The sequence below is a fragment of the Rhea pennata genome, chromosome 1 (assembly GCF_028389875.1).
Source record: "Rhea pennata isolate bPtePen1 chromosome 1, bPtePen1.pri, whole genome shotgun sequence".
In the NCBI taxonomy this organism is placed as follows: Eukaryota; Metazoa; Chordata; class Aves; order Rheiformes; family Rheidae; genus Rhea; species Rhea pennata.
The window spans coordinates 137,468,120-138,044,835 of NC_084663.1; the positions used below are offsets into that span (position 1 = coordinate 137,468,120).

Consider the following 576,716-nt stretch of genomic DNA (forward strand, 5'->3'; position numbering starts at 1 on the left):
GGAGGACGGGGAGAGAGGGCAATATCCAAAAGATCATTTCCCAGGTGATGTGAACCACGGCTTTTTTTAAATTAATGTCTGTCTTTTTTTATGTTAGGGAGGAGCAGACAAAAGTCACCAATGCTTTCATACTAAGAAAGGAAAAAAAATAAACCATCATTCCTTCTAGCTAGCTTTGAGCTGATGTTTCATCAGTGAAGGATCAGTGGACTCTAGGTTCTTCTAATGAAGCCTATTATTTCTGTTAGTTGAACTTTCCATAGTGCAGCATTGAGTGTCACATTGCATAAAGCTTCCCAGGATAATATTTCCCTTGACTGCACACTGTATGTCAATCATACGCTTTTATATCTCTGTGAAATAGTTCATTTGGTTAACAAGTCATGTCTACGATGCTTTTGGAAGTTATGCTTTATAGGCAAATTTGCTGGTATCAAGTCTCTAATGCTTACTGTTTTGACCAAGTACAGTGAAGATGTCATATCAGGAAAGAGCAATTGTTTTATGAGAACATCTTTTAATTAACCTTCAGGAAAAAAAAAATGAAGAAAAGTCCCTAGCCTGGAAAGCATTGAACATTAACTACAGCTTCTCTTAGCATCTGGAGTGCTGGCCTGAAAGGCATCAACCCCCTCCTCCCACCTCTTCTGCACCATTCATGGTTGCATCTCTCAGCTACCAAAGGCAGTATCTGTTTTTAAGATCAGTGGATTGAGCAGGAGCGCTCCTGCCAATCTGCATTTTATTTAGGTAGATTTGAGATCTAACTCAGTGGTATGGAATAAGCTCAAAAAGATCTATAAAATCTTTCCTTCCAAAGTGAAAATGCATCTTTTTTCATTAAGGAGCTCATCAAAAGAGCCCTTTTCAGTTCAGTTCATGTCAAAATACTATGGCCTAAATATACTTTACTCAGACTAAGCTTCTCAAGTAGCACTAGCTCCAGCAGTAAGAGGATGCTGTATGCCAGTAAGAGTATGAACCATGCCCTGAATACAAGCACACAAGCCTTTGTGAATGGTTTCAACCATTACATAACGTTAATGATTTCACGCTGCATGAAAATGCTCTGCTAGTGGTTTACATCATTCCCTAGATCAGCAGATTATTAACTCAAAAGTCATTCTGTTTCCCTTATCCATTTACAGGCTGTTCCTATTCATCAGAAGGATCACACTGAATGCCTCTATACTCTTAAATAAAATAAGGCCAGGGAGCAAGCTTGATTACTGATTGCCTGCACCGCTTAACTGTTGCTTCAGCCCTTGGCTCTGTTTTGGAGCCCTCTGAAGAGCAGTCTCCAAGACAGCACTGATCTACAAGAGGCTCATGCTACACAGCACACAATTAAATCCAGTTCTTGTCACTTAAACTGGGATTGAAACCAGGTCCTCTTTTATTTAGCCATTTGCAGGGACTCAATTATGGCCAATGGTGTAAAGATCAAAAAAACAAGGCAGCTCCCCTAAAGGCTCCCCTTTATGCACGCTACTGTATCACTTTGTACATAGCACTATTCTCCATTCACTTTTCTGTGCAATCGTTTTTCCACTTCAGAGCCGATGTATATTCTTAGATTCTTCCTATAGTGGACAGGATATGACAGTCACACTTTTCTTCCTTTCCAAGTACGGTGAAGATGCCAGTAAATGGATATTGTGTTATGAGAACGTCCAACACTGTTCCTTAATGACCCTCTGAACTGAAGGGTGGCCAAGATACTACCTTTTTTTTAAAAAAAAAAAAAAAAAAAAAAAAAAAGAAATGGAATTCTCTAGGAGATCTAGGAACCTGCAGAGCAGAAAGGTAAACTGCTTTACCGGGGAAACTACATATACACAATAATAAAGAACAAAATAAAGATGCATAGGTAATTATGATATATCAGGGAGAGTCAGCATGGCCTTTGTAGAGGAAGTCATGTTCCACAAACCAGTGAAAGAATCAGAACTGCCAATATTGCTAGTATTTCCAAAAAATTCCTTGCCAGGTTGGCCACTGAAAGTTCTTAATGAAACTAAGAAACTGTAGGATAGAGAAGGTCTCTATATATATTGAAAAACAAACAAACAAACAAACAAATGAAAACAAACAACCCCCCCAAAAAAAACATTGCCACAAAACCACAGATCAGAAATACAAGAAACACAGTATAGAGAGTATAGACAGTTTTCACATAAGCTGGGGAGCTCATTCCAACAGGATGCTACCAGTACTTCCAGTTTACAGGGATTCCCAGGACAGATGGCTAAGTTTTGGAAGAGACATCAATTGAGTGTGATTAAATACATGACCACCACCTCTGAGCTGAAAATTCTTGTAGGCTACTTCTGAGGAAGTAGCACTGTATGCTTGAAACATTCCTACATTCTGCTGTAGACATCTGCTTTTGGCCATTCGTGGGGAACATTTGGCTATAGCGAGTATAGTTATTCTTAAAGTTCTATGTTATGCTGCCAAATGCAAAAAGGAAATATATGCAGGCAGAAACAGAAACTCTTTGTCCTCTACCAAAACTACAACCAATAATGTGCTAATTCACGTATTAGGGAATACTGGCATGACCTACATTACCTAATTATATGCTTAAAATAAATAATGCAAAAATCTTTCCTCATGAGAGTCCATTGAAGTCATTGGGACCTTTTATGCTGGACTTCACTTGTTTTTTCACCAAAATATGTAGTCACAGGAGCATCTACTTCCCAAACTGTGGCAAATCTGTCTCTGGTATATTTACAGTCAGCAAAGAAATAATGTTTGCTTTTCAATTACAGAGATGTCATTTTAGTTGAGCTTTCCTTGCTAGACCTTGGATTTTTATATTTGAAAGTTTCAGATGTGATATTGTTCTTTTGTAAATTCACCTTCATAGTTTGCTGTTTCCTAATTTAGCAAAGCTCATAGCAAAAGTTCTGTTTGTGATCAATACTTTACATTTAAATAAGGTGCTAGTAGAACAACCTGTGAATCATCTCTCACTCAGAATTTTTTTTTTACCTTACTGCATTATTCATGACTGTCAACTGCTTCAGTATTCATGTCTGTCACTTACTGCATGTGCTTCTCTGGATTATTCTGTATATCTGGGTGAATTGACAGGCAGAAGTATTTAGCATCTCTTCCTACACCAAGTACCAATTAATGCAACCAGTTATCTGATCAAGCCTACTGGGAAAAAGCTATACTGGATCAAAAGCTACTTTTTGAAATGACTCCTTTGGACTTATTTTGCATATTATGATTAGAAACCTCTTACCTACTGATTTTTCCCTGAATATTATTCCTTTGCCTGGAAGAGACTTTATCTCTGCTTCTGGCAACCATAAATATTATAATAGCATAACAGCCACAGCCAGCAATGGTTAATGCAAGCCCAATTTGGACACAGAGAGACTAGGTTTCTCAGGCTTGTTTGTGTGGACTTCCTAGGAGCATTCAAGGGAATACACAGAAAAGTTTGCATGAGATTCTCAGAGAAGGAAGGCTTGATGTGAGTGTATATAGATGCAGAAGAAGGGGATTAAATTAAAGAAGAAAACATAGTGGCCTTGGAATGATCATGAGCAGCTCACCATCCCCAAGGGTGGCTCAGAGAACATCTGGGACCCTGTCTCCTAAGAAATGAAGTCAGCTGCCATCTCTTGGACTTGGTTCTTGCGGACACAGAGGACTCTCTCCAGCTTCTCTTCTCTCACTAGCCCTGGTTCTTCCAGTTATTTCTCCCCTACCTTCTCAGCAGTATTCCCAGTAGGAGAGAAACTGCCTATTGGCAGGGGCATGTAAATCAGAATGATGTAAATACAGTTTCCCTGAGTAGAAAGAAAGTCTTCTCTCCACCCACCTTTTAGAGTGATCTCCTTCCGACAAGTGATAAGCCCAGATCCCAAACAGCAGGGTTAGCCTTGGAGATATTTTTGTACCCTGCAGAACTCTTCACAGTGCTCACGCAGGGTTAATTTATATATGTTAATGAGCATTCAAATTTGTTCCTATAATGTATCAGAGGGAAGGGGCTACTCTTATTAGGAATGCTCGTTAGCATAAAACAACCAGTTAACACAGCACCAAGTACTCCCAGAAGATTTAGGTGACCATAAAAACATCACTGGCTTTAGCCTTAGAAAATTGCAGGATCACTGTCTTGCCTTCCAGCTGTTCCTGGCACACTAAGAATTACAAATTGCCCTGAGAAAGGCAGAAAATTAAGTAATATTTGCTGTAGCATGCACTAGTACATATCATACGTATTAAGAAAGATGAGGGAAAGTTGCAAGAAGACAACTAATTTTTTGCTGTCATAGACCCAAAAGAACCGATGTAAATTCTATTGCCACTTTGCCTTTCAGGGTATCATACTGGAGTCCCATTTCCCGTTGGAGGAGGAATCAGTGTTGCTCAGTCTGCAAATATTCTGATGACCCGTTTTATTTGTTTGTAGGCATAATTTTGAAATGAAGAAGGTTAAATGATCTACAGGACCCTCCATTCATGTATCTGTCGATTTGCCAGAGAGTAACTCTCCTTTAGCAATGAATTCTGACAAAAGAATAAGGAAGAGAGCAATCTTTACCACTTACCCAGCTTTTTCAGCTGAGAACCTGCTAAAAATCCCTCAAAGGCTGGCACACCAGACACTATCAACAATACAGACTGTTTTCCTGAAACCTCATATTTACTCATACCAGGGAAAAAAGTCGGAACGCCTACACAAAATAGAGCCACCTGGTTCACCTTCCAAATATTTTAAATGGTATCCTGTGAAAAACAACCAGTGTAAGCAGTGTATTATTTTGATGGTGAACAACAAGGGCTATTTTCAAGAGCTTACTGCTGCTGGGAGAAAAAAGTAAATAAAAAGAAATTTTGCAGTAAGATAGTTACTACTCCTTTTCAGTCTGTAAATATACACATCTACTACTGACTCTGGACCAAAATAGTCACCAGAAAGGCAACTAGCGTATCAATTAACACACTTTCAGTATTAGGAATAAAATTATAAGGCAGTATCAAGACATATATTTAAACGCAGAAAGCTGAAATAACAAAGTTAAGGATCCACTACTGAAACTAAAGAGGTCGTCTAACAAATACAAAGCAATTTAATATGATTCTCTTTTCAAGAGCCTAATGTACATGTACAGAGCAGCCATTAAGTGCCTGATTTAATCTTTCTGGCAACATTTTTTACAAGCACACTTTTAAAGTATTTTGAAGTATTAACATGGTCCAGAATAAGTAAGACAAAAAGAACAAACAGAAATCAGCATGCTGTTTTCTGGGTGAGCTGAGCCTACCCTGCTTCTCCTCCAGGACAATCTCTGGTGATTGCAGCAAAGCTGCTCCAGAACATGTTCAAAGCCAAATTCAGGAACTATATGAACCTTTTACAACGAAACCTTTCAGCAGGCAAGAGCAGCTTTATGTCAATAAAGAAAGAAACCCCCAAACTGTTCAAATGAACCGCATGGTCATTATTAGGATCGGATATAGTCTACCTTTTAAATTGTGTGGAGTTCCAAGAAAGACATTCACAGGAGCAGCTCTGCTTCCTGAGCTAGCAAGGACACAGGTGGGAGAGACCAGCTGCCCGCTCCAGCCTTGAGCGTGTCGGCACTTTTGGTAGCAAGAGCTTGGCCTCAAAGCTGCCCACTCTTTCCATCACTCTGAAATGTACTCTGTTACTGTTATCTGGCTCAGCATTACCTTTGTAAGGGGACATAGAGTAGAACCAGAGGCACGGCAAGAAGAAATTGCTACCAAAGGGGACCAAATATGCCCAAGACTTTTTGGAGCCTCTGTTCTGGTTCTTGGCAGCAGACTGACAGAAGGCAGCAGCATCTGGAAGGGTTGAGGCATTAGAGGATATAGAAGGAAGTCAAGGATGCTGCTGGAGAGGATGCCTGAGACGTAAAATATTTCACCTCAGATGAAACAAACAAACAAACAAACAAAAAAACCCCAGATCCTTAGATAGCTGTGACCAAAATTGCCCAGCAAGTTCGAGCACCAGTGGAAGGAGCACCAATATGTGAATGTAGGCTCAGGATCGCCAGAGCTCACCAGCCCTTTTACAAGCTATTCCCTTGCCATCCCATGATATCGGAGCAGAAGGTGGCATGCTGACAGGCATGTCTGATCCTGAAGATGACACGTGTAGCTAGCACTGTCAGTCCATTTGCTGACTACTCAGAGCAGCATACAGTCCTATAATAAGAGGTAACCATCCTTAAGTCAGTCAGTTATCCTTACAGTTTTAAAATGCAAAAACAGGCAAAAAACTAATTATTTAAATAAGCCTTTCTAGCCAGAGTAAACCCTTCCCCCACTTTTGCAGCTGCAGCTGCCAAGCATGTGAGACAGCTAGATTTATTTTTCATACACAAACATTAATAAGTAAGCAGAGATCACCTTCTTGTGAGTGCCCACTTTTAATATTTGCAAACTTACAACTGTGTTCAAAAACAGTGAGACTAAGGAACATATCGAAATAGAGGCATTGTTTTTTTTACTTATTTAGTAGGAAAAAAGTCTGTTCCTGCCATGGCATCAGTAGAAAGTGTGATTTTAAATGGCCTCCATAGATTTGTGCCCCAGTCTAACATTAAATACTTAATATTACACTTCAGAGCATATGTTTTTTTCAAGTATTAAAACCAAGACTAAAAGTTAGATATACTTTGAAAAACTTCATCAAAAGACGTCACACAGCTCAACACTTATTTCAGGAATCCAAAATGGACATATCTAACTGATCAAATTGAATCCTTTTCAGTTTCAAAGCAATGGAAACAGCACTGGGATGCCCAACTACACTGAGTTTAGTACGTCATTTCTGCCTGCTATCTATCATATAGGACACACACCCTGCCTAGAACACAGCTTCTACTACAAGCTATTGAAAAAAATTAATTCTTATTGAATTAATAGGCTTTGAGGTTTACTGACTTCTCAAGAGTTATTCTCTGGGTCATGACACATCCTGCTGCTGCCCAAGAACAATGGAAATGCAATGATCAAAGTTATTGTCATCACCTTTAATTATAGGAATATAAGAAAGTGGGATTGGTGAAACTGCCTTGCCAGATCGTACCATTACTCATCAAGTCCATACTTTCCAGAAATATCTTTCAGGTACTTCAAAGCACTCACCAAACCCTGTAGAAAGCCCTGCTGCTAGAGGAAATGTCATATTAAGCCTTATTGGCTCCATGTCTGTAACAGAGTAGAAAGCTGCTCACTAATTTATTTTTTTCCCTGCTGTACAGTTGAATGCTCTCACTATTGATGCAGCTGTCTCCCTACTTACAGAATCTGACTAAACTCTTTGGCTTGGTGGTTACCATATGGCAATAAACTTTATGGGTTGGTAATCCAGTGCTCAGTGGAAGAGTGTCTGTATATATCTTGTATACTTCTCAGTTTTTTGTATTTTTGTTGCATCAAACACAGTTACTTGATTGTCATTTCATACCTTTCATACCCTTCTCCTCTCTGAAACAGAGTCCCTATCTATTCAAGTTATATTCCTAGGGAAATCTTTCACTGCTTCTAATCTTTCTGTAAAGATTGCAGAAGCAGGCAAAATATTATTAGGGGCAGTGGAACACTGAAAGACTATTTGTATATGTGTATCAGAATTTGCATCTGTTGCATGCATGAATGTGTGCATATACATGTAGAAAATCTGAATATTGGCACTTCAGAAATATAACATCACAAAAAAACCCACAGAAATGATGAATCATAGGACTGCATTTTATATACTGGTACTTCTACAAAATCAGCTGTGTACAGAGGTCAATGTATGCATGGGCATACATGTGCACAGACATACTTATGCTCTCCTACCCATGCATCTTCACACTATGTCTGAAGATCCATCGTAACTGTGTGATAAAACATCTTACATATCCAAAATAGTATTATTTTTATTATTACTTATCTTTTCATTTATGCATCCAATAACACTTCAACCACCACTGCGGATAAAGAATACTTCAGTGAATTATCTTCAGGTTATTTCCCTGGTCAAGGGGTTTTTTTTGTTTTTTTGTTTTTTTTAGTAACCAGCCATATTGACCATTATATTGTTTTGCTGACATATTCCATCTATCATCATCCTACCAGTTTACCTAGCTTTGTTAAGTCCTTCTGGTAGGTGTTTTCCACGCCCTATTGCAGTCCAGGTGAGCTCATCTGTCATTTGAAAATGCATTTGACAGCATTCATAGAACAGTTCCTCAGTCACCACTTGGATGGCTTTTGCCAGTGTGCAACCATGGGTATTTGCTTATATCCCTTGTTTTCTTATGGTTTGCCAATCTAGAATAACATCGGCCTCCCACCTTGTGATTGTTTACTTTCCTTAAGAGCCCCCACTTCAGGAATTTTGACAAGTAGTTTTTAAAGTCCAGATAAATTACTTCACATTACATTAGACTTCACTATGCTAGCATGCTCAATAAATTTTCAGTAGATTGAAAATCACTTCTTTTTATGATATCTATGTTGCTTTGTGAATATTATGCATCTTTGTCTTCCTATTGGTTTCTAATTACTTCCTTAATTATAGTTTCATCCTGTTACCCAGCACTGAAGCAACACAAACCTGTCTGTAATTTCCAGTCACCACAGAGCCTTTGTTAGAGGTAGAACTGATATCTGCCATAACATCTGCTAAGAGATCTGCTGATAAAATATCATTGTGCGGTTTATTAAGAATACAGTGATTTTATTCATATGTTTTCACAGAATTCTTGGTGCAGTAGTAGCCAAGTTTTTTTAAAATGTATTCCTGTTTAATATAGCAGCTTGTTCCAACATCTCTTCTTTTGACACCTCAGTCTCACAAGGTTTCAGCTTTATCAGCTATTTCCAACATTGTCTGTGGTTAAAATAAACACAAGAAAATAATACTTCATCTATTTTTTCGTATTTAAAGGCACACGAGAAAGTATGTTCCTAACCACATACCCAAAGACATAGGGGGAAACACAGATGGGAGAAGCTTCGGTTCAAATCCCTATTCAGTTCCCTTGATCCAAAGACCAAATGGTCATAGAGTGCACAAATCACATAAAGTCTTCCCCTGCAATGTAGACAAAATCCAAAAGTTAACAATTAATTACCCTCACTGAAGAACACAGTATGTAGACAAATTTGTATTCTTTTTCTCTATTTCTTTGTACTTTAATGTTAATTCTTGTCCTCAAAAAACCAGAAGTATGTCATCTTAGACTAACCTACAGGATCTCACCATGATGCTTTCCTGAGAGATGAAGGCTTGACAGTCCTCCAGATGAAAAGAATCTGGAGCGGGGTGGGGATTGATAAAGAGGCAAAAGAGGCACTGAATGTGAGTTTTGCTACTCTGGGCAAGCACTCCAGTTCCTTCAGCCATAGTGATTATGTAAATCAGCAAATACATTAGATATGCACTGAAAACTACTTCTAAATTAGGCAACAGAATCAGGTGCACAGGGTATTTCTGTCAAGACTGAGGCAGTCTTAGGAATGTAAATAAGCTGACCTGGAACAGTCCCCGAAACAAAATGCTCTGATAAAGTCTTCCATTAGTGCAGGTAGATAAGCCATAGGTTTTCAGGACTATGGCTGTGAATTTAGGTGCCTAAATTTCACAGAAGTCCCCTCTTCAATCCAAGCCCCTCTATCTACAATTGTCCTGCACCTCACTGAAAGCTGAGGTACTGAAAGAAGCAAATAAAGCAGAAAAAGGATTGACACTAGCATTTCTGAGTAACTGATATTTGTCCTTGGAGTTTCTCCACAAAAGGAGGACAACTAGTTGTTCTCTTGAGAAAGAAAGAGCTGCCCTGGCTTCCCTGGAAGGCAACGCCAGGAGACGGCTGGTCCACAGTAATACTTTATATGCTGAGAAACAGAGCTAAGGCTCTACATCCCTCTTACTGGTAGTTGCTGCCTGGACAAGTCTTTTTCTGGCCTTTACGATTTCTGTTCTTAGGTGTTTAATTCCCTTTGCAAGTTGTAGTGTGGTGACATACCTTCCAAAGGGAACTCCAACTGGATGTCAGAACACATTACAAATACTCCTTGTGAGTACAGACTGAATCATTTATTATTATTTAGGCATATAGACTATGCCCAACCATATCTCTTTAGCTATCTCCACTTGCTTCTGCAAAGTCCAGGTAAAATTCTTCACTTAACCTACCAACAATTTTCTTTAAACATTAACACCCTTGCTATTGTGGAAGCTGATTTTCTTTTTTTTTTTTTTTTTTTTTTCTTCCTTTTCCTTACAGTATTTGCACCCTTGCTAACTTGGAAGTCTACATGTCTCAAAGCTTTCAGTTCAGCTGCTAACTAGAGAGCTACTTTGTGGTTGCAGGTGAGTGCTCCTGTGAGTGGCTGCAGTGAGGGGATTAGAGTTAGGGGGAGGAAGAGCCAGTCCAAAGTACTGGGAAAAATTTCCAAATCTAATAAGGGGAGAAAACTAATGCTATGTATGCAAAAGGATCAGCAGGAGCTTCTAGAGGCAATGGAACAAAGAAGGACACATTTGCCACGGGCTAGCCTAGAAGTGAGCAAATGAAAGCTTAGACTGTCCATGCCTTCTTATTTGGAAACTTTAGACAGAAATGATCAAAAGCTTATTAAGAAAGTTAATTAATCAAAGAGAGAAAGGCAGAGGAAAAGCTCCATCAAACTGTGCTGGACTTAGAACAGGTATGTTTGCATGAATCTGCGTAGCAAACTTTACTACTACCCCAGCCTGACAAGCTCAGTTTATTCAAAAGGCAGGTTACCACTAGATAAACTAATCAAAGGACCTGCTATATAGCTTTGTTGTATATTGTTCACAAAGTTGGACATTTACTCTATTCCCATGAGTCATTTCATATTGAAATGGAGATCTAGCCTAGCATTTCATTCGATGCATAAGCAATATAGCCTGAAATAAATGAATAAAGACAGAAAGGTATTACATTTTTTTGCAGGCAGCTTTCTGATCTGAACATTTTTCATTTCTTTAAAGAATTCAAATGTTTTACCTGTTTAAAATATGAATCTACAATATTTTTGTCCATTTCATGGAGCACTGACTCTAGAAAGTTGCTTATATACAGAAGATGACATAAGGTAGTAAGGGGATAGTGGCATAGTTGATCTACATTTCACAGAACCACTACAGCACCAGGAAATAACAGTTACCAGCAAATAACACAGTGGCCTGAACATGAACATATGGTATTTGTCATACTGCTCAGCTGTGAAACTTGCTAATATGGTCATAGGAGCAAAAAACAAAAGAAACTATTCTCAATCAATGGAGTATGTTACTAGTTTGATGCAAGTAAATTCTGTTTTCAAAGACTGGAAGTTAAAAGACAAGTGTAGAAAATTGTGAAACATTTTAAATGGAGAAATTCTCTCTTCAGATTGCTGGAGACTATGTGATTTCTTGCTATAATCCACAAAATGAAATTCAGAATGCTTAGTTACACCCCAGTTCAGCAAATAATAATCTTTATGTCATTGTACTTATGTGAAGGATTGTGTGGGTGATCATACGGGTCTTAAAGATGATTAAATAGTGACTAGTTTACTGCAATGGGAGAAGGAACAGACATGTAAATAAAAGTTGGAAAAGAAAAGATGTCTTTTTTCTTTTACAGATAGCATATCACTAAAAATAGAGAGTAGACATAATTTTAGATAAACATAGTAAGGCTCATATTTAAGATAGAATATTCTCTTACATCTCAGCACAACTGATACCTGATTAACTATGGGGAATCCGGTAACTCTTCTGCTAATGAGGTCTACAGCTAACAGACTGGTTGTTGCGCTTGGAAATAACTATTTCCACTCACTGTGAGACTTTGAGTTTGGATGAGCTGTTTGACCAGCTGTTCACTTTGATATTGAAGGAAAAAATAGTGTAGATATAATAATAGACCTTTCTTGTAAGGAAGGAATTTGCCTTTTCAGAATACACAGAAGCTGCTTTAGCCAAGATACTCAAGCAGATGTGCCAAATATTAGATCCCCAAAGCCTTATTTAGGTGGGTAAACAAATGATCAGGTTTTCCGAAGTACTCAGCTGGCAGTAATTTCCCTTGAAGAAATGGCTGATTAGACCTCAGCACTTAAAAACAAAGCTTACTTACTTAAGCACACACGTTGGAAAGTCTTGCCTTAAGCGCGCAGGATTGCAGACAACTGTCTCCTTTTGTTAAACGAAAGTCAGAATGAAAATAAAGCTGACTGAAATGATGGTTATCTGATTAATCTATATAATTTGCTGCCTCAAGTCCTTTTTTAGGCTAAGGGCTTAGTAAAATGTGCTGTACGTGCAAAGACGTCATGATTTAAAAAACACTTAGTGATTTTCATAGGCTCACAGGATAATTCAGGCAGGAGGGGATCTCAGGAGGTCTTTAGCCCAACCCCCAACCAAGGCAGGGCCAGCTCTGGGGTCAGACCAGGCTGCTCAGGGCTGTGCCCAGCTGGGTCTTGAAAACCTCCGAGGATGGAGACAACACAGCCTCATAGGACAACCTGCTTGACTGTCTTCACAGGGGAAACATTTCTCCTTGTATCCAGTTTGAGCTTCTGTTTCAATTTATGCCTCTTTTCCCTTGTCCTCCTAGCAGGCACCACTGTGAGAGTCCCAACTCCGTCTTCCTGGTAATCCTGTAGGCACTTCCTCCTTGTCATTTGGGGGTATGACTCCTACTAAACGGGCTTAAATTCAGCTTGCATGATTCAGCTGGCAGCCATAAATGCTGGTGTATACAAAATCTAAATCTGACTCCCTGTGTACAGTTGCATCACTTTAACCAGAACGGCTTGTAGACAGATTTAAACTAAGCTAATACTACCATGTGCAAAAGAGCCTAGGTTTAAGAAAAGCTGCCATTCTTACACAGTTGAGATCATCAGGCATAATTATAAACTATTTTAGGTAGAGTAAAGACCATCTTTCTTCATGCTGCAGGGCATAGGCTAATCATCTGCTGCTGCACAGAGGAAATCTTTCTTCCTTTAGGTATATGAAGCAGGGTGAATGCCTTTCTCCAAAACATCTGTTATAGGCCAGTGCCTTGGAAAGGATTATGAGCTAGACGGACCACTATCCATTTCAATAATAATTAAATTCTTGTGTAAAACATGGTGATATTATCATCAAATTGGGACTAAATCCAAGGTAATGGAGAGCATAGAACAAATAGTCCCCTTCCGCCTGATCAGATGCCTTTTTTGGCATTAATTGGAAGTGCGTCAGCAAGGGAGGTAACTTTGTTAGCAAAATGAGTAATATTAATGAAGTTTCTTGGGTTCTATGTGCCAAATCTGTGTTTAATCGGTCTGACTTAGAAAGGCTATAAAAGATCACTTTATTAATCTCTGAGGTCTGAATTATAGTAGGGATTTTGAATTATTAAAGAAAATGGCTGATAATTAGTCAGCTGGTAGAGTCACAGTCAGCTTTGAAATCACAGCATCATCAGCATTTTTGAGACCGATTACTGGATTCAAAGGGACAGAGACATGCACTTCAGGCTTGCAAACTGTATTTCCTTTTAAACAATTTAAAATATAGCAGGAAAATCCATCTGAATTCATCATGTTTTAAGGTTTGTTGGACTAAATTGTCCGTGTTTTTTCATTGCTTAGGAGACATGGGTACACTACTGTAACCAGAGATTTCAGAGAATTTCCTGATTTTTGTTTAATTAAAATCATCAAGCACAAAGCTGTATCAACTTGAACTGTTGTACTGAGCTGTAAAACATGATGTTTAGAATTTAGTCTGAGGGAACCTCAGAGATGCAGACAGAAGTGAGGGCCAGAGGAGCTTTCCTGCTGAGACTTCCTCTGGGCAGCACGAGTGACCTCTTTTCTGCGCTGCTGCAATTTTCTTTTGCCTCATGAGGACAAATAGTGACATTGCACTTGGTTCCTCTGAGCAGGAAGCAGAATTCCTTGCCCTTCACACTAGCTGCTAGCCTCTTGTCTTAATGTGCCTTTCCTGAGCTGCATGATTAACAAGGAAGCCATTCTGGTGGTCTCCATCCTGAGCAACCCAAATGCTATGAGTTCCGATTCCCCCTCCACTTCCTAAGGAACAGAACTTGCCTCCTCCACCCAACTCTGGACAGACGTGAAGATGTGGATCATCTCACAGACGTAATACATTGATGAAAGGATGCAGCTCCCCAAAAGATCTGACTAAGCTCTCAGACTGGTCAGGGTGTAAGTGCTACGGTTTACAGAAAACTTCAGTGTCATACTACTGTTGTGAACTCACCTGCCCTTCTGTAAGGAGACAGCTTGGGCAATATAGCTGTTTTGAATTATAACATCAGTTCACTATTTCTGCTCTATTTTCTCCCCTTCATTTTAAAAATGTTATGTCCTTAGCCAGTATTTCTCTGCACTCTGGAGCTAAACTTTGAGGGAAAGCACATGAGCTCAGTAGGGTCAGTCTAGCTCAGCTTGCCAGTGGGGAAAGCATTTCGCTGAAGCTCTGCTCATCACACCAATGGAACTATGGCTGACTGGACTTCTCTCAACCCAGGCATTTAACTAAAACACTGTAACATAAATCAGCAGTTGTTGCTAAAATCCAGAATTATTTGAGGAGATGAAAGTAACAGTGTCTATAGTGTTGTAGAGGGTGTAAGAGTCTTTTTTTTTTTTTTTTTTTTTTTTTTTTTTTTTTTTTGCCTGCAGTTGAAATTGCATCCACTTGTATGAAAATAAAAAAGTTTATATTGCTGTAGTGCTTGCTGACCTAAGGTCAATGTTATCTTATTAGAAAGTGAACGCATGCATTCAGACTTCTTTTTCTTCTAACAAGAGAACACTTGCTATGTAATTTCTTCTGTTCAAGAATTATATTGCACAGAAGGGATACACATCCCCTAATAAACTTTGTTTTTTTTCTATTGCCTTTACTTTTCTCAGTATCAGTGTTTGAAAAGTACTTTAATAGTTCTCCAAATGAGAATGATTGTTTTTTCTGTGGCTTTGAGCTCTGTGCTGTGTATAAACTGAGATGTTTCAAAAGGCAATATGCTTTCAGATTATTAAAAAAATAGTTATGTTATTGTTCTCGCAGAGACCAGGAGCCACAAGATATTATTAAATGTATTTCCGAATATATTTAATATCCAATTGCAAGGCAATAGAGAAGGCTTAAAACAAATCTAACATGGGCAGACTCCTTTGGGAAATGCCATCTCTTAACTGAAAATTTTTAGCTACGAGGGCAATAAACCATCAGAATATGATCTCAAAGATCATGAGTGACTTTCTGTTGTCTGGAGTCGCTACATCTAGACTGGAAACACAATCCTAGTCACCCACTTTAGTGGGGCTAGGATTTCACTCTGAATATTTTCAGAATTGGGTATCTAACTAAGGTGATCGAATTTAATGTGGTTTTCATGAAAGGGCTATTTAGTGAAGGTGTAGGGACTGTTTGTACAGGTCAGAGGAAGATGTTCCTGAGGTTTTAAAACCTCTAACAGATTCTGTAAGTATTGTAATTTAAACTTCTAAAATATTTGTATTTTCCATCTGAGGAGCCCGGTGCATTTTACAGACATCGATGAATAGAGTTTCAGCAATGCTTGCTAGAGATGCAGGGACTGAGGCACACCAGGTTGAAGTAACTTTCTAAAAGCCACAGAAATGAATAAAAATAATCAGGGCAGAGCTGTATTGTCTTCTGGTTGCTCTGCACCAGTTCGGACCTGACCCAGCCCCTGGCCCCGAGAAATGATGACCTTTAGGCCACCAGCGAGAAGCATAACCTATGCACAAGAAAGATTAAGCTGTGGTGGGGTGGGAAGGGGTACAGCACTGCAACTGATCTGTGGTCATCTCTGCACTGTTCTCCAGCTTGCTGGGCCGTTATTAGGCAAGAACATGGAAGAAAAGGACAAAAATCACATTAGAAGAAGCAGTTACTTTGAAAAGTAAAGACTATGTGTGAATAGGCTGGAAAGGAGAATATTTAACAATAGTCTTTGAACAAGAGTTCCCACTTTCAGCAAGGCAGAGATACAGTCGTGTGATTACGTAAGAAAAGGGGCCATAGCGTCATTTTCCAACCCACAGAACTCAGAGAGAAAGAAAAATGGCAGGCATTTTGTCAGGAAACCTCTAAAAATTATTCTGTTGATTAATCTCTGATTATCTATGGACACTAATATTTTAAAACAAAAAAAGGCATGTTTAAGTTTTCTACAGTCATAGTCATAATTGCTTTTGATTTTTTATTTTTTTTATCAGCCCTTTAGCTTTCACTGGAAAATTATTTCCTAGCAATATACTTGACTTGAAGTTCAATTAACATAAACAGGGTTTACTCAGCAACTGACTTGCATAATCTCCTTGATAAGGAATCACATATTGGAATGATACTCTGAACTGTTGTTTTTTTATGCTGTCCCTTACTGTGCCTCTGAACAGCTTTAAAAATTCATTGACAACTCAAGAATGAGTCACAGTAGTCCCTCATTTAATATGGAGAAAAAAAGCCTAATGACTTCCACTGGGATGAGACCATGTTCCAGTGGAGGAACTGTAAAATCTATCCCTGCCTATGGCACTTCTGTGGGGCTTTTTTCCTCCTTCCTCTGATTTTCTCACTTTCAAGTACACAAAAAATTCCTGAGAGGCACTTAAGCCTTTTTCATATCCATAGCAGCCAAAGGAAACCCATTTTTCCAAAAAGCTTTCCAGGAAAAATAATTTTTCAATCTGTAGGAGAAAACAACTCACAAGAATGGCCAGATTTGTGTATAGTTAATCAATAAAAATAAAATAGCATCAAACAAACATTTCCTCTAAATTCATCTAACAAACTCATAAATCTTAAATGAGTTGTTTGCAGGCCTGCATAGGTATGATATAATATTAAACCAATCACTGCAAATATGTACACATACAGCCTTACTGTATGAGATTCACTGATGTTACTTACTACTTATATAACAATAAATACTTGTATACCTGTCATTTTATATCTTGCTATAACTAACATAGCTTATATTGTAATTGATTATAAATATCAAGAAAGCTACCAGAGATGTTAACTATTAACCCTAATCTATAGTTGATTCAACATGCTGGTACATTTACTTACGTGGTTTCATAAATGCTAACTTGTACTGTCAATGATTCTATCATTTTCTTAATTGCTTTACCTACACCCTTTCTTGGAACACAAATAAATGACTGCTTTGAAAGAAGGGAGACAAAAAAGAAAGAATAATGTAAGAAATTCTTGTTCAGATTAATTGCTTTCATCTCAGTGTGTATTTAGTTATTATTTAGTATGTATTTAGGCATGTAAGAAATCTGGATTCCCTCCCTTACTGCTCCTGTGCCATGGTTCTCTGTCTCGATCTTGAGTAAGTGGTAACTGCACGCTTCGGGAAGGGCAATGTTTTCTGACTAAAGCAGTGATTGTTAGTGTTTTGAAGACCTATAAGGCCTCATTTGGGAAAGAAACAGAAAATCTGGCGTAACTCTAGTAAATTTGCTGGTCCCTGCAGTATAGGTAGCTGGTCACTCACAACAACATTGATATGAAAAACACTGTCTAAACCTGCCCATGCACATATATGCATGTATTTCTGGTTGTTCACCGTGTAACAGGAATAAAGGACATTTCCAATCATTTTTAGGTGAAAAAGCACAAAACATTTCCTGTAGACATTTTCACTACTGAAATAAAAAAACTGTAAGTGGCTGCATGTGGAAATGACTAGGAAAAGAGGCGGAGGAGACAATTCTGAGTTTTAGCATTAGAAGAAAACTCTGGTATTTCAACCATTGAAAAGATGGATGAACATATTGCTCGCAGATTTGGAGAGCGCTTCCAGGGACTGGATCCACGCATGTGCTAAGAAGTACGGGAAAGAAGGTCGATATCTTTACATGTTGTCATTTACCTGTGCATGCAAGAATCAGAGAAATGAAGAATCAGGCTCAGAGCATGTAAACTACCACTAATTCACATGGGAAAAGGCTGGTATTCAAGTAGTCATAATCAGCTGGAATAACTTGAGTTACTTAATATAATAGTGGTTGTAGAATATATATAAAAATATATATACATATTCTCTAAATTTAGCAAAGAGAGGAATAAATCAATTCAAGAAAGAACTAGACAGTATTTTGCATGAATAATTCAAGAAAACTGCCTACAGCCTTGTAAGTGTTAGCAGAGCTTTAAATCTCTGGACATCTAAACTAGGCTGGCAAAGCAGAACAACTTGCTAGAGAAATGAAATCTTATGATGTGAGCCATGTACTTCTACAGGTGACACACTATTTCTTGAAAAAATGGAGGTTGTTGAACTATGAAGTTGCTGGTGCAGGTGGAATAGAATAATAAATGTGTCTGCTCCACCAGGGAATGTTAATAGGACTACTTATACTTAACTGTGTCCTTAATGCTGCTGTCATACCCTCTAAAGGGAAGAAAACAATCTGTGAAATGATCTGTGTTCATTTTACTGAAAGGATATGGCCAATTTGAAACTTCTAACAGCCCTCTCAGGAGACCTTTTGATTTATTTCAGGACAAACTAAGAAACTTTACTTGGCAAATACTTGTGTTTTCTATCTCACTTAGCTTCTGCTTATCCTTCAGTATGTATTACCGGTGGATTCAGCTCCAGCTGTGTCAAAGGACAAACTTAATCTATCCTCTACCACAACAGCTGCATTTCACTTTTACAATGGTACAGACAAGATAGGAGACAGAGCAATTTCAGCTAAAGTTGAACTTATTTAGTAATCTCACAGAATGGTCCAATTGCAGAAATGTTGTATCATCAACTTGCCCCTTCAGAAAACCTTTGTGTCACAAGTGACCCTCCCAGCTGCACATTTTTCACTTTCAAAAGACTTTGCTAACATTTGATTCCTTCTCTTCCTTCTCTCAGAAAAGCCACCAAAACCAAAAACACACAAGCACAGGTAAAACCTTGAAGGTTTAAAGGTTGCAAAGCTAAGGTAGCCTGAAGACAGGCGGGTACTTTGAGGCTAATGGTATATGAAAAGTTTTGAGGTACTACAGCAAATAGTACAGCCCTAAAACAGACAATTTTTACATGTACTCTGCCTTGATTGTTACCCCCCCCCCCACCCCGGTGCAGCAAAAACTGCAAAACTGTCTAATTCAGCAGGGCCTTTTCATTTTCCTTTAAATTAGTTGGTAAATTAAGTATCTGCTCTCTCAGTTGCTAGTCCAGGTTTTAATCTCTCTGCTCTTTGCTGGCAGCCAGATGCTACCTGAAGTCATTCATTGTTTCAACACATAGAGAGGTACGTATACTGGACAATATGAGTTGGTAAGCTAGGGCTTCAAATGCAGTCATACAAATAAAAGTACTCATAAGTGTTGGTGAGAATGTAAGGCAGAAGAGATGCATACACTATAATACACAAAGATACTTAAACATTTTTGGTGTTTCTGACATCCGCCAAGCTCTTCTCTTCCTACACTAGCCATCCAACCTTCATGGTCAGTGCGTGTTTGTTCAGTGACTATTGCAAGGAATAAGTAGCAAAAATTATGGTTTTCCCTATTCTTCCCTCTCTCCACAAGAGGATTTGGAGGTGCTACAGTAATGCCTTGCCAGCTGGCAGGACGGTGCATCCTGCAGCTGCGTGCTCCTGCTGTGCGGGAACAGGGATAGCTTTTCCCAATACAGCAATTCACTTCCCCCTGCAAGGTTTACTTGGAGCAGCAATTCCAGGGCTTTCCCTGCTGGCCCTTCTCCATTCCCTACTCCCTGACCAGGCCCTATTTCCTCCCTGCTTCCCCTCACATAGCAAAACTGGGATGGGGAAGGACTGTGATTGGAGCTTCATACATGGAGAGAGGGACTTTTTGTAAAGACAAGCAGGTTACTGCCTATTAGAGAAAAGGGAAAAAGCTGCAGTTGGAAACAGAAAGACATTTTAGGGAGTCTTAGTGGAAGAAAAGAGGAGTAAAAAGCTACTACAAACAGAAGAGACCTATGCCTCCCCCTCAAGCTCACATCCATTCTCTCCAGCTCCAGTCCAAACTCAGAAAACCGTTGTGCAGTGCAGAAGAGATGTTACTCCTATTCATAAAATCATAGAATCAGTAAGGTTGGAAGGGACCTCTGGAGATCATCTAGTCCAAACCCCTCTGCTCAAGCAGGATCACCCAGAGCATGTGAGACAGGGCTGCATCCAGGTGGGCTTTGAATATCTCCAGAGAAGGAGACTCCACAACCTCTCTGGGCAACCTGTGCCAGGGCTCTGTCACTCTCACAGGGAAGAAATTCCCCCTCACGTTCAGGTGGAACTTCATGTGCTTCAATTTCTGCCCATTGCCTCTTGTCCTGTCACACGGGACAACTGAAAAGAGTTTGTCCCCATCCCCTTGACACCCTCCCTTCAGGTACTTGTACACACTGATAAGATCCCCCCTCAACCTTCTCTTCCCCAGGCTGAAGAGGCCCAGCTCTCGCAGCCGTTCCTCCTAGGGCAGATGCTCCAGTCCTCTGATCATCTTCGTAGCCCTACGCTGGACTCTCCCCAGTAGTTCCATGTCTCTCTTGTACTGGGGAGCCCAGAACTGGACACAGTACTCGAGATGAGGCCTCACCAGGGCTGAGTAGAGGGGCAGGATCACCTTCCCCAACCTGCTGGCAACACTCTTCCCAATGCAGCCCAGGAGACCATTGGCCTTCTTGGCCACAAGGGCACATCGCTGGCTCATGGTCAACCTGTCATCCGCCAGCACTCCCAGGTCCTTCTCTGCAGAGCTGCTCTCCAGCAGGTCAGCCCCCAGCTTGTACTGGTGCCTAGGGTTATTCCTCCCCTAGGTGCAGGACTCTGCCCTTGCCCTTGTTGAACCTCAGCAGGTTCCTCTCTGCCCAGCTCTCCAGCCTGTCCAGGTCTCTCTGAATGGCAGCACAGCCCTCAGGTGTGTCAGTCACTCCTCCCAGCTTGATATCATCAGCAAACTTGCTGAGAAGGCACTCTGTCCCCTCATCCAGGTCACTGATGAAAAGGTTGAACAGGATGGGACCCAGCACTGAGCCCTGGGGGACGCCACTAGCCACAGGCCTCCAACTAGACTCCATGCCACTGACAAACACCCTCTGAGCTCTGCCTTTCAGCCAGTTCTCAATCCACCTCACTGTCCACTCGTCTAACCCATACTTCCAGAGCTTGCCTAGGAGGATGTTATGGGAGACAGTGTCAAAAGCCTTGCTGAAGTCAAGGTACACAAAGTCCACTGCTCTCCCCTCATCTACCCAGCCAGTCATTCCATCATAGAAGGCTCTCAGATTGGTTAAGCAGGATTTCCCCTTGGTGAATCCATGCTAGTTACTCCTGATCACCTTCTTTTCCTCCATATTCTTTTCGCCCACTGCAAAACTATTACCTTCTCACATCACGGACCAGGACAGGGAAGGTATTCTATCTCTATTCTTTGAGCATCAAAATTCAAGTTTTAGCTGTCCTGTGACTATGCATTGAGGTGACTCTCACATCATGACTTGGTAGTGTCCATTGCATTAACGTTGTAGGTACATTTCTGGTACGCCAGGTGGCTATGCAGTGTTCATGACTATATAATGCTGCACAGGCCCTAGAGCCTCTGCTCTCAAGCAAGGACAAAGGTGTCAAAACTGTGGGAAGGGAATCTGTACAAATTTAGCCTACTTTCAATGTTTCTATTTGCACTGGCTTACTAGGCAGCTAAACACTTGCAGCTGTGTGAAGCCTGCCTTCGAGGAGCTCCATGGCACAATCCTGCCATTAGTCATGGACACTGGCTCCAAGGCCTGGGAGCTTTGTCCATATTTGCCATATCACTGGCAACTACCTGCCTATATCTAGATGCCACATGCAAAGGAAGTGAGACAAGACTGATCCTGGGGGGGGTGGAGGAAGGTTGCAAATATAATTAATAGGGAGGGTGTCAGGAGGCTGGGAGAAACAAGGATAGAGATATCTGGGAGAGGAGAGGAGACTGATATCAGATAAAGAGCTGGAATAACAGGACAGGGGAAGGCAGTGGACAACATAGCAGTGTTGAGGAGATACCAGTAGGAGAGTGGACTAGGAGTAAGGGTGCAGCTACACTGGGACTCAGGTTGTTAGGAGGCAGATCCTGGGGACCAGACCAAACAACCAGGAGCTAGTGGAGACAAACAGGGATGAGGAAGAAGAAATAATAGGGGCAATAGGGGGAAGGGAGACAAGAGAAGGATTCATGTCCACACTGAAAACGTGTTCAAATGAAAAAAAAAATAGTTTCCCCACTATTTTAGTGCCTCATTTCAACAGGGGGAATAACATTTTTGACCAGATCTACTCAGTTGGAATCCTAGGCAAGAGCACACTATTCCCATTGCCTGTTGCTGTTTTCCATCCCTCCAAACCCAGCAAGGAGAGGACACCTCTATGCAGAGCAGGGCACCCCACCTCCTGCTGACTGCCTGACTCACCTCTGCCCTGGATGGAGCAGATATCTCATTTACTTCATCCATAGGCTGGCCATGTGTTTCTTCTGAGTTGTGTGAAGGTGAGGCTGTGATAGTAAACAGGCAGATCTTTGAGACTCATAGGTAGATAGTGCTCAAAATATTTGATATTAAGCTGTGTGCTAGTACTAGGTGCCTGTAGAGTTTCTATAGGGAGAAAGTCCCTCCCAAATATGGCATAAAAACAGAGGATCTGGTAGGGAGACAAAATACTGAATAGAATGGGGGAGTCCAAAAGGATGGGAGAGGCAGGGGAAGGAATAATAGACAAATATGATGTGAGTATTTTTGACCAGTGTTCTTTTTAGTCATATGGAGCCAAGCAATATTCTCCTTCAATGCCAAATAGATCCATTGAAGTCCAAGCAAAATACTTAATTGCAGCAGGAAATTGCTGTTTTAAAAAACATATCTGTAAAGAACAGGAGAATACATATGGTACATACGTGCCTTGACAATTTTGCTAAATAAACCATGAATTTTGACAAGTGTGTATCTGTAAGTTTGCCATGGAAATAGGATTGTATAACATCACAGCTGAAACAAAAGTTCAGCCTCTGAAAACTGTGGAGGCGTGCTGCTAAAATGTTTGCTTTGAATGTTAGCTGACTAGTTTCATAACTCCCATGCATCTAGTTAATGCTCTTTTAGACAATACATGGAAAGGGTGGATGCCAGGACTGTACAATAAAAGCATCAGAATTGTTATATCTAATGGCCGGAACCCAATTTTGGTGTTTCAGAACATGACAGAAGTTTATTGTAATAGGAAATTCAAGAGATGAGACTGCTCGGCTTGTTTACACAGAATCTATCAAGCAGAGGTATGGAAAGATATTTGGTTCTTTGCTTAATGAGGAAATTACTCTATAGGGGTATTTATTAATATCATTGTTGGGAACTGGTTAGTTCAGGGAACCAATAAGGAATGAGCTATAAAGACTTACTCTGGTACGTTGTTAATGTAAGACCAGTCCCCCAATGCCAAGACTGGGAATTGCAGCGAACAAGAGCTGTTAACTGTCATCGCGCCCGTGATTCAGCTTGAGGATCTCATCCAGAGCTGAGCAAATGCGTTCTCACTTTATAAGCCACCAGTGTGCTTGGCAAAGCGCCAGCAGGCCCATCGGCCGAGACCCAGAACTAAGTAGGTGAGAAAGGACATCCCCACAGGATTCCTCGAAGCAGCAACACTGGCACAGGTTTGGCATGCTAATTGCTTGGTGCGGGAAGCAAACTGCCATCAGCCATAAGATAAACACGGATATCTCTATCCAAAAGATAAACAGCAGGACTGGGATTCAGAGCAGCTTTTATTGCTCTGAGCACTAGGATTCTTCCTGTATTTGTTTTGCAAGTCAGTTGTTCACTGTCAATCCATCTCACCCTGTGTTCCAGGGGATGCAAAACCTGAAGTGATAAAACCAAGATTTTTCCATGCTTTACCTGAATTTCAAATTGTTAGAATCAGTCTGAGTGTTTACATGAATTACAAAGCTGCAGACTTTCAGGAACCTGGTTCCTCATGGTAACTCAGGATATTAGCATGATCGCAGCGTCCCTTCCAGGTAGATTTGCCTGCCCCTTGGTGTAGAAGGCTCTTTCTCACCCCATTCTGGATCAGCACACAGCAGAAGCAAAGACATCCTGCCCTGGGCATAAGTGCCAGGGAAAGACTGCTCCATCCTACCCCAGTTTTGTTCTGTGCCAAAAGGGGTGCTGTGTGTGTGTGTGCATGTGCATAGGTGTGTGTGGTGGAAGCAGGCTCCTGGGGAAACATGCTGCTGTCAGGAGCCAAAGGGCCCATTTCCCCTGTTCAGTAGCCCCAGAGTGAACCACAGGCTGTACAAGGCCTGCCTTATCAAGCATTTCTCATGTTGGCAGGATATCCCTGGGGAAAATGGCCCGGCTATTGCTGTGGCATCTTTCATTGTTTATAATCAAGTTGTCTACAAGGAATATATTAATGCAATGCTAGTGTCCCCCGCAATGAAAAGCAGGAAACATATACACAAAGTAGGTCTACACCGCAATCCACAGTCTCTCTGGACAGTGCTCCTTCCAAAGTGGTATGCTGGGGTTGTTTGGCTTTTGTACAGAGCTGACATGCTGAATCTGCTTTAATTTTGTGCCCAGCAGATTCTGTCTGGAATATCCATGCACAGTGAGTCCACTGCCCAAGAGTGAAGCCCAGACACATGACTGTTGAAATCATGCACAAGACTGTTCGTGTTTTCTGTCAATTATGAAGAGGGATCAAACAATCAGTGAAGGTTTGAGATGGTGACCAATGAGCTGATGTTTTTTTTCAGTCCAGGCTTACCCAAGACAATGTTTTTAGTTAAATTTTTGAGCTAGCCTGGCAAGACATGTGCAGAGGAAGTGGTGGTAGAGAAGGCAGGGGTTCCCTTTTGGGGTTTGGAGAGAGTTTAAACATCCCCAGTGAAGTTTATATTCCGTTAGATCCTGATTTCAATATGAAGTCCTTGTTACACACCAATATCTTTCTGCTGTCCCACAGCCTCAAATTAGGCACAGATCAGCCTGTCATGGCTTTTTTAGGTTTCCCGTCCCTCATCACACGAACCATCTGTTGGGCCACATGCAGTTCATGGCTGGCAGGAAAGGACATGCCACGGAGGGGTGAAGCACAGGATTATTGTACCTCCCTTTGCTCTGTTCTCATGGATTGGATGGAGATAGATAAAACTGAATGAGAGTGTCAGTAGCACAAAGCTTTGAAAAACTCCTGAAGTTTGCCTCTGACTAAACGCCTCATATGGCTATCCTGTAAAGCAGCGAAATGTCATTTGCAAGGCTGGAGAGCAGAGACATAGAACAAATAAGGAACATTTAGGTAGGAAATTTAAAATTCATCAAATGGCAAAGATCTTGTTACAATGGTTTGTCTCCCCCACAGCCAAGACACTTGATCTATTAAATCATAGAAATCCCAAACCCTTCAGTTCCAGTGAGTGCACTGGGAGGATTATATTAAACTCAGTCAGCAATTACCTGTAATACAGGATAAAAATCTTTACTCTGAAAGCAAGCTTTAAAAGGTCAGAATGTAATCGCTGTCACTAATGGTCTCTACAGTGGATGTTAGTCTGATTGCAAAGCAATAGAAAAGAAATGCAGATGTAGAAGTTGAATGTAAACCCTAAAATGCTATTTTTATAGCAGGCTTGTTAGCAAAATTATAGACGCAGCACACATCACCTTTCTTCACACTTGTTAGTCTTGACTGAATAAATTCACCTTTATTCATCACAAAATTTCCTCTTTATTGTTGTTCTGTGAATGCTCATTATGAGCGAGCACAGAAGCGACAAACAAGGCAGGGAAAGTGGGAATTGTGCTAAGGAGTCGGTAGGAGATTCAGATAGCTTCAAGGCCATTTGTGCTGCTCACAGAAAATGTAATACACACGTTACAGCCTCATTGCCAGATAATGTCTGAGCACCTTCCACTGCAAGGAGATGTGGAACTGAGAAAAATTGATTTGGATATCTGGGATTTGCATCCTAACAGGATTTACAAGCTTCCAGTTTGCACAGGTGATGGGAGTCCAGCTCCCTCACACCTGCAAGTCCAAGAGCCAACACACCTCTTGATGCCATTTCTGCTCCCCTGCTCAGTCATATCAACCATTCCCTTCCCAAAGGGGCCTCAAATCCCCTGTGCCACAGCATTTCCCTAAGGCAATTGGCAAAACAGATTTCAGCTGTCAAGGGACAGTCACAGGGGTAAAGTGCACAGGGGATTTGAGGCTGCTTTCAGAAGTCCTGCCCACTTATTACAGTTTGTTCACGGATCACTCTTGGAAGAGTTAACCCCAATTTATTTTTAAAGTAGCGTAGGAAAACTCCACTAAATTCTCGTGTAGATGCTGTCATTCAGAATTAAAACAATGTTAATGTGATTTAGTGCTCAAGCGACAAGAAAACATGTTACTGCATGCCAGTTCCTAGATAAGCATCAGTGTGTGCTCTCTGCCCTCAGCCTAGTGCCGCATTAGCCTGAATGACTTCACATTTGCTATATATTAAGAATCATTGACAGTTATTATAGACCCTTCATACATAATAATTTGCAGTGCTCTAACAGCTTGCTGCTTCTACTGCTCAGCCTTTAGTTTATATCACTTTGAAAATAATTTCTGCTTTAATTGAGTTAACTCTCTATAACTCTCATTGAGATTGTTGGCACAGGGACTGAATGCAGTTCAGCTAATCTGCTTTGAAGTCGTATCTTAACATTCCTAAGCATCAACATGCAAAAAGAAAAAGTAGTGTTTTCATACAAGAGACATGGAAAATGGAACACCCTGAGCAATATGGCTGATTAGCTTTGCTATACTTTGTGATGCTATCCCCCAGCTATGTCCAATTCTACTAAAACTAAAATATTCTCCTTTTTCTGGGAAATTATTTTTCTTATGCTCAAATCATTCAGAAAGTCAGTTTTACTAATGGCTTTATAAGCATCTCACATGCTGCTTGAAACACTTTAATTTGTTTAATAAAAGGACAATTTTTGGTTAATCAAAATCGCAGTGGATTCTGGAAGAAACAGTTGGCTCGCTGACCAGGACCATTAATTAGATTTTTTATTTTTTACCCCAAAGGGTAAAATAATCTCTTGATCAAATACATTCATGATAGAAGCTACCAAGAGGCATCACAGACATTTATTTTCTGAAATGTTAATAATAAATATAATCAAAATGAAAAGTCATATGAAGACTTGGGCTTGTATGCAGCTACCTTAGCTGTTAAACTGATCTTAAAAACTATGTTTCCCTGCCTGAAAGGTGCTCCTCTTTCCCTGTTTCATCTTATACTTAAACATCACAGCAACCTACTTGGCCATGTTGAAGGCCGGCAGGCTGTGTTACTGGCATCTTTCCACAGCACCTTGCCTGCCTTACACAAACTCACAAGCATCCTTTTCTTCATCAGAAAAAGCAGATTACTGTGTGCGACTGAGGTGGGCATCAAAACACAAATTGTGGTTTCAGAACCCAAATGCTGTGAGTTTCTGAGCATCCTTCATTCCTGTAGCTTTCAATCAAGGCTCAGTGTCACTGCAGCACAAGCCCAAGCTCGTAGCAAAATGCAGCCTCTCAGACAAAACCCCAGCCTGTTAATGTAACCACCAATGCTTTAAGGAAAGATGAGACAATTCTTTTATTGACCCAAATCTAAAGCAGCCCTGAATCCAAGGTGACCTTCAGCTTTAGAAGACTAGAGGTTGCAGAGTGACATACATCAAAACATTAAATACCAAATGCTGCCACACAGCCCTCCTCCCTCCAGCTCCAGGAACAGTTTTGAGCCAAAATTTCTCTAATTTTCCCATGAACACCTGCCCAGGTCCCGGACAGCATGCAGCCCCCCACCACGGGTGCAGCACCACAGTCCCTACCCAGACCACCTTGCTCCAAGCTCCTCTCGCCCCTCCTGCTTTCCTGACCTCTGTTGCCCATCAGCCCTGGGCTCTGGGCCCATCTAACTCAACAGCTGGACACAATTGCATGAGTAGCACTGCTTCAAGCCAGCTACTAATTACTGCTGATACACGAGGAATCATCACTGGAGAGGTTTGTGGAAATCAAATTCTACTTCCCCAAAACAAATAGTGCTCATACCTTGGACTCGTCCTGCAGCAGATATTGGCAATCCCCACATATAATGACAACACCTCACAGCCAACATCTGTCGGAAGCTTCACTGGAAGTGGAGCAAGAGTCACGTTTACTGAGCCAAAGGTTTCACGAGCCGTTAACAAATTCTGTATAGCTCCTAATGTGAAGGTCAATCAGCTACTGTGTTTCTATTCAAATATAAAATGAATAAAACTTTTCCTATAACTGAAAGAGGAAAAAAAATAAATTCCATACATCTGCTGGAATTTGTCCCACAACAGTGACCTCAGAAAGTGTTAGAACAATTCAATTAAAAAATATAAATTTTCTGCTTCAATAGAAATGCACACAAAAATACCCCAAAACTAAATTAAGGGGAACATTAAAATCACTTCAAAATTTTAAGATGTTCTATCCTGAAGGGTGTAGACACTGCAGAACAGGAGTCAAAAACAACTCTGATGGCACCTCAATATCTGATATAAATGTTCGATATGAAAAGAATTATGAAGGGCATCCTGAATTCTCTGGACCTTCATCTTCCACACCAGTTCTTCACTGGTCTTCAAAACATGATGGAATTGACATCCTATAGTAGAATATCCGTGTGACTGCAAAAGAAAACTGCATTGGTGCCACACATGCATCCCATAGTCCTCTGGCATGGCACTAACAGCTTACTGCATGTCTTATTAGGGCTTACTGTTTTAAGTCATTAATGGGTATGGGATGGTATGGGATGGTATGGAGGAGAGTTGAAAGCAGGTTACAGTGGAGCTATAAATGCATACTTCAGCTTTAAGATATATTTTAGCTGAGATTAAAATGATAACAAGAAGCAAGGCAAAGACTGTGATAAGAAAGGGACACAACTCACTGTTATAGATGCTTAAATCCACACTTCCCATAGTTGTTGCCTTTCTTTGCACAATGTGTTTTAAAGGTTCATATTTTGTCCTTGGCAGGGGAAGTGTAATACTGCTTGTGAGAAGCTAAAGCTGACATAGTTTCTGCTACTTCATTCCCTTTTCCCTTCCTTCCTAAGGCAAATGAAAGAGCAATCTGCACAGAAGTAAAATTAATTACTTTCTCCCCCCATACAGCTCCTTTTTCTCCGTGTAAAACGGCGATGAGCACGGAGTGCCCCTGAGCTGCCGTGGCAGCTCTCCCGCAGGACTGCAATCCCCCCCCTACGGATGGACGGGTACCGTGGGGCGCTGCCATCTCTCTCTGCTGCTACCGGGTGCTGCAGGGCAGCCCTCAAGGCTCCCAGCCCTGCCGAGCTCCCCTGCCTGAGAAGCCTGGTCCTGGCTCAGAGGAATACCTTGGATAAGAGAAAAGGACAAATTCCTGCCCGCCCCCTTGATTCCCGGTGAGCAAGACACAGTGAAGCTGTTGTGCAGTGAATACAAAAAAAGTCACAGGCAAGAGGCCAAGACTTTGGCCAGCCGTGTAACACCACATCAACCAACAGATCACCTTCCCAGAGCGTGCTGGTGAGTCCTTTCCCCTCCCTCCCCATACCCAGAACTTCCTCCTCGTAAAGTCCTTTTTTATCTATAAAGATCAGGGATTGAAGGACAGGTGGAGCCAGCCCCAGCCTTGTCCCATGCCCCAGTTCCCACCAAGGGAAACATAGTCAGGCAGAAGGAAATTAGAGGTCAGGAAGAGCAGTGCTGTGAAATGCAGGATTTCACCTGACAGTAGCTGTATCTGAAAAATGTCCTTTCCGCTTAAAAAATCTGATCATTAATATATCCATATCATTGATTGCGAAGGACATTTGAATAAGTTTGTGTAGTGTTAACCAGTTTTAAAGATTTTTTCTGAGGTGTGGTGTATGTACACTAATGAAAAGAGACATTCCCAATTAGTAATGAAGTTCAGCCAGGACTGTTTATTTTGTCAACATTAAAACTGGAGTAAATTTTGACTGTGTCATTAAGGCAGTCTAAAATGCTGTCAATATCTTCTTCTTTATGCCAGTCCTTCCTTCACTCCTCCAAATCTACTCTCCTCACTGCAGTTTTAACATATTCATTTTCTGGTCTTTAACATCAAAAGATAAAGTATCTAGCTAAAAAACAGCGTTATACTGGAGAGAACCTTTGACTCTTTAAGAGAAGAAACAAATAGACTTTCATACAGCCCTTAAAAAAACATAAACATGTACTAGCATGCTGATTTATCCTGGAATTGCCCTTCTATCTGTTGTTTCAAGGATTGTGCATCTGGCTTGATTTTCCTCCTCACACTCGCTCTAGACACCTCTGCAGCCTCCTGCAGCGCTGCACGTGCCCGAACGCCGGCGGTGGCGCTCATCCACTGGGGCTCTTCTCAGCCGAGGTCACCCTCTCGTGGGGCTCTGGACCCTTTAATGTACGTACAGCCCAGGACGCCAGGTAACGTATGTATTTCTTTGTTCCCCCATGTAACTCCAGCATAGTTTTCAAATCTGCAGCTGGCTTGCACGGTGAATCTACTCGCAAGCTTACAAAGCGGCTACCAAATTAAGCGCTATTACTTACTGGCAAAACTGCTCCTCTCCTGCTTCATCTGTGACTTTGCTGATGTCCCAGGGAACGTAAAGGGTTTGCTTTTTGCCACCGCCAAAGTCTCTCTCCATGGCGGAGACAGGAATAAACCACTGGTCCTGCTCTTCCCAGGAGCTACGAGAGCATGAAGCTGCTCTGCTCCTGGCTCCCTTCTGAAGGAAAAGGATGGTGCAAGCTGGAGTGACTTTGTCGGAGCAAACCCGGGGAAGGAAAGGCACATATATGAGAGAGTGGGGGAGAGTGGCAGTGAGTGCTTGGAGGCCAATCACATTTCATCATTTTGCTAGTTAGAAACAAGATACGTTTGAGAGGTCATGTGCCCTGAGTGATTTACAAATGCAAGGGCTGTACGAGAAGCCGCATGAGGTTTCCTTTTCAATAGAAACGGGGGGAGGGAGGTTATTGATATTTGGTCCAACATCCAGGCTTAGAGATTGCCCACTACATACAAGAGAGAATGCAGAAGCACTTAGAAATATATTAAAACAGTTTTAAAAGCCACAGCATTGTTTTTTTTTCTTTTTTCAGTTCCTCCAACCAGTTAGCAGAAGGGGTGTAGGGAGTGTAGGGTTTAGCACTTTCTGTAGCACTCTGAAAACCTTTCCAGTGCAGTAAGTGGAGCCTTGGATCCAAAGCCTAATGCTCACATTCGATAAGGAATAATACTCTCTTTCTCTGAACGGGGCCAATTCACTACAGGGATAAGAAGATGACACAAAGTATGTGGCTGTTTGTGAATCCACATTCCCCTCTCTAGAAAAAAATGTGGAAAGCAGCAGCAGCCTTCCACTCAATATTGCATTAAGCTGGGATGCTAGCAGGGGAGCCTTACGCAGCATAGTGAACAAAAACATATATATTGCTTTATGCATCTCTATCTGGAAGATGCTAACGATATAATGCTTGTATAAAACAGAAGTTCTTTGCCTACAGGAGTGTGTGGTAAACTCTCATTGTGTTTAAAGTCTACCTAAAGGGAATTTTAAATGTAACATGATCAGAGAGGAGTAGAAATCTTCTAGTGTGTGGCCAATAAAAAAGAAAAGAAGGTGAGATGCTAAGCACACAGGAATAGGCTAAAGGCTAAATTTCTTTGGAATTCTTACCTCCAATTATGGATTACACTGAATGACTTAAAGGGATATTGTAAATTCAAATATAGTATTTTAAATGAGTTATAGCTAGAATTAAAGTGACTTGAACAGTCTATCCCTACACTGGTTTGGCTTCTTTCATCCACTTAATATATTTCACACCTCTCCTCCAGCACAAACTGAATTTTAAGAGACTAGAGATTTTCCTTGAGAAAACAAGTTCAAACTTGGCAGAAAATGCAGAAAACATTTTGCAGAGAAAGGACTCTTTGTCAGAGGAAGATCTCTTAACAAAAAGCTACAGTGGGCTCTGCACCTCTCAGCACTGAAGACCACTCCACAGCATGAAGGACTCCCAGGGGGAGGTGCTGTAACTACCAGTTATGTAGGGGGTTTAGCTTCAAAAGCACTTACAAGACTTGTGTGAATTACACTGTAACTTAAGCTGATCCTGGAAGACTGGAAGTGAAGGGGCCTGCTAGTCCCACTGCTTGGGTCCACCTAGTAATCAAAGCTCTCTGTTGCACTCCAGCCTGCTGCAGGAAAACACCCAGGATGCTTGTGCATGCGTTCCTCCTAGCCATCTCTTGGCATATGCAAAAAGCTGTAAGCCACCGGAAAAAGAGATCCTCTATTTTGATTTGGCCTCCATTTGTTACTGTGAGTCTATGACCCTTGGCTAGGGCTCATAGGTGCAACCACAGTGCAAATAAGGGTGATGAGAGTGACCAGGCTCTGGACCGGAGCATTGCTGCTGTGCACCAGCTATGTTACAGAGGCACACTGATGATGTAACACCAGCACCTGGACTGCTACAAATTACATTGGAGGTAGCTTTTATTCCTATCCCCAAAATTTAGATGTGAACTCATGATGCAAAGTTACCTCCTCCCTCCCTCTATTCCCTCTTCCTAAGCCTAAATAACCTAAGGTACTTCCAGCAGTTCATAAGATCTTGAACAGCATCATTTTAACCTCATGGCATTTCTATTTCTCTGCCTAGATGGACTGTGCTTGGTCTTCTTTCTTCCTTACACCTCTAAAACAAAGACACTGCAACCATTTTGTCAGTTTTCATATTAAAATTCCAAACAATTATAAGTGCATTACAGAAACATTTTAAGGGACTGTGGCTTTTCAATTATTTATGGCAATATTATACATCCAGACTTGCCTTAGTATAAATAGTATCAAACAGGAAGGGAAAGAGAATGAAGTATTCAAGCCTATTTTTAAGAAATCTGACATACCACAAAGCTCCACACTCACTCTCCAAAATCTATTCATTCCACTTATTGCTGCAGCATAGGATGCACGGGTACTCCAGCCATGGAGGAGAGAAAATCCTCTCTGGAGCAGCTCTTACAGTCTGTAAGGTCCTTTTACAATTATTACTGGGAATATAACATCTGCTCATTTCACTTAATGAGGGCTCTGATGCGAAGTCTTTCATTTTACTTTAGGGTTAATTTCTAGTTTGAAAATCCTGGCATGGCTGGCACCAATGCAAATGGTCTTTAGCCTCACTAAGGCGCAGATGAATTTGCAGGTGGTCTCTGAGCCCAAGCACGCAGCTTTCTTTCCCAGCGCTGGAGTAGCAGCTCTGGGAAATATTTCAAGCACTGCTATTCAGAGGGACCTCAATAGGCAGGAGAAATGGGCAGAGAGGAACCTCATGAAATTCAACAAAATGAAATGCCAAGTCCTGCACCTGGGCAGGAATGATCCCTCTCACTAGAACAGGCTGGGGGCCGACCGGGTGGAGAGCAACTTCACAAAGAATGACCTGGGGGTCCTGGCAAACACCAAGTTGAATGTGATCTGGCAATGTGCCCTTGTGGCAAAGAGGGTCAGCAATGTCCTGGGCCACAGTAGGCAGAGTGTTGCCAGCAGACTGAGGGAGGTGATGTTTTCCTTCTGATCAACCCTGGTGAGGTCACATCCGGAGTGCTGGGTCCAAGTCTGGGCTCTCCAGCACAAGAGAGACATGGAGTTATCGGAGTGAGTCCAGCGACAGGCCACAAAGATGATAAAGAGACTGAAGTCTCTCTCACAGGATGAAAGGCTGAGAAAGCTGGCACTGTTCAGCCTGAAGAAGAGAAGCTGTGGGGAGGAATCTGATCAATGTGTATAAATATCTGACCAGAAGATGTAAAGAGGATGGGGCAAGACTCTTCTGAGTGGTGTCCAATGACTGAACAAGAGACAATGGGCATGTATTGAAACAGAGGAAATTCCACTTGAACATAAGAAAACTCATCTTCAGTATAAGGGTGGTTGAACACCGTCACAGGCTGCTCAGAGAATTTGTAGAGTCTCCATCCTTGGAGATATTCAAAACCGAACTGGACAATAGCCCTGAACAGCTTGCTCTAGTTGACCCTGCTTGAGCAGGGTTTGGCCCAGACCCTCTCCCGAGGTGCTCTCCAACCCCACTATTCTGTCATTCTGCCATGCTGTCGTTCTGTAATACTGCAACAGTGGGGGAGGAAACTGTTGCAACGTTCTTCTTTGAGACTTAATTTGTAGAAGTGTCAGTCCCAGAAGTACAACAGAAAAACAATTTACACTGATACGGAAAATACTTTATTTTAAAGGCAAGTTTTACGCTGTCTCCGGCTGGGACAGTTCTGCCCTTTTCAGGCACAACTACAATCTCCTTGTAACTGTTATGACAGCAGAAGTGGCTTTTTTCCTCTTATTTTTGCTGTCCAGAAATGCAAGTGATCTCTTTCTGATGGTTATGGGAAAGATTTTAACAACTGCAAAGAGTAAAAGTTACTCTTAGACTTCTGAAGTACCCCGTTGCTTAGGTATATGACTGAGTTATAGTAATATTCAAAATTCAATCATGGTATTTATTTAAGGAATGTTAAACACAGCTCAGGGAGGTTCGTTTGTATTTGTTACTTGACTTTCAAAAGCAGTTCCATGGAAATTCATGAGACAACTCATACAAACAGAGTTACACAGATATGCAAGCTCTTGCGGAAAGGGATTGGTCTATATACTAATGACTCTTTGTAGACCTCTGGCTTTACAGATCAGCACTCTTTGGTACCTTCTCCTGCAGATGATGTGTTTTCAAATTGGGTGTATGGTGTACAATGGAGTCACATGAACAGACTACACATGTTTACTATTTACATGCCCACTCATCAATCAAATATAAGCAAACTTAGTTATCTTAAACCATTTAACAATAAGGGGAAGGGAAGGGGAACATGAATGGGAAGGGGAAGGGAAAAGAGAAATGGAAAGAGGAAGGGAAAGGGGAAAGATGCAAACAAGCCAGCTTGCCTATTGTAGAGATCCTTTACAAAAATACACATCACAAAACCAGTTCATTCTTTCTTTTCCCATTGCAACAGAAAAACATCCCACCCAAAGGCATTTTTAAATGCTCCACCAGCCTTGGCCATACTCTGACCTACTCTCCTCACTGCTGGGTTTATGAAGCTAAAAGGCCGTGAAGAATCCCTAATAGCAGACTCTCTGTTATAATCCTTCTGGCTATCAAACTCCTACTCAGGTGCCTCTGCTAATTGCAAACCAGCCCATATAATACAGGTAGAAGAATTACTTTGGAAAACAATATTTTCACCCTTTGTGTAGCCTGATCCTACCTTTATCCAACCAGGGAAAGCGGAGCACTATGCATTTTTCACCATGCATTCATAATCATTCTGCACTTCCAGGCTGTTACCTGTGCATGGACAATTCACTACATATTTAGGAGCACCCTATATATGTTCTTTTTTCCCTGCTATTATATTCAATAAAAGCATAAACAGAGAAACCAAAATCAGGTTTCATTATCACCAAAGCTAGAGCACAAGTGAAGGACCACCATCAGTGGCAGAAATGTGGTGGGTGCTGGATGGAGATCACTGATCAGTCACAGGCAGTGCCAGCCCAGGTGCAATGATGGTGTCAGCCATCGTGACCTTTCCAATATCAGAGTCCCCCCTTAAACTAAGGAGGGCAGAGAGAGAGAGAGAGGGGAATTGTAAAAGGACTTTGCGTATTTCATACTTGGAAATATTCAAATATTAAGGGAAGGAGATGATAGAAATGACAATTAATAAATTTATATGGCATGGAAATTTGTCTTTAATTTTAAGAAAATTAATACTTGTGTCTATGCTTCTAGTCTTCAGAAGAATAAAACGAAATTATGTGAAGTACAATTTCCATTATCTTGTCTCTAATCTGTGTTTACATTATATTTTGTGGAGAAGTAAGGTTTGTAAATGAAAAAGAGAAACAAAAGGTGTCATCTACCTGGTATATCAGAATAATTTTATAGTTTTTGTGTTATGTAACAAGGTAGAACAACAATATAGAAAGAAAGCTTATCTTTTCTCAGAGATAAAGAAGAAAAGTCAAATCGGTTTTACAGTTTTCCTTTCTTGGACATAAATCAAATGAAAATTGTTTCTAAAGAAATTATTTGCATGCACAGAAAGGATATTCAGAGCATGCTCACAATCTAGAAGGTCATCATGAATTTAATGAGCTTTTCACTCATAGGTAGCCTTCAAAAACGCATTTTAATTGACATAAGGAACTTAAGAAAAGAAGTTTTATTGTGTCTGTATTTTTAAAAGAGGGAAGATGCAATGACTTTTTGATCTTTTTAAATTAGATGGAGTAGAAAAAGTATTTCTGAGACGGCAAATGCTAGAGTCAGTCTGTGATGTTCACCGAGGTGCCAGCGAGGGTACAACCTATAATTTGTAGACTGAATTCATGCCATTTCTGGGGGATAAAAGCAGCAGGGCGTTGTGTAGCTAGGTATTCTTAGACACACACTGCCTCCTACAGGTACTCTGAGAACTGTGCTGTTGGTTGATAGGCTCCTTTGGAGGTCACCTTTTCCTCAGGTATTTAGTGACTATAGGCACGTATGCTTACCGAAAAAGTGTCACTGGTGCAACAGTAAATCCTAATACAGATTCAGAGGAGTCACTGGCAGCTCTTACCATACTCGTGGCCATGATTCTCAGCTTTTTAACCCAGTCAGTATCGGAAGGGAGAAAACTAGTCACTGCTTTCTGAATTTTCTTTCAAGTTTGAATTGAAATGCTGGAATTGAGAGTCCCCTAACCTGGGCACTGTACAACGGTAAGAGGTAGTCAGTAACTACAAAAAACTGCAATCCAGGCAGAAGGAAGATAGAAAGAGAAACGAGATGGAAAGAAATACAATGAATTGCTCAAAGTTAAACAACAAACCGCTAGTCAGCATCCTATAGACAGAATTGTATTTTACCATTTTATCGGAAAAATACCTCAAATTTTGATTGCATGCATGATTTGCTTCCAACATCAAAAGATACTTTCAGAAAAGCAAAACAGTCCTGTCTCTTGAAATATTTTCTCCGTTCTTCATTATCTCTGGTAACAGAAACTTAACTCAGAAGAGCAAAGAATCAAGGTGTAAATAAAAGCATCGCTGCTTTTATTATTAACATCGCTTCAGCTCCCCACAAATTTTACATAGAGCTGTAGAGAAGCTGAGCTTTTTTTTTCTTTCAGTGAACTACAAGGGTAAAATTATATCAGGTCTCATTAGTGCTTTTTAATCCTTCCTGTATTTTGACACTTGTGAAGAGGAAACAGAACTTGTAATTGACTGTTTTATCATTAAAACCCAACAATTATCATTAAAAGAATTGCACATCAGCCGTAAGTGCGTTGGGCTTGAACTCAACACGGGCACTGCCAGCAAACACACTCTTTGGTAAACACGAGCTGACAGTGAAAACGACGGCCCAAGGTTATCTGTGGCTTTGGGGACAGCCAGCACCACGTTGTATTGCAATGCTGCTGCTGCCCTCCATGTGCCTGCGTGGGCTGCCCTTCTTGAAGGCTACAGGGTGAGGGAAAAAGCAGCATCAGTTGCATCACTTTTCCCTTTCCCTCTGAGCAGAGCTGTCTTCCAAGATGGTATTATCTGAATCTATAAGATGGCTGTGCTGCTGGAGAGGGAGATTTGCATAGCCAAAATCTTTCCCAAGTCCCTTTTCCTGAATCAAAAAGAGAGACTATACAAACACGATGATGTGCCTCTGACTCCCCTGAAAGTCAATGGAGGGAGAATAAATGTGAACTGTAAGCACAGGACCTGCAGGCATGCAGTCCCACCAGCTCGGTGTCCCGACTCACAGTGTGCCACCGACCCCACCGTACCCCAAGGACAGCTCTGCCAGCCTGGGCACAGTGCACCTCTAGAAACACTAAGCTCAATCTGCTTTTGAAAGACTACTAGAAAATGTAATCATCTCGTGTATTTTGGAAACCAGTGGGCTCTTAGCCAAGCAGTACCTCATCAGATTGGTTTCCTTTATACCTCTGAGAAAGAGTTCACCAAGCTTTCTGCACTGGATGGTAACATGACAGCAATAGGTGAGATTATATTGTAATGTCCATTAACAGATTGCATTTTAGGTACCTTTCCATACAGCCAGTTATAAATATGACACTTTCTTCAGAAGTGGTCAGCAGCTATCTGACACTCACTTTCACACAATGGTATATTTTGCTGCTGAGACATTAATTTGGTCACGTACACAAGGCTTACTTCAAGTGAGGAAAGAGGAGATAAATTCCTAAGCAACAAAATTATTGTTTTAGTAAATGTATCCTTACCGAGGACAGATTTGGCTCCCTTGTGTTCATTTGCAGTAATATTTTGCTCTTCTCTGTAGGTGCATGAATCAGGCAGCCGGAAGGTGGGCAGAATCTGGCAGGTGGACGGTGACTCCTTTCTCCTCTAGCCTTCCACTTCTCCAAACCAAAGGGATGATGGAGTGATTTCATTTGGAGTGAAATTTCTAAACAAAGTGTTTTTATGGAGCTGTTTTATCAAGCATCATAAGCTCTTTCAAGCACTTTGTCAGTACATGAAGAAATGATCTCAAAGATGAGAGGAGCAGATCATGTCAGCCTGATCAACAGAAAGTGAAGAGATATAAAAAAGGAGTTAATAAACACATTTCAGCTTCTAATTAATCTATCAAAAGCTCTATTTCCCTTTTGGTCTAAAGTAAAAAAGAAATCAATATTTTTTTTCAAAGAAAAGTTATATGATTGTTGGACTTTTTCCTTTAATGACATTGATTTTTAACCTTTCCTTATGAAAACAGGGGGTTTTTTAGAAACCTTTATGTGAGGAACATTTTTAAAGCAGCTTTTTCTCTTTTTGTAACATCTACAAGTGTGAATTGTAGAGAAATTAGTACTGAAGTGTTGAACAAACCTCAAAACATAGCACATCTGGCAGTGATAATAATCTAGACAGAGAGTAAAACTGTTTAACCCACAATTTCCCAATCAGTTTCTCTGCTGCTATACGCAGCTGTCCCTCTTGTAGCACAGGAAAGAATATTAAAAGCACATAGAACATCTTTTATTCTGGATAAATTATACAGGAGTTAAATCTAAAAAAATAAGCATCCCCTCCCCAAACACACTAATTCTCCAGTTCTGCTGCCCACCAACCACCTTGGGCGAGAAGAAGCCTTTTGTACAGCTAGTTTGCATTTCTGTTTCCCCTGGACACATAATATTTTCTTTCTGTGAATAAGCAACATGCAGCACCAGCACAGGATATGATTGCTAAATGTTTTGACAGTTTGAAAAAAGCTAATAACACAGCTTGTTCTCATCCAGTAAGTGTAATGGTTTGCATAAAAATTCAGAGAGAGACTGCTGGAGAACACCGTTTAATTGGACTGTAAGATCTCATCACATCTTAGAAAGAACAGAATCAATAAAATGTGCAGTTGCTTCAAAATGAAAGTTATTTAATAACAGCTGATGAAAATAATTTAAATCATTGCTGTATTAAGGGCCTTGTTACTGCTCTGCATCCTGGGTTGTAAGAAAGACACAGGCCAAACTTTTTATTTTTGGCTCACCTCTGCCAAATCCAGTGATTTTGGGAACCATACTTTGTGTGAAGGGCTGCAAACCTAAGCACTGTACATGAAATATAAAGACTCAAAATAACATAACTCTGCTTTCAAAACTCCACAGTAACAGTCGCTGTCAGCTGTGTAAAGGGAAGGAATCAGGAATCTGTTTCCAAACCAAGCTTGAGCCTGAATGTGAAAGCCAAGACTTCGTATGAAGGATAGACTTTATTAAGCAGACAGCTAATCAATCAGCTACAAGACACTTCGCTCCTCACCAGATCTGGTACTGTTTGTAAAACAAGTTGAGAACCTCGAAAGGAACGCGAGGAATGACTGTGGGCAACCACGCGGTAGCGATGAAGTGCCACGGAGACGCCAAGAGCAGCCAAGCAGCAGTGGAGAGCAGCCAAGCGGCACGGGCGATCTTGGCTCCCCTTTCCTGCTTCCGATTAGCACGGGCGATCTTGGCTCCCCTTTCCTCAGGTCTGAGGTGTCGCAGCAGAGCATCTGTTTCAGACAACTGAGTTACAACCCGTGACCGAATAAAAAAGCACATACCGAAGGCTAAGCATGTACCCGGGTAACATGGACTTCAGTGGAAGATAAACATGGTCAGTTTTACAAACATGTTTAAGTACCTTCCTGAATGGAAAGTTATCAATGATGAGGCTCATTACTGTAATTTGTGTTGAAGTAGCTTACAGGCCAGAGTCCCAGTGCATTTGGCATAGGGCGAAGTATGCAAGTTTGTCTGCTCTGTGAGTTATACAAATAAAGAGGGAGAAACAACTGCCAAGGAGAAAGAGATGGGACGTAGAGAGGAAGTAGCAGGAATACACACTACAGTGGGACAGTGGAAGATGATGAGATATGTGGTGGTCACAGCACATGGAGAATAGGTTTCATTCACCTAACTTCAGATTTTACAAAGTAAATTTATGTATATGAGTTGGTTGTCCAAGAATCCCACATCTGACCCATTTATCTGACTCATCATGTTATGCTAAAGACAAATCACATCTTAACATTCCTCTTTATGCCCAGTTGCTACAACGGAGCCCAGAGTGAGTAGCTCAAACGCAACCACTCTATATAGCCACTGCCCATAACAAATAATAAAAGGGAAAGAATGGATAATAATAATAGCTCTTGCCTGGCACAGTAGCTTTAGCTGGAGCATGGACATCCACAGTGTCATAGTATAGAAAAAATTTTGGAATTTTAGTTAAGACAGAAGCAAACATGCCAAGAGCAGATAGATACATATGCACATCAGTAGCATGAAAAACAGAGCTACTATTCACTGTGAATGAATTAACTCAAAGAACATCTATGGAGAAAGACAAAGAGGTGACTTACACCTGTAGATCTTTCTGAGTTTTCATTTGTATCATGCAATGTTTCAGGCACAAATGCACACTGAAGCCTCAACTCTTCTGTGTTCATACTATTTGCTTGCAAGTTAGACAGGAGCTTTGGGGAAACTCTGGAGCTTGGTAGGAGAAAGCTTGCTCCTGAACTGCCCACAAAGCTGGCCCAAGAGGACCCCTGCTCACGGTGGCTAGGAAGCCCTTAGCTCACATCCTCTGCCCTACTTGTTACAGTGCCCTGCAGCACTGTCACGTGGCTGAAGCCTGGCAGAGCGCTCAGTCAGAGGGGATTTTGCACATTCCTGCAGCTGGACACTTGTCCAGCTGGGAGCTCAGTGAGGAGCCTGACGGGGAGCTGCCATCCTCGCCACGCAGCACTAAAGCCCTTGGGCTCTGCAGCTGTATGTTGGAGGGGTGTTTGAAGCCAGCTTCCTGCCATGCTGACCCTTTTCCCTGCTCTTAGCTAACCCTGCTCCAGGCTGGGGGTTGGCTTTACTACCATCTTTGTGATATTTGAGGTGATAGATTTGATCTGGGGTGTGCCATGCTGCTAAGCATGTGCCTACCACCTGACTCTGTACATGTTTGTGGCTGTCCTGACATTACTGTGTGTATCTGCAATATGATCAGCATCTGAAAGCGACGTTTTTTTATTTTTAAGAAGTCCAGCATACATAACTACTATCCATGTCCCCTCCTTGCTCTCCAGACAAGAAGACCCTTCTGCTTCCTGTCATCAGTTTGGCCTCATAAGGGTGCCTAGTTCCAGCTTGATTGCTGGTATCTTCTAAAAGCACCCAGCATTAGGAGCCACCAAGGCAGAAGAAATGTCAGAGTTTGAAATATCCCTAGAACAAAACTGCCAGGCAACACCTGTCCAGAGCTTTCTTTGTACTCCAGGTCTACCAAGACATTTCTGAAGAAGCCATAAGATTGCTATGAAGAATCAATTTGTCTCTAAAGCACACTGCAAATCATGTCACATCTTAAAAAAAAAAAAAAAAAAAAAAAAAAAAAAAAAAAAGCTTATAACATTCAGTATGGCATATTACAAAAAAAGATTTCTGAACGTCAACAAATTTTAAATAATTGCAAACTGCCTGTGTGCAAATGAAATGCTGGTAGGAACAGCTACATTCTATTGTTCTCTAGATGCATTCAGTGTTTTGGATAATCTTTCACAGAGCTGCAGAAGGGGTTTTATATTCATTAGCATGCGCTTGTAAGTTGGAGGCTGTTGATTTACTAAATATCTTGCTTATTAGTGTGGAGATATAGAACAGAAGGCAGTATCTCATGATTGCATTTTAATAAACAACACTGAATAGTTTATTTTTAGTATGTAGCTGGCAGGAGGTAAGCTACCAGTTTTTCTTTGTGAAATGATTCAGCTGGTGGAATCTGATGCTTCCTTTAAGCTCACCAGGTCCTTTTCTGTCATATTGCCACTAATGCAATTCTACCAACCATTCAGGCCAAGGATCTTGCCCGTAATACATTGGTAGATTAAATACATCCCAAAAATCTCAACAGATAGCAGCATCTGTTACTGACTCAGACAAGGATCAGCTTTAAAGTCATTGCACACATCTGTCTCAAGCCTAACCACAGTGAGGCTCACCATCCTTGGACATCTCTAATGAATAGTGCTCTCTCATTTGGATATTTTGAGCATATAGAAAAAAAAAGGGGGGGTGTTATTTACAAAAAAATTAACTGAAATTCAGTTTGAGGAAATCCAGAAAATACTGAAGTGATAAGCAGAATGCTCCCCCTTATTAACTCTGGCAATAGTTAGTTAATGCTCTTCTTCATCAGCATAAACATCAGATTAACAGCTGTGCTTTTACTTTGTCTCTCTTCTTTCTTCTAACAATAAATCCTGCCTCTGACAAGAGGTTACATATTTCCCCAGACTCCCCATACCAGAGATGTATACTACATACATATGTTATTCTACTGCCGTTTAATGGCCCTGCTGGACTTTAGCATGTTCAGGATTTTGCCCTAGGATGTGTACATCTGTGCATGTGGCAGAAGGAGTAGGAAAAGGATAATTTTTCATTCTTGACAGAATGAGGGATTCGAGCACTGCTGTTAGAACCGCTGAATCTCCTTACAAAGTGAAATGAAATCTGCTCTGAAGAAGCAATGGAGCACCAGAGATCGTCTCAAACACATGCTCTCAGAACATAACTAAGGTCACAAAATAAAAGGTGCCTAGCAGAAAGGAACTGTACTTTCTCTTATTAGTCCAACTGGAGATCAGAGAAACATGGTTACATTCAGTCTCAGGCTTTAATCACTGACCTTTTAGTCATCCCTGTCTTTTCCACATATCAAAAAATGAAGCGGAATGAAACACAGGCTTACTTGCAGTTCCTGTTGTTATGCTTCTAGGATAGGTAATGAGATTTAGAAAAGGATGAGGGATGATACACATGAGAAAGATGAAACGGGATTTGAACGTGCGAGAATGTTTTCCACGTGCAGTCAAGCTAATCTGCATCTCCATGGAGCCCCTAACACACAAGCCGCTGGGACAACAGGAGGACTACGCTGACTTCATGGGCTTTCTGGTTCACAACCTAAATGCCCAAACTACATTCAGAATTTTCTGAAAAATGAATCAGTTCAGTCTAGAAAATGTTACAACTCAGTAGGCACTATCAATTCTTTTCTGCCCATACTTACATTTTGTTCCGGTACACTTCATTTGATTTCAGATTTATTCTTTTTTTCTTAAGAGAAAAGATTGCTGAGAATTCAACCCTGTTGTGATTTTTGTGCTGCTGAGCATTCCTGGATTATACCAGCACTTTTTTTTTTATTTTACTAACCATCACATTAGGGCATGGAAGCAGGAAATTAAAAGAATTGATAGGTTTTCATCATCCCATCTGAACAAAGCACATGTCATTAGAAAACACGTGTCTTAATAAGAAAATGTTACATGAGTTACTCACAGTCTTTACAATATTCCTGGGAAACAAGAAGCTACAGTTTTTAAATGTGGCATTGAACCTGGAAATGACCATATGGTCCATTTGCAAACATAAGCAAAAAAAATAAACACACACACACACACATACACACACAAATCTCTCACAAATGTCAATCAAACAATATAGTTAACGCACATGGTACCCTGCAAAAGCTGAACGAAAGATATCCCCTGACACACCTGAGTGATTTCCAAAGAGAACTCACAGGGCAAATATTGACTGGTCCAAAAAAATCATCCTGGCAGCCCTAATCTTATTTCCAGATAAAATCAATCGTTAGAAGAACTGTAGCAATTTGAAGGTATTTTTTCTGCCCAGAGTGCTAAAAGAGCAAGCAAGCATCACATCCAAAAATTCATCCCCTCGATAGCGAGAATAGCGGTCCAAACGTGAAAGCTGTGTGACTAATCGCGATTGCATCCATTGCTGGGGAAGCTGGTGGTCCGGAATAATCTGCAGTAAGCCTTGGCCCAGTTAGCAGGGCAGAACTAGGTGCCGGCCTCCACGGCGGTCCTGCTCCACAGCACAGCTCCGAACGGGGCCTTGCAACTTTTGAGGAAAACACTGTTCTTTCCTTCATAACTCTGTATGCTCCCGGACTATTTGTATCCTTCTGAAACACATAAATTGCCTTCTCAAGGCTGTGATTATTAAACCCTGGTGTTTGCTAATATTTTTCTCTCCACAGGATGGATAAGAAATAGAAATAACATTGCTTTATTAACACAGAATCAGGAGAAGGAAGTTACCACAGGTTCCCCAAAAGGCCGATGATTCATATATTTCATAAAAATTGTACCATAAGCGCTTGCTATCATTCTCAGATAACACTATTATTGTAGGCATTGTTGTGTGTAAGTGCTTCATTTATCTAAATTGAAGCTTTACACCTCTGCTCACCCTGTAAATCTCACCTCTGCTATGATGAAACTACCGTAGCAATATTAGAGTGTCAAGGCAGTTCACATTTTAGATTTTTGACTAAAGAAGGTCACAATAACAAAATGCAGCTCAGAAAGGAACTACTACTATCATCTGAAGCTGCACTTAGGAAGCGGTTAGCTTAATTCCTCCACTTCTTTGAAGATGGTTCCAGGGTGCCTTCATAAATAGATATTGATATTTTGGAAGGCACATTGTGATTTCGAGAATCTGTATTTTTAGATGTCAGTGTTGATATCTCTTATACAGGGCTGTTGCTCCTAAAAGAGGTAGCCAGCACTTCTGAGAAATGAGCCAAGTCAGATCTCTTGCTTAGACACTGCCAAACAAAAGCATGAGGAATCACTTGTCACTTTTGAAAACTTTGTAAATTAATTAGAAAAAATTTAAACTACCTACAGTGAAATATTTTACCACATGAAGTGCCATTTTGTTGTCTTCCATTAAGGGTAAAACATGAAAGACTGTTTTGTTGTTTCCAGAAACTACAAATTATTCTTGTGGTTTTATTGCTGTTACTTAATATGTTATTGACAACCTGTAAAGCTTGAAATAAAAGATTCATCTTTTCCAAGTGCAATTATTTATTTGCACTGGGTTAAACATAATTATTTTTTTCCTCTGCTACTTCTCTGGCCCTAAATATTCAATGGCTTCCTAATCACAGCATTTGTTTTCCTGTAGGCTTCATTATTTTTGTTTGCTTTGTCTGCTCGCAGCAATTAGTACCTCCTGTCACTTACCCACCTTGCCGGCATCGTTATGAGTAGAGTTGTTTTGTGTCTCATCCTGATGGGCCCCTGCCCGCACTACGAGTGACGGGAGAGCAGACTTCATTTGTGGGAAGTTCTTTAATTTCCTCCAACTTCTTATCTCCCCCCTCGTCTGCTCATAAGAGACTTATGAAGGTGATACTCACTTTTTGATAGACTCAAGTTGACTTGTCAGCCCGCATCGGCCCTGAGGTTGATTTTGTATTATTCAAGAGCATAAATGAGGAGGTACACGAGGGTTGCTCATCTGGCCCAGTTTTGATACCAGCCAGGCAAGCTAAAATTGGGTCCAAGAATATGGAAAACAAACATAATATTAGTAACGAGTCATAGGCACAAATCTGTTTGGCAACTGTAAGAAGTCACTTATTCATCTACTCTGTGAGTAGGAGGGAATCTGCTGGGAGGCTGTCGTGATGCAAGGTGTAAAATGCTCATTGCCACAAACGTTAGCCGACAGTAACCTTTTACATTTTAAATTTCTGGCCGTAATTCCCGAGCCATATTCCATTCCTTTTCCTGGGAGAAGCCAGTCAGCATAGCTTGCTGTCTACTCTGCCTGCCTTGCAGAAGTGAGTTTGCATTTGCTGAGTCTTTGCTTTCATAAAGCCACTGAGAGAATCGCTCCTCTCTTCCCGCCCTGCTGGATTTTGGCAGCTCAGGGCTGCGGTTCATCAACTCCTCTCAGGATCTAAAGGCAAAACTAAGCTCCTGCAACCACCACTCCTGGGAATTTGCTGGAAATTTTCCACTTTCACGTGCTCACTTCAGAAGCCTAATCAGCAGTGGTGACCGCTGGAGCTTTCACGCTGCCAGAAGTTGGGTTTCCTCCCCACTGCTGTGGGGATGAGCTAAAGCCGGAGCTGGCAATGCACCCAGACACGGGTACGTTACCTCTCTGCGGCTGCACTGTCATGATGCAAAAGTGGGAGGTTGCCAAAATACACATACTAACCAGTGGTTTAAATGAAATGGGTTTGAAGGTTTTTTTTGCTTAGGATGAATACAGGAAAATTTCTGTCTCTATAATATTTAAAAAGCAAATAAATCAAAACTCCCACGAAAATAAAGCACAAGTTTCTTGAATTTAATTATAGAGCACAGACTTTGGAAACACATAAAAGAATCAAACAAAGGCCACGAAATGAAAACACAAAACCTACCTTCTCCCCCTCAAAATCAGAAAAATATCTTGATTTAATAGTGAAATAGCTTTCTAGCTCCCATTTCCCTATGGAGTTTTCTCTGAGGTACAGGGAATATATAAATACAAGGTGGAATGAGAACAAGATACAAAAATGTAAATATGTCTAAAACAAAGAACTTACTTGCCCAGAGACACGTCAGAGTGCATACATTAACTTAATTTAACTTACAAATACAACTCTCCTTCTTGCAGCTAAGTGAAACCTGAGCCGATGCTTGATTTCATTTTACAAAAACATGAGTATGCTAAGATAATATTCCAAGCATGCAAATGCATAAGCCTAGAGATCTCAAGACGGGATTGTTGGTTAGGAATCTCTCTCTGCAGCGCCTTAGAAAAAACATGCTCACGTAGCACTGAGCGCTTTAGCAGAGGGAGGAAGCGCGCTCCCGAAACCCATTGCTCACAGTATATGACGTAAGGGCAGAGCGGGCACTCAGTAGCTGCTCTCTCTTTCTCCCTGAGGTGTAGTTTTTATTCGTTACAAGACTTTTACTGAACCGATCAATCAATTTCCGTTTTTTTCAAATCTGTTTTTTCCTGCATTGACTAGCTTGTGCTGATAAAGCATTTTCAGCTTTATTTATTTATTTGTTTTCAGATAAAGCACTGGTTAGGTTTATCTGTCTGTTCTGCATTTATTATTACTGGGAAGAAGAACTCCATAATTGCAACTACAGCATTTTTTCCCTACAATGTTATGCAGAATGAAAAATTGTTGGCAACTTTTTACTTTAACTTTCTGATACCCCTCTGGATTCACTACTATTTCCAGAAGCAAACATTTAAAGTTCAAGCACACTAGTGCAGTCTGCTGGTTCTTCTGGCCGGTCTTTGGCATCTCGCCCTAGTAAGGCGATAGTTACGATAGTCACATGCGACTAGGGTAGTGCTGAAGGCAGCACAGAGAGCAGTTCCTGCTGCATTTAAATTACTAACAAAGTTGGACTGTTAATCCTTTTCAACCTTGGGATTTGGCTCAAATCCAATCAAATCAAAAACAAACAAACAAAAACCCCAGATCACTAAAACTGTATTTATATCATCATTTTAGAAGCATTTCTGTGGTGACCGTCAAGATACCTCTACCTAATGCAACTCAGTTGCTGCTATCAGGAAAGTACTCAACGCATCTGTGATACTGAACAAGCATTATAAGCCCTAAATACGATGCTTGGACCTGAAAATGAAGCTTGAAAAGGCTAGAGCTCAAAAAAAAAAAAAAAATCACTTTTGAAATGAAATTACTTGTCTGTCATTTACATGATTCTTCCTGGAGACCTAGCCCTCAGAGCTCAGCATCAGAAATAACAAAATATCTGATAGACACAACGCTTCAGCAGGGCTGGAAATAATCTAGCACATAAAACTGAGATGTTGTCGGAGATTTCTAGACTGATGAGAAATACTGTGGAGGTCCCCAGCTTGCAGGCACTGACGCCATCTCAAGCCTGTTGAAAATTTCCCCTCACTCTCAAGCATTTCCCAGAGAAAGGACAAAGCCATCAACGTTTGACGAGTTCCTGAAGCGCAATGAATTACCGTTCCTCAGCTGAGCTGCAGTAGCTGACTCCGTGCTTGCTCTTCCTTCTCAGCAGAAATGAGGTAAGAAATTTTAGGCTGTGTTTCAGTGAATGGGGCTTAACAAGAGAAAGTGAAAGACCAATAATTTATGGAGCGGAAAATGGTGGTAATTAACAAGTATGTTAATTAACATACTTGTTAACTACCACCATCTAGCTATTTTGACAGGACATCTGGGACTGCGCTTAATCCAAAAAAGAAAAGCTAAAAGTATGCTGTAAAACTTTCATGCTCCTGAAACTGAAACAACGAAGATGAAATAGGACAGAGTACGTTCTCCTCGTGTGTTTTCTTCTGAAAACCATTAATGCTTCCATTCTTACAACTCTGTGCACTTGCAAGAAGTTCTGGCAAGATAATCAGGGAGGGAAACAGTTTTTCTGAAAGAAGAAGAGGATATTCTTCTGCATCAGAGCTATTTACAGTTGTGACTCTAAAGATACAGTTTTTGGACTGACTTGAGTTAAAGTAGCTTTGCAGTCAGACTCAAAGATGGGTGGTGACTTAAAAAACAGAAAGCCTCATGAAAACATGATACTGTAGTTATGGTAAAATGGTAGCACTAGACATGAATGCCTCAAAAACAGTGCAATACGTCTCTGAGGACTGTAGGTTAATTTAGATTTATTATATGTTCAATGCTGACTACTGCCAACTATTTTTTCTCAATATATTGTTTTTCTCCAAAACATTTAGGAAGTATGAAACACATTTCAAAGTTCCAGTAAAATAACTGGATCCTTCCAGAGTTTGCTTAATTGCTTAATTATGTTATATAGTTACAGATATATATAGTTAATCTCTAAGTTAGTGATTTAAAACTTTGGTTAAATACAAGAGAAAAGCCTGTCATTTCACTTGAAATGAATAAAATTCTACCCAGCAAGGATTAGAATTAGGTTTCTTTGTTATAGTGAAAGACTCCTGTATCTTATGGAATTATGTTTCCCTGTCAAGTTAAGATGCTTTAATTAAATTTAAAACAAACAGACCCGATATACTCACCAGAGAAAAGCAAAATATGAAAAATGAAGCTTCAGTAAAGAAAACTTCCTTGAGCCAGTTAATAGACTACAAAATCACTAGTTTGATAAATAGCTGTAGGCCCAGGAAGTATACGAAATCATTCAGACTGACAGATCCAGAAGTTCTTTATATCTGCAGGAGAAACTATAGTTTAAACAGCAGATCGGCCATTAAACTGAAAAAAAGATGCACAGCCTATAGCTAGCCAGTGGTCAAACCTTCCTGTAACGTATTATGGAATTAAGCGTATTTCAGACTCTACAACAAAAATGCTTATGGAGGTTTGCAGAAATAGGGCTCATCGCGCTGCTGACCCTGCTGTGCACAAATAAGCTGCCCTGAGTGCACGTACAAAGTCTGTATTTATGATCTGATACAACATTGTGATTCACTGGGAGCCTTACAGCAGGCACATTCAGAAAATGTGCAGAGGGTCAACACTGATAACCTCTGCCTCAAAAATTAGGGGTGCCGGCTGAAAAAAAAGTTTGTCCGGCCACCTGCGTGCTCAGCCAGCTCTTCCAACCCTGCTTCTGGCAGCTGTCCAGCAGCCTCAAGTGGTCCCTTCCCAGCAAGCGGGTTGCAAGCACGGATGTGCGCCCTGGGCACAGTAAGCGCAGTCTGCGCCCCGTGAACTCCAGGAGATGTGGATCAAGTCAGTGGTTTTGAGGAGGAAAAGGAAGCACATGCACTGAAAAGGCTGACATCTCTTGAACGGGGAGCTTTCCACTTAACCCTGAAGATGTCTTGTTGCCATGAAGGTAACGGATGAGAGAGCAGAACACAAGCTTAGGAAGGTCTCTAGTCCTCGCTTGCCTTGTATGACCATATCTGAATATCTTACTGGTTTTTAACGTCCCTTTACAACTTTTATCTGCATGATAAGCCAGACACAAAGGCTAGGGGACTTAGGCTTCGCAGCTGTGGGTATTGCAATGTCTGACCCCTGGTGCCTGGCTCCTGAGTGCTGCCCCACCAGCTGGCAAGGCCCTGTGAGAGCCTGGCCCCTGGGCAACACAGGGGGCTGCCAGTGCCCAGGTTCGCCAGGAGAAGCTGCAAAAAGGCACTCGTCCTGTGGCACACCATCGTCATGACCTTACGCACCTGAGTCACAGCTACCGTAAAAGGACTGGTATCAGGTTGGGATTTACAGCCTGGACGCCTCTCCCACATCGCCCTATTCACAGACATACCTTTTCTCCGTAGTATAAAAGGCTCAGGTTATTATGTGTGGTGGGTAGAGGAGAGAGATTCCCTTTTAATCAAATTATTTTGTACAGAACTCACTCCCTACCCCAACAACCCCACCTCAACTTTTATAGTTAGAAGTTTCCTCTCCCCTCCTGTTGCAATCATATCACTGGGCAAAAAGTAATTAAAGAGTCAGTGGACTAGAGAGAAGAGACCTAAATCCTTTAAACGGTGACCAGGACACACACCAAGAAATGCTGAGGTCTAATTGCTACTCCAACAGTTCTTCATATATATGCACAGAAGCAAAATACTAAGTACTGAGTGCATTTCAGTGTGAAAACATGTGCATCCAGAGAATTAGCTGAGGGACTGGAGGTAAGGATCCCAATTTGGGATTTAAGATTCTAAATTAATGGTTCTCATTTTAAAAAAACTTCAGTCCTTTATAAATTTAGGCCAACAAGAAGTATGAAGGGCACGTCAAACTTGAAGCACAGGCTCTCCAGGCTAAGACACCACGCTTTCCTTTCCCTCCACGAGATACTTTAATCACCCTGCAGACACTGTTGATTTATTTGCAAAGACATATTCATTCTTGCGACAACATTTCTTTGAATATTTGCCATTTACAACAAAATACGCTGTTCCTAATTAATTGTCCAACTTCATATGGCAGCTACAGTGACTCCATAGCCTTAGATGTCATCTTGCAATAAGGAGCACGTCTTTCCCAGGCGAAATCTTGATAGCATGACAACCTCAGACCTTAGGTGACTTTGTTTTGCATTCTGTTTTCCTCCATAATCCCAAAGAAATATTTTCAAAGTTTGTTACATGCACCTACCCTTGCAGTTAATTTATTATACTGGTTTATTTTTGAGAGATCTGTGAAAATAGAAGTACATAAAACATTGCCAAGATTTCTAGAAAATCAGAATATTATTTAGCACAAAAAACAAAGACCTACGGAAAAGCAACTAAAAAATGGCATCTGAATCACTGCCTCAGTTTTTCCACAACTTCTTTATATTTGTTCAGGATCTGTAGAAACTTGAGGGTTTTGCCTCATCTCTTCCTCCCCCTGAAACCTAGCTATGCCCTTTTTTCTGATTAGCAAAGAAGAGCTGTTTATTGAAAAAAAACCTCCTTTTGTAACTGCTGGTCCCCTTCTTCACACAACGTAATTGGTTAGCCAAAGCTCAGTTTAGCCATCTATTTTCTGGCTACCGGCTTATCTGGCAGGGTAGTATTTGCTTTTACTTTATCCAAGGATGACAAACTCATACAGTTTTGTAGCCCTCTGCTAAATGTAACGTTTTCTCCAAACCTGCTTTAGGCATGACAAATTGCAATAAGGAGGTTATGTTATGTTGTATATATGGAAGCAAATAACATATGCAGATGGATAGAGATATATTTAGCCATGCACCAACCTGTCACATCACTGACGGATGAGAAGTCGGCAAGTTTCACAGACATACTGATTTCGTTAAAACTTTTGGTAAAGGGTTTTTCTCCAGTCACTGGCAGAACAAAACACCAGCCAAACCCCATTCTTTTAAAACACAGGCACTGCCAAAGCTATGTTTAATCACAACAGATTCCAAGAGTTTTACTTGCTTTCGACCTGAGAAGGAGAACAAAATAGCGAAGCTTCTATACAGTGAAACAAAGCAGTTTACGGATGCCTCTCCCACAGGTACGAAGTGTGCAAGACCAAAGACTACTGGTAAAAGCTGATTTAAACTATTCCCCCTGGGTTACATGATATAACATGCTGTTACATATGACTGTTCTTGTCTCCCGATGAAATCGGCATCTATGGACTTCTGTGAATACATTTACATTTTTAGTGTTCCTTTAATCTGCAAAAAACCCATTACATTTGTGAAAGTTACATCTTGTCCTTGAATGTTTCTTTTTTCTCTAAACTGCCTGGTTTATTTTGTCACTTATCTATTGTCTCCTCTTTCTTTGCAATCTCTTGATATCATCTGTGAATTTGACTGACATGTAAAGTTTTCTTCTGTTACTCTTTCAGGGTCATTTATAGAGAAATGTATTAAAGTATTAGTCTTGACACTAATCCTCAGTGAGCTCCACTTAGCTATTTTAACATTCATAATTGCTTTGCCATATGATTTTTCATCCAGTTTTGTATTAATACCACAATAATTCCTCTGTTTATTCAAAGGTACATTAAAAGATGTTTAAATTGGATTCCCTTGGGGAAATCCCTCAAATTTCTGCAGAAATCTAGCTACGTTATGTCCATTATCTAATGAAATTATGACTGTATCAAAGAAAGCACTCAAGTTTGTTTGGCACATGCTGTTCTCAGACCCATGTGGCCTGCAGCATGTTTAGCTATGCTCATATATAACTGCTTATATAATGATTACCTCAGTATTCATTTATGCAGTAATGAGAGCTTAGGCTAGCTTGTTGGAATTACTCCTTTATCTCTCAAATTAGACTTTCTGAACAAACATACTGTATAGAAGTAGGGATGCATAGGGCTTGACCACAGCATAACAAAATGTTACTGTTTGCTCGCTATAGTGAGTTGCTTGCTTTTGCATATTTAGAGAGATATATGCTCAGGAATTTTACTAATAATGCAGGAGTTATAATTTCTATTCTTTAAATCTGCCTCTTCCAAGTAAAATGAAAAGAGAACTAGCTCAATATTTATAAGTTTGCTTATAAATGCTTTCTTGATATAAAAGTTCAAAATGGGAGAAGTAACTTCTTTCTCTTCTAGAAAAAATATAGTTTCCAGCCAAATGTTAATCATTAGTTAGTTTTAAAAGTGTCCCTGTATTTCTCAACACAGCAAAAAGAGGCCCAATGCCCATCATATCCATCTCTCTCCTCAAGAACCTCACTTAATTAAAATAGTTTCCACCAAGAAGCAGGTAGAATAGAGCATACTTGACTATTGGGATCATTCAGACTCTTTCTTGCTGTTCATATGCTCTGGTGCAATGCTGCTGTGACGTTACTGAGAAGGAACCAGGCAGTACAAACTACTCCATTCTGACCAGGTGATGACTGTTATCAACTCCAGTATTCAGGCTGTGCAGTATACACATCTTTCTGTTCTTACTGGCCATAGCATTCAGGCAGCTGTACTTAGAGTTTTCAAGCTATTTATCAGAGAAAATGGTGCTGACTTCATTCCCCTTTAGGTACCTTTCAGCTAAGCACAATAAATGTTAAAAAGTGACTGGAAAAATATCCAACATAACCTTGCTTTCAAGGAAATGGTGTTGTCAGACTGAGGATGAGAAAAGTTTTTAAAAATGTTTTGACTGATTTACTTTTATGCTTTCCTGTCTGCCACTCATAGCTCCATGAGACTTGTCAGATTCATTTTTTTCTAGTGGAAGACATGAATTTTCTTCCTGTTTTGCTCTAAGATAAAATCAAGGAAATAAGAGGCATCTGCCAGTGTTCTGTGATCTTCCCATACACTAAATTTCCCCCCTCAGTGCCTGGACAGCACCATTACAAAGTCTTCATTTAGGGTTGGAATCTCTAAGCTGGTTTCCATAATAAAATCCTCTCTAGTTTGATAGACTTCATGTTTGTTTTCCTTCAGTGAGCCCCAATCTGACTACTTAACAGGAAGATTATCTAAGTATTTAGAGAAACAGCTACTGCATTACACAGATATTGAGCGCTGTGAAGCAGTTCAGTCTTAATCATCTACTCCAGAGTCTAATTGCACCTGTACTATTCCAGAAAAGGAACTTCTTGACCTTATGGGCAATTCATAATTTTGTCAATAGTATCAGAGAAGCCTGCATCATCCTGGTTTGGAAAACATGTTACATCTTAACAAAATTCATGTATTTACCATATTTCTGAGCAATTCCTCAGCATTTCTGTACATACTCCTCTCCACACCATTCACTTCCATCATCATTCCTCCAATGCAACACTCTACTTCTCTCTTGCAGGACTCATTTCCTGAGCTCTCTACCCTTGATCTACAAGTCTCCTAGGTACCTCTTTGAATGAGAAGCCCAATTTCTTATACTTTCATCTCTTCCCAGTAATACCTGGGAACACATGACCTGGACGAACTTGAGAAAACACTATTAGGGTTTTGGCATTTGTTGGCCCTGTTGACTACTTACAAGTCTATCTTGAAGAGTAACTAGGCACCTTAACTGCTAGGTTAACTACAGACACCCTATAGCTTCATCTGATCTCAGGCATAAGTGTTGCTGCACCTTCATTTTTTTTTTAATGTAACTGAAGGCTAAAATGACTTAAACACTGTTTAAACAGCAAAAATGAACATTAAATATTAAAAGTTGAGATTTTCTATCTAATAACTTCACTGAAAAGTTAGGTTCTTGCAGCCCAAACAAGACTTGGAATGAGAAAGGATTTGCAGATTGCTCCCTCAGGCTTACACATATCTGACTTTCACCTAGACTGCCCGTTAGATATCTACGCTCTTTGATAGAGCTAGACCTAAGGCAACAGTAACACACTTCTCTTGTTGCAACCAGAACAAGACAGATAACTTGGCAAAACACTCTTGCACACAGTGTAGAAACTGCAGAATTGTCATCTTGCTTATGGTTTTCTTCAGATGCGTGATTTCATCAAATTCACCACCAAGCATGGGGTAATTTTGTTACTATGGTAAACAATTTATCTCCTTCACTTTATTAATAGTCATTCCAAACAAGTAAAAAAATAGATATGTAAATTTAGATTTATGTCTTTGGCAAAGATGGACTGTTTTGGAAATTAGCAGATATAACTGCCCTACCCAGAAAATCTTCCTGAGGCTTGTGTTGTGTTCTCACAGATGTTCACAAATAAATTCAGTCACTGATTATATTCAGATTAATGGCATCCTGCTCTATTAGAGCTTTGCCAAATCATGATTTTACTGCCAGTCTTGCAAGGTTTTGTGCTTTTCCCTAAAGCCTTAATTATAAAAGATACGTGAATAACCAAAAAGCTCAGCTTTCACGGAATCACAAAATGATTGGGTTGGATGGGATCTCTGGAGATCATCCAGTCCAACCCACCTGCTTAAACAGGGTGACCTAGAGTACATGGCACAGGATCACATCCAGGCAGGCTTTGAGTATCTCCAGGGAAGGAGACTCCACAGCCTCTCTGGGCAACCTGTGCCAGTGCTCTGTCACTCTCACAGGGAAGAAGTTTTTCCTTATGTTCAGGTGGAACTGCCTGTTTCAGTTTGTGCCCGTTGCCTCTTGTCCTGTTGCTGGGCACCAGTGAAAAGTTTGTCTGCATCCCCTTGACACCCTCCCTTCAGGTACTTATAGACATTGATCAGATCCCCCCTCAGTCTTCTCTTCCCCAGGCTAAACAGGCCCAGCTCTCACAGCCGTTCCTCATAGGGCAGATGCTCCAGCCCTCTGATCATCCTCGTAGCCTTATGCTGGACCCTCTCCAGTAGAGTCGCTTGTACCAGGGAGCCCAGAATTGGACACAGTCCTCCAGATGTGGCTTCATCAAGGCTGAGTCGAGGGGCACGATCACCTCCCTTGACCTGCTGGCAACACTCTTCCTGATGCACCCCAGGAGACCATTGGCCTTCTTGGCTACAAGGACACATTGCTGGCTCATGGTCAACTTGTACACCAGCACTCCCAGGTCCTTCTCCGCAGAGCTACTTTCCAGCAGGTCAGCTCCAGCCTATATGGGGTTATTCCTCCCTAGGTATAGGAAAAATTATTTCCTTTCTAAAGTCTACAGCAATTCTTGTCACAAGCTTGACTCACATTACCCTAGGGGCTCAGAAAACAGGAGTTAATCTTCACATTTCCTTAATCACTCTTAAGACTTTCAGGAGTCTGAGTCATGATTTCTAATGCCTACAAGTTGGCAATACTGCACATACATGTGTCATACCATCCATCTGCCAGTAAGCAAAATCTTTTTGAAAAGTCTAATTAGTTGCTACTCACGTTGCTTTTAATAAATGATTTTTTTTAAGGCACAAATCATGATATCAGAAGTTGTATCACTGCACTAGTCACTCAGCAAAGGAAAAATGAATTCCTCATTAATCTGATTAAAAACAATTAGTAAAATCTACCTCCTACACAGCCATGCATGTGAAACCTAAACCCAACAGAACTACTTACATTTTCTTAAGTCAGCAATCTACAAAGCAGAAGGTTGTAAGCAGAGAGATTTTTTACTAAATAACAACTACAGAAGCATTATTTGTCCTGCTATAATTAAAATGCAAGTATAAGATGTACCTTGTTGGTATCTGTTCCATTTGAGGGGTCTCCAGCAGCCTGCTGACTGATGCTCTTCACCCATCAGTGGAGCACAAGCACATTCTGCTCAGGTTAAAGATATTTTGTGAAGAGTTACAGGTCTTTTGCAGTTACCACTGAGATGAACACTTCCACCAGGTCAGCCATGTGACAGCAGATTTGTCATATGCTGTACTTCTAAGAAACTGTTCTAAAAAGAAGGGCAGTGTCTCTTTGTTAATAATATGGGATGGTAGCATTTTGTATTTTTAAATTAAATTTGATGATAAAATTTTATATTTTGTTTATGCTGATATTTAATCATTTTTATGCTTTAATTTACGATGCTTGGCACCAAGTGACCAAAACAAGTCAGGGAGCCATATTTAAAGTAGAAAGTTTACACATAGAGCAAAGCTACTTTCAGGCACATTTAAACTGTTTACCTTTATTATAGATCTGCACCATGCTTTTTTTTGGCTGCCTAACTTTGGATCTACTTTTGAGCTTACAAATAAAATCCTGACTATATTTAGCCCGCACATTAATGATTAGAGCTCAAAATGAATTAAAAACATTTAAATAAAGTCTTTAAGTATTTGCAACCTGTTCATCTGAATCAAAAAATCATTTCTTCCCTCTTTGCGACTCTCAGAAGCATTGTTTTTCTAATTTTCTAGATTACTTCAGAGAAACTACAGGAAAAGTAAGGAAGCTTAAGACGACATTATTATTAATAATAGTTTATAAATAAAGACTAGCAAAGACAGTATGCTACTGATACGATGGAAGTCTGCTGTTCATTTTGCCAGGAACTGAACACATTTATTGGTATACTTCTTGCTATATAAACATTAAACACAGTTTTCTGGCATCATACCAAAATACCCACATGAACATATTGTATGATTCAACGCTTTAATACCTTGGTAGTCTTCCCCAATATCTTGCACTAATGAAAGTTATTTGCAGTCAAAACCTGTGGTCATTTCCAGCAACAAAATGGCATAGAAATTACTTTATTTCTTAGGATACACTTTTAAAAGTTTGTATTAGTACCAGGAGTTACCAGTCTGCATCTCACAAATTTTTTCATTTCCTTTACAAGGATGTCATCCACTTTATGTATGATGCGACTGACTGCTCTCAAACACAATTCAGGAAGGGCAACATAAATGTTTCTCCCAGGCCAAAAAAGTACAGACGTTTTTGCACACATTTCTTTGTCATTGTTGAGCATAGGTTTATGCTTCACTGATTTTATTATTCAGCTTGCCATAATTCTTAGCCTTAATGCAAAAAACAAGAAACAAAACAAAAACCCCAGCTGCTACATGAATTAGAAGGGAAAAATACATAATGCATGCAATAGGGAGGTTGCACTGAGTTAGATCTTAATAAGCATCTGCATCTGTCACTCAGTCATTGCTGATAGTATCTTCGCCAAGATTTCAAACTTTTAAGGAAAAAAGAAATCAAAACTGTGGCAGAAACACTGCGTTAATACTTATGTCTGCAGAAGCATAGTACCTCTATTCACTTATTTCATACAGAAAAATAAGGCAGTTATACCAAGAGCTGGAAATCTCTCCAAATCTATTGTTTCATAAACAAGTGAAAAATTGCTTATGTAAACACTTCAAGATTGCATTGATTACGGTCAAATACATGAAGAAAATACACATCAAATGCTGTTGTCCCTGGGAAGATCATTACACTGGTATATGTATTTGCTTTTCTATGTAACTATAACTTGGTTTATCACAGTTAAATTTAATCCCCTCATATTATCAAGGAAACACTACAGTTCACACAGTGAAAATATATTTCTTGATGCTCTTGGCCTAAACACACTTACATTGTGACTTGTATTCAGCATTTTCTCTAGAACTTCCTAAGTAGACTTTACACACTCTGAACTGCATGTTTGCTTCGTTAGCTTACTTAGTAGATTAAAGTTAATAGCAATCAAAGATGCACCAGAAGTTGAGATCTGGCTGGCTGTCCAAGAGCTGTCATTGTGCTTTTGTACAACTTACTAGCACAATAAAGGTTTGATCTGGGACTAAGGTAAAGGAAACAATGCATTTTTTTTCCTCTTATAGAGGCTTATAATTCCACATCAGTACACGTGCATTTGGAGGACACTTAAGACACCAGTAGGGCAATGGAAAATTTCCAAAAAGTTAAGGGTTTAACATTATTCTTACCTCAAATAATCTCCCACTGCACTTCTCAAATGTCTTGATAAAACTTTTTTATGATGCAAATATGAAAAGCAGTAACAGCTTTTTATTTCCAATAAGACTTTTATTTTCTCTTTTGACTGAAGACATTTCTCTAACATAACTCAAAGTAAGGTCATTCTGCATTACTATTCGACAAACTCACACTGAACAGCTCAGTCATGACAGTTTACCATATAACTGTTAGCCCACACTAATTGCAAAACAAAATCCAACATTTGCCTATAATTTGTATTGTTCCATGTCCCATTCTGAAAGAAATGCATATTTAAAATAGCATTCAGATACAACTGCAATGGTCATCTTAGCATGTGGAAGCCTGAGCTTTGAAACAAAACTATTCAATGGAGCTTGAAAAAACAAACAACTTATCAACACAGTACCAAAACAAAATGCATTGCATTAACTCCAGATGGTGCATATGAAAGAACAGCATAATTTTTTGATGCATAATAGGCTTAGAAGGAAAGCCTAAAATTAGGAATAAAGCTGAATAGTATTAAAAGTTACTGTGTGTTGTGTAAGTTTCTTTGGTAATCTGACAGCACTTCAAATATAGTTCAGATATAGTTCCATAAAGTTGTGACACATTGTAATGTTACTCAGCTAATACCAACTAAGTTAGAATAAGTACTCGAATTAGTAGCGTCTCTGCAGGCTGATCATCTTGGGTACCTAGGCAGCAGTGCACTCCTAAACGCCACATTAATTGCATTATCTACTTTCAATCCTATGCTGTGATAATTCTCCCATAAAAGGCAGATAGCTACACTGAGGACACTACACCATACTTTATGTTGAAGCAGTTGAACTGCCTTCTAGCTTGTTAAATATCCACTCTTGACAGGAAGTACATGTAAAGAACAGATTTGTCATATAAAGTAATATACTGTAATTATAGTAGTGTAATTGTTTTAAATGCACAAACAAGGAAACCTTAAATCTGCAATGAGAGTGCATTGAGTTATGCATAACAGCTATGCCAGTATGAAACATTACTGTCTGAACTACTTGCTCTGCTCAGCTCCTCCTCTGCAAGGCACTGTCTCCAAAGTCTGCTAGCAAACTTGCTCATGTGAATACTTCCTAGCCTGCTTAAGTCAGTTTTTCAAATTTCTTCAGCTAATCTGAGTCATTTTGACTGAATCAGGTTAGGAAGCACCAATAGGAGTAGCTCTACAAACCAGGACCAATGTATGACAAACAGTGGGCTGGAGAAACCTTTCATCTGTCCAGATGGACAGGAATGCCATCAAAAAGTCTCAGTCAGGGACATTTAAGGAGTTAAAGACCACCAATAATTTAATTATGCTATTAAGCTTCTTCTCTCCAGAAGAACTTTTGGATAATCCACTCAAAAGGCAGGATAATTATAAAACTTTGGGAGCTAAACAGGTAAGTCTCTACACAATTGTTAAAAATTCCCCTCTTTCCTGCTCTGGTTAAAGCCTTTGTAAGCCTTTTGCACTACTTGAGCTTAAAATAAAGTCAGATAAAAAAAAAGTAAGTAGTAGAAGTATAGTGACAGTATCTCTACTGTCATAAGTCAAGGATGCATATTATTTCTCACACAATATTTCTAATTGACAAGGCTTCCAGGACAGCATCTCTCTGATTTTAAAAAGAAGTTGTAGATTTAAATATTTAATTACAGTAAAGAAGTTCAAAAAAGTAGCACTTTGGAGAAAGGTTTTCTTGGTTGTTACGAGAGCAAGACAATTTGTAATATTTAATCCACAGCCAGCTCCATTTTTTTTCCCAAGAAAGTTCACATCAACAGTACAGGGACACTAACTGGACCTTCTTATTTTAAACTGCTGTGAGAATCATCAAAACCTATCAATCAAGCAATACTGACAGCATTAAAAACCATGGCATGCAGAAACTGTCATTTTTATACAATTAAAAATGGTCACACAAAAAGGTTTAAACTTTGCTCATAATTTGCCTTGATTCAATAGATACCAACAGAAGAACAAAAGATCTGATGTATTATATACATTGCAACATTCCTGCAACAGAAAGGATTAAGGACACCATTTCAAGTAGTATTCCATGGTGAATGTCCTGCTAAATAGTAATTAGCATTTCCATGGAGTGTTTTGTTTTTGAAAGACTAGGGCTGAAAGCTAGAAACAAAAAACACACAATGTGGATTTTGCACTACCCAGATTCTGCTGAGATTCAGAACTGCTGTAATTTGGGAAAGACTAAAGCCCATGAAATTTTTTGGTATTACACAAAAAACATTTAAAAAATAGTACCACTAAATGAGAAACTTCAGAAATAAGGATCACCAAATCTGCTTGGCTCCATGTCAGCCACTACCAAAACTGAGGTAATCTTTATCTTTCCAGTTCAAAGGCTTTAATATACCAGTATGCCTGAAAAGTGACACTGACTGTCAACAGTAAATTTCACAATTGCTTTGGCTTTATAGACTACAGTTTGTTATTTACTTCTGAAAGTTGATTCATTATAACAAGCCTAGACACTGCAAATCTCTAGAAGGAATATTTTGAGTTCTGCATTATAAAGTGTTTTAACTGAGGTTTTCCAAACCAGAAAGGAGGGTGATTAAATGCACTAGCCTACAATTCGGAGCTTTGAGTCCTATTCTCTGCCTACTATTTAAAATCTCCATGTCTATCTTTACATAACAGAATTCTGAAGCCCAGAGTTCTGCATCACTCACGAGGCTTTAATGACATTTGAGACAAATTATATTTCAATTAATTTTTACTACTGAACGTAATGTCAAAACGCTACGAATTCAATTCTTGATGAATTCCTATTTCCAGAGCTCAAGTACCTAAAGAATGTCTCCTTAGACATTAAGTCTGTAGAAGAGGACGCTATGATATAAAGACTCCTCTGCCTATGTTATCAATGCTCCTGCTTCTCATTCTATGCACACTTAACAATCACTCTTCAAAATATTAAATCAGGAATGAACACTTTAGACAGTCAAAATTACACATTTAGACAGCAGCCACTGTGTACTTTATTAAGGAAAGAAATACTTGCCAGTTAAATTGCCATCACTTTTTTGATTCCGCTTACTTGCAGAAATCTGTTCTTTAATAATGGCTCTGGAAATCATTTTCAGCCACATGAAGCTGGATCACCGGCAAGGTATGTTCTTCTTGGAACTATGACAGCCTTATCATGAAAAGAACCATAAACATCTTTGCAAAACACAAAGCAACAAACACGTCTTTCATTCAAGCAAAGCCATTCTTGAGGCAGATGTCATGCTAGCTGAACAACCCCCAAAATCCTTTACATTAAATGATCTTTTCCATCACGGCAGTTTTACAAAATGAAGTGCAATTTGTGGGAAACAAAATCCATGAGATGCCAGTTATGCATTCTCTTCATATAACTGTGGCGACAGTCTTATTTTTCAGGCTACAGAGGTCAAGTTAAAATGAAAGCATGACATACTATCTTCACAAAAACATCCTGCTGCTAATGCATCTGCTTTTGCCACCCTTCCTTTAATAGTTCTATGCAGTCTTATGCATTAGAAGTCAGAGCAAGGCTTCTTCACTCATCTGGAGTTGAAGTTGCATTTAATTCTCCAAGCAATTCAGAATGCAGCCTATACACATCTCCAAAAAGAAGTTCTCCATTGCTTTTAAGTAATCCAACCACCACAGAAGACTCCCCTATTTCCTCAACACCGAAAGTTGTTTCAATTCATTTTTCATCTTCATCTTGTAGTCACGTCACAGAACATGGGCTATATATAGTATGAGTCTATTTTCATTCAGAGCTTCAGTAGATTGCCCGAGGATTTTTAGTACTGTAGTAGGCTTCACATGCAGCTACATAAGCAGATTCTGGAAAAAAATCGTCATGGTATTCTGCTAAAAACCTGAAAAGAAAGCACACAAGATAACAAACTTTCAGAAGTTACTTTAAAATCAATTTAAGATCAGCAAAAGCACAGTCTTCAGATTAAGATTATACTTTGAAGTTGGGCATACAAAAATGGTGCACCATTTCTGCTAGCTTTGCATAGCGAGGAACAGACTTTTCCCATCATTCTCAAAATCCAAACAGCATGAGAAATTGTGCTCAAGCTCCACAAACACACAAGTAAAAGCTAGAGACAGAAAAAAAAGTGTAAAGAGTTAGCAAAAAAAATACTGAATAAAAGCAACTTCTCTGATGTAGTCACAAACTATATATATGATTTTCACTTGTGTTTAGAAAAGGAATTTAACTTATCAGCATGTCAATGTCTTATCACATGGCCAGTAACCATTCAGCTAACCCTATCTTTTAAGGTAAATAAAACTGTATGATTTGTCCTTTCATGCGTCTATGCACATGTGCATTCACGACATTCCTGCAGAATCTGGTGTCTGTCAAGAGTCGCTGGCTAGGTAGGTAATTTAACCATTAGAAGCTACCATGCTAGTCAGTTTAGCATAACCAACACTTTGGATATAGGTCTGAATTAGAAAAGAAGAATCGTACAACCAAGTAGATTAAAACCATACTTTCTCCACCTTCATTCTCAGCTACATTGCCTTAACTAGGCATGCCCTTTGATCTTAAGAAATCAAAGAATATTAACAAGATTCTATATAGAAGGCAATCAAAATTTAAACAAGAATATATTCACTGTTGAGAGTTCATACAGAAAAGTTACAGAACTACAAATGAATGAAAAAAGGCGCCTTTTCTACACCCTTGTACCGAACATATGTATCGGCCATGTGCTAAGGTGGAATCACTAATTATATATTACTAACTCTAGTAAAAATTGAGAGCAGTAAGAAACATAAGCTTTTAGCATAAATCAACTCTTCACTGTGTCATCACTTTTTAAATAAAAGGCACTTTGTCAGATTCCTCCAAACTTGTTAATTTCACAGAAGCTACTTTCAGTAATTAATAGCGTAGAGGGACCTATGGTTTCTGATGTTGAACATCCTGGATTCAAGACCCACAAGTGTACTGGCTAAGCAAAGAATATGCTTTTGGAAGATCAAATGACAGTTTATTTTTGTTTTTAAATCTGACCTAGGGAGTTAAGCAGAAAAAGCTCCATTACATAAGTCATAACAAGACCTAAGTAAGCACCTGATTTCTGCAACATTCACCTGAGGCAGGTACTACTAAAAGGAAGAAAGATACTCTCTTGTATTTAAGGCAAGGATCCAACTGGTTCTGTCAAAAACTGACGCTATCTGAGTTATCATAACAAACGTGTAAGAGCTAAGCAGAAGTTGAAGTTCAATACAATCTTCATCTGAAAAATCCTAAGTGTGTGAAATACTTTAGTAGCCTTTTCTGCATGCAAGTATTTACACTATGCTAGCTTCTCACTGGTTCCAACAGCAGCTGCCAATTATTTATGTTAAAATAGCACAAAGCAAAAAGAATTACATAATTAACCATTTGAGATCATATTCAAAAAACTTCTCTAAAAAGTCAAAAAAAGTATTTAATATTACAGCTATATTATACCAACTTTCTCTTTGCAGAAACAAAGGCATTCATTTAAATTAAACTAAAATAGAAGTAAAATATTCTTCCCCTAAAAAGGCAGAAGACAGTGTAAAAGGCTATACAGTGAATCTAGATTAGTTTAAACTTTAGTAAACGGAAGAGTAAGAAAAAAATTCTTTTTTTTTTTGCTTGAACAAAAATAGATCACATCTAGATTAGAGCCACAGTGTATTCATTAATACACTGTATGAACAATGCACTTCAGTGCATTACTAGCCTCAGTCATTAACACCATTCACCACCTAATTCTTAGGCTTATCAAGGCATTAAAAAAAAGTTTAATACTTTAAAATGCTTATTTCATGACATATACTTCTTAGAAAGTGATTTATATAGATACAAAATCCATACAAAATCAGATCCTCATCGTTTTTACAAAAAGACGTCACTCATGGACACTACGCACATATTTTACTCTACAAAAAACTACTCAAAAAAAGTACTAAAATTACAGCAACATAGAAGTAAATGAAGCACCTTAGTCATCAAGTCCCACTCTAGTTAGCTATAAATCACCTTCCAGATTATTTGGAGTTGGTATGAAGTAAGTGTGATAAGGCCTGAACTTAACAGACTTGAGTCTAACTTCTAACATTCTCAGAGTGCATAAAACTAAAAGTGAGCTACAAACACGATTTAATAGAAGTCCATTATTAAAAACATACTGACTTTAAGAGAGAGAGTGAGTGCAAACCACGGGTGGTGATCAAATTACTCGTGTAATTAAATAACACTGTCTTAAAGTACCGGATCATATGGGGATGTTTAAAACCAACATCAATAAAAAAAGCAACCTGTAGAGGGCATCCATTTCACTGAAGTTTCCAAGTGTTTTAAAAGAATGTTACAGGAAACTCGCTTATTTTCTCTTTGTTACAATTTTCTGACTTTGGCTTAAGGTCACCAGTTGTAAACGGCAATTTGGTACAAGCTAAAGTGACAGCTAGTAAAGATGAAAAATTTTAAACAGATGTTCATGGCACAGCAAGAGCTCAGAAAAAGAGAAGTCAGACTGCATGTACTAAGATATACTTCTCATCGCTCATAATGTAAGTTATGAAAGCCAAAGCACTCAACATATTTAGGAGGTTCAGATCACTTTTGCTCAAGAGGAAGTAAGAAAGAAGGGGGCAAAAAAGAGCCTGGTCAGTTTCTGTCCCAATTCCTTGTCTACCTGCGTAAAAAAAGCAACATCCCTGCCAAAGCTGCTTTCTACTTCAAACTACTTCCATGCAGGAAATTGGCTATGACTCTTAGGCATTAGATATTTCACTAATGCTTTGCTTTTGGAAGAGCTGAAATAGCACAAAGAGATCAATTACACTAACTGCAAGTTGTGAGCCAAAATTTAAAAACAGAGGTTGCTGCACTTCCTTATTTAGCAAGCAAAGTCAATGTTCTACTATAGGTCAGAAAACACACTGCTATTTAGCTAGTCAGAAATTTTCATCATTCCTCACTTACAAATTCAGTTATCCATTGTATTATTACCTTTTACATTTTTATGCTTTTCACAGAGCTTGTACTTAACACACACAGCTTTCCTTTTAGGACAAAGGGACTGTTTACCAGTAATCAAGTTCTTTAAGGCAAAGAGTCAACACACAACCTGATGTAAGACTGCGCACTTTCTTTAATCATGAGCATCCAGATAAAGATTACTCGTGCTTCAGCCTCTTGCTCAGAACATAAGAGGTATACGGCACAATGCACCTACTGAAATTTCATTTCCCTCTCACTACAGCAGATTTGTAGAAAGGCAATACAGCACTTCAGGAAGGACTATGAAGAGATGGAGACAAGAAACAGGGAAAGACATCGGCCACCGAGCTTGAGAAATTACAGTCGAAGTTCTTATCTTCAAGTAGCAGTCCACAAGCAAGTAATAGCCTCACAAATATACTACTGCCTGGCTGTGAGTTACAGAATCATAGAATCAGTAAGGTTGGAAGGGACCTCTGGAGAGGTCCAACCCTCTGCTCAAGCAGGGTCACCTAGAGCATGTTAGACACGGTTGCATCCAGGCAGGCCTCGAAGATCTCCAGGGAAGGAGACTCCACAACCTCTCTGGGCAACCTGTGCCAGTGCTCCGTCACTCTCACAGGAAGAAATTCCTCCTCGTGATCAGGCAGAACTTCCTGTGCTTCAATTTCTGCCCATTACCTCTTGTCCTGTCACATGGGACAACTGAAAAGAGGTTATCCCCATCCTCTTGACATCCTCCCTTAAGGTTTTTGTAGAGACTGGTAAGATCTCCTCTCAGTTTTCTCTTCTCAAGGCTGAAGAGGCCCAGCTCTCACAGCCATTCCTCATAGGGCAGATGCTCCAGCCCTCTGATCATCTTCATAGCCCTATGCTGGACTCTCTCCAGTAGCTCCATGTCTCTCTTGTACTGGGGAGCCCAGAACTGGACACAGTACTCGAGATAAGGCCTCCCCCGGGCTGAGTAGAGGGGCAAGATCACCTCCCTTGACCTATTGAGGCAACACTCTTCCTAATGCAGCCCAGGATACTACTGGCCTTCTTGACCACAAGGGCACATTGCTGGCTCACGGTCAACCTGTCATCCACCAGCACTCCTAGGTCTTTCTCTGCAGAGCTGCTTTCCAGCAGGTCAGCCCCCAGCTTGTACTGATGCCCAGGGTTATTCCTCCCCAGGTGCAGGACCTTGCACTTGCCCTTGTTGAACCCTGCTCACCCATGCAGGTCTCCTGCCCCCTTTGCTAGACTTCTTACTCATAGGGATGCACCGCTCTTGAGCTTGGAGGTAGAGATGTTTGAATACTAGCCAGCTCGATCTACCAAAAGAGAGGCACAGAACTGTATCTTCATCCACATTAAAAGCCCATTTGCAATGTATATCTCAGTAACAGACATTTCTCAACAAAGTCACTAAATTCATCATCTGGTAGTGAAAAAGTCCTTGTCTTGGCAGCCTCAATACAACCAATTACTTGAACAGTCTCTGCATGAAGATAATTACTCTAATGCATGTCAGCTACTACATGAACAGTACCAAGGACTGCCTGAAAAGCATGAATATAATGAAGAAAACTTAATTTTAAGAAGGACAGCCTCAAGCTGCAAAGCTGTGAGAATACAGAGAAAAGGAAACATTTCCAAGAAGGTAACATGCTTTCACCTTGCATGCTCTCACCACAGCCCTGAATTCTAGGAAGTAAGAAGTTGCTCCAATGAAATCAGTGGCCTAGGCTAGCTGTTGTTTGAAAGGCAACAACAGTGATCTCCCTAAAGGAATTGACTGAAAGAGCATGATGGGTCATGACACAATGGGTGACCTCATCAAAATAGGTCCTTCAACTGTAGGTGACAGTCTCTGCTCAGAGACTACTACTAAAAATCTGTATTTCAAGTCTAAGAGGTGTAGCTTCACACACACACAAAAAAAAATGCATATCAGTATCTGCCCCACAAATTGCTAAGCAGGTCTCCACCCTGCACCCTGTTCAGGGTAAGAACTCACCAACAAGGCCCATCATACCTGCAATGGAGGCAAGAGAACACCAAGAAAAATTCCAGATGCTCATGCTGATACCCACTTTTTCCAAGAATCATGCCAAAGAAACCAAAAGATCTATCTTGTTGACTGGAGTTTTGTCAGTCATCCATGTAGAGAAACAGTGAGATCACTCTCTTCAGCCTTTGAAGAGCAACTGCAGAGAACTATGAAAATGCCAAGCTGCCAACCTAAACATTTTGGGTAATGAGGCTATATTAGTGAAAATTAAAAGTAGCAACTTCTAGTAGATCTGTTAGGAAAACAGTCCTAAAAGACTTAATAGTGGAATTCTTGGCAGGTCTTGGGGACCTTGGGGTCTTCCACTTTCAGCAAGGTCAGCCTAGATCCCAGAATCAATTCTTAGATCTAGCTTCTAAAAAAAGATGGCTGTAACATGCTTGTATTTTGGAAATCCTCTCCTTTTAGTGACTGAATCTCATGATATTATGATTAGGAATATGCTCCTCATTCAAATACACAGGCACTTGATTGAGTAAACAAAATAAAAAGTAGCAATGCATGTGGTACACTTCCAAAGATTATCTTTTGCAAAAGCTATCAACCTCAGTCAAGGAGAGCAGATATGCAGATTTCACAAATCAAAGGAGGCAGAAAGAAAGTCTACTGAAAGTAATAACCTATAGCTTCTCACTGTGCTCAGATACTCACGGACTAAGAAGCATTTAAACGTGATAAACATTTGAAAGAAACCAAAATGGCCTCTCTATCCACTCAGTGATGCAAAGGTTAAGTCCTGGTGTGAAATAAGAAACAGAAGGAACAAGTAGAATTCCTTCATTGCAAAGTGTTTTAAAGCATTAGAGCTAGGAGAAAGGAACTTTTTTCTTTTAAATCTGCATATGACTATCAACCTCCGAACCTTGATTCTGCCATTTTTAGGTCCCAACTCAGCAAACTTTTCTGGTATGTCATAACTGTACACTGCTCAGGTAGGCTTTGTCAAGTAATAAGTTAATCCCAAAACTGAGAGGCACACAGAAAAGTGTTATTCAATATGACGAACAACAGTACTAATGTCAGGTTGCTTGTGAGCTTTTAAACAGTTATTTTTAACAATTTTGCAAGGTGACAGCTGATTAAGTCAGAATCAGCTGAAACTCAGTAGCAAACAAATTTACTTAAGATGTTTCCCGCTACTCCACTCACCATATGGAATGTTCCATCTCCTCATTCTCAGAAAACCACTGATAACTTCTTATTAATTACACATTAGCACAGACTAGTGGTCATAATTCACCACTGCAATTATGTATAATAAAATTACTACGCTCAAATGTCGAGCTGTGAAACTAGAGTATCTCTTTCTTAAGGTTACTTCAAAGAACTTATCATTTTAAATCCACTTTTTATCATTATAGCCTTCTGTATTTCGGTCACATATTGATCAGGCTGTCTCCCAAGGAAAATATGCAACACAGTGTTAGAATACTTTTCAAGCCATGGAGTAGCCTGTCACAACAGATACAAGCAGGGTATAAAACATGAGAAATAAGAATTTTGAGAACCAAAAGAAAAGAACCAACTTACAGGCTTACTGAATTTGAAAGATTAGTGTCTTTTAACCAAACATAAGTTTTTGAGCATTAAGAATGTAGCTTTTCAGATTACAGAAAAGTACATGTTGGCCACATCAGGTAAGCATATTAGAAATTTTGAAAGTGCCACAAAAAAAAAATCTGTAAAAAACCACAACCGATCATTTTTTCCATTCTTCTCTATTCCAGAATAAAGAAAATAGGTAAGACTTTCTGAAGAGTTGTGAAGTTTCTTGGTTGTTTTTGTTTTTTAAATACAGGCTGTTTTTGTTAATTAAATACAGTAATTTTAAATACAAATTACTTCATTGAAGATGGATCTAAAAATCATAGACAGATTATGTACTAATTTTAAGTATCTCTTACTGGTCAACAGTCCTGAGAAGTGACCTCTGTGATCTAGAGAGAGTTTTCCCAGTTAAGGTTAAGTTCAAGTCAATGGAAACAGAAAAACAAAAACCGATCATGTCCCATTACTGAAAGAGCATCTGGAGACATGCTGAATGCCTCACAATATACAGAAGCAATATATAATATAGCACATACAGCATTTCATTAGAAATTTGGCTGAAATTATGTAATTGGTTAAAAGCCAATACTTAAGCTACACCAAAAACTAGTATAGGGCAGAAAGATTTAATCAGGAGCCTTTGGTTAGTAAAGACTACCAGCTGAAAGTCATTGAACAAAAATCGTTCTTGTGCTAGCTTCCACTGCTTGCTCCTAAAAACTAAATTCAAAATGTAAGTGAGATTCAGTGAAACCAACTGGTAAGTTGGCCACTAAATTCCATCTCAGACTATTATTTTTCTACTGCTGTTCTGAATTACTTCAAAACTAAATAGTTTTAAGTGAAGACTAAGAGCTTGGTAAATTGAAATAATAATTTTCTTTAGTTCTGCAAATTCCGTAATAAGAATTTCTTCATGGAAAAAATTTATTTCTCTATTTTTGTTTTCCCTCTGAAGATATTCTCATTATGCACATTTGTAGAACACTGCACTAAGCACAAATAGTAAAGCTCTAATTTAAAAATGAAACTCAAGAAGACGTATTTCATATCCCTTAAAAAAAATACATTGTCTGGAAATTTGAGATCAATCATGTCTAGCAGCAACCTGAGTCATGACTGAAGAATATTACCCAAAATGAATTTAATGCATCTACCAACTACTGAGTAAACTCAATAAAACAAGCTTCCAGACAAAGTGGTATATTAAGTAAGTCTGTTTCTCAGCCCACAAGAGAGTAATAGCGCAAATGTTAAATGAAACTGCAAATTTAAGCTGTATAATTGTAAGTCCAAATTCAAAATTAGATCAGCATCACTGCCAAAACTAAATCAGCTATGTGTATCCCACTAAAATTTTATTAAAAAAAAAAAAAAAAAAAAAACTGTATGCCTGGTCTATTCTAGCTAGAATTCAAAGAGGATTCAGAAACACAGTTATTAATGTGAATAGACAGCTTCAATCCCTTTTCTGCTATTAGAAAGAAAAAAAAACAAATAGAAAAAGCACTTCAGCTTGTCACTCTAAACTGCATAATTTCCTTCAGCATGTTGCTCTCAAACTGGCTGCTATCCAATGCACACAGACTGTGTAAGACAGTTCTTACCTCTCAAAGACAAGTCAAAACAGAACAGAGGATCCACTAATCCTTTCATTCCCAAAAAGGAAGAGAATGTAAAATCTGTGAGGAAAAGACTAGTGCAACATGTCACCTCAACCTCAAATTTTCTCTTGTGGTAAGAAACAGATATAGTATAGATGTATTTCTGTGATGAAGTCTGAACAAGTTTCTAGAAAATGTAATTGTCTTAGCACTTTCAATAGCATATGGAACATAGAAAGAAAAATCCAAATGAAAGGTGTCCTAAAACATCCTGAGTATTAGTTACATAGAAATATATCATGTTGCAACGATTTCTGTGCACACCATTTAAATACACAGTACCATATCTGGTAAAGAAATTAGTCTACGAAGAGTATTTGTGACAAAGCTAAGTAAGACTGAATGCTTTCCACAGCATTTAACTGTAACTGAGAACCCTACTGAAAAAGCTACCCCATCTGACAAGTTCTGACAAAATTACAGAAATCATGACTTCAGCATAGGATATAAACCCTGGAAACAGCATCAGCAAAACAAGTATGACATTGGCTTAAAAAGCACTTGAAGGGGGAAAAAATAAAATAAAAAACTACACTGCTCTCAAGTATTTTTGTTTAAAATTCAGTAGCAACCAGATGTAGTTAGATCAAAGACTCATAATCAAAAAACAGAATTTGTCAAGACTGTTGGATTTTCAGATGCAACACTGGTGTACCATTGCTTGTCAGTTCCAGCTTGAACAGTTGGGTAAAAGATCACAGCTGTGTGCGTAACAGCAATTAGTACAGTGCAAGAGGAATTGATCTATACACAAAACCCATTTAGCAGCTACACAATAGCCACGCTACACCTGTGTATGGGGGGGGGGGGGGAGTAGTTCTGATTTAGTTCTACTCTGGTCTTAATACCTAAGGTCTTATGGAGTGAATGCCTCTTAGCATTGGAGCACTCTTCTAGTTAAGTGTTAACCAAAAGGAATCCAACTCACACACTCTTGAGTCTACTTCACAACTTAAGACAAAGCATGTTAAGGCAGAACTACTGGCAAATTTGCTTTGAAAGCTCAGTTCTATCTGACCTAACATGCTGATGTTAAGACACTCACTGAACTTTCACTTTCCATTTACAGATGAAGTTCAACAAAATAGTCAGATGGAAATAAGGCCAATATGAATAGTATATGGAATAGTATCAGTAAGAACTATTTTAGTTTGATCATTTCCCTACTTGTATGCTGAATGAGGGGCGAAAGCAGCCACATTTTCTCCTCTTCTCTGTCTCTCTCCACCTCAACCCATCCAAAACTGGGTAAAAAGAAACTGCGTTTAAGGCAGTAAAGAGTTAAGGCATGCTCTGACCAACACAAATGAATCTGAAAGGGCAAGAGAGATGTCTGATAAATAACTGATTGATCCACAGTGACTTAAACATCCAAAACAACATTCACTCCAAGCAAAAATAACCAGTTTCTAGTTTCCAACAAGTCACATTTAACTTGATGAGGACATTTTCAATATTAAAAGACTGACAAAATAGGAACAAAGAAAATTAATAATTAAAATGTGAAAGTGACATGCTTCAAGAGGAAATTTGTTTTGCAGAAACCTTAAACATTAGAGACTTACCTTCAATAAACTGTAATAGCAGTTTCCACCTACCTCTTGATTTCTAACAGGAATTGATAGGATAGTGCCACATAATTTCAGTACATTACTATTTGGATTTGACCAAAACTAACAGAAGTTACACATTTGTTCCAAATGTGTACCATTTACAACACTTTTTCTAGAAGTTCTTCTTGCCAAACTTATTTTTGTCTATGTTGACACTATGCAATACAACACCATGTTCTTTATTTGAACTAGTACTGTAGTATCATGCAGAGATACTAAACCAGAGTACCTGAATAACAGAAGTTTATCCTGATGCAAATATCACTGTCCTGCTTCAAGCTGCAGAGCTAGTGTGGTCAGAAACAGTCTGAGTGTCTCTACAAGTTACTGCATTGTGTAACAGAGTAGCCCTTTGTTGTAAAGGCCAACTAGGACAACTCACAATTTTTCTTCATAAAACTAACACCGTTAACAAAAGGTTCTAAAAAACAAGTTTTTCCCCTCTACTAAGTATCTCTACAACATTAATACCCTCAGACTATGCTCTCAAAAATAACAGTGCAGTTTATATTTCTATAAAACACGCTGCTTGGCCAAGTCAAACATGCCATTCTAACACATACTAGATAATAAACTTCTATACTTAGTTTTGATAAATATGAAGCGATACAGAACTGAAGTAGAGAGTGCAGCTTCCTTCTAATTTAAATTATAGAAGCAGTTTATTCATAGTATTTTATTGTATTAGCTTTAATCATATTCTTGTAGTTATAGAAAATGAGTATCTTAAAAAATCCCATGTCATTCCGGAACACAGAACTACGTAACAATGCAATCACTGCTGTAGTAGATTGTGTCAGATTACCTTAGAAACATTTCGAAGTGTTTTACTAAAGCCTTTAGGTTTTTGTCAGGAAAGCACATCTTCCCCAATATTTCTGGTAGCTTTACTGTAAAAGAGAAAAATAAAAGTGTTTTTGTCTATTCTTTTAAAAGCTATTTCTTTTCTGTGTAGTGGATAACTAGAATACATAAATTTCACTGCAGCCTCCACTTTTCTTTGCAAGTTAGAGTGTTGAAAACCTTATTGGCCATAAAAACATGCTAAGAAAGTTAATGCTGTTCAGTTCATTGATGTTTGATAGCATATTGAAAGTAAGACTTGCTTGCTTTTCTAACAAAGGCTTACAGAACCAGTGAAACACAGAAATGTTGTTCAAACTCAGCTAAGGGTTTTAAACAGTTTAAGTGTATGTTTCTCCAAAAATAAATGCAAAAAGGTAGAAATAGAAAAATCACAGGAACACACACTGTCAATGAAAAGAAATTAAAATAATTAAAGCAATTTTGGTCCACCGCAGGTTTTGCATCTGTTTACCAAACAAACGTAGCAAATGTTGAGAACCATAGATATATGAAGGAGGCGGTGGTTGATCGCTGGGTGGATAGTTGTCTGGCATCAGTTTCCAGGACAAAACCTAGATACAAAATATGAAAATTCTGGTTATGAAATCATTACAGCATCATAAGTTACTTAGTCTGTACAGTACTTCAGAAGCAAAGATGAATTAACCACTAAGGATATGAAGTAATATAAGTAATATTTTCTTGCATAGCGCAACTCTGAGGTCTAGGATAGTAACATAAAAAGCTCTTACCTCATTCAATTCATTGTTTCTTCTACCTTCAAAGCCAGTAAAAACTGCACTCCCCTCTTTGCTAGGGGTCAAAGTGATAGGTGAAGATGATCCACTATGGACAGGGGTTTCTTAAAAGAGAAGCAAAAATAAAACAAAAAAAAATGAGAAATATGTTATTTAAGAATTTGTCTTATGCAACTACAAATCATTAAATGTAACTAAAGGTCTGCTGCTAAAACATGTCAAACACCAGTATTTAAAAAAGCCATCAAAAAGTGGGCTCACAGAAAAGCAGCTCCTTGATTTCTGTTGAGAATTATACTAAAGGCAAACTACTGACAAAACTTTATTTCTCTCAAGTGTAAAACTCCAGAGATAAATAGTTCATGCAAAGTAACAAGTGTCCATTTCAATCATTCAATTCACAATCCACAAAGGTTTAAAAATAAATAAATAAATAAAAAACCCAACACACAAAATCATTACTGTAAGCAACATTCTAAATTCTAATATCAAAACCCACTTTTTTCCAGATGCAAGAAGAGCTTTGGCATAGAAGCTGGAGTCTCAAGATGCCGTCGTTTAGGCTGCGGGGAAGCACTACTTTCTGATAACCTGTCACAGTTAGAGGTATGGCGCGTAGAACGTCTCAGTGACTGCAGAATTTCAGGTTCAGCTTTTCGTCTTTTTGGTGTGGCTGGCTCCCCCGTTGTAGGCTGGCTGTCTGTTGACTGAGGTGTTGGTGGATTCAGAAGAGGAGGACTTGGGGAAAGCTCCTCCTGATTCCTAGGGAATAATGTCAACTTCACAAGAGTGAGAAGTTCAGAGTTCTACCCACAAAACAGATCTTGTTAAATATCTGTTTGAATTAGATAGATGATTTTTCCCCACTTCTTAGGAAGAGACTATGAAATTTCTTTCAAATGTATTTTTCCTCAAGTATAGACATTCACTTATTTTTAAAAGTTAATGACATCAATTTACATTTCAATCATTTTCACAAAGTTACAACATAACTTCATGCCAGTCAGTACCCTCTCATCTGTGAGTTATCTAGTTAAGAAATGTTTACAAAATGTTGAACCTTTCTGAAAATTGCTTGCCTATTCTAAATATATAGTCATATTTAGTTGCATTTTCCACGTAAGTGGTATTAGATTTATTATACCCAACCTACCTGCTGGTGTTTGTTGAATTTTCTTTGATTGGAAGAAAGAATTTTGATGAAGTCACCTTCTTATATTGGGCTTGCTCATAAGGATAGAGCAAAATCAACGGAAGTGTGAAGTCAAATGTTATCCGCAGTCCATCCACCATTTCTTTACACAGCTCAACACTAGCAGAGGGAAGAAAAAAAGAACAAAAAAAATTTACTCTTAGATTATGAAGTTCAAAGCTGGATGTTAATGTGTGATTGGGGGAAGTTCTCCTTAAAGACAGATTAATGTATTAACTATTATATACTCTGATTTCATCCATATGCAATCACAAGCAATTAAAAGCTTATTTAAAAGACAGTGATGATTGTTGATACGTTCAAACAAATGGAAGTGTCTACTTAATGAGCTCAAACAAAATCATAAAATTGTTTTGTTCTATTACTGTATTTACCAGATTAGTAACATTCACTTTATTGTAGGAAATAAAGTGAATCAGGAGTTTTGTTTTTTCATGGAAGCATTATTTTGTTTTTCAAGTTTGTAACTGTCAAAGAAAGGAGAGTCACCTGACATAAAATATAGAATATTCAATACTTGAATTTCTGTCTAAAAGGCATATACAGAAGACAATCTACAGCAGCCAAGGTACAATACAAGCTGTGCTTAAGAGCTCTCCAGTGAATCAACAAAACTGGGTACATAGGCAATGAAAGAGATCAGGTTCCACTAGCCTACTCCTACTAACTAAAACACCACATGTAGAAGCTATTAGGATTTTCTGGTTTAGGCTTCTGTAAAAGGCTCATTAAGTTAGGTGGTGGGAAAACGTGCTGTTTCAAGCAAAGCTAAGAATGCTGGGTCCAGTCCACACCCTACTCCTTATCAACTCTAGTAAGCTGTTCTCCTCTCAAATCTCAGTTACATATGTGTACATTAATTCACTTCTATCAAAATGACTTCAGTAAGTAAAATCCATACTGCCCTTTACAGTTGCTTGAACTACTGCAGGTTTTGTTTTTTAATCTAAATTGCACTAGAGCAACAACATATGCAGAAATTTCATCATATCCAGGAAGGGCAAATACCTTTGGTGGGTAAAGTAGAAATGGCAATTCATCGCAATCTCTCCTATCTATATAGTCCCATTATTGAAATTATAAATATTCTCCCTAATAGAACACCTTCTTTATTGTAAAAATCACATAATCATACTCCTTCTAAAGGGATGATACACATGTGATTATCTGTGCATATTGCCGATGTCTCATCTAACTTTTTGTTTGGGAGATTATACTATAAAGAAGGAAAGTATCATTAATAGAACAAATGACACAAACAAACTGAAACATTTGCACAAATCAAGATATTACAAGGCATAATTGGGAAAAATTGACGTAAAATGTGGTAACAGAAATTATGTCTTATTTTCTTTAAAATATAAGATTGCAACCCAACATAGATTTAGATAAAGAACAATCTTTATCTTTACATAAAATTCAGACTACAGCCATATAGGTCAAGTTGACAGATCTTCATTTGTAAAGACTACACAGCTCAAGTTACAAATCAGCAACTAAGATGAAATAAAAAAGGTTTTCAATTAACAGGATTGGTACTACTGAATATATTGTTTCCCTGCATATTGACTGTAGGATTTAAGATCACTTGTCATAAAAAACCCCACCTCCAGTTGGAGTTCTGTAAGTGCTCATATCAAATATTTATCTTTTATAAAACAGTGTATGAACTGAATGTATTCAAGTTTTATTTCAACAGGGGAATTCTCATACCAGAAACTCTTTCAGTGCTCAAAATAAATTTTTAACACAGACAGAAGTAGTATGTTCTTCCAAAACAGGTCACAATACTTACAGAAACTTAAGCAACAGAGATATTGATGTTTTTACATGTTTACTTTTTAGATTATATGGACTTTCACATTAATAAACAAATCGTTGCTACTATTGTACTTCACATATTTGTCAAATATTTTAGGCCCCAGACACAGACATTCATCCAAGTTTAAGTTCACAAAACTGAAAAGTTTTGAAAAATTGAAACACTGAAAAAAATATATATATATATCACACCAGAAACAAATTTTCTTGTGACAACAGTGTCGGACTAAAGATTACTTACTTCTTCTCTGGGGGCACATAATGAAGGTTCATATTGGCATGTGGAGTCATTTGATGATGCCGAGATCTTTCGTTGGCTGAAAAAGCAGCATTAATAGCAAAATGTTTCACATATGACTCCAGAATGGTTATTATATTTGTCTGACAAGGAAGCTTCACTAGCTGAAAAAGAAACACTCTAATTAAAACAAACTACAACATGAGCTTCTAACGTATTGACTATTTTATTGAACAAATCTCTACTGAATGAATTTGTTTCAGGAGTGATTAAGTCAATCCTTTAGCTACATCTTTGGTCAATCCTTTATAAACATCTATAGAAACAAAAACATGGTCAGATTGACTAGCTTACTCTATTTCAGGCTTTAAAGAGCCTGCACTCTAAAACACAAGTACTGAGATGTTCACATTCTTAAATGCAAGGACAACTCACTGTTTTAGCTATAGAAAAGTCTGCTTCCTATGTTTTTAACTAATTGTTCCTCCTTAGAGTATAAGATTACCTTTGCATTAAAGTTATTTTTTTTAAAAAAAAAAGCAGGAATTGTTATATGCAAGAATTATTTTTGACACTTCTATGTGTATTCATTCCATGGCTCCTATTTCATACCCGCTTCCTTCTGTTAATATAGTAACAATCTTCTTCAAGCTTCTTTTTCAAGACTTCAGGAATTTCTATGTTTATTGCTCGCTCTTCCATGTCCCTTTTTGTGTGACTATCTTGTTCTTCTTTCTACAACACACCAAAAAGGCAGTATTAGTTGTGCTTATTAATATCAATGAAAACTTCAATAGTCAGAACACGCTGTAACAATGAAATAAAATGATTTTTTTTATAATAAATATTTACTTAGTAGTCTTACTGTAAGCAATTTAACAATACTGTTTTCAAATCATTCGCAAATTCAATTCTAAAATATTTTTTCCGTTTGCTGATGCATTTGACACAAAAGAACAATTAAAAGTTTGTTCTGCTACTTCAGATTAACCATGCCTTAGTACTTAAGATTCCACAGACTTTCAAGAGCTGCTGTTTTCAGCTTTATTTTGTTAATGCATTAAAAAAAAAATTCCAAATTATAATTTAAGATCAGAGCTGAGGTCTTCTTTATAGTAAGATAACTTCAAAACACAGAAAGAATCTGCTTGCTACTAGGGTTTTCCCAACCAGACCAGACTAGCAAAATTTTACAGCACCTATAAATACAGGTAATACTTTGCTAGTAAGTCTCGTGTGTAGACAGCAAATGAACAAATTTGTATTTTTGGATTCATATTGAAGAATTCTACAGGAACAGGACATCCTATATAGTCTTCAAAACCTCAATTTATAGTACAGAAAGTACTTAATAAGAGTAAACAAACTAGCATATTGATTCTAGCTATATATTAGAATATACTATACACTGTGATCTATACTTCAGCTGTTTCAATCTTCCTAGAGTTTCAAACAGTCTTAAATATTATTAAGTTAAGGAGCTCATGAATATACCATTTCGGTCCTCTCTTCAATGTCACTTTCTTCACTTTTTATTTCTTCATCTGTTTCATCATCACTGTCATCAGAAGAAGAACTACTTATAGCTGTATAAAAAAAAGGAGAGATTTTACATATTTATCTCACATATTATATTGCAGAGGTTTAAATCAAACAATTATAGGCCTAAATTCAAGAAGTAACCCACTTGTTATATTTAATTTTATTAAAATTATACATCATCATTAAACCTGCAAACTTTTTAAATCTATAAAACAAGAGAAGCTGACAGGAAGTATTCTTGCACCCCCTCCAACTGAAAAAACACTTACTCTAGAAAACTCCCCAGATTTCTGAGTACAAACAGATCTTTTCAATTTTTATTGGACTTCAATTGTGAATAGGGGATTATTGTATTAATCATTCAGTGAGGAGGTCTGGATTCGTGCAGCAACAGCTTGCCAGAACATCAGTTAAGTGCCAGGCTTCCTTCTGGCTTTCAAAGTGCAAAGAAAAACGCAATAAAACAAAAAAGGTGGCTTAGGAGTGAAATCAGTAACAATCGTCAGCTGACAAAAGAAACTCCTTCCAGTTAGACTGGGAAAAAACTTACTGCTTCAAAATATGCATAGAAACATTAGCAGGGAAAACATCTTGTTTCCTACCACCAAGTAAGAGAAACCTTGTACTTGGTAATATTACACTAAACAAAGCAGCATTAAGCTCTAAATTCACTAATTAGACTAGCTAAGTGGAGGTGTCATGGAAAACTGAAAGCCTCTGAAGCACAAGAAACAGAACAGAAATTAGTTGCATAGTCCGAAACAAAATACGTTCACTCTTTGTATGACTGCCTCAGTGTACTTCAAACAGGACTGAGATACTCGTATATAAACCTAACAGTAAGTTACAGCACTATACTCCTAGATAAAAAAGTTAAATATATCATGAAGGTTATCACAAAGAATGAAAACAAGCTCACAGTTTTCACTACTTTCATCATTTTCCTCAGCAGGAAGGCTTTTTAATACAGAGTCAACACCAGGCAACCTGCAACGTCTCTTCTTTCTTCCCTTTCTTCTCCTATGGAAGGTAAAACAGTCACTTTAAGTTTAGCTAACATTATTTGTTTATCCTAGCTAATGACATTACATGTAAATGCACAGGAAATGCATGTTTGTGGATATTTTTATTAATGTTGTAATGATTTGGACAATGCTTATTCGAGAGTGGACACCTTAATGTCTGTACATTACATCATACTCCTGTTCTCAAGCCAGATCCTCAAGCCATGGCCAACAAATATTAGATTAGTGTCTTTGGCTGAGAATTACTTCAAGCTTTTCTTGAGTTATTTTCAAGTATATTTCTTTGGGAAGATGTAGATCCAATACAAATGCATTTGGCAGCATTAGTTAAGAGGACTGTGTAGTTATTAAGTGTGCTAGTCCTTTGGAGAGTATTTTAATGATAAGGTAGATAGATATCTACCTTACTGTAAGAAAAGTAGCTCCCTATAATACAGTGACTGTTGATATCTACCATTACAGTGTGAGTTTAGAGCTCAAACTCACTTGTAGGCACCTAAATCTAACTGTTTGAATCTGAAAACGAATCCTTGATGCCAAAGGGTTTCTTACATGCGAGCCACAGCCTTTCGTGCCAATTTACGCTGTAATCTGCGATTTTCGTCTGTATCACGAAGAACATGATCCTCAGCTGCCCATCTATCCCAGCTAGTAAAAGGTCAAAAGATGTTAACAGTTAGGAATATATTCCAGACAATTACAGATGAATTAATAGACATCACACCTGCAAAGTACTGTTTTAATGTCATTCACAAGTAACATTTACAGTTGTATCACAAAGCTTGCAATCTTTTATATTTTTACAGCTTCGAATCTCAAGGTAATTTTATAAAGCTCTCAAATTTGGACTTAGCATGGTCAGAGACTGCATTCATCTACTGACCTTGATAATTAAATGACTTAGACACAGATTTAACAAAGTATTTAAGCTCCTAATTCCTGATTCCTGTTTTTATTAACGGGAACCTAAGAGCTTGAATAATACTTTAAACAGTTTCTGATATTGTACAAAAGACTGATATCATACAAAATTTTAACTTCCAGCTATGAAAACTGAACCATCAGAATTTATAGACAAAAACTAATACGTCAACATGAGCTGACATGAGTTGACAATATTAAAGGCATTCACAAAACCAAAAATACTCACATAAGTATGATTCTAACAAAATCATCTGATTTCCTACTTAATCTTTTCTTTGCAGAATAAAATGAAAGAATTAAAACTATGCATACAGGTTCTCACCTTCTGTTCCAACCATTAAAATGGATCAGATATTCTGGAATCTTTCGGCCTTTCTCATCTTTTCCAACAACAATATCAACAATCTGAAAAAAAAATATATTGAATATCATATATTAAAAACTTGAAAAAAAAGCAAACTTTCCAGCATTTAGGAAATTTAAGCATGTGGAAAAAAGAAATTTACACAAAAGAAATATTCCTAAATTTTTGCTAGTGAACATCAATATGAACAGAAAATAAGGATTATACTCAAAGAAGAAGCTGCTAACTTTTTTGGTTTTTTTGGTAAAGTACTTTAAAAATTGAGTACTGCTAACCACCCTTGTCCTATTCTCAAATTTCCATTGCTTTCAAGACAGAGCTGCAAAACAATGTAGAATCACAATACGGATATGCAGATATACCACAGCTGGGCAAGCAACGTGTTTTCCTGCTCTCTCTTCACATCCTCAAATCAAGAAATAATGTAATGCAATATATAAACCTCAAAAGCACCGCTCTTTTGAACAACACTGCATTAAGCCATGAAACATTAAAATGCTTTGTAAACATCTCAGCCATTTTTTTCCTTTCACCCATGTAACATCCTCCTCTCCAACAGACAAAATCTTGTTTTGACTGAACCAGGATGAGTGTAAGCAGAAGTCATGATTCCTGCTAGTGACATCTTCTGACCAACTTTTCAGACAGGATCTTTCACCCAAAGTAAAGACACGCAGATGCGTTACTGTTGCTTTCCTTCCTCTTCCCACAAAACAGATTCAATGTCTAGAAAAAAATGCAGAACCCAGAAGCAGTCAGCCTGAAAGGAGCATGGGCTATGCATCTCCAGGTACAGCCAGCAGCTCGGCTACATGAGGGTGTAACTTGGAAGTGGAGTCCAGAATTTAGTAACTATCAAGCCTGATGGAGCCAAGGACAGCTTTGCTAGAGCTTGGGTATTTAAAAGTAGAGAAGAGAAGAACTATTAATTTTTGCACCCGGGTTAGCTCTAGGGGTGGTATTTATAGGGCAGCAGGTTGGGGTGGCCAGAATGCAGGGACATGTGTACTAACCAAAGTGCAGCTCAAAAATTTTACAGGAAGAAAAGGAGTTCCTGATCCACAAAGAAATCTGAAAACACTGACCTACACTTACAAACTTGCAACAAGAATTTAGTGGAGAATCCACTTGCCGTATTATTTTTAATCATTCACAGTAACTGCAAAGAACTCTGCTTGCAAGTAAGGTAGAGAACATTTAAGACTGAAAAATTACTTCGACGGTGTTCCACTGGTGTACCAAAAAGCAACATATTTGCATAAAACTCTACAATTACAATCCTTAAGTCAGGCACATGTGAGTCAATGACCTCTCATCCAACACTTACAGTCCACCAGTGACTAGCACATTATTTCTGTACACCCTCCTGTACCATCGGTACTATTTAAACCCGTCTGAAGGGCAGAGGGAACACCAGGAAGGGGGAAGAAACCAAGCTACCTTCAAAAGCGAAGGGCAGAAAACGAGCTTTAAGAATTACTTTGCCGGCGATGAGCCGCCAGCGGGAGGCGGGAAGTGCGTCTGGCACTCTGAGAGCCCCTCGGCTGCTCCGCTCTCCACCTGCCGCTAGAGCACGTCCCCAGCGGCCGACGCTCCGTCCGCTCTATCGCCCACTCGGGCAGCGCTCGCCAGCGCCAGGCCGGCAGGAGCCCCGCGCCCGCCGGCACCGAGCCGCAGTCGGGGCGAGGGGCACGGCTGCCACAGACACCCTCCCGCCGGGCGGAGGAGCCGAAGGAGAGCCGAGGCCTCGGCGAAGGGCCGGGCTGACACGCTCGGGGAGCAATGACGGCGGCACGGAGGAGGCAGGAGGCGCGGAAGCGGCGCTCAAGGGCAGCGGTGTGGCTGCCCGCCCCGGCCGCCACGCACACGGCGGCGGCGGGAAAGTAGCGGAAGGGGCGGGGGGGGGGGGCGCAGGCCCCTTCCCCCGCTGCGGCGGGGCGGCGCCTCCCTTTGTCTCCCAGCCTCCTTCCCTCCCTGGGGCCGGCGTCCCTCTCCCGCAACAAGCGCTGGTAAGGGGGCCGCCTCCCCCTTCCTCCTCCTGCGCGTCCACAGCCGCCGCCGGGAAGCCGCTTCCCGCCCGGAAGGGGGGAGAGACCCCGGGACGTGCGCGCGAGCGCGCGCACCGCGCCGCGCTAACGGCCGCAACGGCCGCGGGCCGGCCCCGCCCCGCCTCCCCGCGCGCTCTTCCTGCCCTGCGCGCGTCGCCGCTGCCGGAGGGGGGGGGGGGGGGGGGACGGGGAGGGTAACGGGGTGGGGGGGGTGCGCGCGGAAGCGGCGGCGGCGGCGGGTCACCTTGGCATCATAGAGCACTTTGGCCTTGGTGGGGTCGGGCTCGAAGCAGAGAACTCTCTCCCCACGGTGGAACTTAAATTTCATTCCCCGCGAGGTCATTTGTTCATCATGGCGCAAAGGAGAGAGGCCCCGCCCCCCGCCCGCGTGGGCGGTGCCGCCGCCCGCTGCGCCCCGCCCCCCAACCCCCCCCTCCAGCGCCTTCCCGCCGCTCCTCAGGCGGCGTGTCGGAGGCGCAGCCGGGCCGAGCGGGGTTAGCTGCTGTCCGCACCGGTGCCGAGCCGAGCCGAGCCGAGCCGAGCCGCCGCCGCCTTGTGGCCGCCCTGCCGCTGCCGGCTGCCTTTTGTTGCGCTGTTTTTCTGTTCTCTGCTAAGCAGAGAATCGCCGTGCGCTCTCCAGGTGGCTATTTACGTATTGTAACATAAGGTCTGCTCTTGTCTCTGTTGTCCTTTCGGGCTAGAAATAAATCAGATATTGGACTGGAACATCAGTTACTTAGAGTTTGATTTGTGTTTCTAATGTTCAGTTTCAAGTTCTTACACAGTGTCTTGGGCTATATGCAAAAAAATGGGAATAATTTGTGTATTTTTTCCCCAGCACATATGCTTTATGCTGATTGATGCTTGGAAGAGAACTAGGGTTCAGCCATGACACTACTGCAATTCCCACATGCTGTTATTGGATGCTCCCTCAAGCCATTACACTTTAGATACCAATTCTGCATTTCTTAGACCATAACAGAGCCAGGAGCTGGGCTTAGCCAACCTTGTGCAACAACCAGTTAATTTGTGGTTATTTAGCATTTCTGAAGTTGCTTTTCTGTTAAAGGTGTTCAGGAGCTAGATCCATAAAGAGGCCTGTGCAACTGAGCATACACTGGCTTAATTACTCATTGTCTAGTGCTAATGCACAGAGAGGTTTAAGGCTTCTTTACTTCCAGTGTCCAAGGCTGGTAAGAAAGCTGGAAGTTGGCAGAAATATCTCAGTAAAAGATAGGAAACCAGTGTCGTAGTAAGAGGTTCCTGAAGGAAAATAAGGAGACAGATGTCCAGGGAACAAGATTTGAGGAGTACACCTCAGGTGTGATGATAGGTTGTATTGAGTCCTAAATTTGTTTTGATTCAGAACTTAGTATTTTTCTTAGCAGGAGGTGGGAGAAAAAGGGAACCTGCTGGTAAGATGGTGTAGAGTGAGAGAGGCCACTTAAACTTACAGAAGACAGGAAGTGTGAGGAAACCAACATTCTATAATCTACATTGTTTAGGGATCACTACTGCTTAGGTCAAAAACAGTCCTCAAGAGTGAATGGGTCAATTGCAGAAAATCTTACTGAAGCTCATTAAAAAAACAAAAAAAAAGTGCTGGACACCTGCAGAACATCAGAAAACTGCAAGGCACTGTCATGCTTAATGGAAACAAAAAAAGCAGAACAACAAACTTGTGCTTGTGTCCCTCCCTCTCTCCAAACTGGGGTGCTAGGTACTCACACCAGATGATGCTCCATTTCTGCCCTAAAAGCCTCATGTATTTCCATGCTGTCTCAAAGATCTGCTGCCCTATCCCTTCCCACAGGTTTCCATTCTCAGACTCTTTGCTTCTCGTTTCTAGCCCAATTTCATGGTTTCCACCTAGACTCTACTCCTCCAGCTTTCTACCTTCTCCCTCAGGTTTCCTAATGCCTGTATACAGCTCTGCACCATAGGCACTTAAAATCTAATTTTTGCCCTTTATTCCCTCTCCATGCCCCCAAACTTGGAAACATGTACGTATGCTCTTATCTCTCTTAGCCACCTTCCTATAGATCACTCTTGCCAGCAGATCCTCCACTGTGCCAGATCTCTCTGCAAGGCTTTTAAAAACCCAGAAATGAGTTGCACTTAACTGAAATGCACCCAGATGGAGCTCTGAGAGCAGAAAGATAAGCACATTCAGGAAAAAATGGCCCTGTGGTAGTGTTACCCAGGAAATGTCTAGATCTAACATAAACGGAGCATCCATTTCTAAAGGTACCACACTCTCCGTAGTGAGGATTGCCAAATGGCTAAGCACACCAAAAAGAGCAACGATCATTTGGAAAACGATTGCAATGCATGTTTATTTACATACCGTGTGTATTTGTCATATATAGCATATAAACAAAAGGTCCAATGCAAGAGGTATCAGGTTTACAAAAGCTTGAAGGATAGTATTCCTCACTTCTATCCAGCAAGTCCATGAAAAACCAAAAACAACAACAAGGAGCAAAACCTACAGGGCTCTACAAGGCTTGACTCTGGGTTCAATGTCCAAAACGCTGAGGAAAGGGAAGAGGGGTGAGGGCTGGGAAATTCCGGTAGAGCAGTACTTGTTTAACATCTCTAAAAAAATGGGATGAACTGACCCTCCACATATTTTGAAGAGATTCCCAGGACATTGTACCACTTCCAGGAAAGAAATACGATTCTGTAGTTCCTTTGGGAAATGAAACAGCCTGGGAGAGGAAACCCAAAATTGCTGTCAAGTGATCGCAGCCAAAGGGCAACGCGCCGGATGGTGAAGTCTTGGGGTTTCTTGAGGAAGCATTTCAACTGTCGGACTCGCTGTAGGCTCAAAAAGACACATTACAGAGAGCCCAGCGGTCACATCGCGTTTATTTATACAACAAAACCCCCAGGGCGTTATTCAGCGGAAATGCAACGCGCTTGCTCGGCCACCGCCTCCGCACAAAATGGAGACGGGGCGGGGCCGCCGCCGGGGCGCAAGGCATGTTGGGAAGTGTAGTCCGGGGGGGGGGGGACGGCGGCCGCCTCCTCGGGGAGAGACGCGCTCGCGGAGCGGTGCGGTGCGGTGCGGTGCGGTGCGGAGCGGGTTTTTTTGACACCGTTTGTTCCTTTGTACACAATGGCAAAAGGTGCACGAGCTGGCAAAAAGTAGTTTTCACCTGCCCTAATGCTCATACACTTCTTATTTCTTACATATTTTCATTATAATACTGTATATAACCTTAATTTTGGCTAGCGTGTCTGCTCTTTCTAGGCATCTGGTTATACTGGCAGCTGCTGCTTCTTTTCCACACCTGCAGGCGAAACAAATCTTTGAGTACATCTTAATTACCCAGATGCATTTGAGGTGTGAAAATCGTACAGATTGCCGTTCACTCAGTCCACACCAAAGGAAGAAAGTAATCAGGTTGGTTCAAGTTTCCACTAAAGAGTTTTTGGAGATAACGCTGTTCAAGCTGGTTGTTAAAGATACAGTGAAAGACTTCTGTATCTAGAACACAATTTGCAGAAGTATGTTTCCAGAAGCAGAAGTAGAGAGACACATTGCATATAGTTCATAGTAAAATATGCACTAGTTATGGGTTGGTCTGAATCTTTTTAAATTGAAGGATATAACTGAAAATATCGCTGAGAAAAAATAAAGGACTTCCTCTCAAACACTTGCAGGTCGTCAACCAATATAAACATGCAGGACACATGTTCACTTACAGGTTTACTACCTATTTCATCTCTTTTTTTTTCTTTTTTTTTTCCCCTGGTCTAGAGGAAGGAGTACTGCCTAGGTCCTGAGCGAGAACTACAAATATGAATACATCTTGAAAAAAAGTCTAGAGGGTGCTTTTTCCACAGGATCCTGGTTGAAGGATGCAGTGATCAAAGACACAATCTTCTGTGTTTGAGGAAAACAGATTTTATATTTAATAAATAAACAGTGTTGCCTCCAGAAAGGACAAGTTCCACCAACAGGTTCTCCTAAAGTGAACATGCTGCACTATGCTTGGTATTGGCTAACTGCTTTGCCCAGATTCCCACATCCACGGAGTTAGCAGGCGTCTTAGAAACACTGGGGTAACATCAGCCTCCTTATACATCAGTAATCACTATTATTTTAGCCCTGCAATCAGTTTCTCCTTTATTCCCTTTTGGGGCTAGAAAATACAAGCAGTACTTTTAAGCATTTCGAGGACATTTTTGGCTTCATGAGGCTCTCATCACATTACTCAGACTAAAATCCTGTAAGATCAGATAATTTTCCTCCTATGCCTTTACTTAGTAGTGGTCACCTGCAAGGGTTCCATTGTATGTTTTACTTATTAGAAAGCAAAATCATTTGTTTCAGAGCTGATCAGGGGAAAAGAATACTGGCAGAGTGACATTCTCTCTTTTTTGCCCAGTCTTTCCAATGTAATTATAAGCAGTGGTTTTAATATTACCTTTATGGAAATTTTCACGTTAATGTTACAAGCCATCCAAAGGAAGCAGAGGAGGTCTGTAGTAAGCAGAGTAAGCAGTTAGAATCAAAGCACAGTTCATAAGAGACTGACAATAACCCTCTGAGAATATTTTACTGCATAAAAATCTTGCTGCATTGTGATGCATAGAAAATACCGTATCTGCACATTTAATGAAGTAAGAGCCCAGTTTTGCTTTCCTTGAAGGTTAAAAAAAAATAAAAATAAAAAACTTGAACACCAACATAATACTATTATAGATTCTTTGAGATCATCCTTAGCAAAACTCAAATGGTAAGTGTTTGATAAGGCAAACACACCTCTCCAGTATCTCTAAAATGTATGGACTGTCTGTTTCACTTTATTATGGCCATTTCAAGTTTCCTGCAATTAAGCCCTATAATTATGCTCATTTCAGCTGTTAACAATATCTTCATGACCTGCACCTTAAACAGAGAAAATGAGGTAAGGATTCTTCTCAAGGAACAGCTCTAGAGAGGAAATCCTGATATCACTTAAATGAAGTATATGTTCTACTTCAGCATAATTAAGTTGTGAGTTCTTAAAAACTAAAACCCATAACTTGAAACTTACTGTAAAGCTACAAGCATCCCTACCAAAAAATGATCTTTTCTTCCGTATGCTGCAGATGGGAAGGTTATCATTACCTATTAGAGATGTTCCTCCTTAATGTCTTGTTTGGATATTTTTTTCAAACTGAGAAGTTTCAACCAAAGCAATTGGGACAAAGCTAACATTTGTTCTGCTTCAAAAAAAAAAAAAAGCCAGTTCTAATGCCCTTGTGTCAGAGCAAGGATTTCAGCAGGACTGTGGCCTCAGCATCGTAAACATCATTCTGCCATCCTGTGAAGGTCAACAAACATTCTTCATGTTGGGCGAAGTTTGTAACACTAAATGAAACAGAGCAAGGACTGTTTTCTGGCCAAGTGCCAAGACCTAGTGACATCCACATTGCACTGCAATTGTTTCCTCTCTGTGGCCTGAAGACATAACTATTCTTATGTTTGTGCTTTTTTGTTGGCTATTTCTTCTAAGGCCCTGAAAAAAAGATTGTCCGAGTGATGTTTTCATAGTATGAAGCTGAGAATATGTACAGCATACCATAGGGAGCATGGGGGTGGTAAAAAGGATAATACTGGGCAAGAGCAGAGGGGAAGCAGGGAGCCTAATGTGGTTTTTGGCACGCTGGCTGCTGTACTGTATGCTGTCTGCTGATGCATCCCTGGACACAGCCTGGGACAGTGCTAGCTGACATAGGCCAAAATTGGTCCAGGGCACAGACTAGCAGTTAAGCATGATGGACAACTAGCAGTCCAGTCCTGAAGGTCATATCCATGTTGGTATTTTTGTGGTACAGACTCAGCCTTAGAGACCTTTGTGCAAAATCAATTCACATTGCACATGCTCAGTAGAGTCTTCTTTAATATTAGAAGGTCTCAGGCCAGGGTTTCCATAAGCAGCTTAAGAAGTTTCTCCCTCTGGATGTTTTTTCCTACTCTTCCACTGTAGTCATTAATCCATACAGCTGTCTTCACACAAGTCTGCACTGATTTGAAGATTGGTTAAAATGTTATAGCTGTAGCAAATCTGAGTGGAAGGTTGAGCTGAAATACTAGTACCATATAGTAGCAAATACTCTTTTTTTAAAAAAATCAAGACTTAAATAACTCCAGATGGATATCCCAATTACATTTGATTTCAATATTTTTTGTGTTGATTTGTCTTGTAAAATTGTGATAATACTTTAAGCCAGCAGGGAACTAAAACTATGTGTTCAGAACAGATTTTGAACATGTGCAAGTAATGATACACATTTGACAAAGCACAGAAAAGCAAATGTAGCAAATGCGCTATCTCAAAGCTCAGCCAGCTTCCTGCATTATGAACCTGACTCTCTGGCCAGATACTTATGTGTAGGTTAGTGTTCTCAGTGAAAACAAAGGCCCAAGCAAAAAAAATGAAGCATTTCAAATATTTAAGTGTAGATTGAAGCAGAAAATGTTTAGGGCAGCTCAAGCTCAGGTATAGGGATTCTCAGCAGACTTTTTCTGCATACAACTGCTTATAATCCCAAGACTGATTTCTCTGCCTTATGCCAACCCACAACTACAGACAGTTTGGCACTCTTCTAGTTTAAATGGACCATACACGAATCATGGAGTGGGAGGTGGTGATGCATCATCATCATCAAGGCAGCAAGCTGTTGCAATGCTTAGGTTTTTGGTTTGCATTTGCAATTGTATCTTCAGATTTACCCCTTTCTGGGCCCTGCACTTCTAGGAGACTGAACACACTTATACTGAGACAAGTTTGACCACAGTAGGAGAGTGGAGGCAGTGAAGCCATTTGAAAAAAAAAGGGGGGGGGGGCGAAATACACATAATCACAAATAATTCAATGGCTGTTAGCTGAGGTTCTACAGATGAGAATCCTCACTGCTCAACACTATCAGCACAGGATAAGTGTAAGGGATACATATAAAATCATGTTGTTTTCGTTCAGGGATCTGTCATTATTTCCCATTACTACAGAGAGCCAAAGACTGCAGGGGAGGAAGTAGAAATAGGATATTTGTACATACCACATACTGTGGAAATAAATTATCTGTGATATAAAATCCACTCTTTCTGGGCATTAGGACTATGCATATTTTGCTTGCGAAAAAAATCCTATGCTTGGAATCAAAGCCTCCATTTATTCATTGCCTTCACACTGAGGCATCCCAAATAATGCAGTAAGCTGCTGCCCCAAAGTCAGGAGCTCAAAAGGAAAAAAGAAAATGTATACATCCTATGGCTGGCTCAGTGTCTGGAGAAGCAGGCATCTGCAGTTCGAGGGGAAAGGAGATGGCTCTGATCACTGAAGGAGAACTGGGCTGGCTAAGCATTTCGTTGCTGTATAGAAGCCTGTGTCTGACAGAGCACAGTGGGGCCAAGTTGAGCACACCCCCTGGCTATAGGAGTAGGCTATCCAGCGTATGAGGGACACTGCCTTAGAAGGCAGCCTTTTCCATTCTCCAGACCCACAATACAGAAGAAAGTTTCTTTGATTTCTTCTTCTTTTTAAACGTGTTTGCTGGATATTGGTGCTTGCAGGGAAGTAGTCCCATGGGGTGGTCCTTGAGTTCAGACAGCTGCAGAGATATGGTGAAATCCTTAGCTTTTCAAGAGGAACTTGGTATGCACATGTGGCTCTTGTCTTCCACTTTACTATGAGTTCTGGAAACCCAGCAATCCTCTTCCCTTCCTATTTCACTATCTTTGACTCTTTGACCTCTTCCTTTATATCTTATTTTTTTTGGTCCCCTACAGTCATATGATTTTCCCTAGGTCTCTTTCTCACTCATCTCTCATTTTTATGGGGATGGAGAGAGGAGAAAGGACATTTTGTTTTATTAAGAAATGGGCTGATACCATCCTCAGCATGCAAAATTGATAACAGAATTCACAGGTTTTTCACCTAAGCCTCTTTTTTTTCTTCCCTTTCTACTTATCAAATAAGAAGAGCCTGACAGCATCTCTCTGAAGCTTTCTGGCAGTGCTCAGGAAAGACTCCACACAAACTAAGTTCCATATAAGCAACTTCTACCCAGACTGTGCTACAGTTTCTAGTGTACCCTAGTCATCTTCAGCTCCCCAGGCATTCTGCTTCCTTACTTCTTATAGTTCTTCTGCTGTAGGTTTTTAGCCTTACTCAGAAAGACAGGGTGAATACATGCACAGAGTCAAGATTTTGAGTATAAATTGGCACTTAATTCATTAATTTGCATCTGATTCGAGAATCTGATCCTATGCACTTGTTCAGAGGCAGAAAAGTTAATGTGAAGTACAGGTAAGTAAATTTTAGCTTTTCCTGTTGAACTATGTAATTACATTTTTGCACAGAGGAGCACATCCTCAAACTGCCAAATACATTGTACATGTTCAGCTTATGTGCTGATGTAGTGAGGTCCTTCTTTTCCTATGTCTATTCCTTTGCAATTCTCTATCTTTCATAGTTATCTTATTCCAAAGTAGAAAGAGGAGCATAAATTGTCAAAGATCTTGTCTTAAGATACTTAAGATAACAAGGTACAACACGATGTTTTATTTGGTAGGGTCACTCAGTCAATACTTGTTGTTCCTCTCTTCATTTTGGTATCTGTACATTGAATGAGTTAGACAAAGCAAAGTGCCAGAAATCAAGATACAGACTACTGTAGAGATATGATTCAGCATTCTTTGAAGGTTTAGCTGCCTTTGATACAAAAGGATTTTTACTGCACAATATGTAGAATATCAGTGTAAAACAGTTACCAAGGTAGCCATCAGAAGAAACAGATCATAATACCAAATATAATAAAGATGTATTTCCATGGAGCATTCATGACAGATTTTCATCATATCTGACAAGAGTACTGAATTATTTCTAAGCAAACTGACAAGGCAAAATCCAAATTGAATAAATTGTTTCTTAACTTATTCTACTTTATTATTTCATTGAAGAAATAATGGTATAGTTAGTTAAGGCTGATTTTAAGGTTTCAAATTCACATTTTAATTTGCTTATATTTTTTCCTATAGTTTGGTATTTTTCAGTTGACACATATGCTTTCAAGTGACTGTTTTCACCATTCACAAAAGTTTTTAGGCATCTCCTGAGTTACTTAGACTCTGAAAATAAATTTTTGCAGTTAAAACATTTTGGGGATGTATATTTTATTTTCTTGCTTGCTTTCATAACACTAAAAACAGTTCAAAATTCTGAAATTTGGCATGTACTTACTTTGCAATAGGATGTAATTTCTTTGAGTGCTCAGTAAGAGAATTATCTGTGAAATGGTGAAGCTCTCCACACTGTTTCCCGCATGATATGTATTTGCAAAGGAGTCCGTTAGCTTGGAGTGGCAGTCCTAGATTCATGGGAAATAACCATGAACAGTCGGCTTTGCGATCCTCAGAGAGAGGCTCTGACTAATGGGTTTTGGAAAGGCTGGTGCAGGAAGGGATGGAGTTCTGGGAATAGTTATGTGTCTTCCCACATTTTCTTCCTCTCTACCCCTTTTGTGGAATAAGCTGAGATAAATTACTGTCTCAGACGGAGAATCTGTAGTATCATAGCCCTGACTACCATTATAAAATGAAGGATATTTGGCGTGAGGTGGAGGTCAGCAGCGGGCTTAGGAGACAAGGACCAAAGAGTGAGGAGCAGCAGATGGTGCAGGGGTGAATTTATGGATTCATATATATCTGTGTGAATTATGCCATTGCAGTGTGAAACTCCACCCTTTTAGTCCTTCTTGCAGATAATTAGAAGGGAGCTGAGAAATACTTGTGGTCCGTTTCAGTTAACTAACTTGCATTAAATAGGAAAAAGTATCTGTAAGTGTAAGAGTTGCCAGTTTTTGTCCTGCCTTTCCACTCCCGTATTATTATGATCTTCTTCATGTAACGAATACAGGGTTCCTTTTTTCTTCAGTGCAATCACAGTTGTACACAACTGAGGAGAGGCAAAGTGGATAACGTTCTCACACTGCAGTGAAACAGATTGAAATAGCTCCCTATTTGTAAGCAGAGTCATCCACACGTGAATAAATTATGATTTGGTTTGTTGATTAATTTCACTGTAATGTCCATGCTAAACCTTATGATAGCTTCAGCTCTTTGATGGCAGAGGACCTCAGCAATGGGGAGAGAAAAGGAGAAAGACCTGTTCTTTCAAGGAATGTGAATTAGGATTTCATTCAACAAAGAAGCTTAGCAGGAAAAAGAAAGGAGGCGTGGAGTGAGGGGAAGAGAGAGAAAGAACAGAACAGAAAAGATAGAAGCAGAGCAGAAATAGCCCGAAGGCAAAGTAACAGTCTTAGTAAGTGATACTGAATCATGCAAAACAATGAGAAAAGCCTGAAGTTGTGAACGCATAAATGCACTACTTTCATTCATTCTCTCTTACCTTTGTGTTTGTGATCTACAACTTTTATCCATGAGGATTTCACATTTCTTCTAGAATGTTAGTGGCATCATGCAATTACATTATATATGAGAGTTTCATTTCTTCACCTGACAAGGCAGCTCCTTTCCCTACCGATTAGAGATGAGCATTATCTTCTTGCTTGGTATGCGTTGGTTTATGCACCAATCAACTTTTTCTCTTGAAACACTGATCCGTAAACATTCAAGGCCTCTTGTTTCCAAGCCTTGAGTGACTTGAAAATCAGTAAAGCTAATTCAGAAATATAGTGCTCATGCTCCCCATCCCCTCTGCCCATTCAGTCCATCCTAATTAAGTTGTAAGGAAGCCTATGCAAACAGTTGCCAGCAAGTATGAAAATGGGAGTGAGAAAATAAAGTTTTCTTTGATCCTTTCTTCTTCTCGAAGAAAAGCCTTAGTGGTTAGTGCGTTCCTCTGGAAGGAGTTCAGACCCACTCTCCTGTTGTCAGACTTCCTCCCATTTCGTAGGGTGCCAACATCAGGTTCAAAAATACACTGAAATGCACTTTTTTTAAGCTTCTTGTCTCATTGCGCATAAATGCTACTGTGAAAAGACTAAGTGATCAAGAATGATTTTGTGGGCTGGTGGCTGGGGTATTCTCCCAGGAGATGGGACCCAGGTCTGTTCCCTGCCCCAGTCAATGTTTAATCACTTACAGAGAATGAGAAGTGTGAAGAGGAAAAACTCTCATTTCTAGTCTAGTCTATCAGATGACTACAGCATTTCCTCATTTTTTGCATGATATGGATTCAGATTTTGAAGGTAGAGAAAATACCTGGTCTCCCCTACCTTAAGTAAGTTCTTTTCAGTGAATGTGGAGAAAAAACTCTTGTTCTCCAATAGGTCTGTAATGATCTGGGTGCAGTTTTTCTAATCAAAACTATCCAAAACTTCCTTTTAAAGTATTTATTTTTTGTTTATTATTAAATTTATTTTTTAAATTATTTTCAGGACAACCAAAAATTAATTTCCTAATTAATGTGATTTTGTCTCTCTTTTGTTCAGTATTATATGTAAGCTTTATTATTAATATTTCAACACTATAAATGTTTGCATATTTTATTAATGCAAAGCAGAGGACTGTGTATGCTAAATTAAAAACAAAATCGGTTCCTCTTGTCTATTAGTCAGGCTGGTGTACAGAGAATTAAAAATGTCTTTTCATATGCTGTCAAGCCTTGAGTAATTTCTTTCTCAGCATGTTTTTTTTTTTTTTTTGTGCAAAATGACTTGGTCTTTTTTTCTTCTTGTCTCCTCTGCCTTCTGTTATTAGTTAGTGTGCCCTTGACTAACCAGCCTTTCCCAAGGAAGAATGGTTCATCTAAATAATGTGTTTATTTTACCATTTGAAAATACAGCTACCAGGGGTAATTTGCCTTGAAATGAGAAAGGAGGAAAGCTTCTCAGTGGTGGGCTTGTAGAACCCTTTGTAGAACTCTTTGTTTGCTTTTCTGGAGGATAGTAAAGCCCCAAAATTCAGCAAAACGCATAAACTCATGTTTGAAATTAACTGTTTTTTGAAATTATGCTCAGACTAAAGTCAGCTCCAGTTCAGCAAACCATATTAGCACATACTAAAATTTTAAAATCTATTTATTATCTATTATTATTATTTATTTAAAATCTATTTATTTATATCTTCAGTTTGTTCTGTGCCTATTTAAGATTAAGACAAATTTATCTTTTAGAAACAGCTTCTTTAACTGTTCTTTTTGTCATTATATTTGTGTGCTTAATTTAGGGGAATTTAGAGACAATTTGGAAAATGGGAAATGCATCCGTCATGGTTAATCTCGATTTATAGGAACACTTTGATACAGTTCCATTTTATGGACTAGATAAACTAAGGGCAGCAGGGGATTCTGCTTGAATCATGGGAAAGAATTAAAAACTTGGCTAAAATACAAAACAAAATACAGAAGGGAAAGTTTGATTTGTGTCTAATAGGGAAAAATGGAAAGCACTGAATAATTTCCCTCTAAAGCCTTTTGTTGTTCCCTATCTTTAGTAATGATTGGACCTTGAGAGATAAAAGCGAGCTACATGCATTAAATGTGTGTTGATCTAGAACCAGTTGTAGCTGCAGGCAAGTGAATGGGCTGGTATAATCTGGCATTAATTCTGACCCCCCAGCTTGGAGGCAAAAGCACAAATATCATATTTTTATTTAAAGGCATGACTTTTGGCCTTGATTTTAAAATGATACTTAAACCCCTGACTCAGGAAAATAGTTTACATCATCAGTTTTAAAAATAAGTGAGATGATAGGTTAACAACAAAAAGTGCTAAAAATGTCTGCCTGGAGTTGTACCACTTAGCGTATTTAATACTCTAAGCTGGGTAAAAAAGCAGTGTTTGTGAACATGGAAGATAACAGCAGTGAAAGAACCAACAAAGTCTTTTCCCTCTCTGCTATGGACTTTTTTTCCATCCTGCTCTTTGCAGAGAATCACTTCTTATTTGCCACAACCACAGCAACCAAACTATGATGTGTTTTGCACATGGGCTACTGGCAGCACACGTATCTGGCAAACAGATGTTTTATTCAGAATATTTCAGGTATCACATTATGTCTCAGCATTTAGGAGGAACATTTATTCTACAGAAATAGAATTAAGACTGTTCTGCACTGCCTTTAGTGCCTCTCTATCATGACTTATCTGTTGAGATGAGGATTAGAAGCATGAATGATTTCTCTGAGTTTTTCTGGTTCATTGTAGGTCCTTATAACATTCAACATAAGCTGCTTTACGTGTAATTATGTCATTAGGTAATCGCCTGTACTGAAAATGCACTCAAAGGATGCAATGCTGGGTAATTCTAGTAGGAAGGTAGCAATTAAGTGTTTGATTCACTGTTTGCAAAGGCATGATTTTGTCTGTTGGCTCTTTTAGATGACACCTGAGCATAAAGATCTTCTGTAGCTAGGGCAGGAACATTTTTTGGTCAGTGACAACAGCTCTGATCAAGTTGAATTTATCTGTGAATATATATATATTTGAAGAAGGATATTAGACAGCTTTGAAACAATCATGGTACCACTTTGATCCTAGTCAATGCAGTTAATTGCAGCTTCTTGTTCTTCTCCCCTAGACTGTATAGGAAAAACTGTAAAAAGACCTACTTGGAAAATTAGAAATCTACTTTTCGAGGGGGTGAGTGCATGATCAAAGGCAGCATGGCAGACCTTTTATTGCAGCACACTTATGGTAGTAATCTAGTTTGGTTTCTGTTGATGAAGGTTTGCTCATTGTGAAAAATCCTGTGGATATTACTGGGGTAATTTTGCCAAGTAGTTGAGAATGTGCAGCGTGTGATTCCCTGCAGCAGTGCAGCTGGCCTATTCGGATCCAGTGGGTCAAGGTGCTCTGCAGCACAGCAAGCACAGGAAGGCAAGGTGACGTGGGAGGAAGCAAGCAGCAAGCTGAAGGTAGTGTTTCAGAAGATGAGCAGTTTGGTTTGTGGGCACCAAAGAGCGGCTTGTAAATGCTGACATATTGCTAACACAGTGATTCTCCTGAGTAAAAGAGAGCCACAGGTTTTGAAGACGTAACCTTCATTCTGCAGTGCTTGGTACGGCACACTGGGCCTGGTGTATCTTTGGCCGTTCATTGTGGGCCCTCCCTTGCCTGGGCCAAGGTTTCTTCACCTTCCCGCGCTTGTTGCCAAACCACCTCCACTCCAGCTACCATTACAGCCAAAATCGTTCATGCTGCGTGGCAGCAGAGACGCAGTAAACCGATGTGGTGGGGGCTGTGCGTATGGGGATCATGTTCCTGTGGCTCAGTCCACTTCAGCTTGGGCAGAGGCACTGGATGTCATTTCTGGGCAGAAGTATCTGTGAAAGAGGCTGCTGCTGGGTCCTTTAGAAACATTACCAACTGCCACGCGTGCCTGAAAATGCATTAGTACAGCTGCTGTAGGAACAAGGGGATTAAGGGTTTGAGGCAGACCTAAACAAAGGCTGCAGAAAATAATGGAAGCCCTGGGACCACCACTGTGACAGTGGAGAATGCTCCTGCTTGTTCACATCCAAAGTCAAGAGGTAAGCCTCATCCTTGAATACCGTAGGGTTTTCCAGGGAGCATCTGAGGCTGTCCTTAGTTTTCCAGGCAAGAGAGCAGAAACAAGGATGATTCCCAGATGTGTGATCCAGTCTGTCACCCTTCTGTTTTTTCTGTGCATGTTTATGCAATTCTACACCTTTCTCACATGCCCAACCATGCTGGCTGTGTTCTGACACCTTCAGCAAATTATCACACATCTCACGTGGCAGCAGTTTTAGGAATGTAAATACATGCACAGATGCAGCCAGCATTTATTAGTTACACATCTGTGTCACATTTGTTTTCTTAATTTCTTATTCCAAAACCAATTTTCTGCAGTAAGGTGAAACTAGGAAGGATCCATTTGTTCTCTCTGACAAGCAATTGTCAACCATTCCCTGATCCACAGATAGTGTGCTAGGGATTATACTGGACTGAAGGTATTTGGGGTATCATTCCCCTGACATCTCCACTGGCCCTACATAAGTTGCCTTCTCCTCTCCAGGCTTTCAGAATATTCATGGACAGCCTGTGCTTGAGCAGCATTAGGGCATATTGGTCTGGATTTCCCTGGGCTTGAGTAAAATGCAGTATCACTGATTTAAAGTGAAAGAAGTTCACCAGGATTAAATGGTCAAGTTAATGTCCTGATTAAGTCAGTCATGAAGAGTTTACCCCTTCAACGAAGCTATATTTAACAGATGCCATTAACTAATGAAGGGGAAAGAGGAGAAACAGATCCCCTGCAGCCATTTCAGGGAATCAAAGGCCAGAAAGAAACTCATCAAAGAGTGGACACAAGTATGGGGAGAATGTGAAAAGTTTCTTTGATGGTACCTTAACTTGACAGCCTGCTAGAAAAAAGGAATAAATGAGATATCTTGCAGCTAAGCATCAAGTGTATAAGATATGCTATGCTTAATTTCCTTGCATATATCTTCAAATACACTGAATTTGTTTAAATGAAGGGATTAATTACTTAAATATCTCATTTTTATCTCTTACGTTTATTTACCGGTAAGAATGACTAACGGTGGCTGGCAAACCAGAGGCCTCCAGTCCCCAAAGGATTACAGGCCTTAGGGCCTGTCCTGGGCCTGCCCTGGTCCAGGTCTACTCTTGCAATACCAGCACCTCAGTGCCCAGGGGCCCAGAGGGACCTGCAGGGTTCTCCTTTGTCCAACACCATGCAAGGGCTGCAGTGGCGGTTTGTAACAAGACGTGCAAATAGGAGAGTCCAGAATCTCCCTGGTGGGCAAAGAAGACTGAGGTGAGACTTGAGGTCTTCTCAAATCATGACTCATATACGAGAAAAACTGAAAAATGCTGAATAATCTGTGAAGTGGACCATTTCCAATAGGCCTAGAAGAGTGCTTTTTCCAATTCTTGCACTGGAAATTGCGACAGAACATTGAGATTGTAGCGATGTTAGCAGAAGTAAGTGGCTCATTCCCATCCCATATTAATACTGTATTTGGCATTGAAAGGATGACATTTTGCACTTAGATTCCTGTATAAACTAAATCGCTTTACATGACAGTGTTGTTTTTATATTTCTACTTAATTTATTTATTGAAGTCACTTGTTTATATCAGTCAATTAGCATAGTGTCCAAACTTCTTTGGATTATGTATACCAAGCTGTTAGATGGAATAGCTTTGGCTACTGAAAGCAGTAGAGATTTATATCTTACACATAGCTGGAAATACCAAGGATCAAAAACAAGTTCTTGAGAAACTTTCAAAATACCTATTGAAAAGAAGCTATGCAAACATCTATAGAAGCATAATATATTACAGAGTTGTTATATATATTACAGAGAATTACAGTTACAGAGAATTGTATGTATATTCTATATAGAGAGCATGAATTTAAAAATGAAGAGAAGACACTGAAGGACATTTTAGTGCTTAAGTTCCAGAAAAAACAACAGATGAGAAAGAACAGGTTATTTAAGGGCTGAGAAATGAACAGAAATACTATTAGACTCTGACCATATTTCAGTGAATAAACAATCCAATCCGTACTTCGTAGTAATACGTCATTTTAAATACTAAACATAGTTGGTGGTGAGGAAAACACTTCATCTAATTATTTTACAGTCATCTCCCACATTTTAGTGATAAATTTAACTCAAAGCTAGGTATGAAAGAGAAAAAAAAATGATATACAGCATGTTAAATTTTTTTTTTAAAGAAGCTGTGATTTATTATAGTTCGGTTTATTAACTCTTTCCTGAAGATGAAGCTTTCAGGAAAGTGCTTAAATCTACTCATCTACTAATAGACAATCCAGGGTGTATTTGATTCTGTGGCCACATGCGGCCAAACCATAATCAAAATACAGCACAACTTTGTTCCCCGTGCGGTTTACACAGTGAGATTGAGGATGTGATGCGCAGCTAAGCACACTCGGACGAGGGGGCACGAGCCGTCAGCCTGGGCAGCAGCCCTCGGTCCCGAGGGCCAGTTTTGCTGGGAGGAGACGAAACGCAGAGGGAAGGGGGGTGCGGCGATGGGAATCCGACCCTCCTGGCAGATTTAGGTTTTCCCATAAAAGCGGCTCTACCCCTGCCTTCCCACCAGGCGGCCCAGTGATTTAATTCATTCTGCGGCAGCACCACGGCCTTCTGCGGTTGTTTTCCAGTGCAGGCTGGATGGGTAGTTTGGGAAAGGAGAGCTGAAAAATACATGCAGCTTTCACCTGATTTTTAAAGGACTTCTCTGTGGCTCTGTTTTTCTTGTACAGTGATTAGTTTTCCTCATTACAGAAGGATCCAGATACTGTTTACATAAACATGATAACATATACAAAAATAGCTTTATCTTTGCTGGAACTTGACATCATCTTGCCATAGCTCAGTTAACATGAGTTAGGTGATATTTTCCCCCAAGTTGGATTCACACAGAGGATTTAAGGGTAAAGGCACAGCACTAAGCAGATAATCACCTTAAAATTTATTTGTAAAGTATTTACTACCTACATTTTAAAGCCTCTCTGGAGACCGATGATTACATTTTCCACCTTGTTATGAAAATAAGCTTCCTCTCTTCTTCAGGATTCCTTTTCTACTGAAGCAGATTTAAATACCCGATTTGCAGAGAGACTTCCTGTGTTTAAATCACTGCCATGTTTCCTTTTGTAGTGGTATCAAACGAGTATGGGAAGATAATCAAACTTCCTACAGCATATTGATTAGCCCTCTTAATTTACAGGGCTGAATACAGCCAAAAATACCATTTGCAGCTATATTCACCCTCGCCCCAGCACAGTTCTGCGTTGCTTCAGGTGTCATTTAAGCATGTAATATTATACCCAGGAACTCCAATTGTCTCTTTCCAGCTGATACTGTTATAAATAAGACAGCATTTTTCAAGTAGATGATTTCTTGTGCAAATGATTTGCAAAGGCATCCCTGATTTTTGTGGAGGCATATGCCAACATTCTCCCTGTCATTTGGCTTATATTAAAAGAGCCAAGTAAGGGAATGAACAGCGCTTCTTAGTTTAACAGCAGAGGAACACACTTCTAGAATGTGCCCTTTTCATATTTTCAGATAGAAAGTCCCCCTCTGGTCCCACTATGAACCTCTGAATTTCTTGGTACGTGAACCTCTTGAGAAGCTGTGCTAGAGAGCTTGCACAAGCATGTTGCAGCACTAGTGTTTGGATACCATCATCCAGAAAACTTCATATTGTTTAATATTTCCAGCTGAGGGTGGAAAGATTTCCTTCCAGCCTGGAATAATTTCCGGCATATTAGCTAAACATTCCCAGTTTTATTGCCAAACTGAAATGTGCAAGTAATTGATTAATGCCCCTTTTGTGCAACTTTTTAGCTAGTTACTTAATTATGGACACACAACAGCTTCCCCTGACCATGCATATGTTTGCTGTGAAGACTTCAGCTACAAGCTTGTGCTTGTAGGATTGAAAATTTGTATGAAATAGCTTGTTTTATTACATGCTTAAGCTGTGGTTGGACAAGATGTTTTAAGGTGGTGGATGGTTAAGGTGGTGGGAGTGCTGGTGGATGACAAGTTGACCATGAGCCAGCAATATGCCCTTATGGCCAGGAAGGCCAATGGTCTCCTGGGGTGCATTAGGAAGAGTGTTGCCAGCAGGTCGAGGGAGGTGATCCTGCCCCTCTACTCAGCCCTGGGGAGGCCTCATCTCGAGTACTGTGTCCAGTTCTGGGCTCCCCAGTACAAGAGAGACATGGAGCTACTGGAGACAGTCCAGTGTAGGGCTACGAAGATGATCAGAGGGCTGGAGCACCTGCCCTGTGAGAAACGGCTGTGAGAGCTGGGCCTCTTCAGCCTGGGGAAGAGAAGACTGAGGGGGGATCTGATCAATGTGTATATATCAATGTGTACATCTGATATCATTACATTTGTGCTGCCAGGTGATCCAATAGCACAGAATCTGTATTCGTATGACTAATAGGGCTTTTAAAGGAGGACCTGATCAAAAAACCAACATAACTTCCCTGAAGCCTGTAGACCTTGGATCAAAGAAGGGTTTCATCTGCTTTGCCACCCTACTTTCACCCCAAATTCGAACAGACTGGAGGACTTAAGTGATTTTGAAAGAATACTTCATTTCTTAAGAGAACTACTTTAACTTCTTCTTTTCCTTCAAAACATTGTAAAAGTGACTTTCCCATAAACAGAGCATAGTATATTAACCATTACAGAAAAACATTTTATATTTAACAATATCAGATCTTAAATTAGTTTTTAACTGATACATCCATAATACTTTAAAAAGTATTACAGTTTCTAAAGAAAAAAATCTGTGTGGCTATTCTTCTGTTCTTATATTAAACCTGGGAACAACAGGGGTGGAGCATGTGATGTGATGTGATACCTGTTACGAGATCAGCCCCTGGCTTCAGGAAGACTTTGGCCTAAGGTGGACAGCTAATGCATTTGTCAGTAGTATCTGCTTAAGCTACAAAACTTAGATGTAGTTTGGGATTTCAAAGCCTTCAAATTATGGGAGCGTTTGGATCTGGTTTTAATTTTCGTCTGGCTTAATTGCAATGATATGTTCGCTCAATCTGCTGATACTGTTTTTTTTTTTTTCCTGGTAGCAAATCTGAATACTCTGAAATCTCATAGTTCTCTTGACAATGATCCTGTTCCTAAACTCATATCCATGATAAAGCACGTGACTGAAGGAAAAAATAAAAGCCTCTCACTAAGCTATATCTAAGACCTACTCAGAAGTGTATTTTGATTCTTGAGATATATTTTCCCACATTGTCTTCCAAAAGGTGGGCACCTGCCAGGCCAAGTGGGGCCTGCCTTATCAACATTGTCATGGAGGCCAGGACGTTTCACATCTCAGGTGAAACTGCATTACCTCATCTTTCCAGATACTTATCCACCTGCTTACACTCATGCTTCTGGCAGCAGGCTGAAGTCACAAAAAAACAGTGTAGCTTCCTGTGGGAATAGTTAATGCTGGGAAAAACAGTAAGCAGATGTCTGCAGCATTTTATATAGGTTCCTGCAAACACTGCTTCTCTGTGACTTGATATAGACCCGCAGCTCTACATCATTAGACCGTAAACCAGATTGGAGATGGAATGATTCTTTTTTCTTTTTTTTTTTTCAGTCCTATGTTTGCTCACAAAATGAGGTCACAGTATACACTAGGAATCCTATGTACTAATGCAGTAGTAGGGCATGCAGTAATAACTTAGCAAGAACCATTGTACTACAGTGACAGGACGACTAGTAATATCAGTGAAGTTACTCTAAGATTGACTTTTTCTCTGCACAGGCTCTCTAATGGCACAGGCATCCTTGGAGTTTAGCAATTGTTTAAGTAAATCTTACTCAGACAGCAGTTTTATTATGTTGTGCATGCTGAGAATGCATTTTTGTGGGGATCAGTAGTGTTTGGAAGCAGACTTGAGAGTAACGGCAAAACAGCACATTTCTCTTGGGGAGACAAGGCCATAGCTAATTGACTTTTGCTGTTCAGCCATGGTGAAGAAAAAGCCCTGCTCTTGGAGAAAGGAGAATTACACTTTCCCAATAAACAACAGAGCAAAAGTAACAGGTTCAAAAGAAAGTTCTGGTTTGCTTTCTTCACCACAGGGGCATGGAGCCTTAGATCTGAGGGTTGAAAAGTGCAAGGGGAAAAAAATAAAGACAGTTTAGGTAGAAAAGCAGTGAATAAGGAGATTATCGAATGATGGTAGTACAGACTGATTAACCCAAAGTTGGCTGCGATATTGAATCTCATTTACTCCCTCTGTCCTCCTTATGCCCGCTGTATCTCACCTCTGAGATTTGCATTAGGGCAACAGTATTTCCATTTTTACTTTGCTGATTAGAGCTTTGGAGCTCATTGAAGACAGATATATTTAATTGTTTTTTCTGTTATTTTTTTCTAAGCCTTATCCTTAACAGGGCCCCAGGCTGTTTAGTTAGGAATATTGGTGAGTAAGAAGGAAAACAAAAGATCAGCAGAGGAGGTAAAAGGTCTCTTAGTTTGAGGGCCGAGTTAGGAGATGGGAATCTAGAACAGCACAGGAGGCTAGTGGGAAGAATGAGGACCCAGGATGGGTAGATAGGGAGGGATGGAGGACACGTACACCCTATAGTGAGCACGCATATGAAGAGTAACAGAAAATGAGAGGCAACTTCATCATGCTCCAAGGTGCAGTGAAAAGAGAAGGTGAGAGGACATCTAGAGCCTCAGGCAGTGGTGGATGCTGGTATAGGGATCTAGGGCACACAGAGGCTCTGGTGTACAATGCAAGGAGATAGCAGTAGGAAAGCGAGTGCATGATGAAGGCCCCAGCTGTAAGGCTGAAGAAAACGAATTCTTGGGGGTTTCGCTTAGACAGAGCTAACCTGAGTCATAGTAAAAACAAATTCAAAAAATTATGGCATCAATAAACAATGGAGGACAAAAGAAACAAACAGTGTGGGGACTAGGTGTAAGGAATGGAAAACTCAGAAAAACTTTAGAAGAAAAATTCTTCAGATTTAATAAAAAATTCTGCATTGTAGGCCTGTATTGGCAAAGAGCTTATGCTGTCCTGGAAAGATGGTTTCTCCTCCTTATCAGTAAGAAATAGGGGTGGATTAATTAAAGTCCTCCAACTTAGTCTACAAATGTTTTGTTTATTCAGAAAAATATTCTTTTTATTATTTTGAGAACAAAAGCTCAGCTTGAACAGACGGAAAGCATGTTTCCTTTAATTTTTGGCTTGTTTAAAGAGCTGACAGATCAGTTTGAGGCTCAGACACAGGAGCTGCAGCGACTCCGCAAGCTGCCATCCACACGCATACCCTTTCCCAGGGCTCGCTAAAACGCACCTCTTTGCATGGGGCAGATGAAGGGCTCACACAGTTCCTGACAGGTGCTGCAGCTCCGCTGCTGCTCTGTAGCTCCCTGACATAGCTTGGAAGTGCGTCCGAGGCCTTATTCGTGTTGCTCAGCTAAGGATTTGTTCAGCACATCCGAAAGGAACGACAGCGCGGTTCTTACCAAAGCACTGCTTCTAACCCAATCCTGAGGACTGCTCTAAATTACGCTGGTTTATAGCATGGACCCTTATGCCAAAAGGCATATTTTCAGCAGTGCATGCACTAACTGTGACCTCTTGCTTTCGGCAGGCAAGCCTCTGACACCAGAAAGAGGCCAGAAAAGCAGTGTATAGGCCAGCTTTGCTGACTGACACGAGCTGCACATCCTGCCACGTGGGTGAAATCCTCATCTGACCTGTGATCAGCACAAAGGCAACTTCTCAGGAGCCCCCTCCATCTCTTAACTCAGAATTTCTCAAGCTTGTTTTTATGATACGTAAAGCTATCAGCTGTTGATGGGCATGCATGGTTAAAACCAAACAGCAAAGCTAGCACATTCTCAAGTTGAAAGCAAAATGAGTATCAAAATTTAATGTGAAGAAAAAGGATCAGAAATAACAATATCAAATTAACTGTTTCAAGTATATCACGATATTATCAGCCATTAGCTGGCCAGGACTTCTTACAGTATTCCTCTTTATACTGAAAATACGCTAGTTGACACAACCATACAGGCAGATGATGGAAAGAAGGGAAAGATTCTGTGGGTACTTGCTCCTGAGTTAGGATGTAAAACTAGCGCACACGCATGCAGAGATACACACTTGAGTCCCGCTTTCCACTTTGGGCTGCTCTAACTCACCATTTCCATTCCAAATGTTTATTTATTTTGTTTATCTCTTCCCATCTTTTCCCAGGACACATGGTTGTTCTCAAAATGAATTTTTCCCCTTAAAACTGTGCAATACATTAGAAATCATTTCTCCAGCCAGGACAATCTGTGTAATAATTTCTGCATTATGAAAACATACTATCTACTCAAACTTTGTAAAAATCAAAGCACTCATTTGTTATTTGCTCTGTAGCCTGCTGGGAGACCTAAAAGCAATAAATGAAAGATTGTTAGTGCCTCAGGAGGATAATGAGAACTTTTATTGCCTAGAAAAGTTTATATTGAAGCTTAGTGGATACCAATTCTGTGCATGTGAAGATGCATCCTGTTTTAAAACTTGATAAATAGTTTTCTAACGGTGGGAAATTTTCCTGGGATACAAGAATGATGTGCACCAAGAGAGCAATCAAAAGACACTAGGCCTAACAAACTGCTTCTGATCTATTTTTCTGTCCACACTTCAACTACCAATATTGGTCCAGTAATAGATACTGGCTGCAGCTCTGTGGTGCACTGTCTAAATAACAGTTATCCTCTCATGAATTTTTAGACTGGGGCTACTATTGCATGCAGTCAGGGGAGAGCACAAGCACAGCACCCGAGGCAGCTGGCTCTCTGCTTCTATCTCCATTCTGTAAGTGAGGAAAGTCTGATAACTACAAGAAAAGTTTCTCAATCGTATAGCTGTAAACATGGTTTCAGATAAAACAGACACACAGGCACTTATTTATTTATTTATTTAGGCTTAGATCATTTACATTTAAGGCTTGAAATAAAGCTAGCTTCATATTTACATATGTGTATTTATATATTTATAAATTTAGCTTTATATATTGGAGGAGGAAGGAATAAAGGTAGTGCATTGAACTCAGTCATATGCAGGTCTAATCATTGCTGTAGCTGGGACTGGGTGACTTGGATCAAACGATCTCCTACACTGAAACTTTTGTGAGTAAAGATCTGGCTCTGTAGCTCAGAGGTGGACAGTTGCCTTGTCCACAAAGGACAGAAGAGCAGTGGTTCACCTGCTTCTTGCTTCTGTCTCACTGGAGGCAATGAGATAGATCCGTGGGGAGCTGGATTCACCAGGCTATGAATCCAGGATGCTGCCACAGGGTTGTGATGCCTGATGCTGGGATTAGCAAAGCTCTCTGCCCCCTGCACTTCCCTACCCCAGCAGGGACAGCAAGCCTGCACGCACTCTTCCACACCCACACTCTAGCCTGGTACATGCCATGCATTCAGTTTTCTTGCCTCAGCTTCTCTCTGCAGTACGAGTACGCAGGGTTTTTTTCCTTTTTTTCCTCATCAGCATTGGGAAACTTAGTAATATTTTACTTCCAAGTGTGCATCAGATATTTTTAGCCCAGCATTACCGAGGCACAACATGGCCTACCTATACCAAATGCTTCTTGAGAGGCAGCACACTCCGATCACGAGATGGTTGGTAAACTCTCTTTTGAGAAGAGTCAGCACAGCATCAAAAGAAAAATCCAGCCGTAAGGAATCACTTCAAGAAGTGAACCCTTCATTTCTAAATCCTTAAGTGCTAGATCCTACAGTCTGTGCACACCTAGAAATCCCATTAACAATGACAGTAGAAATGGCTGCTTACAGTCTTGAAATTAGAGTTTAAACATGTTAACAAAAGATGAAATTCCAAGTTTACAACAGCAATCAAGCTTTTTAAATTCTCTTTTTAGTGTGGTTTGTAAGACATAGAAAATAACTGTATAAGTATGGTTAATTTATAAAAGTTATTCTGAGTGGAGATTTTGCAAAATGTGAGGAATAATAGAACTGAGCCATTTTTACATTGTGCTAGAAAACTCCAAGTTAACAAGAGAAGCCTGGCTCCAAGCTGGACCACCAAAATAGAAACTAAAAATGGTGCTGCAAATATAGTTCCTTAAATTGGTTCATATCAGCGTGGTTATCTTGTAAGCAAAAAAAATGAGGGATGATTTAAAATTTCTGATTTAATAACGCTTTAAAGATCCCTTTGGATAGTAGACCATCTCCATTATGGAAAACCAAGACTTTTTTTGTTAGCAGATGTACCTTTAAGCATTAACAAGTTGCATGTAATTAATTATGGCAAGACAATTATAACGCACTTCCAAGGCTTTGCAGTAAAGTACGTACAGTTTTTGTGCAAACAATTCCTACATTAATTGATTTTCCTTTCATGAATTAAAAAGAAGCAAAAGCATCTTCAGCAATCATGTTGTGTTTTTCAGTACCTGTTCTATTTTATGGAAATTGCTGTTTTTCCCCAAAAAAGATTTTATGGTGTTGCAACTGGTTAAAAATAACATCTACAACAATGAAAATACTGAGTTGGAAATGTTTTTTAAAGTAAACAAATGTACTCAGGTGTGCTGCTGAACATAAGAGGCCCATCTGCTGAGAAAAAGGGAGTAATCTTTATGCAGTAGCTCTAGGAGCAGCTTCACTTTGAACAAAATGAGTTCAAACACATTTTCTGGCATAACTCTGAATCTAAGGTCACATAGATAAGGTTTATTTTTAGTAATATGAGAAGCAGAAGCTGGTATTGCAGAGAAAGCATGTTGTCTCAGAGGACAGGAGATCTATAGCAGGAGTAAAATAAACTAGGCTATACAGAAATCCAGTGTCTCTTACCCATTACTGGGCAGAGGTAGAGATGTTAAAAGAACCTGTATCCAGAAGAGACTAGAAGAAATACTAGCATATTTGGAAATTATACAGTCTAATTAGTCCATCCTCATAAGAGATTTTGTGACACTTCAGAGGGGCCTAGGTTGACCGTGCCTAACAATAGCAGATAAAACCTAGCATAAACAAAATCACTTGAAAACTGGACCTGTACAATGCATCTTTACTTTCTCACTTCTGAGCTGGCTCTTAGTATTGCCTGTCTTTAGCATAGCATGCAACAAAATTCAACCGATTTTTCTATTTCCTTACTATTTGAAAGGGGCTTCCAAGCAAACAGTAGGCATATTTCCTGTGGTGGACTGCTGACTGCTCTCTCAGGTCTCTTGAAGCTCCTTAGTCACAATTTCCAATGTCCATGTGCAAATTTGTAAAATTCTGTTTCTCTAGAAGTCAACTAAGCCCTGCCTCTGCCATCAGCTCCCTAAGCAGCATGAGTCCTCCATTACAACACAGCCATGGTACAACTCCAGGTCATTTTCCCACCAGCCTCAGTTCACAGTACCTCCTTCCAAACACTACTAGTAACTGTGCTAGTACAACCCTGAGCTCCACTGCCCAGATGTCACAGCACATGGTGGGGGGAGTGAACAGACCCTTCCTCCTGTCAAATCCTCCACAGTAGGCACACCATAAAAGCATAGATGGAAAGCAGGCAATCTACAGCCATCCCATAACATCATCCCTTTTCCAGAGTGCTGTGTGTCCTATATGCGCCTGCATACTTCCCCCAAGTTCTTACAGAGACATCATCAGTGAAGGATATGTCCTTCATATGACTATGAGACATCTCTCATGTACAGATACCTAAAATTGCTTACTCCTCTTCATTAGAATAGCAGGGTATTTCTGTCTTTTGACTCTAGTCCTGTCTATTTACAAAGAGTGCAGCAAGAAAAGGGAAAGATCAGGTAAATGGAAGTCCATACAACTTCTTTAAGTGAGTAACTTTAGCCTTCAGGTTGATGTCTGAAATCACTCTCCTTTAGGAATGGTGTTTTTCTTCACACATGGGGAAGGAGGAGTAGAGTAGAAGAATAGGTCCATTTGCTTGTTGTTCATCAAGTAATTAATAAGCACACTGGAAACCTGTGGTGGAGTTTCAGAGGCATTTTAACAGCGATACAGAAGGTAATTTCATTGCCAATAAAACATGCTGTACTTTGAGTAAGGTAAAGTAACACACAAAGCTATCCAGAGCTAACTTTTCAAAGCTTAGGTCCAACATTTGTCACATTCTAATTTAACCCAAAAGGTCACCACATCAAACATCCACAAGCTCAAGGCAACGTCCCAATTTCAAATAAATCACTTCTGCATTCTGAAAAAGAGGTTAAGTATGTTTTATTTTTTGTGGCTTGTGAGGTTAGGCAATAGAATCAACCATCTCACCAAGTCATATTTTGTCAAACTCTTTCGTCCTCCTACTACAACAAAAATCAACCCATGCCCATGCCACACGGTGATGACATACACAGCGTGTTGTTATGAACCTTGTGTTACGTGCTAGGCAACACAAGCTACAGCAATAAACATTTGCTTTTCCTGGGCCTCCATCACTGTGAAATGTTGTGCATTTAGCTGTAACCATCATTGCCTGGACTAAGCTTAGTGGCATTCACTACAATTTTCCTACACTCATGAAGAAATGTTTCCACCAGCCTCTCTCATCTGGCTGTTAACTAGCTTGAACAATCCCCTCTCCTAGCAGCTTCACAAAACATCAGGAGTGAAGCTGCAGGCACACTAACATATATGCTAAACACACACACACAGACAAATCCACAAAAAAAAAAAATAGTTTCTCAGTTTCCATTCTCTATCCATCCAGAGACTATGGCCTGGACAGATCAAGAGCAGCAAAAAAGACAGCCTGTATCTCGTAGACCAACAGGTCAGTTGTCATGAACCACTCTGAAATCAGGTGACCTAAGCTCTTGTCCTCAGCTTGTTAACAACTCTATTTTAACACCTTCCTAATGAAAGAGACAGGTAAAGAGTATGCTTATTGAATCCTCTTCCTTCTGATGTTAAATGAGGACTGAAATTATATATACTTGCAAGCAATAGCAGACCCTACAAGCAACTTGCGCTGCTCTCAGCAATGCAAGTTGTAACATGCTCAAAGTAGTCCGTGCTTTCAATGTTCTCAGCACAGACAAAAAGATTCCAACGGTTTTAAATGCTTGCTAACAAAGCCACAAAACTTTAAGTAATCTTAACATGCTGATAAGTTGTATTGCTCTCTATCTTTGTTTTTTATTGCGAGATTCAATTTTATTCCTCTTCTTTGCATGTAATCAAAACATTTAACATACAAAATGCAAGTTTTGGGAAATGGTACATACCAAATACCACCCACTCTCCCCTCACAAAACATTTGCAACAGCAGTTTATATGTTGTTACTATTCATTCCAGTTGTACAATGAAAGTGCTTTTTGTGTCTTTTTTTTTAAAGCGCATTAAGGCACAACAACAAGGGCAAACTTTTAAGTTCCCTCCCTCAGCCACACAGCTCTGTAAGCAGTGCCATGAAATGTCCTTGAGCTACCCTGGCGGGTAAGCATCGCAAGCAGCCTGTCCAGCTTCACCTGCTGGCCAGGGCTCTTTTTCCTGCTCATATAATAGGCTACAGAGTGCTTGTAGCCATGATGACACCTCTGGTACCAAATCTCACCAGGAGACCTTATGCGTAGCTTTTCCACTGGCTAATACCACGTTAAGCTCTGTAGTTGAACCTTCTCTTCCTAGTGGGAAAGCAAAGGACAGATTAGGTCCCCTAGAGTCACTTTTTAGCTCTTCAGTACCATCAAATTTAATGCACATGCTTTGGAAAATTCCTATGTTCTTGAAGATGTTAACATTCATTCATTTCTTATAACAATACAGCTTAATACCCGTGAGATCTCTCCTGTTGTGATCCACCAGCAACTGGTAACAAGGTCACTTACCTGGGTTAGGAGACTTTGGTAAGGAAGCAAGGACAAGAAAAATGCCATGAAAAGGAGGAAAACAGAATGTTTCTCCTCTCTTTACATAGCACTTTGAGAAACCTATTGCTTCAAATTCCTCCCTTGTTATCTCTACAGTCACATGCAGTGCAGCAAGATACACACCTATACTCTGTGATTAAAAGCTTGCTCTTTGAAATAACGAAAGCAGCATCAACCACCAAAAAAGGTAAAAGTACTTCCTGAAATATTTGAAGCCTACTAATATTTAAGATATTGTAAATGTTTTGTTTTTCAAATCTCAGTTGCCATTTAGCTAAATGCCCAGTAAACTGTCATACTGCACAGATGCTCAATTCCCAGTAAATTTCCCAGGAAAAACCTGCACAAATAAACAAGAGTGCTGGACCTAGATTATATAAATAAAATGATGCTCTATTGGACTGGACTAATGCACATTGAAATATGTAATAGCAAGATACAAACTAGAGGGGGAAAGTAAGATCCAGTTTTATAGCTTTTCTAACCTAGTTTTCAGGCACATGATCTCTTTTTTTAAAGAAAACTGCCAAAAGCACTCACATAGACATTATAAACTGTTGCAGTCCCTGTAAACTAGATGACCCCCCCAAAAAAAAAAAAAAAAAAAAAAAAAAAAAAAAAAGTTAACTCCACTTGGCAACATTGCCACAAAATTTAGGCTGTTAGCACTGACTAGCATCCCTCCCCTCAAAGCTTACAAAAGTCACTGGGTTTTTAGTTTTGATCTTACTTTGGGAGTAGATGGAAAGACCCATTTCCAGTTCCAATCAGCTTCTCAAAAAACAGCCTTGCAGGCAGCTTAGAAGCTTCCCCTACACTCTGTCCAGGCACATTTAACAGCATATTAAACTTCATGCTGAACCATACTAACTTGACAGAACTACATCAGTGTGAAAACTTCTGTACATGCAGACAATCTGATCAGATACTGTCTGCTCTTTAAGCTGGACCCTAGAACACATTTGCTATTTTTGTCAGATTTTGATACAGAACACAGTTGATGAGATACCGAGAGAGAAAAAGATGGAACAGTAGCAGCTTAGGCTTAAATTGGAAGCCACATTCAGAAATCAGCAAGATCTCACCAGATCTCAGAACCAGTATTTTTGCTCAGCTGCAGCCTTTAGATGTGAGAGGCTATCTTATGTGCAACATATTCTGTTATCATCTTATCTTTAAGAAACATCATTTTCAAGCAAGACCAGAAGAATATTAACACCGTCTCACTTCTCAGATGTTCCACTTGTTTACAGCAGTTAAGCTAAAATATTTGGAAGTTAGAAATCCCTTTGAGTCTATCTTTGCTGAAGCCTGACTCTTAACTCCCTGGCCATGTCAGCTTGCTCTAATAAAGACTTAGGTATTTTAGTCTCATCTCTTTTTAAGTTGCAACATGTTTTGAGTTGTCAGAGTCACACTGCATCTGCCACTTTCCTTATTTTTGCTGTTTATAATTTGCCCTTTGCAGTAACAATGCCTATCAATCCAGCACATGACAAAGCATATCTGTGAAAGCAAATATGCTGTCTTTCTAGAAATCTGTAACAAATTTATCTGAAAAAAATATTATATACCACTTGATTCTAGTCAACTGATAGAAAACTATTTCCCCATAACATACCGTCCCCCCCTTCCGCAACGCAAATCAGCTTTCATGCATTTTGAATTATCCCCAACTGGAAATTCCATCAGTCTTGGTGAAAAACTTTGCTGCAACTTAGTATAGATGCTCAACATTTTTTATTTTTGAGAAAACAATATGAAATTGCAATAACACTGAAGACAGAACATCCTACGACTTACAGAAATAATCAGGATTAAAAAAAAAGTAGATCAATGATTTCTACTACAGAACACAGTTATTGTACGAATAAAAGAATCATGGTTCATTTCCACTCTAAGCCTCTTGCCTACAATGTGGTATATCCTCACTCATCACACAGTTAAATGGTTATCCTTAATATCTGCTTTCAGATAGCTCGCACCTTCATTAACTCCTTTCTGTCTGTCAGAGCATATACATGACAGCAAGCTTAGCTTGTAACTGCCAAAACGAATCTACTCTACTCATAAAAATGAACAGAGGATATGCACCACTCTTTCAACACAACCAGCAAGTCTACGCAACAAGGACATGGCAACTTCAGTAGCTGCAAGGGCAAGATTCATCCCATGACATTGACATATGCAAATCCACCCAGTAACTAACTGTTTGAAAGAGAAGAAACTGATTGAACGCTTTTAATGGTAAATTAAGAGCCAAAGAAATTTTACGCAGAAACTTACAGCACAGCAGTGAGTGGGAAAGCACACGTGCTTCCAAAGCAGGGAAGCACAAGTACCGCAGTGACTGGGTGGCTCAAAGACAATGACAAAGGCCAAGTTTATGAAGAAGAAAAAAAATTAAATTAAATTAAATTAGAAGAGTGAGGGAGTCCCACGTTTCTCAAAACACCACTGCTAATAATTTGAAAAGTGAGCTTCTTTATGAAAGCAAGCAGCAGTTTTAAAGCAGCCACTGACATTGGAGAGCAAAGCAGAACCCTGGCAATTGTCTACAGCAGACAAAGAAGACAGGGCGGTCCAGTCTAACATCAGCAGCCACAGAGAAACTGGGAGGTGACACAGTGCCAGGAAGGGCACCAGACTGTATGAAGACTAGAGAGTAACAAACAAACCCAACAAATTCTTGGCAGAAGGACTCAAAGAACATTAGGAAGTGTTTCAGACACCAGCTGGGTATACTACTTCCAAATAGGACAGGAAAACTGAAACTGTTGCCACTTTGCCGCTGAGAGTCAGTAGGTTAAGCCCTGCACTTGCGCAACTCATCACTGGGACTGAAGAGACCAGTGCCTACTCATCCCTTCCTTCCCCCCTCGCCCTCCCTCCCCATCCTGTCACTATTACAGAATTTCCTCAGGAGATGCCTGTGATGATTAATCGGTAGCAACGACGGTGAAGAGACACAGCTTGGACTACTGAAGAACAGAATTCTGATGAAGAAAACAGGACAAGAGAAAGACGGTATGAGTGATCTGATACTGAGCTTCAGCACCTGTTCAACAACGAAAAACATTTTTATTACTTGTATTTCCACCTGTAAATTACTCTGTATTCTACCTTATCAATTGCAAATATCTCAGTATTCACTGGCTCAAGAGTCCCAGTTTGGGGGCCATAAACATACTGGTATTTTCATACAGCAGGCATTACATTTTCAGTTCCAAGACAGATTAAGGCCTGATACCTACCGTTGTCTAAATGACTGCCAAAGATGAATGAGCTACGACAACTACAGTTAATACATTATCAAGCCTTCAGAGAAAATACTGAAGGCCAATTTCAAAAGCCTATTTGTTTTCTGTTGATGGTTAAGATTCTGTTGCGCTTTCATAACTGCAAAACAAAAGCTTTTGTAAAAGGTCAGCTGGTAGAAAAAAGTGATTATGAAATGTGAAGTGGCAGTATAAGAACAACCAGGGGAAAAAAAGGCTAAGATTAAGAACAGCATTTATATATAAAATTTATTAAGGTGAAATCACAAACATTTTGATACCAATTTACAAGTGCTTCATGTTATGTGTGTTATTGAAACTATCAAGGAAAGGGAAAGGAGAGCAGATAATGGCAGTTTTTTTCCTGAAACTGAACGCATGCGCTTACCATCATGCGTGTTACTGGATCATAGTATTACCTTGATCATACATTCCCTAGTATGCGAGGGGGAAGGAAAACAAAACAAAATACTGAGAAGTTGCAAAATGATTAAACCATGAACCAGTCAGTCTGATTTTCATGAGCACCAGACTACAAAGGTCTTAGTCTGATGCTCAGGACATTTCTATGAGAATAAAAAACAGAATAATAATTTAGGTCAATATTATACTTGGTCAAGAACTTTGTAATGCCCAGTTGGGCTCCCACTGACTTCTGGCTACAACAGCAATGGTTAATGCATTTTTCAGAGAAGAATGTAGAGGCAATATTGAGCCTCACAGAATAATTCTGTCAGCAACCTGAGATATATCAAATGTAGGATACTGTTTCAAGTCAGATATACATTTACGTTGAAGATACTCTCAGTGAAATGGTAAAATTAACAGCTGTAACAAGACAAGTTATTTTTTTGAACAAATTATAATACATAGATTTTTGAAGTGTCTGGTTGTGATCTGCAAAGATCCAGGATTGCACACAAGTTTGCTCAAATAGAAGGGTTAATCTGTGCATTATATTGACTTATACTTTCAAAGTAGTATTTTAGGGTAAGGTTCTCCTCCAGGATACTGCTCCTGACCTCATTCAACCAACGTTCAATTTATTCACCTTCCTGAATCTTTGCCCTCTTTGAATAGTCTGTGACAAGTGCTGCGCTGCAGGAATTCCTGTTTTCCAGCAAACTGGCTTGCTCTGCAGGTTTGTAGTCCATTGTTACAATTGCTGATTGGGTAAAATGAATTTCCTACGTCTTCTCTAGCACAGCTTGCAATGCAACAGAAGCAGAGGTAAAAGAATGCACTAGAATACCAGAGCTCCACTTAAACACCAACGGAGTCAGGCTGTTGGCACCAATAAGAAATTCTGTATTTAACAAATCTGCAAATATTTTGAAGACCAAAGTTACTCAGTTTTATATATGAACTCACCCACTTAGTCTGACTGCCCTTCCAACTGGCCTTCTGTTTTCATGGGGTCTGAAAAAAAATTGAGAATTGCCTGAAGTTAAGCGAGACATAAATTCGCAGGAATGAGTCTCAGCTATCTTACATACATGCTGATTATTGTAATCAAACTGAAACCAGGGTTTCTCACTTCATTCTGTGTAAACAAAGCTATAGATCTTTATTGCTTCCTTAAAAAGGACAGCCATATTCTAATATATTGCTTGTCTTTTCTTGACTTTTTTTTTTGGTTCTGATTGACCTTCTGTATAACTACAGAACTAGAGATACACAGGCTCTTACAACACACTGAAATTTAAGGAGCCTTCAATTGAGAGAGACGAAATTGAGTCAGGTTGTCTAATGCTGTCCTCTGATTCTGAGGGAAAAAAAAAAATCAATTCAAACAAACAATCTAGCAGAAAAGGTCTCTGTAAAACATCTTTTCCTCTCGATCATATGAGAAGTGGAAAAGCTTAGGTTCTAGTCATAGTCTACTGTGTATAAAAGCCTATTCTCTCGCATCTTAAATATCTAGTTCTTCTCAAACAGCAAAGTCACAGCTTGGGGACAATGGGGGGAACAGGTCATCTTTAGAAGAGCAAGATTTCCTTGCTGCTGCTTTGGCAATGATAACCTCATGCTTTATCCTAGGCCATATGCACATTTAACAACTGCTCAGACAATTATTTCAGTTAGGGACATTCTTCTTTTTTAAACAGTTATAAAGTACAGTGTGATATCACTAAAAACTGCTCTATATCAATGGAAAGGTAGTGAACCCACATTGAACAATTACACAGCTTTTACTTTCATTGTGCTTCTGTATTTTTTATATTCAAATTATTAAACTAAATTTATTTTGGTATTTTATAAACTATTTACTTGAAAATAAACACACAGAACTTTTCTTCAAGCAACTTCTGGTTGCTTCTTTCAGACACGGGGGAAAAAAAAAATCTATCCTACTACTTAAATCGATCGGAAATTTTCCATTAAACCAGTGAGGATCAAGACCTTCAGTGCTTAAACAGACAACTGTCCAAAGGTCTGTACAGTCAGAACAGCTATCATGAAAGTTACAAGTCTGGTTAACATTACAAGCAGAAGATCCAGTCTTGGATGAGATGAAATGTATGAGACATTGCCCGTCTGGTGCTCACGTAAAATCTGTAGTAAAACGAAAACTGACCTGTTGTTCTTGAGAACGGAGAAATCTAAACAGAGATACCAGAACAAATTACATAAAGCTAGAATATCAACCACGGAACGCACCAAAACTGTAATGCCTGCACTGCGAGCTATTATAGTACTCACTATATGGTGCTTGTTTCCATTTCTTTTTGCAAGAGGGCTCAGAAAAGCCGATTTTGATAGTTACAAAAGTCAAGATTTGGTGTGACACAGGAAATGCTTGCCGATCCCCTGAAAAAGCCCTCTCTTTCCAGATCAAACTAATGCAGTCCAACAACTTAACCATTCCTCTGTGCTGACATTCACTGAGAAGTACAGTATCTACTGGGATAGCAAAAGTCTTTCAGGAATGTAAAGTTTCTTCAGCTTTCTATGATCCTAAAAATATTACTTAAAAATAAATAGAGCCAATGTAACAGAATCTTTCAAGCATCATTCAGTGGGCACGAAAAATCATCATTTAACGTTCAGCACTTTCTACACTGGGGATTTGACAGATTATGGCCACCAGTATATGAGAAACAGTACAATCCCTAATATAGACAGAAAGCTATTTGTATATGTGGAGCTCAATGTCACTGCTCAAGCAGTAGAAATAGTAGATCTTAGATCTGCCCGTGTACATTACGGGTTATGCCAATTTAGTGACACTTGATGCCTGTAATAAAAGCAAATCCTTAATATATACAAGATCTTCCCTACTTCCCCTAATCACATCCATCATCCTTTCCCACAAAACACGCCAGAATTTATGGATTAAATCTACAGACATGAATCTTCAAATCATAGTATGTTTGCAAGCTGTGGCCATCCAAACTGAAGTTTGTCTTTATTTACATCAGTTTTTCTGGCCTTCCACAAGGCCCTCAACTACCAAATGCTTCCAAAATAACAGGGAAGTTTGTCCTCTTTCTCTTACAGATGGATGATTCTATTCCTGAGAATATTGCTAGTATTTTTTAAGAGAACTCAGAGAAAAAGGAAAAAAAAAACCCTCTTTCTTCTGACGTATAAGGAAGATGCAGCTATCTACCTCAGGGGAGGACAGGTGCAGCGCTGGGCCTCGCAAGCGGCCCTCCAGCTGGCGCGGGGCAGCGCCAGCACTGGAGGGGCGACTCGGGGGTCTCCCCGGCACCCGCCCGGCCTCCTCGCCCCGCCGGCGGCCCCTTTCCGCGGCCCCTTTCCGCGGCCCCCTCGTTGGGGGCGCCGGGGCCGGGCCCAGCGCGGCGGGGGAAACGCGCGCCGCCGCGGCCGCGGGCCCGTCACACCTGGCTTTTCTCCTCCTGCTTGGGGCTCGGGGGCGGCTGCGGGGGCGGCGGCGGCGAGGCCTGCGGCTCGCTCTCGGCATGCTGATGCCTGCTGGCGAGCGACTTGAGGGGTGCCATCCACTTCATCCACAGGTCCAGGTCCACGTCGCCCCACGGCAGGGTCGGGTCCTTGGCCGCCCGCCGCCGGAAGTCCTCGTCGTAGTTCATCCACGAGGTGCCCCCGTAAGTGGCGTGCAGCTTGCGGATGGTGTCCAGGTACTTGAACATGGCCCCGCAGCGGGCCGGGTGCTTCTCGCACAGCACGCTGGCGTACACCAGAAAGGCAGAGACCCACTGGTCCAGCGTGTCCCCCGGGCCGGGGCCGTGCTCGGGGGCCAGCTCTGTGTGGAGCAAGGAGAAGAGGTCAATGAACTCCCCCCGCCAGATCCGCTCCTTGGTGGCCTTGGCCAGCTGGTAGCCCAGGGGCCGCCGCAGCCCCACGTAGGGGGTGGCCGCCGCCTCCGCCGCCTCGCCCTGCCCCGCTGCTGCTGCCGCCGCCGCCGCTGCCGGGGCCCCGGCCGCGCCGCTCGCCGCCGCCGCCTCGGCGCAGGGGCTGGCGGCCGCCGCCGCGCCCAGCGCCGCCTGCCGCTCCAGCCAGCGCGGGTTCACGTAGACGGTCCGCAGGCGCGGCGCGGCCCCCGCCGCCGCCGCCGCCCGCGCCGAGCTCTCGGCGCCCGGCTGGAGCCGCAGCACCGCCAGGGCGGCCGGCGCGCAGCTGGGCAGGTCGCTGCCCTCCCGCCGCGGCGCCGGCTGCGCCGCCGCCGGCACCTGGAGCAGCGAGGGCGCCGCCCAGGGCGGGGAGCCGCCTCTAGGCCCGGCCGCCGCCGCCAGCGCCTCTAGGCCCGGGAGGCCGAGCCGCGAGCCGGGCGCCACCGCTCCGAGCACCCATCGCGTCTCGGCCACGCCGCTGCGGTCGCGGGGGCTCCGCGACCTCCCCTCCTCTCTGCGCCCGGCGAGGGCCGTGCCCAGCGTCAGCGGCACCGCGGTTCCGGCCCGGCGCCGACGGCGGCTCCGCCGCCTCCCACGTGGCATCGGCGCGGCGGCTCCGGGCAGGACGCGCGCGGCGGGGGGCGGGGGCTACGGCCCGGCGGGCTGCGCGGGGCGGGGCGGCGGCGGCGCGGGGCGGGGCGGCGGCGGCGGAGCGGAGCCGAGCGGGCTGCGTTCGCCTCGTCGGGCCCCGCCGCTCCCGACCGTCACCGAGCCGCGGCCCCGGGCGCTGCGGCGGCCCCGCGGCGGCGGCGGCGGCTCCCTGCGGCGCCCGGCCTAGCCCCGGCCTGCTCCGCCCGGGCCCTCGGTGTCCTTCCCTCCCGCTCTGCCTGCTTCCAGGGGCCGGTGAAGGACATAGACTGAGCACTTGGGCCAAAACACCATAATCAGCGGTGTCCGAGCTACGCAAACGCCGCCGGTGGCCCTTCCGTTCGGCGGAATTACGGCACTGAGGCGTTTCAGCGGCCGGCTTCCTGGAGCCTGTGGGAGGAACGGGGTAACAGCCACCCTCCTAATTACTGCTGCTTCACTATAGCAAACACTTAGAGGAGAGCTCAGGGTAATTATATCCACTGTTTCCCCCTGTCAGTATAAACGCATATCTCTACAGAAAATGGGCGTTTTTTTAAAGAGTGATGCCACACAGACAAAGCTGTCCTAGGAGAGGACACCTGATGTGAGCAAACATTGCTAGCGCTAGCCTTCCTCAGCGTGCCTCAGCGCCTGACCTCCAGGTAAGGCAGCGGGGAACGCCAGACGGACCAGACGGACGGACGTGCGGGCAGGCACAGCCCTGCAGGCAGTTTCCTTTCTAGCCATTTCTGAACTTCTTCGGTATTAGCATGACACAGGCACAGAAATCTTACCGAGGCCCCTGGCAAAACGCATGCTGGCCTCTACAGGAACAGGAACAGGCCATCACAGTGCTTGATCACCATCCATTTGTAGGTCAAGCACAATAAAAGCGAAAGCTGCGTACAGGGTCCTGGCTTTTTGCATGCCCATAAATTAAACTCACACACCAAAAGCCCCAAGGTTCTGCAAACAGTCTCTTGGTACTTCCTCTGGAAGAGCAGTAGCTTTGAATGTTACGCTAAAAGGCCTATAGATAGCTCACTTACACCATAATATAGACAAAAGTGTTGTGAAAAAAAAAAACCCACAACTCTCCTCTCTTCACCTGAAGACTGGAAATGCTAAATTTTAGATGCAAGTCTTCACATTGCCCAAATCACATCCCAGGAATTAAAAAGTTAGAAATTCTTGTACAAAAAACAAGTAAGGCAAAAAGTATATTCACGTTTTTATTAATAAATAAAACATAATTACTAAATTATTAAATAATAGAGTAGTAAAATGCTCTTATTTTCCAATTCACATATATTTTCAGAGTTTTTTTAGGAGAAATACAGCTTTTGCTTAATTCTTCAGATGAATTTATATTTTTGATCAAAAGTATATTTAAAAAAATTCTACCCAAACAGATGCAACTCTGATTAACTTTTAAATATTTTGATTTTAAATTCTGACCATTATCTCTTTCTAATTCCAGATTAATGGAGTATTAGTAGCACCAGAGATTGTGAAAAGTACAGTAACACAGTAATTCCTCTAAAACTTGCCTGAATGCTTTTACTGAGTTGGCCATGAGCATGCTGTTAAGACGTGATACGTATTTACACAAAATCTCTGAAAAGTTTCTGAACATTGAGATTTTCTTGGCTTTAATCCAGAGCTCATATTTGGTTAGAACCAAAGAGTCATTCAAGCTATAAGGAACCCCAGGAGGTCTTTAGTCCAACCTCCTGCTCAAAGCATGGTCAAAAATGAATTCAGGCCAATGGTTGCTCAGGACTTTGCCCAGCTGGGTCTTGAAAACCTCCAGCAATGGAGAATCTGAAAACTCTCTGGGCAACCTGTTCCAGTGCTTTGTAATTCTCAGTGATTTTTTTTTTTCATACAGGACTTAGACCTAGTCTTGATTCAATTTAGGACCACTGTCTCTCATCCACTTGCTCTGTCCTTCAGTACTGAGCCCAGTTCCACCTTGTAGATAATCTTCTTCTAAGTACTCAAAGTTTCCCCTCTTCAGGCTGAACAAGCCCAGCTTCCACAGCATCTCTTCACTGGGCAAGTGCTTCAGCCACCGACTGTCTTGGTAGCCCTCCACTGAACTTGCTGAAGTTTATCACATTGCTTCTTGTATTGGGTGCATAAAAGCTATTCCAGATGAGGCCTGTTGAATGTGGTACAAAAGAGAATAACCACTTCCCCTTGGCTATGCTTCTGTTGATACAGTCCAGGATACTGTTAGCCTTCATCCCTGCTGGAGCTTGCTGCTGGCTCATGTTTGGCCTATTGGCCAAACAGGATACCCAGGTCTTTCTCAGCCGAGCTGTTCCCAGGTGCATCAGTCTCTAGCCTGGATCAATGCAGGCCATCAGCCTGCAAGGGCAGGACTTGCTGAATTTCATAACATTTGTGTTGGCCCATTTCTCTGGCCTGTCTAGGTTCCTCTGAACAGCTGCCTTGCCCTGGAGCATATTGACTGTTCACCCTCATTTGATGTTGTCTACAAAGTGCATGAAAGTGCATTCCGTCTTCTGCAGGTTATTACTGAAAGATATTAAACAAGACAGGTCTCAAGATAGACTTCTGAGGAACTCCACTTGTAACTGACTTCTAGGTAGAGTATGAACCATTAATCGCTATGATTCAGACAATTTTTCAGTGATCTAGATGTCCACCCATCTAGACTGCAGGGCTTGATCACTTGGGTACAGGGATGCTGTGAGAGACCATGTGGAAAGCATGCTATCCACTGTTCTCCCCTCATCCATAGATTTAGGTAGCCAGTCAGGTTGGGTCAGTATGATTTACCATTGGTAAATCCATGCTGGGTCTTCCTAGTCACCACATTCTCTTCTCTGTGCCCAGAAATGGCTTCCGTGAGAACTTGCTTTGTTTTTTTTTCTCAAGAACTAGAGTGATGCTCACCAGCTGGTAGCTCCTTGGATTGTCCTTCATGCTCTTTTTGAAGATAGGTGCAACTCTGACTTTCTTCAGTCATCGAGCACCTCCCCGAATTTCCATGAACTTTCAAAGATGATGAAAATTAGCCTTACAGTGACATCAGCCAGCTCTCTGAACACCCCACATCCAGATGCATCCCATCTGGTCCCATGGACTTGCATTGATTGGGATTCTTCAAGAGATCCCCACTCAATCCTTTTTCACAATTGGTGGATCCTCTTCTCCTTGAAGCATAAAAGCCTGGGAGACCTTGTCAGTGAAGTTCAAGACAAGGAAGGCAGCAAATATCTCAGCCTTATCAGTATGCATTACTAAGTCACCTGTTCCTTACAGCAGAGGTCCCACATCCCACATCTTACTTTTTTGTTCTTTCACTGGTAATGGAGTGGTTGAAACTCTTGTTGCCCTTGACATCCTTTGCCCCTTTCAACGATAGCTGAGCCTTGGCTTTCCTCACACCATGCTTGTATGCTGAGGAAGTGCTTCTATGTTCCTACTTTTTGTGCTAGGACTGAAGGTATTTCAGAGTAAAACTGATGACTGGAAATTCATAATTATCAACTGCATTCATTTTTTAAAATATTTTTGAATTCTTACTGTATTATTGATCATATTACTGTTATGCACCTTAAAAAACAGCCTTGAAAAGCTGAGGAGAGATCTTTCATATTCCAATAAATCAGTTGACTGTTGCATAAAGGTACTAATAGGCAATGAGACAGAACAGAGAAAAAAATCTTCACAGAATTTAAGCTTTCGTTGTAAAAAATATGGCAATGTAAATTACGAGCACCTTTCTGACTCCAGAAGTCAGCACTCTCCACTGTCTGTTTTGCTAATCACAACTCTTTGAAAGACTATAAAACTTCTTGACTGTTATTGCAACCTTATGGGCAGCTCTTACAGAGACAGCTTTATTGAAAATGGCTTCAGAGGAGGACTGAGGAACAGTATCAGATTTGCCACTATTGTCTCACTGTTCCTATGTACCTATAGCTGCACAGCTGACAGTTTTGTCTGGAGATTAGTGCTAAGGTTTGGGGACTTGGACCGTCTTTCTGTTTGTGTTTGCACAGTTTTTTACCAGAATGCTGTTAATTAAGCAGCAATTTTGATCAGAAATGTCTATTGCTGTTGGATCAGAAAGGTGAAGAAAGTAGCAAGGATGGATAGTAAAAGTTGTCTACATTAAGCTTTTCATGTGTTCTTGTAAAAGCATGTTGGTGCATGTGGTGGTATTACTCACTGAATGTATAAGCTATGATTTTCCAGGTCTCTGTCTCACAAAACCTAGCCTCAAAATTTTTTGTGAGGGCTCCTATGGAGGAAACTAGCTGGGTAATAAGACGTGGACTGAGGTAGGTAGAAATGAGGACAGCTTGCATCCACTTCATTTGTACTAGTCATTATTTGTAAGCTGACTTGTGCTGATATCATTGTATTTATCTGATCTTTTCAGTCTCCTTTCACAGGTCATATGTGTTGTGTAAGGATATGAATCTGCATTTGGAGTTTTGCCTGCTGAAGGCTGGCTGTGCCCAAGAGTACCAGCTCTCAGAAGCAGGCAGTGCACCTTATTGAGGTATATTCAGGAAACATTTCCAGTGGATTTTGGAGGCATATATGACTGCTTTCTCTGCTTCTCATTTGACCACAGCTCTGAATATCTCCTTCTGCATTATATTCTCATGTCTTTCTGCCCCTTTATGTTGATGCTGATACATTTGTAGAGAAAAGAAGTTAGTATTTGGAACCACACTTCCGTAAAGCTGTGTTGTTCATGTGTTTCTCTCAACCAAGCTGCTAGGATGGGTACAGAAGTCCAGAAACAAACTCAGATAATTGTTTTACACTTTAGACCTTCTTTTTAGTCTCAAGCATGAGATCTTGCTGAAGGCATTAATGAGAAGGCAAAATGAGGCTTTAAACAGTAACAGCTGCAACTTTAACTGTGGAGGAACTAGCAGTTTGGAATTGAGCAATAGAACAGCTTATTAAAGCAAGTGGGAAAAGCTCCTTTTCAGACATTAAAAATGGAGCAAAAAAGCGTTTGGGAACATTACATAAAGCCAGAACAGCTACCTTTGAAGGTGGATGTGCTAGCTAGCGTGCTGCTTCTGTTTATAAACTTTAAGAGTAATGGCACAAAGGAAAGAACTGTCTACTCCCTCTATTGATCAAACTAGAGAAGTGCTGTCATGGAGCACTTACCTGAGTGGGCTCTGGGGCACTTGGGAGGACACCACAGCTCAAGTTTTGAAGTAGTGAGCAGAAAGTGTACCATAAGGGAGAAATAACTCTTATGTTATGCTCCAGGATTTTCCTCGAAGTAGCTAATGTTCTAAAGAATTTAAAGAGTTCTCTAATAACATATTTGGGGAGACTGTGCAGGTGATGGTTTCTTAGGTCAAAAAAAGGATGCTTAGTCCTCAGTCAGTCAGTAGTCAAATGGTAATTTCATTTGAGGCAGGGGAGATTCAAGACTTGCACTGGAGCTCTTGGCTGGTCTTTCCCCAGGCCTTTTCCACTCCCTCCATAAATAAAAGTATAAGTCTGGAAGCAAAACAGGATTTGGATTTGTGTGTTTTGCTTTTCATCTCAAAAAATGTAATGGCTCTACTCCACGGTCACAAAATGAGAGCAACAGATCTGAACTCACCCATGAAACTAATGATTGGCTGAGGCTTAATAATGTTGAAGCACTAATTAAATGATGGTGTGGGGCCCCTAGAAACACCCTTACAAGCATCACCATTGAATCGTTTCCAGAAAGGGGAGGACTTAGTATTCCCGACTGGGAGTCGGGGGCAGGAGTCAGATCCTGTGGTTGAGGGGCTGTTTCTTCCGCTCCAGGTGGGGAAGGAGCTGACTGGATGGCTGCCAAATTTTGTAGGGCTGTATGGTATTCTCCCTCTGCATGCATTCTGTTCCTGTGTTAGTCTCTAAGTTTTTGGCTTCCCTAAGTTTGTTCCTTTCTCCTGATAAAGGTTTCCTGGTCTATACTTTGAGAGACAGCAGAGAAAATCTCCATGGAGGATCAGGCAAGTTCCCTTATTTGTCCTGAGGAAGCTTATTGATCTCAGGCTTTTTTTATGCTGCTGTGAGCTACCTGGCAGAGCAGTTTCAGCTCTCTTGTCTTAGCTGTTATCCCAGGCTATGTGTGGGACTCGTGTCCACACTCCTCCATGAAAGGCTGTTTTGTGCAGACTGTCAGATGGAGGAAGCTGAGTAAGCACTCAAAATTAGGTATTTCTTGTGGTTAAATAAGACCATGCTTTCAAACTGACATAGGATGGAGAGAGAGACTCAGGTCAGAAGATACTTGCTGGTCTATACCTGTTGCAGACCTGGTCCCGGCAAGCCCTGACGGTGTGCACGGTATACTAAGCGCACTTCACCTGTTGCTGTAACCTGCTCCCGGAGGCAGCAGCTCTCCCCGATGCCCGGGGAGGACGCGGAGGGCCACCTCCACCTGCCCTGCGCCCACGCTGGGCACCTGCGGTCGCGGTGGGCTGGGGATGTACCCGCTGACCCGCCGCTGCGCCCCTGGGAACAGCAGTCACTCGCGGGTACGATCACACCCCCTCTTTCCTGACCCCCCCCAAACCCCACACCCCGAAGCCAGCGCTCAAGGCAAGCGCGTCTCCCGGGCCGCCGAGCTGCGCGCCCGCGGCCCGCGCTGCCCCGTCGGGGCCGCCCCGGGGCCCCGCGGCCTGTGCGGGCGGCACCTGGCCCCGCTCCGCCGGCGCCGCCCGGCCCCGACGGGGGGCGGCGAGCGGATCCCGAGCGCATCGCCGCCCCGGGGGGAGTGCCCCTGGCAGGCTGCGGCGAGCCGAGATAAAAGCTTTCGCTGCTGCCTCCTTCCCTCCCCTTTTCGCTCGTAACTTTTTTTTTTTTTTTTTTTTTCCTTTCTCTCCCTCCCTCTCTCTCTCCCTCCTTTCCTCCCTCTCCCTCCCAGCGAAGTGACCGCGGCGGCGGCAGCCCCGGAGCAGCCCCAGCGCGGGACAGCGGCCGCCGCCATGAGCCCCTCGGTGCCGCCGTCGGGCCGCGCCGCGGGGGGCTGAGCCGCGGCGGGCGGGCGGGGGGACGGGGGAGGGGAGCCCGGGAGCCGGCGACGGGGCCGGAGCGGGCAGAAGAGCCAGCGAGAGCCCGGCGGCAGCCCCGGCGGGGCGCGGGGGGCGGCGGCCGCCGCCGCGATGTCGGCGCAGAGCCTGCTGAGCAGCGTCTTCTCCTGCTCCTCGCCGGCCGCCGCCGCCGCCGCCCCCGCCGCCAAGAGCCTCTCCAAGCGGCGGCTCCGCCAGACCCGCAGCCTCGACCCCGCCATCATCGGCGGCGGCGGCGAGGAGGGCGAGGGCGCGGGGCGGGCGCCGCGGGCGCGGGCCGCCGGCAGCCCCCCGGCGCGGCGGGGCGCCCCGCCGCCGCCCGGCGCCTCGCTTTCCACCCCCTGCACCCCGCTGGAGCGGTCGCCGCCGGGCAGCGGCCTCTTCGACGACGAGACCCTCCGCGGGAAGCGGAGCCCCGGCCGGGAGCTGCCCTTCCTGGCGCGCACGCCCTCGGCCTCGGCGCTGAGCGGCCCCGCCGGCGCCGCCAACAGCATCTTCTCCTCGCCGCGCCGCTGGCTGCAGCAGCGCAAGGGGCAGCCCTCGCCGCCCGGCCCGCGCCCCGCCGCCTACGTCGTGTGCAAGTCCGAGGTAGGCGCGCCCGGGCCCCCGCCGCCCCCACGGGGCCGCCCGCCCCCCCCCCCCCCGCCGCGCCGTCCCCACGCGGCCGCCGCCCCGACGGCGTCCGGACCCCGCCGCCGCCGCCGCCTCGACGCGGGGGAGCGCGGCCCGAGCGGCCCTCGGCGCCCACCCCGTCGCGCGTGGGTGCCCCGCCGCCACGGGCGCGGCGCCGTCGAGGTTTCCGGGCGAGGCCCGGCCGTGAGGTTGCGCGCGCTGCCCTGCTGCCTTGGCAGGGTGGACTCCTGTGTTTGATGTTCCCTCGATGAACTCCGTATATAGCTGTCCCGGGCATGTAAAAGTTTCCCCTCCCAACATTTCACACCTCGTAAACTTAAATATGCGACGGCTTCTAACAAGATAGACAAATTATTTTTAATGAGCACACCCAGCGATCTGTGATTTATTTGACAACCCAGATGTGTCAAAACCACATGAGGAGCGATCATATTCCAAGACAAACGCAACGTAGCAATGCAAATATTTACTCATTTAACTTGGATGTCTTCGATGTTGGGCTGCAGATATCATACCAAGTGGACAAATGTATTCAAAGAATGTTGCATTGTTTCTTGATAGCGATTGCTTTGGAAGTTGATTATGCGCAGCCCTTTGCAAGCTCTGTGCGTTTTGAAGAAATTCTCCTTCCTGTTTGTGGCGTTCAGCTTTCTCAGTTAACCGTTTAGTAATGGCTTTTGGCGCTTTTGGATTGCAGTCGGAAGGCAGCCTTTCCCATTTATTTCCATTTCCTTTTCAGACAGTTCCTTCCGTTAAAAATAACCGTTACTAGATCAATTAACAAAACACATCCATTGCTTCGGTGCGATACAGAGCTCCTCACAAAATCATTACCTTACCCAGTGATCTGGTGTTCAAGGACACAGTAGACACTGTTGAGACACAAGACTGTGAAAGACAATTTTTAAGGGCCGAGCCTGCCTCTCTCCCTGAACAAGCCTCCCCAGATCTGCCCTACAACTTGGGATATAAAAGCTGTCTGCCTCCGGCAGCTCTGATGGTGTGTCAGCGCTTGGGTGATGACCGCAAAAGTGTTGCTGTTTACGGTTGAAAAAGATAAAAGAAGATTTTTACCACTTTTCAAAAATGTATTAATACTTAGGATCAAAAGTTACTCAGAATTAGCTAAAATTTGATCTAGATGCTTGAATTTTAAGTTAAAAGTTGATGATTTCAAAACCCTTTTTGGGAACACCGGTGTCAGTGAGATGAGATGCCAGAGACAGTGAGCGATGGCACAAACCTTTAGATGTTCGTGCTAGTTAAAGGTAAGATGACTACTTACCCAGTTACGACTCGATAACTACCATCGAAACATGTAAGATAGGTAAGATTTCTCATGCAGAGTTACCGAGTTGTGTCCAAGATGTAGAGCGTGGGCTCTGGTCTGCAGAGCTAGGTGGATCCCTGTGTTTTCACTGACTCCAGGTGAAGGTGTCGGATGCGCTGGGCCTCAGGGTTTTGTGTAACCTCCAGGACTGTGGGTTGTCAAACTGTGCAACAAGGTGCATCTTTTTCAGACTGCAAATGCAAAAGCACGAGGGTTTTTTTTTAAATTGGTGCGCGCCTAGCATTTTAAAGTCGTCCAACCTTTCTTTTGTTTTTGGTTTGATTCCTGATCACAGAGGATTGTAGCTTTGTGTTGTGGGGCTTCTGGTTAAGTTTAAATTCAGTGCAGTTTCACGTGACGTTACTGTGCTGTCCTTCAACAAAGTTTTTATTTGATTACTTGGCATTTGAACATGGGTAGGTATCTTTCAGGCATTTAAGATCTTTCAGGCATTAATCTACAGTAACAAAGAGTAGTTTGTATTTTGGAGGCATCTTTCATGTTGATAAGGACAGATATTTAGGGTAACTAATACATTTCTAAAAATCACCTTTAGGTTGGAAAAAAATGTGTGCATTTCTGATGCGTGAGAGCAGTTTGGGACAGGTCTAAGCATGGTGCTGCAACAGAGTAATGTGTACCCGGGTCTCTGCGCTGAACAGCCGTGTCCAACCCTGGCAGGTGGCCTGCAGGTGGGATGCTCCTGCCCGCAATGCCTTGGTCCTGCATGAGTGACTTTGCAGTTGCTGTCACAGCGGTGCTGTTGTGTGGGGGGACACCGATGCTGCACCTGGTCTAGGGTGTTGTGTGTCCTCACAGCACCTAACACCTGTTGGGTTTGGAGTTTGGATTCTCAAGGTGTTACACAGGTATTAACTGGTCACATTATCACTGTTGGTAGTGATATGTATAAATGATTTTAAACCATATTTTAAAAGAAATTTTACATGAGTAATTTTGATCGTCTCCCCCTCTTATTATAGGGGTGTGTCCTAATGTTGGAGATTCAGTTTGGTTTGGTTGCTTCATATTCAGTCTTACACAGTTTTAGGAAATGGAGAATTCTCTATTTCAGGTGCTTCACCCTACCTACAGCAAAATAAGCGTGCTTGAGTAGGTTAAAAAAGACTCATTTCGTTTGGAGAATAAGAAGTAATCATTTATAATGTAACTTTAAAAGGTCCAGTTATCTAAATTATAGCATCCTCAATAGCAAATTTGTAGTTCAGTTTCTCTCAGCTTGAAAAATGGAGCTTATCATGGAAATGATTCTACTTAACTGTAAAAGCAAATTGAATAGGTGAATGTGAGCCAAAAATGAGTGTGGAAGGTTTTGGTCTGAATATTTAAAAATTCCGATCCTGTTTCTTAGGAAATAAAAGAGGTATTCATTACAAAACCTTTTCTCATTAACTCCATGCCAATATCTTCAGTATAATTACCATTTACATCTGTAAATCCACTGTGCAAGCACCAGGGTTATGAACTGAAGATTTTCTTTTAGGAGATGCATGTGGGAATTATTTCCTTTCTCCTGTCTTAATCTCTGAAGCAGTAAAGAGAGGGAGAGGTAAAATTTAATGGAGGTTTGTGTCTTCAAAAAACCAAAATCAATACCCTCTGAGCAGAGCAGGACATCCTTCATCTGTCTCAAACTGCATCTGTGTCAGATGTGACCTGGCGATGATGCAGTTTGTAGCGAGCGCTTGTGTGCAAGATCTGCAAATCCTGCCCTTGGAACAGCCTGTTGTTCAGGGGTAGGAACAATTGGCCCAGCTGCGTTCAAATTTAAAGTGTTCACTAAGTACTTAGTTATCAGCTGATCGGAGATTTCCGTATAGGAGGCCAAAATTTCTGTAATTTTGATATGAGGCCAAGAGAAGGATGGATTGTTTGTTTTACCTTTTTTATATTAGCTATTTGACTTCGGCGTTTTATACCACACCCTTTTATACTGGCCTGGGAATGGAAAGGTTGCTGCTTAGAGAGAGTTGTCATTCACAAATAATTTTTAATGGAGTGTCAAAATTACATGGGGAAATTCAAGTTTCAGTGGTTGCTAACGCATAGAAGTTTCACATGAAGAAAATTCCAGCTAAATTCTTGCTCCAAGGATTTTGTAGATGTGAAGCATCAAGTGAAACAGGTATCTCTGACTCTCTAGTGATCTCCTTCATCAACATATATTTTCCGGTGCAGTTGATGGTGTTTATCTTCACAAGAATATTTTACAATTAAAAAGAATAGTTTAGGGGAACTTTACTCGATAACAAGAGCTCTTTCCCCTTTCTCACAGTATCTACTATTTCTATTATCAACTCACAATAAAATATGCTTAAATATGTATTTTAAATTGCTTAAATTAATTAAGGGCTGCTTAAATAAAAGCTTGTTCCTGGTTTTATTGAAGTCAGTGACCAAGTTTCCAGTGATTTCAGTGAATTGTAGAGCAAAGCCTGGGGAGATTTTTAGTGAAGGAAAAGAGATTTATCTTCAATTCCCATCAGATTTCAGCTGTCCTTTTAAGACATTTTCTTAAAGGAAAACATCATCTTTCACTTAAAAATGAAATCTTTGAATTATTATACTTTAATTCACTAAATGTTTTGTACGATTAAGTGATTGTTAAAGCAAAATGAATATAATGGAAAAAGGTGGTAAAATATGTAGAGATACTTCAGAGCTTTGATTTTGTAAACATTTAGTAAAGTATTTATCCTTAAATAGCTCAGTGGTCCTGTACAAGCTAAAGGTGTTTTTTACAGAGTGTGGTTTAAGAGAGCCTGTTTTCAATGACTAGAATACGTTCACCAGGTGAAAAGTCCAGCAGAGTTCAAAATTAATAGATCTGAGTAAAGGCTCAAGTTGTGTAAAGTCTTACGCTTATTTTTCTATACTGAAGGCAAGAACGGAATGCCACAGCCTGTCTGTAGCAAATATGGCGAATTACGGAAATGTCTCGGGGTAATCCTTTTGTTATGATAAACCAAATCTACACACTTAAACTTATGTGGCCTGATTATTCTGCTGTTGCACTCTGCATATTCCTCAGAAATTAAACATCAACATCTCCAGCTAATACGCTTTTCAATGAGAGCTGTTTAGGGTAACGGAAAATCTGAAGCCCTTGTCTTTGCTTGTCTAGCTGCTGGGAAATAGGAGGAACTGGAACTGTCATTTATTGCTTTTTACTAGCTCCTCGGTGGTTTGGGGTTCTTGTGAGCAGTCTGATCAGCTCTTCCTCACTTCTGACATAACCTGAGGAGCAGTGAGAGAAAAGTGGTGCAATGTACCTGCTTGCTCCCCTAGGGAAGCTTTTCTCAACCATAACAGAGGCGTGTGGTTTCCCCCGTTGCAAGACTGGAAGTCGTCTTGGCTTCTCGGCTGCCGCCAAGGTCTGTGAAGAAGCTGGGATCTTTGCGGTATCGCCGAACTGCCCATCGGCAAAGCTATACTGGTTGCAAGGATGTTGGTGTTGCATGTCTACAAAATCAGAATGACAACATTGCTTTAGCTTATTTATTTTACAGCTTCTGTTTGAGTCACATGGACTGATAATTTAGGGCATGGCTTTCCGAAGCAGTAAATGCTCACAAAGCCAGTTTTAGGTAATAGGTGCGGAGGGATTAAATTCACTTGCCTGATATTTTAAGAATGAGAGTTTAAATCTGTTGGAACAGAGGTCGCTGATTCCCTCCTTCTGTATCTCCTTGCCAAGGTATCCCACTGAGCATCACTGTGTTTGCAAATGAATTTTAAACCTCTGCCTCAGAGTTACTCTGAGTGATTGGCTTAGTTTTTTCTTTTCCTCGCTTCTTCCTGTTTCTTTCACAGCCAGCCCTCACATCCAGACTACACTGAAGGGAGGACGTGCATGAGAAATACTTTCACAGAAGAAGGACAAAACAAAATTCTTCAAAATCTTAAGCTTATTATGGTTGACCAATGGAGAGATCGCTTTCTCCTGCAGATATGTATCTTTAGGTGCGTCAAAAGAATATTTGGAAGTTAGTGAGACAAACTTTTAGGGACAGAAAAAGCACTGATAATCAAGTTTGCAGATCCGAACCTGTTCACTATAAGAAGGGGGAAGAGCTTTTCAATATTTTTCCTTCCCCCCTTGAACTTGTGATCAATAATTGATATATAGTCCAAAATGCATAGGCTACCTATGTAAAAAAGAGTCATCTCATATTCTTCAGGATGCATGAAGAAGACTTGAAATAGAAATTTATATGTTGTATTACTTTCAAAATGCACAGGATGAGGTGTGGCAACTGCAGCAAAGACCTCATTTCCCCAGTTTTGACGAGGGATTACACTTCAAGGGGTGTTGATGTGACAGCAAGTGTCAAACTATGGACTAAGCTAAATCTTTCCTCATGTAGAAGAGCAAAGCTGCTACACTTGAACAGGTAAAAAGCCCTGAATATTGTAATAGTTTGCATCATCTGAAGACCAGTACTCCCCACTAAACTAATCTGACAGTATATGTGCAAATATTTTAATGAAACTCCTCTCAATTCCTCAACATTTAGTTTCTTGTGACAATGTCGTATTTATTGGTCTCTGGATGTCATAGTCTTCCAAACAGTATCTTCAGTGTGCTATTAGCTGGGTATTTTTGAGTTTATTGTTTCTGCATTTGCATGTGTTTATTGCGTGGCTTGTTATTGTGAGATGCTCTAGATTTTTTTTCCCATCAGCTGGAAAAATGTGTCTTCTTTTGGGGAAGGAAGCACAGGGAATGTATTAAATTACCATCGGTACCAGCTCATCTTTTTGCCCTGGTTATTTCTGAAAAATGAAAAATAACTGAAGTTAAATGAGAACTCAGTGCCTTTTCCATACATTTATCTTCAAGCACCTTGCTATCTAAGCTGGACATTTTTCTGTATGGATGGAAGAGAGGTTTGAAGCCCTGTGGAAAGCCCTGATTAACTGTTCAGGGAGCAGAATGGGAATCTAGTGTGTTTAAAGGGCTTTTTGTCACCTTTTTAATAGTCCTTCAAATAATATAAAAACTAGACCCCCACCCCCAAATTGCTAATCTGCCTTTTCCCTTGTGGGGAAGGGAGGTTTTCTAATGAGTCATCTGAGAACTGCATTGTGGAGGATTTTTGATTTTTAAAGTAAAACACTGTAACTGCTATTTAGCACTGAACTGTTCTGCTCTATTTTCTTACATAAGACACTCTGAAACACTAGGTGTATGGTGCAGATAGATTTCAGCCTAAGTCTATTCTACTCAATGTTTTCAGAGTTCTGTAACTGCAAAGCATGTAGTGGGCACAGATGTTGTGGGTCTTGTATGAAGATGCATATCTTTAAAAATTACCTGAATATATTCAACATTTCTGAATTTCAGAAATATGCTTTTCCTCTTCCTGATTAAATTCCATCTTAAGACATTTGGTGAAAATATGGGAATTGATAGTTAGGACAGACAAAATTGTTACTGAATGTGCCTTGCTTTAATGATGGGAAAGGAACTTGTGAAAGAAATAGAAATGAGATGGAAAAATGATTTTAAGCAGCCACCAACATATCAACAACCCAGACTGAAGTCTTTATTTCGTGATGGAGTTGCTGCTTTGCAGATTCAGTCCTGTACCAGTTGAACTTGCAATTGTGACAATGTATGAACTGAGAACTTTTCAGGAGCCTCTCTTCACTCTTCTGTGGTGCTCTGGAGGTATAAGCATTTAGGTACAGAGCATGTTTTTTCTTCCAGTTGTAAATATCCTGATGGAAACTAAGAGGGAATTCTGAGCAAGTAGGGCTGAGTGCTCATTCTGCTAGAGTAGTAACTAGGTTATATCAGTGTCATATCTACGGAGTAGAAATCTTAAAGTAAGGTAATGACAATTAACATATAATAGCAATGCTGTTTTAGCCACATTCAACATGATACAATACTGCTTGTATTTGATTTGCTGCCTGTGTGGCATAGTATCTGGAACCATATGGGTCACTGGACTTAAGCAGATATTTTAAAACAGTTTTTGTGCATCCTGAGTGGCACAGATTTTTAACTGACCCAGGTGTCTGGATGGTGGGGGAAAAGGCCAAATATTTCATTATGGAAGATGAAGGATGGTCAGGTAAGGAGGTATGGGTGAGGTTCAAGTTACCCCAAATTTATTAGAATTTTGACATTGTGATCCAGTGTCCAGTTTTGTGAGATATTGGGCACTTTGATTTTAACCTAACAGGGTATTTAAATGTGTGCTTTACTTGAAGCAAGTGAATACTACTAATCAAAACAAAAAATCTGATAAGAAACAAAGCCCTTGGTTATCATTCAGTCATAGGAATCTTTTTTCTTTTTTTTCTTTTTTTAACCTCTCTTTAAAACTTTCCTACGGAATGTTTTATGCAGATTCTGAAGCTGTGTCTGTTCAAAATCATTTCTGTTATTTTCATCTAATTTTCATCCTGCAGCAATAATACATTTCTATGGAAATGTATGGCCAGGTTTTTAGCTCAGGTTCAATTTTTCCTAGATACATAGGGAATGGCTATGTCGCATTGCATGTCTGCTCCACTCTGGTTATCAGCAAGGATCACTGGGAGAGTTAAGAGTGTTTTGAAGGATTTGGTGAGCTTTCAGTGCTTGACACTCACCACGTTGTTGTGCGGGAACCTGATTTTGGCATCCCGTACTCTTGTTTTTAGAGCAAGGTAGGCTGGGTATGGTATCTCTGGCCCTTGAACATAGATGTCAGCTCCCCATTCCTGAGTCAGCATCTTCAGAGCCCTGGCTGTGGGAACAGCCTGCGTCCGCAGCTCCAGCCATGAAACCAAAACTGGCTTTTCCAGATCTTCTGACTTGCTGCTGCTCTTTCTCAGAACAAGGACCTTTCTGCTTTACAGTATTTCTCCATGAAGACTGTTTGACTGTGTAAGCTCATAAAGAGATTCCTAAGCTTTGCACTTAGCAGGGATGCACAAGAGCATTCAGTCTGTGCAGGAGTTCTCCCTGCACTGTGTGTGCTGAGAAACTCCCAGGACTTGGATAAATCTTTCTTTGCTCTTTTTTTGTCTGTTCATTTAGGATTTCCTGTTCCAAGCAGCTAGACCTATTCTCATTTGCTGTGTCTTTTCTCTGTTTTTAATCGTCTTTGTTATACAGGTCTTTGGATTGTCCTCAATGCCAAACATTAAAAAGGAAGATAATGTATCTTTTCCCTGTTTCTATCACCTGAAGTTCATATTAAGAAAAGCTGTTTTACTGGAGCTCTACCATAAATGTTAATTAGTCTTTATGTTCTGGTAAAGGTTTTCAACAAAGTATACAGACTCAACTAATAAATAACAGATTCAAAATATACTGAGGCATAATTATACAAGAAATCTATGAAATGAGTCAAAATTAATAGGTTTAACAATCTGTTGCAGAAGTCTTTTTCCTCACGCTATGGTAGTATCTTAAGTTTTTAAGTAAATCTTGGCCTGCATTCATACATAAATTGAGAATACATGCTACAAATGTACAACCTCTTTTTTTATAGCATAATTAAGATTACTATAAGAAGTCTCTTGCACAGCCTCAGAGTCATTCTTCTCTGAAGGACTAGCTTCTTGGATTTGATTTACAATGATGGGACTGTACCTCCACAGAACATCTATAACTGTACTTGTAAAAGAAAGACTAGTACAGAGTTTCCCTTGCAGTTTCTGGATTTCAGTTGTATCCCTTTATTTTTTTGCCACTGTTGTATTATGGCAAGATGGTTTTCGAGCAGTGTCTTTTTCTTTTTTCTCTAAAGAGTATTTTGAATTTGGTTGCACCCTACTGAGAATAATTTGGTGAGAAACCAGTTGGCAGTGTTCTGTTCAGCTTTCATTTGCCTCTCTCTCTAAAAGTCTAAAAATATTCCTCCTACAGGAAATGTTTTTCATTCTGTTATGTCTTTTGCTTCCCGTAGGAGGTATTACTTTTAATTTATTGAATAAACCTTTCTGAATTGTATTCCCTTAAGAGCTTAGGCACGATAGAGTCTTTGGGTAAGCAGTCCAAGAGATCTTACCATCTTCTGTTTTTAGAAGATACACAATTGTTTTTTATATAGTGACTTGAGTCTTCAGGAAAAGCTGACACTTAGCGTGAATTTGAAGTTAATTTGAAGTTAAAGAATGTGGATTAACACATCAGCTATAACTTCTCAAATTTTGTTGTTTTGATCGTAGATATGTTTATTCATTCTTAAATCATGAAGAAGTTCCTCCTCTCTTTTTCTTACCCTCAGTTTTAAAAGGATTCTGGACAATATTTTGATCTCAATCTCATTATCACAATTTCTTTTGTAAATCGTAGAATCATAGAATGGTAAGATTGGAAGGGAGCTCTGGAGATCATCTAGCCCAACCCTCAGCGAAGCTCATACGGGGGTTGAACCCGCCGCCTTGGCATTAGCAGTACCATGCCCTAACCAACGGAGCTAAACCTGGCAGAAAGGCAAAACCCTTGTAGTATCCTGCTTGGAGGTCAACTATGCTTAGCTGTTCGTTTAATGTGGATGATAGGGTAGGGACTGTTAGTTGAAAGGAGGGGGAAAGAGAGACTGGGACAGATTACATTTTCATGATCCAAAATAAGACCGTATCTATTCTCTCCTAAATTAGAACAATCTGGTTGTTTTTTTTCTTTCTTGTGGCTATTTCATAACATTCATACTGACAAAATATGGTGTTCCTCTTGCTCACTGCATCACTACTCTTTCTCAGTACTGCTGGGTGTCTGCATCTAATGACATCTCTTGTAGCAGTGCGCAGTGTGTGCATGTCATACACTTCTTCAGAGGGAACGACATGTTCACAAACTCTATGAAGTGGACTGTGGCAGAGAGCAGGTACCAAAGCGCAGCCAGCTGGGAGTTAAATAGCCAAATTTCTTAGATAAATGCTATTAAAATTTTGCTTTTTTCAGGAATAATGTGTCTTAATTCTGTATTTATTCATAGAATGTGGCATAATTGACAACCTGTGTGCAAAGTTTTAAGGCATTTATTTGATAGAATGATTAGTCAGATTCATATTTGCAAAATCATTGCTACATGGTACAAAATGTAGGCTTCTTACTCTTTTTGTTTACTTGAGGTCTGAGTGAATACTCCTTCAGCCCTCCGTAAAAGCTCAGATAAAGATCTTTCTGTTTCATAAACTTTTCATGAACAGAAGCTGAATGAGTGAGACGGGCAAGCATACTTTTCTTTCTTGCCGTGAACTGTGTAACAGAGCTTCCTACCTCTTTTTTATCCCCAAAACAGCTAAATTACAGTTTCACATGGATCAGAGGAGAATCAGTTAGAAACATCAGTGAGTGGTGGAAAGTACATGCTGTAGAGAGCAACAAGCCTTGCATACTGGCTTGTATGAGCAAATGTAATCTGCAGGGTGAGGGAAGTGACTCATGAGTGCACATCTGGAGTACTGGGTCCAGTTTGGGCTCCTCTGTACAAGGGAGATACCAACAAACTGGAGGGAGTGGAGTGGAGTGGAGGGCAACCAAGACAGGTAGGGGAAGGAGGGAGCAATGCACAAGACTGAGATTTTTTTCATGCTGGAGAAGAATGAGGGGAGGTGCAATTCCACCTCTGCTACTGAGAGGGGAGCTATGGAGAAGATGGAGCTGGGCTCTTCTCAGTGATACACAGTGACAGAGACAATTTTGACTAGGTTAAAGGAAAGAAACCCAATCATAATAAGAGTAGTTAAGTATTGGAATTGGTTGCTCAGAGAGGCTGGGGAATCAGTATTCTTGGAAGCTTTCAGGACTTGACAGGGCAGGGCCTTGAGGAACCTGATTTAACTTTAAAGTTGGCCCTGCTCTGAGCAGGAGATTGGAATAGATGACATCCAGAGGTCCCTTCCAACCTAATGTTTTTCTGTGATTCTGTAACTCTTAAGTATCTCTTCTTTCTATATAGAATTAGAACTCTTTTTCCTTGTAGTATAACATGCTTGAGGTGGGATAAATGTTGGTGGGTTAATGCAGAAAGAATGATGCTCACTATCTTCAAGAATTTGAAGAATTTTCGAGTGACCTCTTTCACTGCATCATTCTCAAAAGTTGTTTCTGCACTGATGTTTTGTAGGGTATACCTTACTGTTAAGCTGCAACTATACTGCTGGTGTATTACAAAGGTAAGTAAGGTAAAGGTGTTTTTTTTAAGATGTTGGTAAACCCCCCCCCCAAAAAAAAAGTCAAAAAAAGTCAAATTCAGGTGTTTTGCAGAGATGATAGTTTGGCAATGGTATAGCAGTGTGATCTTGACTGACAGGAAGATTTCAACAACTACTTGCCAGGTAGGTTTCCTGCCACCTCAGTTAACTAAGCCTGCCTGCATACATCAGCATTAGAGACCATGGGCTTATAAAACACATATATGCTGGCTAAGCCGGCTTGCTCTGAAGTTGAGCGCTACACACTTTTGTGGGCTTTTTCACTTCAGATTTAAAAATACTGAAAATTTTGCAAAAAAAGTAGTCTTCTCTGCTGCTTCTTGCTAGTTCAGTGTGCTTATGACAGCCCTGATACGCTGCCTAAAACACTTCAATTAAATGCATTTAGTAAAGTTATGCTACAAAGCCATTCACATCAACTTAACTTTTCTTACTTTCATTTTTGTCATCTTCATGAAGTATTGCAAAAGTAAAAAGAATATGGAAGAAAAACAGCAGAAGAAGGGAAACCGTCAAAGGGATGCAAGAAAGAAATGTGCTGAGCTTTGAACTGGGAATTCCATCAGATACACAGAAGAATAGGTGTGGCAATAGGGCAGTCCGTGCTTCGCCTGTATTGTATTACACAGGAGCAGTTTAACCTTATATTGACCTTACAACTTATGAGCTTAAGGGTACAGTTATGTAACTGGGATCAGCCAAAGCTAAACTAAACTGGAATAGGCGGATGGGGGCACACAGCCCAGAAAAAGCTAGTACCAAATTGGCTTGCTGAACTAAATGCTTCCCCAGTGCTATTTAAATGGAGCACAGGGCATAATTTGCTGTTCTTCACAGCGCAGTGGTAGGTTTATTTGAGCTTCTGGAGTATGTTGGTCAACAACCGATCTCCTGTGTCCCTTCACCTTGTTCTTGAAAAATGATTTCGGCAAGTCTGCGTTTAGCTGGCAGAGGTTTTGTAAAACAGGTGGGCTTCCAACATCAAGTGTGAAAGTGGGCTAACAGAAGGAGCTTGCCCACAAATAAACCAAAGCCTCGACTGCTTGGAGTCCTAACCTCTTCCAGTCTGTGTGAGTATGTTTTGCCGTGAATGGATATGAAGGTAAAAAGAGAAAAACGGAAGCTGTGGAGTATGACTGTGTGGCTAAAATAAAAAGAAATAAGGAAAGAGAGAAGAATGGAAAAGAATAAGAAATAACTGGCTAACTAAAGCAACACTAAGGCTGGAAAATAGGATTGCTCCTGAAGAGCTACAGCCACTGGAAAGAGAAGAGCTGTTGACTCCCTTCAGTTTATGCAGCCCTGTCAAGTCTCACTCTCAGTTGGAAATCCTAGCTTGCCTCTATCTCCCCAGCCCTCGTTTCTGCCCGGGAGCCCTGTGGCCCTGCGGGGCAGTCCTGTGGCTGCTCCGCGCTTCTGGACTGACTGTGCCCGCCGTGCGATCTTGGTGCGAGAGAAGCTCCCACCGGTGGTGTAGTGTTGGTAAGATGAAAGGGCGATGTTTTTTGAGGCTATTTAGAGGTGGAGTAGTCCTTTCTGGCTGCCATATTGCATTGCACTCTGTGAGTAGTTCTCACCATCATACCTAATGATAAGATTATCGGAAGCACCTCAGTCTCTTTTGAAATTGGACCTTAAGCTCCTAGGTCATTTAGGACATTTTAAAAATCTTAATCCAGCCCCTTACTTGTTGCTCTATTGATTAGAGCCTCTTCCTTTTTCTTTCCCAGAGCAAAATATCTGTAATAATGAGATTCTCCACACAACCAAATAGAATTTTTAGCAGTAAAGGGTCTTACATCTATCCATATGTCTTTTTAAGCTGTTTCTGATTTCAGTTGCATTTTCGGCTTCACCTATTTGTGTTGTTTCTGTAAATGTTTTCATATTCTCTGTTTCTGCTGGTGTTGTGGTGATTGTGGTGATTACTATGTGTTTTAGCACAACTTGTTTTATTATGTTGCCTTTTATTATCATTTGTTATTTTCAGTTTGTGACCAAGTTCCTACTAACTTCAGAAATGTGTCTTGAGGTTCTATCAATGCATTATTAAATTCCAAATATATGCACTTTATTTCTTTAATCCAGTACCATGTAGCCTATACACTTTGATGGTAACTGGAAATTTTGATTTCCATAAAGCACAGGATATGGCATAATTGCAGAATTAAAAAGAGAGTATTTGCTGCTCTTTGATAACTCATTCCATTCCTGTGATAGCTCACTTAAAGGAACTATACTTGGTGAGCTATACTGCAGTGCTGTGTTTTTCAAACAGAATTTGAAAACAAAGCTCCCCAGGGTTTAGATGCTTGGTCTGAAGGGTTGATTGTTTGAGACAAACTCACTGAAAGCTGGATACCACCTTGCTTTCTGTGGAGGAAATCCTTCTCGTATCTCCCGGGCTGCAGAAGTTGGCAGCTCCAGCAGAGCCAGTGAGATAGGAGAACTGGGTAGAGAAAAGAGGAGTTTTACAGCCTGACCTCTATTGCCTGTGTTCCACAAAGGCCAACTTTTACACCATGTCTTCTGAATCAGGATGATTGGTCTAGAGAACAGAGGATGTACTCATTGCTTTGCAGATTCAAGAGCTGTTGCACCCTGGAAATGGAAATACAGGAGCAATGAGGGCTGTGCATCCTTATGGTCATACCAGCAGCTGTGGCTACAAAATCTCTTACGGTCTCAGGTGGCAGGACATCTTTTCTAAATGTTTTCAGCTCTTGGAGACCCTCCTTCTAGACCAAATCCAGCTATGTCAGCTTGTCATTCAGAATGAGATTTAGCCATTTACCTTGTTTTGTAATCAGAGACAGCAGTCTTCAGATGGCATCTGAATTATGGTTGAAGAGAATGAGATCCCTGCAGTGGATTATTTATTTCTGGCTTCTTTACAGTTTTCTGGAACATCTTCCTTTGGTTCAGATAAAGGCATTTACTTAATAACCATATTTCTGGGCTACAGGGTTGCTGGATCCTTTAATTAAAATAGGACCAAAGTCTTTGTAGGAAGGCAGAAGCTCTTCTTTTGCTGGACCTAACTCAGACAGATATGCTGGAAGTGAAGAGGAATGAGGGAGTGTGGTTGGCATCATCTAGGGTGGATAAAAACAATGCTGGAAGGGAACAACTAGTTGGGATCTTCCCAAGGACAATGTGGAAGATTCCTGCCGAAGACTGATAGTGGTAGGGACTTGATTGGTGACTCCCCTCAAAAGGAACTCCAAGGCTAGATGAGGTTGAAAGCAGAAGAGCAAAGGGAAGTTGGCTTGGTGTGTCCCTTGGAGCAGCAATAAAGGTCTGAGGAGTGAGGAGGGGTGTTTCCTCCCTAGGCAATAAGGTGTAGCTGGGGTCTGAGGATGGTGGTGCAGCAGAAGCACCTCCCCTAAAGTCTCCCCCCCCCCAAAAAAAAAAAAAAAGCCTTCAAAAATGAAGAAGGCAACATGTCCTTCCCAAGCGGAGAGACTGAGAAGCCCTGCCATGGAGGGCAGGTGACATTTGGGAAAGAAGTACTGGGAAGACTGGAGAGAGATCTGTTGACCACTGAGGATGGATGGAGGACACAGTAACTGAGGTCCTTGTTGTGGTCATGTGCTATGTTTGGGCTCAAAAGACTATGTATGTTGTGAGATAAGTGGCTGAGATGCTGAGGCTTGCTGTCAGGGCCCTAAGGGCACCCTCAGACCCCTGTGGTCCTGACCAGTATCACCTGGGGCCTCCTCCACCCTTGCCCAGGGCCCAGGAGCTTGCCGCTCCCTCCGTGAGCTGTGCTGGAGGCATACTCAGTCTCCAGCTCCATGCCCATTTGCAGCCACAGACCCCGCTGATCCAGACCTTGATCTGCAAACTGATTTCCTGGCCTGACCTCAGCCCTGCCTCATCACCGCAGCCCTGGTTGGCCATCCCGGGACCTGATCCTGGCCTGCCCTGCAGATTGACCTCCCTCCTTGACCTCAGACCTGCCTCCTCACTGTGATACTGCCTCATGATCTGGGCTCTTGTTTGGACCTGCCCATCACCTCTGGGCCTCCCTTGCTTGTGCCTTGCTTCGCTGTGTGACCCCTCCACTCCTGTCTTGCCTGCCTGGCCCTTGCTGCTCCCCGGCACTCTGCAAGGAGCTCTATATGGGAAAATCAAAGCAGAGATGTTTGGGGATGGTTGGTTATGAACTGCAGGGGAATTAGTTAATTTGTGTGACAAGATGCTTTGTCTCTTGCATTTATTACATATATATATATTTTTTTCTGAATGTGCAAACAATGTTGGACCCCTTATTCTGTGTGGAAGATGTTTTGTGTTCTGGGGTCTTTCTTTTCTGCGAAGCATTGCCACGTGGAAAAATGTTAGTTTAACCATTTAACAACAGTTTAATTGTATCTGAAGTCCAAGCTACTTAAAAGCTCCACGTTACTTTTATATCATTTTTATTTACATGGAAATGTAATGTTTCTAGATTTCTATCCAGAAAAAAAAAGGTATAAAATATACCTTTTCTTACTAAGGTACATCTCTCAATAATACGTCAAGATTTTATCTGTCTCTTTCTTCATTCTATCAGGAAACGTCTCTCTGCAACTGAGACACTCCAAAAGAGGGTGGTTACAGTTCATAGTGGTAAAGTTGAGGCTCCTCAGACATGTGTTTGAATTCTCAATGTTGTAAATCACTGGAATATTGCTTTATATTGCAGCATGGTAACTCCGCTGTTGCATATGCCACCACAACACTGACTGCAGTGCATAATTCAAATGGCACTAGGTGTCATTAGCAAACTCCACTAGATGCCTTTTACTGAGGAACTTCCACATCAAGAAGGCATATGAACTGTTACGAGATCAAATAGTTGGAGGTCACTTGCCTCCGGAGAACCGGAGGGCTTTTGCCTTTATTTCAGAGTGATTATTGTATTCTTTACTCAGCTGTCGCAAGATCAATGTGTAGAAAAGAATCTAACATGCTGAATTTGGAAAAAATGAAGAATTAAAAATTTTTTTTCCATGCTTTGTGTTTGGATAACTCTGGACATACTCTGTTCCTGATTTTGTCGTTCCCAGCTTTTTTAGGAAATATTTGAACCAAAAGAATTGAGGCAGTTCTCAAGACTATTGACAGAGGAATGAATTTGCTCAGCAAGGAGAAGGACCAACTGCAGAATTTACTGCAGGGACTAAGAAAGCTATTGCCCTTTCTTTCTTCCTCCCCTAATATTATGGATTGAGGCTACATCCACCTCTGCAAGAACTTTTATCTATCTGTCTGTCTATTCACAGTATGCCTAGCTTGCATGTTTCTTAGCATGTCTTTTGAGTTGCTCCCAACGAGTAGGGCAAAAGCAGCGGGCAGGTGATTGCCCGGTTCTGTGGAGCTGCGTGGAGGGGTGGCTCGTCAGAGTGCGGGAACAGGCCAGGCTAGAAATATCGGAGCTGCATGTAAGCCTGTGGCTTTGGTGGCTAATCCCTGCCGAAGCAAGAGAAGTGTCTGTTGTGAGGACAGGGTGCGTGTGTCACACTGCCCTACTGAGGAGGGCGGCATTGCAGTGGGTATGATTTGGGGTGTGCTGCTGTGCGTTTCCCTGGGCAGGGGGAAAATGCAGCGTTAGTTACTTGTGGAAGCTATACAGCCTACAGAAATTATATTTGGCTGTTAGCTAATTGGTTTAAGATGGGATTATGCCCAAATTAGAGTCAACAGGGTAAAGGTGAGTGACAAGAATGTCTGTGTCTTCCCTGACTGTATTGGGTTGAGGGACAGAAATTGGCATCAGCAGCATGAAATGCATTACAAAGTCCAAGGAATTTGTATGAGGATCCCTGATTCTGTGGTGGCTTTGCATGGTAAATGTGATTTTTATATTACTGTAGTGTCTTAGTACCCTGTTTAAAGACTAGGATATCACTGTGCAAGGTGGTATATAAACACAATACTTTTCTTTTTCCTCTTAAGTGAATTTTACAGAAGAAAAGGGACAAAAGACAGTTGTGTTAGGAACCATGCAGACTATTCTGTGACTTTGTAGTAGCCTGGGCATACCAGGTCCCTTTCGAAGTTTTGAAGAGTCTTAACATGTAGGAATTAATGAGTTAATTGTACAGGTATTTCTGGGGAATTTCTCCCAAGTATGAGGGTTAATGAAGGAGAAAGAGTGAAGTTTCCAGAGAACATAAGTGGGCAAAAGAGACTTGATGTGGTGGAATGAATATAGGCAGGAACTGAGGAGGACAGATAGGATGGGGCAAATTAAAGGAAGGGATATATTTAACGTTTGATACAGTAACAGACTGATATTGAATAGAAGGCTATGTAGAAAAAGGTGAGATTGTCGAAGCCAAATAGCCTTTGCAATAGCATTCTGGATGAGTATCAGTAGAGCAGTATAGCATTTGGAAAGACCAGGAAAAAGAATACCACAGACATTGAGATGCTAAAAGTCTGCATCAGATTTCTAGCTTGGTTTTGTATTGAAAATGCTGTATATGGAGAGTCTTGCACAGAAAAGTAACTTCTTTAGCACCTGGCAACTGTGGAGAGGAAGACGAATACTACATCATGGTGACCTTTGTTCTCCTCTCTCTTCCCTTTCCGCTAGAGGTATCAAATTTTCCCTGTGTCTTGCAAAGTATGTTGAGAAGTGGAGTGCAGCATGCTGTAAAGGTCACTGGTCTAAGCTGGGAAGGCAACATGGTGCAGTACTACTACACTGAATCAACCTGGGCCCAAAAGTAGTGCAGCTGTAGTCCTACTAATAAATCCAAGAAAATCTAGTAGTCTCTTGAGCAGAGAGTTCCAGGTACTAGGGATCAGTAGCAATAAATGAAAAGTAAATGAATTTAACTATCAGTCAAGTTTTATCTCTGCAATATCTAAGTTTGTTTCAGTAGCATTTGCTAAAGTTGACTGGAACATTGGATCATGCTTATCATGTGATGGGACACTTATCGCGTGGAGTGTGACATCCTTTACAAAGTGAGTTACCCAGAAATGAAGCATAAGAACAAATTCAGCTGTTGTCCCTGTACTGATAACTCACAGGAGAACATCTGTCTTCTGTCCCAACTGGAAACTCTGACTGGCTCACTGACAACCCCTTGCCTGGGGGAATTTTGCTCTATTCCCTGAGATGTGTCTTACAATCTTCTTTCTTGATCCCTGTGAGCACTGTTGTTACACTGTGTGTTTAGTGACGAAGAGACATCACCATCAAAAAGAAAGGTTATGTGTATGGCTTTAAGTATAGAAGTTTAAACTCTAGGCAGAAACACCATGTTTTGAGAGCAGCAAAAGGAAAGTTTTGATGAATGATACCGATAGGCTTACTGTCTAATTCCTTTCATTTGGAAGCTATTCAGTTTATTCCAAGTACCTTTTACAATGTTTTCTTTGTGCACTAGATTTCTTAATGGAGAGCTGACATTTTGCTGTGAATTATTAACACTTACCTAACAGGTGCTTACATGTTTGCCTTGAAACTTAACTCTCTAATATTATCTGAAAACAGAGCTTGAGTCTGTACTTTAACAAAGAGTACAGATGAGGTAGGAGAAAGATGGCTCTGCCATATTTATTTATACATATGTATTATATATAGTTATTTATATATAGCAGTTGTGTCAAGCCGCCTACAACTTTATATCTGCTCATCTGAGCTTTTTACCTTTTTGTTGTGGCCTCTTAACTACTTCTGTGGCCTCTTACTACTTCAGCAGCAAGACTGAGATGCCTGCATTAGTTATAAAACTCTTCTCTAAACAGCTTCTTTATAGTTTCTGTATGTGAAGAGCAAACCATATGCAAAACTCCAGAGAGTTTCATTATCTGCTATACCATTTTTGCCTCTACCCAGTACTGGAGAGCAGCAGCCTGAGTAGCAGAGACCAGGGCACAGCTTTGGTCTTCTTCAGCTCCTCAGCCAGCTGATGAGGTGTACCCCAGAAGTGTGCAACTATCTTTCTTTTGGATTGATGTCTTCATGTTCTTGGTTCAATAACTTTTTGAGGACAGACTGTCAAGCTTCCACCTTATATGATCATTAATAACCTCTAACAAGGAAATAGCTGGATATTGTAGCTATGGTTGTAATATACAATTCTTGATCCTGATCCTGCTGCTCTCCAGAATTGTTTTCATTACTAATCCAGGGTTTCCTTTTATGAGAATTTGAGGAGGCACACATATTTCAGTAAAACTTGGCTTTGCAGTAGACATTTCCTAGTAGCAGAAAAAAAGAGAGGGGGGAAAAACCCAACAAAAGCACCAGAAGTTGAAAACCCAATCTCCAATTTAGAGATCTTATTTAGAAATGCAAGTTCAGAAGGGTCTTGAGAAGATGGCTTAATTTGTATCTCATGCCTTGGAAAATGCTTATTTTTGTGCTTCAATTAGATCTTTGTATGGGAAGTTCAGACAGGAGCAATCAACTTCTAATTCAGGGTTCAATATTTCAGCCTTATTACAGCACAGATGGCTTTCACAGAAGTCCTTGCCCTGGTAGTTAGCCATTACCAAGAGGGGTCTAATGATTTACCTTTACCCGAACAAATGTGTCATAAAGGACAACACAAAGGATCAAGTGGCAGATGCAGTGAAACCTATTCTGACAATAGTAAATTTGTTGTGTTGGAGGTAAACGCAGAGAAATTTCACCCACCCTTTTCTGCACCACACTTGCACTTTGTAGAGGCAATTCTGGAGTCCCAGGCTTAGCACTCATAGGATTGCTTTGAGGTGTTGGTGGCACTGTTGAGATAGTCCAGCATTTGTATTTAGACATGCTTAGTTGTCCTTGGGCCCCCTTGCCTTATGTGAAAGCATGCAACCCCTGCACTCCATGCAGTGCCTGCATGTGCCACCTGTGCCATCTCCCAGATGGAAGCTGTTGAAAGCAGGCTTGAAGGCCTCTTCACTGAAGGCAGGTGTGAGCAGTGTACCCAGGACATTGCTGCTCCACCTCTTCTCCCTGTGCAGATGAGTTGTCACAGCATGCTTTTCATGGGGTTAAAGTCAAATGATCACCTTGGAGGAGGTGGCTGGACTTTGCTTATAAAATATCTTATTTCACTGAAGAACAACAAAGATGGGTTTCTGGACATCCATAATTTTTTTTAGTGAGAGGAACAGGAACATGTCTTAGGGTCTATAAACGATGTAAACCTGCTTTTCTCTCCCTTTTCTCAAACCACGAGATTCTATGAATAGGACAAGAATGATATTCTTTAGTGACTTCAGTGATCTTGTAAGGTTAAATCTTTCCCTCACCTTAAATGACAGTTATCAAGTTATCAAATGACAGATTCAACATATCAAGTTGAATGTTAGAATTAACAAAAACATATATTTCATCTTACTTAGTGAGTCTCTTTAAGCTACTTAAAGGATATAATTAGTGAGTCTCTTTAAGCTACTTAAAAGATAAGAATTCAATTTTAAAGGAATATAATCAACTATCTTGTATCAACTTTCTGTTGAACTGTGATCCTGGGAAGAAGGCTTAAAGTCTATTCGTAAGTATAACAGGAGAGAGCCACTGATATGCAGAATTAATGATAATTATAGTGCCTTTATCTTACTGGTGTAGGCTAGACTGTCAGATACTTTGACTGTTTTATAAAAATGTAAGACACTAGCCTATAGAAGTATTTCTAGCTAGAAAATCAAAAACTTCTGCTATTTATATATTTATTTTTTTTAATTGGAGAGACTGATATGACTGATTAACATGAAGCTTATCAGGTGGCGTGCTGATTTTAATTGGCATAAGTTTTTTAACAGTGGTGGTCTTGTTTAAAACATGTCTTTACATCTTATGGAATCAATTAAATATTATTTTGCAAATGGTGTAGTATTTCAACAGATGTGAAATCACCATGCTCTTCCTAACAGGAAAAGGTCACAAATAAGTCAGCCTTAAAAGCAAGGTTGATCATGTACTGCTCTTGAAGGAAATAGTCTTTTATATTGAAATAATAGAGGGTATTCTGGTTCCTATTTTGGGATTGAAGCAATAGAGTTTTTCATTGGTAGGAATCACAACAAGTGGTTCATTTTTAATACATACGTTTATTTTAATAAAATAAGAACTAACATTCAAATCCAAAAAGTTTATAGTATAGTGCTGTCAGTCAGGACTCTGTTGTAGTCTCCGCTTGGCTATATTTATTTCTGTGTGTGATTGGGGTTTGTTTTTTCAGTCAATTTGCCTTCCCGTAGTTGTGAGGACTGTATTTATTAGACCTTACTATGCCTAATCTAACAAGAACACCTGCTGGGAAGCTGTAATAGTGTCAGCTGTGGCAGTGAGATAAGGACCTGATTTCTGTTCACTTGACACTATTTTATTTTTACTGTGTTTCTTTAAAAATATTTTGGAAAATTTTGTTTGCTTTGAATATTTTTAAGCTATCTTATCAATCACTGCTACATTTTACTTCCATGTATAATGCTGTATCTGACTCCAGTATGTCTCTGTATGGTTCTCCTGATAATCATTTGTGTAAGACATGATCTACCACCTCCCAGACTTGCTACGTGTTCAGTCTTTGTAAATTAATTATGAGACTTCTTTCACTTCATTCTTCGTTGTTGTTTAGATGATTCCCATACACAGTGAGGTGGACAGATCAGCACAGAAATGCTCATTCATGTTATGAGAGGAATAAACAACATTCATTTAGAAAGTGTCTTGTTCCTATAACTTAATATATGGAATGAGCAAGAAATGCAAGGCGCGTATGACTGCTGTCATATCTGTTGCATTTTTTTGCAACCAGTGAATAAAGAGGTGAATGCAGTTATAATGTAGGCTTCCTGACAAAATAGTTTTAAACGTTATTATATGGAGAATAGAATTTCCTTGCTTGGGTGCCCAACCACACCTTAGAAGCTGACAAGTGACGTCATTCATGTTAAAAGTAGCATTCAGCAGGGTATTAAATTATTTTGTCTTTATGTATAAGAGCAGTGTATTCTGTCATCCTCCACTTTTGCTGGATAAAAAAATAAGAAAAATTGATTTAAAAGAAAAAGAGTCCATTTTATACATATCCTGAATGACAGAATGAATCAGGAGAGAAATCTGTTCTTGGACTAAGTAAAGTGAAAATCTGCAGAATGACACAAATTCATAAGAAGATTTTATCTCTAAGTGCTGGACATTTATATTGTTGCTATTTAATCTGATTTATGTGGACTATATGTTTTGAAGTGTCCCTTGACTTGAGGAACATCAATAATCTTCATTTTTATACAGTAAACATGATTTTGTCTACATTTGTGCTGACATCAGAAAAAAATATGTAGCCGAAATGATAAAATTTTAAAAAAAGAACTACCCCCGTATAATATTATGAATATACTTCTTGCATATACATATGTTCCCATGTAGTTCTGTGCATGAATAATTTGTATATGTTCCAAATGAAGGACAAAATGTTTTCCACATTTGGTTTTGGCAGGCAGAATGGTATGTGTGAAAACTGGACAAGAATAAAGATTCATTATTGGCCTCACATCTGAGAATGTTCTAGAGTATAGTGTTTTGTTCTAAACCTCCTTAACTTGTGTTTGGTAAATTAGCTTCAGATACTCTTACCCTGTGCTGTTCTAGCATAGGAAAAGGGGCTTTGGCCACAGTTGAGTTGTCTCTGAGGACAATCATTCCTCTCTGAACAAATCAGCGATTTGAGACATGTACGTGGCGTGTCTAGACCTAAGAGACTATTCACGGTCATGGGTATGCTGGGGACCTGATCCCCATCCATTAGGATAAACAGCTTAAAACATGTTGACTCTACCTTCCTTTGTGCATAGCTATTTTCCCTTCATGTAGAGGTGAAGGTACAAGGGAGATGGAGGAACATCTTTGGTGCAAACCTAGAGCCTACTGCCATATGGCATCAAGAAACATCTGGACCCAAGAGCTCCTGAATCTTATCAGTGATAAAACAAATTTAGGTGAAGATTTAATTGGGTTATATCTGTTGAACCCTTAGCGTTCTTCTATCTACTAGGAGGAAAATGCTATTTAACTGGTTTTCTTATGCAGCTCTGAGAAGTGCTTTTCATCCTTTCAGGCAATTTTGTATCTATTGTTTGGTCCTGTAATATAAGATGTCACATACGTATGTGTAGAGTTATAGAAAAAAAATGCATAGTGCATCTTGCTAGAGAAATTCTGAGTGACTGTATAATTGATGACTGACTCCCACTTGAGTTTAGAATCAAAGTTACAACTTTATTATCAGAAGTTTCTGAATTTTGAGTACTTATCTCTGCAAGTTTTGCATTCTTTTAAAGTATCCTGCCATTTGAGATTATATTTCTAAACTGCAGAATGCTCAGACTGCAAGACAATGCTTTTTTATTGTTCTGTTTTAGCCAGTCCATCCAAGTGTAAAGATTCTGGGATTGCTCAAGAAATAACAGTTATTTTGTTATATTTCTATATATGCCTGAAAAAGTGGAGCTTTTGCAGTTGCTTTTGTTTTGTTTTGTTTGGCTTTGTTAATGGTGAGTTGCAAATGAAATAATTAAATTTCCATCCACTTCAGCTGAATCTATACGAGCATTGCCCTCACAATGCCAAGACACTCAAACTGTTAGTTTTAATCTAAAAGTTTTCAGTCTCCATTTAGTTTCTTCCATATCTTGTTTCCAGTCTGGTTCAGATTACTGGCTTCTGCTCCATTAAGATGGTTCAACATGCCTCATGCTTCTCTGGCTAATTTTTAGGCATACTGTCCTCAGTTCTCCTGAGGCCCCCAGCTGGCCTTCAGAGCTTAGTCTAACTGGGACTCAGCTACCTTTGTGAAACCACTTTCTTTCTGATGCTCCAAAAAGGGTTCCACCTCTTTGTGATAACATAACTCCATGTTGGAAATAGCCTCAAGAGTAAGTAAGAGACTCTCAGATAAATGTAGCCAACTCTAAGTGATTTGGGGGCACTCAGCAAAAAGCTTTCAGAAAGCTGTCTTGTCTGTGATGAGGAGGTGAACATACAAACCACCTCACCATGTTGCCCAAAGATGCCTCGCTGCAGAAATGTGCTGTGGGTATTCAGACAAGCAAGACTTCCTTTAAACAAAAAAAAGAGAAGAAGAGTGCTGCCTCACAGGGAAGTCTCCCTGCTGCTGCAGTGATGCCCTCACTTCCCACAGCTGCCCTGTGGAGATGTCTTGTGACGGAGCACTGGCACAGGTTGCCCAGAGAGGTTGTGGAGTCTCCTTCTCTGGGAATATTCAAAGCCCGTCTGGATGCAACCCTGTCTAACATGCTCTAGGTGACCCTCCTGAGCAGGGAGGTTGGACTAGATGATCTCCAGAGGTCCCTTCCAACTTTATCCATTCGGTGATTCTGTGAAAAGAGGCTGCTAGGATTATCACCAATGCTGTATAATTTGCCTGGAAAATGTAGGCATAGGTGTGAATAGCATAATTTCACAAAGAGTATATTGGAAGGAACTTATGTTACTCTTCAGTTGTTTTGTCCACAGATGCTTTTGGTGTTCTAGAAGTCTTAATACTTTTTGAATTGTATTTCATAATTATTTTCCTTGCAAGATTGATATTGATTGATTGATAGCTACTTCATGCATTGAGTGTTAATAGCAGTACAGTTTTTTCCTTAATTTGGTACTTCTTTTGCTATTTAGATGGAAAAACTGTATACAGTTTGTTTATATTAGAAAATGGTGAATGTTGTGTTTATTTAACATGTGGTAATGTCTTCTTGGAATTCAATTCAAAAAGCAGAAAACCAGTGTTATAAGATAGTTTAAGTAACACTGCATTACATGTACAAGAAGCACTGAATATCTGTGAAACCACATTTTGTTGCTAAAACTAAGAGCATTATCAGACAATCAATTGAACAACACTATGCATGCATTAAAATGATCGTTTTATTTTGGATCAGATGGGTACTTTCAGTAGCTGCTCTCATCATTCTCACTTGCTGAGCTTTGGTGCACATCTTGGAGCAATCTCGGAGTATGTGAACTGAGTTTCTTTTATACGAAATCAAACTGGAAAATGCACTAGCATGTGTTCAGACTACATTAGATATGCTGAATGTTCAAATAAGCAAGCATGCTTTGCATCTATAACTAAGGCAATTATTAACTTGTGAGAAATCCTGAATATTATCTCTATATAGCACTACCTAGGTATCTGACTACACTGTTCATGGTTTCAATTTCTTTCAGATTTTAGAGATATGAGATACCAGCCTTTTCTGCCTGTTTTTTTGTAGAATGGGAAAAAATAAACCTTTCAAATTTATTTTTTCCAGTCAGCTCTTCAGCTTTTAAATGAACCAGTTCATTTCTCAAACTGAATAAAATGTTCTTTATTTTTTTTCCAGTCAATTCCTTTGCTTTTAAAGGAACTATTTCTTTTCTCAAACTGAAGAAAATGCTCTTTATTATCAGCAAAATAGGTTGTGATTGAGCAAATCACTTCATCTAGTTTATCTCTTTGATACATCCTCCGAGTCCATAAGCAGTTTGTTCTACAATTTTAGCCTTAATCAACAGGCATGTACTGTTTGAATTAATTTCAATTCTTTTAATACATTGTCAAAATTTAGATTATAGTAAATAAGATTTTCACAGATAAATAGGTCTATTTAGAAATAAGTAAAATCCATTAAAACGTTATCTATATCTATCTTGTCATTCACTTACCCTAAGTTGTTTAGAATCCTTGGATGCAAGCCATATCTAGTCCTCATGATTTCCTCTCTTTCTTGACTTCAGCAGTGTATTTCTGAAAAGAGAAAGTACAGTTATTTTGGTACAATCCTTCCACTGGGAAGAAGGAATGCCAAAGATGCAAAGAAATGTAGCTTTTGTGCATCTTCCTTATCCTCCTCTCCTCCTTTCTTCTATTTTACTTTCTTTTACTCCAGAATGTGTTGTGACTGCTCCTGTCTCTTCCAGCACGTGGCTGTGATGGCTCTAGGCTTATCCTGTGATCACTTCTGGTGGTCTCTGAGCCAGGCTGAGGTCAGCAAGGAAGCAGCAGGATGGGGTTGATTTTGAGGCAGAAAACATTGGCATCTGAGACCAGCGTTGCCCACCTGTTCCCAGCTGCATGACAGATCCTGCCGTGCTCCATCCCTGGGCTCAGCTCTTTGAGCGTGGATGTCCCTCTAGTATTTACATGCTCAGAGCTGTTGCTGTCCCCTCAATCCTTTAGAGACAGCTGGGGAGCACACCGTTCTCTCCTGTGTCTCAAAAATGACATGGAGGAATAATACCTTTGGGTTGTTAATTCAGACCTCTGTCCATGCTGGGATCCTGGGAAGCTTTAGCTGCTTCCTCAGCTGTGTTTCTGTGGCTGTGGCTCACTGGAGTCACCTCCCTGTTTTTCAGAAATTGGTACCCTAGGCTAGCTGGAGCTGCAGGGAGAACTGGGAGGCTCAGTGTTTTGGGTTTGCGACTTAATACTGTGCACAGCAGAGTGTGAACCTCAGGACAGAGTTGGCCAAACAGGCAGTGTACATACATATGTGTGTATATATATAGTTGTCAGTATGTGCAGTAACTGCAAAATAAGGACTTTTGCACAGTCTAGGGCTAAAGTAAGCTCTGACATCAGAAAATAGAAAAAAGGCTTCTCTTTATTTTAAGGAAGATCTTTGCACAGTTTGTGCTTTTGGCTGCCGAGGAAAGAGTACTCGTTTTAATATTACATCTTCTAGACTATAATTGTACTTGACCTACACAATGGGTTAAGCCTCACAGTCCTCCTGAGTACGGTATACTGTAGGCGCTGGGCTTATTTTGTAATGTAGTTTGGTCTCCAGTTTGGCTACGGCAGCACAATTCCACAGGATGTGAATGGAGTTTTGTATTTATGTAGTTTATATGTTTTTATATAGTATATAAAAACAAAGTTTTTCTTAGGCATAAGATATGCTGTCATCTGATACCACAATTTTATATTCTACTCTTATCCTCTGTCCCTACTGTGGTTTTGGTATCTGTTAAAAGTTTCTATTGCTGTTTGCAGCTATTACCTCTCTCACAGCTCCTCTTCAGTGTGGTTTAGTTTTTCTTCTAGATTGTCTGTTCACATTATTCTTTCAGGTCATTAATCTCTACATTCCCTTCCCAGGGAGGTTGTAGAGGATCAGACCTCGGAGGTCTCATGGAATTTTCTTTAACAGAGTCCAAGGTCATGAGGCTGAATGCATTGTTTGAATATTCATCCAGCAAGACCTTTGGATACACAACAACTGAGCTCAGCCGAACACTGCTGCTTACAGCAGTCATGGTCTGTCTTTGTTTATTTAACCCAGGCTCTATTTTAAATAAGTTTTGGTTACAGGCATGTTTTGAGTCCTATACAGATTGCAGCAGCACTGACCTTCTTATATTATCTCTGAGCATCCATATTGCTGCTGAGCGAAGTGGGAGGTTTGATTCTTTTCACATAGTTAAATCATTAATGAGTTATTTTAATGGCTTTTAGTTCTCATTATTTGGAGAAATTCCGAGTGAAGTTAAATAAGACCAACTTTTCAAAAATAAACAAACAAACAAAAGGAAACCCCAACTGAGACTACATTTTTTACTCTAAAGAGTAAGATACATGCACTACCACTTCTGGTAGAATTTAACTTTAGATTAAAATATCTCTATTTCTTTTGATTTGAAAAGGGTTCTCCTGCAAATATGCAGGAGTATAAACTATTTTCCAAATTCTGCAATTAGACAACTGCGGTACTTGCCAGTGCATGAACTTTACCAAATTGCAAACAAGTGATTCTGATAATGCAGTGGATGGTTTCCCTATCGCTGTTTAGATCTTGGTGACAGACAGGAAAATGGTAAAAATCACATGTGTTTTCACTTAATTTCTTCTAAGATGTGAACAATTATAAAAGCTTGTTCAGGAATATTTGTGGGGGAGGAGAAATAGAAACAATAAAAGACTGGAGCGGAGGAGTGGAGACACTGATGTGAAACGTGAGGCCATCTAGTAGGAGGTGGGGAGGTGGATTATAGATGTTTCCCGGAAGATTTGTTTAAAGATGTTTTGGGCTGTGTCTTTCTGTCTCCTATGTATCAAAAGGTTGGTTGTTTAGAAAATATACCTGCACAGAAGAAATTGCAAGATCTTTAGATTTTTGGTATTTGGTACCGAAGTGTCTCAGGGGCTTTCTAAAAGTACTCAGAGCAGTCTTGGTGCTTTTCTGTAGGTCTTTGGGGTGCAGGGGCTTGGGTGTGAGCTTGGGTTGCTTTAGTGTGTCAGACAAATAAAGATTTTGTGGCTGACTTGATCTGTTCACGTCCTATCTTCTGCTAGCCTGGCCAAAGAAGCCACTGTCCCAGCTGCTCCTCAGCTGGGCCTGCTGGAGCAGCGCTGCTCCGAGCTGCCAGCAGAGCCGCTTATGGGAACATTTTGTTACTCATTGAAGTCTGTCAGCTGGGTTAGCTTTAAATACTGGCTCTCTCTTAACCCAGTTCGTTCCTCCCAAAAGGGACATGGGGACTATTCTTGGGAAGACTCGAGCCAGTGGTTCAGAGGAGGTGCTAATCTCCAGCGAAGGGGAGATGACAAACAGCCTGGGGCAGACCAGGGCAGTAACCTTTGCAGTCAGCACAGCTGGCATTGCAGAATGACACATGGCCAAACATGTAAGCATCTGAAAGGCATTTAATACCAACTGTGCTTTTATTTCTAAATTTCTATGTTTACCAAATATATTACCCTTAAGCTATTCAGTGAAAATCTCCTGTGTTAATAGAGATGAAGCTCATGCTCTTACAGTACTTGCAGTATCCATAAACTCTGCATGGAATATAAAATCACTTTGCAGTGTTCAGTTCCACTCTTTAGTAATAGTTGGAATATAACTTCAGGCTCTATTGCAGACATCTGAAAAATTTGAAGGGTTATCACCAAAAAAAAAAAAAAAAAAAGAAAAAAGCAGTATTTGAACTTACTTCACTAATAGTTGGTGTATGTTACTCAAAAAGTTCTGCACTGGATCGAACTATGTGCCATCCAGTCTGTCACCCTGATTCTGGATGTGGGTAATACCAAATCCTGAAGAAGAAGATGAAAAACGCATGGTTCAATGTGTGCATTTGTGAGTGTGAATATCATTACGGAAGGAATTTCAGAAACTTCAAAAAGAGCTCTCCAGCAAGCAGAAAATTGCCATTTAGCCCATGGTGTCTTTTGTCCCACGACATATGTACATGCTGCCTTACAGGTCATAATTTATCTTCTTCAGAGTACACAGTATAAATGATGCAACCACAATTTTAGATACTCAGCTAGCCATGACACAGAGTCCTGAGAAACACTCATTATTCTTTGGCTTGACTCTTCTTTTTAGTTTTTATTTATTCAAACAGATTACATTCCCATTTGGATGGGATTAACTGTGGTTTGAAAGTATTGCTGTGGTTTGTCCTGTGAAAATGAGCGTAGTATTTAGCTGGGAGATGGCTGTTTCATGACCTGAAACATACTGAATAGAGTATACAAGAGTGTCAGCATTTGTATCCAACGAGATTTACTGTCATGTAAAGACATGAGGCACGTTTGGGGACTTCTCATGAATTTATGGCTCCTTTTCCACAGGGAGAATACAGAATTTGGGGTTTTACTCAAAGCTATTCTAGGAAACAGATGTGTTTTTTTTCTCCTCTGCTGTTGAGCTTCTGATTAGTTTTGATGTATGGATCCTGAACCGGCTAAAACAGTAGTGCCCAACATTTTGCGGTGATGGGGCATATGAAATTATCCTGTCAAGTGACTCGCAGTGCGTATGTATGTGTCCCTGATGTGCTTCCATCCTGTGCCACCACTTGCCTATGGCCCAACAAAATGCAGGCAGAGTTGTTTTATCAAAAGACAATGTGACTTTGCCTTCAAACAACTTGACTTTACATTTTAGGATTAAAAATACCCAAATATGTGTGATAGATCTAATTCAGATTTAATGCTTATATGTGTCATTTAATATGATGAATCAGAGTTTCTTAAAGAAACAGGATTGTGAAGTTTAGGTTTCAAATTCACTTATTAAGATGCGAAAGAGAACATTTAAACCACTGTGAATTGGTACGTTATTATGAACATGAAATATTTTTCCTAATTTTATTTAAAAGTTTTATTTTGGATACAAGTCATTCTGTTAGTGTTGGAAACCCATACACAATAACATAGCTCTGATATTTAAGAACTGAAACTTTAATTGACTAGCCGTGTCGCTGTGAAAGTAGGATTCAATGTAAACAAGAAAACACAAACCATAAATGGTGAACAGCCAACTTTTGAACTTGAAGCTCTTGGGCTAAACTACTGAAAATTCCTGTTGGGAAACTACCTTACTGTGAATACAATTATTTTAGTATTAAACAATTTTTCCCTCTATTGCAGATAGATTAATTGTTAAAACACAGTGTGTGATTTGTAGTTCAGATGCTTTGTGATTTGTATGTATTTCTTAGCACAAAATAAATTCTTTCTTAGCCCAAATTACACTGAAATAAAAAAATGCTTATATCCAGATGGATATAGTTAAAAAATAAGGTGCAAACCCAACTAACTTCAGTAACAAATTCTTTCTTGCTCTTCTTCAAATTACCGTTCCACTTCCTAAAGGGTGACTTGAGCACTTCTCAGTCCCTCCCTTCTCTAAAAAAGAGTATCTTTTGCTTGTGGTGCTGCCCTCTTGGACTGGACTGCATGTGGCACAGATTGATTCCACTAGGTTGTGAATGTAGTATATTTTTCACATCAGCTAAAGTAGTTTTTGGGTCTACTCTAATGGAGAACATCATAGAACTTTTACCTTCAAAGAAGACAACTATCAGTAGAGGTCCGTATTTGGAAAAAAAGATTTCTAACCCAGTAGGTAATTGTAGTTTGGGGAAGTGTAGAAAGTCTTACTGCTGCTCCTGTTTCTGGGATATTAAGAAGCAGCCACAGATACACGATGACTGCAGGTTGTAAGCCCAGATGGCAAGTGTAAGTCTCCAGTCTCATGAACTTGGATAATTTCAGTTATTTTTTCTGCCTCTATTTCCTTAACTTATATTTCTGAGTCAAAACTTAGACTGAATTTGATGGTTCCCAAATACCTAAAACTGTAAATGGGAAGTGTCTGTTCACGTTTGTGTGCTTTATAATGTACACCAGCAAAAGATCCCATTGTAGTAGGTCTTTTAGGTGATTTTTTGGATGCCCTGATTCACTCGGCATCTCTTACCTAGGAGTTGCAGGCCCTGAAAACCCCGATGACTGTATACAGTCATTGAATACAATGGCTGGTACAGAATTCAGCAGCAGGAACATGCAAATGCTGGTCTGGCATCTGTTCTTTGTATCGGCGTGCACTTCTACTTCCCTGCCGTCAGCAGAATATCCTTTGCTATCTTCAGGATCTTTCTTGTGGCTGTGATTGCTCTCACCAGCCGTATTACAGTCAGGTCAAAGAACTACTGAGCTATAGATGAAAGCCACTTTGCCTGGTACTTTGGGCCTGACTTAAAGCTCTCGGTCATCAGTGAGAGACTCTTTTGACTTCAGTGAGCTTTATGTCATACCCTTTCTCAGGAACTGGACTTATACTAAAGAATTCATTCCCAGAAGAAATAAGCATAATCTCAAAATTGTCAGTGTTTGAAACTAACTCTAGCTCCCACGATATAATTTATCTCATCTGTGGTAAACACTGAGAACGAAAGTCTGCTACTTTTCAAGCTGAACCAATTGAGGAGAAATATTTTTTCTATTTTGAGGCTTTCTATTTTGATACCGCATTGGAAGGACCTAGCTAAGTACTTAAGAAAGACCCTCTCACTTTGAAATGCAGTTCACTGTCAAGATGTAGGGGCAGAGGCTGGTTTCTAATTTTGATTTTTTCAAGACCTTTCCAATCCCTTTGAGCCAGTTATCCTTATGTTTTCCTGCCTATGCCATGCGCTAGGTTTACACCACAGCTGAAATGATTACTCAGAGAGCAGGAAGCAGCTTTCTCAAATCTGTATTTGTATTATTTGCTTGATAAGGATGGACTTCTGAACTTTCCTATTTATCCCTATATACATTTTTTAGAAACTGGAATTAGTCCAGTTCCTTGTCTTATCTATCTGTTACTCTTTAACAACATTCAGATATGCGTGATCAAGGTAGTAAAACTGTTTTTGTACAGAATATAGCACTGAAGGAAATGTGATTCTGTGATCATTCTGTTCAAGATTCTAAAAGTGGGGGACTGTAGGACTTCTAATATATAGAGAGATGAATAAAGTAAGCCAACAGCTTTTCAGATTTGTGAATTGCTGTATAAAGACATTTAAGGACTCCTCTAGGTATCAGAATTTCTCAGCTGGATCCAGGGATATCACACAGAGCTTTAAAAAGCATTTTACAATTAAGTCTTCTATGCGGTGACCTAGTCTTCAGAAGGACTGGTTGATGCTTTCCAACAACACTTTACATTTTAACCTAGACTAACAATTTTTAAAATAGATTCTGAAGATACGTTGGCCTTTCAAGAGAGTCAACAGTGTTAGGTGTTGCTGAATCTAATACCCAAATAGAAGGGAGGCTGCTGCGGCTCTGTGTCCCTAGCTGTAGCCAGTAGTGAGGCTGAGCATGCATGCATGCATACACAAAGTGTGTGTGTGTGTGTGTGTGTGTGTGTGTGTGTGTGTGTGTACATGTATGTATGTAGACGGCTGGCATAGATGAACACAGACAGAAAACAGACAGCACTCGAGCATGAATGGCATGGATGACCTTATCCTGCTCTTCTGTTTCTGCTGTTCAGGATGAAAGTCTGCTAGTGTAATATATACATATATACGCACGTGATATGGAACCCTCTAATAACTGGCTTCAGACACCTGATCTATCCAGTTGCTGCCACCTGGAGCCATGAGTGCCCGAGGCCGCAACCTCACTCCAGCTGCTGGCACCATGGGCGCATCGACCTCCCACCACCCCGATCTGGCTCTGGTGGCTGGTACTGACAGTGCCACACATGCGTAGAGAGCCCCTTCTACCCTCTTTTCCCTCTATTTTCCTGCATGTATTCTTGCTCATTCTGCCAAAAAGCAACCTGTTGTGTCTATGGCAATCAGCCCGTAATTGCCTGCTCTAACGAAGAGGCTCTAGGCTTGGGCTTAGTATCTCAGGATGGGTGTTTCACATGTATTTCTCTCCAAACTGTAGGAGAGAGACCAAACCACTTGCACATGGGTGAAGTGTATCTGGTATTCAGGTATGCAGCGTATACCTAATTCCCCAGAGGACTTTATTGAATATTTATTACAGTTGTGTTTATCTTTTTCTTAGAAAGCTAAGTGTAAATAAGCTCTCTGTTGACCCTCAAGTTCTGGCATTTCATCCAGCTACCTTTATGCTGGCTGAAGCTGCTGAAGCTGCTTAGGAAGATAGCTTTTTAAAAGCTGACCCGTTGTGATACTTGTCTATAACCAAAACCTTGCATCCCTGTGGCAGATTGCTAGTAGGCTTTTATGAATTCTTTGAGTTATTCAGTGGGAGACAGAGAGACCAGTTCACCCTAGAAAAATGCATTCATTACTGTGGAAAGAAGGAGTTCTTGGTGTATGTCAGATTACTGAATCAGCTTTATCCCTGAGAAGATTTAAAGATAAAAGCATGTTTACTAAACACAGGCTTACAATAATGGAATGAAGTTATAAAGAAAGTTGAAAACACAAAAATATGTTAAGACTGCACTTGACACAAATTCATCTTCCCTACTCTAGCATTTTGGGTAGCTTTTAAGACTTATTAGCACATTGCTTCATTACGGCTTTCTCTAGACAGTTCTTAGAATTAAATTGTGAATTATAGCTATCTGGCTTCTAGGTGGTTCCCAGAGAGAGCTGCTTTGAATATTGCTCTCCCCGGCTAGCTCAGGGTGGACTCAGCTCCTTCCTCTTTTTTGGTGTCTCCCTGGCTCTTTTCCCCATAGTGGCCAATGGGAAAATCCTAGAGCTTTAAGTTGCTTTCTTTAGCTTTTGATTCTCTTAACATAGCATGCTTTACAAGTGTTTTTTCATGAAAAATACGAATAACTTTTTTCCATATTGCTTGCACTTGCTGCATGCTTTGCAGAGATATATAAACACAGTGAAGAACAGACTGCCTAAACCCTGTGGTCTTTTACTATTGAATAGACTTAGGGGAACTTCTGCTAGGATCTTGTCAGAGTCTTGTTTCTTACTGAGCTTATGTTTTATTTTACTGCACTGGAACTGGTCTCTTATGGAATGAAAATATTTAAGAAGGAAAAGCTTAAAGAAAAGGAAGTAAGCGTATTAGAAATTTTGAGTTTAGGACCTATTTTTAGAAATGGAAGTATTCAACACTTGGTTCAAATTAAAGCATAAGCCTGTAAGCAGAATCTGTGACTTAAACTGAAGGAAAGGATAAAATGTAGACTGGTCTATAGAAATCAAAAAACATGATTCTTTCTGCATTTAGGGGGAAATTAGAAAGGCCTGTCTTAAAAAAAAAAAGGTGAAATTATTTGATCCAAGGTAGCCTTTCCAGTTTGTTTAACTGAGTGGTTGTACAATAGGACAGAATAGCTCTGAGCCAGACTCTTGGGGATAGTATAACTGGAAAGGTGTATTGGTTCATGCGGAGGAAGGTTGTTCTGAGTTGTGAGCTGTTAAACTGTTTGAATCCAAACTGCTTGAATTTCAAATATCAACATTTAGGGTTGAACAGCAAAACAATGTTGAAACTGGCATAGTTTTCATTATATAACATTGGGAAGGTTTGCAGATATTTGAAATGCCAAAAATCTGGTGCACTGATACGAACTGTAGTCCTCGGATTTGACCAACCTGAATACATTTTGCAGACTAAATATATAAGCCCACGATTATATTACTGAAGATTGCTTGCTTCATGATAGCTGCTTATATAAACACTCTTACCTGGTAAAAGTACAAAATAATTCAAGTAGTTTATTCTACCTGCTACCTCTTGGTATATAGGTGTAGGCTGGAAGTAATGCTAACACCAAAAGAATTGCCGTTAGAGAAATGAGAATCAGTCTCATAGTTTCAGTGTTTTCTTGATTTTCTTTATCACAACATTTTTTTTCTTTATCTTTGAGAACTGTTTTTTGTGACTCTAAACTGAGCTGCTGAAGTTAGACTGTCAGATTCGTTCAGGTTTTCCTTTAAAACACCAGGTTTCCCAGTGAGTTCTGTGTTGACAGTATTTTTTTGGGGGTAAACCTTGCTGAAAGGAGGTGGTGGAGTGGCTGAAGTCTAAGACATTGAGGATTTATTTATTTTTTACTGAAGGAAACAACAGTTTGAAAACAAGAAGTTGAAACTTGTTCGAGGCCAAATATTGATTTTTTCCTATTGATAAATGGACTTTGGCAGTTGATAATTAATAGTTATGACCTTTTGAATGTTTCTGGAACACTTCACCAGCTGCAGAGCAATTAATTGTTCCTAGCAGCTGTACTTGCTTAAGCTCTTTTGATGGCAGCTATAGAGGAATATGTATGTTCTTCTGGGCAGTGATTAAGCTCCGCAGATCTTTCAAACCTGGTAAGATTCCAAAACTGTGTAAAAATTCTGTTTTGTAAATTAAGATCAGAAACTATTATTAGCTTTTGTTTGTAATTCAAGCATGATGTCATGTTTGGCATAGTATTATAGGAAAACTCCCAACTCGTGGCTCAGATCTGTTCTTTCTCAGCTCGGTGTCTTCGATGTCTGCTCTTGAGGCTGCCTGTCTTTCTTAAAGGGAGGAATGGTTCTTGCTATACCAGCATGGTAGGGCTTAATTCAGTGTTACTGGGGGAGAGGAACAGGAGGCCTTGCTTGGAGCCAGTCACAACTTCCAGCCTCCACCTGGCATTTTCAGCCACCTAATCCTTCAATAAAACTGCATTTAAATGGCTTTAACTTTTCTTGCTGGCATGAAGTCCTCTAAGGCCATTCCAGTAAGACAGCACTGGACTTAGTGGAAGAGGTCTAGAGAACTTGCTCCTATGTGCATTTCTTTTGACATTTTTTCCCATCCTTCTATTTATACCACTAAATAACTGTAATAATTTTGGGTTAAAAAAAGACTTGAGAAAGCATAGTATCACAACAAAAACATGTGTTTGGAACTGTAAAGCATTGCAGGAAACAATGGTCTTCCAAATTTCATGAGGTTGCAGTATGTTAACTGTTCTTTTGTAAAGTCATATAGAAGATATGGCTGATACTGCTGTGTCTGAACCTGAGACGGCTCCTGCAAAATCATCTTAGGCATCATTCACGCACATTCCTCAGTATGCCTCGTTTGGGGAATACCAGGCAGAGAAGTTGGACCAAACTTCAAAGCAGGATGGATTGACTTAAATTCAATTGTGGACATCGGTTAGTCTTGCCAGTGCCCACTGCAAGTTGGATATTCTTCTTGCTGGAGAACTGACTACAGAAATCAGTACATACCTTCCCAGGACACTTTGTCTTGCAGCAAACAGATGACAGTGTAGTTTTGTGGAAGGCTTTTATTGATACCCACTTAGGATAAACAACATAATTCCTTTGTGGTTTTGCTGCTCATGAGTAATGCAATTATGTCAGACTATTCTATTCAAGCCTTTACACCGTAGTGGCAGTGTATGTGTTCTCTAAGTAATATTGCTTTATATGAGTTTGTCAAAGCTCTATTGTAACACTTCCAAAACATTTTTTCCTTTTTTAAAGAAACCATTACTGTATTGTAATGTGCCATAAATAGTGGAAATGAGGCAAATGTTCATCTCCCGAGTGCCTCTGAAATCACTACCTATGATATTCAGCTTATCCTCGCAAGCAGTCCTTATGTGACCTGTCCCTTTTGTTATGCTTTGAGCTTTTCTGTACTTGGAAGGGAGCACTTGGCTAATTCTTTCTGTGAAATCTAATCTAATATTCAAGTGTCCAGTTTTCAGAGGTCTGCAAAAAGTAACTGCCAGTGATATCTCATTCCATCTTTCAGCATCTGTAACTCTAGCTGGCATCTTGTAGTGTTACCAGGAATGGGGGATCAAAACAAAGTATCAGCAAGACAGCTTACAAACATGAACAACGTCATGTACACAAATGTCTTTTATAAATAAATAAGCAATTTTAAAGAGTATGTTGGATGTTACTTTAAAAAAAAGTTTTTCCAATGAAAACTTCTAAAGCTAAATGGTAGGTGAGGTGAAAAATCTCTGTAGACTTGTACTCACACTAACATTATGGTGTTCTAGAGATGGCTTTCCAAATACGACAGCAGGTTTTTTGCCCAAACGATTATGTTTTCTAAAAAACATAATATGAAAACTGTAATGCAAATGTTTTTAATCTCAAATGTTTGTTGCTCATGTTATCTTAAAAATATCTACACATCTACATTTATGTACACACATACATATGCATACATACATAAGTACACACACATATATATGGATTTCTAAACATGCTGTCAGGTGCGATAGGCTGATGTTAACTAAGATTTTGTAACAGAGAGGCAAAAGAGTTGGCAGTTTTCTGTGCCTGCGCTGAGCTGTGCCTGGTACCTTCCCAGATCAGAAGGCATCAGGATTTTGTCTGTCCCAAAGAACTCACAACTTGAATAGGCAGCAAAGAAAGGACAGAAAGACCTTTCTGGACTGAAGAACGTTAATCCAGTAGTTCACCAAGTACCTGATTTCTGATCTAACTTCCAACAGTAATTAATTTATCTACTGAGGGTTCATCACATTCTGAATGTTAAATAAACTCAGACATGCACTGTTGGTGTTAAGAAATTATTTTTCATATGGCCCCAAAGTAATTTTGTTTTGTGGCACTGTTATGAAATAGCTGCTAAGGGAATCATGAAATTGCTTCCTAGATCTCTGCAGCTTTCTATCTGCTGACAGTTTAATCATGTTGCTCTTCAAATAATTGGAGGCAACTTTGTATCTATTACTGACACATGCTTAGTTCAAACTCATTATACAAATCAGTAGTCTGCTTTAAAGCAGACTTAAATTTAAAATTTAAAGCCTCCCTCCTTCACAAAAGATGTTTCATGATACCATGAAATTCTCCATCTTAACTTTTTACTTAAGCCACTTTCTAAAGGAGTTTCAAATAAATCAGATTACCAGATGCTTACCATAGCCTAATAAGGCTTTGAATTCTGCCACCTTCCCAAGAGAGTATTAAGTTGGAATTACCTCTGCTTTTTTTTGTTGTTGTTTTTTCCTGAGGTGCAGTAGTCTTGTCTGAAGTAGCTGCCTAGGACTCTTCCACAGTGCTTCTGGCAAATAATAGTGTGGTCCGGCTTTCAGCAGGTAACTGGAATAACAAATCTGTAATTGTGGCGCTTATAGGTTAATTTTCCTCCTTAATCATGCTTATTACATGCTAATGATGGTGGATTTGTATGCAGTCATTTCAAAAACGGCAGTGGCATCTCCTTACCCTATTCCTGCTGCATCTGTTCCCTGTGGTATCTGCTGATCTTTGCTGTGGAAAGAAACTTGGTTTTGTGCTCATGTTACAGAATCAGCTGATAGAAAACAGTGAGTTGCATTTATTTTATGGCTTACACAATGTTGAACTGAACTGTTTGTAGCTTGCCGTGCTGATTTTCATAGCGTTCAGTTTCTGTTCTTACCTTCCGATAGCTCTTGAATGGCTATTCTGAACTGCCATTTCGTGCCACTTACTTGTAGTAAAGAGGCCCATTTGCTTACTCTGCTGCCTCCGGAGGTATCGTCCGCGAGTCATGGAGAGGAAGGTTGCATCTGAAGGGACATCCCAGCTCCAGCAGTGTCCTTGCTGCACTTCATTACTGCATCACCTGGAAAGCGCTTTTGACTTGCTCAAACCCAGAGTGGACTTAGTTGAACCTGAAATTTCTTTGATTATTTGAACATAAGGTAGAGGAAGCATGTAGTGATTACTGGATGCCAGGGAAAGTTTTTGATATTTATGTCAGATGAGAATAGTTAATTTGATGAAATCCAATCTCCATTGCCATCCTTCTTCCACTAAATTAGCTATAACTTTGCACTTTGATGAGGTTTTGTGTCTCCATATCCTTTAGCACTGGAGTTGGGGTGGCAGGAAATTCAACTGAGGCACAGTTATTTTTGTCCGTCGTACAAAAAAGTTAATTTTTACAAAGTTATTTTTACAAAAGGACAATAATGTGTGTGAAAAATCACAGTGGAGATATCAAGTTCGTAAAATTAAATAAGCTGCTTTACAAATTAGGAGAATTATGCCAATTCCTATCCATTCTGGGACCTTTCTGCAATGAGACTATTGAAAACTAAAATGTGTGTTTTGCAATAAACAGTTTAGTTTCCCAACAGTATGTATTTCTGGTGTAGGCATTTTTCTTTTGTTCAGATACAGATACGTAAGGAAACTTTCCTTGCATATTCTTCAGATTCATTTGTGCTCCATTCCAAAATAAAGTAGTAGAACATTAGGCCAGAATAGAGCATTATGATCCAGGCTGACCTGCTGTTCCTATATCTACACCAGGATCTTGTGAACTGAAACAACTTGTGATTTTTTTTAAGTACAAAATTAAAGACATTAAAACCAAATGTACAGTTATACTGTTTTTATTCAATATGTAGGACTCGATGGTCAGGTACATAACAGTGAAAAATTCAGTTTCTTTTTTTTTCTGCAGGATTCCTAGTTTTCATCCTGAATAAAAAACATTATTATGGATTGGGTGAAGCTTTATTGAAATGCTTGGCCATATTAGTCTCTTACTATGAATAAGAAACAGGGATCTGCATTATAAAATCAGGCCCCTGAAAGCAAATGAGGCTTCTATCTGCCAAAACCCGTCCCAAACATAGAGGTTTAACTCTGAGGCAGAAGAGGTATCGCCTGTCATTGGATAACTGTTTCTGGGACAGGAGGCTGGTGTGTTGAACACAGTAGAGGGGTCGAGAGAAAACCCCCTGGGAAGCCGAGAACACAACAGCAACAAGTACTGGGAGCAAAGTCGGTGGAGGAAAAAGGCGTGGAAAAGGGGCTGTTTGGGCTAAGTGCTGGCAGGACGTGGCTGGACTGTTACCATAGAAGCTGTCTTGTCTTTCATTATCTTGTGTACAAGGAAAAAGGACTTTGCAGGCATTTTGTGAGTTGAGTTTTGTCAGAGAACTGCTCAACTCCATTATGTTTTCTTGTTCTAAGTAGTAATCTGCAAAAGCAGAGTTTTGGCCATATGGGTGAGAAAGGTAAGGGCTTAGTACACGCACACCTGTGAGCACATGCGTAATTTACATTTGTGATACAGCAAATTAAAGAGACAGAACTAGCAGTGAGGTTCAAACTCTAATAAGGTTATCTGTTTCAGCCTGATGTATTTCATTTCAGTACTAAAATGGTAAAGCTCTGCTAGACATCTAAGCCAATGCACATGACAAAATAATGAATACATTTTGCACTGACTGGCCAAGTTGATCTTGCTCTAATGCACTTGGCTCCTAAAGTAAAATATCTATCGACCTAGTTCTAAAAATATAAAGTATCAGGTAATATCTTAATTCTGATTTCTTTTCTTCAAACATTTGAAATTGTATCACTTGTAGCTGGCAAACATATGCTGGTAGGGAACAGTGCCATAGTGAAATGCTGCGCACTGAGAAAAATCACCTGCTTGTCCTGGGATTAGTTCCATTACTGTCTGCCGGAAATGTCAGACTGGTCTTTCAGCCTCTGAATTGAAAGCAGATGTTTCCAATGTGAAAGGCATTTACCTATACAGCACAGGGGATACAACAAGAGGTGACACTTCTATCATTTAGCAAGTGACTTTGTATCAGAACAGAGAACTTTTCTTTTTTCTTTTCTCTAAAGGCAGAACCAAAATCTGGTAAATATTAGAAACAGATTGCTCATGTGCTGGAAGAGATTCAAGACAGCTGTTTGTTTTGGGTGATTTGATTTTTAAATAAATACTCCTAAAAAATGATAGAAAAAATGCATGTAGAATGCTGAACCTTTGCTTGGCATTCATGCTACAGTGTGCTAGTTCTCACTAAAGCTATCATCATCTTTTTTATATAGCAGTTGGGCATCTAATCAAAACAGCACATGCTCACAAATAATTAGGCTTGTGCCTGGAATACTAAAACTTTAAAGAAGTGTATTGACTTCCTTTATGGCCTTTGCTGAGAACTCTGTTTTTCTATGTTGGGCATCAGCTTTGTGGGCTGGGTCCAATATTTGAATCTCGTGTGCCTTTTAGATTATTGGGTTACCTCTTTTCGATATTCCCCCCACCCCCAGTGCCTTCCACACAACCCTTTGATATCTATATTGAAAATGGGGTGAAACTCTTTTTCTAGGGTAGACTTACTGAAATGGGAAATCAACCAGATCGATCATTCCATTTCTAGTCCTCTTCTCAGATACAAGGAATTCTCTTAGGACCTTTTGGATCTCAAATCAAAATGCAGATGAGAGCAAAAAATCAGACCAATTTATAATAAATACAGCCCTCACAAAATAGTGCAGCCAGCAGACCGGGGTAACTACATTAATCTTTCTCAGTCTTTAAATGCTTTTGGCCTGCATCAAAAAACTTCTACCAACAATAGTCAGCTTGTTCTGCTCTTTGTGTTCTAGGGAGATTATTAGATGCTTTTTATTCACTTTGTTTACAATCCTTTGTGGGTGTGAGAAGGTTTATGGACCCTGCCCTGTCACCATCCCTCCCCTTTGAACCTGGATTGTTGGATAAAATCTGGACCTTCTCATAGACATCATTCCTTGTGTATTTGTTTAGTTTCATGTTGAATTGACTGTCTTCCTGCCCTGGACTTTGCTCTGTTGTTACCATGTTTTGTTTCCATTCTTTAAAGTTGCAGAAAACCTACTTCCTGTTTCCTTGTGTTTCCTTAATTCAGTATATTTTAATGTATCTGTCCGTGTTTTTTTTTTTCCTGTGTATATAATGTCAAATAGAGGAGAATGTAAGGGATGGTACAGTGAAAAGCTTTATCAGCACTAGCTTGGGATAGCTCTCTCATTTCTGGGCAAAGGCCACAAACATCTTATTCAAGACATCATAAGTGAAGGCAAGAATATTTTAAGATTTTTCTCTGTGTTTCTCTATCATGCATAAGCCACATATATCACAGAATACTGGCGCAGGAATACCTTAAAAAATACTGAATTCTTGTTGTGAACAGAGCAGATCTGAAATATAAATGTTAGTTTATTAGAAAATTCTGATGAGTTAAAGTTTTTAAAGCAATATAGGTGTGATGAATTCTTACCAAAAGAAGGCGGTTTTTGAGAGATGCTTGACTAGATGAGATTGCTGACAGACAGCCCTGAGGACGACATACAGCTCCATCTCCAGTATAATTTGTCTGTTATGAAGCCATCAGCTCTAGCATCCTCAGGCTGGAGGCAAGAGATCCTCTAACTTGGTTTACCTTAAAATCAGGGCTTTCTGTCCCCTTCTCATCTGTCTTCTCATTCTTGACCTCTGTCTTATCACCTGTAATGCAACCTAATTAGGTATACTGTCACTGCATTTATAGCAGCAGCATTTATTTTGCTGAGCAGAAACAAGAGGAACTAAAGAGTGTATGTATTTTTGGCAGAACAACATTTCTGGTTCAAGGATGATTTATAACATTTTTTGTGGGGGTCCATTTTGGTCAATAAAACAAATAAAAGCACTTGAAACAAGCAGGCAAAACCCACAAAATTTTGATGAGGTGGAACACATGATTTTTGTCAGCTCTAACTGGGACTCTTTCCTGTCATTCAGCCTGGGTCAGCAAGGCTCCTTGGTGTCTCACTCCAGGATTCCCAGGGAGCTGTGAAAACACCATACATACTGTGTCTATCTTGAAGGCCCCCTATTTTTAAAGATAAGATTCAATTTGAGCTTGAAGGTTTCTCTTTTCCAGTTGCATAGAGGACCACCTTTCAGTCCTGGAAAGATGTCAGCAATCAGACATGTAATTTTATGAAGAACATGTTAATAAGAAAGCAGTTACCCTTACCACTTCTCAACAACACTGAGTCTGGTTTGACTAGCACCTTCAGCCATATTTTTTTTTTATTTTGTAACTGAGGGAGAATAACATCTTCCTCTGAGACAAATATTTAAAAAGTCATTTATTGAAGCTCACTGGTGATCCGGAATGTTAAAAGAAATGTTGACAGAGGGATTAGTAGAAGATGAAGCCCTCAGTTTTGCTCTTCAGGATGGGACATAATTGTGACCTCATTAAAAAAAAAAAAAAAAAAAAAAGAGGCTGGGAAGAAGCTGGGCCCAGAAAAAAACGGTTATAATTGTATATTGCTGATAGTGGGTCTGAGTAATCTTAGGAATCCTTAGGAACATGATCTTGGGGTTATAACAGATAGTTTTGTAAAAATATAGTTCAGTAGCTGTCAAAAATGCAAATAGAATTTTACCAATTAGAAGGAATAAAGAACAAAACAAACAGCTCTGCTACTGGGTAATTTGGCCTACTTTTCTGTGTTGAGTACTGTGTGTGATTCTGATACCCTTTTTCAGAAAGGATATAGCTGAACTGAAGTTCAAAACAGAGCAACAGAGGGTTCATTTGTCTTTGAATTTAATTTGGATCAGGAGTGAGCTTTTGAAGGAATCTGTCCCCGCTTCCTCTACTTCGGTTTGGCCAGTGGGGCAATCTCAGAGCACACAAACTGGATTCCTTTTAGGTGAAATGAACCCAGAAGATGCACTTCAGAAGCACGCTTAGTCTGCTTAAAGCAAAAATGGGCATTCAGTCTGAACCAGATCTAATCCCAAGTAAACCCCCCCAAACACACGCATGAAGTCAGGTTCACAGCTCCACCTCTTTTGCTGCACACATTCGTTCCTCTTGTGCTGAGGAACACTGAGAATGAGATCCGCAGCCTGAGCTGTCTCTAACTTCAGCCTTACGTGGAATTTTCCCTCCATAACTTTTTCATCTCAGACTTTCATTTCTACCTCCCAGTGATGCTTCATCTTAATTCATTTTATGTAACATGACTTGAATATAGTGTCATAGCTAATTGCAAACATCTGCTTGTAAACCTTACAGTTTTTTCTACCATGCTTCACAACAATAGCTGGAATCTGCCTACTTGAAGGCTGTCCAGCAGTAGATACTTAACTTAGATTCTCTGAATTACTCTCTGGGAGTCCCTACCTTTCCCAAATGACTCTGTGTGGTACGTAGGCTTCTACGTTTTGTGATATGTTTGTATCATCTAAACTAGGCTGAAATGGAGGGAGTGAATACACCTTATGTTTTCTGGACAACAAACTTGTCCAAAATGCCTGGAGAACAATTTTGGGGGACAGTTAATAATAACAGCATTACCTGTGATTTCTTAATATGTAATAGCTATTCAGTTCAAGGCACATTTTTGGTGCAGTGCCCAAATGACTGTATTCTGTGGCAGAAAGAAGGTGTCAGCAGCAGATAAAGGTAGGCAGCTGCTTTGAATGAGGGGAAGGTAGGTGGAAAGATTCAGACTATTTTAAGCTACTTCTGGGGAGCCCTGGTTGCTGCAGTAATTGAAGAAGAAGTGGACATTTTAAAATAGGACACTGCAGAAATAACGAAAGGCTTGAGAGAGGATTTTGGTTCCATGCTTCTTACTCAGCCATCCTTTTGCATGCAGGTATCCTACTGAATTACCTTCAGTTGCCCTGGTTACATGAGCAGTGAGTTTTTTGCATGTGCTAGTCCTACTCTTTTCAAGGTCTTAGGCCCAAATATGCTGTATTGTAGCAAACTTTTTGTTTTATATAAAGGTTTGCAATTTCTAAATGAATTTCAGTGATTAGCAACTAATCTGCATGTGTCTATTTAGAAGGAAGGATGCCGGCTGGTTGGTGAGTTGACATTTCTCTCCGCATTCAGGCTGTGGATGTTGGCCCTGGAACCCAGCTGCTCTCAGGCTGTGGCAGATCTTCTTCTAATACCAGCAGCAGCATCTGGATGCCTGGCACAACTCTTTGAACAGTTGTTTTGGCAGCTCAGGAGTTGCTCTTGATTTCTAATATGGTCAGCATAGAGCTAGAATTTTTTATCTTGCCTGGTTCTCCTTTTTCTTTGGCTCACCTTGGATTAGTTCGAAGTTTTGTACATCCCACAGGGGAAACAAGACTCTCATCAATTACTTCTCATACCCAAGTAGAGGATCCTTGCAGCTGGACTAAGGAGAATTCCTTTCTGCATGCTAAAACTTAATCTCACGCTGAAGTTACTGCACACTTGCTGAGCATGTGCTGGGACTATGAATGCAAAAGGAGTAGCCTTTGTAGAGCTGGTTGCAAATTTTTTTACATTCTATTTTCTATCAGAAAATTTTAATTCATCCAAGCAAAAAAATTCTGTGAAGTGTATTGCATTTAATGAAACTTTAGTAATGATACTTTTTGGGTCTATGGTAGATTTTTTGACTAGAAAATACAGGTATGCAACTAAAAAAAAAAAATCTGTGAGTAGCTAATAATGGACATCTCTTCCTTTCGCTTGAGTATGAAGGAGTCAGGTTCAGATACTTCCTCTACCTGGTTCAGTGCTGCAACCACCTGGCCATAAATTTGCAGTCTGTCCTATTAAAGCCTTTAGCTAGGCTGGGTGAGGTGTTAACTTACAGTCTCGTGGCTAGCACATCTGCTTGAGAGACAAGGAGCTAGAGCCGAGTCTAGGACTTCCCTGAACCAAGAGGTGAATTTGAGAGAGGAGGGAGGAGGCTTCGGTTCCAAAAACGTTGAAAAGAACTAAATTTGGTCCCATTGTGAGGCAAAGCTAGATATCAAATGCTGCATTTTTCTTAATATTTCTAGTCTGTGGTCCAGGCCATACCTAACCACTCATTCTCTTTTCATGGTCGCTTGCTCCTTTACTGTGCACGTATACGAGACATCTGGGGTGCAGGTTTCATCACCGTGGAAATATGCCTCTGCTGCCCCTTGCCGTGTTGGGATGACTGGCAGCGGTTTGCCTGGGTTGTAAGCAAACGCACATGCCACGGCATGAGAAGCCAGAGAATTGCTACCAAATTAGGAGACGGGGTTGCTGGCTAGGTCAGCAGAGAGATACTGTGGAAATGTGAAAGACAGCTTTCAGATGTGCCAGCTGCTCTGAAGAAGTCTGAAGTAGTCGACAGCTATTTTGGGGAGGCAGCACAAGTGAGCAAATGTTTTGGGGTTGCCTGGGGCTCCCTTTGCTTAGGGCTCATTGGTCGCTTTTGGCATCCCTGGAAATTTTGTTTAGGAGGAAAAATGGTGTTTCATTGGGACTGAGAGAGCAGCCGCTGACCTGCTAAAGCAGCTCGTCGGCACCACGGGTGCCTGGCTGGGCGGCAGCCGCCCGGCCCGCCTGGTGGCTGGGCTCCCGGGCCCAGGGAGAAGGGGCAGGAGGGCACAGCTGGACCTCGCTGGGTGGTTCCCGGGTGCGGGGTGAAATCGGGCAGAAGGCTTGCTGGCAGGTGTTCACTGCAACTCTGTCGTGTGCAAAACAACAGATTTGGCTCTCGACCCCGAAAGGTTAAGACTCCTTTAGCCTCTTTAGTAATACTTGCAAATTAACACCAGAATTCCTGGGACCTGGTGCGTTCTCTCCTACCTGCGCTAGCTCAGTATTTCCCTCACTGAGCGGATGAGTTAACTGAAATAGTAGGAGAAGATGTGGCTGGGGTTACACGGGTGCTTGGCAAGGACTCTCTGTCCTGCATATTAGCCACAGCTTTATCCTCCTGCTCTTTGTACTGTGAGTTTCATTTCCTCCCTTTATTCTGTGTTCCAGTCGCCCTCCTTTTTTCTTCATTATCCTTGCTTTTGCCCAGCCTTGCTTCTCCTTGTGGTTCAGGGACTGAACCTTCCTCTCTTGTCTTGGACCCTTCCCTTAATGTCTGAGGTGGGGGAAGACAGTGCACACATGTAGTGCCCGCAAACATCTCCTAGGCGTGCAAGTGCGTAGGGCCCCTGTGCACATGCCCAAGCAGGTCTCCTTGGTTTTGCACCATAATTTAACATAATCCAACTAGTTTTTATTAAATCCACAACTGACAAATAGGGCATAGGGAAGAACTGCAAACCATATGTTTTGCCATTTTACCACATGCAGTGACTTGCCGAATTCTTCTAATGGCGTCTTATAAAATGTGTATGCCCTCATCAAGTGGGCACGGGGGCAGGCAGTCTCTGGATTTGTGGTTTGAACTGAGCATATCACAAATAAAAATCTGTAGATCTGTTCTCTGCACCTCAAATATTATTATAAGCTTTTTAAGGAGTGGAAGAATAATTTTTGAGTAATTTGTAATTAACTTGTAAGTTAAAAAGGTATTCAGAAACATTTAGTTGTGTCCTAATTCCACTGCCATCCTAGAAAATACACATTTAGTCAAAGAGGGGACATTATGTTCCTGCATGTTTTCCAGAGTTCAGTCCAATGACACTTTAAACACAGGCGGGAAGTATAAAATGTTTTTTCAGTCCTTTTTCTGTTTCTGGCAGTCTGAGAAAATACGGAAGGCTCTCTTATTTTTATGGACAATTTGCTTTGCACCATACTTAACTGGCTGTGCTGAAGATTCATAGCTAATGGAAGAAAACCTTCATTTATAAACTGTTTACATTTGAGAATATCCTCTTCCAAAGTTGTGTTGTTATTTTTAGCTTTGTTAGAGTTGATACAGAGTGTGACGAAAGAGCATTGAACACCAGCAACTACCTGATAGCCGCTTTTCTTGGCTGCCTTTAATGAGCAGTAATTTCTACCTGAAAGTGTCCTTAAAAAAGTGCCATTTGGAGATTTAATAACGTGTCAATAGTGATTTGTTGAAGAACTCTCTTCCCTACTCTGACTTTTGTTGAAAACAGAGATTAGACTAGAACAATCTGCTTTACAGCAAAAAGAAAAAAAAATCCAAAGGGAGGAAACGATTTTGCTTCTCAAAGAAGTGAGTAACTTGTGAGGAGGCAGAACGGTTTCCTTTCCCTTCCTTCCGCTTGTTCTACAAGTTTTCACTTTCTTAGTTGTCCGTATTTCTGAAACGAGAATTTGTACGTGTTTTCTAACTGAACAGGTCTAATGTCATGAGGTACTTACCAAGTACAGTTTGGACTAGTTATAGGAAATGCAGACAATATGTTGAATTTCTTAATAGCTTTTCCAAGGACAAGACCACTAAATGGTTAGCAGGTTTTTCTCTTTTTAAATGAGTGGCTATTGCAAAATTCAATTTCCATGTAGTAAACGCACTAACTGCTGTTTAGTCAGGGATACTCTTAACATCAACCTATTTAACAGAACCAGTGGAAACAACCTATATTCTGCTGAGAACGTATTACAGAAAGCTGTTAACTTAGTTTGCTGTGCAGATTGGGGTGTCAGACAGAAGAAAACAGCATTACCTTTGCAAGCCCCACTCTTTGAGACGCCGCTGGGGGCTGCAGTGTGCTGATAAAATCAGTCTGACTTCTAGGTCCGGATCGCAGATCCAAAATGCTGCGGGCTCACGGAGCAAAGCACTCATCCAATGCAGAGTTTTTCTGCTCATTCAAATTCTGTGGGCTCATTTTGTGCCAATACATTTTTTTGTGAATCAGGTATTGTCAGGCCTTCTGCAGCCAGCAGAAAAGCATGAAGATTGGGTTTATTTAACCAAAGTGTAGTTGTGTGTGTGTTCCTCATCTGGATCAAATTTCTTTGCTGGATTACCTAGCAGTGCACAGGGTTTGTATCCCAGAGTATGCAGCCACAGCCTAAGACTTTTCTTGGGCATATTTTCATGGTCTTTTTCATGATTTAATCAGTAGTGAGAGAGCCCATATTGAAATGTAGATTATCACCAACAGATTTCAAAGTGTATCTCTTAAAATATAGGGAGTTCACACATCTCAAAACTGCTTGGTGTGCAGGCTAGGCAATACTGCATCTATTAGACTTGGCAATAAACCATCTGTCTATGTGCCTGCTAGTTAGAAATTGTTGACATTTTATGCCAGGTAAGCAGATTGTGTGCTGCACTCCTGTGTTTGACAGATATTTTCAGCTGCTATTAACAGAATTTAGGTGTCTAACAGAGAAAATAGTGATTATCTTAAGTATCATCTTACTTTATTTCAAATGAGAAATGGAAAATATATTTTTTCTTATTAATTCAGGCATGCTTCCTGGGCATTGTGTTATGATTTGATAGTGAATGGTGTTGATCAGGAATTTGAAAATAAAAGTGGAATAAAATTAGAATACTAACAGTTAAAAAAAATTGTCCTGTTTTGTCACTTTGGCCCACAATAGAGTACTGAGCAATGGAATATTTTAAACCATAGCATTTTAGCTTTCGGTAGGGCAATGTAATTGATCTGCCAATCTACCTCATTTTATTTTTTTCATACTTTTGTTGGTGCTGCTACAGAAGTAGCACAACTACTAACTCCTTTCTCCCTGCTGTGATTAAGATACATCGTCTCACCAAGATTTCATTTTTTATTCCATTACCACTTCTATGGTATGGCAAAGACTAGTCAAAATTAAGTCATTGTAAACCAGCTAAAGATGTTTAAATTCACAAAAAGAATCAGTCCAAAAAGAATAGACAGCTTTGCTTTAACATCTGTTTCTATGAGGGAAGGAATTTTGTTTCATTTGGGATGGAAAATATGTATTTATGGATATGAAATTGTTCTTTTGTGGTCCTTTAGTGCATTTGCTACATTCCAGCCCTATATTTCATGTTAGTAAAGGCTGTTTAATGCCATAAGAAATCTACTTGTGCTAGCTAGTAGCTGATTATACACACCTCCAAGAGTTTCTTTCTGTAGTATATTGTTGTCCATTCGTTAATTAAACACCTGTATTATCCAAAATGGGTGGCAGCTGTCAAGAAGATTGCTTTAAGCATTAAATATGTTAGAAAAAGTTCTGGAGGGGAAGAGTGATGAAAGAAAGTTTGTCTGGGCAAAAGACACTCAGATGTCTACTCAGAAGAGGCCAGATAAGGAGGTGGAGGCAGATGATCAGATATGATGACATTGTTAGCTTGATGAGCTACTAGGTTATGCCCAGGGTCCAGTCTGGTGCCGGACAACTGCAAAATCTGAGAGGGGCTCACAGGTGGCAGTTTTTGGCACTGATCTCAGTACTCCAGCACAATCCCAGCAAGTTGTGGAGCCCTAAGAGTCTGTGTGCCATCTCCTGCCATGGTATGTGGTACCTACCAATGGCACTGCCTCCTGGGGGCACTAAGCTGGTGGCGGCATCTGTGGCATACTGCAAAGAAATGTTCCTCTGGAAGCTTAGAAGACCAGCCAAAATGTCTCCAGCCCACAGATGGCCACAGGGAACCCTGGGGGAAACCTGAGCTGTGAGTCCGGCAGACTGGAGCTGCTGGGAGGTGGGTTGCATTCACTGTGCCACCAGTCTTGCCACCAAGAGGGACATGGTGGCGTACCTTCATGCCTACAGTGGTAGAGCACAGCCCCAAGAGCCACTGTTTGGTGTTGACCCTCCGAAAGGTGGCCTGGGCTGCTTGGCCACAGAGGCACTGACTGGCATTGCACTTGACAGGGTGATGCAGCTGAGGGGCTGGGAGGGGACTGATGGGGGTGGGCAGCGAGTCCTCCCTCACTACTGGCATCCGTAGGCTGTTGGGAGTTTGCTTGCCAGCACTGTGGGCTGCTTGCAGGTCTGAGTCCAGCCAGCAGCAGCCGCATGACCAGCGGTCCCTTTCCCAGCTAGGAGAAAGCATTGAGGGAGATGGTGCATTTTCTGCATTTATAGAGCTCTCTTCTCCCTACTTTCTGTGCATTTGTTTTAAGAAAAAACAGAATTAGGTTAATATGACAACTGAAAGTTTTTTTTCAGACTGTTGCGGTAGCTGTGTCTTCATCGTGCTGATGGATGACAGCAGTAATGGATCTGCCAGTAGGACCCAGGAGAGCAGAGCATGGAAGAGCCAAGTTAGCACCTCCATGAACTGGGTTTGAGAATTTAAAGCTAAGCATGCAACCTGTCCCCAAATAGTGTTTTATTTATGTCAGCCTTTGACATACCTACATTTACTTGAAAGACCTGTATTCAATTATTAGTGCATTGATCTCTTTTCTTCTTTCTGCTGTTCCTGTTTCTCTAATAATAGCTTCCTGTGTGGTAAAGCCCAGCAAAATAACCCTCAAGCCATGTAATTACTGATCAAGTGGCATCTAGAAAAGGATTTATGCTATTCTTATTGGACTATTCTTAACTAAATAGACTGTGGACATAGATTAACAGAGAAGGAAAATATATTTCACTTGGTGGCATTTATTGTTGGATGAGGGGATGTGAGAGAAAGATTTTTATGATTAGCCTCCAATTCAGGGCAAGACATTGGATCAGATGGTTAGTAATAATCTATCCTGTCCCTAGTTACTGTGCTTACAACTTTGGTTAACTACAGTTAAGAATTTGTTCCAGTGCATAAAACTTTGTTGTTTTCATTTTCCTTTTTTTAAGTCCTTGCTTTGTTAGGATCAAGTAGAACTTGGACTCCTGGCAGAACTGCAGTAAGGAGTCAAACCATGGGAAGCACCATTTTTAGAAGGGTGTTACCAGCTGCAAGCAAAGGGGAAAAATCCTTTCTGAGGGAAAAGAAAGTCAGAAGGTAGCTGTAATTACAGAACCTAGTATGGTTTCTTGCTCTTCATTTGTTCCATGGAAATTAGTGAAACAAAAAAATGTTTGTAAGAAGATAACTGTAGGAATTTGTAGCAGTCTTCTGTAAAGCTCTGGAAGATGGCAGTAATATACAACACACATATATCACCCACTGTTGAAAAGAATTTTTTAAAAAAACGAATCTTAGTGGTGTTAGAATGATAGAAACTTAATGTCCTGACTCTGTCATGCAAAGATAGTGGAGGAAGCCTGTTGAAGAGAAGATAATTATAGAAATCTGCCAGTCTTCCTTAAATTTTGAAGCCGGTGGAATTTTTGCAATACTGAACATTTTAATTACTTAATTTAAATTGTTGGTGTGTTTCTAGAAGCAGGCTGACTTTTTGCGCTGGTGTTGCAGTGTTCAAAAACACTAAATCATATATGGAAGTAGAAACTGCCCGTGCACTTCCATTATAAATTCATTTGGTGCACTAGAACTTTTTCAGTTGTTTATCATATAAAACAGCATTATGACAGGCTGCCTAAATACAGTAAAATAGAGAAGAAGAATGTGGGTCCATAGCTCTCATTTTTCTGAATTGCACAACTGCCTCATAAAACTAATCTGTTTAAAGAGAGAGGATCAAATTCTCATCCCTCAACTTAGCTGGAGTTACCCCAGCGACTCTGGAAAGCCTTAGTAGGCTCTCAATCCCTCAAACTCTTGATCTTTGAGTAAGCTCGAGCAGCATGAGCCACCTGCTCTGGTGGAAGCTGCTGGGCTCTGCAGCAGCAGGAATAGCAAGCAGAAGCAAGTCCTCCAGGAGAACATGTCTGAGGTGTATTCATGGGAAGAAGTGCTGAGTATTTTGCTTGTGCTGTGAGCTCAGTCTGTTGGCAAACCAACGAGAAAGACCAAAAACCTTCAAAGCAGCAGAAACAATGAGATCAAACTTGCCTGTCTCTTTAGATACATTTTTTACACCTTTCTTTATCTTTTTATTCTTTCTCCTGTTTAACTGGATATATATTGCCAATTATATATATTACAGCCAATGTGTAGCCCAGCAGTGAACCTCCTTGAACAGCTATATCAGATTAAAGTGAATAACCACAGCCCTGAATCTGTTTTGACTAAACCACATGGCAGAGTATTCTATAAGGAAATGGTGTGTCTTGTTAAACAGCAGCGAGAAAAGAAGAAACAGATAATGGCAAGAACAAAACAGATCAGAAAGCACAATCTCCCCTCTGGCGGAGTCACGGCACCAATCTCAGCTTCGCTCACTTTCCGCGCCAAGGACCAGAGCTTGTATATTCTAGTCGTGCTTTGGCAAGAAGGGAGCACAGACGCTTTGGGTGCCAGGCACCTTGCAGAGTAAAACTCCGCACCTCCTTCTGCCATCTGCAGGTCCTGGCTGTTAACCGTGCTTGCGCTCATCACCAAATTTTGAGATCGGGATCAAAAGAGGGTCCTTGAGCAGGAGGGAGCCCTTTGCGCTACGCTAGGTGTGGTAAGGCACACTAGGAATGACTTTTGCCCGGTGCTGGGTAGGAACATTTACTAATTGACAGTCTTGGTCTTGGTCTGAAATGTCTTTAGGAAGCCTGGGAGCATGCATAGCGATCTGCTTGTAAATTAGCCTCAAAATCAAGGCAGCTCCATCCTGAACATGATCCTTTTCCTTTGGATGCAGAGTTCCTGCACCATAAGCTTGTTCAAGGGGTCATTTTACCTGAATGGTATTATCTGCTTCATCTTTTACCAAAGTACTGGAAACTTACCTTTCTTTCACATGAAGAAGCAAGAAGTGGTATCTTTAATTTTGCTTAGCTCGTCATATGTGGGTCATCGATGACTTTCTTCCAGTAACATTCCCTTTGTTATGTTCAGGTGAATTTTTATAATGGAGTAGTTTGTCTTACAGTTTTTGGTAATGTTCCTTTATGAAATTTCCACCTACATATAAGTCAGATTATGTAAAGTTTATTACAGTATTCACATAAATGCCTTTACAAAATGCATATGAGCTGAAAAAAATTATAGAGGAAGATTTAATATGAAAACTTTTCTAAGCAACAAGTCTTCAGCAGTATTTTTCAGGCTCCTAAAATACCAGCACTGAACACTGATTCTAGAAGATTTTTATGTGTGTATGTAAATGCTGAAAATATATTTAAGGTCATAGAAGCTAATATTGCTGGCTATTTTAAAATAACCCAAACAAAGAGCAAACCAATTTTTGTAACCTCATTTTTTTTATTCATCTGGATGTTACAGTGTTGATCTTGTATCTTCTGGTACTACTAAGTAAGAAATACAAACTTCTGCTGCCAATATTGATTAAAAGGAGAAAAACCCTAGTTGTTCCTGAGATATAAGTACAAGTTTTTTTTAGCTTCCAGTTTCACTAATGTGTGGTACAGCTGTTTGTCTTGTAACTCGCACTTGATTCAGTACGCTAACTTCAATGTGATTATTAATTAGATAATAAGACATGACTATAAAAAGTGTCCTTGGAGTAAAGCTTTAGTAAACAACATATTTTTCAATTTCTTAGTAAAGTATCTACATAATAACAATGCCTTAAAAAACACTGGAACTGTTTTTAGGATTACTGCAGAACTTCAGCTCTCACCTATTTTGCGATAGAACTAAAGTGGGTTTTAGTGTATGGTCAGCAATGTACCCTTTGTGGGCTAGGGCTGTGGTAAATCCTTCCGAGCCAGCTATATCCAGCATGGAGAATGTGGAGAATGCTCTCCACGTTCTGGGTGGCCTCTCAGGTTACAGGTATGCATGTTATTTGCAATGGATTTTTTTTATATATAATAGGAGGTAAATAAGCAGGTAAAGAGAAGACGTACTGTCAAGGATATTAGTCAAGGTCAAATCAAATGCATGGGGATTATTCTGCTATGCCTGCTGAAGTGCATGCAGGTGGTAAATCTTTACCACCTTTTGGTCAGAAGTTCCACGGAGTCTTCCAAGGTCCCCATTAGTGTCACTGGGATGTTCTGCCCTTACCCTTCAGCTTCTGATACTTGATTCTGGTTCTGTATTTACAACTTTGCAGACTGCAATTCAGTTGCAGTAGCTGAATCCAGCAGGTTGAATTTTGTCTATTGCTTCTGTTTTCAAACCCCCAAAACGCTGATACATGAAGTAGTTTTTTTAAAATGTCATTATTAACTTCTTTCCTCCTTACTAATGACTTAAGTAATGTAAACAGCAATTGCTGTTGCTGACCTCACTGAACAGTTTAATAATGAAAACTTTCTTTAATATATATAAAAAAAGTGGAGATTGTAATTGAATCCAGGAATCTGACAGTTAAAACTCCATGGGCAGAAGTAGTGGAAGCTGCATTATAGTTCTTACAACTTCCATTTCTCTTCATTGTAAATTTTTCTTTCTGTTGGTATTATCTTATCTTTTTTTTTTTTTTTTTTTTTTTTTTTTTTTTTTTTTTTTAACGAGGAACATTTTATCAGACATGGAAACATTCCCAGAGATCTCTTAGCTAAAAGGAAAGAAAGAAGAACGCACAGAAATAAGATCCAGATGAAAATTCTGATCAGGAGATTAGATCCTGGTATAAATGCCAGCTCTTGGATGCAGAGGTTCTTGTTACTGACTACTTAACACATATCTTTGCCTTTGTCATCAGCACAACCCTAATATCTGAACTGATGCACACTGTAGTAGCCCAGGCTCCCCGCTAGACTATGTTAGCCCCAAATGAGCTACAAATGTTAGCCTGGAATTAGCAGGTATCTCAGTGAAGCTAGCTTAATTTAAAATATTGGTTTTGCCCATGAATGGGGGAAATAAAGAACCCAAACATGTACAGTGTCTTTAAACATCTCTTCCAATGCCACCTATGGCTATATGAACTGTGTGGGACCTTAGAAGTCCTAAATGCATAATTACATATAGTATTGCCATGGGACATTTGGTATCTTTCCTGTAAGTCTCTGTAGGATCATTTGATTTTTTTTTCAGTTTAAATGTAAGTTTAAATTTTTGTACAGGAAATAATACTTGTTTCAGAGGTAGCTGAAATATGTCACTTATGTTTCTATCTTTGCATTACTAATAGTGGGTATCTAATCTTTGTCAGTATTTTAACATAATTGTAGTTTAACATAGCATATAGCTAAAAAATCTACTGTGTCGTGTCCCAGGAATAGTTCAGATTTAGGCAATTCAAATATATTAATAGCTTTTATTGTGTCATGGGAAAAAAAAAGAAAACAACAAATGCGCCTGAGTCACTTCAACTGCGTTTTCTATCATATGGAACATCCTTTTAATTGAAAAGGAAAAAAAAAAAATCCCCAAATGCTATGAACCAGCTCTTTTTCTTTCACGCTTCCTGTCTAGACTTGTAGTCAGGAAAAGTCTCCAGAAGCTTGTTCTTCTGTTGCTGTCTTTAGCACAGGAGTCCACTTGCTAAGACTACATCTAATACATTCAGTCTCTCCAGAAGTCCCTGCTCCATATACTCGAAGATTCCCAAGAAACATCACAACTTTTAAACAAATGTCCACAGGAGCCTTGGGGAAAAGAGATGATTTCCTGTCTCTGAAGACATCCCTATAGCAGTTACGTGGCTGCAGGAGAGAAGTGAGGGAGTGCAGTTGGTCCTAATGAAGACATTGGAATGGTATGTTGTCATTTGATGGCCCTACCGTGCAGATCCCCAAAGGGCCTCTCGATTTGTTTTTCATGTTATTGTTTTTTTGTTGTTGTTTTTGTTTTTTGTGTTTTTTTGCCTTTTGCTTAAAATATCAAGGGTAGAATCCTGGCACCTTTCTGAAATCAGCAGGTTTGCCAGCAAGTTTAGTGGAATTCTGCAAATGTAATGAGATTTTTTTGTTAAATGTTATATTTTACGTTTGTTTCTGAAACAGTTATAGTGGTTGATGTCTTTTCCCTCCTGTGAGTAGCTTTGCTTGGTGTCTTGGGGTTTGGGAATGACAAGCACTATCAGGGCTGAGGAAGGAGGGTTCTCTGGTAACCAGCTCCGTCCCTATCATGTTCAACCCAGCTTGACAGCACCTCATTTTCCACGTTGACTAGGCTGGCTTTTGCACTAGCAGATGGCCGAATCTGGCAGGAGTCACCCAGGGTCTTCAGCCAAAAAGGGCTGGGTGAACTTTACAGCTTGCTAAGAAGCATATATGCAAAAAGGATCATTAGTTTACAAATGAAAATCAGACCTGGAAAAGGCAAGCAACCTGGAGTAGGGGCCTGCAGCTTCTGTTCGTGCTTCCAGATTATGTAGCTCTACAATATCCAATAATCACTTTTTTAAACAATGAGAGTCAGAGTGATTGATTGGCAAAACACATAAGTAACTTGGGCTCTCGCTTTGAAAAGAACGTGGCCATTCATTTTACATTTTAATTTCCTTTGTATGTGTGCTTTAGGAAATAGCAAGAGGTACTGCTGTCATTCTCCACTTGGTGCAGATTGTTCCCAGGACCGCTGCCTAACCCAGTGGGTCCTTCCTTGCTTGAACTCTGGTACTGTGCTTCACCCACAGACCTAATTGGAAACATTTCCCTGCGCCCTTTGCAGCTCCTAATGGAGACCGAAACCTTTGCTGTTTTCAGAGAGGTGCGAGTGCTTCAGCAGCAAGCCCCTGCGCAACCTGAAACACGCTGTTACCTTGAGAGTAAATTTGCATTTGCAGACAACATAAGCTCTTAGAGAGGCAGCGGTTTTAAGTTCTGATTTTTGCAAAGAACAGCTTGTTTGAGTGGATTTTGATAAGGTGTTCTGACACCACAGTGGACCAAGAAAGCAAGTAGTTGATTTTATTGTTCCTGTGTCATAGCACTGGTAACACAATATCTGAAGTCTGTAGTAGCCAGAATTGCAGGCCCTTATGTATTTCAGGTGTGCAACTGAGAGAGCATTTCAGAAGGCAGAAGTACAGCATGGTTTAATACAGATGTTCGTACCTCAGGATTGCAATGAAGCAAACATGTGGCTGTTGCTTCACAATTCAGCTTGTTTCTTGCATCCCAAAACTGATTTTAGGGTATATTTGTCTGCAGTGAAACAGTTTGATGTGGCGTTAATTCTTTGCGGAGACAACATGAAGGGACACCATGTTCATGCAATTTTAACCAATCTCTGGCAGAGGGATATAAAGTTTATGAAGGTCATTTTTCTGCCATACCCCAGTGGGATCCCCGGAGAAAAGCTTTAACTAAATCAGAAAATGGGCATGTGTTTATTGGAGTTAGTTTGTAAAACAGAAATCTGAGATTTGCTCAGGGAAGCAAACCAGGTAGGAAACACTTAGGTGTACCTGAGTCTCTTAGGATAACCATAAACAGATGAGGAAGAAAAGAGAGCTGAAAGAGAAAGCTAATCAGAGTGCTCCGAGGAAATGAAAAAGCCTAATGGAGAAAGAGTGGGTTCATGTCCAAATGTGTGTGTCCATATGCAGTATGCTTTTTCCTTCACATATGTTGCTCCAGATTTTGTATTTGTGCACCATGTTCTTGTCATTAATAGAAGATTGTACTTTTGGAAGGGGATGAAGGAGGAATTAGTCAGTAACAGCTGATAGTTGTTATTAAACTGTTGTTCAGCTTACATATGACAGAATAAACTGGAAGTCAGAGGCTGTTGTGAAGGGACCTGTGGCCAAAGATCGTCCATTAATGCTGGGTTGGATAACTATGAAGTTTACAGATTTGATGGTTGTAACAGTCACAGTATTAAAGTAGTCCATGCTTGAGCTGCCTATTAGGACCAACTATAGAAGATATTTCTTTCATATCTCTTGTAAGTGCAAATTTCTTACTTTTTACAATGATGCTGTTGTTGTATAATCACAGAAAATAACAGCAAAACTGCAGTTGGTGGTAAAAATGAATTTGAAACAGTCTTCTAATTGAGAAAAAAAACATTAGCATACTGTTCTGTTCCTCCAGTGCGTGACTCTCTTTGTAGCACAGTTTCTTCCATCAATCTTGTACAAATGTGTTCCAACCTGTTTTATAACATTTCTTTTTCTGAAAATTCCTATTTATTTGCTATTTTCATATTATACGTTGTTTCTGGCAGAAGGCTGTTGTAGGCTGACTCCTTATAACGCAAGTTCCTGTTGCAGTAATGTTTGCTATAGAGACATATTTCCAAGAGCCTAGAAAGCTCCAGATTCTGGTGGGCTTCAGGTTGCAGAAAAGGTGAAATGTTTAGTCCTTCCTAATGCAGTAGCATATTGGGAACATATTTATTGGGCCCATTGTCCCACAACACACTCTTGTTTCCTTTCTTACACTTTTTAGAAGGGAGGCAATGGAGTTGTCTCCTCAAGTTCCTGGGAGCTGGCCAAATGAGGCGGCAGTAAGCTTAGAGGTAGAACAGAGCTAAAAGGAGAAGCCTGTCTCAGAAAAGGCCAGGAAAGCCACGCAATTCATTTTTTTTTTAAACATGTGTCTTGGAGAGAAGGGTAGTAGGAAGATGACTGAGAGGTGCTTCTAGAAAAAGGGTTAAACTGCAAACTCTTCCTCTTTGAAAGCTGAAGAATATTGAGGTTGTGACCTCGCACATGATCTCAGGGAGGACTCAACTCAAGATGTTATTTTTTCCTCCTTGTGAGGTCTTGATTGCTTATTATGAAGAGGAAATGTGGGTTTCTTTCCTGAAAAAAGTCAAATAATGATTCTGTGGCTTCCCTGAAAGTTGGTCAAGTCGTTTTACTCTAGTTGGAAGTGTTCGAACTACTGTACCAAAGGTATAAAAGCTCATGTAGCTGTCCGGGCAGCAGGAGACATATTCCCTGGGCATAAAAGGTGCAAATGGAAATATTGGCGGAGCACCTGGAACTGGGCCGTGCTGGTTTGGTGTTGTATTCAGTGTGGGAGAGGCGATTGGATTTGCACCGGAGAACCTCTGGAAGAGGCATGGTAAGCCCATCTGGTCCCAGGAGAGGTGCACTGGTGCCCTTGGGAAACCAGCCTGTTGGGGCCCGGTGCCCCACACCATCTGGCTCTACCTGCCACAATTGGCATGTCCCAGTGGAGCTGGACCTCACGAGCACTGGGGCACTGCTCCCAGGCAGGGGAGGCTGTGGGTATTTAGCACGATCACGGATGCGTGTTAGGGAGCTGTTTACATGTGGTCTCTGCTGCCTGTCTCTGATGCTTCCTCCCAATTGTCCCTTGGATATAGATACTGGCCACAGCTGCTAAATGGTGCCCTGATAGGTTTCATCTCCGACTTTCCGCTTTTCAGATGTGTAATTACATTTTTCAAATGATGATGATATGTTCTGCTGTTTCCTCCTTTGTGCTATCCAGTTGCTCTCTTCATCTTCATTGAAAGTGTGGGTTTCAGGCCAGGCAGCAGAATTTGTAATTTCCTCTCTTCTGTGTTCCTGTGGCCTTTTCTTTAATTTCAGTCATTTTATCATATAGGACATTGAGGTCAGTGTTACCATTATTAGAACATTAGCATGGCTCTCATTTAACTGACCTTCAAAATTAGACAAATAAAGGATATATGATGAGTCAATCTGGCCATCACAAAAGCCTTGAGAAATGGGCAGTTGCCCAATATAATCAAACAGGCACAGTACAGGAATTCAAGAGGGTGATGGCTGTCTTCATAGATACATTTACAGATGATGTTACAAAAAAGGGCTTTTTTGTTAGACTTTTATTTTATTTTATTTTGGTAGTGTGAGAGCCAGGAGTATCTTGAGCTAAAATCTGCTCAAAACCCATAAAAATACTTGTACATACATATAATGAAGTGCTCCCTGCTTTCAGGCTTCCATTTTGTTTATATTTTGTAATTATTTCTGGTCCAGCTGTTATTGCACTGTATAAATAAGAAACTAGCAAAATATAATGGAGTTTCTCATCAGATACCCTCCAGAATATGTTTGGTTATTCTAGCATGTGCCATGTGTTTTTAACAAGAAGGGCTTGGATTAATCAACCATAACAACTGGTTTAGCAATATTATATTTTCTAAATAGATTGGTATGATAAGTATGATTTTATTTGGCATGAAAAACTGGTAGATATTATTCCTGTATATATATAGCAGTTTTTTTCAAAAGGAAACAATATTTTTTCCTCTGAAGAATGTCACTATCACTGGAGAAATGTACTAAAGAGGCAAATTATGTTTCAGCAAGCGTTCCAGAAATGTAGAACTCCCTGTCAAGGGGACTCCTCGCCACTAGTGAAAGAGTTTGTAAAGCAGACATAATTTAAGTCCTGGATAGTGTAATTATTGTACAAATTATGAGATAATTGTTTCCGTATCTGTAGAGTTCCTAGTTGGATTTGCTCTTTTCCAGTATTTCACCTTTTATTATTGCTCCGCCTTAGTTTTCAGAGATGATGTTAATTTATTTACACTCCTCCTAAACTCAGCTTGAAGCAGATGAGACCCATATGTTAACAGATAATTCTAGATATACCCTTGACTTGTCATTATTTTGTTACTCTTTTCTCATTCTCCTATGAGCCCATAGTGAGTATTTTTGAGAATTTGGTTGAACATAAATTAAAAAAGGAGGTATATTCTCAGTAAAACAAGGAAAAATAGGAGATGTTACTGAAAAGTCAAAGCATTTGGCATCTTAGAAATGAAATGTTTCCTTTTTTTGTATTGCAAAATAAGACTTCACAGGGAATATAAATGTTTTTATTGAAAAAAGTGCCCCCTAGACTCCTAGAAAAAGAAATGGAAAAGTGTGAGTTGACAAACCCCTTATTTTAATTTATAAGGATATTGATGCTAGGCATTCCTTTCAGGAATAAAACCAAAATTTTTCTGTATAACAAAAATATATTTTCTGCAATTTTTACGTTTTCATATTGATGCAAAAAAATCAGTTCATAGGATAATACAACAATGTATGTTGCTTCTTCTCAATGCCATAGAGCATCAGAATCATATTATTCTGGTCACCTAAGGTGTGTAGGTATAGTAGATGATATATTTGTAAACATAGTGTTTAATGTGTTTAATCTTTGGCCTTTTTATTTTTAGACTTTTTAAATAGATCTTTATATTACAGCCCCATAGAGATTTGTGTACCTTTACATGAGACCAATCCATTTACTTCCTGTGGCAATGCAGTAAAATATGCAAGTCTTTTGCAGATCAGCTATGCATTCTAGATATATATATTGCTATTCCTGCATATGATTTCTATAAACTAAAGTCTTGTGAGATTTTTTTTAATTTGATAAATATTGTTGAAAGTTTAAATATTGCTGAAAGCTGAAAGTTTAAAATTTAAAGTTTAAATATAATGCAGCATCAAGTGTTAAATTATTAGGAAAGAACCTTTTAAAGCTGGAGAAATGCACATTATTTTATGGTTCAATATTTTATTATTATCGCTTTTTATGGTCTCACTTTAGGTATGAATGTTAGCACAAATACATAGGCAGCTGTAAATATTCTTCAGTTTGAGGTCCTGTTCAAATCTAGTCAGGGTGCAGTAGTTTTACTATACATACAAAATGAAAAATGCATGGTTTCAGCTTTCCATAATCTGCACATAGACGACTCCTTGCGATTAGTAGGGCTTCATGGATGTGCTATTTGCAAGATACCCTCTGTCTGCTGAAATACAGAAGTGCTGGTAAAAATATGTTTGCCCAGAACAGAAATAGAAAAGGATTGTACTCATAGCTACTGCTGGAAAAAGAAAACAAACAGTTTGTGTGCTAGTAGAAGGGCTCGATCGTACGATTCACATTTTGGAGGGAAAAAATTAGGTAACAAACAGTAATTTCTACTTTCAAGCTTACTGCATTCAAAATGCAGAGAGGTTAATTTTCTGTTACTTTTAACATGTAAATGAATATGATTTTTTTTTTTAAGAATAGGAAAGTTTGTCTTTAATTTTGCCATAGTAACATACTGTTTATACTGCCATAGTAACATACTGTTTATACATATCTCCCCAATATATACATATCTATATACACATACTTAACTTTACAGAAATATTATTGAAGTTAATGCAGCTAACTGTTAGGGTAGTCTAGAAACAGTGTTATTCTGGTATTTCATTTTTTGAGAAACAAAATGTGATCAAATGAAATCTGTCTCCAGGTTCCTACTGCAATTACGTTCAAAAGGGAATCCAGTTAACAGTGTGTAAGCAGTTCTTTCCATATCGTTGAGTGCTTCATTTTACGCTGCAGCCTTAGCATTCCCTTCTTAAGGGGTGGGAATCTTCTAGATTTTTTTAAGTGAAGAAAACAAGTTCTAAAGGAAACTCATAAAACCACATGACAAGTTCTAGAGCTTCTCTATCTCATTCATTTTAATCATGGCAAGCAGGCCGGCTCCTCCACCCTCGGGTTGTGTGCCTCCCTGAATTTCCAGCCATCCCGTTCTGGACCTGCTTCCTGGGGTCTTAGGCCCTCAGAGCTGCCAGATGTTTCCTTTGGCTCTCCTGGCTCTTGCAGAAGCGGGAAACTGGAGAGCTTGCTGTTCCAGGATGCAAAAACCTGGGGCTCCAGTCTTTGCTTCTTGCTCCCTTTCCTCTGCTGGGAACACCCTGCCCTTTGCCTCCCTGCCTGCCCTGAGCAGGGAACTGGAGCTGCAAACTTGGCCCAGAGTTTGGAGCTTAACAGAGGTAAGACACTGCATTTCTGCAGAAAGCACACTCCTGCTTTGCAAGTTGTATGTTATTTTTAGAAGCTATTATATATTAAAAATACACAATCAATATTTTAAAATGCCAGCTGGTATGCCCCTCTACAGCTGGTATCCCCCATGGCATGAGTCTGGTTGTGCTTAACGCCAGTGTGCATTGGGCAGCACGTGTTGTTTGGTTGGAAAAAAACAAGGATTTGTTGCGTTTCATTGGTAGTCCTTCTCTCTGCATCTGTTAGACAGAGGTCCCATGAACTAATCACATTTGTTCCACTCAGGGTCTTAGGCTGAGATGTATCGTTCAAATATATTTGGTGGTGAATGTTCATTCCTGTGCCTTTTCTACTATTTACATACTTCCTGGGAACAAGTGTGTGCTGCCAGTAATGCTTGTTTGCACTCTTTGGATGGAAATAACTCCCTTCTGCTATGCTGCCGACTGCGCTTTACGCAAGCCAGATTTCAAGTGGTTTCTCCTTCTTGCAATGTTGACTGCAGGAGGAGAGGCACCAAGGTGTACAAAAAGGGGCTGCGAACCTCGTGTGGCAAGCTCACCTGCATTCTCGCTAGCAAAGGTGCAGAACGGGGAGGGAGCTGTACTGTAGCTTGTTCAAAGTTGCATCCTGACTGTGAGTCTTAAGCAGTTTTAAACAAGATCTGATGCTGAGCTTGGTTACCTAAATATTTTGGCGATGCTCATCACTGTTGTATTTGGTTCACTATCAATAGGATTTTAAAAAATCAGTGAGGTTGCTTCTTCCATACATACAAGGGAAGCAAGTTAGAAATAAAAATGTCAGCAGGGTTTCTCTTCAGGAACTTGTGTGCTGCCAGTCTTCTGTTCATCATTCATTGCTTTCATATTCTTAAACTTCTGGGTTTTTCAGCTGAGTTTCTTTTTATCATGGGTTAGTCTCTCTTTTGATTTCCTCCTGCTCTTTTTAATGCAAATGCTGTCCTTAAGTGTTTGATACATGATTATCCATTTTCAAAGGCGTCTCTGTCCAAAAAGGAAATGTGTTGGACATGTAGTTCAAGAGACTTTACGGATGAATAATTGTGAAGATCAGAGATTCTCACATATCTGGCCATTTTTACAGCAAATTAAGTATTTCTTGGAGATTATGCTGTTTTTGTTTTGTGTCGGGCATCTGCCAATATCACGCTCTATTTAGTACCACAGACACTGTCATCCTTCCTTCTCTTTACACCAGCAGCTTCCTGTCTGTCTCTTCTGTTTCCACCGTCACTGTCTCCATAATGCAAAGGAATTTCAGTGGGTCTTTTAAAAATAAGTAGATGAGTGAATAAACCACCAGAAAGAATACAGAAGTCAGTGCCAAACAGTCTGTCTCTTCTGCCATGGAAGTGTCAGAAGATGATGGGGAAGGGCTAGCAAGAAGGTAATAGCAGAACCAGCTTTGTAAAATATTACTGCTGTGTGTAGTTACTCTCCCAAACAAAACAGTCCTTTTTGCCTCTGCAGCTGCTCAGCCACCCAGTTCAACCATTTCTAAGGCATCAGTTTGTTTCTAATAGTGGCTGTTTATGGGCTCTAACAAGTTGTAACAGCAGTTAATGTATGGGTACAGGCATCAGTGGTGTGACTTGCAGATGTTAATGTGGTTTGCTGGTTCCCCATTAGAATGTAAAACATGACCTTCGGCATGTCTCCGTCTCCACTGGGCCTCCAACATGTGGTTAGCACGAGGGCGTTGGGAGTCGTCAAATGTTTTCCTCTCCCAGCATGACATTTTCTTTATTGTGACCTGGCTTAGAGAAAAACAATAAAAATATGGTGACTGGAGTAGCTTTTACAGCAGAACATTTAAACCTATGAAGGCATTCTTATAAGTCATTCTCTTATAGACTGTGAGACTTGATCCTACAAGTTACTGTAATCTAAAAATCCCTGTTCTAAGAGATGAGCTTTTCTTGCCTTTCCTAAAACAAAACTCAGAAAGAAAACAGCCCAAAGTGCACTTGCATCTCTGTGTGCCTCTCAGTTCACCTTCAGAAGAGTCAGCTTGCGGCTGCACAGTCACCGTCATTATCCATGTGTCTTCACAACAATGTGTGTCTTCAGCTTCCAAAATTCTCATAGATTCCCAGGTAGAAAAACGTGCATGACTGATCTCACGTGCTGACTAACATTATGAACTAAGGAATTTCACTGTAGTCAACCTGAAGTCAGTGGCATGTCCAAAAAATTATGCTTTTCTGCCAAATCTTTTCAGGGTTTGGGACTGTCTCTGGACCACTTACTTGCTTGTAGAACTGCTTTCTTACCCAGACACGTGCATGGCACATGTTCTCATGGTTTGTTAGGAAGTCCCAGGTGATGAAAAGTGATACAGTATTACCAGCTCAGATCAGTATTGTTCTTCTATAAGAACTGACTGCCTTGAAGTTAGGGACTGTACTTGAATATGGATACCCTCCCTTTAGTATATGCTGTCTCCAAATTTGTTTTGTTGTAATTAGAGTCTAAATGGTATTGTTGGAATAATAATACTGGAATAATATTCATCCTTCTATGCAATAAGGATGAAGAAAAATATTTTCTAAAAGATTTTCAAATTTTAGAGGCAATACTCCAATGGGATGAATTTTAAATAATTACAATGGTGGCATGGATCAACTTTTAAATACAAATCAATGGGATTCCTTAAGCTATCATGAGATCTGGGGGCCTGGTTTTCAGTCTCCCATATGTATAGCTGACCAGCCAATCTCCCAGCATAGAAGCTGTCAAAGAGGTGAGGATTGTTGGGGAAACCAGACTGCCTTCTGGAAGGGAACAGGATGGACAATTTGCAGTGAAACATTTCACTTTCAATGAACTGCCCTATACCAAGAGGAAAATATTTTTTCCAAGTATTTTTAACCAAGGCTGCAGTTGATAAATTTGCATGCATTTTTCATGGCTGTTTTTCTGTGACCTTTGCTAGAATTTCACCTGTAGCTAGACTGTAGAGGGTGCAGTGTTTGTGTATGTGTGTGTATATGTGTTAACAAGCAATATAAGGTCCCTGACCATTATTTTGATCTTGCACCTCTTTTTGGACAGGGTATTGCTTCCCCTGTCATGAAGGGTGTTTTTTTCCTTTTTTCCCCCTTTTTTGTTCCCTTATTTGGTTTATCAAAATGTAGCTGAAAATGCAGCAAAGACTAGAAGGCAGCATCACTTTATTGTAGTATTCCCTTTTATTTGCAGTCTCACTAACAATCTTCAAAGATTGTAATGTAGAAGGGCTACAGCACTGTAGTTTCTTCCTAAACGAAGGGGTTGGGATTAGGGCTAGAGTATGTTTGTGAACTGTGCAAACTGTTGTGAGCTGTTGCTGCTACGCCCTTGTGAATGTGGCTGACAAACTGAATGTTGCTTGCATGCCACAGTGATAGATGCACCAGCATAACCTGGTTAGATGCACCTGGCCCTGCAGCCACGCTTTATGAAGACATGCAGTTTACTTTATAGCACATTTATTCAGTCACTGCTTCATCATCTGAAGTTGTTTTACTTTCTGCTTTAAAGTTTTGTAAACCTTTGTGAAGCATCCAAGTTAGGGAGATAGGGCTTGTTCCAGGGCAAAGGTATTGAACTGATGATTCACATCAGTGAACCACAGCATTGCCTGTCTGGCACTTGCTGCTTTCTTTTGCTCAGATGGTGACAAATTCAGAGAGACACCATCCAGACCTCCCTGGTATTTCAGTACTACTGTGATCCTACTGTATATATTCAATGGGTTACTTTTCAGGTATTTCAAGGCCACATTTCGGTAGGTATGTCCCAGCACTCTGTTCACCTCTCTGCTGTTGTGCATGCTGTAAACAGTGACCTTCGCACTAAGTCATGCTTCTTTTTCATTAAACTAAGTGCACCGAGGCAACAAAATAAAGCCATTTATTTTCACATTCAGGTTACATCCAAATTTGCAGTTTATGAGAAAAGTAAACAGATTTGCAACCAAGAGAAAAGAGAAGCGTTTTCATCCATGTTGAACGTGAAAGTGGTGGTTTGTATTTATATACAGCTTTGACTGTTGTCGTAACATACGATAGTGAATGGCTAAAAAAGTACTCACTGCTATCAATCAGTCTATCAGTCTATGTTTATAGCTCTTAGGTTTGGCTGATAAAGATTTCTCATTGTTTTAGTGCTTATGCTGAAATAATTGCTTTGTCACATTAATTTATTGCATACTGCTTTCGTGTTAAGCAGTATCTATCTTTAAATCTGTATATAACTATAGCTTGCATTTTGTTCCTTTGTTCCTTTGTGTACAAACCGATCCTTTTTCAGCCGGGATAAAATCAGTTGCTCCGCATGCCTTGGCAAATTATGTGAGAATTCTCTCCTTATCGCCGTGCAATAGAAGGCTTTAGGACTTTAATTTATTCATAAATACTTCAAAGGTCCTTGCTCTCCATGTTATCTGGTTGGTTTTACATGGATAAAATGCCTGTGATTAAACATTTTGCTTATGCAAGGAGAAGGCTCATTTGTAAACCCTCCATCGGGAGGCTAACTTTTCATTAATGTGCACGTACGCTGGGGGCTCCTGCTAGCTGTCGGTGTCGCTGGCGGCCGGTGTTTTTTAGTTCCCAGCAGTAGCTACAATTTGTGGTCCAAAAATACGGTGAGAGGGAGCACGGTGAGGAAAGGGAAAGGGTTTGGGTATCATCAGATGGTTATCTCGACCACGCGTGTTGGGGAAAACTTGCTTAGGAAGAATAACGGTGCTTTATAAAGTACAAGAGCGAGGTGACGGTGTCTGCTGATACCAAAGTCTCGGCAGCTCGAGCCGGGGAGCTCTGTGCAGCCGTGAGGGAGACGTAGCTTGGAGGACGCAGCAGATGCCTCGGCTTTTGTGTAGTGGATCCAACACAGGAGCTCGGGGCGTGCGTATCTCTCGCGCTGCCTCACGCACGCGTGAGGGGACGTTTGGTGAGACTGGATGCCGCTGGTGCCGGGACCGGGCGCCTCGTGTGTGTATACGTATACGCACACCCACATGTGTTTGATAGCAGCGTTTTTGTTTCCTAATTGGCTGTTTACAGTGTGCAGAGCCGTAGGGACAGAGACTGAAAAAGCAGGGCTGAATTGTTTATAAAAAAATAACGAGCTGTTCCATGAGAAAAAGAGCTAATGAAGTCAGATTTCCCTTGAATTTACTTTCTAAATCTCCCCCTCCTCCTCCTCCTCCTCCTCAACTCCTTCGCTCGGTCCTGCGGGCCCTTCGCATACGCCCGGCGCTCAGCACCCTCCTCTGCCCTAGCTGCCTGGGGGGCGAAAAAGCAGCAGGTCCTGTCGGTCCTGATTTGCCTGGCTGGTGTAAGCACGGCGATCGGCAGGCCAGCGGGTTAAACAGGCTTCTGCGGCACTCACTTTGTGGTTTTTCCCTCTGTGGACACTTCTACTTGGGCTCCTGTTCTCCAGCCAGGGATTTTACAAAATTTATGTGAATATCACAGCTTGGAGAGCTCTGTTCCTCCTGTCAGATTTGGTTGATACTGGCCAATGTGCCCAAACATTGGTGAGGAAGGACTAGCAGGGAGATGGTAAAAAGTGAATTAGCCTTGTTTCCTCTGGAAACTGGCCTAAAAATGGGAAAAACTGGTATTGAATCCATTTTTCCCAGTCTTTTTCTTTGTGCCTGTCTCAATTAAAGCTGTAAATACTTCAGAGCTAAGAGCTCTGCATGCATGAAAAGCTTGGGAGCATTTACGGTTTGTTGTCCCATCAGCGCTGGTAATAATGAGAAGGGGTATGTGAGGAGGACCAAGTTGTTTCTCTGGAGGGTGATTTTAAAGAGGTTATAAACCTATAATTGCTGGTGTGGGAATTTTGAAATTTTTGCAATTGTGCCTGATTAAAACATTTAAAGTAGCCGTTCCAGCAAGTTAAATAATAGAGTTTTCTTACACCAGCAAAAAAGATCAGGCAACAAATGTTCTGATTAATACTGTCCCTAGCAGTACTATATGAAGATATGTTTCATGGGGAGTTTTATTATAAAATAAAATTCATGTTTTCCTTCTAAACTATTATAAAATATTGTCCATGCCAGTGTGCTTGAAAGATTCATTTGGATGAGAATCTGCATAGAAAGACTTTTCTCGTATTATTACTTTTCAGTTTTTGGCACCCGTCTCTACGAAATAAAAACTAACCATATTTGCTTAATTTAAGGAGGGGCACAGGTGGAAAAGGAAACTTGGGTTATGAGCAATGTTTCACCTCATTAATCATTTAGGATTTTCTTGTTTGAAAATGAGGCATCCTGATATTATTAAAACATGGTGTTTTAAATATACACATAATTCTATCAAACATATGTATTATGTGACCTAGCTTCAGCAAAATATTTTACTGCTTCTTTGTGTTGAAGGAGAAGAGATTGTTTGGAACCACAACCTGAAAATTGTCAAGTTCTTAAGATCCCAATGTAACTCTGTGATTTTGTTCACAGAACTTATTTTTAGATTGGCCTGTCTTTGCCTCACTGAAGAAATAAATCACAAATCATTTATGAAAAGCAGATTAAGAATTACAAAACCTTGGTCTGGATGCCCTTATCATAGGCTGGTGGATTGATTCTCCTGAAAGTGCCGTAAACTCTCCTGATCTTCACTGATGAGACGAGAATCTGGCTTTGACCACAAGTGCATTAATCTTGTGATACATTAGGCTCCACTGCACTTAACAGACTCCCTTTTTGCCTTGCCTTTCTATGTATTTCTCCTTTCTTTTTTTCCCCCTTTTTGGGGCTGCCATCTCCTTCAAATTCTACATATTTTTTTTCCTCTTTTTTTTTTTTTTAAGTGTGTAAAGAGGCTTATCTGCCTCTGCCATTCCCAGCCATTCAGCTCTGAAGTGTTACAGTACAAATGTCACTTGTGCTGGCAACATCAGCCTCGTATCAGTCCGCTGGTCTTACTCTAGTCCCCAAAACTGATTTACGGAGGTTATAGACAGTCCACTTCCGCTGGTGGTTGGAGCTGCTGTCCTGAAGGGGAGCAGAACACGACACGGAGTGGTGGTTGTGCTGCTTCCCCACCGTCCCCCAACTCTGTAACATGTTAGGTTCACTTGGCCAAGGGACCCTAGGGCTGGAAAAGGCCCTTGTGTGATGCTGCCTCTTGCCCACATCCATTGCCACCCTTCATAAAGTTTCTGCTGTTCTCATGGTGCTTAGTTGCTTGTCCTGAGGCTCATAAGGGGATATGTGTATGTGAGAACTGCAGCAGTCAGTTAAAATGAAAAGCTATTTGTTGGGGCTTATGGTTGTAGAAAGTATGTGGAAAACTAAGGACGAATAAAAACTACCAAAGGTATTCATTTCTAGCCTGTTTTCCTGTGTAAATGAGTCTTATATGATCATATTGTCTGTCATTTTGCCCTCTTACTGAATATATCCAATTCAGCCAGACCTGACAGAGGGGGTGAAGCTCCCATGAGTTTTGTAGAAATCAACCTCTGGGTAGAAGAGAGACCCAAACTAGTGCCCATACGTGGGCAAAGGCAGCTCCTGATAATGTCTCAGCAGGCAGCTCCCAGCCCCTGACATGTGTGTGCAGCATCTAGCTGGTTGTGCTGTGCACGGAGAGGGCTGAATGACACAAATCTGCAGGCAGCTGTGTTGTTTCTCATGGAGCTGTCTGTTTAATTTTGAGGTTTTGAGCCTACATCATGTTTTGGAGTACTCAGCCTTGGCAGCGCTGCACCAACTGCCAGTGATGCACCAAATCCTCCCTCGCTTCCTCTCTTGCTCAGTGTCGTCAGACCAAGTGTCCCTTGCAGCAGCAGCAGTCATGGACACCTCCTCGATTCCTCATGGGCACAGAGGAGGCACACCAAAAGACAAACTCTCTTTTTGGCAGCTGGCAGCTTATCACAAGCTAGAGGCAGCAGTTGCCTCTGGCCGTGGCTCCTTCTGGATCTTGTCTTCAAACTGGGAAGAGTCATTAAACTATGAATTTTATCTCAAAATTAAGTTACAGAATGAAAAAACAACCCTTCCATTTCCCCAGCTTCTTCCCCCTCTACAGATAGTCCTCCTTAAGGAATGTCACTTTCCCATAAATCAAGTGACAACCAGGACAGTCTCAGAATGGGTCCAGTTACAAAGTAGGTCTTTGCCATTGCTAGGCTGCTTTGCATGGTTTGCAATTTTTACTGAGTATGTTTGGTAACTCCAATTGTTTCTGGTAGTGCTTTTATTTGCAAGGAATACAGGGAAAGCTTCTAACTGTAGCTGCGCTTTTTTTTTTTTTTTTTTTAAGACATTTTAGAATCTCTGATACTGGCAGCTCTGGAATTTCGTGGTGTTCAACATGAGCCTCCAGCATTACTGATTTGTTGATATTTCCATAAATTCAGAAGAAAGTCCATTGAAGTCACGTGTACAGCATTTTTTCAGTGAATACTAGATTATATTCAATAAATGCATTTATTTCAGATTGAATGAGAGGCTTTATTTCAAATATTTACTGCCTTGTTGGAAAGAACATTTTGAAATGAAAGCATTGCAAATTGAAAGAGCCCACCATTTCGTTTTAAGAACTTTGGAGCACTTTAGCTGCTTTGGGATTGCTTCTGTGTTGACACGAGCATTTCAGCAAAATGAATGGTACGCAAAATGTTTTGATGGTGTGACTGCATTTGTGCAATGTGGTCTTCCTGACCTGTGTGTCACACCCCCTAGCAAGCAGGTTGCTAGCCTGAACTAAAGGGATCCAGGTCCTGAAATGGGAGCTGAAGGACAAGCTGGTCAAGTTTAACCCTCTTCTGATGTCCGCAGTGCTGCTGCTGCACAGACCTTGGCAAGAAGTGGGTGGACCCCTCAGGGCAGCATGGAGGACTGCTTCTACTCTCATGTGAAGAGCATCGTCATGTGGAGAGCGAAACTGCTGGTGACTTCATGAGAACTGCAGGTCTTTCTAAATAAACCCAGACCAGTAGGCAGATAATTTTTGTCCTCTCAATAACTGAGTAAAAGGTTTTAGCATCAAGTCACTCTGTGTGTTGATGAGGAATATGAATTAGTTGACTTCAGCAGAAGCTGAATCTGTTTGATGCAGAGGAGACTTAAGGAAAATGTTACACTGGGTCTAAAAGCAGTGATGGCAGTTGCAGGAAATAGTCCAGAAAGTGAGAAAAAGGGCTGCATTAGCCTCTCCAGAAAGAAATGTTTCCCTTCTCCCTGGAGGTGCAGCATAACCTGCCCCTCTACCTTCCCTGCTCCACCTGAGGCAGAAATAATATCAGACGAAGCCAACAACAGCGTGGCACGTCTTGTTACCTTCTGAAAATGTCACAGTGCGGAGGCACTGCTCAGTTTCACGCACATCTGCCTCTTTCACTTACTTGATCTTTTTTTCTATCCCTAAGATTGCTTCCTTTGCCATCTTAATCACTCTGAAAAAGGTCATTTTGGACCTTATTTAAAAAAGAATTTAATCTGATGCAGGCCAGGACCAAGCAAATGAAATTTCTTTTTGAGAATCATTGTTAAATGCTATTTCCTGTTGGCTTCATTTTATCCCCTATTACTTACTATTAGAAAACACAGAATGAGATACATTTCTTGTAAAATTCAAGTAATCGTTTTGCTTTTTATACATTACTATATGTTAATCTTTAACATTGCAATCCCCTTGTTTTTTTACACCGTATCTTTGTTTTCATCTCACCATTGAACTATGCATAATTCTGACATCTGTGCACAGTTTGTAGCTAAACTGATTCCTATAGTGGCTGTGAATGTCTGGCAAGTGGCATGCATGGATGGCATGGGGAGAGCACAGCATGCAGGTCAGGTGAGAAATGCTGTTAAATTTAGCTATCCATAAACCTTAGCTTTGAGTTTAATCGTTAACAGCAGCATCAGCTTCCAGTTAATGGGCTCAAAAGTGCACTGGCAGAGTGAGCTGCAATGGATGTTCCCAGCAGGAAGGGCAGCGGTATTTACCCCTTGGAAGAGCTTTATCCATCGGGATACCATTGGAGTTCCCTCTTTTGCTGTCTCATTTAACAGTTTGATAAGTTAAAGATGTTTTGAGCTAAACTTTAACTTATAAACTATTTTTAGCTGTTTGCCAAAAGGCCACAGATTTATACCTGCCATAGGTGAATTTTCACTCTGACTCTGCACTGTTGCCATTTGCTCTTAAAATGACCTTTCCAGTTTCATAGCAAAAAGAGCACATGCAGCTACTTGAAATTCAGATTCATTTCTTTTGTGATCCTGGTACTGAGAGGGACGGTTGGGCTGCATAGATGTTTAGTGCCATTTGAGATGCTCTTGGTTATCCCATCTGTTGCCAGTCCAGCAAAGCACAGGCGTAGGGTAAATGTCATTCTGTTAGCTCCTGGGGAAGTTTCAGATACCCTAAAGTGCACTTAAAAGCGGTACTAGATGCTTATGCATAGGATGCTTGGTTTCTCTGAGAGTGTATGCACTCTCCCTGGTGAGCAGAGTTCAGTGCCTCTTACTCCTTTGAGATCACCCTGTAACTAGGAAGGAAGAAGATCAAAATAAGATAAGACTATTCTAGAAAATTTAGGTTTTTGATTACAAAATTAGAATGCACACTTACTACATAAGAAAAAAAAAGAATACAGTTCGGAATTATATTTGACTGTAAAGCTCATCTGCAGAGGACTGGCTCACCTTGTCCTAGAGACCTTTTTTAGCTATCACTTCTCCATCCTTGTGATAGAAATGGAGATCAGATGCTCTCTGTGATACAGTACTCTCCTCTTGATCAAGATGAAAATAGATCTCTCCTACTTTACATCAGACCTCTTTTCCTATTATTTTTTTCTCTCCCACAGGATTCATACAGCCCTCCATTCCCTTTTCCTTGGAGTTGGGTTCCAAAGCCACAATATAATAAGCGTAACATGTCTTTCTTTGCTCTCTTGAAGCAGACCTGTCCTTTAGAAAGTCTGTGAACTCACATTTCTGTTGCATTCTTTAGGAATCATGTTCTTTCCAGCTGTAGGGTTTTTTTTGCAGGTCACGGGATTTTCATGATGGTGACAAAATTGTAGCTACTGTTTATTACATGAAGTATTCACAGTGCATATATCTGACCAGCCTCATCTCTTTCATAGGGTGCTGGTCTAAAGTGAAGATGTCAGAAAAGGGGACACTCCTGAAAAATTGCCTCTTCTGTAACATTCCTCACTTCTAAGAGTGTCTGCTTTGGGTGGTGCCATCCAGTAGCATTGTAAAGCTGCAAACCAAACACCAAGACACCTACCTTCACCTGCACGTAGCCAGCATGGTGCATCCACCATCCTCAGCCTCCACTTGGTCTTTGTAAGCTATGGGCTTGAGAGACTCTTGGGTCACCTGCTCTGGTTTCCTACCTTTGCCTCGCAGTGGAGGTTGAACGGGCTCTACCCACTGCTCCCATATGCCACAGGTTGGAGAGCGTTTTCCAGTACCCAGGACAAACTTAAGAGTTTTAGTATTTGTGATCTATGGGGTTGAACAGTACCAGTCATACCTAGGCCTGAGGCCATGCCTTCTCTGAAAGAAGTTTTGCACTGCTGACGTTCAAGTTACAGATTCCTGAGTCCTCAAAAAGCATTTTTGTAGGTCGAGGGCTGCCCCAAGGCACGCATGTATTTTCAGGAATAGCAGCCGCCTCTCGCATGACGCTGTTCGGTAGCGAGACTCCTGTGCGCCCCATGAAAACGTGGGAGGACGTGCAAAAAGCGGCCCCTCCGGCTGCCCTGGGCGTGCTGCTGCATCCCCTCCGCGGGCGGACGGGGTGGCTCGCGCTGCTGCCCTGGGATGCTAGCCGCCGGGGCGGCTCCTTGCCTGTCGCGGGGAGGCGCTCGCAGCCGAGGTGGAGCGAAAGGCCGTCGTAACCCCCGATGAGTTGCCGCACACCTCGTTAACCAGCTAATAAAGCGCCGCGAAGATCCTGGCCTCTGGAAGGCGGAGGGAGAAGCCTTGCGGTCCCTTGTACCACGAGCTTCTCGCTTTGTCCTCGTTTAACCTGCATGTGCAGAGACTTTTTTATTACGTTATTTACAGATGTGCATATTATTGTAATCCTTTTTCCTTTTACTTCAGCACTTGGGAGCATCCTCAGAAACAACAGTGAAGTGCGAATCAAAAGAACAGACTCACATATACTTTTGTAGTTTATTTTGCAAACCTATTTGTAATGGCCAGAGAATAAAACACAATTAATAAGGAAGCAGGGAGTGGAAGCTCTGTTCTTTTATCTGAATATTTATTTTGGCAGTGATGTGGAGTCCTCTGAAACACTGGCTTAATTGTCTCTTGAGTTTGCCAACTGTAATTTTCTCTCCTATTATTAGAAATAAGGGCATTTTTTAGTTCACTTGAGGAGATTTCTTTTCCTAGCAAATGCATTGCTAGGAAAATTAGCAGTGGATCCTGCTAATGTAAAAGTCTAACTTTTTGTTAACATCTTGCATATAAATATGTTTTATGGACCCAAGCTCTTCAGTTGGGTTCTAAGGAGCACGAGTGCGTCCTGAAGCAGCCACTTTGTGAGGGGTATTTTGTGCCAAGCAGTCTCCTCTGTGGATCCATATGCAGCCCTGTCAGCATGTAGGTCAGCACGTGAAAATTTCCCTGTGGTGAACAAAAGACAAATCTCTTACCTGATCACCTCTGTATCAAATAATAAGTTCCTCCTCATGCAAAGTATGCAAGCGCTTGGCCTTTATTTCTTACTACGCCTGTGAGTTTTATAATTAGGTATTAGACTTTACAAAGGTGACATCTATAAACAAGAAAGAAAACCATTTATTTTAGTTTTGATGTAGAACTAATACATACATACATATATATATATATATTTCAGGTTTTCTCTCAAGTAGCTGATGTAGAACTTTTTCCTTAATGTAATATTCACATTAATGCGTACATTAAGACTACAGCCGTTAAAACTAAATCAAGGCTAAACCACCAACTAATGCCTGAGTTGTGATAAACATATGAATGTTGGTGAAATGATTGCCTTTGCAGAAAAGCTTCATGTGAGCAATTGCTCTGCTGAAGATGTTAGGCCTAAAAGCACTAGGTGCACAATGTGAAAATTATAAGGTCTGTTTTCCTGGCAATTGACTGTGAGCATTTTGCTTTAATAGTTGCAACATATTCCACTTTCGTTTTCTTCCCATCTTCTTCTATAGCATTTTTTGCTTAAAAGCAACCCTCCTCAGGGCTTTTTCTTTCCATACTGAGGCATTTACAGGACTGAAATTAGAGTAAGTGGTATCTTTTGCAGGACTAACGTTCTTCCTTAAAATAGAGCATGAATCAAATTAGCATTAAGCATTTTTGTCATTATCTGGTTGGTGTAAGTTTCAAACAGCTCTTTGTAATGAGATTTCTCTATTTATAGTCATTTTGCTAACTGAAAATGTTCTTGAGAACTTTGTAATTTTGTTTAGTAACATTAAATACTGTTCCTTAATAGCAAAGAACAAATGTTAAACTAGAGTTAAACTTTGTAGTATATATCAGTAATGTGGTGGGAGAAGAGAAATAAATTACAAGAGCATTATGGCTTTTAAGTAAAGCATTTAGAGTCTAGAAAAGTCAATTGAAACTTAATGAAATTATGAGTTTGGCATAGGTTAGATGTCAGTTGCCTCATCAAATTCCTCCTCCTTAGTAGTTTACTATATTTTAGTAAAGAAAGTGTTGGCAATAGCTAGTCTGTGGCAAATGCAAACTAATTTGATTTAGGTTAGATTGCAATGAGAGTAGGCTAATTTTATCAAATTACCTTGCATTTATTTAGGTCTAAGAATATATATGGTTAGGTTACCACAGATCAGCTGACACACAATAACTGGTTAAGTGTTGTAAAGACCCCATGTGCCTAGGCCTTTAATTCTACCTGGAAAAGGAATCCCTAAAAATATTCAATAACTTCAAATATCTTAAAATTCTTGGTAATTTTGTTTCATCTTAGCAGAGAGTAGAACAGCTGACATTTAACATGAAATTGTTTCTATGGATTTTTAACATTCTTTGTGGATCCACATAAACCATCAAAAAAGTACTTTTCAAATTATATAGTTTATTGAATACAGCCATTCCAACTTTTCATTAAGAACAGAGTTGAACTTTTTTTTTTTGAAAAATACGTTGCCAGAAAAAAGTGGTTTCTGTCATCCTGAAACTATTTGGAAATTTGGGATGATTTGCTGAATAGGTTTGGATGGAAAAAGCCTTCAGGCTAAAGTAGTAATTGTTCTGCTTTTACCAATTACCCTGTGATTAGGGTGCTCACAGATGATAATGGAGAATGGGTTCAAGGCCAAAAGTACTGGAAGCCACATCAGTCATCTTTTAAGAGAGTAACATGATCTGCAAAATAAAGGATATTTGGGGATATATTACTCCAATCTCTCCTTTTGATTATATTCCTTTGAAATGATAAAGTAAAAGACTTAAATTTTTGCTGAGCCAGAGGAATAAAAGGTGAGAGTGCCAATGTACCAGTGGTTAGGGCACTTGTCCTGGTTCCAGATCTGGCTCAGGTGGTTATTTATGCACTTAAAACAAGAGGAATAGCTTAGCACTTTGCCACCACAGCTGCTACCCTCTGTTTCCTGTGCCTTTAGAAAGTGTGTCCAGGGAATAGCCATTTCAGTGCAAAGAAAATATTTTCTTGAACTTGAAATAAAAATACGAGTTGTTTTGCCATGTAACTTCAGTGAGAAAAATTCTGAGCTTTTTTTAAAAATCAGCCAGAAAAGTTGTTCTCCTCATGTTGAGTTACTAACAGGAAAAACAATCAAGCAGTTATTTACACAGTAGCAACTCATATTCGTTACACCACATAAACAGATATCCTTAGATGGGACGAATTCTTTGTAGCTTGGACCCAAACCAGATCAGGTCTTCCTTCTGAAATTTATGGCAATCTTGCGTGGTGTATGACACCACTGCCCACTTACTCTGGGTAGGCAGACTACATCAGCTGCAAAGCAGGAAGGGCACCTTGCATAGCAGATCTATTATTATGATGGGTTTCTAAAACTTAATTGTGAAACTAAATTCTACCAGTTACATGAATAGAGCAGGAATTTTGATGGCAACTTTTGGAATCTGTTTTGTGACCATGTACTACCTCTAGTAAGATGATATTGTGTGTTTATTCCGCTTGTTTCTTTAAATGTTTAGCTTGTCTAATAAGAAACTAATAGTGACATGGCCACAGCTTGCATGGACTTGGAGAGAAGATGTGTGAGAGACCTTGATTCTTCATTTTTCTGAAAAAAGTATAATGAAATCAGTTGCTAAAAGCTGGAAAAAGATGCCTTCTTAGAAGTAGGGAGCATATTTTCAGTGAGAATGCACAAAGTTTTAGTGTCCTATGAAAAGATATGATGGGATGCCTGTAACGACATGTTAAAATCCTGTCCTGTGGTGAAGTACAAGCTTTGCACAACTTCAGGAGGAGATGATCACAACCTGGAAAGCAAAGCAAAGGTGAAACAAACCAGTAAATGCTTGTCATTCCCCCCTTCCCCTCCCCCCAAAAAAGAAAAAAAATAAGTACATCTTTTAAAGTCTTGTTTGGGTAAGAAATGTCACCTTTTTCCTGATTGGTGTTGTATCTGATCTTTCCTTAGTTTTTGCCTTTTGTTGGAGAAAAATATGGTATTGACTGTTACTGTGCATCATAGAAAGGTATTTTATGTGGTAGGAAGGAAGGAGTCACAGTCTCCAGCAATGCTCGTAGTTTGAGGAGTTCCCTTGGAGGAGAGCGCAGCTGCAGAGACCCTCATTATTATCTAGGAACCTTCTGCCAAATGCTGCAGGGCATTGGGAGAGGTTTTCAAGAAAATGTTGGATTTTTCAAGGAAAATAATTTTTTTCCTCAGCTTTTCCACTCACAACAGCAGTGCTTCTGGGCTGATACCAGTAATCTTTTGAAGGTTTTTATACTGGGTTTTATTTTTTGCATTACTTTGTGAATGTAGTTACTGCTGCTCTGGAGATCACAAGCCAGTTCCTGTATAGATGTTGGGTTTCTGTCTTTCTAGCAACCCTCATTGCAAGAATTTGTTTTTTTAGCAGTGACTGTAGGGAAAAGCACTGATCAGGTCAGTTTAAGATGGTAGTTTTGGTAGGGTTGCGGAGTCAGGGTAGCTTGCAGAGCACCAAGATGTTGTGTGGTCCTTTCCAAGGAGCCTCTCTGGTGAGGGGATTTCCAGTAATGCAGTGCTGGACAAATTCTGCAGAGGAAGCAATTTGCTCTATTAATAGTATTGGGCACACAAAAAATACTGTGTAGTGTATCAGGTAACATATCCAATACAAACCTATAAAGCAAGGGAATGATGAGTTTAAGTGGGATAAAACCCAGCAGCCCAGCTCTGCTTTAATCTAGAGAGACCACCTCAGTGGCCTGGCATTCAGTTTGGTCTCAAGGTAGGGTCTCTCCCTCCCTTTTCTTTTATACTTCTGTTTATAACTTGTGGCAGAAATGACTGCATATTTTGTCTTTTTGACTCTTGTAAATGCCAGCACGAAAGCCCACCTCTAAGGGCTCATGCATTACTGAAGTCACGGCAGCCTTCACGATGGCAAAAGACTTCAGCGAGAGAGCAGGGGAGGAGCGGTGGGCGGCTGGTCAAGGGTAGGAGACTTCCGCAGTGTGCGCTGCGATCTGAGAAAGCACGGGCTGAAGGTTTGGCAGGAGCCGCTACAGCTGTGGCGCGCTTTCGCCCTCCACGCCGACTCTGCAGCTGGAGACGATGGTGACCGAGGTGCAAATCTCAGCGCGGTGAGTGCAGGACCGATCTCTTTAAGGCGAAAGCATGAGAATCCCTGTGCAGAGGGTGGTGCTTCTGCTGCCCTTCCAGATGTTGACACAGCTCGTGCTGCTGACAGCCCCCGGGTAAGGTCAGCACGGCGTGAGAGACGCTGGCCCGCTCCGAGCGAGCCCTTTGAAGGCAAATTCCACCTCGGCGGAGCACGCTGCCGGCCCGGCCTCGCCGCCCCAGGAGGCGGCTGAGCTGCGGGGCCCCGGCTGGTATCAATTAGATGATTTTGCTGAGTGTTTAAAACAGTTAAAAATAAACACACCGGAAAAAAATAAATGCACTACAAAAGACCATAGTTACAAGGATGGTCCCTCTCCTCCTTGCTTTCCTTTGTAAGTACTGCTGGTTATGTATTTTACTTGGGTAGAAGGATAAGAATAGAAAGGGTGAGGAGCTAACAAAATGAATTGCTCTTGAGTTCAAGACAGAAGAAAGCTAAGCTTCTCAGACCATCCTCTTTCTCTGGTGTCTTTGTTCTGAGAAAAACACTAGAACTATATTAAAAAAAACTTGTCAACCAGAGTTATATTTTGTTACAGCAATATAGAGCAGAGCAAGTCAAATTATTTCTGTCATTTTTCATCAGATAGCGTTTCTGCTTTTGCAAAATGTCTGCAGAGTGGGAGCTTTTTTAGTTTTTAAAAGGAGTTACTTACAGGCCTCATGGGTGGTTTTGCCATTATTTCAATGTTGCTTTATTTTGTTCCCTTTTTTTCCCAAATTCCAGTGAAGAACACTGAGATGCATGTAGCGTTTTTTAAAAAAACCTTGCACTGAGTTTGTTGCACTACAAAAGTTGTCTTCAGCTAGTCCAGTGGGTTGCTAAGCCTCTTTGGCATAATCATGATGGGAAAGGCCACAAGAGCAGACAGCAAGTTTGTGGTGTTGTTTTCAGGAGAGTATCGGCAGTTGAAATACCTTGAGTATTTGCAAGGAAAGGCGTTAGGAGGTGACCCAAAGCTTTGCTTGACAGGCAGCTGAAAAATTAAGTGGGAAAGGCTTGGTTGCCTTTCGTCGGATACTGGGGAGAGTAAAAAGTTGGGGGATGGTATTTGTTTGTTTTTTACTAAGACTAAATGATCTCTCTGTTTGAAGAAGGTTACACAGACCTTCAGTCTTGGTCTTGCTGGCCACTGCTGGGGGGGGCTTTGGGCAGAGTAACGGTGGGCAGATAACGGATCTCATATGAGCAGCAATGGTGCAACTAGTTTAGCAAATGGTCTGAGTCCCACAGCACCTCATCCCTCCATTGCCATTCAACGTGATGATGCTCTGGGTACCTGTTGAGATTTGGGTTGGAGAGGCATGCGTTACGTCCCGGCGTACTGGCCCAGCAGCAGCTATTGCCTCTATTCACCCTTCGTAGCTCTGGCTCACTCCGCTGGCTCGGCGGTCACCTTGGTGGTTCATGCAAGAGGATGTGTGAACGTGGGCTGGAGGTGCTGTCTCTGGGCATGTGGAGCCACTGGCTTCTTCACTCAGACCCTGCCAGGAGCAGATCTCACTACCGCTCATTCTTCAGTCTGCCCTTTCCATGACTGCTCCACTAACATATTTAAGTTTGTCAGCTCTCAGATTATTTAATTCTATAGTATCTTTGTGCTTATAGAAATACAGGACTAAAAACCATTGTTTGCAACGGGGTGTTATACAAGTTTGCTGATCCTAATTTAATTATTGAAATCCTCCCTGGAAGTAAGCCAGTTATCTGGGAGTGCACTGCTGCTGACCAAGGAAGCAAAGATACTAATTTAATCAAACGTAAACTGAAATAGTTGGCAAACAGCAAAATATGTACCCACTAACAAACTTGAACCTAACAGCTCTGTGGTCTTTTTTAATTCCATCCTCACTGTCCTTCCCACTCCCAAGAACTGGTTGTCTATTAAAAGAGGTCTTCCATGAGCAGCTTTCCCTCCATCAAATGAAGTACAGATGTGGCTTCATGGGGAGCAGCTGCCTGTTCTTTTGGAGATGCCCTGCCCACGTTTGTGGCTGCCTGGCCAAAAGAGCAGCCACCAGCTCCTGCCAGACGGCCTGACGCCAGGAAGATTGGAGCAGTAGCCCAAAGGCCTGGAGACCTTCGACAGCCAAGTTTTTAGTGGGCTGTCAGTATCAGCCTTATAAAAGATAATATTTATGATTTTAGTGCAGCACAGTAGTTTATAAATACTACAATGTTAAATAAAACTAATCCTTCTGAGTCTTAGATAGGCACCTAAAGGGCTTCTCCAGACTTAGTAGCTGGCTTCTTCATATTTTGATAGAGTTTTGATTCTTCCTCTTGAGTTCAGAAGAATTATATTATTCCGTACCAGACAGGAGAAAAGACTGAGTAGACTCTCTGGAGAACATCTTGGAGAAATCTTCACTGTACTACAAGGTTGCTAAAACAGGTTGAAATACAGTTGTAGGGAGTTCTTGCTGATGGAGAGCATGTGAATTGTGTCAGGGAGCAGTAAACCGAAGCCTCCTGAAGAGGAAGTAATGGGATGCTTCAGGTGGACCTATAATGTGCCAGCTGACCTCACTACAATAAACCCGCAGGGACACCGTTTCAGTGAGGTATTCACTTCAATAAGCTTTTTGCAGCTTCCTGCAAAAAAATACTGAAGAAACACTGTATGTGACTAGGACTGCATCACAGAGTATTTTTAGCGAGATTACCTCACCTTGATCAATATCTGAAGTATTTCTATATATTGTGAGATATATGAATCTAATGCATATTATGCTGTTGCAAAATTGTTAAGCAATACACTTGCGAAATATTGAATGCATTTGAGAAAAGCACACAAATATGATTTCTGGGTCTGGATCTTGCTTGTGTAAACATATGGTGTAATAATCTTTATTAACAATGGAAAAGTATGCTTTTTTTGGCATTGCTGTAAATGCAGATTAGCTCTAACAAGGATTTATTACACCAAAGTTAGGCTGCATGTTTCTGTATAATGTCATCTCTCTTCCTGCACCAACTCTTACTTAAATCGCATCCCACAGCTTCTCCCTGTTATACCCTATATGTATACCTTCATATGTGGTTACAGCAGTATCTCCTGTATATGATAAGAAAAAATAATCTTGCTTTGTACTGCTTCATACTTTAAATAGTAGAAGTTATTGAGAAAGCAGACCTATCTAGCAGTGGCATTAAATGAAGGCTTTTTCCCTTCTTCACATGCTCCTGATACCTACTGTGAGTCACTGATTTTCATTTTATTAAACTTGTGTTTTTTCTCTGTTGTTTTTCTTATTATCTCCAATCTACAGATCTCATAAACACTAATGTTGAACAGGAGGATAAGCTGGATGTGTTATCTTATTAGCACTTATGAATTTTAAATGACTCATCAACTTTCTGAAGCACACAGTAAAACACTTCTTGTGCATAGTTTTTTAATAACAAGGAGAAAGAAGGAACAGCTTAAGTTTAGCTGTCGCATGTTGAGTGCTTTCTTTAGCTACTTGTAATTGCAGCAACCCTTTTGTTTAGTTCTGTAGTAACTGTGAGGGTAAAATGCTGTCAATGTTTTTTTCTTTTTTTCAGAACAACAGAGGAAGCCCATTTTTGAAGCACGTAATATATGCCTTCGGGATTCTGTTTTCCTTAGAACAATGAGCAGTCCTTGATTTACATCTGTCTTCACAGACTGCCATTCTCTCTTCTAAAGAGTCTTTTGTATTAAAAAAAGAAAAAGGGGGGAGGGGGGGGAATCTTCCAGTACAGTTAAGGTGCTTCTAATCTTCCCTACTTTGTAGGTAGGTAGCAGCAGAAACCAGTGAAGGGGAGATAAAAAAAAAAAAAAAAAGAGTGTCCAGAGAAGCTTTCCTGGATAAAGAAATCCATAAAAAGAAAGCCAGATAAAAGTTCTCACCACTCAGATAAAGAAGGATCCAGAACACATTTATTCTGGTAATGGGACTGCAGCACACTAATAGTCATTTCTGGTCCAGAGTCCTCTGAAAGATAATTCTGCCCCTGCAGGAAAGCAACTGAAGACAAGAAGGCTTTTTTGGAAGTGATAGATGTTTAGGGTCTATAATATGGGTGAAGTATTTTTTTTCATTAGAGGCTTCATAGTGGAAATAGTAAACTGGTCTGGGTCTGTATCTTACAGAAGTGTCTTTTTTCACTTGATATTTGTTTAGTGCTCAGGTTTCATTTTATTTATTTTATGAAGTTACTGGAGAAAAAAAAAAGAGATTTGTCCTCTTTGACTTCAGGGCTTGTACCTTTTAATGCTGCTGTCCTGCACAGGTCACTTATTTTTGTTGCCGCATATATTCTTGCTTTCCACTGAAGAAACGCTGGTGCTGGTTCTCTCCTGAATTCTTAGGGTCTGGTAGAAGTCCTGAATTTTTAACTGCAGGCCTTTCTGACCAGCTTCAAGGCAAATAGTCACTCACTTGATAAGACCAATTTCAGGGAGGAGGGAGTTAGAAAGTGAAGGATAATTACAACTTCTCAGTGATGTTCCTTGCCACCTCTGTTGCAGTGAAGATGTGCCTAGAACTGGTTGGGAACTGGGAAAATGGTCATGGAAAAATCTGTGACGAAAACATGTCGCATTTTTAAGCTGAATTAACTGTGTGATTTGAAAATCTTTAACCAATGATTTGTAAGAAATACTGTAACTGCTATCACCACCAGCCTTTTTTATGCCTTGCTTCTTAAAGATTTCATGCACCAACGGTGTGCATTTTTCCAGTAAGGGACTCTCTTTTTCTCTTCTTAACTAAGTTTAATATTGCTCTGTCTCCAGAAGTGAATTGTGACTTTTTTTTTTAGTCAATGAGCCTGTTTAAGATTAGGTATGACTACTAAGTTACCTCACCAGTGAAAAAAGGGCCTGCTAGTATCTGCTGTTGGGATGTACTGCTGAGCTCGTGCAGAGTCCAAGTCAAGCTACATGGCTAAGGCAAAAGTGAGGCACAGATTGATGTTAGATTCAGCCTCTCTTTATTCTTACCTGCACCAGCATAAAAAAGGGTAAAAGAAGGGCAGAAAACAGATGGTTGCTCAAAAGGGACTGGAGTGTGTCATGTGCTTCTGATTTCTCTACAGATGGCCTGACCTAAGGACCTGCCCAGGTATGTGGCACTGGTGATGGAGCTGGTTTGGGTCAGTATGTATTAATTTAGTATTGTCTTTGCCAGTGTCCACAGGAAGGATTCACAGTGCGCTTGTGTGAGGACTTCATGTTCTTCCTCCAGAACAGCTGAAGAAACAAGAGTGAGGAAAACTATCTGCCTTCCTAAAAATGAAGGACTTTTGGGCATGTCTGCGTGAAAATACACTTCCCAGTGCTCTGATTCTGCAGGTAGATAGAGCTAAGCTTGTTGACTCTGATCAACATAAGTGACTTCATGTGTCACTGCTTTGGGATGTAGAGGAGGGGCTGATACTTTCCTGCAGTGAAGACTTCTTCACTGGGTGATGGCAGCCGTCTCTCTCTGAGCAGTTTTGCTCTCTGCCTTCTGAGAGGAACTTAAAAAAAAATAACAGGAACAAAAAAGAACGGGAACTACAAACAGAAATTCAGCATGATAAATGAAAAATATTTATGATGTTTCTCTTGCATTTCTTATGTTGTGGTTCACCTCACAGAGACTCGTTACCTTTTCTTTTGTTAGCTTACACACTCTTGGATCATCTCCCCTACCTCTAGAGCTCTCCCTTTTCAGTGTTAGAAACTTTGAAAATATTACAGTATTGTTTTGAGGTTATTTTATGTTAAAAGGGCTGTTGTTAATAGTAATAACAAGTTGTCGTATGATTAAATTAAATTTGTCATTCCTTTCTAAGTTGACAAAAATGACCATTCTAAATTTATTATGTAAAATCTACATCTTGAAATTAGGAACTAGTAAGAAACTTTGGCCTCAGACATGATGCAAAAACACTGATCCTCCATTATTCTACATTTTTTCTTGTCATGCGATGAACCCTATTTGTCCTGAATTTAAACTCCTTTCCAGCTTCCAACAGAAATTTGAAGATGTTGATTTCTGTGGTTTCTCAGACCCTATTTAAGAAAACAAAATATTTGGACCTATGTAACAGATGATCAGTAATGCTGTGTTTTCAAAACACTGCATATTCAGATACTGTAAGTGACTTAAAGACCCATAGCAGGATGAGAGAGAGAAGAATTTTGTTTAAATGACGTATTTTTCTGTAGCTGCTTGTGATTTGAAGGATAATTTTGTCTTTTTTTTTTTTCTTAAATTTTGATTAGTTCTCATTGCTGTTCAGTGATCTAGGAATAAATGATGATTTTCTGGATTGTGTCATTTTCACAGTTGAACTGAACTGCTTTGTAATAAGTTATAAAGCAAGGAAGAAGTCAGGCTGCAGAACTTGTCTCATTGCCATTTTTTTGTTTACTTTTCATTATGATTAAATGCCTGTAAAAATTAATTTGGAGGGGCGAAATGGAATCGGGAGTAGGAAATGTCAAGTTTGAGTCCCTTGATTATTAAAAATTAAAGCTTTCAGTGGCGTCCTTTACTGAACCTTTTCTCCTTGCTAGAGGCTTGGTTTTTTAAGATGAGACTGTATGGAGACATTTTGGAGCTACCTGCTTTGAGGGCCAAAACAAAATCTTTTGTTTCCATAGAAGAGGGCAAAGTGTTCTGCCATATGGGACTGGACAGCCAAAATGCATGCTCTTGTTGGAAGAAAGTGCTAATTTTAGCATTGTCAAGCCAAACCAGTACCATTCTTCTGTTGTGGGCTGGAGAAAGCAAGTGTGGTAGTCTATCTATCTGCTGCTCGGGTCCTATCAAGATTTGCTGGCTTCATCACGGGAATAATCATGCAAATCTGTCCCTCTGAAAATAGTTCACTCCCAGAGCTCAGTCTGCAGCGTGCTCTTCTACTGTTCTTCAGGTCTTGAGAGAGCCCTTCTTTTGCCCTACACCTTGCCTTAGGTCAGTACAGATTTGTCTAATCTAATGCTAGATGTTTTCAGTGTGGATATCTATGTAAGAATTACCATCCTGATGACTCTTTACAGTCAAGCAATGGAGAGATCAGGCACTTCACAGGCCTGTTACAGAACAAGACGAGCAGTACCCTGGAAATGCTGGCTTTACCTGTAAAAGCAGCTATGTGACCAGCTCAGATTTGCTATGATAAATCCTACTCATATGTCAGCCCCCTTATCAGGACTTGTTAAAAACGGTGACAAATGCGGATGAATAAAGTGTTTGGCTTTGACTTTTTCATCTGAATATGCATTTCAGTAATGCTTTGTGTAAATAGCAAAATTTTCACATTTGATGATTCTTAGTGCTGGAGTCTCAGAACTGGCTGGAAGTGGAAGAGGCCCACTGCATAAAATCTGCCAGGAAGCCCTTACGTTTTCTGTAATTCCTAGGAAGGGGCTTCTGGTTGACCTATGAACTGGTTTGAGAAAGTGTTTCCGTGTCAGGGACTGTGTTTAGATGCATTGTAGTCTAGGAAGGGATCATACTTTTCCTTCAAGCAGGCAAGTATTTTCTAGTCTTTAATTCAGAAATCCCTTGTACCTTTTTGAGAATGTCCTTCTTACTAAATGAATAGAGAATATCTGTGTAGACACTAGCAGTGACATTTGCTTGACATTAAAGACCTAATTAATTACAAATCTGGGAGGTCTCATTCGTTTAGGCTGTCACTTGTTCGACAGCCCACATCACATCGTCATCTGCTGCAGAATCTGTGCTTTTGGCTGCAGCATGGGCTGTGCTGCAAGAGTGTTTTCCCCACAATGGAATTTGTTCTGTAGTCAGAGGCTTTTATAAAGGGATATGTGGTATGGGGTTATTATCCTATACTCTGATTTTGCCTGGAGCTACATCCCAAGAGCAGCGGGGACACCTGCCATGTTAACATGTGGGAAAAGGGATCACTGCAAACTGTTTTTTTTTTCTGCTTTAATTCTTAGTATTGCATTAGCCCCTGTCCTTGGTTTAGAAACATTAGTCCCCTGGCTTTAAGATAATGAAACAAACTCCTCCTGCAGGGTGGCAAAAATAAATAGCATGTCTCTTGCTTTTGGAATAGGTACAAAACAGACCCTCTTCTTCAAGAAAAGATAAAGCTTGTCCGTGGTCTGACTAGGATTAATACTAATAATCTATTTAATCTCTGATAGGGTCAGGTTGTGTTCTGGCCCTTGGATTCGGACCTGGCACTTTTTGTCCATGTCACTCCAGAGAGACACTGGTCTTGTTTCAGGAGGCTGTTGTGTTACAGCCTTACTCTCTTTAACTTTTTAGAAGTCCCACTCTGAGGCCCATTCGTCTAGACTGGGCCCCACAGGAAGTCGACGATAAGGCAAGGCAAGATCTTTTACCTTCTTCCAGAAAAAGACTGGATCCTGAGTCAAGCCGAGTGTTCAGCGGTCATATTTCAGCTCCACTAAAAACCACAAAAAATGAGCTTAGAATGATAGGAAAGCATGAACATTAAGATAATACAGTATCTTTGTAGAATTACTGTACCACTGGGAACCGGGGAAATGGGTCACCAAACCTTTCTCAGGTCATCATAGCTTTCAGGAAGGAATGCAAAGGGTGAAGTAGTGCCCATACATGGATGTTTGTTAGGACAGCCTTGACAGAGGTTGATTTGAAAACCTTAGAGCTTCAGATGTTCTTAAAAATAACAGAAGAAGAGGTATCATATATTATCCTTGCATTTTTAGGAGTGAAAAGTTTGAATGTCTAAAGAGCAGCTCTTTCATCATTGTATATTTTAGAAGTTAAATCACTTACGAGAAGAGCTTGTATATCATTAAACAGATACCAATGTTAATGATGGCAGATTGCCAGCAAAAAAAATTACCAAATATGAAATTCTTGAGCTACATGTGATAAAATCTTCTTGATCCTTTGAGGAAGTCTACTGCAGATTGTTGCTAAGTACTTTTATTCATTAGTATGGAAGTAGATCTTCTGTGCATATGTGTGGGTGTGTTTGTTAAATTGAGAAATTGCAAGGATATGAGAGGGACACATTTGGAAACTTACCAGATTTAGACTCATCCTTTTCTTTTGGCCGAAATTATTCATGAGACTTGAAAGCACAGATTTATCATATTTTCACAGTGGAAAATAATTCAAGACTTCTTGCTATCACCACTTTTCTTTACCATGTTATCGTCCAGAACTCACTCTGAAGATCTGAGACTAATTTTGAGTTCTGACAACAAACAAGTCAGTGCTAAAACTGTGCTCTTGGTAGCACCTTTCTGGTCATCCCTCCTGCTTTCAGGTGTGCTGTCATGATAGTCAAAAAGTTTCTAAAATCAATGAAAACTTTTTCTCATATAGTATTTATCAAATTTTAAAATCTTGCAGTTTTCCAAGAAATGGACTGGTGTCAAGAAGAGAGAGGGGAAGCTTGAATATAAACATTGGTTTGCTCATGGAAAATTTAAAAGCGTTTGAGGACATTTGGGAGAAGAATTATCTACAAAATGATCCCATACTAGAAGGACCCATCTGTTAAGTTCAGGCTTGATTTCGTGCTGGAAACTTTGTGTAAGAGGCAGATGCACTTTTTTAACAGATTATCTATCATAGTTTCCATAGTGCGTATGGTTCCAGTGAGAATTGTGAGCCAAACATCAAAGGATAAATTGCTTAGGAGTTTATTGCTCCAATAAATCATCTTTGAATATGAAATGAGTTGCAAAGCACCTTCAACTGTTGTGGGGGTAGTGGTTCTTCCTGTTGTGAGGGGCCAGCTATTTCATTTTGGGCGCTGAGGTGCCTTTATGGATTGGCTTGCAAGTGGCTCCGTTCCACCAAATGCCCTCTTTAGTTAGCTGACAAGACAGCTCTTATTCAGTTCTTATGAGAACCAAATGCAGTGCTTTGGGGGAATATTGTGCTTATTGAACCATTTCATTTTCTCTTTAGCCTCACCACAAGCTGGCCATTTTGGGTTGTTTTCAGAATACCTGTAGAATTTACATGTGAATAGAAAGTTTTAAAAGGAGTGCACTCTTCAGCAAACTCTATGGTCAAGGTAACTCCTGTTGAAACAGTATCGTCTGCATTTATTTCATTCTTACCACTCAGAAAGGGGGTAACCACTATGGCCAGTTATGTTTGATGGAAGGCATCTTTGCAGAAAAACCCTGAAGTCTTGTTTTACATGTTCAGGAGACGTTGCTTTTGTTGAATTAAGGAGACTGCTGTTTTCTCTCAGACCATTAAGGACTTTGTTAGTCTTTTTATCTCTGGGCAGATGTAGTTGTATAGCTGTAGTTATAGTTAGTGTCCTGAGAACAAGCTGTAACACCATAGCTAATATTAAGCAAAGGTAGTCAGGGACATAAAATACCTATAATCCACATGCCTGTATTTTTTCAGACTACAATTTCTGGTCCTGATCAATGAAGCATCTTATTTTCTGTCTGAACTGCCTAAAAGTCTTCTAGGTTATTTGTGATTTCCAAGGGCAGCTAGGAAACATGAATTTGCTGGGAGGTTGAGTAGAGCTGTTACCGTCTTACCAGCACTGCTGGGTGCTTTGTTTCAAATTCTTAGAGAGGCTGAGCCCTCGTCAGGGCTAGTCTCATTCATTGCTGTTGCATCCTCTGTTGTTCAGAGGATGACTGAGAAGAGAAAGCTGTTTCAATTAGACAAGCTGTGAGTAAGGCACAGTAAACCTAAGTTATGAGGTTCCTTATCCCAAGAAACTCGAGCAGAATTTGAATCTGATCATATTACTTGTTAATAGATGTATTATTTGAAACATCAGCCTTTCCTCCTAGGGACAGAAACTTCTGTGGACAAATCCACATTAGGGGAAACTGTGAGAGAGGAAAAAAAATGTAAGAAAGTGAGGGAAAAGGGGAATTGTAATAGAGAAAGGGAAGTTATGAATATACTGCTCGTTAGAGTAAAGTTTTTGTGTATGCTGTTGTTGTATAGAATGCAGGTACCAACTACTAGGTGTCCAACATGAAAATTTTCAATGGCATAACTCAGTAGGCATGATAAGGGAGTTTGCTGTAGATGCCCTGCAGATAACATCTAGTAGTATTATCTTAATTTAGAAAATTACAGAGCAAGAAGTCTTGCTTTGAAGGAGCTGGACAGTCCAGCTCTAAAATAATGGTAAGAAATGCTCTTTGAATAGGAAATGCACATTTTCTTGAAACAGAGATACCATACAAGAGAACAGCTTGGCAAAAGAGGCATTTCATACTTAAAAGTTGTAGATCTCCAGGGAATATTGTTGTGTTTTGGTATCTGTTCAGCAAAGATGAAGGGGTTGATAGAAAGGCAAGACTCTCTATATAATTAGATTCATTTATTTCTTGAAAATGATCACAAGTGGTTATTTTCTAAAAATAGAGTTATAAGCTACTGAAATGCTACATCATTTCAAAAAAAAAGAAAAAGGAGAACGGAAAAATGATTTTTAAAAAATTTGATGCAAACTTACCCCTTACAGTCCTTGAGAAATGATAAATACTCTACTTTTAAGTAATAGTATCCTAAAATGTATATCATTGACAACTATCCTGCTGCTAAGGGTAACTCAACAAGTGCTTTTACTCTGTGTCTTCATTTGTAGGGTTAGGGCTCCATAAATCCACAAGGCCATAAGCCTCTAATATTTGTTATGTAGGTTTTCTTAGTATTGAGCATGTCTTTGTTTTCTGCTCCCCAAATGGCAGCTGGTAGGGGAAGTCCTTAAGTTTGGCTGAGGCTATTTGCTTTTAATACAGCGATGACTTGAAGACGTCCTCTTGCTGGAATCCCCTTGGGTAGGGCACTAAACTAGGTGTGTAACTAGTAGGAGAGATGTGATCTCTCCTTGCCTTGGGGCCATCACAGTTGGAGGAGCACAGAAGAGCAACCTGTTTTGACCAGTGTCCCAGAGCATCTCAGTCTCTCCAGCCAGGGTCAGTGAATTTATGCTCGAACTTACGTTACCATTCCCCGATGGTGTGCTGCCTGTAGGCTGAGAAGGGTGCTGGGGGCTATGTGCAGGCAACAGGAGATTTTCTGGCTCACTAGAGAACGCCACCAAAAAGCCACTTATACCTTCCCTTGAGATTCTGCTTCTTCACGAGGGTTAGTCTCAAATAGAGGACAACAAGAGCCAGAAAGGTCGGAGAGGTCAGGTACCATTCTGGAGTGAATGACACTGCTTAATACTGTCTTACAAAGATATTTAGAAGGTAGGGAAAAACAGCAACAACAAAAACAAAAACCAAACCAAAACTCTGAGGAGAAAAGAACCTATGCTAACGCTAGTTTCTCCTTTGCTTTTGGCATTTTGGTGGTGAGATGAAATAAACAAGGTTAGTATTTTTCAAAGTGCTATTTCATTTTCTGGTCTATGTTTGAGCAGGCAAGAGGCAGAAAGCTGTTTGCTGGCTCTGGAGGGAAGAACGATTATGTATGGTCTGAAAGGTAGGGCAGAAAAGCCAGTAAGTGACATTGAAGATAGGGACAATTTTGCATGCACAGTTTGATGGCAGTGCGGAGGTGAGATGCTTCATTCTTCCAGTGCCAATGCCAGAAAGTCCCCACAGCTGGTGCTCTTCATTCTTCCTTACTGTACTGCTGGCAGTTATCATCACTGCAGGTATGGGTGTAACAACAGGTACTAATGGTGAGGTTTAGATATTCCTAGATGTGATAGCAAAGGGCTTTGTCACCAAATAAACTATGAACCCATTAATATTGTTTTATATGTGGTTTGGTAAATAGTGAGAACATTACAGAGGAACTGGAAGTGGTATTTCAAACCCAGGGGAAATGCTTGTAGAGAAGGCTACCCAGTCTGGTCCAATAATGAACTTTTTGAGGTGGTTAGAAGAAAGCAATGAGTTTTTTCCACAAAGAATAGAAAAAGAAGACCATTCGACAAAGAAATATGTGCAAGTCAGAAAACATAGACCTATAGTAAAAGATCCCCAAAGTCTGGCTTAGTTACACTAAAAGAAAGATGCCAATGTGAAAAAAGTTCTTTAGAGATATGTAAAATAAGAGATTGCATTTGCTCTGCAGTGAGTGCACAGCAGGATGATCAAATGAAAAATGCCTCAGCTTTCAAAAGGAACAGCGATGTCCATTGAAGGAAAGTGTACTGATGGGAGTGAGAATTAGAAATGGAAAACAACCAAGAGGATGGCAACTCAACTGAGTGGCTCAGAGGATATTTCTCTGAATATTACCATACTCTTAAAAGAAATGGTACATGGATCTGTAGATCTACCAAAAGGCATTTTTAATGAAAATCAAATCTGTCAAGCTGGTGACTGTCCCCAAAAGAACACAGAGCAGGAAATGTAGTACCTAAATTTGAGAACAGATGGAATAATGTGGTCTAGACAATATTGGTTCATTATTTGAGTTTCTGTATGATTTGAGGACTTTGAATGTGTACTGAAGGAAAGACTAATTAAAAACATGGAGGGAAATGGAAAGAAAATCTAATGTTTTTCTTTGAAAAGACAGCTCAATTTTGAGAGGGGATAATGTGGTAGATCTAATCGTATTTAATATTGCCTTGAAAATCCTGGAAGTGTGGGAGATTATTAGGCTGTGTCTCCATAACCACAGTAAACTGCATGTCTGTCTTCGCAGGCAGTAATGGGAATTATATACTGAGCTGGAGGTTAATCCTATATTCTGAGCCAGAGGTCTGTCATGATCTGAAGCTAATCAACATTTTTTATTAATGACTTGGAAAATGGAGTAGAGAGTAAGTTTATTCGCTATGCAGCCAATGCCAAACTGGGGGAGGAATTGCTCTGCAAACATTGAAGGATGGGATTAAAATTCACTTTTTGACCAACTAGGGCAATACTCTGGAATCAGGCACAAATCAAATCAAGTGTAAAATACTGTGTTTGGGAATCAAGCAATCAATGGCACATTCCCATGATGGAGGGTGAATTGTTAGGCATTTCTGCAGAAAAAGATGCAGTTATTATTCTTGACTTTCATTCAGTCTGTTATGCAGTGTGCCAGCTGTTGCAAAGGGAGCAAACACCATACTAGCATGTATAAACAGGAGTGTTGCATACAAAACTTGCAAAGTAATCCTACTCTGTGCAGCCCCGCTGAGGCTTTACCAAAGTATCGTGTCCATTTTTGGGCATCCTTCATGAAGAAAGATAGGACCAACTTGAGGTGGTCTGGGGAGGACGAAAAAGGATGATCAATCAGAAGTCTATAGACTGCAATATTTAATGAAGTCTGAAAGATTTGTGATTATATAATTTAGAGAAAAGAAGATGCAAGAGAGATACAGTAATTCCAAGTTTGGTAAATACGAACACACAAACAAAAAGGTGAGAGAGTTCTCTGTGACCACAGCAAACAAACAAACAAACAAAAAAAAATTAAAGTGAGTAAAGGAAAGCGGGTTAAATATTAATAATTTTCTGCCGATAAGGCCTGATTTTAACTTCCAGGGACAGCGATTTCACAGCTTTCTTAGGTAGCCATTTCCTGAGATAGCTTAGATGTATTTGATCCTGGCTCTGAAGGTTTTCCAGCTATCCCTTCTGTCATTCTGAATTCTCCAGCTGAGCAAAAGGGTTTATAAATCAAATAAGAAACACATAGAGAAGGTGACTCCTTGTTCTAGAAGGAGGAATAACATGCAGAAGAAAATTGCTAGAGAATTTTTTGGTGATGGATTCTACCGTACATTTAAAATCACACAAAAATGTGTAACAGAATTTGCCATAAACTGGGAAGAGAGCTAATCAAAGACTGTATGAAGTTCTCTGTTGCCAGTTTATTTTACATAGAAAATGCTCAGATAATTGCATGATAAGTGGCAGCGCAAATTCTCTGATATGTGCATAGTCCATGTATCCAAGTGACAGGTTTGAGCAGACTGTAGGATTATTGGCAGATTCCTCACGCGAGGAAAAAGGAAACTCCGGCGTACTTGTCAAATCCTGCCTTCCACTGAGCTGACAGGAAGTGTGTTTCTTGGAGAAAACAGTGCAGTTGCAACTGCATATGAATTAGTCAGTTTAGTTGTTGTAGCAAGACCTCTTCTCTGCTTTCTAATTTGTACATGATGTGGCACATGGAGCTGAAAATTGCTCATTCTGTACACTCCTTAAAATAATGAACAACATCTTTGCAAGCATGGTGGGTTGAATCTTTTGCATCAGTGTGACCAGAAATGCAGTTCTGGCGCCCATGGTACATGTCAGAGGAATACCAGCTCCAGCTCCAGGTTGTATATCCGGTAGGAGGGCTCTAGCCCATGCTCAAGAGGCTGAGAACAGCGGAGGAGAAACCTCTACATTTACAGCATAGATATGGGCAAGTTCTTCAGCTGATGTTGCTCCTTTGATGTGGTCACCTGAGATGGTAAGGAGCAAGAAGACATGTATCTCTGCCAAACCAATGCCAAATACTTAAACATAAGCCAACTTACACAGATAGAAAGTACCTTCATATAGCCTGATGGCTGATTGGAGTTAAACAGGTTGTTCTGTTGGTGTCAGATTTGTCTTACATGATTGCCATTTTCACCTTCCTACTTGTTATTTTCATCTAGATCTGTGAAATAAGCATGTTTTTAAAAAGAACTGCAAAAAGTGTTTGTGTATGGGGAATAGTTTGTATTAGGGTTTGTATTCTTTTTTGTTTCCATTAATCTGGATCACTTGACAAAACTGGTTTGGTGTAGGACTAGATGAACAGTTAAATTAGCAGAATTGAGAAAATGGTAACTTCAGGTGGGAGGGGTTGAGGGGCTTGTGATCTTCTGGAAATAGTAAGTGAGTAAACTGGGTTTGGCAGTAATAGAGAATTTTTTGTATCCTTACAGTCACTTTTGAATAACTGTTATTCACATTATGAAAATAACTTTGTCCTTGATGGCATAAGCAAAATGTGTAACTCACTGAAAGGAACAGTCATTATTGAAAAACCCTCATTCTTCCTATTCCAACCTCCTCTTGGAGGACAAAGACCACAATTAATAGAAGTTAGTCCACAGATGAATAGAGAAAAATCCTGACGTCTGTGTAAGTGACAAAAATAGGTTAACTGTGGCTGCTGAAAGGGAAAAAAGGAGAAGGAATGACTCTGGCCCTATTTCAGTAGGGAGGCTTTAAATATGAGTCTCTCTGCAAAGACAAATGTATTTCTTTGATCGCATTCTTGCCTGAAATGAACATATTAATAAAGAGAATGCCAGAGTGAAGGAAGCAGTGGGTAGGCAGCTTTGTACTGTGACCTCATTCTGCAGAGAGAATTCTCTTTTACTAACTGTTTACATTAATTCAGTGCTGTAGAAATCCACTGTACATTGTGTCTTGAGCTTCCATTAGTGCATGCATTGCGATGAGCGTGGGCAGCCATGCACATCATGCATGCATGAAGGAGGGGCTGGACAGGAATGTGTGGCTGCACATTGGTATGTGAGAGTCAGCCTGGGCACATGCAGGAACTGTGTCTTCAAAGAGTGGACTTAAAACCCTTCCAAATGGGTTTTGCTGGAATAAAAGCAAAAGAAAATGGTGTGTAGCATGAGGGACCCTCACATTAGGAAGGAAAGAAGGACTGAAGAAATGTTCTCACTGGATGAAGAGGGCACTACTGAAGACATGAGGGGTTTTCTACCCCATGGAATTATGTATTTTTTGAAGTAGGAAGGTTTGAGTTTTGTTTGGTTTTTATTTTCCTACAAGATCTGGTTGGGACAGGTTCCCCTGTGCCCATACCTCCAGCCTCAAAGCAATTGCAGCTTGGTGTAAGACTTGGGAGAGTGATAGTAGTATGAGAACACAACTTTGCAATAAAGTGGTAGTGATACACTGAAAGTATAAGGTTACTTCTTCTACCATAAATGTGTATGAATCCTTCAAGGATCAAAGCGTGATGTGAGCTAGGTCTTGCATGTACCTGTAAGGACAATCTCTTAGAAATCAGCAATAGCATTTGCTGGTGGGGGAGGTGGAGAAAGCAGGAGTGATAGTGTTGAGGAGGATGGCATAACGAAATAAGCAGAACAAAGGGCAGTAGTTCATGATGTGAGCCCTGTGACCAAACCAGATTAAAATGAAACTCTTAACACATCAGAAAATCATGTTACTACCCCTCTACCTGTTAATACTTGTTACATTCTAAGTCTTGCATAAAGAGATGTTTCTTTTTTATTTATTTATTTCTGACTCCTTACTTTTTGATATGTTAAATGGAAGAAAATAGAGATACTATTGAGAGTTATTCTTGTTCCTCATGCATTTTGTAGTAGCGATCAGTTGCTGTATAGTTATGACCCGAAGTATTTCCCAACCCAGAGTCTGTGTGTGCAGATCACCTACATCCCTTCAGCACATTCAGATGTGACTTGAGTTTGTAGCTTTTTTCTTGTTCACTTCGGTTTTACTGGAAGGAAACATGGGCCATGGATCATGGCACATGGAGAGGAGAAGAAGGGACAATTGGGTGGTGAGGATCATGCAATGCACTTCAGAGCCCAGGTGTCTCGTGAGTACACAGCAAAATAACTTCTGCCTTTCCCGCATCTTCTCTCTCACTTTCCTCCTGACATCTCAAGCATCCTGCGTTGGGAGACTAAATGTGTAACTAACTTCATTAGGACAGCTCACATGCAAGAACACCTTGATTTTTCCTAGAGCTCAAATGCTTTTCCGGATGTAAAAGTTGTGTTATTTTATATCTGATTTTTTTCTGCATTTCTCTCTGTTTCACAGATAATGATTATATTTTTTACCGTATTAACCCTTCCCCTTTGAATCTGTTCTTTGCATAGAAATATACATGATTTAACATTGCCAGAAGTACTACTATGACTTAAATGAAGCTGATGACCACAAGTATTTCACAGCAGTCTTCATTCTGAAACTATCAGACAAGGCTACTGTCTAGCTAAAAAGTGGCTGTTTTACATGTCAGCAGAATAGGTCAGATGAGTGTTTTATTAAACTGATTTGTTTGTTATGTATTTAGATAAATATGATAACCGAGAAGTTTACTTCATTATAGTAAGTTTTTGTAGTTAAATACTGCAGCTCTGGGTAGTGATGCCACCCAGTGGAGAAGAGGAAAATTCTGAGGCTTCTGAGAGGGAAAAAAAAAAAAACGGGGAGGAATGTAAGAATTTCTTACTAATGAAGAAGAAAAAAACACTTGTTCTTCTGATGTCAGATGAGACTAAGAATTTTTTCTCACTTTTCTGTATTCAGAGAGTGTCCTGCTAGTTTCTTATTTCTAACTTTTTATGAGATCTTTGAACTTTTAATTTGTTTTGTTCTCTAGTCATTATTTTATTAATGTTATTAAAGCAACTTCTGTATATTAAGAGTACATGAAAGTAGTGCAGAAAGTGGATTTTGTATCATTTATGATATTCCATAATTTCAAAAATTTTTTTCCTTTGAATTAGAATAAAAATTAAGACATTTCAATCTTTTATAAAATTTTTTTGGAAAAAATATTAAGATCAATCAAAAAGTCTTATGCTGAAATGCTTTTTTATATACATTGTAATTTCTAATATCAAAAATAGAAAATGAAACACTGAAAAATTTCTGCTTTTAACTCAGTCTTCCTGAGAATGATATTTTCCTCTGAGGAGAAAAAGCTCAGTTCACAAGTTCCTACATCCTTAATCTCACCAAGATGTCATTTTCTGGTAGAAAATATTGTATCTGAGAATTTTTTCCCAGTGAGTTATGATTGCCAATTTTTGAGATCTTGTGAGGGAGAAAATTTCCCTTATTAAAAGCAAATCCACCATATAATTCTGAATTTATGATCAGGTATTTTTCCTTAGGTGCAGTCCCATAAATAGTGAGAACCCCGAAATTCTTGGGAAACTCTGGGTGAATGTGAGAGAGAATTAGCAATGGGACAAGTTAGTGAAATTGCCCATTTCGCTGCATACGTTCCTACCCGTAAAACAGCTCACAGAGATGTAAAGCACCCCGTGGGTTGCGTGCCAACCCAGTTGTTACCAGTTTTGCTAAGACTGCAGCTGCTCTGAGGCACAGGGTTTGCTGCGTGCTGGTTCCTGAAGGCTGTGTGGAGTCCTAAGGAGGAGCACGGTTGTATTGAAGGTCGCACTTAGATTCACTAGCTTTGCTTCACCCTTCGCCATTTCCCTTCATCGGAAAGGGCAGGATTTCGGTTTTACTGTGCCCATCTGGTTTGCTAACAAAGTCGCTCGGGCCGTGAGGACTGTTTGGCCCTGAGCGGCAGCACAAGCCGAGCAGCCCGGCCTGACATCTTCCTTGCCTCGCCCCATCGCGCAGCCTGGGTCCACTACAAGGTCTTGCGATGAGAATTTGTTCAGATTCGCTCATGAGCTGCTGCAAAACAAGTTAATTTTTCAAGTAATTGATTGCTTGGCAGGTGAAAAGAGATCAAATTACTTGCATTTATGTTTCTTGGCAATCTTACTGTTTCTGTTGTGTTGCGAGGGAGACAGCATCCATCATGGCTCTCAGCCGCGCTGTGGTTAGTCATACGCTGGCCTAGATCGATGCTGCCCAGATTTTGGAAAACTGAGTCCTCTCAGGGAAACTGAAGCCTTCACCAGCCCAGCCAACTGATGTTGAAGGGCCGTTCCACTTGATGGCTGTGTTTATTCAACGTGTTTGGAGCTGTAGTTGGAGGCCCATTACATACCACCCATATCATGTGGGTGTTTGTCATTAACTTCATGCCCACGCTGCCAGCGCGGGCAGCGAGTCCAGAGGAGGTTGGGCGCCTGCCGCTGGGCAGGGGCCTCAAGCTGCGGGGAAGGGTTTGCGTGGCCTGCCACTCTGCAGAAGGTTGGATTACTCTCGGGCTGTTTCCCCACATCCCTAGTTTGTTCCCTGCAGCCCCGTCACAAGTCCATGGTCCATCTTGGCATGGGCAACAGGGAGTCAGCATGGAGGCTGCCCTGCCGCAGGAAGCCGAGCATAGGCAGGGCTGGAGAAGAGTGCCCGTGGACCTGCGTGAGCTTTTCTTATAGCTACTGCTAGAAGACTTCTTGACCAGCTCCTGCGCCTGATGAATTTTGGGTCCTCTAATCAGCTGCTTTCCAATTTTGTTGTGGTCTTTGGGCTCTGTTCCTTACTTTTTTGTATTGCCTGTGATCTCAGAGTCATGCTGTAGCCTCCAGCTTTGCTTTTGTAAGTGTTTCTCTACAGTTAGCAGAGATACAAAAGTTTTTAAACAAAAAAAGTTAGTTAGATGCTGTTTCTTTCATATGGGAATAGGGAGAGAAGTGATGATTGGGAGTTAGAAAAACACTAGTTTACTCTGAAGATTGTCAAGCTCTTCTGTATTGATTGCTCTTTATGGTAGAATAATGACTGCTTTTAAAAAAGTGATTCATTAAAAAGAATTCCACTGGGTGATTTTCTTTATTTTCTGCATGTTTGTACATGGCAGTTTGTTGTGACTCTGAACTGAACTTTACTGGGCATTACTGATGAGACATGTTAAAGTCAAAAGACCAAAAAGCTGAGGTCTGTGAGTCAGAAAGTGTGTCTTTTAAAGCATAGTTGCTGCTAAAATGTGGATCATCGGTTTTAAAATATTTGTTTCATTAGCATTGAAACTGGAATTTTCAGAAAACAAATCACATGCATATTAAGATTACAGGAGCCAGATTACAGTGTGTGTATCCAGCTACGTAGAATAAAAAGAAATGTAATTCGTGCTTGTTTATGTAGTGCATATCTAAGCATAGTAGAATTACCCTGGTTGCTGCCTAGGACATCTGTGATGCAATGGTTGTTCAGTGATTCACTGATACAGAATATTAGGATGCATATGGTGACTCACTTTTTCCCTCCCATTTTCTCTTCTGGTTAATCTGAAGGAAAGCCTAAAAACTTTTCCCAGAATTTAAGAAAAGATAAATATAGGCTATAATAATTTGACAGTAAGATGTATTTGACTGTAGAGTAGCTTTACCTAAGGAAATAAGAATTCTTGTTTCCTTAGATAAAGGTAAATGAAAAGATGAAATGAAATGAAAAAATGAAAAGACAAAACACTTGAGCACTCCAATAGGGAATAAGCTAGCAACAGTGTCAATTTCTGATATCCAACTACAGTAAATCTTGGTAGTTTTGGGAAAAAAAAGACAAAATAAGTATGAAGCATATTGTGCTTCTCAAAACCATAATTTCTCCTGTTCACAGATGTAAACAGATTTTTACCATAACCATGAAAATAAATAAAATATTCTTTGAGAATAAAAACGTAATGTTTTTGTGTTGGGAGCCAGCTGTGGGGATGAGTAAGTGGGACATCTGCTGTGCTAACTTATCTATTTTAGTAAAAGGTTTTGATGTACCTCTACAATAATGTAGATTTTTCTGTCATTCTTTTCCCATGTCCCTTGTCTGATGCATCCATTTGACTAAAAATGATTGATTTTGCTTAACTTGCTATTTGATAGCAATTCTGATTCTGCTCTTTGGGAACGAAGAACTGTATTTGAAGGACCACATGAGGGAGTCTTGTTCTGTGTATCCAGCTGTAAGCAGATCTCTTGTTAGCATAAGATACTTCAGCCTCTTGTTTTTATCCTGATAAAGGAAAACATTTTCTTCCAGAGATTTCATTTTTTTCCGGACTGAAGTAATCTCTCAATAACTCAAAACTTTTTTAAGTGGATATTCGGGATTTGTTGCTTAATAATGGCAGATCCTGAGTGCTGGCTCTGCTGCTCACTTATGGGCTTTTCAAACTCCAGACATGCTTGGAGTATGTGTTTTGTGGGGAAGACTGGAAAGGTTATTTTATATACTTTCTGCTTTCCTCTTTTCTTATCTGCGTAAGTGCAAGTTCAGTTAGGTCTTATCTGTAAAGAGCCATTACATTTGTCTAACTAGTTCTTCTTACAGTCTGTGTCAAGTTTTTGTCAAAACCCTTTTATTTTGCACCTTAGATTACAGTAAATAATGTGCTCAGAGCATCACCCATGCTGCTTTACAGAGGAGTGATTTGCTGTAAGGCTTATTGGCACAAATTCTTCAAAGCTTCATAGCTGGCAGCCTGCAAACTGATGCCTTGCATGAACGCAGTCTAGGCGTTTGGTAGCTGCATGCTCATGAATCACTTTGCTCTTCTCTAATATTTGAGGCAGCCAGCATGGTCCTTTCCTTTGTAACCATAGGAAGTGTGTTCTCATGACTTTTGACAGCAGATTTGAAGTCAGGGCTGTGCTGGAGCATCAGCTGGAGCTAATGGCCCTGTTTGCATGTCCTGTTCAGCGCAGACAGTCGTAAGGATTCAGGTAGCTTCTGGACACTGGCAGGGGTAAGGGGCTCCTGCAAAGGCTTGTACTATTCAAACATTAAAATGAGGTTTCTGGGGTAGATGCACCTGAATGAGAGTGCAGAGCAAGACTTGGGACAGTTAACCCAGTATCTACCTTTTCTATGAGAAACAGACCATTTCTTGGAACAAATGCTGATATATGAAACCTTGCAGAGAGCATGGCAGTCACTCACCAGTTACTCCAGAGAGAGAAACATTATTAGAGAGTGATGTTGTAGGAGACCATTAAATGGGTTTTGAAACCACTATTTTGGGGGGGGTCCCTTCAGCATTATAATTTCTTCTTGCAGTACAATTGAGCAGATGTGCATCAGCTACTTTTCCTTCTTACAGATGCTCTACCTAGCACCTTACTAGGTAGAAATAAGAACCTCTCTGGTCACGTATGGCTTTTAGCCCTCTACTACCAGCTTTGTCCAAGTGGCCTCTATGCAAGACATGGCAAGTTTTTCTGATTTTTTTTTCTCTGTGGTATCTCATCTATGCATTCCTGTTTCACAGAGCTCATGATCAAAGGTGTCAAGTGAGGCTACAAGAGTTCAAAATTCATTTATATTTTAGAGCCCTATCATATGTAGTGATCATACAGAACTCTGTCAGTTTGGCAATGGATTTTATCTTCATCTGTGGGAGTAATCAACTGAGAGTTAAGACAAAGAAAGTATTTGGTTTGACAGGAACAGTAAATGATCAAGTAGCTCTCTCAGCACTCCCTAAATAGCTCCAAATAGTTCCAGGAAACATTTGGTTCATCCCAATCAAGAGATACGAAATTAGGCTTGTGGAGATTTAGCTTCTTGGAGCAATCTCAATAGAGCAAACAGTAAAATGTGGCTTTTTACGGTGATAGGATTAAAATATACAGAGGAACACAGCTACTGGGATGCACCTCTTGTTACAAAGATCAAGCACTCCACTCCAAAGCCCTGCTAAACATTGAAAATGCTCCACACTGGAATATCCATCTCAATCAAGCAACTTGCACATTGTTTCCACCACACTTAATCTTGTAGGAGATAATGTCTTCATTGTCACGACTTGCTTCTTTTCTTCCTAAGTTTAAAAATTTCCAATTTTTATGAAACAGAGGCTTCTGTGTGTTGTGAAATCAACAAATGCACTTTTAGCTATATATCCAAAAAATCTTTATGTGGTTCTGATCTATCTACAAATGCCAATAGACTGACTTTTTTCATTCTTTATGAATGAAAATTCCAAACTTCTCTCCTAGCTTCTCCTCTTCTGTTTTTCTCCTCCCTTCCTCTAGCCAAAAGTACACTTCCTATTTAGCAAAATGTTTCCTAGCTGTAACTGTCCTGGCCATTGAAGTGGTAGCAGTAATGTACCTCTGACCTATTTGCTTGACGGACTGCATTTTTTCTTCCCAGAGATGGTCTCTAAAACTGCCACAAATTTCAGAAAGTCTCTTCCATTCCTACTGCCACACATTCTGCAGGATCTTGCTTGGTTAGATGTTGTATAAATTACTGCAGGCACTTCCCCTCTGAGGAGCAGAAAGGTGAGAAACCTGGCTATACAATCTCACTTATGAGCCTCCAAAAGCACACAGATGTTCTACAGCTTTTATGGATTCGGTCACCTCTTTCTGTTGGTCAAGCTTTTGGTAGAAGGATCCATAAACAAGGAAGGCCAAGTGTAAGTTGTGTCTCCAGTTATGAAAAGGATTTTAACCTTCAATACCCTGCCAAGCTTCATAATAACATAGAACAGATACTGCCTTGCAGCGAGTCGAATATACTTGACAACAGTGCTGATAATGAATTTATCAACCCAACCTGGATAGCTGCTGATTGCTTGGATAGATCCCTTCCAGCTGAGGCTCATAGCATGCTTCTCTACCATGAAAGATGCTCACAGGTTAGATTTCTTCCACAGACCGTTGGAGTGAGTTCCAGGGCAGCTTATAGTAATATTGTCCTTGTCTTTCTTCCTGTGCACTGTTATCACTGCTGGTCTCCAAAGTTCTCTATCACTGCATAATCCTGCTGGTCACTCTGCAGAGCTGAAGGCCACCTGGGAAGTTTTGCCAAAGCCCTGGATTAATACCTTCTTTCTGTTGAAAAACCACAAACCATTTCACAGCAGTAGCAACATCCCCAAGAAATGTTACATTGTGGAGGCCAGCAGCTATGCCCATGGATATATTTGTGGCACTTTTGGGGTGAACCTTATAATGATACCTGTTGGTTATTTCTGTTTATTCTGTCACTTCTGGGACAATGTATTTTACTTACGTTACAGATGTTGGATAAAAGCTACTGTTACGATGCTGGGTGTAAAGTCCAGCTATATCACACAACAGATTTTATTATGAATGAAAAAAACCTTTTGTTAAGACATGTGTTTTGATTCCTGTAGTTTGGCAAGGAGGCAAAAGTATACATGAGTTAAAAAATATGTTAGATGAAAAACAAAATTGTTTTTAATATAGCTGGTGGCAGTTCTGAGACTTCGCATTGCTGGAACTGAGGATGGACTGCCAGGGTAAGAATAACTTGCCCGGTATTTATAAAATCTTTTTAAGTATTCGGTACTGTGAGAGGCCTGGGATAGAGTCAACCTTTGCTCTGACACAGCAGGCCTTAGAGAAGCATAGAATAGCAAAGTTAATTTTTAATATTGCATCCTCCTAAAAGTATCTTTGCAGTTTCAGGTTTTGGTGCATTTGCATATACTTCTCAGCTCCACAGCTTCTCCAAAGATTTTTTAGGATAGAAAGAGCTGTAAGGATTTCTGAGGGACAGATGGGAGGTGGAGGAGTTGCTCTATTGCAGGAAAAAATAGGAAGACTGGCCGTTAAGTTAAAAATGGAGACTATTTTTGAATTCCACCATGGGGGCACAAATACTTATCCATAATTACCGTCTTACCATATTTGTGTCTACCACTACTATTGTTTCATACTTCCACCCTTAAGAGCAGGTTAGCCCAATGACACCTATACATTACAAATGCCTGGAGATACGTATATTAGTCCGATGCATTAGAAGTAAAAGAGCATTATCACAATCATCTTTATTGTTCAGATTTTGAGAAATGTGAGCTGACACTCATCCAGATGACGTTAAGCCTTTTTGTTTCACTGAGGTGTGATTTGGTTGATCTTGTCTTTTTCTAGATTGCTTGGCATGGGCTACTGTGGAAGCAACATTTTCCGTTTCAGGAAAGTGAATGAAGAATGGGAAATAATTGTTTACATTGGTACTTGTGACCTTTGTTTTTCTCATGGCATAGTTATGACATCTCAGAAGAAAACTTAAGATGATGGTACAGAAGCATAACAGAACAGCACAGAAAAGATGATTTCTTGTTTTTGAAGTGAACAATAAACCTGAAATTTTTGGAGAAAAAAAATCAAAAACTTGATTCTCACAAAACTGATTCTCATAAACCAATGACCAAATGTAGTTTGAATTTGATTGATGCTGCAGGATTTTTTTTACCTCAGTGCTGAGGTAAACAGAGGAACAGACTTCAATAAGTGAAAGAATAAGACCCAGTTCTGTCAGTGACTTGCAACAGAAACCCTAGCCTGCAATTGCTCATTTATTTGTAGCAGTCCTAATATAATATCCTCTACTTTGTAGTATTATGATGAGACATAATATTTGGTAGTAGCTTATGCTCTTTGGACAGCTATTAAATTGTATGTGTATATATAGTCTTATTTGAAAAATACTCCTTCCATTGTACAAGGCATGGGTAAGACAATGTACAATTTTGGTCATCTATGTTCAAGCACAATGACTTAGGACTGGAGTAAAGCCAAGTAAGTGCTGCTAAATTCAGGGAAGCGGAAGATCAAAAGATTTTAGATTGCTTAGCCTTGCAAACGAAGGACATTGAGAAGGCGGTAGGATTATCCTTTCTTAGTAGGGACCAAATACTAGGGATGAAATGGAAGAGTGCAGCTATTTAAGCTGAAGATTTAAAGGGTTATAATGTGGAAGAAATAACATTAGGACAGAGATTAGAAGATAGTTTCCAGTTCTCAAAACAGCGAGGCTCTGAAACTCTCTAGAATTGAAGTAATGAGAGTGAGAGGCAAGAAGTATGAGACTTTTTGGTAAGTAAGCTTGTGACTGTGGCCTGAAGAAATAATGCAACAGTTTGCAATAATTCTCACCTCAGAGGTCTCTTCCAGGCCCCGTACTGTAGGTTTTGCAGCTATAGTCCTAGTCTGCTTTACTCCCAGACATGCATGTGGCAACATGAATAGGTGTTCAAAAAACCACCATCTGCAAACAGTAAACACCCCAATCGTATGCTTTAAGCAGACTGAAAGGAGTTCCACATCTATGGCCTCAGCCTCAGAGACTGAAGAGTCATGATAACATGGTCTGTGGCAGCATCTCCTGATGCACGATCCTGCTTCTGGACTGTGAATGGCAATTGCAAAGGGGGCAAAGGCAGTGGAGAGAGGGACAGCTTCAGAGCTCCCCGGGCATGTGGCTGCTGAAGTTTTGAACTGCATTTTGGAACAGAGTTCTTTCCAAATGAGTGCATGGGCGGTATGCTTTGAGAAGCCTACAGAATTGCTTACCCAAGGAAGGTGGTAGGCCTGACTGCCATTAATCAGGAGAAGAAAGGCCTGTACAACTACCTAGCATCGTTAAAAACGGTATAAAGCAACAAATGATACTTCTGTTGATTTTTCTCTTCCTTTTTTTTTCTTTCGCATTTTAAAGTACTACCAAAATGTTCATTTTGCTATGCTTATTTTTTTTTTTCTTACAGCTTCCTCTTAACTTTGATTCTTGAAAAATACTGAAGTAGGAAATTAATGGTTTTGGTGGAAAGGTAGTGCCTTATTGTGACTGAGTATGAACTAATGTACTGAGTATGAACTAATGTTTTTGGGCAATTAGCTAACACTGAACAAAGAAAGCAAAGAAGCAAGTGAACAACAGATCAAATGTAGCCCTAGAGATTGTCAGAGATTGTAAGGAGGCTCTTATATGCCAGTTTCCATGGTACACTGCATACATTTCCATGGCCTTGTTTATTCAAAGAAGTATTGAGTAGGCAGCTTAGCTTTTCTCCTTCCTCTCGCTAGGCAGTCTTACTTTAGAGGATTTTAATAATGCAGTTACCATTGTAGCTGTTTAGCACACCTACAGATTACCTTGTATTCCCCCACCTCTTCCCCAAAGTAGGAGGCCTAAAGCAGAGTCTGATGGCTGCTCTTGAGAAGGAGAGGGACTGCTGTTCGAAGATTTCCCCTCCTCTCTGCTCCTCATAGCAAAAATAAGCCTGACTCCATTTCAGGAGAAAGGGGCTGCTCCAGGAGGACAGGAGGGGAGTCAGGAAAGGCAAGCCTGTTTGCAGTGTAGGACTGGGTAGGAGAGGGGTTAGGAGAGAGGAAGGTGATTCTGGGGAAGCAGTGGGCATGAAGAGGCTTCCTCACCCTCACTCCCACTGACTCTCTTGACCTATCTTTATCATGCTTCCCAGTAGAGATACTAGTGACACCAGCATGGACAGAGGAGGCAAGAGATGAAACTGGAATTAGCTGTCCTTCTGCATGGCCTTGCAGTGCTTCTGCTGATTTTAGGAGGACAGCTGTGAGCCGGAGCATTGATTGGCAAGTTCTGTTTCATCTCCTGGAGCTAAGGACACGCGAGGTCTGTTCAGCAGGTCTTAGTTGCTGCAGTCCTTCATCCACTGTCATGTCTTCACCCAGCAACAAACAGCATGCACAGGTTAAACCCAATATTGAATACAGCTTTTAAAATATATGGCTATTTGTGAAAAGGGAGAGGTATGTTAAAGGGCTGTCAAGTGGACAAGTCAATAGTGTGTCACGTACTCTCGGCAGTAGTTCATTGGTGGGATGCTGCAGTAGCTTGAACTGTTGAACTGATGTCTCACACAGCTGACAGGACCAAAGTCAGATGTGTAGATAAGCCTGCCTTCCAAAGAGGAAGAGGGAAAACATGAGGAATATGCACCAAAAGGCTGTACCAGAAGCAAACAGAGATGCCCAATCAAAAGGCGTTGGAGTGTTCTTGAGAAGGGACATGTGACTGTGAAAGCTGGTGGCAACTACTCTTCCCCTGGGCTTTGCTCTCGCTGAGACATGTTTATATAGATGAAAGTTGTTTGTCCAGATGGCACTCAAACAGCTTTGCTCTCCATTTCCTCATTGCAGTGAAAGAGCTGAAGAAAGATCACATTCAGGAAGTTGGCCCTCATTATTTTTTCGAAGCCTAAATATTTACAAATTTCTTTCTGGGTGAAAGAAAATCAGGTGAAATTGCATCAAAGCCCATCTATCAAGGGGAATTAAATGAGTTGGTTCATCAACGTCTCCTGTTGATGGAGAGGATAGCTTTGTGGTTACAAACCAAGGCTGAGGCCAGCCCCGTGCTCCAGACTTGTGTCCCAGCTGGGTGTGAAGCCGTGTGAGCCTGAGTAGCCACAACTGCGCTGGCAGCAGCACCTCCTGGGCAGGTAGTTCCTCTGGCCAAGCTGTGCTTAACCCACAGTTTGTTTCTCTTACGAGGTGGAGGTTTCTTATGCTGTGTAATAGGGCTGGAGAACTTATGAACTCAGTATGTCAATGAAAAATTGCATTTGTTTTCAAGTGTCCTGAGGCATTAAGGAATAGTCATGGATGAGTTTATTTGCCCAGCCTGAAGCACATTTAAAAAGACTTGGATTACTGCGTACTTTCCAGATAAGGTGGTCTGCAGCAAGTCACTCCATTTAAAATCTCTTTGGATTTTGTAAATGGACTAGCAGTTTGAAGTGTCTAATTTAGGCCAGTAATCTTAAGATATAGAGGACGATAAAAATGCCAGCATCTTTAGTGTTGTATGCCACTGGCCTGGATACAGTTGGATTTATATGCTGTGGCAGATAAAGCAGAATTAGCGTTTTGTAGTGTTAAACCATGTCTCTTTTGAATGTGGTTATTCTGTATGTTTCCTTCTTCTTGCCTCCAACATAAATACATTGTAAAGTGTGGGTTGTCAGGGCAGGGAACACTAAAATTGCTTTGAATGCTTTTTCACACTGTTTGGAAGAGAACTGGCTTGAAGACTTAAGCCACAAAATAGTTTCTTGTTGAATGCTGGTTAAAGTGGTATAGGTTTAGTATTTGGGGAATACATCTTCCAAATACTTTTGTGAGGTAAAGAAAAATGTGAGATGATAGTAGAGGGCATTGAGAGTTCAAAACCAAAGGAACTTTGGAAACCAAATTTTAAATCTAGAAAAGATACGCAGTATTAAACATGAACACATGGCAGAGAAATACCACATACTGATCATATACTGAAAAATAAATATTTTGCATGTGAATTTGAAAGATGAGAGACAAACCTAAGTGTAAATATAATGGTTTAAAATAATGACTAAAATAATACTAGTTTTAAATAATGAGAGTCTTTTATAGAATTCCAACTGTTTTTTGGTCTTGTTTTCTGATTCCTTCTGGAGGAAGAGCGTTTCATTTGTCTCTTCATACAGGAAATGCCTTCTGAAATTCATTGGATAAACCCAACAAATTGTCTCAAAATGGCTACAGCCAGTCCTTGTCCTCGGTTCTTTATACTGTGCATCTCTTTCCTTAGATAGCTTCTATTTCATCTCCTGACAGGGGTCTTCCCGCAGTAGCATGTAGTCTTTGAGTTCCTATCCCCAGACCCTCTCTGTCCCTTTTCACATTGCCCAATTATCAGTGCCTCTGCATAGCACTCTATTCTGCAGAAGTGTGAGATTAAAAGTAAGACTTCTGTCTAATATCTCTCTCCAACTTAATTCACAACACATTACTCATCATCCCCTCTAGGTTTAGGATGATTTAATTTCTCCCAGCCTTGCAAGCAGAAACCCCACAAAAGAAACAGGTACAGATGGAAATCAGCCCAGTTTCAGCTGCACTGGATTCCAGTAGGTCCCCAGTCATTATGACTAAGCTGAGATCTTGCATAGTCACAATTTTCTCATGAGATTTATAATCGTGCATAAAAAATAGACCTTATGTAAATACAGTGAATAAATGTCATATCTGAGACTGCCATAACAGCAAAATAGTAGTGGCTGACAAACACCAGATACCAAATAAATCATAATAGAACTTAAAAAAATATCCGTTGCATTCCACTGCAGATCTTAAGTACCAGTAAAGCAGATTTTCAACTACAGAATTCGAAGTGAGTAGCAATGTGATTTTTAATTCACTGAGGAAGCATCTATGTTCTTTCAAAACTGCTGGGAATCTCACACTTGTTTTAGATCTTTTATTAGCAGCATCTTATATCATAGGTACTGCTTTGTTGGCCAAGGAGAACCATCTTCTGTGTTCATAATTACTCTCTTGAAACTGTCATAGGTATGAGAGAGTGGGACTAGAAATCCAGCGTAGGCAATCATACCCTTTTGGAAAGAAAGTAGTTTCTCATTAGACAACAGGCCAGCCTGATGTTATTATCTCTTATTACTCAAGCATTGGATGTTCTTCCATATTTTTTTGTTCCATAACCTTTCTGTAAGGAAGAATGGTGTTAAAAGGTTCCTAGTGGAGGAGTCCAATAAGACAAAATGTGGAACTGAAGAAGCTGGCATCAATGTGATATTTCCTAAGGGAACAAGTCCAATAGTGAGCTGTGAATGACGCACTGTTTAGAATAGCAATCTTTGTAATACTAGAAAGTCTAGATTGATTTCTCTTAAATACTTAAAAAGATGAACGTGTGCATTACCAGAAAGCAAGGCCTTTAAAAATTGAAGGTCTTTTCAGTTTTAGAGTGAACACGTATCACTGTCCAAAGACTGTATAGCATAATTTTGTTTTCATTGCTCTCTTTCTCCTTAAGGCTCCTTTGTTTTAAAGTTAGGAGTTTGCAGTGTGTTATCTTCTCATTTCTCCCCTTTCTGCTTAGTGATAACTTTTCTGACTTTAGTCCCAATTACTTAAACATGCTAAGCTTAGGTTGCAGTCTTTCAGAAATTTATGCATCCCTAAGTTTAATGCGTATGAATAATTTGCATTGAAATCAATAAAACTAGTTTAGTACATGAAATTCAGCATACGTTCATCTATGTTCTTGAAAAATTGTGTTGGCTGGCTTTTCTGAATAAAGTAGTTATGCATGCCAAAAGGTCTTAGGTCTTTTTTTTTTTTTTTTTTTTTTTTTTTTTTTTTTTTTTAATATACACCGGAAAGTGATAGATACAATAAAGCCTCTAACTAGAGTTCAGTGTGCTCCAATAATTTTGTAGTTGTTGTTCTCACACAGATTTAATGATAGCTGAAAGCATATTGCTATGAAAATGGCACTGAATTGTTTGCACTTATCATTGTCGTTCTCTGGAAATAGCTTATTCGAGCTTCTTGCCAAAGATGAAGATTATGTGAAGAAAGGAGAGTTATTACTCTGGTTTTCAAATCTGTGCAGAAATGCACTTGCTTTGATAGAACTGTGAATCACCTTTTAAGCTTGGCACAAATGAAGGCTCAGGGAAAGCAGCATCTTAAATGTGAACATGTGTGGGTCTGTACAGATCTTTAACTGAGGACAGATCTTGGCTCACACTATTCTTAAGTCACCTTATGGCTGGGTCAAATGGATATCTCACCTCTGCCAAAAGGGATGGTCTCACTCTTTCCTCGCTTGGTCTGCCTTCTGCAACCCAGTTGTATTGCCTTCCCCCTCCCCTTAGATCTTGGCATGTCTCTGTATTGTAAACTAGCCTAGCCCAGGACTCAAACGAAGCCAAAAAAAAAAAAAAAAAAAAAAAAAAAAAAGATTTCTTTTTGTTTTGCTCTATCTGGGATGTTTTTTCTGCCATTTTAGAGAGAAGAAGGTGAGAGAAATAGACCAGAGTCTATTCCTGGAAAATCCTGATTTTGCCAGTGAGGAACTTAAGCTGGTTTAAGCCACATCATGAAGTTGCAGCCTTCAAGCTTGTTACACCAGACAATAACTCAAGCTAGAGTGAAATGTGAACTAAGGAGTGACTGTCCCTGGGTAGTTTCCTGCATGAGTATTTGAGCTTGCTTATGTATAGTTATTCCAGAATAATGTTCCATATAGACTAGTCTGTGCCACTGATAATTCATTGGAATAAAACAAACCAACTCAGCTTTCTGATTTCTAACAAGTTTTGCAAGGCTAGAAGAAACAGCTTTTTTACCCAAAGTGGACACAACTTAATCTGGGCTTCAGACTTTTAGCTGCTACTGAGCCCTGAGCTGTCATTTTACATCACTTTTCACTCCGAATGGCCTTGGAAACACCAAGCTACACTTATGGTATTTCAAAAACACTGGTTTTTCAGATCCTGAAAATTTCTTTGCTGAACAGTTTCAATGTAAGTGACAAGAATCTCTTCCAGAATCCAAATTATTGGGATAAAATCTCATCTACCCAAGAGAAATAGGAAGTACATTCTTGATGTGCCCTTCAGGCCATGCTATACATGAATCACTTACAAACTTTGCTTCTGTGAGATCCAGGATTATCATATTAGTCATCAAGGCTAAAACCACTGGGAAAGCAAAGAGCTAAATGGACTCTTTCCCAGTGGAATTTGTAAATTAGTTGTCTTTTTTTTCTTGCGGTAACGGAGCACACTCTGTATTTGGCTAACTCTGGGTTTATGAAGCGTGAGACGATTTCATGACGAGTGTCCAGGAGGACAAATAGCCTTACACAAGGGACTGCTGCAGGCTGCAGGCAATTTGCCTTGACAACCCTGCTCTTCCCCCACTCAGCTCATTTCCCTTGTGCCACAGCAGGACTTCACAAGGCCACACGATGAGCTGGCTCATCCTGAACTTTTTCCTGATTAAAATAGAGCCAGCACAACTCTGGGTCAATACTTTGGTCAGGTTCACTGCGTGTGTGCTTGTGTTGGCACCGAAAAGGAGACAGAGACAAGTAGCCCTGAGGACGGCAACAGTATACAAGCACAATGTGGCCACGGGGTGCAGCAGTGAGGTACATTCACGGTTGCCTCTAGCTGACCTGGGACTGCCTCCAAAAGGCTCTTGTGGGACAGCCCTCTCCACAGGACTTTCCCACCACTCCCCTGGCACCAGTGCTAGCGTTTGTACAATCACAGAGTTATTCAGAGGATCTCAGGGATGTGGGTGGGAGCTAGCTTGCTCTCCATCCCTCCAAGAGCTGGCACTGCCAGCAAATGGATCTGATGAGGCTGCACCTACACGGTCCTTAGAGAAGAACAAAGTGATGGGAATATGACAGCAGCCCACAGGTGGCTTGTCATGATCTATGCAACCATAAATCAAGCTTAGTATCACTGCTGGGGGAAAAAATCCTTCCCTCCTGTAAGTTATGCATTCCTGCAACTTGTCATGATGAGCTTTCTCCTGCCATTTAAGTAGTATAATGGATCCATCACAGAAGCAGGATAACGCTCTCTGCTGTTTTAGTGAATTACCACTCACAGAAGAGTCCAACAAGTACCAGCTCTAGTGTGAGAAGAATGGAGAAGAGCAGAGGAGCAGGACCACACAGATCTGAGAAGGGAGGAACACGTCGCTTTTCAGCAGCAAGTCTTCAGACTGACCCAGTTGCCCATGGGCAAGTACTCTACATTGGCATACAGCAGTCATAAAACAATAGATTAGAGCACAGAAACAAGATACATATAGCAGTATCTTTGAGAAAAAACATAGCCAGTGTTATAGCTGGACTACGTAGTTACGTGAGCCTTTTGGGCTTTAAAAATGCTCCAGGAACAGAAAGGAAGAGTCACCAGAGAGAAGAGGATATTTTGACTTCAAGCGAGTTAGAGAACAGCGTATTCATTGAATACCAGCCACGGAGGCAGAGTCCTTTCTGTACAGAATTGGACCCTTGGGAAGCAGGGGGATGCACTTGGAGGGGACCCGGATGCTTGCACAGATATGCTCAGGACCCACTGGCATGGGTCCTTGCTGGAGATCTGTGCTGCATCCCAGCTCCTGGGGGGTCCTGATCTCCAGGCTTCCAAGCTTCCTGTAGAGCACTCGGAGCGTTCTTCACACACTTCTCCCTCCTCTGGGTCCATTACCCCATGCATCCCTGGTGGGTGATCATGGCCCACTGCTGCCTGGGCCATGGCCTCTGCTGGTGGGCCTCTCTGAAAGGATGGAGTCAGCCCCTAATTTGGGAGTCATTTCAGTTCAGCTGATGAACCCTTTTTTGCTAATATAATGCTATTTGCCTTTGAAATTCCAGATTGGCAGGGAGGTGCAAAACAGCAAGAAAGGCCAAGAAGCCACATGTCTCAAGTTTGCGGTCTGGTAAGGTTGAAGAGCAAGGTTGCTCCTGATCTCACATAGGGCTTCTGGGTTATCCAAAGGCCAAATTAGAGATAATGCTACTGTCAGCTGCACTACCTTCCAGTTAAAATACTGCTGACTGCAGTATTTTAGAAGATGACAGAGGAAAACGGAAGGAAAAACTCAGATGATTGTAATTAAAATCAAGGAAGAGTTGTATTCACAAATTTTTAATGTGTAGTTGCCCAAATCTAAACGCAACAGAGTCCTAAATGGCACTCTCTAAAGCTAATTGTTACGGTCGTATTTTGGATAGTGAAGTTAGTGTTTGGGGAACTTAAGAGCTAACATCTCACTGGTTAACTGGTGTGAGCAAATACTCTGTAAGCACCTCCCTCTCCCAAATGTTATGTCATGTGGGTGCTTGGTGCTGGTTTTATTTTACCACAGGATCTTCTAAAGTGTAAATCAGCTTGCTGAAAGGCAGCTTTAGAATACGTAGCAAACACTTTCTAACCTGTGCTCTTGCTTCATTTTCTCTCTCTGCAGAGGCTGCTGTGCAGATGCAAGGGCCAGGCCATGGCAGGGCCAGATGGTGAAGTTGATATAAACAGATTCTTCTTACTTTTCTCACAAGGCTTTTTAAGCCTTGGTTACTCCATCTTTTAGTGAGGAATCTGAATTATGTCCAGACTGAAAGCAAAAATATTGTTTGTATCTACTGGGGTATTGCTTTTTGCTTTAGTGCATACTGAAGAAATTATACTGCCATTTAAGCATAGCAATAAGGAAACTATTCAGAAGTTTGAACTGATTTGCCAGCGCGCTGGTTTCAGTCAGTCAGTGCTGAAGTGGTCACACGGGGGGTTTGGGTCTTCCTGCTCTGAAGACAACAGGTTACAACTGACTTTTGGGGCAGTATCTGCTTGTCTTTGGCACACGGTATACGCCCAAGTGTTTCTCATAAGTAAGTGTTTCTGCTAATTGCTCTACTTGTAGGGTTTGTACCTTTTGATATGTGCTTAATTTTAGGATGTTTGTAATTTTAATACCATTGTCCTGTCTTTCTATCTGGGATAAATTAGACAAGAGCAAAATTTAACATCAGGTAGAATTGTGTGGCTAGATTTAGTACCAGGAAGGTAAAGTTGATAATTATGTCTACTATGCCCTACAGGGTAAGGCATTTAATAAGGCACTAATGACCTTCACAGGGAAGTGTTACTAAATGAATGAATAATAGGTAGTCAAAGTTGCAAAAATGTCAAATCCAACCTTTCTCCTAAATAAAAGCATGATGATATCTGAGAAATTAATGATGCAAAAAAGCAAGACTGCAAAATTAACCAGATTCCTTGCTTCTCACAGATCACTGACTTCTTTGCTATTTTCAGAGCAGGATTTCTGCCATGACATTCAGATAACAATAATTGCTTTAGTGCTCTTCCTTATACAACATTATTATTATAACATGACACAGGCACACCTATCTTAATTCTAAAAGGACTAGACTCTGTTTGCACTACAGCAGTCCAAATATTTTAGTGTCCCTACTGTCATGTAGCTGAGTATTAGGATGTAGCATCACTCCATTAACTGGGCTGGTAAGTTGAGCTTCTGGAAATCTACTTACAATAAAAATTTCAACCACTGTAATGGTATGTTAAAATTCAATCTCATTAGGTTGCAATTTCTTGATTTCTTTAACCCAGTCAGGGTTACTTCTGCATCCTCTGTATCAACTCTTAGTAAAGATACAGCTGTACAGTGGGTTGTTGGATCAGATCCTTTTTTTTTTTTCTTTTTTTTTCTTTTTTGCTGCTCGCTTGATTTTCATCTAAGTTATTTCCTTTTTTTGCACATCTGTCCAATGCAATTAGCATTGTGTTGAGTGAGGGATTGGGAATGTGAAGATAGAGATGATGGAAAGGTGTGACCACCCCTTTAGGAAGCAGTTACACTAAAATTGGCATAAACAAATCAGGAAAACTGACCTTCAGTCCTAGCTGGCATAGACGAGGCTCTCAGTAGGAAATAGGCAACTCTGTGCACAGAAGTGTCTTTCATTACGTTCTTCCCTATAACCAAGAAGACATGCCAGTAAAAGCAACCTCTTGTGAAGAGATCACATTTTGTGTGCTGATCTCTGTGGAAAGGGGAGGTACTTGACGACTACTGCCTCTAAGTATGCAGCTGGAGAGGTGGAGGAACAGAGCAATAAGAGCACTCAGTGATATGTTTCTGGGCACCAGTGCATTCCTGGCACGTAATCTTCATTGTGTGGCCTGCCAGAGGACTGCTACTAACATTTAGCTACACAGTTATGCAAAGGGTTAATGGAGCAAAAGCTGGTGTTACAAACAGTCAAAGGAGCTTTTCTCTGGCGTTTGCCTTGTGCCCTTTCTGTTTGCAGTGCCTTTCCAAGCACCACTGTTTACAGGGAAAATTCAGGATCTTTTTAACAATAGAGAGAGAACTGGGACATGCGTAAGTTAGAGTAACATAGTGCTGTGAGCAGCACGACTATCTTTCCAATTATCCTCCAGTATTGAAGGATGACTAAGCCATGTATTTGCTGCTAATTCTGTCTCCTCATGTACTGACGTCCAACTTTGCTGTTGTCTGTTTGAGATCTCTATTTTGGCATGTGTGATGGGAGGCATTCCCGTGCACTGGCTGCTAGGCAGGGTCACACCTGCAACAAGGGTCAAGTAATGGTGTGATGGAGAGTGCCTCATTTGTATCCTGGGGCATCTACTGTGTTTGAGCCTTGTAAAACAACAGGTAAAAAAGTAAGTAGGGGTCTGTTGGTCCTTACTACTATATGAGAATCACTGGTGTGGGACATTCCCAATAATTTTAGGTATTTCATTTAGTAGCTATAATTAATTTTGTCATATGTCTACCTAACCTTTCTTATTTCATCCTCAAATCATCTGTGTTTAAACTTTTTCTACCCAATATTCCAATTCTTTATTTCTTCAGGATGTGTTAATCATCTGTCCTGGACTATGTCCCTTTTCAGGAAATGTGTAATTACAAATTCCTCTGTTTCAATTTATTTGAACAGTCTTAATGCAAAAGTGCTGTAATACAAATGCAATTGCAAGAACAGGTGCTTAATTTTTCATTGTTAAACCACTTCAAGTGTTTTACTAGTTGATCTCTTCTTAACTAGATACTTGCTGACCGAGTTGTCCTTGGAGAAAAATGGTCAGGAGGTTGAGGACTCATTGGAGAAAACAGCCATCTCTCCCTGTGCTAATACTCATGAGTGAGGAGAAAAGCAGGTTAAAGTCCTCCTCTGCAAAGCAACAATGCGCTCACTTGGGAGGAGAAACCTGACTTCTAATCCTAGGTCTCTTGCTGTATCTTCTTAATGACTTAGCAACGCAAAACCTATAAACAGCCTTGGCAACAATGACAGCAACTCAGATCTCTGCCAGGTGTGGATTCACTATGAAGAATAAGATGCTAAGAGCCTTCTTGCCTATGAGTATTGCTTGTCATGGTGTGTTCTGCATCACAGTTGTGCAGTTCCTCCATCATGTAAGAGCTCTTTCCACTACCCCTGCCCTTCTCCACAAAAAGTACTTCTTTGTTGAACTCGGTTGGCCGTAACACCTACTTTCTGTCCTGGCTTCTTGATATTTTCCAAATCTCATGTTCTGACCATTGTTTTTTTGTTGTTGTTTTTTAAAGGCATCAGTTGTTTGCCCTTAAAGGGAGGACTTTCCAGAAGTGTGTTTAGCCTAGGGAACGTTGGTCTTACATTGTCACTGAGTTCTTGGATAAGAGCATCTAGCCATTACTTAAATAGGAATTTACTCATATAGCTGGATGCCTTACCTTATGACTTTTGTTTTCAAAAAGGTAGCACTTTTTACCCGATGCTGGAAAGCCCCACTGCATGAGAACTTTTCAACAATTCATGTTTCAAAGCATCATGATCTAATTAAACAAAAGTACTCCCATATTCTTGATAAACTCCCAGGATGAAGAAGCTACATTGGAGAAGTATAGCTGCATACAAAGAATGTATGATCTAGGAATGATAGCCCCATCTCTTAGTAGATTTATGTGGTAGTGCTTTAATGTCTCCTCAAGTGTTAAGATACCATGCTGATGAGCAATAAGCATTAGTAGTCATGTGCAAGTCAATCCTTGACCTGCAGGTGATTTAAGCTCCTGTAGCCTTTTGGGTATTTTGAAATAAGCAGATGTATAGGTTTAGACTGGTAGTAACAGAGTGTCAAAGGTTTGAAAATCTAGACGTATCTATAAGTTGAAATGCTTATCTATTTCTTTTTTCTAATGAAGAATTTGAGATGAAAATCTATTCCTTTGCATAGGATTTCGTGGGCATATGCTCTCCAAACCTGTCAGAAAAACAGTTTTTTGGTGGTATTTTGTTAAACCCAATCAGTTCTGAGGCATGTAGAATCAGAGAAGCAAACATTATACAAAATGTGAAGTTCATTACATTTATTTGACCCTCTCATCAATTTTGAGAAGAGTTCTGTTTATGCTTTGTAAATGAATTTAGCTTGCTTTAGTTTCACTTCATTCATTTGTCTCTTATTGCTTGTTAGCTAGGCTACTATATAATAATATTTTTACTTCACTATATTTAAGTTTATCTTTCAGCTGAAGTGGAGTTCTTTTGCCCCTTACTGTTATGGACAAAGTGGTGAAATTTGAAGCTTCAGACTTCTGCTTCGTGGTATCTAAAGTTACAAATTAGTCTCTCTACCAGGATTTTTTCCAGCTGAAATCATTCTTGGCAAGGTTGAATGGTCTGGAAAATAAAAGATGATATATTGTATAAACAAAACCTGATTCTATACAGTATCTTCTTTTTTTTAAGTTGTCACCAGCACTAATATGAGAAACTTAATTGAGATCAGCTTTTACTTAGAAATTATTTATCATGGTAATTATAATATTTACATAACAAATATTTATACAAAATTTACATTTACACAAAAATAAAGTGAATGAATTAATAGCAAAAAATAATTAGCCAATAGGGAAAAATAATAAAGGCAAATAAGAAAAAAAAACAGAGATTAGTAGCTCAGCTTCTTGGGGAATATTTTTTATGTTTTGTATTTTAGGATGGAGGTAGAGCAAAATGAAGCAAAATAAAGGTGGTATTTCTGAAGGTTTCTGAATCTGGGAGAGAGAAACAGAATCATCACTTACTGCATCTTACTATACGGAGGAAAATTGCTCCGAGTTTCTACACTTTCTACCCATGAGGTTTTGAGAAGAGACCAGGCCTGTAAAGTGTGCTGAAACAGAGCTTTCCGAATGATTGCTCCAAAACCTGCCACCCTCTAGCCCCATCCTCTTCTCTCCTGCTCCAAGGTGCCACCATCTCTGTTGTGCTTCTGGTGTCCATGGCCTGTGGTGGGAGGTCACATATACTAGCATGATGGAGGGTGGTGGGGCTCATTCTGGAGCAGAGGAGGGAGTGAGACAGCACGGAGACAGAGACCAAAGCTCCCTATGCCGATGCTGCTGCCAGACGATTCGTTTTGTAGAGCTGTGGCCTCACAGGTCTGCAGAGTCAGTCTATTTAGTCCTAGTTTCAGATCTTCCCTTGAGTCCCTTCCAAGCTGTTTTAGTTGAGGTAAGACCTTAGATGTGGATTTAGCCTGCGGAAGGCAGGATTTGAAATAACGCTTGTTGTCATAATAAGGTCCGAGCTCTTACTTGGCCGGTGTGGTCAAGTACAGCATATGGCAGGTTGAAGGTACCATGGTCTAATCCTCCAGTAAACACTGTGAGTCTGACCTTCCTAAACTGCACAGGGATCACACTGTTCGTGTGTAGTTAGCTTCACAGTATAGACACACTGAGGTTATATCTGTTTTTAGTTCAGAGGTGAAATAAAACAGGACCTTGGTCCTGAGAACAAGAGGCACAGACCAGTTCGATTCACCACACCACACAGCATTGGACCTTCCATCTCCTCTGTGCCCCAGCTGGCCCTTCAATGTTGCTATTATTTTTCTTTGTGTTTTTTTAAATTTTCTTTTAAGTTCAAAGTGTATGATAAAAAAAAAAGGAGATGGCTGTATCGCAGCAACCAGAGTATGCTTTTATAGCATGAAACCAGAATACGTGTGAGGGCATGTAGGGGTCCCTGGGGGGAGCAAAGCCTGCTGGAGTACTGCTGGAGGACCATCTCAGGTCTGTAGATTCTGTTGGGAATGACACTGGGAGCGTGTTGTCCCCTCAGTTGTGCCTGGATATTATCTCAGTGTTAAATAACAAAATAAAATAGTTGCAGAAAATCTCTGTCTGCTAAGTGTCCAAAACTAAGATCTATGAATCTAAATCTGAGAAGACAGACCATATCTGGCTCTTGCTTAAAAAATTATGAGACACATTTTCATGTGTCATTGTTTCAGATGTTTTAGGCTAGTAGATATATGCTTTGGTCCTTTATTGCTTTTTAGTTTTTCATTTTTTTCCATTTTTCTCCATTTGTGTTCTGGAGATGGTGCTGTCCGTTGATTCAGTATTTCAATGCCAGTAGTACTGGCTAAAAGAAGAAAAATATTCGGAGTATTTAATCATTTGATTTCCTCTGCGCAGAGCTCTGCAGAGTGCCCTTGTGGATGTGTAAATGCAAGGCCCATGAAACACATGTTGCTTCCCTTGCCAAACCTTTCTCCTTCAAATCCCTGTTTGCTGTGAAAGCCAAAGTACATAAGCAAGGCTAGTGTGGGAACCATCTAGTGGACTTCCAAAGCCAGGGTGGGAATTATATCAGTTTTTTATTAGAAGCAGTGATGTGAAGAGTCCTGCACATTTCATATGCTAGGTGTGCTAATTGTGACAGTTGGCTCTAACAGTCTATATTAAAAAAAAAAAAAAAAAAAAAAAAAGTTGGTGTGATTAAGAGTTCCTAATTTTCATTTTCACATACACTTCTAGCCTGAATTCACAGTAAGTGGTTTGTAGCTGCTAAGCAAGATAATCCAGGTGAATTGCTCATATCTCAGAGGAATCTGATTTATTTCAGATGAGCAGGATTAAATGTGAGCAGGATTTATGGTATTGAATATTATTTGGAGATAGGTTTGGAAATGTTTTAAGAGGAGTTTCCTGATTGTGTGTCAAGAATGTGCACTGAATACATAAACCTGACCTTCTCCACCTTCACCCTTTTATATAACTTCTTTTTCATGAAAACAATAAAACCCTTTAAACAATGTGTACCGGGGGATTATTGTGCTTCTCGGGTGGCTCAAGTCTCTCAGTCAAATACATGGAATAAATGATATGCCAAAAACTACCTAATGTTGCCAATAGTATTCACACTTTGTCACCAGAAATCTTTAGGAGGAAGCACACAAATTAAAAATGTTAACATATATTATTTGAAATTATATTTTATAATATATTGGATGACAAAAGCTTCTTTACAGTTTGCACACTGATTGCGTAGAGTATTTGTGCGCTTTTAAAGTTCTGCTGGAAAACAGGAAATATTCTCATTCCAAATGTAGATTTTTTTCATTCTGAAGGTTCAAAGGTTTCAGTTCTCCAGATTATTTTAGTATTTCTGGTGCATGAGTCTTAGTCAACACGAGGCCACAGGCTGTAGAAGTTCTGTGTCACTCTGAGTCTCCTTCTCATAGGTAATGGATTACTGGTGACACCCAGTATTTCTGCACAGTCAGGAAACTAACTGGTGCATCTGAGTGAGATCATTCAGGCTGAGTAAGAGTAAATGCAGAGAGTTCAGGAGTTGCCTTCTGAAGTACAATAATCTGTTATTACCTATTACTTTTGTCTCTGAAATTTTTCAGTTTCTTGAGGCATTCAGAAGCAGCAGTATCAAAAATACAGTAACAGAAAGCATCTGATATCTGTAGAGCAAGATTATTTACCAGGATTTTCAACCCAGTTTTTCAGGATTTATGCAAGTACCTAAGGCTATTTTCTTGAAACCAGTTTCACCAAAAACTCTTAAGCTTTGCTTCTTGCTACACACACACACACACACACACATATATATATATGTATGTATATATATAAAAAGGAAAGAGAAAAAAAGAAAAAGAAATTACTGTGCAAGGGCAAATGGTCATATGATACAGCCATTCTCCTGAGGAATTGATGGCTATTATCTCTAATCATCCCAACTCACATCCTCCAGTGGATGTCCCTGCTGAATTTTGCTGGTGTAGCCTTAGACCTTGCCCTACATAGGGCTAGCAGAACAGCCCTGGTGGGCCAACAGAGCAAATACACATCCCGTTTTGTTGTTCCTGTTACAAGGACAGTAGTGTCTGGCAGAGGGGCAGGACAGACCGCTGAGGACAGGAATAACCAATTAGCACCTGGGCCCACAAGTTTGTGTGTTTGCACACACACAAAAAAAGTTGTATGACTTAAATCCATTTTAAAAGTGGTTTTATAACCCCGGTGCAACTGCTGGTTGGGTCTTCTTATTTCAGTCTTATTTAGGTCTTCCTTTGCATTGGCACTGATGCTCATGGCAGACTTGTTCAGAAAGATAAAAAAGCCTTCTGGGGAAAAAAAAAAAAAAGTGACAATTTTTCTCCTGTCTGACCTTCCCTGGCATCAGCTCACCTGTAAGCTCTGACAGGTGCTGGTGCTAGCACTGATGGTCTCAGACAGGGGAAGCACTACAGCTTTTGGTGGCAGCTAATTAGTAGCTGCAACATTAAATTGCACTCTTAGCTGGCTTTGATTCACTGTGTTTTTTGACTTAAGTAGATGACTTTAAAATAACACCCTTAGCATGTTGCAGAAGATATTCTAGCAGACATTGGTGCAATAGTTTTAAGATGTTATTGATGCCTCCCTTCCCCACTCCATCTTGCAACCATTGATTGCTGTTCTCGTAGCAGAATGAGCAGAAGAAAAGGTCTGTTGATTTGGAAGAAACTCCCACATTTTGACATAAAACTACCTTCATCAGCAGTTTAAGTGGTACTTCCAAATCAGCTTTGCTACAAGTGCTTCTGCAATGGAAATAACCACAACCAAGGTGAAAGCTGTGCTTGTGCACACTTTCTGAAACTGGGAGGAAGAGAAGATGGGAGGAAAGCAAAAATGAGACTGAGTGGTCCCTGCTAGAGGACAGGCCAATCGCCAGGTATTTTTGTTCTGTCATGGCTTTGGTTGTTCTACATGGCTGGAAAATTATTGCATGAAATATTCACCTAAGCTTTTTCTGTAATAGGATAAGGGTTTTTTTGTATAGTTCTTTAGTTAGCCTTTACTAACGTTTTTTACATGGGGTTACACAGCAAACTGTTAAATAAAATGATTAGGATTAGTAGAAAAAATCTGAGATGAATAAAGAATTGTCTAATGGGGATATAGCAACTATAACTAATAAAAGGGGAAATGTTTGCTGGAGGGAAGTGAAATTCTTATTGATCTTGGAACCGATTTAATGTAATAGACCTTTGGCATAAAAGAAGGACTGTACTAATGAAATACGCTGATGACTGAAAGCTTGGAGTTATAATCAACAGAAAGGGGGCTTAAGATATCTCTTTCTTAAGGGGAAAAAAGAGCTGAATCATCTTGTGAATCAGACAAATGGGAATGGTACGATATGAGGAACAAAGTGCCTGTCTAAGAAGGCAAGATTAAGAATTTGGCTGTTCAATTTAGAAAAACAAAGCCTGAGAGGATTTGATTACTACCTGTGTTGAGGATAAAAATCAGGGAAAGCTTACGGCTGTTTCAGTTAAAGAACAATCTTAGCGTATGAACAGATGATATAAAGGAGTGCACATTTAGGCCAGAAATTAGAAAAAAAAAGAAAGTTTCTAACTATCCAAGGTGCAAATTTCTGCAGCAACTTCTCAATGACAGGAGCACTTACCTAGTTCTTCATGTGTGCTTGGATAATTTAGAGGCTTGATGTGATGTGGATGTTTATAACAGAAGACTGGACTTCAAATGTGGAACTCTATATTAATTTTCTTGGCTAGGAACATCTGGAAAAAAAAAACTCATGTCATCGTATGTTCTGCTTATAACCTACTCAAGCTGCTCACTTCAGAATGTGATCTTCCTCTTACTTCTGCTAATTTCATTAAGTTGCTAACAAAGCTGTCGTTCATTTATCACTGGATTTCAACATTAACTACCCATTGTTATAAGCTGAGGAAGGTCACACCTCTCTCAGCGCTGGTTTCTGACTGTCTGCAGAGCTAGTTCAAACACCGTGCCACCCTGGTATGCAGTGAGTCACGCCTTTACAAGTGCTCTTTGCAGGTCAAAGAGCCAGGGGTTTACCAGAGTTTCTAGTAATAACCTAATACTTAGGAACTCAGAATTCCCAGCCCAGAAAAATGGACCAAGTGACTTGAGTATTGCAGACTAACCCGCTTTCGCCACCTGGGCTCAGCAGGAGGGTGTTGACACAGTCCTGTTTGAGATGCCCTGACTACTAGTCCCAGAGGGTAGAATACCAAAGATTTGGGAACTTCAGGCAAAACAGCCTTGGATTTAGCAAGAAGCTGCCAATTGTAATGACAGTAAAGAACAGCCAGAGTTAAAATATCATGTGGATTAGGTCAGATAGTATTTACTGAAAATCAGGCAAATAGCATGTTTGCTCAGAGCGATTTCCAAGAATGCTCTCCGAGGAAGGCACAAGTTCCCGTGTCTGCCCGTGAACACAATGGCTCAAATAGGAAAACAGTTTTGCTTATTTAGGAGCAAATTCTGTCAGTCTTAGCTCTGTTTCTGAATTGATTTTTGTAATTTACTGATATAATCAACTGAGCCCTTTAGCAGTATCTACAGTCCTAATTATTTCTGGGAACTCTGGTTAACCACTCTTATCCTATGCAGCCCTTACCTGGCTCCCATTGCTCTCAAAGGCCCTTTTGTTATATGGGGGAAAAAAAAAATCTCTGAAGGCAAAGGTTTGTGGCTTTTTTCTGTTTCCTCAATAGAATTTCTGCTCTGATAGTATTCTCATTCTAAAGATGATCCTCTTGGTTTTCCATCTTCTGGATCATTTCCTCACACCTGTAGTGGATCATTTAGAAGGGATTTTGCTTGGTCTGACAACTTCATGCCCTCACTTGTACTGAATGGTACGTGTGTGTGTGTGTGCACATTGTGCATGCATATGTGCAAAATGTTTAAGGTAGATTTTGGTCAGGGAAGTCCTATATGGTGGAATCAAATCATTCTTATATATATATAATTCTGTGGCAATTCTCAGACTGTTTTTTCTTTTTTCCTACCAATCCAGTATTGTAGGTAAGCTGTGAACAGGTAGATGGCTTAGTATGCTGGGTGACAGCTAGCCAGGGAGGTGGCTTGAGAAGCTATTGTTTCTCCAGAGTGGCTACTCGATGGCGTATGTTGCATTTCCAGCCTTTCACTCCATTTTAGAATGGAACAAAAGTCAGAAACACTGACTTTATCACAAGATGAAAGCTTACAGTTTCTGCACACCTCAGATTCTTGAATAAGAACTGTAACATGAGGGTTAAAGTATTGTATTAGATAAGATTTTGTTGCCTGAAGAAAGTACAACAGCTGTTACCTAGTACCTACTCAGCTCCAGCTCCATTTCTATCTCCCCCTGAATAATGGTGTTTAAACTATGTACAATAATGCACCTTAAACACCAATAAATGTAATAAAATATCTTGAAAATGATTAAGTAAATGATTATTTTTCTTTATTATAATTAAATTGGGTGTCTAATATAATGAAATGTCTGTAAATGAAATGTTCTCAAATAAAAAGACGCAGTTCAGACATGCCTATTTATGCTCAAGTTCATCCTGCTTCTGGATTTCTGCGCATGTATCCTGGGTTTTTTTGCATGAGTATTTTGTCAGGGTAACAGCTGTGGAATTTTTGTATAATTCTTTGAAGTGTGTGACAGTCTGGACAGAAGTGCTGCGTAGTTGTGTAGCACTTTATGTAGTTACATCCAGAATTTCCTGGGAGCCTTGGTCTCTGTACTGTAGCTGTGGGTAAATGCAAATAGATAGTGTTTATAAGCGTCTGTGCTTACTGACTTCTTCATCTACTGTTGACTTTACTCAATTCTTAAGTTTAACACTCCAAAACTTGCTGTGCAGCCCCACGTAGGCTCAGAGGGTTTGATGCATGCTGAAAATGCCAGTTTATTGCATCTACTCTAAGCAGTGTCTATCGAGTTACTTCCAGAAAAATCCTGGATTATGCAATAACATTCTTCACAGTTGTTTCATTGATACAGCTGGGCTCATTTGGGGGTAAGACCCTAGTTTGCGGTAGGGTGTTTGTGGAAGTTTTTAAACTTCCTGAGACACTTCACTAACTTGTTGCTACTGGATAACTGGAAAAGTTGCATTATCCAGCTAAAACCAAATGGTGTATCCAGTCTGTTAGTAAAACAGTCATCAGTCAGGTTTCACAGGCATTCCCAGCTGCATAATCATATTTACTGTTGCCTCTTATTCTGGGCTATAAAGGAATCATGTTCTTACTCATCACCCCCTGTGATATGTAAAGTAAATTGAACAGCGGAAGAGTGTACACAGCTGGGATACAGCTAGAGGACTTAGCTTCAGCGTATTTGAAGTCATCACTGACACCACTGCTGTTGTCCCTTTTGTTCGTGTGTGCATATGATGCAGCGATGCTAGTGATTAGTGGGCTATTAGAGAAGAATTTTGCTCCAAATGCTCCCTTGAGCATACTCATAAATGCATCTCTGTTCTAGGCAAAGAAAGGATCTGGCAAGGCAGGTTGAGCTTTGCTATGCACCTTTAACAAGTGTTTCACAGCTAGCATCTTTATTATTACTCTAACTTCCTCTGATTTTTCTCTGTAACTTTTAAGCTTTTCTGGTAATCTACTGTTTGTGTTTGCTGTCTTGGAATAAATGGAGTGATTTGGTTGCATAAATACACTAGTCTTCCTATTTGTTGTGGCAAGGATAGAGATACTCTGTTGCAAGTATGTAGAAATATGTAGGACCCTGTACATGTGGCCTGGGTCCTACTCAGCAGCTCTCCATGCTGCTTGTATATGAATTAATATTTAATAGATTATTAATTAATTAATATTTAATAAGAAATTAGCAGAGAGCATGTGCTATAAGAAAGAGACCTAAAATTGAGGCTACAGTTTTATAAAGCAACAAAAAGTGTGAAGTTTATTCTGCATGCAAATACATGCCTGAAATATCATTGCAGCTGTCACTCTAATTCCTGCTCTGACAGCTGAAGGTTCAAGATAAATACAAAGTTTCTGTTGAGAGGAGAGGAAAACTGAAAGAAAGATGACAAAGGTTTTGGGGATCTGTAATTGGCTTGCAGTGAGGAGAAACACAGGATGAGACCAGACATCAGGTCTGTTCTATCCCACATTCAGGCGCTTTAAGTGCCACCATCAAGAACCCTCGATGGCAGGGTTGGACACCTTAGCAAGCAGGTGTAGATTAATAGTTTGTTCTGCATCAGTAAGGTCAGTGATAGATTTCAGTTCAAATGGTAAAACATTAGATCTAACACTGCTTCTAAGTTTTTTGCTATTCTGTATGTTAATGCTGGATATTCATGTTGCATGTTCATTCCTTTTTCTTATTTTGTTGTTGACCACAATGGCTTAGTGTGGAAGTGAACTGTAGATTCTAGGTGCTGTATTACGCAGTGGTTTCCTTTCTAGTTCACACATTTAATTTGTAATCCATTGCAGCTCGAACAACGCCCCCAAAATGCTTGCATATACAGCCTTTGACATCTACCAGTGACAGAGACCAATACGCTATCCCCAACTTTGCCTCAGAGCATCTTTGTACCAAATAATGTTGCTACACAGTATGGACAATGTAGCAAGGTGCATTGCAGCACCTTATGGGGCTGAAAGTGTTCTTATTTTTAGAACAAAGCCGCTTTTATCTACTCTTACACTCATAAGCATTGATACGCATGTGTCCGAGTAGTCTGTCTAGCAGTCAGGCACAAAGATGTCTGCATCCAGGTGGTCTGCTCAGGTCTCCTTACCACGACACAGGTTGTTCCCTGGGTTCTTCAAAGGCTATTGGGTGTATGTTGGTTTTGGTGGACTTTTGTACCCACAGGGAGATGATTATTCTTCATTCTCATCCTCCTCTTTTGAATCATCAGGATTTACTCACTGTCCTCTCTCTGCAGATCTGGCTGCCCTGCCTGACAAGGGGCACCCCGTAGATGCGTGGGGACTGTTGTGATGGGTGAGAGGAGGTGCTGTCAGCCCCTGACATTCTCACAGCCTTTCTTCTGCTGCTCCTCATGTCACTTCTGCTCCAGACCTGCCCATTTGTTACAGATCTTAATGTATCTATAGCAGTGTTGTACGCCTTGATGTACAGCGCTGGTATTGACACCCTGTGGAGTAGTGTTACTGCAGAGCTGTGGTATAGCCAAGATGAGTCAAGCTTGAGAGTAGACCAGTTTACTCCTGTTTCCATGCTGGTGCAGCCAGCCCATGCAAAGGATGCAAACTCTTGATGCTACAATTGTGTCAACACAGTGATATGTAACCCCTAGAACAGTCAAACTCAAGCTTTGGTTATACGTTTCACCTTAGGTTTCTTGTTGCTTACTTTTCAGACTGACCAACATTCATTTCCAACCTGTAAACATAACTTCAATGTTTTCCTGTTTTCTCTGTTCAGTGCTGCTGTTTCCACTGTTGTTAAATTGGCAGAAGCTTCTGTTGTCTTTGTTGAGTGTACAGAATTAGAGTTGCTAGAGTTGCCTGGAGCACTTGAACCTGGCTTTTTTTCTGCTGGCAGCACAATTAGCAGCACTTAAGTGGGACCCTCTTGCACTTCTCCTGTTGCTCCTGCATGGCTAGCGGATCTGTTAAACATGGCATATGATGAAATCTTTCTTTCAAAAAGGGTTAGGATCATTTGTACAAAACACATCATCTGGTGGGCTTATTCATTACATGCAAAACTACAAAGCTCTTCCCTTTTGCATATAGCAAGTACACATATACTTCATATCTGCATGATAGTAGCACCTAGATGATGCTCAATATAATCAAGGTTACAACATAACAGGTTGTGGAGTCCCCTTCTCTGGAGATATTCAAGGCCTGCCTGGGTACAACCCTGTCTAATATGCTCTAGGTGACCCTGCTGAGCGGGGAGGTTGGACTAGATGATCTCCAGAGGTCCCTTCCAACCTTACTGATTCTGTGATTCTATGATAACAATTGATGTTGCAGCATTACAGCAATAAATCCCAGCTAATGTAGCAGAGCCCTGTAGAAGGAGAAGGTTGTTTTATTTTAAAACAAAACTAATTTCGTTCACTTCCACACATTCTCCCATACCCACATACTCACAGGCACCATGACCAATGGTTTGGTCTCCCATTGGTTTGTCTGGTATTCAGTCACCAAATCCAGGTGATCTGGCCTTACTTGCAGTGATAATTACATGTGGTGATAAAAAGGTGAAGAGATGCAGCTCTCAAGTCCTCAGCACCTCCCTTGTGTGGTTCTTAGGCATGTGACCCTTTTCTGGTTTTGGATGTGCTTTTCCTGCCTCGTAGGAGTTGATAGGAATTGTGAGCTTTTGTTTCTCCATCCTACCCCACCAGTGTGAGTCATCAGTAAATCTGCTGATCTGCTTGCTGTCTTTTGTCTCCTTGTGTGGGTTTCTTACAGCTCCAGCTCTGGTCTTCATATCATCCCGTCCTCAATAGCCCACCCTCTTGGAATGAAGGGCAGTAGATAGTCTGAAAGAAGAGCAGCCAAAATCGTGATAAAAGCCACTTAAACAGTATAACTTTAGTGATTTCATTGTTCTCTATTTTTAATGATATATACATAATTTATAATAATACCTAGCAGTATTAAAGTTAAAGATCGTTTAAAGCATTAGGCCTAATAGTACCTTAAGGTACTGATAGTACTTGTTTTATAGAAGAGGAAGTAAAGTCATTAGCCCAAGATAGGGCTAGAGTTCTGCAAGTCTTGGTATCCATCTTTTATGAAACCCAGCCTACTGCAACACCTGAAACTAAATGGCAGTTACCATGTGAATGTTTCTTCCTCAAGCAATAGCATAACAAACATCACTGGAGTATTTGTAAAGTCCCTTATTTAAGTAGGATTAAGGAATGAGATTGTACTTCATTCTTTCAGACTAGCTTGTATATTTTAGTTATTTTAATAGATCAAAAATTGTAGGCTGACTAGTGGTAATATCTTGTGAGGAAGGACTGAGTCTTTACGTCAATGAAGTGAAAGTGGGAAAAGGATTTTCTCTAGGTTAAAAACTGGTAATGAGTTAAATGAGATAGAAAATAAACATTTTTAAAGAACATATACATTGAAAACATTTTGGACTCTTAGTGTCAAATGCAGTACATCAAAATATCTCATGGTATTTTAATAAAGCTTTTAGCAATTAGGAAATGTGTGGAAATTAGGAATGTGTGGAAATTTATATCAGCATGCTTAAAGAGGTATTGTTTGTGAAGCTGGATGTTAATTTTAAGGAGAGTGAGTACTTTTCTATTATTTTATCAAAACAAACAAAAAAAGTCTAAAAGCTATTACAAAGTTGTTCCTCTGTTCCTGTAACCTGATCAAATGAACTTCTAGGAGAGATTCTGTGAAGAATTTTTGAAAGTTACTTCGTAATTATCTGTATTCCCAGGCAGCAAAATCATTTCTCTGACTTATATAAGGAAGAAGGTTGGTTTTGTGGCCTTTTATATACATATCTTGAGTTCTGTTACAACACTGTAAACAAAAAGCTGTCCCTAATGTACTTTGAAATTCTCCCTCACCTCCCTTGTTTATTCTAAGCAGAGTTCATCACTGTGTAGACAAAAGCCAGCAGAGCTAATTCCTGGTATCAAACTCTCTGACTTGTAATTTGTTATTGCTTTTATAATTTGGGCTGACAGTGATGCCAATATATCTATCTGCTAACAGTCAGGTTAGAAACAAGGCTTCAGCGAGACTCCTGAAGCAGGCTGCCTCATCCAGACTGTGGTTGGGGGTATAAAGACATGCAGAGGGTCCCAGATGGTCTTTGCAGCTCAGCTGAAACGATTGCTCCTGTGGAGGAGGCCTCGTATTTGGAGCAATGTGTCCCTCTGAGGACGCAGGGAAATGTGATGAATACTGTAACTTAGTGCAGCCAACTGTGGGAGTCCCCAGGAAGCACAGAAGCAATTTAAAATAATCTTTGTCCCTTTAACCACCTTTCTTGTTCTCTGGTGGCAGCTTTGGAAGTTTCTACAATATTTATTGTTTTCTTTCACTTAATTGGTTGATTTATAGTCAAAAAAAAATGCATTTTGTGGTTCAGCGTGGGACTGCGCTAAAAAAACCTGGGCTAAAGTTACGATTTTAAAACTAAATACTCTGAATTTGGACAACTGAAGATGTTACTATGTACAAGGTTAGCAGGAGGATATCACCCCACCTGTGTCAAAACCCATCTAGATTAGCCATGGAGGTCTTCGTGGTGGCACAGAGATTCTCCATTAAAAAAAAAAACAAAAAAAACCCAAAAAACTTTCTACGCATTGCCTCCCCTTGTGTTTCCTCCGATTTGTTTGTACAGTGGGGCTAGTCTAAAGTTAGAGGTTGAGTTAGGTTGAATCAGGTTGGGTGGTGTGAGCTGAGAAGTCCTTAGCTGAGGAGGGGAGCCAGCGGGTCTGCGGGGGCTGTCCTGTCCTAGGAAAGGACCAGGGAGGCCTGCTGCCAAAGGGTGGCCACCTCTCCCACAGCACCTGATCCCCAGCGGCTTCCCAAAATCCTCTTATGGCCTTAGGTCTCATCCCCATCGTGCCTATTCTTGCTGGACTATGCGGATTTAGAAAATGTGTTTTGACTGTTGTAATGCCTGGTGTGAATGCATCGTGTGTCAGTCTAACTGCTAGAAATATGGTTGCACTGGTGCAGAAGCTGGGTGTGTAGGCCCGGCCTTGGACAGTGCTTTTGCAATCGTAATTTGGAGCGCTTATGTGTCTGTGCACTCCCCTAGTGCATTTAGTAATTTTTTCCTAAGGATTGAGTGCAATGTGTTTTCAAGACAATTATGACTGTGTTATCACTATGGAAATGTCAGACTGATATGCAAACTGAAGCGTTTAGAGAGCAAAGAACTATTTCAATTTGCTAATGAAAAAGCTATCACTCTCCTTGAAGAGCCACGTCCTCTGTGACAGGGCAAGTGCTGAGTCCCATCGCCCCTTTCTCCTCAGCATCCTCTCCTGCCTACTTGTCTGTCCTCTGCCCCCACGGCCTCTGGTCACAAGGATCCAGTTTTGCACCACTTCATCCCTTGGATCATGTGAACAGCACTTTCCCTTTGGGGGACAGCTCCCTCTACAGTGCTCTCCACTGCTGTGAGCCCAGGGAGGGGAATGGCAGGAACCTCATTTGGATGTCCCAGATGGGAATAGGTTGCTGAGGCTCCTCCTGGACTTGTCTTCTATCTCTGTTGTACTTCCAGTGGAGACATTTTTTTTTTCTTTTTAAGAGCAATACGTAGCAACAAAATGGTCAACCTTAACTTGTGTAATATCTTTCATCTGGCAGATTCCTGTAGAATCCGTACCAATTAAAACTATAGTTACATGCTGATCTTTGAGAAATCCACTGTAAATCCATTCGCTTCATTCACTCTTTCATTTCTGTGCATGGGAACACTGCATATGGCTTTTCCTGAAATCCTGTACCCCTCTTTGCTCTGTGCACCTCTGCACCTGCTCCTCAGGCTTGTAGTCTCTGAGCATGGAGAACAGCAGCATTATTTGCAAGATATAAGATGTTTTAGTTTTATTCTGTGTGTTGATCATTGGCTAAATGCATATCAAAGTAATCTTTGGAAAAGATTTGACAAATGCATGTACTCACTGGGTCTTCCCAGTGAGCTGAATTAGATCAACTCAGCTTCTGAATGAGTTTCCACAGAAGGTTTAGTGCTATCTTATTAATGTGCTTTACAGTTTAACGTGTTAGCCTGCATTTCCAAAGCAAAAAAATATGGTACTTATATGTTGGAATAACTAACACCAGTCAGTTCCTGAAGAATCAAGTATATTGAACAAAAACTTGATTCAGAAGGCAGAGAATGGTGCGTTTGCAGAGAATATGCAATCCCAGAAGATAGAGTGGCAGCAAAATATGGTTTGAAGAGAAAAAAGCCCCGAGTTTCAGATCCCATGTTTAATTTGGGAGATAGCAGTTAGTGAAAGTACTCTTTAGCTTGGAAACTGAACACACGTGCTATAATAATTAGTGAGAAGCAAAGAATATGGGACTCTTGAATACCATTTTAATTAAAATCATTTCTCAGGGAAGACCAGCATTTTAAATGCATGCTATCTTGGCAGCCCTGAGAGGAACATGAGCACTAATATGCACCAGAAACTCTGATAGTCACCTTTAGAGAAAGAAGAGCTGGAATTGGTGGGCACAGGCAGATATGCCCTTTGCAGATCCCCTTGGAGCTGTAAAGAAGTTACTTCACTACTACCGGAAGGTATTGATTTCTCAATTGAGTAATTAGATGTGTGAGCACTTGCACTTCACTGTGATAAAATGACTTTGCTTAAATGACCCAGCTGAGGAAGTGGTGATTTCTGACTGAGATAAGGTAGCTAACAGCTGTAGCCAGTAGCTTTAGAACAGCTCTTATTTTCTTGCTTATAATTGCCTAATTATACTTTCAGTTGATTAAAAATACACTTCTAGCTAAATTGACATTAATTCATATTATAGTTGGGCTTGCTGCCTCTTAAATCAACCAACCTTTTTTAATAATAAAGGAACTTTAAAATGCTGTTAAGTCCATTTCTATAAATGGCAGTATTGGGCCTAAGTGAGAGCAAAGCTAAGATCCTGGGGCAGCTTCACCTTAATTTGTTTACTCAAAAATTGGCAAGTGTATCAAAGAAAATATTTGCCTATGTTGTTTGTAAGCCCAAAGATGCCTGTTTCTACTCTCCAGACCTCTTCATTTTTGCTGTCAGTCATCAAGGTTGTGGCTTTTATGAGCTTTTCCCAGCTCACTAGTTACTGGGGCAGTTTTGGTTCTCCTTTCCAGAGGCCCCTGACTCAAGAGCCTCAGGAGCTTTGGAGCTTCAGTGCTAGTAGGAAGCCTAAAGTTCAATGACATGAGCTTTGTCAGGTCTTTGTCCAGAGGCACCCTGACAGCTCAGAGGCCTCTCTTCTTATTTGCTATGTACTGACCTGCCCTAAAACCTAGATGTTTGGTTTATGTCAGCATTGATGAAATGAAGTCACATATATTTATCTACTACTATTTTGTCATACTTTAATAATAATTTCTACTTCCACAGTGTCCTGAAGACTGTTGATTCTGTGGAAACTCATGGATATGACAGGGCAAGGTGGTGAGAGTTACTTTTTTTTTTTTTTTTTTTTTTTTTTTAAAGGCATATAAAGCTATATAAGAACTCTTTACCATTTGCTTACCAACACACATGCACTACATATCCATTGCCTGAACCTGAGTTATGCAGTTACACTTATCAAAGAATGTTTGTGTTATTTAAATATACATATATATATGTGAATATATATTTACATGTATACACCCAGCCTTTTGGCTTAGAGTGTGTTTTGAGATGACAGCAGCTATGAAGGGTTAGAAACCACATAAGCCTTAGCGTTCAGCTCTTCCGTAATGAATTTAAATCTCACGTCAGAAGTGCTGTTGGCTCGTGGTTGCTGAGGAGTTTGGTGGGAGGCCCCACTGTCGGAAGCGGAGGAGTCCAGGGTGGGGAGGTTTTATGTTTCTGCTGTCCACGTGGGAGAAGCAGGTATGGGAGCAGGGAGCGAGTGCGTCGAGGAGAGCTGAGGATCTAGGCAGGCTTCCTATGGCAACAAAGTCTATGACGAGAGGAGAAAGAAGAAAGACACTAAGGAGAAGGACGGGGATGATAAGGGGGACAGTGGTGCTTGAAACACGAAAACATGTTTAGGTCAGTGTTTTGCCTCTGTGATAAAAAGAGAGAGGGTAGAGGTTGTCCCTGTGCTGTACACCTCTCCTGAACCCAATGGATGTATTACTATGCTCTACCCCACAATACGTTTCTTTAAAGTAATGCATATCAGACTGCATAATGATCTAGGGAAAATTACCATTTATTGAGGACTTAGCAGATGTGACATTTATTAATATATAGTGAGTGGAGCATCAGTGAATCACTGTGACTGTGCTGGGTTTCCGAGGAATCTCCTCTGCACCCCGTAAAAGCCTTTCTTTTATTAGTTTGAGACCATCAGACTAGTTTGTGTGCCCTGTGGGGGTTATTAACATATGCCAAGAACATCAAGATGATATCAGGAACACAGAATGAGAAATATTAATTTAGGGACTGAAATGTAATGACCTCAGGGGGAACATGTGGGCTAGTGACCGGATAGAGTCGTAAACCGAATATTACTGGGGCTTCTCTTCCAACTATGCCACAAGGGGCTTTATGGCCACGAACTCCATTTAACTTTCCTGTGGACAAGTCTAAAATGGAAGTATTCATGTTTGCCTATCTTCAACGTGTATCAAATCTGCCAGGGAAAGTGAGCTATTACAAGGATAGACATTGAAGATATGCAAGGCTTATTGTAGTATCTTAGCCACAAATATCTTTGTACACAGAAAGCTAGCAGGGGGTTGGCCCGGTTTCCTGAATGAAGCAGCGCTTTATTTTGTTAGTGGGTTGCCATTCTTTAATTCAGGAAGATTTTTGCTTCCCAAAAGAATGCTGTTAGTAAATGAATATTTATGAGTGAATGCATGAAATTATATTTATTCCATCTACCAGCCTCATAGTAAAATACCCACAGCAGGATCTGGCAGAAGAGATGTCCCTATCTCTTTGGTCCATACCTTTCACTTTGGACTATAGGTTTTTTGCAACAGGAAATAACCCTGATTTTGTACATCAAGCATCTTATTTCAGCTCTGCATGTATTACTTGAGTATAATAATCATGTGGAGGATCAAAACAAAGAACTTACAGAAAAAGAGGGGTTTGAAGGGTGAGTTTGTCATACATAGTCATACACACACACACACTTAAGTATCTATATTTTTATATAGATATAAAATACCTGCATTGCTGCTAAGTTCTTGGGAATATTTTAACAGAGCCATGATGGACTATATGTGAGAAAATTTTCTAATCATACTTCTAGCAAGAACAAAAAAGACTACATGACATGTCAATGCAACTGCAGTGTAACTGCAGTGGATTCAGACTCAACAGCTTCTTTTAGACTAGACCAAGAAAATGATATCTGAGAAAAAAGGTTTAGAAAACAAAGTAATTTGAATACATAGGCGTAATAAAAAAGACAACTCTCTTTACGTTTGAAGGAAACTTATGGAAAGTTTTGGAAGCATTTAGAAAGTATTAGTGTGATTGTAGATGTAACAAGTAGGACAAGCGGATGTGGTTGTAACTAAACTTGTGTTCAGAGCTGATCTTTTGTCATCATTCGTTGTCTGTGGGAAAACACGGTCAAGGGAAAGAAGTCATACCTGGACCTTATTCTTGTAGGAAGGTCTCTGTGTTTTCCTTCTATAAGTGAAATGATTAAGAGCAGAAGGTTTGTCCTTTCTTTGTCCTCTATTTCAGTTTGTCCTAACTATATAATTTAAGGGAGAAGCAAAAATTGATGCACCAGTTATGAAATGAAAGATTTAAGCTGTGAATTTTCCATTGGGATCAGAAGGCACTACAAAAAGAGAGATAAAAATGCCCATTGGTCTGTTTAACACAGAAAACATGGGAGCAAACCCCATTTTTGCCACCACATTGACATCAACCGTAAGCCAGTGTTACAATAACAGATCATGATGGTAAGGAACTGTTGTCACAGTGGCCAGATGCAGTTCTTGAGCAGACTTTAGAAGCCCCCCTGAAAGCACAAACTCACAAACTCACTAATCAATTGAAAAATGAAAGTACAACTTTTTGTCTGGAAACACTTCTAAAATTCCCTCTCTTGTTACTTTTTAACGTTGTAAGTGTGCTGCTATTTCTGTCCTGATGTTTTGGGGATGTGCTCTTAATGCTGGTATGACAGGGTCCAGCTGAGTCTATATGGATGCCTAATAGAAGTAAAGAACTAAAGAATCTTTATTTAAGAGGTATTACAGCTGAAAATCAGAATTTCTTCTGCCAGTCTTTTTATTTAAACAGAAATTCAGAGCCCTGTGGGTCCTTTGGTAAAGGCTATATTGTCAGCTAAATAAAGTGTAGAGTTAACTGAATTTAAAATTCCTCTGTGACTGTTAGTCCTCCTGGTCCCTTACAGTGTCCACCTTGTGTTCAAATCCAGACCTTTTAGGTTGAGTTATGGGTTTGCTCTTCTCTACTACTCTGGAATAGTTTGGAAATGTAATTTAATGTAATAAATCACAGGCTCAGTTTCACCATACGAAGATCAGGCAAAAACAGCCATCAATTATGCCAGGGAATTTTGTCCCACTCATCTCTGCAGCTCCCCAGATCGTTTCCCTGTTTCAGTCAGAGTAAATCACCTTGTGCCGGAGAGCTGGAAGCAGCCTTTGAGGGACCCTGTTTCACAGATATTGTCTTTATAATAGACCTTCTTGGCACTTAAATAAATTTGCAGAAGTCAGCCAGGCTGTATGCTACTCTGCTGCTGCTGTTTAATAAGACCTGAGCGGCAGAGACCGGGACAGCGTTCCAGTGTGTTCATTCCTAAGGATCGTCTTCACGTCAGCACATATTAGTCTGTTGGCATTGGAGAAGTGCAGTCCTCCTCAGCATCCAAGAGAGGATCCTGTTGCTTTGTTGCAGATGGGGCCAGGGGGAAGGAGTTTTGGGGATACTATTGGAGTCAGTGTGGTGAAAATAGCAAAGTGGATGCATTATGAAATGTATTTTGGACTTACAGCCATCTTATATTCATTACACAGACCAGAAACACAAACTTTAACTGTTATTTTTGTATTGATTGAGAGGTGAATGATGTAACCTTTCTCTGCAATTCTAAATTTTTAAGTGTGGTCCAGATTAAACAAGCTAATTGGCCTTCTTAAAGTCTAGGTCCTTGATAGAGTACTCATAGTGCTACTGTTGATTTATGCTCTCATGTTTGTCCTGTTTTACAAATGCAGAGATTTTCTCAGGTATTAAAAAAGCCAGATCCCTGTTCCATGGGGGAAAAAAATCTATCCCACACCCCTCTAATTATTTAGCAGAAATCCTTTTTAATTTTTTTCCAGCTTGAATGGAGAAGCAAAGGATAAATAAATCACATTTCAATTATGCATCCAACAAAGAACTTCTTAGTTGAATAAATGCATCCATAGAATTATCACAGCTTACTGCCACATCAGACTTCTCGGTTGTATTCTGCCTCTCCTCTCTCCAGCTTCCCATAAAAGTGCTGTCCCTTGCTCTTTCACCTTTTGGGATTTTTCTCCTCCCTGTGCTAGGTGGGTTGCCACCCCCGCCTCTGTCTCCCTGTCTGCCTCCCCAGCCCACAAGTGATGGAGGTGGGTGGAGGCAAACCCTTGGCCTGCTGTTTAGTTTCATCCCTAGCAACTTCCCTTCATTCCTTTGTCTTCTACCTCCTCTTCCCTGTTGGCACATGTGGAGGGGACAGAAAATGGGGAAAACTGAAAAGGGAGCAGGGGAAGTGCCTTTCACTATTCCAGTTCTCTCCGCTCCTATTTCCACCCCTCTGTTCCTTCAAGGTGCTGATTCCGCATGCCTGGTGGCCACTCTGGCTGCCTTTCAGAGCCAGCATAGTGGCAGGAAGCAGTATGGGTTCGCTCCCTATTGCCTCCATTTCTTAGCCGTTCCCTGCTCCACACTCCGTGGGGATGTTGGGCCGGTTGTATCAGTCCCCTGGTCCGCCAGGTGCCAGTTGGCTGGGATGGGGCTTGGTGCAGTAGGTGATGAGATGCATTTCTCACTTTCTCTCTGCTTTCACCTTGCTGAGCCTCGCTACCAGCACCTGCTGCCATATGAGTGTGGCTGGTAAATGAAGGGGAAAGCATAGTTGGAGAGGAGGTATTTTTCACTATCCCTTCTTATTTCCTGCACTACTTCTGCCTTGTGCTAGCAGGAAGGCAGCCCAGGAGGAAGATGCTTGTGGCATGCAAGGGGCTGCCAGAACACTTGACCAGCTCTTAACTGGCTGGCCAAAAACCTCTGCTATGTTTAGTGCCTTGTCTTACATGGTGCTTCAGGCCCCTTATGGCAAGGACTTTGCGTGGCTGTGTGTTTGCAGAGGGCCTGCCACATCCAAGCCCTCATCTCAGTTGCACCTTTGGTGTTAGCATGGCAGAGACGTCCCACCCATCACCGTGGGTGTCCTGAGGGAGACGAGGAGGAGGAATAGCTTCTGCCTTAGCGCAGCGCTTCACTAAGCACTGCCGTGTCCACTGCCTTGGCCAAGGAAGCCGTGGCAGCTCTCTCCTCCATCTCCACCACGTTTTTTTTTCCCAGTGTCATGTGTATGTTTGGGCACTGTACGGGCAATTATGGTTGTGCATATGGTATATTAAATTCTCTTTCTTTTGTGCTCCATTAGAAATGAAAAACCCCAAGAGGTACTTAAGTAATTCTTACATAAAAGGCAGATACCTATGGTTGTTAGCTCATGAGTCTAAAATAACACTGTCCTAAGAGGTTGTTGCTATGAAAAGCATTCTCTTGAAGGCAGATAGCTAGCAGTGGTTCTTTCAGAAACCCAGGTGAAGCTGTGGTACTACAATTTGGAGTCAGCACTGTCTGATAAACAGATCAACCTTTGGCAGGCGAATAAAAGAGTATGTTTTGAACCACAAGCTAGTTTGAACAAAGTACATCTTTTCTTCTTACTCCTACTCTTTGTGCCATGCTATTGTCATTGTATGGAGTGGGATTTTTGACATATTAAATGATACCATTGCTATTTCAATATTCAACAAACAAACGAAGAAACAAATTGAGTGAATGTGGCCACAGCTTTTCTGTAACAGAGACTGAATGCAGTGTAGCTAGGAGTCTTTTGTATCTGTGCAGTGAAAGAACAAAATGTATTTATTTTGCAAAACATTTTAGATTAGATTTAGTAGAATCTTTAGTTACAGTGCAGGATTCTTCTAGTCGGGCTCTTGAAAAAATCAATAGCAAGGTACATATTCATTCTTTGCAGAGAAGGTTACAATTTTCTTTCCTTTCAGTGATGAAATTAGCATTAAGAGCTGGCTTCATGCAGACATTTATATGCTGGCATGAGTCATGAACTTGAAAAGGAGTCTGCCTAGGTAATTATTTTTCTCTGTGTTATTGCAGAACTTACTATTTACTTGTGTATTTTTTAAAGGATCCTTTAAAAATATATCTATTTATCTAAGTGTAAGATTTCTGGTTGGTTTTAATTTTAGTAGTGCTCTTAAGCATGGTGTCCAACACAGAAGATGGTGGAAATTCAGTTTTAAGTTCATGTGAGTCTTGTGCTGTGAGTATTCTTCTGGGATTTAGTAGTTCTGCCATAGAAGACCAACGTGATCTTTTGCAAGTTGTTCCCTGCTTCAACTGTCATCTTTAAAATGGGGCTAATTATATAAATGTCCTGGGAGCTGAAAGTATTTGTGAAGAAGCCCAATTTCATGATAGTGGATATTTTCTGAGTAGTAATCTCAAATGTCTAATGTCACAAATCTGTGATCTAGCAGGTACATTTGAAATACCATTACATACGTACAGAGAAAGCTGAGTCATTTAGCTAATTCTTTTCAGATTGTGGCAGTGAGCAAAACAAGCACAGACTGATATTAGCAGAAACTCTCATAGCAACCATGTATTTCCTTCAGACTGATTTCCCTGTGGAAATCTCAGCTTGGGACGCTCCTTAAAGTGCTGGGAGATGTCCCAAGTCTAAGATAGCACTGCAGTGACCTCTTTTCTCCATCCCTGCTATTTACTTCTTTTGTCCACACTGCCATGTAAAAGAGAAGAGGTTCAGAGTACTGACAGAATTAATTGGATCTCACAAACTGCACATTCTCATGCATCCAATTGATGCTGAAGGTCAGCTGAATGCTGCTGTTACGTTGATACATAAACAGAGTCAATGCTCATAAGACAAATGAGAACTTAGTTTGCATCCCTGCAAATCTCTTTTTGACCCCAGTATCATTTTGGTGCAGTCTAGGTATCCATGACTGTGCTGGTGTGAAACTTCTAAAGGTTGTCAGTGGTCCTAGCTTATGACCACAGGTGCAAAATTGCAAGCACAGGTGGGTAGCAGATTTAAAAATGTGGTCCATGCTGCTGAACAGATCTCAGAAGTACTTACCATGTTGAACCTCAGGAGCAAAATACTGAATTTTTGGAATATAAGCATTCCCCAGCATCCTAGGTTTATTGATCTTGGTGCAAATTACACTGTGAATAAAAATAAAAATACCCCTATAAATAAAAATACTTATATTAGAAAATCCATCCTTAGAAAAAAATGCATGCGTTAGATGCTGGGAGTTGTTGACCTGGGAAAGTAGTTTTTATTAAACATAATGTTGATGCTTGGATGCATATTTTAATGCCATATTTTGGGCACCAAGTAATTATCTTTTAGAAAAAGATGTGTTTTTTAGCTTACTGAATTCTTGTGTAATCAGTTTGTTGCAATCCATAGGTAAGTGTATTTTTCAATGATGATTAATTCAATTTGCAGATGTTGCTGTGAGTCAGTTTGGAACAGCCTGAATACTTAATGTGATAAGGAACTGTGATCAGCTGCATGATAATGTAATATTTTTCTTAGGTTAGAGCTATATAACTTTTCTGGAACTTTTTTCCTTCAGGAAAAGGTTAGGTAGTTTCTATCTTAAGTTGCTTTGACAATAACATGAAATCAAAATAATCAAACCCTTTGTTTTATGTTGACTTTGTTAGTGCCAGGCAGCATTTCATAAGAGTGAAAGAAAAGGGCTTGTTTTGGGAGACATTTTTGGAGAAATCTAAGAGTCAGAAGCAATGTACTACCATAAAAGTAGTAACTGTACTTCTATATTGTGCATGCACTTCTTCTACTTGAACTCATTTTGAGATAGTGCTTATGGAACAAACACGTTGTATTAAATATGCATTCTGGACATAAAAGAGATAGGAGTTCCCTAGGTCCTACATGAGAATACTAAATCATTATAAGCAAGTCTGCTTTCCAGATTTTCATGGTTCTGAAACTATTGCTGCTGGAAAAGGTCCTTAGGATCAGTGTTTTCTGATGTGTCAAGGAGCAACACCTTGGGAGTAATACGCTCAGCAAATAGCCTGGAAAAACACTACTCCAGGTAATATATGGCTCAGATGTCAAAATATGCAGCAAAGTCACGTTAAATAATCTGTTTGTAATCTGTTTCTAAACTGATTGATTGCTGCTTACTAAGTATCATGATTTTGTCCTTCTCTTTGAATTTATTCTGTTTCATTTTTGAAAATGATTTTGTCAGTATTTGCCTTCTTCATCTTAAAAGTAGTAGATACCAAAAGAGAAGCCTTTGGTGTTCCTTATTGTTCTGGACATGTAGTTGTTGAAGTAATGCAAGCATGAAAAAACATATGGTGAATCTTACTGGGAGAAATCTGCTGCCTCATATTTCTCTCCGGCCTTTCCTGTGGCCACTGCCCCCATCATGGGCCTGACGTAAGACTCTGCTCTCTGTTACTTAAATACTTGCTATATCAAGGCAAACATGCGGGAAAACACCTGAATGATTAAATGTTTCAGTGTAGTGTTAACAGTGGGCTGGCTCTGATGATGTCCATCTCTTTACTCCACCAAATATTCCAGTGAGGGCAATATTGCATGGTCTCTTATCTAAAAAGGCTGGGTGATGAACTGGAGGACCTGCTTGTAATCACAAATCCTCTTTGGTCTTGGAAATGAAGCTGGGAATATTTTTTTTAAGCCTGTTTCTTTTTTTCTCTCCTTTCTTTTTCAAAGAGCTCTCCTGCCAAACAGAATACACAGCCTAGAAGGCCAAGGGTGAAAATAGGCATGAACTGAAACTTGAGAAAAAATCCCAGTATTTAAAACAATATTTAAATGTCCTGTAAACCCCTTTCAGGACATAAGAAATGAATTGTATTTTGTCAAAACATCTTAAATCTGGTAGGAATATATATTCTCTGGTTCCTGACAACTGTAGTTCATCTTATTTTTGAACTGAGTTCTGCATTTCTGCAGCTCATCCATCCTTTTTGATGGGTGCCGGTTAGGGAATAGAAGTGTAACAATTTTTGTTCAACACAGGGTTGCTGAGGGATCATTGGTACGTGACCATATTGAAGGGACAGGGCAGAAACAAAACAACGTGAATGATATTGTCAAGGTTTGGTTAAATCTGAGCTGGATCTTGGGTTGTTTGGATTCATTTCTTAACTCCATACTTCTGTTCTTTGCAAATTATATTTAAAAAACCTCACCTTCCTGTGCTTGCTTTCTCCTCAAAAGGCCATGTGAAGAACTCTGTATGACGCCAAAAGCAATATTAGCTTTTGGAATCAGCTTTCAGGATGTGCTGAAAGTTGTGTAATCAGCACCTTGCCTCTCAGAAAGACTGGGTGCTTTACTCTAGTACATCTCACAGAAGTGCAGGGCCTGGGAAAGTTGTTTTTTTCTGATACTCAGGAGACCTGATTAGAGAAGCAAATGGTCTGGATCCGTATCAAAAGTTTCTCCACCTCAAGTTCAAAGCTAGGTTCGCTTGGACATTTTGTAAACTCACCAGACTGTTTCTCTGGGCTACAGCAATATTTTAGTAAAGAAAAAAAGAGCAAAATGACACTCCTGACCCCCAATGATCGTGACCAAAAGAATACAGCAGGAAATGCTAAATAAGGTTATGACTTTTGTGAAAACATAAAGCAAAACCAGTAATAATGCAGTGATAGGTATGAGGGGGGGAAATGTGCATATGGGGGAGCAAGATGTTGACAATACTCCATAGTTCAAGAAACCTGTGGTTCAGAATCAGGGCTTCCAGGGAATCGGAAGCTGTGTGGTACAGTCTTAGCTTCATAAAACTTGTTTCCTTTGGAGATTACAACACTGCTCTCCTTAAATGAACATGCATTCAGAACTCAAAGTAGTCATGGTTCTACCTGTATTTGGTAAACTGAAACATGAGGGATTTACCATAATATCCTGTCAGAAAGTGTATGGTGGGGCAATTCCAATTTACTTCGAAGTGCTGATTAGAAAACTGTAGTGGTCCAGAAGTAGCTTCAGATGCTGTTGTGCTTTCCTTGCTGCAGGACTGCACCTTCCAGCCTAGCAGCAAATAGGTGGTGGATGGTAGTACTCATTTCATCTCCTTGGTGCCTGTGAACAGGAGCTCTGAGTCTTAGACATGTGTTTTTAGATGGTTTCAATAATATTTGTTTTTAGATAGTTTAGATGATATTTATGAAGCATCTTGAAGTCATTCTTGAGGTCATTCAGGACTTTGCATGTGTAAGTAGTGTGTCTGTCCTTTTGAGCAGTTGCCTAAGCAACTTTTGAAATAAAAAATTATATTTTTTTGCAGTTCTATAATAGGAGCGATTTGGCAGCAGTGTTGGATGAAAGAGTTCCTGCTCCTGGTGCTGCCCACAGCTGCAGAACCAGGATATTTAGGGTGGTGCAATCCCATGGTACAGAAGTGGGATGGGCTTTCTATGCAGCTGAGAACCAGTTCCTAAGAGAGAACTCCTTAACCTGGAGTTGCTGCTGGGCCACCAGTATTGTGGTGGCTCACCACAACGTCATGAAGTACTGAATGCATTTTACAATGTGCAACGCCTGGAACAGCATTTATTAAGTAGACAAAAGTAACTTGAAAATAGCTTCTTGTTCAGTGAAGAATCTTTTCACCGTCGTATGGTCACCCAACAGGTTGGGTGGGGGTAGGGCCACGCGCAGGTCTTTAGGTAAGTTTGGCCTTGGTTAGACAAGCAGGAAGTGAGTGTTGGTGTGGAGGTTCCTGCTTCCAGCCTGCGGAGTTCAAATCAAGTCGATTTTTTTTTTACAGGGCTCTAATCAGGAAAAACAGTGTATTGTTCATTATTCATTGTAATAAACTCCTGAGACTCCAGATAGGCTAAACACTTTAAAATAAGCTAGACCTAGAGATTTGGGCTTGAGAGTCCTGAGAGAAGCAGAGCTATTCAGATGATCTCCCAGATCATCCTCAGATAATAAGGGGAAATACTAACATGTATTTCTGCTGAGCTCCGTTCTTCATAAATGTTTGGGTCAATAACCCAAGGAGCTGCTGGCTAGTTTGTCTTACTTCAATATCTAGCCTACCAAAAAGCAAATAAAGAGTTCATTCTGTAAACGTTCAGATGATAACCAGTTGATATAGTGTGGGGAACATGGATCTTGTAGAAAACAGAGCAAACTGTGTAAAGCTTGTATATTTTTGAAGCAATTACAAGTTTTGTAATAAGAGAGGTGATGTGAAATTCAGGGCTGATACCATCAAATTGAAATTGAGTTTAGGAATCAAAGAAGACATTTATGTAAGTACCAGTGTGTATATCGAGGGTAAGTCTGTATTTAAATTTTTTGTATTTTGCTTTCATGAATGACCTAGAATTTTAAACTAGATGATTATTCCAACTTAGGGAAGGTTATAGCATCGGAGCAATAAAACTGCCAAAGTACATGGAGAGTTCTAGCAACATGTGCAGCTTCCAAAAGGAAATTCAGTGTCATAAAGTAAAAGCAATAAAACTGAGAGGAAAAAATCCCAAGCCAAACTTTTATCAATCAAAACCCAGAGAAAAATACTTTGATAGTAACAGTGGGGAGCAGGATCTGGGCATTAATAGATAAATAAAATGCAACACCACAGTGTAATTTGCAAAAGTGCAGTGGCTATTGTGGGCACAGTTCCTGATGTTTCCACTTTTTTGATCCAAGATTACCTCACGTTCTTCCCCATAGAGGCTTAGTCTTATAATCTTGTCATGTTTTTCCTTAAGCTTGCAGAATCGTGAAACAGAGCTTACTGATAACATGTGTTAAAGTAAGTGCATGATTTTATTTTAAGTTCTATGGAATGGGATCATGTGTGTCCCGAGCTTAAGTCTGAATTCTGACAGGGTGATGGTTCTGAGTTATAGTCATACTTTATATCCCTTGTAAATCCTCGAAGTGGTCCTTTCTCTCTGAAGAACATAGACAAGAGCAGGAATACTCCGTGGAAGAACGGAGAGCAGATTAAAAACCTTGTTCATTGAACAAGAGACAAAGATAACCCAAAGAGTTACGAAAATGACTTTAGGCTTAAGGTCAATTTTAATGAGAAAGACAGCTAGAGTTAGAAATATGCAGTGTAAGAGGTGGGCCATGAATACTTTTAAAAGATTTTAAAATGTAAGATAAAACTATTTTTAAAAGCAGTAACAGAGAGAAAAGAAAAGAATTACTGCAGGGCAACCAAAGAACTGAGCCAACAGAAGAACAAGTGGAACCATGTATTAGGGAAATTATGTAAGACCAGTCAGAAGAAAAGGAAGGATTTACATCACCCATGGAGTTTGTTATGATCCAGACAAACTTAGCATTAGGGGTGGGTCTAATGAAACTTCATTTTCTAGGGAAAACCTGGGCTTTTAATGAAACACAACATTGTCTCTGAATGTACTTGCCATCCTCAAAAAATAATTTTTGTTAGGAGATTCCATTAATTCAAAAAAATAATTAAATGCTGGAATTTTCTCCTAATAGTTTCGATGAGGAGCAGGAAGGGAAGCAAAGTCTATGTGATGATAAAGCTTTCTCTAAACTTCTCTATATCCTTTTTTTGCTCAAGTAAGCACAAATGTATAATGAGTCTCACCATTCACTGGGTTAAGATAACAGGTGTATGCTTCTCTGACAGGAAATTTGTCATCTAAGAGAGTGGAAAGGACCCTTTGAGAATACACCTGCTCTGCAAAAGCTACTTTAGGACTGTCAGAAAGGTGTCTAGGGATACCTTTTCTAGAGGGCATTAATATATTACATTTTTCACATCTTTCCCTCCCTTGCAAGGGTAAGCAGAGGCGTTATAGCTTCTGGTGAGAGGTTTAGGAGCGTGAATAGACCTGGAATATTTGAAGGATAATGGTAACATGAAGCTGTTCTCCTTCATTCTTTCATCTCTGTGGTCTCATCCTGTTCAGGCTGCAGGAAGAGACCACCTGTGGGTGAGCACCAAGCTTTTCCAGCTCTGACAAACTGGTGTGATCTGTTCCCTGCTGGTCATGGGGCCGATGCTTGCCTGGAGGCAGTACCCCAGGCTGGTGCTGGTCCATTGCCTTGACTCCCCAGGGTCCTGTCCCACCAGCCCGCTGCGAGGATGCATGCTGAGCACCTGGGGCAGCAGTGCAGCGTGGTGGGTGCTGCTTACGGAGGCACCAGCCCCTCTGGAGCCCTCTGATCTTGGCCAGCAGGTTTTTAAAGTTGCATTTTCAGCTTCTGGGGTTTCATCGTGACTGCAAAGTTAAAGCCTGCCCAGTCATGACAGCAAGAGGGAGCATGAACAGGAGCCCATGACTCTGCGGAGTGGCTTTTCTCCTCTGATTTTTGTTCCTTCTTCTTCTTTTTTCTTTTTCTTTTTTTTTCCCCGATTGCTTCCTTCAAGCTCCAGAGTGCATGGAGGGAGAACAGTCTCCATCCCCTAAGGCTCTTCCAAACCATTCCCATCAGAAAAGGGAAACTTCTGCAGTTTTCTCCCTTGTCTTCGCCTCACTGCTCTCGATTCTCAGAAAAGTGGAGGAAAATGTGTCAGTGGAAAACCAGGAAGAAAGCTGTGATGTACATCGTGTAGCTTTTCTGTATCCTTAGCATTTACGCAGAGCAAAAATAGTTTTAAAGAGAAACAGGCAGATTTTAGGTCAGATTCATATCTTCAACAGACTGCACAATTGTATGTCCTATAAACTCTGCAGTGCGGTGGATTGAGGAAATGCCCCTTTGTTTCTGGAGACTCTGAGTCAAAATATAGACTAAAACGAAGCCTGAATAATCTAGAGTTAATGATTAATTACAAAATTACCGTGCAATTAGATTTCCTTCATGGTCCCTGCTTGTAAATGGCAGGGGCCAAGAGCTGAAAGGGTGCCGCACGTCAGCGCAGCGGTAAATCAGCGGGGTTCCCTGGGAGAGCAGCGGCAGCTCCTGTGACAAGCCCAAGCCCTTGGCAGTAGAGGGAGCGGAGAAGGTGGTGACAGCAGAGGAATGTAGGGACCGCAAATAGCCTCGGCAGCAAGGAACAGATGAGGTTTTCCCTTTGTTTTAACCTTTCAAAGCAGTGAGCCTCAAGAGAGTTAGTCTTTTTGCTAAATATAGTACTGTCTTTCTCCTTTGGCTTTGATAAGTGCACTCCATGGACTGTGGGTGCCAAATTTATTTGCAGAATTGATTCTTTGTATTCATCCTGCTCCTCTCATGTTTTCTGTAACCAGTTTGATAATGAGTTTGTCCAAAGCAAAGGGTTTGCAGCTCCTAAGTTCCCTGCGGTTGTTCCTCAAGCGTGGATCTTGCCCTGCAGGAAGCTGCAGCAGCTCTCCAGCTCGGTGGGGTGTCCACAGAGGCAGGAGGGCGGTTTGGCTAAGGCACAGGGCTCAGGTGCGATTCACAGGCATCTGGTGTTTTTTCTGATAGGTGGAAATGTCTGTCAAAAGGTGCTCAACCCTGCTGTATTCTCTCCATCATGTATGAAGCCAAAAGAAACCCAGGAGAGCTATCTTGCAGAGATTCTTCTTCTCAGTCGAAGTCATCTGTACATCAAAGGACAGCATTTCGTGTTTGTGTATTTAATGTATGTATTTCTAAATTGAGTCCACCTGAATCACCAGGTCCCACATTCAGGAAAGCAGCCTTTTTCAAGGCAGCACTAGGGCACCTGCCTCACTTTTAACCATATGCTTTTATGGCATCTTGATATCCAGAGTTTTATATAGAGCTATGTTCCCTGGAACTGGGGCTCCAGTGAACAGTAATACCAAAACCTGTAATTACATCCCTGCCATTTTAATGAAACCTTCATCTTCAAAGAAACTTTTAATCTATCTAAATCCAAACCTTCACACAAAAGCTTAAGCTAATCGATCAGGTGAAGTTTAAATAAAATCTGAAATCTAAAATGCATTGATTTAAAAAGCAATACTTCTCTTTAATATTTCTTCCTGTTTATTGTGTGAATAAAAATGCCATCTTTACTGATTCCATTTTTTCATCTTTAGCCCAAAGGCAGCTGTATTAGCAGTTACTGTGCTTTTCCAGCTCTGTATTTCTTTTTGAAGACATTCAGCTACATCGGTCTCTTTCCCCTTTTCAGTCTTTATTTTGAGAGTATCTGTTTAAGCAGGAGTTCATGATCCATAGACCTTTGCTAGTGACATAATATTAATGCTAATGGTAGTGCTGCATTTTCCTCCAAGAGTCTCATCAATTATAGATGAGGTGTCAAACTCCTGCGAGATGTATGTACAACTAATGTAAGAACTGGCATACTGGATGAGATCAAGAGCATCCAGGAGCTTCTGCTATTTTCTGTGGTAGCCAGAAACAATGCTTAAAGACACAATAGAAGAGTTAAGGAGTAAATATAAGAGTATATTTTTGCATTCCTGATGGTCAGTGATTCAGAAGTAGCCAATAATCTGAGCCATTTTGTTTCATAGCCCCTGATGGCTGGGAATTTGTCTAATTGCTTTCTGAACCCATTTATACTTCCTGTGTCCACAGCTGTGACAGTGATTTCCACAGTAAAGTCGCACATTGCACAGAGAAGGAGTTCCTAACACTGACAGGACCTGTCCTTGTGTGTAAGGGGAAAACAGTAAATAATGTAAGTGCTTTTATGTGAAATGAATCCTAAATATACACTGTTCAAGAGACTGAACGTACAGCTAGAGAACAAGTTTAATTAACCCAGTTTAATTGCAGGCCACTCTTGAAAGGCAACACATCCCCCCCCTTCTGCTCCCCCTGCATCAGGTATAGCAGTTGAGCAACCTTGAGGTGAGTTGATCTGTCAGAAAATTAACCCATAAGAAAACTCTGAATTCTTCTTGAGATTAGCAGCCTAAAACACTAAACAAGGAGTATGTTGGTGGACATGAGTAAAGAAGAGGGGTGCAGAACTGCTTCTTTTGGTGGCAGCCCACGCACCATCAGCGAGGTTATGTGTATAATGATTCTGCACCCATCCATAGGGTCTCAGGGGCAGGACTTCCACCAGAGAAGTGTAGAGCAGCGGGAGAGTGGCAAATACTGTTTGTCTAACATGTCACATAGATCTGATGATAGCTTTTCCAGGCGCTCTCAGTAAGTGAGAAACTGTTTTTTTTTTCTTTTTTTTTTAATTTACTAAGATAAATTCCATTCTTATTGACATGGGTACAATAGCCACCTAACTTTGAACAGAACATAGTTTATTAACTGTAATGAGAACAATAGGCTTGTTTCTATTATACTTGCATAGGAGAAGCCTCATAAATGTAGTTATCCAATGTGTTTCCCTGACCTCACTTGGAAAAAAATTCCACTAACTGTGCTGCATTTTTCCTCCTCTCTATTATTGCTCTCCAAATCTTAAATCTAGATTTTCCATTACAACATGAGGCATTAATGTACTGCTGTTTTGTATAATGCACAGTACTTCTCCACATACTGGCAGTGTCTTTATGTTCCAGTGCTGAAAAAAGAGAATAAGATTTTACTTGCAGATGAAATGACAGCTGCTGTCAAGTTCCATTAAGTATTTGGATTTAACTTCTGAATTTGAATCTAAAAGCACTGATTTCTGTGTATTCCCATTCTGCTGTATATATCTAATATTATTTAATAACAGTAATACCAAATTTGTTGTAATGATATTGCTTATTTAATTCTATTTGACTGAAAATAAATGTGATCATTAAAACATAAAAGATCTGGAATCAGCTAAAAAATCCCCAAAGCTTAGACCTTAAAGGACTGACAGGTTCTAATGGAGATTTCTTTCTTACATCTGTTTACAAAGTTAAGTCTGATTTTTTAAATCTGAGGAAGGGGAGCATCTAAGTCTCCCTTCCCCCACTTCCTACCCAGAAAATTGAAAGACTTCTTTAAAACATCTGCAAATCTTTGCTAAACAAATAAACAAGAAAGGCTCTGACTAGTGCACACACTCCAAAGGAATGTTTTAATCTAATTGCAGTCGAGGTCGAAGGACTTCCATGGCTCCAGTTGTGTGGTTGTGGCACACACACAGCACTCTCTTCCCTTCTGCTCATACTTGTTTTGGGTGAATTCCCACCAAAAATGGTTTGAGTGTAGGTCTATGTGTCATCACAGCCCTTCCATGTTCTTGGGAGGCTCCATCAAGTAGGCACCTTGGTTCATGCCCTGGTATCATTGGCGGCATTTGTTGTGCTACAGCTGCCAGGGAATTAAACACTTCACAGTGCAGCACAAAACACTGTGCATTGGATAGTATTACAGAGATGAATCCAGAGGAACTAGTAAAAGGTCACAGTAGACAGAGGAGGCAAAATTGAAGGTTTTTCCATATAAAATTCTGCCACAGCTTTCTAACCAGTTAAATAAAAATAAAAATAATAATAAAATAATTAAAATAACATGCCTGAGTGATGGCTTCTCCATACAAGACCCTTAGCTGAACCTGAGGTCATCTTGGAAGAGGTAGGTACAGTTTTGAAAACCCAGAGGTATGAACCTTTTTCTGCCTTTGGTTCAGGAGCAGTTTTCCAAAAGAGAGCAGAAAGAATCCTATGTTTACCGTTTCCATGGGTCATTGTCAGATTCACCATATTTCCCTAATATTTTATAAAGAATTGGAGAAAAAAAGAAAAGTCTAGATCTAGATTTAGACAATCATTCAAGCAGGTACATAACTTTAAAAGTGTGAGCAGCCTTTGGACTATGAACATACTCAAAGTTATCTGTTTACTTAGCTGCTACCTTGAATCAAGGCCATTGTTAACAGCCCATGATTAAATGAGGAATAAGAGGGAGATCTGTATTGCTCCTTGGATGGTTCACAATGATTTGAATTAAAGTAACAGTACTGAAAGTATTCATTCACAATTCAATAGCATAACAACCCCAGTCTAAAGACATCACTTTTATCAGAATAATCCAGGTGGTAGACAGGCATATACAAGCATCATCTTCTGAATCCCTCCAGGCGGGTGGAACAGGTCACTGCAACCCTCTGTTCCTCACTGTATTGTGGTAGTAGATCTCAGAGGTACCAACAGAACAAGCTGTGTAAATGTTGGCTGCTTTGGTTCAAGCAAAAAATCAGCCAAATTAGCTTAATCATCAGTGTAAACTGTTGAAGCTAGACTAGCTAATTTTGCTTAAAATGAAATAAGGAGGAGTGTCGTTTCTTTTTTCTCCCTGTGAGCCCATGGGGTCAGTAACTTCTGCTGGGGCAGGGATGATGCAACCAGGATCGAGCTGGTACAACTTGATCCAGCTTGCATGGGGAGGCAGTTTTCAGCTGTGATGGTGTTGTCCCTTGGATGCTGTTGAAGTTTTGTCTTCAGAATGTTACTGAGCCATAGGCACTAGCAACAGCAAAATACTGCTGCTAGCCTTCTCACAAGTACCTAGAAAAAGTGAAAACATACCTTTTCCATCTCAAACAAACTGCCTGAATCTTTCCTCAAGTAAACGGTGCCATTCTTTTTTTCTATTTTCGCCCTCTTTTTTTTTTCATTCACTTGTGGGCTTGTAGCCAGGCCCTTCAATCCCCATGGGAGAGTTCAAGTGCCATAATTTCATCATATGGCTAGCAGTGGAATTATGCTGGCACAGGAACTAATAGACATCCTTGGCTGTGAGAAGAGCTAAGCCAATAGTGATTGCTCATGCCAACCTTACTGGGTCCTCAGCTATATGTGCCATTTAATGCTGTACCACAGAGGAGCAGTGAGAGTGCCTGGTGGCATCATCATTTCATCTCTCTGAGCTGTTACAGCAGACATACTGCCTTGGTTTTCATGGCTCTTGGCCACATGAAGGTGTTCCTTTCCAGCTTAGGATCAGGAAGCTTGGTCATCCCTCCTGTATTGTCATATCCATTTCTTCATTCTTTATTTGCCAACACTATCTTTTCTCACATTCTCCATCACAAAGAGGTTTCTTTCCCATTTCTGGGGCAACATCTTTAGTTTGTTGTAATGTGTAGTAAATTTAGTAATAAACTTTTTCCTGGGAGTATTCTGTATCATCATTTAGTGGAAAACCTCAGTTGCTTTGCAAGTGTAAGCTTAGACACCAACGGTGGATGTAGATGGGATGTAGATGTGACTGAGAGGGACATTTTCCCATTTTGCTACTAGGCACACACAGCAGGTCAAGTAACCATAAAGAGGAAGCTACAGATCCTTTGATTCCTGTCCTTTATATCTGTCTTTGAATACTTCAGTCTGAGTTTTATGGATAAACTTTTACATGACATTTGATTGAAAGATCATCATTAAATTGAAATCTTAAATAAGAGACATGCCTTGGGCGGTTGAGTTTATAAAGTACAGTTTTATCTATATTGAAAAATATGTGGAACCCTGTTATTACAGACAGAGTGATTCCTATAAAGCTGTTTTAGATGGCCATAGCAATTTTGAAAGCCAAAAGGCTGTACTGTATCAGAGGCAGCAGCATTCAATCCCTGTAAACCACATCCACATAAGGGAAGGCATGAAGGCTACTGATGCTGGGAAAAAGGGAGAAGGAAATTCCTGAAATCCTTATTTCCTGTTCTCCAGCTGTGCCATCAAGTTATTTCTAGCCCAGAGGAGAGTAGCAGACAGTGACACAGGGAGTGGCAAAAGAAGTGAAAGAGTTAAAGGGAGTTTTAGAGAAGCAGGGGCAATGTAGATGTGTGGAAGGGAAATGCTTCCCAAAATGGATCAAAAATAATAAATACAAAATGTACTGAATGAACTTTTGTTTTTGCTTAAGATTAACTTTTTTTTTGAGAAGAGAAAAAACACTTTCTCAAACAACATGAACCCTTTGTATATTTACCTGAGGCTTATAGAAATAGTTCATATGACAAGTCTGGCTCCATAAACTCCACCTAAGAAGCCTGGATCAGCAAAATTCAATCTGGAAGCTGTCTATAAATTTATGAAACCTCTCTGAGGTTTCCAAAGTTAACTAATAAAGTCATCTTTTGTTTGTAAAAAGATATAAGAATTTTATGAATTAACACCGAAGGCCATGGAAAACAATTTTCATCATTCAGTGCTTTAGCTAACTTTTGTTTTAATTCCGCCAACCGTGAAATGCTAACTCAAGAATGATCACATAAAGAGAAGGCTATCTATGAATATGTTTAATTATTTTTTGGCGATATTTTTGTCTTTTTTTGCTCACTGGAGACTTTCAGCAGTTTCCTACTTCAAATAAATCTTAAGGAAGAAGTCAAAGAAAGCCGTCAGCTGCTCTAAGGCTGATCAAATAGTGCTTTTCTGCATGTTTTACTAACAGATGAACAAGTGATCCCATTTATAGAGCATACTACATATTACAGAGTTCATTACTTCATTTTGCCTTATTGGCAATTTGAGATCTTAACCAAACAATGCTGAGGTTACTCTCACTCTGTATAGCTATCCTTGGAATGCTTCTTGGATTTTCATTAACTCTGTCACTACAAGATACCACAGATGGAGCCAGATTTTATAGGTGGGAGTAATACATGTTAGAGGCCAGAAAGTTGTAAACAGCTTAAATTCTTTGTCCCAGGCGAATGAATTCCGCTTTCTTAACACTATGTGGTGTTTGCAGCATCCATAGCTGCTTGGTCTAATTAGAGATGGATGGGTGGATAGCTCGCAAGTGCTGATACCTCCCAGCTGCTGTGTGGGGAGAAGTGGTCTTAAAGCTCTGCAGCCAGTGAATATAAGCCTCTCTATAAACAGTAAAAGTCTTGGGATTCAGCCTGGCGCTGAGCTCTCAGCATTCTGGCTCTGCTTAGCAGCACAAATTATATACAGAACCACTTCCAAGATTTCCTCTTGAACTTTTCAATCAAGGGAGAAGGATGAAAAGTGGAAGAAAGAGCAGGGCTCTGATTCACTGCTGTATTATTCCAGCTTTCTTCTCTGTTGAGTTCATTGAAAGCGTTGGTATTATATCAGATTTGTGCTAAAGTAAAACCGTGATGCATCAGACAGTAGCTTTCCAAGGCCTTTTCTATACATACATTTTTGTGAGTTTGACCAGGACAGTTAAAGCAATACAAGTCATTTGAAAAGAATTTAACTACAAAGGAACGAGGCGCTCTTATTCCAGAAGAAAAGCATTTGCATTCGCATGTGGAATTCTTTAGGAATAGCTGTTGTACTTTCAATTCATGGGTTACCTTTTCCCAAAACAATTGCTTCAGAATAGATGGCATTTTTCTTTTCTTTTCTTCTTCTTCTTCTTTTTTTAATGCAACCCAGCTTTTTCCAAACTATTTTGCCCGAGGGAAACTTCCCCTCCCAAATTAGCATGAAGTGTCACTACCCCTGGGTCCAGGAGGCTGTGGATTGTGCTCGGTTTCCACTTCCCTCCCACTCCCACAAGGGGAAATGCCCCACTTTGGGATAGACTCCGTATATGCATGTCAGTGAGAGACCATGGGGCTTAAAACAATATAGCTCTGCAAGCAGAGAAGCTCTGCTTTGGCAATGGGGTTATTTCTTATCTGAACTGTGCTTTCATATTTGTGTCTCTTTCTGGTGCTTGCATTTGCGTTTCTAGTTTCCAGGTAACGGTGAGAACTAGACACCCAAGTACGCGGTGATTTAGCCTCGCACTGAATACAACTGGGAAGCTGTTGCTAGCACTCACGTAGGGTAGCACTTCAGCTGAACGCATCTCTTTTGGCACGGTGCCTGATCTGTGGGAATGACGTGCCATCTTCATGGCACAGTAGTCAAGCCTGATGTAAGCGTCGTCACGACTCCTGCGGGAGGGAACAAAAGAGCTGCAAATACACCTTTTGCCGTGTCTTTACTGGTCTATGTTTTCAGCAATGTGCACAGGGTTGAATAAAAGTAGCAGTGAGTTAGTACATGAATCCTCTGGGGGTAAGATATTAATTAATCCAGTTTACCTGCTCATGCAAAATAGGCCTTCTCTTTGCAGTCAGTTCCCTCATATTCTCTCCCTTGCTTGTCGTGACAGGTGAGGAGATCAAATCATTAGGTGATAGAGGTTTCTTAGCAAAAGGCAAATCTGCTTCGGTGCTACTGCAGCCTCTAGGTGAAAAACAGAGATTTGTAGCTGGGGAAAATGATGCTCAAATTTACTCACTACTGCCCTAAGCCCTTCAAAATCTGCATGCTGAAATTGTAACCATACCCGCTCTGCAGAGCAAATGCAGACAGTGAATATAAATTGCCAGAGCACTCTGTAAAAATAGTTGTTGTTAACTCTGTGGACAACCATATACGCAAGTTTTAAATACCTCATGAGGAACTCATAGCGAATGCGAGCTTATTGCATGTGATTCCATTTTATAAATACAAAAGAGCAAACGTTTCAAAAAGCCATTAATCACAGCAATGGTGAGAAATGTGCCTCGGTGGAAAAAGCCATCTGCTGGGCCTCAGGTATTCTACGTGCAGCTCCTCGAAGGCACTGCTACTGGATCCGAGGAGACTATCCCCGAGTCGCGAGCAGGTTGCGCAGAGACTGTGGGTTTACGGCTGTGAGAACATCCTTCTGGGCTGTCCCAGAGCCCGAGGCCTGTGACTGCCTCAGAGCCTGTATCTTTGGTTAAGTTGCTCCACTGACCCAGACTAAGATCTGATGACACTGAAAATTTTGGGTTCGCATTTGCAATATGGGTTCCCTGGCGGCGGGGCTGGGCTGGGCTGGGCACAGCTGGAGATGGCCCTGCCATGCCGTTGGCTGGCGCCAAGACCTCAGGGCTTTGCGGGACTGTGGCAAATCTCACCTCTGCAGCAGTTCCCAAGCCACCCCTCCGGCTTCCCACGGAGCTGAGCCGCACAGGGATGCCCTGCCGGGGGCTGCCGCTCCGAGCGGGGCTGCGTGGTGGCTCCTCCAGGGCTGGAGAAACGGGTCCAGCTCGTTGCTAGCAGCAGCAGTGATAGCACCCAGGCAGATTGCTTCGTGACTTGTCTTTTCCTGGCTCGGAAGTGCCCAAGAATTTATGATTCCCAAGAAACTTCAAAATAGGAGCTTTCGTCTGAATCAGATGCAAGTCAAAGTTTGAAAAACAATGTTCCTTATCAGCCAGAATATGAGCTTTTCAACCAGCTCTGGTGAACACAATGAATATTACCATAGCTCTAATTTACAGCTGAAATCTAAATACAGGAACACAAGGTCCATCTGCTTATGTGATACCCAAATTTGAATTTATCCCAACTACAAAACTGTGATGTTTGTAACTGCTTCACATACAGCCTGAAAGCTATTAAACAATGACTTCATTTGAAGAGGCTTGTTAACATTATGAATATTATTATTGTTGGTCAAAAGAGGCTTGGTCTTGTTCCTGTCTTGAAATAATTATTTTTACTCTTTAAAACTGGTTTATGAATTGCAACATTAAATCAAAATACGTATTTTTTGTGTTAGTTTTTGGAAGATTTTGTTCTGTGGTTGTTATTTTGCATTAAATGGATTTTAAAACTGTCCACAAAACAATCTTGAATAGATTATATATATATATATATATAAAAGATACATAAAAGGTATATAAAAGAGCTCCCTCCCCTTCCCAAATTATTGTCAAATACCCATATTGTAAAGATAAAAGTCCATGTTCCTATCAGCTGTGGATATGTGTTTCTATTTCTAGTCAGAGAGAGCAAATTAGGTTATAGGCTCATTTGTTTCAAGTTAGAGTTTTTATTTTTCTTCCAGAGCAGCAATTTCAGTAAAAGTCGTATGTAATGAAACAAAATTGTGCTTTTCTCTCTCTGCAGTTCTCAGAACACATTTTAGGCAGAAGGATAACTGATATCAAGAGCTCAGCCCAGTAATGTAGTTTATAGTGAATGTGAGCTGCAAGGAGATAAACAGAGAAGGAAAAACATGGAGATCTTCCCGCTCTCAAGAACTAGAAGAGTCTTCCAATGGATTGTTGCTCCCTCAGATGTGTGTCATTGACAGAAATGAGACTTCACAGATATTTGGGGGCTTGTATGTTTTAAGCTCCTTAAACGGTTTTAAAACGCTAAACCTGGAAGTTACATCTGCTTACATTTATTTCTGTGTTTCTTTTTCTTCTTTTTTCCCCTCCATTTTTTCTACTTTCTTCCTGTCTGCCCTTTTAGCTTGTTCCATCAGCAAGGAAAACCCCAAAGGAAAAAACATAGGCCTGAAATTCTGTCGTTTGGCTTCGTGTGAAGCAGTGAGTGGTCCCATTTATTTAAACTGGAGCTTTTGAGGTGAGAAGGAGATGGCAGGATAACAGTTACTTCTTTTGCAGTTTTAAAAACTGAATGAATTACAGTGACCTATCGGGTAAATGCTAATATTTGGTGAAAAACTATTTATGTTATGTGGTAGGGTCATAATTTTGATTTACAAGTTAGTAATTTGGAGTTCAAATTGAAAGGTTTTATAGTGAATTTTCACTGATGTTGGAGATAGAGAACAACGTGCAAACATAAGGAATGTGAAGTAATTTAACTTTCTTCTAAAATATGAATTTTTTAGATTGAATTGCTTTGTCAGACTACTGATAACTGATAGTACAGTCAGGTGCATTTTTGCAGAACAGTGAGCTATAAATTAAACAGGATAGTGTTTAATGAAAAGATGAAAAAAATAGGAATGTTAGGAAAATTAGATTAAAAAAAATAGGAATGTGGTTACTAGAATTAAATACCTGTGTGCAATTCCAGTGACATGGACACCAATGCTAACACACTGCTGGATTGCATTAGGGAAAAGATTCCACCTGTGACTTCTTTGCGAGTTGTCCGTTTCTTATATTGAATACATACCAGAAAAGCTGGTTTTGACCCTGGGGCAAGTTGTCGTGAGTCTCGCCTTCCCCTGCAGCTGCTCTTGCGTTGCTGCAGCTGCTTTCCAGGCGGAGGGGGCCTGACCAGGCAGCAGTAGCCCTGCTGCTGTCCCCGCAGTGGAGGAGCAGAGGGAAGGCTCGTCCTTCCTCCAGGTCCTTACTGTTGCTATTCCTAGGAAAAACTGCTGCTGAGTTTTCAGATCTGAATTTGTAATCTGGAGTCCAGCGCGCTCTCTGTGGCTCTCTCTTGCAGACTGAGACGGGGCTGGGTATGCAGTAGGTACCGTTCCTCTCGGCTTGGCCGCCTGGTGCAAGCCCCAGGTCGGTGCTGGTGTTTGAGGAACACAGATTGCTTTGTGTTTCCTCCCTAGGAATAAAGCTCCCACTTCCTCTCCACTGGTATGAGCAGCACTTGTGCAACTGTATTTCCTTGGGAGCTCTAACAGTGTTAGCTCTTCTAGTGTATCCAATCTTATATAGAGGGGTTTTGGAGCTCTCCTAGAGAATTACAGTGACCAAATTCTTTTAAAATTGGATTTCTTGGTCTAAGAAGATACTTGTCAACTGTGCTGTGAAAAAGTATTCCCGGAGTGGGATTACATTTCGTTCTTCATGGCATTAAGGACTATTTCCCTTAGTCCTGTGAGGAACTGGTGAGAAACTACCAACGTATTCTGATAGCATATAAATACTTTCTCAAAACTGAAAGAATGCTAGTTCAGAACACAGGATTTCTGCAGTGTTGGCCCTAGAGCTTGATTCCTTACTTTTTAGTTTTTTGTTTGCATTTGATTTACTTGTCTGTCATCTTTTTTCTCTCTCTTCTTTTTGGGCAGTAGGCTTACATTTTAACGGACCGAATGAGCATTTGGCTAGAATAAGAAAAGTGCTAATTCCCTGGGGAAGAAGTGTGCTGCCAGTATCACTCTTGGCTCTGGTTCAGCAGCCACAGAGGAAAGTCTTTTCCAGATTTGGAGTTAGTTCTGTGAGGAAGCTGCATTCATAAGCTATTAGAAAAGTCAAACAAAACAAGACCTCTATGCTTGTTTCCACCTTTTTACCTGCAGATGTAGGCTAGTTTTTTTTTGTTTGCTTGTTTGTTTGTTTGTTTTGGTTTTGGTTTTTTTCCACCAGGTAAATACCATAGCCCCTACTTTTTGGAAAGAAAACAGTCAAAATACTAATAAGAACTTTACTGAAGGTCACAAAATGAGACTTAAAGGCTGGTCACAGATCTCCTTGCTCCCAGGGTGGGCTTCCTCTCACTTAACTGCAGATGTCGAAAGAGCAGACAAATGAATTAATTGTTACGGACTCCCTGTGGAGAGAAGCAGGCACTTCCAGGGAACAGTTTATTTGACCTGTTTTAGATGTCTGTTTAGGATGACATGAATTGTACATTAGGTGTGTCTGTTTCTTCCCACTGATGGAGAGCCTTGGGTAATAAGCTCAGATGTAGTTTTTACATTGTAGATGGCTAAATTTAGGTGAGAGAATCCATCTCTAGTTACTGCCCTAAGGAGCAAACTGGCTTCCCTCACATAGTAGGGTGGATTTGGAAACTTTTTCCATGCCTCATTTGACCTGACATCAGACAGCTTGAGTCACTGGTTCTAGGAGTCGTGTCAGAGGAGTAAAGAAGTCACTTCTCCCCATAGTTATTTGCTGTCTGCAACTGAATAGATAATTTCTTTTGTTTAAGAGCATTAGTGATGAGAAAGCACTCAGTTCACAGTGTAATGCTGATAAAACAAAGCCTGGCATCATTAATGATCAGCACAGTAAAATTCAATTACCTACTCATTCGCTGGACTGCTGTGTTAGAAGCAAATTTCACATTGTTCATTCTTCTTTGCTGTTGTCAACGACAAATGACAAATGGGAGAGAAGGAGTGAAGGTTTTACTGTAATGTGTATTTGTAGGTGTAAAGCGTACACTACAGCTTCTTAACAGAGCAGGGTAAGGAACAGCCACAGTGAGAATCATGGGAAGCATAAAAATGTGAAGAAGCAGTGCCTCATACAAGGGAGATGTTTGAAAATTTGTTATTGAAAAAATTTTTTCCCTTAATTGGGCAGCCTTGGAATGAATGTACAGGAAGCAAACTGTTACACTTTGTACTACCTGTCATTAAGAGAAGCTGAACAGGAAGGTTTACGCTTTCCAAAGTGAGTTGCGTGCACTCCTTGGGTACCTATTGTCAGGTAAAGAGGGGAGGAAGGAAACTGGGAAGGAGCAGGGAGGAATCAGAAAAGAATGTGAACAGGGAAGAAAAAGGGCGAGGGAAATCCTCTGCCGTCAGAACTGCTGTGAAAGGTCTATAATTTAATCCTAGTAGGTAAATGGCTTAAAATAGAGATAGACAGTAAGCAATAGAGTTGTTACTGCAGCTTAGCCTGTTACTGCTCATTGCGAACCACGAGTGTGCTGCAAATCCTTTGCAATTTGAAGTCATGTGGGCCCCTAAGCCACCATAAATAAAATTGGAGCTAACAAATTTTATTCACCTTGCTTTGAAAATCTAGAAAGCTATTATTTTATGGTCTAGTCTTTGAAAACACCTTCTGTAATTAGAAAATTAAAAGATACTTTCAATTTTTGTTATTAGGTATGGAAGAATCCTGAACTGTACTATTATTTCTGAGAGCTATAACTTAGCAAATCCTTTAAGATTTTAAGAATGAAAATATTTGAAAAATCTTTTCTTGCTATTTTTTCATATTATGTAGATGGAAAGAAAACCCACATCTACTAAGCTTATACCTTTCTGACAAACCCTTCCAGAACTGCCCTTATTTTATTTATAATAATCGTATATATAAAGTTATATACAATATATAAAAATATGATAAATTATATTTTTATAAAATTAACTCTGTCTTTGTTACTGTAAGAAGGTCTCCTACTCTTTCTTCATGCATATTTTTTATTTTCAGTCTTAGCTAAGCCAACATAAAAACCTGTCACTGCCAAGCAGGTACTTCAGTGCTCCCAGTTTCCTACTCCCAGCTAGACAGTCTCCCGCTATCTGCTGTGCCAGCTCTGGCCCTCATCTCCCTCCCCAGAGAGCCAGTTCAGCCTGGCTGAGGAGGAAGGGAGGAGGAAGATCTGCAGTCTATTTGCTGTATTAGTTTGTGACAAGTGCCAAAGCTGATGGAAGGGAAGTAGTGGCAGCATGTGGCTGGGAGGAGGGGATGGGAAAAGAACAGGGCTTAGTGGGAGCAGGACTGTCCTTTCTGCTGGCAATTAATTGCTAGATCAGCCAAATTCAGCCTGCAAAACCTCACCTTTATTTATTCCCCTCTCTGACTTCTCTCTGTGGTACCTGTTCTTGTTATTATGTTTTACTCTCCTTTCCTTTAACTACTCCGTTCCTTCTAAGCTCTGCATCTCTCCCTTTCTCCCTTGGCTGGTTCAAGCTTCAAGTTGTAGAGCTCTGATCTCCTTTTCTTCATACATTTCTTTTGACTGTTTACTGAAACATGTCCCCTCACATTTTAATCCTAACCTTCTAACCTTTTCTAATGTTTTACATTTCCTTTTGCATTGACCATTGTCAGAAGATATGGCTAAAACGAAGTTATAGTGCCCAAGGGTAGAAATATTATAAGCCTCTCCCAAATCTTGTTAGTCCACTTTCTGTTGCTTTCTGTGGTCAAATGTCACACCTGTAGAGCAGAGGAAAAACAATTTAAATCAAAGTATATGATACCATGTAGAATTCTCAGGTTGAAATGAGCTCTTTGTAATAAATAAAAAGAGCATCAGAAATATTTCCCACATTTCTCTGAAGAAGGGAGAATCAGGCACTCGACTCTTTTTTTTTTTTTTTTTTACTTTTTTTATTATTATTATTTGCCAGCATGCTTTGAGATCCTGGTGATTGGAAAAACTTGAAATGTCAGGTTTCTCTCTGTTGGGCACTGCTTTCCAATACATGCACTGCAACTGTTCAAATACCTACCCTGCCTCATTTGCCGGGAAGGGGAATAGTACCGCTTGTTCACCCAAGAGACAAAAATGGACTTCACTGATAAATGCAGAAAATTCCATTCTGTGTCTCCACCACAGTTAACTGATAGTTACCTCCCTAACTGTGGGAACTCTTAAAGGTCTTCTCCTCTGCAACAGGAATTAAGGCGCACATTAAAACTTTGGCTGAACTAGTTTGTCTTTGCGGCATGTATTTTGAATTATTTTACAAAGTTATTTTCTGAAAAACAACTTTTTTGCAAGGGCTATCTATTACCTTTGATTATACATAATGCAGTGCACTGGTAACACTTGCCTAAACTGTGGGTCTGAAACAGTAAAATTCATTGATTTCATATACCTGAAACGGTAGTGTAATAAGGCAACTTCCGCAGAGTGGAACTCAGAGTAACTGGAAAGTTACTCTTGCAGCAAACATTTTGGTAAAGCTTTCAAAAGTGATTAAAAAGATGCAAGACGGCTCGGGAAGTCATCTAGTCTGACCCCGGCTGAAGGACAGGTCACCCTACTTAGGTCATTCCTGACTGAAGTTTGTTTATGGGTTTTTTTAAACACTTCCATTGACGGAGATGCCATTAGCTTCCCAGGCAGATCAAGGAGAAGTCACTTACAATGCGGTAGAATACAGAGTAGGAGAATATAGAGTAGAATATGGTAGAGCGGTGCTAGTAGAAGAGTAGGATAGCAGTATAATGGATAGTAGTAGACTACTACTGTAGTGCAGCAGTGAAATATATGGAATTGTAACACAGCAGAACGCAGTTTCCCATCGGGGCTTGTTGCGTCTTCCACAGTTCTGTAAACGCCCCTCCATGGCGTAACCCACGCGTGTGCGGTAGCGTTTCGTTCCCCAGAGCCTGCGCGTTCACGGAGCGTGAGCCGGCCCTCGCAAGTCACGCGGCATAAAGATGTGCTTTAGGGGGGGAAAATCAAATAGAAGCGGGAAGGGGGGTTATTTGCTCCTCTGCCCTGAACCTTTAGGCTCAGCCGGCGCCGCCGGCTGTGCGGTTTTATTTCTCCGCGCTGCCTGGCTGCGGTGGGGAGGGGGAGCGGAGCCTGCTGGAGCCGCCGGGAGCGGGAGCCGCAGCGCGGCTGGGCGCGGGGCACCCCGCGGCCGCGGGAGGGGCTCGTCCCGCCGCCGGGCCCCCGCGCGGGGCGGAAGGACGGCGGCCGCCGCGCCCCCAGCGGCGGCGGCGCCTCCTCTCTCTCCTCCCCCGGGCCGCGCCGCGCCGTGCCGAGCCGCGCCGCCGAGGGGCTGCTGCGCGCCGCGAGCGGGGCTGCGCGGGCGCGCAGCGGCGGCGCAAGTTGCGAGGAGGGCTCGGCTCCGTGCGCTGCGCGGCGCAGCGCGGCGGGGCATGCTGCGGGCGGCGGCGGCCGGGCCGGAGTGAAGGGCGCGGAGGAGCCCGCGCCGCGCCGCGCCCGCGCCCATGGGCGACGCGGTGTTCAGCGAGAGGCCGCCGCTCCGCTACGCGGTGAGTGCGGGGCCGCGGGGCCGCGGGGGCGGGCAGGGCTGCGTGCCCCCCTTTCCCCTGCCCACGCGTGTGCGGGGGCGCGCAGCTGCCCCGCAGCCGCCGGGGAGAGCCCTTTGGGGGGGGGGGTGGAAAGCGGACCCGGGGAGCCGCCGGCGGAGGGTCCCGAGGAGGAAGGAGCCTTCCTCCCGCGGGTGCTTTGTCACGGCCCCGCGGGGCCGCCTGCCCCCAGCCCCTGCTCCGCCGCTCCGCGCCCGGACAGCGCGCACCCGCACGCACCCCGTGTGCGCACGCACCCCACGCGCGGCTCCGCCGTTTAAAGCACAGGGGACACTTGCGTCGTCTTTCCCGCTTCTTGCGTTTGAAAAAGTTCCAAAAAAAAAAAAAAAAAAAAGACCCAACAGCAGAAACCGCATGGCCCCGCACCCATCCCTCTCTGCAAATAAGCGGGGCGCAGAGCCTGGTGGGGCGAGGGGAGCGCGGACAGACACCGCGGTGACGGGCGCCTCCTCGGCGCGCCCGCGGGGCGGGGCGTCGGGGGGTTCGTTTCTGTCATGTGTGTGCTCCGCGCCTTGGTGGGGGCGAGGGGGGCGTATTTTTAATGTCGCTAAAAAAGTTGAGGAGTGCGGCGACTGCTCAGATGCCCCGAGGAAGCTGGGCTGCAGCACGCCCAAAGCGTGGTTGGTGATTTAGCTTCCCAAGAGGCAGCTCCTGGAACGGAGACGCGTTTGCAGAGAGGTGCGTTAAAGGAGGCAGGAGAATCTCTTCTAGAGTCACGTAGAAAATTTGTCCCCTGTCGTCTTCTTGCAAGTCGACTGGATGAGTGAATCACCAGTGTCAGAAGAGTTCTCGGTAACTGGTCCTGCACAGCTGCTATTGCACTTTATGTGATAACACTGTATTTTATTATTTTGCTCAAAAGAGCCCGTGCTGTCGAAAAGCCACTTCCTTTCTACTAGCCTTATTAGGAGCATTTTCTTGGTTGCTTAGGCAGGAAAAAAAAGCCACATAAAAACAACCAGCTGCTGTCTCTCCTAAAGCCATAAACAAATACTAGCACAAGTAAAAGCATATAAGGTATGATACTGCTGTCGTTTACACTGGTGTAATTAATGAGTAATTTTATTGCATTTGATGAAGTTTGGTGGGAATTATAAGTCTGAGCAGACTTGCATTTCTAGCTCTGGTGAATACAACTGCTAGCTAGCACTGCAAGGGAAGAGTCCGTGTCCACTGAGCTGGCATTCGCTTGCATAATAAGCTGTGGCGTGTTCTTCTCGCCTAGTTCAAATTGATTCAGTATTGGTCATTCGGCTAAGTTTCTTGTTATGCCTTTTTTAAACCTTACGTGAACAGTCTGGAAGAGCTTGGCTTTTTAGCAATGTCTTCCATTGCAAATACTCCTGTATTCACTCAACTATAACTATCCCTTGCTACACTCAACTACTGCGGGAACGCTACAGCTTTTAGAGGCAGTGGTAGATTGTCTAAAACATTTATACAGAAGCAGTTAGCTTTTTGTATTATATAAAGGTAGTGGTAATGAATTCACTAAATAACTAATTATCGTGCATCGAATTAATAGGAACCTATTCTTTTAATGGGGTAGTTGCCCTGTTCCTATTTAGACATATGGTAGACCAATAACAGTTATATCATATGCTAGCTCCATGAAACTTTTATTACTTCCTGTGATTGTGCTTGTCAGTCTACCATCACACATTACAAACACATTATTGTTTCTGTCAGTTGAGTATCAGTCCATTTTCTTGTCTGCAGCCAGCAGCAGATAATATATTGAGTTCAGGTCAGCAGTCAGGCAAAGAAAAAAGCAGGCTGGCCAGCCACATCAGATGACCATTAGCAGTGTTGCAAAATGACCGTTCTTTGATTGCTCTATATTACATCAAAGGAGAAAATATGCTTCTCAGAATATTTGTAATATGAGTAGTAAATAGCAGATGCATCTAGGAAGAAGGTGAATTCTGCAGGTGATGTTACTAATTTTTTTTGGAGAATATGCTTCCAGTTACTATGTATAATGTATGCATATGCTTGATGTTAAGCCTGTGAATAGCCTAATTGAAATCAAATGCTTGCTGACCTGAAGATAAGCTAAGCCTTTAAAGCTTTGTTGGGTTGAGGCTTTAGTAATTACTGCTTAAATGTAGCTTAGTACCATTCTTTTTAACATTGAATAATTGCATGGTCTAAACACAAATCAAGTTATTGGAGTGTTTTGATAACCATGAAATACAAATTATACTGTGTTATAGTATTTTAACAGCAATTAATTTGTTGGCAGAACGAATTACAGTTATTTCTGTGGTGGGTTTTTCTTTTGCTTTTAGGACTGATAATTAAAATTTCATAATTAAATTAAATTTTAATTTAATAGACATACATAAGAAGACATCTGCATTAGCTGAGGTCAGGAGTGTGCTTTGGAAGTAAATCTCCTAGTCATTGCTGGGCTTTGGTTCATGTCTCGAGGCAGTCTTGGAGGATGGGAACTGGATTCTGTTCAGATGAAACTAAATTGGAAGATACGCTCCAGGACTACTCCTAATGCTGTCCAGTCCCTAGAAGGTGTTCAGTCCTCAGAACCAAACTAGAGGCAGGCTGAATGAAAACTTCTGAAATTCGTATACTTTGAACATCAGGTCCTCAGTATCAGCTCCTTCCCCTGCAACCAGCTGCTAGTAAGCAGTGCCATTGCCTAAATCAACCTGGATCCCAACTTGATTCTGAAATATCGTAGTATATTTGCAAGCATAGTTTATGCTCATGGAGAATTAAACTTAAGATTGTAACCTCTGCCATTATGTTGATGTAGTCTGTGCTGTGTTTTATCCTCTCTATGCTGATTTTGAGTGAGATGACTGACAGCTATTCCTCGGTTACACTCTTGGGTAAGCAGAGTTTGCATTGCCCAAAAACTCAAGTAGCCGAAGAGGTCATTTTAACCAGTTGAAACATTCTTCAGTGAAAAGGAGGTTAGAAGAAATCAGCCAGTTGAAGAAGAATCAAAGTATCTTACTAAAGGAGAGTAGGTGAAGGAAGAAGGATTACACATTTAGCATGGACAAAGCTGATTTTTGTTTCTCACAAGCGGTTCTCATTTAACCAGCTCAGAGAGCCCTTCTTCTTTTCTGATGTTTGCATCCATATAGTATTTTAATGAAAACTTGCAGACAGTTAATTGTATCTCACCTCACTATATGCTGCCTAGCCAAACTGTCACCTTAAATTTTTATGCCTAGGTTAGTCTTACATACCCATTAATCATCTTGGCTATTCTCTACCCAGTTCAGTCTGATTTATGAGTTATTTTTGGTGTTGTGGTATCCATAACTGATATTAAAATCTCCAATATTCCAGGGACTTTTTCAGATGATTGACTAAAGGGAGATGGTCACCTTCCCGACTTAAGATTTTTTTCCTATTGTTTCCTAAGTTGATGTACATTATTCTTCATCTTAGCAGCAATTGTGGTGGAAAAAAAGAACAGCTTCCATATATTTTATTTAAAGCACCAGTAAGCAATACTATATACTACTACATTACTTTAAGAAATCAATTGGCAGTATGCAATGTAGCTTTTTACGTATATGGAGAAAAGACTAAAAATAATTGCCTCAGATGTAGCACTACAAATGCCTTAGGGGACCGAAGTGGGAAGTATGATTTGGCTTGCATATAGCCATTTTAATCAACTTCGTCTTGAAACATCTAGCAGAAGGAGTTCAGTGAAGGATCTGTAACCTGGGAATAGGAGAAAACAGAGAGGAGCTAGGCTTTGGAAATGGCTACCTTAATCTGCGGAGTGCTGTAGAGGACTATTTTGAAGCAAACAAGCAAGAGTCTTCCTTGGAGAAGGAACCAGGAGCTCTGCCAGGTTGAGCACTACTACATACTGAGCAGAAGGGACAGTTTGGTGTGTAAAGGACAAAGAGAAGGCGTAAATACAAATTAGTTCAAGCCTCTGACTCTAATATGGATACTGAGGTCACCTCCAATTCGGATGTCATCCCACTGAATATTTTGAGATCAGATGGATTTTTCCTTTCTCCAGTAGCATTTGAGGTATTTTACTGTTTTGTGTTTTGGCTCAGTCTGTGTCCGGCTGACCCTCTGTTGGTGTAGTGTGCAAACTTTCTGATTTTTTTTTACCATCCTAAATCTGTCACTCTAAGTGGAAGGATGAAGGAAATGAAAGAAATGATTTTCAAGGGAAACTATGACACTGGTAAACCACAGAATGCTTTCAGAAGCACAGAAGGAATTAAAAAGAAAATAATGGACATTTTCCTCCAATATTCTAGTTGTAGTAATGTTAATTGTTACTTGTAACAATAATAGATTACAAAATAATTCAGAGTGGAATGGTCAGATTGGCAGTGATGCTTTAAAAAGGTAAACTAGAACAGTAAAAACGTGTTTGTGAGCAAGAGCCATGTACTGACATCCTCCTGTGGATTTGATTATGTTTTGCACTAGCCAGCTCTAAAAGAGCTCTAAAAGAGCTTGTCCTTCTGCTTTCAAGACACATTGCTTGATGACTCCAATCTTCAGCCACTCACAGATTTTAACAGTAAAATTACGTGCCACAAGCAGACCCCATGTATTACAGTGATTGTAGCAAATCCTGCAAGTAATTTATCTTACAGGAATATTTACGTCAACTGCCCTCTTTTTCTTTAAAGCAATACATTGAAGAGATGGCCCCAGGGCTGAATGAAGCTTGCCAAGATCATTCGTTTGGCCCCCTGGCCTGCTCCTGGCCTATCTTTTCAACAGGACCCTTCAGGAGCAAGCTTGAGACTGTACAAATTTTTCCCGTGGTTATAGGCTGTTCCAAGCTGTTTTCCTTCCTTGAGGCATCCCAGATCTTCCCCCCTCCACTGGTGTTACGAGAAAAAGCTGGATGGCTCTTTAGAGAAGTAGCTGCTATGAATGGGCTGCCTTCACCTAAACCATTTGTCTGGTTTCTCCCTCTTCCCAAGGGCCCTCCGAAAGGAAGCAGCTCAGGAGGGGACCGGACTAGGAGCCTGACGGTGCATGTACAGATTAACTGTACAGTCAGTCTTGGAGAGGTGGAAGACAGGCCGTGGGGTTCATGCACTACTTGATGTTAGACTAAGTTCTTGCCCACTCAGCTACAAAATGCAAACGTCTCTGCTCTAGATAAGACTGTAGTTTATCTTTTAATATTCTGAGTACTCAAAGGTAGAGTTACTTGGCTCAAAAAAGCTAAATCATCCTGTAGATTTTGTTTCAAATAAAGAAACTGAAGAACATTTTCAACTTGATTAAATAAGCAAATTATAGAAGAGGCAGTTAACAGTAGAGGAGTGGTTGAGTGTTCGTATTTCTGACATCTGACTCTCCAGATTTATTCATCAGGGACTTGGACTGGCTTCATGCATGTAGGACTTCTTTGCTGAAGAGCTGAGGGATACGATTTGTGATCATATTCCTGTTGAGCCCAGTTCTTCGTTTTTCATTTGGATGAAATTCCCGTTGACAGCAGTGATTCATGTTACAAAAGTGTAAGCATTCAGAAAGTGGTTTTATTGTTAAGCTCTTAGAAACATACATGAATATAGGAAACGAGCACCTTTTGTCACTCAGAAATGAAGACCAAGGCCAAGCTTCGATATTGATGGAATCTGAAGTGAGTGTGGCCAGCTCGTACTAGCCATGCAAAGCAGTCGTGAGTTGACATCAAGGAGCCAAGACAAGAGGAAGAGAGGAAGTGAAGAGCTCTCCTGTGTGTCAAGGCTCTTACAAAATTACAGGAAGTAGATTTCAATTCAGATTAGGTCATTTTTTTGCGGTGCTTGAGCTCTTAATATATTCCTGGGGCTCTGCACACACACGTGCATGTGAATTTCCTTTCTCTCAATGATGACATGTCTAAATATAGATGTGGGGGCGTGTTTGTGAGCCAGGAGGAAGGATGGGGGCAGATGCAGATCAAGTTTGGCATGGCATATTAGGTCAGGTACAGAGCTGCACTGACGTGGTTGTATTAGTCTGTCTCCAGACACTGACTGGAAAGAGAGGTGATCTTAAGGATACTGGAAGTGGCTATTCCTTGTAGATACAGCAGGAGGTAAAGCTTCCCTTTCATTTGATTTCTTTGCCTGTCCTTACATAGCATAATTTATCACTGCAGCAGAAGCACAGTAGTACTTACGGAGATGTTGCTTAATAAAACTATGTATGATTTGAGCTTGAGGATATTTCTTCAGAGAGACATAGAATCATTTAACTGATGCAGCTGGCTATGTCTGTAGCATAACTTATTACATTTCTTTGATAGAGGATTTAATCAACTATTGTACGATAGCGCTTATTAAGGCTGGTGTGTGAATGAGATTTCAAGCTCACAGTACTGTGGAAGTCTGTGCAAGCAGCAAGGTCGTGTGCAGCCAAAATCAGCAGCCGGTACAGTCCTGGAAGGAAGGCTGGCCAGGCAACTGAAGTGCAAGACCAGAGCTGAGTATTTTGGGCTCTGTCATGCCCATCTTTTTGTGATGTTGAACAGGGCACTTTTACTTCCTTTTTTTTTTTTTTTTTTTCCCCTTTTCTCTCTCTCTCTCTCCTGTGAAAATATGTCTTCTCCTGTGACATTCCTGTGATAGAGAACTCTCCAAAAGTAAAAATGTTGGACTCTGTCAGGTAGGTAATTCTTTCACAGACTGATGCTTTGTATTTCAGTCCCTTCAGAACCTTTCTGAAATTTTTATGTGGCTTTTTATATTTTTTTTCAGCCTGAAGATTGAAGCCATGTAAATGGAAGATGATTTAGGTTGCAGATATATTTAAATAGTTGTTCTGCTTTTATTTATCTTCAGGTGCTAGTTAGTTTCCTTTTAAGCCCTAGTGCCCTTGCATAGTACTAAGAGGAAAGAATTACAAATAATTTAGGAGGTTCCTTGCTTGTGATAGTTGTTTCTGTTGGCAAAAAATAATAAAATATTTTTGCTAGCCGTAGCTCTTGAAGAAGCTAATTTATTCCGAATCTAAATTCCCAATCAAAATAAAACCTAAGAAACAGCCTGTTTTATATGATATGCTTACAAAGCCTTTTGAACACTTCCGAACTTTTTCTTTCCTTTCTCTAAGTACCTCTGATAGTCATCTGCTGGTTAGTGTACCCATGAAAATGCTGTTCTCTGCTCTTGCTCTAGTGGAATATCTGTTTCTGTAGCAGTGGTATAATTGAACTCAGTGGCTTGGACAAGACATATTCAAAGTTCAAATTTCGTACTATTCTTGCCTTTGTATGAAATTTGAGACTACAGTCATGGAAATGGCAGTTTCTTGCCTGGGGAATAAAGAAGGTGAGCATGCATTGTGTTCCTTACAAAAAGAATTTGAAAACCTTTCTGTAGCAAGCCTTGGCTGACATATCTACGTGGTTCACATTTACTTTCTCTAAAGGGGTGTCAACTCTTAAAGCTCCCTTGGGGAGAAGCCTGGGTCTTATCAGGACTGGCTGGCTCAAAAAAGAAAAATAACTAATGTTTTTCTTACTAACACTTACTATCCAAGACGTTATCGACTGTGCACAGTTAAAAGGATTTCCTCAATATATTCTCTACTAAATCAAAAAGAGTGTTAGGAATTGCTAATGGGAAATCGGATATTACAACAGTACTTTTACCGACTGCAATAGTGTTTGGTTGCTAAAGGCAACGTGAATAAAGTTTGGGAGTGCATACCTGAGGGCATCATAGCCTGAAAAAAGAGTTGAGTGTTAATTACAACTGCTGTAAGGTTGTCTGTTGTCATTGCATGGCTGGATGCTTTAAATTTTTGTGATGATTGCAGGCATCTTTGGAAATGATGCTGGAGGCTGTCTGATCTTTTATCATACAGTTGAATTGATTATTTTTAAATAACGTTTTATATATATATTTAAAATACTTTATATATATTTAAAATATTCTAAGGCTTGAAAAAAATGTTTTTTAATCACAAGCTGTGACATAGAATCTGAAGATGATCATTTGGATATTAAGTTTGCTTAAAAACTCAGAAATACCTTCACACTTTCCTGGGGAGTGGATCTTGAATGAATGTAGTACATAGTACTATCTGTATGAAAAAAATCTCACGCTGTGTAGGAACAATAGTGTAGGTGCTTGCAGCCAGTCCTTGTCTTGCTTAACTATGTCGTGGGTCTTCAAACAGATATTCATTCCCACTTTGTAGCAGAAGCCACACCATGTATTTCCCTTGGCAAACTGTCCTACATTCCAGTGGCCCTCTGGGTAAACTGTCCTTTAATTGGTATCATGACCTTAAATGTTTCCCTTTTTCATCAGTGGTAAATTGTTCCTGTCCTATATCATTTCCAGCTGTCATTAATATTTGTATGTCATGATTATGTATCCTTTTAATGGCAGTTGTGCATATTGAATGTTGGAAGTATTTCTCATTCCCATGAAAATGATATTAAATAAAAGCAAATGAGTGATTTATTTTAGTGCAGAAGTGTGGTACTGAAGAACTTGTGGCACGACTAAGGAGATTTTGTTGATTTGCAAGCAGAGATCTCTGAGTAGGTGGGAAAACCCCATAGCAGCTGATTACTTCTTCTTCCAGATGCCTTTTTCTGTGGTCTTTCCTGTGGGACTTTCATATTCAGGTTCATCGCTCTTTCCATCATCTGAGCACATCTGGACCAGTGGGTACAAACAGGTGGTAGTAGAGAAAGAGCATGACTTGGCTTTTTGGTGGAGGGTGGATGTCTTTCAGAGTTGCAGCTACTTGAATCTCATACTTTCAGTGTCCTCTACAGAAGAGCAAGGGTAGGAGTCACAACCAGATCCTTTTGTTTCATCTTGTATGAGAAGAGGTAAGCATGAAGCTAGAGAGGGTCTGATCACTGAGGAACATTGTACCCCTCCTGTGAGGGATGTAGGATCTTCAGGTCTCAAGAACATGTATGTATTTGGATGACATATTTTCACGGGTGATATGTCTGGGACTTACGTCTGCATAGCTTTTTAGCATCATTTGGGTGACAGACAAGCTGTGTCAGGCAGTATGTCCTAGTACTTCTGTTCCATTCAGAAATAGTAGACGGCCCTTTCTGGTGGGGAGCTGCTGACCTGTGTCCTTGTAATCACGAGGTTAAATTGCGTTGATGCTGCATGCTTGGGGTTATTCCTGAATGAACACGGGAGGCTCTTGCTAGCTGAGATGCAGTACTGTATCACAGCTGAGCTTTGCGTTGCTTACTTCCAGCTGCTTGTCGTGTACAAAAACCGGCATCATCTAGGAGCAAATGGCAAAAGATTTCACCTCCTCCGATGCTGTGTGATCTCATGAGTCAATGCTATTCTCAGCATGTCCTGGCAGTTAAAACCACTGGGTTTTTCCCAGGGCAGTTTCTTGTCTCTCTCCTTCAACAGCAAGAGAGCTTCTGGGAACTGGTGGGTCTTCAATTTGTTGGGCTTCAGGGCATATAATTTTTTCTTTTAGCAAGATTAGTTGTGATGCATGGTCCTGAGAGGTAGCTGATTCTGGGCTGCTTTGTTTTTATGGAGTTGCATGATCCTGCAGCAGGACATTTGGGCTGGAAGATAGGAACTTGCTAGTGATTGGCTTTGTTCTCAGAGCTGATGAGGAGCATCAATAAAAATTCCTCTATAAATATTTATAGAATCTTTCTGTATGTCATTGTCCTGAAATGTATTCAAGAGGATTGATTTAATTTGACATAAATCAGAAATTCCGTCTAAGGCCATGCGAAAACAGATTAATTACATGTGAAGCTGAGATCTTTATTTCTCTTTTACCTACCTACTTCCAGGATGTATCTGCATCTTACTCAAGATTTTCCATGCACTATTACACAACCTATGTGAAGCAATATCAAATTATATATTTATAGGAAGTTAAGATGATAAAAAATTTACAATAGAGCAGAATTAATCTTCATCAGAATCACAGTGGAGAAAAAAGTAAAGAAAAAAAGCTGTGCAGTTCTTTTATATAACTGTATTATTTTGTCAAATGTTTTTGTTACTAAATTTAACAAGGAGGGTGTGAGTCGGTTGCATTTATTTACAGCAAAGATGCTGTTGTCCCTTCTGATCTGCAAAGGATCTTCTGACTAGTTAATGTTCTGTGGGAAATCCTCCCCCCCGTTGGCTGACTAATGGAAGTCATTCCCAATAGAGGTGATCCATGACTTGAGAAGTGGTTCTTGCAGTTTCTTCTTTAGACATTTGACAGTTCTGTAGTCTCTGTGTAGTCTCACATCTATTGAGTCTTTCTGCATGAATCTGGAGAATTTGTTTGCTGTCCGTGGTGCCTGTGATGAACAGAACTGTATATTTTACTTCCAGAGAGGGCTACATAATAGCTGGAGAGGATTTAAATCCTTCGGGGCTAGAATAGCATTTATGGCCATTAAAGCAAAGATGTCACAATGTCCCTAGTGTTTATAAATTAGACTGAACTGGTATCACGATTGTCGCTGTTCCCACAGTAGGATGTGTTTGGGCTTTTCCCACAGTGTGTCACGGCAGATTGTATCCCTTTTCACTTACTGCATGTCCATTAGGCATTTGAATTCATCTAACTCTGAATTTACATTGGTGCAGATTTTCTCAAATCCAAGGAAGCAGGACTTCTGGTTCTGTGTCTTTGAATATGTTTAATTGCATTCATACACATTGTAAGATGTGATGGGGAAAAAACTTACACTTTAGATTGTCAGATTTATTGTCTTTCGGTGACTCTGAGAGCTCCCCAGCTGAATTTAAAGATGTCTTTTGTAGCAGCCAGTCCTGTAAGTTTAGCCAGCTGAAAGGTCAGGCTGGATTCTTTTTCAAGCGTTGCTGCTAGTTCAAAATACCCAGTAATTGCGGCTGTGTAGCAGAACTCTTCTGACGCTGCAGTGGTCAGACTGGTTTCCAACTCCTTTTTCTCTCTGCAGGGCTGATAAAGGTAAAGGAGAGGATTTCTTTCCATAGAGTAAATAGAGAGTAATTGAAATAAACACAGAGAACAGATCTGATGAGTAGCAAGTGTATGTTTTTTTACTGTCTCTATGTATAACCCTAAAGTGTCCGACAAGAATTATTGCTGCCAGGAAGTCATTACAATTGTAACCCGTGCCTATAAATATGGCATTCATATAACATTAAACAGAGTTTGCATGTATATTTTTTGGTTTATTTTGTACCAGTTGTTTAAATCATTTGCCCTTTATGTAAAATTTATGCCTGAAAAAGGAATTCCAACTGAAGAAACGTCATTGGATTCCTTTCCTTTAGTAACCTGTTCTTCAGTGTGGCTTTTTGTGTACTATTTTTCAAATTTTCTTAAATTCTGTCTCTCCCAAGAAAACAAGAAAATGAGCCATTGTGAAATACAGGTGGTCATCCCCAACAATTCTGAGAAGATTTTGTCCAAAACCACATTTTCAGTCCAACTAATCCTGCATTGTTTCTGGTGGAATATTTATACTGTTTAATCAGTTCTCTAGTCTGCACTAGCTTTCGAAGTAAATATAATGCAGCTGACTATTGATAATTATTTACTTCAATGTCTGAGGCTTTACATATTATATTTTACTTTTCACTAAAGTCACAGGAAGGAGCGGAGTTTTTCATTTCTCCTACGTTTTGTGTGTGTTCGCATTTACTTTGTTAGCCCACATTCCCCACAATTTTGTTTGAATTATGTTTGGTTTGTTAGAATTGTGTTGAGAGCCTCGTGCCATTCTCCCTCCTCTCAGCTGTCTTTCCTTTAATCTTATGGGTCTAATTTTACAAGCTGGAGCTCTGTTTTGAACCCATCCAAGCCCTTCAAATTCACTTGTGATTGAGGACTTCAGCTGTGAAGATACAGAAGATTGATGTAAAAATAATTAATTCCCTGTTCCTCTCTCCTCCTTTTTTTCTCATCTTACATGGTTTGTCATCACCTTCTGTTTGTTAATCTTGTGTGTTTGAGAGACTTGTATGATTGATCTCTTGTATAACACTGTTCTGTTAAAGGCGCTCAGCCAGTCCTAAGATTTTCATTTAACGCAGATTGATATTTTGTTTACAGTATATATTGCAAAGATTCTATCTGATGTTTTCAAGGTGGTGTAACTTTGCTCGTACTGAAGTCTGGAGTAAAACACACTTCCTCATTGAAAGTAGACTTTGGTTATTACTTCTGAAAATCCCAGCGTTCATGTGTCTGCTTAAGAAGGATGAGATTGGTTTCAGTATTCCCAGGAATCATCATGTGGTCCTTTTTTAAAATCAGTTTTTATCTATTCCCTCTTCCCATTTACGTTCGTGCGTTTCCTCTTTCCTGCTGCATCATTCTGTGCTTCTGCATTCCCCATCTCCTGCCTGTACAGAAAAGCATATATGGTACTTGTTTCTTGCATACTGGCATCTGAATCATCTGTAAGAAACTATTGGGTTAACTCATACCTCTGAGGCTTGTTTCAGATTCTCTGAAAGCTTGGATGGTTTTTGAATCTGCTTTCTTTTTTTGGTCAAATTTTTTGCAAATATTCTACCTAGTACCTTGCATCTTACATTGAAAACTCAAATTGTAGAGTAATCAGTCTTTTTTCCTTCCCTAGTGTGCATTATATGCTGATGATGTATGGTTGTATTATTATTACAATTGAAGAAAACATGGATTTGATGAAGTCCATTTTAGTTCTAAAGAATTCAGTAAATCTGTTGTGATTAGAAGACATTTGAATCCAATTTGTGTTGTAAATCTTGTTTAAATAGTATATCCTTTGAATTTCCATAAAAATCATAGACAACCTGTAGTGCAAAACCGGAGTTCTCTTTGAGCTGATGCAATGCTGTATTTTACACTATAGAGAGCAGCATGAGAAATATGTTACATTGTATTTCTTACTAGAGAAGGTGATGTGTGAGCACATTTATTTTCTCTGTGCAATCAACACAGGTAGAGCTGAACATTTTAGAACATACTATCTTATACATACCTTGTCATCTTAAAGCTATTTTTAGCTAACTAAAGATCAAAACTAGAGAACTATGAGAGTGTATCTCTGTTTGAACTAAGCAACTATGCAAGTTCTGTCTTGCCTGTTCCCCCTTTTATGCCTGTCATTTCCTTAATTTTTAATAAAATCCAACTTACCAACTGTTAGGAGCAGAACCTGTACTTACCTGGTTCGGTAGAGTGTCTGAAACATTTTGGGACGTTCAGAGGCAATAGCATTGGAAGTATGCATGTCCTTGGTTTTAGGAAATAATCATTTTATTTTTGTGGTAATTCATCTTACTGTCTTCTGGCGTGAAACATTTTGTAAGCACTGATAATATTATTCTGATTTCTGTTAATTATGTAAAATTTATGTTTATCCATCAAACATGCAATAGCAAGGGAGGAAATAGGTCACATTTATTCTGGGATAAATGTCTGCAGTTAAAAGAGTTATCATGAGGAATTAATGTGTCCTACTGTTCATATTCTTTCTCTAATTTTGCATGGACAGGCCTCTAGCTATCTTTGTGAATCCATCTTTAAGCAAGTTTAAATACAACTTAAACACGGTGACTACAGCAAGCCAACAATAAATACTTTGACTCACCACAGTGCATATTTAGATATTTAGATAAGTATTTAACTGTAAGTTAATTTTTAAAGCAGAATCCAAATAAGCAGGTAATAAAACAGGCTTTTTCCATCACATCAGTTAGAGGACCTAGGTTAATTTACAGTGAGCTTTCTTTAAATCTCCTCAGAGTTCTACTTGAAGCAAAAGTCAGGAGACGAGTGTCTATTCATTTCCTGGCACTCCGTTATACTTGTGTCTCAAGATGAAGTTTCTTTGCATTAGGCGTTGTCCTTTCTGTCTGTGTTGTACCCCATGCAGTTCAGATGGTCCCAGCCCTGTGGATGGTGCTTCCAAGCTCTGTGATGGTTTTGAATGAGCAAATTGAGTGAAGACTGAAGGTCAGGACTGCTGTATTGACCTGCTCGGAGCAACAACAACCTACAGTACTGCTCTCATTTCTTCTGAATGAGGAGGAAAAATAACATAGGGTTTCAGGGGATGCTCCAAATGTAATTTTACCGAGCATTTAGCTAGATGTCTTCCGTAGCTTCCACCCTGTGTGTTGCAGCCAGCCACTGCGATAGCAGCAGCTGCGCTGCCAACACACACCACTGCTTGATGCCTGTGCTGAGTGAGGGAGTGTGTAACACTTTAAAGGAGTTCCTTCTATAGAAACTGTGCTGACACTCAAAGACTGAAGAAATTCCTGTCATCCTGCAAGTATTTGGCGAACCTTGAGTCTTCTCAACAGACCTGGTTGGTTTTCAGTGGTCCTGGAGGTTGTTAGCTTCCAAAGACTTTGGCTACAATTTAGTTTGCTGAACACTGCTGAAAAATAAGGTCGGAGATTGATTTATAAATACATATAAAATTTTCTGGTCTGTAAGCACCCTTGCTGACACACCCGCATAAACGAATGCCAAGCCAGAACGCAGACCTACCTTCCTACTATATTAGCGAGGAGCAATGCTGAAAGAAAGAAACTTGTTTAGGGAAGGAGAAACTTGTGTGTCTGTTTTACATCCTTCTCGCGTGCATATGTATTACAAGGTATTAGTTGCATATTTGTGTTCATTTTAATACTATTCTCTTATTTCTTGTCTGTTGGAAATCTTTCACTTGAGGTTATCCACAAATACCCACTTACCACACTATGAAATAATGTCAGTGGCCTAGCCACCACATGAGGGAAGGAAACCCTTGCTGGTTGGTCTCTCAAGAGCATAACAAAACTCATTCTCTCTTGCTAGAAGATATCTCATTTACCTTTCGGAGATCGAATTCTGTTATCCATTTTGCAGCTTCTTTGTGAAGATGGAAATTTCATTTAAAAAGGGCAATCTATAAAAGAAAGGCAGAATATTTATGCTAACTTGTATTTTGTACACAAGATGGACGCTTATATGTTGTCATGCAAGGTTAGATTTGCTGACACAATACCTAATAGTGACTTCTCATTGGTGTAGTATGTTCAGTATTATTTAGTGCTCACTTGAGAGTATTTGATATTTACTTTTCTAAAATTCTTTTCTTTTTAAAACTCTCTTGATGGATAATTTCTGTCTTTCAAAAAACAATTATTTCAAATTAAAAAAAAAGGGAAGAAAAAAGAGAAAGTTGCAGTTTTGACAGCAGCAGAAACAATTGTTGTAATTCTAGGAATTAAAAATAAACCCTCTTGGAGAAGATATACATGTAGATAAAGCAAATAATAACATACAGTAATAACAGTGATGTACTTGACTTCTATTCTCAGCTGTGCTTTCGGGAAGATAAAATGAAAAGTAAAAAAATAAACTAAAAGTAAAATGAAAAAATGAAGCTATTCTTGCATGCCTTTAAACATCTGTATATCACCTATTACTTCAGTGTACATCTTCCTCCTGTTTGCAGTGTCTTAGGTTGTTTTTAATGCTTGCACTTTGTTCTATTTCCTGGAGACTTGTGCTATTTAGCGTAGCTAAGGGACCAGAGGAAATGATCTCTTGACTGACTCTATTAATTATTGTTCCCTGGGGAATCATTCCTCCTTAGAAAGAATGGCTATAGCAAACAGTAAAAGCACTCTGGAAACAAACTGGTGTAATTATTACCCACATACTTGGTGAATTAGGGGCTTATTCTTTCCCTGAAGGTTTCGCAGAAACGTGTTCACATTGTCTCTGTTTTGAGGAGACTGTGTCTTTTTATAAGAAAATCAGTCTTTGAGGCCTGAGTTCTTCGTACTTGTGCAAAACTTGAAAGTAAGTTCTTTAGAATGAAAACATATAGTAAATTTAACAAAATTCCATTTGACCAACATCAAGGACCATAACACACCGTGGGACCTCCTGAATTATGGATTCCAGCCCCTTCCTATGGTGAGCAGCTAAGCATATTCCCTTACATAAATTCAGCAAGCTCTATCGTAGAAGTAGTTTTCCTTCAATCCTACACCTTCAGTTGAAGGACTCTTCCAAAACTCTGTGACTAGCAGTAATTTTTTTATAATAGCCTAAATTTATTCTTGTGGCAACCTGATCATTTAGCTTAAACTGCAGTTGTACTGTCCTGGTAGCTATCTAAGCTTTTCCCCTTCATTTTGCTTAGCTGAAGAAGTGAGCTCTTTTCTTGCTCTGGTAGTAGTCTTCTCTCTGCAGATGTACCCAGAAACTGCTCTGTACTTGTTCCTTCATTCAGATGTGAACTTTATGCAAGGGGGAGACAAATGACAGCCTGGGTGAGCAGAATGATGGGAGCTCATATCGTGGCCTGAAATCAAAGGGAAAATACCCTGTGTCCCAAGTCCTGCCCCACCCCAAATATAAATGGAGCCTGAGCTCAGTAGTGGACATCCGCATTGCAGTGTTCTTCACTGAGATCCATGTTGCTCTCTGGGACCTTTCTGCTACCTGTTTTCCCTTGTATTTCCCATCTTTTAAATAGATGCCCTAGTCAGCTTTGTTCCACCATCCCTCTGAAGAAGCATTCCCTGAAAGCTTGTCACCTACAAGCAGAGGAGCAGGGGGAAGCTGAGTGCCTGTGTCACTGGGTTTGCTCTGCTGCAGTTTCTCTTCAAGTGCATTTTGTGTGAGTCCTGTTTTGGAGCCCGGAGGGGGAGTGAGGAATTGAGGAGCTGGTAAGTGGAAGACATGGGGCATGAAAAAGTATTAAACTGCAATGAAACAACAGCTGTCTAGGACCTGGGAATCTTTTGCTCACGTGGGCAGCTTGCTTCTTGTTTGCACCACTACTCCTGTACACCACCCCAGCAAACTCTTCTGTGCATAGCTGAATGTGAGGGAAGCCTGCAACTTTTGTGTTTCCGTAGCAGTAGTTAAAGATGCATTTGTAAACATGAAGATCACACTTCTGCCTGGAATGTAATACACACACTTGACAAAGTCAACTGTAACTTAAGGAAACAATATGGACTTCTCCAGTCCCCTTCCTTTCCCTAATTTGTTTGCTTCACTAGTTCTATTGTTTCTGCTTTGTCAGACTTCGTAGAATGGAAAAATACAAGATTAAAAAGACCCAGAACAATATTAAAGAAAATTCTGTTGTAAACTAATTTAAAAAAATAAATAAATTTTCCATTCGTGTTTTCTCTATTCCTCTCTTACATTGCTGCACTTCAGGCTTACAGTCATCACCTCTGTGCTATGGAATGGCCTTTGTGCTGTGCACACACACCAGAGACATGTTGCAGTTTCTGTGGGAAACGTAATTTATACTTGTAAAACTTCAGATGTGACATTAAGCAGGGGGGTTCTTTTGCATTTCATGAATGCGAATGTAGAGGAAAAGGAACAGATTTATGTATGCCTCGTTGTTGTATGCGAAAGTGTTCTAGCTCTCTCCTACATGTTTTTCCCCGGGGCTCTAAAGTTTTAGTGGCGCTTAGAAAAATGTTCAGTGGAAATAAATGCCAATATAATTTCTGTGTGCAACATTTTAAGTACAGCATAAGGCATTTTGAGATAGTGACTCATGCAAAGTGTTAGTAAATGTAACTGCACTGAAATTGTTTACAACTGCCTTTGTTACACTACAAAGGTGAGAGGTGCTTCTGAAATGCCAAATGAAGATTAAATTGTCTTCAGGCTTGTCATCTGTAAATATCTGTCCAAAACAGATACAAATATTTTCTTAGGTTAGATCAGCTATTTATTCTGCCATCCCAATTGTCCTTAAATTTTCACGGGGAGGAGGGGGAGTCCACAAACTTCAGAAGTTTTCAGAGGCTTAATGAAGACTGTGAAGTTCGCTTTTTTTTTCCCCTGTCCCTGTGTGAGTATTCTGAGACTTTGAAATGAATCAAACAATTTTAGTTGTGCTTCCCAACCTGTTTGCAAGGCGCCAACATGGTATGGGGGTAATGAGAAGATAATTCCAGTTATCGGGGGCCTGGAACGCTAATGTCGTGGAGCAGACTTACGTAGTCTCCCCTGCTCTGCTTTTCATGCCCTGAACAAGTTTAGCTATCAGGTGCAGAGGGATAGTGTGAGGAGTCTTATTAGCGGCGTCAACTTTAGGTTTCAGTATGGCCTAGAAGTCCGTGATAATACTAGAGAAAAAAATACTACTGGGAGGTACTTGTCTGTGGGAAACTTTAATTTATTGGGGAAGATACTATTAATAATGACAGGAAAGCTATTTCAGGATGTAATAGCCAACGTATTTCTTCTAGTAGTTATTGAATCAAGAGGTCACTGTTTCTGGCTTAGTTTTGGTATGTAGGAATGACTTTGTAGAAGAGCTGGGTATGCAAACAGTCGTGGAGCAATGCTTACCACTTATTTGATTTTTAAATGGAAAGGTGATCAAAATCCAGTCTAAAATTAAGCAAATTAGTTAAATCAACATGACTAGAGAGAACAGGAAGTAAAACATGGAAGGGCCAAACATATTTCTTTAAAACAAAGCTCCTAAGCTCTCTGAACCTTGCAGAAAATGTTTTCTTGGAGGTGTAAATACCTAATTAACTACTTCAAAATAAAGAGTAAACAGATCCTGCAAAGAAAGGAGTGGCTGGGAGGTCAGGAAGTTAAGGGCTTCTGTTAAAACTGTCAGAAGTCAAGCTGAGTTATTTACTGAGGATACTGATGCAAATAAGAGCTTCTTCAGACATAAAGTACAAAGATTGAAGTGAAGCCACAGTGTATTGAAGGTGAAGTATACCTTAGAAATAATCTGGATAGGATCTCCATACTAGATGTATTTTCTGTCTCCATCCTTAATGAGAATGGTGACATTGAAGCTGCTGTTATCAAAGATAAGATAATTAGTAATGGGGGCCTGGAAAATAGATAACGTTTATCTGATTTATGAATAAAACTGAAGTGTCTGATCTGCCCAAATCCTGAGAACTGTATGATCTCCATCTCTTGATGACTGTAAGAATACCAGAGTGTCAAAAGTCTAGTTTTATGTTTTTTTTCCTCTAACTAACTTCCTCTAACTGACCGTTCTTGTAAAAGGTATTATTTCTCCATACAAGTCTTGCCTTGACTGTATCATTACACATGATCTCAAAATATTTAGGGGGTTAACACCTGAAATTTAAAATCTAATTGCAGATATTTTTGATAAATCAGTCATTTCAGACCTGCTAACATATGACTGGAGAATAACAGTTCTTATTGTTGGGAAGAAGCAAAATGTGACTCTGGCACCTGTAGATTGATTATTCTGACACCAGTGGTGTGAAAGGCATTGTAACAAGGAAGTCATTTTTAAAGATACTGAATGGTAATGAATGGAAGATGAGAGAGAACTGAAATGTGATTTTTACCGTGGCCAAATTATGCCAGAATAGTTTGATGGTTCTCATTGCTAGTTGTTGCATTTTTGAGATGTCTATGAGTTTGGGGTTTTTTTTTTTGCTCTTTTCTAAACACAGGCAAATGCACTGCCTTGTATGATGTATCAGATGACAGATTTTCAGTGGAGAAGGGGAAATGTTTATACCATTGCATAGGGCACTAGTACAGTTTCACTGGGAACCTGAATGCATTTCTGGTCCCTGGTGCTCAAAAAAGATAAATTGATGTATGGAGGAGTTGTAAGAAAACATTTAAGGAAGTAGAGGTATTATCATCTTGAAGACTAGAGGAGCATAACTTCATTTAGCCTAGCGAAAGGCAAGGTGAGAAGGTGTAATTACTGTCCATGAATAATAACTGAGGAGATAAACAGAAAGGAAGAAGTCTTTCAGTTAAAGTACAATGATGGCAAAGAACAAATCATAAACTAGGCAAAAATAAATTTAAGTTAGAAATTAGAATAAGGCTTCTGCTATCAAAGCAGTCCATTCTGCAACAACCTTTTAGTCCAGTTATGCTCACTTTCCTGTTTTGGATGGGTCTTGCTTGTCATGTTCTTTGATCAAAAATGTTGTCAGGAATATAAAATACCTGTTGTGACCAAACTCGCAGAAAAAAATTATTTTTACAGAAAAAGAATTTTAGATGAAAAAGACTTGCATTGAGGAATTTGTGGTGGTGTCTGTTTGAAAAGACCATTAGCATTGTATGCAGTCTGAGTAAATGAAAAATAGAGCCTTGAGTATCCATGGAGATAAAATGTGCTGGAGGACAGAAAAACTGGAGAAGTTAAAAGATATTTTCATCTTCAGACTTTTCTGTTGAATGGAATGTATTTACAGTGAGGGCAGATCATTAAAAAAAAAAACCCTATGAAGCAATCAGTCTTCTGGGGTTTAAAGCATATTAATGTTATGAAGGGAGGAAATGCAGAACTTAAGTAAACAAAAAATTGTAGTCAAGTGCACCATGAAAATGGAGATGTCTGCAAAGAAATTGCCACTGGGGCGAAAAAATAGCTTGTCATTTTAGTGCTGTGGTTAGTACAATTCCATTTTTACCATTCTCCTTTTTTAATTATTTGTGAGGTTTTATTTTAGGTTTTCTGGAGAGTGGAAGAGATGTCATTCGGCCATCCCTTCCTCTCTGATGAGGAATGAGATGGCATTTTTGTCCTCATGTATTGTACAGAATACAGTTTGATTCTTGCAAGCGAACACATAAGAGCCCTGGGAAGCACTAGCAACCCGGTCCAGGAAATATGTGAGTTTTTTTTTTTTTTTTTTTTTTTTTTTTTAAGACAGAAGCTATGCAACCTTAAAAGGACTTGTTTAAATTTTTGTGTGTCTGCGCTGAATATGTCAAGTTGTAAAGAGCCAGTGATTCTCACCTCCTTTTAAAGTGAAAATTATAGAATACTTCGCGTACTGTTTCTCACCAAAATGCAGATTCTATCTCTTGCTACAAGTAGAATTATAAAACCGAATTTAGTGAGAAACTGCATGTGGACTGTTTTCATAATTTGTCATTTAAAAAAAGAGTTGGGAGACTTCTGACTTCTTACAACCTTCTGCACATGCAGAAGGACCCCTCTCTCTTTCTCCTCCCCCTGCAAATCTAAACAAGTCCTTTTAAGGCTATATAAGAAGGATGGCTAATAGCTAAAGATGTAGGTGCTATATAAACCATTAAATAAGTACATTAAATAATACCAGGACTGGAATAAAACGGAAGCCAGAAGGGGCAGCAGAAATGCAAAGCTCCTTGGAAATTAGCCTGAGGGTTAAGCCATTTTATGGCTTCTTTGCCCCCAGATTGGTTCAGGCAGTTGGGGAGTATACTGTGTATTTCTGCTGTGCAGCAGTAAGCAAGCAAGGGGCTCAAAAAAGGATCTGAACAATGTTTTCCAAACAGACAGTAATTGGCTTTCACGAATTGCTAAAGAATGCAAAGATGAAGAGTGCTCATTTGCCTTTCAGTTTCTGAATGCTCCCTTAGCTCACAGCTATTTTGTAGCTGTCAAATTGTATGAGGCTTTGAACAAAATGAAGAATTTGGTTGATGATTTTAGACAACTTCATGTTTTCCTGTGTGCTTTGTAAGTCTGGCTTTTCCCATTTCAGACTCTCGTGATGAGGTTGCGTGCTATACCTAACTTTCCTTCCACCAGGCAGTATGCTTCAGCAGTTTCACTAGATGCGAGACTATTTCTGTTCAGTGCAGGGCTATTCAATAAAGTGGAGCTTCTGTTGGGTTAACGGACATGAGGCCCTTGATGCTGCAAGCTGATAGAGCAGTCTGTTGTAACTCCCCCCCCCCTTTTTTTTTCTCTTATTCTAAACTTTATTAATGTAAGCATTATCTCAGGTATAGTGCAATATTATTTAGACTTAAAAAACACAAAATTCATTCCTGTAAGAAAAACCCCTCAGTGCATAGTCTCGTCTGTGAAACTCCTCTGGAATGGCTGTAGCTTAGTCAGTGTAGTTCTGTAACTGAGGTAGAAGTCTGTGAGTTGAAATCTGGCTATGAATACGTGTAATGCAATAAAATCTGTTGTGATAAATTTTTTTAGCATTACTCCTATTATATATGGAACTTTTAAAATATATTTGCTTTCTGTGTGGCTAGTAGTATACACAAGTCTGCAAAGCTTTGATTCAATCCTGTTCTTTCATTGGAATCAGATAAAAAAGTCCGCTGTCAACTTTTTTCAAATATTGCTGCATGCGAGATACTCCAGCACAGCTTATGCATTCTCAGTTCTCTGTCTCATTTTACCTCTGGAAATGTCTTTACTATTTTTAATACTATCATCTGTTTAGCTGTACGTTGACTTCATTTGCAATCATCCTGAGGTGGAGGGCAGAACAACCTTAGCTATTTTATAGGACCCTGCACTTGTATTTTATTATTGATAAACATGACCCACCACTGTACAGATGGTATAGGATGCAGCTAAATCCAGCTATGGATAAACACTTGCCAAACATGAAAAGATCGTCGTCTCTACTTCTGGTAGTAGGGGACACTAGGCTGGTTGAAGGCATAAAGACTTACGCCATCTTTTATTCAACATTGAATAAACTTTTCAGTCAATAGGTGATGCTGCTTTGGCATCAGTGAAAGTCATGTATTGCATCTGTAGTTATGATGTTCACAGTTAGCGTGTTCTGCAATTTGGAAACCTCTGCGGGAAAATGTAGTCAGAAGACACAGTCTTGTAATGGCTTTTGTAGAAGAGCATCTCGACAAGAGGGTAAGGCAAGAGACTTGATTAGGGCAGTGCTGCTTCCAGTTGAATCTTGGGATCAAATTGACACTGATCTTTGTGGCTTTTGCGTGGAAGTGTCTCTCAGCCACCTTGAGTCTGAAGGGAAAATGCCACTGAGCTCTGGAGGAGTTTCAAAGCAGTGCGATCAACATCATAAACTACCTAGAGGAAGAAACCATCTTACTTATCTTTATTGCTTTGTGAATGAAGAAATTGTCAATTTTTATTTTGAGAATTGTTTTCTTTGTTTTACAGTGAAAGGCTAGAGCTCTTTCCTTTGATTTCTTCTGTAGTCACAATTTTAGGCAACTTCAGGTTAAGATTTGAATCTAAATTCTGTAAGTCATGCCTGTCGTTGGAATAAATTAATAAAATAAGATCAAAATATGATGGATTTCTTTTGAACTATAAGATTTATTAGCCTACTATTTTTTTGGCTAGTTTAATAGTGAGTTACTCAAGCAAATGTTTTTACTGCATTGTCTATTATTATGTATTTTGTTTTTCCCCTAAAGGATACCTCTTACTTTTGGCAGCAATTTTTATTGGCCACATTTTGATGACGTATTAGTGTGCAGCCAGCACACTTTCTTATGTTGCATAGTGAAAAAGTGTATACAATGATTTTGAATTTTGAAGAAATTTGTTTTCATAATAACTTCAAATATTCTTTTGAGTGTACTTATTTATCATGATAAGTACTGTTTATTTGAAGACTGTTCTAATTAGCGTGTTAATATGCCTTAAAAATCCAAGAATGATGGCAGAGGTTTGGGGAAAATACCACATGGGCTAATTTATTTTTCTAAATGATATTTTGCCACTTATATTTTTTCAGCTGGTTGGTAAACTACTGTAGATAAAAGTTTCTGTTTATCTGACAGAAGAAGTTTTATGGATTTAAAATAGCTTTTCCTTCCTCTGGGAAGGGTGGAGAATGAAAGTAGTAACTTGCTCGAGTCTACTGATAAGCCTCAATAAATGGCACTGTTAGCTTAAAAATCATATTTCTCTGTGTGCATTCCTGCCAGTTTTACAAGTAGTGCCTAACATGACTTGTACCAGAAAAATACTAGAAATATTAGAAGTACCTTTTTTTCTTTCTCTCTCTCCCCCTTTTTTTTTTTTCCTCCCCAGAATCACAGAATAGTTGAGATTGTAAGACACCCTTGAAGTTTTCTAGTGAAACCTCTTGCTCAAAGAAGGGTCAGAAAGAGCAAGTTGCTCAGGTCTGTGTCTAGTCAAGTGTTTAATATCTCCAAGGATGGAGGCTCCACTGCTGCTCTGGGCAACCTGTTCCAATGTTCAGCCACCTTCATAGTTAAATGCTTTTACTTGTGTTTAAGAGGAATTTCCTGTTTTTTGAGTTTGTGCCCTTTGCCTCCCATTCTGTCCCTAGGGTCCCTGAAAAGTGTCTAGCTCTGTCTTCGGTACTACCCTCCATTAGATGCTAGTAGATATTAGTATACATGGATAAGATCCCCCTGAGCCTTCTCTTCCCCAGGCTACACAGTCAGACCTCTCACAGTCTTTCCTTCTATGAGAGATGCTCCAGTCCCTTCATCATCTTTGTAGCCCTTCACTGGACTTGCTCTGTTAGCTCCATGTCTCTCTTGTACTGGAGAATCCAGACCTGGACCCAGTACTCCAGGTGTGACCTCACCAGGGCTGAGCAGAGGGGAAGGATACCTCCTTCAACCTGCTGCTGATGCCATCCCTAATGCAGCCTTGGACCCCCAGGCCTTCTTTGTCACAAGGGCATATTGCTGTCTCATGGTCAACTTGCCCACCAGGACTCCCACAGCCTTTTTTTTGCAAAGCTGCTCACCAGCTGGTCAGTGCTGGTGTGCTCATTTTGTGTACTGGGCAGTTCTTGCGTTATGCCTGAGTGTATCCGGAGGTATAGAGGACATGACGTGATGTGGTCCCTCGTGCGTCCCAATCCATGAAACTGTATCGGTGACTTGGTGCACCTTTGTGTGATGTGCCCACACTATCCTAAGGGCAGTCCAGTCATAGGCAGTCTGCATATCCCATTAATTCTTGCAGTATCTGACATCTATAGCTGATACGGGGCCTAATGTTGGCAGCATGATGTAATGGCAATGATGTGTTAGACAGCATAGCCACACAGTTAGCATCAGTATTATATGCTCTGTGCACATGAAGGAATACACAGGCTTGGTTCTGTACTAAGTTTTCTTCATCCTGCATATGCTAATGCCTACACCAGAAAGTGAGCTTGTATGCAAACTGTTTTGACACAAGGAGAATTAGTCTTGTTCTCAAAATCCAGAGCAGATCTGTTGCTGGTTTATGATCACTTTTATTGACTGGTTTATAGCTGCAGTGGTCTCTCTTATGCGGGCCTTTCACTGACATTAAGAAAACAAAAAAAAAATACCAAAGAACAACTTGATTGTTAAACCATAAAAATTAATGATATACAGGAACAGGATTAGTAGTTAACTCTCTTTTTAAGATGTTGTAGAGTTCAGCTCAACATGCTTCATGTTTTCATGTTAATGAAATAAAGCTGAAAAACTTTTCAAAGCCAAAAAATCCTATACGCAGATATAAAAGACATCTTGTGAAAACTTTCTCAAACTGGAATGATGTTCTGAAACAAAGGCCAGGAAATTAAATGTTCTCTCTGACATTTTATCTGCAACTTTACACCAGAGTGCTTTTAAAAAAAACATTAAATATTTCCTTTCTGTCAGATGGAGAGATGTAGTTCTACCTTTCTGAAGGCAAAAGAATATCAAAATGAGAATCCTGTTTTTCCAGTCAACAGTCCAGACCTTTTATCACCCATATCATGCTGAAAATGGAAGAATTAATTACTCTGACAGACCAATACTCAGTGGTACTGAATCCTTTAAACCAAGGCTTAAAGTTGCAGTAAGATGGCAAGAGAACAATTCAATTCTTTTTTTTTCATGCAGCATTGCAGCAGTAATGAAAAGAGTTAATATTGCAACAGTACTTTAGAGCCAAATTAATTAAATGAATGTGAAAATCCAGTGTAAAATTTTATTCTCTGACTTACTGCCAGAAGATATTCTCATCTTGTAGATGTACAGCACTTGAAAGGTCTTTTCAGACTCTTGTTGGTGTTGTAGTGCTGAAAAATGCATATTGCTCTGAATTAGGTTCGTGAAACTCCAATGTAGTGACTTGTTTTGCTTCAAATGTTCACCGGAATAGTGAAGAAATAAACTTGCCTCTAGCTATTCAGCAACAGGCAATCTTACACAGCAACAGCTAGATAAGGAAGAGAAAAGAGAAATTCCTGAGTGTATACATTAACACTTATAAATATTCAGTAACTGTTCTGGAGAATAACATTTCAGAACAAAAAGCAGATGGACTTCGAAAAGAGAGTTTAGAAGTATTTATTTTGCTAATTAGATTAGAAGGAAGACTGGTGGTGTCTTCTGACTGCAGACTGTTTTGATGATGGTCATGAGTGCCTATTCTGAAGAAGAGCATAGGACAGCTGTTGAAAGAGAATGAACTGATTTTGGAGTCCTGAAGTAGCTGAGATAAAAACTGCTGTACCAACCATCTCCACTTAGTGAAAGGAAAGGGGTGAGAAAGAAACAGAGTTTGGAGCTCTTGAGCAGGAAGGACAGAAAGTCTCACTTCTCCTCTGCTCTGCTCTGCTCTCCTCTCCTCTCGGGTGTTTCACAGAATCAGTCGATTAGTCATAGACTTCCTGTGTTGCAGGGACACTTTGTCATCTCCTTATAGCCCTGTTTGATGGCTGTGAATGTATGTTCTTGGAGGTGCACAAGAGCAACGAATGAGCCAGGCCTGTTTACGTGAATGTAAGAATGATTAATGGTTGAGGGGACTCTTTTTGAAGGTGGCTGCTTCTCCTTTGGCTGAGTAACTTTCATGTTATGTAATAATGTTCACCGAGTTGTTGAACTGAACTGCTAGTACCTGCCAGTTCTCCACAACGGAACCTCTGCAAGAACTGGGCTGAGCCAGCTATGTGTGCCTGAAGCCTGGCCATAAATATATAGATAAATGAAATGAGGTAAGGACATGTTGGAGGAGAATTTCACTTGTTGTTGCTCCCGTTTTAAAGTTTCTCCACTGTTGCTCAGCGTGCAGAGGAGAGTTGTTTCTGATGAACAGGCTTCAAATTTCTCACTACTGCTAGATGCTTAGGCCCATGGATACCTAGCCCTGTTCTTCCCTTTTGTGTCAGCAAGAAATTTGGCCCTGTTGGGACTGCAAGACCTGTCTGTGGATCAGAAGAACTGTTTCGCCATGGTGAGGAAGGAGTCGGTGTGACAACTGTCTGTCACACAGAGGAGAGGCTCTCGCGGGAAGTCTGCATGCAGTCCCAAGATATGCTGGGTTGTTGATGTAATTGGTTTATGATGAGAGAAAAAAAATCGTATTACAGTTTAGTAGGGCAGTAAACCACAATCAAAACAGTTACATTTGTACACAGTGTTAAGAAGCGCAATTAATCCTGGGGCAAGTTTCAGAGGTCACATCCTTTCATCCCTTTGCTTTGTGCTGGCAGAGCCCCAGCACCGAGGGTGAGGTCTGTCCTCACTGTTTAATTCCTCCTCCAGACAGCCTCCCAGCCCAAAGGAAGCTCTCTCTCTCTCATCCTGTCTTATCATCTCCCTAGACATGGTAAGCGCACGCAGAGATAAGCTATGTGGATTGCCCCCCGCCCCCCGCCGCCCCGTACTGGAAATGTGTATTGCCTCATCGTCTCTTAAAGCAGTTCTCGGTGATGCCGTTCCCGGGAGGCCCCCCGACCTCCCGTCCCGTCCCGGGCAGCACTGTGTACGTGCCGCGGCTGAGAGAGCTGGGGTGGGCGCGGGCTGCGGCGGCTGGCAAGCGACGAGGGGAGATACGTGCGTGCAGGCTTCAAAATAGGTAGAACCAGAGTGGCATCGTGTGCAGGCAGCAGGGCAGAGGGCAGATTTACTGGCATACGAGATTCAAGGGGAAAAGGAGAGGTAGTGGTCCAAGAAAGCGTCAGAGAGGCTTACAAGAAGCAAGACCTGAGAAGCAGGAGACCTGACGACGAGAAGAAGACCTGAGGCAAGGGGAGAAGTGAACGTCTGTTTGAAGCCGTTCCATCAGCTCTGAAGAAGCGTAGCCAGCCTCCTTTGACGCTGCTCGATGAGGAAAGCTGAGAGGCAACCGCAAGCTTATTTAGGCCAATGTTGTCAGACGTGCTTGTGAATTGCTGCTTGTCTTCTACCTGATTTTTAAGATGTTCGACCTGCTTGTTGCTCTGTGGCTTGAAAAATGAGACAACTGTGAAAATTCAGCCACAAATAGCGTTGTCATGAGCAGGGAAGGCACAAAGCGTCTGTGTATTTTCAGAGTAACTTTTATAATGCTCGTGCACCCAACTGCCCAGTGATGTTCCTTGCGCACACAGCATTCAAAATATTTACATGAGCCACTACCTTGGAATCCTCTCACTTATCTTCTGGAGGGTAGGGATTAGCGGCTGCGGTGGTCCCGCTTGAGGGTGACGTAGTCTTGCTGCCAGGTGGGGTGGTCGCAGGCAGTCTCCATATCATTCTGAGCTTTGCATTCCACTGAGTTTATTTAACTGTTGTCAATTATTTATGATATTCAAGCCAGCTTTTACTGTAAAACCCTGTTAATCCATGCAAAACAAGCTGTAGGTGTATGTACCTAAAAAGGTAGCAAGATCTGTGTGAATTGAAAAGGTAAAGATTTATTTGAAGACAGAACACTGCTGTCATTTCCCAGAGCACATGATGAAGTAGACAGGTTTACGTTAAGTGGGCTGGTACTAAGAAATAAAAAGCTTTTTTAAACTTGGTCATGAGAAATCCTGAAGGTTCTTGCTAAGCATTAAGCATCCAAGGAACTTCTGGCTTTTCAGGTACTCCATACCATTGTGGGGTTGAACAATTGGAGATTTCTTTTGTTTCATCCACATGCAGTATATGCTGCTACTAGGTCTATTGCCTCCTCCACAAAGACAGACAGAGACTAGTTAGCACATACTAGAGAGCTATTCTAAAATAAATCATTAAATTTTGTTGTTAATGACTTTTTAGGGTGCTGTAGCTTTTCTTTTTTCTTCTTTTTTTTTTAATGGCTGGAATATTGCAGCAGCAGATGACTGACCTTCTTTGCCAGCATATGCTTGGTTATATTACATTATTTATAATGATACCAGAATAGGTAATTTTCAGTCTCCTTCACAGAAAAGATTGGTATCAGATAAGATTCTACAAGATTAAAAAAAAAAACAAAAATCAGGTCTTTTTTGTGAGGCTTAGTGGACTCTGTCTCAGATAGAGGATCATTTTATTATGTGATATCATAGGTACATTCTGCTGAATTTTCCATTAAATATAATGTAATAGTTTTGATTGTCACTTGCATTAATGTTTCTTCACATTTTTCAGGCTATGTAAAGCAGCTAATAGTGTTAGAAGATTTACAGCTATAATGGTGTAAGTGACACATAAGCTGAAAGTGACAGCTAGGAACTGCTTCCCTGAAGAGTTTACATTTTGAAATGAAAGCAAATTACATCAAAATAAACTAAAATGTTAATTCGCTGCGTATCAGCTGTTAAGTAGCTACTGTCCATTAAAAATGCTGCTTCTCCATGGTACATGGAAAGTGGCTCGTTCCTATGTGAACTATTTCATATTCATTGTGGGGTGGCAGTGTGAACATAGGCAAGGTAGACTTGTCAGCCATAAGCTTCCCAAAGCGTTTACGCTGTGGCAGTGCTGCCGTAACTGTTTTATCTGCCCATACTTCAAGCTAAGAAGAAATCAGACAACAAATAATGAATACAATTTGAGTAAACAGAGAGAAAGCAGCGTAATGGCTGAGAGATTAGTGTGTGTGTGTGTTCAAAGTAGTTGTCCTTCTGTTAATACACTACTAGGATGTTGTATGGGCATGGAGGATGTGAGAAGGAAGACACGCAAGGAGAATCAAGAAGTCTAGGAGGAGGGAATGGGGGAAAGAGCACGTAGAACCCACCTAGGCAGATGGACTAGAACAGTAAGATTTCAAAGAAAGGTTCAGTAACAGATCAAATCAAATGACTCCCAAGAAGATCCCTGAACAAGCAGTGGAACAAGAAAGCCATGCATTATTTAGTGGGTGTCTAGGAGGTTTTGTGGATCAAGAAGTCAATCCTTAATTGAATGGAAGAAATGAATGGCTAATTTTGGTGACTAAAAATGTGGATTATATTTTGTCATCTATCGTGAAAAAGCCATCTACATGGCTTTTCTGGAGTGGCAAGTTTAAGTTTAAGTGCAGTGTGACTGAACTCAGAATGTGTAGCCTGCGGGCTTACGTGGGGCATTTTTACTGTAAACTTCCTGGTGTCTTACTAACAGAACAGCCTAAAACTTATCTGAAGAGATCTTTTTAAAAAAACATAGCTTAAGATCAGGAATTATGTAAGGATTGTTTCTTTAACATTTAAATCTCTGTGCATTCAAATTCATTGTTTAAAATATGGATCAGGAAAAAAGACATTTCAATTTTCTGTAATGAATAATTGCGTTATCACATTATGACAAATCTAACATTCAATCTGTTAGACTTTAAATCAAGATGAAATCTCCTGTTCTGAGGACAAAGTAACATGTAAAGAGAAACGGGTATTCTTCCTCTTTTACTATTTTTAGCACATTATTTCACTTTTCAATGGTTTGAGTATCCCTATTTTTGCAGATACTGAGAATGTTGGTGTTATCTTTTATTCTTTTCAGCTATTAAAGATAAACAGTGTTTTTCATTCTTGCTATTCTATATAACACATCAGAGTAACTTTCTGAGAGGTGTATTTCCAATAAGGTTGAGATTTTCTAAAACATTACAACAGTAGTCATTCCAAATTAAAAGCTTTGCTCTTTCTGCCCTGATGGATTTTGGTTCATCTAGTTTTAGAACTCCTATTGTTGGATATTATTTTTCTTAATTCTGAACGTGTCAGGTGTGGTGATGAATTACATACATCTTTTTTTGGTGGAGAGTTTTCTATAATCCTTCTCCGAGTCCACATCAGTATACTGTATATTTTTGAAAGGTACTTAAAGAATTGGAGAGTAAGTAAATGTGCACATTAGTGTATGTGTAGATTAGGATACCTGATGCACTATGAATGAAAGAAAAAATGAAATGTGTATGTGTGGATTTGTTGATACTCACTTGACTCTTCTCAATGGAAATGCTGAGCGCCTGGGAAAAGGAGGAGAAGGAAGTTATCGGGGAGTTCCTAACTTTGTTAGAAGAGACAAATATTTTTGTGTTATATTTTTGCTTGAAATAGTTGTAGTATAATCTTTTATTTATGAATACATAATTTTGAGTCTGAAATATACACATTTTCTGAAGGCACTTATTTTTAGAATCACTTTAGAACTTATTAGTTGAACTACTGCAGTTTGTAACAGAATGCTTTCTGCTTACATTTTTTCACTTTTCACCGTCTTTTCTTTGTAATTTGTTGGCAGACAGACTATTAACACCTAGCTAGTAACCATCCTATATTTTTGTTTTTTCATATAAATGGCTATATGTTCCAGATAAGTCATTTCTTAAAAAAATCAGCTTTTTTGTTTTCTTTGAAAGCTTCAAGTAGGTTATGTCTTGGAGATACTTCATCCTCGCCTTTGCCAAACTCAACAGCAACCAAAAAAAAGAGAGAAAAGGAAACAAGATAGGTTTTGTAAACCACAGTGAGATACTGGAGATAGATAGGAAAGTTTGTTAATAGCTTGAATTCCACCTTTTTGTCTTGCGTCATGAACCATAATGTGAGAAGTGGAGGAACTCATTGAGTTCCTTTGAAATTGCAAAACATTGCATGTTTTGTGGTTGCATTCTTTTAATTTGTTTTGCCTCCAGGTTTTATTGTAACTTCTCAGCTGAGCTGTGAAGTGCAGCAATCACATGATAAGCAAGATGAGGAGAGAGAGGGAGAAGGCTTAAAGAACATTTTGTATCCTTGTACAACATTTCTGTTCCAGTAGCATGTAATAAAATATTTAATAAATAAGAGTGGAAGATGATTGGAAATAAAGTTCTTAATGGGAAGACTTGGCTTGATAAAACATGAAATATTTTTTTTTATATAATTTGTCTCTCTTGGTTGCCAGTACAATTATTTTCAGTAATGTCAACCTCTTCTCAATACATTATGTAGTGAAAAAGCAATTACTGAAAGACCTAAATTGGTAGAGGAAAAACTATTCAAATTATACTGGTAAATTAAATTCAGACACACAGTGAAAAATCACATCTAAATTATAAATGGCTCCCATGTGTATAAATAAAAATAGAGAAAATCATTCTGAATTAAACCTTCATGTCAGATTAATAAAAAACCAAACAGAAGTTCGGCTGAGTAACTGTGTCGGGAAATACTTGTAAGATGAATAAATTGCAGTCTGTTGCTTACCATCAATGTTCTTTATGGTTAAATTATTTCATATTGATTCTTTATCTTTTTGGGAGTGATTAAGCTTTGTTTATCTGCTCCTGCAGTAGGTATTTTTGGTCTTCTGCCTTGCTCTCCCAGATGTGTTTTATGAAGGCAGTAAAGTTTCCTTCAGTGCTTAGTTGCTTGTCCTTCAGCTCCTATGCTAACGTCCACCTCAGGTGTCCCGTTAGGTGCACTTCTATGAATAAGCTGACAAACCACAGTTGTTTGTCACGGGTTCAGGAAGCATACCAGCAAATCTGGTAAGGTGTTGGTCTGGCCTTTCCCATTTCCCACATCTCTCAGCCGCACGCGGGTTGCGTCAGCCCCCTGCTCCTGGAGCTCCAGTGCGCTGGCTCTGCGGGAGGAGAGCAGTTGGGAAGGCTGGGCTGAATGGCCCGGTGTTCCCCGCTCCGTCTCCACTCTACTAGATCCTGAGTTACCCCGCGCTTAGTGGCAGCCCCTCCAGAGGACAGCACTCTGATGCCTGAGGTGCCAGACCCACTCCTGGACAAGTGTCCTGGAGCACAACCAGCCTCCCACTGGGATCTTCAGATTGCCCATTTTCAGTTTCTGGCCCTGGTATCCTGATGAGCCCTCAAGGCTGAGAGCTGGTGTGATACAAGCCTCTCCCAGTCCATGATTTTAGTCATTTAACACTGAAATAACTGAAGTTAGGATCCCACAGCTGCTAATTTTTACGGGCTGGTTTAAGCTGCTGCTTACTTGACACGTCAGCAGGCAGGACTGCTCCCTGTATTGGGTGGGTGGCGTGGCAGGCTCTGCTCTAAGAGGTGAGCGTTCACGAATTAAACATGAGGACTGTCAGTCTTTTTTTGCAAAGCTAACCCTTGAAATTTTTTTTTTCTCCAGTTCCGTGTTGCCTTTCGTTCAAGCTAATGTGAAGTGCATGTGCTCAGCCCTCCTAAAAGAATTGGGCATTGATTAAAAAAAGGAACTGTTTGACTCTGCCACAAGTGATTGTGAAAGTTCAGTTGCTGCAGATGGCTTTCTGACCTTACTTGTGTCTACAGATCACCAAGGAAATTGCCTGCTCTTGAGTGGATTTTTTAAAGCCTGTTGTCATGTAATATATATTTATATCTCTTAAGTGTGTAAACACATATTGTCATGGTAATATCAGCTTCTTTTCTACTTTGCTGCTCTTGTGGTTCTAAGATGCTTTACCAAGGATTATCATAATAAATTACAAATCTTTAAATAATTGTTTATGAATGCTCTGACTTAAGCTAATTATACATGTGAGGGCTGGTTTAATTTTTGTTTGAAAATAGAAACTATTTTTCTTAGCTGTTTGAGGCTCTGAACAGCTGAAGGGCCTTCAAGCAGATTCATCAGGATGAAAATAGTGAAGCTGTGCTGCTAGGGCTTTTCTCTTGGGTTCTGTATGGGAAATGTGATGTCTCTTTAATCGGATAGTGGGAATGTTTTCTTCTGCAGGCCTGAGTCACTCGCGAGGAATGCTAAGATTACTGTGCGAGATGAATTCTGTCAGTGCCTTCTTTTCTACTGCAGAAATGGAAATTAGCTTGCCTTTGAACTTTTCTCTTATTTCCAATAGAATGTCAGATATTCCAAAGCATTTTTACTACAGATTCAAACTCAGTTTTGTTTAGTGGTATCTTCTTTCCTTGTCTTTAAGAGTGCATAAGTCAAGGTGTATCTTTTTTAGACTTCACTTCAGCGTGTTTGCTCTGTTGTGTTCTCTGTGCTGCTACGGTATAAAGAATAACATTCTGTTCTCACTTACTTAAGTGTAAACAGGAATATTTATTTTATCAGAATTCCCTAGATACACAGTATCAAAGTAATTAAATTTTATCCATCTTAAGTATAATATTAATTATATCTAATCAATAGCAACATCTGTGTTGAAATGGCACTTACACTTACTCCTGGATTCACTAAAAGGGTTATATCAACTGTCTTCTTCCCTAATTAAACATCAGAAAAACTCAAAAGGAAGAATTATTTGTAACTACTAAAATTAAAAGGAAAACAAATGGGGAGAGAAGAAAGATGCCTCCCCAGGTTATTCCAGAGTAAGCAGTAGTATTTAAACACTGAATCTTATCAAAGGTTCATGGTTTGTCAGTGCGCTGGATTTTGATGTGCTTGATTTTACTGTGGAGTGTATTCTACAAATATCTTTGTAAAAATTTAAGACTCTGGCTAAAACAAACAACTACCTGTTGAAGTAACTTCAGTAAAAGTAGCAATATAAAAATGAGTTAATGTCCCTGTGGCTAATAAACCTTCTTTTATATCTGCTTGAGATTCAACATACAGAGTTTACAGCCACCATAAGCAAAAAGAATATGATGGCTTTTTCTGTGCAGCCTGTAGGTAACAGACAGGACATACCCTGCATACGATCCTAACAGAGCAGAAGAAAAGCTCCAGATATCTTCCTTTGCACTTTGGTCCAGGCTTTGGCTTCCAGAGCTAACTATAGCAGCTTCGTCCTGCTGTAAGCACTGCTGCTGCTCAAGAGGCTACCAGGGATCAGTCCGTGTTTCCTCAGACCCTCAGCGTCCGAGCTGTGGTCCTCAAAGAAGGAAGTGTGGGGAGAAGGTGCCATATAGGTGACAACACTAGCTCTGTCCTAACCAGTTTCTTTCTGTCTCGTTTGAATAATAGGAAATCAGCCTAGAGTATGAATACACGTGTAACTTGGGTGCGGTTGTCTGAAGGTATCACTGATGTGCATCGTGCAGTTGTTTGTGTGCTCTGACTGATGCGTACCTGTTGATTGACTTCTCTTTGATTCTTATATTGTTGGAACAGTAATTACTCCAATCAAGACTATCAACAATTAATAATTTCCATTTTAGATATGTTATTTTCTCAAAGAGGCATATGCCTTGTGAACATGTGTAAAATCCAACCTAACTGATGTCCTTGAAGAAAATGGCAGAACTTTTAATGAAGACAGAATTGTAATCAGGGGTCCTATAATATTAGAGATTACAGACTGTCTTCCAGTACATGTCCCAGTCTGCTTTTTTGCAGGATTTTGGTTCTCCATAGTGATGACTACCTCACAGATTGAAAAAAAAAATGTTTAAACTCTTGAAAGGCTGTAATATTGTTGAATCAATGAGAAGGTCTAATGAGAAGGTCTAATTAGTAATCCAAAAGATAATTAAAATTTGACATGCTGCTAAGTTTTCATATATTATATTGTCATTCTTCTTCAATGGTACCTTGTTTTTTTTTTTTAATTTTACATTACTTTTTTGGCCTTTCTTCTTTTTCTGCCTTCCTTATCTGATCGCTCATTTAAATTCTCCTCATTTTCTAATGCCGTGAATTTTTCTTTGTTCATTATTGACATCTCATTTCATTCTTTGGTCTCTTTGTTTACTTTTTTTCTGCATTTGCTCTGTTGGTCTCATACTCAGTCTCTGCTGCTTTCCTCTCAAACCCCTTCTGGATACTCATTAATTTCCTGTGAATTGATCCCTTCAGGCATTCAGCACATATTTATACAATTCTTCATGATCCTTCTTTTATGTCTTTTATACTGTATTAGAATCAACACTGGTTATTATTTCTATTAACCAACATAATTTTCTGAGACCTTTATATAATTAACTAGAAACAAAGGCAGGTATATATTTCAGAGTGCGTAACAAGACCAGAAATGAATTATAAATGACAAAGATCAATTCTGACTTACTGATTTTGATGTCAGGTTTCCTCTTGACTTCAGGATGCTCAGATTCCGTTTGAATTTTCTACTTAGATAACCTTGTTATTTTTGATTGTTCATATTCAGATCATCCCCTTTCTGCCCTTCCCCCTCCAATATTAATACATTATCAACTCATGACTTGTTCTCTGATTAAAAAGAAAGCCCAGGTAACAGAAATGGAAAATGCTCTGACTTAATCTAAATGGAAGCTAAATTAGTCTTAGTAGAGCTAATTCAAAATATCTAAAGCACCCTACAAATTTTAACAACCCAGCATGTCATATTAAACTCAAGAGGAAACAGATTGAACCACAAACGGAAAGAGACTTCCTGAGCATCTGAGTCCTCCTTCAAAGACATTTGTTTTGTTTATAGTATGTATTACCACAATATGTTTCTGAGCAGGCATGGAAAAGGAATCAGTCATAAGAGCACAGAAAAGTACTTCAAATTTAGCATGCAAACCCTCATATGGTTTTCCATCCTACGTCCTAAAAGTTGCTTGCTTTAAAGCATTTGGAAAAGAGAAAAAAATAAGTCCTGAATCTTAAAATATGCATTTATGTAGTGACTAGCAAGGTGTGGTCTGCCTATGAGATTGGCAAAGCACTTCTCTTCTTGCCTCTAATGATTCCTTTATGACTCTAAACAATTTGCTTGGGGCTAGATTAAAAAAAAAAAAAAAGAGAGAGAAGTGACACAGCGAAGTCCTAGCACAGACTTTTTAAATAGTAGGCCTTCTCTGGAAGGGGATACATAGCCTTGGGCGTGTGCTTAACCTTGCTATGCAATGGGAAGGAAGAAGCGGGTGCCCTAGCACAGACCCGCTGATATGTCAGACAGGGAGCCCCATCACACCCAGGAAAAGCAGGTTCAGCATCCTCCAGGGTGGTCTGGGAGGACGGTCAAACTGCAGTTTTGCGGGAAAGCTATAGACACCAGGTTTCAGAATAGCCACAAATGGGAGTGCTCCTCATCTGTCTTATACCTGCACTTTTGTTTTGCAGAAATACATTCCCGTATCTGCCTAGTGGTCTAACCATGAGGCTCTTCTGTAAGAGAGGCCCGCCTCTGTGTTGTTGAATTGCAGCCATGGACATCGCTCTGTCCTGCAAGCATGCAGTCTTGTAGCTGTACCTTTGGGAGCTCACCTTCCGAACTTACCCCCGCCTTGGAGGCACTCTGCTGGGTCACTCTTAAGATGATCGAGTGAGAAGTGGGGCTGAGCAGTGAAGGACTGGCTTGACTGATTGTGAGTTTTCACTGATCATGGTGGAAGGAGGACTCCAGATGCCTAGGTTGTTTCACTTTCAAGTTAAAACACCTACAAACAGTCCCTTTTAGGCATCTAAAACTCAAACATTTTTGCTTTGGTTTCCCACAAGTAGACTGGAGTGATTACTGAGAACTGAATACTTCACAGGAATGTGAGTAGGCCCCTTCTGCTATTTTGTGGATTCAATGTGCTATATATTTTGCTGTGAACTTAGCTTACAAAGTAATCATAGTTGATAGATTCTTACTGGTCACAAGTGATACCCAGCACAGCAGAGAGCAAAGATGACCATTTTTAAAATGAAATCAAGCATATTCATTCTTTATGCTCTCAGAATCTTAGAAGAAAAGAATGTTTTACTTTCTTGTGGTTTTCTCCCTATAGCATCTCCTGTAACAACCAGACTGATATTCCTTAGACTAAACTTGTCTTCTGCATTGTTAATATGACTTTTCAAGGCCTTGCACTCTTTAATACACTCAAGTATAATAAAATGGCATTGGGCCCATCAGTAGCACTTATCCCTTTTATCATCAGCCTTCCTTGTCCTTTAGTACTTGAAAACTTTACCAGAGAACACAGACTTGTTCTTCAGAGACAATAACAACTTAGCATTTCTAGCCCTTTTTATGGAGTACTTCTTTCTGAATGTGTCAAAAAAAATTTTAGAATGTACCATGAAAAAACCTAGTCACCAAATATCAGAACACATTTTTCTCTTTGTAGCGGTACTGAATGCTGAATGATTCTGCAAAATAAATTCCTTCAGGAACCATGTGAGAAAGGTTGTGAACCTGAGTCAGGCTCTGTTTAGCCCTGTGGAAAGGCTTTCTAGGCTTCTAGCCCTCTTGCCAGTCGAGACATTATTCTGAAGTCTGAAAACTTGCTGATAACTACAGCATGAAGGTAGAGCAAATGAGGGTGGTGCTGCTCCTTGCAAAAAATTTGCTGAAGGGCTGACAGGAGTTTCTGTTTGTGTGAGGTTGTCCTCCAGCATGAGTGCAGCAGGGAGAAGGTGTGGGGGCTACGGTCCATACTGGTCTGTGCTGGGGTGCTGCAGCAGCTCCACCCTGCTGGCAGCTTTCACTTACTTCTTTGTCACTAGCTAATTTAACTTAGTGACCCTTTACTAGGGACCCTTTAAACATGGTCTCACAGCCAGTTTGGGGCTGTCTACTTTCCAGACTTTTGTTTTCTTAATTCTTGTAAAGGCAAGGCCAAGTTTCTGGGAAGTGACTAGTGGGTTGAGGTTTTGGGTACCTCAATTTTTGAATGGCCACCTCAAGACATTTTTTTTTCAAAGCCTGGGGGCTCAACAGCCATGCAGCTCGAAGAGCCTCAAGAATTGCATGGTCATAAGCTAATTTTGAGGCAGGATATTAATACAAAAAACAATGCTCCATGTCAGCAGTCAGAGAGAGTAAGATTATCAGTTTGCTCCTTCCTGGAGGCTTCACTGCTAAGATTTGGAAGGGAGAGCACCAGAAGCAACACGTATAGTCACGCCAAGGCAGCAAGCTCCTTGATGTTTGAGGAACTAGAATAGACTGAAGTTTTGAAGTCATACAAACATTTCCCTAGGGAAGTATGAATGTATAAAGTACAGCAAATCCCATTTCTGTGCAGGACTCTGATATTTAAAAATGTTACTCAGGATGCAGTTCGACTGTGTTGCTGTTTTGTTTGTAAAACATCAGTGGAATGTGCTTCTGTGTCTTTATCGTTTCTAGTGGTAGTTACAATTTCTGGGTTGGATATTTTTTGACATTCAGTGAGGAGCTAAATTGACATCTGAGCCCAGTTTTCTTGTCATACATTGTTACCTGTCAATATTTGTCAGATGAGTGTTGATTTGAATAGAGTAGATCTCCTACTCAAAGTTTCCTTGCTAGTGTTAAAGCTGTGCCTCAGCTTCGGGAAACACACTTTAATTAAATGCCATAGAAACTTCTAAGTGAGCAATAGCTGAATCACTGTATCAGGGCCAGACCTTGATCTCGTTTTTGCCAAGGTAATGTTGCTCCAAGGTAATGTTGGAGCAACACTATTGATTTATCCTGAATTTACAGGAATGTAACAGATTATAATCTAGTTCTTAGGTATTAGGATATTTCCCCAAATAACAGGAGTTTGGTTTTTGTAATTTTATTCTTTTTTATAGCTAATAGAATATAGTTCATAATATAAATCTGTAAGGAGTGTAGCCCTATGAGAGCTAGGTAGTTAATAATGAGATAAAGTTAAAAACCTCATCAGAAACACCAGAAAGACAAAAGTCTGTCTGCTTTGTGAAGACCATACAATATTACATACATAGTATGAATGGGAAAATTCCCTGCTTTTTAGATTCAGTAGGATATATTTTGTTTCCAAATATGACTTTCTGCTGTTTTTTATTTCAATAAGAAAATAAATGCTCTCATTCCCAAGATACTGTTCAAGAGATGATGTTAAAGTAATTTTTATCTTTCTTCTCTTTTTCTCCCTTCTCTGATCTCTCAACATTTAGCTGTAGGAATAGTCTTGAATCTAAACAGGACTCTCTAGATTTTTGTACTTGGATCTAGTACCATTAAATAAAAAATAAAGGATACACAATATTCCCAGTAAGAAGCAAACAGAACCTGCAGTATTTTGAACTGCAGTGTAATCTGTTTACTGAAGATGCTGATATGCATCTGCTTGGATAAGCAATAAGGATATTTATTCTAATGCACAAAGCAAGTGGTAAGTGAAGCAAATGTCTCGTATACAAAAGTTTTACGCTGAAATTTGTCCATTTTAAAATAGGGGAAGCTGCACATTGCTTAGCTGTTTGTTCTTCTGAAAGATTCAGAAGCACTCCCGTGCGAAAGTTCGGTACTAGAAACAACAAATTTATATTCATGAGCTCCATTGTGGAAAGTTGTACAGATATGGCAGTTAAAATAATATGATAGTGCTTAGCAATTTAGTTCTAATTTGCTTAACTGAGAATGGGATTCAGTCTTCATGTTCTGAATGCCTTTCAATCTGGTGAATATATGATTAATGTTGATGAGTCACTTTTGATGGGAATTTTAGCTTTTCCTAATACAACAAGATAGGGAGACTTTTTGCCCCTCCCACCACCAGCTTAAAAGCACTGCAAAAGACAGAAAGGAGGTAATTCATCAGGTTTTCAGCACTGTACACTATTCTAGGAAGCAAAGCGATAACTGATCCATTGGCAGTTGCTGCACGAGTGTCTGTGCAAACCCACCAGGACAACTGAGATTGGGATAAGAGTGTAAGTAGATTATTACTCATTTGAGAAGCAAACCATTCTTATAGTTAAATTCAGAATTTACATAAGCAAGGAAGGCTAGTTTAGAAGAGGGAGGAAGACGATTTAGGAAGAAAACCATTTTGAACGCAGGAAGGCAAGCCATAAAATGAATCTCATACATGTCCATTGTAAAGATTAGTGGCTGGCGAGCTATTTATCCCTGTCAGAAAGTATGTTTGGGAGAATATGGTGCTTTATGTGCATAGGTTAGCCTCTAAAGCTTGCTCTAACTGAACGTGAAATAACATAGCCATGTCTAGACAACAGTTCCGTGTGATTTTAGAAAATAGTTTTCACCTACATTTTATGTTTCAATCTGCATAATGACTATAATACATAGCTTGATTATGAGATTCATTTTCCACAAAATTCATCAAATAAGGAAGAATGGCTTAGAAAATAATTCTTCATTATTTCATAATAATCTACTATAGATATCTACTATATCTACTATAAAACTTACAGAAATGTTCAGGAAATCTAAGAGGCTTAAATGCTTGTGTCCCTAGAGGCCAGATATTCAAAAATGGCTAAGTTCATAAGTGTATGATAAGTCCTAAGTGGTATTTTAGAGTGTTTAAACAGGCTACTGAGATAATAACCACTGAATCCAGGAGATGTTAGGCAGCTAACTTGCGTCTGTTTTAGAAAAGCCTATTAGACCTCTATCTGTAATTTTGGACTTGTAAATACTTGTAAAAACTTGTTAAAATGTGGTCTGATACTTAAATGTATATGTTTCACCTAAAATTTGAAGTCTACCCATGTCACTTTTGACATTGAGTATGTAGCTCCCGAATTAATCGAGTTCCTTGCATGTTTTAGTATCCGTGTCCATACTGTCCATCTATTTAAGTTGCAGGTACAGGATAGGACAGGACAAGATCACTTGAGGCTAACCTCTGCTACCATAGGCAACTGTATTATATAATTCTTTTCATGACAGTAGTGATACTCACTATAGATAACTTTTCTGACAGTTCAGTGACCTCTAGGAATTTAATTTTGTACCTTCTGTGCAATACCTTTTGGACTAGTAGGTCTATCAAAATGGACTGAGCAGAAAGCATATAGTTACAATAGGTAGAAACACTCGTGACATTTATTAATGGTACTTCCTGTTTGGTATTCACACTATTAGTAGATCTGTATGTGCAGTTCATTATATTATGGAAAAATAATGGAGTTCAATTTGCTTTGCTGCCAGGTTGGGAAAAAAAAGAACCCTTGGAAAAACATTTGGAAAAAAAAAAGATATTGTCTAAAGGACGCAGTGTCAATGCTTTGGAAGGTGACTTCCATAAAAATAAAAAAGATTTGAGAATGGTTCTGTAATTTAGTGTATCAGAGGTCTGGTGCTTTCCTTCTCCCCTCCTGCTGCTGTTCTTCATAGCTTTACAGTTTGCTTTTCAGAAGCATGATGACATGCTCTGAGTAGCTGGAAAAGCATATTCGTGTCTAATTCAGAGCAGAAGGAGGATGAGTGCTTTGGTAGTACACTGCTAAGTGGTGTGCTGATTTGAACACTGAGGGAGGAAAAAGATATTTAGGTCAAAAGTTTTTATAACCTATTCCTTAATTCTAGTGTTTGTTTTCAGTACTCCCTGAAGTCATCTTTTCTTTTCTGCAGAAGTCTATAGCTTCTTCATAAACTACTTGGCCTTGGTGGTTTTCATAATTTAACTTTTTATTAAAAACCTCGTTCTACAGACAGAAGAAGTTCAGGTCAGACTCCTGGGTGCCATGAAGTGAGCACTACGTACTAAACGCACATGCCAGCGGGCTGTCGCCCTTACCCGTTGAGCAAGGCTAAACTGTTAGCAACCCTACAAAGAATTGCCAAATGTCCGATAAGGCTGCCGCCTCTGAGCTCCTACAGTGCATACAGCATGGCTCTTCGAATAGTTTTTAAAAAGAGAGAGAACAAGTCAAGATTGGGGAAGGAAAGGCAGAGCTGTGTATGTGTAGCTGAGGAAGGCAGCGTGTTTCTCCGGTACTCTGGCTTATTTTCCTGTCCCTGCCCCTGTCACCCAAGGTTTGAGTGACCCTCCCTCCACTCTCCTTTGCCTCCACAGTATAGCTTTGGATCAGGAGGAATCGGTTAGCAAGCTCACGTACCAGGGATCAGCCGGCACAGGGCTGGATTTGCACTGTGGGCTGCCAGCCTTGTGTTATGGATCTTGGCCTGCAGGCTGCTAAAGGATGTCAGATTGCTCCCTGATGGCATCTCATGCTTATGACCCTCACCATGCAGACCTACATTTGCTCTTACTGAACGGCACGTGGAAAAAACGTACCCAATTCGATTATGCATTCTTGGTGCAACACCTACAAATGACAGTGACAGCCACTTGCTAAATACCCCGAGTGGAACATAATGTTTTTGTTATTCTTCTGAAAGGTAATCAGAAAAACAACTTGGAACATTGTCTTCCCTGAATTCCTGTTTTCCGCATTGCAGTTTGAGCCTATTTGGAGATGGCTTGTTTTTATAGTTTACCTTTTCAAAGCTTTATGTTGTCTAAAAAGCTCAAAAGAAATCTTTCTTTTTTTACATCATCTGATGTATTATATAAGGAGCATTGAGAAAGAAGTTACAAAAAGAACGTTGAATAGCGTTTTGCTTTGCAACCCTTGCAAAGCTTAGACCTCAGTCCCTGTTTTCATAATAGCTGTTATTTCCCATGTGATGTTTAATGGGCATGAAGAGCTTTTCTAGCATTCACCATTTTTGTCAAGTTTTGCAGTTATGCGATGTGTTCAATGGGCAGCTCCCCAAATAGTGTTTTGAAATATGTTGTGAATTTGTACTTGATAGAGTGATGTGGCTTTTATAGTTAGTCATCCCAGTGGGAACAGATGAAGAAAGGAGTCTATAAATTACCCCTGAGCTGTAGCCACATCTGCCAGGTTTCTTAAAGCCAGCCATTACTCTTACTGATCATGTCAAGATATGAATGCCTTCAGCTGATGGCTTGTAGGAGGCTCACTTAGGGGCTTAGAATTAGCTGATGAATCGAAGAAAGGCAGCCACAGCCATGGTAAACAATGGCTATTTTAAGACGCCTATATGAACTTCAGATACAGGTCAAGGCAACCAGGTAGATAAATCAGTGATTTTTTTTTTTTCATTTTCTGATATGTCCCTTTTCTGTCAGAATATTGTCCCTACAGCTGCATCTACTAATCTTCAAAAATAGAGTGTGCTGCAGAGTAAATGGTCAATGTATAACAGTTAAAATAACTAAGTGATGCCATCTGCTGTCTTAAAATCTTATTTAATACTACATTTAATGACTGGATTGTTCACATAACAAAAAATGGAAACAGTCTGCGCTGATTAAAATGTCAAAGCTGTGATGTCTATCTATCTGATCCATATCAAAGATCTGTATCAAAGATATTCCAAATATATGTGATTAAATACAGTAGACTGTAGAAGGTTCGAAGGAAATGCGATACCAGTGTCAATCCAAAATAACTCCTTAGTAAATCTAGATTTTGCAGATAACCTGAGATTTTTGTCAAGCTTCTTTTGTTTGTTTATATATATATATATATATATATATGTATATGTATATATGCATATATGTGTATATATATGTGTGTGTGTGTGTGTATACATATATATATATATATATATATATATATATATATATAAAATATTTGAGAGGATAGATACAGAATACCATGGAATAGAGGGTAGGCTGGAACAAGGTGACACATCATCCCTTTAAAGTATATGTTTATTAGAATATTTGTTCTGTGTAGTGTAATTCTTCACATTACATGTATTTGTAGTACAACTTGTTATCCACAATGACTTTACTTTTAGGTACTTTATGGAAAGAATTAACCTGACCATGGCCTTTAAAGAAGTTGAGACCCACAGTTGTATGAGGCGTGTTGTTCAAAGGGAATTCACCCATCATCTCAAAAAGGTAGAGCAGATCATAACATTTAACTGCTGGATTTATACAGGAAAGTAAATTTCAAATGAAGTTGACTGTAGACTACAATGCTCAATCTTGAAACAGTCACTCATTCAGGGGACATAAAATAGCCACTTATTTTATACATATATATATAATATTAGGTTGGTTAGGTTTCTGATAGCAAGAGTTGAGGGTGTATTTTCTTCCAGTGCAGTTATACCTAATTGCACTTCACAGTCTGCCACTGAATGAAACAGTGAAACCTTGTAGACTGATCTGAAGGTCTTGCAGTTAGCAATGTTCAGAAGATACATATATTGATGTAGAACCAAGGAGTCAAACTTGGTATTTAGCATTTAACTCTTTGTTCTCTCTTGCTATTTTTAATGGTCTGTAATGCACTGAAATAACCATGGTCTCCTGTACTTTGTAAAGACATTAACAAAAATACTCTGAACTCTGTAAAGGATAATGTAGGTACTGTAGCAACTTGTAACTTTTTCCTGAATAGAGATATCTTTTTTCAGTGTGATGTGAAAAATGTCTTTTTTGCACATAAATGTATGTAGACCCAGGATCTGGTAAAAAATAATGTGTGTTTCTCATGTGTCTGTGTTTTTTTCCCCCAAGTACCTAATTTCATTTTAAGAAGATAGTCAGTCTGGGCTTTTTCATGCTTTTACGTAGTTAAACTTCCATGGCAAAACTCATCCAGCATGTCAGTATCCATTTGCAGATGTGGTACATTAGAGCTCTCCCATTCAAACATTATAGTAACAGAAGCCCTTCAGTTATTTCCTTCCTCAGTACATGGGACAAAATTAACAAATGGCCAAAACAAACCAGTGAGTGTATTCCATAACTAGCGATTCCTAGGAGAAGTCTCATTTTCCGGCCACCTTTTAATGAAAGTGTCCGCAGAGGAGCGTAGCAGAGTCCACGCTCTCGCAGAAGGGAAGCTTCGTGCAAATCTACGGCTTTCTCGAAGTGTGCCATACCTCTTTGTTTTCACCTTCCATAAACTTCCTTCCCCTGCAGCCAGATTTTCTGATCTGGAGCATTCACAGATCTGAGATGGATTGAAAAATATTGAGAGAGATTTAAAAAATACTTGCTGGTTCCTTTGACTATTGTTTTCTAATCATTTGCATCGTATTTCCATACTTCTCTCCACAACTCTGAGGGTTAAAGCTTTACTTTAAGAAGCAAATAAAATTGAGATTTCTTCTTAATTGGATTGGGCTTGAAAACACAGGAGTTTGAAGAAAAAAGCTGAAAGTCATTGCAAAATGACAAGTGTCCGTCATACAGAAGCTATGACTCTACAGAATTGTGATTCATTTCCTTATATGCAACTCTGCTACTGTAAATGTAGTCCTCAGTGGGCACTAACTGTAAACAAAGTGTTAGGTATTAATTTGGATAATCTCCAAACAATTGCAAAAAAGACGTAATCTTGATAGTATAATCTGTGAATTTCTATATATTTCCAGAATACATGCTCTGCTATCATAATTAGAGCATCTATAACAATGTGAGGAGATGTTACACCCTTGGCCATGGAAAACCTTACCTGAAGGCAACCATAAAGTTAAAGCTCTTGTTGGAAGAAGCAGAAGGATTTTTTCATGTAACCATAAAATCTCAAGGAACCCTTGAGAGGGTGTTTTAAAGGTTTAATGAAGTTGCAGAAGTGTACTAGTGTTCTGATTAGCGCATCTGTCTCAGAAAGTGATGACGGGCTCTTAGCAAAGTTTTTCTGGAAATTTTTAGGCTTTTGGATGACATATGTCCTCGCCCACTCCAGGCTGGTGCTATGTGAAACTGAACTGCTTCGTATCTGCAGGATAAGGCGTTATCATGAGAGGCAGGCAAATAGTGATTCATGTGAGGGGCATGGAAAGTAGAGTGTTGTTAAAGGTATGGAAGATAAGAAGACAGGACAAAGAAGAAGCAAAGAGAGCAAAATGAAAGAAAAGGGAAAACCAGGCTGTCAAAGCTGGCTTCTTCTCAGTCCGCCCACCTAGACTTTTTATGCTTCGTTGATCCTGGCTATAACTAAGTGCTTCATAGATGCTAAGCGTAAAAACAAAGGATTTCTCTTTTTCTTACTCCTCAGTGTGTTTTCTACTTTCGTGACTCTTGTTCTTTTCCGACTGAGTGGTGTACCCAGGGAAGCCAATTTGTGCATTTTAAAAGTGGGTAATGCTCCAGGGAACTCTCAGATCGTCTGAATAAAAAAGAGAAGAGCTTGCGTGAAGTGCTGACATGAAGACCTAATGATGCAAGGAACCACGAATATGATCAATATTCACCTTTGTTCTCAGTATCACTGCTACAGGAGCAGAAGCACTTTGGTGCCTCCTCTGCTTTTTGCTCCAAAGGCTAAAAGGAATCCTGCTGAACTGCCAAAGACGTCTGATCTACAGTCCAGCACCTGGCAGTTAACACTGGAATTGAGCATGGCTGCAAATAATGCTTTCCTATCTTCAGGCAGTAATAGCAGCAATACTGATACTGGAATTTTGATCTCTGAAATGGAAAAATTGTCTGTTACGGCACCTAGAGGTACTAGGTGCCAAAATCCAGTTCTCTGGTAATTAGCAGCAGAAGAGCAGTAGTATTGCGAAGCTGCTTAGATTACACGCTTGGCAGAGTAAATAACTGCTCAGGATCTTGGGGGAAGTTTGTTGGGTCAAGAGAAGTTCTCTTTTCATAAGCATAAATGCTTTTATTTTTCAGTATCATACTAAAATGTTTAATTGAACACAGAATATCTCTCTGTGAGCTAAGATTTGGATGATGAATACCAGATTTTCAAGGAAGTTTAATACTTAGGGAATAGGTTGCAAGTCTGGTGTAAGATTTTATTGATTTGGAAAGATTTTTAGTCCCTTCAGCATTACCCTGTTTTATTACTTCAGTTTATTTTTAAAGTTTTGAAAGTTTGTTTTTGAAAATTCTGAATTTCCTTATATGACCTAACAATTTAAATAAATTCAGTAGTGTGATACTTTAGATCAAAATTAGGTTTCAATCTATGCTTAAGGTGATTTGCAATTTAAAAGTGAAGTTCAATGTGTAGCTTGTTGCCAGTGTAGAAAATAATTGGCTAGTCAGTTATTGCCAGATAGATGTTTTAGGCCAACATGAGCATCCATTTGCTTCTTTTTTTTAAAAGGATAATTCTTCCATTCAGATAGCTTTTTATGCCTGTTAGAGCAAAACTCTGGGGACTGTAATTTTCAAATAAAGAAAATTTCTCTTCTGAGAAACAAGAACACTTTTTTCCTGCATAATTTTCTGTCGCTTTTTTCTTTTTTTTTTGTTTCTTGCTTGAATTTCATTGCATGAAGTAAAACATTGGTTCCTTTGAATTAAACAAACATATTTGTTGTAAACAAAGATATTTACAGCTATAGCAACTCTGTTTCCTTAGTCTCTTGTAGAGGGTGTAGTAAAAAGAGGAAGATTCAGTAAGCGTATTCTTCTTTCCTGTCCTTGCAAGCAGCTTTGCAAAATGTGTCGACAGTTAAGTAGCGTTTGCACTTCTAAGAAAAAAAAAACACTATGAATCACTGTAAGCAGCAGGATTTAATTCATCTTTCTATTTTGTGTATGCGATGTCCTTATAGTAACCATTATCAGTAGCTCTTTGGAGAGTGTAACTTATGAGAAACTCTGACAGTTTATAAAGCTTCAGGAAATATCCCTTGATTGACGTGCACTGTATGGTATTTCTTACAGTCTTTATGTAGTTGCTGTCATTGTTTTCCTTAAAATTGCCGTGCCTTTAATTCTAATTTTCATGCTGAGATCATGACTTGCTCCACCACTGGTATTTCCCATTTGTAACCCTCTTCAGTTTACAGGTGTGAATTTTTGCTGTTGGAAATTAAGGCCAGAGACTGCTAGTGCCTGTTGTGGTGGAGGACGGTGAAGATTTTAGAGCTGCTTTGTAATATGAATTTAAACCAAAAACCGTGCACTGTCCTGCTAAATTTAGACTAACTTTCTCTATATCTAGTTATACTGATGTTTTTAAGCATAATCTGTTTTGGCCATCTGTACAGTGTCTTTTGTTCGTTGTTTGGCTGCTTGCCGAGTCTGCACCATGGGGGAAGACTGGGATGAAGAAAGCATGGCAGATGAAGAGGATACTCCATAGCACATGCGAAACATCCGGTAGATCCCAGTTGAGGCAGTTAGGACTTTGGCCACTTGGCGAGTTGTTAGCAGTTTTGACTTTTGTATCTGTCTTCATGTCTACGCTATCATAACTTTGTGAAAAGAAGATGGAGAGCAATTCACTTTTTATCTCTCCACAGTAGTGATTTTCTAATGGCACACTTACAGCTGCTAGCAAGAGCAGGGTGGAGTTAGTTTCTATAGGCTTTAATAAGAAGTTTAGCAATGTTGAGTGTGTTAAGAGAAGTGCATATACGTATGATGTGGTCTGACGGTTGCATAAAAGCCATCCTTCATTATATGATACAGCGAGTGTAAGCAGTGTTAGCCGTTTCTGCTTAGCGAACTGCGGTCGTTAAAGACCCAGATAATTGCTTGATGAATCTTCCTTTAGCAGCCCGTGCTGTCCATGGACTCTGTCTAGTTTCAGTTACTTCAGGTTTGTGAAGGCTCCCTGACAGAATGGAGTTTTGCAGATTCTTGCTGACCCAAGGATCTGAAAGGAAATTTAGAGTCCCCAAGTGTGGGAACAGAACCTGCAAAAGTCTGTAAACTTGGCCACAGAGAGAAAATGACCACATCCATTAAAACATGAGATAATACATCTCCCACTCACTGCAAAAACAAAAATGCAAAACCAGACTATGTAAAAGCATTATCTAGGGTGTCTAAAAACAGCACTCTATGTGTTTCTCTTTCCATCTATTTTAAGAATATTTAACATAAATTGATGTTATCTAACTCCACATGTCTCCACCGAGGGAACGTCATTCTGAGTGCACAGAACATGCACACTGACTAGAAAGAATAAACATCTCTTTGCAGTTTTGTTTGAAAAGTGAAGGCAGGGAGACTTTGCTTTTCAGAGAAAGGAGAGAGCACACTTTCCCTTTTTTTTTTTTTTTTTTTTTAACTTTTTGCCTAGATCAAGCATGGGTCATAAGCAAGCAAGCAAAAAGAATTTTTTATGGGTTCAGTTAGGGGGAAAGGATGAGCTAAAGCCCTGAAGACATCTCCTTAGCTTCTGAAACCTCCTGTCACTTTGTGTCACAAATATTCCTAATATTCAGGACTTTGCACTGTGTGAAAGCAGCCTGGAAAACCGCTAACGCTACGTCTCGGTTAAGCACGAGATGAGCTGGTTCCTTGGGAACTGTGTGGGAACAAATCTCCATACCGAAATCCAGGAGGCTGAGGTTGGGCGAGGAATACAGTCAAAACAACACCCTGTTTTTAGTAAGTACCACAGTTCCTACTTTTCTAGTTTCCATTGCACCTGGCAAGGGCACAGAGGCTATTTTTGAGTTGTCTTAGACAATTCTTTTTAAAAGAATCTCTTCTTTTTCTGGCCGTCAGGAAAAATGAAGTGAACAAGTTTATTTGTGAATTTGTTCACATGCTGAGTCCACATAAATGTTTTACAGAGCGTGTTTATGGAACTATTAAATCTCACATTTCCTCAAAATCTGTGTATTTATAGAACTGACTTGCATGAAGTATAATCAGTCCAGAAGGTCCACTACCAAAGTTTAGTTTTTACCTGACGTTTTGTATTCATGTAAAATCTTCCCCCCAGTTCAGTTAAGGTTTATAAATGGACACAAAGACGCAATGTCAGCGTACTGCTGAGTCAATTAAAGGTTGCATTTTCTAATAAAGATTATGCACTGATTGGTTATTTCTCATACGGTTACGTTTGCTTGCTCTGTTATCTTCCCGGCCTGTTAGGTGAGACTCTTCCCATTAGAGACACTCGTTTGAACAGGTAGCTCGCTCGAAAGGATGTGTTTAGCGCACGAAGCACGCCTCCACGCCAGCTCTGAAATGTTGCCAGAAGGATGGGGCAGCTGCTGCGTTTCTCACACTTCCCCTGTTGGCCACTTTCACCTATTGTCATTACTCCTCCTGCTGACACTGAAAATCTTGTTGCTGCTTCTCTTTCTTTGGAAGATGCTTCTCCTTACTGTTGACCTTGTTTCTCTTTTTTGTCTCTCTCTGGTAAAGGATTTAGAAGTATTTGTTGTGCATGAGTATGGATGTGTTTGTGTCACAGCTACTGTGACAGGTTGGTTATGACAGGTAACAGTGTTTTAGACAATCCAGTCTAAAAAAAGAGGTACCCCTTCTCCCAAATGTCACCCTTTTTATAGTCTCAGACCATCGCAGCCTTTCACTGTGTGGGGTTGCTTCATCAAAGCTAACTGGTGTCAGGAGTCACTGAAGATCACTGCTTGCTGGGTGCTCAAAAACCTCTTGCAAATGATTTTGTGCTAGCATTGCAAATCTAACTAAAATGACAGTAGCCATCCAGTTTTGAGCAGAATGGAGAAGCAGTGGTGTATGGGGATGGATGTGCATATGCTAAGTAAAATACACTTTCTTTCTTTTCCCCATAGCATTGCCTGTCATACTGACCAGTACCTCTCTTCTCATGTACTCTCCATCTGTCCAGCTGTGTCCAGCTGTTGTTTCTTTTCTTATACTTGCTGTATATTCTTACTCTGACACTATGTTTACAGACAGAGCAGACTTTCTTGCACTGTCTCCGCTGATATCTGTGCCTGAGAGAATTGGTCATGTTTAGACAGGCGACTTAGCTCAAATGTAATGTCAGGCTCATGTGACTCTGAGCCTGTCTGCTTCGTGGCTTTTTAAGATTAGTGTGTTGTGCATAGAAACTCATGTCCGTCTCCATCCAGTTGTGAAAAAAATGTATTCCTTGAAGCAGAGACTGCTCTTGTTATTTATTGTTGTTGTTGTTGTTGTTATGGATTTGTACAGTCCACTTAGAATGACCGGATCCATGACAGTAATGCAAATAGTAACTATAACTTTAATAACGATTGAAGCACGAGAGAGTAGTAGATGCCAACAGCAGCTGAGACTCCAGAGGGGAAGAGGGAATGGCAGGCAAAACATATTATTCCTTAAACATTCACAGATTATTTTTATAGAACATACCATAAATAAGCATGTAGGTATATGTGTGTACACATATGTATCCATAGTTTAAGAAGGAAGTAATTTTGTAATGGTCATGTTAACTGTGAGTTAAGCCAATGCCAATTTGGAGTGAGTCAGTTGCAGATAAGCAAATAAAATACCAGTATTTCTTTTTAAAGTTATTTCTGGACAAAGTTTGTTGCTCATTTTTCACAAGCAGCTGTTCCTCCAGTGTTTATCTCTCTGTGTGTGTGTGTGTCTGTTGGCAAGATAGAACAATATACATATAACAAGTTTTCACTGAATTTCATTTATAGTATATTCTTTTTGAGTTTTATTGTTAAGAAAAGACAGGAATTATTATGTGTCACATACAGTTTCACAGTGAATTTGGAACTTCATGGTTAAGAATGGCATTTGATGAAGTCATTTTCTCTGTCAACTCTGCAAGACTTCTCATCAGGATGAAGCCCTGAATGTGTTACATTTCTCTGTGCATTTACAAGTCGGAGTGCATCGTGACATCATAGCTTGGTATTAATTATTTGATAACATAGTGAAGATACTTTTTCACCTTTCTTTCTCCTTTCCTGTTCAACAAGTTCAAATGATACTTGAATATCTCAAGGTTGCTTGTCAGTCATTAACTTCTAATTGCCCACATTGCCCCTGGATATTTTCTACATTGCTCAAGTTCTGCACCCAGGTAAGCTAGTGAAAGTGATAATTACTGAGATATGTTTTTATTATCAATGTTAGCAATTAAGAGCAATCAACCAAGAGCAGTAGACACTACGCATACAGCTGTTTAAATTAAACCAAGGTTTACACTGTAGCACTGTGCTTATGTTTTACTTGGGGAACAATATGGGTTTTGGTTGTGACTCCACTGTAAGCATTTTGCGTGACTGAAGTTAAATATATTCTTAAATCCTCACAGGCCTGGAAAATGACTGTTTTGGATTCACAGAATGTAAATAAGAAGTTACTCCATTTTCAGTCAAATTATGCTGGTTTTATTTAACTGATGGCAGATTTTGGTCTGTTACTTCTTAGTAATTCTTTCACGGAATTTGTTTGTGCCTATAGGGTGACAAGTTACAGTGCTATTTAGAAGACATTTCCTCAGACTTTTAAAGAGACATTATTAGCAGGGCAGGATTTGGTTTTAATAACTTTAGACGCCTAAGCAGGTAGTTTAATTACTTACGTTTCCTTTTCAGAAAGGTAGGAATCTCTAGAGGATGGTAGCTTAACCTGTAGTTCTCTGACTGTTAGAGACCAGGTTAGATGAGATGAATCCTATCATCATTTTTCTTAAATACAAAATATTAAAAGCAAAGACAGTATACTATTTGTATCACTAGTTTACTTTTCGCACGCCTCCTGTTTTAGGCAAGGAAGACCAACTGTCCTTTATGCACAATTAATTTCATTCACAGGTTTTTCACACTCTTGTGTTTGGATAGCAGATACTGCAGAGCAAGTTTACTTTGTGACTGAGTAATTTTTTTAATTGTGTTTCAAAACGTTTTTAGAAATGCTTCTTCTGATACCTAAGTTCTGTAAAAGGTGGTGAGGGATTTTTCCTCTTTTTTTTTTTGATTGTAGTGAAATGCATTGTGGGCCAAAAATATTTCAGAAATATCTCTAACTAAGCCAGTCCCTGTCTCTTCCCCTCCCAAGCTGCTGTCCAGATTCAATTGTGCCCAATCTTTTGTGTTTTCCCAGGCTCTTGTGGAGCCTTCTGTTATATGGCCAGTAGTGTTTCTATCACAGTAATAAAATGAAGGCATTTCTCCATGGATAAATGTCCACTGGAAGACACCAGCAGTTTGGTCATGGGATGGGGACATGCCCAATTCCAGGCTGGGGTGCTCAGTCAGTCCTTGTTTTATGATCCAGTACTCAGGTGCACACCATGCGCTTATCTAGCCATATGGGCACTTGTCGTGTAACAGCTGTGCTTCCCATCACGTAATTCGGAAGGGAACTGTGAAGTTATAAGAAAAAAGAGTGGAAAAAAAAATGACTAGTAACTCAGATGAGCAGTTTGGCAGGCCAGATCCAAGCTGTTGTAGTCAGAGTTTCCCTGCTCTACCTGCACTGTTACAGAGAGGGGCAGATCTGTAACTAGATGGCATGGTTTAACTGAAGCTATAGCCAGTGTTCTTTCTTCCAACAGTATATAATTAATATTTTTCTGGGGAAATTCCCTGTTGATTAACGCAGATATTTTGGAAACTGAAGTTATAGTTACATTCTCAGCATAGTTTGACAATGTAATCATTGCTCTGAAAAGAAAGATTTGACTTACTTCAATACTCTATTATTATACTTGTATTCAATAAATATTAAAGATCTTGCAGGCATACTGTGGCTTCCATCATAATAATTTTAACTTTACTGTTCAAACATGATTATACTGAACTTTGTTAAAATACATTTTTTTTTCTTTTTAATACTGGAAGTTCCTGATACAAACTTCTAAATTCTAATTATATTTAGCAACTGGATGTCTGTCAGATTTCATATACATTCTACTATGCTTATAACTACAAAATTACTACCTTTGAATTGAAACTATATTCTTACTATACTCATTTCATTATTCATTTTTAATGTAATTTTCAACATTTCAGGCTGGTGAGAGATATTTTTTATGATTTGCCTCTGAAGGAGATGGAGGAACAGCTCTTTGTGCAATTGCAGTGCACCACCTTTAAGGAGCATCAACTCTTCATAAAAATGCAGAGAATGAAAATCCAAAAAACAAAAGGAAAAAATCCTTCTTTCTCAAGAAATTGACTTTCTTTGCTTTTTTGGTACAATAACAGGTAGTCATACAGGAAAATCTCTTCAGATTTAGGCTTTGTTAAATTTCCATTCTTTACCCTGCGGCTGTTAACTCCTCTTTAATGCTGTAAAGCTTAGCGTTTAGAATTTTTACCAAATATCAGAAAAAAATAAGCCTAAAGGCTTGTACTACAGCACATGACCCATAAGACTTTCTTTTGAGAGTTGAGAAGAGATAACTTGCTATATCCTAATACATATGCCGAAGTAGCCCATCTATTAGGCTCAGGCAGTTGACTTTCTCCTTCTATCAGGCCATATGTGCTCAAGCTTCCAGTATAAGGAAATGAGTATCAACTTCTTTCTCTCTCCCATAGTCCGTACTTTTTAACTCCCAAGTATGCTGAGTTGCTAGTAATTAACTTCAGGCTGACTTCAAGAGTGGGATGGATAAGGATAAGAGATATATTTGTTTTGTAATTATAGCAGAATGAAGAATAAAATGTTGTCCAATACCTGCTTTTTCTAAAGAACAGGTTAATTTTATGTTTTAACAGACAAACTGATGTTGTCTCACAAAGTAAAAATCTGAAAATGGAAGAAAGAGGTATTTTAAAAGCTATCTCTGTAACTAAATTAGATGACTGCTTTTCCACATTTTATAATTTGTTTTTGAAAAAGTTATCTTGTTTATATGTGAATACAACTTGACTTAAACACGTGTTCCTTTACAGTAAGTTTTAATAAAATATTTTAATACTTGATGAAGCAGTGCTACACATTTTATATTATCATTGCTCTGAAACAAAGCATAAGCATTCAGATTAAATAAGTGGTATCTATAGTGAAGCAAGCTTACCACAGCCAATGCTATTGGACCAGCAAAAATTGACGATACAATTCAGTGTACCATGAAACATCAAGCTGTAGACTGCAGAGGAAGTGTCATGGGAATATTAAGATGTCTTTCATTCAATGTCTGCCCCTGTCAGGTGACTATCATATTTAAAATGCTGTATTTAAAAAGATTGGGTAATATGAACAGTTTTGTTGTTAAAATGTCAGTAACACCAGCTATGAGTCCTTTTTAGAATGCAACTGGAGTTGATGTTTCGAGCTTCCAAGACATCAACTAGGGGGTATAAACCACTCCAGGAACTGTCACTCAAGGCAGCTTAAGAACCACTCAGATGCTTATGTCAAATGCAATATCCTACTCTTCAGATGGACTCGTAATCATCAGCAGGACGTGCTGAATACTGACAGACAAAGATCCTTCCCTCTTTGTATTGCTTTGGTAAGGAGAACACATCTTTCCATAATCCTTGTTTTTAGGCAAATTATGATAAACTGCTTCTGTCTGTGTAGTATGCATTGTTTACAATTTATAGCTGTGCCTCCTGTCAACATACAATGCATGTAAACTCTTCCCAGAACTGTAGAAGAAAAGAATCCTGAATATGTGCGCAGGTAGTCAATGAGCAGCACCCTTTTGATAGTCAGTTTTTCCAAACACATGTAGGATGAAAACCGAAGAGAAGTAAAGAAGGGCAAAAAATATGAAGGCAGAAGGGGTCCAGTTGATACTAGCCCATGTATTATTGTGGTGTAGAAATGCTCATGGCTAGTATAAACAGAATAAATGCGTTGTTCATTTTGCTGTATTCATTTTTGCCCTGTCAGGGGCAAAAGTTGCTTGGTAGAAAGGAATAAAGGTGATATTCTTCTGGAAGAACCAAAAATCATGCTTTGTAGAACTGTTAATCCTCCACTTTACAACATACTTCACAGTATTATTGAGATGATAAAACTAATATCATGGGAAAAGGCAAGTATTTTAAGTCTGAAATTGATTTAAAAGTATGTTTGTACATATTCTTGAATACAATCTGTGCAATATTACCTTGCTTTTTTGCTTGACAGCAAATAAATATAATCAACCCATTAGCTATGGCAAGAGGAAAGATTTGTTTGATTTCAGTGTTTCTGAATTTAGAAACCATTGGGCACTAGAATATTTAAATGTCAAATTCTGGTTAGATATGGAATGGAACTGCTAGACATAAAAGGAGGTAAGAAGGTGGGAGAGATCTTTCTTTTATTATACAAATGTCTAACCCGGGATAGTGTCCTTGAATATGTAAGAGCTTCCCTGGGATCTTTGATTATCAGTAACATCGGCATGCCAAACAGAGGGGAGGAATATAGTTTCACCTTCTTGTGAGATTTTCGTCAGTAGTGTGTGATTTGGCCTGTTGTTTCTGACGGAGCATTGTCAAGGACTGTCTTTATGCCAATGGCTTCCTCAGTCATTTTCTTCACATGTGGGGTCTTTGGAGAGAAATTTCAGCCTGTTGACAGTAGGCTTGTTCTGCTTAGGTACAGTTCTGGGATCCCATAGGAGTCATGGAGCAACAAAGGTTGTGGAGAGTGATTGTTGCTTACGGTGTTGCATATGGGATGCGTCTTTGACTTTGCCTTTTTGAACCTAGAAATGTTGCAACATGTGTACTGTGTAATGTTTTATCCAAGCAAATCCTTCCATTGCACACATGCCGCCCTTACGGGGGAGAATGAGAGAGAGCTGCATGTGACAAATGTGTAGACATTTTGTTCAATGCTGAGAGATGTAGTAATGTGAGAAGCTGAATGGAATAAAGTTCTCTGTAACAGAGAGAAGGAAGAACAGAAAATGGAGATTTCAGATAACTGTCTATCTGAAGTGCGCACAGCAATAGCCCTGCAGCGGATTTGTCAGCTCATTAGATAATGTCTTTCTTTTTAAACAAAATGAAAGTACCCAAAACTATGTCCTTCAAATGAACGAGCGCTGTGTTTTATGTGTGTTTTGGAGAAGTTCTGTATCTTAGAGGAAGAGCAATCAGAGTGTGGTTTGACAGTTGCTAGAGCAACTAACATTTTTTAATGGATTGCAAGGATAAATGGTGGTATAAAGACTGTCACTGACGTACCTTCTCTTGTTTCCTGCCAATTTTCCAGTATATTAATACAATAAGTAATTTATGAGTTCAGTTTAGAATGGCTCTTCTTTTGCCCAGCTCAGCCACATTTGTGAGACTGCATGATCTTTGTGGATATAGCAGAGCAGAAACTATTTACACACCGGAAAGCAAAGATTCAAGCATCTCTAAAAAGTATACTTTACAAGGAAAAAATGCATTCCTAACTCTGCTTGAGTAAATTTTCTTAATTGTAGATGTCATTGGGCCAAGCTTTTTGTATCATATAGGTTCCTTTTCTTCTGATTGCTCCGTTTTCCTACCAAGATTATTTTATGCAAGTTTTATAAGCCCCTTTTCAGTACTGTGGAATTATTTTTGGGTGATAATTATGATGTATTACAGAACAAATGAAAGATAATGAAAACTAGAGACAGGAGGAGAGTTCTGCTAGCCGCCCCCCAAAGCAGTGTGGCAGAACCAGATCTGTGGAAGTCCGTCCACAGAAGTGCTCAAATAACTGCTGTCCTGTGAGAGAATTTAGCTGTCATAATGTTTTATGCCCATCCAGCTACTAATATGTGCAAGGAATGATGCCCAAGCATGAAATACAAATCACATCCCAGAATATACATACTCTCGCTGTAAGGTGCAAAAATGTAGCTTAACCTGACTTTTTATTAAGTTATTTAAGATTACATACTTATATTTAATGGTGGGGGTTTCAGAAGAACTTATTATTACTGAAGTTTGTGGGCATTTTACAGCTGAGTTAAATAATAGGAAAGGAGTTAGACTGTGTGGTTTCTGAAATCTCACTGAAAGTCTTAGAATACAAAGTCCCACCTTGCTTGCATAGCACTGTGCCTCCCCTTGGCTTCTGTCTCTCTACAAAGTCGTAATCGGTTACTTCAAGGCACAATTAAGATTGCTGACTTTATTAAAGAAAATATATTAAACTATTAAACATCTTTATAAAATGAAATGTAAATAAGAACAATTATGGAAATTATAATCTAAGGTTACACAGTTTTTACACTAGTACTCAAGCCTGTTCTCATGAACCAAACATGTTGATCTTGGTCTTTAGAAGTAAGTTTTATGTTACAGATGTCCTTCTGAATATTTGGAGTATTGACAAGTCACAACCAGAGGCCCCATTTTGTAGGTTTGAATCCTGTCTTTCATTTTACATATCCCCCCCCCAAAAAACCCAAATCCATCTTTACCATGCGTGATAATTTTACACTGTGTTCTTACTACAAATTATGACTGAAATAAGATCTGATTTACAAGTGAACGATACTGAGGTATTTGACTGGAATAAATTCACTGCTCTTGAGTTGCTGAGAAGCAGTGCATGAAGCATGCACATTTTTTTGCACGCCTGAGAAAATAGTAAACATATGCTACCAATTTTATGCATTTTTAAACTCTGTAGATGACTAGATACCTTCCTGTTGCCATTCAGTAAGCCATTTTGTGGATTCATGTGATTTTTGAGGAGGAAGAAGTGAAAAAAATTCTCAGATGCCCAGAACAGAGACAATGAATGTATTTTTAGTAAAGGGAAGGTTAGAAGAAAGCGCTCTGATTAGATATTCTCATGTTAGGGCCCAGTATTCATTCCAAGAGAAATTGAGAACATTTGGAATAGATAAGATGAACTTCTGTTTTTCCTTTTTACCTACAATCTTCTCCATCTGTACCCTCTTCCTAGTCATTAAGGCTTCTCATCTTTTTCCTTTCTCTAACTCATTCATTCAGTTGCTTGCCCCAGTGACACAACTCCATCTCCAGATCTCTTTTATGCTCACTCTTTCAGACTCCATCTGTATTGCATCTGGGTTACATCTCACCATCTTTCCTGTAGTAATAAAAATATACTTTCATCTCTCTCATCTTAAAAAATGTGTTGCACTCTTGATCCTGTGTGCACTCTTGATCCTGTGTGCTATTCCAACTGCTGCCCACCTCTCATTTTCATGTCAAATTCATTGATTCAGCTAGCTAGAGTTCTTTTTCTGCAGTTCTGCCTAGACTTCATGTAGTCTGATTCTCATCCCTTACCTAAATGCTCTTCAACCAGCATCACAAGATTGCCAAATAGTGTGTTATTAGATGAAAACTAGCAGAACTTGTTGTAGTTGTTCACTGTATATTGCTTCTGCTCTTAAGTCACACAAAATGGGAATCTTTCAACCCCAGTAAATTCTTGGCTTGTAGGTGAAAGGCAGGTGCTTGATTCCCTAGGTAACAGATAAGGGTACTTGTGATATGAAGAACTACATATAACAGAAATAAATGATGCATAGAGTGTGTGTGTGTGCGTGTGTGTGTGTATACATACATATATGTACACATATACACATAAAGGTACCTCCTTTTTATCCTAACATTTTTATACTTCTACTATTTTGAAAAACGCAAAAATCTGTTGAGATAATGTAATGGTGATTAAATACCCAGTATGCATACCTCCCATAACTTTGAAGGCAGGGAATCTCCCCTCAGCTGCATTTACCTATGTTTCAGATAAGCCTCCTGTTACTTTAATACTGTGGGTGATACTGCTTTGACTTGGGAGGCTTCAGATTCCTGGGCATTCAGTTTGAGTGTACTAACACTGAAGGAAGCTGTAAGCATGCAGTGCAAACTTGTAAATGATCTGAACAAGTAAATACTGAGATTACTAAGTGATTGGAGTATTTTAGTGTCTCATTTAGCCAGCCACATTGGACTTCCTTTGGATCTCTGGATGTGCTGGAGCTTCTGACCTGAAGAACTGTTGGTATGATTTGACAGCAAGGAAAGGTTGCTTGTAGTTCATCAAACTAATCAGTCATCGCTGGCATCAGTAAATAACTGAGGAAGCTTGAGACAAAAGTACGTGAGGATATTCTGACTGGTCTTATCCTGGTTAATTTAGTGACTTAGGCTAGGGTTAGTTAAAAGCATTTTGGTCATAGATATTATACATGCATTTTGTTTCAGGAAATATAAAGGAAAAGTACTATTCTCTTTTTTTTTCCAGATCAAATATAGTAGGAAATTATTCACAGTTGTTTTGAAAGTGAATTCCTGTGAAACAGCTAGATATTAGATATACTGTGAACTGTTTTCAAAGTAGCACTGAAATGAAGCTTTTGCTGCCTTCGTATTAATGGCATTACAAACTGAAGGTAATGAACTGAGACTCAGTTTATGTGATTGATGCTAGTATTTTATTGTCAAAAGCATCAATCCTCTGTTCCCTGTTATTAAAGACAGATAAAACTGTCATTTGGGAAATTTGGAAAAGCAGATTATTGCTCTTCCAAAGAATGTGTCCCTACAATTCTGCAGTAAAAACAGTTGCACAGCTGTTACAATAGGAGTCTCCATATGCAGATTTCTCCATAAACATTAATTTTAAGAGGCAAAATTCTGCTTCTTTGAAAGGGAAGTTGGATTGAGGCCAACATCTTAATAATGGTAGGATGGCTTTTTTTCTTCACTGTTTTGAAGCATATGCTAGCACTTTCTGTAAGTAGGTGAATGAGGTCACTTTGGGGTACTGCTGCCTGTTACAAAGTGGAAGTAAGGTTCAGCTTAGTTTGGACTGATTTTACTCACAGCTAACATGTTGATATGATTCATCTGGAGAGATACTTACATAAACGTGATTAGTTTTCCTTGCTGTAGTTGTGTGCTAATGCCTCCCTAAATTCACAGACTTAGATCAAAGGGTTAAAAGGTTGGGTTTAAAAAACAAAAAAACATAAAAACCCAACGAATTTAATGTGATAGTGTTTGCAGGCTCCAAAGGCCTGAACATAACTGCATCTGGTCCATCAACTGGGAGAGAAGTATCCTAGCTGGCTCCGCACAGGCTGCCCTTTTCAAGGCTGAGCCTAACATCAAAGAGAGATACTAAACCCTCAGCGTGCAGAAAAGGGAGGGAGTTGGGACGAGTGATTGGGGAGGCTACTCAAGGTGTCAGTGAAAATGCTGACAGGCTGGGAAGGTTTGCAGAGATGCCGAGGGGGTGGTCTGCAAACCATGCAGATGGCTTCTCCCCAGCCGACATCGGTAAGTACAACCTCTTTTTTTTTAGCCAGGTTCCTTACCTAATGAGCGAGGCTTCACGCGGCATGCGTCTTATCTCGTGGATAAGCAGAGAGGTCACGTTATGAAGCTCCAGCTAGGAGAAATAGCCTTCTGGGAAGATGGCTTGCATGTGTGGTGCGCTGCAAGGAAACTCCAGCTCGCCAAGCGCCAGGTTGCCCTGCAGCCTCCCTGGTGCACTGGGGCTCCCGCCGGAGCTGCGCAGGCAGCGCCTGGTACGTGGGAATTCAGCGTGGGCTGCGGAGTCTGGCGCTGCATCACTGGGGCCAGCTGGAGGAGGCACTTAGGGGCTGTGTGAAAGCTGGCAAGTCAATGAGTAAGCTGGCCTTACTCATTGTGTAGTGCGGGTTCACTGGAGATAAGGAATGACTAAGATATGTTGGCTCTTGTTATCAAGTAATTGATGCTCTGCTAAAAGATGTTTTCAACTGTGTTGAATCGGCTCTGATCAGAGCCTGAGAGTCTAACTTTTGAAAGCTCCAGCTCTATTTGGCCAAGTAGAAGAAAGTCCTTGCTTTTAGGCAGGACTTGGTACAGTATATGGAGAATTGTGGAGTGTTCTCTCCGTTGCTGAACATCTGTCTGTGATCACTTTTGGTGATATGGGAATGCCAAAAAAAGCCCAAAGGTTTAGCATCCTTCTGAGAAAGGCGCTGAGCTCCTCAAAGTAACAAGATCTTTGGGGTATATGACACCCACATGTATTAAATGCAAGTCCAGTCTTGCAACTCAAAAGGCTGCAATATTTCTTAATCCACATGCATTCAGAAGGTTTTAAGTGAGGCTTTGTTTCTAAGCATTTATGTGGGCTACATTGCCAAGAATATTGCTAGTTGCGCATAGGGTTACAAGGAGGTGTCTTTAGTATTTATGTGACAAGAGCACCTGTGTAGAGGGTATTACTTCTTTAGAGAGCGGTGCTTATGCACAGCTGTGGGCCTGACAGGACTCTTATCTTGCCTTACTTTTCTTGTTTCTCCTGTGTCAAGGCTAAGCAGTGGGTTTTCCTCTCTCACCACAGCAGCAGGTACAAGATGACAGTTCTCTAGATTTTGCACGCACAAAATCAGAGTGAAAATATTTCCTTAACTCTCACTACTTAGCATACATGCTGCCTAGTAAAAAAAAAATCTCTGTTAGAAAAGGCTTGTGTTTATACTTGTTTGCTGCAAATTCTGTTAACAAAACCAGATAGACCAAAATAGGAAGGAGAGGTTCATCAACAGCTGTGCTTCTAAAGCTCCCTGATAAACAAGTCTAACTTCTGCCATCTATGTTTGAAAGTACAAACCTCCTGACACAAATTAGGATAAAATCACATTTTTTTCATCTATTGTCTGTGGAGCATCTGTATTAGCAAAGCCATATTCTAAAGCATTTTCAAAGTACTAATGTTTCAGAAATGCTTGTTATTTCTTCATCACACTACTGTGAACTCATGTAATTGAATTGGGTAATAACAGACTGTAACAGAGTATAGCAACTCTTAGCTTTGAGGGCCTCCATGCTGTCAAGGCTTCCCTTTATCACAGCCCGCCTGCGGAAGCATTAACAGCTATGGAAAAGCCTTTGTCATTTGCAGTGAAATTTCTCTCATAAGTGAGAGTCAAACTTAATTCAAGGCTGCCCTCTTTCTGGAGCAGAACGGTTGCACTGTTGAGAACGTAAGTTCCCTTAACCATCAGTTGGCATCCTGGTCTGGATGAAGGAAAGCTGGGAGATACAATGATCTAAGAATTGTCTTCTTTTCCCAGGACAAGGAAGATTTTGAAGGCATCTGCTGCTGTTTCTTGAGCCTGTAGACATTTTTTTTGTGGGAGGGGACTCCTTATAATTGTTTTTTGATGTGCATATGTAGGTAACATTTCAACTTTGTAAATAAAAGGTACATATATCTTGTTCATTATATATTTTTTTAAAATAGCCTTTTAGAGGAACAGCTTATTTTCTTCTTTCCTCTTCCTGTGGCCTTACAGATTTAAGACTTCAGTAAGCTAGGGATCTCTTCACTATCATCCACTTCATGCTACAGATGTGCTCATGGGTGTAATAATAGGAGCTGTTTACCCATAGGGACAGTGCTGAAATCCCTGTATCTGCTACCTTTCAGAGTCTGATGGTGAGATTATCCGATCTGCAAAGTGATAACAAGTCTGGCTTGATTATTGAAGTGGTAGCATGGGTAACAGATTTCCTTGGCTCTGCTGCACTGACCATGCAAGACAGCAGGTCTGCTTGGCAGGGGAGTGTTTGGGCACAATTCTTCTAACACTGTTCCTTTAGGCACTTGCCACAGACTCTAGTAGAAAACAAATTTTAAATGTCACCATCACAGAAGTACCTCAGACCTCTTTTATGTCCCTGGGTTTACTGTTCCCGTTTAGTATGAAAGAACTTTTCCTTGAAATGTCAGTCACCTCATGCTGTATCCTGAGTAGGCTGTAAGTTTTCTCTTTCTTTTTGCTTGGATTTAAAAGCGGAGAGGTTCTGGGAACATTCTAAGCTTTTTTGAAGTGGCTTTTTCCACTGTTAGGCAGGGTCTGGCACAGAGTCAACTGCTATTTCCTGAATCTCACCCTTCCTTTTCAGGCAGACAGATGACCTGCCTTAAGGGATCAACCTTTCTTGGAAGGTGAAATCAAGCACATAAATTAAAGGCTGATTGTAAACATTAGCTGCCCACATACCTATGAACATATTAATCCTACACTAGCACTCCTTCGGTGCTGTGGTCATCGATCAGTTCCTCGGTATTTGCACAGTACTTGGAAGATGACAGTGATACATACATTTCTGTTATCATTATAGATTAGCCTATTACACCAAGCCAGAAGCATTGCTGAGATAATTTATCCATATTTTAGTGACAGAGAGAGCTCAATGAGCTATGGAATGTATCTATTACAGTTCAGAAGAGGAAAAATTTGCTAATCACATGGGAGTTTTAGTGCCCTGCATTAGGGAAGAATGAAGATATTAATTTACCCTTCTCCCTCTGTTCATGGACTGACTTTTCCTTCTTCCTCATTTGTTCTCTAAAAAAACCCATCTCTCATTTTATTGTCTGAGTGCTTAAGTGCCATCTGTTTTATCTTGCCTGAGCATTCATGGAACAGAATAAAGGAAGACAGGCCTTTAAGTAGTGGGGTTCATCCTAGGCTAGAGGACTAAGGACTTTATCTGGAATCTGCACAATATAATCAAGGGGAACTTGATCCAAATCCCTTTGACATTCATTAAAGTTGGAGGAATTCCATTTAGAGGTGTTGCTTCCCGTTCCTTGCTTTCCATACTCCTGATTGCTTCTGCCCACTCCCTTTAGTATTCACCGTTAAAATTGTTTTTCCCTGGTGCCATACTTAATTTTGTCTGCGTTCATGTTTTACATAGTTAGATGTGAGAGAAAATGTCATCTGATAACAGCAGGCATACTTTTTTATTGTGGTATGTACATATCCATTAGTTTAAGGAGAAGCTCACTTGGACCTAAAATTGCACAGATATGAAACTAAAAGACTGAGTCATGTGAATTAAAAGTCTGTACGTAGAAATCTTGATGGCCCTGACCTTCTGAGTGGTTTTGCTCAGAGAGATCCTGAACATATGTGGACCATCATTGACTTCTGACAAAGCAAAGGTTTTGGTGCTGGGCCGGTGGAATAATCATGGAGGTAACTGACCTTGCAGTTGTGGTCTATTAGTTGCCTATTTCAAATGCCTATGTTAGTTTAGGTTCATAGTGTTTCCTATAGCTGACTCTGGGCTGATCACTTTTTCGGCTCTGAAGGACTGAATGGCTGTTAAGCAGCCTTCAAAATTACTTCTGTCTCTCTATTAATCAAAGAGCTAATCATTTCGCAAGGCTCTAAGAAGATTTTAGGTCATGGATTTTCAGCACCTTCGAAATTTCCCACTTTTTAACATATGATAACATCTAGATTCAATTAAGTTAATGTCACGATACTTTGTTCAGTAGATCATTTTCTGATTGATCTTGTTGCAGGTAACATTATCTACAGACAACTAGTATGTGATAGGATCACTTCATTCCCATCCTGTAAACAAAGGAAGGCTTCCTGGGGTGACTGCATTCCACAAACAGCTTTGAATTGCTGGGAATCCATGTGAAGCTGAACAAAATTCCTGAGTTGTTTTTCAGAGAATGTCATTTTACATTGCTTTGATGATAGAGTAAAAAGCTCTGGAAAAAAATACCTGAGTCACTTCATGCTGTTCTTTTTCATCATATTATGATATTGGAAACATACTGATTTGGTTGATTTTAGCTGTTATAAAGATAAATTTCCCATGGAGGCTTTAGACTTGAGAATATTTGTACTTTGCTGGAATTTTTAAGCAACGATAATAAATAGTCTTTGTATGTGAACTTGTATCAAGGGACATAGAGATACTAATTCCTAGGGGAAATCATAACAGTTTTGCTTTCTAGTTGAATTTCTGTTAAATTCATACAGTCCCACATTGATTTTCATCTTCTTTCTTTGAGTTCTGCTTCCCCTTTTATTCTTTACTTAGCATCAGTATCCCTTTGCTTTCCTCAAAGTTTCACCTACCATACAGTCAGACAGTGCCTTTCAGGACTTCTCATTCGTCTCAGGCTACTTTGAGTCTGTATCTTTTGAAAAGCCTCTCTTTTCTTCCAGGATCCAGGTTGTTATCGTGGTGCCTTCTGCAATCTGCTGGAGCTTCCCCTGATTCTCTGCGGCACATTCCCTCAGACACACTCCTCTTTCTTCCCCAGTCTGCCCCTTTCAGTTTCTTACACTTCCTATTCCAGTAATGGTCTCTTGCAGAAGCCAATTGGCTCTGATTTTAAAGAAAATGAGGTCTTTTCAGGCGTTCCTTATCTCTGCCTTGGTTTTCAGCAGTGTCTTGTCTTGTGCCAAGTAGGTTGCCTATTTACAGAGGTTGCCTTTCCCCATCAGTAAGTTGGAGCTTTGTGTATGAATAAGGAGGAACTCAGCAACATACAGCTGATTTGTTTAACTTTCTCAAGTGGTCTGCTACCTGCAAATACGTGATGTCTGTATGCTGTGTCCCTCTATGAAAGGCTGTACAGTAAAGGTAGAAGTAAAGGAAAAGGACTTAAATCCAGATGTGAAATTTTCTATCTGAGAAAGGAATGTGAGAATAGTGAGTGAGTTCCTTGATGGTAAGTTGAGTTCATCTTTTCTTCTTCCTTTGTTATATGCTAGGAAGCCAGGGAATCATTATTCTGTATCAGGTGGGAGCTTGTGAACTGGGAAATCATGTTTTCAGAATTTCAGCATGGTAAATACTTGGTAAGGACTTTAGGAACAAGCGAAAGTAGAATACTGCAAATGGATTATATGTGAAGGAAAGAGATTCAGTTTGCTGTCATTACCACTTCCCATTTTTTGTCAGTGTAATCATAAAAGAGGAGATTTCCAAAATCATAAATGACAGCTATAAATCATTGCTAGTGACATATGGGCATCTAACTGATAACTTGTGCTCTTACAAAATCTCTGTCTTAGGGGACAGATTTTCAAAGATGTGTATTCAAGCACGTACATTTTTTATGCTTGCAAATATTTAATGTGCCTGCATACCTCCTGGTTGGTTGTAGCTCTGAATCACCATTTGTGGCCTTGAAAATCTCCTCTTAGTGAGCAAACAGGTAAAGAGAATGAGATATCCCTCAACACGCAGATATGCAAAATTTCAGGTTGCTCTTCAGGCCCACTGGCTGGTATGCAAATACAGTTGCCTGAAGCTTTTTGCTAGCCTCTTTCAAATTCAAATGGACTAGTTTTGTATCCTCCTTCCTTTTTTCTACTGCTGGTTCTTGGCTTTCATTTCTCTAAAAGTCCAACCTTGCTTCTCAGAAGCAGATGTGGGCAATTAGCCTGGTCTTAATTTGCAAATTATTAAGCCTTTAAGAACAAATTAAAGTGAACATCTTCCACTTGAATTCAAACTTGTCTCTACTTGTGCTTAGAAGTTAGTAACTTTTTCTCTCAATATTCAAAGTTCTGTCTGTAATATTGAGTATTGATCTCCCTCTTGATCTTTTATCATACTTTTCCCTTACTATTTTTAATAATCTTTTCCCTGTTTGCCTCATTTTATTTCTCCTTTGCTGCTCTTCTCAATTTCCTGCACTTCATGCAACTGAGCTGAGTCTCCCTGAAGTCAGCCCCAGTCAGTGCCCTGAGGGGGCTGTGGGATGGACCCGTGTGCCTGTGCCACCACTGGTGGGGAGGTTGCACTGTGCTGTCCCAGGGCCAGCCTGCTCCCTTGAAAGACCAAGGTTTCACTGGCCCACCTGCAGCATTGTCCTGACATGGCTATTCTTTGAAGACTCAAGCTGGTAACTCAGCATAGCATTGTACTGGACCACATAGTTCTAGGCAATTTAAGCTAGCTGACCATCTCCAAATGGAAGCGCTTTGGACAAGGTGCAGAAGAAGCCCGAATAGTATCTTATGGAAAGGAGATTCTAGTTCCTCCATTCCTGCCATATTTTTTCGCTTTTTTTTTGTGCTGCATGTCCCATGTTTTGCAAATACGCATTCATTTTTGTATGTTCTTCTTTGGGACCCGGGCAGACACACAATGAATTTAAGAAGATGAGGTCTGGAATTCCTCTATTTGTGTCATGTTATGCAGTGGGGTATTCCCACACTGTGTTGTTGCAGATAGAGAAAAGCACAAGTTCCTCAATTCTACAGTAACTTCTTTCCACTTCTCTGTATTTCTCCTCTGTGAGACTTGAAGATAAGCTGTACACAGCAAAAAACTGCCAATGGCTAGAGGGGACACTAAGAAACTGACTCACACTGGGGTTCCGCAATAATTCCAGCCTGAGGAATGAATCCCAATTTTTTTAAGTGACAGTACTTGTGCAGTTGTTTTGAAATGTTCAGTACCATTTACTCTTTTCCAGTGCAAGGCTTCATGCAGAAGGAAGTTTTCAATATGCAGAAAAAAAGACTGTTTAGCTCAGTTGGTTAGAGCATGGTGCTGCTAATGCCAAGGTCGTGGGTTCAATCCCCATATGGGCTACGCTGAGGGTTGGACTAGATGATCTCCAGAGCTCCCTTCCAACCTTACCATTCTATGATAATTAACATAATGTGAAGACTGGATTTGGCTTTGATTAGAGAAGAAAGCAATTAGTTTGGAGATTGCTCAAGTTTATTTTCTCTTTATAGCTGATTCTTAATATTCCTAAATTTGTTTGGCCCTTAAAATGAAGAAGAAAACATAAAATGATTTTTTGGGCCATACATTCTAAAAATTTAGAATTGTTTGCAAATCTGGATGGAAAGATAGGTGGGTTTGATTGAGCTCCCACTTGCTTCAGGAGACCCTAGCTTGACCATCTAAGCTGATAAGAGCTAGCATTAGTAGGTCTACCATCAGGCCTGAAAAAGATGAAAATAGCAAAACTGTGACTTAGAGAGGTTATGTCACTGGGGATTTACTAGCTGAGACTCAGTGCCTGTGATTCTGCCCCGAAATGGAAATGAATGTCTCTGCAAGGTGCAGCCCTGCGCTCAGGGCTCGGACTTGCCTGCTCGGAGCCGTGTTGGGGTTTTCTAGTGGGGCAGCGCTCACCCACCACTGCTGAGCTGCTGCTTTGCCTTTGGTAACTCCCTGGCTTTTCTGTGGTGGAGCTCAGTGACAGCTTTCGCCTTGAGGGTGGAATAAAAGACAGGGTGTTACGGCTTCTCAGTGGCTGTCCAGGGAGAGTTTCTTATCTAAAGAACTGAAGCCTCTTTCATTCTTTTCCTGGTTCTTTGGAAAGGTGTAAATTCTGGTAAGTCTCGTAAAACTTCTCCAACATGCCAGCTCAGCAACAATGCTCTGCATGTTGGCAGCAGATAATCTGCTACCTTTCCCCTGTGTATGTCTGCTGAGGATGTTGGTACAGGCTGTGATCTGGCATGGTGTTTAATAGAGATCATTTTTACAATATAAGCCTGTTAAATTTCATTTAAAGAGTATTGTAGCTGCAAGCATTGGAAGATTACAGATATGAGCCTTAAGCCCACAAGATTATTATTAAAAGCAATCCTAATTTGAAGTCCTTTTTATTTGCAGTCTGATTGCTGGGCTTTGGAAGTAGACTAAGATCGTATTTAGAGGGTAAGACTCGATCTATTTTTTAGTGAAAGTTGAAATTCTCGTATCATATTCTGGTATAATAAGCATGAAAACCAATTAAACTTGTAGTAAAATTACAAGATAGCAGTATTTAAGCATGATAAAGTTTCTGGAAAAATAATGACTCCTCTTGTGATTGTGTCTTTTTACATTAATGTTTTAGACTCTTCTATGACACAGAGTCAGTGAAGGCAGTGATTTTAATAAAACATACTTGATAGAATTCTTAATTGTCCATCCAAAAATGGACTGTTATTTTTACATTATTGCTAAGGGAATGAGTAAGACATGGCCTTATGTTCCCAGGTCATTTGTAAAAAACAAAACTAGAAACACTCTAGCGATTTAATGCTCTGTGTAGTTTTTATTAGAAATACAGTGTGCTTTGTAACAGTGTCACCTTCTCACTAAGTTCTATGAGGTATGACTCTATTTAACCACTTGTTTCAAGATTAAAATTATGAAATGATATTTCTAAGTTGATACAACTTTTATTTTCAAACCACGGAGTGACAGTTTTTTTGCCTAACATGTTTATTCTGCTCAGTGACTATGCTGTTTTCAGTACAAGGTGTAATACCTCAAGCTTATCTTTTAAATTCCATGCTCAACAGAAGACCTCAAAATGAATTGATATTTTTAGTTATCTTTATTCTCTGCTAGTTATATATTTTTGTTTTTTCAGCTAGCAAATTCACTAAGAAGTAGGGTTAATGGGTGCATCCGCTGCTGACAAAAGGAGAATGATGGATTTTTGAAAGCAAGCGAAAATGCCTAAAATACTTCTGCTTTTTTTCTGATTTCCTGGTCTCTTTAATCCTGAAAGAAAAGGAAAAGAATGAAATTAAAACCAGCCTTACAAAAAGCTCTTGTGCAGTGGTGATGGGGTTTGTGTTTTGTCTCTTTTCCATGGATAATAAGAAGTGATTTCTAAGATACAGAAAGAATGAGATTAGCTTTTATTTCCCAAATAAAAGCATTAATGAGCTGTAAGTATACAATGGGGAGAAAAGCAGTGAGCTAAAAATACTGGAAGCTTGTTGTAGTGTTAAAAGAAGCTGTTAAAATCTTCCAGCCCTCTGAAAGACATAGTAGGTAAGCACGTACTGTATTATATGCTTCATTTCTTTTAAACATACAAGAACAGCATGTTATTAACTCTATCTGTTGCAAAGGCCAAGCTGTTAATATATTTATATTTTCCTGCCGGATGCAAGGTCCTGGAAAGTATGGTCTTCCCTTTGTACAGCATTGCACAGTTTGTTAATATGTAGTTCTTCCTCTAAAATTCCACTTGACTTCAGGAAGCTTTGGCAGGACAGATTCATGGCTGTGTTGATGGGCTAGATCTGAAACAGATCTGATCTGACAATCCGCTGCCTGTTTTAATTACAAATTTGTTTGAAATTTGACCTCTTGCTCCAATCCGACAGAAACTCCACTGATACAAACCCATGACAGGAGTGTGATTGTCGCTTGATTGCCACGGATCCAGAGTCAAGTCCAGCAGCAGAGTGGGGCGTTTGCATAGGATACGTGGGCTGGTCGGATTGCCCAGCTGCTGGCACTGCACCGATGCATTGGGTACCCTGGCTGCTGGGGCTGCACTGGTCGGCTGGGATTTCCAGGATGCTGAAGCTGTGCTTCGTTGGTTGTTCCCCAGCTGGTGTTCGTGCAGGGTCCTGAGCTGGCATTTGCAGGTTTGGTTGGTACTGTACTACTGGTAAAATTGGATACAGTGAGGGAATTTGCATTGGTGGGTCCTGGAGTGACACAAAAGGTCTCTGCTGGGGAGGTGGTAGACTGGATTTGTGGATGCTGCTGGAATACTGGTAACATTGGTTGATGTTGTAGTCAGCCTCCCATTGAATCATAGCCATAGGATAGATACCAAAGAGAAGGAGAAAGACAATCCATTTTATTAAGTTCTCACTTTCTTTTTAGCACATATATTGTGGTGGCACCCAGAGGCTCTCAGGAATGGCCCCTCTTCTGCTGTCCAGATGATATAATAAAAGTGCTTGGACCAATGCTTGTCTTTCTGGTAATTTGTTTGTCTGCAGGTTTTCAAACCGTGTAAGAACAGCACAATTTTAAAAGTTTGAAATAAAGCCTGTTACTCCTTTCTTTATTTGGCTGGGATGAAAACATAGAGGGTTAGCTCCTATCTTCTCTAGCCTTAAGTAGTCTCCTCTTCCTCTCTCTAATCCTGTCCTTGCTCCACATGGTACAGTTAGCACATACAGCAGTGCTAAAGTATCATACCTCCCCAAATGGAGAGTATATTCTTCTATTCCTTCTATTATAATCCCATGTTTATTATAACACAAACATTAAGGAAGAAACATCTAACCTACTTAATCATGTGGGATATTTACAGAAAAACTATCTCTATGCCAAAGTACAGTGACATATCTGCCCATGCAGAGTATTGCTGCATATATTGTCATCCCTTGTGTTTGACTTTCACCTGTGGGGCAAACAATGAAGAGTATTTATTACTGTCTCATAGCTTCTGTACCCACGACGGCACTCGGCTCATTCTGTTCCAAGCGCCTTGACGCAGCGCTTGTAAATGCTTGGCATTTAGCTGTTCTTGTAACAAATGTAATCTCTAGTGCATGAGTAATATGCCTCTGTATACATAGTCATAGGCTATCAATATCTATGTCAGCCTGGCAGTGATTGGGATTATGAAGATTGTGCATATGGAGAAAAACAGAATAAAACTGAAATGTGATATTGGGGTCTTATTAAACCGGTAGCATTCCAAAGATGTTAATACCTTCAAAAGAGAAGAAAACAGGGTTAGATATGTCAGCGTAGCATGTTTCCTTTTCTAAGAAGAGATGGAAAAGCCAAGCCTTGTGTTGAGTCTACTGTTACATTGTAATTTAGTTCTAATATCTTTAATAGCCTCATTTTGTATGGTGTTTTCATCAGGCTTTGCATGCTGTAGTACATTGCACCATTGCACCAGCATGCTTGCACCAGTATGCATGCACCAGAATAGAGACAGAACAATTTGGGTAAAACAATTCCATAAAAAAAAGCTGATTGATTGGGGCAAAACACACAAAGCTTGATGAATTTGTAGTAGATCAAAGGCAGATCATTATGCCACAGGGTTTACAAGATGTCTTTCAGATAAGCCATTAATCTGGAAGCCCTAGGAGGTCCCTTCTGTACATGGAGATGCTGGCCTAAAATTAAAAAATGTTGTGAAGTCCTGAATTTTCCAAGTGAAACTAAAGTTATTGTTAGACTGAGACATCCTGGTGAACATCTTTTTACCATCTTTGTCACCAGCCTAGAATCTCCTGTTTTAACACATTTTGAAATTTTTGATGTGGGCCTGTTGTGGGCTGAAACTAAATTTTAAAACCATTGCAATTTCTTGAGAATCAGAAATTGTTACCTGTTCTATATGTATATGTTCCCAATTATGTAAGTCCACAACCTCAGCTCTCCTATCTCTATGCTGCAGTCCACAAGGTTAAAACTTAAAGCCATCTGGTTTTAAAGGAATGGGAAATATTTTTATACTTGCTAAAAAAAGGAGGAAAAAAACAGGTATCATAGTTTCCAAAATCTGTGCTTCTCTTTTGCTAATGTGATGATCAAATTTTCTTTTACGTAGATCTGCTTTTCCAAGTATTCAGTGCGCTTTTGAACTTTCTGATTAGGCGCAGGCAAAAAATACTCTCTAAAACTGGAGCAGACTTCTGTTTTTTTCCTTCATTTAAAGAGCATCACAGGCTTTTATGACTATGGAGCTGCCAGAATGGAAATGCATTAATGTCTCCCATTTTTAGGAAGATTCCCACTGCATGAACCTCCATGTTCTAAACAATTCTAGACTGATAAAATTGTGCTGGCATTTGAAGTGTTTTTTACAGTTGATCCAGTTTTGTCTACTGAATTAACTTTGTAATGAATACTCTCTGTCTGAAGTTCCAGTGGTCAGATTCATTTTGTAGTGCTTCGGTTTTACATCACTGAGGACTGGCTAAAACTGATGTAACACAATAATGAACCAGTCTCTACCTAGAAATAGGTACAGTAAAGTATGTCAAAAAGATTAAAATATTCTGCTTCATAGGTGAAGTTGAAAAAAGCAGTATGTGGTGGATGGGGGTAGCTATAAGAGAAGAAGACAGAAGATAGAAGAAGATAGAAGAAGAAGAGAAGATAGACAAATTTTGTTTGCATGCGTATTATAAAAATAATATTACCCTGAACTAACATAGAACTTGGTCTGGGTGATGCAGGGAATCTTTGAGTTTATGTAATGAATATTGCAGTGACAAATTTGTCTTACTGGTTACTGGTAAGCCATTATGGGTAAGATTTTTCAAGCATGAGCTTTCTCATTTACAAGTTAAACATATAAGGCAATTGTCTGGTACCTCACTAAAGTCAGTAGAAAGAGATAGCACCTCTTTAGGTCAAAGCATTCCTCCTAGGATGGGTGGAATGAGTTGCTAAATAGCTAGTTAGGCCATACAAAACCCAGTCTACATCTACAGTTCAACAAAATACTTGCACACAATAGATAGCAAAACTTCTTCACTTAAGCATGTACTTAAATGTTTTGCTGAGTGGCAGATTTGCCTCCTGTCTAAAATTATTTGGAGTTTATTTTTACATGAAGTATTAACAGTCAAAGCAGAGTTGCTATCTCTACCTCATTCCTATGTACAGATTAAATAAAGAGATTGGAGGAGTTTGGCAAAGTAACGCAGCTCTTTAGCCCAGAGTGGCTGCCAATTCCAGCACATCACTCCGGGGCACACCAAGTAGTATTTCAGGTCTCTTGAGGGTGGGTTTTCATACTGATCTTTCTCTTTGCTATTTACACAAGCAGGATAAACTTCTGAAAGTAGTAATTGCAGAGAGCTGTGAAATCTTGTGTGTTAACTGCGAGACCAAGATGAGCGATTCTTTCCTCTACCCTCCTACACTCCTCTGCCCACATCAGTTTGGCTTTTCTCCTGCTCCTTGGCCTCAGGATCTGCTGAGCTTGTGCACTTGAAGCAGTGGCTCGCACAGTGGGAGCGGGCTCTCATGGAGAGGGAGATGGGTGGCTGTGGTGGGTCCTTGCACTGAAGGCATCCCTGTTGAAAGACAGTTGTCAGGGCCAGGGCTCCTGCCCGAGCCCCTTGGCTCTGTCTTGTAGGTCAGAGAAGGAATTCTTGAGCGGTCTGGTAAAATTAATGCTTATCAGACTGTTCAGTGTGCAGACCAACTAAATCTCCCCTCTCTCCTTTGTAATTGTCACTCTGTAAATCCCGTATGCGTACCATTGAGTTGACGTTCCATTCGTTGCTTGCGAAGCAGAAAGAGACCGTCAAGGGTGACATAACTGCACACTGAATTACAGTATTACACTCTCTGGTGTAGCAAATGATGCAGGCAGAGATCCAGTCAGCCCTCTTTCTCAAAGTATAGTACGTGAAATAAACGGAGAAAGTATTGCCTTGCTTAGTGCTAGATCAGAAATGAACAATGCTTCTATATTAGCCTGTGGGGTTGGACCAGATTATCTCCAGAGGTCCCTTCCAACCCCAACTATTCTGTGGTTCTGTGATCTGGATCTGCATTAAAACAAACAATCCTTGTAGATATCAAGGAGAAGTCTTCTGCAGAACTTGGAAAGTTCAGTGTTGTTCATTATTAAATACTTGGTGGAAACAGCAAATCAATGATAAAATTTCTTTGGATTTTGGAATTAATTTTGAGACAGAGTGCAGATATTAAACCTTTTTTTTTCTTCAGTGTTTCTGCAATCTCTGAAGGCAGTTCCCCTTTACTTTGAAGCCCTGCTCATGACTATGAAGAGCAAAAGGACTAAATGTCATTTAAAAGTAATGTAGGAAGACTTGCCAGCAACACAGCTTTAATAGATTCTGAGAGAGGAATGTGGGAGCAGTCATAGCCTTAAAAAAACAACAATAGGTTTTAGCAACCGGAGAATCTGTAAAAACATTTGAGAGCTGTGCACGCTCCCTCCTCCTTCCTGTGCTGAATCTTTGCTCCCATGGTTTTTTTTGAGAAACCTCACAGGAGATTTTCAAGAAAAGTTTGATAAAAATATTTACTTAAGAGCTGCCTTGAAGACCACTCCCTCACTGGAACAGAGTTCCTCTTTTCTGCTTCTGCTGGCTGTTTCATCTATTTTAATGTAATTTTGTTCACAGAGTACAGAATTTTTAGGCAAATGCAGAATTTACATATTATTTATGAAGCTAAGGCTGCGGTACATTTGTCTTGCTAAAAGTGTTTTCTGAGGTGACCTCTCTGCAGAAGTACCATCTGACTAAAGAAGGTCATGCTTTCAAAGCATTGAGCAGAGTTAAGAAACTGGGAAGGCTTGATGCTGCCACTGCAAAGACTTGTCCTGTTCTCATTGCATTAAGAAATGATTGGTTTTCAGTAAAGGTTTCTCAGATTCAAAATTCCATATTAGAGGAGGCTCATTAATACGTGTCTGCACAGAGTTACAAGCAATCACAGAGCTGTCACGCATGTCTTACCCAGAGAGCAAGTGTTCAACTCTCTGTACAGGGAACCACCCAGCTCACCCCAGTAAAAGCCAAAATGAAGGGGTGAATTCCTGCATTTAGGCCATGTTCTGAGACTTTTAGATTCTCAGCACTTAACGACTTCATGCCTTTAAAGATATGATTCTGAAGTCTTTCATCATTCTTGTCTTTACAGCTCATAAAAATGCTTAAGGTAACTGTGAGAATTGATAATATTACAAGGTAGTTTCAGAACATCTAATTGTACATATGAGCTAAAATCTAAGTATTTAGTTATGTATTTTATCAATCAGATTTTTTTTCTGCTGCCCTAATGTGGCTACAGAAATTAGGCGAATGCATTGATTTTAAAACAGTGTTTTCTGTTTTATTATCATTGAGCTTATCAAAGTCTTATTAATAAGAACATAGAAGAAATGCTTAAAAGTGAGAATGAATTAAAATTGATTTAAGTTGCAAATTTCCTGTAAAAAAAAAGAATTATAAATCAAGTGTTTACCTTTCGAAGTGCTCTAAACAAGTTTCTGGTTCAGTGCAGGCTCAGGTAGTATCGATGCCTTGGATAGCCTTATAGTCCTGACCAATTTAAACCATTTTCATGTCTGGAAAAGCTAATCAAAATTCATTAAAAAAACTTGCTGTCATGAAAATTCAGCAAACAGAATACAACACTGAAGCAGTACTGTGATTAAAGCGTGCAGGTTTACACAAAGTACTATGCTATCAAGCAATGCTTAAGCATGTTTGATATGAAGTCTTAAGTGAATTGATGGTATGATGGTATGTACATACAATTCTGTCTGGAAAAGTCTCACGAAAGAATGTTACACCATATCTCTATGGGAGAACAGAGTTGTTTCCAATAATTGTTTCTAATCTCAAAAACTTAGAAAATGTAGGACCAAATTCTATTCTGTTACACTAATACCTCTATTGAAAGATAGCAAAGAAAAGAATTTTATGTTCTATCTTAGGAAGTTTATATGCATCTGCAGTTAGAGAAAAGAAAGTTTGGCCCTGGGACGGGAACATGGTTTGTGTCATGTCTGTGTCATCCTCTTCAGGAGCGTTTGGTGTGGACGGGATAACTCAAGTGAGAATGACTGCTCTCAGGAGTCCTAAAAGCACTAACCTCTGTGCCCTCACCTCCACGACATGCCCTAAGAGGGGAACCTCTGGGCCTCAGCTGAATGGTTATTGTGTCACTGTTAACTGGTCTACTTTTTCCTGACTGTAGAAAATTCATGGGCAGCATCTGAAGCATGAGCCCAAGGGTATAAAATTGATGTGACATATATTTGAGCTTCTGTGGACCCCATCTATAGATTTTGGTTTTATAATGCCCTGTCATAGTTCGCCAATCCTGATTTACATAGAGCTGCTTAAGTTATATTTTTGCAGTGCTGCCGAAGAATTTTAACCCACTAACTTTGTGCTTCCTAAATTTTATTTTATATGGTGAACAGAAGGAGGTAGGCTGAAAGGTGATTTAACGTCAGCACCTGATGTTCATGCCCTGGTGATTGGCTCCTTTTTCTTCAGTCGGAGTCAGGAAAGTAACGTGATGAACCAAGGCTGGGGATGACCAGCAAAAATGAGCTTCCACATCAAATCCATTAGGCTCTGCATTATCTGGGGACTCAAGAGTACCTGTGAGCACCCAAGTGGGCATGCAAGCTCCAGCCTTATTCTGTAATCTTCTAGGAAATGATACGGACATGTGTGAATCCCTTCCTCCCTCATGCCTTGATTTCATTGACAAAGAAACTGAGGTATGTGGGCTAGAAGGGAGACAACGCGCCTTCTAGCTGGATCTTCAGTACAGATCGAGGGACCAGGACATAGGGATTCAGGGGTTCTCCTACTGCTCAGTCTACATGCAGGATCTGTTTCCCCTATCCATTAACTAGTTCCAATATAACTTTTTTTTTTTTTTGGTCATGGAAAAAAGTGTGCTTTTTATCATGAGAAAGACTTCGTAATCTGAATTTGGCAGATAGGACCAAGTTCTCTTTTCCCTAGTTTTGTCGGTCCTGCAGACGTGACCTGGAATAGTGCCATTCCAGTCCCAATGTTTATGGAAGGTTTCTCTAGATTTCAAAGAATGTAACATTAGACCTACAAACCAACTTCTTTGATTGGGCCGTGACAATGAGAAATTGCTTAAGATCACTAAAACAAAAGCTATGTCAGTATTACTGTCAGGCAGCCTTTCTGTTCTTCTGCTGTTCTGGGACTTTTGTACATGCCACACAGTTAGAAGTTGTCTTAAGAATGAGAGCAGAAAGGCCACATCATCTGCTATGTCAAGTCTGATACAGTGAAGACGAAATGTAATCTTTCGGACCTTATAGTCTATTGCATTTGCAAGCAGGCTGTCTGCTTCTTATTTGGTAAGCTCTGATTCTCACCTTAGCTGATGTTTCAGCATCTGTGCTGCTGATACGCACATTTCCTGTGCACCTCAGGCCCTTTCACCCTGCGTTGCCTCGTGCAGCGAACAGCAGCACCTTGCTACAAGCCTCCTCATTCCAGTGCAGGACTGAGGACCTGCCACGTGACCTCAAAAATGAATGTCTTCCCATCATGGGAATGACCCATATTACTGGGTCCAATAACCCATTGGGCTGGACATGTGAAAATGTTATATTGTATTTCCAGGATCTGAAGAGTGTTGAACATGTCTTTACTGTCAGATAAGTTGTACTTGCTAACATTTCCAAAGATGCATTTTGCTATAACAAAGTCTGAGCATTTTCATTTATATAGAGTACTTGTGACCTACCAGTCCATGCTATGGTGGGATGGAGGAAGGAGTGTAGCTAAGGATATTTTTTTATATCAAAAGGCAACAGTAGTCTAAATCAAATCCAAGGTTTTGTATTACTTACAGTCTCCAAGTTCTGTCAGCATTCCCTCACCAGAAGTAGATGTAAACTTTCTACATTAAGTAGGAGCAGAAATAGATCAACGGTAGCTTGGTTAGATGGTAATCAGCTGAGTTAAAAGCATGGAGTGAAAAATGCTCATCTGTGTTAGCTGACAGGGAAATCAAAAGTACCTTTTTTGCTAGCACAACTAAACTCTAAAGAAAATCCTTATGTGCCACAGCTTCTGCTCTGCTCCACATATACTTAAAATATTATTGTTCTAAAAACTGTTAATCCACTTCTACTTCCCTCTGGAGGTAGATGAGGATACCTATCCTGGTCTTGCTTCTCAAGGAATATTCAGATCATCTTCTTTTCTAACCTGCCAATGAGTTAGGGGACAAATCTTTTTTCCTTTGGAAGGATTATTCTTTCTGGGCTTAAGGAAAGAGAGCAGATAGGCAGTAACAGCTTCTTCTTATGATTCACCAAGTAGGAAAATAATCAGGTGGATCATAGACCTGTTTATTCCATTTGTCTTTTGAAATTTGAGGAAATAGTCAAAACTGTTTTCCTGTCACAGGAGAGTGGGAGAGAGGGGCTCAGAAATGGCAGGACCATCCCTTAGGAATTGGGACGCGACAGCTGCTTGGAATTTCATCAGGCTGAGTGCTTCTAGACTGTGTTCTGGTATTGAAAGAATTGTGCAGGCACTTAAATAGAAAAATGTAAATACACTGAGCCGAAAAATCTCATCTAAAATGTGTAATGAGAGTACTGCTGCCATGCTCGTGGAGAGCGAAGGAGTGCCAATTAGCCAATTTTTATGTAAGTCACATACAAAGAACCAGTCGCAAGAAAGACCTCTTTTGTGTTTTGAGAGAGTTGCTGATCTGGCTGCCATCATGCAGCAGACACAATATTGTGCATAACTGCTTGGAGATAAAGTCCCACTGATTTTGGTGTGGGTTGGCAAGTAGGTGAAAGCGGTACTTAGTACATTCTGTAAATAGTTCTAGTAAATTCATTTTTCTTTGTTAATGTTAGAATGCTTCTAGGTGATTTTAGAAAGGCAGCCCCACTGTCTGATTTGTAAGTAAATGGCATCCAATGATAAGAAAATTATAATTTAGCCTTGTAGATGTAGATTTGCCTAATTTAGGATGCATTGAGTCTTTTGTCATTTGACCCTAATCTAGATGAAGCTCAGAGAAAAGAATTTATGCTGTCAATTTTAAGAGCAGTTTTACCCAGTTAGGTTGGACCAAGGGTACCTTGGAAAACCTTGCCTAATAGAGGTAAGTGTTAATTAATGTTTTGACATAAATGTTAATGACAAATGTTAATTGATACCTGATGTTAGTTGAAGCTACTACATGGTGTAAGTACAAGGTCACTCTTATTCCGTGTAGCTCAAGCAAGAAAAATAAAACCAAAAGATGTAATACTCATTTTTGTACAAGTATGAAGAATTTACTTTATCAGTCATGGGAGAGAATCTCTTTTCTCTTTTTCATTTGCACTCCCAAGGTTGGGCAGTAGGCGTCACAGGCCTAACACAACCCTGGAGGCAAAAGGAAAGTAAAGGAAATGTTTTTTTCTCTCTCCTTGTTTCAGTCCTGACAGTACAGCTTCGTGTTTTCTCTCAGGCATAGCATGAGTCACTTTCTTTATGATGCAGAAATATCATGACTGCGGATATCTGTCCTTCTGCCTCCTTGCGTACGCAGAGAAATTAAACCATGTCAGGGAGCATCCGCAGGCACTGGAACTTGATCTTCGGTACTGTCAAACTATTACCACGGTCCCTGACATAGTTTTTGTCCAGGCCAACTCTCCCAAACATTTCCTGGTGTACAGTTAGCCGAGGCCAGGGGTTGTTCATAACAGACCGTTTGGATGCGGCCACGCCAGAGAGGGAGACGGTTTAATAGGATGGACTAAGGCCGTGTTGGGTCACTGCCAGGGAACGATCCTCGGCATGTTTACATTATTAGTATAAACTTCAGCCTCTGCTTCTAGGCTTGCGGTTTTCTCTGTCCTGAAGTGAAATTGCTCAGCTCCCTGTTCTTAGCCTGAGCACAGATTACCCTATGGGCTTGGTAAACTGTGCTTAGCAGCAGTGGATTTTGTCATGATCTCAGGAACATCACGGGGCTGCTGAAGCTTAGCAAGTCAGCTAAGCATACGTGTGCTGGCGGACTGGCACAATGCTTCAAAGTGCTATCAAAGCTTGATATATGCTTTTTCACTCTGAAGACATATATCTTCTCCCTTTATATGTGTAGCTGGTAGAGGTTACAGCTGTGTAATCAAACTGAAAATGCCTCTCAGTGCCCAGGTCTAGGCATACGCTCCAGTTGCACCTATCCTGAGGTGTGATCTGGCTGTACTCCAGCCTTCTCATCCATGCAAAGAAATTCAGGTAGGTTGGGAGAAATGCAGAATGGGAGCCTTGGTAAGACGCAGAAGATTCCTCATCAGCCCTGTTTAGGGGATCTGGGTGCCATGGTGTGCCCTGTTAGGTAAGCGTAGTGGACTTACTTACACAGCAGGCATTTCCTGAAAAATGTTTGTAGAATATAAGCATCCTTTATTTGTGTACATGAAGCCCTCCTTATTCTTCAGTCAGGATTTGCACCTACTTTAGGGGTATCTGGGTCTTCTCCACCAGAACTTTATAAACCTTCCCAAAGCCTTATGAGAACAATGTAATACAAGCAAGACTTTCTTCAAGATGTTGTAACAAGATGAGGTTAGCTGTTGTGTATTGGAAATCAGGAAAACCCTCTACCTTGTAGAAGACCTTGTAATGCTCTCCTTCAGACCCCTTTTTGTCCTCAGGCCAAATTGCCCCCTTTCTATTGAAAATTGTTAAATACTAGTAAGTTAAAGCATATAACAACTTACTACAATGCATAAGAGGTTTCTGTAGGTTTCTTTTTTGATTTGGTTTTATGTACGAACACATGAACATGGTACAGTGGGGTTTTTACTGGCTGTCCCTAAGCTCGTAAGAGGGGCACATAGCAACTCAGCCTGGGTGTAAGCTGGCACACACAGAAGAAAGTTGAAAGAATCTTCATCTTTCTAATGTTTTTTCCACCACTTTTTAACTTGTAACAACTGAATATTCTTGTTAATATTATTTTGATAATGAGCAGTTCTCAGTGTATGACATTGTCATCTTTAAACCTCTGTTCCATTACAGATGTGATTGTGCATGTTAACACACACATTTGCTTCAGAATTTTATGATGATATCCCCACTGGCAAAAAATCGTTAGGTCTGCCACTGCCTTTCTAGTGGTCTGGGCAGACACAAATTCTTCAGAGACCCATCCACATCTGTATGTCATACTGATTTCCATATTTTAAAGGGGAGGCAAAGTCTATGATTTAAAAAAAAAAAGTTGAAAATCCAATATGGTATAAAAACCACAAGATAGATGGCTAAGCTGAGTGTTTCTTGGCCTACGTTTGAAAATCTATTGAAGCTGTAAGCAGAGCCAATAAACTCTCTAATCCTTAGCTTTAGGTAATAGCAAAATGCTCTTGGCCAGGTAAATGTCCACTCCCTGGAGTTTTATCTTCTATATAGCTTCCAGGGCTGTGGGATGGTCTACAGCATAATGCAAAGTGAAAGAACAGATTCCGACCATGTCCACATGAGTAAAAATCCTGAATGATTTAATAGCCTCTTTGAATTCAACTGGGATCAGCAAACGTGAGTGAGGTCAAATCTGGGGATAAGGACAGTAGAAAACAAAAACTGACTTGTTTTTTACATTCAAAATGTAGATCCTAAATTATGAAGCAAGATTCTTAAATAAAGGCACACAGTAATGTCCTGCAGGTCTTCAGTGAGTATAAAATGTGGATATATGATCCACATCCTATCTGTTCAACTGTTTTGGCCGTACGGATAGCAAGAAATCATCTGAAGAGCCTCAGTATAAGCAGGCTGTGATTTAACAAACTCAAGTGGTTGCCATGAAGCCACAGACGTGCTTTATGCTAAGACCAAAAGCATGAACCAGTGTTTTACACTTCCTTGCTCATCCATCAGGTTTTTAGGTAGAGAGCTCTCCATGAGTCTTCAGATTTGGAAGAGCTGCAGAAATACTTCGCTTGATAATTCCCTGAAAATGGGGCATATGTATGGGAAATTGCTGTTCCTTTAAGGAAAAAGACGTTCCAGTGAACTAAACACTTTGGCTTGAAATGCAACCTTTGTCAGCTCCTCACTTTCAAGCAGAGTTGTTTGTGTGTTTGCAATGCCAGGCTTTTAAAGGGACACTGACAGTGCAGAGAGGTAGTGGCTAGTTCATTGCTAAGTTGAATAACATTTATTGTGTATTCATATTGCAAAAAGCAATGTAAATTTCAATCATCACGTGTATGAAAATGATATGATTGAAACAGCTAGCTGATGTGGAACTTCTCCATTTTTTTTTCCTCTGCTAAGATAAATGAGCTGGGTCAGTGCCTGTTCCCTCTTGTTTTCCCTTCTCTTTGCCCCCTCCTGCCTTCTCTTTCCTAGATTTCTGAGAAAGTGTTTATCTGGGTAATCTAAAGTTTTAAAAACTGTTTATTTTGCACAGTCTGAATGGCTTTGTTTCCTCTCACCCACGGTACAGTGACAAAACAAGTAGGCACATTTTGTAAAGACATTTTGAACATGAGGCATGATATATAGTTCTCAGAATTCTTTGTGTAATTACCAGAAGCTTTGGATATAAATAAGAACCTGAGGCATATAGTCATGCTCAAAACACTGAAATTTATCAATAGCTGGCATCTTGGTCTTTTACCTTAGACTGTAAGGCTTGGCTATAGGAGTTTACTCTTCTTTTTGTTGAGCAACTATTTGTATAAAACAACTAGATCTAAGTAGAACTTGTTGATTCTCATTCTTATCTCACTGGGGTAATACTAAGAAACAATATAAAAAAAACCTAAGATTTCCTATCTTGGTTGAAACTGTTGGTTTGGAATACTGTATAATACACTTTATCCTGACAGGTAGACATTTCAGGTACATGCTTAATCTGTTTGTAATGACTGCATATTATTTTATTCTGTTCTTTTCTGCAAATTCATAAAAGATTATTTGGGAAGGAAAGAGTGAAATTAATTTCCAGAGAGAAGTGTTTCAGGATACTGGGCAGTTTTCCACTAAACATCTCTATGGAAATCTGGAAAAAGTGTTATTTCAGTTCTGTGCAAGAAAATAATGCTCTAACTGTACTTCTTTTTCTCACCATCAAAAAATTTGAGAAAATTTTTCTGTAATCATTAATTAATAGGAAAGTGGAACTTGTTTTGGAAAGAGGAGCTTATTTGCTTTTAGATACATTACTCTGGAAGTATGACCTGTGGATGATATTTGTACTATTGTCTTCTGTTTTGCTATCATATAGAAGATTATTTTAACATTTTGGAAAAGATGTAGGAAAAGGACAGTATTAACTATGTCATTGCAAGCTATGGATATTCTTTGCATTTCTCTGTTACATGGTCTCTGTATAGTCTAGTGTAGTCTGAGTATGGTCTGTATAGAGCAGAGTGGCAATAACACAGTCCCTGATGGACTTAAAAGAGCTCTAAGTGCTTTACCGCTTTGGGTTACGGCAGTTTTTTGAGAGAAGACAGTGAAAGGCAGGAAAGTTTAAGCTGGCATTCACTTTTGTGGAAGTTCATGTCCCTTGTAACAGAGCTCACTAGGACAATTTTCAGGGTAAATTTCTGTAGTGCTGGAAACTGTTCTGGCAGAGGTTGACACCAAATTAGTTGAGAAACAGTAGTAGTACAATTAAAAATTGAGAGCGGTTGTAGTTTATTTCGTAATAATACACTGTGTGCCCAGTTTCTTGGGGAAAACACTCTTGCAGCAGTTGCAGAAGGCAGTCTGTGATCTCCTTCTTCCCAGGGATAGCTTCCATGGCTCCACCCAGCCCTATCGCTATAAATGGCAATTGGACTTAAGGGAATTAGCAGCAGGCAGTGAACTAAGCAAGGGCAAATTCCTTTGCAGCTGACATTTCCAGTGCTAGGCATGAAATTAATAAAATGAAGAATAACCTTTAGCTGTCTCCTGAACGATGCGAGGAACGTTGCTTCGCTTGGGACAGAGTGGGCTCTGCAGGGGTGGGGTGGCATAGTGACAGCGGTGGGACTCTGACCAAGCTCAGAGTCACGCGATTCAGGTGATCTCAGTACGAGCGGTGGTTGAACAGACACCCAACCTCTGGCAACTTGTGAGCTGTTTGCTACCAAAGCTTGTGTTTTATCAAGCGGTTGTGGCGATGGCCACGGATAAGTGTGTTTAGCATGTTCAGTGCTCAGCAGCCAGGAAAATGGTACTTAAGGGCAGTATTCGTTTTGTCTCACAAGAAGTCTACAATGTTGAAGTCTGCCTCTGAGTCAGCCACCTTATGCTCCCTGTATGTAGGAAGTGGGGGACAAAGGCATTTCTGGAGTTTCCTTCTTATTTCGTAAACCAAATCAAATGAATTACGCCCCCCAGAGTTCCTGCCTGACTGCATTGGCAGCAAAGAGTTCCTACAGGGTCTAGTTTAGATATGGGTGTCTGCATTTTGACAGGAATCCCACTGTAGGTCAGATCTACCCCTACATTGATCAGTCAGCTTTTGAAAAATGGTAATTACTATGCACTTCTGCTGGTGTTGGGCTTGCTTACTCTATCGAATGAAAAGGGTAAAACTTCACAAACTCTAAGGAAGTTTTCAAGGATAAATTAATTCATTCTATACCAAATGATACATGGGTAGTAATAGTAATAACGATAATATATTCTTCATTATTTTCCTGCTGTGGTGAGAAAACATAGAGAAAAATGTTAGGAATTTCAGTTTAATATTTATTCATTGTAGGTTTTGAAAGGAGTAAGATAAGTAAAATAATATTCTGCGGAATAATAAACATAAAATTATGTATTTAGCAGATGCTTTATTCCACATTATTTTCTGAGTTTCCCTCTGTAGGGAGTTTTGGGTATTGTCTGTCATTACCAAAATATCTCTTCTGTAGAATGTGTGTAATTCTTTCAGCCCAAGTCACGTATTTCATTAATTGTGTCAACCCCATAAGATACTGAATGCTTCTCCGTGACCCAGAACAGTATTAGGGGAAAATACTACCAAGGCAAATTTCAAATACAAAAAATAATTACTCAAATACAGACATTTTGACATTAGTGAGAGCAGTCAAGAAGGTGTTGCCCCAGTATCTGCTGGACTCGAGAGCCAGAGGTCACTGACCCTGATGCTGAGTCGCAGAAGCAAACATACTAGTGGCTTTTCAACCACCACAGCTGCCACGTTTACTTAAACCAGTATCAATAGCACCAAGATATTTCTGGTCAACCCTAGTCCCGTCACCCCTGGGAAAGAACCGGATCAGGGAGCTGTGTACAGTTTTTGTAGTTCCATTAATTCTAGCTTCACACTTCAAGAATTGTTCTGATCCCAAGAAAAGCAAGATAATGAAAATGACTTTCAAATCATAGGATGAAGTAAAAAATACATTTGAGTTTCTTTTCTTAGGTTCTTACTTTCTGAAAGTGCTTAGAGCACATTTGCAGACTGCAAAGGCTAGAACTTTATTTATTGCTTGAATACTATGATTCACCTGTCTTGACATATCTCCTGGAAATAAAGTTATAAAGAAAATAACAGATGTCACAGAGTTACCTTGTAAAAATTCGTAAAATGTGACAGTATTACAAATGCCTTTAAGATAAATCTCTGCTTTTAGAAATGTACCAGGTTTTCAACTTGGCCCTTTGAAAGTAGTTCTTGTAGCTGAGGATATTTATTCTGTTCCATTTCTTGAATGGGATGCAGCTGTTGAATTCTTCCAATCTGAGTAAAGATTTTAAGAGCTTTATTTATATCAGTCTTTTTTCTGTCCTCCTCTGGTTCTAAATGGATAGCCAGAACTTCAGCTAATGGAAGTTGTCGTATTGCAGCAAAGCTTAAAAATTCATGCTGCTTTGCCACAGCATCTTTTCTTAAGAACTGTACTCCTATATCAGAACTTACCTGTAATTATATTAAAGCATATTAACGTAACTTACAAAAATGGCAGATGATAGAATCCTCCCCAGTGCAAACAGAGCTCCCTGGTTTTCAGAGAGCAAAGAGTATGTCTAAACCAGTGAACTAAATTTCATCCACAAGTCCATTAGAAGCACATCACAGTGGTGTTGTAGGAAACTGTGATTCTTCTTATTTCAAAACACAGGCTTATGACTTGAGTTTCCCTTGAATAAAGTATGTTGTTATTAATGAGATATATAAGTTAAATCTCCCTTAGATTACTAAAGGGCATCATATAAGTAAGCAATCTGTAGCTAAGGTAAACCTCAGAATGAATTTGCTCTGTAGACCCCTGTGTTAATGGAAATCTTTGGCAGTAAGTTGAAGTGCTGTGATACTTCGCTGTTAGTATGGTTTGATAAAAGTTCAAAAACAATATACTGTGCTGCTATGTGTATGTGGGAAGGGATGTTCTTTGTACTGTAATATGCAAGACCCAGCAACAAATCTAATCTTTCAAGCAATTGTTGATTTTACAAGGATATTGCCGCAAAAGCTCTTTAACTTCCTGTGTTTGCAAGCCTTTAAAACACATACTGTTGATTCCTTCTTTTTTACTAAGCGCTTTCCTCACTAAATCTATAGTGAAATGTTGAACTTGAAGAGGTTTACATGGCTCTTTCAGCTGACTAATGTATATTTTAATTACAGTATGAATAAGATTGGTGAGAGGAGCTAAACAGCTGCTGTGGCCACTTAACACAGATTAAAATAATTGGATTGGGGAAGGCTGTTAGTTTGCCATTAAAAATTTTAAATAGGAGCAGAGAACACTTGGCAGTCACCAACAAATGCAAATGGAGGGAAAAGGGGAGAGGAGAAGAACAGGAGAAAGAGAAGAAAGAGAAGAGAAGACATTGGAAAGCTTTCATGTTGTTCGTTCATCTAAAAATAGGTTTCAGTCTGCCTCTGCATTTGTTTATATTTGTGTCTTGCATTTTGAGAATGTGGATAGAGATTTGTCTTCCCAAATGCTTTGGGAACAGGGCCTTCCTTCTTTAAGCTGTGTTGGTGCTGTGGTGCCAGTTTTGAGAAGCTGAATTTGGAGGATTGTAGATGCTCTTGTGGTTTTACGTGCTGGTCGGTGCCGAAAACATCCCCCTGATGGTTTTGCTTCTTCTGAGAGTAACATAAGGCTCTTGCTGCACCTTACTCTTACCAAATATTCCTTTAAAGTCTAGGATGTAATTTTCCAAAACAACTTTTCAATCCATAGTTCTGTGTATGCGCTGCTTTCTAGCCGAAGGGAAATCTAAGCATGCCCAAAGATGGAAGTTTGCCACTGCGATTCAACCACTAATAATGTATGGGCTGTAACTGTTCTTGTACCTAATGCTGCTGCTCGTAGCACATGGATTTTAAAATTTCACTAAGCAAAACAACCCCATGAGTTAAATATGTTTAGGGGTTTTTTTTGGTTTCTGTTTTTTAGAGTTTCTGACAGACATGCAGATGTTCTCTGAAGCAGCATAGAGTATTTTGTGGCTGGATCAGACAGCTCAGATGTAAATAAAGCAGCTTTTTTGCATATGCAAATTGCTACCAGCTCTGTGTTTTCAGAGGTCTTAGGAATTCATCAAGTGTACGTGCAATCTAGGTTGTTGTACTTCTGCTACATTTTTGATTTTTGAATGAATGGTGTTGCCAGAATTTAGTGGGTATCACTTTGCGTGAATGTGGTTGCCCACGTTTTCTGTGAGGCTCTCCAGTTCAGTTGGAAAAGAATCTAAGAATGACTTTTAAAGTAATCAGCATTTTTCAATTACTTTTTGTGGAAATACAAAAGTTGAAAGTATTTTTATTCCAAATAGCATTGCTCTGTCTCCTGGAAGCTGTACTACATACAGGGTTTTTTGATAATTCAGATCCTTCCCAAGGAGCCATAATAGACTTTCAGCTCTCGAGAGCGTAGTGCTCACCCTCAAGATGAATGAAGGAGTAAGTCGTAAGAACCTCTGCTCATGATAGGAAAACGAGCCATGCGTGCAGAACACTTGAAAATCAACTTCCACGAGGCACAGAGTGTTTTTTGAATGAAAGTATCTTTGTGCTTAGATTTTTTTTTTTTTTGGGGGGGGGGGGCTTTTCAAACAAGCTATCAATTCTTCTGCAGAAAACACATCTCGTTCATGACTGTGTTTTAAGGCAAAAACTTGCTTTTCCACTGGAAAAAAATGAGATTTTAGGTTAATTATATTTGCAAAGCTATTTTTGACTGTCCCATGAGGCTTTTGTGGCCAGCATTGGTCCTTGGTGTAATAAGAGATCAGACAGAGGAATTCTTGGCTGCCTGTTAATGTGTCTCCTAATCCTCCGTCCATCCAGAGTGAGATGCAGGTCCTTGCAATTTTGCATAATTAAGAAACAAATCAGAAGTTGCATATTGCTTGTCTGTGAGTGACTAAATTACAATTTCAGAACTAGTTAACTAGTTTCTCAATGAGTGTTAGCCCTAAACACAATTTGAAGATATAAGATGAATATTTCCAAGGGCTCTAGGAGGAAATTATTCCAAAGTTGACAATGAGTAAGCTTATTTTCTTCCATTTTTTTGATGATTGATAGACTGTAATTTATACAGCCAATCCATAAACTGTGAACATTTTGTATTTATAAAATTTCAGCCTGAATGGCAATTTTTTAAAAATAAAGCTATTGAAACTATTGAAAAAATAGCTCAAAAAGGGGGGGAGGGGAAATTCCTCAAATATGCTAGTGGCTAATAGCAGTGTTATAAAAAAGGTTGCCCAGATGTAGACAGTGAACGGCAAAGTACCCTGAAATACTTTGATATGTACACTGTTGGATACTGAATACTGTGAAGAACTATGGTTTAAAACAGAACTTAACAAATATCTTTGAACTCTTAAGTTTCTGAGATGGAAAACTTTACTGTCAGCATATAGTTCTAACAAACAAAAAACAAGCTTTTTATCCAAGTTAGGGACTATAATTGTGTCTGGAGTTCATAAATACAAAGGAGACAGGCTAATTGGGTACTTCACAGCCAGTCTATTTTGTCTTTCTGCAGGCCACCCAAAAGGCTGGTGATTTTAGGATTGTTTGCAGAACCACTGCAGTGCAGAGCCCGGAAATGACAGTTTCTTTTTTGCATAGCTCTAGTTAGCGGGTTCCTGAATGAATATGTCTCCGATTCCAGTTACATAAATAAGAGCATTTTGTTCATTAGAAGAAATGCAAAAAGTAAAAATAAAAGAGATCTGGGCTGAAGAGACCTATTTTTGAAGAAAGATTACAAGAACTACAAATTCACAGCATGATTATGAGATGGCTAGCAGGACACTAATTTCAGGCTGCAGCTCTCTGAAGGAAAGAGATTAATTAAAGTTCAGCATCCTTGGTTTGTACTGGGATGTCAGCACCATCACTGACAGTACTTTTTTGAGACGGTTGTTCAGATCTTTTGCAGGTAAGTTAGGTGTGCTGCGCTGCTTAGTGTGCATCACACGGCATGTTCTTAGCACCACTCTGCTGTGGGTAGTGGCATGTATAAAAACTGGAAATGAAGGGAAGAAGCCATATGAGTTGAGGATTTAATGGTCTAATCTAAGAGGCTTTGGATCAGGGTGAGAGACAAGAAGCATCTGATTTGTGTATTTGCTGTTACTAGGTAGGCAGCAGGAATGATGCACAGCAGGAAGGTGGATGCATGCATTTCCAGTCTGAGTTCTGGTTCTCCTGCTCTGGCAGGTAGGAGGTTTACCGGCCTCGATTCAGCCTGTCCACTTTTAAAAGCGGACAAAGCATCTGAAAAAAAAGACATAGTCTCTCCTGCCATCACCATGAGCTGTGGTCCATGGTTTCCTGCTGCTCCGTGAGCAGTCCAATGAAGTAACAAGTCGTATCAGCTGAGACACAGAGCTGTCACTCAGGATGATTATTTGCTGAAATGCCGTGTAATACAGAACTGCAATCAAAATCATTGGTGATTCAATGTTTGTTTTTTCACAGATTTCCTACGCTTCCTGCCCACACGCTTCAGATGACAGCATTGTATGTGGGGAGTGTGAACATGAGAGACATTATTTATGAAAGAGTATCTTTATCAAGGTTTTTTTTCTGGCAAATTGTGTAAAATATTTGGTTTGTGTGTTGCTCTTATCAAAACCATGTTATTAATGCAGCTGGTGTGCTTGATTGAGCAGTGAGTTTTTTTAAAGGTGTTTTAGAAAACTCTGAAATAACTGTATGGGAAGGTCAGACGGCAAACACCAAATGCTGCGCACTGTGCTCCGAGGGATAACACCAGCTGCTTCCAGCATTCTTGTAGCTATTCCTAATAGGGAACATTTGCGCAGTTAGAGCCAGTTTTGAGTCTGCACAGCCATGTGGAAGAAGGATTTCTGAGGGGAGACATGCCCCTTCCTAACACTCCTTGTACTTTTTCAAAACACATCCCCTGAAATGAGAAGCAGAGAATTCGATTACAACTTATCTATCTCTGTCACATGCGTATGCACACACGCTTTGCAATGTAGCTTTCAGCAGTGTTGGGCTCTCTGGGCTTACTTCGAAGCAAAGAAATGAAAAGATCAATTTTTCCCCCGAAGATTCAAGACAGTGGAAGCCTCTGGCAGAAAAAGGTATCATGGGAGCCGTAGCTGCTCCAGCTGGGCTCTTTCTCAGACACTCAGTACACAGTTTCAGGACAACTACATTATTTGTACTTTATTCTTACTTTACAGAAAGTCATAGTTGAATTCAACTCTTAATTCAAATCTGCTTTGAGCAAATAATAAAGGACACTGAAGATGCAAGGAAACTTAGTAAATTGATAAGGAAATCTAATACGCTTATACGTAGTGTGGTAGAGGTGAGTGTTATGGAGTATTTATGCTGAATGTAGTAACAGGCTTGTGTTTTAATTTTTTTCTTGCTCTAGCTAAATTTGAAGAAAACAAAACAACTTTGACTCAGTGGGGGAAAAAAGTAGCACCGTACTACCTAGCGCTTTACCAGGCTCTCAATATCTCTTCCATGAACAAACTCAGGGCCCTCAAATATTATCTGTTTTGAGACTGGTTTCATGATCTTGCATGTTTTCATAGTTAAACTGAGAGGAATGAAGCCCAGGGAATGAGAAGTGGCATTATGTATTTAAACTAAGCTGCATAATGATGCTGATTTGAATTTGAATGGCTTAGTCACATCAGGGTTGGCGTTGAAGTCTGTGATAAGAAGTTTGTCATTTTGTGTAAGCGACTATAACCATGCTGGTTGTGAGCAAAATATACCATAAAGACTTCTTGAAAGTGGATGGTATGACAGTTACAACTGCTTAGGTTCAGTTTGGCAGGTAACAAGTTCTGTAAGCTTCATGCTTTATAGACATGAGTGTGTTGTCACTGTATTTTTAAGTTTCAATCAACTGCATAGAAGTAAGTGGAGAATAAGAGCTGTTCATCTTCTGGCTCAGTCCACGAGGAGCTTGTAACTCTAGCAATTGTTTCTGTTTTTCATAACAGTGGGAACTTTATGGGCTATTTTTCCCTCTCTCTGTCCAAAATAAATGTGCTGCTTAAAAACAAAGAATGGAATTGCAGACTAGCAGGCAGGCATGCAGTGTGAACTTGGGGTTCCTCAGACTAGAGGGGCAGTTCACAAAACATACCTGTCTCCTGAAAACTGATGTTGGAGTGCAGCAATTTTATTTGTATGGATCTGTTTGATACTTCCTTCTTGCTTTGGCAAGCCACATTTGAATGAGCCCCTGTATTAGTAGACAGTGGAGAGAGCATCAAGGTGCTCTCAACATCCTCCTAGATAAGCAATGAGTGGACAGTGAGGTGGATTGAGAACTGGCTCAAAGGCAGAGCTCAGAGGGTCGTCATCAGTGGCACGGAGTCCAGTTGGAGGCCTGTGGCTAGTGGCGTGGCCCAGTGCTCAGTACTGGGTCCCATCCTGTTCTTCTTCATCAGTGACCTGGATGAGGGGACAGAGTGCATTCTCGGCAAGTTTGCTGATGATCCCAAGCTGGGAGGAGTGGCTGACACACCTGAGGGCTGTGCTGCCATTCAGAGAGACCTGGACAGGCTGGAGAGCTGGGCAGAGAGGAACCTCATGAGGTTCAACAAGGGCAAGGGCAGAGTCCTGCAGCTAGGGAGAAATAACCCTAGGCACCAGTACAGGCTGGCGGCTGACCTTGTGGAGAGCAGCTCTGCAGAGAAGGACCTGGGAGTGCTGGTGGATGACAGGTTGACCATGAGCCAGCAATGTGCCCTTGTGGCCAAGAAGGCCAATGGTATCCTGGGCTGCATCAGGAAGAGTGTTGCCAGCAGGTTGCAGGAGGTGATCCTGCCCCTCTACTCAGCCCTGGGGAGGCCTCATCTCGAGTACTGTGTCCAGTCCTGGGCTCCCCGGGACAAGAGAGACATGGAGCTACTTGGGAGAGTCCAGCGTATGGCTACGAAGATGATCAGAGGGCTGGAGCACCTGCCCTACGAGGAACGGCTGTGAGAGCTGGGCCTCTTCAGCCTGGGGAAGAGAAGACTGAGGGGGGATCTGATCAATGTGTACAAGTACCTGAAGAGAGGGAGTCAAGGGGATGGGGACAAACTCTTTTCAGTTGTCCCGTGTGACAGGACATGAGGCAATGGGCAGAAATTGAAGCACAGGAAGTTCTGCCTGAACGTGAGGGGGAATTTCTTCCCCGTGAGAGTGACAGAGCACTGGACCAGGTTGCCCAGAGAGGTTGTGGAGTCTCCTTCTCTGGAGATCTTCCAGGCCCGCCTGGATGCAACCCCGTCTAACATGCTCTAGGTGACCGGGCTGAGCAGGGAGGTTGGACTAGATGATCTCCAGAGGTCCCTTCCAACCTTACTGAATCTGTGATTCTGTGATTCTGTACTCTTTACAGGCCTTTCCTGGTATGTGTACACTGATCTATCAATCTAACTTACTGTTATATATGCATTTCAGGGCCGTTTGGCATTGGTTAGTTCTACAGCTGAGGTTGTTTCTTTGTTAAAAAATTCTTAAGATGCTTCCTTGATACTTAATGGCAGATCAGCAGATGCATATGTGCCAAGTGTGATCCTTTTTTCTTAGAAAAATTCAAGCAGTGCTGAAATTCAGCTGTAAGCTGAAATAATGTCCTTTACTACAGGTTGCAAGATCCCTAAATCAGCCCAAAGGGAACAAACACTGTTTCAATACATAGAGAACAAAGAAAGAGTAATCACATTAGTTAAAATTAACAGCAATGCTGGTGAGTGCATATAAGCCACCCCTTCATACTCACAATATTTTCCTGGTTATTAGACTTTCTGATTTTCCTATTTAACTTTTGCCCAGTCTTCGCAGGAGCTCCAAGAGAGCCATAGAATTGTCAGAACAGCTGCCAGTGTGGGAGGGAATTCGATATCCCAGAGGTCAAAAAGAAAAAGAAAAAAAGAACCCTCCCCACCCCCTAAAACCCAGCCCCAACAAACTGGAGAAACTGGAGTCTATTGCTGAAACTCTGCGATTGACTTAGCAGTGCAGAGCTCTCCCAGGATGCCCGACAGCAGTGTGTAGGACAGGGTAGTGTGTGTGTGTGTGTGTTTGTGTGTATGTGTGTGTAAACAGAGCGCGTGTGAGAGCGATGAAACCCAAATGAAAGGGTGGAGTGGTTACGTAGCACATGAAATAGACTCCTAATCCCTAAAAGCTGTTTATTTACTTTCCACATGTCTGAAATGTGCCTCTCCCTGCCTCCAAAAGGTGTACATATTCTGTGTCACTAAAAGGCTGAAATGTTACTGGCTGACGAGAAAAACTCATGACTCAAAGAAAATTTCCCTAAGATTAACAAAAAAAAAAAAAAAAAAAGAGAGAGAGAGAGAGAGAATGCTTATGCAACACCTTTCTTTCAGCAAAGGTTAAAAGCTGACATAATAGCTAGTTCTGGCACAATAGCCTGCAAAATTTAAACTGAACTTATGATCTGGAAGTGGAAAGTTCACTTGTACGTGGAGACGAAACTCCTTAAAATAATATCCTCTCAGCGAGGAACAGTGCAGAGTAAGTGGATGGCCTTATCCTGCCCTAGCAGAAGTGTCCAAGGTAGGTCTGAGAATGGCCACTCATGTAATGAGTTTTGAGGGAGCCTGGAGGGACCGGAGAACCTGTACCAACATTATATATAGGAGTGGGAGTAAATATTGGAGTAGTCAGTAGCCCTCCGATTAAGGCACTCGCCTGGGAGAGGATAACGTCTGGTGCAAGCTCTTGCTCTAAACCAAATCCTACACAAGCTTTCTGTGTTTTCTGTGCTAAGTTACCGGGAGCTCCTCCTTGCTGGATTTCTTATGAAGTATGAATATTTTGAGATACCTTATTTTTGTTCCAGTTCAGACTAAAACCAATGGTTTTCCCCTCCAAAAAATAGAATATTGCTTTCCAGTAAGAGCTGGTATATAGAAAATCAAAATAGCTATTTTCCATGTGCTCAGCAAATCTCGTTTTCCTTAAACCAAAAAGCCCTTTCTTTAAGTGATGTCAGAGTTTATAGAAAATACTATTTCAGACCACTTGAAAAAATACAAATAGTGGTTTATATTGAATTAAAGGCTTTACTGTTGTTATTTAAATCCCAGTTCTTGGAGTTCTGAAATGAAATTATTTTATTTTACTTCATAATGAGATTCTAGCCATACACTAGAGTCGATAATGGAATTTTAGTGCGTCTTAAAGGCTCAAAATCCAGAAGGTAGACTAGAATACTCATATATATATATTTTTAATCTCATAATATATACAATACTCAGGTTTATATGATTTTTAAATGCTTAGAAATGACAACATGTGCTCTGTCATGCACATTCTGTTTTTCAAGTAAGAGTAGATCATTTCTCTAATATCGGCATTTTTTCTTTTATACTGAATAGAGAGTCCACTCTTGAACTGTTCAAAGCATTTGCATTCAAATTAATGCTTCTTCTTGGATGCAGAAACTGATAACTTCTATGTTGAGCTAGCTGAAATCCCAGGAATAGCAAACATTTTTCTTTCATCCATGTTTAAAACATGCCAGAGATCAGAAAATGCTTTTTTTCCTGTTTGTTTCATGGAAGCATTATATTACCTACCTATTCTACTACATCTTCAGGACCAGTAAAGCTACAGCTAGAACATTTGATTGTATTTCTTTATTTCAAATTAAAATTCATTGCTCAGGTAGTGTAGGCTTTATGTTTTCACTTGCTTTACATTAATCTCAATAAAGTTAGGAGAAAGAACAATATTTCATACTAAAAATCTAATCTGAAATCTTTGTATTTAGTAAGAACTTAACTCAAACAATGGTATGAATGCAAATTCTGCAGTGCATGGATATCTTCAGACTGCAAAGCCAGAGGGGATACTGCCGTATCAAGCAAAAACTGTCCTTGCTTTTTGGTGGTACAGGGAAGATATACAAACAAAATATACCTTTCTTTGGTGCATCGTAGGCTATGGTTTGTTCTTCAACTTCACAAGCAGTTGGACTTTGAGGGCTTGTGGGGGGATAGGAGTGCATTCGTATAGGTAGTACAGCCCAGAGCAAGGTCTGTTTAACGCAGCTTTGGCACTAGAAATAAACTCATGGAGCTACTGTATTTGATTTTGGGTCAGCCGCCACTGGCTTGCGGTGTTCACAGTATTCATACTTAAGAAGGAAACTGATTTTACATTTGGGAAAACTGTAACTCCAACCTATCAAAATACAGTATGCGATAGAAGCAGCAACTTCTTTTAAGTAACCCAGCCTATTGCAGAGCTCTGTGTACGGCATGCCATCTTACTTGTGACATGCCCTCAACCCAAAGACAAATGCAGAGTAGTGCAATATGGCTTAGACCTCCTTTATTGACAGAAGTACATAGAAATCTATTAACATGTTAAGACTGACAGAAATTCAGCTGTAACTCTGCAGTTGGGTCTAGGTTTTTAAGGCATTCTCTCTCCTTTGTTGGCATTCCCAAAGTTACTGAGCCCCTTCTAGTTCTAGTTGTGATGCTTCTGGATAAACTTCTCCAAAAATATTGTTATCTGCTGAAGAAATTTTAAAAAATGATCATGAATTTTGGTGCTTAATGAATATTTCCAACATTCTGAAGTTGGTTTCTTAGATAGGTAAAAAGGCCACCAGAGACTGGGCATGCTAGGGATGAATACTTTGCTAGTAATGTAACTGCATAGGCAATATTTATTTCACAACTTTCATAGTTATTCATATCAGAAAAATAACATCTCCACTATGCATAAGTGAATTTCTTAAGAAAATATGTTTAAATGTTATAAGCATGAAATAGTATCATGAGGTATTTGGAAAACTTTGGGAGGCTGATTGTAGAAGGAGAGGAAATATTTTTCCCTTTATTTTAGCAATTTTAATACTGCTGTGGAAGCATGTTCATTCTTCCACTCCCTGTTTATGCTTAGCCTAAAGATAGCAGAGCTTTTTTGAATTGATAAATGGAAATCACCAGCTGTAATATTTTGAAATGTATCTCTTTACCTGGGCACTGGTTCATGCTATCTTGCCAGATGAGGTATTTCTGCCGTAAGTGTGAATTCTGTCTCCCCTGTGGGGAAAAACCAGCATGCCTAACCCACGTGGGTTGTCTTGCTATGAAGAACTCAGCAATACAAGTCCTGAGTTCACTGAAGGCCAGCTGACAGTCCATAGCCTTGTGAACAAGACAGGATAAGCAGGAGCAAGGAAATGTCTCTATTTAGCAATGCTATGCTAATATTAATTACCATTTCAATAGTTTTGATACCTTAGCATTATTATGTACAGTGTGATCTTTTACCAAAATCAATGGATTTCTCTTTACATACATTATTTAATAGACATAAGTATAACACAGAATGATGTAAGTCAACACTAACACAAGATCCCAAACTGTAACACAGTATTATCTGGACTGTACTTTCTCTTCCTAGAGGAGACATTGTATTAACGGTTTTGCCACCGATGTCAAGGGGAACAGGATATCACTGTAGATAATGACATTAATTAAGCCAGATTTTTGTAGTGAAGTTTAATTGTTGGTGCCTCGTGCTTTACATGTCCGTGTTCAGACGCCTTCCTCTGAATACGTCGGTGTCATACGTTAAGTCTTGTGTTTCTTTGTGTTTTGGTATTAAGAAGCCTTTTTAGTAATCAGAAAGACTTGTCTCATTTTGTGCTACTAGTAGTCCCTTGGGAATCGGTGCTCAATTTGGAGATGCCTCGGTATTTGCATGGCATTAGTTGGCAATGTCAGCTGGAAACCACTGCTCAGGCTGCCACTGCAGCTGCCCTGGCTGTGGGAGAGCAGCTGGAAAGAAGGTGACAGAAAGAGTGAGACTCTACAGCGCTTACATCATCTGGTTGTTTCCCAGCTCGTGGTTAGTGTGCAGGTAATTATCTAGGGCGGCATCAAATAAAGGACGAGAGATTCGGTCCTTAACTGCATTTAATGCTAAAATGGGTATTTAACGTCGTTTATTTCCCCCCTCGCCATAATTCTCATCCTGTCTGGGAACAGTATTTTGTACATTGATTTCATATGAAAGGACACAGCTGTGCTGGAATGAATGGCTCTCATTTCAGAGTTGTTTTTGGTTGATACGAGCAGCAACAACGGGGAAGTGAGGAAGAGAGGGATTACATGTACAGACATGAAAATTGAGTTGGGGGGGGGAATATAAACTGTCAAAATCTGAGTGTTTATGGCTCAGGAGCCTGGAAAAGATTTTAGAGGGAGTTGAAATAAATCACAAAAGTTAAGTGAGCTTAGTGTGAAGATTTATAAAGTGGCAATTACATGCAGTTGCTTACAGAAATAATTAAGCAAAGAGAGTTAAGACTTTATAGTGTTATAGTTGCCGTGTTATCCACAATGTAATCTTTTAATGTGCAAAAATACTCAATTCTTTTACAGTGGAGGCATATCTAGCTACAAACACAAAGAGCTAAGTGTTGCTAGGGTCAGAGAGAAACAAATAGACGTAATTGGTTTTGATCTTAGTGGTTTCAAATGGATTTGAGGCAAGAGACTAATGAAAAGTAGATGGCTAATCTGATAATGGCATTTACCTAAATGAGTACAGGCTAAAGTCGTCAACAATAAGAATAATGCAGTAAGATAAAAATTGTGGGTTTTTTTTCCATCTTGCATCGAAATTTGTAATATTTTAAATCTCTATGTGAGGAGGGTGCATATCCCTCCACCCAGTACATGCTCCATGTTACTCACCTCAGCTTAAAACTCCATAGCAGCCAGCAGAGGTGGTCAGCAGTAGATGGATACCTACATTTTGGATTCCTTGACGTATTTATCAGCCAGTTTCTGCATTGTATAAAGCACAAGGGAACAACCCTTTACTAAAAGACAAGTGAAAGACCTTCTATTGGAGCTTCAGGGGAAAGAGGTCAAATACACAAGAACAGCCTGCACATGCCTGAAGAGTAACTAAAGCACATGATGTCGCGTAAGTCAGTACGTAGCATATATATTTATTTCAGAACCACTGGACAGCAAATCCATAAAAGACGTTTGTTTGAAATATGTTAGTAAAACTGCAGTGTGCATCTTGCTTACGACCCTGGACAAGACATATGGGAAAAGTGGATGGATTTTTAAAAGGCTCAAAATGCAGTTAATCATGCATCTCCTTTGCTGAGTCATCTGCTCTGGTATTGCTTACCCAATAAGTGAGCTGCTTGGGTGCATGTAGGAAAAGTTTAGATGTTAGTGGGAGGGCCAGGAAGAAAAGGCAATTGAAGCTGGAGACTTCTGAGGGGAAAGAAGTGGCTGATTGGTAGGAGAAATGGGAGAAGGCTTTTAGCCTGGTTGCGACTTTGTGAAAGTCAATTGTAAAAGCACCTTTAGAAGTAGGTTGTGTCCTATCAGACTGATCATTTTATCCCTGGGCTATATTTCTGTTTATAGTCTTCTCTATTTTTTTTTCCTTTTTGGTGATGAAGGAACCATTTGCAGACCATGTTCTAGCCAGTCCTACAATAATAGAGAAAATCTGTCTATAAATGTCTGATCACAAATGGAGGACATGGACTGTAAAAAATAAGTTACCCTGACTACAGAGTCTTCTCTTAGGCTTCTCCAAAGAGCTATGTTAGGGCATTGGTTGAAGTAGACTCTGATAAAGTGTGCCTCCTCTTATGGATAGAAAAAATAGAAAATATTCTGCTTCTCTGACCTGCCTTTCCCTCCTTTGACTGCTCCATGCAATGCCAAATAGCTTTAGGCATATGTGACTGATGTAATTGCACTAGTACCTGTTGTCAAAGGGAGCTTGACTTTTCTGGACCTGTTCCAGGCCTGGTTGATTTTACAGTAATTTATAGGCCATACGTAAAATTCTCCAGTGTGCTGGAAAGAAGATAGGGTCTTTAATTTACTTCACATCACATGAACAAAGCATAGGAGTCTATGAATAGGTTAAAGTATAAAATACTGTGTTTTGGCTCATAGAAGACACTATGATATTTATTTGCCAAATAAAACAGATATTTTCAAGGCAAAATTTCTTGAGCCTCTCACTTCTTCAGCAGATTAGGAGGTCCCATTGGCCCTAGTGCACAATCTTCCAAAAATATTTTAGTTAATTAGTAATGTGTTCCATTAGCATAGTAAAAACCTATGTTAATGTGACCTAGTAGAGATTTTATCAAACACATCAAGTGTAAAAGAGGAATGTTTTCTTTAATGCACAGAAACTGGACAGAATGATTCCAAGTTCTTTATCTTGACTTAGCGATCTGTTGTACCGATTGAAGATATATGGCTTGCATTGTATCATTTTTTAGCCAAAGAGGGCCAACACAGTGAGTGCCATGAACATTTTGGAAGCTTGCAGGCCGTCAAAATAAAAATGCTCATGTTGAAAGGAACAGCCTTCACGATCGTGTTGGAGGCTTTTTTCTTTCACTTGGTTTTAAACCCTTGACCTCATGAAAAAAAAAATGAGGTGGGATGCTCCCATATGAAGGTAAAATTAGCCAGGGTAGGATTCCTGAGCCAGTGCCAAGTTGGCTGATTCGCTTGTATAAAGCAGCACAGCTCTGTGCAAAGAGGCTTACTTGGGTCCCAAAGGCAGGATAGTCACATCAACGCAGTGCTGTACTACAGCTAGCAAGGACTGTCTCTCAAGGTTAAACCCTTCTGGCTGGGCCCAGCAGTTCAGGTTCGGTATTGCAGTGATACGACTTACTGCTTGCACTTAGAAAGCTAACTCAGGGACACAGCAGAGGCTGCAGAACTACCTCCCGAGGTAGACCTACCCTTTGTAATGTTTATCCCCCAAAAAGCAATGACTCATATGTCCATGCAAAATTCCAGGTAAGCAATGTTTATTTAACTTGTGATAATTCCTAAAAGTCCCAGATATCCCTTGGATTTTTTGCTCTACAGGAAACAGAATACGTCCTAAAAAGCTTACAGTCTTAGGTACCTCTGTTACATCAGCATTTTCATGGATAGCCTTAATACTTCCAATTCCTGTTCCAAAATTAAGTGTCATGGTTAGAATTTTTTTATGTTGGACATACATCAGTGGTATTTTTATTTAGGAAAATATTCCTCTCAGAGAAATAGTTAAAAGTACTCCCAAATTCTATGATAGATCTGTATTTCAATCTCTTTTTTTACCAGTTTGGATATAGAACATTATGTACATTATATATCCATGTGGATGAATTGCATATGTCTATACTTGTAAAGTTTTTCTTTTTGCATGACCGGGGTTGGAAACATAGTTTCTTCGTATTCATTGTCTGATTGTGGATTCTGTTCTTGGTCACTTTTAACTATAAATGACAGCAGCTTTTTAAAAAAAAAATGTAAACATTTCCTTCCAGTTTTACAGATGAGCATTATGTGAATCTTGCTGTTTTGATTTTGCTTGAGTAAAGCAAGTCAGCTTCCTTTGAGTAGCTTTGCAAACTTTTGGTTTGAGATTGCTAGATCCAGCTGGTCAACAATGACACAGTAAAAGTGCAGGAAGAGAGGAGCAGGCAAAAAAAAAGGGACAATTTCCAGCAGTCAGATACTGGACTAGCCTCAAGTTTGCATATTTGGTCCTTACATATAGTACCGTAAAGAAACTGAACATAGTATTGTTATTCGTCAAATATATAGGTATGCAATTGTACAGATTGAGGTAACAGCTTTCCTTATGATGGTTACCTAATGCCATATAAATAAAAAGATTATTATGAAAAAAGCTTCTTGCTGATCTCCAATATAGTTCACACATCATAAGGAAAGATCTTTAATGCGTAGTTCCTTTAAGCTATTTTGCAGTACAGTGCTGCGTATTTGTGAATGGTTTGTCCAGACAAATCGTTCACAAATATGCAGCACTGCATAGCAATATAGGTTATATATTTGTAGGTACACACACGCGCACGCATATGTGTGTGTGTGTATATATATATATATATAGACATATGTACATATATATATATACCCATATGTATATTTATACAGGTTATATACATGTATATAGGCAAAATATCCTGAAGGCGTATGCACAAAGATGTTTATATCCAATGGTATGCATAGCTACTGAATAAAGTCAAAATTTACTTATCTTCATGTAAAGCATTTTAACAAATGTCTTTTGAAAAGGTTGAGGGACATCCTTTGACTATCGATGTGTATTCACAACACATGAATTGCAAGTAATTGGTGAAAAAATGAGAGTTCCCTGAAGGTATGGGTGTTAAAATTCAAGCTAAAAATAGGCACAGTGAAAATGAAATCTGTTAATTACTGTGTTGTGATGAATGGCAGGTTGTTGGATTTGTTTTTATACCTCAGTTGATGTAAATCAGTGTTACCTTTATTACACTTACACCAAACTGGCTTACAAGCTTGATGTTTATTTTTTAATATGGTTAGAATGAAAAAAAAAATCTTTCTTCCCCTGTAGTGCTAAAACGTGCTGCTTGGTGATGCTTCAGTGAATTCCAAAACTCTTGCTTGAAGCTAGTTATCAGCTTCTAAGCTTGTCTGTATGCTTCCACTTCTGTTTGACTGATGATTACTTCTCTCACCTGCACTAAGTAGTAGCTAAGATAGTAGCTTTTTATGTATGTTATCACAGATGGGAGGCAGAAGATCTACAGCTTTTGATTTGATTTCCAAACATAATTTGTACATTCCAGAGGTGCAGCTCATTGCGTGTTGTTTTGCTGCATAAATTTTAACACGTGCTTGATTACGGCTTTTCGAAAATGTGAAACATCTTGTCCTTTAGTCTGGTCTGAGCATGATAGCAGGGGATGTGTGAGCAAAGAGGAGAGGCTGTGCTTGTGTGCCCTGGGAAGAGCCCTGTGCAGTGGCACCAGTGCGTGGTGGGAGATAAGCTGCATGCCATCAAGGGGTCTGTAAAGTTGTCGGGGTCGAACTGATTATGCAAAGAAAGGAGTGAAATGACAATAAAGCACTGGGCAAAGAAACCAAACTAGGGGAAAAACAGAGAAGGGGTCCACCCCCACCCCCCCCCTTTTTTGTGCTTTTTTGTGCTTTTGGTTGCTGGAATCCAAATATTTTTGCAACAACACTTGGTTAAATGTTTTCCGGCAGAATTGACTTTTTGTTTTGTATGTCTGTGCTCCTTTTAAGGAATGTTGGTCTTAGGAAAACAAAGAAATTTTGAAGGTTAGAGATGTCCAAGAAAGTGGCCTTTTAGAAAAAAAGGACCTGTGTTTTTCCTAGCAGTAAAAGAGATGGGTATGTTTATTAAACTGCGCATACCATATGATGCTTCATATTTTTCCATTTGACTTCCTGTAGGGTGATTTCACTTGGAACAGCATGTCAGGGCGCAGCGTTCGGCTGAAGTCAGTTCCTGTTCAAAGCCTCTCCGAGCTGGAGCGAGCCCGACTACAGGAAGTGGCTTTTTATCAGTTGCAGCAGGACTGTGACCTCAGCTGTCAGATTACTATCCCCAAAGGTAAGAGTCTGATAAACTGTTTCTGTTCAGTTCGCAAAGCCTCCTCTTGCTAAACCACTGCCTTCGTATCACAGTAATAAAGCGGAGAAGATTTACACTGGTTATTCCGCAGACATTATCATATATTTAATCTTTATTTAAACAGCATAACTGTAGAAATGACTAGTAATTTTGTTGGTCTTTCACTATTATGCCCATACTGAGCCACTTGGTGTGGGATCATTTGCTCAAGGACAGATACCTACTGTATAGATAACATCTAAGATCTGACCTGTTCATCCTAGGATTCCTTCATACTCAGTTGAGAAAAAAGGCTTTCCTTGTACTTCCTGTCATCCAAAAGGATACATCTAAGTAGATCAGATAGAGCATGCCCCAGAAGTGGCTCTTTAGTTCTGTTGGCTCTAAAGCCAAGGAAGCCAGGCTCAGATAGGCAATGAAGACATCTGCATCAAGTAAGATGAATCCTCTCCCAATTTTCCTGACCACAGTGGTGGTTATTTCCTAGAATATAGGTTAATTTTAGCATGTGACACTGAACACCTAAAGAACAAGACACTCACTGAAAAGGAAAAGCTTAGCTGTCAGGGTCCTGATGCTGGACAACTGCACAGAAACCTATACTTAGGTTACTGTGGAAGAGGTCCAAACCTTACTGAAACTAACTGGAACGTTTCCATTACTTTTTGTAGACTGCAGATCAGGGCTAGCAAAGATAGCTGTTGTGCTATGATACGATCATCTGCAAGTCTGTTTTTCCTGTGTGTCTTTCCAGTTGCTGTATACTTTTATATATGGAATAAGAGGAGGCCACTCTATTCTCACCTTTGTCTGTGACCAGAGGTATTGTGTGGCAGCATACGCACAGTAATGCCACAGGAACAATTTTTGAATGAATCAAAGTTAAGCAGAACAAAAGTTTCCAGTGTATGAAAATAATGAAGTGGAGAAGAACAAATGTAAGAGACATCAGCCTGGATATTCTTGAACTTCTTAAATCTGCAAAAACTCCCGCCAAAAATAAGAGTCCAACTTCCAATTACAGATGGCCAAACTTTGTATCAGTTTGTAGTGAGATGGATAGTCAGCTTCTCCACAACTCCTTTGATCCCTCAAAAAATACTCTATCAATATGACAACAATTTTACAGAACATTCAAATAAGAAATTAGATCACTAAGGACACTGTAGTATCTTTTGGCAACCTGAAATCCAGTGGGTGATGGATATACATACATACATACATACATACATATATATATATTTAGAGAGAGAGAGAGAGAGGAAACGCATCCAAGACAACAGAGTATGCATATTAATATTCAGAAACTTTGAGCTTTGGAGAATGAGCATTTGGTATTATTCATATGTACTCCTCCCTGTTTCCTGATAGGAATGGCATACAAGACCAACTGTCTAGGAAAGCCAGGGTCTCTGCCCATTCAGCCCAATCTTGCTCTGTAAGACCTTGTAGTAAAAAAGAGTCATTGGCTACTTAGCACAATGCCAGGGCCTCAGATGGGCACTGTTGCATCTTTCAGGTTCAAATCACACACAGGAACAGCTTTTATAGTCACAACGCTTATATACATGTATAATGTGTAATTATATATACCGAGCTGAAAGTATCATTTAAAGTATCATTTCAAGCATAAGAATACTGTAAATTTTGGAAAAGCATCTCATAATAAAAGGTACTTTCCTGAGTTCCTGTTTCAATTCTAGTTTTATTACTGACTCCATCATTACATGTATCTTTTGCTTCAGTTTAGACAAGGAATAAATTACTCTATTCTATCAAATTAGATTTATAAACAATATTATTGATAAGAGTCTAATTATCTCATATCTGCATACTTGCTCTGAACAACTAATCATGAGTTTTTCTGTGTTTTAAGGTATGTAGGGTGAATGAATAGCAGCTGCAATCCAGTCTTAAGATACTGTAGTACCAGCTGTTGAAGTGAATGAAGGTAGCAGCCAGAACTGGAAATCATGTAGTATTTAACAGTCCATCCTGTTTCTAAATTTGGCACCAAAGACATTGCAATATATATAAATAATAATCACTCTGTCGTTCCATCATCCTACATCTGTGCCTGTGCTTCAGTAGGAACATATGAATCTACTATATTCCTAAGTTACTACAGCTTAGTTTGGGCCCTTTGTAGAGACATTTCAAAAGCATAGGCCATGTTCCTATTTCTCTTCAATAGCAGGGAATGCAGAATTATGATAAGAGGCTACAGGCAGCCATCCCAGTTGATTTCCTAACATCATTGGACTGCATAAATGTTTTAGCAGTGTGAAACTGGCTCAGGCACTCTGGGCAGGCAGGAACATAAATAGCATAAAACTAAATCACAGCCATTTTTGCCTCAAGTTAAGAACAGACTAAAAGTTGTTAAGTATTCTCAGGAAAAAAGGGTGAATTGTGTTGGGCCAAATTCCCAGAAGAGCTAGCACTATATATTTGGCAGAGCTGGAGGAGCTCTCTAGAGCTGGAGAGATACAAAGGTATGCTGTACAGCTCTCTTCCACCTCGGAGAATGTGGCAGAAAATTATTCGGGAGCAGTTTAGTGGTCCTATGCCTATCTATGCCTTAGAAAATACAGACTGCTGTTTCAAAATTTCACGTTCTTTGTGGTTCCTTGATTGTTCTTCCAAACTTGCAAATGAATGTCAGCAAGCTTATGCCTGCTGGGCATTTGCTTCCTGTAGGTGACTGAGTAGTAATTACATTTACCAGCACACACAAGCACTGTGGAGGTGAAGATCCCTTGTTCTTAGGTAACCAGTGTTTGCACCAAACCCACTGGCCTGGGAGTTAGGACAGAGCACAGCAGCATCTGCTGCATCTCTGCAGCAGTTCGGGGCCTCTCTGATAAAGTTGCAGTTCTCCTGTGCTCGTGAGCCTCCTTTGCTGCAGCCAGCATGGTTGGCACTCGTGGGGCACAGCCAGCCGCTCCGGGAGGGATGTGCAGGTTGTCACACCTCAGATATAATCCCTTCCTGCCACTTCTGCTGCAGCCAGGAGCCCTTAATGATGCACGTCACGACCATCTATACGTTAAATGTCCTGAGGTCAGAGGCAGAGGACACCTCTTCCCATAGAAATTTATAGGCATGTCATTTTAAATATCTTTAGCTCACACTTCAGTAGGTGATTAAAATGAATTGAAAATGGTCAAGAATCATTATCTTGATGTAGACAAGTATTTAGATCTCTAGCAGAGAGACACTTTGAGTTTGTTCCTTTGTTTTCTTGATTTCTATCAGCGCCATATCTTTCTCTCATACTCTGTAATCAACATCTGTCCTGGCTCCCCTGTCACTCCCCCATCTGCCACCAATAACTATACCTAATATTGTTTATATTCTTTCTTGGGTAACTTATTAAGTGGCAAGAAGCTATTATTTCCAAGCAAAGGATTATACAGTTTCTCTACTGCTACAGTTATTTAGCAGATTTTTAATTAGTTACCTGATGTTCTGAATGGAACAACAGTACAATTCTGGTGCAACTTCTTTACAGTTCCTGTTTAGAATATACTCTATTTTTCTCATTTCAAGAAAGTCAAGTCTTCTCTTTGTAACAGCAAAAAGAAAACAGTGATGAAATTCACATCAGATGCGCTTGCATCTTTGTAACTTTCAAATTATGCATGCCCTTTTGGGTAAATATTGAGAAAAATGAGCCTTCGTAAGAAGGTTGGTAACTCAAGTGAGATGGCTCTCTCAAAGGTGGTGTCAAAGAGGAGAGGCACTCTTCCTTCCCCTATGCTCCTAGTTTCCAGATATCTCTTGAGCAGAGGAGGTTTTGGAGCAGGTTTGTTTGGAGCGCTCTCCTCAATAGCTTGCAGTTTTAACTGTCCTCCATTCACAGCAAAGTGCGCTTGGTACTGCTGCACTCCCCTAAACTGCAAAGAGCCTGGAAGTCTATGTTGGGGAGCTCTGGTAGGTGCCACTAGGGCCTTAACAATTAAGAAAAAGCAAGGAATTAGGGCTCAAACCCTAACTCAAGCCCTCAAGTGTCTGGCTTGGTTTTCATTTACACTGCGAACGTATCTTGTAGGGACTTGAACAGGATTTGGGAACCTAGGGTTGCTGCTGCAGTTTTCACATCTCTCTAGTAAGGAAGAGACCGTGGCTGCTTGGGTTGTTCTCAACTCCTGTCTTCTAGCTCTACAGCAGTGCACGAGAGGAATTGTGGAGGGAAGGAATAAATGAGGAAGAAAGACGTGCTCACTACTAATTCTGAATACTCCTTGGATAGTTGTGCGTTAACCAATGTGATATGTAAATATAAATCACTGAGCTACTTTTTGTAGTCACTACTTAAGAAGATAAACAAGGGAGAGATACATGGATAATTAGAAAGTAATGAAGCTTGTACAAATAGAGCCGCAGAAAAAGAAGCCAAAGGCATCATAGGAAACTAAATACTATCTACAAACTGTTGCATATACATGACCTGTATTCTGAGGCATCTAAGGCACTGATTTGTGCCTGTCAATGAGAGAGCGGGGGGGAGAGAGAGATAGAGAGAGTTTTTTGGAAACATTGGGAGAATATCTATTAAAAAAGTGGAAAAAAATATGTAGGTAGTACCAGTGCTCAGGCAAGTAGATATAGCTGAATTTCTGTAGAAAGTTTGACCATCCCATGAAAGCCCATCAAATAGTATTTTAAATTGATTTAGAGGTGACTGAGACTGTCAGCTCATAAGACAGAAGAATGATCAAATGCCTGTAAACAATGCTTCATGTTGAAAAGCAGTGCATCTGGATGAAAATAAGGGTCAAACTGGATCCTCAGTTAATATTTAAAAATTTTTTATTTTGTCCATTTGCTTTTTTCATGTTTGTCCTAGTAAATTGTAAAGACAGAATGACTTCACCTGGATTTCTCATTTTCTAATTTACCATTTCTTTGAGAGCTTATGTTTTGGAAGAGAACAGTGCTGGGCCTGGGATGCAGGAACAGTGAGTAGGATGTGTGCGCCGTTAGGGCCTAGTTCTGTGAAGCGCTGTGTCCCCCGGGTTGCCAACTAACCAACCCTTCCTGACTTCTGTGGAAGAGAAGTTGCTCTGTCAATATTAAAATGATGCAATAACCACTGTCTGCTGAGTCCAGCCAGCTCAGCTACTACTCTCTGTTAGGTCAAGTCCTATCTTTTCATCTATGTTTTGCCTTCTCCTGATGGTGTTGCTCGTGCTGGCTACCTCAGTGCTGAGGAACTTCTCTTGATCTCAGTAGAGCAGAAGTATAAGAACAATGCGTGTTTCCTCATGCACCTTTCTACCTGTACCAGGTCAGATGCAAATTTGGCTAGGATCTCCAGTGACTTAGAAACAGCATTTTAGTTTCTGATCTATTGCTGATTTGGTAACAAGTTTTTTATTTCTGAGACAATCGATCTACCTCTTTGGGAAGAAATGGCCACTTTCAAATCACAAAGCACAAATTGTTGTTGATGTATGGTATGTTTCCTTATGTGTCACTGTTTTCTTCGTAGGACCAACAAAGAATATTGTGATAATTGTGAGTTGATGTTTTCACAAGAATAAATCTCTTGTAATTCCCAAAATTGTTAAATTATGTTTCTCACTGGTAATACTGTCACATGCTGTAGCCACCTGGGCAACATTACAGCACAGTAAACATCTCAGTATAATTAGACAAATTGTATTATTACTATAATAATGATCTAGCTGACTACATTGTCCTGGGATGTGAAAGAAGTATGTGCTCTTATCACACCAAGCATTTTCTCCAAAACTCTGGGGAAGGACTGTGGCTGACGGAGAACTGAAACTGTTATAAGCACATAGGAGTCTTGTGTACTGGGAACTTCCCCCAGGGAATTTCCTTCCTCTTTCCTCCTCCATGGGCCCGATACAGAGAGGTTTACTAATGTAGAAGAACCAGTTCCTGGAATTGGGGCTGGTAAAGCAATTTAGTAAGGCCCATTATCTGCTTAAGACTCTGCATGTAACATTCTTCCACTGCTTTTTTTTTTTTTTTTTTTTTTTTTTGAAGAGATATGGAAGAATGTTGGGGGGATTTCTGGACAACAGCCTTCTCTCTATTTCTACTCATGTCTGTTTAATACCTGTTTAAAACCAGGGTGTCACCAATAATCCTCACTATCAAAGCGCTGTGCAAGATTACTTGTAGAAATCGTTCCATGTATTACTACCCACCCTTGGCTGCAAAGCTGGGGTTGGGTCAGAGCATGGGCAAACATCCCTTGGGAAGAGGAGGAAAAGACGTCTCTGCTGAGGAGGAAAGGGATTTTAATAGATGTCAGGAAAATGAGTAGGAAAGAAAGCTATTTTTTTTACAGGATATATTTTTTTAGCCTGGTAAGAGGTATTTACATTTGCATTACATTAAAGCATAATATGTGTTACCACTTGTGATTATTGCTTATTTTGTTCTTTGTAGATAGATGATCATTTGTTGTAGGTTTATGCACTGCCTCCCACTTTGGGAAGAAAGACTGCCCACCTCGTGGTCTCAACTACTGTAATAAGAAAAAAATAGTAGGCAAGTATTCATTTCAGTAGGTAGCAGTTCTTTTTCTGCACTGATTGTGCAGGGGTTCAAGCATTGTAACCAGGAGTACACAGAACCAGCTACTCCCTGTCTCCTCTGCCACTCTCTTTTTTGGGGGGCAGGTGATGTCTGTTTTGTTAGAATAAAATGGTGCTTCTGAGAGTTACCAGGCCAGATTAGCAAGATGTTGTAAGGGCATATGCATTGCCAGTCCCATACTGTACAGCTCGGTCTGGTGCATTTCACAGACTCAAAACTGACCGTAGGCATCAAAAGGAGAAAACAAGCAGACAAAAGCTCCTGTCAGCTTCTATGTTAGCTTTGCTTATGTTTTGTTTTGACAGGCTTGGTGCAACCTATGCTTATTTGTTAAGACATCAAAAAAAAAAAAAAAAAAAAAAAATTTGAACCTTCTTCTTTTTTGTCAGCCTAGAAATTATTGTTCTAAATATGTAGCTGACATTATACCTCCTTATATGAAATTACCTGGAGAGAAGAAATGCCGTTCTTGGACTGATAATAAAACATAAGAAGATACTTCAGGAGAAATGGCAGTCAACAGGATGATCAAGCACTCATATCTATGGCAATAGTGGCCTAGTTGATATGGTCATTGCCCTTCAATTCCATCAAACAAAACAAACAAACAAACAAAAAAAACTGCCCACCTCCTAATCTTAGGAGATCCCTGTCCCTGCCCCACTGATCTGTGAGTTGAAATGTCCCCCAAATCCCATGTGTTGAAAGAGTGGCTTATTTTATAGCTATGTTTAATCTTAGTTTTGCAGCAGTTTAATAGGGACTTGTGGATCAATCAACTTAAGGTAGCATCACCTTCAGAGTTTATGAGGTCTCCTGATATTCTAATGTTCATCCTTAAGTGGATGGCACCTTTCAAGTGACCCGTAAAGATGGGAAAAGAGAAGATGCTGAAAGGACTTAGAAGGACCAGAACTGAGAAAAGGTTCTTGTGATGAAAAAGGTTGTGGGATTACTCAGTTATGAGACTCTGAGGTAGAGGAAAGTGCCTACTTAAAAAGGGAGAGTTCCCTTTTGTTCTACAACAAAGGAGAAGAGGTGAAAAGTTAAGGTGAATTCTTCTAATTAAAGATAGGAAATGTTAATTTAACCTGGATGAGGTAGAATTTGAGTCAGCAGAGGGACTCTAGGTTTGACACAGAATCTCTCTATTTCTCTTATTGGACATTTTTACTTAGAAGTTTCTAAATTACTTCAGGCCAAAATTTGAGATGTGGGAGTGTCAACTAAATAATGTTTCTCTGTGTGTGTACTACCTCAGATTCAAAAGCTTATATTCAGTCAATTTGAAGTTGTAATAATAGTTAAGAACTTCGGGAGTATTTTTTTGTTTTTCATATGTCATTCCTTTCTTATAAGCAATAATAATTAATCCCTGTATCAACCCATGTTTCAGTAGAGTACTGCAGGATGCTTCAAACTTCCTTTTTTATAGGAGAAGTACTAGCACTGGACTTCAGACCTATATCTTCAAACTGACTTGCTGAAATATCTAGGTTCCACTCTCATCTCCCAAATACGAGATTGATATAAGCAAGTTTGAACTTTGAGGTTACATGTTGGTGCAGGATTGTTAACAGATCAGATGCCACAGATTGCAACAGATGCAATAGGTTGGGCTAAAGCCAGAACGTCCATCTCTGTGATGAATTGTCTTGCTTTTGTTGGCTTGGGTCACAGCCTTAATGTTACGTTGATACAGTGTTTTTGTTTTAACATGTACCACATTCCAGAGTGTATTTACCTTGTAGTACTAGTACTACATAAACCCAAAAGTACGAAGTTAGTGTATTTGAATGTTCCTCAGATGTTCTGAAGCAAAGATGCAAGGGTGAGCCACAGAAATGTCTTTGCTTTCCACTGATGATACTGATGATAAACATGTTATCCAGCTATTTTAACAAGTGTACCAGATGTAGTAAAAGAGATGAATTGCCTTTACTGAGAAGACTGTTTACGGTATTGATGCCACCTATGACAAGAGTGTATATCCACACAACTAGTTATTGTTAGCAGCAACCAGGTCATACGCCGTTGTTTCAGTAATCACAGCAGATGTTTGACTTTCTGCCTGAGCTTTTGTCTGAACTGCATACGGGGAGAAAGAAGGTAATTTTAGTGTTTGACTAGTGTCTACCAAATTTAGTTCTCAGATCTCTCGGTTAGTTAAAATTACAGTGAATATGATCTAATCTTGAACTGGGAGACCTAAATACAATCCTAATCATTTCTAGAAAGGATATAGTTTATCCTGCTTTTGTATGTGCTGGTGCACATTTTCATATGCAAGTTTTATAGCTAATTTTGTCAGATGTGCAGATGTGTGAAGCTGCACATCTGCTCATGTGAAATAAATAATAGTCTGCTATTAAATTTCCTTAAGTAAGTTAAATTTGAAGGCGCAACACTTCATAAGTATATAATTTAAGAAATTTTGAAACTGAACAAAACATATATGGTTGGGTTTTCTGATTTTTTGTTGTTCATTGGTGCACTTTGTCCCCAGTATGTTCCTGTTAAGCTCTGAATAAAAATGGGAATTCAGAATTGTGTGTTCTCTACTTCTTGTTTATTTTGGCAGAGAGTGGATTTTTGGGTCTGTTTTCTGTTTACATTACTCGTCATTGTATTTCATTACCCATTTTCCTTAACACTGAGGGTGACTATGATTTTTATCTGGACTTGCATTTTTGTAATGGCTCCAAGCTGGTCATTGTGTTTAATCACTGACCATGTAATACACTTTTTAGACTTTATAACAGTGGAAAGCATCTAAGTAAACTGTATCCTATACTTTGTGGGGCTATGAGATTAACTGGAGGCTTTTATATTGGCGTACACTATATCTTTTAAGTGGAGTGGCGAATTACCACTCTTCTTAAAGGCAACATCTGACAATTCTTCCCATGTAGAAGAGTCTCCAACATGATCCTATGAGTCCATGGTTTGTTTGTAAAGTTTTCTTTTAATACAGCTGTGTTCATGAAGGTTATATTAGAGACAAGCAAGGCTAAATTTTGCTTCTTTAATTATATTAATAATTCTTGGATCTGCTCTGTTGATGTCAGGCTTGCTAGGAGAGCTTAGTGAAAACCGTGTATCTTGCTGAATTTTAGATGGAGGCTTTTTTTTTTCAAAATCCCAAATTTCCATATAAATATATAAATTTTATGGGGATTTTTCCCCCTGAGAAAATAAAAGCAGTATCTCTCAGTATGAAAAGAGAAAACAAAATGGATTTAAAGTTTTAAGCTGAGAGAAGCCCCAGCTGCAGAGTAAAGATGGTTAGAGTACGGTGTCACAGGCTGCTGCATATGAGTTTGTCAAAGTGTCAGTAACAGGAGCTTTTCCAGGCAGGGAGATAAGGAAGCCAAGAATTTCATTTTTTTTTCTCCCTAGGCAGAAATTTTCAGAATTTCTTGTTGTGATTTTTTTTTCAGATTTGACTTTTAGCCATAATTGAGACAAGAAAAAAAATTGAAATAAATGAAGCTTACAAGAATATGTTTTTTTAACTGTAGAACAGGGGAAGTAATAAATTATCTTCACTGAGTTAGGAAAGTTTTTAGTGATCTGTTCCACTCTAATCTTTGCTTTTAGTCAACTGTTACTAAAGACACTGTGTAATGCACATCAGATTGACTTCCAAGATTTTGTGGTATCACATAGTAGGTTTTACATGTCTGTTTATACTGCGAATACTTTATTCAGCATGTTTATTCCATCAGTTAGTGACAGGCTAATGGTTTTAAAAGCAAATGTTTCTGTACTCCGTACCAATAAAAAAGTTTGCCTTTTCAATTTTGGTATATACCTAGAAGCATCATACATTTTGTTCAGTGCTATACAAATACAGAAAGGAAATACAAATGCTAGGCTTTTTGGTGAAATCTGTGGCACTGTTAATGTGAGCATGAAACAGTTAGCATATATTGCAACAGAGTTAGTATCTTTAAAAGAGATATTTGTCTTACTTCCAAGAATCTACCTGTTGTGTGGATATGTTTATGTGAAGTTGGAGAAAGAGGATGGAAACTGAGGGAACACTTTGCTTTGCTGAGCTCAGTGAGCAGAAGTATCCCTGTCTTTCAGTGGGTATTGCAATGAGGCAGAAGGATCTTGCTGAAGCTCCAGAGATAGATAAGGAAGTATTATGATCCACAGTTCCATGTACAAATGTCCTAAAACATAATTCTCTGGGACTGAATGATTATTAGGGCATAGTAACTCTAGGGGATTGTGTTGCTCATTTAGATACTGATTTTTGTGGAGTTAGGATCGTTTTATGCAAATCCAGATACTGTTAAGCGATTGCCGTGTACATTTGTGATTGCTGTATACATTTGTGTACATTTGATGTGAAGTCCCATTGGATTTAGAAATTAGTTGTGAAATGTCCTTTCCAATATAATTTCCTTGATAGTACACTTGAAATAGCTATGGCCTATAAATTCATATAAATACATTAAATGTTTTATCTATATTATTATGCTGCGTGAAAATCTCAGCTTTCGTTTTAAAATGTTACTCATGGATAAATAGAAAAGCTCAAACATACATTCTGAGTAAACTAGTTTCAGGAATGAGAAGGCATATAAAAAGTAGACTGTACACACAGTGTTTTGCAAAATCAGATGGATTTGATTCTTTTTGTTTTTTAAGCCTGTGTTCTACCAAATACAATGTATTTAGTACTTAATGTAGTCCTGATCCTGAAAATAGTTGTGCTTCCGAACACTTAATTAGGCTGTCCTGCTTTTTGCAAGTAATCCATATATGTATATGGTGATTCTATAGTGACTTAAGATTTTGTTCTTTATTACTACTCATTATGATTTATTACAATTTATCTTCAAAACCAAAGAATAAAATGCTGGCATTACAGCCTACTGGTTTTCATGTTCTGCTTGACTTTGCCTGAAGACTGCTTTAATGTGTATTTTCTGCTGTTATAAATCTTAAAATTTCAGTTGAAAAACAGATTTATTTCTCTTATCTTCTGCATGTTGCTTCTTTCAAAAGTGCATTGGGGAAGTATTCCTGATGAGGATTCCTACTTAGGTAGAAGGGTAAGTTTCTAAATTTTCGACTGTGTGGTTTTGGTGCAGTTTTAGTTGCTGCCAGCAGTCTAAATTCAGTCACTGAGTACTGATTAGGAAAGATAAGATGACTACAGATAGATTTATTTCATCAGAGGTGTTGTACAGTGTGTATCCTTGTATTTTTTCCTTTCTTTTATCAGCCTTTACACTGTAAGGATGCTTTCAGCATTATCAGTGTAGTAGGAAATGAGCACTGACTGAATTGTCGTAGATTCTAAATAGCATTTGTTTTTCAGGCTTTTACACTGAAAAGGCTACCCAGAGATTTAAGGGAGAACTAAAATCCTGTACCAAAAGATTTAAAGAATGGGTTAGACAAATGTCTGTCTCTGGTAGTCAAAGAATATTTGACTCTGTTTCTCTGCAGGAATTTGGTCTAGGTGATCTCTGCAGATCTCCTCGTACCTTTTATCCATATAGTTTATCATTTTTCAACATCTATTTCTGTTTATTAATAAAAAGCATGCAAGCATGGTGATGGATGCTACCTGTACAGAGGGCAATTAATGATTAGAATGAGACATTGTTAGAAAAAAGATATACTGGCATTTTTTTTTCAAAGAAATAATGTCTAAATTATTGGAGAGACAAACTTGTCCCCTGAAAGACTTTCTGCAGCTTGAGTCCACATCCTTGCACTAAAGGCGACTCTCTCCTTTCAGTTATTCGTCAAGGCTCTGAGCACTGTGGAAGAATACTGTACCCTGGGTTTATCAGTGCTGGAGGGAGGAGACCAAGTTATGAAGGCTGGCTTATTTTCTTGCACAGCTCCCTCTCTGAGGAGAAATTTCAAGTAGAGGAATGTATGAAGGGGTCATAACAACACCACGATGGTCAGGTGATAGTATGGGATGCCTGAAACCATTGATCTCTGAAATAGTTGACCATGACCATGACCACTGACAGGTCCTCTGCCATTTGGCGAATTCCCTGTTCATTTGAAGAGCTCAAGCCGTGCTCATGCAGAGCGATCCGGGGCAAATGCTTCAGGCAGATTATAAAGCAACTTGGCTGCTGCTTGACCCACCAGTATGTGTATACAAGCCAGCTTACCAGTACATAGAAAATGTAATGCCAACTGCAGACTGGTCTGCCTCTAGCCTGCCCAGTACTCTGGGAAGTAAAAGTAAGTTTCCTTCTGATCAAATCAAGAGTCACCTTGACTAGGAATGGCATGGAAGTATTTTTTATTCTTGTATTTGTAAAATCGCTTTTTATTTAATCAGGAGACAATTTTTCCCCTCCGTGGGTTTAAGGAAGTTGTAGAGCTATAATCTGTATTTGTATTACCTCAACTACTGTATCAATGCTCCTGGTTTATTTTTTGTAGAGCTATAATATTTTCTTTTACTGTAGTTTGTTCTGATATAGTACTGCAGACCATTTCCGACCTATTTTACCAACAATTACGGAAGTTCTCCAAGCAGGGAATGTTGTTGTCTTTCTCAAAGCATTTAAACTTCTGCCCACCATCGTGGTTTCCAGGTGGCCTTCATGAAGAATCAATGGTAGCAGCAAACTCCCTGGTGTGCCGTATTCTATCTATAATAGGAATTTCTTCTGAGTTTAGGGAAATTCCGGCCACACTAGGAGCACTGCTGCAATCTACACTGTACCTATATTTTAGTCATCTTTCACCTGCTACTTTACGTTGCTGGTTCATAAATCACATCTTTAGTCTGACTGCAGTCTATTGCCCTGAGCTATGGAAAGAGTGGTTCCCTTTTACTTCAGTATGCCTGGAGAAATTTTTTTGCTTCCAATACCGTTGCAAGGCAGTATGCTTCATGAAAGATCCTTCCTGGAAAAAAATGTGTAGCGAATTGCTCTTTGGCCACTCTGTCATTTTTTAGATAGAAACAGGATATGGGACTTAAGTATGTATGACACAGTTAATCTTCAGCAAATATAGCCTGCTGAAGCAAGCAGAGTGACTCTCTGCCTGTGCACAGGGAATTCAAACCTGGTTTCCTGCTTCTTTTCTCCCTTTCTCTGAATCCACCTGCTTTTTGTTAGCCCCTGCTGACAACCATAGAAGGGCATGCAAGGGCGTTTGGTCCTTCCTTTGTAATCCTCTAAAGGCTGCCAGGTAGCTTTGCATGTTTGTTTGAGCAAGATATTTCCGTTGTCCCTTCTATGTATGGCTGCAGCAGTTTCCCTCGTGCTTGCATAGAAAAAGATCTAAGCAGCTGCTTATTGCGAAGTCAAAGTGAGGTTCTTTCCTTAGGGCCAGCTAAAAGTGTGGCAAATACCATTAAGCACCAAAAGTTTATTAGTTTTTTTTTACTTTAACTATCTTTAAATAGTTTAATGCTGTGCTTTTTAGTTTCCTCTGTAAAGCCTAGTGAATATCTTATTCCTCAGAGTTCATGTAATACTCTCAGACATTTTTAGTTTATTGGTGAATAAGAAGGTATTTAAAGGATGTAAAACTGTACATTTTTCCACATCAGTAATGCAGAAACAGCTGAAAATATTTTCTTTAAACTTTCCAAACAAAATCATCTCTGGTCGGAGACCAAATACAGAAAGGTCAAGGAATACATGAAAAAAAATAAAATAAAAACAGAAAGTAGGGAATGAAAGTTGAGCCTAAATCTCAATTTTGGTGTGGTCATTTGAAATTCTGAGATAATTGAGTATTCTGACTCAATTTCAGGGATATTAATACGCAGCATGAACAAATTGAAAGCAGGCATGCTTTTTGTGCTCTTTTTAGAGTTGCTTTTGGTATAGCTCTGCTCATGTTCATCTGTTAAACCTGCAGCCTTCTGGACTGTGGAAGTACAGTAGCTTGGGGTAGCACTGGGAAGGAGTCTCCTCCTTAGCCCCTCTGCTTGCACAGATGAGCTGTGCAGAAAGGTGGCAGGACCTGAAGGCTGTGAATTCTGCAGTTATGATTCAGGTCCAGTTCCTGAAATCCTTATCCCCTAGGGACTAGTTTGACTCTCACAGTTAAATTACATTGCATATGCGTTTACCCACCAGTTAACAATATGTCCCTTGTACTGACAAGCACAGGGGAACATATTTCAAAATACAAAAGGGGTTATTTTTAATAGCATATATACTTGGAGATTGTTTAAAACCTTACAGTACACATGGGAAGGTGTAGACAAATAGAGTTGAAATGTCATATTTTGTTATGATTCCTCTGTCCTCAGAAACTAAGTAGTATTTGCTATCTGAATTACAGCACTTCCCGAAGTCAGCTTTCTATAGGGGGAAGGAATTCATACCTATTTCATTCGACTTATCTATGTCCCACTCTTATGCTACACATAACTTTTTTTCTTCAACAAGTTAGGACATGAACTCTTCCTGATAGAAATAGACCTTGAAAATGGAGTTCAATAGAAACGGTGCATTTTTCATTTTAGATTTGATTCTAATTTAGAACTACACATTTTAGATGTGTTTTCCCAAAAAGCAGGACAGTCTACTGATACTATGCTCAGCTGGTGTAAAGTAATATGTCACCTTTGCCTTTAATGTAGCCATGAAGCATCAAAAATCTATTAATGCTTGACAACCAAGCTATGGAGTGATTTCTCTTTTTTTTATTTGCATCAATTATTTGTAAACTGCTGTTCGTTTGATAAAATTCCAATTCTGGTAGGGGGCAGCTTTCTTTGGAGGTAGGTCAGAATTCCAGCAGTTCTGCATTCTAGGCTAGTTCCAAGGCAACTTACGAATATTTTCTAAATAAATAATTTCATTGATATATCATTATGGCTGAATCCTTAGCATTACACAGTAAAGAAGCAAGCTGTTTGTAATGCAAAGCTTAAGCTTCCAGCAGCAGCATCACCTAAACCTGCATGTTTGTGCTTTGGAACTCCTTTGGTTTATTTTACCAGTCAATAATACAATAAATAGGCCAAAGCAATTGAAACCTACATCCCATAACAACAGGTTGCAGAACAGTCTTATAGGATGGGGAGGAAGAGAAAAAGAAGGCACTTTTGTCCCTCTGATGTGATGAGGTTTGCATCTGTCCTTATCAGTGTTGCTTGTTTCTTCTGCCTTCACACATCCATCAGGAACTTGGTGGCACTGGAAAGGCTCAAGCTTGTTTGTTGTCATAAATGGCCAGAGAAACACTGTAGTAGACGGGCAGGTATGAAGGGAGCTGACGGAGTAGCTCAGCGTTGTCCTTTGCCAGCAGCTTGGGCAACGTGCGGAGGCAAGCAGATGTGAGCCTGCTAATATGGCCTGTCTTATTTTAGCTGCAGGTTAACAAGTGCAAAGGAGTGCTAATCTAAAACCAAGTGCAATTAGAGAGCAGCAAGTAGATGCAGAGTGAGAACTGCAGTAGAGAGAGAGCCCTGGAGTTGTGAAGCTGTATAATAATCTGTATTGCTAGAAAGTGTGTGTGTGTTGTTAAAGGGAGAAAGAGAAGGATGGGAAATACCTGTGAGCTCAGCTTTTGCATTTTCGTATTGCGTTATGTGTCAAAAACTTTTGCTTCTGGTTCTCTAATTGAAAATGTTTACCTTCCATCTGTGCTGCAGCTGGCTGGGCTGGAAAGTTACTGCATGAGGACAGTGCGTTTCAACACCCAAGTTAATCTAAATAAATATTTCAAGACAGACATTTATAGTCACAAAATGATGAAGTGAAACCAGCATCCTCTTATTCAAAAGATCAGCTCCAAGTGCACATTCAGAAGCAAGTTTGCTTTGTATGGTGACCAGAAGTGTCTGCAAGCACAAACGGTGCATCCGTGAAAGAATAAAGCACAATCTGTTCTTCATTGGGCTCTGTCTGCCGAGCTCAGTGGTATTTTCGGATTGCAGAGTCCTTATTAGTTGAAATGTTGCTCAGGCAAGAGAGAGTAGAGCTGGGCTTGGGGTTCCCAGGCTGATTCCAAGGCTGGCACTTTGAAAATGAATCATTCCTAGTGAGTGAAGTGAACAGAGAAGTCTGCAAGGCAGATCAGACTTGGTGCATTGGATGCCACTGAAAGTAATTTTCAAGATAGAATTGACTGCACTTCTAAAAAATACATCCTAATTTTACTTGTTTTTTCTTTGCATTTAATTGTATCCAGTTATTAGCACCCCATCAAATGAAAATGGTCATGAATACAGCTACTACAAAGTACTTTAGAAATCTCAAATAGCCTTCAATATCAGGATTATCATTTGTTTCTGTTTTGATGAAAGAGCTATGGGTGTGATATTCATCTCTTACATAACTCCTCTCATTATTCTGTGTGAAAATAACCCTTACTTGTAGAACAGGACAAATTTTCTTCCCTAAATGGACAAGAAACACAACTCTTGTAAGCAAAGGAAGATGCCAATAAATGAGAGGCATGTTTTTTTGTTTAGTAAACTGGTAAGCAAAAAAACATTTCTTTTGTCAAAAAACACTTAGTTAAATTAATTTAAAGCCTCTAATTGGCCTTACGTATTAGAAAAAAGTTTTTGGTTAACAAAAAGGTGTCCTTGCATATAAGTGACTTAAAAATATGCTCTAGGTAACCCTGCTGAGTGGGGAGGTTGGACTGGATGATCTCCAGAAGTCCCTTCCAACCTTACTGATTCTATGATTCTATGAAAAAGAAGGTCCATTCATAAGTATAATTCATTAGTTGATGCATAAAGAAAGGAAGAGCAGAAGAATCTTTTTTTTTTAAGCTTCACTGCAAACTTACTCCCAGGAAAACTTCCATCATCTGAAGTATCTGTAATATATGTGATACTGTCAGAAACATGACTTAGAAAGCTCAGGTGCTGTTGTTGTTTTTACTTTATATTATATTAATTACGAAACAAGTTAAAGAAAATTCACTAAGGCTTCGTAGTACGGTGACTATTTAGTGACATAATATGAAATTGGTGGCAAGAATTCCTCACTGTTCACTCCAGGTGTCCCATTAACTGTATCATCATGAGGAAATTCCATCTACCTAATCTGTGACGCTTTTGCTTATGCTTAGCAGCAATCATACCCACTAACTAGGCATTCTGGTTTCCCTAACTTTAGAATGAGTAAAGCAGTATTTTGGGTAAGCGAGAGTAACAGGATTCAGTTTGCGCTCTATCCCAGTCATATTTGGTGCTGGTAGGTGATCTTGAACACAGAAATTTGGCATTAAAAATATGTCAACGACTTATATTTTGAAGTACCCTCTTCCCTTTTTTTTTTCTTTCTTAAGCTGGAATTTATATATTTTGATCATAAAAATAGCTTCCTATTGCCTAGTTTGTACAACCCTGGTCTCACTTAGAGGAAAATGCAGGTCTTGAAATGAGTTGAGAGTTTTAGTGAAAATTAAATGGTGCTAGTGTTGTCGCTGTGGTTGAATTTCAACCTTAAACCAAAATTTTCAAAAACACCCAAAAGTCAGACTCCTAAATTCTTGTCCGAAGTCGGATATATTGGTGGAAATACTCTTGCTGTTTACCCTACAGAATTCTGTAGCCTTTGTTCCAAAACAAAATCCAAAGTAGATGACCTAATTTTTCAAAGAGAAAAGTCCTCTTGGCTTTATCTGAAGCTGGAAGTACTCACGGCTTTGGAAAAAAGGTCATGTAGCAATTTACTGCGCACTCAGGAGTTTGATTCTAGACTCCCATTTTTTAAAATATTCATCATGTTAGTCTTAATATATAGATGCTCAGAGGGTGATGTATGCACTGCAGTGAAAAATGCAGTGAAGATATAAATTAGTAAGTATTCAACAAACAAGTTCACTTCTGAAACAACTGATCACACACAGCTGCCAAGGCACATTTTCTTCAGAAAAGTCAGAATGGGTTCAGAAAGGGCTAAAACAATGCAACTTCCTTCACTTTGAAATTTCTTGTTTGATTCCTTCACTTTGATGTTTTTTGTCTTTTGAGTACTTCACTTGTCTTGCTAATATTCTTGTGTGGAATCTGCTAGACAAGTAATACATTGTTACTTTATAGAAAGAAGACAATAAATTATAATTATATATGCAGAAGGCCAGATAAAATCTAGTGGTTTGGCTTTGTAGTTTAAACACTTTCAAGTCACGACTGAGTATACCAGGCTGTATTTAATAGTACTTTGGGCTGATGTAGTAATACTTTGCATAAATATTTTCTAATTTAGAAAGACACAGTAAGTGTTATACATAGGTAATGATACTTTACCTGTTTCCCAAGAATGCTTTGGATATTAATTATGTTCTCAAAACACAGTGTAAATAATAACTATTAAGCATTATTATTATGAATTGGATAGATTTAAGGTTTAAAAGTGCCAGGACTGCCCAAGCCCTTTGGCACTTCTTGAGTATTTCTGCAGTCCTTATTCCTTACATAACCTGAATCAACTGTCATTTCAAAGCATATTTATTTTTGCAGAATATAGATCATAATTTATCATGCCTTCTGCTGGGAGAAGGAGAGCTGGAACTGAACTCAGGTCTCCTGGCAGATCCTCTGTGCTTTAGCTCTTCAGTAAGATGCATCTCAGTCTCATTTTCTTATGCAAGTCTTTTTCTTAGGGAGGTAAATTCTCAGTTGGTGTAAATGGTTCTAGGTCCACTGACATCAGTGGGACTGCATCCGTTTGTACAAGTGCCTCCTCTCTGTCATTCTGCTTCAGGTATGCACTGCGGCTTAGAATGGGCTCTTCCCTGTGTTTTCTAGTTTTGTCCATCTCCAAAACTGTTTCTTGCTTCTTCACATTCCTCTGGGCCTGGTCATTTGTATACAAAATCCAAGGCTTGCAGAGACAAATGCAGAAATGTTCTCTCAGTTGTCGTTTCGGTGTTGAAGGAATCATTCAGTATGAACAAGGTTCATGAGAAAGCCTTGACAATTTGGCCCTAGAATTTGTTGACCTATTTTCCCTGTGTAAATCAGTGTCATTTGTTTCCATTTTCTATAATGAATAGCATTCATTTTTCTTATATTTCTGTTGTGTTAAACTACGTAGCATTAACCCCCTCAAAAGTTGCACTTGTGTAATTGTAGTAGAAAACCTCTGTATTTTAGATCCAATTTCAACTTTTGTTCTCAATTTTGCATCTCAGTAAACTTTAGTAGGGTGTCTTGGTCTCCATAAAGACTCCAAGACTCCAAAGAGGTAGAAGTCATTTATCAAAAGGCCACTGTGAAGCAGTAATTTGAATTTGTAACGTAGAATATAATTAAAACACACAGACATACATACATGCACATATATAAATACATGTATGTATATAAAGCCAGAACATAAAAGGAGTAGGGAACCCTCTGAAAACAAGTGATACTGTTATCTACGTAAGCGGGCTACTGACTATTTATTTTGTAAAGAAGTGAAAGAAGAATTTCTGTAATAAGCTCAGTTTTATGAACTGGAAATGTTAGAAGGTGTGAAAGAACTCGGCCTATAAATCAATCAAAGTATGACTATGAATTATGAACTTGTCATCTGACTATTGAAAAGGGAAATCTAATCATAGGCCATATCAGGCAATGAATTACCACCATTGCACTGGTGAAATCTCATCTTGAATACCTTATCATTTCTATTCAGTCATAGTTCAGAGAGATCAATTCTCACTGAAGGGGAGAATACAGAAAAGGGGTATTAGTATAACCAGTGAAAGAGGACCTGCCTCTATCTCAAGAGATAGAAACTGAATGTCATAGTTAAGTGAGTGCTAGGAGCAGACACTCTTGCTCTCTCTGAATATATCCAGAGTACAAGCATTCAAATGGAGAGGATGGAACAGGAGCTACATGAGGCAACAAGAAATTTTAGTTTAAGATAAAATAGGATATGAGCTGGCCATGAAAGGATCAGAATTTGTCCAGCTGTCTGTTGAGTTGTGTTCTGAGAATGGCTTTCAATAGGAGTTGAGGGGAAAAGATCGGGGAACGGACTATATTATCTTATTGACTGTAATTGCAAGGATGAGGGTTAATCCAAGGACATCCCCTTCAATCCTTCATAGTATGTTCCCTACCGTAAAAGCCCACTTAAGACATATTTTTAAAAAACTAAGAAAACATGTTGAGGCAGACTGTTTGGTGTTCTTCTTACTATACAAGTGAAACAGAAATACTGTGTGTTTAGTTTTGAATTACTGCCATATTACAAAACCAGTAAGACAAAGATGCACATCCGCTAACCTTTAGCTAGAGTGGTGCCTGTGTTAGTATAGACCTTTTATATTTCTTTGGATTTAGAAAACTAAAAAGTGACGAGTTAAAGCAGGCTCCTGTCTTAAGTATTTGTTGAGACATAATAAAATACATTTTTGTTGACTTTTCATTATCTAAGGTGCTGTTGAAGGAAGTAGTGATAGCCAACCTTTGACATAGTTGTTTCAAGAATAAACCTGCCTGTGCCCATTTTTAAAATTCTTAGTCCTTAATGCCTTAGCGAAAACTTGGATAATATATACTGTATCAGAACAATAATTTCTCTAAGACTAATCCGTCTGAACCAGTCTAGACAAACTGCAAGCTCTCAGTGTGAGCTGAGATCAGATGTGTCATGTGAAGATGGTCAGTTGTCAACCAGCTGGTGTGACTGGTATGCGGAATTGTTCTCGGAGCTTAGTCCTCCTTCTCCAAATATTACCTCCAGCTCCCCGACTGAATCATAGTCCTATGACTATGGATGAGGGGAAAGCACAGCCTTTTGGGTTTGTGGGACCTGCTCTCCAGTAACCTATCATGAGCATCCTGCAACAGTCTGAATTGTTAAGTTTTCCATGTTAGTTTTCCATTCTGCCCCGTGGGATCTGGGACCATGCAGGTGTCCATGTGCCCGGCAGCATGCTGCAGGATTTATTTTGGTTCTCCTATTCACAACCTCAGTGTTTGGGTGAACACGGATGCACTCTTCAGAGCTGAAGGAACGGGACAGCCCCCAGCCTTTGTGGAATGTACCCACATCCTTCCTGACTCTCCATACCGTGGTCATCTCAGTTGCATCTTCCAGTTTATGCAATAGTTTGTTCAGCAGTATTTCTCTTCACTTATTTCCTATTTTTGCTCTTACAGATGGTCAAAAGAGGAAGAAATCATTAAGAAAGAAACTGGACTCATTAGGGAAGGAGAAGAACAGAGACAAAGGTAACATGAAATGAGTACATATTCACTGATCAGGTCTAAGTTTTGCATATAGGATTTCTTTAGGCTTAAATGTGTCCTTTCTAGGGTAAGAGAATGTTACCACACTGATGTGTTGCCTAGACTTTTATTTCCAAGTTGCAAAATATGCCCTCTCCTTTTGTATTTTTCATTAGTATAAGCCAGCTGTCCTTGACTGAAGGCTTGTTTCCCAGGAGAAGAGGAGTTAAGTAAAGGCTGGATCTTCCCTTCATTTTTCTTTCTGTACATTTTCTCCATCTACTGCAGAGTGCAGTCTGGATAATATGATCCAGTTGTTTACCTACACTTGCACTCTTCTTTTACAATTCAGAAAGCATGTGAACCAAGCCTAGCGCAAGCTAGTCAATTGACTGGTTTTTCTTTTTCACCTTAAGAAAATAGCCATTGTTTAAAATGTATAAATGCTTCAGTGCAACCGCCTTGTTGGCTTTTAATATACTTCAAATGACATAGATTGACAGATATGGTTGGACTTCTTTTGTTTGGACACTGATCAGCTTTATGAGCTGAGTCCTAATCCACTGGACTTGACCTGTAATTTACTGCCTTTTGAACGCAGTCTAGAGATGGAGACTTCAAACTAGTCTCTGAAATTATTGTTTTGTGCATGTAGGTAATTGTGCATATAATTTTGTGTTCACTCCTAGAAAAGAAGTTCTGAAAAAGTAAAACACTATTGAACCCCACTCCACAAACATACATGCAAACACACAAATTTATAACAGTGAAGCGATTTGGTTAATCTGATGTTATTGATCCTAATCAAATTTAGTAGAAGAATGGAACTTTGAAATTCCATGAAAAAATGAGTATCTTCTTTAGAAAGTTGTTTTGTATTTATTGGAAAGAACATGCTTTTCCTTTAATTTTTGTTTATTTGATGACTTCATATGTGATTATTATTTTCTTGGTTTGAAAATGACTGGAAACTATTTGCATTAATCTTTCTAAAATGAAAAGTCCTTCAATGCTTTTGTTTGGATAAATCCAGTTGCATCCCATTTTGCTTTGTGAATAACAGAGAGTAAAATCTCTCATTTGTTATGAGAATCGCTTGATGCAGTACTGAGTCCACATGCGGAACAAGCCTTCGAGGAAGTGGTTTAATGATTTTATAATCACCTTTGGGGAAAAATCTATCATACTGCTCCCTTCAGTGTACATTACTTCACATTTGGCTGGAGTGTAATTAATCACTCATTATGCTGCTAGTTTCCTTATTTTTTCCCATAATTCTCTTTAGACTTAGGAGTACAAAGCAACATAGTTTTGTGCAAAACCTTCCCTTCTGGTCAGCACATTTGCCTGATGTTCATCTTCATATGGATCTTTGGGGTGTTCTTAAGCTTAGGAAATGGCAAATGACTAATTGTGTCTTTTTAAAATTTTCTGTCTATCACAAATTTTTGATCCAATAAGAACTTCTATCTATTCCCCCCGTATGGATAACACTCTAGATGATCTCTGGAGGTCCCTTCCAACCTTACTGATTCTATGATTCTATGATACTTTAGTAGTCTCCCTTGAAAGTTTCTACTTAGAAGCTATTTTGACAGTCTTAAGTATATTACATCTTTTTATTCACATTTTTCTTTATTGCAGTAGCTGATTTTAGAGATAATAGATATAATTCATCAAAGACTTTATTTTGTTGTGTCAACCCAGTGGATCTTTGCAATTGTATTTCCAGAGCTCCTGCAATGCCACTTTTCCTTTGTTTTTTCCTTTGGCCTTAAGAGATGATAGCTTCCACTTGTGATGTATATAAATACTTACTGCAGCATTACTCTTTGTTCCTCTTAATTCTCTGTGAGCAGAGATACTTCAAACATTTTTCTTGTGCCTTGCTTTGGACTTTCATGATTCCCTTATAGCCTCACTTTATTTCACCTGACCTCTGTTTCTGATAATCACTCAATAATACTGCTTGAGCACTTCATGAATAATAATATTTTCTGCAATTATAAATTTGGGACTTTTTTAGATGTACCTTGCATGTTAGCATTTATACTCCATTTTATTAGTTACGTTTGCGATGGATGTTCTCTTTTTATTAATATAGATTTTTCTGAGTTCACCTTTCCATTTAGGGCTCAGTAGTTGCCCACAGCAAAGGTCAGCACTTTGTGCTTTTTCATCTTTTTATATATTTATATACTTCCTGGTTTTTGGCATTGCTCATATCTTCTGACTAACCTCAGCCATGCATTTTTAACAAATACTATGCTGATCCTCTTAATTTCCCCCCCACACACTTTTTTTAAACTTCAGGCCATTTCCAACATGTACCCCTCCTCTTTATCCTCTTCCTCCCATCTTCTGTTGTCTCTTTCTCATTTATAGTGTGAATTCCAGGATGTCTTATATGCTCTCCCCTTATACAAATTGCTATAGAAACACAAACCTAAGGGTAAATAGCCCAGCACTACTTGAATAGCAGAATTTATATTTCTTCTTCTTCCATTGGGTCTGCTGGACTGACAGAGATGGCAGGTCAGTCAGTAAGGGCACAAAGAGCCAGGAAATCAGAAGGATTTAGGTTCCCAACCAGCTGTGTCAGCAGATTGAGAAGAAAGCTGTGTAATTCATTGCCTATAGCAAACCTATAACAAAGTTGTGCTGCATAGGCAGTTAGCCTAGCATGGTTGGTCCAGAATAACTATTTGCTGTGGTAAGCAGCAGCACAGCATAACACATACTGCTGTGCTGCATGTGCTTGGGATGTGTATGTGCATGGTGGAAGCTGTGCTTCATGTGGGGCATCAGGCAGTGTTGGAGGGCTATGCATGAGGGACAAGGGCATGAGGTTCAAGAATTAGGAGGGACACAGTCCCCAAGCCTTCAGATGATGTTGTGAGAGTACAGACACAAGAGCTGGCTTTTGAAAGAAAAATGTAGACCTTAAAGGGTTGGTGTTGCTTGTGTTTGTAAAGATGAGGCCGCAGTGCTCACATACTGGCTGAGCCACACCTGCTTCCCTAAACAATGATCTCTGTGTTACCGAAGCCCAAGTCAAAGTTAACCTCTCTCACTTTGTGTGTCACAGCAAGCTGAGAGTATTATCCTGCTCTGTTCCACAGTGTTTTTTTAACAAGCATGTCTACCGTTTATTTTATAAAGAGAATATCTTCCATTACTGGGCAACCAGTCCAAAACAAACACTCTGCACTGTGGACGTGGGTGTGCTCACACAAAAGGCCAAGAGTACTTACTCATTCACCCTTGCAGGTCACTAGTCCTCATGCTTGTAAGGAATGCCTTCTTCATTTTTGTCTTGGTCACTAGTTAAACCACACCATTCTGAGAAGGAAACAGGGAGAAGAAGGATGTCAAAGTGGAAACAGAGAAGCAGATACCCAGAACACTTTTTATAGACAAGTTTTGGCCACCTTAGTGCAAAGAGCATTTATAGTGCTCACAGTCAGCTCTGTCCATGGGTATGGGCAGTTCCTGAAAAAGAACGTGGAGGATTTTTGTACTTGACCTTGCCTGACGATTCTTCCCCTTTAGCACAGACGTGCTGAACCGCTCTAGGGTGGAGACTTTTAGAGTAATTCTGCCTGGAGGTACAACCTTTCACAGATTTGTGCCTGAGACAGTTCTCCCTCAACTCCACTCCAACTGATGGCTATACTTTAGAAGCATAATCAAAAGGATATGGTACTCCTATCTTCCAGGACTGTTCTGAGATGTAATCACTCATATTTTAGGACTCCGTCCAATCTGTGGAGTTTTTGCTCTCATAACATCACATTTTATTTAGCTAGATCATTCGATCAACCTGCCTATCAGTTAAATGAGAGTTTCTGCAAACTGTTATACTTTTGAAGGTCGTCACAGACACTAAAGTAAAATTGAATATGCTTTAAATTAGATTGATATTGCTTTGGCATATTTGATGGGTACATCTGTCATCATCTAATTAAAAGAGAAAAAAATCTAAAGTATTTTTTCATTTGTTTTTACTTCTCTGAGTGACTCACCAGAGCAGGATATAGCAAAACTTGCCGGATGTAAAAGAACTAAATAGGAGAGCAGCACTCCACCCAGATATTAAAGGCAATATTTTCAGCTGCTGTTGATGTCTTTGCTTTTCTCTAGCTTGCCTCCTTGTTATTTAGGGCCATCGTGACTATCATCGTGTTGTCCGCATATGTCTCCAAACATTTGCGTTAGCTGCTGACAAACAGTACTCAGGCTAGGAGAACAGTAAAATGTCAGTGGTGCCTGGAATAAGAAATTCTCAGGATGCTCTGCATGCTGGCAGCCGGGTTCTGTTGCCTTACAAATTCAGTGCTAAATTTGACGAGGGCAGGGGCAGTGCCTTTCATCTGCCTCCTGCAAGCGAAAGGGAGGTCAGCATAAGCATGCCTCCTTGGAGAGCCCACTCAAGCATTCCAGGGAGAGGTGCTTCTCAGAAAGGGTTTCTCCTGGAAGATTTTATCAATAAACGAGCTCTGTTTGTGCGTACTTCCAGTAAACTCTGCAGGTGAACGATGAGATATATTCAGAAATAATAATCACTTATTGTAAGATTTGTTTGGCAACCAGGAGTCATCCCTTCTGGTCATGTTCCTGTGTGGAATGTAAATGCTTGAGGCATTCCTCTGTGGGGCCTTAGCAGAGCTAAGATATATGAGAACAGATACATGCTGTTGTTTCTGAGAAAAAGAGGTGCTGCTAACTCTGTGAGAGATGCATGTCCAGGAACAGATCTTTGATTTTCCTTTAGTTACATTTAGAAATTCTCAACATCTTCTTCCATGTTTATTTCGCAGCCGTTCTTAGTAAATTTAGAGGTAGTTCTTATTGCTTCCATTTATTCTTCTTCAGTAATTTGACATGTAAGAATGTCAGCATGCCTGAGAATAGCCTAGGGAAAGAGCTGAGCGTATGAAGCTTCTTTTTCATTACAGTTCATCAGAAATTTATTTTTGCAAGCCTTTTCAGTGCCCTATTGTGCTTCTTTTAAAACTCACAAAATGTCCCTCTGTAGGCATGTGAACAGTCTTTCAAAACAACCTTCTGTTGTATTTTACATTAATATTACCTGAAGTATTGAAGAACATCTTAATTTTTTAAAAAACAAAGTCCTTCCTACACACAAAACCCAAATAACTGGGAAGGTCTCACATCACTTCTTGAAGGTAAATGAGCTCAGACTAGCTGGAGGAGTGAGTTTCACCTGCACTCCTACTCCTACTGCTGAGAGCACTTTGTCTTACCTTTGATCTTCTGCAGTCAGTTCAGTGTTTTGACAAACTGTCAGATGGAGGGAGTTTTACCATCCCATTAATGGATTATGGTTTCCATCTTCCATCTTTTCTTCCTTTCACTGCTCTCTCTCTCCAGATCTGAAGTGGTTAACTGTAGTTAGCGAAAGCAGAGTTACCCAGTCTGGCCAGCCAAAGTGTCTGATTTAAAAATCCCTCTGAGAGCATATTAGTCTTTCAGGTGTCTCCCACTCCATTCCTGTCATTTAAAAATGATTAGTACAAGTACCTCAATAGAATTTAATCACAAGGCTCCATCAGCTCAAAATCAGCACTTAAGCTGTACCTTGTGGGGGGGGGGAGAAGATTAAGAAGACTATGAAAAATTGCTGTGCTATATGTTGTTCATTTGACTAGCATTGGAGGCCTCATTAAGGTCTAGAGTATAGACCCCTGGTTTTTACTAGATTGCTGTGGTTCGTGGGATGGAAGCCACAGTTTCTGCTAGCTGAAGCTTCAGAGAAGTCTTCAAAACTGTACTTGGATTGTGTGGCATGAGGCCAAGTATGCTAACTGTGTGGCTAGTGTATGAGCAATGGATTATCTGATAAGCAAAGAAAAGGATTTCTGGTCAATGAAACTTTTATTTGAACTGGCTGGGAGTTTTTATATGAAATATTTCTTTTTATTAGAAAATGCTGATTTACCGGCACAGAAAGATTTTTTTTTTCTTTTTTTGGAATGTACCAGTTTTAGTCAAAATTTTGTTAAGAAACCTGCCTTAGTTGCAAAATGGACTTTCTGGTAAGAGAGTTCATGCACTGCTCCAGAACAGCAAAAGAGTGCCAGGTTGTTTCACAGTCCTACATGGTGCTCTCTCCAAAATTTCTTTTCAAGCTGTCCACTTTAATAATTGAGCAAGTGAATAACCAAATTTTAACTGGACTTAAAAGGAGTGCATGACTCAGTAGCTTTGTGGCCATGGCACTCAGTGTATAGCAGACCAAAGTTTGAGCCCCTGCTCCAAGGACCATTTCTTTACACAGAATGAAACAACTCTGATGGTGGGGGTCTCCAGCCTATACGTAACAAATACATGGTTGGTACTTTTAGCTTAGCTGTGGAACCAGAGCCTTACACCTATACATCTCACATCTGAGTCAGTGTCCTGTTCCCCCAGCAAGAAGTTGCTAAGTCCTTTGTGTGACTATGGCTCCTGCCTTTTTTAATGAATCTGAAGCTTCAGAAAGGCTGACTTTCTCTGTTATGGACATGACATATCGAACAAGGAACTTGTGGGAACTGAATACTTCCAAGGAGTTGTGGGCAAAACATCCCTAGCCCCCTCAGTAGTTCTGGTGAGAACTGAAGGCCGTGACATGATGGAGGATGCAGCCACTCTTCTGAATTTCAACAAATGAACAAGAAGTTTCTGATTTTGCCATTTCTTCAAAGTAATTACCACTGCCAGCCAGCATCACTTCCATCTGTATTTAGTCTGAAGATACGCCAGCTGGTTTTCATCCAGTTCCCCGTCTCTGCCAGACACTGAGAAACTGGAGAAGCGGTTCATGTCCTCTAAGAGGCCTACAGCGAAGCACCACCAAGCCCGCCTCTGTGTCCTTCCCCTGCGGCACAGACCACAGACGTGGCGAATAAGAGGGATCAAAACCCCGCGTCCCACAGCTGAGGGCTTGGGAGGAGGGGCAACACCTACCTCAAAATACCAGCCTTTACCTAGTGAAGATGAGGGAGAGAGTCACTTCAAGGAAATCCTTTGGAGCAGCTCTGGGATCTCACTAGATCTCACCCCCTGTGTAGCACTGCTGTGTGATCAACAGCATCTACGTGCTGTTGGGCCTCCTGGGGCTACCCACTGCTGTCACCTCCCATTCTGAAGCACAAGTAACTAAAAGCTAAGAACAGAGAAATATTTCTTGTTTCAGGATTTGATTTGGTTCAGTGTGCTTTCTTCAGTGAGGGTTGTGGAAGGACAGATCCGTGGTGATACTGGAGGTGTAACAAAGTACCCAGTTAGGCAGCCAGAACGGAAGTCATGTTGCAGGTGTGTTTCACATGATTTTTCAAAGTAAGTTGGTGATCTTTAATGTTAACTTTGGATAATTTGGAACAATAGAATATTTCAATACTAATAGTCTCATCATTTTGCAGTCACACTCCATTGGGTGTAGAAGGGAAGGTCTAACTGTGGACTCTTGAAATTGGCAATCCTTGCATTGCTTGATACATATGTGATGATATTCTTTCTTATTCTGAGTTAAATGCAATCAATTTAGATGTCATTTAGAAGTCATTTTACTCACTGGTCACCTCCAGACTTGCTTGATTTGTGAGGATCTACTTCCTGATTTAGTTTTGCATGGCCATCAAAGTTAGTTCATATCTTAACATTTCATACTTCTAAAGGGCAGTAATGTTTTTCACCAAATCAGAACAATGGATCCTTATCCCTTCAGTACAATAGTAATGTTCTCATCCAAGATTCATAAAGCATAATCTTCTTTTCAGTGCCTTACTTTAATCTTAATGATAATGCAAACAGATAAAATTTGAAAGTGTCCTAAAAGATATAGCTGGTCTTTTAGTCCCAAGAGGAACTTTAGGCTTTAAACATTTAGATGATTGTGACAGAAGTGAAGATGAATATGTGAGGAATTTTTGTTTGGTTCTTGTTCCCTTTTTAGTCCGTTTAAATAAAAATTTGCTTTGAATCTCTAGTGCCTTATTTATCCCTGATAAAAGCAGGTCTGAAGCTGGAGTCTAGTTGAAATCACACCCATTTTCACCACGATGAACTGACTCAATAGCTATTTTGCTCCACTTGAACACAAAATAATTCTGTTTTGCAGTCTGACCCAATAGCTTTGATGCCATTAATTTCAGATGGGTCTAGATTTGAAACTTAGTGATCAGAACTTCAAGGTTTGTTGTTGTTGGCTGATGTGCTGTGGAATATTTTTCTCTTTTGCAAAAGATTTGAGCATTTGACTTTGAGATCTAAAATATTTCAGGTTTTGTACATTACAATTATATTGATGTATATACTGTGCAGTTATACTGAGCTGTGATGGGATTGCTTGTTTTTTAATTGATGAAACCTGATGTTCTGTTTTTATATAACAATACTTACTTTTATACTGTTACAAATAATCTTTATACTGGTATACCACTCTTACAACTGGTTTAATCTTACCAGTATATTGAAGGTTATATAATTCTTATATATGAAAAAGGGCCTGAGGACCAGACCTTTGAAGGCTTAGTTTGAACAGCTGATGCTGGACAGACTGGATGCACTTACAAACTCCCTGTACAGGTACATACCCTTCACACTGTAGTGAGACCCACGTGCTTACTATTACCCTTAATGCTGGCCCTGCAGCATTTGCGAGAAAGACCTGGTGAAAGGGTATGAAACATGAGAGCGCTGTGGCATGTTCTGGCAAGTTCCCAGCTTCATGATTCTAGAGCCTCTGGTGGTTCATCTGGATGTAGCTAAAGGTACCTGACTTCCGATTAATTTCAGTGGAAATTAAAATTTTTATCAGATCTGATCCCAATTAATTTTCCAAGGTTCTATGTGGTATATGTTGTATGATCCAACTAGAAACAGAATTCTGCTACCGTAAATTGCAGTTACCTTGCACTTGTCCTATTATTTCTTGAATGTTGTGATTATGCAATACTTTACCTCATTGGAATTATTGTACATTTAAAGGGACTTCAGACTTTTTTTTTTTTATTTTTAACAGCTTAATGCTGAATTCTTTTTGAACTAAATAAATATCAGCTGTTCTATAAGTATTTTTTGTTGTTGTTGTTGCAGAATTTACTCCCCAGGCTTTTGGAATGCCTTTGTCCCAAGTGATTGCCAATGACCGGGCCTACAAACTCAAGCAGGACTCTCAGAGGGAAGAGCAAAAAGATGTTTCAGATTTTGTGGCCTTTCTCTTACCATTTGGATCTAAAAGACAGAACAAAGAACTTTCAAGCAGTAACTCATCTCTTAGCTCAACCTCAGAAACACCAAATGAATCCACTTCTCCTAACACACCAGAGCCAGCACCACGAGCAAGGAGACGTGTAAGTACACCCACAACAACATGATGCATACCAGTAGGTTTGGAGGTTCTAGCCAGCACCAAAAAAAAAAAAAAAAAAAAAAAAAAGAGAGAGAGAGAGAGAAGTATTTGTGGGTTATGCAATATCTCTTCTATTATGTTTAAGCAGTGATTTTTTTTTTCATGGGAGCTGACCCGGCCAGTATGAGAAGATTCTAACTGTAGTGGAAAATCGTCTTTCTCTGATGATGATGGGAGATCACGTGGACTGTGCGAGTCTTTGCAGTTCTCAAAGTGACAGAGAGATAATTTAGAGGTCTTCCTCTTCACTCACTTTATCTACCTCCTTCTGTTTAATTCTTATAGATATAACAAATTCCATCAAACCAGCCTATTTTTTTTCAGCTGAGGAGGACTAAACCTATGTGACTGATACTTGTATGTATCGTTATATTAATTTTGGTCCACAAACTTGGAAATAAATCTAACTATTAATTTCTGTTCTTACACAAATAAAAATCCCCATGGCCTAATTCCAGTCATGTTCTCGGTGTCAAATCAGAAGTTATCTATGTAAATTTGTAGTAGACTCTCAGAAGTAAATTTCTACATACAAACTATGAGGATTCCTTTGACAGCAGAACACAGTGCATTGCTTTGGGATGAGTTTCAATCCTGCGTATAAGATAGATACCTAGTAGATCATTTATTGGCAGGGTTTTGTTGCTATAAGCAAATGTTATGCTCTGAACTCATATAGCTTTCCAGTACTGCAGCTACGAATGGCATTTTTTCTTTTTTTAATTGAGTTGTTACCGTACGAAAAAAGGTCTTGAAAGCATTGGTTTTTAATTTCATTTGTAATAGATAGGAAAATGCACAGTAAAATACTTTCTTTACTTTGCTAAAAAATAAAACCTTTTTAAGTAATCTGAGAAAGAATTTGGGGCACAAGGGCAAATGCTGGAAAGTAAAATTGACTCCTCATCTTCATTTCCCTAGGATGAAACCTGCTTGGGAGAAATACTATGTAGGGCTCCATAAGCCACAGAATTAAGAGAGGTATAACTGGCGTAAGTCGCAAGTTAAGAGAAGGTTCAAGAGCCCCATGACCTGCCTTCTTTCCCTCTTACTGTTAGCTGAAGCTTATGCTTACAGTGTCTACATTATGTCTGCAAAGAGCTGGGAGCATGCTGTCTGCATTATAACATACACATAATACCTATTTATTGGCCTTTCCAGACCATATGAAAAGCAATTTTGAACACAAGTGCAAAGTATACTTGAGTGTATATGTGAAAAGGAATCTGCCAGCATCTTTCAGAATTTGACATAGACAATGACAAAAATTAGAAGTACACTGCATGCACTCATTGGCCTCACAGACAGTTTTCATATGAGAGAAAGATAATTCATGTGTACAGATATGGGTCATTTGCAGTTCTTGCAACATGTGATAAGATCTCTACCTTGTATTTGAATAGCGAGAAGCAGAAGGAATGCAAATCTGATGTTACAGCCAAGAAACAGAGTCCTATCAGGACCAAGTTCCTAAAAGCCTATGAGATTTGAGGGGGGTTGTTTGTTTTTGTTCTGTTTTGTTTTGTTTCCAATACCAGGGTCACAGCTTTCATGGTATTGAATTTGAGCCTTTGGGCCATAGTCATGAGGATGCAGTAGCACATGGCTCACTTACAGAGAAGTAAGAATAAACCAGGGTGGGCGATGTGATGTGGAGGAGCTGACTTTTTTTCTCGAATGTGCCGAAGTTATTCACTAATGTACTTAATGAATTGCCAAATATTTAGCATCAGTATCAACTCATGTTGCATACTGAGCCTGGCTTTTGTATTTCTACTTAACAGTGCTCTACTCCCCTGGCTTTTTAGGAGATTGTAAGGAAGCCTATACTTATTTATTTTCTCTTGGGCAGTATTATACTGTTTATTTTCAATTATACTTAAGAAATCTTTTAAAAAGATGTCGACTCAGTAGTACATCCAATTAACGTAACCAGTTCTTCACACAAATTCTGCATAGAAAGCTGAAGTGCAGTCCTGTCTGTTAACAGTCATGATGCTTTATTATTCAAGCAGCTGTACGTATAGCATCAAATTGGATCTGCCATAGATAGTACTTGATCCCATACACATTCTGCAATGTTGCTCATCTTTTCAACAGAGATCTCAAGATAACAGTGCTTTCTGTAGGCCTTAATGAAAAGCTTCATCTGACTTTCGATCCACATCGTCCCTCTAGCCTTCATTTTCTTTCTCCTCTTTCCTTCCCCTCATTAACCTCCAGTTCTCTTCATTTTTCTTTCAGCTGAGTTTAAGGCTTACCCCCTATATTTAGATTCTGAGCTCTTCATGGCAGAGCAGGGACTATTACCCATGATGTGCAAATACAGTGTCCAGTAGGTGGAACTTTATTTTTCTTTGGTTACTGGGCTTTGCAGTCCAAGTAGCATTGTGTCTGCTTAATCCTGCAGCCCTGGGGAACAAAATGCAGGATCTCCTGCATCATTGCTCAGCAATCATCTAGGTCTGGCTGAGCCCAAACTAATGGGTCTTGCCTGAATCTGGGCTGGCCCTGCGCAGTGTGTTGGTACTGTGCTCCTTTGCATTTGGAGGTTTTAAACCAGAGCTGGCCTGGACTTGCTGCTGCCAAGCGGTGGTGTACTTTAGCTCAATGAACTCAAGATCACTCTCATAAAGCCAGCTCAACGTCTCAGTTAATCTACCACCTTGAGAGACTGCCCAAGGATAACTGAGAACTGACTGCATTTATGTCTATTTTAGGGATGTGAATCCGACTTAAGTGACTCTGATAATAATGATCAGAACTAGGTGAGGATGTCTTACAAACAGGGAAGGACCAGTAAAGGCAAGGTAGGAAGGAGGGCACCTATCATATGGGAACTGTGCAGGAACTGCCACAGTGAGGATGGTGATAGGATTTTCAGGGTCACTCAGCATTGCCCTAGATTTACTTCCAGTGAAGCTCATGATACTGTAATCCATGATGTTTTTCAGCTGGAAAAAGAGTACAGTGAGCACTGAAAGTCTTGTAAAGTTTTGTTTATAATAATATATTGTTCTATCTGTATGCAACTAATTTTAATGTCTGAGCTCCCAAATCCTTAAAAACAAAATAGAAGAATTGTTCAGTTTGGAATTTTACACACGTGGATCGTAGCCAGAAAATCTTACTTGTTTTTTGTTTTCTTTTGGCAGGAAATGATAAAGGGAATCAAGCAAAAGTATTTCTGAGAAACATTAGAAATCAAGATTGAAGCTACATTCAAAGGTTCTAGTAATTATTTAGAGAAGTAGGTCAAAAAACAAAAAAAGAATTTATCTAAAAGCTTCAGAGTGTGTTTTACTCATAAGTCTTCCATAAGCTATAAGATACAGGTCTATACCTAATAAGTTAGGCTCTTATTTTAGCTGTTATGAACTAAGATTTTTAAAACTCAGTTGAAGTCTCAGTGGACTTTATATGAGTTGCTTATGAGCTGAAAATCTTTATAAAGTTCAGTTGTCCAGGCTGGTGGAAGACAGTGCCCCTAGAGGAGGAAATTCCCTGGCAGCTGAACGTTTCTCATTTCACAGACAGAGATTCCGTATATGTATGAAATACATATACACCTGTCAATAGAACAACTTGCTTTTAGGAAATCAGAGTTGTCAGCAAAGTCTTGGATTCTACGTTTTCTTTATCTTTTCTTAGAACAGCGTATGCTGAAGGTTACTGTAATTTGTTTAGGTCATTGTCAAATGCATTCTTTCTTTCAGAAGGAAAGAAAACAATTTACAAGAGATACTTTAAATGAGAATTTAAAAATAATGTCTAAATTAAAAAAGGGAACTAACATGAAAACTTCTATATGATATAGTTAATATCATAGCTAAATATAATAAAGATTAAATTGTTCTTTTTAATTATTATGAGCCTAGTTTTCCCCTAAAATATTTTTTCCTGGTAAGTTTAATAAAAATTGACTGATTGTGAGGGAAATGATCATTTTGAAGTGATGGTAATTTTGCAGCTTGATAAACTAATCTTCATTTTTAAGTGTGAACATTAAAATATTCGAGAAACCTCCTGCTGCTTATGCTGCTTTATCCTGGACAGACAGTTTGAACTTTTGTCCCTTCCTGTAATCCAAACATGGTTTTCAAAGCTTTCATTAGAATTTTAATGATTATAAAATACCAAAATATCAAGACACATGAAGTAGAATTATCAAAAGAAAATTACCGCTATACTTCTATGGTGTATCTTTGGACTATGATAACAGAATTATTTCAATCTTTGCAGCTGTATCTATTTGTATAATCAATTAAATGTATGTGGTGTGTGGAAGTATATATATTTGCATCATTTTCACTGATATAATTGTCCAAGATGTGGGAGAAGTAGGAAATCTGGCTTTAAAATTTGCATATGTCTGCATGCACACTAATATCACATGTGCCAAGGAGTGCACACAGACCCTGACTGATCCTTGTTTTGAAGTATGTGTAGACTTAGAGCAGTACAAAGGGTGTGCCAAGTGAGTGGAAAGCATTTAGGTTTTTTTTTATATATATCTGTATTCATTGTAGTTTGTAGCAACAGCCTGGAAACAGTCCTGATTTTCCCAGCCATTACACCAGTGCTATGTTTGTCTAGCTTCATTCATTTATGAAAGCTGTGTAGCAAAATGTACTTTCATATTAGTTTATTTAACATGTAGGTAGCCGAAAGTCTTTGTTAGGTAAGGGCCTGTGATTAGGAGCGTTTAGATTTCTCCAGCCGTTCTGATTGTTCACGTGTGTATCTTTTACAGGGCGCAATGTCTGTGGACTCTATTACAGATCTTGATGACAATCAGTCGCGACTGTTGGAAGCTCTCCAGCTTTCTTTGCCAGCAGAAGCTCAGAGCAAGAAAGAAAAGGCAAGAGATAAGAAACTGAGTCTGAACCCTATTTACAGGCAGGTTCCTCGGCTTGTAGATAGTTGCTGCCAGCACTTGGAAAAACATGGTAAGAACATTTCATTTTCCCAGATGTAGCAGATACATTTTTTATTATAATATAAATAAATGTGTATTAAAAAAAAACAGGCGTAAGCTTACCATTGCAAGGATGTCTTTAAAAGTCACTTTCCATCCTGTTTTGCCTTTGCGAAAGATACTGCCTCACAAATGATGACTTAGAGGACGTCTTCCCAAATTGAGCAGCTATGCTACAAACTTGCAAAGTGGCCCATCCCTCATGGGGGAAGAGCTGTTTTTTGGAGGCCATTCATCTTGTGCTGCAGTGGTCAGCTCGGCAAAAATGGCTCTTTACACCCCACGGGTTCGCCAATACCTTGAGAATGAAAAGTCTGAGATGTGCCAGTCAGCCAGAAATCATTGTTAGCAACCAGTGGATCTTACAGTAAAGAGCTAAATGTAGTTTATATGACAGTGCAAGACTTTACTAGATACAATATTTGAAGATAGAGTATGGAGAAACAAAAAACCTCCACATGCTAAATTATATTAAGCTCCGAAAACTTTTTTTCTCCTCACTACAAGGCTTCCTGCTCAGTTTGTCCCTGGCTTGGGTCCTACTGACCAGCCTCAGGCTCAGGCCTGCTTTCTCTGAAGTGAATTATAAGCTCATGCCAATATTCTTCTTAAGTCTGCCAATATTCTTCTTAAGTCTTTAATAATCTTTCTGGAGCTCCTGTTCAGGCACAATCTCCCACAAGCTTTCTGTAATGCAGAAGCAGTACTTAATCAAGGTATCAGTTCAACATCTCTCGCACTGTATCTTTGTCTCATAAGGATGTTTTATAAAAAAACTGAAATGACTTGGCCACAGCAAGACAGAGTTATTGTATGTCCAGATAGTAAACAAACCATTAAGTTATGGTAACTGCAATACCAAATGATGTGTTTGATGCCTAATTTGATGAGCAAGAAATAATTTACTGGCTCTGAAAGAAAGACTATTGCAAATGAGGGACTATGATTTAAACAACAACACCAAGCTTTTATAATACATAACTGAAAACCACATTGCTTACAAATATATAAAGGAAAACATTGTAAGCAAGTCATCAGTAGCTTTTGTAGAGATTAGATATCATGGCCACCAAGTAAGTATAGGGCTGATTCAATTTGAAATGAATGACCTTCATCCCTTTAATCCAGGCTAGCTGACTTTGGTGAACACCAAAGTGTCTGAGTCAGCTAAAAAGGCCATCTAGCCCAGTATCCTTTGGATACTGTGATTTTATCACAGAATTACAGAATCACAGAATGGTTGAGGTTAGAAGGGACTTCTGGAGATCATTTAGGCTAACCTCCCTGTTCAAGCAGGGTCATGCACATTGCAGAGGACCCGTCCAGGAGGGTTTTGAGACTCTGCAACCTCTCTGGACAGCCTGTGCCAGTGCTCTGTCACCCGTACTTCCTATGTTTCAGTTTGTGCCTGTTGCCTCTTGTCCTGTCGCTGGGCACCACTGAAAATAGTCTGGCTCCATCCTTTTGACTCCCTCCCCTAAGGTATTTGTAGACATTGGTAAGATCCCCTCTCAGTCTTCTCTTTTCCAGGCTGAACAGGCCCAGCTCTCACAACCTTCCTCATAAGAGAGATGATCCAGTCCCCTAATCATCTTCGTAGCCCTGCGCTGGACCCTCTCCAGTAGCTCCATGTCTCTCTTGTACTGGGGAGCCCAGAACTGGACACAGTCCTCCAGATGTGGCCTCTCAAGGGCTGAGTAGAGGGGCAGGATCACCTCTCTCAATCTATTGAAACAACACTCTTCTTAATGCATTCCAGGATACTGTTGGCCTTCTTGGCCACAAGGGCATGTTGCTGGCTCAGAAACTTGAATTTCTCTGATGGGAATCTGCACCTCCAAACACTGCAAAGCTACACATCTACAGCAGGTCAATATAGTCTCATGGCTGGAAGGAAAGCATTTGTTTTACAAGGTTATTTTACATTTCCTGTATGTCAGTAAAGGAGATCAATGCTACAGAATAGACTTTGTCAAACTATGAATTTTTAAAAGCTTGTAGGTAATCTCATTCATTTTTGAAAATGATAATGATGTAAAATGGTGTTATGTGCACAAGTGTTTGAATCTCTAAAATTTCCATTCAAATTCTCACTGCTAAAGAGCACAGTATCTCATTTACTGTCAATTTTTTTCAGTTTTTGTTATTTGCAGCATTTATCCCATTCAGTATCCACATATTACTGCTTGTTTTGATATTCTGGTAACACTTGCAGAGCCACAAGAAGGTATGAACTAGTTCCTCATGGAACAGTAGGCAACACTCATTCCCAGATAGCTTCAAGTCTAAATGCTGTAACAAGCAAACATGCTGGCTGCACTTTGCCTCAAGTACAATAGTACTTTATAGCTATCCCTTTACATAGTAACTCTTCCTGCCCTATAAAGTTTGTACAATTCCCAAGGCACTCACTCTGCCTGAGTGTCCTGCTTGTGTCCATTTCAAGGAAACGCTCAGCTTTGTAGTGATAGGTGGTATAGAGCCAGGGGGCAACCCAAACACCACATGCTTTTCAAAGACACAGCTCAGGGTCCAAGTATTCAGCTATTTCATTGCCTGTTTCCTTTGATATCAGTCCTGGAAGTGTCATCTCCAAATACCAAGCAGTGCCTCAATATTTCAGAATGGCATCACAGGAAATGTCACTTAGATGCTGTTTTGCAGGTTAGGTGATGTGAGGTCCTTAAAAAGCACACTGGATGACTACTTATTCCAAGACAGCTGAGGTTTGCCTCAGTGTGGTAAGTATACGAGTTTATAGAGGAATATGTTTTTTCTACTCTTAAGTACACAAATAGCCAAGATTGCTTTGATTCAGTGCAACTTTCAGCAGAATATTAAACAATAAAACAGTTCTGTAATGTGTTATACTTGCAGGTCTCCAGACAGTAGGAATATTCAGAGTTGGAAGCTCAAAAAAGAGAGTAAGACAGGTGAGTGGATATGGATGCAAGTGTCACTGCTTTTCCCTCATCAGCTAAAATAGAAACAAATGTGATTGCTTCCTGTTAGGTGATTTCTTCCCTATCCCTTACTTGATGAAATTATGGCTTTTTGTGTCAGTTACTTTACTGTGTTTATAATAGCTCATAACAGGCCATTTCCAGTCATCTTTTGCCTTTGATGAAATCCTTGTCAGGATCTCAGCAGGTTAACAGTCTTTGTATGTTTTGCTCTGCAGAAGTAACAGAGAGTTGGAGATCTGAATAGACTACAGTGATGAAATTTTCCAAAGGTTACACTGTAGGGAAAAAAAAATGTTGGCTGCTAGTTTCATCTCAGAAACAGCTGAAGCTCCCAAAGTAAACCCAAACTGTAAATCTTTTTTGGAAAACTTACAGTATGAGAAGATATGCAAGCAGAAAACAATCTCTTTGACCCTCAAATTGCTGCTCCCAAATTTCACCTTTCTTTTACCCCTATTAAGCTTCAAGGTCAGAGCAGTCCCATCCAAGTCCTAGTCTCAGCCAAATGTTGAAAAAGCAAAGATAGTGTACAGTTAGGTTCCAGAGACAAAGGCAGAAGTGGGTGTTCCCTCCGTTGAATTATTTCATTGTTATTCCCAGAAGTCCTGTGCATGTTGAAGTGACAAAATAGTAGAAAATAGCACTTTATGTGAGTCTTAATGAAGAAGATGAAAAGTTTAAAAGACCAAGCAGAAAGGAGTCCCCACAATAAGATTTGTGTTGCAAAACTACACAGCATAATGGTTGGCTCTCTGGAAAGTTACCTTGAATAGCTAATCTGACTCCATTCTGACTGGTGGGACAGCATAACCTCTTGATTTGTAGTTTACTCTCTACCAGTTTCTGTTGCTGAGTGGCTGATGTACCACAAAAGTATGGAAGAGTAAGTTGCCTGACATTTGCATTGCAGGCTTCAGTGAGAAAACATATATTATTATGCAGAGATAAGTACAATTGCATCATACCTCTGGAAAAAAGAAGAGGGCTTGTGATCATTTGCTTGTAAGCTAAGCCTCACTTTTAACATCACTGACTTTCACCAGTTTTGCTTTTACTATGTTTTCAAAAGCTGAGGAAATCAAGAGATTTAGCTATTTATGTATTCTATTACATGGACTAATTTGTTGAATTAGGTGAACTAATTTATTTTATTAAACAACATGGAAGTGTCAACTTGGCCCTTGCAGTTACAATAATAAATGCTGTCAACATGAACACATAGGAAAATCTGGATTCAATTAAAATTCCTTTCATTTTCTGAACCATGGAAAGCCAAACCCAATACTCAAATTTTGTTGTGCTTTTGCAGCTGTTGATTAGTTTTTCTTGTATAGAAAATAGGCATAATTTTGCACCCCTGCCTCCTCCCAGTTAGAAAATGTCCTCTTTCAACTGCATTTTGTTGCAATAAATAAATAAGTAATAAATGTGCCAGCAAGGTTTGCGATTGCTGAGCAGGGAAAAAAAATCTAAAGCAAACTTGTCTGTTACAAACCAGCATAGAATATTTTCACAATCAGTGGGGTATAGCGTAAAGATTCCCATGCTAGTGTTGGTTCCGAGTGCTACATGTGGTATGGCCATATGCCAGGTACTATCATTTGCCCAGAAAAGATAAATTTGCATGAGCAGAGCAAGGTTGCTAAGTGGATGGAGGGCAGCCCTCCCCATAGGGCCTAATGGCTTGAATGTTGCTGGCTGCTGCCTCTCCCAGCTAGGATGGTCTCAGCTCCCACGTCTTGCACACCGGTGGATGCTCTAGTTTCCCAAGGGCACTTTCCAAAAGCATTCAGTGCTATTGAAGTCCACAAGAATTAAGGTTTAAACGCAAAAATATATGTTTTTTTCCACAGCTGTCATAGCTCAGCCTGAAACGTGTCCCTGTTCCACCGATGGTTATTTGATATTGGGCTAGTTATGCTGTCTAGATCTCATGGGGCTAGCAGATCAGAAGTGCTATATTGAAGGCTGTAGCAGCAATTTATGATTCAGACAGCTATTTAGGAAGACCAAATTCCTAATGCAGTGCTAATCTGTTTCCTCAGTTGCTTCTGTAGCTGTGCAGATGCAGCCCTCTGGATGGAGGTAATTGATGGTGTTGCACAGTGATGTTCAAAATTTAACACCAATCTGAAAAACTCCCAGTCTTAATAACATACTTAATTAGTGATCATTAATTATGATTAATTATTCATGATGATTAGTACTGATGATATTAATAGTAGTCTTATGTAACAAATTAGGAAGGAGACTCCAGCTTTTATAGAATGTCTTTCACACCCAATACACTTGCACACTTGCAACAAAAAATACAAGATTTTCTGCATTCCTACACCCTATTTACACTCACATAGATTTGCCTGTGATCAAGATTTGCCACAGATTATCACAAGCACGTAGTTTGTTTGTATTTTATCTTCTTTCTTCCCTACAATATGCCTGTAATACATTTTAACCCTGCTAAAGGAGGCTGATACCTGAAATTTCCTGTTGTTCAGTTAGATTTGGCTATAATTATTCTCAAAAGAAGTTACATGTGAGATCATGATTCCTCATAATATCAGCAAAGATAAGAAATTCTCCTTGGAAGTACTTTTAAAACTATTTCAAAAATTAACATGACAGTAAGAAATGGAACTCTTGGCCTGAAGAAAGTATGTGCCAAATTCTGCTATTGATGCTGGGAAATCTCTTCAGAAAGTCAGGTTTTAATCTTTTCATAAGGCTTGTCAGATATGGGAGAGTGATTACTTCTGCCTTTGAGAAGTTTGATGCCTTCAATTTACACAGTATTTTGTCTGGGAACTGTAACTGGAAAAATAGCAGTAGCTCATGATGGTTTTAGTTTGGTGTTTGTTAGCTCCCTAGTGGTGATCACTTAGCAAATATAACTAAATCAGGAAAATGGAACAGGATGTGTGTGGACAAGTGCCATGAAGTCTTAGTGAACCTGGGTACTTGCTGCTTATGTTCAAATTGCCATTTTAATTCACACAAGAAATGTGAGTTCGGTGGCCTTTAACGCTGTTTTTACTATTCTTATTAAAATTTTGGTACAAAAACAGTTATGTCATGAAATACGCCTTTCAGTCTTCTTAGTCTGATCCTGAGATCTTGGAACAATGCAGTAAGGTACAAGAAAGCCTGTCTTGCAGATTTCCTATTCTCCCTGGTTTCTGTCTATGATATTAATTTCACATTTCTACAAACATTAAATTTACTTATATGCCTTTTTTCATAAAAAAGTGCCTTATATGAGTTGTAAAGAAGTGTTTTATTACAGTCCAATACAAATTTTAAATTCTGTATGAGGGGATAAGCAGCAATTACGCAATTACACATCAACGGTAACTAGTCTTCTGCAATCTGGAAAGCGTAAATGGGTACACATCTACATCTTAAAATATGTTCTCTGTTGGAACAGACTAATTGGGACAATGTGGAGTAACTGATTTTTGTCATGATCTTTTTCAGTTACGTGAGGAGTTTGACCGAGGTGTAGATGTTGTGTTAGACGAAGAGCACAGCATTCATGACGTTGCTGCTTTATTAAAGGAATTTCTGCGTGACATGCCTGACCCACTTCTCACCAGGGAACTTTATACACCTTTCATCAACACTCTCTGTGAGCTTTGCGGCATCTTGATTTACTGGTTTTCAAAAGTTTAGCTCTTTGAATTCTGTAATCTCCACTATCCATATTATGTTTTCTGCGCATTTAATTCCCTAGCCTTGGTTCACTCCAAATATTTGTATTTTATAATTTGCTAAGGTCTTTCCTTGGTGTTCATGCTGTGTGTAAGTGTAGAGCAGAAAACTAGAACAATAGAGATTTCACTTGTATCTACTGATACATATTTTTATATTTGTATATAGGATGTGATTTTTGTGATTTGTTAAACTCTGGTCCTGTCATTGATTCTGCAGTAGCAGATGACAGAATCCCATTTGAATCCAGTTACTTTAGCATAATTAATGCTTTTAATTTTTGTAGCTGTTCATTGACCAAAATTCCAGTCTGGTTTCAAAAATCTAGCTTCAAAAGTTTAAGTTCCATGATAATTAATGGTCCTCAGAGCCTTCATATTACATACTCCCAAACATGTTGGCCTATGCTAGCAGCTGGTTGCAGAATTTCACAGATTTGGGAGAAAATAAACTTGGACCCTTCAAGCTTAAGCAGCTGCTTGGTATGTGTTCTTCAAATTCTTCTGAGGCCTCGTGTGAGAGGTTCTGGCTTTGCCCCACCTTTGCTACTGGCTACCATTGCATTTTAGGTAGTTAAAGTGATGGTGGTTGAAGAGACTACAGAAAATGTAGAATTTCCTTGGTCTTTCTAGTTGCTTTTCCAGTTTCCCAGTCCCACTGTAAGACATGAAACAGTAGGAAAACCAATTTTAAATGGCTAAAGCATAAACTGGGCTGGAATGCTTCCAAATGATGTCCTGTATAACAGTAGCTATACCTAAATGAATATAATAAGTACAAAATCAAAGCAAATTTTTGTGTTCAATGACAGTGGTGGAGTGTGGAACATGGATGTTCATCTCTTCTGTAGAGTAGGAAAAGCTCATGTGAACCTGTGAGCAAAAATCTGATAAACTAAAACAAAAATCCTTTAGTAAAATCTGTTATATTTCTGATATTTCCTTAAAATTTTATTTCTTCTGACATTATAAGGAAAATGATCCATTAACAAATCTATTCTTATGCCTTCCTTTGGGCTGGGAACAGTATATTTGTTCTGCATTTAGGCTAGTTGGAGTGCTTTTCTTAGAATGTATTTTTTCCCTCTTAGTATTAGAGCCAGATGAACAGCTAAGCACCTTACAGCTTCTCATTTATCTCCTACCTCCCTGTAACTGCGATACCCTACACCGACTGCTGCAGTTCCTCTCCACAGTGGCAGGCCACGCAGAAGACACCACAGATAAAGATGGACAAGAGGTGAGTGCAGGTCACTTACATCCTTTGATGTTGCTTAATTAGCGGTCTAAAAAGAATTCTTTAAAGCTGCAGAAGAATCACAAGGGTGTCATACCCCTGAAAGTTGGGAGGGATTTAATATTCTTGCTTGCATATTTACCATTTAGTTGTTTACGACACTGTGTTTTTAGGGCTGCGTGACTTTAGTTTTTGTATGATTTAATCAGTAAGGCATCCATCACTTCCTCTGGGAGATTCACAGCCTGATAGACCTTGTTGTTAAGAGCATCTAATGTTATCCATCCTTTTTTTTTTCACTTGTTTTATCCTATTATATTCTATGGAAAAAATACTCTCATACAAAAGTGCAGCGCATTCAAGGGTGTGCTTTTTCATTCTCCCTTCATTCTTTGATATTCCTTTCTTTTATGACCTTTGGGCATAGCAGTTTATTTCTCTGTTCATTTGGTTTCCCTGTGTGCACTGGGCAATGAGAAATAAAAAATAAAAGACAGGAACTCCAGCTCCCCTGCTTTCACCTGATGGACTTCAGGAATTCAGCAGAGAGGCTGGAGTGCGCCCATCCCATGGAGACAAGAATACCTGTAACTGTCTTGCTTAGGAGTACTTCTGAGCATTGAGACTTGTGCATTTGAGCCCCTCACACCCAGAAGATCTGAAAATCCAGGCTTCACATTTCCTACTAGGAAAATGCTTTAAGGAGTGGTCTGCTCTGCAAAAAGTGGCAGCTATAGTATTTTTGAATGCGATGGATACAGTCTGTCATTGCTCGACAGAATTGTACAGGTTTATCTCTGTGAGGGACATTTCTGTCCTTTGAACTGCAACAGAGACTAAGGTGTTTGTTTGGGCACTTACCTGAGCAGGTTACTTCTTAGATGCTGTTGAAACTCCCAGACAGTGTTGTCTTCCAAATGGAAAACCGTGGTGATTTCTCTCAATTGTGGATACCTTTATGAGTTGGCTGTGATTTAAGAGTAGGCACTTTGAAACTGAATTTTGCCCAATTTCTGCCTGAAGTCCTAACTTTCAAATGTGCTGGATATGACTTGAAGGCCTTTTTCATTTTAAAACCTACTTTAAATGCTATTATTTGCATTTGCAGCAAGGAGTTGGTAGAAAACTACACCACTGTAATGGAAGACATTTAAAAAGAGCAGCCTGTAATAATTTTACTGTGCTAAAAATGTTGCATATCTGTGATAACTAAGGTCTTGGTTCCCCTGATCCAGCAAAGAGCTCCCTGTTGTTCAGGAATGTGCCCAAGAGGATCTTATTGCAGGGCTAGGGGCTGAGGCTGCTTAGGAGAGTTGGTTTGGCACATCAACTGTAATACAGGCATTTTCATTGCCCTTAACCGTACGTCAGCTCTGCTGCAGGTACTTTGGCAAGGCAAATGTATGTAAGCCATCTTGGCAGTATTGTAAACATAAGGAATATTATGTGCAATTGGATATCTTTTATAGATTCTGCTTGCAATTATTTAAGCTATTCGTTAATGATTAAGTGAATAAAGGCATACAGGGCAATAGAAAGTATTTTATTGGACTGTTTGCTATCATTGGAAGCAAAGCAGGCAAGCTTTGGCACACAGGCCCTTTTCCGAGAGCCCTTCTTGCACCAAGATGAAGACAGATTGCTAACTTTAATAAAGTGACTCACTCGGTTAGTTTCAGTGAGTATGTTTGCACCATTTTTTAAGGGATGCCCTGAGACTGCCGTTAAGACGAGACTCGCTGTTTATGCAGACTGCTCGCAGATGCGGATCCAGGCACAGCCAGAGGCTGCCCCTGGCACGCTGCGGGCTCCACGTGCCTGTGCAGCCTCGGCGGCTCCGTACGCTGGCAATATTGGTGCCCCAGCAGGCCATCCCGAGGGCAGCCGGGTGCCTGGTGCTGCGCAGACCGGGGAGGGTGCCCTGCTCACAGCTGGGCCAGGATGAATCTCCCACGTTTGTTGTGACTGCTCACATCCCTGCCTAGTGCAGGTGTCTTTTCAGGATTACATCATGGTCCCACCAATTTAAAAGAAGAAAAAAAAGATCTATGCAAACTAGCTGAAGTCTGTAAAAAATAAATGAGGTAAAGTTGGTTTATGGTTTTAAGTTCAGTATTCAGTAAATGGCCAGCAACAGAAGAAGTAAAATATTGTTTGAAAAGATTCGTTTTGTGCCAGTCATTTCTTGACATGCTGCTTTCCTACCTCTTTTATTTTGTACTTTGTTCTGTATTAATTAATTAGTTCAGATGTAACTGAAACAAGTGAAGAGTGGCTCATATGATTTTCTTTCTTTTAAAAACAAAGCCTGCAAGAAGTATTGTCAACAGCTGAAGTTCACTTAGAGTCTTATATAGTCAAACTGCTGGCAGCTTCTTCTGCATTCCCAGAATAGCAACCAAGTGGAGACAGAGAGAGGAAGCATGTGACCCTTGCTTTTTGCCATGTTAAAAGAATAGCAGAAAAACAAAGAAGAAGTATTATAATGACAAAATTGACAATGAAAATTTTGGTTTAAAATATGCTGTATTATATATTTTTCAATCATTTCTGTCTAGTCTGCTATTTATACCAGCCTTCTAGCTCCTCCCAAATCAGATGACTATAGCTTCTTTGAGGACAGACTTGTAAAAGTAGAAGAAAGTCAAAAAATAAAAACACAGCCAAACATTTGGCATGTTCCAGGAAACAAAAAAGCAAACAAGAAAGTACTAATGAAAATAATAAGTATGCTCCTCAATTATCTAAACTACTCAAAGGGGGGAAATTGTGTTTTCGTTGCTCTATTTGAAATCATCAGTACTAGTTGAAAAACCCAGAAATTTTCAGTATTTGATCTTAAGAGACAGTAATATGTTGAGGTAGTGAACTAGGAAGGGTGTTCCCTGAATTCAAATGACGTATGCTACTGCTGCAGTTCAGGGAATTAAGAGCAGGGAGCATTTTTACCCTCTGCTGCTCCAGACCATTTGTAGATCTGTCCGGAAAATCCACGTTACTTATTGCAGAAACGGACAAAGTGTTCCAACATTTACAAAAGTTGTTCATTTTCTGTTTGACCCAGCACACATTTTTGGGTTTGTGAATGAACCAACTGCCAGATGTTCTCTGTATGTATATATACATACATGTATAGTGTATACTTTAGGTATATACCTCCTCATTTCTGCTCTGTTTTCTAGATTACTGGGAACAAAATGACATCACTCAACCTAGCTACAATCTTTGGCCCTAACCTGTTGCACAAGCAGAAATCTACAGACAAAGAATTCACAGTTCAGAGTTCAGCTCGAGCTGAAGAGAGCACCGCTATCATAGCTGTTGTGCAAAAGATGATTGAAAACTACGAAGCTCTTTTCATGGTAGGTAGATTTTTCTTCATGTTACTCCTATGCGTTTCAGACTTCAAATGAGCAAATATCTGGCTGGTATTAAAATAGAACACGATGAAAAACTGTGGAAAATGTGTTGAATGAGGGGTGATTAGAATTAGTAAGCAGGGAAAATACCCTTTTATCAAAGAAAATGCTTTACAGTAAGGAATAATATTAAAAATGGATACTTGCATCTGGCCAGAATGGTTTCTATGTAGATAAAATATGTTCTTAGAAGATTTCTCTCTGGAAAAGATGCAATTGTGTACTAAACCAGCCTAAAAGACTGAAAATGCTCTTGCACCTCTCAGTTTCAGAAGTTGGGGGACCATTGCCCATCCTCAGGGCAACAAGGTCCTTAGTTAATGTAAGGAGTGACCTTCCTCAGTCAAAGAATTTCTTGTTGGCTGGATGGGGAAAAAAGGCTAAGCTTTCTTATTTGCCAGTTGCACAGGAGGAGTAAAGCATAAACCTGTGTAGATCCTGGGTTTTGTTCTCTTGCTGAAGGAAGAAAGGTCTTTTTATAAGGGAAGGTGATCTTGGACCTAGACATGTTCTTGCCAAATAATTCCTACGTGCTGTTGCTTGATGAAGATGCAGCTTATCTGAACCATGTTCCTGGTGCCTAGCAGTGTCAAGGACAGTTCATTCTTTGGCCTTATTTTTTTCTCTTTCTATCTATAAAATTATTAGTCAGTTTAGCATGATTTGTGCCTGAGGCAGAGAGCACCTTCCTCTCGGGTAGCAGAGGGTAGTCAGACTTAGTGGTGGGTACCATCCTGTTTTCACTTTAGTAGGCATAAATGTCGTAAGAAAAACTGAAGTCTTGAAAAGGTAAAAAAAAGAAAGTTTGGTTTGTTGTGTCTTGTGACTACGCAGCACAGGATGTTATACTGAGGTGATCAATTCCTAAAGCCTGAGGAAGAATGAAGACTGCTCTGGAAACCTCCTTCAGTGCTTTAGCAAAACTGGGTGCTAGAAAGTCGAGGGGCAGAAGATAGACAACCCTGGACTGTATTATATATAACAAAGAAGCCACAAAGAAGCAGCAGTACAACCTTTTGTTGTCCCCACTGGGGAGGCCTTCACAGGTTGCCTGTCTGTGCCACCCCGTTAGCACCAAGGGGGAGATCGAAAGTCCCATGATGTGTGAAAGGCCCGCACATCTAGGACTGTCAGATATAGACTGTAAGGGCAAGGAGCCTGCCAGATTTCAGCAGGGAGAAAAGCATGACAAAGCAATTTTGAGTCCTGTCTATTGAGCCTGATCTTAGCCTCTGATGAACTTCGTGGTTTTGTTGTCTTTTCGTTATCACTGTATTGCCTTTCATTATATCCTTTGCATTATTTTTATTCTCGTTTCAGTGAGACACTCAGAAATCTTTTTTCTTTTTTTTTCTTTCTCACAATTTGAGAAAACTTTAGGTGCTATTTTTCCTTCCACAGCAAAAAAATAGCAAAAAATAACAGTTTTACTCCTGTGGGAAATTCTACTTGTCCAGAGCATGGCTGGCATTGATGAATTTGTTACAGCAAGTTTAAAATAATACTTGAGTAAGAATACTTGAAGTTTTCTTTTTTTATTTCTCTTTATAAACATTTTATGGAACAACCTCATTACAGCACGTAATACTTCAGGTACACATTTAGACTTTTAATGTGGAAAAGGTGGGGCTTAGGGTTAGGTGAAGTTACATATGGACTCTTAATAATTGTGACAGATTTATTCCTCTATCTCTTCAATACTTGGATTTTTATCTGAAGTTTGCATGCAGTGTGGAAGAAATAGAAGAAATTTTCTTCTTTTTTTCTGAAGTAGCTTTTTTCAGTTTGTGGAGAGAGATTAAAATCTGTGGATATAGATTTCAAACTAAGAGGCTACCTGCATGTGAGAGAAAGGCAAACCTAACTCAGATGTTCTCCTGAGAGCTGATGTGGAGTTCCTGTGAATGTCCAACAGAGGAGCATCTCTGGGTACTTTTACTCTTCCCAGTGCCATAGTTAAACAAACAACTTGGCAAAGCCTTTTTTCTAGGTTAACGTTGAGACTCACCCATGATACTTGATATGTACGATTGTGTCAAATTTCTTCTAGTTACTGTTTCATAAAGCTTCCACCAAAATTTAATTTCAACTTTTTAGTATTTTGTTAGGCAGCACAGAGAGACTTTGTATTCTGAAGACAATTATTCCAGTGCCTCCTTTGGTAATCAGTGCATTGATAGGAAAAGATCTGTACATTTGTTTGTAATAAAACTGATCATTTGAAATCAGGCAGCAGCAAGTTGTTTCCCAAACCCATACGAGTGGGGCCAAGCCAGGATTGCTGTTTATACTTGACATTTGTACTACTTGCAAAAAGAGAGACATCCGCACTGGAGCATTCAGCTACAGCTATAACCTACTATGTATTATTGCCAAGGTGTTTTTGTCTTCTGTTTTGTTTTCTTTTCTGTTATTTCTGTGTTGGGAGGAAGCTCTGACAGGCTTCAGCATTGGAACTGGAGCCACATTTGTGAAATTAAACCTTGGAAATTAGGATGTATTATGTAGCCTAGACCATAAACATTAGAATGATTCTGACTTATTGGTGGGTCAGAAAGGTTACGTTTGTCAGAGGAACCCAGATTACTGGGGACTATTTATATTTCTAAGATGAATTCAAGCAATTCTCATTAACATCACCGATATGCAAACATGTGGATTTAGCAGAGAAGATGGATTCTTGCCTTTCTTCGTTGCTGTTCAGGACTTCCTTTTCTAATTCCTATCAATTACAGTGAGTCTTAGGGAACAAAAATGTTGTGCAGGAATGTGCAAAGGACTATTTTTTGCCAGGCTTTTGAACTAAGGGCTAGCAGCTGGATATGGAGAGGCAGAACTCAACCATACATTTAGCCTTGTTGACTTGGCCTTGGTATGGGGGATGGAGACAGAAAGGGCTTATGGTTATGCATTCAGCAACTCAGTCATGCGTTTACATCTCCCAGCTCCCAAATCAAGCCCCACCACAAAGAAGCAGCAGTACAACCTTTTGTTGTCCCCACTGGGGAGGCCTTCACAGGTTGCCTCTCTGTGCCACCCCATTAGCACCAAGGGGGAGATGGAGGGTCCCCGTGTTCTGTGCCCAAATGCAACAGCTGTGACCCCTGCGTAACACCCACATCTCCCCATACCTCCTCCCCTCCACTCCGTAGGAGCCCTAGCAGTCCAGAAGCCTCTGATCAATCCCAGGATGTTCTCAGCAGCTGCAGCAGCCGTTATTTCAGCAGTGCCTTGGTTTCCCATATGTCCTTACCCTTCTGACCATTAACCTTAAGTTTTCATCCATCTACTCAGCCACAAGTGCCAGTTGAGAAATTACTGGCAGAGATAACCATGTAAGAGTTCCCCATAAGTTTAAGTTTAAAATTACAGGTATATTATTTCTGTATTTGTAAGTTAGTTGATTAGACTGGAGTAAATTGGTCCACAAGAAGAAACCAAAGCCCCAGCAGCTAGCAAGGAGACCAGCAATACAAATCCATTTGAGGTGTCACAGATTAAAATGGCCCCCTTCATTTAAATAAAAACCCTGTAACCTGATCTAAATGTAAGCTCTGAGTTCTCGGATGTCCTCAGTGTGCTGAAACTTTTTTCCTATTTACTTTTATAGAAAGAAGATTTTTTTTAAATAATGAAAGATATAATTCTATTTTGCTGGAAAAGTCCATGTAGTAGATTCTTATATATTTAGCAGCTTGATACCAAACTGAGTAGTAAATTACACAAAGAAAGAAGCAGAACTCTGCTTTACCCTCAAATTTTATCTGGAGTTAATTCCATTTTACAGAAAGGCTGTCTAAATTGAGAAGTCACAGTGTGACAGGTTTCCAAAAATGTATTCCTATAAAAAAAGAAGATAATTTATTTAAAGACTGGTATATAAATGCCCATCAGTAAGATATTTTTCCAGCTTAGATGCCAAATATAAAACTAAAAAACAATGGAAGACAAAAAGTCATAGGTAGTTACACATATTTTTTGTAGAGATTTGAGATCAATTTGAATTAAATGATGCATATCTTCATTTATTTCCAAATTATTTCCTCTCTTTTAAAAAAAAAAAAGTGTCCAATCTGTAACTTAACACCCTAAATACCTCCCAAAACAAGTCATTCCCCTGAGGAATCTATTAATAGTTCAATTCCTACTTCCCAGTAAATGTCAGGGAGAACAAATGGACAGCGCATTGTGACCTGAAGGTCAAGAGATTTAGATGCTGACAAATTGCATCCAGAAGCAGAAGGCACAGTTGATGACCCTTTGCTGAGACTGTTATGTCTCCAGTTCCATCCATCATAGGTGAACCTGGGCTGTTAGTTCAAGTTTTCTAGATGGTTTCATCTGTTTCAGTCTTGTGAAGGGTGAATGTTCCAGTGTGAAGAGAACAAACCCGTTCAAGACTTGATGAGACTCATGTAAAATGCAGCTGGAAACACAAAGCGCACTTGAGGTGGTTTTGGAGTGCTGTTCTTGTTACCAGCCCAGGAGATGTTGCCATATCCTGCACCAGCTGAAGCCACCAAGTGTTTTTAAAGTTTATCTCCATAGAAAGTGCATTAGACAGAGTTGGCAAGTGGGGGGGGGGGGCAAACTCCAGATGAAGATGGCACAATTTCTGACTGAACCCGTTGCTGCTACTCAAAAACCAGAATGGCTGGAGATCCAACAGGATCTACTTGTAAACCCAAGTTATGGACAGGCAGACTCTATAACTTAAGCAAATTTATATCAAGTAGGCAGATTAGTGATAACTATGTTGTGCTATAAACACATCTCTCTAGTGCAGTAGTCAAGGGCACCAGAAGGTCTGTGTATAACTAGAATAGTGTGGCTTCAGAGATCTAGAAACTCCATTTTCCTGTGTGATCAATGCCACTGAAGACTTTCTCATGGAGCAAAAATGCTCAAAGTGCTCGTATTCTGATAGTATGTAAGCAGAATTTAACACAGGATTTGGCCTGGTATGGCTGTATGAACATTAAGTACTTTTGAGACTTGTTTTAGAAAAATGCTGATGTATGGCAAATCTCATCAAAATGAAGCAACTGCAGAAGTTTGAGGATAGAAGTCACTGATGATTTTCCATGTGAGGAAGTATAAATAAGAGAAATGCCACAGAACATTGATGAAAAAAACTTTTTCCTTCTTGTGCAATTACATTTCACATAGAAATTTCTAAAAGAAGAGATGTAAAGGCATTTCAATTAGAAATTCATAAATGCCCCCACATTTTTGAAGGGAGATACAAGGTGAGGATGTTGAACTGGAGCTTTTGAGACTGCAATACATGAATAATCCCATTATTGTTTACAAATATAATACCAAAGTGTAATGGACACCAGTGGGATATTCAACAGTAATTAATTTTTGACTTTGTGGCACAAAGTGATCTTTAGTCCTACTTATACCTATTACATGGAATTTCTCTTTTAAGTAAAAGCTAAGTGAAATATACTCTCTATAAATGTGCTTTTATTTGGTCATTTAGAGTAAGCATAGTGCCAAAATGAGTGTGTGTGAAAGAATATTAATCTCTAATTAAATATTTTATGTTGTTGTCATCATAGGTTTCCCCTGACCTACAGAATGAAGTGCTTATTAGCCTGTTAGAGACTGACCCAGATGTTGTGGACTATTTGTTGAGAAGGAAAGCTTCCCAGTCATCGTGAGTAATCTGTTTTTTCACCATCTCTGTTTCTACTGGGAATTTCTATCTCCTACTGGAAGTGTTCAAAAGGTTCTAGTTTTCCACAGCTCTTACGCACTCTCTATAGCGGAGTAGATACATGCTCTCCATTACTCTGACTCTGCCAAAGAAATTACGACTCTTGTACAGTGTTTTCTAAAGAAAAATCTTGTTTCCTTATTCAAATAAAAGATTGCATTCTGCTGCAGAGAACACAGAATTACGTGTACATAACAATATGCAGTGCACTATTGTCTGACAGGACGTATTCTAGTCATCTGCTGGTTCATGTCTTGGATTTGTTGTTGTGTTGTGCCTTCAGTACCAGGAGGCTTGTATTAGTGTCCTTGAAACACACCCCAGAGTGCCTTAACAGAATCGTGGCTATCCCCTTGACCATGTGTTGTTCGCTTCCTACTGCATACACTTCTGACAGAGATAGGACACTGTAAACAAGGCAACTGCCACAACAGAAGGGATATGGAGAGTCTTTGGACCTAATTTATTCATATGCTTTGTGAAAGATAAAAAGAGAAAAAAAAATCGCACCAGTCACTATTGCAGTTACAATACATACTATATTCCAACTGTGTGTTCAGTGTATGTATGCCAACACTTGTGTGCCTTAATGCCATGAATTCGTACATTTGAATTAACAATATCCCTGGCTTGCTCACAGGACACACAGTCATTGCCTTTATTCTAGTGAGTCCCAATATACCAGACCCTACAATCACAAAATTTGACAAGGATGCTTTAAATCATTTTAAAGAGGCTCCTGAGACTCTAAACTCTCTAAGACAGATTGGATTTTGTCTTCCTGTATGTGGAAAGTGTCTAGCATGTTCAGAACACAATTAAATTTTGATATCTATACTCTGTTAGCTATGATTTTTTTTCTCTCACTCTGAACGTTATATATTGGATGTAACATAATAGTGTGCCCAGCTTTACAGGAAGAGGTATGAAAGAATTAGTGTAATTACCATGTGGAGGGGAAAGCCTTCTTTAATTATGAAAACTGAAAAAATGCAGAATGTATTGTGTGTTGTAAAGGATTTTACTGGTCTGTTGGCTTAACCACATGAGCGCGTAACGTGCAGTAGCAAATTATCACATATCATGTGATCTGTGGTAATTGTCTGTGTGTGTTTCCTTAGAATACCACAAATACAAAGTAATTTCAGGTAGCTTATCTCTGACTGACAAAACTATCCATGTGTGTATATTTAGTTCACAATAAATGCAGGATAATTACGGTTGCCTTTCATATTTTTCACACTTTTTCACATTTACCATGGGCTAAGACCACAATTAGGAGAGAGACTGCAAATCACATGACATATGGTAATATAGTCCTCTATAGAGGCTTCTTTGTTTAAGCCCTTGGTTTGGAATAATCGTGGTATTTCAGACTTAAGCCAGTCAGAAACTTCGTGCTAGATTTCACCATCTATATAATAAGGAGACACATAATTGTCTCACATGTGGATACACGTATTAATTGAGCATAAATTTATGTCACAAACTATTGTGGATGTAACAGATTTTTATAAGATCCTGCTCAGAGTAGTCTCTAAGTTAACTGACTTTTCCTGAGCTTCCTTACTTTCCAGCCAGCATGCACGCCTACCAGAGAAAATGGATCTTCTGTGCAAAGCTGGTTACAACTGACACAGAGTTTTTGTAAGAAAAGGTTACTAAGCCAAATAGGAACCTATAGCTACTCAAGTACCTATTTATTGTATTTTCAATAATGGGCAGATTGAAATATCACTGAGATAGGAAAAACTCATTTTTCTTCTACTCTGCTATCATGTAAGTGATTTATTCTTAATGTTAATGAAATATGTTTTCACTATGATTGCAACTTCTTGGTTAAGATATTCTAGGCAATTAGAGGGACTCTTGCTTAGTCTTATTGCTAGGAGTGCGATGCTCTTAAGAGATGAATCCATTTCAGAACATAATCTCAGTTTTGTGGCTACAGACAACCATTCTATGGTTATTTTTTCCTGAAAGAAGTGTGAGGCAACAGAGAATAAGAAGATATTTGACTAACTTTAATAAATAAGCCTTCAGAACTATACTACTGATGGGATTTTGCTGATCATGTGCTCAAGATTAGATTCCAAATTTGGATTCCTGGAATGGAAAACTTTACATAGTCTTGAGACAATCTTTAGGAAGCTATTTAGCTTCATAACATAGTGTGTGGAAACAACTTAAAGACTTTCTTCTCATAATAATAATGATTCTGAAGGTCCTGCTTCCTCAGTTGCTCTCACATCTCTGCTTTTGATATCATTACAAATGCCGTCTTGGCTCTAATCTAATAAAAAACATCATCTCCTTTCCTCCTCAAAGGACAACAAATTAGATGTACCTTATTGTCCAGTTCTCTTAGGAGTTGAGCATCATAAATGATGTGTCAGGGAACTTACAGAAGTCAGTCATGGTAAAGGATTTATTGCTATTGGCAGCAATTATAAAGTCTGCTTTTGTGGATGACTTTCCCAACAATTTGTATGTTGGCTTGATGACAATGGAACTTGGGGTTTCCAGCTGTAAGGTGAAGCATCTTTAAACTACCACAAAATAAAAGCTATTTCTTATGATTATTTGTTGTTTATCATAGTTAGTAGTCCTCTTAGAGTAAATATGTTTCAAAATCAGATATTTCTCAAGTGCTTTTGGATGATGATGATGGGTTTTAGTCCATCCTAACACGTGGCACAAAGATGAGGCCCTATAGTAGGCCATATGGTATGCACTACACAAAGTTTTCAAGGCTGCAAAGGTTCTTTGAATCACTGAGGCTTCTATCCTGCTAGAGTAGCAGCCACATCACAATCTTGTAATAATCCATTTTGCTGCTGGCACATGTGTTGCAAGTCTACGTAAAAATTGCTCCTGCATACTGCCAAGCCATTGCATTCTGTGAGTTGCCTCTTGTGCAGCAAAACTGTTTTCCCTCATAGAAGCTTTAAGGTAAAGCAAGAATGGTTATCTGCCAAAATCAAAAAGGATTTTCCTGTTTTAGTGATGCCAGTAGAAACATAGGAATATCCTTAGTAGAAGTAATTATTAACATTTTTGCATTTTTGAGTTTTGGTTTGGAATCTGATATAGTATTTTTGAACAAGTGTAGCTTTAGTAGCTTTCAAAGCCTGCAGTCTGATGCTGATGCTTATATGTAACCGAATTTTTTGTCCTTAACCTAGTTTATAACCTGTAGAAAATATTTTACCCTGCCTTCTCAGTTCTCACATTTAGTAATAGATAATCTTCTGTTATTCTTTGAGAAGTCCATGATCTGACTTTATTCATAAACTGCAATTAGAAGAGCATGTATACCGCGTAGTATTTCCATTTACCTCCAAATTTATTTTTTCTCCACTGTGTAGGCAGAGTATCCCACAACTACCCAGGGGAAGGTTAATTTGGGATTTTAGGAAATAACTATTTGCTAATGAACTCAAACTCTAAACCAAGCATATGCAAAAGTTTTGTTTTAAAGAATATGTGGGAGCTCATTCTTTATTTGAAAAAATGTGGGCTGACATCTTTAGCAAATTGTGTTTTCTGTTGTTATTATTAAGTATATTTAAGTTGAAAATATGAGATAATTTCCCACTTCAAACTATTCTGTCTATTTGTACATATGGTAGTTCCTTATAGTAATACTAGTGAAGTCTACAAGCATTGTATTTCATTCTTAGAACTGTTTTTTCTCAACAAGTTTGAAAATGATACTATATATAAATAATTGCATGGATTTGCTAGTGGACGCTACAAAAGAGGTTAGAATCTTGAACATTTGGACCTTTCCAAAGACTTGACAGTTTCCATTTAAGTAGATTTGTATCAGGAGCTCTGTCTTGAGAAGAGGTAGACTATAACAGATCATTCAAGGTAAGACATTAATGCAGTATTTCACAATGCTCAAATTTATGTTCCCATGTTATTTCATTTGCATTTCCCTTTTCCTCTCATTCCTTTGTTACCTTGCCATGCCTAAATGGTGGTATAACTGTCTTTGCCCTGTGTGGCATGGTTAGATTTTAGTACTGCAAAGATTTCCATGTGGTAAGCCCTGTTGGCTTCACTGTTAGTGTAAAGTAGGTTCATCCGTCAACAGGATGAGAAAGCTAGAGAGAAAGACATATGTTCATAGGAAATCTACAGATATTGACAGTTGTCCCCTTTCCTCTCAGGCATTTTTGACTCTTCTAGAGTTCCTGAGGCATTGCTTAAATGTTTCTCTTCTTAACTCACACTCACTGCACAATTTTTTTCAAAACTTAGGAGAGAAAGAGAATTAAGGGACAAAAGAGAGAAAGTGAAGGAAGGAGATTTATTTGTGTTATAGTTTTATATACTTCAAAGACAGTAACCCTTCAGTATGTGGCTATTTGTAAATTATTTCACCTTAGGAACATCTTCAGATAGGAGGTGACTGAAGTTCTTGTGCTCCTAACTGAAGCTGAGGCATAGTTTACAGGGTTTTTTTAATGAGTTCCCAGCATTGCTGTACTAACCACACTGGAAGGCCTAAGTCAACTCTACTTTGCTAAAATAGCAGCTCTAGTTTTGTGAACTGGTACCGGTTGGAGCTCAGTATCAGTTCAGGGATAGATTCCTTGCTAGTAGTTAATTAGGAGTAACTTTAATTAATTAAATTCCCACAGTTTATGGTTGCTTTTATACTGAAGAATGGGAATGCTAAAGAACATAATTATCATTCTGTTTGGTGCATATATATTATGCTTTGGGACACAGCAGATGTAAACCTGCCGGGGGGGTGGAACAACTTGAAAGTGGTGATAAGTTTTGTCATTATTTGTGTATTAATCTTAAGTCTGCTGCGGCTAGGCTGACTTACCACTGTATATTTTCTTTATTTCCTTCTTCAGTTTTATTTCATTTGTCTGGAAAGAGGGTTCTTGTTCCATAACAAATAATGTGCTTTGGCTACTCACTCAGTTCAAGCTCTCTTTGGCTTTAATTCTGAGGAGGGCTGACTTCAGTACACGTTACAAGAATGAGCCACTGTCATATCACACATAATTAGAGTAGGTATTAATGGAAGATCACTGAGAGAAGTGTTTGACTCAGGAGAAGACTAAGCTACAGATAAGCATCTAAGAAACCAAGATCAAGGTTTAGAGAAATGAAAAATGAGTAATAAAAGACATAACTTAAGGAGGAACAATAGGAAAAAAGTATAGTTGTTTGCAGAGTATTTTTACATAGTCACTTGAAGCTTCAATGACTCCCAGCGTGCCTGCTGTCTAAGTAGTAAACTGTAACAATTCAAGAGATCTCCTTCAGTTTTCCCAATGCACTTTAAAACTGAGAGTTTTCTCTGTGAGCCTGGGTTGTACTTATTGGTGTGGTCATTTTTTTTTTTTTTTTTTTTTTGCCTTTTTCTGGTCAAAAAGGCAGACTGCGGTATTGGTGATGTAAAAAGTAAAATGGTAAAAGAGACTTTAGAAGTTATCAGCCAAGCCAGTTGTTTGTTCCCCCAGTCAGAAATCTTACACATATATCTGGCTGTCCTCTGTAGAATATTTACCTTGTGATGCTTCTAGAAGAGGGTCCTTCCCACAGTGTAAGATGAGTTAAGTTTCTGATTTCTCTGATGTGTATTACTTTTTAATGGAAGAAGGGCTTTTACCATACCATTTATCATCTAACTAATCTTCCCTAACATGTCTGCAGATTTATTGTTGCAACAAGCAAAATTGTCAAGGTAACATAAGGAATTGATTCACTGTTTAATTTCCTGTGGTGAACTGTGCAGTTGTGTGGGGTTTGTTTTCTTTCCTTCTTGATAGCATCATCTTTTGTTTTTTAGTGGCCTCTGCTGGCCACTTCACAGCAGAAGTTTTACTCATGGAAAATTCACATCCATATATTGCTTCTGAAGTGTTTTCATTTCAGCAGCTGTGATCATATTTCTATATTTACTTTCATTTGTATGATATCAAACTTCACCTGTAGCTGTAATCATAAAGCATCTTTCATTAACAGCATTCTGTTTATTGAAATCTCGCAGAAGCCCTGAGATGCTGCAGTCAGAAGGCTCCTACTCCACGGGAGGACGACATTCTTCCACAGACTCCAACAAAGCTTCAAGTGGAGATGTCTCCCCTTACGACAACAACTCTCCGGTACTGTCTGAACGCTCACTGGTGGCGACGCAAGAAGAGGTTGCCCTCAGTCCAGACAAGGTGTACAAGGTACCTGAACAGTACATGCTGGGTGGTCATTTGCAGCCTAAGACAAAAGAGAATTCTTCTGCATCGCTGGCTGGAAAAGGTAGAGTATATCCTATTTGTGTTCGTCTTTCTCGGTGAACAATGGTCATTTCTGAAATAATTGAAAAGTGTCTTCTCTCTAATGCCAGCTATTGGGAGTGGAGGAGCAGTAGTGTCAGAACCTCACAAGACATGGTTGACTTTTTTTTTTTTTTTTTTTTTTTTTTTTTTTTTTTTTTTTAATGGTGAGCCTTACAACTCTGAGCTAAGCCATCCTGCTTAGCTTAGCTCAGCCAGTGGTTGTGGTGTTTTTGGTATGGCATTTCTCAGAAGCTGAAGCTATTTTTCAGGAAAATAAAACTACAAATCCTACTCTTCAACCTTTCTGTGACAGCATAGCAGAGACTTATCTCTAGTCCTGCTCAGTAGGTTTTACATCTGAGAGGTTATGCTCCAGATTTTGGGAAAATCTGACACTTAAAGACTTTCAGGTCTCCAAATTTGAAAAGGATGACCTCGACTCCATCTCTTCAGATGACAACTGCACAGCTTTACATCTGTCACCAATTACACACCTAGTAATAGTACTGCAGGGGTCCATAATTTTCATACCTATCTAGAAAGTGTACACCTGAATGGTATCTTCTATAAAAAAATCTGTAGTTTAAGCTGACAGCTCATCAGTACTTCAGGATGCTTTTCAGTTAAAAATGTGAAAATAATTGATAATTCAGTTCATGAAATGCGTGTTGACACAGACTTTAAGGACTGTTTTAGTTCTTAGGGATACAGATAGCTTTCTGGTGGTATTTTTAAAACCATTTTACTTTAGGAGTAGTGGTTAGGGACTTCAATTCCTTTGGAACTGATGGCATTTAAACTATTATATCTCAGATGCTTTATAAATGCCACTGAGCATTTGTTTTCTACTTTATGTATCTGAATCTCTGAACAGCTTTCAAAATTTGATCAGATTTTTAGCAAGTTATGAACAGGAAGTAATGCAAATTTTTAGTATATTAACCATCTTTTGGCTAATATGCATGACTATGATACTGGAGCATGAAGAATTAGGAAATCTCCTTACTGCCAGATGGAATCAGCAACAGGCATGAAAGAATTATAATCTAGCACAATGTCTGATGTGCGCTTTGCATTAAAACTCTGATACGTGGCAGCAGTTTCTTGTAAGAACTGCATGACCTTGCAGGTACATAGAGCACGCCTTACAGTGACCGCTTTGTAGCTTTCTGTGCCTTCTCGTTCATGTCTCTCTAAGTTTGCAGCAGTGTACTATAGATTATCTTCTTTGCTTACTGGGCTACCTGACAGAGTTTTGTCATTCTCTCTGTTAAAAAGCACACAAACTGACTTCTGTTTATCAAATCCTCCTGTTCTTGTTCAAATTCTGCCATGACTTCAGGAAGGCAGTGGTCTGGATGAAAATCCTACTCTTATAGGAAATTCAGGTATCTTGCACATGTAGAATTCACAGAGTTCATTACAGATTCTAAGCCCAGAACACCAATTCACATCAATGCATTAGGTGTGTTTGTGCTAGATGCACAGTAAGCTACGTCCTAGTATATGTTTCTAAGTAAAGCCTCTAAAGGGACTGGTGGATCACCATCTTCCTGCTCTTTTTGCTATGTAGATGTTTCGGAGGATCATTTTGATATCTGGGGTACCTGGCATTCAACGCTGAAAAGTGGCTGCAAAGATCCAGCAATAACAGGTCAGATATTTCTCAGAAGTGTTAGGCCCAAATCTAGTAAAGGCGCAAAAGCATTCCTGTTCTCTTTGAGAAATCCCAATGAACCAAGCGGGAGAATTCTTGTTGCCTAGTGTTAAACATGTGTCAACCACTTAAAAGACCTTGAACTTTATTTCTTTTTAAAAAGTTGATACTCAATAAAATACAGAGAAGCAGAATGGTTATACAAATGCAACAGCATTTAAAACTGTCACAAGAGAATTTAAAATGTCATTTTAAAATTACTTTTAAAAGCAGTATATTGTTCTAAAAGTTATTAGAAGGCAGAAGCCTCATGGGGATTTGAGAGCAGTCACAGCAGTGACATAGGCATGGCCCGTGACGTTGGAAGACCGGGGTTCAGGTTCTGTCTCTGACCGGTGTAGCCTTGACAAGTCACTGACCCTTTGTGCCTTCGCTTTTCTCCCATCTGCACCCACATCACAGAGGAACTGTGACACAGAGGAACTGTGAGGTGAAAACACTTCCTCCTCTTCCAGCATTTGAGAGATACTAAGTACCGTAGAGCTTTTTGTGAGAACAAAACTCTAAAATCACCCTGTAATGTAACAGACGTGATTCAGAGCATGCATATCGGAGGTTGCTGAGTGTGGTGGCCCGACAAGATGCAGGGCTGCTGCTCCACGTGCCCAGGTTCAGCTGCTAGCGAGGCGGCAACTCCGTCATCGCGGAGCTGGGCAATTAAAGCCCCCGCTATCTTCTGCTGTGTGGTGCAGGGAACAAGCAGTAACGTGTAAAATGTCGTGCAAGCGGTTACGTGGCAGACTGACGTTGTCTTTCTCGCTCTGGCCCCCAGGTTCTTACGGAAACATCTATGAAAGTAGCTTGCTGCGACCCGGGCAGTGCTCTCTTTCCCAAGGGAACCTCTCCATGTATTCTCCTCGGTGGCAGGGCAGCTCCTCCGAATTAGACAGCGGCAGGCAGGTCATGCGAAGGAGTCAAACCACGGCCGCCATTCCCGAGTGTAAGCTCCATCCCGCGGTGTCTCGGGTGTGCAGTAACCCGCAGATCGACGTGGGCAGCAGGAGTTCAGACCAGTCACCTTCTAAAGCTGAGCGGCATTTGACTTTAAGCAGCGCGGAGGACCTCACTGAGCATGACTCGAAGCCGGGCTGTTTGCAAAGCTCAGCCAAAGCCTCCTGCAGAAAGGAGAGGCCGCCCCCGCCGTACCCGGGCCCCTCCAAAACGAGCGCTGCGCCGTCGTCGCAGCGCCCCAGCGTCTCCTCCACGCTGCACTCCTTGTGGAGGCACCAGAGACCAAGCAAAGGTGCAGGGACCAGAGTGGCGGGAGGCTCGGCGGCCCCGGCGCCTGCCCCGGCCGCCTCCCGGCGGGAGCGTCCGGCCCCGCAGACCCCGGTGGCTAACGTCTATTCCACGGCAGCTCACACGCAGAACAGTAAAAACGTCTCGGAGCCGGACTGGCATGACTGGCAAAGAGAGAGGTGGCAAATCTGGGAGCTTCTGTCCGCTGATAACCCTGACGCCCTCCCGGAAACCCTCGTATGATCAGACCTGCCGATCCTACCTACGCCTCCCTCTCGTAGGAGAGCAGCAGTGACGTTGGAAATCGAGGGAGCTGGCTTGTTTTTTACCAACTGAATCACATATAAAATTTTTTTTAAACTTTGTTCACTTTAGTTTCTTAACAGCACTGCCCAGCAGTCCATTTACAGATACAGTATGTTCCTGTTCTGCAGCAAGCTTTTAAGAGAGAAAAACAAGATGAAAATTTTAGTCTAATAACTCTGTATGCATACGCTGTGTATAAGATAAAAATATTGCTTCGATATTGCTAAAAGTGTATTTATATATCTGCTGGTCTGATGGTTGTATATTCTGTAATGGGTATTGTATGATAATCATATTACGTTTTCATACGCAGACGTCAATCAATCATGACTGCTTTTTTTTTTTTTTAAATCACTGCACTTACATTACCGTGGTATGCATTGGAATTCTATAGAAAGTGCACAAGCTGGTTTCTGTGCTTATAAAAAAAATACTGTTAAAGGGGGAAGTTGTCCTTCTTTTCACTGCCTATGGAAAAACACTAAAATAGAGTGGAACATGAAAAGCCATATATTTTATAAGGGTAGTAGTGAGCTAGGTGGAAAATACCAAATATTTTTCTTATAAATATATTTGCAAACAAAATTAAAATTTGAAACAAGATGATTGTAAACATATTTTTTTAGGTTCTGATAGGAAGCAATTCAGAGAATCAGTTAAGAGTGAGGCCGTGCCTAAACCAACTAAAAGATTTAGTGCAAAGATCTGCTATCCCAGTTTAGAAGAACAGCAATTTTATGTATACAGGATATAATATATATATTTATAAATGTATGATTTTATGTATTGTTCTAAAAGAATAAACTGGAATCCAAATTAGAAATCCAATTTTAGAAAATCAAACCCAGTAAGTTAAATGAATTGTGTAATAACTGAGAAAGAATATGGCTTTTCCTTTAAAATAACAAAGCTTCAGCATTAAGAAAGTTAGACAAAGCAGAAATAAAAACTTTAAAGACAGAAGCATACATACAAAAGGGAGTCATGCAGAATTTCTGAAATTAATGTGACATTTAGAGAAGTTCACAGCTGCATTTCTATAAATATTGTGCCAAAGTCTGAGGAAATAATAGTACTTCTTCAATAAATACATGTTGCATTGCTAAGTGTTGATGTTGCACAAATTCTGGTGTTTTTAAATCGCAGAAATGTTCATGGCCAGCAGGTGGCAATGTACTTCAGTATTCTAGAAGAGTTCTTTTTATCACTTGATAAGGAAAAGTGTATCATATCAAAAAATTTTATAAAACATGCTAGTCTTAATGGAGTTCAGGACTTAGTCAGTCATGTTGTCTTTAAGTTCTATCTTGTGCCGTAATGATAGAATAAAAAGCTAAGCAAAATAATGAGCATATTTTTGCTCTTTTTTTTGCAAGTGGGGTTATGCAAAAAATGATGTTTTATTGTATTTCTTGAGTACATATTTCAAAAACATTCAAAGGTTTGGGAACTTAAGAACCACTTTTAAATATGACTAAAATGTGCAAGAACTAAGGTTTTACTTGACTCGGGTTAAAAGCCATCATGAAAAAGCCTATCCATCATTTCCATTTTAACAAGAAATCAGATAATAGCACCAGCCCAGAAGAAAAGGAGCAGGATTTGGACTTTGTTCGTTGTATTACTGTCAGGCTGATCAACTCTTTTAATGAATACTGCAGTCAAAACAAATCTGAGCTCTGTGCTTGTGGTGGCTGTAAGGCTTTTCCAAATAGCATCTAAGTGCTAGATGTGATAGGAAAAGATTCTTGCATCTAGCTTTTTGCAGTAACTATCTTTTGTTTTATTATCAAAAAAAGAAAAGCCAATATAAAAGATAGTGGAAGGCAAGGGCACAAATGAGCTCTCACAAGACTTGTCTAAAAGCCATCCTAGGCTTGATGCGTATTTGCTACAGTGAATTAAACCTCCCTAGCAGTCTTCAAAAAAGGCACAGTATAAATCCTGCTACAGAAGATACGCTATTCTCTAGACACCCATCCCTCCATTTTAAATCCCTTTCTAACTACAGAAGCACCTGCACATTTAAACATTTTTAGTGACTTATGGTGAAGTCTCAGCTTCATAAAGAGACTGCTTTTCACCAATACCTCTATCTGTACATATCTGTATGTATATATATATTACCATCTATCTGGAGATTATGCAAAAATAAAAGAACAAAATTGCAAATCTCTGCTGGAGGACAACCTTGATTACACACATTTCAGTATACAGCGGGTTGGAAGGAAATAGATATGGAATAAATTTTGATGAATTAAAAATAACACTTGCCAAAATTACATCATTTCTGCTTGTTATTTTCATCTGAACAGAACAGAGCGAATGTATTACAAGCATTTAGGGGTGTAATAGTTGTCCTTCTCACATACATACCTAAGACCCAGCACTTTCCTGTTCCCACAGAAAGGTTGTTCTGGCTGTTTAAATTTAGGTAGCTTTGTGGAAGTTTTTAGGCTTTTCAGCAATACATGCTAGGGGTAGAGCTGGGCTAGAGCTAAAGCCCTTTAGCTTAGGTGGAGGCTGGAAAGACTATTAGGCAAATTGCTTTGAGGAAAAAGTAACATTTGGAAAAGTCTATCAAAGTATCTGGCAGACTTGCAACTTCCTCACTCCCTCCTTGGCCTCCCTGCCCCTTCAAAACCCCAAGGAAAAAAAACAGGGAAAAAAAAGAAAAAGAAAATCCCCAAACATAGCTACTTGAAACTCCCTTAGAAGGAATTGTTTATAACAGGACGTACTGGAACATAGGAAGAATAGGTATGTGAAATGGTAGTCATGGGTACTAGATAAAGTTTGGGGATTATACAGCAGGGGTGATACATAAAGTCCTCTTCCCTTTCCAGGTCCAGAAATTGGTGATCTGAAGGAAGATTTTCATGCTTGCAGTGTAGGAGAGGAGAGTGGACCTGAGGAAAGACCTCACTATACAGGAGAAATTCTGGCCAAAGGCTATGGTGATGTGTAAACAGACACCAACATCCTGAAACCAAAGTAGTTTGTAAAGAAATGCGTATGGCACATTAAATCTAGTGTTAGTAAAACCCGAATTTTCTTTCAAAAACACTGTTTTGACTGGATTCGAAATAAGTCAATGAAACTAGAAAAAATGTGATTTTTATCAACCACATTTAGGATATTTAGGGTCCATATTCCAAGGTTAAAGTCTATGATTCAGAACTCCAATGTTTTATAGCAGAATCTGGAATCATTTTAGCTATTTAGACACTTATTTTTATCCAGACAAGCTTATCGTGAGGTAACTTTGGTATCCATGATTTTCAGTTTCCTTTACTTACTGTTATACAGGTAGAAACTCATTTTCAACACAGTGACAAGTTTCTGTCTATCATACTCCGCCTGTATGTGATAACCTTTAGTGGTGCTTTAAGACTCAACGTGGTGCCCACGTTGCACCACGTGTTTATATGAGGCCTTGCCATTCTCTCAAGCTGAGCTTCCATGTGGGTCCCTCACTGGGAGAATCCAGCTTCAGCCCATTCCTTGTTCACAGCTCATGCCCCGTGTATGTGTCCATATTGGTGTCTATATCTTAAGGTACAGTAAGAAAAACAAGGAGATGGAAGGGCAAAACAATAAACAAATAGATACTCCCAGAACATGGGGCAGTTCTGGGGGATGTGATACTAGCAAGGGTCTGTGCTGGTGCCCTGCTGAGGACCTAGAAGCTGGCCATCATTCTAGGCCTAAAAGTTTTCAATGCTCAGACCTTAAAATAATGCATTATTGAACAAACAGAGACTGCAGTTGCTGCCATCTTTGAAAACAAGATGTGGTTGCACAGTTGACTCACCTAATCCAAGAACATGCTCTGCAACTCAGGGGGAAATTGCCACCTCCTACTCCTTGCAGCTCTTCCTCATTCACCTGTCATGTCTCTCACACCAGCTTTTGCAACTGGGTAGCTGTGGGAGGAATTGTAGGGCTTGTTTCTCTGACTGAAACCTGCCCAGTGTAAGGAAGACATAAATTTCAGGTAGCTCAGTGCTTGGCACAAGTGGTAGGCACAAGGGAGGAGTGGGACAGAGTCAGAGATGGCAGAGGAAGAGGAGACTGGAACTGGCCTTTCCTCCTGGAAGCAACCTGCAGTTAGCTTGGTTTATTTATGAAACTTCAGGACTTGATACTTAAATGTGGAGGCAAGAGCTTCACCAAGCACTAGAGGCTGGCTTTGTGTTGCAAATCTAAGCAAATTCAACTGCCAGCTTGGTTGCTTGAAATCCCTGAATTGATCTGCTGTCTATGTAGGGGGCCCAGGCTCCTGACATAACATAATTTAATACCATGCAAAATGTCTGTACTATTGAAATGACTTTGTACAATGGATGTGGATTTATGTTTAAAAAGGCTGACTTTTTTTGTTGTTTTGTTTTGTTTTGTTTTGTTTATGTTGCTTCATAGGAAACAGCCAGGCTAAAAATCTTCACTATTTCAACCTTTCTGGAGCTTCATTGTATTCTGTTGTGCTGGTCTGACACAGGGCCATGAACATCTTTCTCCTCTAGGAAATACACAGAATACCTGAGTCTTACCTTGCCTTCTCCCTCTCTCACTTTTTTGCATTTCCAACAAATAAATAAAAAAAAAAGAAGCAACTGTACAGAACTACAAAGCAGGGGAAATGATTCTTGAAAGACTATCTTGATATCAGTAAACCCTTTTACAACGTCAATGAGAACAGCAAACTATTGCTGTGCTAAAATTGCTTTAGGGGAAGGAATTTCAGTGTCCAGACATGTTGCAGAGATCACAAAGCTATCTGAGGCATGTAGACACCCAGAATGCTCAGTCATAAAATGAGCTGTCTCCTAGAATAGCACTCATCTAATCTTTCTGAAGTTTCAGGCATCTCCAAAGGAGGTATCTACATCTGGGCAAGTCTTTTCCAGGCTCCCTTTTCATTCAGTGGAGTGATAGGTATTTCTGTGCTATGATAGATGGCCTATGGGAACCTCCCTTTGAAGGATCCCATTTCTCTGCACTGCCTACAAAGGAAGCAGAAATGACCAGCCCAGTATAGACCTCTTTACTGTAGCCCTCCAAGTTTTGTTGAGAGAGTTCCACCCTAAAGGTCTGGTAAAAATAGAAGATGTGTGAGAAATGGATGGAGGGTCCTGGTGACAGTAAGGGGCGGGGGGATTAATAAAGCCATTGTTGAATACCAACAAATAATTGCAGACTAAGAAAAGGAAAGCAAAATGTCTGGCATGCCTTTGCAGCTCCTGGGAGAAGCTAAGCCCATCCTGAGACTTTAGCGATGTTATGCCGTTTCCCAGGTTCTCAGGCAAACCTGGGCCTGGCAGGGCTGGTGGAGACAATTCCCCTCACACAGGCCTGGCAGTAGGCAGTCAGGAGGAGGCTCAAAGCTTAACTCTGTTAAACCCTGTACAAACTCCAGATTTTCTTGGAAAGTGCAGGAGAGACACTATGAGGTCTGGAATTACTGTTATTTATTTTTTAACGGGAGTTGTTTATTCACTGAAAACTCTTGTTCCAGCTGATCTGAAAGTATTCACAAACTGAACCAGGATTTAAATAATTAATTTAACCAGCTCAAAAATGAATAAGGGATTTATGAAAGCAACTGATTTGGAGTATTTTAGAAATATATAGGGAAGCATGTTTGCATTGAATTGCAAGTGGCACTTGCAAATGGAGAAGGGGAGATGAAAACTCTCTCATGAAAGACAGATTTTAATCCTCTTTCTGTCTGCTGCAGAGTAAGCAAACATCTTAGCCGCTGGACTTTTAAGGTCACAGAGGGAGGGAGGTAAGAGGAGATCTGTCTTTATCCACTTTGTTCAAATATCAGAATTACATTTGGGAGGGAGTGAAAGAGCATGGTAGACCAGAAGAGAGTCTCCAGCTGTGTGCTTACGGCATTCTCTGAGACTGAGGCACAGATTCTTGTTCCTCTTCCAATGACTCTTTAAGGTTTTAAATGAAGGAGAACATTTTTTAAAAAATACTTTTGCCACTGGGTGATGGGAATATAAGGGTGCTCCTCAGACTAACATTTCCTTTTGTTGGGGATGTTTCTTTCCATTTTCCTAAGTCTCTCATTTTTTAACCGTATCTATCATCTTTAATTAAAAAAGGGCATAGAAAAGAAAAAATTTGCTTCAAAATCTTGGGGGGGGAGGGGGGGTCAGCTCTGAAAAAAAAAGTCAGGAAATATCTGACCCTGTCCTACCAAGCAATGAACAATTCCTTCTTTTTTTAATGTCAGTGCCTGCACGAGTAGAGCAGGCTGAACATTGCTTGCCAGAAGGGAAAGAATCAGACCTGCAGCAGGCGCTCCAGGCTGTTCAGCCAAGGTAACCCTGGGGGCACAGCGGCTGTTGTGGCAACAGGAGGAGAAACGAGTGTGTGTGGATGTGTGCACTGTCACGCATGCGTTGGTTAAGCTGCTGAGGCAGGCTCCAGCTGCCGTCCGCCTGGGAGGTGAAGTCCTCTTTGCATAAGGCCCAGAGGTCCTGGTCCCCACTGTGGTACGTGTCTGCTCCTTTGGCTAAATCAGGCGCTGTGAAGCTGAAAAGCCTTTGGTCAAACCAGGCTGCTTCTAAACGCAGAAACCAAAACTTCCAGCTTGTTAATCACCAACAAGCTACTCTCTGCCTAAGCAGTTTGCTGTCCTGGTCAGTTAGTCTTCAAGACTTCAGACAGTAAAAAAAGATTTCTTACTGTAGTGTCTCAATAAAATTCTAAGTTCAGCCTATTTTTAAAAAAGGTTATCTAAAAAATAAAGCTTCCTTTAAAATTTAAAAATTCTTAAATCATCAAAGGAAATGATCACCTGAATCCAAGTTACTATTTTCAGCCTTGCAGAGGTAAATAGTCAAGACACCATCCAAAAATACAGAAAGAAAGGAAAAAAAATTGGACTGAAAAATACTTTCTCTTGCAGAAAATAATAACTGCATGTGATACCCTGCCAAGCAGGGTTACTGAAGTAAAAACACACTATTCACTTGAGGACAAGAATCACATGATCACACTGGGGAGATTGAGTGTTGAATATGGAAGAGGCATTTGGCTGCTCTCCTAAAAAAAGGTTAAAAGGGTGAAATAAAGCACAAAGTCTTACACCCATAGCCTATTTTTGTATCTCCCAGTAGCTAGCTAAAGTATGGGTTACCAGATGCGCTTCTGTCCAGGTCAATATCTGCATCTTGAAGCTGTGGCCCCTTTTCTGAGAGCAGGGAAAGCCAGATCCCTGAAAGAGCTCAGAACTGAAGCTGTAGGGAGGGTCGTCTATAATCTTCCTAAAAAACAGAAAAGCCCTGGCCCCAGTGTTATCAGCCACTCTGAATTATGTGGAAAGAGTAGAGAGGTTAAAAGGAAGAGAGAGAGCTCTGAAAGAGCAGTCTTGTTCCGGCAGGGCTTTCTGTGGATGAAGAGTATTTTAGAAGAACCTATTGCTGCTGCTTTTGTGAGCTGACACTGGTAAACAAGCAGTAGGGCTTGGTGGCTGGCAGACTCCCACCTAAAAGGAACAGCTCTTCTAATTGAAAAGTAAGTAAAGGTGGAATGAGAAAGTTTGCTCTGGAGAATGTCTGCTTTTCGCCAGGACTGCCCCTGGCAGAGCAGTGGCTGAGCCTTCAGACCTTTCTGCTCTAGAAGATATATGGTTAGAAACATTTAAGATTGGTGTGAAGGAGTATAAATGGGAGCACCCATGGGAGTATTTGAATTTGGGAGCACCAGAAGGAATGGTGAAAGAGAGGTAAGAGTGGCTTGGGTTGACAGCACCTAGATTAGCAGGTCAGATAGTACATCCATCGGCAGCTTTTCAGGACACCTAGTCCAGGGAAACAAAGGACAGCCAAAAGCAAAGGAGGGACTGAAGCCATTAAGTATGAAGGTGGAAAGAGCTGGAACTGCAAGACTCAAGGAGACAAAGAGCTCTAAGCAAAGGAGCAGCATTGCTGATGACTCAGGGGGTAGAGCAGAATGCGAAGACAGCAGCTCACAATCCCTGTCTGGTTCTACAGGGTACAAAAGATGAATCTAAAAGCCCCACATGGTTGCCAGCTGTGGAAGAACAGGAAGATGTGCTAAGGACTTGCTAGCTTGATTCTCGTCCTCTGTGTCACTGCAAGTAATCTTGCCAGATCACCTGGTGTTTCAGTGTAGATGAGCTTGAGAACGTGATTGAGCAAAGCCAGTTCTGGTTTAAAGTACAATCACCTTCCTCTCCCATACTGCCTGACACTAAACTTGCTGCTACAATACTGCTGCACAAGTACTGGGACAGATTCATAGTGCCTTTTAGTCTGTTTTTCTTCTAGCCTTTCATTCTTCCCTGTGCAATAACCAAGACTCAAGAAGTGACCTTAAATATTTTTCTCTTTCTTCACAGTATTTCCCTGTTATCTGGTAGTTTGAACAATACTCTTGAGAAATACCAGGTATATTAAGGCTTTAAGGGCCTATAATCTAGTTTTCCCACTTCCCTGTTTAGTGAAGGGGATCAGGGCAAGGTGGCAGAGGCACATCACTTGTGCATGGGCCACATGCCGCTTGTTAGGTCCTGCCTTACTCGGTTCTCTCCAATTTTCTTTTATCAAATCACCGGGGAAGGGGATGCTCAGGGTGGTTTATGTAGTGGGGGGAGGCCTGTGCTCACAAACTACGTTTGCCCAGGAAGTTGTGAGGTAGTGGGTAATTCTGGGGCTGTAAGGTTGTGTTGTTGGTAGTGGGTTTGCTCCAGCCACTGTAGCCGATTCAAAAGCTAAACTTGTGGGGTGAAGTGTTTGTGCCCTGAGTGGGACCTGGAGATCAGGGGTGGCGGAAGTCCTGACTGGGCAGAATAAGGGTGGTAGAATACGGGGGATGGACATTTTTTAGCTTGTGAAAGTTGAGAGGTTCAGCTCCTGCAGTCTTGGCTGCCTCTTCTAGGAGACATCAGAAAGTGCCAGTGCATGCTGTGTTTGTGAAGGTACTGTAAGTGTTTGTACTATTTGGTTACTGGATTGGTTTCTGTGGGGAGGGTGGACAGTATATGAGCATCTTTTACCCCAGGCCTGGACAGCTGAGGTAGCTGAAAGGTTGATGTCTTTCTCCAAGGACAGGAATATTGAGATGCTGCTCATACTCAGTATCTAATTGCAGAGTCTGTGCCCTGAGGTCCTTGGAAGGTTACTGAGGGCTAGAGAGTATGTTGACTGAGCTGTTTTGGCTTTTCTTGAACTGAAATACTGGAGCCCCAAGGCTCAGGTGTTTGGGTACAGCACATGATTGTTTAAGGCAAAGGGAGCTTGGGAAAAGCTCAAGATGCACTTACTATGCCAACATGTTTTGCACAGGGAATAGGAAGCCTCGGACTCTGGAGCTGTCAGTTGGACACCTTCAAACTTGCCTTCAGAGAAAAACCAAGGGCTCTTCTCCAGGAGATGAACAATCAGGAGCCCCCTATACATTGGACAGACTAGATGTAAATGTCAGCTTAGAGTCACTAGCTCCCAGACAGTTCAGGTTTAAATGAAGTGTGCTCCTTGCCTTGCTCTGCCTCACAGGTCCCAGTGTAGCAAAGTTCAAATCAGGGTTCTTGCAGCATAAATAACTGGTGGGGAAGGAAGAACTGGATCTTGCAAATCAGCAGGGGATGGATGTATGTGTTAGGCTGACAAGACAGAGGGTAGGGTAATCTGCCAGTAATTGAAGAGCCTCTGGGTTCTTCCTCTTGACGATTCCCCTTAGGAAGATAGCAGCATTGCTTCTGGAAAATAAGCCCTTGATAGCTGGTAGTAGAAGTTTCTGTTTAACTGCACTGTAGGAGTAATACAAATAAGCTATGAAGACAAAAGGGTGGTGGCTGAAAAGAAATGGGGAATTCTAGGAAAAAAAAACTATGTTTCTAAGGGAAATTTCTTGTTCCTATAACTGCCATTGAGGAGACAGATGAACTCTGCTGCAGGTAACTGCCCACTAATTGAATTAGTCCTGAGCTATATTTGGATGAAGTAGCACAGAGTTCAGCTCCCTGTCACCTCGGCTCTGACTGAGGTGCACATCTTATTTGTACTCATTCTGAGTGATCTTTATCTTATTTAATCTTCCCTTCTCTGCCCTCTCAGTACCAATGACTTTCTCCTATATGTGTGTACCATCAGATCTGTGTCATGTATGAAAAAGGGAACAAGAGTTAATAGGCCCCTATGAGGACAGCTGTTCAGAAGCTTTTCAGTTTAATATTCATGTTAGCCTCAGGCAGTTTTCTATTTCAGGTTTTAGAAAGTGGGTATGGAGAGTATGTAGCCATCCCCTCTCTCAGATAACAAGGGATTAGATTAAGTACATGGATAAAGAACATCAGGGATGCGCATGGCAATGGAAGAACAAAAGTAACCAGAAGAGACCAAAAAAAGAGAAAAAGCCCTTGTATCCTCTTGATAGAAAAAAATAAGAATCTTCTATGATTTCCTTCAAACAAGTGAGTGATACTCAATGTGAAGTCTAATTAGTTCTAACACAGTGGATCAGGGTAGTGCTGAGAGCAGTATGGGGTAAAGAAAGAAAGTTAGTGTTCATGGAGCCAGGCTCCTCTCAGCGGTGTTCATTGAATGGACAAGAGGTAATGGGCAGAAACTGAAATACAAGAAATTCCCTTTAAACATAAGAAAAACTTTTTTACTGTGAGAGTGGTTGAACACTGGAACAGGCTGCCCAGATGTTGTGGAGTCTCTGTCTTTGGAGATATTCAACACTTGACTGGATGTGGTCCTGGTCCACCTGCTTCAGCTGACCCTCCTTGAGCAGGAAGCTTGGACTAGATGACCTCCAGAGGTGCCTTGCTGTCTCAGCTATTCTGTGGTTTCTCTCCAAGCCCCCTGAGTGATCATTGCCTAGTGCCCACCTGGGTGATCAGATGTCTAGTCATGAAAGTTGAAGCCTTGCTCCACCACTGACTCTTGCTCCACCATTGGGCCTTAGGCGATTGCCTTAGGGGTGGCACACAGCTCAGCAACTCTCAAGTCAGTTCTGTATACACTAGCTCAGTCACGTGGCTCAGGACTGAACGTATGCACCTGGGATCTGAAGACAACAAAGCTGTGTTGTTAGTTCAGCACAGCTTTGCAGTGGAATGTTAACATTCTTGGCTACACTGGAGCTCATTTCGTAATTGTAAAATATAGATAAGAACTTGTCCCTAATTTCTGAGGTATGTCATAATATATACAGTAAACCATTGGGAGCCTCTCAAAGTTAAGAGGAACTAGATGAGATGAGATTTTTTTAGAATATAACTTCTCTATTTACTCCTTAGTGGTGTGTCTCCTCCCCGATCTCTCTTATAGATGGTGTTGCTATTTCTCTACAATGCTTGTTATTGGAAAGGGTCATTTCGTATTCAGGGTGGAGCTAGACTTAGGTTTGAAGATCAAAGCTAGATGCTCACTCATATTGACCCTCAGATTTACATTCATGGCTGCACAAATCTTGAGGTGTGTGGGTATGTTTTTTTAGGAAGAGAGGTGTGGGGAAAAGTATTGTAGCAAAATGATAATGCTTCCAATATCTGGAAAATTTCCACTTCACATCTTCGTAGACAGGTTGGTGGATTCAATAGTCTCAACAGATGCAGAGATGGTCTTTTCCAACAGCAAACACTTCTTGATTGTAACTGCTGCTGTGAGGGCTGCACCTTGCTTTTGTCCTGATGGCAGTGGCAGCTGCTGAATATGACATATACCACTGTGTTGCTGCAACAGAAGCTATGCTGACCTTCCCGGCACTGTGATGCCATGCTTCCTCCATGCCCTTGGCCTTTCTCCTTCCTGTAACTGCAATACCCATTTACCGTATGTCCCTTTCTATCTGTTAATCTTGTGAAGGACAAGAGTTGTGCCTGTATGTAAAGCATCACGCTCACAGGGAAGTGAGTGGATGGGTAACTGGCCCCAGGAATTTCTGGTCCTCAGCACTGGACCCAGCTCAAGACAGGATCCTGGAGAGGCAACAAGGCCATCTGTCGCTGCCAGCCCACTGACACTGCTATGCAGCCAGGTCTGATCTGGTGTTTGGAGGAGTGATTGTAGAGCAGAGATGCGATTAGATTGTAAAGATCAACACTGTATAACCAAACTTCTTACACTTGTTTCCAATCACCCAGCAGGAGATCTTGTTTATTTGGCAGGAATATGGAAACATACTAGCACAGCAACTGAAGCAGACCTTTTTACTTAGGAAGTTTCCACTCACAGCACAATTACGTTAATGTAAATCCATTATAATTGGATCAACAAGAGCTAAGCTGAATGCCTTGATTCTTCCACAGAACAAACAAACTACTGGGGTGATTTCTTCATGGCCAGAACCCAAATTCTGCCAACCTTCTCCATGTAAAATAGATGTTGGATAAGGAAGGAAAAAGAGAGAAAGAGATTTTCTTAAATATATTTTTATGGGCCTTGAAGAATTTCAGCTTTCCAATTTAGGTGCGTATTTCTGCATTTAGTAATCTAAGGCGAGGCTATCTGAGACTTAAGTATCTGTTGCATGCTGGAGCTTGTGGACCTTTTTTTAAGTACAAGCATTTTGGGCCATGTTCCCATGAGAGGATTAACCAAGTCTCATTGCCCAGTTTTCCCTGTGAGTCTGGGTGCTAAGCTTTCTTTTATATTCCCTGTACTTAATATTCTTGTAGATGTGGCAGGACAGAAATAAAACTAGTTTTGTTTGGAGGACCTTTTCTAAGGGCATTCAAAGTTCTGCTTTAGTGTCCCAAAATATTTTGCTGCTTGATGCTGTCAACTGTTACATCTTTAACACCAGTACCACTCTGAAATGAACACTAATTACTGTGTTGTCAAAGAAAGTAAATCTGTGTAGAGAGTCACGTTAACAATACAGTAGTGTGCTTGAAAGCAACTGCAAGCCAGATCAAACACTTGTAATTGCATCCATTTTGTCTGACTGAATGTATGAACGTGCCATCTGCAGAACTGAGCATGCAGTTGTCAGAAAAGTGAGACAAAGGATACCAAGACTCTTGTGTGCTCTTTGGGTAGTAAGCATCTGAAGGCAGCTAGTCATTTGATAAGTACAATGTCCTGAGAAGTGACCCCATATCTCACATCTATGGTCCACGGTCACATCTTATGTCCCATGGAATGGCTTTCTTTGGTCTTTAAGCGTCAGTTTTTAGGGATTTTAGGGGATGTATAAGGATATATATTAAGCCAAAACAAAGCCTTACACAGACCTAGGTGTGGCTGAGATCCTTTTCCTGTGCTGTGGGTTTTCCTTCAGTGGAGAGTGACTGGGGAAGGGCAGCACTGATGCACTCCCGGTGTCTCTTTTCTCACAGCGGTGTTCTCATCCCAAGCACAGTGTGGATACTTTCCTTATGCCTATTCTCAGAGGCAAGAGCAACACAAAAAATACTCATCAGAATTTCTTTTATCTGAGGCAGATACTCAAAGGAGTGAATAAGATCAGTGAATCAGACAAAATTGCTGTGGTGCGATGAAAGAGTATAGAAAGGACTCCTAGTACCATTAAGTTTCAGGCAACACAAAATAAAGACTCAAAATCCCCTTTCCGAATCACTAATTCCTGACATTACTGCATTGGCTATCCATAATTCCTGTTTCTTACTTTTTTTCTCCTCACAAGGCAAGAGCTAACCTTTTTTTAAAAGCAAAATATCCAACTTTGATAGATTCCATTTCTACCACTATCCCTACATGCAGCATGATATCCCAGGTATTACCAAGAATAAGTCTGTGGCATACCAGCAACTTGTTCTAAAATCTGGGGAGGCTGACACATTTGGAGCACAAGGATGGGAACAGCACTCACAGATTTTTCCAGACTCTCCTTCTGGGAATGGTCTAACTGGAATGGCAAACTTGGTCACTATTTTTTGTTAGCAGTTGCCTGAGACCTTTTTTACTGTGGGACACAAGAGCATGTATGGGGAGATCATGCATCGAGGAGAGCAGAACATTCAGCAGTAACTTTGTGCAAGTGATCTTCTGTCTTACCCAATATGATGCTGCCGTGTCTGTTTTTTAATGTAAAGCATTAAGATGAATGTTTCAATCTTAAAACAGCCGATTACCACGCCAGGAAGCTCTTGGATTTTAAAGAGCATGATATGCTATGACTTTCAGTCAGTCTCTAATTTCATCCAGGTTTTGTATTGGCCAGCAAAACCACATCAAAAGAAATGAAGCCTCAAAGGCTCTCAAGCACTTTCTGTTAGTATTGCTTAAAGAGAATCCAGCAGAACATATGAATATTAATCACAGCTATGTTTCAGCAGGGATAAAGGAAGGAAAAGAGACTTAAAAGTAAGCAGTCCAAAACCAGGCATTTTTAAGGGGAGTTCCTAGGCAATGTTAAGTCTTTTGAGCATATGGAGGGTTGAAGAGATCTTACTGGATCTTCAGTGATACCTGAGGTCTGGCCAAGCAAGACAAAAAACATGCTGTTTCAGCTGTTCCTTGGATGCAAGCAGCTTTGCGTGCAGGGGTTTTAACACTTCTGCTTGCACATCATTAGCTGCTGTGCACAGGTGGAAGTCTCTAGTCAGAGTAGTGGTAGACTACACACAGCTTCCATGAGGCTACGATAGTTAAATGATAGTTAAATGATAGATGCAGTCAAACCTTACTATTTTTCTGTGAAGAAAAGAGAGGGCTGAAAGGGGAAAGAATAGAATGTGACTTTGAGGAACTGCTGGGAAGAGATTTAGCTAGAACATTACCTTGAACATTTGAGGTGACTAAGCAGGAGGTGTAGCTTCAGATCTCCTGCTTTACACAGATCTGTGAGAGGTAAGGTCTTGGTTATTCACAGATGGTTTGAGATTCAGCTAGACCAAGCTTTGCCTTGCATAGTTTGACTGAGAATTAAATGCTAAAATACTGCAAGCTCTATGAGATGCTGGCACATAACTGGGAGACTAATGCACTGTCCTGTTTCAACTCTGTATTACCTGGGCATAGTGAGGACATGGCAAGAGCAGAGACCGCTCTTGCAGCACAGTTAGGTGGGAAAGGACCTCCAGAGGTCATCTGATCCAAAATCCTGCTCAAAGCAGGGCCAGCTTCAAAGTTAGTAGTTTGCTCAAGACTGTGTCCAGTCAAGTTATTGGATGGAGATTTCACAGCTTCTCTGGTCAACCTGTTCCAGCTCTGAACTTTTGCCCTGATGGAAAAATTTTTCCTTTTATCTTGTCAGAATTTCCCTTGCTGCAGCTTGTGACCTTTCCCTCTCACGCTTTTGCTGTGTGCCTCTGAGAACAGAGTCCGGCTCCACGTGAGCATCAAGATCCCTGGGGTGCCAGGAAATTCAAGAGCATTGCAGCTGAGCAATTGCTACCCATCTGTGCAGGGGCTGAGGCAGTGCCATCTCCTGAAGGAGTCTTGCTATTGCGTGAAAGAACTGCTTCAAAAATGATGGTATGTGCAAGTACTAGAAATTTAGTATCAAGTTATCACTGCTTGTTCAGGTCATTATAACTGTGTGTGTAAAAATGATCACTCCTCCTTCTGCTTGTAGATGCCCCATATTGAGACTCGTACTGAACTGGCAAAACCTTTTTGTGTCTAGTAGTTGACTGAGGCTTATGACCTTCTTGCACTCCAAGTACTGCCTGTGGTGACTGCCATAAATTGTGATCATGGGATACTTTCACACAGATGAAATTTCCTTGGTCTGCTGGCACTTGTCTTCCTTTAGGTCTTCTTTTATCCGAGTTATTTAAACATATCACTTTACTGATAGTTTCCTCTAAAAGAAGCCCCCCCCCCCTTTTTTTTTAATGGCAGATTTCTAGAGCTTATAAAAGAGAAGATGTTTCCAGGAGATATCCTTAGGGATACAGAGGGCACATCCATATTACGCAACAGAGATTTGGACAAAAACTCACAAGCTAGATGATTTGCCTTCTGCAAAGGTACTGTGTCTTCTACAAGACAGAGCACAACTTATGTGGAAATACTAGATCCGGTCCAGCTGGTAATACATTCATTTTGGCAGAGTGTCAGGCACAATGCAGGAAGCTTTGCCTTTCTAATTGGTAGATTAGTATCTACTGTGCTCAAATAGTACCATGATGGGATAGCTATACTACTTCTAGTTCAACAGCAAACTCTGTTGACATTTGTTTGAGGATTTGTGTATTGCATCCCCGTTTGAAGCACAGGCATATGATGTGTCCAAGCCTGTCACCTCATACCAAGGACGTCTACTGCAGCCTTTGTCTGGCTTTTCTTCCCATCTATTCTCTCTTACAGAACTGTTTCTGAATAATTCATTGTTTTCTCTTTTCTACATGTTCTGTACACTTTTATTTTCCTCTTTTGTCCTGTAACATACTTTATGCTTTCCATGCCTCTGAATTTCTTGGCCATGAATTCCTCAGAAGCTTTCACATTTCTTGAAGTGGAGTTGTCCTTTGGGGCCATCCTTTGCTCAGTGGAGTGAAATAAGGACAGTAAGATGGAGGATAAGAGTTTTGTCTGAGCCTGGAGCTACAGTGCATGTGTGTTACTACCATGAGGGACAGGAATGGGATACGAATATCCTTTCTGCTCAGCAATCAGCCGGGGAGTGCAGTGCTAGGGAGAAGCCATCATTCCTATACTCTCTTCTGCTTCTTACTCTCTAGAAGTGCCCCGCCTTGAGCTGTTTTAAGAAATCCTACCCAGAGGGTTAATATTATCTTCCTTAATCTCCAAGCCACGCACTAGGTTAACTTGGCAAGATTAGTGACAATCCCAGTTCTAGGATATTAGTTACAGGTTTATTTTCTGGGAGTGTATCAGAAGTTCTTGCTAAAGACATTAACTATGAATTGTTGTTCTTTATTAGGTCCAAGAAATCTTTCATTTACTAGATGGGAATCTATTCTGACTCAAGAGATAAATGAACTTACAGAGTGCTGCTTTTGTATATGCAAGCCTGGAGGGATGGGCCAGCAGATTCTTTTTAATCCCTTTGGAAGCGGGGTGGGGGAAAGGGATTATTTTCTTCAAGGAAAAATGCAGATTTGGCATCCTAAAGCTATTTGTCTGAACTTGCTGCATTGCATAAATTTTGTTGTTTTATATTAGATGAATAAAAGGGAATCAAGCATTTCTGTAACTTACTCCATAGCCAGTCCAGCAAGAATGCGGAAGACCCAGTTTTGAAAACTTTTGTGACTGTCTCAGGGCATGAACTGTGAGGTTAAAGGGTATTTTCACATAGATCTTCCTTAGAGTGCCTTGGTAGTGCACACATTATTAACAAGCAGATATTTATTTTTTAAAAAACATATGAGGTAGGACATGCCCTGAAGTGAGACAAGCTAGGAGGGGGAGATATAATGCCTCTTCAAGGCAACTGATAAGTGTTTGAAACAAAACTCTGCACTTTGAGTGAGGGAGCTGTGCCTGGCCATCCCTTACCGCATGTAGAAGGTAGGTGACAAGAGTTAAATGCCCTTATACAGAGAATGGAGCTGAATCTGCACTTCCCATGCTTTGGGTGAATGTCTTCATCATTCAGCAAAAAGAGGGTGTGCATGGGGAGCACCAGTGCTGACTGAAATGTTTGGTTTAGGTTCTGCCAAGCATTTGTTTGATTTGGAATGAAATATGGGACTATTTCCAAGAAAACAAAAACAAACTTTTCAGTGATCTGATCTTTATTTATTTAGTTTAGCTATTGAACTGAAAATATCAATTGCAGAGTGCACAAGGCTGCTTGAGATGAAGTGCTTTTCTACAGGCAAGATGGGTGCAAGCAATAGCACAGCTTTCCATGTTCCCCTGCCAATGTTTCCCAGGTATCTTCAGGAGGACAGAGATGGTCTATATTCCTTGTCTGAGAAATTGATTCATGTGCATACAGGAAAAAAATATGTTCTCTTTCTTTCCTGGTCTCAGATCCTTTGGACCTGGCAGAAGTAGTGTTCATTCATATAAGCATCTTTAAGGAACTTTGAACTGGTTCCTCAATACATAATCTGAAAGAACTCAAGGAAGCAGAAAAGCATGATTGTAGGCAAAGGAAGAGCTTGTATTCCTGTTCTTTATTCCTTAGTCACTTGCTACAGACAATTCAAAATATACACTATCCATTTTGCATGTTTGGCTCGTTGCACTCGTTTTGATGTGTGAAGGTTTCTACATAATATGTAAGAAATCTCATAGGACGATGAAATTTTTGTTTCTTTGGAGTAGATACAACTGAACTCCCTCTGGGATTTTTGAATCAAGGCCATATGAAACACTAGGCTTTTATTTGCAAAGCTAGTCCTGTAAATTTGTGTTGAATATTGAGACATTCTTCCGGGTGTGTCTTATAATCTATCTTACTATTGTAACATTAAATCCTACTCCTTGCACACTTCTTCCAGTATAGCTGCAGAGCAATCCCCAAGAAAAGTTAAACTTCCTCTATGTTCAGTCCTTAAAGTGAACTTTTCTGTCTTCAGAAATGACACACACTGTGAACAGTAGTGTGTGCAGCTGAGGGTACTTGCATATATAGGGAAGTCATATCAAAATTGTTAGTGGTCCTTGAAAATAGGTACTTTACATAACTTTGGCAGAAAAATTTGCCCCATCAAGAAGGGGAAGCATAATGAAAAGCTGCTGATCCTTGTTTTGTTATGTTTGAACTAGTTTGAGGCTAGTATTCTCATTTGCAAGAGAAAGTTGTGCTTAATACAGTTGCAGTCTAGAGTGTTTGTACATGCAGCTAGGTGCCAGAGTAAAGATTGAGTTAAGAGGGAGGGCTTTGCTAGGGCGCTAGGTCAGTTCTTTACTATGAGAAGATTTTATCTTATTCTGTAGATGTTTCAGTTGCATCAGACATCAACAGTTTTAAAGCCCTTGGAGAGAGATGTGTACATGTCTCTGGGGGCCCTACCACACAGCCTCTGCATCATAAAGGACCAAAACAGGTTTAAATGATTATTTTCAGTCCTGACCTGCACAGACTGGATGTTAAACATCTTGTATCTTTTCAGATGGGAAGTTTTCCTTTTGTAGCTTAGACGTAACTTTTTCTCTTTACTTACTTCCCTATGGCATAATATCTGCACTGTTTAAGCCTTATCTCTCCAGAAAAGTCAGGCTTCAAGGGTGGTTGTGTGAAACCTGTCTCTGCAAATACACGCTCTCTCATCCATTAGAAAAAGCAACTGCTTTGCTCTTGGAATAATCTTTTTGATCTGTTTCAGCTAAGTGCAAACTGAAAGGAGGGGGGAGTGCTGCAGAGCTGAATTCCTTGCCTGCCTGGCATTCCTCTGGCTACTCTGCCAGCTGGTGCTGTAATCCTTCTCCTCAGAGCACCTTCCACTCTGGATTTCTGGGTGGGAAAAGCCTTTCCTCTCCTATTTCCTCAGCTCGTGTAGACAGTACAGCTAGTTAGACTTAACAGTGTCTGGCTTTGGTCTATGAGACTGAGATGCATGAGCCATAACCAGCTAATGTATGCTTTACACTGCGTTTCCCATAACGTATCTTGTTTTACAATTTACTTACACATTCCAGTGAATAAATATGCACAATACTTAATTTATAGAATGAACTTAAAGTGCTGCAGCATTTTTTTCTTAGAATACCGTACAAAACACTGACACTGTCAAGACTAGTCTTTTCTCTCACATGGACTTAAAATTCTCCTGAAGTGCTACATGTCTTTTCTTCCTTAATAGTCTAAGTGTATTTCATGCGCTCCACATCCCAGCAGACACCAGGAGGCAGCCGGAGCTCACAAACAAAGTTGAAATTCCTCTACAAGTCCAGGCTTTGATTAGACAGAAGAAATGGGTTTGAAACGAATATAGAGCAGGGTGGAATAATTTGGTAAAACAATCCAGGGCATGTCTGTACTGCAGTCAAAAGTTTGACTATACTGTGTGTAGAGACAAGTCCAACCAGGCTTGAAAATTAGCTATTTTGAGCTGAGATTTGTCAGCATATGGTTCAGTACACAGGTTTTGCAGCCCACACAGTGAGGCCTATGCTGCCCAGGCTAAACCACTAAACCGTTTCTGATGTCTGGCTTTACCTGCAGTGTAGAGGGAAAGTAAAACTACTCCCTTGTATGAGCAACCTGCACTAGGGTCCAGTCCAGCTCTTCTTCCAAAACATTTCTTTTAGGCATCCATGTGGCCCTAAATGCAACTCCCTGGAGCTCCACAGGTGAACTAAAGAATTCTCTATTGAGAAAGAGCACTCTTTCGCCTGTACATCTGTGTATCCAACAGGAAAAAAAAAAAAAAAAAAAAAAAAAAAAAGACCCCCCTCCCTACAAACTTTGTGTTTCTTTATCAAGATGAGAGGAAAGGACTAAATCCCATGCTGGCTTCTATGCAGCATACAGCCTCTGAAATCAATATGTTTGCACCTGTTCTGGCTGCTAAAGAGTCTGACCTCCAACATTTTTGTTTTCTAAACCTTACTATTTTGTAGTCAAAATATTTGGATAAGATTTGTTTAAAAAAGAAAAGAACAAAGGAAAAAAACACATACATGCCTTGGCATGTCTGTGAGTCCTTGGCATGGACTTTCTCTAGCAGCTCTCAGGAGCTTGTTGCCCACTGAGAAGGGCAGTTGCAATTAGCGCCCATCAGGATTTTCTAAGAGATGCATCTGGTTGCCATGAAAATCAGTAGTGAAATTTCAGTAGGTTTTGGAAAAATGTGATCCTAATTATTCCTGCTTTTCCCCTTTCTTTGACAGATAAAGTCATGCTTCTTGTAGTTTTGAATTAAAAAATATTTTCCAAGCAGTCTCAGTATCTCTCCTTCATACTGCACAACTGGCTTGGAAAAGATGGCTAACTTTTTCTTCCGTCACCTTTTTTTTCTTTTTCTTTTTTTTAATATGAAGAGATGCTGAAGAGATGCTCGGTATTCTATCATTCGAGCTCCAGGCCAATAATCACAAATAAATGGGGAATAAACAGCATTATCGAACGTGATAACAAGAATAGAAGTGTTATTGTAAAACATAACACTGAGAGAAACTTTAGGTTCTGTGCTGAGATAATTGAATGAACCTTGAACATAATCTTATTAAGAAATTGATTATGAAAACCTGAACTGAAATTGCAAACAGACCTTTATATGATGTATCTTATCCTATCTAGGTTAAGGACCACCTGAATCCTACAACCTAGCCAGAGAAAAGCAACTGCAAAGCCCTAGAGAAGATAACTGCACATTCTATTTGCAGTTTAAATTAAAGATGGAGACCTACTCATGCAGATAGGCACAAGCAAATTCTTGGAGTGGAAATGAGTTATTCTGTTGAATTACTTTATCCAGAGGATTATATAGATTATTTATTCTATGGACTTTTACACAGGTTTGGCTCTACTACAATAACAAAGACCTGACTGTTTAATTTTCATTTAAGTATCTATATTTAATTTGTTAAGCAAACATAGCATAGCTTCTGCTTTGTAACCCTATGTGGTTTTGTATTTCTATATACACATGCAGAGCTGAAGAAGCCAAACTTACTTTTGGCATTCATGTGTATTTTATTCACTAAATGTGCATCTAACACCCATTTGGTTTGTCTCTCTCTCTCTTTCTCTCTCTCTCTCTCTCTCTCCCTTTTTCTTTTCTTTCCTTAGGCTATTTGCAAGTGGTAATTATGCTAATTCTTTCCCAGAAATACCTTCTTGGACACTCATTCAAGTTTAACTTTTGGATTGCATGATACAGTGATGTAAGTAGTATATACAAGCCTAATTTACATGCTGAGGGTTTAGGAGGAAAGAAGTAGTAAGAAAAATACCCAAAGGAGGCTTCAGGAAGGTGTGTGATTAAATGTCTTTTTCTAGTATATTTTTCTGATAGTGTGTAAATTATGTATGTAATGTCACTTGTTCCTTGCTATGTCCTGGAGCTTCTAAAGCTTTTGTTTGCACATCCTTAGGGAGGGTGCAGCTGGAAGGTGCAAGTCTGTTTCATTGTTCTGGCACACCAAAACCCTGGACCAGGGCTCTCAACATTGAGCAACAAAAGCACAAAATGAAATTTCAGGTGCATCCAAACACTTCCGTATGGTAGAACTTGTAAATACTTTCTGTATATGTCATATTGAGCTCTGTTCCAAGTTTCGGATCACATTTTCATAATGAGTTTCTTGATAAAATTAGTCCACGGTTCATTCAGTTATCCAGCCTACAGGAAGTGGAGACTGAGCTTGGAGGATAAGATCTGTGGGGTAAAAGTGAGGGGTTTGCTAAGTACCAGGACAATCTCTCTTAAGAATGAGACAAAATTTGCTCTTGGTTATGGAGCTGATTGGACTAGGGCTGTGCTTGCAAAGTTAAGATAGAATTTGGTTGTACAGGTGAGGTGACCACGCAGCCTGTATGTTCAGTAATGCAACAAGCACCATATCACCACAGCGTAAGCTATTTTGTGCTTTGTGTCTTTCAGTGAACTTTCCTTTCCACAGTTTACTAACAAGGTGTTGCTTTGGAGCCTGAGCAGACACAAGCTGCTGTTTCTTTATTCCTGCAGGGAAGCTGAACTTGCACTGAAAAATATTGGAACTACACACAGAATTGAGAAATGAAAAAAAAATGGGTTTTCAGTAAAATCTTATCGTTTCCCATCAGCCTGCTTACAGCGGTGAAGAGAGGGAAGGACCAGGGTAGTGATTTTCCGGGGACTTGCATACGAGCCAGAGATGCGGAATCTTAAGGCTACACAAATCCTAAAAACCTACAGGTAAAAAATTAATGTGGTCATGGACTATCACCTCCGTCTTGCATTATTTCCCCTCACTGCATAGGAGCCATATTCTACTAATCAGAAACACTGACCATTATGAGCTTCCTTTATCCTAGCATGTTATAAAAGCAGGAGACCCCTGTTTCAGAGCCCTCAGACATTGTGTTGTTAACCTCCTACACCAAACCAAAATAGGTTCCTGGGGCCAATTCTTTCAGAAAACCACCAGTTCTCTGCAACTTCAAGCTCTGATTTTAAATAAGGGTTAGAATTATATGACTGAAGAAACATATCAGTCATAACTCTTTATTTTGCATCCCTGCTTTATGTAGTCATACCTACATAAGGAGTCCACCCGAGTCCTTGCTGCTCTAAAAACCATATAAATATACAAAAAGCCCAGTCTCTGCTCCACACAGATTATATCAAAGTGTGGGCTGCCTCATAACTGAATTACTTGTGTTTATAGAGAGGGAGGGAAGAAGATAGCAAAAATGGTAATATTGAACATCAAAAAATCCAGCTATAAACTATTTGCAGAAGTAAAAATCACAGTAAAAAATAGAGTTCACATCTCTAATTTTAAAAATTTCTCCTACCTTAAGTTCTTGATTTGGGTAAAGCTTTCAGACAATAAAAAATTTTAAGAATGGCATTTCAAAATGGCTACTAGAACAGAATCATGTAGTTTATTGCTTAAGTGCCTTTATTACTGGATTACTGTTAGCTTTATTACTAAGCAGTATCAGTTGCTTGACTGCCATAAAACTGGTTCAGTTTGGGCAACAAGCCCTTTTGTTCTCTGAACAGACTTAAAGTCAGTATTAGCTAAACTCTTCAGCAAAGGGGTGTTTCTTTCCAGTAGAATGTGCACTCTGCACTCTGATAACAATAGTGCAAATGGTATCAAAAATATATACAGTCTTTGCATGGCAGTCAAACATCTGAAATGCCTATGTCCCTACCACAGACACAGGCGAATGGGTTAGGTAAAATGCAAACAGCCTCAGGTTTTATAACAGGGTCAACCAGCAAATGTTAATAGTTAAAAAGGAAAAAAAACAATTTGCACTTTAATTCTTCTCTGATATTAAGAGCACTAAAAGTCTCAGGAGAGTCTGCTTCTGTTAAATTTTCAGGCCACATAAGCAGACTGGTCTTTATTCCAGATGGGGATAAAGATTTAGCAAATTGACCAAACATTTCAGGGATTAGCCAGGCCTAAAAACCCTCTGAACTGTTTGAGGTTCCTTCATCAGCATGTTCCCTCCCTTTGACAGTTGCTGGGCCTAATGCCAGAGAGAAAACAGACACTTGATTAGCCATGTTACGATCTAGAGAGGGCCCGGGGAAAAGGATGACCCACCTGCATAAACCACAGAAGTCTGAAGGAAGCCTGCAGCGCCTCCATGGAGGTATGCCCTTAGGTGCTTTAGATTTAACTGGTGTTCTTCATACCTATCAGTCCAGCAAAGTCTGAAATTGTCACTCAGCTATTTCAACACAACCCCTTGATTCTTAGCGTTCAGAGGTTTATTTATACTCTCAGCATGACTAGGGTACCCTAAGCAACTTAAAGAATTTATTGGATAGCTAAGAATAAAATTTCCTCTGTAGTTTCAATATAAAAATATTGCATTGAATGCAAAGTCATTTTGAGCAGAAGTGGCTGCTGTTTTAATGTATGGCATGTGTGAAACTTTTCCCTACTCAGTAAGCTTGAGCCCTTTGGTTTTCAGCTGCCCAACTAAAAGTGCTAGTCCAAATAACTACAAAATGATCGTATACAGATACTGTCAACCACACGAGGTCTGTGCTTGTACCCATTTCCTTATAGCACAACAGCCTTTGGAAGAAGGACTACAGAAAACAATAGTAAAAGCTGTTGCCAAAAATATTTCTGATAGAAAGTGATTTCTTTTGAAGTGTTAAGCTAGCATTGAAGCCTTTAGGTCGATTCTTTTTAATAGCGTTCTCATAGAAATAGGAACTTGAGGAAAAAATACACTTACTAAGCTACTGCTTTTAGATCTGCAAGTGAGTTCAATTCTTGGACTTAATATATGCTACTTTTAATCACACTTTTTTTTAGCAAGTCAGCCTAGAAGGGAAAGGAGAGGGAAGAGGGAATCATTGTTTGCTTCTGAGTCCTGATGTCTGCTAAAAATTATTAGTTTGTTTCACAACGGGGTGCGAATTACTTGGTTGCAGTCAACCATTGTTTGGAAATATATTTTAGAATGCTTCCTTTATGGAAGATTTTTATTTGCTTAGGATTCATGATTCTGTATTTCTTTCAGCTGTTCACATATTCTATTGTTACAAAATTGCTTTCTTTATAGTAATGATCTAATAACTAGACATTTATTTCAAAAGACATCTTGAAGCGTTGTGAAAATTTTGCTCCTGAAAGCTGCATTAAAATAGGATCTCATGCATTCTGCATTCTGCTAACAGTGGTCCTGGGATTTAACTTTTAAAAGAAATCTTCCATTATTTCCTGGAAATAATTCAATAAAAGGTGGTCCTAAATTTTTGCAAGTGTGGTGAACATATTTTAAAATGTGATGATTGGGATTGGACAGTTTGGGATTTTTTTAATATGTTGGGAGACAGCAGTCGGTTTTTCCATTTTCTCTGACCATACATGAATTGATACATGAAGTACATATCTGAATTCATTAGTGCTGGTTAATCTGGGAGACTAAGGCTTATTTTCTGGAGTGGAGGGGAACGTGTTTTTTTCTTTCAATACTGTATAAATGGAACACTTCCAAATGGAACAGATTCATTCAAAAAATATATTTAAAAAAGTCTGTTGGAGGGAGAAATATGTCTGTGCGAAGGATATAGAAGCAATTGGACTGGTACAAGAGTTAGAGTTGAAGTACCTTCCTTAAATAGTACAAGGATTTGAAGGACCTTCAAGTTGGACACCAAAATCCAGACTTGAACTTCTGACTTCCTGTTAGGACTTACTTCTGACTTACTGTTGGAAACCCAGGAGCTACTGTGAATGGGGATGTCTCTGTAGCTTGGTAAGCACTTTTGAAGACAAAGTCATTAAGCAAAGAAATATTTGACTTTAAGATCCTACCTGAATCTTAACCTTTGGATTTCATGGATTTTGGCATTCTAGAAAACTAGCCTTGTGGATGAAAATTAAACTTTGCTGATCATATTGCTGAGTCAAGTCAGCAGGAAAATCTGGGAGATGATAGTAATTTATTGTGTCATAGTTGGCAGCTTTCATTTTCTTAAGCATATGTAGAAATACAGATATGAATTTGAAAGGGCCTCCTGAAGCACCTAGTCCAGTCCACTGTTACACTAGGCAGCCATATCATCTAAATCTGAGAAATGTGCTTTTGCACAAGTTGAGTTTTAGTCCCACTATTCTTTTTCAAAGGTCATTCCATAGTTTTGCTTTGTAAAGGTTTAGAGGCCTTCCTCTGGGTACATGTGAACACACTGAGGCAGAATTGCCCTTGTAATTGGTTTGAAGCTACTGTAGCCTCTTGCACCTGCACAGAAGAGGCTACTTTTCTCATCTGACAGCATTTCACACGTTTTCTAGGCTTCAGTGTGAACAACTGTTGCAGTCAAGCAAAGCTATAAAATGATATCTGAATTTACCTCTTTCTTTCACCATTTTTCAGCCTACTACTTCCATGTTCTTTCTATAAGAAATAATAAGAGAGCTGAAGCTTGTCAGGAAGCTATCCCTGTGGAAATATTCTTTTTTTTTTTCTCTTGATGTGATTTATTCATAAATTATTCATCTTATTTTTCATTTTGCTTTTGCTCAGGTTTGTTTTGATTTTGGAAGTTAAGGATACACCTTTGTGTCCACAGTCTCTGTAAATGTTACAGTAGACCACTAGAGTGTTACAGTAGGATACTGTGCTCCATCCCTTGCAAACACATATCTTTTTTCTCAAATTGGAAGTCTTGCTCTCTTTCCTCTCACCTTTCCACACTCCACATTCTTGGCCAAAGCAGACGAATCGAGGGGTGAGTGGAATTCTTGTATTCCTCTGACTCGTCTGTTATTTTAGTTACACTAAGGGGTTCCTTTAGCAAATAGAGTTTTGTTTTTGCTGCAAGTCATTCTGTTAATCATGTGAAATTCTGGGTAGAAGACAAATCTAGTCTGGCTTGAAATCATATACATTCCTGAGACACTTGGATAGTCTTTCAGAGCTCCTGTGTGTTGTGTCTTCAGCTATGTAAATAAATTGGCCTGAGATTTTTTTTTTCCCCTCCAAAGGAATTTTACTTTAAATTATTTTGCATCTGCTGTATGGGATTTTATTTTGTCACTTTGCTACTTGTTCTAATTTTGGATGCACATACCGTGTTCAGAGACCAAACAATAGTTACCTACTGCCTGTCCCTTTTTCTGCCTCACGTGATGATAATCTCTAATAAAGAGAATTTTGATTGTTGCTTCTTTGACATTACAGGCCAATGGATCCTCCTTAGAGATGTGATTGGATTCAGAGTTTATAGGTAGAGTTTCAGTTTCTGTTTAGGAGGAATCCTTCAAAAATAACATCTGTTTTGGAGGAAAAGGCCATTTTCAGTAATACTTTCTGCTCTGACTCTGGCACATTTTACATTACATGTAACTTCGGACTGTTTACCTATGTGAAAGATTACCAGATCTCCATTGAAATTGGTATTTTAGAAGCATGTCTCCAAGCTTCTAAAATTGGCAGGCATCAGCTACTAAATATCCTAAATGTAACTGTTTCTCAGTTTTCCTCAAGGGAGAGTGAACCAACTATTGCTTTGCTGCCTGATGATACTGCAGTTTTATACCAACAGCCACTCTGAAATGAATACTAAATGAAGTCATGCTTACTCCTGTCGGTTTCAGTCAGTGTATATTTGATAGGTTGTTTTCCGAAAGGCTTGATTCTATTACTTTTGAAGTCAGCCAGGATTTCAAAAACATATTTTTTACTCAAATACACAGTATACTTAGCTAGTCCATCAGTGAATTACTCTCTGCTCAACTAAGGTGCAGATTTGATTAAGAAGAGAACAAAAAATCTCTCCCTAGTTAGACATCATCTTTACCAATTTTCTCTGACCCTGTAACATTAATAGATTTTTTTTCCCCTGAGTCCTTCTGGAAGCCATTTATGGTTTAAATGAAATTGGAAGTTGAGACCATCCATAGTAAGAAAAGCAGAGCTAATCAACAGTATCCATACCTAGCTACTCTGCTGCTATCTTGCCTTGTTGCCACGTTTTTGGGAACCTCAGGGTGTGCCACCTAGACCAGCAGAGGAAGGAACTGTCAGCTGATTATGGTCACAAGATTTTCCTGTTTCAGTACAGATTATAGCATTCGTAAAGCTGTATTAATTGGAATCATTTCCTAGTAGTGTCCCTGGGGGCAAACGGAGCTTGGTGAGCTCTTAAATCATTGCTTTCACAGCCTTCCTCACCACAGGCGACTCTTAGGAAGAGAGGGAGCCGATTTGATGAGCACTGAAGCTAATTTCCATTAGGAGACAAACTTAAACAGAAAGATTTTGGAATGAAGTGTGTGTTTTTTGGATGGCTCAAAGTTGGTAAACAGGAAAAGAGAAGCAGCTGGTTGTGATTCTCTGATTCTTTTCTATCAGGACTGGTTTTCAGAGAGACGGATAGATATGATTGCACTGCTATGCAATCATAAGCCAAAATCCGGTGGATATAAGCACTGACAGGAGCCTCAGAGTTTCAGTCTATCTGCATGCTATGATATACAGGTATGGAGTGAGAGGTAATGACCCATCTGAAAGAATAGAGCTGTGTCTTAATTTTCACTGCGTCTCTTAAATTATGAATTGAATCCACCTAAATTTTGTATTAAATTAGGATACCTATATTCAGATGTCGACATGCAGGTGTCCACATGTGGACAAGGTGTACTCAATAGAGATTAGCACATTGCTCAGATTAGTTACAGCTGTGCACCTTCAGATGAGACGATGTGAGTACAGTGGGACTTGAAGCATCTAGCTCGCATGGGGTTGGCTACCTATAACCATATTTAGGTCTCTTCAGCTGAATCCTACCCTTTACGTCTAATGTCTATTTCACTAAAATTTTTAATCAGGGGCGGAAATACTTACATACTCCCATCAGAATTCAAATAGTACCCCAGTGATGCAAAGAGAACTTGCACCAAATCCTTGCAGCAGTTTATTCAAAAGCAAAGGGGATGAGCCTCCTTTGGTCATCCTTGCACAAGCAGGCCAATTTCCCCAGTCCCTCAAAAAGCTGTGACTATTGTTGTAAGCTGTTAGTGAAAGAACAGCAAAGGATGTGTTTCCACCACTGCCGAAGTCAGTTTGACCCAAAACAATTGGAAGGTAACCGACACCATCTCTCCAAAGAACCTGACATCAGGCTACTTTTACGAAGATAAGCTACTTCCTTTGTAAAAACAAAAATTATTCAGAATAACTGCTTTTGGATAATATTCTTTCTCCAGCAAGATTTTATCTTGAAAAAAATCTTGTCATATGTACAGCTGATATTAATGAACTTGCAAGTTTTGGCTCAGCGCTGGTGTTGGCCAAGTGAGATGAATGGAATCAATATCCGTACTGGTGAAATGGATTCAGTAACATTTACATCAGATGTTTTCTCCCTCACTCCCCTTTGCATTTGGGCTATGTTTCACCAGTATACTGTACTTGGCACCTGAATAAACACTTGCAAATATTTATAATTCCCCACCTTCTCATAGGGGGCTTTTTGAGATCTTTCCCACAACTCTCCCTTATAAAACAGTTGAATCCCTCTTCTTTCTTAATATAAACACAGAGGTAATGTGCCCCTTGTCACAGCAGACATCTGTTATATGTATAGTAGTTATTCCATAACTCACAGATTAATCATTGTGCTCCATCTCCTTTTGCATTGCAATCTGCAAATTACAATGATTCCTTGAAGAGAGAGAAAACAGGTTCATTCTTTGTATTATTAATAAACTCTAAATCACCCCCATATTCATGACTGTTTTTGTGCAATTTGTTCCATTCTCCAGATGACAAATACTAGCTGCTAAAGACACTTTACTAAGATGGGCTTTGCTAATTGCCATGAATGAATATTGAATTCTACATTAATTAATTATTTCTGTGAAGGGCTCATCACAGTAAAACCTTCTGCATTTGTGTAAATTTATATTTAACATCCAATGACAAACGCACACCTTTCAACAATTGGTTTGCAACTCTTGACAAATGTTTCAATTTTACTCTGTAAGTTATGAGCTCAGTCATTGCATCAAAACTAGCCATAGTTTAGATTTACATTGAGACAAATTACTCTTGAAGTGTATTTCCAGTCTTTAGGGAACCAGCTTGTTTTCTTTAAAATGAGCATCTTCCTCCCATTTTTCCTGTATTTATACATTTTCATATAACAAGAGAATTAAAAATATCCACGAGGGCACTGCAATAATTCATGTATAGGGGAGTGATGCAATACAGGAATTTGTTCCAAACCAGTGTCTTGTTCTGTATGCTTTTTTGGGATTTTGCTTAATGTTTCCATCACTGGAAAATAATTGGTTACAGTTGGGATCCATTCTTTCATTGCACCCTTCCAAAACTCTTTGATATGAGGGAGAGCTTGGGGTGTATGAAGAGTGCAGGATCAGCCATTTTGTGACCATCTCCATCAGCAACTTTATTCTTGAAGATGGAAATTTGGTATTCCCAATGTAATCCTAAACAGATGTGTTTTAGGTCTGCAGTATCTCATAATGATGCATACCAGAGAAGTTCTGTTGAAGACAATGGTGTTATCTTGATGATAAACCACCAGAATGAGGAGTTAATCTTGTTCCTTGGTCTTCATCCTTCCTCCAGCAGTACCAAGAGCAAACATTGCAAAGGAGGGTGGTTAAGAGACTTGAAGTGAAAATTGCAGCAACCTGCACTATTTATAACTGTTCTCTACTGGTGCTCTGTAAAGTGAGCTTGCTCCTGTGACTGTTTGTATCATGCTACAAAAACTACTTCTCTATTGCTGAATGTGTTGTTCAGCAATATGTTAAGATTTTCAATTTCTGTATATATAAACAAGTGGTTCCTTCTGCAAATATTTGACAGCTAAGCTCAAAGATGTGGTGAGCACTCCACCCAGTTTCTGGTATGCAACTGAAAGATATTTTAGGCTATTTTGTTGATGAATACATACTGGGAGGACAATGCATCCATCTACAGGAGTGTGAGAGGAGGAGGAAGTGGAGAATAAAATGACAACTACCCATAAAATCAAGTGTGATGAGCAGTTCCTCATTGGCTTTTCACAACACAGCTTTTTTAAGTTTTGACTTCAGAACAAAGAAACTTAGTCTGGAAGGAGTAGTTCAAATGTGATTTCCAGGAGATACTTCTAGAGCATTCCTTTAAAGTGGGTGTACACGTGTGTGTGTGTGTGTATGTATGACTATATGTATATATGTGTTTTTACAGGCTTTTGTCAGACAGTTAATTTCCCCTTGCATTTAGTTGCTATTAGGACATGTGCTCAAGCAACAGTTCCTGGAGAAGAGCTGTGTAAATATATATTAATTTAATCTATTTGTGCTAATAGCAATGATTTTCTGTCCTTTTTGGCCCTGAGTTTATACTAGGTGCGTCTACTTTATTTTGCTTTTTCTAGTATTGTCCTTGGTTTATTTTCATTAGTTTCAGATGTTATCTCAATTCTTTGTCCTTAATGTGTCTGGAATTTTGCACAGAGCCTGAGGCAGCATGCGTAGGCAGGCACTGAGGAGAAGCAGGGCTATATTTCTTCCCTATGCTTTTGAGCTGTTGTAACTCCAAAAAAGTGACCTTGGTGCCTCTGACTTCTTCACTTTTGTGTTGTTAGAATTTGAGGGTGAACTCTTCAGATACTCTGACTTTGTGTTCATATGGTGGCTAAAAAATCTAGCAGAGAGTGTCTAGGGAGGGCCTTAGGAGAAAAAAAACTCCTCAGAAATATGAGGATGTATTTTTAGTGCATTTTCATAACCTGCTAAGTCCATCTACAGGCTTGTTGTGTGGTCACGAATATTTTTTGCAGCTACACACAGAGAAAGACGCATGGTTCTTCATGGAGTAGGGCCTCACATCAGCTTCATTTCTTCAGAGGTGCTTGCGTGTTCCCTTGCCTTCAGGGCTGTCTTGTTCATTACCTGTGTTGTGTGTCTGTAAATCTGAATCTTGCTGGAGAGGGTGCAACTTCTTTTTTTCTGATGACAAAAATCACAGACAGTGTATTCTGCCCTGAGGTCTCCAGAGAGCCAGGTATAGGTCAGTCAGCCTTGTCTTCGTTGGCTGGGTCTATAAAGTCAAACCTCCTCTTCCTACTTTATGAAACAACTGTGTGATTGGTAGTAAATCCCATAGGTTACATTCCCCAGCTTGTGAAATATTCATAGACTATGTAACCCAACACCCTTTCTTACACTCTTTCTTACACATTGGCACATTGGCTGAAACGAACGACTGCTCCTCGTTGAGCTCAGTCCTGGTGCGATGAAAGGGCAAGTAAGGCTGGTTATGTCTGTTCATGCTATGGCATGATGCATTTCTGCATTAGCTAAAGGTTTTGGGCATCATTGCTGTTTGGGTGTCTAGCAATTGAGAAAGCTGCCTTGAAAAGCTGCCTTGAAATTACAGTGGTTTGCAGACATGGTCTGGCAGATGCATTCAGTTAAAATCTAATTCCAAGCTTGTGGCTGACCCTTGAAATGCTTTCTTCCGTATGGCCACGGTACTGAGCTCTCATCTAGACTGAAGCTGAGCCAGCTGTCTGTCTTCCAGGTACTTATCTTCTGCAGTGCTGAAACATCTCATGGGTTTCACTGCCTTCTGCATCATGGGAACCTCAGTAAAAGCAAATGACTGGAGAAGAGCTTGTCTTTCTGGCATTTCCATGCAAAATGAGACAAGTTAATGGAAGAAAAGTTCACCCAGGCCTATTAAAAATTAAGATGCTGGTGCAACCTTTGGCTCAGGAAATGCCTAAACTATTCAGTGCAAAAAGCTGGTAGAATATAGTGGGGAAATATCTTTTTCTGCTTGCCCTGCTCTCTCACGCTTTTCCCAAACATCCTCTATTTTGAAACAGACTACAGAATTAAATGGATCTTTGATGTGGTCCTGTAGATCCGGACTTCTCTTCTTAAATTCTCGCTGTGTTTCTTATGCATTTGAAAGCACTGTGTGGTCTTCAAAGAAAGCTGGCAATGTACCCAGATCACAGACTTGACAATACGTATGCATTGTATGACATTTAATATGAGTGTTTTAATAATCCCTTGTGGACTGAAGATTAATCTGGACTGGTGAATGCAATTAGCCAGCAGGTCTAAGGAAATTAGGGGATAGACCTTAAACACCTGAAGTGACCAGTCCCATCAGTGTTCATACATACTTTACAAGTTTCTAGGTAGCTAGGTACAAACTGGGGCAGGAGAAATCTGATCCATGAGGAAGGGAACTGAAGCAATCAGGTAGAAGTCTTGTTAAATACAGCCTAGAATTATCTTTGGCATTTGATTTACTGGTGACCTTCTTGTGTGTGTGTGTGTTTGTATGTGTGTGTTTAAAACACTGTCATTAAATCTTACCAAGTAGATAGTCTGGCTAAAAATGCCTAAGTACTTGTCATTAAATCAGGGGGTGAAGTGACTGAGGGTGATGCTGATAAATTTAGGGCATATCGTTCCCACTGAGGTAGTAGCTCAGATTAAAGATATGTGCAGGTATTATGAAGGATGTGTTTAAAGAATTCAGGAGTTACAGTCTGCTTCCACTGAACTGGCAAAATTGAGGTTAGTGCTGACAGATGCTCCTCTCTCCTTCAAGAGGGGAGGTAGTGTAGGGCCTCCAAGACTATCCCAAAGCAAGGCTCTTGGACTGAGGAGAAGGGGTATCATTAGCATGTTGCATCTCACAGCACTTCTCATATATTCAAAATCATATGGAGCCTAGATATATATATATATATATATAATATATATAGAGCAAATCACTTGGCTTCTTGGTCCATTCCTGTGTGTAACAGGGAGCAGAATCATGCCATTAACCAAAGACAAACTGGCAAGATAAATATATTAAAATAAAGTAAGCTGTAAAATTAGGTCAGAGAAGTATGGCAGCAGTAGAATTACTTGAGCTAGTTGAAGAGGAAAAACCAAAATTAACATAATGTTTCAGTCTACTCTTTGGCTCTGAGGCAGATCTTTGTCCTGCTTAACTTCTGAGAAGCTGTAGACCACTCTGATCAACTAACTAGCGGTAATTTGTGGCTGTCAGCACCGGGCAGGTTGATAGTTTATTAATAAAAATAACCAATCAGTGTTATAGTCCTATTCATTTTTGCCTGTTTAATGGTCTTTTCTAAATAATGAAACACAGATACTAAGTCATGTAGTAGTATTAACTTTTGAGTGTATAGTATACACACTATACTACAGTATACCTAGTGTCAATACTTAGTAATATGTTATGGTAATAAAGGGAACATTCAATAATATCACCTTACATATTGGGTAGTCCAGACGAGTACATGGACATGAACTGTTGAAGATGTTACCATTAAATATGAGTAGCAGTCAGCGGCAGACGCTGTTCAAAGATACTTGAGCATTTGCCTCAAGAAGTTGGTATTACTGAAGGCTTGACTGTTTCACTGTGTGATATGTTTCATGAATATCCTGCCTTTGAAGTTCTAAATGGACCGCTTCAGTCTCTATAGAAACATTAATTTTCCATTCATTTTTTTCTTTCCCTCCATTTTTTTAATTAACACAAATAAATAATCTTTACAAAGTGTTTTAAACAATAGCCATGAAATGCAGTGAGTAGTTGGTTTGAACCTCTTTTGTCCATTTCCTTTTCACATCACTGGAGGCAATCCTATCTCTGTTTTATTGCATATATACTCTTTCTCCGATCCCTTCTTATCAAATACACCTCTTGCTTCTCATTGAGATCATTACAATTCCAATCGAATAGCAGTCTATTAGGTCTCTGTTTTTCAAAGCATGCAGTAATTTCCCATCAACATGAAAGCAAATTAGTCTGATTTAGTTTCCCTTTAGAAAAGGAAGCATACTTTTATTTTCCCACTGGAACTCATTTATCCTTACTAATCACTGCTGCAGATACGATTCCCTGCTCACAACTTTTTTATTTTTTTTTATTTTTTATTTTTTTGCCCTGAGAGTAGTGCACTTCAGTCAGGCAATTGTATTTATCATTTTAAAGGAATGTATTATGTCAGAGCAGCTCTTGTCCTATTGCTGTTCTAATGTAATTGGAATAAATTAATTTGGCCACACACAAGATGCTTTCACAAATTAACTCTGAAAAATTGAAGGGCCAAGACAGAGCAAACAAATAAATTTATATATTTTGTAGCATTAAAGTCTCACTTTCATATCAAAATATACAGCTTCCAGAATATGCATCTCATAACTTCAAATTAATCTCTATTTTGTATGCTCCAGTTGAACTTCTTCAGGGCAAAATACTTCCTTTCATGCACTGCTAGACACTAACTCACAGATGAACTTCAAATGCCAGTAACTAACACTGGAAATAGATATTTGTCTCTTTTTCACAGAAATGAAAAGGCTTCTCTAAGTAGTTTAAAAAATTATTAAATGAAACCCCGTCCCCCTCCAGACTTGAGTTGACAAGTAAGCGTTGCATAAATTTCTAAACTATCTTTCTGAAATTTCCAGTATTTTCTTAAGATAGAAGAGTAAGAGGGTACAAAATCTGAGGGGGAATTGTTAAATTCTCTTTACAAATTACTGACAATTTGAAAAAGAATTGCATTCATGTGATTATGCATTTTCATTCATTTATCTTTTAGACAAAATTAGCTTATATTTCTGCTTTCAAACCTTCATTTTATTGAGACCTCCTTAACTGGATTTCCCATTAGATTTGGAGAGAAGAGATTTGATGATGCAAAATAACTGATGATTTGATGTTAACCGTCATCATCAGCATTTGTTAACCTCATTTTCATACGCAATCACGTCCAATTTCTAGTGCTCCTCAGCCTGACTGAAAAACTCATTCAAACAATCTTTTTGCACTGTCCAGCACTTTCTTGCTCTGCCTGGTAAATTTGAGGCAAGATGTGAGTTCAAAGTGCAGGTTTAGATGTAAACTGATAATTTCCAAATGTTACGGCATTTAGATTTTCTGAGGAGCTAAGAGCTAGCCACAGTGACTGATTTTGGACTTACTCTTGCTACAGGAGGTGACTTACTGGGACCCACAGTCCTGATTTGGTCCTGTTTCCAGCAAAGGTGTGAATGAGAAACCACAAAATGTGACTTTAACCCAGTTCTTCTGAAACTTCTGAAAAACTTGTTTCATGTTTGCTGTTGGGTTTCAGCTGAAATAGTTCTAACAGATTTTTGTATAGATTTACCTTCAGTGTTTTGAACCAATTTTAGCTTTAAGATCCTTTCAATAGAATGCAAGTACAAGAGAATTCAGTGTTTTTTTTGCTTGTACCTGGTTTTAATAAATAATAAAGAATGCTTAAAGTGCATGTGTGTGTGTGTGCATGAATGTGTGGTGAAGGAGGGGTGTTGGCTTGTTTTTTCTTCATATCTGATGTAGTCTGAAGTTATAAAAGGTGAAGAAAGAATTTAGGCTCGTAGCATTTTTTTACTGTGTATGTTATTGATTCTTTATTCTTAAACCTAAATATAGTTTTGGCAGCTCCTTGTATTTATTTTATTGGAGAAATTTTCCAGCATGAATAAGATTTTTCTGATGTTATATTTAACTTAGAAAAATAAAAGTAAAGTGTTTCTCAGCTTCATTACTTTGAAATAAAATATAAAATTAACATGCTTTGGGGTAATTAGTGAAGAATTAAAGTTTTTAGCCAGGGCTAATGTAATGCATGGCAAAAACTGAAATCACAGTTCACCTAGATTTGTTTATTTTTATTAACACTTCAGAGCATTACAGAACTCTCATGTGTTCCTGTGCCTGCAGAGTAACTGTCGGTGGGGATTTTGTTGCCTATCCTTGGGCTCACAGAGACAGGCATGTGTCGGCTCAGGCTGAGCATGAAAAAGGACATACAGGAGAAAGTTACAAAGCCCTACAGATAATGGCCATTTTTTCCAGTTTCTAACATGTAATGAAATAGCTTGATTTTGTCAGTATTAATCTTCACAATGAATAATCTTTGCCAAAGTCCAGAGTGAAAAGCAAATAAAACTCTGGAATTATAAGGATGGTTTTCATTGTTACTGCTGCAAAAGTTGTGCTAACAGAGTCCACCAGGAACAGCTGGGATTTTTGAAATACATGTTAAAGGATTTGGGATCTATATACCAACTTGCAAACCAAGCTCAAAGAAGATGCCTGGAGGAGATCTGACCATGTTTTTTTTTCTCATGATCTTGGAGGCAGTCTTCCTATCTAAGCACAAAAGTAGAATTTCTCCTGCAGATAAAAACTTACCACCCTTCCTTTTTGTTGCCTTTGTAACTGTTGCCTTCGTAACTGTTGCCTTCGTAATCTATACTGTAGTTTTGCAAAAGGAAAGTTGTAATAATTATGATTAGCTATCTCTAGTCACACAATGCTCTACTTGCATTTTACTGTGTTGGGAGGAGTATGGCAGTTGACTTAGTGCCAAGTGTCATGAAATTTGGACTGTTATTATTTACTACAGTAGTGTTAGTGAGTATATCAGTACTGGAATCATATTACTAGGTACTGTACCAAGATGGTGCATAGTAGTCTGTCTCTGTTCTTACAGAAGGAATGGATAAGTTATCCAGAGGGCAAGGACTTGGAGAGAGAGATTTATATGACCTGATGTAGCCACTCTGTTAATCCAATATGAGTTTCCAGATAATTTAATAAGAATTGGCAAAAGCAAGATGTTAGTTCATTGATCCGTTTTTGATGAGGGGAGAGAGCAATGAGATATTAATTAAGAGAGAATTAGCTCTGGATATACATTCTCTATGAGGTACTTTTCTTTTTTTGTTCTAGACAGAGCTTTGCACTAGAATCCTACTGATGTTTGATTTGATAAATATTTCAGAGTCTGAAAACCAGAGAAGAAAAACAGATGTCTAGATACCCACGGTAATTGTGCAGGCAGTTCATCTAGAGCTGCTCATTGGAAAACTCAGTCTTGCTACTTGATCACTCAGTAGTAATGGAAGTAGCAGTTCAACACCAGTGAGTGCTAAAGTGTTAGCATTAGTAAGGCTTGGTGTCTTCTATTTTGGATCCTGGTAAAGTTGATAAGGTTTAAATAGGAAGTCACAGCAGAAGTGTTTGGGGCATGCTAGGGTTTGCTTTTTTAAATAGATCTCCATTGCAGAAACACAGTGCTAACCTCCCTCAAATCTGTTTGGGGCCTGACCGTATCCATGATGTGTATTTCTCCTTCAGTCAGGGACTGAATATAAATGGAGAGGTGCTGAAGTGATGAGAACTCGAACAGCAGAAAGCTAGGGCAGTGAAGGTCATTGAGGGTCTGATGGAGAAGAGCAAATTCCTTAGCCCATCATAAAGGCCTCACTGTGGGTGCAGGACTGTATCACTATACTTCAGGGACTGCCAAGGAGAGCCACTTCAAGAAGCCACTTTCCTTCAGGTATTACCAAAAATGATGAGAAAAATTGCAATAATCTGGAAGAGAAGTAGTCTGAGAATTTGTTTCTTTTTATTAAACGCATCTCTTCATTTGTTGTTGTGTATGCTTTTTTTGCGAGACTACATTTTGCCTATAGAACAGTCCACTAAATGAATGACTGAGTACTTGGCTGTTTGCTCAGCAGTAACACTCTGAAAAGCATAGTGGAAGTGCTAGATGTTTTTCTTCTCAGCTACTGTGCTGGTTTAAACTAGTAAAACTCTTCAATATATTTTTTGTTTGGTAGAAAAGAGGTCATATAAAATTATCAAAATTATAATAATTAGCAAATTGCAGAGAAGGATCTTCAAGATTTTTAACTGCAAAGTACAGACAATAGAACGGTAAAATATAGTCCAGCTACAGGCAACTTCAGCAGTTGCTTTGTTACTCATTAAAATAAGTGCCCACTATCAGACTAATTATAGTATAAAGCTATGTAGTAAACTGAACCCACACAGTGAGACAGGATGCCTTCTGACAGAAGTAGATCCGCAGCCCACTGCAGCCTGGAAATCCTTCTGTATTTTAACCTATTGTCTCCCTAGACAAGATTGAAATTCTGTTTATTTTGAACAGCTTGCTTTCTTCTCTATCCCTGCCCCAAGCCCCCCCAAGATACTATCGTGTCTCATGAGCGGAGTTACCAAAGGTGCTTGGGATGCAGCAGCTGCTGCTTTTGTTTGTTGCTCTTGGAGAATGCAAGACAGTCCTGGTGACTCCCACTCTTTTATTATTAGAGCACAGATTTCAGCAGCTGCCTAACCATGTAAGGGCAAAAAGGGGAAGGATTTCTATTTTCTCCCCATGTCCTATTGCAAATGGTTAGACTGGATCCCGTTTTGGAAACATTTGCTGCTCTGCTGAAGTTGTAAACAGGGACATGGTTGTGTGAAAAACTTTCAGATGAACAGATTAATTCAGGAGATCCTAATGCCTTGGTGAAAATGTCCGTTTTTGGGATGGACAACCCAATTTTATCTTCTTGCAGGTCTGTGGCTTACTTTGCTACCTGTGGGCATATTCCTGTAAAGAGAAGTCAAGTGCTACAGCTCATTTTAACTTTGTTTGTATAAAAGATGGCCAAAAGCATTGTTCCATGACCCTTTTCAACTAACAAGGTTTAACTGAACTCTGGGAAAAATATTTTGTTTTACTATCTTATGACATCCAGTGGGTGTCAGGTAGACTGGGTGTTTGGCTGGTCTGGAGGGGTATCCTTAGCTGCAACACTGACATAAGCAGGTCACTCCATTTCTTTTTATTCTTCAGAGCAGGATGCACGTAGTCTGTGTTCTGAGGGATTTCTCCTGAGAAGAGAAGCAAGCCAACCTTCAGCTTCCCTCTGCAGTGACGGGCTCTGAGCACTTTTGATTGCTTCTGTGCTAGCGTGTTGGCTTTTAGCCTGGTATCACACAAGCATCCGCACTTCAAGATACCAGTTACACTGGCTGCATTTTGCAATTCTAACCTGAGCTTCACTGTCTTCACCTACCTGTTAATCATATCATGATTTGTGTGTTCTACTAGAGATAAAATTTCAGAAGGTAAAACAGGTTTTGGTGAAAAAAAATCATAGAGATCACGCATCCAGAAAAAGCTTTCTAATCCATCTTAATGCATCTGTTGCTTTAGAAGAGAAAAAAAAAATCTCTCTGCTGCAGTGAGGCCCTGAAGCTATGTGTGCTGGGGGCCTGGCCGTATAATTTGTGGAGTGCAATAATTCTGTAATTGTATTGCTAATTGTATGCTACTGCTTTTTTATAATAACAGAGTGAAGTGATTTATAACTTAACAGTTTTACAGGAGCTTAGACAGAGTGTTAACTGAAAATGAGCACTTGTAATAGAGCTCCTAATAACTGCTATTATTAAGGATAAGCTATCAAGCTGCACAAATGGCCTTGCTAGAAGGTGCAGCCTTGCAGAAGTATTTCAGATGCAGAATCTCAATTGTACAATTTTTAATAAAGAACTACCTTTGCAGTCTTGCCTGCAAGTATGAAAAAAATAAGAGGGAAGGAGGATGGGAGGAGAAAGGTTAAGAATAAGAGGAAACTGACTCTAAGCAAAGGGCTCCAGAAGACTGTAGAGAGTAGGAAGAATCTGAGTTTCATAACAGAAGACTTACTTCTAATGAGAAGTAGAGGAATTGAATTTTGAAAGAGGCTGACGTATTTTTCAGTTCAGTAATGAGGAAGAATTAGTAGTGTAGGGATGAAACAGGACCTTCCCTTGCAATAATCTTCTCTCTTTTTACTGCTTGTAAAGCTCAGCATATAGGCTTATCAGGCTTATCATTTCAGAATTAAAATGGTCTAGGTTATGAGATCATTATGAAAGATACTTCATTAAGAATCATGCAAGTTTCATAGATTTATTTTATTGCAATGATTTTTTTCCTCATTTCTCCCTGGAAAACTTTGCAAGCCAGTTGGTTCTGATATGATACAAATTACATACAATACTCATTTTATACTGAAAGTTGCCTGACATAAAGATTAGCAGATTAAATTGCACATGCTTTTAGGAGGGGGATTTTCCTGTGGAAACTGCACTGAAGTGGATGTATTTCAAAAATTAAATCACAGTATATGTGTGATTATATGTAATTTAAGTGTGCTGCAAATACTATGCCAGACACATTAGCTAAATCAATCTGTGAGATGTTTTGGTATGTTCAGTATTTGCCCAATAGACTGAAGTCAATAGATAAGAATAACTTGTTCAGCATGTCCAGACAAATTAGCTCTAAAAGAAAGAATGAGAAGAAGAATTAGAGTAATAGGAGTATTTTAAGAAATGGGACAGGAGTCTAGAATATGAGAAGTGAAATAGGACACATTAATAATAATAAATCGGTATTGATTCTTTTTATTACCACAGATACAATAGTTCAGGTCTGCTTCTACTTATCTCAAAATCCATGGCAAGATCTCTGTTTTCATTAGTAGGATGTAAGCACACCTGTTCTACATATTCAGCCTATCAATAGTTACTTATTCTTTTTCATTATGCAGAAATTATTGACTTTTTGTTATGTGAATGAGGTAAGAACTGTCCAGCCTGTGAGGAACACATACCCTTACTGGGTGAGCATGCAGCATTGTGCTGATAAGATTGTGGATGCTTTTTCTTTAAGCATGGCTTTTGCTCTTATCATTTCACATACTAGTAAAACTACTAAAATAGGTAGAGCTATCAGAGGTCTAGTTCTATGCACTGCATTAATTCAAAGCATCTGCCTTGCTTTCTGGTAATGTTATCTTACTAATAATCAAAACTTCCTTTAAAGCTCATCTCTGGCTATGCTTACTTGCACGATTGAATGAAGAGCTTCCATACATAATCTTCACTGTGTCGCACTGCTTAATGTGTTTTAATATTCAACTTTGCTGTCACTATTATGTAGCTACCAGGGCAACATATTGAAGCACACATAGAAGCTAGGGGATATGGCAGTTATTAAGAATTATATAAAGACAGACATACAGAATTATAAGCATTCTTAGTATGTTTAAAATACATACAGAAAATGTAATAATATACCCTAGTATATTAAAAAGTATAAATTTGATATCGGCATTAAAACAGACTTGGAGAAAATAATTTCCAAGAGATTATGAAAGCATTAAAAAACTGAAATGCCAGGTGCAGACAGAAATGAATTCTACAGAAAATCAGAAGTTTATCAGAATTAAATAGCCATCACAAATGTGTCTGCAGCCGCACTGTGCATATGCTTTTCCCACAAATTCACAGACAATCTGGTCTTGTATGGTCTTGCAGAGACACCACCTTAAATGCATTGAGACACAGGGTTTTTTCTGAAGACTAGCCTTAGTCTAGAAAGGTTTATGATAGCAGTACCTTCACAGAGTGATTCAGGGTCATCAAACTAGGCACTTGCTGAGAAGTGGCTGCTAACCAATGTGGAAAATACCTGCTATTCTTAACTTCACCTGTAGTCAGCTAAAGGACACTGGATGTAAAGCTAACTTTGATGAATACTTCCCATAATCTGGGCTGGATTGCCCTTCATCCACAATGTCAGCCTTAAATCCGAGAATCTGGGTGAAAGCTAGCTGATCACTTCACCATATCTCCAATTGCTGAGTCTTTCATCTATATTTTAGGTATTTCACATCATGCCTTCCCCCCCACTCCCAGAGAGACTCTTTGATGAGTTAATGATTGTGGTACAATAATGATTAACTATCCACAGAGGATCAGAAGTAGCATATCATCTTTTATAGTATTTTCTATAAAAAGTCTGGTGATAACCACATGTAGAGATCCATGAAAGATGTTGCAGACTGCCAAGGTTCTGTGGCCCAAGAAACTTCAGAAGTATTCTAGATAGGGTTGGTAAATAGAGAAAGGCTGAACTTCCCAAGGACAAAACGACTGTTGCTATAGCTGTAGAGGCAGTGCTTTTCTTTACTGTACAGGTGGGTATCTCACCATGTCTCTACCATCCTCTACAGGACTGCCCAGCTTTGGCACCAGTTCTTCTTAACTTGACCACTCTTTCATTTAGGATTGTAAAGGGATCTTGGCAAGACAAAAGCTTGTAGTCTTGTTAGAATAGACATTTGTCTTCCTACCCTTTCTGTCGTCAGTGTGTTCTGTATTCTTGGTATCTGCCCTTGAGTAGCACTGGGCATGTGTGTGGTGTGTGATTCTGAAGTAAGAGCTGGGACTATTTACATTATTTAGAATTTGCTGGATCTATACATTTGTGACAACTTGGAGATCCTTTGGAACAAAAGATACAAAAAAGCATCTTTGCACTTATATTCTGAATATATGTGCTGATTGGCCTTCTTAAAATATGTACCAACCAACAGGTACCAAGCTTGAAAACATTCTAAAACAGAGATTTAGAGTTCCTAAAGCAATTTTTAGAGTTGTTTTCAAAGTATAACCCTTCTGCAGTGCACAGCCCCCTTTAAAATCCTCAGTCAGCTAAACTGTAACTGTCTCTCAGACAGTAGGGGGTAAGGGACAGTTACAACTAACTAGTATTTGCTCCTGTCTTTCTCATTAGTCAGAATTCTCAAAGTGGTTAAAATGTACATTTTGCAGCTTAATAATTTTCAGCTGGAACACATGGCTGCAAAACTGGACACTGAAGAAATGCAGTCCTTTGAATATGCTCTCTGCACCTTAACAAAACACATCACAGTGAGTTAATAATTACTATTTTTGTACAGTGTTATTTTATGGAAAGTATCTCTCACCAGCAGGAAAGTACCAGGACTTCTAGGAATCACTAGGGTATAATGAAAGTTGCCAAAAATGTAAACTAATACAGATTTTCTTGTGAACCATGAAAATATTATGTTTAAACTAAAACAGTAACCTTTAGCCTTAGTATGAGAGCAGTGAAAAATATGAGCAGGGATTTTAAAAAAATGTACATGTATATAGATATCTGAGGTCTCAGGCCTTTTTTTTAATTAAGTAAATAGGACTGGAGACTTCAGATGTCTAGAAAATATCAGCCAACTAAACTAACATCAGAAGATCAATGAACTATCTGTGAGTAAGCAGAAAAATTCTAGCTTGATTAAATCTGTAAAAAGGATCTGAACAGTGGAGTCCCCTCCTTCTGCTTCTCAAGTGCCTTAGTGTACGTGTAATTACAGCAAGATATCTTTTCACCGCCATGTAGACGTTTTTCTGAAATTTTTTCCATTCTGCCTTTTTTTCCTGCACTCATTTAGTCAAGAGTCTTCAGCCAACATACCAGGAATATTCTAAGTGATCTACCCAGTGAACAGCAGCCCGCAACACAGTATTAGGACAAAAAATATTCCTCTGGAAGAGACAAAAATAGTTAGTTCCCAGGAAGTGACTTGCTAAGATATCAGAATATTGAAGTATGCCAGGATATCATTTCAAATTTCTAGACTAAAGATCAACTGTGAGGAGAAGCAGTCAAGCCAGGAAGCCTATGAAGAACAGTAAAACAGAGAGTGAGCTTTTCAGTGAATATAAATATCTTTTTGCTTGATAAATTCAGGTCTGAAGCAATTGGAGCAATCTACTGAATTAATCCATACTAGTAATTAGTTTTGGCAGCACCACGAAAACCTTATTTTTCTCATTTTCAAGTTTAACCAAAAAAGCTCCATGTTTAAAGATCAAACACAAACTCCAAAACACTTTGTTAAGCACCTTAAAAATTGAATAGTGTAACTTCTCTATTTCCAAATTTGTTTTCCTTTCAAAATAGTATCTTTTTTTTGACAAAGGGAATAAAAGGGGTTAAATGAGCTGAAAGAAGAAAAGGATGAAATGAATATTCTGCTTGACCCCAAGCATATTTTTAAGGTTTTGGTTCAATAACTCAACTAAAATAACTCTTGTTAACACAATTCTAAGTACAAGATACCTTAACAACAAGTCCCAGGAGATGTTGTAACACCTTTGTCAAATTCAGTTTAATGTCGAAGTGCCTCAGAACACGTCCATTCAATGAAAAAAGAGGTATTTCAACATTTCCATCCTAATTTTGGAAGAAAACAAAGGCTGACATATTCGAATTTCCCTTGGGATGAAAATTCTAATATTTTACTCAGCTCTAGTTTCCAATAACTCTTACAGTTTAATTTTGTAATATTTAACTTAATGTTTCCCATGTGAGTATTATAGCACCGAAGGGGAAAGTTTTAGTCACCTCACAGATTAGGCATGCAAAGGAAAACAGCTCATACATGTAGAGGGACAGATTTCTGCCTTCACAAGTGCCTTCCTCTTGTTTCCCCTGCTGATGAGATGTCAATTTATTACAAACTTGATGAATGGAGTTTCCTTTCTCAGGAAACAGTAGTCAGGCCTATGGAAGCATTTATGTAACACACATTCCCTCCATGGAAGTTTCCTTATTATTACTTCCCCTGACTATTTGGGCTGCAGTCAGGAACGGCCTGAAGGGAAAGTGAAATATCAGGTCATTTGCGGGAAGCAAAATTTAACATTAATGATATTAACAGTTGTGAAGCCACAATCAACCCATGTTTGCACCTCTGTGGTGTGTTCAATGAGATACACTCTGTGCAATTAATCTTTACCTGCTTAGAAAATCTCTCAAAACTTGCTTTCCATGCCTAGGTAAGGCAACCTTAAATGAACATGCAACGAGCCTATTTTCATTGCCTGCACGGCATAAAATCTCTCATGAGGTTGCTTTGTACAAGGCTGGGGCTCAAATAACCCAGACTTAAAACTGCCTCTGGTACCAGGTATTTACAAAACAAACAAAGTGAATTGCTGTTTGAACTAGATCCAGTTTCAATTTAAAGTTAGTGCAAGATGGTATGAACTTTTCTGTAGCACACACTTTCCTCGATCGTGAAATACTCTACACATTAGCTTCATATAACTATTCGAGTTTTACAGATTGGATAACTGAGGTGGAGAGAGTTACAGTAACTAAATCATGTAGCACATTCTGTAGCAGAATGAGAACTGGAACGTGTAATACTAGACTCCAGGTCCTGCACTTCAGTGTTTTACCATGGTCATCAATAGGCATTTCACTGGACATCTATTAGCAGGCATTAAGGTAGTAAAAGATCTCATTTTAGCAATATGTTGTTTTGACAGACTCACTAACCAGGTCCACATATTTATGTAAAATATTTTCTATAGACAGATGTTGTTAGATTTTAAAACACAGAAGGCAATTTTTGGCTAGTTTCAAGCCCAGTATATTCCAAAACTGGAGCAAAACGCTAACATTATTGTGATTAATACTTTCATAAGAATTACCTGAAAAAATAAAAATCAAGAAACAGTAATTAGTCCTCTACATTATTTTCAAGCCTGCCCACGTACCTGTGACAAACTTATTGAAGTGTTAAGTTTATGGTATGGTTATCTGTTGGTCTGGAAAAAGCAAAAGTTTTCTTAAGCCAATTTTTAGAAAGGGATAGTGGTCTGAGATGAGATAAAGGGCTGTATATTTATTCAGAAAGGAGGAGGATTATGAAAGGCATTCTCAGAGCCTCCAACTGTGGCTAGGAAGCAGCCGCTGTAAGAGCCCGTCTGGAAGGCTGGGGTGACTTAGGGGGATGCAAGTTGGCAGGAGCTGCACCAGAGAAGCTGGGAAGGTACGGGGCAACCCAGTGCGGATGGTTTGGGCATCTCTGTGGGGCTTAAGCCAGGACTGGCTGACGGGGAGTCTGGGCTCTGATGCTGAAGGTGGAAATGGTGTGGAAGTGAAGGGACTGTTGACAAGTGGGTCACATACTAGAGAAAGGGCTAAGACTGAGTAGTAGACTCCATTCTTCCAGCTTATAGGGGGAGAATTTGAACCAAGTCTGAGAAAAATGTGACTCTTTAAAGTGTAACAGAAAGCACTACCGTAGGAGATGTCTTGTCTTGCTATCTAGACCATGCCTATATGGTGTGATGTAGTCCTTGTTTGTGGGATGGGTGTGAATGGTGAGATTAGCCTAGCTGTAAACTGTAAAAGTGTGTTTGCTTCAGCCAAGGAAGAAAGAATTTGGACCTCTGTTTCTTGGATAGTTTATATCATTTTTCTTCTTGTGCCTTATGACACTGAATAGATTTTTCCTCCCACCATCTTACGAGATACAGAACTATAAATTCCTCTCTCCTTTTTCTTGTAGTGAGGAACTGCAGCAGAAAGGCTGTCCAGCCTGTGTGCTCAACTTTCCTTCTTGCAGACACCAGGGAATTATGAGGAATATAAGTAGATATCTCCTCAACATGGAGCCGGGACCTTGCTGGCTAAGAGAGGCCAAAAGTTCCTCAGAAGAAACTTTCCGAATTTTGAGGCTCTGAGAATAAGAGACTTGTGCAAGGCACAAGAGAAGGGTAAACTTTTAGGTGCAGGTCTTTTAAATTATTCTCTCTCTTGGTACTTTGTCCTTGAGAGGGTTTCCAGGTGACAAGCTATACATGAGTAGTCATTTGATGTACTAAGTAAAGTGTTCTGGTAGGTAGAAGGGAGGAAGAGAGGGTGGCACATAACGGGGAAATAAATGTAATATCAGCTATTATTCTGGTAGCACAGAGAACAAAAGATTTGTTTGTTCTTTATTTGTTTCCTATGAAACTAACAGTTCCATGGGAAAGCCCATTAACTAATGTTGATGCCTAGTTATGAAGTTTACTTGCAGAATTTGCTATGATGCTGTTGCATAGTCTTCTTACTTCGAACTAAGCAAATGAAGCTAGTTTGCTTTCCAATATGATATAAAAATGTGCTTATCCATGTACTGAACATAGTGGTGTGCCTGGCTCAGTCTTGTGTGCAAGCTGAAATAGCAGTGGTCCTAAGAGCCAAGGAAATTCAGAGTGCTGGAAAACACCATGCAGAGATACCCACATGGCTCAAGATAAGGTCAGCAGGTGCCTTAGCCCTTTGTGCTGGTGATGGCAAGTTTGAGAAGAAGTTGGCTGCAACCAAAGGGCTGGGGTAGTAGAAGGGCCAAAGAGGTGTCAGAGTCATTCAAGGACAGGGGAAAATAAAGACCAGTGCATCCCAAGGAGGAAGAATTCCAGCAAAGGGGGCAGGAGACCTGCATGGGTGAGCAAGGAGCTCCTGGCAAAACTCAGACAGAACAAGAAACTACACAGAATGTGGAAGAGGGGACAGGCTACTTGGGAGAATTATAGGAATGCAGTCAGAGTATGTAGAGATATGATGAGGAAGGCTAAGGCCCGGTTGGAATTGAGTCTGGTAAGGGATGTCAAGGACAACAGGAAGGGCTTCTTCAAATACGTCGGCAGCAAGAGGAGGACTAGGGAAAACGTGGGCCCGCAACTGAATGGGGCGGGGGCCCTGGTGACAAGGGATACAGAGAAGGCAGAATTACTGAATGCCTTCTTTGTTTCAGTCTTCACTGCTAAGGGCAGCCCTCAGGAATCCTTCAGCCTGGATGTGAGGGAGAAAGTCCTGAGAAGGGAAAATTTTCCTTTGGTTGAGGAGGAGAGGATTAGAGACCTTCTGGGCAGGCTAGACTTCCGCAAATCCAGCGGCCCAGATGGGATGCACCCACAGGTACTGAGGGAACTGGCAGATGTTATTGCCAAGCCGCTCTCCATCATCTTTGAAAGGTCCTGGAGAACTGGAGAGGTGCCTGAGGACTGGAAGAAAGCCAATGTCACTCCAGTCTTCAAGAAGAGCAACAAGGACGACCCAGGCAACTGTAGGCCAGTCAGCCTCACCTCCATCCCTGTAAAGGCAAAGGAACAGCTCGTTCTGGATGTCATCTCCAGACATATGGAGGAAAAGAAGGTGATCAGGAGTAGCCAGCATGGATTCACCAAGGGGAAATCCTGCTTAACCAATTTGATAGCCTTCTGTGATGGAATGTCTGGCTGGGTAGATGAGGGCAGAGCAGTGGATGTTGTGTACCTTGACTTCAGCAAGGTTCTTGACACTGTCTCCCATAACATCCTACTAGATAAGCTCAGGAAGTGTGGGTTAGACGAGTGGACAGTGAGGTGGATAGAAAACTGTCTGAAAGGCAGAGCTCAGAGGGTCATCGTCAGTGACACGGAGTCCAGTTGGAGGCCTGCGGCTAGTGGAGTTCCCCAGGGCTCAGTACTGGGTCCCATCCTGCTCAACTTCTTCATCGATGACCTGGATGAGGGGACAGAGTGCATTCTCAGCAAGTCTGCTGATGATACCAAGCTGGGAGGAGTGGCTGATACACCTGAGGGCTGTGCTGCCATTCAGAGAGACATGGACAGGCTGGAGAGCTGTGCGGAGAGGAGCCTCATGAGGTTCAACAAGGGCAACTGCAGAGTCCTGCAGCTAGGGAAGAATAACCCTAGGCACCAGTACAGGCTGGGGGCTGACCTTGTGGAGAGCAGCTCTGCAGAGAAGGACCTGGGAGTGCTGGTGGATGACAAGCTGACCATGAGCCAGCAATGTGCCCTTGTGACCAGGAAGCCCAATGGTCTCCTGGGGTGCATTAGGAAGAGTGTTGCCAGCAGGTGGAGGGAGGTGATCCTGCCCCTCAACTCAGCCCTGGGGAGGCCTCATCTCGAGTACTGTGTCCAGTTCTGGGCTCCCCGGGACAAGAGAGACATGGAGCTACTGGAGACAGTCCAGCATAGGGCTACAGAGATGATCAGAGCACTGGAGCACCTGCCCTATGAGGAACGGCTGCGAGAGCTGGGCCTCTTCAGCCTGGGGAAGAGAAGACTGAGGGGGGATCTGATCAATGTGTACAAGTACCTGAAGGGAGGGTGTCAAGGGGATTGGGACAAACTCTTTTCAGTTGTTCCGTGTGACAGGACAAGAGGCAATGGGCAGAAACTGAAGCACAGGAAGTTCCGCCTGAACGCGAGGGGAAATTTCTTCCCTGTGAGAGTGACGGAGCACTGGCACAGGTTGCCCAGAGAGATTGTGGAGTCTTCTCCTCTGGAGATATTCAAAGCCCGCCTGGATGCAATCCTGTCTATCATGCTCTAGGTGACCCTGCTTGAGCAAGGGGGTTGGACTAGATGACCTCCAGAGGTCCCTTCCAACCTTACTGATTCTGTGATGGCTGCTAAAGAAAAGGCAGCAAAGGGGAAAGTAAGCGGAGGAATGGATTGGATCTCTGGGTCAAAGGAGACAGGGGCAAGGAATGAGGTCCTGCAGGGCACAGAGCTCTAACTCTCCCTCAACTGAGGTTGTCTAGCAAAAAACAGATCTGCTGCTCTGTGCTTCTAGATTGCCTTACATCTGTTTTGCTTTCACAAACACAGCAAATCAGTGCCTATCTCTTTTACTACTACTGGAACCACTCTTTTCTGTAACTCAAAGGTTTTAATGATAGAGTCTTCTGCTACCATCTATAAAAGATGGTGTCTCTTAAGCTTCATAGATAAGAAGGAAAAATGAAGAAGGAAAAATTAATCCAGCTACTAAAATAATCCTTTATTGCATGAGGGGTTAGACTGTCTCAGGATCAGAGAGTAATAAATCCTCTCTCTTTTTGCCCTTGCTGCAGCTAAGCCGGATGAGAATACCTGGCTTACTTCCTTCGGTATATTAACGTAAAATAGTATATACAATGTTCTCTGCTAATTCTGGTGGGTGTATCTTATTTCGACTTGGACCAAGAATTTCCATACCTAAATTTGGTGTTTCTTCCGGGCTCCCTTGAGACTTTCTGATTGAGAGCACTGCTCTAGGTCAAAATACTGCTCCACATCATATGCAGTCAATCATCTTAGAGAGTTCTGATGACAAATTGAGTAAATACAGTGATTTCATGCCTCTCTGTCTGACCAGAACTTGAGGAAATGCCTTAAATTACACATTTCCTTATTTTCATTTGAATGCATTTCAGAATTATCACTTCCTTCTTCCTGCTCTCGTCTGTTCTTCAACTCTTGCCTCTTCAAGAACCCCTGTTAAATTAGTTGGGAGAGAGCTGTTTAGCTCTGACTCCTGAATAACCTTGCAATGATATGGCTCAGGCTGGCAGTGTTGGTGGTAAAGCAGACTACCATAGATGTAGTTTATTCAGGGAGTACAAAGTGAAGAGAAATATATCATCATAGCTTTCTTCCTCTTTCTATCTGCCTGACAAGGTAGACTTTTAATTTATTTCCTGTTCTCCATCTGTCTCTAATTCCCATCATAATCTTATGACTAAACTAGAATCAACTATAACGTAGCTTCTTATTGATAATATCTATTTTTCAAACTGTATTTAAAAACAAATTTATCCCTTTCTTGCCCATAGATGGCCTTGATTTTTGTTTTTAAAAATTGTTTTTTTTTATTACTATTCTTTTTATTAAAATACTCTACCTCATACGGTCATGTTAGTGATAACACTGGAAGGAATAAAAAGGGTGAAAAGGAAGTGTCTTGCACTAATGTTCTCTTCTGTTCTCTCTTTTTTTTTTTTTTTTTTTTTTTTTGTTGTTATTCTGCTATTCCTAGTTCACTGTCTTAGTGACTCATAATAAGAATCCTTTTTGAGATCATTTCCTGCAAAGTGGCCCCACTTATTTATGGTATGTTAAGTCCTACTGATCATCTCACTCGTGCTTATTCAAGCTAGCACCTATATATTGTCAGCTAATCTGTATATGCAAACGCTCCAGAATAAACTGTCCAAAGAAATGATCAAAAGAGAGTGCTGTAGTTCATGGACTCTGGTGCCCGCTATTCATCTTCCTTAATTGGCATTCTCTGTGCTTTGGGACTGCTTGTGTGTTTTGAATTAATAAGTCATTAGACATAATACGTAAACAGCATGTGGAAGTGGGACTGGGATCCAAAACTACCCCCACTGAAGGTTAATCCCCCTGTTACTTGGCAGCAGAATCATGCTGGGCTCTAATGTTTCATCTCCCTTTCCCCTACATATATCTTTTATCCCAAAGACTCCACATGAAGGTTGGAAAGCATTTTCCGTTTCTTTCTCTCTCTCACCAAAATGAGGAATGTCTGGTTACGACTGTCTCTGGCAAAACGCAAGTTGTGGCTTTAAACAGTTCTAATGGAGAAATGCTGTAACCATGTCCTACTGTACAAAGGGGTAGGCACTGCTACTGCTGTCATTATTACAATAATTAAAATTTTATTTTTAGGGGATAAGTCAGAACTCCTTTACCCAAAGGCATGTTGTGGGGAATCTCAGTTTCCATTTGAGTTTCAAACTGTGTTTCTACATATGCGTGGGACTGCAGAAAGTCAGTCTTCTGTAGTGTGCTGGTTGTGTGAATCTCGTTTGCGAGTGTCCAATTCTTCTTCATTTCCTTTTAGTCTCTAAGCTCCTAACCCAGCTTTGTCAGGTATAGCTCAGGAGCCAGAACTACTGATGGTATGGCCTGGTATGACCTTCTACAGACGTATGCCTCAGTTTCTACAGAGATCATTCATGTGCTTCCAGGAATATCCTTTGCTGTCCTTCTAAATGAGGAGTGTATTATGAAGACGTTAGACTGAGTACTTAAGTATAGGCAAGTTTAAAAAAACTGTTAAGAGCTCAAACATACAAGCTCATGTACTTTTATGATTAATTCATTGCCTAGTGTATATGGAGAAAACTACTGAAAGGAAGATGTGGAAATTTATGCAACAGCTTATGTAAACAAATATAGTGTGCATATTAATATGTATTGTGTGATACGCTATGGTGATGATATTACATTTAAAAAGCTTTAACCATAGACCTAGAAATATCTGAAAGCATTTATAACCAGAATGGAAAACTATGTCATTATTAGTTACATGTTGCTTAACTTTCACATTATATTTCCAATGTGTTACACTTACTGGCAAACATAGCCAAAGAGACAGGTCCAAGAAGTTCAGATTTCTAGTAATATAATAATAAATGTTGAGTGTTTCCCACCACCCTCCTCTGAGCATTCAGTTCATCAACTGCTTTTCAGAAAGAAACTCCCAGTATATACACAGCCCAGAAACACTGTAAAATGAAGTTTTTGGTGAGGCAGAGTGAAAGTTGTTTCCATGCCTTTAATGCATATTTCGATTCCCCTTTCAAATATTTCATTTTTTTAAATTTTATCTCAGAACTTCCAATGCATCCTAAGAATAATAGTCATTTGATTCTCACTATTTATATTTTCACTTTGACAGGTTTTTTTACCTATGAGTTCATTAATTGCATCATTCATGGTTTTCTTCATGTTTTGTTTCTAACACACTTTACTAAGTTTTGTCTACTGAATATGATTCCTGAAATACTAAGCCATGCCTAGGAAGAACATTATGCATTTACAGTGGCGTCTTTAAAACAAAATCAAAAATACTCACAGAAAAATACAAAGCATTTGCAAAGTTGACTTTTAATGCAATTCTGTGTGAAAACCAAAACACACCACATACCACTTAATTTGTTTATTTTTAAGATATTTAGTGGAGGAATAGGATCAAAACCAGAAAATACCTTGCTTGCTAACAGCTTGATATTAGGCAGTTTCATGAGTACCTTTGTAATCTGAAAAATGTATTCTGAAATAGCTGAGATGCTGAAGTTGCAAAGTTCCCTTAAAGAGTTTTTTTTTTTTCCCTGTAAATTTTCTTGTAAAATCTGAATTCTCCATTTTCCTATTCCATTGCATGGGATAAATAGCGCCATCACAGTCAGCTCATGAAGCTGTCAGTAGAAGTCTCCTGAGATTTCTTTTATGATATCAAGATGATGGCAAAGGGAATGTCTATGCAAGTTCAGCTGTTACAGGCAAAACAAATAAAGCTTATTTTAAATGATATTCTGTTTGAAACAAACCAACCATAGCAAGGAAATTCTGAGTTAATGCTTCTAGGACCCCACCTAGCTCTGCTCAGCCTATTACGAAGAAATATTACATCCTATTAATGAATATGACATTAGGAGCTGAAACTCTTGAATCTTTGACTTTTCTATTGATTTGTTAAAGGCTATAATGAGATTTTTTTTTTATTGTTTTCTCATCTGTCAAAGAAAGCTGTATAAATGCAAACAGACACAAAGGGTTTCCTAAGCACTAGCTAGTAATACTGTATGCTCAAAACTAATTCCACAGTTGTGGTAACAGAAAACAGAGATCTGCGCTGAACATGAACTTTATTCCTTCCTCAGCCAAGGAAGGCTGAACTAATACACTGTAAAAGGCTTGTCAAATTTGTCTAGCCTGTTCTCAGGAATTACAGTGATGGAAATTTCTGAGCTTTCCTAGGCAATCTTTTCAAGTGCTTCACAGTTCTTACCTTTACCTGCTATCTAAATTGATCTTATTTGCTTCAGTTTAAAACCATTTACCTCTTGTTCTTTGCATTATGATTTTGCTGAACAGATTTCTTTGAAGAAAATGTGAACAGCCTTTCACAAAGATGTTTTTACTGCGCAGTTTGATTAAAAATGTCAAACATTGCTTACATTAACTATGACTCTCACATACTGTTTTATAGGTTTGAACAAGCTTAGGTAAGACAATCTTTGCTGAAAATTTGTATTCTTTTTTCCTTCCATGTAATTCAAAAACACAGGTTTTCAGATTTTTTTCTTATTAAATTTAATACTGATAGAATGAAGATGAGTGTTTATGTAAACAGATGAGTGATCTATTTTGCTTGAAAAGTGATGTGTGATAGTTGACCAATCCAATAGGAAGATTTTCAGACTCACGATCCAAATTTCAAAATCACCCTCTTATTAGCCTGTGAGTGCTTCATTTCAAACACATTATACCATTATAGCATTATACCTATCATGAAATATTGTGTTTTAGAAGAGATTTCTGACAGAGCCTAACTCACTGACAGCGTTCAGGCTCAGGAATTCAATATTGACCCTGTATATGTATGCTGGATTGCTCTTCAGTCATGAACAGAAATTTTGTCTGTTCTTCACTTGTGATAGGAATTTTAATATTCAGAATAAAAATACTGCTGTAGACAGAACTAGATTGTTTTAAAAGAAGATCCATTTAGTCCAAGGGATTTACTCTCCAAGGACTGGAGCCCATGGCTTTTGTGCTGACCCTTTAGATTTCCGGTACACTTTAATACAGACTTTCTTTGAATTTTGCTCAAAGTGGGAGCTGGCTTGTTTACAGTTTAACTCTTCAGGAGGCAGGTGGGGAGGACAAACAGAGCTGTACAAACTGGCTTCGACAGATGTGCCACTGCGTTTTCTTCAGAGATAAAATCCAAGAGATTATAGATAAGCAGTAAATTTCCTTAAGGTGAGGCCCATGGTCTAAAGAGTCTGTTTATGAGGCCTGGAGTGTGTTTCAAAAGGGAAGCGATGAAGACAGCTTCCCTTCAGCTATCAGCTGAAGAAGACAGTTTTGGCGATATATTGCATTTGATGCATGAAGACATCCTTTAACTGCTCGTTTCTGTCCCATCGGCTGCATTGCAGGGGGTATGTCTCGAACCAACTGTCACTACCGCCCATCACTAACCAGCGATCTCCCAGCTGCTCCTCCAGCTCTGGCTCTCTTCTCCCCATGGTATGAATAGGGACTGCCTCAAATTTTCTGCCATCCTCTCTCCTGCTTGTGCCAGAAAGGATGGAAATACTGTGGTGTAAGAAGAGGTGCTGTGAGAGATGGCAAAATGATGGGGGCTGTTACTGAGGGAAGAAAATGCCTTCCTTGATCAGGATGGACAGTGCTGTGAGGAGAGGGGGCACCGGGAGGTCTAACGTGTGGGGTAAATACAGGCTACTGCCTGCTGCAATGGTCTTTTTGGTCATAGGAGGATGCAAGGATGCAAGGATGTTGCTGTGTTATGTGAAAGGGGAATATTTTATTGGGTGGATGGGCTGGGAGACGGGAGAGAGACAGAGATCTGTCCCCACTATTCCCTGCTCACCACTGCCAGCAGATTCCTCTCCCCCTGCTGAAAGCCTACTGAGATATCCCTGGTACCCATCCTGTACAGCGCTGCTGGTATTTTCCAGACCATTTCAGTGATGCATATGCTCTTGAGAAGCTTCTGGCAGCTCTGGGCTCATCATCTGTGTGTTTGTTTGCCAGATCACATGCATGCAGTTCTGCTGGGCAAGTGGAAAAATAAATGCAAGTGTTCCCACTGCGTGTGAGGGAGCTGTATGCTTCGGCATGGTCCCCTCATTCTGTGGGACTCACAGCAGCTTGCTCTTTTCAGATAGGCGTGGGCACAGCTGGGCAGGATTGGGGCCTGCACAGGAATTGATCTTTGAGACCCTGGTAGGTGAGAGTCCTTGGCACACTGCCTGCTGCAGAGAGAGGTCCAGGTCCCCTTCCACCTCCTCTGCAACTCGCCTGACTGGATCTCCTAGGACAAGCTTTCAGCAACATGTCCTATCTAACTTCCAGGCTCTGCTAAGAGGTGAAGAAACGTATGGCTGTCAGTTTTGTGCCTTCTGAAGTTAGTATATTATGTAAAAAACCATTGTGATAGATGCAGCCTACATGTTAGGCAACTATCTGCATCGAGCTGTTCTATGCTGGTATAGTGGAGAGTAAGATGTTTAGGGAAGGATGGCAGTGTAAATTGTTTTAATCCTGTGACCTTTATCTCAACCTGCATTATATCATTGTTGTAGCTTTCTCAAGCTTGAATGACTTAGGAGGGTTTAGACATTCCAAAAAAAAAAAGTGATTCTTGGGCTGATCACTTGAGGAACGGCTGCGAGAGCTGGGCCTCTTTAGCCTGGGGAAGAGAAGGCTGAGGGGGGATCTGATCAATGTGTATAAAAGTACCTGCAGGGAGGGTGACAAGGGGATTGGGACAACCTCTTTTCAATTGTCCCATGTGATAGGACAAGAGGCAATGGGCAGAAACTGAAGCACAGGAAGTTCCACCTGAACGTGAGGGGGAATTTCTTCACTGTGAGAGTGACGGAGCACTGGCACAGGTTGCCCAGGGAGGTTGTGGAGTCTCCTTCTCTGGAGATATTCAAGGCCTGCCTGGATGCAACTCTGGCTAACATGCTCTAGGTGACCCTGCTGAGCGGGGAGGTTGGGCAGGATGATCTCCAGAGGTCCCTTCCAACCTTACTGATTCTGTGATTCTATGATTCTATGTCTGTTTAGCGTGCAGTGGTGTGCAGCAATGCCTGCATTAACATGAAGCATTGTAGCTGTACAAACAACAAAGCTATATTAGCACAGTGCTCCCTGGGGCAGTTAGCAAATCGAGCAAAGTCTGGTAACGTGTGCTGATGCATCCATGCACAGTCTATCCAGCCCACTCAGTGCCTGCTCAGTGTCACCTGAATAATGCTACATCATGTAAATATACCTGTAGTAGCAAGGAAGAAAGGTGATTTGAAGAAAGAAGAGGGATGATTAGTGGTACAAAGTCTTAAAGCAGAATTTGGATGAGAGAAATGCAGAGAGAATTGGTAAGCAAAGAAGATAATTCACCTCCAAAGGTAGCTAAACCTGCCATTTAAACTAACACCTACTTTCCTATTCCTTCAATTGAAGCAACTTGCAACATGCTAAAGATAATGCAACACTTTTATCAGGATTGTCATTTGTTCTCATGCTAGGGTTTGGGGCACATGCTTTCAACTAGTCCTATATCATTTGGACAAATACTACCTACGCTAGTAAAAAAACCTGAAGGAAAGGGACGATTTCTACAAATGCACAGTGCACTTGCCTGTCTCTAGGAAGAATTAGCAATTAGATCAGATAGCCAAATAATGATAAACAATAATTATAATTTATCACAATGCTAAATAATGATTCAGGAACAGTGAGGAGAAATCAAATCCATTCATAAAGATGTTTCAGTTTCTTCCAAGTTTCAGTTTCAAGTTTCAGTTTCCTGTAATGATATACTATGAATGTTTGTTTGTCTAATCTCTGGTGTTATAATAGTAATTTTCAGTCCAAATAATCTTTCTTTTAAACATATGGTGCATCAGTTTTTTCTTTCCAGTATCACTCTCTGACTGAGGACTGGGTTGCTGTTACAATGCTAATACAGTCATCTAAGACTGAAAAGTGCTAGAAAAGCTTGTTTGAAAGAGTTAAACACAGAGGCTGATGAGTATTTTGCTTCTGTGGACCTGCATAATACCTGATTTTATTTCTTTATATAAAGGATATTCTTTCTCTTGAAAAATGCTTAACCACTTGATGCATTTAAGGGTAGAGAGCTCTGGTAATTATTATTTGACTGGAAGGTACAAAGAATGTATATTCAGTTTCTGTTAGCAGAATTATATGTACTTTTCAAAATATGCTTCATCTATGAATTGCTTGAGGATATCTGTAAAAAACTAGCTAAACCAGCATTGTTATTACAAAAGAACACAAGAACTAAGTCTTTTTTTGCCCTGGTCTTTGGCAGGAGCAAAATGAAGTAGTTCACTTAGTTGTAGTCCAGTATTAGGTATTTTGCTAAGTTCTACCACTTCGCCTTGCCTAATGATAATTTCCTTCTTACCTTAATCTGCAAGATGAGGAACTGCTAGTGCTTTGGGTACAAACAGGATGGCTTTTTTCTTTCTTCCTATGAAATTTTTGCATCTTGCAGACTGTCCATTAGAGCCTCAGGAAAAGGCATGAGAGAGTAAAGAAAATGTAGCTGAATGTTTTGTGTTCCTCATGAGCACATTAATTAGAGTTACAGTTAAATATGCAATGACATTTCCAGAGATGCACAGTTCAGAAGAACTGAGCCTCATTCATGCTCAGCAGATTTGTTGTACAAGAAATCTAAATATTGCTTAAAGGAGAGTAAGATTTATTTTTCCTTCTTTTGTCTGTTAACATGAGCTAATTGTTCTCCAGATTCCTTGCTAAAGTCTCCCCTCAAAACACTATGGTCCTGATCCTCTTATATTTATGTGAAACTGGTTATTATATTCTCATAGTATAAAGAGAACTTAAAATGTGTCTAAATAACTTGTGCCAATTTTAAGACATATTACGATTCCAGAACAGTGTAAAGAGGCCTCAGTGTAAATGAAAATCAGACTTTGTTTGTTTATGTGAATTACACATCTGCAAAATATCTATAATATAGAATATAGCAGTTGTTTAATTTTTTTACCTAATTAGAGAGGCTTGAAAACATCTGGTAGTTGACATCAATCCATTTTCCATTGTATCCTTTCTTGGTAAGTTGGGAATGGAATACAATATATCCCCTGAGATGCTCTTTAGTTTATGACAGGTGTGCGTTTCCTAGCTGGTCATTGCCTGACAGTATTTGTTTCCCACAGATACAGCTGGAAATACATTTATTTGGCAGTAAGGAATTGAGATGGAAAGAATAGCTGGTTTAGAAGGAAACTTGCATCAAAGATGTAGATATATTTGTGTATAAATCTCAATGTGACATTTCATAACTTTCACAGGCATTTGATTTGTCAACCAAAATATCATAATTTTAATAATGAGAGTTTGTGCATAACTTCCAACATTACATTTTTATTCTACTTTTTATACTATTTTTCAACTATACAACAATAATCATTCCCCCTAGCATATTTAACTAGCAATTTTTAAGCTCTGAATGAGTAACTCCTGTTGTGAGTTCTACCACCTGCAGTAATAGGAGCAGCAAAGTTGACTGACTGATGGCTAATGTACTTTTTGGGCTTTGTGTGCGGTCCCTGAGGATGGATAAAGGAATTGAGCTTTCTCCTTCTCCTTCCTCTTTCTGTGTGTTCTTTCCCTCCTAGGAGATGTAAAAGCTACTGGGACTGCATGAGAGAGAGTGGTGGAAGAGCTTAACATAACTCAGCATGAATACTCTCTTCTGATGAAATAGAAAGCAGCTCTAGCAATGTTGCTAATAGACTGTATCTCACTTTGCTTTAGCAGAAACATTGGTCTGGCATATAGAAGCTATGTCTAGACTAGGAAATTCAACAGGGCCGGGACCGTTTTCTGAGGCCAATACATATGGAGCAACCCATAGCCATGCTATTAAAGTTTAAGCCTCCTAAAAAGAGTCATGCAGTCCACTTCTTAGGGACGGTCCCATGCTAACTTCTATACTGTGCCTAGAAACAGTCTGAGAGAGACCCTGTTAATCTGTGTTGGAGCCATACTAGGGAGCATTTCACATCTGAAATACTGTGTCTAGTTCTGGGCTCCCCAGTACAAGAGAGACATGGAACTACTGGAGAGGGTCCAGCGTAGGGCTACGAGGATGATCAGAGGGCTGGAGCATCTGCGCTATGAGGAACGGCTGCGAGAGCTGGGCCTCTTCAGCCTGGGGAAGAGAAGACTGAGGGGGGATCTTATCAATGTCTACAAATACCTGAAGGGAGGGTGTCTAGAGGATGGTGCTAGACTCTTTTCAGTGGTGCCCAGGGACAGGACATGAGGCAAGGGGCAAAAACTGAAATAGAGAAAGTTCCACCAAAATATGAGGAAAAACTTCTTCACTGTGAGAGTGACAGAGCACTGGACCAGGTTGCCCTGAGAGGCTGTGGAGTCTCCTTCCCTGGAGATATTCAAAACCCACCCACACATGATCCTGTGCAACATGCTCTAGGTGACCCTGCTGAGCAGGGAGGTTGGACTAGATGACCTTCAGAGGTCCCTTCCAACCTCAACCATTCTGTGATTCTGTGATTTTAACAACTGAATGATATACCAGCCAAATTTCAGGGCCTGGGAGCATTCCCTTGTGCCATTTACTGGTATAAATGTTCCTATTTCATTTATTGTTTTTGACTTGGAGTTTCCCAAGGAAAATATATGAGGATGAATAAAAATTACTGGAACATTATAGTTTACATAAATCTCAGCAAAATTAATTGGGACAAAAAGGCAATTTCTATTCTAAGGATTTTTTTTTCTCCCAAAACTTCTTTCTTTCTTTCTTTCTTTTTTTTTTTTTTTTTTTTTTTTAACATGACACTATCTTTTATGAAAGCCTTACATATCTTTTAGAATGGAAAATGTCATATATTCCCTCACCATATAATGAGGCGTAGGATGCGTGTGTGTGTGTTTTAATCTCATGGGGAGTACTGAAGGGCTTCACAGAGCATACGTGCTTGCATCGCTGGTAGTGTGATCCGAGTACTGTGTGGTCCAGGCTCCCTTTTTGCCCTCCACCAAATGAAACTTCTGTGTGTAGGATTTTTCCTTCAGATGCATGAAGGAAGATGATTGCCTTTCTATATAGGTTTTGGCACAAAAAAAAAATCTATCAAAACCGCATAATTGGGGAAAGATTTTTATTGCCATATGGAACAAGGAAGAACTTTTACTCCTGATGGAAAAAAGCCCAAATCAAATGTTGCTGGCTATAAAGAAGTGAGATTGTTGGTTTTTTTATCATCATTATTTTTCACTAAACAGTTCATGTTTTCTCTCATTTAAGATTTTCAGAATGACTTCTGTCATTCCTCTAGAGCTGGCTCTTCTCCTGACAAAAAAGGCCAATGTTTAATCTGATGACATTGTCAAAATGGATTTATAGATTTGTTTACTAACCAAGGTTTAGACTGACATGAAACAAGTTTGCCTCTGGGAATGGATATGACTGATGCTGTTTTCTGAGAGCTGATTTTGTCACAATTTTTTTAAATGGATTGCTAATAGAAAATGATTTGGAACTAATGGAAACTGAGGGTAGAAAGCTATGCTCTAATATAAGTTCTGGAAATGGCAGCCTGGCATTTTCTAAAATTGAGAGATGAAATGTAACTGCTCTGTGAAAAGCATTTCCTCCTCTTTCCTTTTTGGCTTATTTTTACTTATATCCAGGGTGGTCCTGAGAATGTGTGGGCTCAAAGAGAACAGGAAAGACTTCTTGTCAAATATTCCTTTCCCTCACATTTTCTTTCCCTCATATTTTCTTCCTCTTCCTTTGTTTCTGTTTTGTAGGTCTCTCCTCCTGGGACCAGGTCATGTGGGTGGCTTCTTCAACGTCTTAGTTAAGCACCTGTACCATACCTGTAAGAGGCACAGCATGCAGCCCTCAGCCATGGTCATAAAACACACTTCAGACATGAACTAGTGGGCTAGGGTGGTGCATCTCATCTCCCCAGAGGTCCCAGCCTTGCCAGGGGGCTCTGCTGACCCTGTGCTGTGGTCTTGTTCCCCACATGCCTCCTCTGCGTGTCCCAGGACAGCGGGCATTTTGTACTACGTTCACCCCCTTTTCAGGGTGCAGGGATCCCAAGGCTGGGATGAGGTTCCCCCCTCCACCCCATCCCTGGTAACTCCACTGATAGTGGGTTTTTTATTGGCTTTTTTGCATTTCAGAATTACACTTACAATTTTTGTTTTAGTGCAGTTAAGCTTTCAAGTCTTTAATTAAGTCTTGTCCTAACTGCTTTTCTCAATCACTGTAATCTAATATTCCCTGTTCTTGCATTGAAAATTTCAGGCCTTGTTTCTTCCAAAATCCACATATTAATGCTATTAAAAGAAACCTCAGATATTGAACCCTACTCAGTGACTTCATAAAAAGTGTAGGTTTTTTCATCCGTTGGAGGGGGAAAAAATCTTGCCACTTCTTTTTAATAGTATCACAGCCAAAACCAATGATGTGAGAGAACACATTGGCATTGATATAGTCCTTGCTGAGGAGAAGCACATTCCAGAGGAAATTGATTTTCATGTCACCAACTTATGCATATTTTGAAAATTAGGTTCTGAGCCACAGGGTTCACAGCCAATTTATTTGTGATTATTTTTTGCTAAACTTGTTCAAACAGATTTTCAGTGAACTAACAAGCTCCCTTTTGACATGGACTGAGGAAAGGCTTATGCAAAAAAAAAAAAAAAAAAAAAAAAAAAAAAAAAAAAAGCATGGTGCAGCCTGACATGTAAGTAGAGATCCAGACAGGCTTGTGAAATGTTTAAGAACTGTTGATGGCAGCCTATGACTAGGGAGTCCAGTATAAAGTTCTGGGATCCATAAAGTTTAAAGATAGAAGCCAAGAGCTTTCTGCTCTCTGTATGTCACAAGCTGCTACACTTCATCCAGTTATCCATACTGAACTTGGTGCTTCCTGTTTAAGTTAAACATGCCTTCCAAAAAGACATCCAGTCTTGGTCTAAAATTAAGCAAAGTTTGCTTTGATAGCTTTTTTTCAATGACTGACAAAGTCTAAACAAACCATTACTTTTAACTTGATTTTACCTGGCATCAGCTTCTGACCATTGAGAATTGTACTACTAGATTAATGAGACCACTATTATTCCCTATGAAATATCAAGATAGAACCATGTCACTTGTCAGTCTTCTCTTTGGTAAGCTAAGTCTTTACATCTGCCTCCTGGAGAAGTTTTCTACATCTCACCCCCTCCCCCCTTTTTTTTCTTTTGGTACCTTCCACAATTCTTTCTATATCCTTTTAGAGATTGTGGATTTTGTCCAGCATTTCAATCTGTGTGTATATATATATGTTTGTTTCTCCTAGTAGATATGTCAATTAAGAAAATCAGTTCTTTGGCACCACATAAAGAAATTAAATGCGTTCAACGAATAATTGCTGTAGACCTAAATAGAAGAGTATAAATCCAGGCAGTTTCAAATGAACCTTCCAGATAGTGACAACTTACTTCCCTTCACATCAGTACATATGTGACTGATACTGGTTTTTCAGTATTCTGTAATTGTTTAAGACTACACCAGAAATAATTTTTCACAAAACCACTACATGTTTTAAATTAAAAATTTCCATTCACCACATACTGTGAAATGTTCTCTTCATGTTCCCACTAGCAATAATAAGGTGTTTGGAATTTTGCTTTTTTTTTTTTAAAGAAGCTTCTTTCTAGTCCAAATGGGTTTTTGTTTGTGTTTTCTTTGATAGTGATTTTAGAGAAAGAGTGAGAGAAAAGATGAAAATCCCATGAGAACATACAGATAATTTTTTTTTTAACTGGTATGATTGTTTCCTCTCAGGCTGGAAATTGTTGATAATAAAGGTGTCATTCCCATGCTGACGGCCTTCTCTTAGCTCAGATGACTTCAGCCTTGTGGAATCTTCTGCACCTCTTAGCAGTCTAAGGGAGATAACGCTCCTCACAAAAGAGCTTGTTTGCCTTGTATTGCTTTCCTTAACTGGCACAGCTTCACTTATTGTTATTGTGTCACTTAAGAAAATGTGTATCCATGGGATATAAACTTGGCAATGGTTTTGATAATTGCTGTTTATATTACACAGGGTCAGCACTTTTCCTTGTCATTACTAGTCTCCTAATTGTGCCTGGAATTCTGCAAATGTGAAGAATTCAAGCTAGACTTGGCCTGGATTTTTAAGGCAGTTACACTTTGACCCTTTTTAGGAGATGATTGAAGGGGACTGCTGGAGTTATTAGTTTCTTTTATCCCCCTCTCCTGCCCCCCAAGCATCCCCCCCAAAAAAACTATTTGGTGTAACATGTCTGATTGCACAGCTGAGTTAGTGCTAGGAGAGCATTCCAGTAACTCTATGAATAATGTATCCATCCTAGATAGCAAAGAAAATATTTTTTTCTTTTCTTATGAAACAAATATTCTAGAGATAGGGATAACTCACTAAGTGTTGCATTTTTTCCCTACAGATGGGAAGGAGAGAGATTTTATTTCCAGTTCATACCTGTCTCCCCACTCCCACGCGGAGGTTGCTTTTTGTTTTTCAGAATGTATTCTGATGATGCTAAATTGCTGTTTCTTTGTCACTTAAGTCTGATCTTTTGGTGATTTGTGTATTGTATCTCTTGCAGCAATAGTTGTAAAACTAAGTCTCTCTGGTTTTAGCTCTTTGCTGTGATCAAGGGCATGAACTAGGCAGATGTTCATGACGTGCATCCCATGATGTCCTCATTGACACTACCCAGGGAGCCACAGGCGCTATGTGACATATTTAGAAAAATATGTGCCTAGGAACCGGCAAATGTTGTTCGGGATATTTGTGTCCCTACATGTTGGGTTCATTACTTCTATACTATGTCCATACTATATGACTCCTCAGATAGTAAGTTTAGCATATTGAAGAAATGAAATTACTATTCCCACCGCTAGGAAGAAGGCTCTGGAAATGTGCTTTATGTAGCTGCACGGATCTCAACCTATGACATTCTTTCTGTTTTCATTAACACTCAGTTTTAATCTCACTGAAGTGAATTGCTTAGGGCAGATGTGTGAAATGACCCTGATTCTACAAAGTTCTGACAAACTCAGGAGATATTCCGTGCTCCAGATTGCTATGTACTTCTGAGAGTTTGGTGCTTAGGGTCACTGTCTTTCATCTCAGTGCTAATGTAGGAGGTAAAAGAAACTCATTTTGTTCAATGAAGGCATATGTTAGTCTCTTTCTTTTTCTCTATAAAATGCACATGGAGCTAAAAAGGTTAAATTAATACAACCTTGAGCTATCATCATTTGGTAAGGCAGTGATCTGAATGGATTACCTGTAAGTGCAGAGTAATCCTTGTCTCAAACTGCGATAATATAGCCAGTAATAAACAGTATCATAAAACTGACATCACTTAGCCTGTGTTTTTCTTTTGACTTAAATGATGGCTTGTATATGCTTCAAAGAAAGAATTCTTCCAATTAGAAAGGCTGTGAGAAGCCACCTGGAAAGTAAACTCATCTACAAGTGCATGTTCTGAGCCTAGGGTAAGAGTTAAATTATTTAAACAGACAAAAAGAGAAATGGGATAGGAAAAAATGCATCAACTGTCTTGTACATTTTGCATGCAAAAGCCAGAGGGATGACTTTGACCTTAAAGTAAGGTTCACTTACACCATCATGGATTTATCTAGCCTGATATTTAATACTGTTAATATTTATGAAGGGGGGTTGGATATGCAGAACGCTTGCTTCCTAGCTAAATAGTGGTAAGTAACCAGTTTTCTAATGTGTAAAGTGATGGAGTGTCATTCTGGATATAATACAAATATATATCTTTTTCCACAGATGAAGAGGAAATAACTATTTTCAGTTTGATTCCTAATCTTCATTACTGTAGCATTGAAATCTCAGGCTGTAACCTCTCATTAGGATGAACTGTGTTATACTAAACAATATTTAAATATTCAATATAGTATTAGTTAAATTGTGGTAGCAAGCAGTTACAGATGACTATACATAGATACATAAAGACTAGTGAAATAATTTGTCCAAAGTCATAAAGTAACAAGCTATTGGTAGTATTCAGGCCTTTAGTGTTATAATCAGGACCCTTGCACCCAGATCGTGTTGCTGATTGACTGATGTTAGAAATGTAAGTCCCTATAGGAGAAGATTTGATGCACTTCCTCACTGACAGCCAGACGGCATCAGCTGAAAGGGACTTTTTAGCTACAGGCAGATGAGTGCTTATAGTCTTAAAGATGCAGGCCAGGGAATACATCTTTGCAGTTTCATGCAGTTCATTTATATTTCAGAACACACCAACTTTAATAGGGGGCCTACGGTGGTAGAACCTCTGGAAGGAAAAATCAGGAACTCTCTAGTTAGCTCCAATAGTGCTTGCTTTCATGATATTGACTAGTTTATTTCTAGTTACTTTGCTTTTTATAACAGGGACAATGTCAATGGTAAATGTAAACAAAAAATACTGGTTTTAAAACCCTAAAGATAGACCATTATACTCAGGGTTTAAGGTTATAAATAAGGTTGATTATATTATTTTGCATAAAAATTTTAAATGTGGAAACTACACACTGAAAATGAATGCTGTTAGGTATGTGTCCAGCTTAGAATGAAAGTATAGTAAGGAAAAATATGATGAAGACAAGAATAATGAGAACACAGGAAAAAGTTGAAGGAATGATAGTAATACAAGAAAGGGTGAGAGAAACCCTCTTGGGCAGAAGTAGTCAAACGTAATTTTTTTTTTTTCATTCACTGAGAGCTGTGTAATCTTTTCATGGGCACAATATACCTTACTCTTAACAACTCAGAAATAAAACGTGTCATAGGTTATACAAAGCAAATTTACAGGCCATATCCGGCCAATACCTCTTTGTTTCCCCATTCTTGACCTGGGTTAAAAACCACCTAGCTGGGGTCTTGTTGATGGTTAAAATTATCCACCTTTCTTATGCGAAAGAAAGCAAAACTGTCTGATACACTACGTACTGGCTAAGCAGCATGCTTTCTTCCCCTCTGTGTGGCTTTCTTGCTGTAGTAGAAAACACGGATCTTTTTCTCACTGGAAAACCACTGTTTGTATTGAATAGGCCTCAGAACAGGGAAATGTGTGTTAATAACAGATGTTAATTATAGGAATCAGGTTCATAAACTCTCCACGTTAGAAAATTAAACACAGGTTTCAGTTTTTGCAAAGCTGCTGTTTCCTCTACACCTATTCTCTTATTGCAAGAGATTTGTACCAATTTTCTGTAGATTAATCAGTTCCAGTCCACATTTAATAGCAATGTCATGGTCTGAAAGGTCCTTGTTTGTTTCCACAGCTTCAGTGGTTGGTCCTAAAACTTTCTGAAGTGGAACAGAAACAGCAGTAACATCAGGGTATTTCATCGCAATGCTTGCTGCTGCTCGTTGAATTGCTAAAGCTGGGGCACGGGGACTGTCCCAGGACAACAGACAGAATGAAGTTAAGCTGGGTCCCTTCTTGAACGGTGCCGCTAGGGACTGCACCGAGAGGGAAGGTTTCGGGGTTGGGATTTGGGTGCCTACAGGGCCAGGCACGCTGGCGAGCTGTGGCTGCACAGGGGAGACTTATTGCAAACTAAAGAGGAACTAGTGCTGCATTCGGCCATACGATCGTGAGGACGCTGCTGATTACTTCTGGCTTGTGAACTCATACGTTATATGTAACTTTATTTGGGTTAACAAAGCAAAAGAAAGACGAATGCTAGGGACTTTGGATGCAGCTGGGTAAAATGTTAAAAGGAGAGCTGCTGGCATCCTGTGGTTTACTTTAGATATTCTAACTAATAGGAATAGGCAGGAATCTTTCATCTCTTAAGATTTTTAGTGTGTAATAGAGAGGTGGTTGTCTGGGGTTACATTTCAGCCAACCATATTAACTGAAGTACTGGAGTCTTTTTTTAATAAATCACATTGCTGTAGAATAGCTGACATGTGAATTGATGAAACTTCGTCATCATGCTACTAAGCATGTCAGTGCTTGCTTTGCAAATAAAGATGGAAAAATTTTAGATTAAGAAAAGATTTTTTCCTCTTTCCCTGTACTGGCCGAGTCAATTCTTCTTGTCAGACAGTTATGTAATTCATCTTGATTTTGATCAAAGTGCAAGTTATAAAATGAAAGTCAGGATACTAAGCCCTTTCCTCAAGCTGCTGAGGTGATTAGGTTCCAGCTTGATGTTTTTATTTCCTACCTCAGATGAAATGAAGATAACTTAATTCTTGCTGTTTTGCCTTAAGAGTAAAGTTTTAAGAGAGTTACCTTTATAATCCCCTAGATTCTCACAACACCGTTCACAAGTCTGAATAACCCAGACACTGTGCTGGCTTCCAGCTTGTCCTTTAGACAGCTATTTTTAGGTTTTCATACTTCTGCTTTTGAACACTAGCCCAGCTGATATCCAGACATTAAAAACCTGAAGGTGCTAATCAGTTATTTTGCCTTGTGCGAATACAGATGATCGATCCATAGTTTGAGGCTTTATATATTGTGCCATTCATGTGAGGGAGCCTGAGCTTCGCCTGTCGTACTATTCATCATCCTTACTCTGAGACCCACTTCTTGTAGTGCACTGTTAAGGTGGGAGTGTGACGGTGAGTGCTGTAGCCTCCAGCCTTTCCTCCTGAGCGTGCGGTGGTGTCTTGTGGCTCCCGTGGTAGATGTTAGCTCAGCAGAGCTGAGCATGCTGTATATCAGAAATAATGGGCTCTTGCTGTTTCACGGTGCTGCATCTCAAGGGGCACCTGCGAGCCCCCATAACTCGCAGCGTGGCAGTAGGCTTATCCAGGACACGCCATGGAGAGAGGTCAGCCTATGTTCCAGAAGCAGAGCAGCTAGATTTTACTAGGGTGAAATAAATATACCGTTTCCAATTCTGCAGCGGGCTTGGGTGCTACTAGAGTAGGAGTTCGATGCACCATGACCCACTGTGCAGTGTGGATGTATCTTTTAGGTAGTGACCCTTTTAGGACAGCTACCAAATCATCGCGCTTTGTCACTCCACTGAATCTGTTACTTGAGATGGAATAACAGAGCTAAGATTAAAGGCAGTGCTGGATATGTTCAAGCTAAAATTTACTGAAAGTGTCAGGGCAGAACTTGATGCGCTAAAGCATCAAGACTGAACTAATTTAGCTGCTGCTCTGGTAGGTTTCTATAAGAGAGTTGCCTAATGGAAAAAGAAAGTACGGCAACGCATGCCTGTTACAAAGAGTCGTTGGGTTATATAATATATTGGATATCTGTCTCATCACATTTTGTATGCTCTGGTGATGTTATCAAAGACCTGTACAGTGGGGTGTAGACATATGTACAAATGAAGGGAAGTAAGCGTGCGTAACGCAAGAAAAATGTTAACTGCGCATCTCTGTATATACTGAGAAAAATAGTGAAGATTCCTTAAGGGGCTGGGAAACAGAAATGTCCCCCTGTGTTTTTGACAAGAGTATGTTAAGAGAAGGAAAAAAAAAGAGAGAAAGAAAAGGTTTAAAACTGTCATTTACAGACTTGAAAGTGTCACCTGCTGAAACATTAGAGATTTTCCTGGAGGTCTTTCGTGGCTTTGTCCAAATTTCATATCGCCCATACTGAATTAAGCAAAAGGAAAATCAAATTTCAACAGTAACTGCCTTTCAGTACTATATACAGAATGTTCCTCTAAACAGAAAGGACTCTATACCTTCCTTGTTTAGGTTTTGGTTTAGCAGGGAAAAAATTACTATTTTGGCGAACTAATGGGGTTGCATGTAGCTAGAAATCTTCCAACAGAACTTTGCAATTAAACTAAATGATAAATCAGTATATCCAAAATATTTGTTTTAGCAGAAACACTGATTTGATTGGAGTTCGGTAGTTTTTCCTTAGATTTCTAAGGCCACTTCTCCTAGATTTCTGTGAGTTTTACCCTGGTACATGGAAAACACATTTAAATGTTCCTTCTGTTGAGCAAATATTTTTGAGATCTTTGAACACTGCTCATTGAAAATAACTTTTTTCGTGATGTTGTTAGTAGTGTTTCTGAGAAAGTCATTTTCTCTGAGAAGCTAAATATCTGATCCATAAAAATTATTTTGATTCAAATTAGGTATTGAATAATGCATATATATGAATAATTCCTCTATATAGAAAGGGGAGGAATTGAAAACACTTTCAGAGGCTTGTCAAAAAAGTAAAAAGAAAAGAAGAAACTTTTGTTGATGGTAATCATGTAACTTGAGATCTAATAGGTTTACACTGATACAGGATATGACTAGAAAAAAGAATAAAAATGGAACTGGACTACAGACAGAAACTCCACCTTTCAAATTTACAGGAATCTCCATCACATTTGACATGCATGCTAAATAGCTAATTATAAATGGAGATTTCATTGTTTGTCATGTAGAACTATAATACTGTCTGCTTATATATTTCTTATTCAGAAAGTTAAAAAGAGGTGTAACAACACCCTAAATGCTTCAGCATAATGAACCAATATTATGACTTGAAAGCTGAAACTCCTGTGGTTTTGAATCCGGAAATCCTGGGGACTCAAACTTTTGTTTTGTTAAGTTGTCTTATGTCATACTGAGTTATTATGAGAGCTTCTATTTTTTTTAATATTAGATTTCACTGATGAAGAGATTCCTTTACTGGCTACATTAAAGAAGGGGTAAAACTGAATCAGCTTAACTCATTGAACTTAAGGATGTACCTATTATAATGTGAGTGCTCCAAGTTTTTAGCTTTCTTTTTAATTGACTGCAGTGTTGACCTTGAAGAATAGTTCAAATTTTGATGGCCAAAGCTTTGCTAGTGTGGGACTTTGTATTGTGGAGCCGTGTTCTGAAATACTTATTTTTGTGATAAATTGATACTGGGGAAACTCATTTCTGACAGGTATTTCAGACATTACAAACAGAATGGTCTTTCTTTAATCTGTCTCCTACTAATCTTTTAAAACTGTGTCTAGACTTTTCTGCTGCAACATGAAGTGCATGCCCTGGGCTTCTGGTTCTTGCAATGCTACAGTTCCTGTCTGACTTGGGTGTTTGGGTTTCCTTTCTGTGGAAATCAGGGAACGATGTTGTATGTCCAGGTTTTGTGCTGATATGAAATTGGCTGGGGCATGGAGCCAAATGCAAAAAGGGGAAATATTCTCAAGTTCCCTAATCAGATATAGATTGAGACTTCATATATGAGAGCAAGATCCAGTCCGTATATATACAACTCTTTGACATGAGATCATTAATGAGCAGCAGTGGATTATATTATCTGGCATTTCCATTTGTGTTTGCATTATTCAGAAATCCCAAGGTGGATGTCTCTTTGTATTACCTGAAATCCTCTAACGTTTTTCATATTTAAGCAACTAGAATGGGTAATTATAGCTTCTTAGATCCTGTCTGAAATTAAATTAAGGCTGCATTCCTAGCTGCTAAAACATGTTGAGTGTCTAACTCATGCATTCTTTCTTTTAAAATATTCATCATTATATTAAAAAATATGTTGTAAATAGGCTAAACGGAGACAGGCAGTAGACTGAATTTTCTTGCAACTCCTCCAAGAGGGCAGAACCCCCTGCTGGCGTAGAAGACAGTATTCTTACTGTTATTACAGGCATTGTAAAAGAAAATAATTTTTGATAGCGCTAACAGCTCTGCTGTCTTTCCTCTCTTGCTGGAGATCAAAAGCTCACCTGCTTTCTGTGAGCCTCTTAGACTTGGCTGATAAAGCTGTGCTAGATTTTGTAGTCTAGAAAACATTATAGCTTGCAAGACAGTACAGTTTACAAAGAAATGTTGTGCCAAGGATCGCATGTAGCCCTACTGACTGCTCAAATGAGTGAGCTCCTTTTTAAAGGTGGACTGTTTGGAAAGGTCTCTAGAAGTAATCTAGAATGAAAGTTAAATTGCTCTTACTTTGTTGTGAGATTTCATAAACTCTATCACACTTTCCATAAGAACCTACATTATGTAAGAAAAAATTATTTTGATACTTCTAAGGAAAAGACAATGGAAAAATAACTCCAGCATCAAAGAGAAGCTGTGTCAAAGATGCGATGTTTTCTATTTTTATGAGTTTGAAGACTTTTTGATTATAGGAGCATAGTCTAAACATTGAGACTCACCTTTGCAAGTAGTAATTTTGCAAATTTCTGTTTATAACATAGTGCTGAATCTTAGAAATGGGATTACACAGGAACTTCAGTCAAATTGAAGGGCTTTTCTTGTTTGGCTTCCTAGTGGGTGAAATCCTGGCTGTTCTGAAGATGTTGGAAGTTATCTATTTAAGCTCTGAAATTAATGCATGGTGGAATTTATTCCTAGTAGAACAGTTCTCTCAGTTTTACCAGTAACCCCAAATTAAAACATAAGAGATTTATGTACTGTTAATTCAATCTGCATGGTTTAGAACATGAATAGGCAAAACATTGTGCTACTAGGGGTCATATTGCTACTAATTCCCAAGGAGTCAAAAAGGACATCACACAGTTCATCTGTATCTATATAAGTGATGTGACAAGTTGTGATAGTGGTGTCATCCCAGCATAGGCTTCATTCATTCTTGTGACTAAGTCATAGCTATAAATTTATAGATTTATGCCTCAATTTCGCCTCTATAGTCTTCAGCCCACAATGTCACTGTGATTTAGGTATAGCACTTGGGGCCCATACTTTTCTTGTTCTGAGATAGGTATCTTCCAGCCAAAATATACAGCTCTCCTACATGGCAAGTCTCTATTTCCAACGGAAAGTCTTAGCAAGACAGTTCTCGTGCTTCAATCAGACTAACAATTCAGGTTCCACACTGTCACTTACCAAGCAGAGCTTGAGCTGACTCTCTGTGGTCAAGTCAGAAACTGATATTCTACAGAGAATCCCAGCCTGCCCTAGCTTATACTCAAGCATGTGACCTGTCGTGTCTCTTGCTATCTCACCCTGAGCACACTGATTAGGTGTCTCATGCCTAATCCTGCTTAAAATAGAGAAACTAAACTGTGTGACATTCAACAGACAGCAGGAGGAGGAGAATCCCTCGGTACTGCCATGTGGCTGGAGGCCCTCACAAAAATGTGTCTGTAGTTGTCTTCTGAACTTTTGATTGGCAGGGTAGGAAATGTCATTTCAGATAGTGATTATACATCTGGGAAACAAGAGACCTGTGGAAACCCACCCTTTCCAGAAGACTACTCAACCCACATATTTGCTGCCTGAAACAACCTACTAACTGTGGCTCAATATGCAGAAAGTAATGTGGACAAAAAGACAAAGCAAGCATTGACTGTGCAGCTGAAGGATGACTTTTTTGGAAGAAGAACTGCATATACTCATCCAGGACTATTTCTCTGGGGGAAAAGGAGGAAGAAGAGTGTGTTTTTGGTGGGTTTTTTTTGTTGGTTTGTGTGTTTTTTTTTTTTTTTTTTTTTTTTTTTTGAAAATGAGGATTGTATATTCTACATTAAACAAGAGGTTGAGTTAATAAATGCTGTCCTGATACTATAATAAGGTGGCTATCCCAACCTCAATTATTCAGAAAGCTTTTAGACAGCTCTTATAAATACTGTTAATCGCTTTTGCTTGGTTAGCTTCGGGTGGCTCCTTACTCAAAATTGCTAATTTTTGGCTCAGCCTCTGAGGCATCTAGCTGCAAGGCATCCTTGTGTGCAAGGAAGCCTTTGAGTCAAGTGGAATGCCTAAGTGCCAACACTGGGGTTCAAATCCCCACTGGAGACAAAGTAGCTAAAAGTTAGAAGTCCACGTCAAGTAACAGGTAGGTGTGACAGCCAGTTTATTGGATGATGTTCTTCCTTGCAACCACTCGGCAGCGTGCCGACAGCTGCCGGTTACAGCTGAGCTGATCTCCTTGCATCACACGGGCTTGGCATGGGAGCCCTGCAACTGCTGGGCTTCCCTCCGCCTGAAGCTTTCACAGCCCAGGGTGGAGGATAGGCCCAAATAATCCAATTTTTTGCAGTGATAGGAGTGGATAGCAGAGTGGGTAAATATCATCTCTCAAAACCGGTCTTAACAAAGTCCCAGTAGAATTACCTTACAAAGTACTGCAGACAAAATCTTAAATGTAAACATTTCATTTAAAAATAAGGGCAGCATGATTTCTTTTACTTCTATTTTAAGTGATGGTTAGGTACACAGGATTAATCTGTTTGACTAATTTTCCTGTTACAATGGTATAATCTAATCCAGGTAAAGATATGCAACTGCTCAAAGCTTTTCACATTTGCTTTTACTGTTAGCTCTCCAACTGTGGCTAGAAAAATAATTCTTTCAGAAATTTGATCTGCACCACTTCCTTTTGTAGCGCTTTTGGCTTCTTTCAGCTCTATTCTAAACCTGCAGTAATGGTGCTCCTCTGTTATTCATATTTGCTTTCACAAATCCTAGCTAAAGAATGCAAGAAAGAAAGAAAGTGTTTTTCTAAATCGTCACTGACTTAGACTGAGATGGGCTAAAAACACCATTCTTCTACATTCCTTAGTGAAGTGCTTTCATTTAACTCATGTTAATTAAGACCATCAAACTTCTGAAATTGTACTAAAGTTGAAAATGTAGCTCTCTTTCACTAAATATTATTAGGAATAACCTCCAGGGAAGAAAAAAAAAAGCTTTCAAAATGACATAGTTTACTTTATTTAACACAGGAAGGTACTTCTTCTAGTGTTTTGTTTAATATCCTTCTGTAAAGGAAATATTTATCGGTCAAAACCCATTTTTATACAATCTTAAGGCAAACAACCAATAACAGCAATTATCTGCATTTACACATTATTTCAAAACAAGCTTAAATAGGATAGAACAGTGCATTAGATGCATCACAGCTGTTACATACGCGCTAGAGTTTTCCTCGTGTTACTGTAAAATCTGAGCTTTCTAGAAACTGATGTTTCATCCCTTTAATTCTAATGTATGACATGTAGTGAATTTATCTATCCCTTAAATAATGGTTTTGCCACTGTGAATCCTTACCACAGATATTGAATATTGACTCTACAGAATGTATCTCAGTGAAGATGATAGAAAACCCACGACAGTTTCATATTCAAATTGAATCCTTGTTCCGAGGCTCCTAAAATAAAAGTACTTGCAAGTTTTCCATTATGAAATACATTACTGCTGTGTTCTAAATTCTGGTTACACTCACAACTGATAAATGTCTGTGCAGAGGGGTTTGGGAAGAGAACATCCTTAAAATGACTTTTACTGTGTATTACTGTTGCTGAAAAGAGAGAGGGGAGTAAGAAAAAGTGAAAGCCACAAGGTTTGCTATTTTACTCTAAAATAAACAAAAGTCATGAACTTAGAAGAAGTTGACATGAATTTATTTCAGCAAAATGTGGATGACACAATGATTCCTGTTTACTGCATAGTACTTCTTTATTAGAAGTACTGGTTTGCCTTCTTACCACAGGGTAATAAAATGAAAGGTTGTCCTCAGAGGTCTTTTCTGAAAACTCTTCCTTTAAGTTGTTTCTTTCCCTTCCTTCCTTTTATTTTATTTTATTTTTTTTTAATTAGAGGAATAATAAACTCCTTAAGAAAGCTCTGAAATAGGCCTAAATCAAAAGCATATGAATAGCATGGGTAAAACCTCTATGGCTTTCAAAAACTTTACTTAGGCAAGGCACAAATTCTTTCTGGTCAGGTTAATATCTTTATGGTTACTGTTAATTTGATTTTGTCTCTTTCTTGCTATGACCTTGTAAATGAGAAAAAACATTTTGTATTTAGGCATTATTTTCCTTAGAAAATGCTAAAAATTGGAAGCCAGCTATATATTTAGAAAATAAATTTTTTGTTCAATTTCAAGTCTTTCTTTACCCCTTATGGATTTTTTTTTTTTCTGATAGATGGTAAGGATTAATATTAGTTATGTATCTACAAAATGGTACTTGGAAATATTAATGTGTGTAATATAGGTCTGATTTTTGTTGATTACTTGCACATTGAAGAGGACTCCTGCTCCCATGTTTTTGTTCCACTGATATCAGATGGAACTTACTGAAAGGTAGAATGTCATCGGACATAAGCAAACATCCAGAAATTATGTAAAAATAATTTAAAAGCCACAAACAGAAGTACTCTCTCAACCTTCGAGCAAAAAGTTTTTGCCAAAGGCTTATAGTCCTCAATTTTATGAACTGGGGATATATTTTACTGAAATTATCTCCCTATAAATACACTTTTTTCATACCCTTCTTTTTTAATTTGAAATCACAGAAAGTTCTACTAATTCAGCTGTTGCATTTTAACACATCCAATTTGAAAGAAATTTGATCTTTTTTTCTCAGAGTGTCTCCTTATATGGGCGTATTACTGACGAGAAGCATTCAGCTATGAAAAAACATAGAAAAGATGTAGGCCTTAATCCTTCAACAACTGTGTTGATGAAGACAATAGGACTACTCAAGAATATAAATTTAAATGTGCATTTAATAATTTGCAGGAATAACGACTTTAAATGAAAATGCTTGCATGGGAAGCATTGCTAGTGTAGCAGCTAATTTCATGAGAAATTGCTTTTCACACTTGCTTAATTCTGAAGCCCCTTTTTGTTTCAGGAGGAAGGAGAAGATGTGCACCAGTATACACTCCAGAACAGGAGAAAAATAACATTAAATAGGTATTTTTCAAAATATGAAATGCATAGGCTGCTTGTTCTTTTTTTCTCATTTCAGAAATTGAAGTAGCTTATATTTTGTCCTAGGATATGTGCCAATATAACACTGGAAGTGACTACGTACTTTTTATGTGTCCTGAGGCAAAGAGCTGGAGATGAAGGTTATGAAAGAAGTATGGAGTAATATCTTGATGCATTTGAAACTGAAAGAACAGGATTTTACACAAGGTTTTAAAAGGCTCAAAGTATTTACAGCTACTAGGATGGATACCTGAGTTATATCTAAAATAATAACCTAGATCAAAGTACCATTATACTAGACCATGCAAATTTATAGGGTGAGGAAATTTGAGAGAAGGGTTGAAACAAGACCAAAACAGAAATGAAGTCACGTGTGTAAAACTACTCTGGCAAGTGGCTGAGAAACATAGCAGAGAAAGAAAAGTTTGCATGGAGACTCTTAAAACTGAAAAATGGACTTTAAAAATTATGCACATAAATAAAAATACTGTCTAACTAGTTGCTTTAAAATTCAATGCAATTATTTTAAATAATTAAATTAAACTAAAATTAGAATTTGTTTTTCTACCAATAGCTGGGTTTTGATAAAGCAAATTTTGAAAAAGATTATGATAACTTAAAAAAAAAAGAAAAAAAATCTATTTTGAAAAAAGAACGTAACGTCATAGTTCATGCTAATAAATTCTCACTATTCTCTCAATAAACATTTGATTTACTTCAGGCTTTAGATCCAGACAGCACGAAGGCCTGAAAGCCAGATCCAGATTTAACTTAATAGTCATGGTTAAAACTGTGAGGGTTTTTTGTGTGAAACTATATAGGAAAAGTTATAAAAATATATAGAGAAGTGCACTGGGTTAGAAGTGCACAATAAATCCACTAGTGTCACACTTTCTTATGCCATGATAAATCTGAAATTGTTCAACAGAAATAAATGAATTTATTGCAGATCTTTACTGGAGTAAAACGATTTGGTCTGATTTTTGGTTTTTTTTTTCTTTTTTTTCTTTTGCAAATTTCTATTGCAAATTCTGGGATCTAATTACCATGTTGTTCATATTAAAAAAAAGAAAAAGGGGGCCTTAAGAAAGGCCTTCCAGAATAACCATCCCTTTTTGGTATTACACGTGAAAAGAGAAAAAGAAAGGACCCTCTGTACAACACTGAGCTTAAAAATAAACTTTTCATGTTTGCAAATAGGTGAAAGCACAATAGGATCCTGTGTTCCAATCTTGTGTGTGTTCAGCATGGATGCTTAATTATGAAGCATAGAACTGAAGCTGAACTGTGTACCCCTGGTTACAGGACCCAGGGGATGATTGGATCCACTGCTTGGTAACTTGTTCCTCAGAGGCCAATTAAGAGCATGCTGGGTAAAGTTTATATATATATATAAACATATATATATATATATATATATATATATGACTTCTGCACGCTTCAGGTTTTACTTATTGCTGGAAACTGGCATCAAGAGAATCTCGGTAAACTGCCCCTTTTATTACCTGCTTTATACGTGAGACATTTAGCAATATCTGTAAATTCCAATTTATACGACTATTTACTGTCAGCAATGCAACTGATGGAAAATTTTTAATACATAGTTCTTCCAGTATCCTTGTGAAGGTAAGAGACATGACCTTAGCTGGAATACTCTCTCTGCACCCTTACAGCCCATACAGGAAAGGATTCCACCACTTCCTTCATGTAGAGACCTATATGAAGGCATTTCAGATTTTGCTTATGTCAGTAATTTAATCTTAAAGTCATAAGAGTGTGTTTATTTTAGCTCTGCTGGTAATGAATTCTTTCTGCTTTCAGATAAATCAGAGCTTAGAAAGTTGCTGAATAATTTATTGATATCGTTTTGCACACTTTAGTACATCACTTCTCAGAAAATAAACCCAGAAAATGAACAGGAAAAGCATAAAAGAGCCGTAATATATTGCTAATGTATGTGCATGAAAAATACGGGTTTTGTCTTTTTTCTCATTTTTATTTAGTGTTGTGCTGGTGTGGTTGCTTCGGTTTAACATGACTTTCTCTTATGATCTGATACATTTGGATGAAATGGAAAACACAGGAGCAGATATGCAAATAGCAGTAATGTATTGGCTCATGTTTAAACATATATGACTGTATCAACAAGCAAGCAGCCATTAATAGCAGCTGCTAACCCCATTGGAGATTTTATCGTATGCATGAGTACTTCTCGTTAATGAGAAAATGCTTCTTTTATCAAAGTAATGTTGGTTTCATAGAGTTGTAATTCCAAATTTCTTATGCTGTACTAGGAAAACAAAAGAAAGTAAGGAGAAATTAATTGGTTTAGTATCCTTGAACAATTTTTTTTTAAAAAGTGAAGAGTACTACACTGTAGTAAGATTGGACTAGTCTTTATCTGACAAAGATATATTGTCTGTGAAGTGATTGCTGACAGATTTGTGGAAACAAACACCAAATCTTCTGGGTAGCTGAGAGGGGAAAGGGATGTGACTAGCCGGAGAACCCTAGCGTTTACACTTTTGGCCAATGAACATAGTCTGAGCTAATCTTTTAGGTACTCTTCGCGGGTTACAGGGAAAAATAGGTGTCTCCACAGGGCTATCCATCCCATCTTGAGCACAGGAGCCTAATGTAAGAGAGATAAATTGCCATCTGCAAGCTCTCCTCTCTCTCTGGTGGATAGAAGAGCTGTTCCTTCCACAAGACCCACAAGTCCCTGCCACGCACGCAAATATTATTTATTAACACTAAGTAACTAACTAACTGTGTTACTGTACAAGTACACACAAGAGAAAGAAAAAAGAATGTGAAAGTGATGGCTAAAGTGATAAACAAATATGAAAACAAAATTCATTTTGAATGACATTTCAACAGTCCATGTTTGCAAATGTGAACAGTGGTGTTGGTTGTTGAATATAGGACACCCATGAGAGGCTTTTTTATTTTTTTTATTTTATTTTTTTTTTCAAACAGACTAAAGCAACTCTTTGTGCATGTTGTTTTCCTTTAACCTGCTCTAAATCGGATGCCAAGCGACAACTGGACACTCACAAAAAATCCTGACCTTATACATGGGTAAGATCAGGCTGAAAAGTCATCCCTAGATACTATGGCAAATCTGAGAGCAACAAAGCAAGCAGTTAACTTTTAAATTGTGCGGTGTTTTCAACTAACTGTTAATCTGCCTTGCTGGCAGAACACTGCTGAAAAGTAAATTTGGAAAACAAATTTAGATACAGAAACCATTAATTGGCCTGTGCATTTCTAGCAAGGAAATTATCTTACATCAGTCAGTAGGTGTTGTAATTCCATAATTCTTTCTTACAGCCTGTGGCTCATAGTTTTTTTAATGTTTGTTATGTTCATTCTTGATTTCTTAAAGTAAGACAGCTCCAAAGCTGTAAAATGAGTGTTAAATTTGGAAAGGCTCTTTATTAAAAAAGAAAATTTTTCATCAAGAGCTTACATAAGCTTGTTGAATCACAAACTAATGAAAGCTTTTGATCTTTGCAAAGTAAGGCAGGCATGGGCTAGAAATAAGGGACAGTTATTTCCCCTGTCAAATCACAATGATGCTGAGGATACTCATTAAATTGCATGTGATTGCCTAAAATCTTAATCTTAAAATCTTTTCATCACGTGTAAAGAATATAGTTCTTTTACGTAGGCTATCAATGCAGAGTAAGGAAAACCCTGCTAAAAGTGGCTCATACTCAGAGTAGACAGGATAGAGAAAGAGCAGAGCATGGTGCACAAGCAGACTGAACAAACGCCATGGAAATTCTACCATGTTCTTTGTTTTATTAGCTACATGCACCTGAAGATCTTAATATTCAGGCAGTGATTTCCGAACTACAGTCCTCAAGCCATTCACAGTCTTCAGAGCTGTTGGGAATGGCACACACTTAACTCACAGCATCATACAATTTGTACTGCCCTTACAGTTTCCAACCAAAGGTGTGGCGGTAAAGGTGCGTGGTAAGCTCTCAGAAATCGAGAGGGTTGTTAGGCTGCTGATTCACAAATTTGGGGACTTGCCAGAAGCGATGTTCCTGAAGGTGGGAGACCTGCTGTGCTCGCACTGGAAAGACTTCACGCAACACGTGCGTTCCTCCCCTGTGACGTGGTAGCAGTGATGTAGCATGCCTGTTCTGCCTGGTCGCTGTATTTTGGTGCACCCTGTTGGGAGGTAAAATGGTGCAGGTGGGAGGAAAAGCAGCAATGCGAGTGGAGAATATGCACACGTGCCTTACGTGTTTCATCCTTGGGCTTCTGTTCAGTCACTGATGCTTCCTCCCTCATCTTCTGCCCATCAGCTAGGTACGCCAGTTACAACTTCCTGTGTAAAAACAAAACTGCACAGAACACACACACACAAAAATCTGTTGTTGCTTTAAGAAGTATTTGCTGGTGTTTCTTTGTAGCGTTTCTTGAAAGAACATAGTCTCTTGTTTCTGTTTCACAAAAAGCGTTATCAAACAGCACCTTTTCTGTTGAACATGGATATAACTATCTGTATCTGAAAAGAACCAAATATAAATTAACACCTAGCTTCACGCTGATTGCCACTTTTAGTCAGAGAGGTGTTAATTGGTATGTTAATTACAAAGAAGTTTTAGTGAGAAATATTTCACTTTTTTTCTTGCTACTTACAACTACTTACCATACTACAGTATAATATTATAGAGAGTATTATTAGACAAAAAAAGGTTAAAATGTAAGACTAATGAAATAGAAATGCTTCTTTCTAGAAGTGGTGTCACTCTGTCTGAGTTGGTTTATACATCACTGTCTTGGAAATAAGAGGTAAAATATTAAATCATTTCTGACAGGTTGTATTATCCAGTTCTGTGTTAGTTGCCTGTATATAGCCAAATTCTACCTGAAGCAGCTCATTCTGTTCTTCAGCTAATTTAGAGCAAAATTGAAAAGTTGAAGAAAGTTCTTATTTATCAAAAAAAGATTGTATGCAATATATGGGGGGAAAAATGTGCTTCGTATTGGTAGATAATCATATAACCATAAAAATCTCCTATATGTAGATTTTTAAGCATCTCTTGCATATACCTAAAATAAAGTTTCACCGAAGTAACTGATATAAAATATAAACATCTGCAGAGCTGTTAGGATTAGTCATATGAGAAAACAGCATTCTAATGATACTAGATACATCCCACACATTAGTTAAACTTCCTAAAATTACTGCTTTCCTAAAAGCATTTAGGTTGAAATGCTGCTTGCTTTAGGACAATAATTAAATTTTGCTAATAGTTACTTGTTAGAATTTCTGCCAGTGGTTTCAGTTATAGGCGAGGCAGTGGACACAGGCTGGAACATAGGAAATACTGGTTATGATTATACATCTTTTCATCCTGAGGGTGGTTAAACACCTCAACAGGCTGCCCAGAATATTTGTGGAATCTCCATCCCTGGAGATATTCAAAACTTGACTGAACAAAGCCTTGAGCTACCTGATCAAGTTTGACCTGTTTGGAGCAGGATGTTGGACTGTGTGGCTTACAGAGGTCCTTTCCAACCTGAATTATTCTAGGATTCTAAGAGAATAAAGGGCTTTTTTTCCCCAAAGGAGTGGAATGTTTCAGGAACATCTTATTTTTGTTTTTATGAAATGGAGAAGTGAAAATTATTAAATGAGGTAAACAAATGCTGTCTGAACATAAGGGACTGAAAACTAATGACGGTTACTAGGAAATTCGTATTGTGAGAACTACTATCAATCAGAGAGGATGCTGGTTGTGGCTGCCATCTCAATATAGACAAGAACTTATGGACTAATGATAACAAAATTCATCTAACAAGATGAATTATATTTATCACTATATGAGCTTTCCTAATGAAGACAAATCATTAAAGATTGTGGTATATCTAGTCCTTTTTTTTGTCTTTTTACTCCTTCAAGACAGCAGAAAACAAGCTGACTTGCTGAATTAGCATGGCAGTGGTGGATCCAAGTGATTAATTCGGGCATAATTAATTTGCCTGCACACGGGCATTTAATGTCCTGTGGGACTCACTAATGTATCCACATCACTGCAACTGACAGATAAGACACAGGATACAGGAGATCCTTGCCCTTTGGGATAGCAGCTGAAAGCTGCAATGCCCTAGGGTATATCTCCACCTCAGATGGCACTCGAAGCTGGTGCGGGGGTAACTGAATCAAGCCCTCTGTGATCTTAACTCTGATAATTGCTAGGTAATTCTGGTCAGAAAGTGTGCTTTGTTTGAAAAGCTGATTAATACAAAGCAACAAAATTCATTCAAAATATCACTGGTTAAAATTTGTGCCGGCTTTCAGGAAGGTTTTGAGGGGAGAGAGGAGGACTGTGACCTGGCTTCCTGACAAACTGACTTTGTATGGAGAATTGCTACTTTTGCAATTTGGCTGTGAAACCTATTGGCAGACAGATCTCTGTTTTCTTCTTGTTTGGTTGGTTGGTTTGGTTTGGTTGATTTTAAGTCACAGATGTTGAAGGCACCTGTCCTCGGTCTTGGCAAGTCCACACAGTGAGCCTGTGCTGGAGATGCAGAGTGATCCTTGTGGCTTCTATGGGCACTTGGTCCCTGATTTTGGGAGAGCCCTCCTGATGCAGTGGCAAAAGCAATCTGACGTTAAAGGGCACTTGTGGCCAGTCGTGTGTCTCCACGCAAGTGCTTCCAAGATATTGGCCTCAAAGGGAGAAGCCTGAAAGTCCTCCTGTTAACTTGAATTTGGCTTCCAGCCTTGTCTAGAAGCCTTGAAAATCTTGGCTGGAGTCAAATCAGAGTTTTTGAGCTCTCACCCGTATCTTAGATGGGAGATTTGGAACCTGGGTAGGCCAAAATCGATTTTTGGGAAGCTAGTATAGTTCCCCTCATGCAGTCTTTTTGCCAGGAAGCTACAAATTCTGGCACCTTCAGAGGCTGCTTAGGGAAGCTTAATAAATTAGGCAGTTTCAGATTTAACAAGAAAGACAGTTTCACAGAGCATCTGCAGAATTCAAAAGCCTAGATTGGTTCTGAAATGTCATGTTAAGCTGTTTTTGAGGTAAACATTTGCATAAATTTGTGATTCACAATAAATTTGATATTTTTTCTTTTATTTTGGAGTTTATTCAAAAGGGAACGTTGTTATTGATTATTACTTATTTTCAGACAGGAAACTCTTTTCTGATCAGCTCTGTCTGTAGGTAAGCTGCAGTTCAGGAGCCACACTCTCTCCCATTTGTTTTGGGATAGTCCTACAGTCATACAAATTACTTCACCAGACTATAAAGATCTAATTTGCTCTGTAAAAAAAAAGGCTAAATGTGTCTGCCTGAAGAAAGCATAACAAATTGCTTAAGTCTTCTAGAATCTCTCCTTTCAGAAGAATCACCGCCCTAAATTGCCTACAGTGTTTTGTTCCTGTTTTACCAAGGGAGTGCTTTCTGCAGATACCAACACATCTCGTTCTGATTGCTATTCTCAGTTCAGACTCCTATGGTACAGCAAATGGATCTGATTGCTTGTCTGACAAATGGCCCCTCGAAACAGGTCATGCAAACAAATCCTTGTCCCTATTGTTCTACTAAGTAAGTCAACTTTTCACCAGCCCCTGGCCTAGCACAAATACTATATGATACATGATTTTAGAAGCAGTTAGGTGTTCGAAAAGTTTTTGGATGTAGTATCAGTAATCTAAAGAGGCAAAGTGAGAAGGTGGGAACCTGTGGGAAGGAAGAAAAACTTTGGAGTAATAGCAGATAGACTGCTACTGTTTGCTGAAACAGTGTGAGGATGCTGAAGAGGGTGAAAATAATTGAGAGCTAAGCCAACTATTAAATTAAAAATAGTAAGAGACTGTTAAGCAAATGTTTTTATGTTGTTAAAGACCTGTTTTACATGCCTGAGCGTGGGAAACAAGTTGTCAGTCACTGCTGCCAGAAACCTACTTCCCAGAACTGTGATCAGATTTGGTTTCTATCTTGGCTCTCTTTCCAGGTTCTGTGCATAAGCCCTTTGGAGCAGGCAAAAGCACTTATCCTGAAAATGTAGCACTGCCTATATGAGTCCAGATAATACAGTTATGTGTTTTCAAAGCATCGTTCCTACAACTCAGGGTTGAACAGTTCAAATTATTTCTGGAGTCTCAAGGAAGCCTCCAAAAAGAGAAAAACTTGGATCCTGCAGGTAGAGTTTTCCTGAGAGCTCTACTTGTAGAGGAAGATCCCAACCCCACAGCCAGGTTAGCTTTTTCCCAGCATTCAGATAACTCTTTGCTGTTGTAGTTCTTCTTTCACTCCATCAGAGTTGTATTTTCTTTTAACAAGAGCTACTGTCAAGCCAGAACAGGTTATCGGTCAATGCCTTAACATCTCATTTAATTACTTAAGGAAGAATTTATTGACTGTCAGCCTATCATTTGAATGCTTTTTAGAGTAAAAGTGGATGACTAAGTCTGCTATAAAAGTGAGCTGGGTGAAACTTAGTAAAAGTGAATGTGAACTAATTTGCAGAATTATTTCTGTGCATGTGAAACACAGTCTTAAAAAAATTATATATTAAACATATATTTTCCCAACGTATTCTAAATATCATTTGAGCTACATGTGGGATCTTCAGCCATTGCAGAATTGTTGCCTCTTACATTATAACACACAGCTCTAGAAACTGAATTTTACTGAGCAATGCAAAAATCAGATTTGAATTTATGTTTAGGAATGTATGATTGCTTTTTTTCCCCATCATCAATGACTTTTACGTTGTTTGTTTTGGTACTACAGTCAGTGATGCTCCAGAGACACAGAAACCACATGAAACAATGTATTATTGAAGTTAACCACCTTTTAGACTAGAATTACACTTAGTGAGGCTGTTGGTCTTGGAATTCCTACTGAAGTCAACGGACTCTAGAAGGGTTTCCTGCAGTATAAGCTAAAGTAAAGTAATAGGAGCACTTCTTTTTGAAAACAGTCACGGAGCAATTCCATCTCTCTATTTGCATTTTTAGCAAATGCTATATGAAATATCACAGTACTTCCATTGTACATAGCCACTGCCAGGTAGGTCAGCTACTGATGGAATAGCAGAAAATGCTCCACCTCTATTATTTAGCTTGAAGGGTTGAGAAAAAGTCAACAGTATGGATTTCGTTTTTATTATTTTTTTCCTGTCTCCCTTTGTAGCTTCCACATGGCATGGTGTGTGTTTTGTTTCATGCTGGGAAGCGCAAGTGTGTTTACTGTTTTGGTAGCCAGATCTGAATTAAGATTAACAAAGGGTAACACTAGAACAAGCAGAAAAATGGCTACAAATATTTTGCAACATTTTTTTACTTCATTAAAACTCAAAATGCTGCTAGATGTTGTTAATTTTGAAATTAGAAGTTTCTAGACTTGATCTATTTTTTGCTGTCTCATAGAAGGGTTTGTAATCTTTGTTTAGAGCTCTGAGTCTGTGTTTCTTTCTCTTTTGATAGCACCTGTGAGGATTTAGGTTCTGCTTTCTTTGTGGCAGCTTTTGTTTAACATAATACTTCTTTCTGTGGAGAAATAACTCTGTTGTTGCCCTCACAACACTACCTTATGTACTTAAAACAAATTGTTTTGATTAATTTTCACAGTTTTTTTAATTGAATGGAAAGTTAACAGCAACTGCTTGTAGCAGCTGACTATTGAAATTCAGCCTGGGGTCACCTACTCATTCACAGGCCCCTGAAAAGTCGCAACTAAGCATAGCACCAGAAATATGCCAGTTGTTTGAAAGCTATGCAGATGGTGGTGAGGTCTGTTGGCTAGCTCAGCGACCTTTAAGAAATTTGACCTTATAACGGGCTTCATTTCTCTTCTTGATTCGCGTCAAGGTGGTCCACTTGCATCTTCCTACTATCTTTTTCCTTCTCATTTCTCTACCTGGTGCTATTTTTCTCCTACCTGTGATAGCTGAATGCTGATAGTATCCATTCGTTGCACCACCAAAATCCAGTCTTAAAAAACAAACAAAAAATGTAAGCAGCTGATTTAACATAGAATTGCAACTCTGATTTATATTGGCAAAGGAAAGGAAATTTGAAGGAGGAGCAGTCCTGTTTCTTGTGAGTATACAGGTGTTGGTTTTGCATGCCAGAATCACTCAGCTTCCATGTGCGTATGCTTTGTCCATGGACATTGACAAGATGATGCTTTCAGATTAGAAGAGCATCCTCTGGAGACTGCAATACAGCACTAGAGCCACAATCACAAAAAAACAGCAAAAGAAAAATAAAGCTCACAGAAACACAATTTCTTTCTCATCCAATGTACATACATATACTGAATGTTTTCAGATGAATGGCTGAGTTGGCACTCATCTCACACCATCTAGATCTTGTGTTTTTCTAGCAATAATCCTTATGTAATTACACATTTGACATGTGAAAACTGCCAATGTGGTTTGACACTGCTTAACAATGTGTAATCATTCATGCTACAATCTGTAATTTTCTTAGCTGTATGAGAGACTATATACTGTCAACTCTCGACAGTTTGGGTTCATTGGAACTGACAGGCTGCATATTTATTAGCTTATTTTTGCTTACTCAACACGGAACTGTATATTGAATTCAGACTTTGATTACGTGAACTTGAGAGGCAATATTTACACTTGGAATACTGTTAATTCACTCTTGCTGTTGTGAATCTTCAGAATAGATGGACTGGGATTACTGTTGCATATGGAAGACAGCCTGTTGGTCTCTGTTTTTCCACCAAAAGCAGGTTACAGTCTCCAATTTTAGATATCTGCTCTTCAATGATTTCCTTATAAGTAATGAAGAAATGTTGTAAGCATTACAAAATAAAGGGATCTTTGAACTGGAGACAATTTCAAAATGTCTAGCTCTCAGTCTTAATCAGAGAATTATATGGGAGTTTCCAGATTCAGGATCCACTTTGCTATGATTTGTAAATGGTATTATGATTGAGAGGAAATAGACTTTTGAGATATAAGACTTCAGTTTTCTTTAATCTTTCCCTCAGGTATGGAAATGTAAACATCTAAATGGCATCACAGCCTCTAGAATGGTAGAAATGGAAAATATTTACTATCATACACCATAGCTGATGGGTCCGTTGTGATGATTATTTTCAAAGATTTGCAGGCAGCTCTTGTATTTAGAACACAAAAATAGTGATCAAAATAAATACAAAAATAAAGATCAAATGGATGCATTGAGTAACATTGAGTAACGACATGGTAAGAGTCATCTGACAAAAAATAGTTGTTAGACTATTATATTGCTTTCCTCCTGCATTGAGTCATTACAGCTAGTATCTTTCAGAACAAAATATATTTTTGTCTTTTCTTTTTTTCTTCTTGGTGGTAATTTCTGCTGTAAATAGTCTGTGATATTCCCAACTTCATGTTTCTTCTGAACCCTCATAATAATTAGATGCATACCCAGAATGCTTGTCTTTCTGGGCTGCCCACATAATTACAGGATAGTTTTTTCATAATAGCTTCTAAAGGCTTTTGCAAAGATGCACCATCTTCCTCTGCTAGTATTTTTGTTTTTAATATCTGTGAAACTCTTTCTCATTTTATATAGCTCATTTTTCTTTATCTTGAGCATTTTATGAGGATAGTTCATCTGCGTGTCTCTTTTGAATAACAGATAATTTTGCATATTCTGTCCAGGTAGCAAGTGGGTGGTACAGACATAGTTTAATATATGAACATAATTGTTATATGAATTGAAAAATTCTCTGCTATTCCATCCATGTTAAAGAATCATTTTTATATAAAAGGAAGCCTTTTTACAGACAGTCATACATTGTAATGAGTAAAAGACTAGTTGGAAAAGTGTCAAATCATTTGGGTAGGTTTCCTGGAAATAAGAGAGTTTAAGCGAAGAAGAAAACTAAATTAGGAAAATTAAATTAGAGCTCCCAGTTCCACAACGGTTCAACAGTTGTCCATTTTTTATTTTTAGCTTCACTTCTTATTTTTATTTAATTTTCTATTGCATGCTTTGCTATGCTATCTCTTCTCATATCCCGTTGTTTTTACAAGGTTGAAAGAAAAAGGGAAATAAATATTTTAGTTTCATATAGCATATAAGCTAAAGCTATTCCTTTGGGAGGACACTTAGGATGGGATCTGAGTTCTTGGACTATTCTTTTTCTCTGAATTTACTTCACTACTTTGTGTTTTATGTATGGTGTCCATTATATGTGAGCACTGAAATCTTCTTCTGATAGTACATTACGAAAATTTCTACCAGTGAAGTGTATCGTTGAACTATTGCATTTTGTAGCTTTGTTCCAAGTGTATTGAAACTCCTGGGATTTTTTTAGATCATTCCTGAATGCTGTGACTATAGTGTGAACTCCTTGATAAACAAGCATTCAAAGGATAAGACTCAAATATTCCCTTATATGGAAGCAAGCTTAAAGCAGAAATTAATACTGTAGCACAGATAAAAACATTTGGGCTGTGGTATCAGTTGTATGAGATATCTAAACTTCATCCTCTGGAAGGTGCTCTCCAATCTGAAGAAGTGACACTTCGGTACTGATATCAAGTTAGAGTTCTGCATTGCGGTATTGTCGTGTCCTCACAGAGATGCCATCATCCTTCTAACAGTCTTGGCATCTCTGTGTTTGAAAAGCCATAGTTCAATTAAAAATAATTAGGGAGGTGGAGGATGATTGAATGACATCTATACTGTATGTACCTACACACACATCATTTCCTGGCTCCGTTAGCAGTGAGGAAAAACGTAGCGTTCTAAAAGTATGTCCCTATGCCTGGTTGGTTCTTTGCCAGAAAGGGATCTAGTTGCAGGGATTTCAAACACACTACCACTTTTGGGTTGGAAATGAAGCCCTAAAAATCAATAATTGGGCTTCAATTTTAAGTTGTATACAGTAATTTCATTGTGGTTTTATTAGATCAGTAAAACACTCGCTGTGGGATAGTATCACAAGGAACTAATTCATGTACCAAACTTAATGTCTAATATATGCCTAAGAGTTTAAAGAGAGAGACTTGAGCGAGGTGAAGGAGTTATATAGACTTTATAGTGTTTAAAAGAGTTTTCTAATGAGAAAAGAGTAACAAGAAACTAAAGTCTAATAAAGCAGATATTGTAAAGTTTGAAGTTTCACATTACCATCATTTGCTTTGTAAATTGCTAAGGAAAAAGGCTCTTGGGACACTTTCACAAGTATTCCCCTTGCCAATCCATGTTTCTTTCCTCCCTTCTATGCTGTACTTACAGAATTGAACAATTAATGGTGTTGAGAATTCTTAAGTTTATTTCAACTAAATTTGAACTGCTATTTGATTAAAGCACCTGTTACTGTGGTTTGTTTTAAACATATTGTTGAAAGTCTTCCTTGTAGGATGAAGTAAATGGAGCATCATGGCTTTTATCACATGATGGTTGTAACAGCCAACGTGGAATTTGAAGAGGAATTAGCAGGAAGTAATATAAATAACATTGATCTCAGTTTACTTTTCATTTATCAAAAAGAGTTGCTTGAAACTGAAATAAATTTACTTCTGAATTCTGAGAACTATTTGAAAAGTGGTAAAAGAGACTGTGAAGAATATTTGAGATCAGTTTTATTTAGAATCCTGACACATTTTGTCATGAACATTTTATACTTCATGGAACTGACTTAAGATTAATTACCAATTTTCCACTAAATTTCTGTTCAGTGCTTTTTCTATGTCTGTTTTCATGCTGGAAACTAAAAGACACAGCAAGACAAATATAGCCTGAGACCAACAAATTCTGGTGATAAAGAAGTGCAAATTTGTGTCATGAAGTATCTGAATATAGCATAATGGATGGGGGAATCTTCAACTTCGGAAAAAATAGGAGCATCATTGCTTTGAAAAAAATTATAATGTTATAAAATTGTCATTCACCTTCTATACAGTCAAATATCTCAGATGTTTTGTGTATTATGAAATTCCTATAACAACTTTACACACAGGAAACTAAATAATTGAAGACAAATATGCAAGTAGTAAGGAAGCACTATCAGCACATTCCAGATAGTCTTTGATATTTGTAATTCATTTTCAATATCTTTCTCTTTGCTAGAAAAAATCTGCAAGGTTTGCTTTTGTCTGTGCCAGAAGCTTCTCAGACAAGAGGAGGTATTTGCCAAATTACTCACCATGCAGTAGAAATGGCAACTGAAAGTGATTATGCTCAGCATACGGTCCAAAGGCAGACATCTGCTGACAAAGATTAGGGATACTGTGGCAGATTCCCACTTGTTATAATGAGCCAAATAATCCTGAACATAAGTCCATTAAAACAAATGAAAGTAGCCATCAATGGATTTTGCATTGGACCTGCCTCCTTCTGCCTCCCCCTCATACACTCCTGCGCTTTGCCAACTTGGACATGCAGTCGTGGTAGCATAGGAGATGTCAGTGTGTTTGTCAGAACTGCTTTGTAAAATGAAATTAGTTAGTAAAAAAAGGTAGTGGGAACATAGGTACTCAGCACTTTATTGAAAAGAAACTTAACAATTTTAATGGCATATAATTAGACCCTGGATTGGGCACCTGCGGACTATAACTACCATATATGCAGGACAAATGCAAGTTCATGCTATCTCGTTCCTGGAGATTACATATGTTCCGTGCCCCAGTTTAGACAGTTTCATTGTTGGAGAGGTAGCACTGTTTCATATACTTTACCAATGTGATCTCCTTAACTGTTAAGAAAGAAGTAAAGCTCACTTGCAGTTACAGACTTCAGGTGAGAGTTTAGAGCTGTGAACTCCAGGTGGAAGGAGCTAAGAATTAAGTGCCTACATGTTGGGTACATTCACATAAATCTGTTTTTTACTAGCTTATGCCAGCTGCACCCTGCTCAGCATGACAGCTGTCTGTCTCTCTATCGTGAGATGTTCCCATGACATTGCACAGACTTATTAAGAGCTGTGGAACCACGTACCAAAGTTATAGGCATGTGCTTGGGTCCTGTGCAGTACTATGACACCACATGGGATGGGGATGGCAAAATACAGGCACTGGCAGATGGACTGACTTGAAGTGGCATGAAGGAAAATTGTCTGGGTAATGGCTGGACAAGGAGGAGATATCTCCTGACAGGTGACTAGTCTGAGTGTAAATGTTAGAGAATGAGAACTGGCATTGAAAGCGTATGTAAGCTTTTGGGGCCATAAGCTTAAGTCTTGCATAAGCAAGACTAAGGGCAAAAATAGCAGTAGCTGGCTACTAGCTAGCAAAAAGTGCTGGCATAAGGGAAGATATAAAAAAAGCTTGCAGAGACGAGAGTGGTGATGTATTGATTGTATTGATTACAACAAATAAAGCCAGTAAAATGAGGTAAAACTGGGGCAAGGAGACTCTTAAGTGGAAGGCTGGCAGTGATTGCTGAGCCATGAGAGGTCAGCTGTAGGATGATCTCATTGGGAAACAGATGTCTAGTTTTGAGAATCTCAACAAAATTAGGAGGAAAATCATGGCAAAGGGAAGCTGAAAACCTGTGGAATTATCTATCCTTTGGAGGAGAAAGAACTTCAAGAAATATTAGGCTTTGTCATAAACAGTGTGCAGATACTGATACACAAGAGAGATTATTTTCTAGGACTGTTGTAAGGACTATCTTTTAGATTCTAAATTTTCAGGTAGAAGATGACTTGTGCATCATGCACTTTTTTGCTCATTAAAAATGAATGAACTGATGGTATTTTAAAATTCAAAGTGGGAGAATGTGTGTGATATATGTGTACAAATCAACAAGGTATACTTCGTGCTCTATATGCAGACTCTGTGTGTGTGTATATATATGTGTATATATTTTTTGTGTATATCTATCTATATTTGAAATATATACAGCCTTGTTAGGCTTCCTCCTATTTTAAGGAGACTGTTCTTAAGTGTCCCCAGGCGAATGGCAGAATTCAGGTCCTCTTTGACTTTATGAGAAAGGAAATGCATTATGCAAACCATTTTTGCTGAGTCTCTGGAGTGTTACCAGATATATTTTCAATATAGTTTGTAAAGCTTGATGGAAGTCTTCCAGTAAAGAGGTGCAACATCAAATATAAGATTATTAACATCATTCCTTTCAGCTACGTAGGTAAAAGATGTGTGCACTTTCTAAGTTTTAAGGCATTTAAAATAACCTATCTATAAAGTTTAAAATTAAAGTAATTTAAAATTATGACTTCACTAAAGAGAGGTAGGGCTAACTCATTACCAATTTTCTATGTGTTTCTTTATTGTCTCATACCTGAAAAGGAGGTAGAAGACCATAAAATGTGTTCAAATTGAGATATGTAGCTGACATTTAAATCAATTGGTAATATGTGAGAACAAGTTGCTTAACCCTTCTATTATCCAAAAAAATATAATAGACTCCTGAGCAAGGGTTAAAATTTCCCTGAGTGACTTACAGAAGATACATAGTTTTCTTTGTAGCTGCAAAAAAAGTATAAAATTGGTCAGATATTAACATTTTAGAAGTTGATGCATCATGTTACATTTTCTGATTGGAGACTATTGTCCTGCCATCTGATCTGGAGATAACACTTTGTGATTCTCCTTGTGCGAAGTGGTTGCACAACGGAATTGGAACTTCTCCAGAGTCAGAATCATCTTCCTAATTTCAACTTGCCCAAGTTTCCTAGTGTATGCCAGTTTATGGATCTTCCTTTTCCAAGTAAAACAATGAAAGTGGACACTTCTGCGGGCCAACAGTTAAACAGTATGTTCTCACGCTTGGCACTCTAGTATAGAAAACAAGAAGTTAATTTTCCTTGGTATGCTTGCACAGATGCCTGCTGAGTTCTGATTGGATACTCAAGCCAGGGGTTAAACTGAGGTGAGAGTATTTAATCCATGATTTGCCAGCATTTCTGTGTTCTGGCAGATTGTATCAAGGAGCATCTTCAGATATTTTAAGGCTTTCAGTGTTTGAAACCTCTTCACATTTTTTTTCTAATTCTATTCAAATTAAAAAAAAAAAAAAGTTTAATGTTTTGGGCACTCTTTAATATGTTAAATGAGGAAAACTGAGGCATCTAAGGAAGCTGAGGGGGGGAGAACTATCCTAAATGTATCTATACAATTAGTCTGGGGTACAGTGATTACATTTAAGGGGGGTATACGTGTCTACATTGCACTGAAATGTCCTTCTTGTCTTCTTGATCCCTCCATGAGTTGTATTTTGTTTCTATTATGCTTATATGAAGGAAAACAATTTTGTAAACCAAAAAAATCATATATGCCGTATCATATGCAGAGTATCTACATCTCCTGTCAAGTGTGTGAACTGCAAGAGCAGGTATTGGCAAACAAGGGAATTACATACCCTTCGGGTAGGTAATCGATTGTTGCAATTGGCTTAATCATTTGAAGACATATTTCTACTTGTAAACTGTTCTTCTAAAATGTATTCATGAGTCAATGTCTTAAATTAGGCCTTAATGAAAAAATAGATGAAGGATTAGATAATTCTTTCCTCCCCTAGCCATGCAAATAAAGTTAGAAAGTGCTGTCTTTCAGCCTTTCTTTTTCTGTTTACTTTAAGCTGCTAATTAGTTGCAGCAATCAGAACTGTATTCTTTTGGCTGTAATAAATGGAATTACAATACAGAAGTCTGAAGCAGTCCTGAAAATAAATTATGCTCTGCTAACTTTCAACCAGCATACAGAGTTGTCAAGCTTTTTGCAAAGGGATACTTGTAGCTTTTAAATTGTTTTGAATCAATTTATGGCTGACATAGTGAAATAGTGTAGTTTTGGTACAGTAATTACAGTAGATGAAACTGAAGAAAAACTTGGATAGAGCCCATGCAATATATAGGAGTCTTTTAAAAGTATGTTGTGATAAAGATGATTATAACTGCATAAATCATACATACATATATCTTCTAAATGCATTAGAAAGCAAATTAATGGTCTGAGCAAAACATCATAGGTTTATTCTTTTAAAAAAATTGTCATTTACATTATCAAATAATTTGGTCAAATACTGCATTTAGATACCTCCTAAAAAAAAAGAAAAAAAAAAAAAAGAAAAGAAAATGATCAGTCTAGGAATCCTACTCTGTTTTTGTGCTGAGCTTGAGTGCAGAATAAAAGCTCTCCTCACCAGAACAGTTAATGAGTGCTTACACCACAAAGTTTGCAGAAACTGGTGAACCACAAACTTGGAATAATTACTGTTGACATGTTCAAGGACACATTTTACTTTTCTTTCTCAGTAAGGCTTAATTTGTACTACACTTTTGCAAAGTGTTTAATGTAATTACTAATACCTGCATAGATTGAGAATATTGAGAATACAGGCAGCGGAATCCTCAATATATATTTAATTTAGAGGTCAAGATGTTATGATATTATGGATATCTATATGGAAGCATACATAGTATAAAAGTCATAGAAGAAGTTTAATAGTTTTAGATATCTACCATGCCGCTAAGGTCAACTCCGCAGTGAGATGTTTGTTGGTATGCATGTTTGTATTTTGTTTGTCCTAAGATGTTCCTCCTGCCTTTGTTAAACCATATTCCTTAGAAGAGGTATTTTCTCTCTGATTGTCTCCTCAGATTGTGTCTCCTCAGTTTGAAAAATGATAAAAGCTTCACAGGATGTGACATAATCAACCGTTAATCATGGGATTCTTTTGCTCCCACAGGGTTCCCATTGGAGAATAAGAGGTTTCATAGCCAGTTACTTTTAGCAAAAGAGTTTCACTTGGTCACCCTAAATGTCCATTTTTCCTGCAGTTCTCATTCATTCAGGGCATTTTTTCTTTTCACTGATAGTGATCTTCTGTGATCTGTTTTTGTACACTTAGCACAAGCATAGCACTCATGGCTGAGTGAATTTGCCTGGCCAGTTCAATTCTTTATAATCTTTTTGCAGATTCTAACCTCATTTGGCATTTGGAATGAAATATAGTGTAGCTATTCTTTGGTTTATTGACATCTCTGGGGGAGAACTAGAAATAGGTTGTATACTACCCCTTATCATAGAATCATAGAATCGGTAAGGTTGGAAAGGACCTCTGGAGATCATCTAGTCCAACCTCCCTGCTCAGCAGGGTCACCTAGAGCATGTTAGACAGGGTTGCATCCAGGCGGGCCTTGAAGAGCTCCAGAGAAGGAGCCTCCACAACCTCCCTGGGCAACCTGTGCCAGTGCTCTGTCACTCTCACAGGGAAGAAATTCCCCCTCACGGTCAGGCGGAACTTCCTGTGCTTCAATTTCTGCCCATTGCCTCTTGTCCTGTCACACGGGGCAACTGAAAAGAGTTTGTCCCTGTCCCCTTGACACCCTCCCTTCAGGTACTTGTACCCATTGATCAGATCCCCCCTCAGCCTTCTCTTCCCCAGGCTGAAGAGGCCCAGCTCTCGCAGCCGTTCCTCATCAGGTATGTACTACTTTAAAGGAACTTTTTTCTCCATGAATTTCCACTGAGCACTTTTAGCATTTGGCTTTTTGGTATATATGTCTCAGTGTTATGCTACATAATTCTAAGATAAGAGAGGTTACTCTCAAACCATTGGCTTATTGAGCTTACGAAATGGCATTGCTAAAGTTGAGACAAGATTGATTTGATGGAGTTGGTGTAGAGTATGCCTGAATCTTCCCATTTTGTGGTGTCTACTTTCCTTTTGACTCCTGAGTCACATCCAGCACCCCGGAATTGCCATGAAAAGAGCTGACACACAGCTGGCATATGTAACCACTTGGATGGACTTCCAACATGCAGAGAGATGTTAATCTAACTCTACTCAACATTTTATGCTGAATATTTGGAAATTATATTCTGCAGTTCCAAAACCACAATTAAGTTTAAGATGTTCTATAAAAATTTTACTAGACATGTTAGATTAGAGACCTATAATTACTGGAGATTTAGAAATATTTTATGAAGTATTATAACTCCAAAAATCTAAAATTCCTTCTGTGGATAAAAATGCTTTAATGAGTCAGTACCATGACTGTGACTGGCATTGGAACAGCAATTGCACACTTTGGTTGCTGCACTGTTTAATGTGATTTTTTTTTATTAGTAGTTCCAGGTCCTTACTCCTGTCTCCGTTTTGCTGACAACGACAGTTTGAGTGCTGAATAACAGACTGAAATGAAGAACTGCTCCAGTCACAAATCATTTATTTTGCTTTTGTCACTAAAATCATGCTCAGGTAACTAAAGACCTTTGCAAACCACACAAGTCTTAAATCTCACCTCCATTTTAAGTTTGGGCAACTAAAGCACCAAGAAAACAGAGAGTAACATTTTTAATTCACACATGCAACTTAATCGCTTAGGCACTTTTGAAAAGTGGTGCTCTGCTGCACCACTTTGAAAAGTGGTGCTCAGAGATGAATGACAGTTGCATGCCTAGAACAATGTCCTAACTTCACTGAAGCTGTGGGAATTTTTCTGCTGACTTAAGGGATTTCAACAATTCATTGTGCAAGTGAGTTTCCACACAAGTACGCAGTACATACAGTATAAATACACTGTTAGTATTTACATTTAGTAGAGCTCTACTCTGGAAATATACATGAGTTTGCCTTCCTGCCTGTACCACTGTCACATTTATGCTGTGGTTCTCCTGATTCATTTCCCCCAGGGGATGTCCACAGCTTGACTCAGAAAATCCCACTCTGCCTTGGAACAGGTACCCATTACAGCTACTCACTGCACAGCCAGTTCACACTAACATTGTAGTGGGAAATAATGGCTCAAATATAGTCAGTCTTTCACTGGCCCTCCTGTAAATCCCTATTTTATGCCCCTTCCTCATACCTTCTCTTGTCTCTAGAAATGACTGACCCTGTTAGCTGTTTAACCCTTCTTTGCTCCCACGGACAACTGGCAGATCCTACTGTGAGTGGCCAACCATGACCTCCTCTTCTAATAAGGCAGTTTTTAGCTGTTGGTGTACAGCTAGGCAGGAGGGAAGGTTGTCATGAACATTTGGAGGAAATGTCACCAACAGAGAGACTGGAGTGGAAGCAGGAAGACTGTCTGCTTTTACAGAGAGCTTATCTGACTGTTCACAGGTTTGAAATACAACCAAGCACTTCAAGGAATTATGTCTAAAAACAAGATTCACAAAGTAGATGTGCAGAAACAGCCTTACTCCATAGCCTGGGATGCACATTTTGGTGAGACTCTTGCCATTGCTTCAACGACTGAACCTGATGCATTTCTTTCACAGAAATAAGAGGGAGAGGAAGACCTCAGAAAAGGGTCCAATAAGGCAATTGAGACTATGGGATCTATGCTTGCTGTACATTGTTGAGGATCCTATTCTATTAGTTATAATTTAGAGAAATTCCTGTAAAAATAGAACAGTGACTTTGCTTACCTGTGAACTACATAGCCATCATGAATGCACCAACAGCTGCTAGTATTAATATAAAAAGAGTTAAGTCCAGTTCTTACAAGGCTCTTTTCCATATGGTGTTGAGTACAGAAAAGCCTGTTAATTTGGGGAAAATTCTTATTTAATTACTTTTTTGTTTCATTTTGTTTTATGTTGTTTGCATTCTCTTCACAGAGATCTCTTCAAAAGCATTCTGCAGAGATAGGTCACTAAATGTCCTCATTAAAATGTTTAAACTGTCTTGGTTTGATCCTTTCTTTCCTACCACTGCTTTTTCTGGGAGAGGAAATGGGCAGAAGAGAAGGGACTGCATGTTGGTTATTCAACTGACACTTACTTCAGCAGCTTATCAGTGGTTGTCTGGCTCTTTCCCTGCCTGTGGAGAAATCCTTCCTACTGCTGAATCTGTCATGTTAGTTGATATGGAAAACTTTGGTCCACCTATATTTTTGTTAATCTCCTTGCTGATCCTTCCATTCACAGACATGTTGTGGTTGACAAGCTCTTATAGCTCTCCAGTCACATCAGTGATGGTGACCGCCACCTCTCTTTTCCACTCTGGGACCTTCAAAAGCTGTTTCCTTGGTAGGTTATCCAACTTGACAAGTATTACAGAGCACCAGCTTGCAAAAGAGGCTATGATACGCTTCTGAATTAGTCACATTAAAAAGGCATGTACTTTAAAAAATACTACAGAAAAACCCCAATGACATGAGCATGAGAGAGATATGGGAATGACGACATCTTTCTATCATATGGCTAAGTGTCCTACTTATTTTTCATTCATTTTGATGGACAGCTGAGCTGGGTACTTATAGCTTCATGTGAAAAGCTAGCATACCAAAATGGTAAAGGTTGCAAACTGTGACCTTGTCATAAGGAAATGAGATAGAGAGGAATTCATTTCTTGCACTCTGTAAAAAAAGAATAAGCATATATACTGAACACCCCATTTTCCCTCCCTACTCAGATGCTTTGAGACATGAGTTATCAGTCTGAAGATCTAGCTATTGCTGCAGAGGACAACAGGAATAGAAGGACAAAATCTTCAATAGAAGCAGAATGGAAGGCAGGTGCATCCAAGCAGAGCAGCAGGCAAGTGCTTAAACCAAGGAACCACTGCAGGCCTGCAAGACCACGATTGTCAGAACTTGCAGATATTAAAAAATGAGGAAATTTTGCAAAAAGGAGTAGTCTGAGAACTGCTGCCTTTCAAGGATGATGTTGAACAGATTGAAGCATCAACTCATTCTCAGTGCCTCACTGCTCTGATCCGACTTTTAAGCAGACTGTTGTCAGTCTGCAGAACCTGGCAATGAGGATGTGTCTTGTGCAGGATGAGGTATAACTTTAGGTGGTTTCAGGTGCACTTGCATTGCCTCCTGCAACAAGAGTCCCCTTCTAAATGTGTCATCACAGGTCCTACCACCCCTGTTTCTCCTCTGTTTCTGTAACCAGTCAGGTCATGGATTTGTTAGGAATTCCCTGCACTTGGGCAGCTCAGGCTGATCGTCCTCTTTGTCGTCATCCCTGCCCAGTGATGTGTCACAAGCACGAGAAAAGCTAGAAAATGAAGTGGAAAATGGGGGAGCGGGAGAATCCAGACTACTGTTGCAGTTGAGGTAGCCAATTTGAAGGCTTGTTTGGGGATTAGCTTTTAGTTCTTTGTTTTTAAAAGCTGCATGGTAGTTTGCAATCTGATTTGCCAGATATCAGTTTGGACAAAGCATTGTCAAAGGTACATTTTAACCAGCACTTCGTTTTTTTTACTGTTCTCTATGTAAGTTTACTAAAATTCTGTGTTTAAGCGCTTGATTCATTACAACTTAGTAATCACTCAAAGCCCAGAGCTGTACCAGAATGTTTTATTGAAATTTAAAGAAATAGCAGTCAACAGGTGCAAGCCAATAAAATGACACCCTCTTACTGACCCTAAACTAACAAGAAAAGAGAGTTAAAATTAAATATTAATTTATTAAGTAAACTCTTACCCACATCAAGCTACAAAATTAATGATGCCCAATATGACCCAAAGGAATTAGTAGTCCCCATCATAGAAATAATAAAAAGCACAGGAGCATTCTAAAATTCTGTAGCATATTATAACGTGACCCAAAGTATTTAATAATCTGGGAGAAAAAAAGCCTTTTGTATCAGCACTTGATTACTCATAAAATTCTCAGATGTTTATGTATTCATTACTTAGGAGGACATTTAAAATGTGTATGATATGGGTAATAGATCATTGTCTATGCATTAAATTAATTGTCCTTATTAAATTACTCATTTTTAACATGCAGGTGGTACGGGAGGTTCTGCAATCCAGATGTACTTTGTTTGCCATGTTGACATTCAGGTGACATTACTGGTAGCAGCATCTTGCCTTCAACTATCTGAATTTCTGCATCTCTGTTATTGTGCAGCCACTAGCAAGGTAAATAAAGGCTTTGTATGACTCCATATTGATTGTGTTCATCTTCAAAAACTATGTCAGAGAAGGCCTTGGAGAAGTCCAGGATAAAATTGCAGGGTAGGGGTAGAGGCTGACTATGTTTTGTCCATACCTCTAGAAGGTCAAAAGGTCAAAGAATGTAAAGACCAGATCTCCTCAAAGTCTCGACTTCCTGTGCTTGGTCAGACTTTCCCCTCTGGTGTTTCTGAAATCTTTACAAGGAGTCCTGCAAAACAAGCCTGCTCCTTAGTGTTGCAGCACAAAAGTTCCCTTGCAGGTTCCTGCACACCACCTCAAACGAATCTATTTTGAGAGTTGCTGGAAAATCTTTAAAGTTACATTTTAATGAAAGGAACAGTGCTAATATTAAACTAATGGACTAAGTGTGTAAATATAAGAAAACAATACATTGATGTCTACAAAGACATCAATGACTTCTGTTAATAATGTAAATTGTATGTTCATCTTGGATGTCATGAGGAAGAGCTGCAATTAGCTCGAATTGAGGGTCCTCTGTAAATGCAGACAACAGCATTTGTGCTTTTTAACACTTGAACATAGTATTTTGACTCTCTCTAAACACTTACTGTGGAGTCAGCCACTGAAATAATGTCCTAAACTAGAGGTCTGTATATGCACTCTGGCTCCATCAAATGTAGATTTATTGGCTGCACTTACCTATGAAGGAACTAAAAAAGGAGTAAACTGAATTAGTACGGCTGAAGATAGTATCGAAGGCTCTCAGTGAATGCAACAGTGCACATAGTTTTGAATTGTAGTTCTGTGATTATAAAGATATATGTCACAATGCAGTCTAAAGCCAAAGAATATGCTGTGTTTGAATTTTGTCTGAATTTCTTAATCCTACATCCAGTCTGCTGATGCATACAGAAATGTAAATTAGTTCAGGATATGGGAGGGATGAGATAGAGGAGAAGTGTCTGGACAGCCTACACAGTGTTTTAGTGTATATTTTGTTGCACCTTAGCAGCACTATCCACTTCAGCTACACTAAGAGTCTGTTCAGTTCATTATGCTGGTAATATTAATCATATTGGTAATAGCTGAATGCTCATGTACTGTTTAGACTGGTTTACATATCTGTACTTGTGGAATCTTTGTCCCTTAGGATCTCAAAAGTTTGAGATCCTACCACACTGAATTGATTTCCTCTGAATTTTATGATGATGGAATATTTTTCTAAGTACAATGCTGTGAATGCTAAGGAAAATGGAAAGTTTATTATTAACTTTTTACTTCGGAGTCTTACTTGTGTAATACAGTTGTAGATTATTTTTTCTCATTATCTATTTAGGACAAGCATTTATATTTAATTTGTGTTAAAAAACAGTGTTTTGACTTCAAAGAAGGAAAATGAGCAATGTTTACTACCTCAAATATTTACTGGCAGGAATAGTGCTTATAGGGTTTCCATAACGTTTTCATTGTTTGGAGACTTGGTACAATATTATGTTCTTTTTTGGCAATACTTTCTGTGTAATTGCATGTTGAAATGCCCAAACTCTATAAACAGTGGGAATGAAAAAATGGCATTGAATAATAAAGTTAGATTATATATCCAAACTTCCTTAAAGAGCTAGAGGTATTCAGCTCTGGATATTTGGTTTAGGTAGATGCCAGGTCGAATGTAACAGCTGATGCTACTTGAAAAGACAAGCTTTAATAGCGCTAAAATTGTAAAACAGAACTTTGCTGCCAATCGGTTTGACTAGCAAAGTCTGTCACAATGTGATTCAGGGCATAGTGGCGCAGATGTCTTTATTATTTGTACTATGCAAAAAAAGGATTTTTTTTTAACCTGAAGTATTACACCATCACCTTTGAAACTGCAAAAGCAGTACTCCAGAAGAGCATATCTACTGTACCGTTTGCATTCAGTAGCTGGGGTTCTTCAGGATATCAAGAAAAGATGTGATCATAGATGCAGATTTACTGGTGGGAACTGAGGGCTTTTGCCTTTCTCTTAGTACTTCCTGTTGTGCCCAATATTTTTTTTTTAATGACTGCAGAGGTTGTTAGGTACCAAGAGGAATTTGATCATTTGCTTAAGAGATCTAAGTAATACTGCACATATTAGATGCTCAGCACATGTGCAAAGAATCATTTTTGTCCAGACTTATTTTATCCAGTGAGCTAGCTACCTCTGCCATGCAGTAGTCACCTATGCTTGTAGTTTTTCTAATTCACATACCCCTGTTGGCTGCCTGGGATTTTCCAGGTTGAAATGTATGAATCATTGCAACATGTGTTGCTAGTTTCTGTGTCCTATTCCTTGACATAGTTGTTCAGCCTCCTTTCTCCTTCTTTCCTCTAACATTTAGACCAAGACTGCCCCAGTCATTGGTTTAGACTGACTATCAGCAGGAAGCAAGAATGGGCCACTCGACTTTTATCGGCTGTCTGTGTACCAAATGCACGTTTCCTCCTTTGCCACCACCATGTTGCAGCATATGCCCTTCTTTTCCTCAGCATTTCTTGTTGTGGTCCCCTGTGCCACATCCTGCAGCTGCTTGGAATGATCTTTTGGACACGTGGGAAACCCAAGAGTGTTAAGGACTGCTTTCAAACTTGGCAAACAAATCAAAAGCATATCTGCAAATGCCCTAGACCTGTGCTTTATCCCATGGGCTATAATAATAAGTATCTGAGTCGCAATAAACGTACATGAAAATCAGTTTTCTTCTCTAGAGTCTTGGTTGTTGCCATCCATTATGATGACTCTAAACCAAAACAGGATTACAGGAACTGATTGTATGTAAATATTACTTAGTTTCTATAGGAATAGATTGTATGACTGTAAGGTGAGGGACAATACAGTAAAAATTCAGCCATGTTATAGATCTTTTGTGCCACTTGTTTGAGTGAGATGATCCCTAGAGGCTGGAACAGTTCCTTGAACCAAATGTAATTTAGCATAGTGGGTCTCCTCCAGCTTTGTCAAGGACTTAATCTCTCTTTGGCCTAGGGCTAAGGTGGATGCCAGAAAAGTTTAAAACTAAGTTCAAACTAAATATAAACAGTCTATCTGTTTACTATCTACATGAAATTCGTTTTTGTGAAGCAATAATCAAGTGCTTAGTGATGTATTTTTCTGAAGTTTTCTTAAAGAGGCCTGTATAACAATAGGATTCAGAGCCTGGACAAGGAATTTATTCTCTACATTACCCCTGTGCACTTAAAGAGATTCCTTAAAAAACTTTCTAGTAGCTAGGTTGTTTAGCTTAAAAACTGATAAAGGAGCTTACAGGGCTGTTTCCAAGGTTTACAAAAGTATATCCTATAAATAGAATTTCCTATTGCAAAAGCCTATGTCAATTAAATCTTGTAATTAAGCCTTGGTAACATATACTCCGTGAGATCTGCATTTGTACATTATGCATGGGAATTACGCATAGTAATTTCATGGACTATAATAGTCTTCAGCCTACCCAGGGATCAAAGTTCTGTCCTTTTGCTTTTGCTGTGTTTATTGGCAGCTTTTGATTCCATCAATCATGCTGAGGCAGTGTCAACTTTGAAGAGGCACTGCTGGGTTACCATGAGTATTATTTTGGCATGTTTGGAATAATCTCAGATAGAGCTCTCTGGTAGTTATTCTAGTCAATCTTTTTTCGTCTTGCAGCTCTTCAGGGTTCCATCTTCAGACCTTATTAGTCTTATGTTGTTTTTAAATGCTGGTATCTAGGTTACAGTAGCCTCTTAAAATATTAGATGTACCATGCAGATGACAAGACATCTTTACTGAACTGTCCTTTCCAAAATTGATTTGGTTCCTGAAATTGCTGGGCTGCCCTGAAGACTTGTTTCTGAGTTTGGGCCAAAAACTGCACAATATTTTGCCTTAGTGAGTTTTCTGACAAAACATAAGCTTTATGTGCGGAACCCACTATCATGTTGGACTAGCTCTTTCTTCACAGTTGCTTTGAGGATAATTTTTCCATTTCCTGTCACTACAGATTGCACTCTTGGAGGCAGTTTTAAATCTGTAATGCCTTTGATGTTTTTCTTTTACCACGCCAGGAACATTCCCAGAGTGACACTGATGCTCTCCCAGGCTGTCCAAACTTGTATTCATGACAGGCTTCTGCTAAGCTGCTGTAACACTCTCTCACTCTGTTTGCTAGCTTACCAGATGTGAATAAGCTCTAGTTAATTGAAAATACCAGATTTAGAATAGGTTGCAGTTAATTCAAAATGCTATGGCCAGATTGTATATGTGGCTAAACATTATGCTGTTAAATTTTAACCATTGCATCACTCTTCTGTGAAAACCAAATGACAGAAAGGTTTCTCAGATGGTTGGACTTTTTCTTCTTAGGCTTCTAGTGCCCTTAAAGAAAAAAGTTCAGGGCATCTTTCTAAAGCATGCTAAATATATCTGACATAATTGGAGGTCAGGTAGAGTAAATGGACTAGTTGTTCTTAAATGACAGCTGAAAATGAGGTGCTAACATCCTAAATTGTTTTCTGTCATTGCTGTGGGATTACATACCTACAGATGGGAAGAATTAATTTTCTGTCTGTCACTGTAGGAGCTTCTTTTCTTTTGCTTGTGCCTTCCAGCATATTAAGCTGGAACTCAGATTTTTTGCTCAACAGAGCTTTTGTGTTTGTACGACAACAACTTAGGAAAAAGATTTAGTTCTGTAGTCATTCCTTTAATGTCATATACTTTGCTGTATTCTATAAATTTTGAAGATGAATTAGGCTGTTTGTGAATACTAGCTATGAATTCTTATGACACAGTTCTCTTATGTATCCTAGTCCCCTGAGTAACCCCTTTAGCTGTTGTTAGAATGACTGGATATAGAAAGGAAGAAAACTTTAGGTCAGCACTAAAAAGCAAAAGAAGAACTTCTTGTTCCTCTTAAGATACAGCTTCTGAATGCTGGAACTGTGTAACTGTGTCCTGTGTAGCAGGATGCATAGTATTTTGGCTATGGAAATTGCTATTTTTCTGCATCCAGGCATTAGTTATGACCCTTTTCTCATACCCTGCTTTTCTGGGATCTGTCTATACTCTTTATTTCCTCTCCCTGTAGACAAATGATGGGATGGCAGTGCTGGCTTAGTGATCTGTTCTAGGGAACTGGGCAGTATGGCTATATTTATTATTACTTTTTCTTTCTTATTATTTCTTCATAACAGCTCACTTGTCCTATCTGACTATCGGTCTGGAAGTATAACTCTTAAGCGGTGCATTCATATTAGTTCGCCAAAGCTTAAAAGGGAGACACAGAGATTATAAGAAGAAAGCACTGAGATTCTTTGGGGGTAAAAAATCTGCAGAGCCTTCAAACAAGAGCAGGATTAAAAAATCAGAATCAAAATCAGAAGCCTTGCGTGTCAGGGCTGATGACTGTAGAAGGGGAGTCATCCAAGCACTATGCCTCATAAAACTGCAGATACTGAACACTTCTGGGTCTTCAATGAAGTCTTTCTGTCTAGGATTTTGAACAGTAATGCTGTAGTGGGATCTCTGCAAGTGTTAATGTCATAGCATTTTCTGCCTTCAGTGATGCTGCCTGAATTCATGACACAGCTATAAATATTCAGGAACGGATGTCTTGAAAAATATGGAAAAGCCTGTTCTTTTCCATATAACTGGATGAGTCTATAAATATTCTGAATAAAAACCTGGGTTATCTTTCTGTGTACTGACATCAAAGAAGGTCCAAGCAGGAAGGTACATGCTAAGGCCATACTAGTTTCTAAAATCCAAAAGTGAAATGATTGAAACTGTTAGACTAACCAGCCTGACATCAGTCCTAGACGGAATGGTGAAAATCAGAATGCTGATATGAGATTTACTTAATTAAGATTTAAAAGATGGGAATGAATATGATCAACCAGGTTTTAAAACATGTGGGTCATAACATTAACTTGATTTTATTATTCCGATAAGAGAAATTTGGTTCGTTAAGCAACTATTTAGATACCACGTAAATTGCCTTTTGAAAGGCACCGAACTGCCTGTTATTATGATTAAAAGTCAACACTGTGCAGTATTGATGAAGTACAAATTAAATGGATACAAGCACTGGCTAGCAGGTATATATCAAAGAAGTGTCACAGAAGATTCATCATTGAAGAGAGTATTCCAAATAGGATTTTTCAGAGAGCAGCTACAGGTCAATGCTATTAAACTCTGTTTTATAAATGACTGGAATAGCAACTATAAAATCACTGCTGATAGAATTTTTAGATGATATAAAGTTTGTCAAAATGTTGCAAATTGCTTAGCTTGGCTGCTCTGTCTGGGTTGCTTAACAAAGTAGCAGTGCGCAAGCAAAAGCTGACTTCAGATTTCAGAGTTTCTGTGTGCAGCGAGTGTAGAATAGAAGCTGTATGGCCAGGTGGATGCAGCGCTGCTCCTGGACCACATAGTCCTGCTTCTAGGCACAGGAACTGATCTAAGTATAACAATGTGTTTACACTGCTTCTGGGAGCTGAGTCAGTATCCCTCCCTGGCTGATGCTACAAACCTATGTCAGGTGTCTCTAGTTGCATCGCTCTCTCACAAATATGGTTAGCAGCTCTTAGAGCTGGGTGTCATACACCAAGCAGAGGTCAGCTGTTGGTTTCAGAACCTTTTCTAGTAGTAGAGTATGAAATTCGTATTTGGATGTGTCAGATTAGCTCTTTGCACTTAATTGCAATTTATTTACCTCCCCCAGCCCTCAGGAAAAGAGCATAAATGTTCATATCATGTAAATCCAATATGGGAAACTAAATCCACAGAGATTACAGTAGTTACACAGACAGAGAGGGAGGAAAAGGAATTTCAGCTGACACTCAGTTGTCAGGTTTTTCTACTTTTTTACACGAGTGCTATGAGCTAAAGATACAGTATTATAAAATTAAAATGTTTGGGATTCCTGGGGTGTATAATAGCCTCAACAACATTTTGTGCATGTATATATATGTTATTGGTTATGTATGTCTGTCTGCCTGTTCTCTTTCTCTAGCATAACTGGGGTTAGGTTTAGCTCCGTTGGTTAGAGTGTGGTGCTAATAATGCCAAGGTTGTAGGTTCAATCCCTGTATGGGCCGCTCATTTGAGGGTTAGACTAGGTGACCTCCAGAGGTCCTTTCCAACCTTACCAATTCTATGATTCTATAACTAGTACCATATCTTACAAAGAACAGAAGGGACTACAGGGACTTCCCAGAGTAAGACTGGGGTTACACAGTCATTTGCACACCTTTGCATAAACCCATACAGCCACCAAGAGCAGGGGACACAGCTCCTGTCCCCACATAGTTCATGCTGACACCAACATGTGTACAGCTCCATAGGGACTCAGGGCAGGGAGCAGTTCTTTCTGAAAACAAATCCAGCTGGAAAAGTTATCTTTCCGCCAGATCACTTCTCTGACCTGTCTCATTAGGAGGCCATCTGAACCATAGTTCTGGTGCAAGGTCAGTGATAAGAGCCAGGAGCACTAAGGAGGGAATGCTTCTCCCAGCCAGCACTAAGACTTACCTTGGATCAGAGCCTTGAAAATCCTCACTAGATACTAAATTCAAATTTGCATTTCTCTTTCTGCCATTGTCATGATTCACTATCATTCTGATTCATTACAGGTGGGACTTCCAGTCCTGCGGGTTACTTACCAAAACTCATCTGTTCCTTGTTTGCACACCTGTTCCTCTTGAGATTGATCATTTTATTTCCCCAATGGATGGTAGCTTCTAAAGGACGTAAGCTGTTCCAGAGGTTTTTAGGGATAACAATTTAGTGGTTTCTTCATCTGTTATATGCCACAGCTGAAATATTCCAGCGCAATACGGACAGATATTAAAACAGAAATGAATCATTTGTTTTTCTTTTAGGCTAGTTGTGTTCTGCTTGTCACATCTGGCAAATCACTCAGTCAAAAGGACAACAGTGGAAAAATGGATTGTTTGACTCCCCATAGCAAGTACAGTCCAAGTGAATAAGGTACACAGTGTGAAGATATCAGATAAAAACTTCCAAAAATGTGTGAAACAAATGCCAACTCAACTTAAATACACATTTTAAGAGATGTTCATGATGAAGACCTGATTAGCACTAGAGTTCACCTATTCTTATTTGCAGGAAGGTGTAGAATACACATTTCCAGAAAGATTTAGTCTGGCATAAGTAATGCCCATTCCTGTGTATCAAATGCTATCTGAGGAACAACTTGTAATAATACTCTGCACAAGTAACTAAGAAAGTACTGAGACAGTCAAAAACAAATTGATTTTTATAAGCCTGCTTACTGGCAAGAATGATGTTCTGAAGATGGCAGTGAAAAGTATATGCTCCAAGGGAAGAGAGGTGCTGAGTCAGCTGGGAGATAGACATCATCAAGGGGCTATGGACCAGTTGGCATCTCAAAGTTTGAGATTCATTAGAAGTGCTCAAAGAGAGTGAGTTCTCCTGGAAAACAAAACAAAACATTGAACAGCAATATAATCATTTCGCTTGCCAAACCGTTGTATTGCACATTTTCTTTTCCTTTGTGGAATAAAATATTGATCTCCCTGAAATACTCCAGTAAAACTTCAGCAGTTGCTCCACAGAGATGAAAGAAGCACATGTCGGGCATAGAGCTCATTTTTAATCTGTGAGGATGGCTTGGAGGATCTGATACCCTATACATGATAATCAAAAAGAGGAATGACAGTAACTGTGGAAGGGGATTCGAATTTTAAGTCACCAAGTCCCAAACCCTTTATTCTTTTCCTTCTGCTTCAGCATGCCCCATACTTACAGCTACTAGTGTCATTTGGTAGAAGACCATTCTGTCATGCAGACCTCTACTCACAGCTTCCTTACACCACAGTCTGCTACCTGAGTCCTAACCCTTGGCCTTTTGAGGCTTGTTTATTTTCTACTGCCCGGCCACCTGTAACCATGCTGACATAGTCCAAAAGAAGCTGAGTGAAGCTCCTGCTGTGACTGGCAGGGGCAGAGCTTGCTTGATCACGCTACTAATTCCGGGCAGACATGAGGATTAAAATAAAAAGATTCAAAAAACGTTACTGGTGCTGCAGGCAGTGGAAAATAAATGCAGCTGAGCAGTAGAGAAAGATCTTTTCTTCAGCCAGTTGCAATTTAGAACTGGGTGGAGCAATTTTAAGTCTAATAATCTTATCACATTTCTTGTTCCTGGTGTAAATAGACAAGAGGAAAATAAAACTAAGAAAAGAGGAGAACAATGAGAAACATGAAGAAAGAATGAGATGAATTGAGTGCAGTGGGAAGAAAAAGCATAAAAATGTGACTGCTTGCAACCTCCCTAGACATTCTTTAGACTGAGGTGTAAATTACAGTAACAGATGTGTAATCGGTGAAGTAATTTTGGGGGAAAAATTAAAATACTCACAACTGGACAGTCAGGAAGCACTACTATTAACAGCTTTAAAGACCTCTAACCAGTACTACTACATGGGCAACTCAGCAAGCAGACTGAAGCATTAGTTGAGCAGGCACAGACTTTTAGCTCTTGATACCCTGACGAGCATCACCCTCTCAGGCCTGTGTGTTTATGTATATGTATATCCCACAGGGAATGTTCTGCAGGCAGATTCTGGGCAGTGTTTACAGATAGTATGAGACTGTTTTATTTACTGTAGTCTTGAAACTGTCTGTGCACTGTTTTATGAAATTTCATTCCTGGACTTGAAGGTGGTGGGGCAGTGAGGGTGGACCATGCCGGCCTTGCAGCACTGTGATGACAGAAATGAAGTTCAGTGGTGCCTGAATTACAGTGGTCTACTACTGTGTTGCCTAATGCATAGCGTGCTGAAATAAATCTATAAGTTTTGTGATAAAATACGATATTTCACTGGAAACTCTTTGAAACAGTTTCACAAACCTCCTGTGTATTGAGATAGGTAGCTTTTTCTATTGCTTGTATCTGACTTCCACAGTCCTCTGCCACTTCAAAAGCCTTATTGGTGTTCTCGTTTGTGCAAAGACATTTTTCCAATATTTAGTCTACATTGAATTACCCAGGAATTGCATTATATTTTTTATCATCTTTCCCTGTAAGTCTTGCCATAAAATTCAACTGTAGCATGAAGATACATAGCGTACATTTAAACTCTGTGAAGTCTTCCGGATGTAAAATAAATTCAGCTCTAATATTGCAGCTAAGGCTATTGTACTGGTAGGAGACCCATGGATTCTGCAATTAGAGCCTATGGGAAAATTCCTGCCTTTTGGATGGAGCACATAGGATTGTACATTGTACACCTTACACATACTTGGAGCTGTGACCTGCGAAGTACTAGGGCAATAAAAAAGTGTTATTTTTAAAGGATAGGCTGGGAACAGAATACACTGAAGTCATGATGATGACAGCAGATCACTTTGAGCTATTTCAGAATAACTCAAAGTAACTAGCTAGCTCAAGTACAGCTAACAGTAGCGTTATGACATTATCAAGCTTAACATGGACTGCAGAATCCGCCAGGCACCTTGGCTTTCCACTGCTTCCTGCACAGCATGCACACCTGAGCTGGCTGGTTAAAGCTAGACATCCCCAAGAGATGACGGTTGCTTGGTGTGTATCTAATGTGTGGGTCTCCAAATCTAGAGCTGGACTATGTCAAACATCAGGCACAAACTGGAAGGAAAGCCTAGTCCTGAGGTTGTTGGAGTATGTGCCAAGGTCTGCTGAGCTCTTTGTCCTTCTCCAACTAAACCTACAAGTATTGGTCTGTAATTCTGAAGTGCAGAAATGACGCTTCTGTGCTTGCACACCACTCAAAACATTTGGCCTTGCTTCTGCTGTGAACAGATTTCACTAGCATGAAAGTGACTATTGACTGACAGATTCCTAAAGGTTTTGTCCTTCCATCCTATAGGGAGACAGCTTCATAAATGTCCACATACTTTCTAAGGGCAAAAGGTTTATTAGAAACAGCTGATGCTTCCCTTTTCTACCCTCCTGCCCAATAATTTGCTTCATTATTGTCACATGACAGTTCCAACTATTTTCTTATTTTTGAAAGAAAATATAAAGAAAATTCTCCCCTCCATTCCCCCCTTCTATTTTTTTGCAAAATGGTTATGGGATAGATTTTCAAGAATGAAAATTGTATCCAGGCCCATCTCTGTCTTTTACTTTTTACATTATGTTTTCAATTTTGCTCCTTTTGCATTGTCCAATCAGATCCTTATCTGTGCATTTAATAACACAATTTACAATAAAAAGAACATACATTTAGGAAATACAGCTCTTATATTTGTAACCAAAAGGCAGTAGCTGTTTTTTCACTCTGAGGTTGAGTTAGATAAATTATGAAATCTTCCTTTTGCTTCTTTCTTTTCCAGTCAACTAACCTTTTTAAAAAGAGGAAAAGAAGTCACCTGTGAATGTGGTGTTTCATCTGACACTCCAAAAGCTACTTACCTTATCTCCCTAGTACACTGTGGAGTGCAATCCTTATTAAAATACTAAAGTTCTGAGTAATTTCACAGTATATTTTCCTTGTTTTTCTTTCATGAAAGCTTGTTTTTAGCCCTGTTAAATTATATTATAAAATCTTGAGCCTTTTTGCCTAGCCGAGTTTTTCTTCCCTAGCTATTTCCAGTTCTCCTGTCAACTCAATGCAGCCTAAAGAACTGAGTAATGTCACTTTTTTTTACAAATATATTTGAATATACCTCTAATGTAAGACAGAAAGAACCTGATGCTCTGATGACCTTTCATTTTCAATTAAAAACACAGTATGAAAATTGGAAACAAGACTTCAATGCACTTTTACCATCATCAAACAGAGGGTTTGGGGTTTTTTGGTATGTTTAATCTTTGGGAAATCTTTTACCAGTATTTAGGCTAGCCAGTTATTGTACTCATGTGGGACAAGCATGGAAATATAGGTTATGAATTTGGTAGAGGAGGTAGATGGAGATCTGGAATTTCCATATTCTATTCCTTATCTGACATGGTACCAACTATTCGGTCGGCCTCTCAAATCTGACAAAATCTAAGGCTGGATGTGAGGTTTCCACATCAAACTCAGGGAAATGTAGATGTCTGGTCAAGAGGAAGATGCATGCTAAGGTGCAGGGCCATACAATGGAAGCTCCTCGCAGAGCTTGCATGTATAATGCCAACTTCTGCACAGTCCCGTGGTCCATCCAGCACAGCACTGCTATCTCTGCTGCCCTGCTCTGTATGGACACCCTGCTCAACAGTGAATTTATGCTGCAGTCTTGCCAGCAGACTTTGCTTCAGAGGAGTGTGAAACGTGCATGAAATTGGCTTCTCTCCCTGAGATCTGATAGGTCTCCATTAGCCACCCAGCAGCTCGCTTTTTCCTTAGATAAGAGATCAATGAAGTTTTCATTCTGGAAAATGTTTCGTGTTTGATAAACAGACGTATTTCCAATGAAGGAAAAAAAGTTGTCAGAAATTTCCCAGCTAGATCTAGCTAGGAAATCAGCACAAATCTTCAGTGTCTCTTACGAACAAAACTCCTTTCTACCCTATGGCTGAACCAGATTTCTCTTGTTGCCCTGCCTCACAAATGAGCTTTACATCATGTCCAGCTGGTCCACAACATCAGGCCTATTACAAATACACCAGCAATCAAGTGCCGCGGTAAAGGGACTTAACAGGGAGCATCCCAGTCTCTCAGAGAAGCAGCCGGACAGCTAGCGAACCCCTGAAGTGGGGCTATCCGTGCCGTTCATGCTGGGCAGGTGTCCCCAGTGCAAACAAACCGCCTCTACACCCAGCAGGCAGTTGTAATGACTCTTGGCAGAGAAACCAGGTGGTGCCTGGCCGTGGGATCTGGGCTCCCCCTTGCTCCCCCAGAGCCTGGCTGACCTGCTGTGCTGCAGAGGGATAGGCTTGGCGCTGTCAGTGACTGGTGGGGAATGAAACGTTTCTGCTCGTGACTCTTATTCAAGTATCTCTTGCTATTTACTTTTCAGGATATAGAAGCTGTAGTCTGTTCCAAGGAACTGTTATATATGTTAAAAGTCTGAAGGGAGTAACATGGCAAACTCAGAAAAATGCTTTTCTTCATTTTCAGTGTCCTCCATGTTTTGCTAAATCTGTCAGTCTCTCTAACAGGAAACATAGCTGTAACTCAGGAAGGGTTTCAATTATCTTCTTGTTTGCTGGAAATAAAAAGAAACCTCAAGCTGACATGTTTCTGAAGAAGAATCCCAAGGGACATATATTTCATACCACAGAAATCAAAATAAAAAAAAAGAAAATTCCTCACCAGTTCCAAAGCCTTCATCAGCCAAACCAATGAGGAACAGAACATTAATAGCTTTGTTATCTATTTACTAACTTCCCTACTGCCACTGATGTCTTAAAACTTTAGTATCATACATGCTGGGGCATCCTAGTGTCATGCTAATGAGCTGGCCTGTCATATTTCAGGGGCCCAGGAAGGAAAAAAAAATCACAAACTAGTGCATTCAGAAACAGTTTGTAAATATATGCATGTTACTGCAGAAACAAAGGGACTTTAGAGAACTCTGAAGCATAGATGCTTATACAGAGTTCACTGTTTTCCACCTGAACAGTCACCCCTAGGTTTTAATATGGGAAGTCCATCTCACTAGCTCTCATATGAGTAACTATAGAATAGAGGATAATATTTGTATATAACATTCTCCTTTTTCCTGCACACTAGTGAAACAGTTATCTGCCTCCTCCCAGCCTTCCTGGATGCATTGCCCAGGGCTGAACCTCGAGCCTAGAGACCATCTGTTATTTCCATACTTTGAAAGCAAATATGCCAAGCCAGGTTTAGTCAAACAACAGCTTAATGTGTACAAAACGCACGTGATTAATGCAGACATTGTAAAGAGTATTTGGGATACTCCATATAACTTTTGAAAGAAGCCATTGTACACACCATTGCTCTCGTGCAGACAGACTTTCCCCATTGCTGTTGTTACACCTATGCTGTACACAGAAAAAACAGTGCACTCCCCTCTGATTTTTTTCATCCACAGAGTTTTTTTTCAGGCAGTGCAGCAAGCCATAATGTATAGTATCTGTGTCACCTGAGCCCTGCAGGGGTGAAAAGAACGGCAGCAGGATCACTTCGTTTGCAAACATTTCGGTAACGCACCAACAAACAAACAGCTAGGGTCATCCCTACTGCCACCACTCCAGCGTGGAGTTAATAGCTGACTGATTACTGGTAAAAGAGAAATGTGTTGCAGATACCTGAAAAGATAAGGGTGTGGAGAACTAGCTCTCTTTTGGTCCTGTGTCAGTAAGTGGCTAAGCCTATAGACATATCCCCACCCTCCTGCATTTACCCTTCCTCCTGTACACACAAACGTTTTGAAGGGATCAGGTTCCTAGGAGATGGCCCGATGTAGCTCGCCTGTGGCATTATCTCATTGCATTCTCTTATTTAGAGAATGCTTCAGAAGTGCTTGGGGCTAATGTCTAATTACTGCCAAACCCCACATCTAGGCATTTCTAGGATTTTGCTAAATTGTCCAGTTTGGCACTTTGCATGCATTTGCATCCTTTTGCCACTGTATGTTTTTTTTTCCTCTCCTCAGAGGGGTAGAAACAGAAAAAGAAATACAGGAAGAAGTAGACAGTTTATGAAAAAGAACAAGACAGTCACCATTAAGGCTTCCGCTCACGGAGCTTTGAAATGCCGAAGGACAGTTACTGTTCAAAATGAACAGTAGCTCCAGCTAACACTGTTGCTGTGGTGTAGGACAGGGCAGCTACTTACTGATGAAATTTTGGTTGTTTTACAGAGGTCTGCTCTGGAGAAGGTGTGTTGGGTCGAGCAGACACTGTCACATCTCTTTCAGAGCTGATAACTATGGGAATATGCTGGGAAAAGACTGGAAAGAAATTGGGAATTCCTTCTCAGAAGCGTGGGAGGCATTATAGACCTGGAAGCACAGTGAAGTCTGTGGCAAAATTTACCTCTGGTCTGGATGTAGACTGGAGTCTATTATTTTTGAGTAATCCTGGTACAAGACCACATTTTCAAACGTTCCTGAGTGACTCAGAGCCCTGTTGATTTTTACTGTCAAAAAATCTGCTGTAGATTTTATTGGGCATAGCCATTACGTACAGTTGTCAAAGTAAAGGAGAAAAAAGGTGGTTTGTGCGACTGAAGATTTAAAGGAAACATCATAAACACAACGTATTTATCTGAAAAGGAACTTCACTGGAGACAACTGGTAATACTTCAGACTTTATGAAATAATTATGAGTAGTAACACTCAATAAATAGAAAAAGCTAAAGCTTTGGCTCCCTGTCTGCTCTGAAATGCCAATATTGCAGTATCGTGAAATATCGCACATGGCTTGCTGATTCACCAGGAACGCGCATCATTTTTTCATTATTGAATGACCTCACACAGCAGTGTTTCATATATAAATCTACCCTTTAGGTAC

The 576,716-nt window shown here is 39.8% G+C and overlaps 2 protein-coding genes, 1 long non-coding RNA gene and 1 other non-coding gene across 8 annotated transcripts; 2 read left to right on the plus strand and 2 right to left on the minus strand.

Moving 5' to 3' along the window:
* Positions 1 to 51,377: 51,377 nt before the first annotated feature.
* LOC134139842 (uncharacterized) lies at positions 51,378 to 57,329 on the minus strand. The gene is made up of 3 exons (XR_009958269.1): positions 57,129 to 57,329; positions 52,299 to 52,492; positions 51,378 to 51,750 (listed from the first exon to the last, which is right to left on the minus strand). It is a non-coding gene; the product is annotated as an uncharacterized LOC134139842 (long non-coding RNA).
* Positions 57,330 to 59,417: 2,088 nt separating this feature from the next.
* MSL3 (MSL complex subunit 3) lies at positions 59,418 to 84,430 on the minus strand. 2 transcript variants are annotated; one of them, XM_062601127.1, is made up of 13 exons: positions 84,287 to 84,430; positions 81,953 to 82,035; positions 81,259 to 81,354; positions 80,601 to 80,701; positions 79,634 to 79,725; positions 78,752 to 78,874; positions 78,143 to 78,303; positions 76,021 to 76,179; positions 75,367 to 75,629; positions 74,862 to 74,971; positions 74,609 to 74,681; positions 74,069 to 74,153; positions 59,418 to 63,254 (listed from the first exon to the last, which is right to left on the minus strand). In XM_062601127.1, the coding sequence occupies exons 1-13, from the start codon at positions 84,383 to 84,385 to the stop codon at positions 63,155 to 63,157; spliced, it is 1,545 nt and encodes a 514-aa protein (XP_062457111.1). In that variant the 5' UTR covers positions 84,386 to 84,430; the 3' UTR covers positions 59,418 to 63,154. The 2 variants fall into 2 exon arrangements, with proteins under 2 accessions (XP_062457111.1, XP_062457108.1); XM_062601124.1 differs by having other exon boundaries at positions 74,582 to 74,681.
* A 43,401-nt stretch (positions 84,431 to 127,831) lies between these two features.
* Positions 127,832 to 462,232, plus strand: ARHGAP6 (Rho GTPase activating protein 6). Of its 4 annotated transcripts, none has more exons than XM_062601142.1 (13): positions 127,832 to 128,326; positions 397,959 to 398,118; positions 419,801 to 419,872; positions 428,972 to 429,228; positions 434,041 to 434,236; positions 437,143 to 437,198; positions 440,706 to 440,856; positions 442,030 to 442,178; positions 445,358 to 445,537; positions 451,162 to 451,259; positions 457,342 to 457,604; positions 459,198 to 459,278; positions 460,114 to 462,232. In XM_062601142.1, the coding sequence occupies exons 1-13, from the start codon at positions 127,832 to 127,834 to the stop codon at positions 460,821 to 460,823; spliced, it is 2,868 nt and encodes a 955-aa protein (XP_062457126.1). In that variant the 3' UTR covers positions 460,824 to 462,232. The 4 variants fall into 4 exon arrangements, with proteins under 4 accessions (XP_062457126.1, XP_062457134.1, XP_062457137.1 ...); XM_062601150.1 differs by lacking the exon at positions 127,832 to 128,326 and adding an exon at positions 293,993 to 294,105; XM_062601153.1 differs by lacking the exon at positions 127,832 to 128,326 and adding an exon at positions 294,766 to 294,840.
* TRNAS-GCU (transfer RNA serine (anticodon GCU)) lies at positions 362,446 to 362,520 on the plus strand. The gene has a single exon. It is a non-coding gene; the product is annotated as a tRNA-Ser (tRNA).
* Positions 462,233 to 576,716: the final 114,484 nt, after the last annotated feature.

What these genes read in the sequence shown, in the direction of transcription:
- ARHGAP6 (XM_062601142.1), top strand. Translation starts at nt 127,832, where the DNA reads ATGTCGGCGCAGAGCCTGCTGAGCAGCGTCTTCTCCTGCTCCTCGCCG. An exon ending in ACTACGAAGCTCTTTTCATG is followed by an intron (nt 445,538 to 451,161) that starts GTAGGTAGATTT and finishes TTGTCATCATAG; the next exon opens with GTTTCCCCTGACCTACAGAA. An exon ending in CAAAGATCCAGCAATAACAG is followed by an intron (nt 459,279 to 460,113) that starts GTCAGATATTTC and finishes TCTGGCCCCCAG; the next exon opens with GTTCTTACGGAAACATCTAT.
- MSL3 (XM_062601124.1), bottom strand. Translation starts at nt 84,385, where the DNA reads ATGACCTCGCGGGGAATGAAATTTAAGTTCCACCGTGGGGAGAGAGTT. An exon ending in AAGTGCTCTATGATGCCAAG is followed by an intron (nt 82,036 to 84,286) that starts GTGACCCGCCGC and finishes TTTTTTTTTCAG; the next exon opens with ATTGTTGATATTGTTGTTGG. An exon ending in TGATGAAAGTAGTGAAAACT is followed by an intron (nt 79,726 to 80,600) that starts GTGAGCTTGTTT and finishes TTTTTTATACAG; the next exon opens with CTATAAGTAGTTCTTCTTCT.